General features: G+C 43.5%; 1 protein-coding gene and 1 pseudogene across 2 annotated transcripts; one reads left to right on the top strand and one right to left on the bottom strand.

The window, feature by feature from the left end:
- Positions 1 to 185,305: 185,305 nt before the first annotated feature.
- On the bottom strand, positions 185,306 to 484,749 carry GRIN2B (glutamate ionotropic receptor NMDA type subunit 2B; the record flags this gene model as incomplete). The annotated part of the gene is made up of 12 exons (XM_079714477.1): positions 185,306 to 187,204; positions 189,818 to 190,056; positions 192,871 to 193,058; positions 194,827 to 194,987; positions 227,463 to 227,692; positions 230,950 to 231,075; positions 233,867 to 234,020; positions 234,505 to 234,676; positions 235,415 to 235,617; positions 294,623 to 294,737; positions 371,294 to 371,892; positions 484,339 to 484,749. 12 exons carry the CDS (start codon positions 484,747 to 484,749, stop codon positions 185,306 to 185,308), a joined length of 4,497 nt encoding a protein of 1,498 aa, XP_079570603.1.
- On the top strand, positions 244,748 to 247,045 carry LOC307059963 (annotated as a pseudogene). Its single transcript has 3 exons — positions 244,748 to 244,982; positions 245,298 to 245,390; positions 246,593 to 247,045. The product of its transcript is annotated as an uncharacterized misc_RNA (transcript).
- Positions 484,750 to 576,716: the final 91,967 nt, after the last annotated feature.

Raw genomic sequence — 576,716 nt, 5'->3', positions numbered from 1 at the left:
CCATGTCTTTGACTGCAGAGAAATCAGAGTGATCCAAAGACTAGGTCAGTCTGGTTTGCAGCTGCAGGGACTAACATGCTGAGATCTGACATGGGTTGGAGGTAAGAATGGGGCCGGGGGAGGAAGGGGGAGCACTGTCTTCATCCACTGGGGATGGGGGCTCGCACATACCAGGTCCTCCGTGTGCACTGCTTAAATGTTCATTCCTCCTTTGGCTACTTGTTCTGATGCAGTCCTGGTGATGCCAACTTAGCACAAAGATTAATTTGTACGTTTTCTTTTCAATTGCTGTGAGTCAATATTTGGCTAGAAATTGGGCATCCTGAAGTTTGGAAGGTAGAGGAGTGAGTGGGAGGGGAAGCCTCCTGGGTTAACACAGAGGTAGGAAGGTGTTTGTTCTTCTGGGCGGTAGTGGAGGAGAAGGAATCGTCTAGAGTGGGCAGGCGCTAGAGGGCTGTATAAAGTGGAAAACAACTGCACTTTAATCAGCTGGAAGGAGAGAAGGATAACTGGTTTGAGACCCTCAGAGTACTTTGCAATTACACTGGTTGGCGAGGTCATCAGTCACGATGATCCAGCTGGACTGTTTCCCGGAACTTAGAATCGTTCGCAGATGAGAAAAGCAGTTGGTAGGATTGTCTCTGGAGAATATTCCTACCTATCGTCATTAAAGGAGAAATAATGAGAGAGCAGGAGATTAACTAGTTAGTTGGGGAATCAAGGAAAAGGTGGGAATTGACACCTCGGGGCCTAATCTTGAAAATTGTTCTGGCACAGATGGCAGCTTGCTGAACAGAAGAGGAATGGGATGGGGAATGCCAAAAAACAGAAGAGAAAAAAGAAAAAAAGATCAAAAATGCTAATCAAAAGATAATAAATAGACCGAGAGATTTTCATACTAAGTGAAGAAAGCCAGACAGAGACAAATAGCTCACGATATCGCTTATGTGTGGAATCTAAAAAAGCAAAAACAAAAACAAATGAATTTATTTACAGAACAGAAAGAGACTCACAGACATAGAAAACAAACGTAAGGTTACCAAAGGGGAAAGGAGAGGGGGAGGGATAAATTAGGAGGTTGGGATTAACGTAAACATGCTATTATATATAAAATAGATAAACAACGAGGACCTACTGTATGGCACAGGGAGCTATACTCAAGATCTTGTAATAACCTATAATGGAAAAGAATCTGAAAAAGAATATATATATCACTAAAAAGTTATATATATATACATTTATATGTGTATATATGTATATAACAGAATCACTTTGCTGTACACTTGAAATGAACACGACACCGTAAGTCAATTATACTTCAATAAAAAATTTTAAAAATATGTAATAAAGTGCTAAACTATTTTAAATAAAAATAACAGCTTTGGTATGACATCTTTATTCAGTCATAGATGACATTTATTAAAAATGCTCCCATTCCTCAAGCTGTTTCAGCACAGGAGCCAGAGAGAGAAACCCAAGAGTTAAACTGGTGATGGTTGCAGCTAGATTCCTCATCTCTCCATGCTGTGTGGGATGCCAGTCCTGATGACAGTGACAATAGCTAAACACAGCTCAGAATTATAATTGTCATAAGGCTCTTTCCCAAGTTCATCTACCTTACTTAACATTTTAAGTCTCTCCTGCTTAATGAAATGTCATCTTTTCAAAGCTGGTGGCCAAATAATTGTTTAAAGTGAATCAGAATGTGAAAGGTGAAGGTTTTCATAACTCGAAGCTTAATTCATTGTGATACTGAGAATCATGCCTCACACTAACTTAAATGATGTCATATTTCAGGATGTGTGACCTTTCACCACCCCACGCTTCACCAGTTACAGCATTTCCCTTTCTCCAGAGTAGCTGGGGAGAGTGGTTTCAATTTCCAATATTCTGATTAACTGGGTATTGACATATAATCCAATTATCAGAGAATGAAAATTCGTCTTCTCTGAATGATGGCTTTACCTTTGTAACCTTTCTGTTTTTCCTACTCTCTCTTTAGGTTAATCTTCTTGAAGACCAACTCATTTCTCCCCAGCTCAAAACGTTCAGTAACTGAACTTCCCTGGTGGTCCAGTGGTTAAGACCCTGTACTTGCCCTGCAGGGGGCATGGGTTCAATCCCTGGTCGGGGAACTAAGATCCCACAAGCTTAGCGGCCAAAGAAAAAAACCCTTCAATAACCTCCCGTAACCCATGGGATAAAGCTCCCATTCAAAGTTGTTCATGATCGTTCCCAGTGTATCCTATTTTTACCCCAATTTCCGTACCCTCTGTGCCTCTCACACTCTTCTTCATAAACACCCTGACCTTCCTCCATGCTTGGTGTTCTCTCCACAGAAGGTTGTTTCTGCATATTCAAATCCTACGTATTTTTGAAGACTCAGGTCAGTTCCCTCCTCTTTGGAAAGTCTTCCTCAATCTCTCCCTCCCCCCACCTCCTGGTTTTACTAATATCTTCTCCTTCTGAAATCTCATATTCCTTCTTTTTAATTCTCTGTAACATTTTCTTTAAAAAAATTATTGAAATATAGTTGATTTCCAATGTTGTGTTAATTTCTGGTGTAGAGTAAAGTGATTCAGTTGTGTATATATATATATATATATATATATGTATATGTACACATATATATTCTTTTTCATTATAAGTTATCACAAGATATTGAATATAGTTCCCTATGCTATATAGTAGGACCTTGTTGTTTATCTGTTTTATATAGAGTAGTGTGTATCTGCTAATTCCAAATTCCTAATTTATCCCCCTACACCTTTGGTAACCATAAGGTTGTTTTCTAGGCCTGTGAGTCTGTTTCTGTTTTGTAAATAAGTTCATTTTTGTCATATTTTAGATTTCACATATAAGGGATGTCTTATATTTGTCTCTCTTTGTCTGACTTACTTCACTTAGTATGTTAATCTCTAGGCCCATCTATGTTGCTGCAAATGACAGTATTTCATTCTTTTTCATGGCTGAGTAATATTCCATTGTATATATGTACCACATCTTTATCTACTCATCTGTTGATGGACATTGAGGTAGCTTCCATGTCTTGGCAATTGTAAATAGTGCTACTATGAATATTGGGGTGCATGCATCTTTTCAAATTAGAGTTTTCTCTGGATGTATAGCCAGAAGTGGGATTGCTGGATCATATGGCAACTCTATTTTTAGTTTTTTAAGGAGCCTCCATACTGTTCTCCAGAGTGACTGCACCAATTTACATTCCCACCAGCAGTGTAGGAGGGTTCCCTTTTCTCTACACCCTCTCCAGCTTTTATTGTTTGTAGATTTGTTTGATAATGGCCATTCTGACTGGTATGAGATGATACCTCATTGTAATTTTGATTTGCTTTTCTCTGATAATTAGTGATATTGAGCATCTATCGTGTGTCTATTGGCTATTTGTATGTCTTCTTCGGAGAAATGTCTTTTCAGGTGTTCTGCCCATGAAATCTCATATTCATCTCTGCCTCTTTTGGGAAATGACTTTCCCCTTTAAGCCATTATCATTTACATCTACTTTATCTTACCAATTAGTCACAGTTTCCCTGAATGTATAATTAGTGACAGATACATCTCTGTCAGTCCCCTAGGTGCCACCACATGTCTTGCACACAGTAGGTGCTCATTAAATAAATGAACAAACAGAACCATAATTTCATCACTTGGATGGGTCAGAAGGTGATTTTCTCTTTCTTAGATGATTCATAGAATACTTCCGGATCTCACAGTGCTTTTGATTTATTATGATTAATGTCAGCCATCATTAGAGAGGCTGCAAATAAGTCTGGGTATTTGAATTTTCTGGTTTGGATTTCTGAACAAAACTGAGAGTGAGTACATTTAGCAAACAGGGGACTGACAGAACCTAAAGGAAAAATGCAAGATTTCATTGACTTCACATCAAACACGGGGTAAAGGATTCAGGGAATTAGGAGAAAATTAAATCCATCTAGATGTGGAGTGACTTTGTCTGAGAGAATCTAATTAGTCATGTCAGAGTGTGATCTGAGCCTCAGCGTGAATACTACCAACATCCCCACTCTCTGAGGAAAATGACTTCAGGAAATGTAGCCATCCCAAGGGACAGGACCAGGCACTAGGCAGGAGGTAGACAGCTTCCTTAATCACCAGAACCACAACTCGGATTGAAAATTCACTGTGGTTTCCTGCCCCAAGGGCTGCAGGACATGGCATTTATTTCAAGGCTGGCATAGTCACTGCCCCTGATACCATGCCTGTGGGCCGACAAGAGTTCGTGCAGAGTCATGCACATCCAGATAAAAATAGGAAAGAGGCCAGTGATCAAGCATGGGTGAGAGGTCAGTGTCCATGATGCCAAGCCACGCTGGGAGCAGGCTCAGGTCAAGTGATCTGAGGAAGAAAGAAAAGGGGATGTAGGAGCTCATGGTAGGATACAGTCAGGGTAGCAGTGCCAAATAAGCTAATGTAGATGTCAGGAAAAAGTAGAAGACCAGTCCAGGCTAAGAATCAACATCTTTGAAATCTGAAGAAGTTGAAGGGACAAAGCAAGATGGATTGCCAATATGGAGCTATCTGTAGCATTTTGCATCTTTCTCTCCAGAAAACAGCTGCAGGGTCCCAGCATCCAGCAAAGAAATGAGATGCCAGGGGAATTTGCTATTCCAGCCCCAGCTGTATTGATGTGCCCTCTCACTCTAGTGAAACCCACTGTGAGGTCTCCTGTCTCGAGGGTTGGCGGACGATGCTCACTGAAGGCTGGTGGCAGGAAATGTAACGGTGATCATTGGAGGCTATTATCCAGGCAGAATAATTTTCTCAATACACGGGCAAATAGTTGTTTGGAAATGGACCCTCCCTGGAGCATTATGCTGATCAGGACATCTACTAGGGATTCTCTTTCCTAGATTTTATCTGATTTCTCCTCGAGGTTATGGGAACCCAGAGTCCACTAAAATCCTCTCCAAGAGCTCCCTGTCTTGGTCTTTGACACTGACCGATGCTTAACTGTGGATCTTCCCACAGCTGGCTGTATTGTCCTTGTAACAGCTGGTGGCAGTGGGAGCCAGGTTCACATGCACTCTTAGAGCAGCCCAAGCCCATCTTAGAGTAACTTCCAGGTGGACAGCTAAGTGCAGTTCTTTGTGTAATGGAACTGTCTAAATTATAGACTCTATAATGTTAAAGCTAGAAGAAGACAACTCTGTGTTTCATACAGAGAGAAACAAGTTCAGAGTAGTTAAGTAACCTGCCCAAGGTCACAGAGTCAGAACCAAGAGAACCCAGATCTTCTGAATTCCTGTCTATTAAATCATATTCACATGGCCATCAGGGACCACACCAATTCCAAGTCAAGCTTTTAGGTTCCCATCTGATTAGTGAACAGGAAATTCTGGTCCATTGTCCATGCAGTGGAAATTGATTCTTAAAATGATTATCATGAGAATATGTAAGAATGGGTGAAGATGTGTGAGCAATTTACCAAAACTGCTCTGAGCCCCCACTTTCTTATTTGGAAAATGAAGACTTATCACCCCCCTTAAAGGATTACTGTAGAGATTAAATGGATAAAAATGTAAGTATAACATTAACTAGATGCATGGTAAGTCCTTGCTTCATCAAAAGAAAGATTCAAGAATGTTTAGTTTTGGTGCTCTTTCATTGCATTAAGTTTCTTGGAGTTTAGTTAACTCCTGTAGGATTTTTGTGTGTGTTTGTTTGTTTTGTTTTGTTTTTTTCAATGTTCTGCTGACCAGAAAGAAGCACAGTACATGAGAGTCATATGTACTTACATGACCAAGAAACAAAGATATCTAAGTGTCAGTTCTAGCTCTGCTACCTACAAACTGGATAATCCCGTGTAAACCATTTAGAGTTTATGGGTATCAGTTTCTTCTTCTCTAAAATTCAATAATAGACTGTGTTTTCTGTATCTGCTTCATAGGATTACTGTGAAGATCAGATAAAGTAACAAATGAGCAAGTGTTTTTACCATTAACTCAGTGGCCATGTATTGAGTGTGTCAGTTTCCAGCCGTCATTTAATCTCCACAATAATCCCGTGCGGCAGACATAGCTTGCTCCATTTGAAAACCTGAGCTCAGAGAGACATTCGGTCACTTTCTAAAGCTTTGCAGTTACTGAGCAGGAGAGCCAGGACTCAAAACCAAGCCTCTCAACTACAAGTGCCTTTCTCACTATTATGTGGAATCAAATAAAATTGCTATTTTTGTAGGTCAAAAAAAATCGAATGTCAGCAGTTTCACATGGTTTAACCTGATATAACACCTCTGTATAAAGAACTATTGAAATTCCAGAGAGCAGAACTATTGAGTAGTAGCTTAGGCTCTGATTAGCACCATTCAGAAAAGTGTGGCTTTATACCATGTAGAGGATCAGAAAGGGGTCATAAATTTCACGTTTCATCCAAATGGGAAACGTGGCAGAACCCTGCTCTGGTTGGGCATATTCACACAGTAGTTCAGCCACAGCTCATGCATAGGAGACAAGCTCTATCAGCAGCGCCGTCCTTAAGCTGGGGTCCTGATAGACTATGTGATGTACAATATCTACCTATTGTCATAGAAAAGTGTAAACTCATGATGAACTTGAATCCAGGTGCAGACTGAGATACTAAATAATTTATTTAGTAATGTAAATCGCACGCCTTTAGCAAATATGCCTTTATGAGATTGAGATTATTTTTTTTTGACTATTCCTTTTTTATTGAAATATAGTTGACTTACAATATGATATTAGTTTCAGGTGTACAGCAAAGTGATTTTTATAGTGAATTATATAGATTATACTCCATATAAAGTTGTTACAAAATATTAGCTATATTCCCTGGGTTGTATGTTACATCCTTGTCACTTATTTAGTATTTATTTATTTTTAGAGTCTTTATTGAATTTGTTACAATATTGCTTCTGTTTTATGTTTTGGTTTTTTGGCCTCGAGACATATGGCATCTTAGCTCCCCAACCAGGGATTGAACCCGCACCCCTGCATTGGAAGGTGACGTCTTCACTACTGGACCGCCAGGACAGTCCCACTTATTCATTTTATACCTAGTCATTTGTACCCCTCACCTTTCTTGCCAAGTCCTGTTGACTCTTATTCTAAGATCTCTCCAGCATCTGTTTACTTCTCACCATCCTTGTGGTCCCCATGGTGGTCTAGGCCATCAGCATCTCTCACCTGGATGACTACAATAGCCTTGTAAGTGATGAGATTATTTTTTAATATGAACTTAGATTGGTCTATTCATGAAAATTGCTGTATTTTGGCGGGAGATCTACAGCTATTGGCTGATAGGGTTCTATTAATCCTATGAGGGATGCTGGTTTGAGTTTCTCTTCATTCATGCAGGAAAAGACTGTGAATGCGTTCTGGGATGAGCCTGACCTAGCATTACCTGTACTGGAGATGTGGGGTCCTCCATATGGTGTCACACAAGGTAGGACAGCTGACCTCTGGGGAGATGTATACAGAGTATCACGATTGCTTTGATCACAAGGCCGGATTATACCCCACTGATAAGGGTGGGGTTTTTCCCTGAAGATAATAAATGTTCCTACTATTGGTTATCCTAGGGGACTGGAAAGAGGAGGGCTTTGGACCAGGAAGGGGAAATCTTCTCTCTGTAGGTTGAAGGGTAGCTAGGGGCCAGGATTGCAAGTTAGGAAGAAGTTTGGACATTCCTGTAGGATTGAATTCGGCCAGCTATTTCTAGATAGTGGCCTTAATGCATAGCATTTAGAGAATTTCCTCCTGGGGCTGCATACCTTTTATACCAAGCCTTCAGAACAATTTCACTCATCGTTACAGATCAGCTTCCAGGTAAAAGCAACAAGTTGGCCACATATACTTATTTTCACTTCCCCACAAACCCCCACTAAAATGATAGAAAAAGAAATTTAAAAAACAGTCTTTATTCATGAAGACAAAGAATAGGAGAGGACAAAATGACAATTAAATTTTGGAGGCTGGGAACCAGGTGGATAAGTGATAACTGACTTAGCAAGACTGAGGATGGGTGGGAAATGAATGGAGAAAACTGAAAAGTAATTGAAGTTACATTGAAGAACTCCAGAATTTGTGTCACTGTGGAAGCGAGTATGAAGATGGGATTGATACCAGGGAGGTTGGTTGAAAGTCTGTTTAAGAAGGAAGCAGTTATAGGCCCAAATCCTTCCTCCCATGCAGTGTAGCTGGGCTGCTGCCTCCTCCCGACACTGGCAGAGGTGAGAGAAGGTAAAAAGTCACTAAAGTGAGACAATAGTATGTATGATTGAGAATGGAAGTATTACAGTGAAAGTATCCATGGGAGGGAGCATCAGCCAAGCTAACTCCCTCCATAGTAAACCAACTCACTAGTTCAGAACCGTCAGTCGGCATTTTCAACCAACACTTGCATGTATAAACAGATCACCAAGATGACCATGCATGTCAGAGGGAAGTCTGCAACATGAAAGCACTAGATAGGAAAAAATACACAGAGAAAATTGAAACAACTTGGAGGAAACAAAGATTATACAGGCACAGGAACACAAAATATTTGCTATTCTCTACGACTCAGCCATAAAAAAGAATGACATATTGCTATTTACAGCAACATGCATGGGCTTGGAGGGTATTATCCTAAGTGAAATAAGTCAGACAGAGAAAGACATATACTGTATAATATCACTTATAGTGAAATCTAAAAGATACAACAAACTAGTGAACAGAAGAGAAGCAGACAAAAAAAAAGCAGACTCACAGATAGAAAGAACAAACTAGTGGTTACTAGTGGGAAGAGGGAAGGGAGGAGGGACAATACAGGGATAGGGGATTAAGAGGTACAAACTCTCAGGTATGAAATAAGCTACAGGATATATTGTACAACATGGGGAATATAGCAAATATTTTCTAATAACTATAAATGGAGTATAACCTTTAAAAATTGTGAGTCACTGTATTGTTCACCTATAATTTATATAATATTATACATCAACTATACTTAAATTAAAAAAAATTGTAAGTCAGACAGAGAAAGACAAATATCATATGATATTGCTTACATGTGGAATCAAAAAAAAGTGGTACAAATGAACTTATTTACGAAACAGAAATAGAGTCACAGATGTAGATAAAAAACTTATGGTTACCAGGGGGGAAAGGGGTGGGAGAGGGATAAATTGGCAGATGGGGATTGACATATATACACTACTATATATAAAATAGATAACTAATAAGAACCTAATGTATAACACAGGGAACTCTACTCAATACTCTGTAATGGCCTATATGGGCAAAGAATCTAAAAAAGAGTGGATATATGTATACATATAACTGATTCACTTTGCTGTACAGCAGAAACTAACACAACATTGTAAATCAACTAAATTTTTAAAATTTAAAAAAAGAAAAAGAAAAAAGAAAAAGAAAAAATTTGCTATTCTCAGAGACATGCGAGGATAATATAACTACAGACCAAGGATACAATATTGTAGAAAACAAAAACTTACAAAAAACAAATAAAAAAGCTCTTGGAAATTAAAAATGATAGCAGAAATTAAAAACTTGGAAGAGTTGGAAGATAAGATTGAGAAAATCTCCAGGAAATAGAACAAGAAGGCAAGAGATGCAGAATAGGAAAGAAAAGAGCAGAAAATGATATAATCAGGATATAGGAGCTTCAGAAAAAAAAAAGAACAAAAACATTTAAGGGAAAATATTGATTAAAGAAACAATTAAAATGAACAAGTGGTCAGCACAAAGGAGGGTAAATCCTTTGTGACCCACAGCTGTTACAGGGGATGTCATCTGGGCAAGCTCCAGAGGCTCCCAACACACTCCACATGTAATAGTTTGGTCCGGACCTGAAAAAATGTTCTTCTTGGGTCGCTGAGGACTGGAAAAGCCTTGTTCCCCAGAGCCAGTGTGTATCAGTCAAAGTAGGCTAGGGTGCACTGTAGTAACAAATAATCTTCAAGTCTCAGTGGCTTAACACAACAGAAGGTTATCGCTTGTGCAGTCAGGGGGTAGGCTCACTGTAGTCACCCAGGAACCGAGAGTGGTAGATACCCCATCTCTACACAGTCTTCCACAATTCCCAAAGCAGGAAAAGTAGGATATAGAAACACACATTGTCTCTTAAAAACTTTCACCTGTTAATGATACGTCACACTTCTGTTCACACTTCTGTTTAGCCCCATATCATTGGCTAAAGCAAGTCACATGGCCATGTCTAACTTCTAAGGAAGCAAGGAAGTGCAATCCTATCTTGTGCTGGGAAAGTGAGGAGAGCTGGACTATTCATGAATATCCCTAAAACCAGCAGTGTCTTAAGAGTCGGCAGCAGCGAACTCCTTATCTTTTGGGATTTCACACTAGCCTGTGAGCTTCTGGAAGCCAGAGCTTGTGCCTTGTGTATCTCTCTATTCTAAAAGCCTAGCACAGGGCTTCCCTGGTGGCGCAGTGGTTGAGAGTCTGCCTGCCGATGCAGGGGACGCGGGTTCGTGCCCCGGTCCGGGAGGATCCCACATGCCACGGAGCGGCTGGGCCTGTGAGCCATGGCCGCTGAGCCTGCGCATCCCGAGCCTGTGCTCCACAACGGGAGAGGCCACAACAGTGAGAGGCCCCAACAGTGAGAGGCCCGCGTACCAAAAAAAAAAAAAAAAAAAAAAAAAAAGCCTAGCACAATGCCCAGCATGAAACAAACTCTCAATAGATACCTGTTGAATGAATCAACAAGTAACTAGATGAAGACTCTTTCCTTAAAGAATAATCTTTCTCATTGCTGACCAGAAAAGTCTACATCACCTTTCATATTTTTAAATTAAGCTTCAGGGACTGAGTTCCATTGCTATATGTGCTCTTCTAACATGGGTAGAAAGGCACCCTGGAGGCCTGTTCAGCCCTGCCCAGATGAGCAAACTCAGGAAACTGCATTTCAGGCCTCACTGGTGACTTTTGGAAATTACAGCCAGTGCAGTCCCTTGTGTGCAAGTCTTAGGGAGATGGTAAGGGAAGGTGGGCAAGCAACTTCCAAATATGAGAACTGGTGATCAAAGCCCAGCCCCAGGAGGGCAGTGAGGGACCTGGGTTATCTTCCTCAAACATTGCTGAAGGCAGGGGCTACAGATGCTGAGACTGGAGGCCTGGCTCTATTTGAGTAGAAGCCCTTAGAAAGGCTCCCAGAACAGATATTCTGTTTCCAAAGTAGCAATGCCAATGCCAAGTTTCTGGGCCAAGTAAAGGCCACAAAATCAAATAATATAGCTGCTTTCAAAGGATAGCTAAATCACTGGATGACTGCTAGAGCGTGTTTATAGCAGCCACAGAAAGTCAACAGACTAGGATGGGTAAAAAACAGGCCATAATCTGATAGGCCCCCCATTTATCATTGCCCTTCGTGGTCCACGATGTTGAAGCCCTGGCAGTGATCTCTATCTTTATTGGTCTGCCTTAGACAAAAAGATTAGTGCATGGCCATGGGTGTATCTGCAAGGAGACTGACAAAAGGCCTGGAGGAAAGAACAGCCTCAGCCCAGTGCCCTGTGCAGAGTGTGAACCTGGGGACGGGCACAGAAGACAAGACGGAATGCCTTCCCTTGGGAGTGGGTGTTGGTATATCCAGGACAAATAATGCAGACCTCTGCTGTGAGAGGAAATTGAAGCCAGCCCAGTGCCCAAAGCGTGGGACAATTTATGGTCATCCTTTGTTGCCAGGATATGCATCACTCCCTGGTGGATGTGTGCCCTTCGTCTTCCTCATCCGCTTAGCTTCTATGTTGCACACAGGCCTGCTGTGCCCCTCTCAGGGGCTGGCCCATCATGGTATGTGTGCTGAGTGTGCTGGAATTATTTGAGCAGTAAGAGGGTCAAGGTGGTGCACAGAGATAGGATGCTGGAAATCTCTGCAACCAGAGGCTGGGGGCACATCTCCCCAGGGGTTACCCCTAATCCTTCTTCAACAGGTTTGGCTGGGCTCCCTGGCAGACTTCTGAGTGGTTGCCTTTCCCTATGCTTGATGTTCAGGGGATGCAGACGTGAATTTGACCTTGGATCACTGGAAAGTAGCAGCTTGTGACTAAGAGGTCACCTACAAAATCCTACCTGATGCTACAGAAGCAAGAATATCTCCCTAACTTTGTAAGCCATCCGAGTCCTAGAAAATAATGGGAGTTTTAATTTCTTCTGGGGAAGGGCAATCTGGTTTGAATGACCTGCTTTGAATGAGCCCTTTTGCAGATTAGATTCTCATCCCAAGCTATCTTATGAACTTGATACAAGAGTTTCTTCTTTACATTTTCTGAAAAGGTCCACATAGTAACTATTTGAGGCTTTGCTGGCCACATATGGTCTCTGCACTCCTCCTTCCTCTCATTAAAACTATAAAAACCATTCTTAGCTCAAGGACCATATATAAACTGTCCTTGGGTTGGATTGTGCCCACAGGCTTGGTTGCTGGTCCATGCTTTAGAACATAAAGTGAAGAAAACCATCTAGTGTCATACAGGGGACTGGAGCATTTTTCAAAGACTTAAGTCAAGTGGGACCATGACTTTAAGTTGGTGGCCCTTCAGTGGGATGGTTGCACATTTATGTAGGTCAAGTACATCTGAGAGGAGCTGGGAACTCAGAAGTACTTCTCCATCTATCTGACAAGAAGAACATGAAAGTCTACCAGAGATACGTTCCTACAGGTCAAAGCTTACACATCCTGGGATTCCCAGTTAAAAGATAGTCCAGGCAGGTTAAGATTCATTTCTCCAGATGGTTTTCTAGATTAAGAGGTGAGTTAAAAGGGAATGTGAGACAGGTGGGTTGGGATGCCTTCCGGACCAGAGGAGCACAGCTCAAGTGGCAATAGGGTGTAACAGTGGCAGAGGGCAAAGAGGCTCTTAAGTGCCATCCAAGCAGGTGACATAAGTGGGTTTCAGAGGGTCCGCATGATCAGCAGGAACCAGTGAAGATGACCAGTCAGCAAAGGGACTGCAGAGGCTTCCACAGGGCTAAGGGACAGGACGCTGAGTACATCGCTGTGTATTCCAGCAACGCATCCAGCAAGAGACAGGCAACAACGTATGGGCTGGATGTGTTCTCTCCCCTGCCCACTGGCACAACTTGGAGCCTGAGAACCCTCCTTGGGTAAAGGGAAGGAGAAGGGCAAGGACAATGAACTACTGACTATCGGATACTCTTTACTCTACAGGGATTAAGTTCACCCTGAATGAGACTTTCAAACCAGAGGACGCTGAATTCCCATCAACTGGTAAATTGAAATTCCCCCACCTTCTCCCCCCACCTCCATCATCAGGAATAGAGGCTTAGAAGTAGAAAATAAGTCCTCTTTCTATGTCCCTCCCCCATCTGAATCATACTTTGGTCTTCCTATACATATTAAACCGATTATTGCCCACCACGTGCGAACCCCTGCTGTTGCATGTAACCGAGATGGACATGACCTCTGCCCTCATGGAGCCAGTGGTCTTCCTGAGTGCTGGTCCATCATTGTAAAAGCGCTGGCCAATCTCTCTTCTATGCCTGTCCCTCTGGTCATCTCCAATAGCACTGCCCGAAACAGCCACCCTCTGGTTTCTCTGTTCCAGTATTTTCCTGCTGAAACCTATTGTTCTCGCTGCTACTAGAGTGCTTTTTCTGAAAAGTGAAAATCTAATCATGTTCTTCTTTTCAAAAGCATTTAATATACACAAGATATAGGCATTTACTGTACACCAATATTGAATCATTGTCTTGTGCCTCTGACACTAATGTAATGTTATAGATCAATTATATTTCAATAAAAAAATTTAAAAGAAATAACAGGGTATTGAGAAGTATCAAAAGGAATACGACAAAAAGGGCCAGCCTATGCTTTATAATCAGAACTTTGAGAGGCAGTTTCATTCATCAAATTTTAAAAGGGAAATACAAGAACAGTATACGCAAATAAAGGGGCAAAAATGGAAGGTTTTTGTTATGTTGTTGTTGTCAGTTTTAAAAAGAGCCAAAGTAATGAGGGCTAACAGAGTCAAAAAAATAATAAGTCCAATAATGACGATGGTGTTCAAGTACAGAGAGCTAGGGAGGAAGATACTGATTAGTTGATCTCTGCAATAAATCTGTGGAGGTCTGTGCAAGAGGAAATGGGCTTAACTATGAAAAAAAGATATATATCCCCTGGAAGTAATAAAGCAGCTCCCAATACATACCTTTCATGAAAAAAATAAAAAGGCATTTACTGGTCTTCTACTGCCCACAGGGTAAAATCCTAATTTCTCATTGTTAGGAAAACCCCACGTGAACCCCACCCCAGACATATGGGGTTCTTGCTGCTCCCCAGACAGATCAAGCTGCTTTTCATCTTTCAAGTTGTGTGTGTGATTCCTTGTGCTCTGCTGTGGTCTGGAAACTACTATTCATTCTTCAAGTCTCCTTTGCTGTCCATCTGTTGGAGCTTGGCTAAGAACCTCCTTTGCTAGGCTCCCACAACACCTTATGCCACCAGAGCACTTATCATACCGAAGGGCCATTGCTTATCAATGTCTTTCATTGGGTTCATTCCTTCATTTATTCATTCACTTAATATTTGTTGAGCACCTACAATGTCCTAGACATTGAAAAACACACAGTCCTAGCCTTTCAGAAGCTAATATTCTAGTGAAGGAGACACACAATACATTTAGAATGCACAATAGATAGTGAGCATTTTAGGGTCAGGAATGGGGTTTTCTTTATCTTTATGTCCCTGGTGCTTAGCACATGTGTGACACACACATGACCCTCCATGATGCTTGTGCATGAATGAATGGATAAGAGAAGCAGAATGTTATGCCACTGACTACATGAGTGTATGGAGAAATTATGTTTGTTTTTGATTCATCTGAAACTCTCTTTTCCTCAAAATCCTCTTCCATCCTCCCCAGTAGAACTCTAAGAACTTTTCACTTGGTTCTCCTTATTTCCCCTTCTCTTGGATCCCATTCCCTCATGATTGTCCTTCCCTCAGGACATTCACCATCTGGCAGATTTCTCACTCTTCTCCAGACAGAGCAAACCATCAGCCTTTCTGGGAAAAAGAGAGGTATCTCCTGGGCTCTTTCTTCACCTATTTGATAAACACTGGATATTCCTCATAATCACACACAACAGTATACTCACAACCAAGGTATGGCAGAGTCAAATCACTCTCATGTAACAGAATCTCATTAATATCTGTTTCTCCAAAAGGCTTGAAGAAGGCAAACCTGATGCACACAGAGATGCATGTGTCGCCCTAGGTGGGGAAACTCACAGGTACACATGTATACAGTACACAGCCACATGGAGTCACCCAAATTGGCACCCCTGGCCCCTGAGACACACTGAAGCAGCGCCTGTCTGAGCCTCCCTTTCTGCATCCTTACAGATTTCTCTGCAGTCATCAGGGCTTCCTGGCCTTCCTCCTCCACCTCAGACCTGCCTTGAACACTCTCATTGGTTTCCTCTCCCTATTCGTGGGTCAATAACCCCTCTTCTTTTGCAACATCCATACTGAGATGAAATCCACATTTGTTGATTCTCTTAACTGAGCTCTGTCCCCCACAATTTATTAAAAATTCACCTTGCACACCACTACCTTGACACTGTACTATTCTATGGGGCCCCCTTTGACCAATGTCACCATGCTATGGAGATCCTACAGGGAGAGGAGGATACAATTTTATAGCTTGGTCCTCTTAGGCAGGCTCATGACTTTCTCAAGACATAGACTAATAAATAGTGACTCCAGAAGCTTCCAAAAAAGGCTAGGCAAGATGACTAGTCCTTTGAAACATGGCCTGTAGCTAAACCTCATGTGAATACACAGGCAACTTGGATAGTCAGGATGAGCTGGATTCTGCTCATTGCTGTGGTAACAAACATCCCCCACCCCTCAATGGTCTACAACAGCAAAGGTTTCTTTCTCACTCATTCCACTCCTCCACCACACCTGACCACACTCTGCTCCTTATCTCCACTCTAGGGCCCAGGTCAACAGAGCAGCCTCTGGCTGGAACATGACAAATCTCATGGCAGAGGGAAAAAGAGATCATGGGGACACACAAGCTGGCTCTTGAGGCTTCTGTCATATTCACTCTCACCTCATTAGCCAAAATAGTCACATGACCAAACCTGATGGGTATCCTGGGTGAGGGTCAGCAAATACTTTGGTTGGTGATACAATCTACCACATAGTGGGAACTTAAACTAACCTCTGAATAACTCTTCCTCTTCTTCCTCCAAGCTATCTCTCCCTTCTTTCAGATCGGGTGAATGGCACTAACATCTACTCAGTCACATTTCCCCAGGATGCTTCCAGAATTGTCTCTCCAATTCATAAAATGAATCATACCACACCCCTGTCTTAAACCTTTCAGTGCCTGTGCTCTGCTCATGGGATAAAGTCCCAACTTATCAGGAGGGTCTATGCAGTTCTTCACAATAAGGCTCCTGCCAAACTTTTATCTCCAGCTATGCCCTCCCCTGAACACTCTGTGCTGCATCAATTCTAAGTAACCTAATGTTGATTTTTTTACAAATCCCATTTTCACGGCTTCATGTCCATTTTCATGGTCATGAAAACTTGGTATACTCTTCCTGTCTTCGGTCTAAAAAGTCTTACCTGCCTTTCAACCGTCAACACAAATTTTGCCCCCACTATAATGTGTAGACCCCCAGGCAGTATTCCCCCAAACTACCACCCAGGTAAAACTGGCAGTTTTCTCCTTTGTGCCTCTACTACATCTTATAGACAGCAGCTTTAAACTTCTTTGATTGTGCCCCTCTAGGAAACATATTTGATATCACAACTCAGAATATACATACATATACATAAACATAACATATATATGTGGGGTTGTATATATATGTATTGTATATACACACACATACAAAAGTGAAACAACAGTATTAGGAAATAATATATCTACCTTAACTACGTGTGACAAATTTTGTTATTTTCTATTCTTTCTACTTCATTGAAGAGATGCTGCTAGGTCCCACTGAATTGGTTCCATGACTCACTAACAGTTCTTAACCCACACTTTGATAAACACTGCTATATAACATAGATGGATCTTAGGAACATAGTGCTTAGTAAAAAAGTTAGAAATAGATTGTGATCTGCGATTCAGTACCATTTATTTGAATTAGATACACTACCATGTGTAAAATAGATAGCTAGTGGGAACCTGCTGTATAGCACAGGGAGCTCAGCTCAGTGCTCTGTGATGACCTAGATGGGTGGGATGGTGGGAGAGGGAGGTCCAAGAGGGAGGGGATATAGGTATACATATAGCTGCTTCACTTCACTGTACAGCAGAAACTAACACAACATTGTACAACAGTTATACTCGAATTAAAAAAAAAACAAACACACACAAAAAGTAACAACATATGTGTTGCAGGAGCACACACAAAGAAAAACGATATGCTTAAAAATGGTTGTCTATGAGGCAGGGAGGAGAATGGGGATGTTTGGAGATAATATAGAGGACAAATAAACAAATAAATGGATCAATTAATAACTGGGAGGCTTTGCAAGTACAATAATACTAACAGGTAATGACTTTACACCTAGGGTCCAAAAGAAACTATAACAAGGATTCTCTATTATGGAAACTTCTATAATATTATCTAAGATCTTTTTCTTTGCCTTTGGTGTTCTGTAGTTTCATTTTGATTTACAGAGGGTGTGTATTCTTTTTATTTATCCTGTTTAGGGCACATTGGACTTCATGAATCCATAGACTTAGGTCTTTCTTCAGTTCTGGAAAATCCTCAGGCATTATCTCCTCAAATATTGCCTTTCTTTCACTCTGATTAAACATCTATTAAATGTTCTCTTCTCTCTTCCACATTGCTTAATATCTCATATTTTCCATCTCCTCATCTGGCCATGGGGTTTCATGGATTTTTTTGTTAGCCCTAATTTACAGTTGACTAATTCTGTCTTTAGATGTGTATAATCTGCTGTGTAACTAAAGTTCCACAGACCCCATGTTACTGACCAGTGTTCTTGGCCTCCTTAATCAACAGAAATTGAGAACTTGATCACACGCCAGACAAGAAATTCAGGCAAGGCTTTACTGGGGCCCCTGCTGCAGCAGTGAGGAGTGAGAACAAGTAATATTTTCCCTTGCTTGCTCGCTCCCTGACTGGGGGGCTAAGCTGGTTCCTTATATGGGGTGAGGGTAGGGGTGTGTCCAGGGGTCGGGCCGGAGGGGTGGCTTAGGTGTTTTGCCCACCCCTTTGTGGTGTTGAGTGCAGGGGGCATGAGCAGTACCCCGCTTTTGCTCCCGACACGTTGCTTTTGTTCCTAGCTCTTCAGAAATAGCAGTTGGTATTTTTGGCCTTTTTGTATCTCGTTGTCCGTAATTTGCCCCAATTGCGCATGCACGCGGTGATGTTTAGTCCCTTATTGTTTCTTTGTATTCTGTTGCTTGAAGAGATGTTTGTTCAGGTGCCAGCACTGCAGCCAAGGGTCCCAGGTCCCAGGTCCCAGCCTGTCTCACCCACAGTGAGTCCAGCTTTGCCCTGACCCAAGCACACCTCTCTTTGGGATGTCAGGAGCCTGGAGGACTCCTGTGGTTGCTGCCTTTCTGCTGATAATGCCAGCCCTCAGAGATGACAGCAAAGACATATGCCTGGCCCTTACTTTATGGGACCCCGATCCTCAGTCATGGTGGGTTTTGATTGTGAGCCCATTTTTGCTTGCTCTCTTAATCTGTGAGAATTCTGAAGGTCTAAATCAGGGATATTTCCCTTCCAGACAGGGTCTGTATCTACTTCTGCTGAGAGGTAGTGTCTTATCCTGACTTGTGACCCTTCAAGGACCTGCAAGTGTCTCAGGTTTAATTTCCCCATTTTGCTGCTGGCCCAGTGTTGATATCCTGAGAGCATTGCTAGTAGAATTTGCTGTTGGGGCAACTCGATCTTTTCCACTGTCTTATAGCTCCCCACCTCCAGCAACCCATTCAGCTCACATTTTGGGGGCAGAGGGGAGGGTTTGTGTGAATAATTCTTGGAGATTCCTTTTGAGTACAGCACTGAATTACAAGGTGTGTTATACCCAGGATCTAGTAGTTTGGTAGCAGAAGGATCCTTCCAGGGTACCTAATCAGCCATATTACAGGAGGCAGAAGGTTTTTACACACATCTGTCTCCCTCTACTAGACTCTGAGCTTTCTGAGGAACAAAATATGCCTATACCCAGCACCCAGCACAGTGCCTAGACTATGATAGGTCTTCAAAAAATGTTTGTTAAAATAATATATGATGTGACAACACTTTCCTCCCTCAAAACACTACCAAAGCAGCCGCTCAACCCCAAACACATAGCATGTATTTCTTAGTCTGAATCTTATTTTTTTTAAAAATTTTCTGAATTTCTACTTTTTTTTTTTTTTTGTGGTACGCAGGCCTCTCACTGTTGTGGCCTCTCCCGTTGCGGAGCACAGGCTCCGGACGCGCAGGCTCAGCGGCCATGGCTCATGAGCCCAGCCGCTCCGTGGCATGTGGGATCTTCCCGGACCGGGGCACGAACCCGTGTCCCCTGCATCGGCAGGCGGACTCCCAACCACTGCGCCACCAGGGAAGCCCTGAATTTCTACTTTTATGGGAAAACAAGAAGGAAGAATCACTTGGGTTTGTTTTAGGTCTAAACGACCACTCCTAGACTGTCACCCAACTTCTCACCCACCCCCACTCCAGGAGCAAGGGATGAGTACTGTGAAGTTAAGAGGTGGTAGAGAAATTCATAGTAAAGTTCAGTCTGCTCTGGTGCTTGGAGATCCTTGGGGATAGTATTGGTGTACACATTTTAAATACTTATATTATTCACATTTATTACTATTAGTATCTAGAGTCCCCTGCAGTTTTCTAGTTCAGACATTCTGATCTATTCTGCATGTCCTGATGCCCAGCAAAGTAAGGACTCCCTGCAACTAAGTCGCAGGGATTGGCAGAATGCCAAAGTGGTATTATTGCCAGGCTAAGAGTGCTTAATAATCAATTAGGCTTATTCATTCGTATTATTAACTCTCTTTCTCCAGCACCACCTGCAGTCCATTACACTATGGCAGACAGATGCTTTCCAGATGCTCACAAGGCCAGTTTTGTGGGTTTTCTTGACTCTAATCCGGCAGGCTGTGAAGATGCCTGAGGTGGAGAGGAAGGAGTTGGGGGGTGGAGGAGGATTGAGCGCTCGTTTTCAGGGTCTGCGGTGAATTAATGTTGGGTTCGTGGAGTCCAGGTTCGGTGTCCAGGCTGCGGCAGACAGAAGGTGCCCCCCATCTGTGACAAGCTCTGGCCAGCAAGGGATTGGATACAAGAAACAACTGGTCCCACCCTGGTCCCCCTCCCTCTGCCTGAGGAGCACATTCCACCCCAGTAGAGTCGGGTTGGAGTGGGTTCCATGGTGACTCCAGATACTTTCCAGTTGTCTGAGAAGTGGGGACTGTGAGCTTCTGGACGAGTCACAGCGGCATCATTAGTTTGTAGACCTACGGCCAGCTTTTCAAGAATGTGCAAACTGAGGGTTTTCACATTCACAGCAGCTTGGATATAAATCACATCCTGCTGATCAAAACTGCGCAGTAGCAGGGAAGGTATGTGGCCTGGGGAGACCGATTCCACAGCCCAGGTTTTGTGTTGGATTTGTGCCCTGTCTCTGGGCGGGTGGACTCCCTTTCCCAGATCCCGGAGGAAGCAGATGGAGAGTGGGAGGAACAAACAGCTCCGGCAGCCACGGAGCCGGCTGCTGGAAAGTCGTCGTAATTACGATAATAAAAATAAAATTGTCACCAGTTATTTGCCAGGCATGCGTTTAACCATCACAACCACCCTGTTAGTTTTGTGGCATTATTGTTCCCATTTTACAGATGCAAAAACAAGTCCAGAGGTTGTAAGTTCGCATGCACCTCTTCTAAGTACACATCCACATACATTGCTAAAAGTTGCACAGTCAGAATTCAGACCTATATTGTCCAGTTCCCAGTTGTGCCTTCATATCCCTGTTCAAAAATATTCACCGTTCTCGACCCTAGGACTGTTTTTTGTGATTGTGGTAGGTTGGGCAGAAGGTCTAATGCAATCTTTTTTTTTTTTTTTTGCTATAGGCGGGCCTCTCACTGTTGTGGCCTCTCCCGTTGTGAAGCACAGGCTCCGGACGCGCAGGCTCAGCAGCCATGGCTCACGGGCCCAGCCGCTCCGCGGCATGTGGGATCTTCCCAGACCGGGGCACGAACCCATGTCCCCTGCACTGGCAGGCGGACTCTCAACCACTGCGCCACCAGGGAAGCCCTGCAATCTTATTTTTGGTAGGGGGTATTCAGAATTAACGTATGGTGCAGTCAATGGATAAAGAATTCTTTCAAGCTAAGAACTTGTGAGTCTCTGTAGTGTCAAAGAAAATTCAGAGAGCTTTACTTGATATGAATATTTGATTATAAAGGAAAATATTTGGTTATAAAGGAAAAAGGAAAAAGTTGTTTAACCTTTATAATGATTGATTATTACAATGGGGGTTTTCAGACAGTGGGGGATTGGTTAAAAGTGATTATCTTATATCATTTAAGGAAGATAACTTAAGTTTTATTTATGATTATCAGAGGCATTTACAAGAAATAACCTAAGTTAAGTTTCACTTATGTTCATGAAATAAACTAGATTATTTTGCTTACATTGCTGAACTGGTTTTCTCTACTTGGAGTATTTTCAAGCCTGGTCTTCTTTTTATTTTATTTTAGCAGAAGGTAGGTTTAGGTAAAAAATTGGGGGAAGCATGTTTATAGATGGCACATATATGTTTTAGGTGTCAGACTAGAGAAACAACACACACACCTGTGCACACACGCACACTTACAGTCTTTGTAACTGAATAACTGTTTTGGCTTCCTGGTTGTATCAGCCGCCTGAGAGCAAGATGGCCTCTGAGAACAAAGGTTCAAACACAAGAGGGCAGAGAGTGTCCTGAGAAGAACAGGTGGCTGTGTGGTTTGGAGACAAAGCCCCTGCCTCCAGAGCTGCCCCTCAGGCTCTCATCCTGGGGTTGTTCACCCCATGTGTGCCCTGGGTAAAGCTGACTGGGAGATGGCCTGGGGCAGAGGTGCCCCTAGGCTGCTTTCTCCTTGGAAAGTCCCTCAAATGTAACAAAGACTCTTCCTTGTCTGTGGGAAGTACCAGGGCTGGGAGGGCTGTGAACTCAGAGACAGGCAATTGCTGGATTGAAGCCCTTACTTGCTGCACACGAAAGGCCCTGAATGCTGAACTCCCAGCATACTTCCAGCCTTGGGGCCAGAGGTCCTCCCAGGGACTGAGATACTTGCTGGGAATGCCTGATTTGCTCATTTCTACCTCATTATCTTTCATGCGGCTAACATATATTAAGCACTGATAAATGTTGCTAGGATGAATTAATAAACGCGTAACTCATTTCTTGAGCAAGAAGTCAGAGATCAAGCTGGGGGAAAACATGTCACACCATATTTAATAACCGTAGTCATTCAGTATCTATTGAGCTCCTTTTTATAGGGACCATGTAAAGCATTGTGAGGGATACAAAAATAAAATATATGGTTCCTATACCTAAGGACTGGGAACTGTAGTTAGGAAGGATAACTGTTAACACTGACAATTCTTTTCTTTACCTGGATTCTTTTCCCTTATTCTCAGGTCCAGATGGTTCCCATCCTTTAAGATCCTGTTCAAATGATGCCTCTTCCATGAAACCTCCCCCTTCTCTGCATTCCCAGAGTGTATTATAATTATTTCTGTATATGCATTATGTACTATTTTAGACTATAAGCTTCTTCAGAGTATCATTAGCATCTGAATCATGGATGTATTTTCTCATCTGAGAGCCTAATGTAAACCTAGAACATAGCCGAATCTCATTGTTTTTAAAATTAATTAATTATTAAACCATTGAAAATATACGAACAAAGAAAACAAAATTTGAGGATGGCACAGGAATTGGGATAGGCGAAGAGGGAGGAAAGGAATCCAGAATGTAGAAAGGAGCAATGATTTGACAAGTGGAATGAATTATTTCATGGGAAGAACCATTGAGAAGCAAAGAGAGCCCAGTGTATTAGTGGTCTGGAACTGACAAGGGGGAAGGTGAGCTGTTCCACTGGCCCATAGAATGCAGAGGAGTGGAAGAAGCTGAGGGTGTCCAGGGAGAAATACACAGGAAGGTTTAAGCTGTAAGGAAAGCCTCATTATATTTCATTCTGGGTGATGAGACCCAAGATGAAGTTCATAAGTAGATTTAGGCTGTAAAGGGGTTTAAGAAATTTCTGGTCAAAATGTCATTGAAAGGTTAGTCTTTGAAGTCTTTCAATGACTTCTACATGTAGAAAATTTTAAAAAGGGTGTTCAAACACCAGATAAATATCTCTGTGCAGCGCAAATAAAATGAATACAAAGTGCAAATTGGGCTGAGACTGGGAGCCTTCTGGGCTCTAGGTCCAGAGACAGGCAGAGAAAACCAGGTGGTTCAAGTCTTGCAGAGTGACATAGACAAAAAGGCCTCGCTCCGGGCGATGATCGGACTCTGTGGTGGTGGGGCTGCCACCCACAAAAAGAGGCTAATAGAACTGCATCTGTTTCCTGGGGCTCTGCTTCAGTGAGGGTGGGAGGAAGCAGACCCAGACGTCCACCTAGAGCCATGGCCAAGAAAATCTCTGTCCAGGACGGGCAATATGAGTTCTGGTTCCATTCTGGGAGCCCTGGGAGGCTACATGGAAGCAACTGCAAAGCTGCTAGACCAGGAAGGATGGAGGGATAGGGAGAGAGGAGAGAGGAGAGATGGAAAGCGAGAGAGACAGACAGAGAGACATAAAGAGACAGAGGGACATAAAGAAGATGTGGCACATATATACAGTGGAATATTACTCAGCCAGAAAAAGAAACGAAATTGAGTTATTTGTAGTGAGGTGGATGGACCTAGAGTCTGTCATACAGAGGGAAGTAAGTCAGAAAGAGAAAAACAAATACCGTATGCTAACACATATATATGGAATCTAAAAAAAAAAAGAGGTTATGAAGACCAGGGGCAGGACAGGAATAAAGTCGCAGATGTAGAGAATGGACTTGAGGACACAGGGAGGGGGAGGGTAAGCTGGGACGAAGTGAGAGAGTGGCATGGACATATATACACTACCAAATGTAAAATAGATAGCTAGTGGGAAGCAGCCGAGTAGCACAGGGAGATCAGCTCGGTGCTTAGTGACCACATAGAGGGGTGGGATAGGGAGGGTGGAGGGAGACTCAAGAGGGAGGAGATATGGGGATATGTGTATATGTATAGCTGATTCACTTCGTTATACAGCAGAAACTAACCCAACACTGTAAAGCAATTATACTCCAATAAAGATGTTAAAAAAAAAAAAAGAGACAGAGAGACAGAGAGTCAAAGAGACAGAGTGGCAGAGAGAGACAGACAGAGAATGAATAAACTTTAAAAATAAGATCACAAACGAAAATTCCTAAAACATGAAGGGAAAGTAATGCTAAGAAGAAAGCAAAACCAATAATTTGGGACATGAATTCATCTCAATGAAATGAAAATAATAGAGCAATCTAAAATAATACAGCAATCTAAGGCATGTGGACTTTAAGATATTCAGAATCTTCACAGAGATAAAGGAAGGAAGAAGAGCCCCCCCTCCCCCAAATAAATTATGACACACTAGAGTAAGAAATAAAGCAAGAAGAGAATTTTATAAAAATGAAACCATTGGAAAACGTGAAAGTAAAAAATGATCACTGAAATGAAAAAAGTCTCAACAGCCAAGACGAAGTTCACACTGGACACAAAGGGAGAATTAGTGAATTGGAAGGCATTAGTGAGAAGGCACCTAGAATAGAGCAGATAAAAGTACGGAGGGGCAGTTAAGAGATGTGGATGATAGCACTTGTCCCAGGAATTCTAGACGAGGAAATAAGAGAGCACCAGTACTTAAAAAGATAATATCTAAAAATTTTCCAGAATTGAAGAAAACATGCATCTTCAGACTGAAAGTGCACATAATGGGCTAAAAATAAATCTACATCACCTAGACACATCGTGGTGAAACTGAAGAATATAAAGCATAAGGGAAATTTTTTTTAGATCTACCAGAGAGGGAAAAAACCCAGACCATTTTAGAACAAGGAATTTCTCTATACCATCAGTAGGCCACTCATTAACAGCAATAGAAAAGTCAGTGAAGCAGTACCTTCCAAGTGTAGAGGGAAAGTAAGGGTTCAGATGGGTTAGAAATAATCTAGATTTAAAAATGTAATTGGGTTCGATCTCTCGTCGGGGATCTAAGATTCTGCATGCCATAAATAAATTAAAAAATTTTTTAAAAAAGGGGGACTTCCCTAGTGGTCCAGTGGCTAAGACTCCGTGCTTCCACTGCAGGGGGGCATGGGTTCGATTCCTGGTGAGGGAAGATCCCTCATGCCATAAATAAATAAAAAATTTAAAAGAAATGTAAGGTGGGGAGGGGCAAAATAGGTGAAGGGGATTAAGAGGTATAAAATAAGAAAGTTACAAGGATGTAATGTACAATATAAGAAATATAGCTAATATTTTATAATAACTTTGCATGGAGTATAATCTATAAAAATATCACACTACTATGTTGTACATCTGAAACTAACATAATATTGTAAGTCAACTACCCTTCAATAAATAAATAAATTAATTAATTAAAAAATATAATGCAAGAGCAAAATAATGATCAACCGAATTTCTGCTACCCTCTTTCCCCTCCACTCCATCCCCTAAGCCTTGCTAGCAGAACTACTACAAAAGGCACACCTCAGCTAGAACAGTGGTTCTTTTTTTTTTTTTTTGCGGTACGCGGGCCTCTCACTGTTGTGGCCTCTCCCGTTGCGGAGCACAGGCTCCGGACGCGCAGGCTCAGCGGCCATGACTCACGGGCCCAGCCACTCCGCAGCATGTGGGATCCTCCCGGACCGGGGCACGAACCCGCGTCCCCTGCATCGGCAGGCGTACTCTCAACCACTGCGCCACCAGGGAAGCCCTGAACAGTGGTTCTTAACTGTGGAAATTTTGCCTCTCAAGGGACATTTGGCAATCTCTGGAGACATTTTTTGATCGTCATGACTTGGGAGATGCTCCTTGTTTCTAGTGGGTAGAGGCCAGGGATACCACTGAACATACTGCAGTGCATAGGACACCATGCCACAGGAAAGAATTAATCCATTCAGAATGTGAATAGTGCCACTGCTGAGAAACCCTGAGTTAGAAGAAATCAAGAAACAACATGAGCCTCCAAACCAGTAAAGTATATTAATGTACTCAACTATGGATTATTTAAAAAACATTGGTAGTGTACAAAAAAGGTGGAAATAAATTCTAGCAGTGGGAGGTGGTTTTAAGTAGTTGGTTAAAGCATGGTGAGGTCTTTATTTTGTTAAAGAGGAAGATAGAAATAATAATTTTATACTTTATTGAAAATGTAAATTGTGTGTTTGTTAAAAATTTGGGAATAACAATGAAAAAAAATAGAAACATACTCTACAGGTTCCAAACCAGTAAATGAGGAAAAGCAGGACTAAGACAACTTGATTAACTTAACAGGAGGCAGGAAAAGAGGGACGATGAAGCAAAAAAGTATGGAAAACAAAAGCTACAAAATAAGACAGAAATAAGTTCAAACATATTAGTAGACACAAAAATGAAAAGGAATAATCTCGCCTAGCACAGATCTCAAAAACATCATGTTGAATGGAAAAATCAAGTGGTATGTTGATATATACAGGCTGATGATACCATTTGTGTAAAAATTATATATTTAAATGAAAGTCAATTATAGATAAATGCATACACAGTAAATATTTTAAAACATGAATGGGAAAGTTACACACTACCTTCAGGATACTGGTTTGTTGTGGGGTGGGAGAGGAATGAGACTGGAAAAAAAGGACATAGGAAACTTCAACCATTTCTCTGAAATACTTCATTTCAAGAAAAGAAAAAATCTGAAGCAAAGACGGACAACATTTGGGTACTGAGTACACAGGTGTTCATTAGCTTTCATAGTTTTCTGAATGTTCATATTATTTTAAAAAATCATTATAATTGGATTGAAAAATGGAATAAAAGCTGTCCCAAGAAAAAATGAAAAAGCATTCTGATAGAGTTTTAGAAGTGAATCTGCAGTTTTTATGATGATGTTTTCTTACAAATCTGGTTTCATTACTTATTAAAAATGTCTAGTATTTATTTTTAGATTGTCGTATTTAATTCCATATTCATTCTCTTTCTATCAGATAGTCATATAACAAATATATGTAAAATAAACCAGCCAACAAACAGGTAAATAAATACATTCATAAATAGGTAACTACATAAATAAAATACCTTAAGTTCACCCATAAGAGCATGCAGTGTCTGCAGGACATAGTGTAAGGAAATCATAGGCGTGAAACGTGTAACAGAGAGAGGTCTGCTCCTATCCCAGCTCTGCCATGTGGAACCACGGGCAGGCATTAATCACCAGGAGATCAGATTCCTTGTAAAAAAATAAAAGAGGTTAATAATCCTTGCCTGATATGATTGAAATGACAAGAGGGAAAGCACTGTGCAAAATTTAACAGGCAAATAAGATGTGTGAAATAAGAACAGAAATGAGCTGAGTTGGCGGTGAAAATTCAGCTATGGGAAATGGGACTAGAATATATGCCCCCAGTGGTGGGGTATGGAGAGGGGAGATGCTTGTGAAGTAGGACATTTCCACCCCCCCTATTCAACATGTACCTTAGGCCAACGTGGACTAAAAGTAATTGCAAGCACTCTATCCCAGAGGGCATCTCCCTACCTGCTGCTAGAATTGGGTAACAGGCAATGATTCAGGACAGGTCAATTGGAAATCAGCATTCATTGGAGCAGTCAGCTGCTGAATACAGATGCACTTTACATATATATGTAATAAAACAGACAGAGGTATCAGTGGAAATTATGCTGAGAAGGGTAATTGCTTTGGAGGCCACATCTCCAAATATTGACCCAACTTGGGAGCATTAGCATAACTATTGTCTCCTGATACCTGGGGAGATGGCAGGCATACTAGCCATAGGCTAAATGAGTTCCTACAAATTCTCTGGTCCCCGTCAATCTAGCAGTTACTGCCATGCTGGTCCCTGTGGCAGCTGGGCAGCAAGTTATATTGGTTTAATATAATTTGGAAATCTATAACACTTTCCATTTTCCTATGTATCCCAAAGCGTTTATTGTTTAAAGAAATTAAGTTAGAATTTTCTCAGGACTATAATTGGAGCAGAGAAGAAAAAGAACTTCTCAGCTGCAATGGGTATCAGAAGAGGTCTCACAGAAGTCCCCAGTGGTCCATGGAAATTATACTTAGATAAAAGCTTCTATCATTCCTCCAAACAACCACCACAATAACAACAAATATCATTTATTGAGTGATTACTATGTGGCATGCACTTTGCTGAGTGCTTTATATGTATTATCTCATTTATACCTTACAACTATCCTATTAGGTAGTTATAATTATTGTATTGATTCTGTAGGTGAGGACACTGCAGCCTAGAGATGACACAGCCAATAATGAACAGAATAGGAATTTCACCCCCCATTTGTGGCTTTCCAGAACCTGAACTCTTAAACACTATTTTAGTGTTTTTTGAACCTTAGGCAGCTAGGTACTCTCCTGACTTTTTCCAAATCCACCTACCGCCTGAATGATTATTTATTGAATATTTGTTTAACTCAATTTCCCCTCCCCAACTTAAAAAAACATTTCATGGATGAGAAACAGATATAGAAAACCACACAAACATATATATTAATTAATGAAGGCAAACAGCTTTGTGATTGTCACCCAGGTCAAGAAATAGAACTTTGCTACCTGCCTCAGGACTTCCCTCATGTACCGGGTCTCAACCAGAACTCCCTTCCCTTCTCCCACAACTAACCACTATCTTGACTTTTTGGGTGTTTCCTTAAGAGTTTTATCATCCCAGTGTGTATCCCTGGGCATAGTAGTTTAGTCGTGCTCTTTATAGAAACATGATATGCCTTTAGTGAATTCTTTAATCTATAGGTTCTCCTACCATTCTTTTATTTTACTTAGCATTTATTGTCATAGATCTGGGCTGTTTGCCCGGTAGAGTCTTATTCAGTCTGGATATTGCTGATTGCATACTCATGATGTGGTGCCACATATTCCTTTTTCCTCCAGGTTTTCTGTAAATTTGCAGGTGGATTCAGAGGCTTGGATAAACTCAGGCTCAATCCATTTGGCAAAAATATAGGTGGTAGTGATGTGCTCTTTCACTGGGAGGCACATGATACCTGTCAACTTCAAAGCTCAGATCCATTAATTCATTAGGGGATACAAAGTGATGATATTCTAATTCTATTATTTCAGTCTCTGAAAGTGACCAATTAGTTTCTTCTTCCTATCGTTATAAACTCATAGATATTTGAAGGGTTTAAATGAATTCTAATTATTTTACTTAATGAAGCTCAAAATGTCCTATCTTTGGCCTTCTGGAGCCTATTCAATTTAGCTCCTGAGTTCTTTTGTGATGACCCCAGTACTGTTTGATAGCTTTCTTGCTATCTTAAAAAATATTCCAATATTTCATGCCTCAGACCTGGAATCTTCCATTTCTCCAAGAAGCTCTGTATCTCTTAGTGAAGAATCTTATTTTGAGAGCAAAATCTGGGTCCTAGGGAGGCTTATTGCTACAGGATTGGTCATAGTTTCTACATATTTTCCAAGGACAGAGCTAGGACTAAATAAATAAATAAAATACTGCTGTGTATTTATAAATATGTATCAATATGAAATATCCTATGAAGTCATACTGCTACTTCAAGTTCACATCCAACACTATAGAATTTTTGCTTAACTTTTTCTAGATTACATTTTTTATCTCATTTGTATATTATATATATTTTTATCTTGTTGCTTCCACACTGAGAATTCTGTTTCCTAAGGACACAGGGAATATTAGAATTAAAGTATCCCATATTACTTGTTTTCTTTGTCTCACATCACACACACAGCAATCTCAGTGTAATGCGTCTCAAACTCCACTTTGGACTTTTGAGTGCTGACAGCTTTCAAGCTTCACTTTTCCTTCTTTCCCTTGAGCCTTATGTCTGGGTAAGCCCATAACAAAGCTCACATATTCCCTCTCTTGCTGCTGTTGGAAAGTTCAAAACCTACAAGGCCCAGACTATGCATGGGAACCCTCATCCCAGCCTCATCTCTGACCACAATATTGCCCCTCCTTATTCTCTGAAGACATTTTGGACCTACTGGGAGTCCACCCTGTCATCCCTAGAAAGTCTTATCACGTGAGTAAAACATTTTCATACCCTTTTGGTCCATTTGTGGCATCATCAGTCTTGACACCTGCTCTATTAATTGGGAGGAAGTTCATCCTATAATAATAATACTATTACCATCAGAATGACTACTAAATGATGTTAAAATTATATATATACATTGCCCACTTTCCTCCCCCATTTTTCATAGTTCTACTATATCTTCATTGTCAGAGTTATAACCATTTCATACTATACTTTTTCTTTCTCAGCCCTCAGTCATAACAATGTTCAAGTAAATATATCCTTAATGCTGTGTAAAAGGTGCTGTAGTCATTTTAGTTGTCTGAAGCTTGTCCTCTACTAGATTTCTCAAGAAATGCTCATGAGAACAGTATTCTCTGGGTTCTTGTATGTTATTAACAGTTTGTGTTCTTCATCCTTGAAGGTTAGTTTTGCTTGGTATAAAATCCTTAGGTCATTCTTTCTTTCCTTGATTATATTACTAATGTTTCTCCATTGTCTTCTACTATGTTTTCTTTTTTTTTGAGTTCGTGTTTTTAAAAAAAATTGATTTATTGAGGTATAATTTACATGCAGTAAAATTCACCAGTTTTAAGTTTCTTGAATTTATTGAAAAGATTGCATCATTCTTATGTCACTTGTATATTGTTTGAGAAGTTGGAGGTTAACTTGGTATTCATTCAGTTTAAGTGACTTGGGTTTTTTGTCTGGCATAAAGCATTGCTGGCAGACATCTGATAATGATCTAATTTTCTTTCCTTTATAAGTCACCTGCTCTTTTCATGTAGTTATTGCTCATTTTCTTTCTTTTTTTAAAGTCAGTTAATTATACAAATCTGTCTTGCTCATGGTCATTCTGAGTTGATATGCTCGGATATGGGTTGTGCTTTTTCAATATTTTTTCATTTTTTTCATTACAGGTAAGTTTCCTTGGATTATATATATATATATATATATATATATATATATATTTTTTTTTTTTAAATTTATGATGTTCTTTTGCTTTGATTTCCTTCTTCTGGGATTTCTATTATCTGTATACTAGATTTTCTTTGCCTATCTTTAATGTTTTTCTCTTTACCTCATTTTTTCTTTCTTTATTCCTATTTGATTTTAAAACTTCCTTTTTTTCACCTCTAATTTCTCTTAAGGAGCTGTCTATTGTACTTATTCCCCCATGTGTTCTTTTTTGTTTAGTTCTCACTTCTGAGATGAATTGTTCTTTTGTTTTTATTTCCTGAATTCTGTTACCTCATTTCTGAGTTTTTTTGTAGTTCTGATTTATGTTATTCATTCATCTCTTTTATCACTTTTAAATGTCTTTCAGTTAGTTTTGAAACAGAAGTTTACAGTTTTGATCTCTTAGTGGGCATTTTTCTTTCCTGGGAGGCTTATTATTCTGCTCTTTATTCTTATTTTTTTCTTATGGTTATTTTGTGTGGGATTTGACCTCAATACTTTTTGCATGCTTTTATTTATATGAAATGTTTCCCAGAAATTTTAGAAAAAAGCTGTGTTCAGGTCAAAATAGACTTTCTGACTTCAAAGAGCTCTCTCTTCTGTGGTTTTGGGTAGTACTGAAAAAATAGCACTTGGCTTTCTGAAGTCTGCTGGCTGTGCTACTCTTCCCCAATTTATTCTACATTTTTCCTTCATCTCTATTTTCCTTATCCTGCTCAATTTTAATCTCATCCCAACAGTTTCTCCTCAGTCTGAGTCTTTCTCTTGGAAGGGGTCCTTAACTGGTCAATTTTGAGAGTTTATAGATGCCAGACTTCTCCATTGCCTTCAAACCTTACTGCAGTTCACTTGTACTCAGCCACAACTGAGAGGAAAAAATAATTTTTTGTCTCAGCTTCTTTTGTCAAATTGGTCTGCCAAGCTTTCAATCAATACCTGTTAGCTATTTTGACATTCTCCTCATGTTGCCTGTGAACTTTCGGTTTTGCTCTCTAGTTGTGTTCTTTGTTTTAGTGTGAGGATTCAGGAAGATTAAAAAAACAAACAAACAAAAAAAAAAACAGAAAAGCTATGCGGTTGCTGTCTTCTGATTTCCCCAGAATCTTCTGCTAACAATTTTTTAGTTCCATTAAAAAAAGAAAATGGGTGTATTGAGGTGAAATCTACATGTAAAAAATGCACCAGTTTTATGTTTCTTGAGTTATTGGCAATGTTGTTTCATTATTGAGTTGCTTTGTGTATTTTTTTGAGAAGGTGGAGGCTAAATTGGTATCCATGAATTGGTAAATGATTTAGTCTTTATGTCTGGAGTCCCAGAAAAAAAAGTTTAATTAACTTCAGCATCTTAATAATTTTACTATGCCATGTCCTAGTGTTAATTATATGGGTTCCAGTGTTTTGAGGTATACTATAGACTCTTTCAATATGTAGATTCAGTTCTTTTTTTTATTTTTTGAAAGTTTTCTTGCATTATAGTTTAGACATTTTAATTTTGTTCTCCTGCTTGCTTTTCCTCTATGGAATTATTTCACCTACTTCTTTATTTTCTTATCATTCTCTTAGCTGTTTTCATTTCTCTTCTCAATTTCACTTAATATACTTTCAATCAAATCTATTTTCACCTGAGCTCATAAAAATTTAGTCTTCATTTCTGAGAAGAATTTGTCTTTTTCTTTAATTTTTTTCATTGAGTTCAAGTTCAGCCAACTTTCATTTTATGTCTTTTTTTTTTCTAAGTCTGTAATGAGTTTTTGAATTTCTGGTTGAAAGAGGTCTTTCTTCTACAAATGCTATTTAAATGATATTTAATTCACGTTGAGGCACTGTGTTACAGTTTTCCTCTACTTCATGGTTGATTTGGGGGAGAATATTTTTTATCATTTGAGAAGTTTTGATTCTCAGTTTCTATTTTCTTTTTGTAGCAGCTTTGCATGACGTTTCCTGATATTTTCCATTTATTTTAAAATGTCTTGTAATTTTTCTAGTCCAGCAATAGCAGGTTTATATGGAGGAGTGAGAGGAGTTGGTTGACTTGCGAAGTCTCTTCACTTTTCTTTTATACAGTGAAGGACACTTTCTTTAAAAACTGGTGTCTATTTGGGGAGAGGGAAGCTCTTGATTTTCTGATGGAGTCTTCTATGATTTCTGTAGAACTCTTATTTCAACTGCTTGCTTCCTACTTTCCCTTCACCACTAGGCCACTCCAAGGGACACTAGATCAGTCAGGGTCCAGTCAGAAGATAAAAATACACCAGTAATTGGGAATTGAAAACTTAATATAAAGAGTTGTTATCTAGTAGTAGGTAGTTGACTACTAAGGGATAAAAGAGGACTCTCAGGATTCCAGAAGTAACAAGTTAAAGAAATCAGCTACCGCTTTTAGGCTGAGGAAAAATAGAAATAATGCAACTGAGGATTTAGAAGAACGTCCTTATATCACTTAAGCATGAGATTCAGACTTATTTAAAGAGGAATGTACAGCCTGCCTATAAAGACAAGACTTGCTGGAAGGCATGGATTAAGTGGCAATGCAGTTGCCTAAGGGTGTAGATGCAGCTGCTGTGGAAGTGGCTCGCTGGAACCAACCAGAACCAGCTGCTAAGTGGGGAGAGGATGGCTTGGAGATGTAATTGGAGGTACCAAGGAAGTAGCCCACTAGAGTGGGTCAGAAGTGTTTACCAGATAGGGACAGAGTGGCCTGAGGGCACAGCTAGAATGGGTCCATTATGGACACTAGGCTGCAATGCTGAATAAAGAATGGTGGACTAGAATCTGGAAGAAGCGCCTCTTCATGTGGCTATCACCTTGGTGTTACTCCAGCACCTCCTGTTGATAAAGCTTCACGTTGTGTCAGCTGGCAAACGACATGTTTGTCCTTTGCAAACATGTCCTAGACATGTTTACAGGGTCTAGCTTCAGTATCACAAAGTGGGTCAAGGAAGGGTGGGTTTGGAACAGGGAGACAGTAAATTGATACCTGGTACAGAGAAGTTCTTTTTCAACTTGTCTTCTCTCCCAGAAGCTGTGCCTTTCCAATATTGCCAGCTTTGAAACAGTACTCTTTCAACCCCCTTATTTTCAATTCCCAGTTACCAGTAGTCTTATTTACTATCCCAGACATTTTCTCAGTATTTCTCAGCTCAGGATGAAATCGTCACTTTCTGAAGGTATATTTATATTTCTTCTGCCATCTCTAGGACATTGCACTCTCCTTTTCTTCACAGTCGTCCCTGGAATCTCTGCTCTAGCATGAGCTACAGGTGTGGTTCTTCTGGTTTAGATGTTTATTTTCCCACTTACTTGTAAAATGAAGCTTGTAGCTTTCTTTTTGTATCAGTAAGTTATTATCATGTAAGAAATCACCTATGTAGCATGGAACAACAAGCATTTATTTCTTGCTTAATTATCTTTGGGTTTGCTGGAATTTGGCTGATCTAGACTGAGCTTGACTGGTCTTAATTACAAACTGTGGGTTGGGTCCAAGTCTATTGAATGTGCCTTTCATTCTCCTAGTGGCTCTGGAAGACATGTTATTTCAGGACAAAAGACAGGAGTGCAAGAAACCAAGCTCCTCTATGAGAACACATTTCAAATCTCTACTTACAACACATCCCATTGACCAAAGAAAGGCATGTGAATGAATCCAAAATCAATGGGGCAGAAAAATTTGTTTTCTCTGTGGAAGTTGGAAGAGACAGGAAGTGAATATTTTCCAAACAATAATCTTATGTACTATAGGCTTCCCTCTTATTCATAAATAAATATCTATGTCCCTCCCATATTCAAAATAAACTCACTCCCATCCCAAGAGCCCCCAAATTCTTATCAAATCATGGCATAAGGCTTGAAGTCCAGGATCTCATAATCTACACCAAATCTGTATTTGGCTTCTTCTCTTGATCCAGAGATTTGTGAACTAAGAAGACAAGTTGTTATCTACCACCACTCCATGTATAGCCAGTATACAATTGTGGACCGGAAGCAGGTAAACTGCACCCTCATCAATTAACTGCACTCTAAACTTTCTAATTTTAAAAGGGAAAGAATAGCAATCATATAGCACATAGTCACTGATCCACAGAAATTCTGAAATCCTGCTGGGAAAGTGTTGTCAGGTTCTTCTATATTGGGAATAGCAATTTTCCTCCATTAGGTCCTGGCGATCCCCTGTAGGAGCAGTTCTAAGTCCATTGTTCCTCGCTATTCTTGGCTCTACCGTTTGGGAGTTCTTTCTTGTTTCATCATTTGATTCCTATCAACACAAATGCCAAAAACCACACACACACACACACACACACACACACATATTTTTTGATACATGCTTTTCTCTTTCTACACTTAAATTGTAACAAATTTGGACACACCACTCTTCCATGGGATCATGTTCTCCAGCTTTCTACTTGCCCTTTTGTTTAGTTGAAAGGATCTAATAGATTTTACCTTCATCTCTTCAGAGATATAAGCATGTCTTATAGCCACACCCTTGATCTGATGCTTATTCTGAGGTCATGTGTTACTGGAAGAACCTGGATCTGGCATTTTCTCTGAGGCTGTGTCATAATGGTAACAATTTGATTTAGTAATAAGCACTTTTATTTTACAACCCTGTAATTTTCTTCTAAATATTGCTTGCAAACTGGGTAGTATTTTTCTGATCTAATCACTTTCATGTATATCAAATGCAACTAGTCACAACCAGCTCACTCTTTGAAAGTTCTACCTCAAAACTTCATTGAACACTAAATATTTATTAGGTACATTTTCTGCCTTCTAGGATACTGCAGGTAATATTTACCAAATAATTTGTCACTGTATAACATAGACATTATTTTTCATCATTTCCTCACCTACTTCCTAGTCCCAAAATGAATACCAAATGTTTCAAGTTTGTTACAGCAGCATCTCACTTCTGGTACTAATTTCTTTTTTTTAAAAAAAAGTATAAATGTATATATATATATATATATATTTTACAGTAGGTCCTTGTTGGTTATCTATTTTAAAAATAGCAGTGTGTACATGTCAATCCCAAACTCCCAATCTGTCCCTTTCCCCGCTTCCCCCCCTCCCCATAACCATAAGTTCTCGAAGTACATTTTGTGAGTCTGTTTCTGTTTTGTAAATAAGTTCGTTTGTATCGTATATTGACACATATATGTGGAATCTAGAAAAACGGTACAGATGAACCTATTTGCAGGGCAGGAATAGAGATGCAGACGTAGAGAACGGACATGTGTACACGGGGGCAGGGGGAAAGGGAGGGTGGGATGAACTGGGAGATTAGGATTGACATATATACATTACCATGTGTAAAATAGATAGCTAGTGGGAACCTGCTGTACAGCATGGGGAGCTCAGCTCGGTGCTCTGCGATGACCTAGATGGGTGGGATGGGGAGTGTGGAAGGGAGGTCCAAGAGGGATCCATAGAAATTCTGAAATCCTGCTGGGATATATGTATACATAGAGCTGATTCACTTGTTGTACAGCAGAAACTAACACAACATTGTAAAGCAACTCTACTGCAATAAAAAATCTTTGAAAAATTTTTTAAAATCTTTATTTTTAAAAATTAGACTCTGTGTGTGAGTGATATCATATGATATTTGTCTTTGTCTGACTTACTTCACTTAGTATGATCATCTCTAGGTCCATGTATGTTGCTGCAAATGGCAGTATTTCATTCTTTTTATGGCTGAGTAATATTCCATTGTATATATGTATACATATATACCACATCTTTTTTATCCATTCATCTGTTGATGGACATTTAGGTTGCTTCCATGTCTTCAGTATTGTAAACTGTGCTGCAATGAACGTAGGGGTGCTTGTATCCTTTCGAAACATGTTTTTCTCATCATGTAGTTAACTTCTTCCACCTGGTGAGGGTTTCAGTATCGATAAGACAGCTCCTAGGATATGGCTCAGAATATTATCTATAGTCCTTGAGAAGGAACTGAAAGTCCTTGAGTATGCTTAATGACCAAACTATTATTATTTAGTCTTGTTGGACAGTTTTCCTTTGTTTCTGCATTTGCTCACTTCTCTGATTAAACTTATTCTTCATCCACAGACAAAAGGCAGACAGAGGACATGTTGGGTGGTGGGGGGTGAGGACCATAGAGTCTTGTTCCGCTTCAATAGGTTTGACTACTGCACTTGGCATGCAATAATAACCAACACTTACACAGCACTCACTATGTCATAGAGGTGCTCCAAGTGCTTTACACATTAGCTAATATGTCCTCACAACAAGCCTCCAAAATTGGTACTATTATTATCCCCACTTTACAGATAAAATAACTGAGGCACAGGGAATATAAGCAATTTGCCCAGAGTCACAGATTTAACAAGTAGCTAAGCCCAGATTCAGACCCAGGCAGTATGGTTCCAGAATCCACGTTCTTAACGACTTAAATGTTCTACCTCCCATGGCAGGTGCTCAGTAAGGGTTTGTTGAGTGAATGGTTGCACAAAATCCACTGCATGGTTGAGCAGAAAAAAACAAATTTAGGGCCACTGGATGGCATTTAGATTTACAGGACACCTTATAGCACAGACCACCTCTGTAATGTTAGGACCTGCTGTTTGTTTCATAAATGGATATCAAACAGCCCTGTCCCCCAACCAGCTATTAAAGCAGTACTCTATGTAAAAAGAACTAAATGCAATGCGCTATTTGCTTGGTACTTTGCCTGCAGACAGGCATTAACTCACCACTAGACAGAAGCGAACCTCCTTCTCCTCACTGCTTTGCAGCCTCCTTGCTAAAACAATATCAGATGCCCCTGTGAGAGACTGATGTGTATCCTGAGTGGGTTAAGAGCTCCAGGCACCATCCTAAGGTGCCCTTAATAACAGATGATCTCTTTTCTTTTTCCTTTCTCCCTGGAGGCAAACATTAACTCAGCTGGCTCCTAGAATTTATTTGTGCTTAAGATAAATTAACTAGAACCAAAGAGCCTTTCTGAGGTGATGGTACTAGTCTGGAGTGCCCTGAAGAAAATAATCCATTTCAATTCCAATATCTCTGCCTTGTGGGCAACATGATGGGAGCCCACAGTGTTTGCCACGGTCTCCGGCTGAGCACCGGGCAGGCTTCTGGAGCTGGAAGTCCCTTATACTTTGAGGCTTTGATATAGATTTCTCTGTCTGCTCGCCTGTATGTAATTGGGAGGAGCACCAGAGCAAGAAAGAGTAATGTGACCTTTCAGAGCTGTGTAAACAATCATGTCCTCTCTGAATTTGTAGGTTGAGTGATGATGCAAATTAAGGCTTTGGCTTATTCTTCAGGGTGAAGTACCCAGACCTTGAGTTACCTTGAGCATATTTCATCATTATTTCTTCATACCCAGTAAGAGCTCTGCCCTGCCCCCTTCTTAATTAAAGAATCCTGACATCCTTGTAATAAAATTTCACTCTGTGCTCTCATCTCCTATCCCACACTTCAACCCTGTCTCCTCCCTCCTCGGTGACGGTAAAGAATCAAAGAACATCCCAGCCTGACCAAAAGCCATACAAAAGAATTTACTTAGCATCCATTTAATAAGTATTTACTGAGCATCTTCTAGATATTGGGAGAGTCTTAGCAGAGCCCTACCGCTCCATGCTAAGTCCTGGGAGAGTAGACAAAAAAGGGAAACCTGGATTTCAGTTTTGGTCCAGCTCTGTGACCTGGGTACGTTAACCTCTGGGTTGCTTCATCTGCAGGTTTGGGATTACAATGTTTATATGGTGAGTTTTATTTGTTTTTTGTTTTTTTTTTTGCGGTACGCGGGCCTCTCACTGTTGTGGCCTCTCCCATTGTGGAGCACAGGCTCCGGACGCGCAGGCTCAGCGGCCATGGCTCACGGGCCCAGCTGCTCCGCGGCATATGGGATCTTCCCGGACCGGGGCACGAACCCGTGTCCCCTGCATCGGCAGGTGGACTCTCAACCACTGCACCACCAGGGAAGCCCTATGTGGTGAGTTTTAAAAGAAATACTTTATGTATGATGTGTCACATGGTGTTCCCTTTGATAAAAGCTCAACAGGGACTTGCCTGGTGGTCCAGTGGTTAAGACTCAGTGCTCCCAATGCAGGGGGCCCAGGTTCGATCCCTGGTCAGGGAACTAGATCCCAAATGCCACAGCTAAGAGCTCAACAAATGCTGGTACTACTCTATCGCCTTTCCCCCCTCGTCCCCAGGAACAGAGGAAACAAAGATAACTATGATACAGCCTTTCTTCTTGAGAGGCTCATAGTTCAGTGGGGAAATAGTTTGTAAAGAGATAAACTCTAATAAAAGGTCTACAGAGGATGAACAACGTGCTGTGGGAGCCCAGAGGAGGAAGCAACTGATTTTCTAACAAAATGAAAGCTGAGGAGGCTTTACTGGTAGGATAGCTCGGCTTCTTTATTTTACAGGTGAGAAAACTCATTCCCAGAGAGGTCATGTGACTTGTTCGAGGTCATGTGACTTTTTCAAGGTCATGGTGCATTCGTGGGAGAGCTGAGAGTAAAACTCAGGACTCCAGATCCCCAGCTTGGGGCTTACGTCACACAGACTATGAAGCAGTCATTGAGACAGGAAAGAATAAAGATATCTTACTAAACAGAAAAGTACAAAGCTGGATTTTGAGTAGATAGGTCTAGAAGCTGGAAGAGGGCTCTAGAGCAAGGGAACCCGGGACTCATCTCATGCTGGATGGAGTGCCTTCTCTGTAATTGGAAACTTGAGTACAGTTCATGCTCTGATGATCCCCATGCTCTCTCAGAAAGTAGGTTTATTGTCCCAGAAGCCAGACCTGAGAGTGAATTCTGCAGGACAGTGCATTCTAAGGCAGAGCACAGTAGAGAAAAAGAAGCAGGAGGAGGATGGTGTATGTCCTTGATGTTGGAACCACCATGAAGGTCCTCAAGAATCTTGGTGTTGAACAGGAACCTGCAACTGAAACTAAACCATATTTAAATCTGGAGCAAAAGCTTCATTTCATCTAGACCCAAGTTGTGGTTTTGGATTATGCAGCTGTTTAACGAATGTAATTTTAAATATTAAATTGTAAATTAATTAATTAAAATTTAATTTTTAAATTGTAATTTTAAGAATTTACAAATTTTTCATGCCTATAGAATTGTCTTCAGATACCTTGACCCGAGACCTGAAACTTATCCTCCACTCCTCCCTGCCCCCCTCACTGGGTGACCCTAGGAGCTCCCGAAGTCCCTCGGCAGGAGGGGAGGGAGAAGTTGATGTGTGTGTTCATGTTGTTACAAGTGGCTTCAGGATTAGCCTGAGATTTTTTTTTATTTATTTATTTTTTTTTGGTAGTACGCGGGCCTCTCACTATTGCGGCCTCTCCCGCTGCGGAGCACAGGCTCCGGACGCGCAGGCTCAGCGGCCATGGCTCACGGGCCCAGCCGCTCCGCGGCATGTGGGATCTTCCCAGACCGGGGCATGAAGCCGTGTCCCCTGCATCGGCAGGCGGACTCCCAACCACTGCGCCACCAGGGAAGCCCTACCCTGAGATATTAAGGAGCAGTTTACCTAAATCCTCCCTAGCTCACCAATGTTTCAATTGCATTGCATGTTTTATTTAAACTCTAGAGCAAAATAGGAAAAGCAACCTAATGACTTGGGTGTGTTGGAAAACGCAGAAAGAAATAGAAATAATCACCCACTTCACTCCTCATCTCCTACCTCTGGTTCCAGTATGAGATCGTATTTACACTTCAGCTGTTCTAAGGAGAATGTAGTCCCCGTTTTTTATTTTGTAGGCGAAAAAAGATCAGAAGTGAGTTGAGCCTCAAAGCAGCAATAAAACAGCTGTATTTCCTGGCATCCTAAGTCCCTGGCAGGTGGGTGGCCATCTTAGGGGGTCTCCACTCCCCCTGCCTTCTTCCCCTCTGTCTTCCCGCCACCCCACCAAACAGAGCAGAGGTTCTTGTCAGAATGGGGGACTATTTTTCTTTCTAAGAGTTCTTTCTTCTTAAGGCGAGGTCAGAATCTAATGATTATTATTGGCCAATCAATTTATCTTATTTAAAAAGTTGGTGTTTAAGAGCAGAAATAAAATTATTTTTCTGGCTAGGTTTGATGACCCTTAGAAGATTGTCTCTTATTTTGAGCCTATATTAAGTCAAAATATACTCATTCTCTGAGTTTTGGATACTGTATTAATATGACTTTTGTTTCCTTATTCTAAGGGGGTTGGAAACAAACTAAAACAATTATCCTTTTGGGAAAATATTCAGTGTTTAAGCCCACATCTAATTTCCAGTTCCTCATCTCCCAAGTCTCCGTAATTACAGTGAGAACTTTAAGGACTCTCCTGTGTATCTCTTTGTTCTTTGGGCTTAAATTGCCTTCCTCAGCAAGAAAGCAAATTGGGCAGGACTATCAGAATTCAGCACCTTTTGGCATCCAACTGCACTTCCGATGGGCCGTCCATGGCTTTTTAAAAATTTATTTATTTATTTTTAACATCTTTATTGGAGTACAATTGCTTTATAATGGTGTGTTAGTTTCTGCCGTATAACAAAGTGAATCAGCTATACATATATCCCCATATATCCTCCCTCTTGTGTGTCCCTCCCACCCTCCCTATCTACACCAACCACGGCTTTTTTTTTTTTAACTTTTTAATACGGGAATTTTCAAATACGTATACAAAAGTAGAGAGAATGATGAACCCACATACCCATCACCCAACTTTAACAGTTATCCTTTTTAAAACCCTCTCTCCTCTCTTCCCATCATCCCCACTGCTGCAAAGAAAAGTGCGGCCAGGTCCGGGGCTGTTGCCTTTCCAAAGATCTTAGGAGATTCATAGAGCGGAGGCTGTGATACCAATGTTATCCAATGTGATGGCCCAAAGTGGGAGACTTTCAGCCTTGCCTCCCACTCCCGTAAGGCTGGCAGCCTTCGGTGTCTACACAGATTGTAAGTGAGTCAGAGGAGTTCGCACGTCCCCTAATTTGTCATCACCTTGGAGCAGTCAGAACGGATAGGCCATGTGAGTGCAGTATTTGCAAAAGCAGGGTGCTAGGGTGCAGGAGGCTGGACGGTGCCATTGAGGACCTTGGCAGCCACCCGCCCTTCCTGGCAGAGCTCTGCAGCTACAGGATAGGGATGAGAGTCCTCCCTCAAATTTCCCACTTGGAGAAGGAAAGCTTGATGGAGAAAAGGTAGAGAAAGTTTGTGCTTTAAAGCTGGCTCATGCTAAATTATGGAGGAGATCTTTGGGAATGAATCCTTTTTGATCTACATAAATGACAAAGCTGCACCGTGAACCCTGTAACTAACACCGGTCACAGGGCACCTGCTGGCACTGACATTTCCCTTTAGTTTCTGCCCACCCCCTTCCTCATTTGCAGCCTTCTCTGCAGTCCCCAGCCCTGTCCCCTCCCAGCAATTCTTCCTTCTGGTCTTGGATTTTGTGAGGAGCTGGCACAGTCAAGCAGAATGTGTCCAACTAAGAGCACACAGACTGCCCCGGGGGATGACTCCTGATGCCCAGCTCTATTGCTGGAAATGAACAGGAGGTTGTACATTCCTGAGGCCTGGACGTGGCTCCAGCATCCAAAGGAACATCAAACTACTAGAGGAAAAAAGGAGAAAAGGGTGATACTGGGGCATTTTGTTCGCATCAGGCAAGAGGTGAAGGTCTGGAGAAAATGCTGCCTTTAGATTGAGCGCAGAGATACGGACAATCCGTATGAAAATGGCACCAACGAGGTGATGGTTTTTCACGTTGTTTTCTTCAGTTGCTACAAAGGTCAGTGGAACTCAGACGTCTGGCGGTGGCTCCTCTCAGATGAGGGTAAGAGCCCAGGGGAAGGGCCTGGGTTCTGACCTCGTTTGCCTTCTGACTGCCTGAGCCACCACTGGGGGGGCGGTTTAACATCTCAGTTTCTGCATCTGGAAAACAAAGGGGGAGGGTGGCAATGAGTTGGGTGGTTTTCCACTCTCCTCCCACTAGGAGCAGAAAGCTTTTTCAAACTTCGCCCTTCCACTCCCCGCTGTGTGTTTTCACTAGTTTCTTTGTTTTTGTCACTTAGTTCCCTCAATGCCACCCTCCTGGAGTAAGATGATCCTGTCGTAAGACGGGTTGTTCCACCCTGTCTCTTCCACCCTGTGGACCTGGTCCTGTGATGAGGTGAAGCAGGTCATTGCCTCAGCCGTGTGATGTAGTGGGGGGCGGGGTGTGTGTGTTGGGAGAAACGAAGACCATGTCTTTCCCCAAATGCCCTTATCAGTACCTAAAATTTTGCCATTGATTGCTCGTCCCTTCCTCTCCAAGATCATTTGTTAAAATATCAGGAACCTTGAGAGCGATCATGTAGGTCTAATCAGTCACTGACTCTTTAAAGTATATACGTCTTTCCTGACAGCAGGTTTCCTGATAGGAGGCTAGGGGGAGACGGAGGCCACTGAAGAGGAGCATCCCTTCAGAGTTTAGTCCAAAGCCGGGTTTGATGGCTGTTCATCTGGTGGCCTGGGTGCGGACACAGTGACGTGTTCTCACACCCAGTTCTAAAGCTAAATTGCCCCGCTGAGGAAACAGACAGCCCTTTGTCACCCCGAACTGGGCGCATCCAGAGCTCCATGTTTGTGGGAGTTAAAATCTGAAGCCAGAGTTGTGGAACTCAGCTCTTAGCAGCTGTTTTCGGGGCTTGGGATTCAAAGAATGTGAATTTAACTGTACATTATCAGTAGTGGCTTGATGCAAAGGAAAAAAAAATCCCAGAAAATTTCCTTTAACTATCCCTAAGGTGACTCTGGTCCAATGAAAGCGGGGCCTCCAGAAATCCCACGATTATAGGTAATAGGGCCTGCCCTCCCATAGCCGTGTGGTTTATGAGGAGAACGTCATTTTAATTTGCATTGCTCTTGTCCTTGATCTTGTATTCTAATACCCAGTAGCACGGTAAGGGGAAAGAGAACTAATTTCCAAATATTAACAGAGTTGTTCAAGGGAACTGCATTTTCTGATGTTGCACATCTTTTTCAGAAAGCTTGCCTGTGGCTGACAGCCTGCTTGGCACACTCCTGCTGAAGTCCTTTGGTGATGAAAAGCAGGGCTGACAAATGACCAGATTCCAGATAGGCCAGGGAGGGCAACAGTCTGCGAACTGGGAGAGATTGAGGCCTTAGAAGGGCATCCGCGGATGAAGGTATCCAGTCTAGGAGGGAGGGGGCAGCCCCTCCCAGAGAGTCACCTAGGGAAAGCAGATTGAAAGCAGCTTTGAGAACTTCTTTTTTCTTCTTTATTTAAAAAAATGTTTTAGTTTGCTAATTGAAGTACAGTTGATTTACAATATTGTGTTGGTTTCAGGTGTACAGCAAAATGATTCAGTATTTTCTTTTCAGGTTCTTTTCCTTTATCGGTTATTATAAAATATCAAATAGAGTTCCCTGTGCTATACAGTAACTCCTTGTTGCTTATTTATTTTATGCATAGTAGTGTGTATCTGTCAATCCCATGGTCCTAATTTATCCCTTCACCCTCCCCCTCCTCTTTGGTAACCATAAATTTGTTTTCTATGTCTGTGAGTCTGTTTCTGTTTTGCAACTAAGTTCATTTGTACCATATTTTAATTTTATTTATTTATTTATTTTTGCGGTACGCGGGCCTCCCACTGTTGTGGCCTCTCCCGTTGCGGAGCACAGGCTCCGGATGCGCAGGCTCAGCGGCCATGGCTCACGGGCCCAGCCGCTCCGCGGCATATGGGATCCTCCCGGACCGGGGCACGAACCCGTATCCCCTGCATCGGCAGGCGGACTCTCAACCACCGCGCCACCAGGGAGGCCCTGTACCATACTTTAGATTCCACATATAAGTGATATCATATGTTATTTGTCTTGGTCCAACTTACTTCACTTAATATGATAATCTCTAGGTCCATCCATGTTGATGTAAATGTCATTATTTCATCTTTTTTAATGGCTGAGTAATATTCCATTGTATATATATGTACCACATCTTCTTTATCCATTCATCTGTCAATGGACTTGTAGGTTGCTTCCATGTCTTGGCTACTGTAAATAGTGCTGCAATGAACACTGGGGTGCATGTAACTTTTTGCATTAGAGTTTTCATCTTTTTTGGGTATATGCCCAGGAGTGGGATTGCTGGATCATATGGTAGCTCTATTTTCAGTTTTTGAAGGAACTTCCATACTGTTTCCTATAGTGGAAACTATACATTCCCACCAACAGCATAGGAGGGTTCCCTTTGAAATAAGGATATGGAATAATGCTGGTCACCTCCACATCCCCACATAGAAACCCACCTAATTAAAATGCTGGGCTTATTAGGAGATGCTGAACACCAGCCTCCTAGGTATTAAGCACTTTTCTATGTATAATATAGTGGAAACTACCACTGATTTATGAGCAAACCCAGGGTAATAGAATTTTAGCTGAGAGGTAATTATTCAGCCAAGGACTAATTTCTGGCTCCTTCTGGAACCAGGTGTGGCCATATGACAAAGCTCTCATCTATAGACTATGAATGGAAGTGATGTGAGCTCTTTTCAGACCTGACCATAAACCTTGTTCATGAGCTCATGCCTACCACCACCCTCCTTGATTGCTGGGATGGCAATCCCCCAGTAGCCATTGGAGCCATGAGTTGAAGATGATAGAGCCACCATCTGTCTGGACCCCTCAAAAGAACGCTTGGAGCACAGCGCTCCCCAACTGCCCACTCTAGGCTACTAACATGAAAAAGAAAAAACTTCTATTATTCTTGGGCCATTGCATTTTGGGGTTCATCCATTGTAGCAATTTGGACCACACTGTCCTAGTCCATTTGGGCTGCTATAACAAAATACTATAGACTGGGTAGCTTATAACAGAAATTTCTTACAGTTCTAGGGACTGGGAAATCCATGGTCAAGGTGACAGCAGATTCACTGTCTGGTTCTTAGACTGTTATCTTTTCACTGTGTCCTCATATAGCAGAAAGGGCTAGGGAGCTCTGTGGGGTCCCTTTTATAAGAACACTAATCCCATTCATGAGGGCTCTGTCCTTACGACATAAGCACTTCCCAAAGGCCCCACCTCCTAATACCATCACCTGGGGGGTTAGGCTTTCAACATATGAGTTTTGGGGGACACAAACATTCAGCCCATTGCACTGCTTCATATATACAACAACTGTGGAAAGTAGGTGATGTCACTGTTTTATAGGTTAAGGATTTGCAACTCTGGGAATTTAAGGGATTTGTTTATTTACCCAAAGTCATGTGGATTTGATTTGAATGTGGAGTCATGATTTGGACTGGAGTCTGTCTGGTTTAAACCTGTAGCTCCTCAAAGTTCAGGCCTCCAGAGAAAAAGAGGGAGGAATAGATGGTTTGGTGTCTGATTCAGTTGGGATGTCCACTAACTCAAGCCCACATTCATAGCACTCTTCCTGCAGCTCCAGCTGCTGTCTGCCTGAACTTCATGTTGGAAGAATGTGAGAACTGGAAGGGGCCCCAATAATCACCAAGCTCAGTGGTTTTCAAATTTCATTTTGGCAACAGAAACCCTTCTCCTCGTGAAATCTCACTCGGAAGCCCTGTGAGTGGAACAGTTCAAAGAGGAGCTTGTATCTTTGAAGCGGGGGTCTGCTCACCTCTTACCCACATAGCCCCTGGGGGCTTCCTCAAAGCGGGTCCGAGAACCACTGATTGGGTCCAGCCCTTCATTTCACAGGTAAGGAAACAGTGGAGTACTACGTGTCTTCCTCAGGATCACACAGATGGTAAATGGCAGGGCGGGGACAGAAACCCAGGCTCCTCATGTTCATATTTAGACATTTTTCCATTGTACTGGGTGGGCTTCTTCTTTTGAGATATCGGCCCTTGACCCCGATCCAAGATGCCCAGCCTCTTTCTTCAGTAAGGACAGAATGGCAGAGAGTCAGAGTTAAGTATTGTATTCGTTTTGTTGCTGTGTCACAAATTACCACTAACTCCATGGCTTAAACAGTACCCATTTATTATCTCAGTTTTCTACAGGCCGGGTGAGCTCAGCTGAGTTCTCTGCTCACAAGGCTGAAGTCAAGGTGTTGTCTGGGTTGGACTGTTGTCTGGAGGCTTTGGGGAAGTATCCGCTTTGAAGCTCATTTATGTTGTTGGTGGAATTCAGTTCCTTGTGGTTGCACGACTGAAGTCTCTGTCCTCCGGCTGGCTGTTGGCCGTTGGTCACTCTCAGCTTCTGGAGGCCACTCTCTTCAGGTCATTCCCTGTGGCTCCCTCTGTCTTAGCAACAAAGAACCTCCCTCACATCAAATCCCTCTTACATGTCACTTCTCTCTCACTTCCCCTTCTGCCACCAGCCAGAGGAAGCTTTCTGCCTTAAATTGCTCATGTGATTAAGTTCCGTCCATTTGGATAGCCTCCCTGTCTCAGAGTCACCTGATGAGTAGCCTTAAGTACATCCACTAATTCCTTTTGACGTGCACAGTAGCATCATCTCGGGAGTGACACCAAGGGGTGAAGTTCATGGTCCATCTTAGAAATCTGCTTCCCATGCTAACTCTGTAGCTCACATTACCTTCCTTTGGGGCCTCAACTGTAACACAATTTACTTCTGTGACCTCCTAACAACCTTTTGCCAAATTCTCTTTCCTCTCCTGGGGAGAGGAAACAGCCTAGTTATGTTGGTTTTTCTTTAACGTGGTCTGTAGGGCCAGGGCAGGCAGTAAGATCTGCAGAGTGTCTTCCCAGCATGGGCAGCTCTGACAGGGTGAGCTCAGCACCTGTATTTCTGGCTACATGCAGGAAGGCGGGTGACAAGCCTGGGATCTTGGGAGCATCAGAAGAGGATAGGGCCTCCCTTCCTCTGGTGGTTGTCATAGAATTATGTGCACCACGATCTCCTCCCTTTATAGATTATTCCAGAGGGGAGACAGGATTTAACCAAAGTTTGTAGGACTAGCCAGAGCTCCTAGTTCAATGTTGCTTCTGCTGCTGTAGGTCAATACTAGGGTCAGCTGTTTTCTTTACCAGTTCTTTGCTCTGGCCTCTAGGTGATCTCAGAAAAGCCTTGCATAGTGTCTTCAGTTTGTTTCCTGCCCTCTAGTCTAGCAGGTAGGATTGCTGGTAGCTTTATACAGGCCCAAGAAGCACGGGAAATTGCATATTCCAAGTATCATGCTGGCCGATTCTTTTTTTTTTTCCTTTTTAATTAATTAATTAATTAATTATTTTAGGCTGCTCCAGGTCTTAGCTGCCATGTGTTCGATCTTCGTTGCGGTATGCCGGATACTTTAGTTGTGGTAAGCGGACTTCTTAGTTGCGGCATGCTTTTCGGATCTAGTTCCCTGACCAGGGATCAAACCCAGTCCCCCTGCATTGGGAGCATGGAGTCTTACCCACTGGACCACCAGGGAGGTCCCATGCTGGCCGATTCTGACGGAGCATTCCAGAGAAACTGTCTGCCATCAGTTGCAGAAGAAAACTGAGGTGAGAAAGACAGGCAGGGCTGGGAAAGAAGATGCCAAGAACAGGAGGTGGTATGGTTAAGCTCCTGGGTTTCTAGTTTTTCTGTGGCAATGGGTTTGCAACATGACTTGGAGGACTAGCCCAAGGTCTGGTGTGACACTGGAGGCTCCAAGGTTTGTATCAGGGGTGGCAGGGGAGGGATGGTTGCAGGAACTGAAAAGTCTGGTGGGTATGAGATAGAATAGTTCATGCTTTAAGGAACATCTACATTTGTGTTCTTTATTTTTTCAGAAGTGAGGATTAAAAGAATAAAGGATAGAGGAAGTGAAGGGAAAAGTAGAGCCATCAGAGGTGATGATATTGAAGTCTGATGCTGACCCAATTCTGATGCTGACCCAGAGAAAATTGCACCTGCTTGCATTTCCACTGACCAACTAAATAAAGGGCTGCTTAAGAAGCTTCGAGGGACTTCCCTGGTGGTGCAGTGGTTAAGACTCTTCACTCCCAGTGCAGGGGGCCCAGGTTCGATCCCTGGTCAGGGAACTAGATCCTGCATGCCGCCATGAAGAGTTTGCATGCCACAACTAAGGAGCTCATGTGCCACAACTAAGGAGCCTGTGAGCTGCAACTAAAAAAAAGGAGCCTGCCTGCCACAACTAAGGAGCCCATGTGCCACAACTAAGAAGCTGGTGAGCCACAACTAAGGAGCTGGCCTGACGCAACTAAGACCCAGTGCAACCAAATAAATAAGTAGATAAATAAATAAATATTTAAAAAAAAAGAAGAAGATTTGAGACTACTTCTCTTCCAATCACCACTGGAAAATACACACGAGTCTCCCTCCCATTAGAGACACATGCTACCAGGGATATCCAAGTTCTGCTGGAGAGGAGTTTGGCTCTAAAAAGTCAGATCTTTTTAGAGCTGGTCCCATAAACCACAGGCACAGTTTCCACACAGAGCCTTCCTCTGGGCCTTTTAGATTGTGTCAGGTCCTAGGGTTGGCAACACCATCACCTCCACCAAACGACTCTGCAAGTTTCAAATCTCCAAAATCAAAGGTCTTGGGAGGAAAAAAGTGACAGAGAGATGGAAATGGACTAGGACCCAAGGGCAGATGCTGGAGGAGGTGCTGCAACAGCATCCTTTGTGAATCCTGTCCAGGTTCTCTGAATATGCCCTTGAGTTGGGGCTGTGGGTGCAGTGGAATAAAGACAATTCATAGTTATTGTCTTGGGAGAGGGCCTGTCACAGCCCAAGTCCAGATCTGAGTCTTCAGGCTTTGAAGGACCCTCTTGTTGCAACAAAGTCTCCAGATTCCTGGCTGGAAGCTGTTCTAAGCCCACGTCTTTCCCTTTGCAATCCAATATCCTTCCACCAGGCTGGGCTTCTGGAGAGCATCATCCAGACCTGGGCACCCCAGGCCAGGACAGTGGGGAGGGGCGGGCTCTGGTGCTGTTGGGGACCTTCACCGCTGGCTTCTCTCCCAGCTCTGCTCTTCCCTTTGAAGGGATGCAGTTGACAAGCGGGTTTATTAGAGCCTTAACTGAATCGTCAGCACACAAGCCATTAGCAGCTGCTAATGAGGGAATCCAGAGGATTACAGCATCAATTATCAAGTTTGACTTCTGAACCTGGCTCTGCCAACAGTGGGCTCTTGTGAGAGTCTTTAGAAAATGTGATGGAGACAGGGAGGAGAGGCATGTGTCCATGATGTGGCTATGCCCAGGATAGGCTCTTATGGGGCCTGCTCTATGTGGCTACAGGTCCCGGGGCAGCCAGTGCATCGGAGACAGAAGAGCGTCCCACTCACAGGCCTGCATGCCTCTCTCCCAGACCTTTACAGCTTCCTGAAAATGCACATGCTTCTTTGCCTCCCACAGCTGTTTCCTCCATAAGTCCTGCCATCTCATCCGTGGTCTTCCTTAATGCCTTCAGTCAAAATCATTCCCAAGTTTCCCATCATCCACATCCATCCTAACAGTCACCGAGTCCTTGGAATTCCAACTTGTTAATATCTCTCTTGACTCCTCTTCCTTTCCTTCTCCTTCTACTTTAGGTCAAGCGCTCATCATCACCATGGAAATGGTCAAGTAGGGAAATTGGTCTCTCCATCTCCAGTTCATCTCCTCACCTATGTCCAGATCATTCTCTTTCTAAAAAGCAAATTTGATTGTCACTTCTCAAAACCCTTCAGGGATCCTTATAGCTTAAAGGAGAAAGCATAATTTTTCAGCAGAGCATTATAGGACCTCCATGATCTTGGATCCTTACATCTCACCCTCCTATTCCCTCATTCTCTGCTTTTCAAATCTAGCTGGAGCCACAGCGCACTGCCTGCCTTTCCCCAAAGTACCAAAATGTTGGGGTCATCATCTTACTTTGCACATGCAGATGTGTCTACCTGGAGTGCCTTCTCCCACTGGATCACATGGGAAACTTGTACCTGTCTATTAAGTCTCATGTATGAATTCTTCCTAATTCACCCCTTCTTTCCTGGGAGCCCTTTACATATTTTTCTCCTAGCACCTAATCACACTACAATTATAATTATTTATTTGTCTCCCCTACTGGACTTTGAGATCATTAAGTACATCAGCTTCAGTATTTATTTCTGGAAGCCTCGGTTCGAGCACACATGTCTAGCGCATCAAAGACATTCAGTATGCTACCATTACTACAGTGTGTGCTTGACCAATGGATTAGAATATTGTTGATGTTTCTCCCAGTTCCTTTCATGGATCTGTATTGATGTGCATTTTATTATTCTATGTGGGATTGTTAGTTGTTCACAGTCTAATTCTTTCAAACCCAAAGAGAATTGGTTTAGCTGTCAGAAATACCTACCCGCTACCCCAAGAGCTCAGCACGTGACTTGGGATCCTTGAATATTTATGGAATTGAACTAAAATCTGCAAGTGTTAATTGAGCCTCTTGTTCTACTGAGGCCCTAGAAGGAGGTGCTTGGGGAAAATGTCAGACTGTAATAACCTAGATGGGAAGAGAATCTGGAAAAAAAATGGATATATGTCTATGTGTAACTGAATCACTTTGCTGTACACCTGCAACTAACGCAACATTGTAAATCAACTATACTCTATTATAAAATAAAAATTAAATTAAAAAAAAATTTTTAAAGCCTATGGCATGGGGGAGGGATAAATTAGGAGTTGGGGATTAACAGATACACACTACTGTATATAAAATAGATAAAGAACAAGGACCTACTATATTACAAGCTATATTTAATAGCTTGTAGTATCCTATAATGGAAAAGAATCTGAAAAAGTATATATATATGTATATATATATATATGCACATGTATAAGTAACTGAATAACTTTGCTATACACCTGAAACTAACACAACATTGTAAATCAACTATTCTTCACTAAAAAAGCAAAACAAAACAAAACAGAACCCCAAAGCTGTTGCAACAGCCTCAGATGGTGTGTAGCTCTGTGCCCAGCCTACGTATAAGAAAACCGAATCCCATGGAAAAGAGGACGAGGCAGAGGCAGGGCTCATACCAAACTGCCTGCTGCCAGGGCTCCAGACTCCCACCTTCAGTGACTACTGCCCGGTAGCCATATGTGGTTAATATAAATCAATCTCTCCAACTGGGAAGGAAGCTCTTCCGGCTTCCTCCCGTCCCCTCCATCTGTTAATGCTTTGCAATCCCGGGGATTGTCCGCACATCAAAGCCTGTCAGACTGGACAAAATGAGATAACAACGCAGAGATTAAGCTCTTGCCCGAAGTGGTAGCCTTTGTGCAGCCCAGAAGTCGCTTTGTTTGGGGACTTTTAAAATTGAATCACACAGTCGCAAAATGAGGACAGTTAAGCCCCATAAGAGAAGAGAATTGTTCAGGGTAGTCTTCCCGGCACCTAGAAAGATACCTTGCACACAGTAGGCACTTAATAAATATTTAAGAAAAATACTGCGAAGGGTAGAAACAGGAGCATTTTAGCAGTGTTTAGAAGGCCATGCCCATTCTTATTCTTTTTTTTTTTTTTTTAATTTATTTATTTATGGCTGTGTTGGGTCTTCGTTTCTGTGGGAGGGCTTTCTCCAGTTGTGGCAAGCAGGGGCTACTCTTCATTGCGGTGCGCGGGCCTCTCACTCTAGCGGCTTCTCTTGTTGCGGAGCACAGGCTCCGGCTGCGCAGGCTCAACGGCCGTGGCTCATGGGCCTAGTTGCTCCGCGGCATGTGGGATCTTCCCAGACCAGGGCTCGAACCTGTGTCCCCTGCATTAGCAGGCAGATTCTCAACCACTGTGCCACCAGGGAAGCTGCCCATTCTTATTCTTACTCTTACTTATACCAGGAACACCTATGAGATGCTGAGCTGCTTTGCATACACTCAGCCCGGTTCTTGTCTCTTTCCTCCATCAGCCCAGAGGGGAAATCCATAGCACAGCCTGCAGGACCTGCGGAGTGGGAGGCTGTGGGTTGCCCGCTTCCTGCAGCAGCCTCTTCACCCTTAGTTCGCTAAAAGGCAAAACTTCAAAACAGGCATGGGACTAAGGTGAGCACTGAGGTGCAGAATTCAAGGAGGCACTCTCTCTCCGGCTGACCACATCGTCTCACTCATCTTATTAGAGGCCTTGCTCTAAAGAAACTCATTCTGTTAGCTTTAAATAAATGGGAGTCTAATTGCCTGTAAAAATATATGTGTAAACTTTCTCCTAAACTGTATTACATGAAATCATATATTTTGACCTCACCCTGGGTGAGTTTATCCAATTCTTTCCTGAAATGGATGAAACAATGTCCATATAATGATATTTAAATCATGCCCTGTGGATCCCAATCTTTTCTTAAGTGAAATTTTGGCTGAGATCATCACAGATGTGAATGCAGTTTTATGAAATCATACGGAGAGACTCCCCTATGTCCTTTACCCAGTTTTCCTCAATGGTTAACATCTTGCAAAACTATAGTACCATATTGCAATATTGAAGTTGGTAAAATCCACAGATTTTACTCAGATCTTCCTCATTTTACTTTTACTCATTTTGGCATGTGTATTTAGTTCTACACAATTTGATCCCATGTATAGGTTGCGCATCTACCACCATAATGGGATGGCGAGCTATACCATCACCACAGGGATTTCTCATGTTCTCTTAATAACCACAGCCTACACCCTACCCACACCCCCCTCCCCATTACATTTTCACATTACATGACTTTCCATGGTCTTTCCCAATTTGATGGCTATAAGTATTCCATTTTAAGAATTTATCAATACCATATTCACCCAATCATCAATAGTTGAACATTTTTTAGATGTACCTTTTTTTGTTGTTTGTTCATTTCACTCTTCCGGGACCACTTCACTTAATCTTTTCACACATCCAGATTTATTTTCCTAGGATAAGTTCAAGGAACTTATCCTTCATTTTCTAAATTCTTCGTTTGATTACTCAGAACTTACTTCACATACCAACTCTGCTCCAAAGGAAAGAGAGGGCTGCTTCCAAACATTAAATCCTTGAACAGTGGACAGAGCCTGGCCAAGACTAGGATACTCAAAAGTATGTGCTGCCTTTTCCCAAGGCAATTTCAAAAGAGAAACTGCAGTAACATTTGGGAAAATGAGAGTGTTATTGACATAGGTGCACATCACCAGTTTGAAGACAGCAGTTATCTGGAGGTGTAAGTTCTGGTTTTATCACCTTGCCTAGTAGCCTCTACTCATATGATGGGGCAAAGGTAAAGAGAGAAGGTCAAGGGAGTGGCATGAGGCAGATATTAGTCAAAGATGATAAGGAGGGAGGTGGCTTGTCTACAAACCCTGAGACACACAGCTCCCCTGGAGGGATGAAGGGCACCCTCGGACAGGAAGAGAGCTGCCTGCACGGGACACAGCTCCGTGGAGGAGGAGAAAGGCACGTAGGCAGTTTGCAAAGGAAACCAGGTCGGGTGTGGCCAAGGTCTGGATCAGGGACACAGGAGGGGAATGAAAGCATCTAGAGGATGTTGTCAAAAGAATTGCAGGAAGAAAAACCATTCGGAATGAGAAAGCTCCACCCACCCAGAAGAGGGAGGGGAGTATGAATTGGCAGGAAGGAGGCAAGAGGAGCTGGATCTGGGGCTTCCCTGGTGGCGCAGTGGTTGAGACTCCGCCTGCCGATGTAGGCGACACGGGTTCATGCCCCGGTCCGGGAAGATCCCACATGCCGCGGAGCGGCTGGGCCCGTGAGCCATGGCCGCTGAGCCTGCGCGTCCGGAGCCTGTGCTCCGCAACGGGAGAGGCCACAACAGTGAGAGGCCCGCGTACCGCAAAAAAAAAAAAAAAAAAAAAAGAGAAAAAGAATTGCCCTTCGGCTTGAAAATCTGCACTCCCCCTCCCCCCTCTCTGCCCTCCCCACCCCTCAAGTAACAACCCTCACCTTCTAGTGCACAAAAGGTGACTTATTTCCCTCTAAGGTAGGTGGAGCAGGTATTATCACCTGCATCCAAGTCCTGGTAAGTTTCAGGGACTGGTTCCGCCGCCCCCCTCCCCGGGGTGCACGATTCCCTTCGTCTCTTTCCTATTATTTCATGAGTTTTGCCCCATCCCAACCCCTCTTTAGGAGCTCACATTCCCAACATGTGACCTGGCTAAGCAAGGATATGGCTGAGGACAGGGACTCAAGGCCTCGCAGGAGAGGGCTGAGGTTAGCACTGGCTCAAGACGGGAAGGAAGGCAGAAGTCTCTGAAAGGCGATGGCAAATGCTAGGTTCTGGGCTTTCCTGGGATTTCACTTGTCCTATACTCACCATCATTACACCAAGTGAACCAAAGGCCAGTCGGTGGTAAGTCCCAGGGCCCCCGAGGACAGCTCATAGCTACGCATTACAGACTTCTTTTCCCCTAGAATGTGCTTCACTGCTGTTTGTTGGGGGCCCACATAAGAGGCGGAAGGCTAACATGCAATGAAAAGGAAAGGGCAGACCTGCGTCAGAAAAGGCACCAATCCTAAAAGTGAAGAGGAGAAGGGACAAGCGATGGTCCCCGTCACTAATTAGCCAGAGCATATGCTGCGGAGTCAAGAGCTGGGAGCCCACACTGGCCTTTTCACCTGTATCTGTCCCTAGACAGGACTCTGATTTTTCCAAGTGCCCCAAAGAAAGGCATAGTCTCTAAAGTACGACTTGTGAGCTTGACGCTAAAACACACCCCAAATTCCACCAGGTTATTGAAGAGGCACCTGGAAAAAGATTCTAAGATCTCTTGGATGCAACCTGGGTCTACAGAGGGCACATCAGAGCAGGTTAAGGATGCCTTTTAAGGACGTCTTCTCTGACAAGGTCACGGTAGACTGGTCAGCGAGGAGCATGTGGACTTTAGTTAGCTGACCGACAAGGGCTCCTGTGGTCTCGTTGTGGACCAAAGTGAAACACATGGTTGGAGACATGGATATGTTGGCATGCTGGTAACCAGCAGAACATCTGGACAATGAATGTGGAGAAAAAACGTCTGTAGTTGCCTGGTTTAGAAGCATTCTACATTCAAGTTTATTATCTATGACTTAGATGGAAATTTAGATTTTCAGAAGAAAGGGAGCTGGGAAAAACCTCTCTTTCACACACACACACACACACACACACACACACACACACAGAGATGATGGATGGATAGATAGATAGATAGATGATAGGAAGAATTTTGAAAGGCTGGATTAAAGAGTGGATTTAGGCAAGATGATATTTAACAAATGCATGACAAGAGAGGACATGGCTTAGCAGTATCTCACGTGAAAAAGTTTAGCAGTGTGTGTCCACACAATCTGCAATTGTGGTGCGAGGTCTCCTGTAAGGCTGCTTGGATCTTGGACTGTAATAATAGAAGAGAGAGTTCGCAGCTGAGATGATCTTCCATTCTGCATTGTCCTGGTCTGATATCGTTAGGAATTTTGCCTTCCACTCTGGACATCATGCTAAGAAGCTGGGACGGTCTGAAATGGAAGAGAGAAGCTACATTTAAAAAATGACTGAAACACTCTCAATTGGGGAAGAGAGAAGAAACATAGATGGGACATTTCAGGAGTCACATGGACAGAGCTTCAACGTGTGAAGTTGTCTGAGATTTCTCTGATGCCCTCAAAGCTGGAAGGAGCATGCATGTGAGAAAGCCCTGGAGGACCGAGCTAGGGCTCCATATAAAGAAAGTTCTCCAGAGATGGAATGCTAGGTTCTAACTAATCCCAACACACGATGGAACGGATAAGTCAAGACAACATACAGTTGCTGTGGAAATTGTCAGAAAGGCCCTCCTAGACAGCTAGAATAGGAAACTCTATATTCAGTTTGGCTTCAGAAACTCCTGAAAGGCCTTAATGGTCAGAAGCATCTTTCCTGGCCATCCTGAAATGTCCCCACTAGCATTCTGTCCCTATAGCTGAAGGCTTTGATTCCTGTTCTCTGCAAACACCCCTGGAGGTTCTATCAATAACTTGTATATAACTGTGAAAGAAGGAGAGAAGTGAAAAGTTTTAATAAAGGGAAGAGGGTAAAGAGAGGGTGTGAATACAGGAGGATGAGGTAAATTGGGGGATTTTAAGTGTAGGAAACCTGTCTTCACTTCGATTTCCCCACTGCTAGTGAACTCGGATGATCTGACGTTCTCTGATCCAGGGCTCCGTTCCGCCTCTCTCCCAGCCCAGGTCCTGGTGTCAGTCTTTCCAGGCACAGGTGGAGTTTCTGCGGCTGTCTCAGGCCTGGGAGGAGACCGTGCACAGGCTCCCCTGGCTTCTGCCCAAGGATCCCCAGCCAGCAAAGCTGGGCACGAAAGCCCCACACCAGTGACAGCACAGGGAGCAAGTGGCTGGCCCCCTGCACCACCCATCCTGGCAAGCTGGGAATCTGGCTGGCATCACTCCCAGCTCATTTCTAAGAGCTCGCTAGCTAGATATTTACTGGGAGGGAGCCTTGGCAAGAGGAGGACGCTGGGCAGAAATGGTGCCCAGGCCCATTCACCCACTGCGCTGTGGCAACTGAAGTTTATTGCCCTGATGGAGTTTGGTTTATGACACAACATTAGCAAGCTTCTTCCTCAGGCGGTCCCTCACCCGGATGGCTGGGGGAGGCAGGATGGAATGCTTATTGTATGTCCCTCACTCTGTAATAAGGGAAATTTGATTTGTTTTAGAGTTAATCCATCACCCTCTGGCATCCTTTCAAGATGGGCCTTGAGCATAATTGCAGGATCTGGATAAAATGGGGAAGTCAAGTTCAATTTATTCCATTAACATTTAAAAGACATTTAATTACAATAAAAACTGAAAAGCACTTAATGTGAATGGGACCCTGGCTTTATCTTCTCTGTGTGTTTTCCCCACCAATCTCTCTCTCCCTGCTGCCATTGTCCTGTTGGAACTTGGTTTCCTGGTTTTAAGGATTCCCATGAGCCTCGGCCCCATTGTCACCTTGGCCGGCTACAGCAGGGGGAAAGGAGGTGGCACGTCCTCTCACTGCCCTTTGTGCAGACCTAGATCCATTCATTCCTTTCTGCGTGGTCATCGCACTGTCTGCTCTGCTGCACTTTACTTTTCGTATCTTATGCCGTCCCCTCTTCCCGTCGAGGGCCAGGGAGTAGAACACATGGGATGCAGTCACATCTGCCTCTCTCAGCTGTCCCCTCGCCAAGCCCTCAGTCCATGCTGGACTGTCCAGCACCCAGAGGAGACACACTCGCAGAGCACCACAAAGCAGGGGCAGCTAAGGGTGTGATTTTAGAAAAAGATACTATATTTCATTTTTCTCCAAGGTCACCAAGGTAGACAAGAAAGACTAGCATTTGGTCAGATTTCTTCATACTTATTTTATGATTAGGTATTGCTTTCACTTTTAATTCTATATGGGATTGTGCGAGGCAGACAAATGGTCCCCCAAAGATGCGCGCGCCCTAATCTCGGAAACCGTAAATGTGCTATGTTATATGGTCAAGGGAAATTAAGGTGGCAAGTGAATTAAGGTTGCTAATGAGCTGCTTTATTTTATTTTATTTTTTAAAAAATATTTATTTATTTGGTTGCCCTGGGTCTTAGTTGTGGCAGGTGGGCTCCTTAGTTGCGGCTCACAGGCTCCTTAGTTGCGGCATGCAAACTCTTAGTTGCGGCATGCATGTGGGATCTAGTTCCCTGACCAAGCATCGAAACCAGGACCCCTGCATTGGGAGCACAGAGTCTTAATCACTGTGCCACCAGGGAAGTCCCATGAGCTGACTTTAAAATAGGAAGGTGACCCTGGATTATCCAGGCGGCCCAATGTAACGAAAAGGGTTCCTAAAAGGGGAAGAGGGGTCAGAAGACAAAGCCAAAGTGCTATAATGTGAGAAGGACTTGACCCGCTCTTGCTGGCTTTGAAGACGGAGGATGGGGCCACAGTCCAAGGAACACAGATGGCCTCTAGAAGCTCGTGAAGGAAGGAAAAGGATTCTGCACTGAGAAGCCTGCAGAAAGGAACACAGCCCAGCTGACACCTTGATTTTAGCCAGTGGGACCTCTGTTGGACTCCAAATCTCCAGAACTGTGAGATAATAAATCTGTATTGTTTTATATCACTGAATTTGTGGGTGTTTGTTAAAATTTGGAAACGAATCCAGGCCCTGCCTAGATTAGGGGAGGAGAAAGATGCTTGGAGCCACACCATCATCCCCAGCAAACATATTCATTCCCAAGCATCTTCCAGGTGAAAGGCAATGTGTTGGGGTCTGGTCCTTGCCTTACATAAACCCTAGAGGAGGTGGCACAAAGCAGGTGCTCAGTGGGGCTCTGGAGAGGGAGTCTTTGGGGTTTGCAGGATGGAGCTAGTCCAGGGTCAACTTTAGCTGGGTAAACTCGGGAGAGGTATTTAATGTCTCTGAATTCCCATTTCCCCACATTATAATGCAAACCCAAGCCCATGCTCTCTGAACATTGAAACATCACCCCAATCATTCTGCACGCAGCTGTCAGATCAGGATTAAGTGCAAAGGAAGAATAACAGCCCAAACAACCGAAACAAGAAAAGCAAGTAACAGAGAGGAGGCTGTGGAGAAGCCTTCCTACCCGCCCTGTGATGAACAGAGAGCCCCCTTGGAGTTTACATCTCCCTTTGTGCAGTTGCAGGTTCCAAGCCGACATCACCCCGCCTGGCATATCCCCATGGAGCAAACCCACTGGACACCCGGGCTCCCTTGGTTGGACCATCTTTGCAGCAGAGTAGGGGGCTCTGTAAGTGCCATGACACAGTGGGTGGTCGACGAATGTGGGATTTAAGGAAAACAACTTCACAGAGGATTTTCTGATGATTTATTTAAAACATTCAGTCGCAGAGTCAATAACAGAAGCAAAAAAGAGAAAAAAAGTGCAGGAGTTGATAAAGTCATTAGCCGGGGAGAGAGGGTATCCCAGGGTGCAGGACACATGATCGCCCGGATGGAGGCCGGAGAGGGTGGTGAACGGGACCCACACGCCCTCCACACAGCCCTGGGCACCAGGGAGCCCCGAGGAGCTGTTTTAAGCTTTTTGCCTTGGTCCACCCAGAGGCCTGGCCCCGAGGACTAAGGAGTCCTGTGGAAGAGCAGAACCAGTAGCCTGGAAGGCAGAGCAGGAGGGCTTGAGGCTGCAGTCGGTCAGGAGGTTTAGAAACTTGCGGGGGTTTTTATGGGAGGAAAACCATTCCAGCTGGAAATCAGAGAGGATGGGAAGTGGGTCAGAAAGTTAAAGAACATGTTTCAGCACATTTAGACTTTTGGCAGAGGACCACGGAGCTGCTTGCTTCCTACCGGTTCTTATTTTAATGAACCCAGTAGATCAAGACTTTTCCTGGAGGGGAGCTCAGTGTGAGTGGTGGACCTCGGAGAGCTGCCTGCTTGTTTGCCAGGTCCTGGCGATTCTATTGCCTTTATGCCCCTGCAGCTCCCACTGCTTTTCTGCCTTATTTCAGACTCTCATCTTTTTCTCCTGCATTATTGAAACAGCGCCCTAAATGGTCTCCCCACCTGTGTTCTCATCACCTTCCAGTCATCCCCCTCCCAACCTTCCAGACTGATGCTGAGACATCCCAAATCCGATTGCCTCATACAGCTGCTTAAAATCCTCCCCGGCTCCCTGCTGCCCACGGACGTGTTCTCAGGCTTTCTTGATCACAAGGCTCCCCTGAGACGGTTATCAGAATACAGATTCTTAGGCCCCCTTGAGATGCTAATTTAGCAGATCGGAGGTGGAGCTCCAGTATCTGTATCATCAATAAACATCCTAGTTGATTCTCATGATCAGGAACGTGTAGGAGACACTGTCTAGAGCTAACGCTGAACTCTCGTTCGTGTGAAAGGTCTGTGTTGGGTGGCTGTCCCTGCACCCTGACGGTTGAGCTGCATCTCTGAGCATCACTTGTTGGAGCCCAGCCAGACTGGGCTCTGGAACGGGGATTGAAAACTGAAGGCTGGTTCAGAATACCAACCACGGGGCAGTTCAAGCTCATTGTCAAGCAGACCACCCGACTCTGGGCTGGGAGAAGGCAGGTACATGTGCTTTGCAGAGATGGAGAGGTTTTTTTCTTTCTTTCTTTCTTACAAAAATGAGAGAAAACCAGACTGCAGGTAGACAGGGAAAAGCAATTAAAAACCCATATTATGTAAACAACTTGTGGTGTGTCCACTGTCTCCTGTTGTTCTGAGACAAACAGCTTAGTAAGTAAACTGAGGCAAGACAAACAAGATGGTAACAGCACTAAACGAGCTTGGCCGCGATTCTCCAAATTGCACGCATCTGAAATTTTCAAGATCCGGATGGTAGGATTGTGACGTCGGCGGTTTGCCTGGGCATCCTCAAACCTCTCCCTTTGGCTTCTCCTTTTGCCTTGGTGGCCTTCCTCGGCGGCCTGGTGTCCTCACTGGGATCCAGATACTTAGGGCCGCTCACCACAGTTTCCATTTCAGCAGCCCACCTGCTCCACTCTCACCCCTGCACCCATCGCTGTTCTCATCCCTACACCCACCCCTCATTTCATACCTTGACCACTTGCTTCCAGATGGGAAATGATCTGATGAACTGATCTCTGCTGAGGTTTCAATGCCTGATAGTAATTATATATAATGTTACATACATATGTAAACACTATATTCCTGAATATAGTGTTATAGAGCTTATGTTTTTACCGGTGAACTGCTGGGAGACAAAACTTTGCTAAAGGTTTAATTTATGGGTATGAGACGTAGGAAAAGATTGTTATCATTTCCCACCTGTTGGCTTTAACCACTGTGTTCTAGCCCTGATCACTGTGCTGGCACAGAGTAGGGACTTGATAACCTGGCTCCAGGGCTTAGACAACAGAAAGACTGCTCTCTGACATCTGGATTCCACCTGGATTTCCTTGGATCACTAAGTGTTGATATAAGTATTGTTTTGGTAAAGAAGAGTAAATATTCCACAAGAGGTGATGGAAAAACCCGAACGAACTTTTTGGCCAACCCAATATATATTTAACGAAAAGGGTATAATTTAACTTTGATATCTCTCAAGATTTTTTTTTTTTTTTTTTTTTTTTTTTTTTTTTTTGCAGTATGTGGGCCTCTCACTGTTGTGGCCTTTCCCATTGCGGAGCACAGGCTCCGGACGCGCAGGCTCAACGGCCATGGCTCACGGGCCCAGCTGCTCCACAGCATGTGGGATCTTCCCGGACTGGGGCACGAACCCGTGTCCCCTGCATTGGCAGGCGGACTCTCAACCACTGCGCCACCAGGGAAGCCCTCTCAAGATTTTTTATTTACATAATTCCCCAATTTAAAAAAATCTATGTCAGACCGTGTCTTTCTGATTTGGTTTACTGATTTAAGTCTTAATAAAATACTATTACTCCTATTCTGCCTCCAATATAAGTGTCTTACAATAAGAGTTCTCCTCATCCCTGGTGAGTTTTTTTTGTTTTTTGTTTTTTTTTTTGTCTCCTGTGCAAGCAGTGTTCTCAGGCACAAACCCAACTTTCCAGCTGGGATCTTCCCCAGTGATCTGTTGGTATGTCAGGTTGGAGGGCTCTTCACTGTCTTGGATTTTAATAAGCTTTGATATGGATAGAATCCATCTCACTCCCTGTATTAGTTTCCTAGAGCTACCATAACAAAGTACCACAAATTGGGTGGTTTGAAACAATAGAAATGTATCTTCTCACAGTTCCGGAGGCTGGAAATCTAAAATCAAGATGTCAACAGAGGCATGCTCTCTCCGAAGGCTCTGGGGAGACTTCTTTCTTACGTCTCCCTAGCTTCTGGTGGTTGCCAGAATGGCCTGACTTGTAGACACATCACTGGCATGGCCTGACTTGTAGACACGTTACTCCAAACTCTGCCTCTGTTTTCACAGGATATTCTTTCTCCCTGTGTGTTTGTGTCTCTGTTTTCTCCTCTTGTAAGGGCACGAGTCATCGAATTAGGGCCTGTTATAATCCAGTATGACGTCATCTTACCTAATTACATCTGCAAAGATCCTATTTCTAAATAAGCTCGTATTCTGAGGTTCTGGGTGGACATGAATTTGGGGGGCACACTCTTCAACCTAATACACTCCCCTTGGCATTTCTGCCCTCACTTTCAAGTTCTATGTATAGTGAATCCATCTAAATACACATCTATCTCTTCCTATTTTCCCTGACTCACTCCTCTTTGTTAATGGCCTTAAGCTGTTTCCAAAGAGAGTAAAATGTTCTTATTCTGATCTTCCCAGGGCGGGGGTTGGAAACCTTTTGCCCAAAGAGAGCTGGTGCAGAGAGTGGTCGGTGCTTCAGGAAACAGGTTCCTCACCTACCTGCCCACAAAAGTTGACTGTGTTTCTCATACTGTTTTTCAGTTAAGCGTGACCTCGTGACCAGGTTCTAATATATAGAATCTGAGCAGAATCATGTGCTCCACTTCCAGGATTGGCCCTTGATCACCTCCCATGCAGGATCCTCCAAGCTCTTTCCTTCTCTGCTAGCTTGAGGCAAATGGGCAGCACAGCCTTGAAAGCTATGTGCTAAATACGACAGAGGCAGAAGATAAAAGGAACTGGACCTCTGTGTCATTTCCTGAAAGAGAGGTACCTGTAGGTCAGGGACACCATTTTGGATTTTATATGAGCAAGAAATACAATTTGATTGTATTAAACCTGGGGGCTGATTTGCTATAGGCGTTAGCCTACTCTGAGTAACCAGGGGTCTAGTCCAAGTTTATATGGCTACGTTTATATTAGTGGCAGAGACATAGGCTTCAAAGACCCAGTTCTTCTCACTCTTATTCTAGTACTCTTGTCACTCAACTGCCCCATATCAGTTGAGCTTCAATCATTCCTATGATGTAGCATTTATTTCTCTGTGACAAATTTTAAGACTACGTATTTCTTGGCCTGAGTCTATGCATTGAAACACAGACATGTGAAGTCCTGAGAATCTATGTGGACACTGATCTGACCATTTCTCCTGTGCATTCCTGGGTACCACATCTATCACTACTTTTATTCTATGTCTTAGTCTGCTATTCTATGTCTTGGGCTCCTCTAACAGAATACCACAGACTGAATGGCTTATAAAAAACAGAGATTAATTTCTCACAGTTCTGGAGGTTGATGTTGGTAGGTTCAGTGTCAGGTGAAGACCCACTTCCTTCCTGGTTCATGGGTGACTGTCTTCTCCCTGTAACCACACGTGGCAGAAAGGGTGAGGGATGTCTCTGTGGTCTCTTTTTTCAAGGGTGCTAATCACCTCCCAGAGGGCACCCTCTCCTAATACCATCACAGTGGACACTAGATTTCAACATGCAAATTTGGGGAGGACACAAATTCTTAGTCTATAGCATTCTATAGTTGATTTTGTGATTTTATCCAACTATTTCCACCCAAGTTCATGTTAAGCCCTCTTGTGCTTTTCTTCTGGTATCAGTGTGCCCTTCAGCTTTCTCTGTGGAAGACTGTTCCACTTCAATATGAAACTTCCTCCATCCAGGCTTGGGTGCTCTCATGTAGCTCTGTTTTCTCACCAGGTCCAAGATATTTTGGCCCCATTCAGAGTGTCCTCCTTGACCACCAACCAGGTGTTGATTTCCTAATTCTAGACCTTTTCTCCCAGGACCCTTCCCCTAACTTTTGAGTGTCAGGAACCCACACACTAGCTACAGAGCTATCATCACGTGGAGGTATCAGCATCCGCCCAGACTTCCTTTTCTGGGGGACACTCAGGACTTCCACAGAGAGTGGATGGGACCACTAGGGCCAGCATTGGTGTAATGTGGGGAGGGGGTGGCATTAGCCTATTCCCACCCTTCTTCATGGTTCCTAAAATAATTCTGACCTCTGGCTGCCTAGCACTCCAAAGATCTGCCCACGTCTTATTCTACCTGAGTATTTCTAGGTTTGCTATACCCATTGTTTGTTATACCCAGTGTTTTCTTTTCAATCTCCTTGCTTTCCTTTATCTCTCCACTTTAGAAAAATCTCAGAGCTTATTTTTCTAAGCTGAATGCCATGGGGCTATTTTTACTTTGCTGAGTCTATTTGTCTCATTATTCTACTGTTCTCTCACTTGTACCAGCTCCCGGCTAAGTGTGAACATACCATTTCCAACCACTTCCAGATCATTAATAAAGTTGTGAAGGAAGACAGTTTCTTACCCTAAACCCTGTGTCGCCAATTAGATGCTTACCCCCAAATGGGCTCCTTGGCAATTTATCATTACCCTTTGGTCTTTCAGTCAGTGTTTAATCAATGAGGCTGGGTTCTGATCCAGGCCAATTTTCAACTAAGTTTCCAAGGAACTTTCTTGAGACCAGTTGCTTTTCTGAAGCTGTCTTCTCTCTTGCAGCCCTTCTCGCTGCTCAGATGGGAGCATAAAAACCTGCCAGGCCATTTATTTGGCTCTAATGACTGTTGAGGGTGGTAGCCTTCATCTCTCTTTACTTCTATCAACTTCTGCCTCTTGAGAAAAGGAAATCATCTTGGACTGCTCCCTTCCGTATTACAGAGACTGAACTGTTGCCAGGATGGGATTGGAAAGGGGAGCATATCTTCTACTCTAGGCAAGACCTTGATCACCAAGTCCTGCTTCCCAGACATATCCAGGTGCAGAACTTTATATAAGGGGGCTCTTCAGAAGGACACCAATGACATGGGGTGAGGTGCCCATGCTCAGTGAATCTGACGATTAAATCATAACCATTGAGCACTGATCATGTTTTAAGAGTTGTACCAGAGATGCCCATAAAAAGCTAAAGAAGCCATAGCCTACAGCCTCAGATGACTTCAAGTCTGGTGGAGGTAGAATGAAAACCTAGCAAATGGTCCCTGCTAGGAGTTGAGATATAAGAGGACCAGGATAAATAGAAATATATTTGAAATTATGTTCCCTGGCGAGAAAAAATTTTAATGTTTTATGAGTTGTTACCACTCTCAGCTGGGTTTGGCTATCAGAGAATGAGATGTGGAAGAGATACGTTTCTTGGTGAGTTGCTGGGTCATAGGCTACATACTTCTTCAACTTTACTAGGTATCACCCCATTTTCCTCCAAAGTAGTTGCACCAATTTGCACACTATAATAGAGGAAGTCTGGGTATGCAACTCAGCTCCAGCACCAGGCACATGGGAGACACCAAATCTAGGTGGAAAACTCTCCAGCACTGTTCTTTCAGGCCATCGCTCAAAGTGTGGTGCTGAGATGTCTACACCACAGACACGAGGGTGATTAAGACGCAGATTCCTGCATCCCATCCTAGCCCTTCTCTACCACAGTTTCTGAGCATGAATCTGCATTTTAAACAAGGATGCTTAGGTGGTTCTAAAGCAGGAGTTTTAAACCTGGGGTTCACAGGCATGCTAGGGCCAGGTTCTCAAACTATGGTGTGCCTACGAGTCACCTGGAAAGTGGGTACAATGCAGACACTGGAATCTAACACTTACAAATTCTTCTTAGTACGTCTGGAGGTGGGGCAGAGAGCCTGCCTGCATTTTTAATTAGCATCCCAGGTCTCTGTAGTGCAGGTGGTCCTGGGACCGCACTCTGAGAACCCCTGCTCTCGAGGAGGTCTCAGGGGTTCTATGCTCTGCGTCCCATTCCTCCACTCCCACTCACAGACAACTTATGCACAAACCTTCCATGTATGTGCCTCTGTGCCATTTTATGAGGACGGTCTTTTGTTTCTTCAGATCCCCAAAGAGATCTGAAAAAGAGTCCAGAAAAAAAAGTTAAGTTTCACTGTTATAGATGCAGCCTCTTCTTACTGGTTCCAATAATTTCTTACATCTCTGTGTAAGCAATATAGGGGAAAAAATGTATCATCCAGGAGCTGCAGACACTACTCCCTCAGGTAAGCTATTTGCTCCTCAAATGATTCATAAGCCCCGTCCAGCAGAACCCCAAGGACAGGAGCACACAAAAAAGCATCCAGTCTCCAGTTTCTGATTCAATATTCTCACTGCCCAGCCTTCAGGCTGTATTTTAGGGAATTCAGCTTTAAAATTAAAAAAAAAAACTATAATAATAATTGGCTTATATTACTAAATTTGCTGTCCCTGGAAATATACTTTTTCTGATCTACCAGAGTTATCATTTCCCAGATCCTTTGAACTCTCTCTCCTGGAGGACCACTTCTGCTGTCCTCATTATTTAAGTGAAAGACAATCAAAACCTGTATCTCCTCACTCTCCTATGATTTATAGTAAAAGTGAACCCCCTTTTTCATTTTTCCATGGTTTCACCTGTGTTCACTTGAGCTCCAATTAAATTCTCATAAGATTTTTTTGTTTGTTTATTTTGCTTCTTTTCTGTTTTCAACTTATGTTGTTGTTCAAACGTTGGGGGGAGGGTAAAGATGTGCAGATGTTGCTTTTATCTAGTGGCCAGGTGGGTGGAAAAAACACAAAATGTTTCATGGCCAAAATTTGGGGAGTAACTGCCAAGTCCCCAATCTAAATGGTCCAAAGACACTGAACGCTAGAGTGGACTGAACCTGGGCTTTGGAAACTGCAAGGTCTTAGCAGCTTTTCCTGTGTGACTCTGAGAAGGCAGCCTATACTCTCTGAGCCTCAGTTTCCCCATCTGCATGTGGGCAGCCGTCCTCACTCCACTCCTCCAGGCAGGGTAACATTTTCTCAGCTCAGCCAGTAGGACTTAGCACATCTTTCCCCTCCCAGTGAATCCAACCACACCATGGGATTATAGAGCCACATTGAGTTTACTGAAGATTTTGTGCAGAATCAGAGGAGGCTTTACATCACACACCTCTGTGGGAAAACCCTGTGAGCCCCACAAACAGGTCTTCTCTTCCAAGTCTTTCCAGCTCCTGCTAATCAGTAGCCTCTCTTCTCTCTTTCTGCTTCACACAGTGCCCAGACTCACTGGCTGAGCATCTTGGTCTCCCTACTTTCCATCCCTGCCCCCTTCCCCAGTTCCTACAGCCTCTAAGTCACTATCCACTTCCTCATTGCTTAGACCCTGTGTCTCCAAATCTACACTCATCAGGTGCTCGGAAAACAAGGATACCTCCCACCCTCACCAGCCTCTTACTTTGGAAAAACACAAGCAATTCAGCAGTAAGATATTATTTCCTATTAACTATACCTCTTCCCCCACCTCTTTTTAAGAACCTTCAAATGAATTCCAGCCTTTTTGATGTCACATGTAAAAAGTGATAGCCTGAAGAGCTCCCCATGGCTAGGGCTACTTCCCAGGGCTTCCAGCCACCCAACAGCTTGGGGCAGGTAATATGTCACCAAATCCCTAGTCCAACCGAGGCACACCTATGTTCCACCGCACACAGGCCAGGAAGCTTGGCCTCTGAAGACAGAGGGTAAGAAGAGCCAACTCATTGTCACCTGTCAAAAGGGGGAAATAATGCCTATTGGCTAGGGCTCCCCTAATGACTAAATGAAATAACACCTGTCAGCCACCCAGCAGAGTCTCTGCTATCAGGAGGTGATCAAGGAAGGACCTTGGTTAAACCTCGACTTATTTTTATGTTGATTCACTTTCCTGGTAAGAATTCCTTTTACTGGGAATTCCTTTGCTTCCCTTTATTTCTGTTTCATTTTAAAGAATATCCATAAAGTCTCTGAACTTACTTCTTTGAAGCTACACTGGCTGAGGTCAATTATCTTCCCTGTTTGAGGGAGCTACAGTTCACTGGGGCTTGATTATGGTCTCCCCTGGGAGGAATACATTTCCTCTGCCATTTGTATATCTTGACTTCACTCTCCCTGCCCCCCGCCCGTTGCTTTCCACCACAAGCCCTCACCATCAGTCCCATATTTTCCCTCTAGAGCCTCCCACTGCTGATGGCCTATGTCTCATGTCTCTTCATCACATTTTTTTTTGTCTTTTACCACCCACTCCTGGTTCGACACTTGTTCCCTGGAATCAAGGGAGACTATGACTCCAACATGGTCGTGCATTTTGCCAGCATGTCAATTTCAATCATTCATCTGTGCATCATGTCCCTTGCAGATTAGCATGGAACCACTAAATTTTGTAGGAGAAGTTACTTTCAAGATCCATCATGATTGATCTTACCATCCTCTTCCTCACTTTGCTTCAGCCACACCAGGCTCCTTGCTGCTTCTTGAACACAGCAGCACGCTGCTGCCTCGGGCCTTTGCGGCTCTCCCCTCGGCTGGAGCGCTCTTCCCCCAGATAGCCACTTGGCCCACACGCTCACCTCTTTCAAGTCTTTGCTCAAATGTCATCTTCTCCTTGAGGCTTTCCTTATTATACCCCAGTGCCACCAACTGCCTCCCTGCTTTATTGACTTCTAACATTGTGTGTGTGTGTGCAAGTGTGTGTGTGTGTGTGTGTGTGTGTGTGAGAGAGAGGGAGATAGAGAGAGAGAAATGTATATAGTTTGTAGTTTGCCTGCTCCCACTAGAATGTAAGCTCCAGGAGGTCAGGGATTTTGTTCTTTTTGTTTCTTAGCATATATCCCCTGTATTATATATTCAATACATATGTACTATATGCATATTATGTATATGTATTATGTACTCATTTATATGTATCCTCTCTTTATATTCTATATCTAGAATATATCCTGGCACATAGTAAGAGCTTTGTATATAACTGTTGAATTGAATGAATCAATCAGTCACTTATTTCAGACAATGGTGGAATGGATTGTCCAAGGTTGCATGCTATTTAGGGTAGAACTAGGAAGTTAACCCAGGTGTCTATCACACAGTTCAAAGCCTTTCCTCTGCCTCCACTGCCACCATTATCAATCACAATCTACAGAGCTCTACCCTTGGGGTCACTGCCCCTAGAGTGTAGCTAGGGAAGGCTTGGAGTCTGTCCCTCAGCAAGAATTAAAGAATGTGATGTTTTTAATGTGTTAAATGTATGTTCCTTATAAAAGTGGCTTCATTTACTATGCTTCAGCCATACTACTCTTCCTTCAGTTCTCTAAATCAACCTCAGGGCCTTTGCACATGTAGTTTTCTGGAATGCTATCTGCCTAGCTTTTCCTTTGACTGCCTCACTTTCATCCTTCAAGCCTTGGCTTAAATGTGCTTTCTTAAGAATCCACCCCCAACTACCCACATCAAATACGTTTCAGTAATTTTTCTTCATAATATTTTTTACTGGTTGTTTGTGGTTATTTGTTAAGTCCTTCTCCTCCTGTAGGGCCTGGGTTAAATCTACTTTGTTCACCTTCATACAACAGTGCTAATGAAGGATCTGTAATGAACACGTCAGTGAATAAATCTATTACCAAATAAAATGCAAAGAATTTGAGGATTAGGCCTTACTTCACATTAGCCACCAAAGCCATTTTTTGAACACATGCCATCTAAAGGAGCAACTACCAGTGGGTATGAGCCAGGTTCAAGTCAACATGTGCTATGGTTGTTTATGTTTGATTCTGTTTCTAACTTGCCAAGTATATCCCAGGCAAGTGACTTGGTATATCTTCACCCAGACCCTGAAAATATATGTCCTATTGTATATGTGTATATGTAACATTGTAAGTACCTCCTTATAAACTAAGTTACATCAAGCTGTGATAATACTTACCTTCATATGCAATTCAAGCCTTATCGGGGTATCTTTTCTAATGTCTATCTTGTTAGATTATACCTCATTGGAAACTATTTTAGATCAATGGGTAAATATTCATTGAGAACTTATCCAGTGCCTACCTCTGAGACGAATATGAGAGTACAAAGAGAATGACCCTGTTCTCAAGAAACAGATTATCTAGTAGGACAAACACATTTTATACACAGGATGGTGCAAACGGGACTCTCCTTCCTAATGCATACATTAAGCAGGACAGACAGTAAGTACAATGAAATCTGGTGGGAGGAAAACAAATGTGTGCTAAAGTCTTAAGAGAAGGGCTTATGAATGAGGTGGTATTTAACTGGATTTTGAAGGATAGGGGAGAATAAATCAACATATTTATTGAGTGCCTACTGTGTGTAAGATACTGGACTGAATACTATGGGGGATACAAAGAGTTATAAGACAAGGTTTCTGCCCTTGGCAAGTTTGTGATCTACTTGTAGAGACAAGACTTAAATTAGCGGAAAGTTAAATAACGTTATGAGAGATAAGTAGCAGCTTAACACAACAGCAACACAGGAGATGTCAGAAGGCAATGTGTGATTAATTACCCAGGAAATGCTACAGACAGTAAAAGCTTTAGGAGTTCAAAAAAGGCAGGCTGGGAAGGCTTCTCAGAAGGCATAGGACTTAAATTTGTGTTGGAAGGATGAGTGGGATTGGCTAAGAAGATTATGGAAGATGAGAAAAGACATTGTCAGGGAGGAAGGGTGGAGAATGACATAAAAGTACAGCAGCAGGGAAAGAAAAGTGTATATCAGGAAAATGAATGAAGCAGAGTGGCTGGAGCAGATAAAAACTAGACAACAGAAGAGAAATAAAGCTGGGGAGAAAGATTAAGACCAGATCATGAAGGCAATGAAAGCTGTCCTATTGAGTTTACATATCACCCTCTGTGCAATTAAGAGACACCAACGCTTTTGCAGGGGCATGATGTTTAAGAATGATTTGTCTGGCAGTATAAAAAATGGCTTTGAAAAGAGCAGCTCTTCAGGAGGCTGATGCAGGTGTCCAAGCATGAGGCTAGAAGGACCAAATAAGGGGCAGTAGTGACCATTCACAATGGAAAGTAGATAGACATATGAGAGAAACAGTGAAGGAAAAATCCATGTATGGCTGGGTGAATATGGGCTTGAAGAGAGAGAAGGGTCAAATGTGGGTTTTGAATGTTTTGTGCCTGGATTTCAGGAGGATTCAGTGACACCCACCCAACTACACACACGCTGTTGTTTATTGAGTATCTGCTATTTGCCAGATGCTGGGCTTAGATGTTGAAAATACAAAGACAATAAGACCCCGACTTTAGATTTCTTACAGCCTAAAGTGAGATAATAATACATATTCAATGAGCAATATTAGAGTGCCCCATATCTTCCAGGAATAACAACAAGTAATGTCATATGGAGAAGCTTAGGGAACAGGAGGGGAACTTTAGATTTCGGTCATACGGAAAGGGATGAAGCACTTCATTTAAATGCATAGAATTCAAGATAATAGAAGGAATTTCACATAGAAACGTTCAGAGGCACAGGCAAATGTAGGATTAAAACTAAGTGCAAAACCCATGGAGGGAAATATAGATCTGAGAGAGCTTTACTCAGAGCGGTTGGCTACCAAAGAGAAAGCATTGAGAGAGAAGACGGAGGTCCAAGCCTGAGCCTTAGGCTACAATTACATTTAGAGTTAGCAAATGAAATATCGACTAAGATGAGATAAACATAACCAGAGTAGAGTTGGGGCAGTGTATATCACTCAAAGATAGAGGGGCATTAACTATTCAGCAGTGGGGACTGCTCTGCAGAGGTCAACATGAGGGGATTAAAAAAAAGCTATGGTACAGCCACTGTGGAGAACAGTATGGAGGTTCCTTAAAAAAATAAAAATAGAGCTACCATATGATCCAGCAGTCCCACTCCTGGGCACATATCCAGAGAAAACTCTAATTCGAAAAAAGTACGTGTACCCCAATGTTTATTGCAGCACTATTCGCAATAGCCAAGACATGTCCATCGACAGAGGAATGGATAAAGAAGATGTGGCACATGTATACAATGGAATATTACTCAGCCATAAAAATGAATTGAAATAATGCCATTTGCAGCAACATAGATGGACATAGAGATTGTCATTTTCACTAACTGAGTGAAGTAAGTCAGACAAAGAAAGACAAATATCATATGATATTGCTTGTATGTGGAATCTAAGAAAAATGGTACAAATGAATTTATTTACAAATCAGAAATAGAGTCACAGGTGTAGAAAGCAAACTTATGTTTACCAAGGGGGAAGTGGGGAGAGGGATAAATTGGGAGATTGTGATTGACATATACACACTACTATATATAAAATAGATAACTCATAAGGACCTACTGTATAGCACAGGGAACTCTACTCAATACTCTGTAATGGCTTATATGGGAATAGAATCTAAACAAGAGTGGATATATGTGTATGTATAGCTGATGCACTTTGCTGTACAGCAGAAACTAACACAACATTGTAAATCAACTATACTCTGATAAACATTAAATAAAAAAATAAAATAAATGTGCATATTTTAAGTTGAAAAAATAAAAGAAAGAAAAGGCTATGGAAGGGGTCTCATTAGCTAAGGAGCCTTCTGGTCCTGAGACCTTTTGGTCGACGACTGGATGACCATGTCTTGAATATCACAGAAAGTCCCCCCAAATTTGGTGGGAAATTGGGTTAGATGAATGGTTTTCAACTAGGATGTTTCGAAGTGTTGTTATTGATGGTAACAAAGTATCTAAGTTTATAAATGATTTGCTTGTTTATAATAATGAATCAAAGCACATTAATTTATCCAAGTAATAATTTTGTAGTCACTGACTTGCATTTAGGTAGGTTTCCTTGAGTGGGAAAGAAAGGTAACTTACCCGAAAGGTAGCTTACCTGGGAATTGGACATATCTCCCAGCCTGTGACAGGCCCACCAATATTGGTGGCTCATACAAATATCAGGAACACTGGTGTGTATGGTCGAAAAATGCTGGGTGGCTTCAATGAACTACAGTTTCTTTTGTGATTTAATATTTCTATGATACTGTGATTTAACAATTAGAGGCCATAGGTGGTGAGCTTCTGGATGGTGAGGACCATGTGCTGTATCCTTGCATTTGTATCCCTCCCAAGATCTGATACACTGGTAAGTACTTAATAATTCTGTATATGAATAAACTGATGGAGGGCTTCAGCAATGCAGTGCAGTTTCTATAGAACAGGAAGAATTTTTTAGTATCCAGTCAAAAAGATGATGAAGAAATCAGAAAATAGAAGTAAAATTGATGGGGGTGGCTTTTGTAATAGCTTCATATCTGTGAATGGTCATTGCATGAAGACATATATCTGTGCTTTGATAAGAGTGACTTAGGTTGGATATAACAAAGCCTTAGGTTGGATATAACAAAGCCCTTCCTGGCTGTAAAGGCTAATAGATTCTGAGGGGAGATTGTAAGGAATGATGTGGATGTGGTATCTCTGAAAATGCTTATAAATGACAGTCCCCTGCACCTGAGGTTCAGCCCTCTTTCTTTCCATTCAATGATACAGTGATACAGACCACCATAGCGAGTGTCTCTCCTTGCATCATGTATTTGAGTGAATTGTTTATGTGTGAGAATTTTGATATTAACCACTTATTGACCACTCTTAGGGACCCAACTCAGTCTATTATGTCTCCTAGAAAATGAAAATGACTCAGTGCATCTGCATTGAACTTTTAACTGTGAATGTCAGGCAGTCAGATGCCACTAGCAAGGGGCAATGAATGTTAGTGAAAGGAGATGGGGTGTGTGTGTGTGTGTGTGTGTGTGTGTGTGTGTGTGTGTGTGTGTGATTATTTCAGCCCTCCTTCCATTCAGAGGGAAAGCATGTTTCTTCTTTTGTGTAAGAGGACACAGCATCACTGCTTATTGTGAACTGTAAGTTATAGTTTCCATCCAAATACAACAGGAATGGAAATCATGAACTTGAATACATTATATTTCACATCGCCCAATTCTCTCTTGCCCTGCTCTCTGTTTACATTCATCCTTTTATATATAACCTTGTATTGTGGTTAGACATTTATTATAAGCCTTGCTGGAGCCTCAAACAATGGTTATCTTCACTTGACAGGTGATGCTTTGTTGAGAAAGGGCCAGAGGAACTTGAACACAAATTCTCTCCCTCCTCCCACTTGGCTTCAGTCTGGACTTTCTCTCCTCTTTCCTTCTGTCAGCTTCCTGCTCTCTCATTTCCATCCCACTGCCTCTCCCAAATTCATATTCAAAGATGCTTTCAACATAACACAACTACTGCCGGAGCTGATTATAATTGCGCATGGATTCTGTTACATGACACACATTTTCTTCTAGCTTGAATATTTCAACTTGACCTATGAGAGGTAAAAAGAATTAACGTGATAATTTTTCCCAGCTTCCTGCCCTCCCTCCTCAGTTTCAGTTGAGAGGAACCATTTTTTTTTTCCTTCTTGGGTCTGTCTATTTTTATTCCCTGTCCCCTGCACCCTTATTTAAACCTAAAATATTGACGAACTCCATTTCAAACTCAGCCTTCATTAGCAGAAACTACAGTTCAGTTCAGTACAGGTGGATGCAAATTCCTAGGATTCCTTAGAGGCCAGAGACGATGAGATGCATAGGCTAATGTGGGGAGAAAAATGACAATATGCACTGATTTTTAATTTTTTTTAGTTGAAGTATAGTTAATTTACAATGTTGTGTTAGTCTCAAATGCACAGCAAAATGATTCAGTTATACATATATATGTATATATGTCTATATATTCTTTTTCAGAGTCTTTTCCATTATAGGTTATTACAAGATATTGAGTATAGTTCCCTGTGCTATACAGCAGGTCCTTGTTGTTTACCTATTTTATATATAGTAGTGTGTATATGTTAATATCAACTTCCTAATTTATCTCTCCCCACCTCCTTTACCCTTTGGTACCTATAGGTTTGTTTTCTATGTTTGTGAATCTATTTCTGTTTTGTAAATAAGTTCATTTGTATCAATTTTTAGATTCCACAAATAAGTGATATTATATATTTGTCTTTCTCTGTTTGACTTACTTCACGTAATATGATCATCTTTAGATCCAGCTATGTTGCTGCAAAGGGCATTATTTCATTCTTTTTTATGGCTGAGTAATATTCCATTGTGTGTGTGTGTGTCTGTGTGTGTGTATACATATACCACATCTTCTTTATCCATTCATCTGTTGATGGACATTTAGGTTGATTAAGCACTGGTTTGAATGCTTTGTGGACTTAAGGCATAGTCATGTGAGAGGGAGAAAGTGTGAACTTTGGAAACAATCCAGGACAGTCCCCTAGGTCATCAGGATTCAGTAGTGGCCTGTGTATGGTGTGGATTCCAAGGAAGATAGGAAGTTACGGGGTAAGAATGGAAACTTTCAATCAGGCTGCCTATGTTCACTTCTAGCTGCAGATCTTACTAGCTGCTTGATTTGAGGCATGACCCTTGCTGATCAAAGCGGTTTCCTATAAAATAGAGAAGGTAACAGTTCCTATGCAACATGGCTTGAGGGAGAAACTAGAAAATGCTTATAAAAACATTCAGCACAGTGCCTGGCATATAGAAAGTAATTAGTAAGTAGTAGCAATTGTTATGTGTTCTCCCTTTATTAATGTCTACCCATAATCAGCACATTATTTTTTCAACTATTTCTGTGAGAAATTCTTAGTTCATGAAAATGATGTTCAAAACCAATCAGCCTTAGAAAAAAGGAGTAAAGTCTCTTTGACAATTCCAATAATTCTGGATTGATATCAATTTATTGTCTTCTACATTGTTCAAGACTTTAATCTGCTGTTGATTTGTCTCAGTTATATCCTAGTTGTGAGACTATCTCTCCCTATCTATCTATCATCTATCTATCAATCTATCTATCTTTCTAATACCTATCATACATAACAGGATGATGAGTTAAATTTTTTCTATTGCTTTGGAATTTGTATCTGGAGTGCAAAGTCTCCCAGGTGTCAGGATTCTGCAGCAGAAGGCTGGGGAGGTGGGAGGTGATGCACAGGTCTGAGAGCTGGAGGACCCAGGCATGGATGAGGTCAAGCCTGAGCTGCATCTTCAATATCAAAGGGTTGTGCAGCCAAGAGGCTCCCAGGACACTCTGAAGGACTCACACATGTGTCCCAGGAGAGACAGCCCTCAGCTGGAAGCTGGCTGCATGGAGGGCTTCCATGACCCATCTGTGGAAGGTAGGGAAGCAGCCACAAGCAGCAGTGACCACGACAGTGGCCCAGCCACGTAAAGAGACACTTGTCCTCCTCTCTCTCCTTTCTCCCCATCCCACCATTCCTGGAAGAGTCAGATTTGCAGAGGTGGGGCACAGGAGGTGTCTCTGAGTCAGATCACCGTCCCAGGTCTCAGCCTGTTATGGATTGAATTGCGTGTCCCCAAAAGATATGTTGAAATCCTAACCCCCAGTACCTCAGAATGTGATCTTATTTGGAGACAAGATCTTCACAGAGGTAAACAAGTTAAAATGAAGTCATTAGGGTGGCTCTAATAATATCAGTACAAACAGTGTCTTATAAAAAGGGGAAATCCACGGAGGGAGGACGATGTGAGGAGACACAGGAATAATGTCATGTGAAGATGGAGTTAGGCTCTGCAAGCTAAGAACACTGGGGCTACCAAAAGCTGACAGACAGAGCACGGCCCTCTGCACAACTTGATTTTGGATTTATAGGCTCCAGAACTGTGAGACAATACATTTCTGTTGTTCTAAGCCACACAGTTCATGGTACTTCATTATGGTGGACCTAGGAAATTAAGACACAGCTCAAAGCTGTACTGAAGGGAGGGAAAGGAGACATGATTTAAAACCACTGAAACTTTAACATGGGTTGTACTTTAAGAGCCAAAAATGACCAGAAAATTATGGAATCTGCCCACGATCTTGTTGAAGGATGTGCTATGTATTAGGAAAAGGAAGTTCTACAGAGCACAGGTGGAAGCAACGACTGGAAAAAATACAATTATTTTGTGAACACACCCCACCGAGTTCTGACTGCTCAATAAACCAGTAACACACAGATTCCAACATTCTCTGACCACCAGATGCTTGGGAACTTTGCCAGGATGGCTCTCAGGCTGTGTGCTGGTTGTCATGACAACGTTGGTAAGTTAACAATCCTATAACTTCCCCAGTTTATAGAATAGGACCGGTAGTGTCTCTAAATGCTCTAATCACTAATATTTTGTGGTTAAATCTGATGTTTAATGATGAGCTCTCAGGACTGTAAATCTCTGAAATTGGAAGGTCCTCCAAGGGCAATCATGGATCTCCCTCAATGGAAGAGCTACTTCATTGGCAGCTTAGAGGAAAGACCCTTTTCCACATCTTGCCTTTGCTCTAGATAAGTATCAGGGGTTCCATACCCAAGAGAATCTCTACCACAGTCTAATTCCAAGTGGGCTCCATCAAGACCTACTGGACTTTGTTCCTCATCTCCAGTATATCCCACTGAGCTGCCCCACTAGGTTTATGTGCAATCCCAAGAGAGTAGAGGTTGCAAGCTGAGTTTCTGCGGTGGATGGCCACGTAGGGTTTCTTTTCCCTCTCCCTCCTGGAGACTGAAGGCAGGGAGTGAAGAATTTTGATAGGCTGGGAACTTAGTTATGTTCATCCTGCTGGACCAGGGGCTTATGGCTGCAATGAGAAGTCCTCCCTTGCGGGACAGCAAAGGCATCTCCATCCTCACCTTCTGGGGGATGGATTTACTTAGTTATTTTCCTGCTTCTTTGATAAACTAGACAGTTCTTGCTTGTCTGCCTGGGCATGGCCAGCATTAGTGTTTTTGGAAATGGTGGCAGCCCTAGGAGAGGGGGCACTGAAGGAGGAGATGAACAGGATGGTAGAGATGGCTGGGGTAGGTGGGAGGAGACATCAGCCTGGGCCCATCATGGTGTTGTGGTCCCCAGGATACAAGGGGATGTTCTGAGGAGTCTAAGCAGGTGAAAGGGAGTGCTCCTACTTATGTCTGTCCCCCACTTTTATTTTTGGGCTATGCCACGTGGCATGTGGGGTCTTAGTTCCCCAACTGGGGATCGAACTTGCGTCCCTTGCAGTGCAAACATGGAGTCTTAACCACTGGACCGCCAGGGAAGTCTCTGTTCATTTTTAATACTTTTCTCCTGGCACCCCAGGTACTCTTGGTGGGAAACCAAATTTCTCCTCCTTGATACCCAACACTCCTCCTCACTGCAGTAGGACCCTCGATGTTGATCCTGGGACATTTATTCCTGCTCATTAGTTGCATCTGCTGGGGAAAGAGGAGGAAAGGAAAGATGGGAGCCAGGGTTAAGAAGGTCCATATCCATTGCTACATGCTTATGTCTCTACCATTCTAGTAAAATCCTCTTGGCTCACTCTTTCTCTCTAGCTCTGCTTTCTCTCTCTCACACGCTTTATATATTGGATCCTACTGACCATTATCCCTTTCCTAAACCCAATTTCCTTGACTTCTGGGATTCCACACTTGTCTGCTTTTACTGTCATCTCTTGGGCTACTCCTTTTCCATTTCCTTCCCCTACCTGTCCCTTAAATGCTGGTGTTTCTTGGGGCTTGTTCTTAGCTCTCTGCCATTCTTGAGTTATTTCATTCATTTCTTTATTGATGACGTTCAAACCTATATTTCCAGTCCAGGCACTGTTTCCTGAGCTCCAGGCTCAGAAATGTCACTTCTTGGTAGAGTTATCTTCATCTGAATATCTTGCAGACACCTCAAATAGGAAACATCTAAAATGCTCTATTCATTCACAGCCCCCAAAGAACTCCCTTGCTTCTATAGCCCCACAGTCTACCAGTTGGCAATAAATAAATAAAGCACAGAAGTCTTTCTTAAGTCCATCCTCTACCTCACCCCACATCCAAGCAATCACCAAGTCCTAATAATGTCACCATCTAAGTAGACCTTGGCTCCATCTCTCTTACTCCACTGTCATAGTCCAGATCACCACTATCTAGCCTTCAAGGGCAGGTGCAGGACATGTGCATTCTCTGTGCAGGCTAGTTTTTCAGTATGGTTTAAGTATAAATCTATTGTTTATTTAGAGGGAAATCTCAAAGAAGGAACACTGTTAAAGGCGCACTCAAATTATTTTCTATTACAGGGCCAGTAGGCTGGCTACCTATTTAATAAATAAAGTTTTATTGGAACACAGCCATGCCCTTTTGTTTATGTGCTGTCCCCGACTGCTTTCACAAAGTAACAGCAGTTTGGTGGTTGCAACAAACCATATCTAGCCAGCAAAGCCCCAAATATTTACTATCTGGCTCTTTACAGAAAATACTTGCTGATCCCTCTTCTACTATTCTCAACCATTCAGCTCTGGCCCTGCACTTGCATACTTCCGTATGAAATAATTTAGAAATCATCTGTTGTAAGTCAACCATTTCCCTTGGTAGGATTCAAAGAGATGGTTCAGGTAGGGAGGTGTCCTTCACAACCACAATGGCTTATCAAAGCATTCTTCCCAATCACATACAGTGTTTCTGCTTGGCAGGACATTTGAAACATGTAATTGTCTCTATCTTGATACATTTCAGTTGACGTTTTAGAAACTTAGTGAGGTTTCATTGCTCCTCATAGATGGATGTCTCAGGCACTACCTAGCTGGATCTCCTTAATTTGGTTCTGATCTCACCACTGTTACTTTGACCTCCTAGCTGGTCTTCCTGCCTCAAGTCTTGCTCCTTTTCAAACCATCCTCCATAATGTGAAGAGAATCATCTTTTCCAAATGGGTATCTGATCATTTCACTCACCTGATAAACTACATTGCAGAGTTTAGAGACTTTACAGTGTTTTTTTTTTTTTTCTTTTTTCTTTTGCAGTATGTGGGCCTCTCACTGTTGTGGCCTCTCCCGTTGTGGAGCACAGGCTCTGGACGCGCAGGCTCAGTGGCCATGGCTCATGGGCCTAGCCGCTCCATGGCATGTGGGATCTTCCCAGACCGGGGCACGAACCCGTGTCCCTTGCGTCGGCAGGCGGACTCTCAACCACTGCACCACCAGGGAAGCCCTAGAGGCTTTACAGTATGTTTTGACATCTGCAAAAATATCCTTTAGGATCTGGTCTAAACTCTCCAATGTGGCTTATCAAGCATTTACTTTCTGGACTCAGCCTTGGTTTTGGCTTCATATCTTGCCCTGCACCCTCATTTTCTAGACTCCAGCCATATGCCTCCTCTTTCAATTTCCAGATGCAACATGTTTTCTGCCTCTGGGTCTTCACAGACTATTTTTCTCTGTGCGGAACACTTTTCTCTTCATCCTTGTCCCTACCTGGCTTCAACTCATCCTTTATGTATCAGTGTAAACATTGCTTTCTCAGCTTGGCGTTATCTGTCCCCTAGACACCCTTAATATCTCTGTACTCCCCTTATCGTAACACTAATCATTCTTATTGTTAACACTTGTTTAATTATCTGTAAATTTCATAAGGATAGAGAGCAGTGCCAACTGGTATCCTTCAAACTTCACTAGCAATTAGCAAGCACTCAAATATTGAGTAGATAAATAAATGATTGAATAAATATATGAATGTATGAATGAATGATTTAGTAGTCCTCCTAAACTATTCATTATCCCCTAGTCTCCACAGCTAACTGGTAACCAAGTCTGGTGCATTTCTAATTTCTACCATCTCTCATGTGCCTTCCCTCTTCTATCTTGTACCTGGACCAGGACAATAATCTACTTGCCTTTGGTACGGTGCATCATTCACCCTCCATACAGACATCTGAAATATCTACCTATGACCTTTCCTTTCTGGGCCACAGTATAAACTCAAAATCTTTTTGCTTGTTTGATCAATGTCTGCCTTTCTTATCTCGATTTCCCATTTCTTGCCCCTCCCTCTTCATGACCAATGTCCACCAACGCTGAATTACTTACAGTTCTTTAGAATATACTAGGATGTTCCATGCCCTCCTGCTTTCCCCAGCTTTTCCCTGCATTTAGCACATCCTACCCTGTTTTGTGCACCTGGAGAATACTTGTGCACTTTCCAAGACTCAGTTCAAGTGTACGTCTTCTGTGGAGCTGGTCTGAACTCTCCTTTCTCTGTGCCCCAGATGAACAAATGTGTCTATCTTCACACCAATATCACTTTTTTGGACATGAATTTGTTTGTCCTGGTTTTTCCCAGTCTTGGGGATAGACGACATGTCTGATTCATGTTTATACTCCCAGCAGCTAGTCTAAGATTGGCACTTTTTGCTGAAAAGTGGACTAAATGGAGGTCATCTCTAAAGTTCCTGCTAGCTACAACATTCCATGCATTAAAGAACTAGTCCACTATTTTCAGCACATTGAACCAGCATCCTGGGGACTTTCTTAAAGTTGTCATGAACTCTGTTTTCCTGTTTTGAAAGCCTGGGCAGCCTAGATCTGGGCTCAGCATGACATATATTGCCATATGACACATATCACAACTATTTGAGGAGCCTCCCTTCCTGTTGATTCTTGCTAGAACCTTATCTGTAAATGTAATTCGGAGCCCACTTCTACCTTTTAATGATATACATCTTTTCCTCTTTTCTACTCCTAACCTCCAGGAAGGAGGAAGCTAAGCAGTGGAGGTTCCAAAAGGGGCCAGCTGTGGTTTATGGTGAAGGAGGAGGCTTCCACGTCTTTGGAAGTATCGCAGCAGGTCAGCTGTAGCAAAGGTACGGGCTGTGGTGCCATGTGGACTGGAGGGGGATGGAGATAAACAAGGGTCATAGAAAGGCTGACTTGGCTATAGAACTGGTCATGCAAGCAGTCAAATTGTCATAAGTACTGGTCCAGTCTGAGATGCTGAGATGGCCTTTAAAGGGGTTGAATTTACAAGGAGAAGGCACAGAGATTCTCAGAGCACAGCCATCCAAGACTCGGGAACCGGACTCTGCTTATCTTCTTAACCAAGACATAAGACTGTGAGTGGAAATATGGTGCTAAGGTTTAGCCAGCCACCCCTCCCACTTGGAGCAAAATATCAGAGCTCCAATCCCAAGGGGACCCTGGAGGGCAAAGTAGGAATTGTGGCTGGGGGGTTAGGGAAGAATCATCTTTCTAGAAACACAGAGGACATTATGGGTTCCTAGGTACTCACAAAAAGAACATTAGTTAAGGGCTAGAAACTAAGCCTAGACTCCCCCCACTGGTAGAGACAGGGCCCCAGATATTACAATCTTTGTTAGTCAATGTTCAGAGATGAGGTAGGTCAGCCTGGGGCTTGGAATTATTTAGAATATTTGTAATAGAACTTACCTTTCAAGGCTTTGAAATCCTAAATGTTCACAAGTGCATAATAGTAAAGAAATATAAATTTATGTAGGGATGCAATAGCTATTTGCAATAGTTATTTGGGCCTATCCAATTGGAATTGGGTAGTTAAAAATTTTATTTTATATAAAATAATCAGTGCTGGTGATAGCACAGTTAGACAGACCATTGTTGATTTTACATTGGTACAAGCTCTATGAAAAATAGTTTGAAAGATCATGTCAAACCCCCTAAGAATTTATTCTTGTAGTGAATATTTGCTTATTCAGCCCTTATTTCTGTCTTTCTTCTAATACTGCTCAGGTTTTTGTTTGGACAATCATCCTCTCCAAGCAACCATGTGTCTTAGGGGAAGTCCCCCCACCTCCCTACCTTCATGGATAGTCTGACTTAAGCCAATCAGAACATTCAACCCCTGGTCCACAGTCATTAATTTGTGGACAGGCATAGGACCGATATTCCAATCAGGGTGAATCCCAAAACTGTTTTGGAATGCAAAGACAGAAATGCACACCCTCCTGCTAGGTGTTACTGATGGTGAATGTAGCCCTGAAGAAGGAGATGTGAAAGAAAGTGGAGGGAAGAGGCCTCCCAGGAATGGCTGTGCGGGGTGAGGCCATATTTGTCCATCCTGGGGAAAATGCCGCAGCCTGCATCTGTGGTATGAACCAACCCCCACTACTGCCCCATCATCCATCAAGTCCTCAGACTCTTCCCAATTTCAAAATGTGATTCCTGGAGCTACAGAGCTAGGACCACAATAACCTCTTAGGTTTGTGCCCTAGAATGACCAAGTCAGGCTACAGTAAATGGAATAACTTGAGCATGTGAACTGGGTCTTCTCTCTTCTTCCTTCCTTCAGGGGTCATTGAGCTACGGAGGATTGCTGCCCGGAGGAGCCCCAGCCCAGCCCGGTCATCTGCCTGCTGCAGAGCTCAACCTGGGTATCCCACCAGGCTTCAAACTCGGTCCTGCCCAGGTGATCTTATTGTCTCATCCCCACCCTCGCCCTTCCCATCTCGGACGTGCACTTATGACATCATCATTCATCTAGTTTCTCCATTAGAAACCTAGGAGTAACCCAGTCATTCCAATTATTTTCCATATTCTGTTCCATCCACCCCTTATACCGCTCTAGAACTTGTCACCTCCTTTTTCTTCTCAGTCTTGATTTATTTTATTTATATATAATTTCAAACTGTACAGAAAAGTTTTAATGACTGTGTAATTCCCATGTGCCCTGTACCCAAACTGTTTGCGTTGTGCCTCTTTTTCTCCCTCTTCCTCTCCCCCTCTCTCTCTCCCCCGTCTCTTATTCCGTGTGTGTGTGTGTGTGTGTGTGTGTGTGTGTGTGTGGTTTTTGCCTCTGAACCACTTGAGGCATCATGTCCCTTTATGACTAAATACTTTTTTGTGTATTTCCATATTTCCTAAGAACAAGAACCTTTTCTTATATAACCACAGTACAATCGTCACAATTGGAATATTGATATAACAGTTATATTTAATCCACAGTCCATATTCAAGTTTTAATAGTTGTCCCAATAATGTTCTTTATAAAATTTGTTTTCCCTGGTCCAAGATTTAACACATTACATTTAGTTGTCATGCCTCTTTAGTTTCTTTTAACCTGAAAGGGTTCCTCTGCTTTTCTTTGTCTTTCTTGACCTTGACATTTTTCAGAGTACAGGCTAGTTATTTTGTAGAAATCACAGAATTTAAGTTTGTCTGCTGTTTCCTCGTGAATAAATTATTCAGGCTAGGCAGTTTGGGCAGGAGTATCACTTTGTCCGGCCCATGGTGTCAGTTTGACCCAATATTGGTGATGTTAACTTTGATTACTTGGTCAACATGGCATCTGCCAGTTTTCATTTCTGTTAAGTTACACTTTCTTCCTTTGTAACTAATAAGTGATTTATGGGGAAATAGCTTGAGGATATGAAAATTTCCTGTCTTCCATCAAACTTTCACCCACTAGTCTTAGCATCTGTTGATTTTCGAACTCCTTCATTCCTTCTGTATTTACCCATTGGGACTCTTTTTAAGGAATATTTATTTACTTATATCTGTTTATTCAATGGGTTGTAATCAATTACAGTCATTATTTCTTTTCTTGCTTAGATCGCCCTGATTTGGCCAGTGGGAATGCCTTCCAGAAAGCATCTGTGTCCTTTTGAAGTGTCCCCACCATTTTTGGAGAATTTTTTTACTTTCTTATGCAACAAGATGTTTCAGGCTTATCTTGTCCTTTCGTTGCCTGGAATCAGCCTTTCTCCAAGGAACTCTTTTAGTAGAGAATGGTATTTAGAAGCCAGGATCTGGGTCTACATACAAATAGTGCTCCTGATATATCATAGTTTCTAGGCTTTCTCAGGAGATAGAGCTAGAATATATACACATATATGATAGAAAAGTAGACTAATATATACATATGTAGTAAAATCATGTGTCCTACAGGACACAGGCTTTCTCTTCTTTTTCTATGTATGATTTTCTTCTCTAATAGTAAGAAACCTGACTCTTATTATCCTCAATATATTTACTCATATTTTTCAAGCCTAGAAGAAACAGAAAATAGTTTCAGGATTCCTAAACTGTGCCGCTGCTGAAACTAAATTTACTAATTAGAGTTCAACATTTGTTTATTTTTTTTTCAGGGAAAATATACAAATAGTGCAAGTGCACAGATCTTAAATGTATAATTTATTACAAGTTGACAAATGCATATATATCCCATACTCCTATCATGATATTATATAACCATCACCCCAGAAAATTCTCTCATGCTCTTTCCCAGTCAATACTGCCATCTCCCATAGGCAACCTTTTTTCTGACTTTTTTTCACCAAAGATGAGTTTTGCCTGTTTTGGAACCTAATATAAATGGAATAATACAGATATTCTCTTTCATTATTTAGCTCATCCATGTTATTGTGTGTATCAGTAAACCATCCTTTTTTTTGGGGGGTGTCTGAGTTTCATTCCACTGTATGAATATACCTCAATTTTTAAATTCACTTTCCTGTTGATAGACATTTGAATTGAATGCTAATATTGTGGGTAATGCAGTTATGAATATTCCTGTACAAGTCTTTTTGTGTTCTTTTCATTTCTCTTGGGTAAACACCTGGGAGTGAAATTGCTGAATCATAGAGTAGATACGAAGATTGCATTTTCCAAATGAGACCACAAGAGTATCTTTGGTTCCACAGGCTGTTCTTCCTTGTCTCTTCTCTTTCAAGAGGTAGAGACTATGTCTTTACTCCTTGAACCTGGGCAGACCTGTTGGACAACAAAAACAAAGGATACCACATGACTTCTGAGGGCAGATCATGTACTGCCCCATGTGTATTTCTCTTTTCCCGAGGATCCCAGTCCCGTGCTTGCTATTTTTCATTGCCTGAAAAAAAGTTGCTTTATGTATTTGCCAGTTTGATAGTTTTTTTCCAGCGGGAGGAAAAGTCTGGTACCAGTTATGCTCTCATGAATAAAAATCTAACTACAGTGGCTTAAAACACTGTATTTCTCTGTATTATAATATCTGGAGGTGATGTACAGGTTAGCAGGATCTCTGTGCTCCAGCTGGTCATTTCAGGAAGCCTAGTTCCTTCCATCTTGCTGCATCACTATCCCCTAGGATGTTGTTTCCACTTGCATGGTTGGAACTGGACACAGTCTAGTCTGAGTACCAGTTCAAGGAAGAGAAACTCCCTGTCTTTGAACTTGGAGATGACGACTTAGAAGAGTCTCACATAACTTTGGCTTACCTCCATCCCATTGGCATAATTAAGCCACCAAACCACATCTCAACAAAAAGGAGGCAGGGAATATGCTCTCTAGCTACAGAGATGGACATGGACCAAGATTAAAATCTATAACTTTGAAGAAGGGAATAACAGAATTTGGTGGTTAACTGGTAGTCTTTGCTACACCGTACTTGATCCCTTCCTGCAGAAAAATCATTCTAAAATAGTTAATGATTATGTAACTCCTAAGTCGAGAACCCTTTAGTGGCTTCCCATTTCAAAATCTTTAGCTTGACACATAAGGCCCAGCATGATCTGGGCAAAATCCCTCCTTCCTTCAGAACTCCCCTTTCTTACCCCTTCACACTTCACTACTTCCTCAAGAGTTTATGGCTTTCCCACCTCTGTATTTGCACAAGATCTTCCCTCTGGTTACAGATTCGTCCCTTTTCTCTTGGCCATCAAATTCTTGTTCATTTCTCAAGACCCTTCACATTTCCCAGGAAGTGTCCCCCCCCTTTTTTAATGTCAATCCCATACTCCCAATCTATGCCTCCCCCCCATCCTTCTCTCCTGGTAACCATATGTTTATTCTCCAAGTCTGTGAGTCTGTTTCTGTTTTGTAAATAAGGTCATTTGTATCATTTTTTTTGATTCTGCATATAAACGATATATGATATTTGTCTTTGTGTGACTTTGCTTAGTATGACAATCTCTAGGTCCATCTATGTTGCTGCAAATGGCATTATTTCATTCATTTTATGGCTGAGTAATATTCCATTATACATATATATATATATACACCATATCTTCTTTATCCATTCATCTGTTGAAGGACATTTAGGTTGCTTCCATGTCTTGGCTATTGTAGACAGTGCTGCAATGAACATTGGGGTGCATGTATCCTTTCGAAGCATGCTTTTCTCTGGATATATGCCCAGAAGTGGGATTTCCGGATCATATGGTAGCTGTATTTTTAGTTTTTTAAGGAACCTCCATACTGTTCTCCATAGTGGCTGTATCAATTTACATTCCCACCAACATTGCACAAGGGTTCCCTTTTCTCCACACCCTCTCCAGCATTTACTGTTTGTAGATTTTTTGTTGATGGCCATTCTGACTGCCTTTTTATACACTTTGAATGCAGAGTCCGAAATGAACTAGTATGAGCCACTCCAGTTCACCACCGACATATATTTTATAGCATTTATCACATTGCATACAATTATTTGTTTATACATCTCTCTCCTCCGTTAGACTTCAGTTTTTTCAAGGCTAAAGGCTGTACCTTATTTGTTATATTTTCCCCAACATCTAGAACCTTAGCACATTATCTGATACACATTAGGAGTTAAAGAATAAATGTATGTCTATGTGTTTTAGAAGAGGTTGTGCTACAGGGTGGAAGGAACCAAGAAAGAGGGAATGCATATTATGTCCACAAATATTAATGGACTTTGCAGGGTTAAGAGAGCTCTGGCCACCTCGTAGTTACCCCTAGTAAATGAAGAATCCTACGCTTGCCCCTGCATCTGTCTTTCCTTCCCTTTTCACTTTTGACAATTTAGTCTATTCTCATAGTTTGTTTCTGCTCCATAACTCTCTATCCTCACCAGTCTCCATTTGGCCTCTTCTGTGTACATAATTACAACATACAACCACAGCTCCCGACCACTAGACTTTGCTGTACCAGTCAGACTCGCCCACCACTCTCTTCTACTTTTTTTTCTTTTGCTTCCTTGACTCACAGTCTCCTGGTTCTCCACTTGACTTACTAACCATTCTTTTTCAATCTTTATCTTTGTATCCATGTCCTCTTCCCTCCTCTTTAGGTTGGATCTTCCAGGTTCTATGAGTGTCTTCTCTTCTCACTCTTTATGGTTTTGCTGAATAAGCTTATGAATTCACTGGTTTTAATCCATCCTTAATGTTCAGATCTGAACTTTGCTGCACATGTCAGACATGTATATGTATATCGTGACCTACTGGGCAGTTACACCCCATGGCTCCAAAGACATTTAGTTCGACATAGCCAAATCCAAACTCAAAATCTTTTTTGCCCCTGAATGTTTCTGCTTCTGTACTTTCTTTTTCTATAGATGGGATCATCTTCTAGGAATCTGAGAGTTATCCTTGACTTCTCTCTTTCCTTAACTAATCAACAAGTGCAATGGATTTTATCTCCTAAACTATCTTCTATGTTTTATGCTTGCCTCTCTATCTTCTTTGACCTTTCCCCTCTGTCACCTGGACTGTGACGATACCTCTAACTGCTGTCCTCGCCCCATCTCACATCCCTCAAAGACATTCTCCACGATGCTGCCATGGTGACCCATCTAGAGGGCAAATCTAACCATCTCATCAAAATAAAGTTTACGTGTCTCAGCATTTGACATCTATAATGGCCTTCGTGATCTGGTCCCAATTCTCTCTTCTGTCTCTCCCCTTCCTCCCCCTTAAACTTTACAATCATCTTCATTTTCTTCATCTTCTATCTTTGCGTGGAATGACCTCCCATCGTTGTCCCACGTAGTCCTCCAAAATCATCATCAAGTGTCACCTCCTCCATGAAGTCTTCCCTAATCCTGTCTCCAAAGATAGAATAAATGTCTCAAATTTCCTGCCTGTTTACATTTCTCTTCTGTCACATATGACACTGAATGTGTTCATTGGTTTATTTGTTTATCCCTTCCACTAGATTGTGGTCTCCCTAATAGTGGGAAGCTTTCCTTTTTCTCTTTTCACCATTCTTTTGCAGTGTCTGGTATGGTACCAGTCCATAGAGAGTGCTTATTCAACACTTTTTTATGGTTGAATTAGACTGTTAGAACTACAGTCAAATACTGCTCTTATGCAATATTTAAAAACTGGAAATTCTAGCTTTAGAAAATGAAAGTGACTGGTGAAGAAGATCTGAAGGATGCTCCTGAGCTTTTTATTGGGTCTCCTAATTCATTAATACCAAGAAAAAGGAAGAATGCTGGCAGGTTTTTATCTCAAATCAGTATTAAAGTGGACTCTTTTCTTCCAAAAATATTCTCTGTGTGAAGCACAATTAGAGTTTGTCTGAAAAATCAGCCTTCAGGAAATGACTTGGGTCTTGACCTCATCCATAAAAAAATGGAACAGTGCTGCTGCTTGGCCTGGGGAGCCCATTCACCACTCAGGCATCTTCCTGATAAAGACTTGATTCGTAGAAAAGAAAGCATCTCCATATCTCAGTGTGTGCAAAACAGAACTCGTCATCTTTCCTCTCAACCCAGCACCACCTCCTGAGCTGCCTATTTTTGTTAATAGCATCACCTTCCTTGCTGCCACCCAGGCTCAAAATCCCCCGGTTATCTTTGCTTCTTTCTCTCCCTCCGCTGCTCCCCAACCACCTGTCTGTAGTCAACTCTGCCTTCCCATTCCTGCTCTCGTCTGTCCCCTCCTCTGTTCCCATTGCTGCTTCCCTAGTTCAGGGGCTTATTACCTCTTGCCTGGGCTGCAGCAATAACCCCCCAAATGGTCTCTCTGCCTCCCTAAAATCAGCCCTACATATGGGGTTAATCTGCCTGAAGCATGGCTGTCATCACGTCCCAACCCTGCTAACAACTTTTCAATGGCTTCTCAATTCCCTGCAGAATCAAGTCCACATTCATTCAACGTGTGGCCTTTGCCACACGATTTCTCATTACTCTTTCCACGCTCCCTATGCTTCAACTAAATCAAATGGCTTTTTCTTCATTCACTCACTCATTCATTTATTCAGTAGATATTTATTGAACCACTGGGCAAGGCACCGAAGATTCATAAATCAAAGGCAGCTTTTCTGATCTCAAGCTGCTTGCGAGTTCTGCCCTTTCCCACCTCTGGGCTGTTAACCTTTCCGTCCCTGTCACCTCTCTTTTCCCCCACCCTCCATCTATATCTGCCCCCATTTCAACGTACGCTTCAATGCCTCCTTTCCTCTGATTCAAATATCACCTTCTTCCTGAAACCTCCTCTGCCTGCCTCTTTCTCTCTCCGAGCTGGAAGAAATCAATTCCTCCTCTCAAAGGTTATAGCACGTCACCTGCATTCTCTGAAGGCTATGTCTCCTTTTCTGCTAAAAACTATTTGCTCCTGAGAGAAAGATTTGTGTCTGTTTCACCTCTACCTCTGAAAGAACATTCAATATAATGCTGTGCAGATATTAATTACTCAAACGTAGTTGCGTGAACAGATTTCCCAGAGATGCACCAGGTAAATGAGGCCCTCCTGAGTCAGACTGTAGAACTGGAAAATAAGCCTTTTCTGTTCTTTGCTCTTAATTGTCCCCAAAACTCTGGCCTTTTCACAACCCATGCTCTTTTTGTCCCGGCACAATGCCCAATGCCACGTGGATTGGAGAAGTCAAAGCAAAGCTCAGCCTGAGTTCCTTGGAAGCCTCCTGACTTTGCATTCCTGGGGCTATGTTTTTTCAGACTCATGTGGTGGCTGAGCTCCTTGGTGACCTAGATGATCTAGGGTTTACTCTGCCCCCTCCTGAAGACATGGTGGGCCCAGTCATCTGGGGGTCTCTGCACCACACTGGGTGGCAAAGGGAAGATGGCTTGGAGCCAGAAGAGGGGTCCCAGCAGAGCTTGGATGGATGCTCCAGGCTTGTGTGTGAAGACAAAGGGCCACTGGTGGGTGGCCAGAGTCAGAGGCTGCCATTGTTCCAGAGCACTGCAGAGCCTAGTGGGGCCCCAGTGAGATCCTAGCCTGGGAACAGGTTTTTGGGTAAGAACAAGGTGCTGGGAGTAAGTCCAAGCTCAGCCAAGCGCTTCCAAGGGCTCGTGGAGCTTCACTGGCTCCTTCAGTAGCTCTCCATGGATGGAAAACTGAGTTCACACCCTTGGCATTGATGGATCCTCCCTCACCTGGTCCCACCTACTTCTATCGTCCTAGTATCCACCACACCTCCAGGCTTAGCTTCTCTTCCCCTTGAAAGAGACCGCTCTTGGTCACATCCTGCTTGTTCATGCCCGGGACTCTCTCCCACTGCTGGCCCCATTCTCAGTCTCTTGAAAGCCTCTGTGTTCATAGCCCCACTGAAATGCCACATCTACTTGCCCTTTCCTTGAATATCCCACTGAAAATGCACCAATTGCTCCTCTCGGTTTAGCACTTATTTTATTGTGCTATATCTTACACATCATCTATAAGACAATTCGTTGTTGGTAAGTCTGTCTCCTTCAGTGGATTACAAGAGCCTTCAAAATCACCACATTTTATTCAAATGTGCCCCAAAGCCTAACATAGCTCCCCAAACACAGTGACCCTGGGGATATCCACTAAATGTTTGTTCAGTAGATATCCAAATGAAATATTATCATACTGTTCCATGAGACTAATGTGCTTCCAGACAGTTCTTCTACCTTGCAGAAGAGCGAGGCAAACAGGAATGCTCGTTCCCCCAGAGCATCTTGCTCTGGCCTTGAGGGTGTTTTCTGTCCTATTTAGCTCAGGCCCCCCCATCAGATGTATGTGGTTAGGCTCTGCTCAGTGACACGGTGCGTTACCAAATGAAACCCAGTTCTGAGAGTTGTCTCTCTCCCTGGATCCCTCATCTCAGCCCTCCCTCTGACAGTTGGGGCTCACCTGGTCCCCGTCACTAATGTTTTTGGACTTGGTAATCAGTCGTCATGGAAACGAAGTGTGCTTGCTCAGGCTCAGGGATGCGAGGATGCTGAGACAACAGACACTGCACTCCATGCTCTCTGTCTACTTTCCAATCATCTCCTTTGACTTGCACATTTTTCAAAGTGCTCCAAACCCTCAGCATCTGTACAGTGTGAGGGTATCATACTGTACCTTCTCCCATAGCTTCCAGTGGTTTCAGGTGCATTTCTCTCATTCTCAGCAAAACTGTAAACTTCTTGAAGGAAAGAATTATGCCTTATAATATTCTAGTATCCGTAACACAACATTAAGCATATAGTAACTATACAATGAACATTGTTGTCTTTTACAAGTCAAACTCCCAATCAGGGCATCCTCACAAGTCATGGGCATCAAAGTGAAACACTACGGTCTATAATTAAAATATCTTCACTGCAATGCTGTCTATAATAACAAATAACTGGAAATAACTTAATACCCAAGGGTGAAGTACAGGATTCAGTAAATGGTACATCACTTGACGGGATAGTATGCAATTATTAAAATGGTAATTATAATATCTATGGAGCAAATGTGAAAAATATTTATGATAGACTGGAACTGATAAAAGAAGATAAAAAATAGTCTGAAGCTATAATTGTAACTATTACCTGAACTATAGCAAACCTAGGGAGGTGATATGCAAAAATAAACCCGGTATCAATGCTGTAGGATTTGAGTGATTTTTTTCTATGTCTTTAAGGTTGTCTTTAAGGTTGTGATTTTCTTTATTTTTTCTTTATGGTGACTAGAATATTAAATATATAATATTTTGAATAAAAATATAGGTATATCTGTAATTAATATAAAAATAAATTTGTTGCTTGAAGTTTAGGGCCATTAGTAGGAGAAGTCCATCTGGCAAAAGAATGGAAGGATAAAAAGGTGATGTTAATCAATACTAAGATCCAGTATATGTTATACTCTTGCCAAATGAATTTTGATAATGATGATGGTACTGATAATCAAAAGAAAATAGTATTTCTTTGACTGGTCTCCTGAAATCTGTAAATCAGTATAGAAACTGAAAATAACCATGGCACCCTATGAAAACTATGTCAACTCCAGTAGGGTCAGGAATTTCAGGGAAGAGGGCTGCTCTGACCTTGAGAATTGCTGGTCCCCAACTACATGGTACATGAATATGGAGTGAGAGGAACAGGGAACAGAAATATTGAAAGGCTGGATTCGAGTCCCAGTTGTGGTATTAAAGACCCACGGCATTTTGGGGAAGTCACAACCTCAATAGGTAATATCCTTCATGCAGCCAGCCAGCCAACCCCATTCAACAAAAATATAGCCAGTTCTTACTGGGAGGCAGTGCAGAGCTCAACATTGGGTCATCCTTGGTTTCCGGCAGAGCTGGTTCATAGGGATAGTGGGAGGATAAAATGAAATACTGCATGTAGAAGTTGTGTGGAAAAGCTGCTCTAAATAAATGTGAGCTATTATTAAGGAACACAGAAGCAGAGCTGATCTGGTTAGTTCCACAATGCTGACAGCTGATTCAGATCACACCAAAATTGAGACAATCAACTACTAACAAAGCCTGGGGAAACAAAGCCCTGATTGAAATGGGCTGCAGGTGATTTTTCCAAGCCTCCCAGCTGGACTCATTCGGATTCTCCCAGCGAACTGCTGCCCCTGCATCAGAGCAGTGATCATGCTGCCTAGGACACAGTTCTGTCCCGTGACCCTGTCCCCTCTACTAACCTGTCACCTTGCCCTCAAGGGCTGCTTAGCAAACGTTTGTCAAATCTGAAGGCCGTGTGTGTGTGTGTGTGTGTGTGTGTGTGTGTGTGTGTGTGTGTGAGAGAGAGAGAGAGAGAGAGAGAGAGAGAGAGGGAATGAGAGGGAGAGAACTTTCGATCTAGATGAGTCATTTCTGACCTAGCACCAAGGATGGGCAGTATTTCCCCTCTGAGCTAGCTACTTACCACTTTTTAAAAAGACACAGAATGCCTTGATAAGGACTTTTAAACGGACCTTGGTCTTTTTCTGAATACGTTTCCCCTTCTCATTTGGGCAGAAATGAGATGAGTTAACTTAATGCCTTACGGAGGAAATGGGGAGAAGATAGAAAGGAGCACACAATCAGCAGAAAAGAAAAAGAAATGGACAAGAAACCATAGGAAAGGTGATCCAGTCCAAGCGAGCAGAGTCTCTTTGTAGAAGAGGCACTGACCCCTCTCTGCGCCTTTGCACTCTCCGTCTCTGAGAAGGGCTGCAGTAGGGAGGTGAAGGTGGCATCTGAGGTCAGATCCTTAGTCCCTGCTTCCCCAAGACAAAGGGCTTGGAAATACTACTCACAGCTAATGAGGTTTGAATTATGAATCAATAACAATTGCAGTCCTTTCTTTCTTGCTGCATCCCTAATTGGCATGTTGGTCATTTATAAACTCGCCTGCCTCCGTGTGCCCTCACAGCTAGTCTCGTGCAGGAGCAGAAAAAGATGGGTGTCAGTGGCAGGACACGTTGGCACCTCAGCTCTGCTGGTGTCTAAAGCCGGCAAAGAGGCTCACAGCCTCTGTGCCTGTGAACTTTAGGTTGTCATTTTTCTTTAATGAATTCTGAATTAGGATATTAATAACACTAATACAGCTCATTAATTAAAGACTTACTATGTCAGATAGAGTGTCAAGATTTGTTCTTGTAACAGACTCGCAGACATAGAGAACAGACTTGTGATTGCCAAGGGGGAGGGGGTCAAGGAGGGATGGACTGGGAGTTTGGGATTAACAGATACAAACTATTATATATAGGATGGATAAACAACAAGGTCCTACTGTATAGCACAGGGAACTCTATTCAAAATCCTGTGATAAACCATCATGGAAAAGAATATGAACAAGAATGTATATATATGTATAACTGAATCACTTTGCTATACAGCAGATATTAACACAACATTGCAAATCAACTATACTTCAATAAAATAAATTTAAGAAAAAGATTTGCTCTTCTAAACTCTGTAGGGTCACAGAATTAATAAGTTGCAGAGTGAGTTTTCAACTCCTAAGCCTGGGACTGTGAACTAGGTAGGAAAGGATCATGTTGAGTATTTATTTACCCAGTTGCCAGATCCCGACTTAGCATCTACTGGAGGAGTAGTCCTGGGCTAGGCATTAGGAGGGATATAAAATGTTCTACAGCCTCATTGCCCTTCTCACCAAGCTCCAGGCTCACGTGACAGTCACTATTTTGGGTTAAGACACAACATCTCCCATCATTGTCACCAGCACTATGACCGTCACCACCATAGCCCTGCCAGCATCACCAGCACCTCCGCCAGCACCCTGGCCATCACCACACCATCATCAACGCCAAAAACATGTGTGAAGCATCTGTTGTTTGCATGTGGCCACATGGCTTTTCTCCAAAGTGGCAGCTGGGTCACAGCTGGGGTGTGCTGAAGGATTAAGTGGTGCCTGAGTGAAGGTGACATGTGACAAAATCTCCTCCTAGCCTAGAGCAGACTGCAGATGCCAGCCTCCTGGGAGCTGTCAATCCAAGACAGAACATAGTGCTTACGGAATGGGAAATGACCATGGTTTACATAATATTTCAGGAGGAGTTGACAACCAGGACTTCAATCTCCCTTTCTGCAAGCCAATCTGAGCTGACGTCTCTCTTCCTGATCAAAGGTCCCACCACCCTGTCACAAAGGGCACCCTAGAGCACCAGGAAGTGCCTCACCTCTCAAAACTTGAGGAGATGCTGAATGCACCGAGGCAGCATTGCCATGCCAACTGTAACCTCTTAAAACACACAAAAAGGGAAACGCAGAACCAGAGAGCTGAAGTGAATCAGAGTCTGTCCACATTGGGAATTTACTTATTTTTTATTTTGGGGGGGAATTTATATACAAACAAATTTCATGTACATGGGCACACTTTTCAGATGCATCTATATTCATGATATTACTTTAATCACAGAGCCGTATGAAACCAATCACTCTTTCAAGCGTATAAAATCACCTCCCTTCCCATCTCCATGCCTTAGCTTATTTTCTCCTTACAACCTGGAATACCTTTCCTCTGCAAATGTCCAAATACTGATTATCATGGGTGGAATGATATCCCACAAAATATGCTGAAGTCCTAAAGCCCAGTACCTGTGAATGTGACCTTGCTTGGAAATTGGGTCTTTGCAAATGATCACATAAAGAAGAGGTCATTAGGGTGGATCCTCACACGTTATGGTTGGTATACTTATAAGAAAGGGAAATCTGGACTCAGAGACAGCCGTGCATGTACAGAGGGAAGATGATATGAAGACACAGGGATAATGCCATCTACAAACCAAGGACTGCCTGGGGGTACCAGAAGCTAGGAGACAGGCCAGAGTCTGCCCCACATACATCAGAAGGAACCAACACTGCTGACATCTTGACTTGGACTCCAGGCCTCCAGAAGTGTGGGACAACACATTTCTGTTTTAAAAGCCACCCTAGTTTGCGGTACCTTGTTATAGCAGTCCCAGGAAACTAATACATTAATCAAACCTCAGGATCAAGCTACTTTCTAAAGAACATCTTTTCTGAGTGTAGCGCAGTCCCATCTGTGATGATACAGATGTGCCATGACTTTACCTCCAAGACTTCCAATCTCTGTGCTTGGACTATTAGGTGGGAGGTAAAGGTGCAAAACAGATTTTTAGAAAGTGAAAAGAAAGGCACTATTGCAGGAAGGTCTTGGGGAGGGGGTGGCAGATTGTGAAGTAGCTCAGGTAAGGTTTGTTTTTTTAGATTGGATTAGATGGATTAGAAAAAAACAAATGCTGGTAATTCCATCTTCAGGAACTAGGAAAAAAAGCAATGCAACATCCAAGAAAGTAGAAGAAAGAAAACAATTAAGATAAAAAGATAAATTAATGGCATAAAAATATTATACAAAATAGAAATATAATAAAGAGAAAAAACAAACCCAAAAGTTCACTCTTTGAAACTAAGAAAAAAATTGACAAACCTCTGGTAAGATTGATCAAGAAAATAAAGAAGAAATGCACAAATAATCAACATCATGAGTGAAAAAATGGACATTACTACAGACACTGCAAATATTGAAAAGATAATAATAGAATATACAAAAAACTTAACACCAATATATTTGAAAATGGATGCAAAATGTATACATTCCTGGAAAAGTATAACATACCAAAACCCTTCTCATGAAGAGTTAAGAATCCTGAATTTTCCTTTAGTTAGTAAAACAAAAACTCCTTATCCAGAACTCTCTAGGTCCACGTGGTTTACCAGTAAGTTCTATAAATGTTCAAGAGAGAAATATTTCCAATTTATATATAATATATAATATATAATAAATATTCTATATTCCTTCAGACAATAGAATAAAAGGGCAAATCTTCCATTATGCTTTGTGATACTACCCGTAATCTTGTTTCTAATGCTCAACAAAGGCAAAATGAGAGAGGAAAACTAGAGCCCAATCTCACTCATGAATGTAAATGCAAAATGTAAACTATAATTAGTAAACTGAATGCAGCAATATACATAAAAAATACATCATGATTAATTTGTGTTTATCTTAGGAATGTAAGATTAGTGTCACTTTGGAAAAGCAATTCATGTAATTCACCACATTATAAGAAAAAAATGGAAAAAAATGGGGTGATTATCACAGAGATGCAGAGAAAGTATGTAGTAAAAGTCAACATTCATTCATAATAAAACTCTTATAAAAATAGAAATAGAATGAAATTTCCTTAATCTTACAAAGGATACCTATTACAATCTTATTGCAAACGTCACATCAAATGTTGAAACTTTGAGAGCTCTCATTTTGAAATTTGGAACAAGACAAGAATTCCTGTTATTGTTACTTCTATTCAGCTTTGTCCTGGAGTTCCTTGCCTGCTCAGTGAAACAATAAGAAGAAAAGGTATGAGAATTGAAAAGTGGAGAAAAACAGCTGTCATTATTCACAGATGATTTAATTATGTGTAGAAAATCTGAAGGAATCCATAGAGAGATTACTGTAATTATTACGAGGCTTTGACACGGTTGTACTATTCACATTCAGTACTTAAACAATACATTTAATTCATATAATTGAGTAACAGACTGAAAACGAAATAAAAGAGCTACCATTTAGAATAGCATAAAACAAGACAATATCCTTGGGAACAGTACTAACAAAATATTTTTGTCTAAGACACCTACGGAGAAAATTATAAAGTGTTACTGAGAGACATTAAAAAAGAAAGATAAGTGGAGAGGTATACCAAATTTATGAATCAGAATAATTTTTATAAAGATGCTACTTGTCCTCAAGTTGAGTTATAAATTTAATGCATACCCATGCAAAATTGCATGATTTAAAAAAAAAAAACTTGGCAGGCTGGTTTTGAAACTTATATGGATATGCAAAGGGTTAATAAGAATATCCAATATCCAAGACACTCTTGAAGAAGTAGAACTCTCTGGCTCTACCAGATTTCAAGATCAGCAGGGAAAACAAGAATTTTTCAACAAATTGCTGAGACAGGCATCCATGTAGAAAAAAACAAAGTTGGATCTTTACCTCATACCATCCTAAAAATGTCGATTTCAGTGGATTAAAAGACAGAAGGTGAAAGGAAAATCAATAAGGAAAGATACTGTCATGATCTTGGGGTAAAGATTTCCTAAACAAGACACAAAAAACACAAACCATAAAGAAAAAAATTATAAATTTGTTCTACATTAAAATCAAGACATCCTCTTCATCAAATGGTATCAAAGGTAAAAAGATAAACCATGAAGTGGGAGATAATATTTACAACACACAAAACAAACAACAGACTAATATTCAAAATACTTATAGAATTCTTCCAAAATCACTACGACAAAGGCAGGCAACCTAACAGGAAAAATGGGTAAAAGGTTTAAACAGATACTTCACAAAAAGGAAATTTCCAGTTAAGTATAAGATTGATATCTGTGGACTAAAATACAATCATAATGGAATTCCTTCCATACCCCACTCAACGGGCAAACATTTGAAAAGTCTGACAATGAAGGAGCAATGGAACATTTTGAACTCTCCTCGACTGCTGAAGACAATGGAAGTTGGTACAACTACGTGGAAATCAGTTGGGCATTATTTAATATATTACCTATAAATAGAAATACGCAGAAATGCATCCCTAGGTATATAGCCTAGCAAAGTTTGTTCAGATGGGCACAAAGTAACCCAAGAATGTTCATAGCTGTGCTGTTTATAATTATTCCAACTTTGATACAACCCAAATATTCATCAACAGTAGAGTAGATGAAATACTCTGTAGTTTGTCATGCAATGGAATAACACAGGTACAGGTAGACCCAGGGATGAATCCCACAAGTGCAATGTCAAATGAAAGACCCCAGACAGAACAGTTCCATTTCTACAAACTTCAAAACCAAGAAGCCAAACTTTAGTGTTGCATACATGAGTGGTAAAACCATAAAGAAAATGAAAGGAATCATGATCCTCAAAGAGAGCACAGCAGTTAACTCTAGGAAGAAAGGGCAAAATAGTCCTCAGGAAGGGGCGCATGAGATCTTCTAAGGTGCTGGCAGTGTTCCTTTTCTTGTCCTGGCTGGTGGATTATCTGGGTGTTCTCTTATTTTATTCATTTATTTGTTAAACTGTATACATGTGTTTTATGTACTTTTCTGTATCCATGCATCATAACTTTTTTAAATAAAGGGGGAAAAGGTTGCATTATCATCACTGGATGGCAGTTTCCATTTGCTGATAACCATAAATGTATTGACTCACAGAAGTCATACAAGAACAGCCTAGCTAACTTCCTGGTAAGGGATGCATGGGAAACACCCCAGGGGAGTCCATTTGGGAGCTGAAGATGCCCAGAATCCAAGAAAGACTTTTGGAGAAAATAACCTGTGTAGGCGTTTCTATTCATCATTCCAGCTTCTAACAATCTTGGAACCCAGCAGTCACTTACAGACATAGACTGAGTCCCACCAACGTGCGAGGCATGGGGCTAGGTGCTGGGATACAGAACCCAGTGAGATGTGGGCTTCAGCGAGCTTACGCTCAGAGAGGAGAAGGAGGAAACCACCGATTACAGTAGGATGTGGGCTAGTCTCAAGTGGGTCTTTTGTGGGAAGTATTCCCAGAAAAGAGGACACCTGAGTTCTGTGTTAGGGGACAATTGCCAGACATATGTGGAATAGTGAAGGATCATTCAAGAGAAGGAAGCAGCATGTGGATAAGTGAGAAGCAGCGGGTGCATTCCAGAAACAACAAACAGCTCTGACTGTCTGGGCTGTCCTGAGTGCGTATGTAGGGTTGATTTTATAAGAAGGTTTACTGCGTGAACCCCATCCATTCCTGGCATGACGAAATTAAGGGTTATTTAAGGAAATATTTTCAGCTTTCAGGACCCCTGAAAGTATTCCTAGAAGGGATTTAAGTGTAAAGATCAATAGGAATTTCGATACATTTTTACTAAGTGCCTACAATATGTAAAACAGGTGCTGGACCGCAAGTATCAAAAGCAGGATGTGGGGAAGTCAGATAAAAAATATTTCTGTAACCAGGACATGGAAGCAGCCTAAATGTCCATGGACAGAGGAATGGATAAAGAAGATATCGTTCATGTATACAATGGAATATTAACCATTATAAAAGAATGAAATTATGCCTTTTGCAGCAACATGGATGGACCTAGAGATTGTTATACTGAGTGAAGCAAGTCAGACAGAGAAAGATAAATATCATACGATATAGCTCATATGTGGAATCTAATAAAAGGGTACAAATGAACTTAACTACAAAACAGAAAAAGAGTTACAGATGTAGAAAACAAACTGATAGTTACCTGGTGGGAAGTGGGGGTAGGGTTAAATTGGGAGATTGGGATTGACATATACACATTACTGTATATAAAATAGATAACTAATAAGGACCTACTGTATAGCACAGGGAACTCTACTCAATACTCTGTAATGACCTATATGGGAAAAGAATTTTAAAAAGAGCAGATATATGTATATGTATAACTGATTCACTTTGCTGTACACCTGAAACTAACACAACATTGGAAATAAACTCTTCTCCAAAAAAAATTTTTTGAAAAGGGGAAAAAAGGGTGTTTCTGTTGGGGGTCATGAAACATGAAGGTGACAATAATGCTTTACCTCTGTATGTCATATTGCCATTTAAAAATTTTTTCACAAATATCTCATTTGGTTTGAGGTGGAGAGGACCTGACCAGAGGTTTTGCCTGACAGCTCTGCTGGTGAGTGGCGCTGTGTCCAACACACTATTAGCAGCACATCTCTGTCGTGGGCTGCTGACCCCTCTCTGGCGTTTACTAGAGGATGGAGGAAGATCAGACAATTTGCTTGTCTTGCAGGGTTACTATGTTGCCTGGAAAACAGAGGCTTAGCCCCTCAGGGCCTGGATTTTCCCTTGGGTAAAATTGCTTTGAAATCCTTAGCAGAAAGGTTTTTTCTACAAGGGCCTTTTCTTTCATTTGTTTTTCTTTTTTCTTTTTTTTCATTTTATTTATTTATTTATTTATTTATTTATGGTGCGTTGGGTCTTTGTTGCTGCATGAGGGCTTTCTCTAGTTGAGGCGAGCTGGGGCTACTCTTCGTTGCGGTGCGTGGGCTTCGCATTGCAGTGGCTTCTCTGGTTGCAGAGCACGGGCTCTGGGTGCGTGGGCTTCAGTAGTTGTGGCATGTGGGCTCAGTAGTTGTGGCTTGTGGGTTCTAGAGTGCAGGTTCAGTAGTTGTGGCACATGGGCTTAGTTGCTTCATGGTGTGTGGGATCTTCCCAGACCAGGGCTTGAACCCATGTCCCCTGCATTGGCAGGCAGATTCCCAACCACTGCACCACCAGGGAAGCTACAAGGGCCTCTTCAATAGAACTTTTGCCAAGAGAGAACTAGAAAAAGAATAATCCTGTAAATGTCATCAGGCTGAGGAAGACAGAAATGAAGGCCCATGCAAGCTATTCCACTAGGTTTACCCAGAAACAAAGGACCACTGGAGGTCTGTAATGCCTTCCGCTTGCAGCAGAGTGTCCTGAAAACAGCTCTAAGTAAAAAGATGTGTTTTTAGCATTGGCCCAATTGCTACTTAGCTGTGTGGCTTTAGGCAAGTTATCCAACCTCTCTGAGACCCAATTTTCTCATCTGTAAAATGGGAATGAAAACTTCTACCCATCTCGGTGATTATGGCAAGAAATGAGATTAATGTCTGGGAAAATCAGCTCGTCTCAACCAAGGAAATTATTGTTGTTGTTGTTTGTTGTTACTTAGCATTTTTGTAGGATCGGCTTGGGAGGTCTGTTGTCAGGAGGGGTTTATTTTTTATTTTTTGTCTCCTGCAAGGTAGCTCTGAATTCTGTCTACTGAATAGCAAATTGCTACTTTGTTTCTTTGTTGTTTGACACTTAGGTTCTCATCCTAAAATTCTGTTTACTTAAATATTTCAGAGTCTCTTAGAATTTCAAAAGAGTATTTTTAAACATTAGCTATGAAAAAAAAGAATAGAGGCACAATTGCTCCTTTTTCTAGGCTCAGCAGTTATGTAGTAAATTATGCACATATAAAAACAGAGAGAAAAAACAAAAAATAAGACATTCGCTTGACAACAGAAATAGGAATTATCTGTAAGTTTTTAAATCAATGCCTGGCCTTGGTGGTTAATTTCACATTCATAATTTCACCCTTGCATGAAAGCCAGGTATGAAAATGACAGTTCCCAAGGGAAGGTTTTGTAATCCTAAACAACGATTCCAAAGAAGTCTCTGCTTCAATCTAATAGTCTTGTGTGTGTGTTTTTTTTAAGGAACACCTTTTTTTTAAAAATAGATTTTATTTATTTATTTATTTAGCCTGTGTTAGGTCTTTGCTGCTGCATGTGGGCTTTCTCTAGTTGCGGTGAGCGGGGCTACTCTTCTTTGCAGTGCGCGGGCTTCTCATTGTGGTGGCTTCTCTTGTTGCAGAGCATGGGCTTCAGTAGTTGTGGCATGCGGGCTCAGTAGTTGTGGCTCTCAGGCTCTAGAGCACAGGCTCAGTAGCTGTGGCTTGCTCACCGGCATGTGGGATCTTCCCAGACCAGGGCTCGAAACCGTGTCCCCTGCATTAGCAGGCGGGTTCTTAACCACTGTGCCACCAGGGAAGCCCTGATAGTCTTGTTTTAAGACATGGAGTGACAGGAGTTCCCTACAGCTTTGAAGACCGGAAACCAGGAGGTTCTAACTGGCTTTGAATTCTAGATCTTGACCTCCCTGTCTCTTCTTTTGTAATGTTACAGCCCCAGTGCAGTTCGGTTCTAGAGGACATTTGATTAAAATGTTATTTTTAGCGAATACATAATTTCCTACAGTAAAATTCAAAAACACAAGAGGGCAGCTGAGGCTTGTAACTGTGTAAGGCTGTAGGCCACTGGTGTCCAACAAAATCTGAACAAGAGGGAAAGGGGGAAAGAACTGGTACACGAAACACACCCCGGCCTTGAGAAAATGATGCCAGGGCCCCAGCCTCCAATACACCACCTTCTCTGGCGTGAGGTTGTAAGCCCGCCTGCAGGAACCCACCGTTCAAGCGACCTCTCATTTTCCAGGATGGGAGGAAGCCCCGCAGAGGGACTGTGGCCCAGATGTCAGGCATCTGGCAGGCTGCAGAGAGAAAGGAGGTGCCGAGTTTCCTGCCTTGATCAGCACAGCCCTAAATTTGCTGTGATATGATTCAGACAGTGTGCTTCCCAGAGCACTGGATATAGTTGCGGCTCTGAGTCAGCCTCAGGCCCCACTCTCTCCCTCGTGGCTCTACAAGCTGCACAGGGCTGAGCGGCAGACACGAACCCCAGTGTCTCACCAGGGCTCACTTGTTCCCCATGTCAGATCAAGGTCCTCGTTAGGCCTGACCTCTTGTCCCCAGAGCGTGCTTTCAAAGAGATGCTGGCCCAGTCGATAGGAGCACCAAAGTCTCTGTTGTCTGTTAAGTCTGAGTAATGGAGAGTTCTTTCTGGTTAATTCAGATTATTAGAGGTTTAGATCAATCTGTTAATAAAGGTTTACCATTCATAACATTTGTACATTTCCAGATTTCAAGGGATTGAAATTAACCTGCTATTCACTTACTGTGTTTCTAGTGATAGGGATAGAGTAGCATAATTAAACAGTCAGTTTAGAAATTCCACGAGGGGATTAAAGACAGAAAGGGAATTTTAAGGGAGTTTGGAAGACTGTTGTAAGCTAATGACCACTCAAGAAAAGAATCCAGTAACCTAGCAACAGTCTGCTTACCTTGAAGGAAGACCAGGTGCATCCAAGCACCAGACACACTCAAGCCACAAACCCTGATAGTGAAAACACAAGACAGTAGATATGGGGTCTGAATCTTGTTACATGAAATCAGAGAGTTAATAGTTCTTGAAGAGAAGCATTCCTGAATGGGGCCAAGACAGAAATATAGATGAAAGGGGAAAGAAACTAGGTGAAAGGGGGCATTATACCGAAACCTGAGATGAATGACCATATTTAATATATGTTACCACCCTTTTGCTAATATACATTATTTAAATAATGCCACGACAGTCCCAGTTAAACCATATAGGGCCAAAGGAGGAACTAATGGTGGAAGCCTTGACGTCTGCCCAAGAATGCCGAAGAAGGTGGTCTTTTCCCCTCCCCACTTTTTCTTTGACTGTAAAAATGTAGCCCTCTTTCTTCTCAGGGCTGCGCTCCCTTGCCTGCCCGCTTGTGTCTCTCACAAGCATCCTATGCTAATAAACTCACCCTTTACCTGCCACTTTGCCTCATGCTGAATTCTTTCTGCACCGAGACAAAAGAACCTGAGCTTCCGTAAGTCCTGACACGAGGTGAGAGGTTTCAATGAAAAGACAGTGGGTTTCAGTCCCCTCCTAAGCTAGGGATTGTGGGTTTAAGTCCCAATCTGGATTTTGGCTGGGTTCAAGTCCCATCCGAGAAGAGGTGCAGTTTCACTAGTGTTTAGGTTTATATCTTAAAGAAGTTGGAAATCTAGCTGGTTCACAATCTAAAACACATGTAACAATGAAGAAGGCTTGACCAAGATGAAAATGGATCCAGAAGGACAGCCATGTAGAAGGTAGTTGTGGTCAGAGATGATTTTCTGGAGGAGGTGAGGAACCCCCAGAGCTTTGAAGCACCAGTAGGATTTACCTGGCATGCTGGTGGAGAATAAACAGGAAGAGCTGGGGAGTGAATGTGAGAGAATTGCTAATACCAAAACATGAGAGAAAATAATTTAATCTTTCTTTGCTTTCTCAGAAGGCTTATTAGGACTTTACAGAACTCCAGGATCCTTCTAGATCACAATGATCAGAAGCTATCCGAGGGTGCCGGCTGATAGCTGAGCCTCTGAGAGAAGAGAAGGCTGACAGCCTTCATTTTAGTTCCTGGGTCTCCTTCTGCAGACATGAAAACTAAAATATTTTTAAAATCAAATAAAAGAAACTTATTTGTTGGGTTAGTGAAAGGATCAGGGTATATGAGTCTGGTCGGGGAACTAGCCTCTTCCCCCAGAGCCATCCTCCCTCCCTTGGTAACCATGGGTCACACAGGAAATAGCTTTATGCCTTAGCCTGAAAAATGGAACTAATAACAAGTCCCCATGTGTGTAAATAAAATGGCGTCAGGGATAAGCCCTATGCATATGATTCCTTACACTCTTTGGAAGAAAAGATTAAAATAGTTTCAAAGAATTATTATTATGATTACATATGCCTGGAGACTGAGGGCTGATTTTTCAATTCAGTGATTTCGTAAATCCTTCATGGTGTCTTAGAATTGAAAGCAATATTCCAATTGGAATTAGAATTGGAAGAGGATCATCTACTGGGGAAATCTTGGGCTTTGGAATCAGAAAGCCTTGACCTTGAATCCCTGATCAGTCACTTATTACCAGCACCATCTTTCTTTCCTTCATTAAAGAAATATGTATTAAGCTCCTGTGTTGTGTTCTGATAAATTATCTAAGTTCTTGGAGCCTCAGTTTCTTCATCAATAAAGATTAAAGTATAACCTCTTAAGGCCATGATAATGACTGGCATATAGTAGACCTTTAATTCACATTAGTTTTCCTCCTTTAATCAATGAATGAGGGAATTAAATAAGACATGGCTACTTAAGAAGCTTAAAGTACGTGATGGGAGGAAAGGCAAGGCAGAATGTATCTAGTGTTAGAGACGGGATACAAAGGAGCTGAGATTGTCTGAATGGACAGAAGAGAATTGACTCAAGGACTGGGGTCATGATGGTTGAATGGAGAAAGTGGATCCTTATCTGCTGCTGCAGCGTGGCCCATAACCAACAGGATGCTGTGAAGTGATACAAGGAAGTGTCCCACGTCAAACTTCGCCTTGTTTACCATTTATTAGTTTAACATTGGCATTTGGGGAAGATGCATGTATGCATCCAAGCATCCATCCATTCTTTCATTTATTCATCCATTGAAGAAACATTTATTACCCTCCTTCCCTGAGTCAGGCATTTATCTAGTGCTGGGAATACAACCAAAGTACTTAAAGAAGAGTGGAGAAGAAAGACAAGTAAACAGACAGTTATAAATCATCCTGATGAAGACTAAGATGGGATCAGACACAGACCTGAATACTTCCTGAGGGTCACACAAAACTGGGTGTTGGATCTGGCTTTGCCACTCACTGGCCGTGGTATCCCAGGGAAAACGATAGGGAATCATGTACTTAAAAGCTCTTTGGAATCTGTGTTATGCCATATAAATGTGCATTTTAATATATTAACCATTAGTGAATTCATCATCTTATATTATCCCATCAGATCTGATCCTCTTTTAAATTTTTCTGTAATAAATAATAGCTGGCACACAGATTTCATTGTCATTCCTGTCATTTTTATTTCATGACGTAGCTTCTTTTTGAACCTCTGTAAAACCTTGTCTTCTAGTTCTTTCTACCAACGTGGTTGTATCCACGCTTGTGTGTTCTGTGTCAGATAGAATTTTAGGAACGTCTAATAAGGTTTTAAATTGCCTTTGGAAAGGGATATGGAGACTGATCACTAATGAGGGAAAGACTCAGGCACAAAGATTAGAGGGGAGTCTCAAGTGTTCCAGAAAGATCACAGTAAGAACATGAAGGGTGGGGTTTAGCAGCATAAAGAGAACAGAGATGGAAATAAAACCTAGAAGAATAGAATGAGTTGAGAGTAAGGACAGAGGAAGAGACAGATACAGCCATCCAGCTGGTGGAGAAGAGAAAAAGGTGCCTCCCATTTTAAACAGCTTATCTCCTCTATCTGCAATATTTCTGCCGATGTCTGAATAGAGAGAAAGATGTGTGTGTGTGTGATTGTTAATAACAGTCATCTATTTATAGACCTTAAATTATACACCATGAAAGCCTCTCTGAGACAAGATGTGTTATTTGGCTGCCAGAAGGAAACGTTAAAGAAAAAACTACCAAAACAGGGGGCATCTAGATGTCGTTCTTCCTTTTCCTCATCCTCTCTGTCCATCTTCTTACGGTTAATGACAGCTGTCAATTCTGTGTTTTGGAGACAAAATTCCAAAGAGGTGAAGGGAGACAGTCGAAGATCTTCCTCCAGAATTAGGGGTCTCCATGGTTTCCAAATCACATCATTTTCCAGCTGAATCAGAAGGGAGATTGGACAGCATCCTGTCCATTTCAGAGGATGCTGTTTCCACCAGGGTGCCCGCCAGGGCATCATCCCTCTTTCCAGCTCCGATTCTCTCATCACATATGAAACAAGAAGTTTCCATTACTGTTTCCTCTAACCTCATCTTTCCAGAGAAGGGGCTGAATCCCTTAATGACCTCAAGATGACCTTCAGGTCAAAGGACTTCATACTTGGTTCCAAGTTTGTAGAACTTAGAGAAGAGTGTGCCTAAGAGCGTGAGCTTTGGTGTCAGACCCAGATCTCCCAGTTATGACTGTGTGACTTTAGGTACCTGATTCTTTATACCCCGGTTTCCTCACCAGTAAAATGAGGATAAGAATGGAACTTCTCACATGGGGAGTAGTGTGGAGATTGAATGAGGTAATACATGTAAAGCACTTAGCAAAGAGATGGAACATAGGGAACTCCCTGGAGGTCCAGTGGCTAAGACTCTGCGCTTCCATTGCAGGGGGCACGGGTTTGATCCCTGGTTGGGTAACTAATATCCCACATGCCAAATGGTGCAGCCAAAGAAAAAAAAAAAAAGAAAAAAAAGAGATGGAACATAGTAGTTCTAATGATTTTTTTTTTCTTATTATCATAGCTTTCTAATGGGTTAGAAAAGCTGACTCCAAGGACAAGAGTTTTGGATGGGAACCTCAAATGCAGTGTCCACTTCCTCTGAGGCCCTTCATGTGCAAGGTATTGATGGAAGAGATGATGATCAGCCAATAGCCTACCAGTCAGTCTATAGATGGTCTTATTGAGGATGTCAGCAACAAGGGAAAAAGACAATAATGGGAGGCATGGGGGAAAGTGGCCAGGGGCCGTCAGAGAGTATTAGAGAGAGGCTGGGCCTCTTCCTTTGACGAGAAAGAACTCACGTCTTCTGTCCTCCTCTTCCCTCTATAGGCCATGGAGGTATCAGTTTTGAGCTCCTACTCTCTACAAGGAGGGACCACTTGCCAAGTTCTGTAGCCTGAAATGACTTACCCATCTCATAAACCAGCCCTCTAACCTTCACCCATATAAAGTTTGGCTTCTGTTCAACTTCTTGATCACCTTCTGCTAGCAATTTAACATTTTCTTTTATGAAATATTTTGACTATTATTTTGTTGGATTCAACGACTCCTTCACAATTTGAGAGCAGATTATGATTGCCATTTGCAGAGAAGTCAAATGTTTTCTCCAAGGTCCGACGTTTAGAAATTGGCTTCCTAAGTCCAAAGAAGGGGGGTGCTTTTCCTGCTGCATCACTGGACTGGTTCTTTGTAGTAACTTTAATCTTTCTTTTGCTCTCACATATACATTTAGATGCACAAGGACTTACACATTTAAAAAATCACCAAAGCATTATGTATTAAGAATTTCTGTCTTAGTGTTAAGCTGAACAATATATTCTCTTATTTCCTTTCCCCATAGGGGAAACTCAGGTCCTAAAAATCAAGTCTGAGAAGATCCATTAAGGCAGGCATAAATGAAGCCTCTAGTAAAATCTAGCCTCTAAGCAAAGCGTTCCATCTTCACATCCTTTGTAAACAACCCAAGGGTACGATTAGTATCTTATATATTTTATTTCCTATAATGTTTATGACAGTGCTCTGAATTTAGCAGCATTTCAACTAGTGTAATAAATGAAACTGATTCAAAGCATCTTAGGGTGGGAGGTGGGATAGGGAGTCCTCCTGGGAGGGCTCAAATGCTGATGTGTGCAGCAATGTTAGTAACATTAATGGTTTTTACTGATTATATAATGCTACGTAAGGCACATTACAAAGACTATCTCTAATTCTCAAAATCATCCTGAAAGGTAGATGCTGTTCCTATTTTACAGTTGGGAAAACTGAGGCTCAGAGAGGTTAAATAATCTGTCTAATTCACTAGGTAAGTATGAGGCAGGGTAGGAATCTAGGACACGCTAGTATTTTGGTTTTGGGTTTTTTTTTTGTCCCCTTAGTTTTTTTTTAATTCATTTTTTATTGAAGTATAGTTGATTTACAATGTTGTGTTAGTTTCTGGTGTACAGCAAAGTGATTCGGTTATATGTATATATATATACACACACACACACACACACACATATATATATATATTCCTTTTTCATATTCTTCTCCATTATGGTGTATTACAGGATATTGAATATAGTTCCCTGTGCTATACAGTAGGATCTTGTTGTTTGTTTTGTATATAGCAGTTTGTATCTGCTAATCTCAAACTCCTAATTTATCCCTCCCCACCCCCATTCCCCTTTGGTAACCATAAGTTTGTTCTCTATGAGTCTGTTTCTGTTTTGTCAATAAGTTCATTTGTGTCATATTTTAGAGTTCAGATATAAGTGATATCGCGTGGTATTTGTCTTTCTCTTTCTGACTTACTTCACTTAGTATGATAATCGCTAGGTAGGATTCCCTAGTTTTGTGTAGTTGTATGTGGATCCAACACCACCAGGCCACCACTTTCATCACATTGGTTCCAGTGCAGTTCTCTGACCTCCCATAATATACTTCTCTCCATCAGCAGAGTCGGGGTCCTGCTTCCCGTGTGTGTGTGTGTGTGTGTGTGTGTGTGTGTGTGTGTGTGTGTGAGAGTGAGAGAGAGAGAGAGAGAGAGAGAGAGAGAGAGAGCTGGTGGGCCCTGCGTGGGAGCCACTGTTGAGAGAACTTGAAAAGTGGGAGGGGGAATCTTCTTTTACTAAGCAAGGATCTAAGAGCTGTTGTCAAGGAAGAATCCCAGGCCTTCCATAAAAGGAAGGCCTCTCTTCTTCTGCTGGCAGCAAGTGCTGCCTTGAACAGCAAGTCTGACATTTTTCCTGGCCCGCCTGTACTTGGGCAGCTTTGGAAAGGAGGCCCCCAGGGGTGGGCATGGGGGGAGTGACCTGGAACCAGCAGGTGGAACCTTTGCTTGAAGGCAGAGGGAGGCACAGGCACATGGGAAGCAATGCTCAGCAAAGAAGCAGAGCTGAGCTCACCAGCCGTGCCAGGTGACAGGTCACCTGCCCTCCAATCCTCTCAAGATCTACCTGGGAGACTTTCCCAATATGCCACAATTCTGCCTGAATGTCCTTCCATGAATCCCCATCATTATTGGATAAAACCCAACTTATTTTGCCTGACAAGAAAGGGCTTTGTCCTGAGCTGACCTTTGCTTGTTTTATCAGCCCTTCCTACCAGTATCTCTCTGGCTATTTCCAAGGGCTTGTCTGCTTCTGAGCAGAGTAGGCTTTCCTGTGCCCCTGTGATTTGCACAGAGTATTTCCTCTGTCTGGTCTGCCACCCTCCTGACACATACCAAAACCCTTATAGGCCTGGGAGTCACACTCAGAGTTTTCGCACAAGCATTTTAGATCAAGACCAGGCCTCCCCCCCACCAGCTTGTCAGTTATGACACACCCTTGGCAGTACTTCTGCCTTTCTCAGTCCCCCACCCACCCCAACCCTGGAGGAGCCAGACTTTAAAGAGAGAAGTGGAGTGGGTGTGTTCCCAGTTTAGACTATGCCTCTCTCTCCATTCCAAAACCTCTAATGAAAAGTGCAAGGTACCAGGTAGCATCTTTCAACTTCCCTCTCTTAGGCCATTCAGGCTGGTATAACAAAAATGCCCTAGACTAGGTGGCTTACAAACAACAGAAATTTATTTCTCACAGTTTTGGAGGCCGGGAAGTCCAAAATCAAGGCACCACTAGATTTGATGTCTGGTGAGGGCCTGCTTGCTAGTTCATAGATAGCCATCTTTTCACTGTGTCCCCACATGGCAGAAGGAGACAAGAGAGCTCTCTGGTATCTCTTTTTTTTTTTTTTTTGCATTACATGGGCCTCTCACTGTTGTGACCTCTCCCGTTGCGGAGCACAGGCTCCGGACGCACGGGCTCAGCGGCCATGGCTCATGGGCCTGGCCGCTCCGCGGCATGTGGGATCCTCCCGGACCAGGGCACGAACCCGTGTCCCCTGCATCAGCAGGCAGACTCTCAACCACTGCGCCACCAGGGAAGCCCGTATCTCTCTTATAAGGGCACTAATCCCATTCAAGAGGGCTCCACCCTCATGATCTATTCACCTCCCAAAGGTCCCACCTCCTAATGCCATCACTTTGGGCATTATGAGTTAACATGTGAATTTGGGGACCCACAAACATTCAGTCTAGGGCTTCCCTGGTGGTGCAGTGGTTAACAATCTACCTAGCAATGCAGCGGACACAGGCTCAAGCCCTGGTCTGGGAAGATCCCACATGCCGTGGAGCAACTAAGCCCCTGTGCCACAACTACTGAGCCTGCACTCTAGAACCTGTGAGCCACAACTACTGAGCCTGTATGCCACAATTACTGAAGCCCACGTGCCTAGAGCCTGTGCTCTGCAACAAGGGAAGCCACCGCAATGAGAAGCCCGCGCACTGCAATGAAGAGTAGCCCCTGCTCACCACAACTAGAGAAAGCCTGCATGCAGCAATGGAGACCCAATGCAGCCAAAAATAAAAATAAATTAAAACGTAAATAAATTTATAAAACAACAACAAAAACTCATTCAGTCTATTGCATGTCCTTACCTCACCTCACCCTGAACTTCCTGAGGAAAGCAGAAGATATTCGATTTAAATGAAGCTTAAGATCTATGTTTTAAGTACAAGTGATTTTTTTAAAACCTGAGAATGATGAAACCCAGCCCAAGATGTTACTGGAGGAAAGACACAAGAAGGATTGGCAGGCAGTTTATATCTGGCAGGGCTGAGACTACCCCCAAGCTGGCTACATTTGATTCTCCTTTCTGATTTTGACTGACAGTCATTTCCTCTGTCCCCCTATCACTCTCTCAAATGTTATGTGGAGCGATGTTCTTCAAGGGGGTGTATAAACAGCTGTGTGTCCCACGCACATACTTGCAGGGCTGATGATTCATCATCAGCTTTCACCGTAGGTTTCCCGTTAGTATTATAAACAACTAGGGAACACCTGCGCTGACGGAAGCATCTTCATTATCTCATGAATCCTCTCAACCTCCTGAGGTCTGACTCTGCCCATTTGTGCTGATGAGGCTCGGAGTTACACTGTTTGCCCAAACACGAAGCTGGCAAGTTCTGAGGCTATCAGTCAAAGCCACTGCTGGTTCCCAGCTCCACAGTCTTTCTACTGTGCCACTGATAAATTCAGCTCAAAAGAAGCATTTATTAAGTGCCCGCTGTGTACCAGGCACCATGCTCAGAGCCAGAACACGTAGATGAAGAACGCTCAATTCTTGCCGTGGTGCAGCTCGTGTTACTCTGGGGCAAACACACCGTGGAGAGTTTGTTCAGTGTGTCATGGCGAAGATGACGGTGATGGTCTGCATCGGGAGCAATGGGGGCACAGAGGAGGGACACTGAAACCTACCACGAAGGGGTGATGCTTGAATAAGGAGCTGGGCTTTTCAGTATGAGTTTACCCAGGTGAGGGGCTCAGGGGATGGAGATGCTTTGCAGTGGGAGATGCCCATGTGCACAGGTACCATCTCTCCACAGGTGCAGGTTGGGCGGCCTGGTGGTAGCATCCCCTCCCCCCTCTTGCTCTGGGGACGTTATCGTTCATTTGCCCTTTCGTCTCAATCTGTGCCCATGCTAGGTGTTTTTCTTTTTTAAAGTTCTATCTCAAAGTGAGGAACAGGGCACAAGGTCCAGAAGAAATATCAAGTACTCTTTGGGAGAAGATGCGGATGGGGGAGGATTATTTTAAGGGGCAAGAGGCCCATTTCCTGAATCCTACAAAATGTGCCACATAGACTAATACCTGTTGCACCTGTCCTAAGGTTGGTGCTGGGAGGTGCTGTGGAGGAAACACGGATCATCAAGGTGATAAAAATGTGTTAAGGCTACCGTGGCTGATGGAAGGAAGAGGCTGTGCACATCTCTTTAGAAAAGCTCCATATAATCAGAAGCTGGATTTACTCAGGGATGTTTGGGTTTTATAGCTACCCACTCATAGCTATAAAAAAAGGGTTTACTTTTGAAATTGCTGCTGGGGAATAACTTTTTTTGTTTTTGGAAGGCTGAACTGCTTTAGTCTTTAACCCATTTTTCCCATTGAAACAACTGTTCTTGTGATACACTTTTTGAACTCAAGGTTTCATAGCCACACAAAGAAAATATAACTGGAGAGACTTTGCATGATAGAGTTGAATCCTGGAAGAGCTTACAAATGCATGGAGAAGACAGAATATCCATGAAATAATGAAACCTGCCTAATATTTTTCATTAAGTGCTACAGTCTTTGACCTGTAATCACCTAAGCTCCGTAGGTTCATATATGTGAATATGGTATTTTCCACAGGTGGGGCATTTCTGTGACTGCAGTCTGTCTGCACTGCTGTGATCCAGGTGCCATCCTGGTGCAGCCTGTCCAGGACCCTTGCTCTAGGCATCAGGGCCAGCTCTGAGGCACTTACTTCCCTGGGTGGGAATGCCACAAGCCATTAGCATGGCAAAAGCACACCAACGGGGGGTGGGGGCGGTTAAAGAAAGGAATATAGATGGACGGAGGCCGAACCACCACCATGCACAACTCCAGGGGGCGCCATTCACGTGGAATATATGCTTGAATACGTGGTGATGGATGCCCTCTGGAGTAGCTAACATGGCGGCCCACTGGGGGGCTGAGATGAGAGGATGAAGAGGAGGACCAAGGAGAGGAAGCAAACATGATTGCTTTGGGCGAGCATTATTACCATCTACTTTTCTCTGTTTATTTTCCCCCATCTCTGCCTCTCTTGGAATCTCAGCAACTGTCCCCCTTTCTCCCAATTCCTTCATTTCTTTCTTTCTTGACTTAGTCCATCTAAGGGTCTCTCCCTGATGCCTCAGCCATCACCAATCTCTGGTCCTCCTCCATCTAGTGCATTTCCCCTCTCTGCTTCCATTGCTTTAGCTTATGTTCTTTCCTTCCCTTTATAGTTTTCAAATATTTGGCTCATAATTTTAGGACTTACTGCCAAAGAAGGACATCAATTTTGCAATTTTGTGCAAAAATGTAAAGGTAGCCTAATCAAGAGGATCCCTAAATAACTCTTCTAGCTGAGAGTATTTCTCTTGGACACCTCCAGCTCTGACTCATCTCACCTCTCTGAATCCCTTCCCTGGTCTCCTGGGATGGTCAAAGAAACATTCAAATGCCTGGCCCTAACTGTGTGCCTTCCCTCCCCTCAGTGTCACCCTGGGTCCTCTTGTTCTCTTGCTGACCCAGACTCTCTGCGATGGACTAAACATCCTCTCCTTTCTGGTCCCCCACTTCCTTGCCGATCTCCTGTCACTTTCCTCTCTCTCTGTAGCCATGAAACATCACACTTCTGGACCAGCTGCCCTCAGTACAGGCTCCTCCTGCTGGAGTCTCACGTTTGATTCTTACTCAGAAGCACCAGCCTCACCCTCAGAAGCCAAGTCCTTTGCCTCATGAAGGGTTTCTAAACAAGCCTAATCACAAGAGTCAGAGGGAATGTCCAAAATCCAGATTCCAGGGCTCTGCCCAGCCCTAAGGAATCTGATGATCACTCCATAGTGAAAAATCCTGGCCTGGTTTAAGGTCACCAGAACACTGTGGGGTGGCAAGGGCGTGGTGGGGGAGGGCAAGGAGCTGGTCTGCAGCTCACTTAGAAGTCACATCCTCCTATCACTGTCCCTGCAGGCTCCAGGTTAGTTAATTCTGGAGCCGGGCTAGAGGGAGGCCTGAACCCAACCAAAGCCCAGCTGAATGGTTCTGAGGTCTGAATCAGCCGGAAGCCACTGCTCTGGTCCCCAGAACCCATGTCTCAGTTCCACCTGGCACCACCAATTATCTGTGCCTCTGACATAGGGTGTTTTTTTTTTTTATTCCCCTCGAAATAGGGCTATAATTAAATCCAGAATTGTACTGGAGACTTTATAGTCATGGCAAAAGCAGAACACAATGTCTGCAGACAAAGAAAAAACCTCTTTCAATAAAAATTAATTATTGGCAGCTCATGTCCCAGTGGCGGTGGTGATATGGGGAATGCATATGAGGGTGAAGGCTGGGGAGGACCCCGGCCAGGAGGCACTGGATGGCAGCTCCCACATCTCCATTCATGTGAAGCCCTCACTGCACCGCCCTCCTCCCCTCCCTCCCTCCCTGTGAGTAACTGCCTGTTCTCTGCGGCCCTGGAGGTTACTGCTTTTGTCCTTTCCCTCCTTCAGGGTCTGAGAAATTGAAAGCAGCCGCAGAAGGGCTGGGAGAGGAGAAAGAGAGGAGAGACACGACACAAAAGGAGAGAGTGAACCTGTGATCTGCATTCCCATTCAATCTCTCTTTCTTGCAAGTGGAGAAACCCTCACTGATGGGGAATATAAGAATTTTGCTGGCAGTGTGTGCCTTCTGCTTCCTGCCGAGGGGAGTGTGCAGGCTCCAGCTCCCCCAGTGAGCTCTGGGGGAAGATGGGAGCCTGGACCCGGGCTGTGTAACACCCACGGGACAAGAGCCCGCTGGGACTCGGCATCTCCTCTTGTCCAGAGCGTGAGTCCAGATGTGCAATAGAGTCAGAAGAGAGTTCTGAGTTGCACAAGCCTCCTGGAGGGGAAGTACAGTGAAAAATCAGAGACAGGGATGTGACAGGGGGAGGCAGAACGGGAGGGTCTCACTCTGTAACCTAGTCAGCAGATTGGCCAGGAAAAAGGAAAAGAGCTAGTAAAATCCAAAGTGGGCATAAAGCAGGGTTGGATATGTTCCAATTTACCCAAGGGCGTAGACATGAGCGGGAACCCAGCGTCAGTTGCTCCGTCAGCATCTCGAGTTTCTTCCTGCAGTAGATCAGGTCTTCGCCATCTGCTCTGCCTGGAGGAGGGTCCCACCAGATCACACGGAAACCCGATATCAGAGCGCCCGGGGGGCTGTGCGTCATCTAAACACACAGAGTGGAACAGAGGGAGAGGGGCTTCCTCAACAGGGTAACTCAGTGGGGCACCCCCTGGGGTCAGGCTCCGCCCCCAAAAGACACCGCTGTGCTCATTTGGGGTACGGCTCACCCAGGCCTCCGCAAGGGGCGGAGCCAAGTTTCACCCACAGAAAACGCGGAGGTACAAGGCGACAACCACTCCTGGCTTGGTAGAAGGTGAAGCCTGGGAGTAGGTAACGCTGCGGGATCATAAAGTGACAGGCAGGGGTCATGGAAAGGCTGATGGGACGTTTTTGGAGATGCTCTTAGATGTGGGGATGAGCACAATTGTCCTCCAATCCCAAGTTTTTCAAGATATTCCCAGGGACTCATGCTTTGGGTAGAAGATTGAATGAGATGCTCCCCAAGTCTAAGATCGGGTGATTCTGTTGAGTCAGCCAGATTTTCCTGTGTTAGGGGGATTACATGGGTTTAAGGGCCAGCACCTCCTTATCTCCTGCTGATGGGACCCCATCTCCTCTCCCAGCACCACAGGCCTTAGCACATAGACACTCAAGTTGCACCCGCTGCACCACATACAGGTGGGCAACACAGAAGCATGACAGGTCTGCCATTTATTCCACAGATTTTTTTTTACCTCTTCATTTCTGCTGAGGCAAACTCTCTCCTGCATACCTGTCCCCCGTCCCCTCACTTTATCCAGTTTCAAAGCTTATCAAAAGCTCAGATTATTTGACCTCGGAAGGGGAGAGGCCATGCCGTGCTTCAACTCAGATGGTTAAAAACTCTGTCAAGGGGCTTCCCTGGTGGCGCAGTGGTTGAGAGTCCGCCTGCCGATGCAGGGGACACGGATTCGTGCCCCGGTCCGGGAAGATCCCACATGCCGTGGAGCGGCTGGGCCTGTGAGCCATGGCCGCTGAGCCTGCGCGTCCAGAGCCTGTGCTCTGCAACGGGAGAGGCCACAGCAGTGAGAGGCCCGCAAACCGCAAAAAAACAAAAAACAAAAAAACTCTGTCAAGGCTCCCTTACCCTGGGGAATTAAACGGTAACTGCCACTACCCGACTTGTGGTCAACATTGTATCACACGTCGCAGCCAAGACGATAAGACAAGAAAAGAAAGTACAAGGATTGAAAAGGAAGAAATAAAGCCATCATTAGTTACAAATGGCATAACAGCTTATGTAGAAAAGAAATTTTAAATCTACAGATAAACTGTTGGATTTAATAAGTAAAGCCAGTAAGAATACTGGACTCAGGATCAACATAAAATTCTTTGTATTTTACATACATATGCAACAAATTTTTTGGCTAAATCTTTTCAATAGTTACAATTTGAAAAGCATCAAAAATATAAAATAACTATGCATGAATCTTACAAAATTGTACAATTGCACTATCCTGCAGATGAAGAGACCCAAAGAAATTATTAAGGCAAATGAAGAGACCCAAACAAATGATGGGATACATATCATGTTAATGTGTTGAAATACTGTGAAGAGGTGAATTCTCCCTGAATTGACCTGTAGATTCAACATAATCATAATCAAAATTCCAGCAGAGTGGTGTGTGTGCGTGTGTGTGTGTAAAGTGGCAAACTGTTTCTAGAATTTATATGCCTGTGCAAAAGGATGAGGAAAGGCAAGACATTCTTGAAGAAAAACAAAGCAGAAGCCCTTATACTACTGTATATTAAGGCTTATTATAAAGTACCAGTAATGAAGACAGTGTGGTATTGACCCAGGATAAACAAATAGACAAATAGAACACAATAGGGTCTAGAAATAGACCACACATATGAGGTCACTTGATTTATCACAAAAGTGACAATACAGTGCAGTCAGGAAAAGATAATCCTTTCAGTAAATGGTACTGGCTTAATTGGATATCTAAATGGGAAATAATAATTTTACCCTACCTTACACCATACACAAAAAATCAGTTTCCAATGGATAGTAGATCTAAATGTGAAAGGTAAAACTACAAAACATCTAGAAGAAAACATAGGAAAAGATCTGCATAAGCTTGGCACAGGGATTAGATAGAAATAGAAAAGCACAAATCATAAAGGGGAAAAATGATCAACTGGAGTTCTTAAAAATTAAGAACCTCTGTTCTTCAAAAATACTATTCAGAGAAAGAAAATGCAACCCATAGAGTGGGAGAACATATTTCCAATATACTTTTATATCTTTCAATATCCAAGATATAGAGAAGACTCCTACAAATCAATAAAAAAGATAACTATTTACCAAAGAAGGTGAGTAAAAGTCTTGAATAGTATTTCACAAGGATGTCCAAATGGCTCATAACCATTTGAAAAAGATTAAAATTTCAGTAGTCATCAGGGAACTGCAACTCCAAACCACAGTTTAAGGTTCCACCATACACCACCGGAATCACCCAACTTATATAAAGTACCCATTCATGTAAAGTACAGATTGGGCAAACTCAATCTATGCTGTTAGAAGTCAGGATAGTGGTTATTTCTTGGAGGGGGCAGTAACCAGGTGGGGTTACAGTGGGGCATCTGTGGTGCTGGGAAGGTTCTATTTATTGATGTAGATGCTGGTTATTCGGGTGAGGCCTCTTTGTGAAAATCCATTGAGTTAAACTCTTATGATTTGTATACTTTTCTGTAAGTATGTTATACTTCAAGAAAAAAAATTCACTTAAAAAAAAAAAAAACTGCTGAAGAATTTCCTCAGAAGAGGATAATCCCCCTGGTTAGGGGGAAAAAAAAATTAAAAACTGAGGCAGGAAGGTTAGGTCAAAAGCTCAGGCCAGCCTCATAAGAAGGCAGAATGGTGACCATCCACCTGGTACAATTTGAGGATCATCACACATGGTGATCACGATGTCAGAAGTCCCAGCACCGTAAATCTATCCGTTCCTTTGAACTTTCAGGAGTCCCCTGGAAGGCTTAGACTTTATGCCTTGTGATCAGCTAACATGTCAAGGAGATTTACTGTCAGCTGGGAAATGGTCCAACCTTCTTGAACATAGAATGGGTTCTGGGAGATCTAGGGAGGAGAGAGAGGACTGCACTTGTGACTGGAAGGCGGAAGTGTCCACAGATGCTCTGTCATCCACTTAGGGCAGCCCCTTACGATGGCTGTTCCATGTAAGTCATTTCTTCATTGATTTACATGCGACACATATTTATGAAGAAGCTACTGTGTCAGCACTGCAGCTGATTACAGACACGAACAAGATAGGTCCTACCCTTGCCCCTTGAAGTGTACAGTCTGTAGATGGACACACAAAGCTGAATTTCTTTTTTTTTTTTTTTTGCGGTAGGCGGGCCTCTCACTGTTGTGGCCTCTCCCGTTGTGGAGCACAGGCTCCGGACGCGCAGGCTCAGTGGCCATGGCTCACGGGCCCAGCCGCTCCGCGGCATGTGGGATCTTCCCAGACGGGGGCACAAACCCGCGTCCCCTGCATCGGCAGGCGGACCCTCAACCACTGCGCCACCAGGGAAGCCCCCAAAGCTGAATTTTTAGTAGGTGGAAAAGCTTACTCTTCAACAGCTCAAGAGCCACACTGGGCTCCAGCTGCCAGTCCTCTGAGCCCTCACCTCACAAGATGATCTCAGCAGAACCGGATGGAAACCTCCCCGTCATGTAGTTCAAAGGGCAACAGGCGTGATCTTCTCAGGGTGCAACTCAGAGCATAAAAATTACTTTGAAATGGTTGAGGAGACACGGGCACAGCATATCCAGAAATGGATTCTAGCCAATACTATGAAGCTCCTATAATCTCATTTTATGTCATAATTACAGTCTACTTGCTCTTTACTGTCATCAGCCAAAAGGGGTTCTTAACAGCGTATTTGTCATTATAAACGTTATGTATATAATCATGGAAATTTGTTACCGAGTCAACAGAGGAAGATTAATCATATTCAGGAGAGACACATTACCTACTACGAAACACAAGACTAATTACTTATGGAAGAATATACCACAAACCCCAGGCGACAGAGCACCTGCCCTCATCTGGGCTTTCATGGCCACATAGGAGCCCACAGCCAACCCTGAATCCTAATTTGTTTTTGTCTTAGAAATTAAAGAGAGACCAGTTATCAGAGAGAACAATTTCATCCAAAGAACCAGAATAGACCGTGCATGTGCAGTATTCATGCTTAACCACGGACATATATGCATTTTGGTTCCTTTTTATTTTTAGTATATGTTAAGTTCTTATGTTCTCATCAATAAAACTTAATCGTCCTTTCATTAACAAATAATTCTAGGAACTTCCCTGGTAGCGCAGTGGTTAAGAATCCGCCTGCCAATGCAGGGGACACGGGTTCGAGCCCTGGTCCAGGAAGATCACACATGTCGCGGAGCAACTAAGCCCGTGCACCACAACTACTAAGCCTGTGCTCTAGAGCCCCTGAGCCACCACTATCGAGACCATGTGCCACAACTACTGAAGCCCACGCACCTAGAGCCCGTGCTCTGCAACAAGAGAAGCCACCGCGATGAGAAGCCCGTGCACTGCAACGAGGAGTAGCCCCAGCTCGCCGCAACTAGAGAGAGCCCTCGTGCAGCAACAAAGACCCAACGCAGCCAAAAATAAATAAGTAAAATAAATAAATAAATTTAGTGAAAAAAAAGAAATAATTCTGCAGCTTTTTTTCCATAAGAAGACAGGTAGAAGTCTTTTGTCTCAACCCATAATGTGTCCCAGGCCTCTCTACAGATGGTGGAAGAGGCACAGTAACTTTGGCCCAGTGCTGATGAGTCCCCATGACTGCCTCACCTCCTCACTGACTCTCCAGTATTGCTGGGCAAAGCTGATCACACATGAGGCCTGAACACATTCTTTAATCAGAGTCTGAGGCACTTGCGTACCTTCAGTATCATTCCTTCAATAAATATTTAATGAGTTCCTCTGTGTCAGGCACCAGGCCTGTGCATTCCACCTGGGGCCCATCCTCCCAAGCCAACCACCACTGACCATGAGGGCATTCTATAAACAGTCCTTAACCTAGGTGTATCCTACTAGACCTGCTTCCCTCTCTCTGATGTTCATTCTGAATCTTGTACGAGTACACGTCTAGAAGTGGACCCTCCCATTTACTCAGTGTGTTCTGTCTCATATATCATGCCAACTCTCACTAGCAGGTTGTTGTGCCCATAACCCCTCAATGTATGTTTTGCATGTTTGCTGGTTTGTTCTTTGAGATCCAGACATAGTTCCTTTTACTAAGACTGTGTGTTAATATTGTGCTCATGCCATAAACAATGTGTTCATGTCTTTCTTGGCTGGGTGGGCAGACTGTCTGAAGTGGAATTCCCTTGCAACTCATGCCAAATCTAGATGACACTGTGCTTTGGGAGAGTGGAACCATGGAACCTACACATGGTTAAAATACTACCGTGCAAAGGTACAGTGAGTTCCTGATAGCACATCGGGATTCACAGGGAGAGAGTCCACAGCCTGTGATTCAAAGATCACAACAAGACCATTTCTAAACACCACTTGAGAGGTTTAATTGTCAAGCCTCAGGAGGCAGCTGGGTCAGGTGAGGTGCTTGGGGGTTTCCTAAAGTATCTTGCTTTTTTTTTCTGAGACGAAGAAGTGCAAGCTGACTCAATAATTAGTGCCGTGAGGAATGTGAAGAGATAGGATGCTGAACCCACTAGCAGATGAAAGCAGAAAAAGCTCATGGAAGCAGAGTGAGCCTTCCCCAGATTTCTGAGAAGAGGGCTAATACATGGCACACAGGCAGCCTTGAATCTTAAGACATACTCCCAAGCGCTAGCGGCACCGTTGGGATCTGGGCTGGTAGCTATTTCTGCATCTCTACAAATTCATCTGGTGACATTCCAAAGAAAAACAAGAATTGGGCTATAGATGGATGAGACTAGAAGACATTTAGTTTTAAATTTAACTGAATTTATTGTTACTGTAAAGGCCACACAAGTTCTAAGAAATAGCAAGATGGATGATAGAAATAATAAGTATAATTTTCTGGAAATAACCAAAGTCATTCTGGATGCTGGAGTCCCATGCTGCATATAAATTTTATAGTCATCTTAAACATACTGGAAGCTCAAGAATTACTAATTTTAACCTAAACTTACTTACTAACCTTAACCAAATAACCTCTGAATCTAAAAATTTTCATTATACATACAGAGAAAAAATATTAGCTTGAGAATAACAATGACAAACAGTGATGAGGGTCATATGAGAGGAGTGAAATGGAGAAGTGTTGCCAGCCTCAAGGAGAGAAGAGAAAAGAAACTTCACTACTGGACCAAATAGGACAGCCTTTACCCCCAACTGTCCTCTAAGATTAAGCATGGGCTGGATGCCAGTTGCCCACTGCAGGGAAATCAAGTGAGCATTAAGAACCCAAAAGAAGAGGCCCAGAGTAACTATTTGGGAGTTAAAAGAAAGACATTTAGCTGAGCTGGCAAGATTGAGAGCAAGTGTATGAACATATTTGAACTCTGCAAGCAGCTCTCGGCTAAAGCCCTGGATGGATTGCCAAGACAGGAAGACCCCCTAGCCCTCCTGTCTCCTTCTTCCCTTGGCCTAAAGGTTTGAACTTTGATTGGAGTTTAAAAACTGAGAGTGCCTGAAAGCGTTCTTAGTTTCCATATTCAGGGTTCAAGGATGGAGATATAGATATAGATATACACACACACATAACACATATATAAATAAATGTATATGAGTATGTATATTATGTATACATATATAAATAAATTCGTGATTTAAGACTATGTATATATATATATTATATATATATATATATATATATATAATACATATACCACACAAACATACCACATATATAGCTATTTATGTTTCAGTTTATGGCTTTGATTAGCATTGAGGTAAAACCTACCAGGTAATGGATCAAATTATTATAGATGATCAGCCAAAAATAGCCTGCCTTAAACCTTGTTCCACATCCCCCAGAAATGGTCTACTGAGCAAAAAATGACACCCAAGCAAACACCAGAAGGATCCTCAGTGTGAAGTCCAGCTCCCCAAAATGTGACGCTACAAATGCATATATGTGGAATCTAGAAGAATGGTACAGATGAACTTCTTTGCAGGGCGGGAATAGAGACGCAGACGTAGAGAATGGATGTGTGGACACGGGGTGGGGACGGGGAGGGTGGGATGAATTGGGAGGTTGGGATTGACATATATACACGACCATGTGTAAAACAGAGAGCTAGTGGGCACCTGCTGTATAGCACAGGGAGCTCAGCTCTGTGCTCTGTGGTGGCGTAGATGGGGGGGATGGGGTAGGGAGGGAGGTCCAAGAGGGAGGGGATATATATATACATACAGCTGATTCACTTCGTTGTCATTGTACAGGAGAAACTGACACAACATTGTAAAGCAACTATACCCCAATTAAAAAAAAAGTGGCATTAGATTAACTAGTGACATATATATATATTTATATTTATTTATATAAATATATATATTATTAATATATATTAATAATATATATAATATATTTAAATATATTATATATATATATTTATATATTTATTTATAAATTTTTACTTATTAGTCTTGGGTATGTATAAGACTAAACACTTGCCACTAAATGGAACCAGGGCATCATAGAGTGATGGTTGGTTGAGTATATTTCTGTAGCATGGAAAGTTCAAGTTCTAGAATATCTTGTACCAGAAAGCAAGGAATTGCTCAAAAACTATGGGAATGTATTAAAAGTACAGAGGAGATTTGTAGTAGGTCACAATGCTCAAAACTTGGTAAAATTCAGGCATTCAAAAGAATAATCATAGTGATGGATTATAATAATATACTCAATAAAACAAAGAATCCCTGAGTCCAGAATATTGCTACAAAAAAAGGGAGGTGGTTCTTCTAATAGAAGAATGCCAGCTAATAGATATAGGAGGAGTGATAAAGTTATAATATAACCACTTTACAATCACCAAAATAAGTTAGGTCAGTATCATCAATGGATGATAAAACCACTGGAGGAATGTTATTGGAAAAGGATATTCACACAGTCTCAAAGTATCACCCCATCGATTATATATGAACTACAAATGAAAACATGTGACCCTTCACAATGGAGAAATCCAGAAGGCACCTCCTCAACCAAATGAATATACTCAGCATCACCAATAAAGGGACAAACTGACATCCCATGTCTCCCAATTTGATGTACTAAGAAGTCACAGCGTCACCTATGTACATTCTTGGCAAAAATGTTTCATATAATCGTGAGAAAACAATCACATAAATCTAAATTGTGGGACAATCTACAAAATAACTGACCTGAACTCTCTAAGATGTCAATGTTATGAAAGATTTTTAACAAGGCAGGGGACTGTTCTTGAATAAAAGAGGTTATAGAGATATATCAACTAAATACAACACATGGTCTTTGACTGGATTCTGGATCAAATGAAGGAAAAAAGCCATGTAAGACATGGGAGAATGGGAGAATTGACCAATTTAAGATGAGCTATAGGTTAGAAAACATTCTTGTCTCAGTGTTCACTTTTTTTCAGAATTAACGTAGTGCTCTTAGGAGACATTTGTTAAAGTATTTGGGGGTAAATTTTAATTGTGATGTCTACGATTTACTTTCAAATGTTTTTCTGTTGGGGAACAGAGAGGGAGGATGGCAACATGGAGAAAGCAAACACACGTGGCAAAATGTTATTAACAGCTGGTGACTCTGAGTGAAACATAAGTGAAACTTCACTGTGATATTCTTTCAGTTATTTTGTAGGTTTGGAATTTTTCAGAAGAAAAAGTTGGGGGAAATTTGCTTGTGAGGCTATAGAGGAAATATGTGGACATACCATTTCAATATATTTTATGTTCTCTGCTGTACTGAGTAGAATATGCTAGCAAAGAGATGGAACATGACTATGTTGCCAAAAGGAAATGATTCCTAAAATAATAATATCTCACCCTGGGATATTTACACATGTGCCAAACATGGTGCTAAGTGCTTCAGGTGCTTTAGTCTTGAAGTCAAAATCCTTATGACATAGGCACCATACTGCAGATGAGGAAACCAGGACTCAGAGAGGTTAAGTAACGCACCAATGTTAAACAGTAAGTAGACGAGAACCATCTGCCTGACTACAAAGCTTGGCTTTCCACCTCTCCTCCACACTGACTCTGTGGCCAGTCCTGAGGGCCCTGACCCTGTGTAAAAATCAGGTGACATGAGTCTTATATGTATATTTGTATATACATATTCCTAAAAATATACATGAACTTGTTAGAAATTGGGAAGAAGGTCACATAATTTTATGAAATTGTATTCTGAATACTGTTAATCTGGTAGCCATCAATTATGAAAGAAACTCTCAAGTTATTTAAAACTATCTGTTATTCAGCATGGCCACTTAAATTTATTATGTTAATTCAATATTCTGGTCAACAGAGTTACCATATATACCGTGGGTTGCCAGTTTTGAAACAAAAAAGGTCAGTTTGAAGTTGCCTCTGTAAAACTCTACCAAATGTACAAAATCGTTTATGATAGAAGCAATATAAATAACAAGACCACCATTTACTGTTAATGTCCCTTTTATCTTTTCAAAAAATGCCTTAATAATTATTATCCATTTTTCATCAGCTCAGGAATGTCCATATTAACATGGACAGAGACAGGTGTTGGTGCCGTAGAGATGGAGTTCTCTCGAAACTGTGTGATACCTCTCAAGATTTCCTCTAGAAAATACATCACTTGACTTGTGTCTTGTTTGCATAAATGTAGAGGAGAGAATGTGTGTCTCTGGCTTTGCTGGTAAGTAGAGAATTTCGTTTCCATGAGTCCCTTCCCACCCCACAGGCTGGGCTGAAGGATCTCTCTGCTTGGTCAGCCCCGATAATGAAGGCTGAAGGCACCGTGACCGTACTTCTATCTGTTGATGTTCTAGAAAGCTAAGCATGGGTTCCTAATAGCTTGGCATTTTTCTCAGCAGTGGCCCGATGCACTTGGACTCCATTTGTGATGGGCCCCTCACTGAGCATGAAAGCTGGTTTCCTTTTTCCTGCCAGAAAACCTGGCTCTCTCATTTGCCATATTTTCTGGGTCTGTTGGACTCAGCTCAAAAACGCCCCAGCAGAGTCTGTCTCTAGGGAAAAGCAGCCCCCGAGAAAGGGTGATTAAAGGCAGTGTTTGTCTCTGATTCTTTCCTGGCATCTGTGTGCAGGTGAAGACGTAGAAAAGACCAAGGCCCGCAGCCTACACACAACCCAGTTGTGCAACTTAGCAACTTTCCACAAGCAGTCGCGTTGGTCATAGGAGCACTTAAAGGAGACTTCCTCGTGGCGCCAACTGGGGGAGGAGAATGTAGGCCATTTACCTACACAATGAGGCAAATGTCCTACTTGCTAAGTCTGGAAAGGTGGGTGGCAAGGCACGCAGTTTTCTGAGAACACAGTTTGTCTCTTTGGCTCCATTTTTCCTCAGTATCATCCCTAGACAGGACCGTCCTGGAATTCAAGGTCATGGCTGAAGCCCTATGCATCAAAGAGCATTCAACGGAAGGTAACCTGCAACACATTCGGTGCAGTTTTCCCAGAAAACAGCATCATTGACTTTTGTATAGCCTGGAAACTCGGAGCAGAAATCTGAGCAGAAGTGAAGTGTCTTCTGCCCGCTCTCTTCTATGATGGAAAGTTAGATCATTCCAGAGAGTAAAGCGTGTGCCAGCAGGGTGCCTGATGAGGATGTGGTGGAGCAGAGCCCCTGCCAACGTGATGTAGACATGCATAGGGATGAGAAAGTGTGCTGTTTTAAGCCACTGAGATTTGAGTTTTGTTTGTTTGTTGTTGTTTAGCTTAACCTAATACACTCCTCCAAGTCTCCTTGTACGCTCTTGCCAGGGTAGTCTTCTGAAAGCACAGGCCAGATTGTTCCTCAGTCGGAAGCCATCAGAAGTTCCCCACTACCCACAAATATAAAATCCCCCTTTCTGGCTTTCAGGAAGCCATGAGCTCTGTCTTTGGTTTCCTTTTCCATCTTTCTCACCACACCCGTGTTTCCAGCCCAGTGGTAAGACTCGCTGTGACCTTCAAATACTCTTCTCTTGACTTGGGATGTTACTTTCATCTGGGGGGCCTTTGCCCTGATTACATCATGTTCAAATTCTACCATCCTTCAAGCACAGGTTCAAATAGTAAGACTCTCCTGACTCCCAGAAATGGATAATTACTCCGTTTCTTCTGGGATTTCCTAGCAAATTGTATCTTGTCTACAATATGTATCCCTTTCTATTGTGTAGTACAGTTATTTGAGTCGATATCTCACCTCTCCTATTAGACTATAAACCACGTTAAGGCATATACCAGTATTGTTTATTTTTGCAATTCCCTACAACACTAAGCTGTGCAGTTGCTCAATAAATAATTTATGAATTAAATATTAATCTTCAGGGGAGGACCATGGAGTCCTATTTTAAATCCCAAGTGATCATAGTTTAGTAAGTGACTAGGAATGCCACCTGTAGAACAGACATGCATTTTCCTGGTGAGCCTCCTTCTTTGGTGGGAGATTCTGCAAGGCCCCCTCTGTGTGAGCATCAAAGAGAGCCTGTTTCCCAGGAGGCCTGATTAGACTTTAGCCCCACAGTAACCTCTATCCTGCAAAATAAGCTAAAAACTAGAGGAGATCCTAAGGCAATAAAAGAGAAGCATATTGAAAGAACCAAAAAAAAGGTCATTGAGAAAAGAATTGGTAATTCTTGGATTCAGAGGAACCAGTTGTATTGAAGAAAGTTTCCCAAGGTAAGATAGCACTGGCCATTGAAGCCTTGCAGCTACTTTTTGGGGTGAAGAGAAAGGAGCAAAGGGGAACAAGAGACTAAGTAGGGAAGGCGAGCTTGGAGCAACTGATGTTACTGAAGGAGAACAGCCCAAATAATCAGCTGGGGGAATTCTTCAGTCTAATGGCACAGGGTAGGGAATATACATCAAAAGCTAGTCTAGAGAGTTACAGGTAGGAAAAGGTGGGGCCTGTAAGGAGACATTTGTAACTTTGGTGCCATTGGGATGGAATTTTTGTAGTTATGTCTTGAATCGGGAAGGGCCTTCCCCAGCTAGAAGAGCAGTCACCAGCTCAAGAATCAAGAGGAGGGCTTCCCTGGTGGCGCAGTGGTTGAGAGTCCGCCTGCCGATGCAGGGGACGCGGGTTCATGCCCCGGTCCGGGAAGATCCCACGTGCCGCAGAGCGGCTGGGCCCGTGAGCCATGGCCGCTGAGCCTGCGCGTCCGGAGCCTGTGCTCCACAACGGGAGAGGCCACAACAGTGAGAGGCCCGCGTACCGCCAAAAAAAAAAAAAGAATCAAGGGGAGCAGGCAACTGTGGAGTAAAAATAAAGCACTGAAATGGTGCAGAGAGAGAGGCGGAGAAACACAAGGGGCTTAATTGGTCTGGAAGCTGTGCAGTCCAAATCTACCTTGAGTTTGATTATTTTTACCATCTGGCCCAAACAAATGCCATAAAACCGAGAAGCCCACAGGCTATGCTAACCCAGCTCATGTGTTTTTAGATATTAGTTGAAACGAAAAAGTACCACACAATTATAGAAATTAAGAAATTTATATTAATTTACAGAGTTGGTGTTGCTTTGCAAGACAATAAAGAATTGTGGTCACTCTTCCAATATCAAACACTTGGTCTCATATGTATGCGAGCCAGTGTATGTGTGCCTGTTCTATTTCTGTACCTCTCTGTGTATACAAAGTAAGTTTTTGTTTCAAAGCCAAAGCACAGAGAGTGTTCTGCTTATGTTTTCCTGTGAGAGTTTTATAGTGTCGGGTCTCACATTTAGGTCTTTAATCAATTTGAGTTTATTTTTGTATATGGTGTTAAAGAATGTTCTAATTTCATTTTTTCAGGGGCGAAGTGGGGGAGGGATAGTTAGGGAGTTTGGGATTGACACGTACACACTGCTATATTTAAAATGGATAACCACCAAGGACCTCCTGTATAGCACAAGGAACTCTGCTGAATATTATGTAACAACTTAAATGGGAAAAGAATTTGAAAAAGAATAGATACATGTATATGTATAACTGAAAAAAAATGTATTACAATCCTAGGGGGGAAAAATCACTGAATTGTACACTTTAAAATGGGGGAATTTTATGATATGTGAATTATATCTCAATAAAGCTGTTATTAAAACAACAAAGCCAAATCACAGTGTACTTTGTTCACAAAAAGTAACAACCTATCAAAGTAGCAATACAAATAGCTCAGAGGACTCTGTAGATGCACAGAGAATGATGTTTCATAGGGGCTGCTAGCCCCCTACCCCCTGAGTTTGCACGATACCTTGTTGGTGAGATGCAACCTGGTTTCAGATATTGTAAAATATGAAAAAAAAAATTTGTTTTTAGAGGGTCAACAAAATCCTCTCCTTGCAGTGCTTCAGAAGAGCCTGACACTTCCAGCTCAGACTGCCTTGAGGCCATGAGGTTGAGCATCACGGGAAGTGTACCCAGGCATGTCCCTCACTGGCCTGCCTCATACCTCCTGCAACCTGGCCTGAGCCCTGCAGGCCTGTGCTGGGTAGAAGCTTCTTCTATGTGGGCTGTGTGCAGTGAAGAGGGCGGGCTTCCCAGACCCTTTGCTGGACTCAGAACAGGATGGTCCCTGGTCCTCCGAGAAGATCCAAGTTTTCTAGGTAGAGTTTTGAGCCCAATCTGAAATTGGACCTAAAAGTATTTTTTGAATTAATTGAAGAAGCTTAGAGTTTAATCTCTCCCTTTCTTGAATTCCCATTTCATCAAAGTAAGGATAGGGTTCCTGCAGGCACTAGACCATGGTCCTGGGGTTTTCAGAAGTACGAGAAACGAAACCAAGCTTTTAGCTTATATGGTCTTCCCACCCTAGTTTTACCCGGAATTACCAGAGGCTAAATGTAAAACTGGAAACCTAGTGGTGCATGGCCCCCAAGGGAACAGGCTTCCCTGGGGCATCTGGGCTGGAATTCAGGGCTCCATGTTCAGAACCCCCATCGGCTGCTTCTCTTGGAAGGCAGGGTGCTGAGAGAGGCTGTAGGCCCAGGAATCTCAGCTGTGCAGCCACAGACAGCCTCAGAAGCTGGGTTGGGCCAGCAGCCCTCCGCAAGCTCTGCACTCAGTGGCTGGGCTGTGATGAGCTTTCTTCAAGCCCACACAGCTTCAGCCATGCTCTGCTTAGACACAGAATGCCTTGTGGGGAGGGGAGCAGCAGGGCGCTGAGCATGACAGGGAAAAGAGGCAGAGGGAGCCAGTAGCTCAGTGCCTTTCAGAAAGGAAAAAGGAGACACTAATGAGCCAGGGTTTAGAAGACCAGGGAGACAGTTCCTTCTTGCCTGCTCCCCCAGCACGGAGGGCATGGCCTTTCTGTGTGGATGAGGGATGCTGGTACCCGTGGCTTTTGTGTCACCACGTAGGAGTCTGTGGTGGTAGGGGTTATGGTTCTCTAGGAACCATGTGTGTGCTTACCAGGATCTTCAAGCAAGAAGACATGTGGGAAGGTCTAAGATAGAGGCATCTGGAAAATTACAGTATCAGTTTTGATAATATTAATCTGTTGAAGAGTAAGAAGAAGCAAAGACTGAATGATTTTATTGCCAATTTTTTCAATAATCCTGTGGCATTAGAGCCAAGGGACTATGTGTACCTAATACACCACTCACCCATAACAGATGTAGATGCCCGATACCTGGCCGGCTGATAGATGGAAAAACTCACACCATAGCAACAGATCCCAAACAGGATACTTCATCTCCTTAATTCCTGACCAGAGCTATGTCAGCTGGCCACTCTGCAGTTAGGAGAGATGGGTAGAAGAGATGGGGCCGAGGGAGTTTGGGAGAGAAGTTAAGCAGAGGTCAAGGAAATGGAAGCTATGTGTGTGACAGGGGTCCAGCATGACTGCCACACTTGACCAGTGTTGCCCGGAATAGATGACAAGGAAGAGATACTTAACAACAGGATCACACCTGATATACTGAGCTGAGTAGTGTCCCTCACAATTCACGTCCACATAAAACCCATCAATGTGACCTTATCTGGCAATAGGGTCTTTGCAGATGTTACTGAATTAAGACAGGGTGGACCCTCAATACTATACGACAGGTGTCTTCATAAGAACAGGGATATTTGGACAGAGGTACACAGAGACACAGACACAGGCGAGAATGCCATGCGAAGACAGCGGCAGAGATTGGATTGTAGGGGTGCATCCACAGGCCAAGGAGTGCCAAGGAGTGCCAGCAACCACCAGAAGCTAGAAGAGTCAAGCAGGGGTTCTTCCCTAGAGCCTTTGCAGGGAGCACGGCCCTGCCGACTCCTTGATTTTGGACTTCTGTTCTCCAGAGCTGTGAGAATACATTTCTGTTGTTTTAAGATGCCTGGTGTGTGGTACTTTGTTACGGCAGCCCGAGGAAGAGACTACACCTGGATCAGGGCTGCATTTCAGACCCCAGGTCGAGGCTCTCTGCAAGGCGGCAAGGGTGCCAGTTTTTACTAAACTCTTCCTCTGGGTAGACTGAGCTCTGGGTGATTTTGATTGATCTTGACCGATTTCTCTGATTATGGCCCAGAAACCTTGCATCTGCTCCTGATGTCCTGATGCTTCAGCTTTAACTGAGGGACTGTGAAAGCCTTTCTCTAGATATCACAGAGGCCTCTCTTATCAAAGCTGGGCTATTCCTGAGACCTGCAGAGCTTCATGCCTCAATACCGAGCATTTTGCAAATAAGGGAAAACTGAGAGGCACCTGTAAAACTCGCATGCCTTAGAGAGCTCGCCACCTCTCTCCCACCAGGCACATTTTATCTCACGCTTTCTCATAAATATTGATTTGCATACAACACACCAGCCCACCTTCATTCTTGATTGCAGGCTCACACAGACAAAAACTTCTAAGTGGTGAAAGCACACTTCTGCAATCAAGTGCTTCTCCACTTACTCCGATCATAGTGTCCCCCTTTTTTCCTCTAGTCTGTATATTCCTATCCACTAGCCTCTGACACACACATGCTAATGTAGTCTTGTTCTTCACATCTTATGTATTAGTTATCCATTGCTGTGTAACAAATGATCCCAGAATTTAACAGTTTACAACAATAAATATTTATTATCTTACACAGTTTCTAAGGGTCAAGAATCTGGGAGTGGCTTAGCTGGGTTGTTCTGGTTAATCAAGCTGTCAGCCAGGCTGCAATGCTCTCAAGACTTGAATGGGACTGGAGAATCTGCCTCCAAGCTCGCTCACGTGGTTGTTGGCCTCTCTGACTATTGGCTAGAGAGTTCAGTTCCTCGCCACCACGCCAACCCCACAGTCTCTTCTGAATGTCCTCATGACGGGCTCTTCCCCCACAGAATCCATGATCTGAGAGAGCACATACAACCAAGAGAGAAACCACATCCCTTTATAACCTACCTTGGAAGTACCATACCATGACTTCTGCCCTTTGCTAATGGTCACATAGACCAACCCTGGCACGAGATGGCAGAGACTACACAGGATCTTTGGGGGTCACCTTGGAGGCTGGCGACCACACCCACATGGAAATATTTCCTATATTTTCTGAGCCTGCAGCAGGAGACAGATTATTTATGGCCCCCAGAGTCTGGGAATATGTAGCCCCTCCTAGAGGATCTAAATGTCTCTATTTTTCAATCTGTCTTGATCTTTCCATAGGGCTAGAAAAACTGTGGTATTTTATTCATTTCTCTCTGGTCAGACTGCCTGGATTCAAGTCTTGCCTCCTTCACTTGTTAGCTGTGTGATCATGGGCAAGTTACTCAACTTCTCTGTGCCTTAGTTTCCTTGTATGTAACATGGGGCTAATATAGTATATACTCCATAGATCATTGTATGGCTTTAATGCTGTAATACACAGAAAATGAGTAGCACAATCCTAAGTGCTCCTTACATTGTAACTATTATGATCGTTGTTGTAATATATCCTGTTTTAGGAATCAGAAAGGAAGGAGAAGGGTTTAGAGGGGGTGATAAAACAATAAAACGTCAAGAATTCCTCCTCGAATGTTCTGCTGTGCTCTATGTGGCGTTGGACTTTTCGAGATGACTGTTACTCCGAGCAAAGTCTCTCATCCTCCCCTGCCCCTTCCTCTCATAAACACATTGCCATCAATTCCTGTACATTTTATTGGCCGACTGAGAAGTCCTGCCCAGTTGCAGTCTGATCTGTGCATGTGTGTTTGGTGAGGGTGATCTGCCCCAACACAGAAAACCTTAACTTGGGCCTTTCAACTCAATGGAACTAACTTTAAAAGGAAACAAATTAAAAACCAATGAAGTTGGGCTTCCCTGGTGGCGCAGCGGTTGAGAATCCGCCTGCCAATGCAGGGGACACGGGTTCGAGCCCTGGTCTGGGAGGATCCCACATGCCGTGGAGCAACTAGGCCTGTGAGCCACAACTACTGAGCCTGCGCGTCTGGAGCTTGTGCTCCACAACAAGAGAGGCCGCGACACTGAGAGGCCCGCGCACCGCAATGAAGAGTGGCCCCCACTTGCCACAACTAGAGAAAGCCCTCGCACAGAAACGAAGACCCAACACAGCAAAAATAAATAAATTAATTAATAAAAGAAAGTTGTTGTATGTAGAAAACTTTAAAAAAAAAAACCAATGAAGTTAATAAAAAATTAAATTAAATCTCCTTTATTAAATCCATTATTTATTTATTTATTTTTGCAGTACGCGGGCCTCTCACTGCTGTGGCCTCTCCCGTTGTGGAGTACAGGCTCCAGACACACAGGCTCAGCGGCCATGGCTCACGGGCCCAGCTGCTCTGCGGCATGTGGGATCTCCCGGACCGGGGCACGAACCTGTGTCCCCTGCATCGGCAGGCGGACTCTCAATCACTGCGCCACCAGGGAAGCCCAAATCCATTATTTTTAAATTTCCCTTTGCTGAGTTCGGGGCAGTCCCATCTGCCAAATTTCAACAAGGTCAGCCCAAATGTTTTTATTTGTAACATAGTCGTTAGTAAAACTACCTAGACCCCATGGTTCAGAAATGCTTGCCAAGTGAATTGGGTGCTGTTGGTTTAAGCTCCTTGTCATCAGCATCGAGAGAGACTCTCATTATTCGGATCAATGGCTTATAAAGCAGACAGCATTAAGAGCTTGGTAGGGCACTTCCTCATTCATATTTGTAAATAGAGCATTAGGAAGTGAGACCAACACAAATAAAAAGAGTAATAGGACTCTAAGCTTCACATTAGAAAACCAACCAAGGTTAATTCTAAAGGGGCCAAAAGAACAATGGTGAAGAGCCATTCATCTATTCTTCCTCCTGTTGGTTGAGTATATTCACCAGGCTCCAACTAATGGTTTTCCTGGAAGAGCACCTGAGAAAAGCTTTGCCTACTGGTAAAGCGGGCCGCCATATTGCACCTTGAGTTGATATGTTTCCATCAACATTTTAAGGCCAGCAACCACAGCCATTCCTTATTAAGCTGTTAGAACAAAGAACCCAGAGCTTCCTTTATGTCTGATGCTTATAGATCAAGGCAGTTCCTACTGGTAAGAATCCTTAGGTTTCTTAACTTGTTAGTCTCTCAACATCTGACAACGTAGTGCAGAAAATAGTGGCTATTTCTCAGAAATGGAAGGTATGGGACAGGTGCCTCAGACTATTAATGGTCCAAAGATTCAGCAGGCAGGTCAGAGAAGCTCTGATAATAAACAGGATTCTTTTCCAACCTGTTGTCTTCATTCCTTACCCTTCTCCCATCCAGAGGCCCTGCTGCCTGCCATAGAGAAATTCATAATCATGGTGAAAAATTGCCAAACCCAGGTAATTTCTCCAAGCAAATAACAATTGCAATAAAGAGTGTTCACGTTTGCAATAATCGTAACAATGAAAATGATCCTATTTTATATACCTAAGGCACTTCTCATCCCTTAGTCTACTATTTAATATGTGAGGTTTATGCATTTGCATATGCCTGTAGGAGGATGTGCACAGTGTACACTGAGTCTATAAAACGATTCGATGAAACATTGCCCTCTGATTAATTTCCAACTTTTATTCATCCTGCTTATTTAAACTTTGTTTTTTTTTTTGCTGTACGTGGGCCTCTCACTGTTGTGGCCTCTCCCGCTGCAGAGCACAGGCTCCGGACGCGCAGGCTCAGTGGCCATGGCTCACGGGCCTAGCCGCTCCGCGGCATGTGGGATCTTCCCGGACCGGGGCACAAACCCGTGTCCCCTGCATCGGCAGGTGGACTCTCAATCACTGAGCCACCAGGGAAGCCCAATCTTGCCTATTTTAAAATTTTAATACCAAATATTACATTAGCCTCCTCCCACTGTCATCCATTTCACCCATTTACATTTTTAGCATCAAAGTTGTTATCTATTTTTTTTTTTTTTTTTTTTTTTTTTTTTTTTTTTTTTTTTTTTTTTTGCGGTATGCGGGCCTCTCACTGCTGTGGCCTCTCCCGTTGCGGAGCACAGGCTCCGGACGCACAGGCCCAGCGGCCATGGCTCACGGGCCCAGCCGCTCCGCGGCACGCGGGATCCTCCTGGACCGGGGCACGAACCCGCATCCCCTGCATCGGCAGGCGGACTCCCAACCACTGCGCCACCAGGGAAGCCCCAAAGTTGTTATCTATTAATATCCAATAGATGGCTAAGAAGTGGGGGGCCTCTTCCTGTGAGGCTGTCATTTCATGCTCAGAAAACTGAAGCAGAAAGAACTTGAGAGACAGGAGCAAACAAGACATTTTGACATCGGGGATTGTGCCTGATTTCTGTTATCTCTACTCATGCTCTCTGAGGTCAGAAACTCATGAACCAGCACACTCCAGCCTGGCTTTATTCAAGTTTAGAAATGAAACAGTAGAAGGACCACATTCTGCAGAGCTGGAGAGTCTTGCAGCCACGGTGACTCGTAAACATGGCAAAAGAAATGTATTTAATTTGGGTTTTGGCCTCTCAAGGTGCCACGTTAATCTCCTTTTGGCCGCTGCTCCCCTGGTGGGATTCCACTTAGGATGGCAGAGCCAGAGCTGTAGAGCTCCCCAAGCTCTTTGAAGAGAAAGGCCCGTTTTGGGCAAAGCGAATCCGTATTCTTGTTAAGGATACACGAGAAAATATCACTCGGCTTCCCAGACTGACTGGGAGAGGCCACTGTGCTGGGAAACTTAGCCATTACTGGCCCTTTCAGGATCTTTGATCTCTTCTGCGATGATCAAAGAGAAGTGGGTGGAGGAGAGGAGGACAGGGGCCATGAGAGGGAGAAGGGGAGAAGGAATTATAGGGAGGAAGTCAGTTCAGCACACATTCGCTGACCTACGTGCTGGAGACAAAACCCCATAAATAACCTCATCAGTTATTTGCTGGATGGGAAAAAAAGGGGGGAAAGGAGAATAAGGAGGCTTCTGGAACCATGGTTTTCAAAGTGTGACAGCCAGACCAGCAGCATCAGCATCACAAAGGATCTTGTAAGAAAGTGCAAATTTTGTGGCACGGGAAGGCACACAAACAGAACATTTCAGTATCAGGTCCTAAGGAACAGTGTGGAGATGTGCTAGGGAATGCTGGGAAAACAGCATGGGGTCACTGAGGCCACCTGGCGGGGGTTTGAAGAAGGGTTCCCGAACAACTGAAGGCTGAGCTCAGAGCCCAATGCACAGGTAGAGGAGTGGTCTAGAAAATGTGCCAGCATCCAAGAGAACAGGGAAATGCAGAGTAGGTGCTGGGAATTCCTAGCCCTTCAGTATCACAGGGAGTAATGGAAAAGGAGTGTGGCGAGGTAGACAGGTCCCTTGGGGCATTGCCAGCCATGCTGAAAAGCTAAACATTATTCTGCTGGTAGAGTGGGAGCCACTGAAGATTTTTAACCTGGGACAAATGGGGTCTGACGGGTTTTAGATGGATCATTTCACTGGCAGTACATATCGAAGGTGGAGGTAGCCAGCTTACAGGTCATTGGAATTGTTCACGAAAGAATGGCAAAAGTCCAAACTAGAACACAGGTACCAGGAAGGAGACAGACTAATTTGTAGACAGAAGTCAATGGAACCTGATCAGTTATTTGCTGGATGGGATCTGCAAATTTTGTGGCCGGTCCCAGACCTTCAAATCAGTTACTGCATCACTGACTCTGAGGCTGGGGCCCCATAAATCTTCATGTTAACAAACCCTGCAGGGTATTCTGAGGCAAGCTCAAGTGTGAGAGCCAAACTCAATAGAATAACCTCCAGAATTTTGCCTTGGGTCCTTGGGTAAATGAAGTTGCTCTATGCTGAGATAGGAAATACTCTAAAAGAAGCAGAGTGATTTGTTTTTGTTTTGTTTTCTTTTGTTTGAGGATGAGAAGAAGACCAGAAGTTAAAGAAAGGAAAAGAAGTAGGGTGACACCCAGCAAAGAGAAACAGAAAAAGAATTAGAGAGAAAGACAGGAAGAGAGGAAAGGTAGGAAGAGGGAACTTTCAGACCCCGCTTGAGATGAGCAGTTGGCAGAGGGAAAATTTTGAAAGCTGATTTGCTGCTTCTGGAGTAGCGATGGAACGGAGAATGCAGCCTGAATGGTGAGTTAACAATTTTCCCCCCTGAATCATTAAAGAAATCTGAGTTGCCCACACTCTTGATGGTAACATATCTTGCTTTTTATTCCAAGGCACAGTAGTCATAATTTGGAAGGATTTGATTGAGGTCTTCCTCCTTTTGTTAGGCTGAAGAACTGGAAAGAATTTGCAGAAACACAGGACCCAGGTTCACAAGCACTTGGGCCCAGGTCTTTCTTGTGTCATGGGCGTGATTAACACCATGTTCAGGCAGCAGTGTAGACCATGGCAAGGCTTGGCCAACAGGTTGGAAAAGCCCTTCTCATGGCGACAAGACCTCAAGCAATTTGCCTCTCAAGTTGTCTGTCACTGTGCCAGGGTCAGAGCTTAATGTACAGCCCACTGTGACCCCAGTGCATGCTTCTGTTGACCTGGGGAAGATGGCGGGCATAGTGGAGGAGGATGTGCAGAGAGAGAAAGAGTGGTTCTGCTCTATGGAGTGCCCTGGATAGGGTGAGAGATGGATAAAGTGACTAAGGAGAGGCAGGAGCCAACACAGGGGGAGGCGGTAAAAGAGAAAAGTTCTGCCTGGATCCAACCCTGCATAATATAAAGAGATGAAATAGCATCCTCATCCCTTTGAAATGGAGTGACTTGCTCGGGACTTTCAAGTCTGAAAATAGAAGATTTAATGCAACGAGGAGGCCACTAACTCAGTTATGACAGGTGTATGGAAGCTTTCTCCTAATATGGTATCTGAAGATAAAAGCAGCTCAGGAGAGACATATATTTTAAGTGCCGTCCTCCTAATACAAATCCATCATCAGTTAGCCGTGCTTCTGACCGCCGTTTTAGCGGTGCAAATGGTTTGTGCTGATGAATCCATGTGTTCAGTGCCAACATTTCCAAGCCCTTGGCTTTGCGACATCATGCTCCAACCAACTGTTCCTTTGCCTGCTCCAATTTCTTCTAGGTATCACTGCCAGATTGATTTTCTAAAGTAGGTCCCATGTTACTCTTCTGTTCAAAAACCTGCAAAAGCTCCCTCTTGCCAACACAATTGAATTCAAACTTTCCAACTTGGCCAAGGTACCTGAAATTCCCAACGTTCATGCCTGTCTTGCCTCCAAAAGCCACGGTAGTAATGGAAGTATGATGACACCCGGAAGGAGAGCACTATCACTCATTAGCACCAGAAGGAAAATTCAACAATGGGTACATTTAACAGACGGAAAGAAAGCGGGCTCCTTGGAGACGCAGTATGGGCAATTTCCAGGGAAGGTTCGTTCATACCTTTAGGGAATTTTTATAATAGAAGTTTCAGATGGTACATATTGATAGGGGGGTTGGAAGGAGGAAGGTCTAGCCTAGAGCATGGTGCACTGCTGGGGTTGAGGAGATTTGATGTGTATTATGAACAGCCTACTCTAAAGGCGTACGTGGATTCTCTACCCAGGATGGGGATGAACCCAGAAACAATGAGAGGGGCCTCACAAGAGCCTGGAATCTTTTGCAGTGAATTATGTACAGCCCAGCTCCTCAGAGAGAGGTCAAGTTCAGAATTTCCCATGACAGAAATGCCTCTGCGAGGAGATGAGGGGACCCTGCCTCCTCCTCAACTGCACTCATACCACTAGTCTGCTGTCTGCTGTGGGCTTCCCATCACCTTCATAAACAGGTGCCCAGGTTCTTCTTAAATAATGTGTGGTGTTGCCAAGAAGTTGTCAAGCATTTTCTGGGGACTAGCAATACCATGGGTGCAGGTGCCTTATCTCCAGGAGGATAGCTGAAGCTGGGACCCCAAGAAGGCACACAGGATGCTCCAATGCCCCCCTCCCGGTAGAGAGCCCAGAGGTCTTGGTGGAGTCCCTTAACCTGCTTGTGCTTCAGTGTCCTCATCTGTAACCTGCACATGATGTAATACCAGTGCCCACACCATGAGATTGCTCTGAAGATTAAATGAGATTATATGTAAAATGCTTAGAACAGTGCCTTGTACTCAGTAATGCCCATGTAAGTGCTTGTTGCAGCTGCTGCTATTAGTGGTGGATAAGACTGGGCTCTGGAGTCACATTTTCTGGGTTCAGATCCTGCCTTCACCTTGTTGACCTTGGGCAATTACTTCACCTTCTCTCTGTGTCTCTGATTCCTCATCTGTAAAGTGGAGATGATAATATTTTTCTCATAGGACTGCAGGGAAGATAGTGCACTTTGAGCAGTGCCTCCTTGATATATATTAGCTCTTACATATTTTAGCTATTAGTTTAATCATCTTAGTTTTCCTTCTCTCCCCATTATCTTTCTTTGCCACCCTCACCCCACACTCGTGTAGTTTCTTAAACTTTGGTACTTGATGTTCTAGAAAGGGTCAGGATTCCCTGAAGTCTTCCTTACTGTAAGTCCATTCTGCTTCATTTCTTGATCACTGGGTCATAGACTTACAACCCTGATGCTTGGGTTCCACCCCAGAGACTCTGATTTGAGTCAGCTGCACTGGGGCTCAGGCATTGCTAAGTTTTTTCTGTTTCTTTTTTAATAAATTTACTTTATTTTATTTATTTATTATTTTTGGCTGCATTGGGTCTTCATTGCTACACGTGTGCTTTCTCTGGTTGCCACGAGCAGGGGCTACTCTTCATTGCAGTGCACGGGCTTCTCATTGCGGTGGCTTCTCTTGTTGCAGAGCACGAGCTCTAGGTGCACAGGCTTCAGTAGTTGTGTGGCACGCAGGCCTAGTTGCTCCGTGGCATGTGGGATCTTCCCAGACCAGGGCTCGAACCTGTGTCCCCTGCATTGGCAGGTGGATTCTTAACCACTGCGCCACCAGGGAAGATCCTTGGTAAGTTTTTTTAAAGTGCCCCATTTTATTCTAATGTGCAGTTAGCATAGACCCGCTGGTCCAGGCTGATTGGAATCAAAAGAATGGAAGGAGGAGGAGAAGCATGCTGGACCACTCAACAAATCCACCAGTCCTTTTCTAAAGGAAGTGATCATGGAGCCTTGGTAAGTACTCCAGGTTGACTTCGTGCTTTTGGAACCCTTACATCATCTTAAAGTACTCTTGCCTTCAGCTCAGGTACCTGTGATGAGACTACTGCGGACCCCTGCTCAGATGTTCTGGGTTGGTGGGCAGAAGACGCTACTCTAGGGATATGCGGCATTGAATTTTCAGCCACACTGTTTGAGAAATCACTTGAGCTACAAAGGGAGAAATAATTCATCTCAGAGTGTTCCAGCTGCTGGACCGGAAACATTTAGCATTTCTTTCTATATCCAGAGGCAGCTTGCATAGTCATTGCCAAAGTTTCTTTGCCTCAGGTGAAGGATTTTGGACTTTATTCTGTAAACCGTGGGAAACCTATGAAGATTTGGGGCAGGAAAGCAATATGGTGACAGCAGCATTTTAAGAGGATGGATGGTGGCATGTAGAATGGATTGGATCAGGGACTGTCAGAAGGCAGTTGAAACCACGTAGGTGAGGAGTATTGGCAGAGGAGAAAGGCTGTGTGATGGGATGTAAGGACTGGGGTTCTGTGAACATGGTCTGTCAGAGATCAGCCTGGGGTTTTGAAGAAGAAGGAGAATGAGACCCCTTTCACCACATCACTGCCCCCCATAGCCTAAATTATGAAGCCCCAAAGCCATTTTCTCATCTCTCATGCAGCAAGAAGTGTACTTAATCCCTAGAATATGGCCGTTGTAGGTCATACAGTGAGTAGAGACTGGACAGAAGAGCTTGTATAGCACCCACTGCCCAGTGGGGAGGAGAGGGAAGGGTAGACGTTAAAAATAAATACATTAGTGGGCATCACATGAAGGGAAGTAAGCCAGACAGAGAAAGGCAAATACTCATATCATTCGTACATGGCATTTTAAAAAAAAAGTCAAACCCATAGAAACAGAGGGTCAAAAAGTGGTTGCCAGGGGCTGGGGGTGGGGAAGTAGGGAGAGACTGGTAAAAGGGAGCAAACTTTCAGCTCTAAAATGTATAAGGCCTGAGGATCTAATGTAAAACATGGTGACAATAGTCGATAGCATTGTAGTATTGTGGACTTGAAATTTGCAAAAGAGAGTAGAATATAAATGTTCTTACCCTCCACCCCCAAAGGCAAGCATGTGAGGTGATGGGTGTTTTAATTAACTAGATGGGGAGACCCCTTTCGCAATGTATACGTCTATCAAATCATCATGATGTACACTTTTAATATCTTACAATTTGTCAATCATACCTAGATAAAACTTGAGTGAATGAATGAGTGAATAATAATGAGATAAATGCCGTGCAGAGGCCTGAGATAAAATGAATGATAGAGCGACTAATGACTATTTTAGGTGGTGGTCACCAATGACCTCACTGAGGATGTGGCCTTTAAGCTGAGGTCTGCAGGGCAAGGAGGTGCCAGCCCTGTGATAACGGCTGGAAGAACATTGCAGGCAGAGGGAGCACAGCAAGAAGGTGGCCATGAGCTTGAAAAGTTTGAGGGACAAAAAGAAAGCTAGTGCCGCTAGAGTATATGATCCAGGGGAAGAGTGGTCTCAGATGAGGCTGTAGGGAGAGGCAGGGGCTGGGTCAGTTTGGGAATTGAAAGGCAGGCAAAGGAGTTAGTTTCTATGTTATTCCAAGTGTGATAAGAATGGGAAAAACAATTGGAGGAGTTTTGAAAAGGAGTGTAACGTGGTCTGATGTATTTAGTTGAAAATTGTTTTGGCTGCTCTGTGAGAATAAAGTGTAGGAAGGGCAATGGGCTTCCCTGGTGGCGCAGTGGTTGAGAGTCCCCCTGCCGATGTAGGGGACGCAGGTTCATGCCCCAGTCCGGGAAGATCCCACATGCCGTGGAGCGGCTGGGCCCGTGAGCCATGGCCACTGAGCCTGCACGTCCGGAGCCTGTGTTCCGCCACGGGAGAGGCCGCAACAGTGAGAGGCCCACGTACAGCAAAAAAAAAAAAAAGAAAGTGCTTGCAAATGGAGAGAGTGATCAGCTCTGTGGAGTGCTGAGAAGGAGAGTGAGATGGAAACAGAGGCAACACGTGGTCTCAGTGGAATGGGAGGATGAGAAGGGTTAGGCTGAAGAAAGAATACAAGGACAGGAAATGGAAGGATGGAAGTCCTTGAAGGTGAGAGCAGACGTTTCCAGAGCCCAAGAGGAGGCTTGATTCTGGATAAGAGCCAGGAGGGAGGGTGAAAGGCACGGATACTGATGCCAGAAGGATGGTGGACTTGGTGAAAGGGAGATAGAATTGCTGTCCAATTGCTTGTATGCCCAAATAAAGTCTGAGGTAAGGTCATTAATTAAGAGTCAATAGGAAAGAGGGAAGGGTATAAGGTCTTTAATGAGTGACAAGAACAATAATCATAGCAAATATTTCTACTGAGGTTACTACGTGCCAGACAATACATAAATGCTTTACATCTATTAACTCATTTAATTCTCATAACAATCCTCTATGGGGATTCCATATTAACCCCATTTTACAGATGAGGACACTGAGGCATGCTGCAATTAAATCCATACAACTAATAAGTGACAAAACAATTGTTTGCACTGGCTCTATGGATTAAGTGTGAAATAGTAGTTTGGGGGATTGCAAGAGTAGAGATGCTATGGAAGTGCTCTAAGTTTGCCCATCATGGTGAGTGCCATGGGAAATTCACGCTCCTGAATTTAAGGTGGGACAGCAGTGTGTATTTTTTCTTCAGAGTTCATCAGTTAGGGAACAGGCACAGAGCAGGTAGACAATTTGGTTTAACCAGCCTCGGGCTCTGCCTGGCAAGCTCCCTGGAGAGGGAAGAGGGCAAAGGAGTTCAGGATGTAGGGGAGGGAATGAGTGTGATGATGATGATGCTGGGCCATAGATAGGACTGAGAAGATGCGTGGGAGTAATGAAGACTGGGAGAAGTGGCAGGGTCAGTGGAGTGCAGAAAACTCTAGGTCAAAGTTTTGCTGCAGGGGTAGTAGAAGAAGAGAAGTTGAGCTGGGAGGATGGGAAGAGGTGCTTGGATGCTGGAACTGAAATCCGGAGAAGATGAAATTGTCGGTGACAACAAAGTCAAAGGCATCAACCCAGTTCTCCCTCTGCTTCCATTCTTACCTCTTACAGTCCTCATGACAGATGCTGTGCTCCTTTAAATAAGCAACACAATCGCTCGTCTCCATGCTTTTGAGTGTGTCCTTTCCTGGCTCAGGATAATTTGTCTTCTGTCTTCTCTCATTTCAATAGCACTCATTCTTCCAGTCCTTCCTCAAAGTGATCCTCCTTTGTTCCTCCCCGTTTCCCACATGCTGATGCCTTTAGCCAGAAGTTATTTTCTTTGCTCTCTTGTGGCACCATTTATACCATTAATATAGTATTTATTACATATTGCCTTTTAGTGAGACATTTGTTCTTGGGTCTCAGCTACCCCACTAGGCTTCAGGGCAAGGACCATCATCCCACAACTTGGTATTCTGGTCCAGGCTTGGCTTAGTGGTTTCCGGCCAGTAGGAGCGGTACAAATAAAGAATCCAATCTCCTAAGCACAGGGGCTGGGTAGTAGATGCTCAGTAAATGTCTGTCGAATTGAATTAATGACTCAACACAACGGGAGCATTGTTTTCTATTTCTCACGTGGATTTGTACTGATAGACAACTATGAACCAGTGTTCCCACATATCTATTCTCTCTTCTTTATGAGGTTAAATAGTTTGAGTCCAGTCCAGTTCTCATGAGAGACCATAATAATAATTTTAAAAACCATATAATTCTTACCCTATGACAAGCACTGTTCTAAGTACTTTCTTTACCTGTTTAACACATTTAATCTTCATAATAACATCAGTAAGTCAGTGTTATTATTCTTATTTCATAGAAGAGAAAACCATGATTTAGAGAAGTTAAACAATTGTCCAAGGTCACTCAGGGTGCCGGGAGCAGAGCTAATCAGCAACAATATTTAATAAAGCTCATGCTTTTGACCAGTGTTTTCTAACTTTTGGACAATGATCCAGAATAAGAAATATTACACTACCACCTAGGACAAATACACACAACTCTGAAATGAAAGTTTCACAGACGAATACTTCTCTTTGCTACAAGCAACGTTCTTTGGTATTTTTGGTTACATTTTATCCTATTTTATTGCGTTACAAATGTTAGATCTCCCTACATTGATTTCGCAACTTCCTAATAAGTTGAGACTCACAGGCTGAAAAACACCACTCTAACCAATGTGCTTTATGGTCTCCCTTGGCTGGAATACGTGAATGACTCCCAGTCCTTCCCTGCTTCTCCTAAGTCACTGGTCCAAACTTTATATCTCTAAAAAACAAGCGTCCTAACTGGTATGCTTGGGAAATAAGACGCACCGAAGCTGCTGTTTAATTACACAGTGTCGAGCATAAGTTAAATGACATATTCCCTTCTGAGTTACAAGTAACCCAGCTACAGGATTGCTGGAGGATTAGTTAAGACAATTCTAATTGAGAAAGAAATATAATTAACGTTCGGAGAGGTCAACTGCTCTGAGCCAAACTGCTCACCCGTCCTGGGGTCTTTTCTCTTCCGTTATCACACTGACTAAGCAACCTTCGGTAGATAGATCCCTGAATTCAGTTTTTCTCTTCATTCCTTCATTTAGTTACTAACTTACCAACTCTTTTATTTGGAAAAGAGTCGTTAAAAGTGGGGCTTCCCTGGTGGTGCAGTGGTTGAGAGTCTGCCTGCCGATGCAGGGGACACGGGTTCGTGCCCCGGTCCTGGAAGATCCCACATGCCGCAGAGCGGCTGGGCCCATGAGCCATGGCAGCTGAGCCTGCGCATTCGGAGCCTGTGCTCCGCAACAGGAGAGGCCGCAACAGTGAGAGGCCCGCGTACCGCAAAAAAAAAAAAAAAAAGGCGGGGGGACAGGAAAGACATCCACAGAAAGGATCACGTTAGGACCTTGGCCCCGAGGCCTGCTGAGTGATAAGGATTTTCTACGGAGGGAGGAGCTGGAGAAGATGGGGGTGGGGAGAAAGGGGAGAATGTTCCACGTGGAAGAAATCATGTGTGAAGGCAAGACCATCATACGTTTAATAAAATGCAACCACAGTAGAGTGTCTAGGGCTTGGGGGAGGTTGACGGGACATGGGGCAGGGAGGGTGGACAGGCCTTGATTATGAAGATCTGTGACAGACAAGGAGTTTGTTCTCTATTCTGCAGGTGACGGGGGCTATTAAAGCGTGTTTGGCCGTTGAATGGCACAGATGGTGTAATGTTTCAGGAAAGCAGCGATGGTGTGTGGAGTAGGGGTGAAACAGGGTGACTAGCACAGGAAGTGGGGTGAAGGCAGGGGTAGGTTGGGGAGCCATTTAGCAGGAGAGTGGACTGAGTGACAGTGTGGAGGGAGTGGACAGTGGCTCCCAGATTCTGCTTTGCGTAGCCCAGGCAATAGTAGTGCCATCTGCCAAGATAGGGGGTGCAGGAGAGGGAACAGGCATGCAGGACAAGTGAACAAGTTCTATTTTAGAGAGGATGAACTTGAAGCCACCAAGAGCCCCCCAGGTATGCATGTAATGGGCAGGCAGAAATGTTACTCTGGAGCTTGGACATAGGTCTGCTTACAGATTTGGAAACTATAGGTTCTGGTTCCAGCCGAAGCATTAGATGTAAATGAGTGTGTGTGTGTGTGTGTGTGTGTGTGTGCGCGTGCGCACGCGCAGTAAAATTAAGAAGGCTAAAGGCAATATTTAAGAGGTGGGCTGGAGAGGAGGAAAATTAAAAAAAAAAACAAAAGTCCTGAAAGTATCAGCCAGAAAGCTGGGAAGAAAATTGCCAGGGATTATCATTATGGACACCACAAAGGAAAAAGACTTTCAATAAGAAATTTTCAAGTGTCAAATGACGTAGAGGAGCCCGGAAAGCGGTCACTGGTTTGCTCAGAGCAAGTTCAAGGGTGAGGCCAAGGGTAGGGGGCTAGTGAGGGAGGGAGTCAGGTTGCAAGAAGCATTGCAGTGGTGGGAAAGGCAGCAGTGGACAGCACACCATCGCGATTAAGGAGGAGACTGGGGTAACAGATTTGTTTATTCAACTGATATTGATCGAATGTCCACTCTGTTTGGGACATTTATCTAAGACCTATGGGTGTTTCAGTGAACAACAGAATAAAAATGAAAATCCCTTCTCTTCCAAAGCTTACATCCCCAGATAACCTGAGTTTGACTCCTGATTCTGACCCTTCTTCCTTGTGTGGCCTTGATAAGTTATTTTAAATGAGATTAGTCTTAGTTTACCAGTCCATGAAATGGGTATGAGAACAGAGCTGTCAGGGAGAGAAAAAAGATTTTCCTCTACCTTTCTAGGTTTTTCTTAGGGCAGGGTGGGGTGGAATCTATGAATGAGACTGACATGAGACAGATTAACAAGAGAAAATCAGACAGAAGTTCAATTACGTGTATGCATGGGAGACCCAGGAAAACTAAGTAACTCACCAAAATGGCTAAAACCCTCACCTTAAATGCCATATCTGGCCAAAGACAGAAGAGGATGCTGGGGTAGTGGTCTGGGACCTCAGAGGGGAGGAAGGCGATTCACGTGAAGATGGAAAAACAAGTGTTTGGTAGACCAATGTTTGCCGGGGGGCTGCAGAGACAACGGGACACAGCGTGACTCATCTCGAGGCCCTGCCGAGTTTCCCCACCTCATCCAACAGATATTCTTTGCAGATCCCTCTGATGACAGCTTTCTTGGAGGAACAGGTCTTCTGTTTAAATTCTTTTAGGCAGTTAGGGGGAAGGTCAAAGTTTCTTCTTGAGTCTTTTGGGCCTTGATTCTTTTCAGCTTGAAATAACCTGCACACTAAAGAGGCATTTTGGGGTGGCCAATTTTGTTCCCCTACAGCTCCTGTCTCACTGGGTAGTTGTGAGAAACTGAGAAAAAAGAAATGCAAGTCACTCGGCTCCACTAATGGAGCCTCATCACCTCTCAATACATGTGAGCCACGTTCCACAGACACTTTTCCCAGAGACTCGTCTGGAAATAAGAGATCTGATTACAGCTGAGCATGGACCTAGCCCCAGGGGCATGCATTTCTCCACACAGGAGAGGCCTGGCTGCTTTGTGTACCAGGAAGACTGAGAGAGGCTGAGGAGAAACGGACGTGCAGGAGATCAGAGGTGCGGCTGTGGTTGCCCCTGGGAGAGCAGCTGCCCGTCAGGGCTACCTGAGGCTCAGTGAGATGAAACAGAATGACCCTGAGTTCTTGAGCGAATGACCTTGCCCCTGAACTCCCGTGCGCCTTTGCCTTTCACTTTTTTTTTTTTTTACAACTTTATTGGAGTATAATTGCTTCACAATGGTGTATTAGTTTCTGCTTTATAACAAAGTGAATCAGTTATACTCTTATAATCTGTTTCTGGACCCAGAGCTGCCTTGCCCACCCCTGGAGTAACCCCCAGTAACCTTCAGGCTGGCACACTCCACGGAAGCAGCCCGGTTGCTAGGGTGACCATTCACTCCAAAGTCCCAGCAGGATGTTTTTCATATCGACTTGGAATGTCAATGCTTCTCCACTGGGAGGTGTCTTCCTTCTCCAGATTCAGGAACGGGGTAGGTGCTGCAGGAGCACATGGGCTGAGAAGTCAGACAGACCTGACCTCCATCTCTGTCATGCAGTAGCTGTGTAGTTGTGGAAAAGCTCCTTAACCTCTCTGAGCTTTTGTTTCCTCCATGGTGAACATGCGAATAAGAATACCTACCTCATAGCGTTACCGTGTGATTAAACCTGAAAATGGAAAGTACCGAACCCTCAGCCTGGTACTCAGTAAGTGCTGAATAATTATATATTTTTTCTCATCTCAAAGAACCCTGAAGCATACAATCATTTAATAATAATGGAAATGATAAACACAAAGAACCTCAGAGTATTACATGGTTGGTTACATAACAATTGCTCATCTATAAAATGGGAATAACCATAGCAACACGCTGCCCCCAGCACCATGAGGACTGTGTGTCAAAAGGATGTGGTGTCACATCTTTATGGATAGTTTGACTATTGCTATTATGAAGGCAAACATGAAAATGCTCAAGGCTACTTTCCATCAGGTGAGAAACCTTGCTGCTGCAATGAGGTGGAAAACTCAGGTATGGGTCTCTGTTGAGGGCCAGATAGGAATCCTTAAACCTAAGAGACAGTGTGCACCATAAACTTCAAGCAGTCTACAGTCCAGCCAGCATTGTCAGGAGTGCCGGCGTAGAGACCCTGCACAGACTGACCCAGTGACACGGAGCTCTGGGCCACCAGACCTACCTAGACAGTGATGTTTTGGACCAGAACCATTGGTGTGAAAGAGGTTGGAAGTAAAGATACATCCAGGCAAGTCAAAGGTCAGGAGAAACATGGGGAGGGTAGGCCACCAGTGAGATCTTCCCTTATAACGTAAAGAGGGAACCCAAGATTTGGCCCCCGGCAGATGTCAACATGGGAATCCAGCAGCAGCCTGTGTCCAAACAGCTGGTGTGGTCATCCCACCTCAGTCAGACACAACTACTGCATGTTCTCTGGAGTTTATGCGTGTGCTCACTGCCCTCCACTAGCTGCAGGGCTTTCTGCCATTCCCTTTAATTTCTCTGTTCCCATCTGATTTCTCGTTGCATCCAGATACCCTGCACCTGGGAACTGGTCACAGGGACGGGCTGCGGAATTCCATAGCTAGAGAAAGCTAGGCAGCCATCCAAATGCTATGTTAGCAATACAATTAGCTGGTAAATGAGGACTTTTCAGAGAAGATAGGCCCTTTATTATATCACATAGCCAGGGCTGGTATGCCTTCGACGGACTGGGATGCAGGGAAAGGGTGCTAGGGTTTGACCAGTCTAAGTCATTGGCACTGATAATATTGATAATAATAACGCCATGATGTCTTATAACCTCTCTTAGAAGACAGTGAAGGTAGGAAGGAAAAAGAGAGAATATTACACAAACTCTTTCTCCTCGCCGTTCTTCTCACCCAGCCATTTCCCCAACACGCCACGCATATCCCATCCATTGAGCCTTTTCACTGGCCATTCCTTCTGCACGGAGTTGTGAAAACTAACAAAGGGAAAACTCACTGAAGTGGAGTCGAGAGGCCACAAGGGGGAGCGCTCACGTGCATATGCCATTGGAAATCAATACAGATCCCAAGGCCTCTCTGGCAGGAAATGACTCTACTACTGCCGGCAGGAGGAAGAAAGATTTTCCCCTCCCCTGGCAACAGCTCAGCCAATGAAAAGCCACTGTACTTCGAGCTCCCAGTTTACTCCAATGGACTTCTTGTTTATAACAGCCCCTCCCAAATTCCCCTTCTCCTCTATAAAAGAGTTTCCTCTCCTTAGCTTTACCAAACTTCCCTGTGGGTCGCCAGCTCCCGAATAAACCCATTTTGCTGGTAAAATAACTGGCTGTTTTATTGTTTTAGGTTAACAGAGCGTTCTTCCCTAAGGTGCTCCATGGCTCACTTTCTCTCTGCTTATATGGAACCATCTCTGGGAGGTCTTCCTGGCCACTCCCCCTGGACTTTCTCCCCCTTTTCCTGTTCTACTTTTCTTCACAGCGCTAATTACCATTCAGCGAACTAAATCTCTCACATGTTTATCTTTTGCCTCCCTTCATGAGATCTTAAGCTCCGCTAGAGAAAGTATTTTTGTCAAGTCTAATCGTTGCTATATCTTTAGCAACAAGCGTTTACCTGGCATATAGTAGATGCTCAGATGTCTGCTGGAAGGAAGGAAAAGAGGAGAGGAAAGGGAAGATAAAGATATTTAAAAAAAGGCAAAATTGCATTTTTTGGCCCCCAAACTTTCCATTCAATTTAACAAGCCGTGTTTCCACCTATACTTTGTGCTGAGCCCCTGCTCACACCCTGGAGTAGTGAGTGGTGGTCTCTCTCACTCAGGACCTGCCAACCCAGCTGTGATTTTGAGAGCAGGTAGGAAACAAGTGGCGTTAAGTTGTGGGCATCACAGGAAAGAGAGGATACACGGTCGGGGTGACTGGCAAAGGCTTTAAGAAAGAGGAGACAGGGCTCCCCTGGTGGCGCAGTGGTTGAGAGTCCGCCTGCCGGTGCAGGGGACGCGGGTTCGTGCCCCGGTCCGGGAAGATCCCACATGCCACGGAGCGGCTAGGCCTGTGAGCCATGGCCGCTGAGCCTGCGTGTCCAGAGCCTGTGCTCCGCAACGGGAGAGGCCACAACAGTGAGAGGCCCGCGTACCACAAAAAAAAAAAAAAAAAAAAAGGAAGAGGAGACATTTGAGGTGGCACATTATGGGATAGAGGAAGTAGGATATTGTGATTTATAATAAGAAACATACTTGGTCTTCATCCCCATACCTGGCACAGAGCTTCTAAAATCCTTGGAATTTCCTAAGTGATAAGAGAGATAAAGGTGTCTTTCCTTATTCATAACAAGCCCCTTTCTACCACACCTGAGTTTATGTTAATGAGGTGCTTTTTGCAAAGCCCCTAGATAACCGCAGGATGGGAACCAGCTCTGTGACTAGAGGGTTGGAACTTTCAGACCAACCCCCTCTGCGCCTCCACCTCTGGGACGGGGAGAGGGGCTGGAGACTGACTTAATCAGCCATGGCCAGTGAGTTTATCAGTCAGGCCGACATAACGCAGCCTCCATAAAAACCCTAAACAACGGTGCTTGGTGAACATGTGGAGGTGCTAGGAGAGTGGCCTCTTGCCCTGTGCCTCTCTTCCATCTGGCTATTCCTGAGTTGTATCCTTTTATAATAAACTGGTCATCTGGTAAGTAAACTGTTCCTGAGTTCTGTGAGCCACCCTAGCAAATTAACTGAATCAGAGGAGGGAACCTCTGATTTATAGCTGGTCAGTTAGAAGCATAAGTGACCACCTGGACTTACAATTGACATCTGAAGTGGAGGGAGGGGACAGTCTTGTGGGACTGAGCCCTTAGCCAATGGGAGCTGATGCTGTCCCCAGGTCATAGCATCAGAACTGAGTTGAACTGTAGAGCCCTCAGCTGGTATCACAAGATGGCTTGATGAATGGAGAACCCACACGTCCGCTCACGGAAGTGTTCAGTGACAGAGGAGAGGGGAGGTGACACACAAGAGGGCTTTTTCCTAAACAGGGGGTGTACATAGGAATATCTGCACGAAAGCAGGCAGTACCGGGTGTGACTGATGAACAGGAAATAACCCAGGGGGCTTCAGCTCGGACTGTGTATCGGAATGCTAGACAGGAGGCAAGAGAGGGAGGCCAGGCCATGATGTCAGGGGAGGGGTCCCACTTCACTGGCAGGCAGTGGGGAGCCGCGGTGGCTTCGGTTGGGAAACGGCGTGGGTCGCACAGTTCTGGAAGGCAAGCCAGCAGGTTTGAAGCGGGGGTTGTCAGGAGAGGCTCTCAGCGGGGGGAGGAGCCCTCAGGACCCCACTGCCATTGTCCCGGGGAGATCCGGAGGGCTAGACCCGGACGACGGCCGGCAGAGGAGGCTTTTAGGCACATTCCAGAAGCAGATTTGACCGAACATGGCAACTGACCCACGTCGGGGTGCGGACACAGGGAGTGTTAAAGATGACCCAGGCTTTAAGCCCGAATGCACAGGAGAATGGAAATGGAATACAAGGAGAGAGAACTCCCAGAAGCAGAGGGAGATGCGATCTTGTCTGTCCCCAAAGTTCCGGGCCATTCAACCTTATTTTGAGTAGGAAGCCTTAGGACTGGGGTACTGAAGTCAGCCACAGGTCAGGTTCACCCATCTATCCCCTCCGCCAATCGCGAGGAAACCCTGAGATGTAGTTACATAGCGCGGGCCGCCCCGCAACGTACTGGGAACAGAACATCTACTGCGAAGTGTAAGGACCGGATCACTGCTGCTGAGCTGAGCCCCCTCGGCATGTCCCCGAACCAGGGATGCTTCAGTTTCTCCTTCTGTTGGAACTGGGTGATGCTGATTTGCACCAACTCACACCGCAGCATGAACGTCTAAAGACAACGTTTCGTTGTGCGCAATGAACTCCCGACCTAACAGGGGCTGTGGTGGAAAACCGTTGGTCGGTCCACACAAAGGGCTTGTTCCTTTGAAGGCACTATTTATTGCGCGGGCGGAGGTGGAGGGATGTCAGGATCAGGCTTGATTCCAGCTCCTGTGGCCGCTGCTTCCGCTGTCCTGATTTCTTTGTGCACAGCTCCTGGGCCCTCAGCTGCGGCTCTGTTCTGTTCCCACGCAGATGGTTCAGCCCCGCCAGGCTCCCCCCGGGAAGGGGTTGCATTTGTGAGAGGAGAGAAAGGGCACTAAATATGTCTGAGAGACACAGGCTATTAAGCCCCAGGACACTGGAACACCCACCGCAGCAGCTACGAGCAAAACAAGGTTGTTATTTGCCTTTCTCAACCATCCAAACAGGAAGCTACCTGTGGCCTCTAAATTGCAAAGGCGAAGCGTGGAGTCTGCATTGGACCTACTGGTTTGGGGTAATTGGGAAAAGACCAGGGAGTTATTATAGGTTGAACGCCGCCTGCCGGGACCCAGGCCCCAAGTGATGCTGTAGTTGCTGTGATGAGAGCCCAGGACGCCTATTACTTTACCACGTGACGCTAGAGAATAAGCTTCTGCCTTCTGTGATGGAGATGGCAAAAGACGGAAAACATTGTATGAACTGGAGCCTGAAAACCAGGGCTCTCCTCCAACTGGCAGAGCCAATGAATGTAGATCGAAGCGAGCAAGGGTCCAGCCTGCACAGGGAGAAGCCAGCAAGGGAGGCACCCAGGGTCCTGGGTGAAGCATCGCAGGGGTTGATGCGCCTCCAGGCTCATGCTGCGGCTTCCTCTGCTTTTAAGAGACAAGACGCCAAGGGCGAGCAGTCAGGGGGGAGAGCTGGGTTGACCTCCTTGCGGGCAGGCGGGGTGACAGCCTGCACTAACCTGGAAAGCATTCCTTTGAGGTCTTGGGTCCGTCTGACCCTGCCACTGTGGAGAATGCATGTCAACTTCCTTCCCGGGGATTCTCACTCCAGGGTGATGGAGTGAAGCCTAAGGCATGTTAGAGAAAAGAACTAAGAAGGAAGAGAGAGGTCGAAATCAAACCCAGAAGCCTGACCCACGTCTGCCGTGCAGCTTTGTGTGGAAAGGGAGAGGAGGATCTGGCTTTCCATGTTTTTGTTTTGTTCAGTTCTGCTCTGTTACCGGGAAGGGCACCTTAATCACAGGGAAGGGCGTTCGTCTGTGTCTACATCTGGTTTCCTTCTATCCTCCCTCTGCCAAGGCTTACATAATTGTGTAGTGAAGCATTCAGTCCTTTCCCCAAACTCTCTCGAGAGCGTTTCTCTCCCAAGTGAGTCGTTACCTTTGCTGCTCCCCTCCTGTCGATCATTTTTGCAAACCCTCCTTTGAATCCTGCTTCTCCAGTGTTTACCCTGGAAGGTCAAAGCCACCGTGGCTCAGAGCCCGTGGAAGAGACAGCGGGGTGCAACAGCAATGATGCTACACAAAGCCCGGAGCTTCATCTTCGGATGATTAGAGCCCGTGTGTGTTCTCGGTCCCCTCGGCCGTCTGTGTGCCTTGAGAGCATCTCACTGGCCAAGGATGGGTTTGGTGAGGGTGACATGAGTGGCTGCAGGCAGCCTAGAGGCGGCCCCTCATTCATCTTTCTTTCCCACTTAGATGAGAATGGCCGTGGGTTGCAGAATGATGTGGGAGAGAAGGGATCATCACCCTACAGACGCTACAGGATGGGGCGGAGGTAGCTTAGAGCCTGACATACCAGGAGGATATAGCAAGGCAGTGCCTGAGCAAGACTCTGGCACATTTTTTTGCCCCTAGGACAACGTCTGTACTTGTTGACTTAGCGGGATGGTGGGGGAGTGACCCTGGGCAACCAGGGGCTCTAGGACAGGCTCAGCTGTGGGGGCAATCAGGTTGTAGATAAGCAGAGACCTGGCTAAAATGCAGCCCTCACACTGGTATTTCCTCAGAGGCCTCTGTGCTGTTAGATGCCAGCACCACGATGCCGTGCTGGCAAGTAAGAGCCAGCGCAAGTTCTATGGGTTCATATGGTTCTGTTCTCGCTGGTAAATGTTTAGAAAGGATCTGCCAGGTTGTTGTCTTCACGTGAAGGTTTTGCAACAGTGACTTAATCAAAGTCATAAGGAGGCGTGTGCATCTGTCTCTATATTTGGTTCCACTTTACTTTCACTTCTGCCTCAGCATCCTTCATCACCTTATGTTACATTAAAAAAAAAATTCCTGCAATTATCCATGTCAATCATCATGAAAGTAGCCTGGTGCAATGGAGAGAACACTGGGCTTAGAAAACCTGGGACCCACTTTTTACTCACTGCATGACCTTGGAGAAGTCCCTTTCCCCCCAGTTTTCTCATTCTATAACATAATAATACTCTCTGCCTGTTTACCCCTCAGGGATGTTGTGAGACTCAGAAAGACAACTGGATGGAAGCAATTTGTCTTCCTACGTCGTTTGCCTCTTTCTGTCTCTCCCCCACTCCACCCCTACCTCTGGTTCTAGAGTTCATTATACTCTTATTTATGACCGTGTCTATTTTTCACCTCAATTCAGGTATGGCTTTCATCGTCTGTTGTGGAGGCATTCTGCAAAATGAGTCTATGTGGAAGAGAACCCTGAATTAAGGCATCCGTTCCAGACACAAAGGCTCTTGCATTGGAGCTGGTACCCCGGGCACAGCGAGCACTTCCTGGGGCCAGTGACTGAATCTACCTCCTAAGTATGTGCTGGGCCAGATGCAGTGGGCACAAGTGTTGTCCGGCCTGGAAGTCAATCCCGAGGGTCGTTGGGGCCATGAATGATTTTCCAAGGCTCTGCCCAATTAAGTACTAGCATGGGAGTTCCTTGAGAGCAGAACTTTTTTCTGTTTTACAAGCTGCTGGATCTTTAACTTCCAGAACAATTCCTGGTGTATAGTAGACACTCAATAAATGGAGGAATGAATAAAAATAAGTGGAAGCAGTAGAAACCCTGCTCTTCCCCTAGAATTTCACATAAACCTTGCCTGGGAGTCCCCACCCAAGTTTTGTGATCATTGTTGATTTGGAGCACACCAGCTTTATCAAAATTTTCCAATAAGTTTACCCTAATAAAAAGAGACACAGAGAAAATGATTAAGACTTCCTTATCCCTCCCCTACTGCCACCACAATCACCAGAATCAATATAAAACATAAAAGCATGAGCATTTACTTATCTAAATTATTATTAAGTCACATAGAAAATTAATTATAAATTATATATTAGGTAACTCATCTTATGTAAATATCATCTGTATGAAGTTGTCAGGAAATCACGTCTCCTAATTATATGCAGCTTGCAAATTAATTCACTTGAATTCTCCTACCACCGTGATAAAGCAGTGGAAGCAAAGCAAAAATCCAGTGTTAACTGTCACAAAGAAGTCTGCAGCTCACGGAGTCTTTTGTTAACCAAAATCATCAATTGAGATAGATCCCCATATTCCTACAACACCCATGAGATCTGTTTCCAGAAATACAACATCTGTCATTTGTATAAAAGGGAAATGCTTATCCAGGCTTCACAGGGGAGCCTGTGCACAGCTTTTCCTCCATCCCCACTTTGTGATCGGGCAGCAGGGTTGGTTATAAAGGGAGCGATGAATGCTGCACACAAGTTTTTGACGTAACCCAGTGTAGCCATCAGGGTTCAGTAAAGAAAGAGAAACCACAGCAGTCATGTAAACGGGGAAAATTTAGCTTGAAGAATTGTTTCCTGGGTAATCGTTTACTGGAAGGGTGAAAGAGAACCCTGCAGAGAAGGGTTTCCATCCCTGGGACTGAGGGGAGGGTGAACAGACAAGGGACTTTACTCTTAAAGGAGAACCTGCGAGGCTGAGACTTAGCCACTGTGGCAAGAGGGAGCAACGCCCTGGCTGGAAACGATGAGGAAACTGGCTGGAGGCTGTTCTGGAACCCTGGGAACTGCCACCCCCCCCCCCCCACAGGTGTGGTGTAGCCTTGGGGGCCAGATGTGCAAGGATGTGCTGGCTTGCTGACTGAACAGAACTTTTTCCTTCACCAGCCCTCCGGTGCCCCTCCAGCGCCCTCTACTGGCAAAGCCTAACGTGGCGTGGCTGGCAAAGGAGAAATGAACCTCGCAGAGACCAGCTCTAGAATCACAAAGCAGCAAAGAAGGGTGTGCGTGGAACTTGGACGCCAAACTTAATAACTGACACATCCCCGAGGACATATGGGGTAAAAAGTATTTCTGGGTTTTATATATTGAACCAAAGAGGCCATGAACCCACTTTGCATTCACTGGGCTGAAGAAACTTGTTCCAGCCTCTCCCCCATCTTGTGACCCTGATTTATTTGCTGGCATTAAATGAAACCACTTGTTCCCAACCCTGGCTCCATGTTAGCACCACCCCATGAACTTTTACAAAATACTGAGTATTTAGCATCTGTATTTTCAAAGTCTGATGGGGTAACTCTAATATGCAGCCAGAGTTGAAAACCTCTGGCAAGAAGAAAGTGGCAAAAAGTAAGGCTGCCACAAAAATAATGTGTTTTAGGGGCTGTAAACCTTCAAAGGCTCTGTAGTGGAAAGGTACTGGGGTTAGATGGATCTGTTCCACCTGTGAAATTCCAGGCACATTAGGTAACCTCACTGAGCTTCTGTTTCCTTCTTTGTAAAATGAGAGATGGAAGGAAAAATATGATTTGTTCCAACATTAGTGGGAAGAGCAAATGAGATGATACATGTGAAATATTTAACACAGTGCTGATAAGTATTAAGTATTCAATAGCTGGTATTTATAATGACAGAAGTAGTGGCTATTTTCACTTGCAAAGGCCACTTCTGCATGACTTTCTCAGAATGGCTACCAAACATGACACTTTGGACAAAGCAGAGTGTTACGGCATCCAAAGGGACAAGATTTGCCAAGATCGGTGCCTAAGTGAGTAAAAGTAACTAACTGTTAAGTATCAGAAAAAGGTGAGCAAATACCAAGCCATTACTAGAAAGGTTAACATGACCTTCCGTTTATCTGGAGTACGCTTCTGTTCCCAGAATGGCTGCACGTGTAATGTGTACTCCTTTTAATAGATCGGTAAGACTTTTTGACTTAATGGTGAGAGTGGGGAGTCTGGGATCAGCTTTGCTGGTTTTGAACTGCTGATCTTTCACTCAGTAGTGTGGATGTACATTTCTAAGCTCAAGATGGAGTTGCTTCTGCCCAGGGTGCCATGTCAGCAAACCAGAACCTAGATAACGTTAGTGTCCCTGTAAACACTCTGCTTGATAGCATATCTAGCCAGCCAATGTCCAAACACCAAGGCAACTCTGGGCTCTATACTTACTTCCTATTCTTTATTCTTTATCCCATAAAAATCTCCCTGCCTTCCGCCCCACTTTACAGTTCTCTGGGCCCCTGGGAATAGAGACTGCCCATTTCGTGAAGTGTTAAGAACGTTTGTTTGTATCATCTAAATTGTCTTCTTTACCCACAACAGCTGTGTGGCTTTGGGCAAGTTGATGAATCTCTCTGAACTTCAATAACAATGTTTGTGAAATGGGAGTCATTAAGAGCATTATATAAGATGATGAATAAAGGGTCTGGAATGTAATAGGAGCACATTAAATGACCGTTTCTTTTAGGTATAACTAAAAGGAAAAAATATCCTCTCCTCTGATGTCTGGGAGGTTTCTTGGATAGGATAAAACTCACACTGCCATGTGCACTGGGAATAAAGAAGGATCTATCCAAATATTAACTTTTTTTTTACAACATCCCATTTTATTCTGGCTCCACATCTACCATCAAATATTAACTTTAATCTCAAAAAGAAGCAAAAGAGAGAGAGAAAAAAACTTGACATTTAAAGCTTTTGTGGGTGTGTGTACTTAAATGTTGTAGACGGTCGTGTAGTGGGTCATTTTATTAGTCATTGGTGGGACCTCGGTACACAGACTGAGGACGTGAGGAAAAACAAAACACTGTCACTGCTTTGCCCCGAAAGAAGAAATGGCATAATTACAACTTTGTTGAGTACCTTGCAGCAGTTAGGAGATTAGACTTGTATATGTGTGTGTGTTGAGGGCAGGTGGCAGGGAAGGAGAGTGTTGCAGACTTAATTACCTGCTGAGACAGGTAATGGAAACTGATAGGGACTGTACAAAACTCAAGAGCAGATACTATCTAGAGGCGTTCAATCATTAGAAGATCATAGATCATTGCAAATTTCAGAATAAACCCAGGAGTAATGGTATATCCATAAACCAACCTCTTGTAATAGGTTTAACTTTTTGACTTTCCCCCGTGATCATGGGCATAGTCATATTTAATGTGCATCCCGAATTTAAAATGTATGTGTTGAATTTCCTTTAGGTAGAGTAACTTTTCAGTATATCTCTATCTGGCCATGGATTGTGGTGGTAGGCAAAATCAAAGAACTGGATTGTAACAGTAAATTGAGCCTTCTCTATGTTTATTCTGCAGCTCCAATAGAGGAGAAAAGAGGTCTAGGAGTTCCAGAGGGTGACCATCCATGACATGTGACATGAGTTGTGGTCCATAGTGAGGTTGAGAATGGGAACAGGCAACAGCTGCAGCACAGAGTTGAATTAGAAGCAAATATGAGACCTCCTTTGCCCCCAGTACACTGCTGCCTATTAAAATCACCTGGAGCGCTTCTAAGATGCCCTATGCCCAAGCTGCACCCCAGAATAATTGAACAAGAATCTTCGGGAGATGAGACCAAGGCATCGGTGTTTTAAAAGCACCCCAGATGACGCCACTATGCAACCAGAATAGAGAACCACTGCTCCAGGTAACCTGTGTTGGAGGAGGGCAGAAAGGTGGATATCTGGGCTTAGAGGTAAGAAAACTGAAGTCCGCTGAAGTTCAGTGATTTGTCGAAGACCACAAATGACAGCTTTGGCATAATTTGTTGACAGGCTTCCAGACTCTGTATCAGAACGATCTTTCTGGTGGTCTCTCCCATTCTTTGATCATTCTAGAATTCTACAAGAAGTTGCTTCCTGAGAATAATTTATTTCAAAAGGATTATTTTGGGTTTGTGAAAGGACAAGGGAATAGAAATACTCAAGCCAAATGATCAGGGCAGGTGTTTGAGTGAAAAATACCGAGAAAGGATGTCAGTCTGGGAAGCCCATCTTTCTGGGACAGTTGGCTGCTGGGGACATGACTGGGTGCCCTTCAGCCCATCATTAGACTGCTGTTGCTGATGGTCCCTTACAGTGGAATGCAGGGTGGCACAGAGATGTGAAGAACACAGGTGCTCTGAGCTAATTAATTCAGGAGGTCCCAGGTGGTGGGTGAAGCAGGTGGTATGAAAAACAGACATCTGCCACAGTCTCGAGAATTCCTAAAGGGTGCCCTGGTCAGTTGAGTCTTTTTTTTTTTTTTTTTTTTCTTTGGCGGCACACGGGCCTCTCACTGTTGTGGCCTCTCCCGTTGCGGAGCACAGGCTCCGGACGTGCTGTCTCAGCGGCCATGGCTCATGGGCCCAGCCGCTCCGCGGCATGTGGGATCTTCCCGGACCAGGGCACGAACCCGTGTCCCCTGCATCGGCAGGCGGACTCTCAACCACTGCGCCACCAGGGAAGCCCGAGTCTTTGGTTTTTTAAGGTGCTTTGGTCATGGTCAAAGCTTTAAGTATGTCCTTACCTGGGGTTCCCACCAGAATTCTGATACCTATTCTTAAGCTTTCATTATTTAAAACCACTTTAAAATGGGGTGGAAATCTTATCTCCCCCAACTTTTTTTTTTTTAAATGAATGTCATATTTTCAAATCAAACCTACTCTATGACTTTCAGATTCTTTTTAAAGCAAGTTTATGGCCCAAGAACAATTTGGGCTTCAATGAAATACCTCCAGAAGTGAAGAGAATAACTATATCTGGGCAGAACTCTGGCTTTACGTTAGAGCTCACCTACTTTCAGGAGTGATCAGGGAGATGGGAGACCTTTTTGTTTCAGTACAGAGGAAACTACAGGAGAAACCCTCACAGAGAATCCCTCTGAGACAAAGAAACAATACATCACCCTGGAAGATGCTCAGAACCAAGGAGCAGAAGTGCTGGCTTCTAGCCAGGACTTTGCCACCTCTGTTAGCTCTCTGAGACTCCTGAGTCATAAGGTGGGTTTCTACTAACTATTCTCTCTATAGTATAATACTTTCTAGCACTAGGATCCTAGGAGAAGCACACGGCTCTTAATAAAGTGATGTTGGAATGTGCTTTATGATTTCCATCTGAAAAGCTAAATATATCTATGCTATTTTCTTTTATTATCAGAAATATCCTTTCACTTGAATAATTTAGAAATCAAAGTATAGTAAGAGAAATCATCCAGTGTGTGTGTGTGTGTGTGTGTGTATGTATACATATATATATATAAAATCAATGACAGAACTGGGGCTAGAAGAGAAAAAAGAAGACTTTTCAAGCAAATGTTATAGCTCAAAAGGACAGGTTGAAGAGCCAGACCAAGTACTGTTTCTTGTCTTGGCTGTGAGAGGAGCTTGGTCACCTTGTGACTAGAGCCACATTACTGTCGACCACCTGGATGTATGTGAATAGCTAATTCTTTTCAATGCACCACACATTGGTTAAAATGAGGTCTAGTTTGCTTTCCTGATAACTCTACACAATGGAAGAAAAATGCATTAAAGAGTAAGAAAGACAGTTAACAATTTAAAGAAAACACAGAGGATAAAGGAATATGTTCATTGTGACCATGGGGATGCCACCAGCAAAATCTAACTGTGGGACCATTTACAGGATAAAAGACTCCATGTCTTTAACAAATACATTTCAAAAAGTAAGTTGAGAGGTGAAACTATAGGTTTAAAAGAAATTTGAGAAATAGCAACCAATTGTGTGGACTTTATTTGGCTTGTGATGAAAAAAAGAAAAACCCAACTGTAAAACAGTATTATATTTGAGGCAAGAAATTTGAACAGTAACTAGATATTTGTTATCAAGGAATATTGGGAAATTTTGATGTCGTGATGGTATCGTGGTTACTCTAAAGTAGAGTCCTTAATTATTAGAGATACGTTAGTGAAATATTTACAGATTAAATTATACCATTATGGACTTCGCTTCAAAATAATATAGAAGAGGGAAATGGACAGGGATATGATTGAAACCAGACTGGCATAAGTTGATAATTATTGAAGCTGGATGATGGATACATGGAGGTTCATTATACCATTCTGTTTACTTTTGAATATGTTTAAAATTTTCCATGCTGAAAAGAAAAGTAGATGACAGGTATCATGTAGTAAGAAAGAATCTTATGGAAACTAAAAAGTTGCTTTAAGGTCATAATTATTTAGTCTCCTCTCAACCCCTTACCAACATCATTTTCAGTATTACCAACATTTTCAGCATCAGCTAGCAGAAACAGTCCCCTAACTTAACTGGATTCACCAGTCCAGACTACCACTGACGGTTAGAAACCGATTGGGAAAGGAATTTTTTCCAAACAGCATCTTGTTATAATAAGCTTTTCCAAGTCACAGTAAACAGTAAAGAAAGCACAAAGACCAAAAAAACAAAACAAAACAAAACACACACACACACACAAAACCACTCTGATTCTGGATTTTTTTACCCTGATAATTTATGGTAGGTTTCTTTATTTTTTGAATATAAAGTGACAGAAATAATTTGCCATTAGAAAAGAGAAAGAATCTTTGACTATTTACAGCTTTTATACATCACAAAGTTTTTCTTGTTTTTATGTTGTGTCTTTTTTTTTTAATTCATTTTAATTTTTGTTCCTGCATCATTTGAACAAGTCCAAACTGGAAATCTATACAGCTCACAAAAAAGCCCTCCACCCAAAAGACCACCCCCCAACCCCAATGAGAAACAAGATAAATCAAAAGAATGAAATCAACTTATTTCTTTTTTTTCAAGGTAAGTCATTTGCTTATATATATACTTGTAATTATTTTTTTTCAAGTTCAAACACCAAAATCCAAGAGAGAAAGGAAAAAATAAAAAGACCCAGTCATCCGCCCTCTCCCCCCACTCCAGAATCTCAGTTGATCCCTGCACATCCAAAATAAGAAATATATATTTACAGAAAACAAAAACAAAACAAACAAACAAAAAAAGAAGTTGGCGGTGGATGGACTGGGGATCTGAGAGTCAAGAGGAAGGAGAGCCGGCCCCAGGGACAGGAATGGGATCTGGGCCTCACAGAGTCAAGGCGAGCCTGAGTCCTCTGTGTTTTCCCTGGGGAGGGTACCACACTGGGAAAGCTAGAAACATGTCCCCTGTGCCATGGTGCCTCGGGAGGGGTGCGGCTCCGAGTTTGCAACCCAACCCTGCTGTGGATTCGTATTTTGTGGTTTCCACCATCACCCCCTCACGCTCACACACATATGCGTGCACGCACACACTCACAGGCACACACACTCATGCGCCAGTCATTGTGGCACAGTGTAATGATGACAGTGCTGGAGCTTTGGCTTCTGTCAAGTGGACGAAAGAGATTGGCCCTTCGGGACGAGAGCGCATTGCCCTATCTTGTCCCTTTTCTGATCTCCACTGTAACATGCCATCTAGGGCCTTCAAATGTTTCCAGCTACACTGAAATATTAATGCTGGGATGGTCATTGGGTAACAAAGCTCCTACGGAGATTTGCCCCCTGCCTCCCTCCTGCAAATTCCCTTAACAAACAGGTACACCCACTTAACCAGGTGTGGGATGCAACCTGAACTAGGGAAAAACCTGAGACTGAGGCAATGGAAGCCATGTTGTTTCCTGTTCATCTTTGAAAGGTTTCGTTCCCAGGCATCAGAAAGCAAACAGAGGGCATGACAAACCCATCCATGGCTTGCTTCCCTTGCTTCCTTCTTCCTTCCTAAGTGGGGTCCCATAGTCTTCGGTGCAGAAAGCCCAGTATATCCCCTTGGGTTGGTCACAATGTCCCTCCAATACAAGAACTCAGGACGTGGCATTAGACAAGCCAGGGTGAACACAAGAGAATCTTTTGGGGAAAATGCCAGGCAGGATGTGACTAAGCTCGGGGGTCCCTTTACTGGGGGACAGAGAAACTGAACCAGTGGTAGCCATGGTGTGATGAAATGCATGCCTTGTTCAAGATCCTGCAGCAGCTTGGAGAACTAGTGCACCAGAAATGGTTGAACAGCTTCTATCTCTTCAAATTATGAGAGTTTTTTTTTTTTTTAAGGGCACAGGATATAAAATAGAATGAGCACGCCATCTGTGTCAGAAGCATGTGGACTATTCCTGGGGGCAGACTCTAGGTTGCTCTTGCTAAATCTCTAAATGCCGATGCAAGTGGATGTTTTCCCCTGCCTCCCTTGGTCAAATTTCTGATTTTTTTCAGCCCTCCCTAAAAGCCCTCACTTGTCCCTTTTTCATGCAGCCCCACTCAAAGTCCTTTTCTTCCTAATCCTCTCCTGATCTTCCAAACCTCTCACCCAGGGCTTTTAAAGACTTCCGATCATTTCCTTACGTTCCTCTCTGTGGCAAAAGAAAATACTAAATAAAAACGACCGGTCAGAGAACACTTTCATATAGCAGAACTGGGCAGAAGCAAAGCTGCTTTCCAATCCTTCTACTTTGATTTTGTTTAAAAGATAAATGAGGAGAAAGGTGAACAAAGAGTTATGATGCCCCCAAGGAAACGGACTTCGTTGGGAGCCTTGAAAATAGAAAGGACAAGATTTACTGGGAAAATGTGCTCTTTCCAGGGCAATAGTCAAAGTGCGGCCTCAAGCCACGATCACATTTGCTGACATCTGTAAAAATAGGCTGTGGCCTACCACAGATGGCAATGGAGTTTCTGGTGAACATCAAAAAAACCCAAACATCAGGACTGAACAAGAGGCACCAGAGCTGCACTCAGTGCCTTGGCCTCCGCTCCTTCAATAACCTTTTCCTCCACCCAATGGCAGTCCCACCCCACCCCAGACCCCAGACCAGTAACTCCAACCTCTGTGTAATCGAAGCCTCAAGCATCACACTCTCTGACCCAGCGCCTACTTCCCAGATTGCTCTTTCTGGCAACTGATTCAATAATTCAGGGACCCCAGTCTGCATCTCAATCCCCTCCCCCTACCACACTTCATTATTCCTGATTCCCTAAAAAAGCCTCACTTTTCTCCTCACCCAGCTTAGATTCCAGGGCCAATCATAACCACCACTTTGCAGTGGCCCTTGACTGTGTTTCTCGTGCTGCCCTCATTGCATTTACCTGGCTAACCCCCAACTCTGTTTAAATCTGACTCTCCACTCTAGCTAAGCAGCTGCATGCAGCTGAAGAAGATTCTTAAATTACTTTTCAACTCACGACTGGAAGCATCTCAAGTAAGTCCTTCGGGCCACCTAGGATGCCTCTTACATTTACTTTCCCTCCTCAGTCTTCTGCTGCATGACAATATGAGTAACTCATGCCTTCTTTTCCTCCCAAACCTCCAATACCCATTCCCCAATACTCACTACTGGCTGATGAACTCCCTTTGTAGTTCACTAAAAACTTATCAGTCAGAAAAGACATATTCCCAGCATCACCTCTACCAATCCCCTTGTATCTGTGCCCCACTCTCTCCCTTCTGTTACCATAACAACATGGTTAGGATCCTAAAGCCAGTCCCTCCACTTGTGCCCTGGATCCCATTCCCTCTCACTTCGTCGAAGACATCACTCCAGCTATTATCCCCTCTCCTTAAGAATCAGCAATTTCCCCTCTTTACTGGATCATTCTGGTCAGCATGAAACAGGCTGTTATTTCTTCCATCTTTAAAAAAAATAACCTCCTTGGACCTCACATCCTTTACCATCTACTATTATTCTATGTTCCTTTTACTGCAAAAGAGTTGCCTTTTCATATTGCTTCCACTTCCTCTTCTCCAACTCTTTCTTGAACCCACCCTGACCATGCTATTGGCACCCCCAGTTCGCTGAATCAGCTGTTTTCCAGGTCATGAAAAGGATGACCTCCGTGTTGTCATGGAGGCCACTCCTGGCCACTCCTGAGTGCTAGTTGCTCCCCATCTCCTGGGGCTTTGAACCCCCACCCTGCCCCCAGGGCTCGGGCCGAGGGACTCTCTTCTGTCTGTACTCACTCCTAGATCTAGTCTCATGGCTTCAGATACCAACCAAATGCCTCTGAATTCCAAATTTATATCTTCAGGCTCTACCTCTTGCCTAAACTCCAGGTTCATATAGGCAACAGCCTAATCAGCATTTCCACTTGGATGTCTGATGGACATATTAGCCTTACTAGAAGGATATCTTTCCCAGTCTCCTTCACCTCCAGGATTCCCATCTTATTAATGGTGACTCCAAACTTACAGTAGCTGAGGCCAAAAATTCTAGGATCATTCTTGATTCTTTTCTTTCTCTTACTCAATATCTAATTCCTCAGCAAACCCTTCAGAGTATTTCCGGAATCCAACCACTTCTCACCACCTTCACTGACACCATGGCCCAAGCCACTCCATCTCTTACCTGGATGGAGGCAACAGGCTCCTAAGTAGTCTTGCTGCTTCTTCCTTGCCCACCCTCTCACAGTGTACTCCCAACACAGTGGTCACAGTGCTGCTTTTGAAATGGAAGTCGGTTCCTATCACTCTCTATTCAGACCTTTCTAGTGATTTCTCATCTTGCTCTTGGTAAAAAGGCTTTACAATGGCCTATAAGGCCTGTGGGCCAATGCCATCTCTCTGACCTCATCTGCCACACTCACCTCCTCACTCATTGGCCTCCTGGTTCTTCCTCAAGTATGTCCAACATGTAGTTTGACCTCAGGGCCTTTGTGATTGCTTTCTCTTCGCCTGAAAAACCCTTCACATAGGCAACTCCTAGTCTCACTCCCTTGTTTCCTTTTAAGCCTTTGCTCAACTGTCACCTTTTCATAGACACTTTTCCTGTCCACCCTATAAAAAGTAGCAGGCCCATGTCCACCGCATCACCCCCTCCACCCCTCAATCTGCCTTTTTCTCCACTGCACTTTGAAGTGTCTGACATGAGATATATTTATTGATTTTTTGCCGATTTCCTCTCATCAATATGTAAGCTTCACAAGGGCATGGACATCACGTTCTCCTCCTTTGTATCCCTGGCCTGGGGGTTCCATTCAATAAATATCAGTGCATGAATAAACAATCACTCCAAAACATGCTCCTACACTGCAGGCCAAATCTCCCCCAAAGAAGAGTTTCAGTCAAAAACAAAAATCTGGTTATCTATTCTAAACTTTAACAAATTTGTAAATGACAAGAGTAGATCTTTCCTTTCTGATTTAAGAATTGTCCTTGGGTTTATTATGTTTTTTAATAATTAAGAAAAAAATTTCCTTGAGTCTCAAAGGCTCTCTTGCTGTTGCCTAACTCTTAAATCCCTTGTGGGTCCAGTAGAATTTATAGAGACTCAATATTTGGAAGGATATTTAACATTTTTCAGCCTTTCTGGTTTGCTTAGAATGTACGGTCTACTGCCTTTCAATAATATTATAGCTTAAAAGATCATGTCTGAGTCAGTTAATTCCATGTTAATATGTGTAAGACTTGGGATTAAATCAATCTGTAAAAAATGCCTATTTGTAATCAAATCTACCAATTTCCTTCCTGAAGTAAATAGTAACCAGATTAGAAACCTGGTGTTTTCTTGGGGGATGGGCAGATATGATTTTATTTAAAAGATTTTCTCTCTCAGAGGTGACTTAACTTTGTGATCCAAAATCATTCCAAAGTTGAAAAAAGCTCCAGCTAATTCTATTCCCCTGATATATTTTTTTCTCCACAGCACCCTTTGCCTTCCCAGTTTAAGTAAGTGTAATCATAATGGGGCTACAGTTCTTCTACTCAGAACATTTTTGACTGGAGAATGGAAATCGTTTGAGAGGAGCTGCCCTAAAGATTTGTAGACACATTTTGGAAGAGTTAAGGTGCAGTGCTTACCAATGTCTACCTGGAAGCAAGCCTATGCCTCTTTCTCAAGTCAGCGTCACCGTTTTTCCTGAACAGTCAATACTTGCCCAGCTTCCCCTGCTGCCCAAATCTCTTATGGAATAAACCAGAGCATCTGGGTGCCAGTGTCACTGCCTCCTCACCCCCAAACCATTCTACCCTGATTTCTCCTTTCCTTGCTTTTGAATTTTTCTCAGCTCAGTAAAGAGCAATTTTCAGAAGAAAGCTTTTTGGCCACTTGTCACCATGTCTGTTTCCTAGTTCACCTTCTCTCTCTCATCCCAATAGAGAGACAATGTTAACGATTAATAAAATAACATACAACAGCTCATTGAGTGAAATATATAGAAAGTCTGTGGCTGCCAGGCCAAGGAGAGCTGAGGAGAGTGTCATATCCCCAACACGTTCAGACTGGAACGCAAGCATCCCCCGTCTCACAGGGCTTGTGCTTTGAGACAATAAAAAAGAGAGAAGATGATGGCAACCACAAAATGCCTCTGTGCACACGACAGGCACCTCAACCAAAGCCCTGGTGCACACTCTCAAGCAGGTTGCCTGATGTTCCAGAGCACACCCCTCTCCACTAGGTGAACCACAGGTTATCACCAGGACAGGCACACACTTTCCCAGCATTTGACCTTGAGTTGAAACATCTGGTAGTAGGCCCTTCTTGTTTGCTTATCCTTCTCCTTTTAAAACTTCTCCATCTTCCCAAGTTCAAAAACAAACAAAAAAACCCATGAGAAATTACCAGTGGTTTCTTTTAACAATCTAAGAGTTTAGATAATAACACGGCTTAAGGAATATATCCCTCCTTGAGGTGGCGGCGGGGGGGAACCAAATCCATGAAGAGGAACCAGGAGAGTCACCAAGAAGGCTGAGAGGTGAGGAAGAGTTTCCATGTAAGAAACCTGGAAGGTTCAATGATAAAAGCCCACTCACAACAGCTAAAAACATAGGTATTTTGGTCTATTTCCTATCATAGCCATCATTCTTCTTGTTCAGCACCAACCACTGAAACTGGTTTTGGAATCATGGCTGCCAGGCAAGGAGCGAGAACAAGTGCCCCAAAGGAGAGATGGCTCTGGAAGAGAGAACAAGATCCCCAGAATGATTGGGATTAAAGGAAATATGCTGATTCTGTTCATTCTTTGTGAATTTCCATACCAAACTCTGTCTGTAGGATGTTTGATGGGTGATGACCAAGTAGATTTCCCCACAATGTGGCAAAGAAAATGAAAACGAAACAAAGGAAACCAAAAAGTGATGATGACAGCCCCAGAAGATCACAGTTTTGTTCTTGGTCTCATTCATCTTTCCACTCACCGGACTTTACCCACTTACCTGAATTATCATGCGGGTAATTCTTTCATGTTAGCTACAGAAAGCAAGAGGCCAAGGAAAAGTGTGAGCTGCCCAGGTGCCGATGACCAAATGGACAAGCCTGGCTTGAGAAGAAATCAAAAGGACGCTACCAGAGGAAATTACATCCTGCCCCCAGCCTCAGTGAGAAGGAGTTTAAACTCATGTGGAGGCCGCTGCCCAGCAGAGCCCTCGACTCTGAAATGGACTCTCCCCTCTGCTGCTTTTCCACGGGACACTTAGCACCCAGGCCCACTAAAATCTACTCCAAATGGGAAGCTACCCGCATTTTACTTGTGCTCTTGGCTTAGAACTCCAGTCTCGTGCACATGTGGATTTTCTTTGGAAAACTTTGCCCTTATAAAACTTCCTATCTTTCTCTATGAGCTATCTTTTTGGCAGCTGTACTGAAGGGTTGGCTTTTTCATTTCTACCATAATCTTTAATACTAAGCACAAAAGCTCTGTAGTTTTGATTAAATAATTCTCTGTTATTTCTTGCCCTTAGGGTCCCCACGAATCCTTTTATTCCCCTTCCCGCTTCAATGACTAGAGTTGCAGTAGACCACGGAATGGCCGTCCCAGGCACTAAGATGTTCCAAATGCTCATCAGCTGTTGGCCCTGTTCCTCCTCATGAAGGAGCATCAGGACCAAGTATCTGTAGTGACACCCCTGTGAAGGATGACGTTCCCATGGACTCAAGAAGGAACAGCCCCCGTCCCTCTCTCTTAGCTTCCTGTAATACCATCATGATTTCAGGTGGCCTATGGGGAACAGAAAGGAATGGATGTTTGTCATTGGCTTGATTCTAAACTTTGAGCTTAGGGGGGGCTCTAGTACCTTCTTCTACAGCAGCCCCGTACGTGACAATAAAACTCGTCTCCTTCCTCTGCCCCTATTCTCTCCACGAGCGAGGGCCCTGAACCAGGCTCTGGGAATGACCACACTGTGCAATCGATGATACAGAAGACCACCACCCTCCACTGCCCCAAGCAGCTATTACTTTTCCAACTTCCTATTTCTTCTCCTATCTTTCCCCAGGGGCAGGAGGGACCAATGAAATAAAAAAAATTTTTTTTTCTACATTGAACTAAGACACTTAGAGCTCTTTCACTGCTCTTGGTATAAGCAGCATGCTCTGTACATGAACCAAAATCTGTTCTGTGGCAGAAACTAAAGACTATCCTCTTTGGAAGGACTGATGATTACTTCCTGATCTTAAATCATGCATCAGTGAACAGGTGGATTGCAAAAGAAGATGGTTGCAGGATTCCCTGGCCCTTGGGTGCTTAATGATTTTACAGCTATAATCTTGGGGCGAAATTAAGGTTTTGTAAGAATTCTCAGGAGACCTTTATTAGTCTTTGCAACGTCCATGCTGCCCTGCCTCTGGGCTTTAGGCAGCAATAATTATTACGGGGGATAATTCCTTCCTCCTGGAATTCCTTGCATATGTGAACTTCCTTATATTTCTACGTAGGCTTCCAGAACTAACTCAAGCCTTAAAACTGGCATCAAGCTTGCTGTGTTTGAACTTGACTAAGTTACCCAGAAGAAACTAAAAGCCTCTGTCTTGAGGTTGCCCTCTTCACTGGGAGCTGATTAAAACCACTGATACCTTCAGAGTACCATGCCTTTCTCACACAGATTCTTGAAGTCTCCATTCCCCATGGAACACTCTGAAGAGATCCTCTGTCTCAGTTTTCCTTGAGCTTTTTATTTGAGTGGGTTACATGCTACATACAAATTTTTTAATGATAAAAAATTACTCACAATGTGTCACCCCACAAAATTCAAAACCATTTTTGTTATTTAGCCTTCAACTCTTCTTCATTATAGAAACTCTTCTATCCCTTTCTCGTTTTTAAGTTTTTTGTTCTTACCCCTTTGACTGGTCTCTGTAGACTCATGTGGACTGTGTGTGTGTGTGTGTGTGTGTGTGTGTGTGTGAAGAAGACAGGTTCTCATGGGAAAGATTTGGGTAAACCATAAACTAGCTGCCTGGCTTTCATGACTTTTATCCTCCATTAGATGCTGAACACAGGATGGGGTGGATAATTCAGGCAGCACTGTTTTGTGAGCTAGGCTGAGAGTTGGAAATTCAGACAAGTTTTGGTTCCGCCAAGAATTTCCTGTAGAGCCTTAGTTCTGACTGCTCATCAAATTTTGCTGTGCTTCAACATTTTCATCTTGAAAATTAAAAGACGATCGTATTTCCATGCCAAAGGAAGCCATTCACAGGGATGGTTGTGGCGGAGGTCTAAGTGGGCTGCTGGTGACCCTGGAAACTCTATCCTTCTCCAAGCATGGGTAGCAGAGTCAGGCTGAGAAACTGCCATAGCTCAGGGCCATTTTACATGGGAGTTAAGCTACGAATGCTCAAGAATGACTCCTCAAATTTCTATGCACCCCATTTCTTGTGCCTGCTACCGAGACACAACCAACGTCCTTGCCCTGATCACTGAGAGTGCCCAGGAGTCCCAGGAGGAATAACAGTAACGAGCCTGTTCTCTTTTCTGGGATCCTAAGTCCACAGTTTTGTGCAGCAGGATCTATCCTCCATCATTAAAATGCAGCGAGGCTGACTGTACAAGGCTTGTCGGGCACTGGTTTGAAAACATTAAATACCACGCACGTGTGCAAGCTCTGTGTTCTCTCAACTTCTCATTCTAACGATGCGTGTGTGCATGGGTGCGGATGTTTGGAGGGTGAGCTGCTCGGAGCTGACTTAGAACACAGAACACCTCGAGACCCTTCACCTGAGAATGAGAATGTAAGATGATAAGTGAAAGAGGGAAAACACGGCTGTTAAGTGCCCTGGTTGTCTTCCAGTTGCGTTCGCATGAAAGAAAGGGTCTTTTTGCTATTTTATGTCTTAATAAGAGTTCTGACTGGATGCCCCTCTATCCTCTTTGCTTCCTGCTGATGTGAAGTCTTGCTATTTTCCCTGCTCTTGACCTTGGAAGAAGAAAAATTATTGAATCTCCCAAGGTATGTTTGCCATTTCCGTCCCACTGAGGACAGACCTCTCCACTCCTGCTCATGGTGTTGTCAAGAGATGTGGGTACCCATGGAGACGTAGTTATCTAAGCAGCAAGCCCGTCTATCCTTGGAGAGGCTGGCTTCTACCTCTCCATCCTCTTAGCACTGATCCACTAAGGGGACATCAGAGGACCACATGGATTCCACAGGGCTCAATAGGGACAGGCAGTAGGACAACCACGTGGTTGTTCCATTACAAAGAAATCCTCCCTTCCTATAAAGCATGGATGGTTTGTCAAACCTTGAGGTGTCAGCGATCCACAGGCTAGGAGGGGCAAAGTGAAAACACTGGCTTGAAAAACTGTAATTATGTCCATGCAGTTCCAAATGAACACTTTCATCTACCGAGAATGCAGCCCCACTCCTCCGTAATCTGACTGACCGTGGCACTGTGGGATCTAGTTGTTAGGAGTGTGTGTGTGTGTGTGTGTGCGTGTGAGATGTGTGTTGGGGAGGGGCACAAGCATGACAAAGAGGCCAAATTAGGTGTAGTCATGCTGTTCGGGTGAATCTGTGGACGCATTAAGAGCACAGCTCAGGCAGAGGTAGCATCATGGCCTAGTCTCTGATTTTCAGATGGTCCTACGTCACAGCCAAAGGGAACATTAAAATAGCCCTTGATTTCAAAAGAAAGTGATCCATGACAGTTAAAATGTGACAATGACATTGGGCGGTAACTACAAAGACTGTTCTGTATAAGACTGAGGTTTCAGGCAGGCATGTTCTGGTTTTTCCAAAAAAAAAATGTCCCCTCTGGAAACAGGTAACATCCTTATCTAAGAGCAGCCGGCAGCCCAGCAAGCTCACATTCCTGGGGCCGCTTCCCCTGAAGTTTTGCTCCTGGCAGATCTCTGAGACTATGCACCTCTTCATAGAAGGAGGGAGATGGAGCCACAGCCTGGGGGCTTAGACTTCCTGTCACTCCCTCTCTGCCCGGGTGATGACCAGGGGCTCTCTGGGGCCTGTGGTCTGAAGGGCACAGCCTGAGGATGGGCTCAGGGCTGACCTGTGGCCTGACTCCCTGAGGACACTCGGGGCGTCACAGGTATGGAGGCAACCAGGTTCCTTCCTCATCCTGGGGCGGGCACAGTTACCGCTGAAGGCAACCGTGATGTGGCTCTGGCTTTCCTGGCACTGCCCTGGACCGCCGTTACCTTCCCTGGTATTTCTGGCATTGCCTCAAACAACTCCCAGTCCACACGGAGGGTGGGAAGGTAGCCCTCAGAAAGTGCTTTTGAACCTGCTGCCTCTCAGGTTACAAGTGGAAATGGAAGATGAGAAGTGTAATTCTATCTTCAGTCCAATTATGCCCAGAAAACAAGCTCCAGGTTTGAGTGAATTTTCACGCCCTGCGAAGGACTAAAGGAACAGACACTTGAAAGGTCATCAGCTTTGGGTCCTGCTCTTTTCCAAAGCTACCATCAACACCAGTAACCAGTGGGGGTCCCAGGGACGCAGGTGTGGCTCCTGGCTTTGTGACATGACGGGGTGTCCTCCTCCAGACCCCCTGTACTTTCCCTTCCTCCTATGCTACCCTTCCTCTGCTTTTGTAAGTATTTATAGGCCAAAAATCGACATGAACACCTCATGGGTAAAGCTGCCTTCTGGATATATTCTGAGTTCCCTGGAAATTTCTTCATTGCACTCGTCCAGGAGAGATTCATGAATGTCCTTCGTCATGAGGATGGCACCTCTACACCCTTCCACCAGCTATTATCAGACTATTTGTTTCACTGGTTAAAAAAAAAAAGTGTCCTAACATAATGAGCTGGATTTTGCTCTAAAACATGAACTATCCCTATTCCTTGGAGCAGGACCATCTAGATTTAATGGGATTTTTGAGAAGAACAATTCTCCCTCAGACTTACATTTTAATTTTCATTAGGGTGCTTCCCAAGTTGTCACAGTTTGCTCCATCTTGCCCATAATAATTCCTCTACCCGCTCCTGTCTCAATGAAGAATGGACTTTGTTCACTTTTTTCAAGAAGAGACTTGCCACTTCCTGTAACTTATCTGAGTTTGGTTCTCTGTAGGATGCTTTAAATTAGCACAGAGTGGCAGAAGATGCCTCCCACGGGAGAATAATTCACATTCTATGACAAAATGAAAGTTATAGAGAAGGCTGGCCAGGAGAAGGGAACGTGATCGGTTACCAGAGCAGCATAAGTGAAAGGACAGTACCAGCTCTAAGTGTTTGTTTAGGGGGACAAACAGCAACTGACACTGACCAGAAGGAATAGGACACATTGCTTAGTAGACCACCAAGGAGGTGAGGGAGGGTGAACGGGGCTCAGAGACCAAAGTGACACAAGGGCCATAAGGTCAGAGGTGATGTTGTCTCTTCCAATGCTATGAATCCCTTCACATTTAGAGAGAAAGGAGTCCTTTAGAAATTAGAATTCTCTGTAAGCCAGCTCATTCAAATCCTAAGCTACTTTCATTTGTGATATAAAGATCAGAAATAAAGTGCTTGATTACTTCAACTCTAGTCTACCCTTTGGGAGAAGTTGTCCTGTCGTCCAAGCCTCAGAAAGGGTGAGAATCACAGAGTCCAGGAAATAAATATCATCAAGACACAGGTCATGAGCTGCACAGACAGCTCCCCCAAGTCTGATCTAGCATAGATACAGAGGTGGAAAATACCAGGTGTGCAGCATAATACATTGGTCCTAGTGGACCACTGTTCGGGGTCCATAAGACTGTGGGATTAATGAGCTTGAACTGTGACAAGTTCTTTCTGGTATCGCGAGTGCTTAAAAAAAAGGCTAGAGGTTACATCAAAGCCAGATGAATCCCAGCGTAGGTCACGTTGTTAGAGGTTCAGTCTGGACAGTGCAGTGTGTGGAGACAGACTCTACTCAAAGCATCTGAAAAGCTCCTGGTATCTTACATTTGATCAATATCCTCCATGGTCTCTCCCTCTGTGACTTACAATATGTATACATATCGTATGCCAAGGACACTCCACTAACTGTAAGATAGTCACAGCATAACTTTGAAGGACAAAGCAAAACTTAGAAAAATCCAAATTTCCATCTGAAATAAGAATTTACATGGGAATGTACACATGTCCTGTGCTGCAGTGACTGTTGGTGGGTGCAGATGTACAGAGATAAATGGGAAGGGACTTGTCCTTAGGTTTTACTGCAGATTCAAGTATCCTGTGGGCAAAATACAGTGACTCCTTTTCAATTACAATTTATAATAACATCAAATACTTTTCAGTACCTTCCATAAACAAGATGCACTGGTAGGTGCTACAGGAGAGAAAAAGATGAATAAATGCATGACCCCTGACCACAAGGAGTTTATAATCTAGCAGGGGAGATGGATGTATAGCTAAATAACCATAAATAAGATGGTCCATGAGGGCTGCATAATACCATGCATAATATATTATGCATAATATAATGCATAATATCTTTGACTCACACCCTGAAGCCAGAAAAAATTAAACCTGCAAGATCAGCTAAATAACCATAAATAAGATGGTCCATGATGGCTGCCACTAGACAGATTAAAGTGTTATGAGCATTCACAAAAGGCATTTACATATATATGGGGTGTTTTGGGGGGGCGGGGGATGGCAGATGAAGACAGTGGACATGACGGACCAGATGTTCTGGTCTTTGAAGACTTGTATTGAGGAAGGTGGATATTATGCAAGAAGGGAATGAGATAAGAGATCAGGAGGCGAGAATTTGGGGCAAAGGGAGCAGTTTAAGGAAATACAAAAGTGGGAGAACAAGTTGGTACAGGAAAGGGACAAAAATGTGATGCCCCTGTTGTCTGGGCCCAGGTGCACACAGGCAAATAACAGGAAGTTATTCTTGCTGGTGGATTGTGGCAAATACAGCCCATTGAAGGGTTGTTTGTTTTGTTCTGAGTTGGAAAATGACATGATTGAATTTGTACTGAGCAAGTGATAGTGATGAGAGTAGATTCAAATATAAAATGTTGGAACAGTTCTAAACGACACAAATAATCCAGACTAGATGGAAGGGCCTGGATGAAAAGACTTGGAAACTTTCAAGGTATGAATTAACGGCTTTCCAGATGATTAGATGTGCAGGATGAGGGAAATGAAGGAGGCAAAAGTGGCTGCAAATCTTTAGTTTGGTGACAGAAGGAATCGTGGTACCATTCATCAAAGGGGGGACTTGGTGATTTTGTTGGTTTCCATTGGATATTTGACTTAGTATGAAGTTAGTTGTCCAGGAAGTGGCTGGATATATGTGCATTAAGATGAAGTGAAAAGTTGGGTCTAGGAGTGAAGATTTGGAATTCATCCTCATCCAGAGAGTTGCTGAAGTTGTGGAAAATGGAAATATTGCTACAGAAGCACAGAGGAAAGGCGAAGAGCCTCAAGCTCAGAACATCATGGCAAGTTGATGCTGAGGGGGCAGGGTGGACAGCAGGAACCAGCAAGGGAATGCAGAGAGAGGACCAGAGGGCTGGGATCAAAAACAGAACGTGCTGCTACCCAGCGGTGAATTTAGGGTAGTATTCATGGTGCCGAAGAGCAGAATTAAAAAAAAAAAAAAAAAGATTACTGGATTTTGTAACAAGGAGTGCATTGGAATGTTGCCACTGAGTAGTTTCAGTAGAGTGGCAGGATGTAGCCCCATTTTAAAGGGTAAGTCATGCGCATTAACTGAGGAAATGAAGAAAGAAAGATGACCCTTTTGAGAAGTTTGGAAGTGAAAAAAAAATGGAGATAGGACAGGAATTCAAGAGTCTAACTGGACTGAGAGAAGATTGGGATTTAGGGACTGTTGTAGGACTTGTTTTTGGAGACGGTGGAGGACTGAGGACTGTTTTTAGAGATGGTTGTAGGCAGATGTGTGGAAGGGATTAAAGATGCAACAGAATGAAGTGCTATTGGCTGGAGCGCCATAGAAGGGGTTGGGGGTGGGTAACAGAGTACGGGGAAGAGGAGCACCGAGTAGGGAGGGAGGATGGCAAAGACGAGTGAAGGATGGGAGAAATTTAAAGGTAGACAGGAGAGGTCATGTGAGAATTTGCAAAATCAGGTGTCTTTTCTTAGTAATTCAGTAGGAAAGAGACGAGATGAAAATGAAAATAAAAAACAAATGAACAAACCCTTGGAGAATGTGACAGGGAGTCAACACTGGAGAATAAAAAAGATGTCTGAGGGCTTCCCTGGTGGTGCAGTGGTTGAGAGTCTGCCTGCCGATGCAGGGGACACGGGTTCGTGCCCAGGTCCGGGATGATCCCACATGCCGCGGAGCGGCTGGGCCCGTGAGCCATGGCCATTGAGCCTGCGCGTCCGGAGCCTGTGCTCCACAACGGGAGAGGCCACAACAGTGAGAGGCCCGCGTACCGCAAAAAAAAAAAAAAAAAAGATGTCTGAGCTGGGTAGGGTTTAGGTGAGATTAAATGGATCCAATCTGTGCTCATTGGCATAGGTTTTGACCTTCTGTTCTTGGAGATGGAGTGGATGTTGGGAGAATGGGAGACAGAGTTAGAAAAGCAAGGTAGGTGGGGTGAGAAGGTGAGAGGAAGAAGAGATTGCTGGTGAGGGTGTTGTTGATATGGGTGATCACAGGGTGAGACCAAGGAGGGAAGTAAATGCAATCAGAGAGGTTTAGGGACCAGAACAACAGAGGGACCCTGAAGGAAGGCAGATAGGATATAGAAAATGCCAGGTCGTGGTCAGAGAGGGAATTTCACTGGGAGGCAGAATAATTCCAAAAGAAGGATTCAGGGGAGGCCACGATGGGGAGAGGTGAATCTCTGCAGTGTTTTAAAAATAATACAATGCATAATATCTTTGACTCACACCCTGAAGCCAGAAAAAATTAAACCTGCATGTATAAATCTACCCATTTATGCACACCTATTTGTACATACACAATACATACATTTAAATATGCTTTTGCATTCGCATATTATATGTGAGTATAATATACTCCATTTTAAATTCTTTTATGTTCTTCACAGCACTAGCCCAGCGGCATGATATGTGTTCAGTAGACATTGGTTTAATTGAACTAACACATTTAACTAGAGCTTTTATTTTTTTCTTCTGCATAGTACTGGAATCTGCTCTACCCGCTAAATCACAATGCTAAGATAATTACGAAGAAGAGAGTTCAGGTTTAAACTGAGGAGACCAAACCTTTAAAACAACAGTTTTATAATGGGCTTAGTGTTGTGTTTTTTCATTGTACCTTTAATCCTTGCAGTGAGTTCCATTTCTCTCACCTTTGCCAAAACACGGATTCTACACACAAGAGTCCCGAGGCTATGGGGAATTCTACTCACCGCTCTGCTTTCCACCCTTAGTTCTCATCAGGAGTCCTCACCCTCAGAGTCACACCAGCAATTCTGTTGTAAAGCACAGAACAGAGCCAGAAACTCACTGCGACGGGCTCGGAGATGGATGCAAATGGTCGCTCTGGCAGAGAAACATGGATGATTTCTAACTCTGCCCACTTATTCCCAGTACTGCTATCAGAACCCAACCCTCTCTCTCCCTTTTCCTTGCTTCAGCATTGTAAATTAGAAGGCCCAAACTTAATAAATCTCTCCAAGGCACGGAAAGAGCACTGATTTTCGCTTAAGGTTTTTGGGGGCATTCTTTGCCATGAGAATAGATAGGTCTCTATGCTTTAAGTCACAGGACCCATAGCACCCCTGCATGGTGATTGAGTCAGTGTGGTTGGAACGGGATGGAGGGGGGATATATGAAGATATCTTGGGATTTTATATGATACTGGAACCCCCAAACTAGAATGGAATCCTAGATCCAAACTAGAATGGAATCCTGGAACTAAACTATGATTAGAAGTTCTCAGACTGCTGAATCTACATTTTAGTGTTGTCCCAAATACCTGGTAGGTTAAAAAAGAACTGCCCACCAGTTAAGTTGTACCTGGTAGTCCAGTAGCTTCCATTAGTGTGTGTTGGGGTCACCCAAGACCCCCTATGGAGGTGGGGAAGTGGAGAACACAGAATGACCCAGCTACACTGGAAGATTAATTGAACTGGGACAGAGGACAGACGACAGTAACTTTTTATTATCATAATTTGATCTTTCCAGTTGTCTACTCAGTAACTTGTACCAGAGGAGAAACATCAGTCTTCCATTTTCTACAGAAGGAGTCAAAGCCCTTAACCTGTCCTACAAGGTACAGATGTTAGAAATTCATAAACTACACACCCATGTGGCTGCTTATTGAAAATAATTCCCAGCTGGGAGTCCTAGTCCTGTGTCACATGAGCCTTAACTAAAAGCAGGAGAAGGATGAGATGTTTTAAATGTCTTTATACTCTAGAACCTGTGTCTTTCCTCCTTACTCTGTTACTCTTAGCGTTCTTTGTACTCTCCCTCTTCTCCTGTACCGTCACTTTATTTCCAGGAAAAGAAATGAGAACCCTAATGTAAGTTAGGTGTTTCAATGTCTAAATTTCTAATATGGCTTAATATGGCACGCTTCCTGGGATGATTTTCATTTAAATGACAGATGAGCAGCTTAGGGCTAAAGGAATAATTCTGTCTGGGAAGCCAGTAGTTGGAGTGGGATGGGGAATAAAAAGGAAAGGTCTTCTCAGGACCTCTGAAGCCACACCATGGACCATATGCCATTTGTAAGGCCAGACCCATTCCAGGGTAACTGTCTACCTTGAGCTGCTTCTCACCCATAAAGAGTTCCTTCGACAGGAAGGAGAATCTCTCGACACTCAAGTGAAGAATGAAACGCTCCACCAAAGTATCTGGCAGTCTACTGAGCACACGTTCCTTATATGGCTTTGGGCTCAGACAGCACAGAAGGTATGGCCACAACACCTAGAAATGCCTAATGCGTTCATCCATAGCACTGCAGCTGCATCATTTATGCACACATCTGAATCATTCCTAACACACCAAACAGACACACACAGGGTGTCAAGCAGTGACAGGGCTTTTTTTAAAGAGATGGGAATTAAAGGAATAAAGTGAGTTCTGGAATAGCTTTTTCCAAAGGTTATTGCCCAAACAATCTGGTTATGCTGTCCCTAAATCTTGAACTAAGTAAAAACCAAACCAAAAAACAAACAACAACAAACAAACAAAAAACCCCAAGAAACCCTAGTTCTTAAATGAGATGTGCAGGTGACCAGCACGCTGCGTTTTGGTAACACAGTTTCTTCACCTCCCATGCAGAGAATTCACCCTTGGGCAACTTCTGATGGCCATGGAAGACTGGGTGGGTGATATTCCCTTAATTTTCTAGACGACTCCTATTTTATCACATTACACATGCGTTTTGGCACTACTGACACCACCGACATTTAATGGAATCATTTGGGATTTTTTTTCTCCCTCAGTCACAATATGGCTGTGGCCAGCAGAGGGGAATCCATATCAAGGACGTTTCCCGTGTTCTGGCTGAAGAAACACAATGACATACTTTGAAATTACAAGATCCACTGTACATGCGTCCCTCTGAAGGGTGTGCACACTCTTGACTCAGGCAAATTCAAGGGTCAGATTACCTGAAGTTGGTAGAAATGCTGAGATTTAAGCATGGCCACCGAAAGGAGTGATATAGGACCACACCCAGTGACTCACTTCCACAGTGGAAGGGAAAGATAGAGGACACGAAAGATAGAAAGCACGGACTCCGAAGAAAGTCGGAACCATGAGCGCTCCCAAGGATGTCTGTGGAATCTCACAGTTTGGACAGACTGGGTCTTTGTCCAGACCCATCTGTGGAAGAGATGGGACTGATAGCTGAATTCATCCTCATGCATTTTTCCTGGCTTCTTATTTTGCAGTTAAGTTCATACCTAGAACTTGGCATGGCTCAGCCTTCCTCTCTTTAAGCTTTCTTGAGCAGGCCATGAATATCTTATTTGGTTTCAATTCATACATTCAGTTGAAGAGAAGTGACCAACGGGGTCCAAAGAGGGGTTTAGAGAAATGGAACTACCCAGCTGACAGCTTTTGGTGATGGCAGGACAGGACAAAAATGTAATGTAATATCTCAGCTAAATGGATTTGGACATTTCATCTGGTGGAAAAGAGAGGGAGGCTGCCACCCTTCCCAAAGCCAAGGGTCCAGTGAAAGAAATTCTACTTGTCTGGTTAACCCAAGGTCAGGTTCTGAATACCTGGCTCGAGGCAAATAGCACCTTCCTGATGTCAGAAGCAAGGACAAGGCAAATATAAAGTCACCACTGGCACTGTCCCTCCTGTGCTCACCCTTCTACCTCTAAACCCAACTTCTGAGACCTTTCTAAGAGAATCCTTTGGCCACTGAGCTTTGAGCAGAGCCGGTAATATCTTCTGGAAAAGCATGCACATTTGTAAGACATGTATCCAGGGCCACCTCCCTGTAACCAGGCAGCACATGCTTCAAGAAAGGAGACCTCGTGGGAATTTTCTGGGTGTGTTCGCAGTGCTGATCTCTAAGGAGGAATGGAGGGGGCCGGGGAGAGGGCTGGAGCCCAGGCAGTAGGAAGAAAAGAGTCAGAGTGACTGAGGTGCTTGTTAACATTAGAGGGGGCTGTGGGGAGATTTCTTAAGACTGAGCTTCCTGAAGCTCAGCTCAGGGTTGATTTGACCTCAATTCTGGTTTAAGCCCTTTGGGGAATCTTTCCCACCCTCGGTGCCGACAGGGAAGATATGGCGCCACCAGCTTGACTTTGCACGGATGCTGGTGATCTACGGTCTACCTGGAAGATAGGAGCTGGGCCTGCAGTTTGCCTGGAGCCAAACTGGACCCGACGTCAAGCCCAGGCCGACAGGCATGACTACTTCTCGCAGGCCAATGAGAAGACTGGTGAGGTGGGAGGTGGAACACACAGCCCTTCCCCGGCTTAGTCACCACGGTGGCCTCCATTCCCGTTCATGGTTCTCCGGACACCCTGAAGCGAAAGCCATACAAAACAATTCCCCCGAAATGGAAAACGAAACCCCGTAACAAAACACTTCTTCTCCCTCCATTCCCATCCCGACCCCGCTCCCTCTGGCCAACACCCTGAATACTCACGAGAGAACACTTTATCTATACAAAATTAATTAGAAAACAAAATATTTACATATGAAATAAACACCATCTTGATTTCTGTCACCAGCAGAGATGACAGAGCCCCCTTTGTTCTAGATTGCTGTTCGCTAGGTTAGTCGGTTTGGTTTTTTTATTTGAAAGGGATGAGGTAAGAGGAAGAGTGAGGGAGGAGCCCCTGACCCGGGACCGAGTCGGGGCGAAGAATGTTTGACGGCCCTTCGCCTTCGTCCTCCTGGAGACGTCTCACGCCCTCTGTCCTCTCTCTCCAAGTCCTTCCTTGAATCTAAGGTAAAGCACTCCGTGCTCCTCTCGCCAAATCTGTGAGAGGTTCAGCCCCTTGCCCCCAGGTTTGTTTTAGAAAGAAAACAAAGCTTTACAAGGCCTTCGGTTGGCTTGAAAATGAAAGATACTGAGGTAAAAACCAAGGAGGAGAGCGGGGGCGGCAGTCAAGGGCTGGAGGGTGAGGAAGGGTGGTGAGTCAGGGCGGGTGGGACTTGAAGAGACATGGCAGCTTCCTTCCAGAGGAGGATGAGCACCTTTCTGGTTTATGTGTCCTGTGTGCAACATGGAGATCCTGCAGCCAAGCTTCCACACTGACCTGGCTCTTTGGCTGCCACCCTGGGTAAGGGGAGGATGGCAGGACAGTGGAACTGACCCACGGAACACGCCTACCCCAAGTTTCAGGACTGGCAGTGACAAGTATTCGTTTCCAACTTCGAGTGAAGGGGGTATCACGTCTGCCAGTGCCCTCATCCCTGGAGTTTTATATGTATATATATATATATATATATATATATATATATATATTTTTTTTTTTTTTTTATTCTTGACTGGTACAATCTGGGAGGGGACGGAGGTGTTGCAGGAAGGTGGAGGGGTTTCTACAGAGAGTGTCCACACTGGGTTCAGCGTCAAACCCTCAGGGAAACAGACCCAGTGGGGTAGCGGGGGAGTCCCTTCTCGCCTCCCGTCCCCACTTCCGAACCGCTTTCCCTTCCCTCCACTGTTTCCCGAGCTGTACTCGTGGAGCAAGCTCATGCCTCTTCACTGGCTGTTCCATGTCGGTTGTGGCCAATTCAGGGGGGGTAACAAGCCTGCTCTCCCAGCTCCAGGTTAAGTAAGAAGGGATCAAAGCATTGAAAACATCCCCCTCTCTCACTTACCCGACCATAAAGGACCCCCCTGTCCTTCAAAGCCTTACTTAGCTCCTCTCCACAAACTGGCCAGCTGAGGGTCTAAAAAGCTCAGACGAGCTCTGTACAATCTTCTGCCCTCAGGTACGGGCCAAAAGAATCCTGGCTGCTTCTACTTCCCTTTAGCCTTCCTGGAAAGTTCTTGGCCAAAACTGGTGGAATGTATTGGCAACCACGGAGGAATTATTTTTGTACGTTGCCCATGTAGGATTGTTCACCCACGTTTTTGTCTAGACCACAGGAAGTTCTCTGTCAAGAACTTCCATTCTCTTCATTTGGGAAGGGTGAAGGGGAGAGACAGCCAAAATTCAGGTAACACAGGACCATCTCTGTTTGTATATAAGCCAAAACAAGCCCGGTGCTTAGGGATATTAAAAGAAACAACACTATGAGTCAAGGCTGCCTTCTCTGCGTGAAAAGGCCTGATGACAGGCGTGTATAGACAACACGTGTGCAAGTGTATATCGACACACATGCACACGCAGTCCCTCCTTCCTTGCCTCTAATGCATCATGAAACACTGCTCTGATGTACCTTCCATCATCTGCCAATGACCTTTCATTCCAGTTCACTACCAGTTAAGTCTCATGGAATTGAAGCAAACTTTTCTCTTTTTTTTGGCTTATATAGAAACACACGTGGCTTCCCACCCTCTGCTTGGCGCACGATCCCCAAACACACGCCATCTAAGCAACAAGAATTTAGCAAAAGCCTCTTTTCATTCACAGGCAGTATGCTAAAGGAGCTTATTGGGGCGCTTTTGTTTCCTCACCTAAACGTAAAGATCAGTTCGGGGAGTGCTATCCTGCGCTCCCGTGGCCTCCTCCCGCTTCTCCGTGCTTCACTCGAAGTGGGTGGCAAAGAGTCCTTCCACGCTAGGAGGAAGCTCGCGTGGGGCCACTCCTTCAACCACTCCGCCCTCGCCGGCTGAGCGAGCCCACCGTATCCTCTCGCGAGAACTGGGAACTGGAAGGATGGACAGACCGGGAAGGAGGAGGGGGCTGGAAAGGGAGCAGAGATGGTTCTGGTCACCAGGGTCGCCCTCAGAAGGAATCAGAACTCCAGGATCCCATAAATAAATGAAAACGACAAGAAAGGAGCAAATGGGAACCAAGTTCACCCCCGTCACCCTCTGTGACATGCGCACCACACGTCCACAGCCCCGACCCTCCCGTACCCACCTTCGCCTCTCTCTTCCCTCACTCAGACATCAGACTCAATACTAGACAGTTTCTCATACACATGCCCATTGCTGGAGCCATTGAAAGCCCTGGGGTTTTTGTTGTTAGGCACACAGGGATTGGACTGGTTCCCTATACAGATGTCTTTCTGGAAACGGCCTGGTACAGCCCCGTGCAGGGCCGACACCACCGGCTTGTTGGTGACAAGGGCACGGAAGTCCGGCCTGGCCTTCGGCACCCCTGCCACCGTGGGCTGCCTGAAGAAGTAGGATTTGCTGCCGTGGAGCAAGCACTGGTCGTCCCCGAAAGTGGGGATGAAAGGGTTCTGCGTGACCCGGTCGGGGTAGAGCGACTTGCTGAGCATGTAGCTGCCGCCGCCGCTGCCGCCGCTGCCGCCGCCGCCGCCGCCGCCGCCGCCGGGGTTGCCATGGTTGCCGTGGTGGTGATGTCCCGCGGCCGGCGCCGCCGCCTTGCCGTTGCCGAAAGCGCTCTCGCCCGCCGGCATCTCAAACATGTGCGCGTAGGGACTGCCGTCCAGGAAGCGGCCCTTGTCTTTCAGGCTCACGCTGCGCGGGGCCAGGGCGGCCTCCTCCTTCTGCAGGTCCACGAAGGTGTCGTAGGAGTGCTGGCGCCGCAGCTTGTTCCGGGTCTTCTTCTGCGCCTTGGAGTTGGTCGGGCTCTGGGGGTACTTGGCGGCGGACGTGCTGGACGTCACGGCCACCGGCGCGGCCGGCTGGTCCAGCTCCTGCAGGGAGTTGTCCTCGCTGATGTCGTACAGGTTGCCGGCCTTCTTGCACGCCTCGCAGCGGATGCACGCCTGCCGGCCCGAGTTCTGCCCGGCCACCGTGCTCGAGTAGTTGTGCAGCTTGGACGGGCAGCTGCGGCAGAAGTTGCCCCCGGAGCGTTCCTCCCAGTCCACGCTGGTCAGGTTCTTCTCCCAGGGGGCCGGGACCCCACCGACTCCGCCGTGCTTGTCACCCGGCCCGTGCTTCAGGTGCGACCGGTTGGTGCAGGGCCCTCCTCCGCCGACCGAGTCGCGCTTGAAGTCCTCGCCGCGCTCCTTGTAGATGTCGGTCAGGTCCACGTGCTCCCAGTGCGGCGAGGTCTCCTTGGTGCGGAACTGGTCCAGGTAGAAGTCCCGCAGACCCTCCTTGTCCCTGAAGTAGCGCTTGTGGTCGGGGGAGCGGGGCGGCCGGCGGCGGTAGGCCAGCTCGATCTCGTCGAACTCGCGGCGGGACTTGGCCGAGGCTGGCCGCTTCTTCAGGCTGTCCTTGTACTGCTGCTTCCGCCTCTTGGCCGCGTTGCCCTCGATGTTGCCGTAGGTGACCGTATGCGTGGAGATGTCCGACACGTCGGAGCGGATCAGGTCGTCGTGGCCGCCGTAGCGGTCGCTCTTGAACGAGAACTTGCCGTACAGGTCGCTGAGCTGGCTGTGCTTGGAGGAGGGGAGGCCGATGTCCAGGGGCTTCTTGCCGAGGGACCTGGGCTGCGTGGTGAAGGGCGGGTTGTCGCAGTCGTAGAGCCCGTCGATGGAGCTGGTGCTGCCGATGCTGTGCGGCCGGTGGTGGGGGTCCTGGTACGCGTTGCTGTCCTTCAGCTGCAGGTTGCCGAAAGTCCTCTCCACCTCGCTGATGTAGTCGCTGAAGAGGTTCTCCTCGCAGGGCGGGTTGTTGTAGGATTTGCAGTCTGAGTGCGTGAAGCTGCGGCGGTGCTCGGAGATGTCGTAGACGGACGACTCGCGGCGGATGAAGTCCAGGGCGCTCTGTGGGGAGCCGTTCACGCCGGACAGGTTGGCCATGTTCTTGGCCGTGCGGAGCAGACGCAGGATGTTGGAGTGTGTGTTGTTCATGGTCGCGGTGGGGGAATTCATCACAGATTGGCGCTCCTCGATGGCCACCCCGTGGATGCAGCTGTAGATACCCTGGAGGGAGGATGGGACCGGTTAGGTGTCCGGCGAGGCAGGAAGCGACCATAAAGAGCACCCCCCAACCAACCCACCACTGACTGCCCAAGTGGATGAGAAAAGTCAGGGAAGACCTGAAAGAGATGGTCTTACACACTCACAGAAACATATGGCTAGAAGCTTGCCTGCCTCATCCACCTGCATTTAGCAAGTCACATCACAAGCTGGCGGCCTCACGATCCAGAGGGGACATGGCTACACCGAGTGACTTGAGCAAATGGATTCGAATTGCCAGACAGGACATTCTTGCCTCAACTCCACTACTGACTCGAATTGATTTTCCTTTCCGTGCTGGGGTTTTTGTGTCTCAAAAATGAGGCCATGATATCGACTGATAGCAAAAAATATTGTCAGCCTTCTGGAAATCAGTAGCAACGCTCTACAGATGCTGGGGCTTTTCGGCCCTGGCTGGTCACCCTTGGCTGGCAGTAAAGCACAGTGGAGCCCAGGCGCTCACAACTGCCACTATTTCCCGGCTCTTGACAAACTCTGAGCAGCTTTTAGGATTTTGGTCACCAAATCACAGCTGAGCAATTCTCTTCTTCAGCCAAGCGTGAACCAAATTCACAGAGACAATCAGGCAGCCCTGGGGTCAAAGAGGGATTTTTCTCCTGCTGTGCCCTATACTGGGGCAGGAAGGACCTGGGACAGATATCCCAGTACTAAATAGGAATAAAGAATCCCCTTGTTGGGGAGAGGGAGGTGGGGGAGGGATGGATTGGGAGTTTGGGGTTAGCAGATGCAAACTAGCATATATAGGATGGATTAAACAACAAGGTCCTACTGTAGAGCACAGGGAACTACATTCAGTAGCCTGTGATAAACCCTAATGGAAAAAAACTAGGAAAAAGAATGCATATATATGGATAACTGAATCACTTCGCTGTGCAGCAGAAATTAACACAACACTGCAAATTAACTGTACTTCAATAAAATAAATAAATAAATAAAAGAATCTTGTAGAATCCTCTCTTTATTCTCTCTTTAGCTCCTGGTTTCCTCCTTATAGTTTCTTGCTCAGTTACTCCGATCATAAATAATTAATATCTTAACAAATTAGTATTGACTGAGAACTCCCTGTGTGCGGCTCCTTGTGCAGAGCCCTGAAGAGCACCATCCAGGAGAGGGAAAGGCTTGGGCTCAAGTCTAAAGTCAGGCCAACCTCCTGCCAATCTCTTGCTCCCTGCCTTGAAAGGTGGACACATGTGGAACATTTCTGCCTGGCAAGGGAAGGTCTCTGCAGAGGAGGTTGTTTGAACTGTATCTTTAAAACTAGGGGGATAAATTTGGAAAGGGGCTGTCCCGATGGAGGGGCGTGAGAGGAGAGAAGATTAGAAAGGAGAATGGCAGCTAAATGGGAAAGAAGGAAGATCTGCATATGATAAGCCTCAGTTTCCCCAAGGCAGCAGTGAGATAAGAGATCTTTAAGAGAAGGTTCCTCTACTTTCCTTCTCAGGCCTCCTTTCTAACCCTTCTTGATTATGGCCAGGAGAAAATGCATTTTTCCTCTACAGAGCCATTGATTATGTGCAGGGGCTACAAATGGGATTCCTATTACAGGTTTCCCCCCCACTGCTGCCATCCTCCTCTCTGGAGAGGTCTTGGGAAGGGCCACGCAGTGCAACGTCGTGGCTCAGGGCCCACAAGTCCCAACCTCCTGCTCCCAGGTAACTGAATGGCCTGCAGCAACTCACAGTCAGAGAGGACACTTTCTCTATCAACTAAAATACTACAGAAAAATGATCAAAAGATGCAACAATTTAATGAGTACTCCATTTTCTCATATAATTCCATTAGAGACAAAGTTGGTTATTTATGTCTGAAGCCTAGACCTCTATTTGAAGAGGACATTTGAGTTCACCTCTCATGAATGAATCCCAAAACTTTATTAACAAATTCAAAAGAAGTCTTTTTTTTTTTTTTTAGCTCTTCCCTGTGACCCTCTGTTCATATTCAAAACTGTATTCAAAATCTCACTTTGGACGAGACACATAGCAGAGAACTAAATAAAGAACGACGAGTTATACTCTTGCTCCAATTAAGGCAGTTTCTGGAATGCAAATGTCTTACAGGTCAGGACTTATTTCTGAAGGTTCTGTTAAGCTCTTTAACTCCCCAAACTCACACATGGTTAAAACATAGAGTAGGACAGTGAAATTACCAACAATATACCTTTGGATGTCAGAATAAGAGAGATATCTTTCATGATTTAAATAGAAATGTGATTTTTTAAAAGGATTAAATGATTAATCCAACCGCTGCAGAATTAACTAATGGTGATGAAAGGCATCTGGGAAAAGGCCAAATGTTTCATTTTGATACATCTGCCAGTTCTTATTGAGAACCAAATGCCCAAACCCCACACAGAAATCTGTTTCTTGAAGGAAAAACTGCATCACCTGTTTTTAGAGCCACTTGAAATTATGTCATCCCACCCCCCTGGGGAAATGTACATGAGGTGGCTTCTCGCTTTAGCAGCCTCAGGCTGGAGTTAGTGCCCTCCTGGGTCTCTGTGCTCTGCACAGTGAGCTGTCTTTCCCAAGCTCCAAGCATCTAAATCAAAGCACTTACTCTGCTGATGGAGAAGACCATGCCAGGCTTGCCAGAACACACACCCATAAAGCAGTGCCTGAACTGCCAATAGAAGAGGTGTTCGCAAATGAAGGTGATGAGGCTGAGAGCCATGGCGGCCCCCAGCATGTAGAAGACGCCCGCCATGTTGTCAATGTCCAGCTGGCTGCTCATGACCTCATTCTTCTCATTGTGGCAGATGCCCGTGAGCCACAGAGCTTCCAGCTCCTCCATCTCCCCTGGGGGCGGGGCGGGAAGGAGAACAGGCAGAGAGAGGCGAGAGGGGAGGAGTAGAGAGAGGGGGTGATAGAGGTGTTGGGGAAGGAGAGGAAAACATGAGCGAGAAAGAGAAAAGGAGACATAAAGAAAGAAAACCAACAGAGAAAGTTAGTGATTTTATTAAATACCGTTACGTAGGAACTTATCAATGTATTCAGGTATTCAGTGAAAACATAATGGGGATACCACCGGTGACACAAAGATAGGAGACATTACCTGTGTGCCCCATTACCTACCCAGTGTAAACTGGTATATAAACAATCAGTATGACAAGCTAGATGTAGGTCACAAGAGCTGCTTGAATTAGTGAGAGTAATTTTGCAGATGGGTGGCCAGTGGGTTTTCATGAGGAATGTAGGACTTGGAGGTGGGCATGGTGAATGGCTGAATTTTAAGTTATATTGCACAAAAAGGCACTCCAGGCAGCAGAAATAGCATGATCAAGGGGAGGAAGGTAGAAAATCACGAGGCGTATTTGGGAAAGGCAGGCAGAACGAATCAAACAGAGTAACAGTAGACAAAGGAAGCTGAATACAAAAGGTTGATGCAAGATCACTGAGGGCCTGAGTATCAGACTAAAGTGCTTTGAGCTTTTTGTTGTTGTTGTTGATGTAGACAGTGAGGAACAACATAACTGAACAAGCGATTCAGAAAACTCCTCTCAAAAAATGTGCAGGGCTTCCCTGGTGGCGCAGTGGTTGAGAGTCCGCCTGTCTGCCTGCAGGGGACACAGGTTCGTGCTCCGGTCCGGGAAGATCCCACATGCCGTGGAGCGGATGGGCCCGTGAGCCATGGCCGCTGAGCCTGCGCGTCCGGAGCCTGTGCTCCGCAACGGGAGAGGCCACAACAGTGAGAGGCCCGTGTACCGCAAAAAAAAAAAAAAAAAAAAAAAAATGCAAAGCAGATTGGGTGGGGGGAGGAGAGACAGAGACATATCGGCAGAGAGACTGATTGATTCCTTAGAGGCCCTCAGGCTTCCTGATCTCTTGTTGAAAATATAAATATTCACAGTAAAAGGGAGGAAGCTGCAGTAAAATGAGACCACCAAATTCAGACCTGCCTCCTTTTAATGCTGCTCAAGGAAGTTTTGATTAGTTCAAGTCATGCCAGGTTACAATAACCTTGATCCACTTCAGTGGATACTAGGAATTAGAAAGGTAGAAATCGTAGACAAGAGGAAAATGACAGAAACCATATGCCCGAGAATGCATCTAATTCCAGAGAAGCGAAAATCTGAAAATCTCATGAAGAAAACTGCCTGTTCCAATAGTTTCAGTTTGGTTCAAAATGTGAACCTTGTCTGAATAATCTGACCGAAGCCCTGGCAACTTCTGCAAATTGTCTCTACGGCTGCTCTTCCTCGTGGATAGAGGCCCCTTTAAGTGCCTTTAAGTGACAGCTGCATTACAATGACAGAAACTCTTATACCAAAATGGCTTGTAACACTCCACCTAGAACCCCCCTCCTCTTTCCAATGTTAATCAAATCACTTTTTACTCATTTCTTGGATCAAACTCTGAGTTTCCTAACTAGGGAACAACTGACTTCACCCAGAGTCTGACAATCTCCCTACGCTCTTCTGCTGCTTCTCGCATCCCTAACAGCAAAGATTCTGCAGACAGAACTTAGGGAACCGCTTGGTTGATGGCCTGTGAGGCCAAGTAGAGTCAGGCTGCTCATCCGTAACTGGATTAGCTTCTGTGAGACGAACAGGAGGAGTAGGTGCTTTAGACAATAAAGCGAAGAGGGATGCGGAAGGCGTGAGTGTAATGAAACAGGAGATGAGGTTTCCTCAAAGCAAGCTGTCTGCTCAGTCTGCTGCAAGAATCACTCTGGGGAGTGAGTGCCTTCCCGTGTCTGCCTCTGAGAACCCTGGCCCTGCTTCTTACCTCTTCCAGAGGGAAAAGCAAGATGGGAGAGGGAAGGATGGGCCGATGGCCACGTGTGGATTTCTCTGCCCTTTCTCTGGGCCCAGGGAGAGCAGAGACCTTTCTAAAATTCCATCCACTGCTCTGGCCACATGTGAGAAGACTGCTTGGGGAACTTCTGATCCCAGCCCCTCTTACTTTATCCGAGGGTTTGATCATACCCTGCAATCCTGAAACACACCTCCTTGACTGACTAATCCTCTCCCCCAAATTTCACCCTGGGTTGGATTGTATAACCACGCCCCACTGCCCCCCACAGTTCCTTTGTTGAAGTCCTAACTCCCAGTACCTTGAAATGTGACTTTATTTGGAAGTAGGGTAATTGCAGATGTAACTGGTTAAGATGAGGTCACCTGGATACGGTGGGATCTAATCCAATGTAACTGGTATCCTTAAAAAGGGAGGGAATCAGACACAGACGTGTACAGAAGGAAAACACGCACACAGGGAGAAAGCCATGTGAACAGGAAGGCAGAGCAGGGGTGATGCGTCTACAAGCCAAGGAACGCTGTAGATTGCCAGCAAACCACCATGAGCTTAGGGGAGAGACATGGAGCGGATTGTCCCTCGAGTCCCTCATTAGGAACCAAAGCCGACACTTTGATCTTAGGGTTCAGGCCTCCAGAACCATGGGCCAAATGTCTGTTGTTTAAGTCACTCAGTTTGTGGTACTTTGTTACAAAGCGTTAGGAAACTAATAATATATACCCTCCAAATCTCCTAGTATACTGTGAAATGCTTTTTTGGAAATGCAGAGGTTAGAGGGATGAGGAAGGAAGCAGGGTTGATGTTTCGGACTGGCCATCGGAAGAGGCCAAATAGGCACTGTCCCTTTCTTTAACTCACCATCTCCGAAGAGCTGCAGGATAGCAAGGTCCACCTGGCGCTTCCATCCAGAATCCTTTTGGATGGCAATGCCATAACCAGTGGAAGCAAAGACCTTTCCGCTGCCAATGGTCACCAGCTTGCAGCCTTCGTCTCTGCCTGCCATGTAGTTCAGCACTGCTGCATCGTAGATGAAGGCATCCAGTTTCCTGTGCGAGAAAGAAACAAACAAAGCAAGTCCAGTGGAGGAATTTTAGTACAAAACTACCAATGGGGTCATTAATAGGAAGCAGTAGGGCTCCAGCAGACTATGGGGGGGAAGTGGCTCAAAGTAAGGCTCAAGGTGGAACCCAGCCAGAAACTGAAGCCTAAATCCCAGGCTGTTCTTTGTGTGATTTCAGGTTGAAAGGAGGAGTTCTCTCCCTCCCACTGGGAATGATGAGGATGTAAGCTGGGCCTGAAGCCAACTCCTAAGCTGTGTCTGAAAGGAGAAGGAGTAAAAAGGAATCAATAAAAATAATAACAGAAATAATGAAAAGGAACCATCACAATGATAACAACAAATAGCACGGGTTAGACTTATACATCATTTTTCATTTCTCCGTTCATTACCATCCAGAGTGGGGTAACTGTAGGTAGACGTGTAGCACTAGATGGGCAATGCTTTTTTTGCAGTCAGAAGGGGGTTTCAATATTCTGTTTTGCAGCGCAAGGAGAGAAGTGAGTCATTGGGGGTGGTGGCAGCACAAGCTTGTGTCAAGAGCAAATGTGTGAAACCACAAGCCAATGCAGCATGAAGGAGAATTCAGAGGTCTCAAATTCCCAAACGTATGAGAATCTCATTGTACATACTGTGCTTTTCAAGGAAAGAATATAGAGGGAAGGGGGTAAAGCTAGGGGCAAGGTCAGGAAGGTATAGGTCAGTATTTAAACACATCAAAGGGAGAAGAAGAAATTGACATATTCATATAGGTAATAGAGAGGTCTGCAAGAAAGAAAGGCAGGCATCATCCTCTTCACTTTTACAAGTTAAGTCAGCTTTACTCCTCCTTAAGAAAAAAGAAACCCTTTCTGGCATGATTAGACACAGAACATTTTTTCAAAAGGCCTGTGAGTATCCTTTAGGAGGGGTGTCCCTCAAAAAGCCAAAGCTCTGATTGACAGCTGTGATTGTACCAGGGACCAGACTTCCCAGAGTGGTCCACCCCAAACTCAAATCCCATCTTCTGACTTCATAATGATAAGACAGAGTCTTATCAGACAGGGTGGTTGTTCCAGAACCAGAGCCACCAGGAGGTCTAAGTGTTGCTAGTTAACCTACCACACAGGAAATCAGCTATGAGGCCCCAGGACCCTCAAATTCCAACAACTCCCATGGTCAATTGTCTGTCTTACTCTGCAGCTGTGGCTTCTGAAGGCCAAATGAATGAATGTGGCTGAGATTATGCAAGCAAACATATTTGCAGTTCATGAGTTCCTTTTAGTGAACGAACTGAGATTACAGAGCTGGAGCAAAGAATGCCAATTTTGTTGAGATTGGAGATTGGTTAACACATTCTTACTGTGTGTTGTCTAAAAACTTTTACCCTTTCATTGTTTATTTCCCCCTGTCTGTAAGACACCAAAATCATCATTTTCACCTTTTGGTCAGCAGGTCTTTATTTCATGTGTAATGCGTGAACTTTAGCCTTGACTCTCCCCTTTGACTTCTACTTCGATTACATTCTTGTTTCATGTTTACATTAATGCGAGTAGAATACAGTTTATTAAAAATACATAGAAGTGAATAATAGCACGGGAATCTCTGTGCACTGGCCTGAATTACACTGTCGCTTTAACTTGGAGATCCATAAAGAGCAAATGCAGCCTTCTTTGCTTTCACATGGTGTGGCACCAAGCATGGCACATCCGATTCCACATATGTTTAATAAACGTGAGCAACGTATCAAAGATTCTGAGCTTGGAAGCAGTTCTTACCCTGTTTTCAGGGAGAGCAATGCATCGTCCACACCCCTCTGGTTGAACTTCCCCATGTAGGCGTGCATTTCCGCATAGTTATTGCGAATATTCCTCTCCGTGCTGCCGTTGGGCACAGTGCCAAAGCGGAAAGGGGGTGAGAAGTCATTAGGTCTCTGGAACTGGAGACAGAGAGAGAGAGAGAGAGAGAGAGAGAATATGAGTACTTCAAAAAATGTGAAGAGATATTATGTTAGCTTTAGTGGATTTATCATGGAAGGGACAAACAAGAGTTCACCAAATACATTAGCCCTCACTCAGGAGCAGCAATTGCTGTCTGAAAGTGAACTTCAATTCAACTCAATTTATTCCACATTGTTGAGAGCTTTCTATCTGCCCACCCTTGACTTGTATCTGTAACACTTGTGTGCCGCATTTATGCACACTGCACAAAACCAGGGATGATGGAAATGTGCTATTAGCTTAACTGCAGTGGGCTGGTTACCTTTATTTCTGAAAATTGTGTGAAATCTGTTTCCAGGGCCCTTCATTGCACTATCAAGGCTATAGGACCTTAGTGAGGCAAGCTACATCATACTCCTGAAAATCACTTGTTGGATAGCAAATATGTTTTGCTAAGAAGTTTTCTCTTGACCTTGCTTGATGCTTTAAAAGCCCATATTTATCCTACATGAGTTGTAGGATAAATTGTAAAAGCAAATACAATTTTAATTATGTTCCCTCTCGTGTTTAAGAACTGAGTGTGGATTACCAGGGCTTAGCATCATCACAAAGTGAAATCTCTTGGATTTTCACCCCTATGACATCAGCTTTATTTCTGGCTATTGCCCTGCAATGAGCAAGTCTTTATGTTGCTTCCTGAATACACAATTGATTCATTTGTACCTTCACAGCCTCATAGAGTCTGTTCCCTCAGCATGAACTCACCTTTCTCCCCGGGCCAATTCATGTCCTTCACTTCAACATGTAACTCAAAGCAATTTCTTCAGGACACTTTCTATGAGTTCTTCCTTCCATCAAGCCTACCCAACAGTGACCCATCAGTACTCTGTGTTCTTGGTTTAGATCATAATCAATACTACAAATTCATTTACTTTCTAAATAAGCTGGTTAAGTTCTGCGAGCTAGTCTCTGACGTAGTCATGAAGCTCTAGATTGAGACAGATATGGACTGAAGAGCAGCTCTGCCACTTACTACTGTGTGATGTGGGGCAAGTAACAGGAGCTCTCTGTGCATCATTTCCTCATATGTAATAAGGAGACAATAATGTCTACTTTTCAAGACTGTTGTGTGTATTAAATGATACAATGTACAAGAAGTGCATGGCACAGCATCTTGCACACAGCAAGTGCTCAAAGAAGACTCCTTATATTATTTTAAATTCATGTCTATATTCTGCATTCCCTAGTAAACTTCATACTTTCTAAGTTTCTCATTCTATTAGAACAGCAATGATCAGATGGAATGTGACCAGAGTGTGTGGTCATATGTGCTGTGCCTTGGTATAGGAAAGACAATCTAGATATTTGAAGTCCACTTGGTTTCAATACTATACCATTTACAGTGGAGATACATTTGAAAATCTAACTCAGGAGTACTCTGAAGCGTTGGAGCTGTCTGGGCTTCAAGCCATTCTCCTTTCTCCTTCCCTTGACCTGAGACACTCAAGAGCTTCTCAGAATATGGGGATTTCATGGACCACAAAATGTCACGGCACCAGAAACCATAAATGCCATCTTTGTTGCTTAAAGTTGGCCATAGTTAAAAGTAAGATCATGCAGTGGTGTTTGTTAGGTAATCTGAGATGCATCAAAAGACCACTACTTTCTGACTTACCATGGTGCTTTTTGCCATTAAGAGTTTCTGTTTAATTATTTTTAAACAGGTTGTGATTTTTAAGTGAATAAAGACACTATAAAAGAGTCAAAGAATTTTAGAGTTGGATGAGCCACTCAAGGTTAACTTGTCCAAACCTTTCATTTTACAAATGAAGACAGAGGCCCACGGAGGACAAGTAATTTGCTCAGTGTCCCACAGTAGCAGTGATGGCTAATGTTATCAGGAGTCAGTTGGCTTAATTAATAGTATTCCTCATGGTCCCCAGCAGATAACAAGTTTAAAGTAAACAGGGATATGTTTTGTTGGAAGAGACAGAATGCTGTGCATAGAACTGTCAATTAAAACACTTCAGATGTTTGAAAAAAGGTATCCCCCAATCAAAAGTAGAGTAGATACCATGGCAGGCAGCAGTATAACCAAATAAGCTCCCTTTAATCAGTAATTCCCCACTTTGCTAGGACAATGACAACTGATGCTCACAGTGTCCAAATACTAGGGTCCAAAGTATTTTCTGAAACATCAATGAAAGTTGAAATCATGTCCAGTACAATTCTGGTATAAGTTTTTATGTTCTAGTTGTTTTGAAAATCGGCAATCCATGTAAGGTAGATAGAATAATTTTTTTAATTAAAATTTTTTTATTGAAGTATAATTGATTTATAGTGTTGTGTTAATTTCTGCTGTACAGCAAAGTGACTCAGTTATACAAATATATATTATTTTTCATATTCTTTTCCATTATGGTTTATAACAGGCCATTGAATATAGTTCCCTGCGCTATATAGTAGGACCTTGTTGTTTATCCATTCTATATATATAATAGTTTTCATCTGCTAATCCCAAACTCCCAATCCTTCCCCTGCCCCCCGCCTCTGCCTTCCCCTTGGCAACCACAAATCTGTTCTCTAGAGATACAACAATTTTTGATTAACCAAATGGAACGTGATACCCAGAGTGCCTCACATCCTGATGAAGCTAGATTATGGAAAGTTTCCATACTACTCTTAATTAACTTTAATTTCTAAGTTATCTTTAGATTTCTAGATGCTGTTTTATAACTGTATCTTTGAATACATAAATACTAAAGAAATAATAAAGGACTTAGAATAGCCAAGATGACCTTGAAGAAGAAGAACAAAGTTGAAAGACTTATACTACCTGACTTCAAGACTTGTAAAGCTGTAGTAATCATGACAGTGGGATATTAGCATAGAGAGAGTAAAGAGATTATGGGAACAGAATGGAGTGCCCCCAATAGACCAACACACGTATGGTGCAAAGGTGATTCAGGACAGATAGGACAGTCTTCAACCAGTGGTGTCAGAACAGCTAGCTATTCATATGCAAAAAAACCTTCATTCCATACCTCACAAGATATATAGAAATTAACACAAAGTAGATCATATATCTAAATACAAATCCTAAAATTATAACATTTCCAGGAGAAAATATAGGAGAAAGGTTTTGTCACCCTGAGTTAGACAAAGGTTTCTTAGATATGACACCAAAGTACAATCCACCACACAAAAAAAGATAAATTGGACTTTGTTAAAATTAAGAACTCTTTGAAAGACACTGCTAAAATCATGGAAAGACAAGCCACTGGCAAGATTAAAATATTTGAAAACAATTTAAAGCTATTAAAGAATTAAAGGAATTAAATAAGAAGATAGCAATACTCTTGAATAGTCTTCCATCTTCCATCAGAAAACAATCAGAGAAATCAGCCAACACTAGAAGAATGGAAGGCGTGGTCCTGTGGAAAGCATTGGTCTTGGAGGCAGACAATTTGGATTTGAATTCCAGATCTTTCTCTGACCAACTGTGTGAACATGGGCAAGTTATTTAAATTCATGGAGCCCCATTTTTCTGGAAGTATTATTTTTAATTAATATTGAGATAATATCTAGGATTACTTAACACAATATCTGGCACATGGTGGATTCTCAAAACTATTAACTGCTTCCGTGAGGATGAAGTTCTAATATCTAAAATTGTCCTATGTTAGATAATGTTCCCTAAGATGGAAAACTCTTGTTCCTTAATTTGTTCCTTAAACTCAGCCAGTCTGGGGACCAAAAGGGTGAGTGTATCACCCCACAATTAGCCGAAGCAGAAGCAGAAGTGAGCCTGCCTTTTCCTTTGAGGATTCTTGTCCCAGCTTGGTGAAATTTAAATAAAAACCTAGATTTTTAAAAAACTGTCATTGGAACTTGAATTTTACTAAAATTCATGGCCATGGAGAACTGTATTTTTAGTGAGGAAGAAGGAAAAAAAGAATCCTCCAAATACCACCTTGATGCTTCCAATAAATGCCCTGTAATAAAACTTACTCCAAGCTGTGAGGCATTATATGGCACTTATTTAATCTGAATGGCAATCTGTGCTCTCTGGGGTTTGGGGAAGGAGTAAAATTTAGTACTGTCCAGAGCCGGAAGTCTTAAAAATCCATAGAACAAGAAGGACTCTAAGAAACAAAATTTTAAAATATTAAAAAACCCAATACACCAAGGAGACCAGCATTGAATTAAAAAGCTCAGTCTGATTTTCAAATAGGGAATTTTATATAGTATTCCTTATTAGTAGCCTTTGACCATTATAAAGCTTGCTTGAACTTGGAATCTTTTTCCAGAGCTACCCAGGTCGGGATTCTAAAAACATACAGAGGAAAATAAAAAAGCAGAAAGGAAGGAACTTGGGGGATGGATCCCATTTCACAGATGAGGAAACTGAAGCTCTGAAGAGACCAAGGAAGTTGTTCCAGGCCACGTGGTGAAATAGGAGGACCAGCTTATAGGGCCTGACTCCCGAGCTGAGTCGTCCCACTGCGGCTCAAATACCAGCCGCCTGGTTCTACTGCTCAGTGCGGAGTGAAGCCGCGCACTGTGGAGCCACCCGGTGAGGGTATCCTTCCCTTCCTGTCATATCAGATGCCAACACCTCCTTGGGATTCAACACAGGGTGTCCAGCCATCACTGCAAGCACACTCTCGCACAAGGGCAAAACACTGCCAGAATGTTAAGAGACCTGTAATCTCACTTGATCCTCCTGGAGAGGTGCGGGGAATCAGAATTCAGCCCTCTGAGCTCCTCAGACCATCATCTCAGCCCCCATCTTAATGACCTCAAAGTGAGCTAGTCTTGGCGGTCAGGCAAGGAGAGAGGTGCGGAGGCCAGGAGCAAAGGCCCTTTTCCTCACCCAGAGATGGTGGGATTAGGGGGCACTGGGGCTGCTCCTTCCCAACAGAGAGGCCCTCCCACAGCCTGCTGCAGAGGGAAAGGGAAAAGGGAAGAAGCCAAGGAAGTGGAGCTCTGGGTCCAGTTTGTTTATTTATTAAATAAATATATAAACCGATTTTACTACGTATAAGGCAGTACTAATTTATTAATAGCAGCTACTCAGATTCAACACCTATATATGTACTGGGAACAACTCACGTTATCTCCTTTCGTGATAATTAAAATGCATCCATTCATTGGACAAATATATCCTGAGCATCTAATAGTGCAGAGGACCGTATTTATGAGGATGCAAGAAGTTTACATACCAGAGTCAGAGATGTAAACATTCATTCAATTTTTCATTCCTTTACTTTTTCATTCATTCATTTGTTCATTCATTTATTCTTTCATTCATACAGACATTGAGCACATATTTATAGCATCTGTCACGATATTCTGGGTGCTGGGGATACAGTATGACAGGAGGGTAAGAACCTGCCTTCAAGGAGTTCACTGTAAAGAGGTAGGGCAAATAATAAGTTGTTTTTTTTCTAATGTAATGGACTAATATAGAGCCACAGATTCTTTGCTAGTCCTTGTATAAGAGATGAAGTATGTTCCCTGTCCTGGATTCTGGCCTGGTCTTGTGACTTGCTTGACCAACAGAATGTGCAAAAGTAACATTCTGGGACTTCTGAGGCTAGGTCATAAGAGCCTTGCAGTTTCCTCCGGGGCTTCTTGGAACCTGGCTCCGAGGGGAGCGGTCACCTCTGTAAGAAGTCCTATGACCCTGTGGGCTCCACGCCGGAGCTGTCATATCTAGGCGCTTCTATCTGCAGGCCCGGCTGAGCCCAGTCTTCCAACCACTCCAACGAGGGCACCAGGCAACCCCACCCACATATCTGACCCACAAACTGGGGAAATACAATGAAATGGCCCTTGCTTTAAGCCACCAAGTGCTGGGGTAGGTTGCCGTGCAGCCATAGATAATGGGCACACAAGTGATCTCTGTGAAATAGTGAAAACCAAGTGCTGGGAAGAAACGGACACAGCTATGATACAGGATAAAGAGCGACTGGCTGGAGAATAAGTTTAGCCTGGCTGTCCTAAGAAGCCCCCTCTGAGACAGGTGGCTTCTGAACAAAGCGCTGGACGACGAGGAGGAACCAGGCACGTGAGGCTCGGGGGAAGCACAGCGGGTGTGGCTGGGGGACTGGGAGTGCCATGCCGGGCGCCACGGAGCAGCGTGCCCATGAGAGTGGAGGCCAGAGCAAAGGGCGCTGTCCTGAACAGCCTTAAGGAGGCCACAGAGCCGGGGCTAAGAGCTGAAGGGAGAGTGATCTGGTAGGGCAGGAGGAGACAAGGGGTTTTTAGATAGACACAGCAGTCTGTGCAGATGCAGGGCCCTGGGAGAGACCGGGCATGACTGGAGATCACGGGCAGTTTGTCACTGCCGGAGCCTAACAGATATGGCCCTGGTAACTGCAGGGCAGCAGGGCTGAAGAGGCGGGGCCTGGCTCACAACGGGAGTTGAATTCTGCACAAAGGAGTTCAGAGTCCCTGCTCTAAGGGAAAAGAAACAGCAGAGCCTCTGGAGCCAGACTGCTTGAGTTCAAATCCCAGCTCTGCTGCTTCATAGCTGTGTGACCTGGGGCAACTCACTTAACTTCTCTGTGCCCCAGTTTCCCCATGTGTACAACGGGGCTAATAATGCTACCTACCTCATGAGGCTTCTTAGTATTCAACAGGTTAATCTGGGCAACATGTTAGCACAGTGGCTGGCACATGTTAAAGACACTATATTAGCTATTCTTACTGTCATCATCATCATTATCAGAAGCAACTGAAGAATTCTGGCTGAGTGTCAAGGCTGGATTTTTGTGTCAGAAAGAGCCCGGAGGGTCAGCATGAAGAGCAGGTTGGAAGGAATAAAGCAGAGAGACGGGAGCTGCGGAGGACATGCGCTCGGATGAGGGTCTGGGCCCCAGGGAGAACAAGGAGGAGCAGGAGCACCGTCAGATACTTCCTTACCGTCCAAGAACGTGAACGAGGCCGTATGCACAGCTAGACGAAATCACGACCGCGGGCTGTGTACCAGTGCCACCGAAGTTCCATGGGAGAAAGGCTGCAAGCAGCCCGGCTTCCTGGATGGCTTCTTGAAGGAGGCTGCGTTTAAGTTGGTAGGGGGATGGGTTGGGCTTGGAAGGGTGGAGGTGGGGCGGGAACGTCCCTTCACGTTAGAAGAACCCTCTGCTGTAAGACACTCCTCGTCCAACTCTGTTCAGCTCCCACGGTGAGGAAGGAAACAGATCCTTGCAGAGATTTTTGAGTCCATGATGGCAGAAGAAAAGAAAACCAGGACTCTCCTCCATGTTGATGGCGCCCCGGCTTCTGTGCTGACGACCAGACACAGCCCAGCGAGGTTCCTTAGTGTTAGATCTTGGAAATGACAGCAGGCAAAGGAAAGGGTCTCTACTCAAAGGAGGAGGAAGGCAACAAACGCCTTCTGGGGTGGCTGGCGACCCTGAAAGACGGCTCTTCTCCTTCAGTCGGGAGTCCGATCAGCCTATGCAAATTAGGACGAGCCAGCTCTGTGACCTTGCAGAGATGGATATTGTAATGTCCTGTTTGCAGGGTCCACCTGCGTGAGACACGGAATCTGGGGGCTTTTGTCTTCAAAGCTTGACAATCCCACACATCAATATTCATTCCATCACTCTGGCTTTTACATTTGAATCACACACACAAAATCAATGCCCAAATGCCACTCAGCCCTCTGAGGGACCCAGGAGAAAAGATGGGAATGCTTAGGCTACAAGGGCAGCTTGCCCGGTCTGCTAATAATGAGCAGGTGGCAGAACGGCAGAATTCTTCGGGGACCACTTTACCTATGCAGCACTCTCCTGTTACCACCGTTATCAGCATCAGCACCCTCTGTTTTCACAGGACTGTTTTATCATTGACTTTCATTATTTTCTATGTACAGTTCTATGCATTTTGTTATTCTATGGACTCATTCCTTCATTTAAATTGGGGTAAAATATACATAAAAATGACCATTTTTTGTTATTGATATATCTTTTAATCCATTGTTTGTAGTTTGGTTTTGCTTTGTGATCCCATCTGAGAACCTTTTGCCTTTAACACAGCAATTTGTGCTCTTTTTATTTATTCATAGGAAAGGTATGTCTGGTACTCATTTTATCTTCTAAAAATGTCCTTCTGTTTTAGCAATAAAATTTACCATTTCTAAGTGTGCAGTTCTGTGACCTTAAGTGCATTCACACTGCTGTGCGACCAGCACCACCCTCTACCTCCAGAACTTTTTCATCTTCTCCAACTGCGATGCCATATCTGTTAAACAGTAACTCCCCATTCATTCAACTAATTTTAACCACATATAGAATCTTGTAACCGGGAGTACAATCAGGGCACAGAACAATTCCATCACCCCAAGAACTCCCTTATGTTCCTTGTCTACGGTCCTCCCTCCACCTTTAACCTCTGGCGACCACTGATGTCTGTCCTCTGTTCCCATAGTTTTGCCTTTTCCAGAATGTCCTACAAATGGAATCACACAGCATGTAACCTTTTGAGATGGGCTTTTCACTTCTCATAATGCCTCCGAGATTCATCCATGCTGCTGCTGTGTAGCCGTAGGTCATTCCTTTTTATTGCCGGGTAGAATTCCACTGTATGGCTGTACTGGTTTGTTTATCCATTCACCCATGGAAGGACATTCTGGTTACTTTCAGCTCGGGATAACTATGAATAGAGCAGCTATAACACTGGCATACAAATTTTTGTGCGAGCATAAATTTTCATTTCTTTAAGGTAAATGGGTCATGAGAGCTACCACACTGCCTGGGACCCCGTCCCCCCAAGTGCATCTCCTTTTGCATCTCTCCTCTCTTTTGATCTTCCCAATTTTCCCATGAACTATAAAGTAAGTACATCAACTGTTATTATCGTATTATTCTGCCTGATATTATTCTTCCCATAATATTATCCTACAGCCTAAGTAGGAGGATGTATGTATGTGTGTGTGGCTTCAGACTCTGAGCAATACAGGAAGGCGGGACGGGGTGGCTGGGGAAAGTGGTCCCCCTCCTCTTCCACCGTGATACCTTGTTCGCCCAAAGAGGAAAGAAGCTCAGATGACAACACAGACCAGACTCTCTGAAGGTGTGACCTTCACTGTCCCATGGCCCATAAGTACTTGGGACAGATGGGGAAAGCAGGCAGAATGTGCTTACACTGAAAGGGCCATGTAATGATAGAACAGTTAAGCAAGGACATGGGTTATGGGCTCAGAAGATCTAAATTCAAAACTGAGCTCCACTGCTTATTAACTGAGCGACTTAATAAACAAACCATTTAGCTCTGAAACTGAATTTCAACCATGTTCAGGAGGAGAAATAAGGAACAGCATCACATTACAAATCTTCCATTTCAAACACGGGGTGCAGGGTAGCCACCTAGGGCCCCACCATGGAATGAGCTGGCTGTGGATATAGTGATGGGTTAGAAAGTCAGACTCTTCACCTTCATGAGAGTTATAATCTGGGATGGAAGTGGGGGGGGGGAAATAACTGTTTTTACATTTCATTATACATTATTCATCGGAGAGAATATCGTTCAAATTCACTTGGAATAGGTGACTGACTTGCGATAACAATAACAAAGAATGTAGTTAGAAGATACAGGTATGTAATGAATGTGCCCAAATTAATTCAGTTCTCTTCCTGGGCACCAGGAGAAACTGATCCCATTTTGCTACCAGGAAGTGAGTCAGCATTTAGGAAGCACTTGACACCTTAGTTGTTTCTGCTCTTTTTTCTCTTGTTTTTAATATTAGTACCGTGGTTGTCTACAGCGGCAAACACATCTAAGTTTGCATGTGAAGAAACCTGTACTTGGATGCAAGAAGCCTGTATGTCTTCACAACTCTGGGTGCTGTGCTTCTGGGGAAGGAGCCCCTTTCCTCTCTGAGCTGGGGCTCCAGTGGGTGACAGGCTGTAGAGGGGAGACAGTGATGGGGGGAACGGAACTCGCTCTCCTCCTGTCACTTCCCTCTTGCTGTGGCCCAAACAAGAGCTTGTAGAAAAGAAAATACAAGTTCTTTGGATTCCTGGAATTTATAGTTAATGATCAGTTTTCCTCATTGTAAGGCAGTCATTTCTTTTGTATTTTCCTAAATTTGCATATATAAGCCTTAATAAATATTTCCTGAAATATTTCATAAGATTAGATAGTGGCATCATAGTTCATGTTAGCTCATTGAGGTTTGGTCCCTGAGCTAGTAGAGGCGAGCAGATGGGCTTATTCCTGCATTATGACACTTTACCATGTCATACTTGTATCCTGAAGTCTTAGGTGGCTAACCCTAAAGTATCACCATCAACACACATTTAATGTGGATAATCCACGCATAAGTCACTGAACTCTGAAATGATTATCTGAAATGAAATGGGGCAACAGATACAATTCTTACATTGCAGTTCAGTTGAACATAATAGTGATGGTATAATACAGACACAGCTAACATGTCTATGCTCATGTACCACACAATTTACATAGAGTAACTCACTAATCTTCCCATCAACCCTATGAGGGAGGTATTATTATTCCCATGTAACCGACATGGAAACTGTTGCCCCGAGAGATAAGTAACTTGAAGAAAGCCACACAGCTAGGCTTCCAATCCAGGGTTCTCACACTTAACTGTAAAACACATCACAGAGCTCTAGATACACAGAGTAGATGTTCAGCAAACATGTAGAGTAGAATAATCCAATGACTAAATGAATATGCGAAGTTCCAAAAGGGACGTAAGGGAAGCAAAGGCAATGGAGATTTACAGGGAGAAGAGATCATCATAAGAGAATGGGGGGCTTCCCTGGTGGCACAGTGGTTGAGAGTCCGCCTGCTGATGCAGGGGACGTGGGTTCGTGCCCCGGTCCGGGAAGATCCCACATGCCACGGAGCGGCTGGGCCCGTGAGCCATGGCCGCTGAGCCTGCGCGTCCGGAGCCTGTGCTCCGCAATGGGAGAGGCCACAACAGTGAGAGGCCTGCGTACCGCAAAAAAACCAAAACAACAAAAAAAGAGAATGGGGATGAGGCGGCTATAGGGAGGAAGCAGAGATGGAGCTGACTCCTACAGATGGGCCAAGATTTACACAGGAAGGTGTGTGGGGAGGGCACTCAGGACAAGAGGAAGGGCACCAGCAAAGATGCAGAGGGACCCGGGCACAGTGTCTCAACAGAAGTTGGAAAGAATGTTTGTATGGTGAATATGGACCACTGAGTTGGTGTCCAGGCAGGAGCCGAGCGGCCAAGCACCCGTCGTGGTCGGGCAGGGGAAGGACGCAGCATTTAGTTATCATTACACAGCTAAAGCAACTGAATGAAGAACTGAGAGGCTGGGGTGGGGATGCTCACTGGGAGTCTGGCCTATTCCCAGGAGAAAATAACGGGAGGAATATATGGGAAAGGCACCAAAGCATAAGCCTTGACAGAATCCAAGTCTGCTTATACGTTCAGAAGAAGGAAGGAGAGGATGTGGCACAGGGGCCTCGTCCACACCACTGCCTCTCCCACCGCTTTCCTCGCCCGCCCCTCATAGCCACCCTGGCCTTCTGGAAGCTCCTAAGAACACCGAAATCTCCGGATACCCATCGCTTCCTCACGAGCTTCAGGTCAGACCTGATAGTCTCACTGAGACCTTCCCTGACCACCAGATTTAAAGATGCGACTTCTCTGCCAACACAATCTCCCTTCTGTGCTGTATGTTTCTCTGTGCAGTAAACACCTTCTTAGATTGCATATAATTGCCTTTGACTTTTCTCCCCTCCGCCAACCCCGTCTTTAGAATACAAGTGATATGAAGGACAAGATTTTTGTCTGTTTTGATCACTGCTGTCTCTCTGGTACCTAGAAGAGTAAGTGGCACTTCGTAGGCTCTCAGTATGAATGAATGGCTAAATGAGTGAATGCACTGAATAGCACAAATGTAGATCTATTTATTATATTTTTAAAAATCACTCCAAGTGCCCTCCTTACTGGTGAATGCATGATCAGGCAACACAGTTGAGAATGACTGTTGTTCAGAGCTAGTGTTCTTCTGGCATCCCTGGTGAATAAGGAGTAATACGTCCTCATGCCGGCTGGGGACACCTTTCCTGGCCCCGCCTCCATTTGGCCTTCAAAAAATATATCCGAGCTGAGATCCCACAAGAGCTTGTCAACTTTAGCACTTGACAATGCGTATGGATATTTCTTTGGCACCAAAAATGTGACCGAGCTGGAGATGATTATGATAACATAGGGATGAAGGAAACAGAGGCGTAAGGACTGAGGCATTTGAGTTTTATCCTTAAGTCATCCTGTGCCTGACGGGTGGCCTTGACCGTGCTTCCTCAACCTCCCCTTAGGCGAGACTGTTATACAGAGCTGTTACTGCCTCCTGTCCGCTCACACCACTGCGCAGATAGACCTGTGAGAGGGCAGGGACCGTGTAGGTATTTTATGAAAGTTGTGGGCGCTGGCAAAGAGACATGGCCTTTAAAGAAGATTTTAAGTAAATGGTACCGATGGATTCACCATGGAGACTGGGACTCCAGAGCTTCACTAGAAGCCCCAGTAGCTCATCTACAGTTTGGGGGACACCGCTGAGGGTTACTACCAGGATTTCCACATGCAGGATGCCCCAGGAATTTAGGGGCACTCCAGTTGTTAGCATGATGACCTGAGGTTCTTATCACAGTGGAAGGAGCTCAAGGGTTGTGAAGTTGGGGTCAGGGGAGGGCAGCCAAAGGTCTGTGCCAGGCAGGGCTGAGGATCCAGGGAGAGGCGTGGGAGGGAGACGGGCACACCTCTGCTTTCCTGGCCACCAATCAGATCAGTCACTTCCAAACCAAGAGGTGGAAACTCCAGCATGAGCGCACACGCTCGCATTGTGCCACATTTACACAGACCAGAACTGCTTGCCTTGGTCAATAAAGTCAGCCCCCAAGCAGGGGACGTTGCAGCCTGCAGAGTATCAGCCCTGGGAGGGGGTCAGTGATCCCACGGTACACACTGCATCCCCTTCTGGGTTCACAAGGGACCCGCACAGGAGAGGGCTCCAACAAGTCCTTTGGTAAAGGAACTTATTCAACCTTGTTACAGCATTTTCCCGAACATGTTCTGCTGTGGATCTTTTAAAAGAATACCCAGGGCTTCCCTGGTGGCGCAGTGGTTGAGAGTCCACCTGCCGATGCAGGGGACGCGGGTTTGTGCCCCGGTCCGGGAAGATCCTACATGCCGCGAAGCGGCTGGGCCCGTGAGCCATGGCCGCTGAGCCTGTGCGTCCGGAGCCTGTGCTCCGCAACAGGAGAGGCCACAACAGTGAGAGGCCTGCGTACTGCAAAAAAAAAAAAAAAAAAAAAAAAGAATACCCATTATGTGTCCCAGGACACTCGTGGGTTGTGAAACAAAGTTTGAGAAATGCCGATTGAGGGACGTCCTCATTGTGAAGAGCAGGAAGCAGAGGCCTGGGCAGTTCATGACCTACCCAGGGCCCACGGGCCATCCCCCGCTCCTGTCCCCTCCATCCCCTCCATCATCCAGTCACCACGTGCATACTGAGCATCTACTCAGCACCAGGCGCTGCTCGAGCGTCAACATCGAGGGAAGGCAGAGGCTTCCGCTCCCCTCCCCGGGGTCTTTAGGGCTAATGAGAGTCCAGTTGTGCTTCCCTTGGCCTTTATGGGCCTCCAATTACAATGTCAATGTCATTATTATAAGGCGACTGCTACAAAAGTAAAAGACCAATAACCACATCAGGAGAGGAATGGATTTAACTTTTCCAGTTGTCTGAGGGTTAAGTCAAAAACCCTTTCACGTTCAATCCTTTTGTCGTACATCATCCTAAACTATGGTAATTCACACTCCTCTTTAGGGTTACCCTTCATCAGACATACTCGGTGAGCTCTGCCATGCGTCATGATACTGGGGTGTGAACGCTGCATAGGCATTTAGACCCAAGAGATCAAAGATGGTTTAAGAGATTGTGTTTAATATGTGTTTATTCCAGGAAAATCTTAGAAACTGTTTTTACTTTTAATAATTCCTTTATACAAAGCTGGTTTTATCATCATTTATCTCTTTTCCCTCTAAAAGGGGCAAGTGGCACTGTTACAGTTACTTCAGGGCTGGCTACCTCTTGTTAAATGAGTGATGGGAGAGCAGAAAGCACTTGCTGGACACCTGGCTGACTGAGAAGCTGAGGTCTCACACTCAGAGAACACAATGCAGACTTAGTGAGCACATGCGTACACAGAGGGCCCACCATACCCTGCTCACACATGAGATGAGGCGCCATCAGGGGCTTGGAGAGATCAAATACCTTGCCAAATAAATCCTGAAATCACTTTATAATTTAAGATAGGACTAGCCACAAGAGTAGTATTATTTGGTATTCTTCTTATACACCTGCTTGATTTACATAATTTGACAGTAGAAATCACAAGACGAGCAAATTCTGAGACTATAAATGTCCAATATTTCTCTACATTACCCTCTCTTCCCCACCATTATTGACGAAACTATCTCCTGTCCCTCACATTCAAATGGCTAATAAAGAAAAGGAAGCATTGGCTTAGGCTATGAACGCTATATGAATTATATAACTGTCTTATTCATTCCTTCATTCGACTAAATAGTTCATTAACTCATTCTTCAACAAATATTTGAGCACCTATGTTTGCCAGACTCTATTATAGTTCCTGTGGATACATCAGCAAATAAGGACAAAAAGTCTTGCCCTCATGGAGGTTGCGTCTAGCAGGGAGAGACAAACGTTGTCAATATGTTAAATATGAATATGTCACACCATATAATACAATTTCCATTAGTTGGGAAAAAGAGAAACACAGAAAGGGAGGGATAAACCTATGTGAGAACCTCTTTGAGATTTTAGATCAGTTGCTTAACTGGGGGCCTGCCCTACAGGATGTCCTGAGCTTAGGCTGCCTTTTAGGGTCACTGCTCCCTGGAAACTCTTGTCTCTAATGACATACCTCCTGTCAGTGCCTTCCTTTCTCCTTGAGTCTAGCCCCGCTAGCTTGGTCTGATGTGAATTCTCAGAAGAACAACTCCAAGTTCGCATCAGATAAACATATTAAGGTTAATTTTTCCGCTTAAAACCCAAGGCGTGTTTCGTCTCAGGCTTGGAGAGAGACTTTTTCTAGAATAAGCAAATGAAGAGAGAGAATTACTGGCATGGTAGCTTGCTTATGAATTGCAATATGTATTTGGGAGAATAATCTAGATGAGTCCATTTCACACTTATATTTTTTTAAATCCTTATCTGGGTGGACGTAATTAGAGGTAAAGGTGTGCACTAATTGGGTTATTGTCTCAGCTACCTAGCAGGAAGTTATTCAAGCTTCCTTATCAAGCTCCATGATGCTTCTTTTAAGATACCACCCCACCGGGTCCTTTTGATGGTTCTAAGTGCATGTGTCATGTTCCCTTTGTCAATGGTTTACAGAGAACCTAGTCTACATTAAAACTATTCTATGAATTTCAAATCAGGAGCCACAATTAACAGAATGGGAAAAAGTCTCTACCCAATGCCAGAGTAAACTGTAAAGAAAAAAGTTTCTCTGTATCAAAAGGTAGATGGGACCCTTGGTGAAAGGGGAGATGGGATTGCTTGAGTTGGGAGGGTGAGGGTAACATTAAACACACAGGGAAAGGTGCCATTTTCTTTAATCACTTAGATGGTAGGATGGAAAACTTGCTCCTTGAATCTGCTATGACATTAACTTGGATTGGAAGGCTGGCCATTTGGAAATAGAATTCAACATCGAAGTAATAAGTCTGGCATGAGGAAAGAGGATATTAAAAGGATGAAGGTTCAATTAGGGATCAAACAAAGTAACCCTCACAGGATGTAAAACCACATGGTCCTAGAGTGAGAAGGGGAAGGGAGTGGCTTTGTCAAAGCATGGTCAGAAAGGATCATGGAGCCCTAGAGGACCACAGGCTACACGAGCTGATAACGCAGTGCTGCTATTTAAATAGGGAGCCTATAATGGGAAGCTAAAGAGCAACGTGGCAGGTGGGGAGGACATGGCCAGGCCCTGTGATGCGCCACTGGGAGGGCTTTATGGTCACTGTGCTCTCTCCTGTAACTCACACGTGAAATTTGAGAAGGTTCAGAAAACCATTAAAGGTAAGGGGAGCAAGTATCATGCTGAAAGGTTAAAAGATGGGGTTTATTTAACCTTGAAAGGAACACCCAAGGACATTCCTCTATCATGGTACTTGATCTAATGTTTTGAGTGTCTGCCCGCCTCACCGGACTATGAGACCAGGACTGTTTAAGCCCATCTCCAGCATCTCACAGGTAGGGTTCCATGAAATCTGGGGGCACATTTATACTAAAATCATATTTGCTGTTTATCAGAAATTCAAATTTAAGTAGGTACCCTATATTTCTATTTGTTAAGTCTGGCAACCCTACTCACAGTGTAACTGTGGTAACTATCCAATAAATAACCTGTTGAATTAATTGCTATTATGTACTAGGTGTTATGCTAAGTGCAGAGAACAGAACAACGTAAACAAAAAGCCAGGCAGATGATACAACAGAGGCCTTAGTTAATCCAAGGAACTGTGGAAAGTGGCAGGATTCTGCTAGGAGGTGGAATCCAGGTTGAATTGGGGGCTTACAGAAGGTGGGAGGGGTTTCAGGAGAGATTCTCTGAGAAAAAGCAGCACAGCTACTGGTCTTTCTTATCCCCAGGCCTCTAGGCCTTAACCATGGACAGCGTGGCAGCTGCTGGGATAGACAGGGACAGATGTGTAGTTGGACTCTGAACTCAGTGATGACAGGAAGGTGAGAAAGAGAGAGAGCGTGCTTGCACAGAGCTGTTCTGATCTTCCCACACTGTATTCCGGGCAGTGGTTTATGTAGATATTTAGAGTCTATCTGCTGAATGAATAAATGAAGAGTAGATAGTGAGACTGAAAAACAACGCAACTGATTGTTTAGAGAACACCACCACACTAGGTTTGCATCACAGAGATACGCAAGATAAGGGGCATGTCTAAAGTGTGAACTGGCCAGTGGAGACACCTCAATGGTATAGAACATGGGAAGAGAGCTCGCTGGCTTAGCTACCGAGAAGAGAAGCTTCAGGGACTGAAAGCATTGGGTCTCAGGCTCTTCTCCCAAACCCACATCTAACTTGACTTTCTGGGAATTTTCCAAATGGTGAGGGGGTCCTTGGGGAGCATCAGTCTTTCCTTCACTAGCAGACAAATTACGATAGAGTAGCAACTCTTTACGAAAATAAGAACATGATGTCTATTGCTAAATAAACTAGTCGAAATGGATATTAATAATAAATGTAGGGCTTCCCTGGTGGCGCAGTGGTTGAGAGTCCGCCTGCCGATGCAGGGGACGCGGGTTCGTGCCCCGGTCCGGGAGGATCCCACATGCCGCGGAGCGGCTGGGCCCGTGAGCCATGGCCGCTGAGCCTGCGCGTCTGGAGCCTGTGCTCCGCAACGGGAGAGGCCACAACAGTGAGAGGCCCACGTACCGCAAAATAAATAAATAAATAAATAAATAAATAAATAAATAAATAAATAAATAAATAAATGTAGGGATATTATAAATTCTCTGGTTTCGGGCTTCCCTGGTGGCGCAGTGGTTGAGAGTCCGCCTGCCGATGCAGGAGACACGGGTTTGTGCCCCGGTCCGGGAAGATCCCACATGCCACAGAGCGGCTGGGCCCGTGAGCCATGGCAGCTGAGCCTGTGCATCTGGAGCCTGTGCTCCGCAGTGGGAGAGGCTACAACAGTGAGAGGCCCGCGTACCGCAAAAAAAAAAAAAAAAAATCTCTGGTTTCATCAATAATTCGCAGTGTAGCTAAAGCTCTTTTCTACGTCTTAAAGAGACTTGGAGGTAGAAGCAGTTAGGTTTACTTTTTCTGGGAGTCTGAGAGGACAGACACCTCTTGGGCAATACAGGCCATGCAGCTAGGGAAGGCTGTAAGAGGAAACCAGGTTTATAGTGTGTCCACTCCTTTAAGAAACTGTTTGGGGTAGGGCCCACTTGCCCAGGGAAATAATATTTGAAGTAGTTGTTTTCTATCACAGCGATGGGTGACAGACATAGATTTAGAAACGACCACTGAGCTCTTACTCCGCACCTAGAAGAACGCTCCATGTTCTCTCTCAAAAGCTCCACAGAATGGCTGTAAAGAGGTCCCGGGAGCCTGCTGCCCATGGCAGATACCGTCTTTCCAGGCATCCCTGGATCCAGAGCTATTTTCAGGGAGTCTAAGCACTGCAGAGTGGCACCTCCATCCTCCCCTGCACACCTTTCCAGCCCTGACGTAGTACGGGTCCTCCCCACCCCATCTCTGAATCTCACTGAAATAGACAAGTGCAGGGATCCGGGAGGGTAGAGGGAGGGTGGGTCCTAGAGTGGGTTAGGAGCAGTTTGTCTATGGCTTTCCAAGCACATGTTAATCATCTACTGGAAACAACGTGGGCTTTGTGAGATGGATTCCGGCACAAACCCTGGGTCTGTCATAGGATCCGAGCCCTAACATTTACTGAGGGATTAGTAGGCATGCAACACTATTCGAAGCATTTCACAGTATTATAAGTATATACAGTATCATACATCTTTAATCAGCACAACAGCTATAATGTAGGTGACATTTTTATCCCCATTCTATAATTAGGAAACTGAAGCACCAGAGGGGCTTAGGAAGCCAGCCATACCACATACTTCCCAGTAGCTGAGTCTTAGTTTTCCCTTCTGGAAAGCAGAGGTAGCATCTGCCTAAAAGGTCTGGGAGGAGAAGTAAAGAAGACCACGAATGTAGAGCATCTAGCCCAGGAAGGCAACCCCTGGTCAGGGATGACTGGTCCACTCTGAGACCGTAACTACGGATGTGGTTTCCATAGTGACGACCATGGATAATGGTCCTGGTTGCTCACACTGCAGAGGAACGCACAACACAAAGACTGATTTATTTTTGGCTTTGGAAATGCAATTTTTAATAGGCAGGCTCCAACCTATGAACACGCTGTCCTCAATAGTTCATTTATAAGTCAGCTGTTCAGAAACAGAAATACATTTCCCCAGAGAAAGAAGACTGTAAATGCTTAGCTCATTAAAGGCAATTTAATCCATAAGAAAGCAGAACTTCAGTGTTAATATTATTAGTTTCTGTTCTGGGAACATTCATTCACTTAACACCCTTCTATAATGTACCAGGCGCTATCCCAGGAGCTGAACAGACAGAGTTATTGAAAGCACGTCTGTTGCCTCAAGGAGCACACAGTGCAGTAAAGGAAATGGACATCGATCATGATTCTAGTGGAGGGTGACAGGCGGGGTCTGGTGGTGGGAGGAGGACAGGGGCGGGGTAGCTGGGCTGGGGGAGAGGCAGGAGATGGTGATGAAGCGCTGGAGGAAGGGGAAGGGCTTCCCTTTGCTTGGGGTCAGGGCTGGCCCTCACACTTCTCGTCCTGTACTCGTACCCCACTTCCTGGGCCCTGCTGCTTTTCTAAGCTCCCCTCCAGGGCATCCAAAAAGTCCCTATTTTCCTACATGATCCATGTCCACAAAATCAAAAGCCCTGTTTTTTCAGTACAAAGAAATCACATCTAGGTGTCAAAAGGGAGACAATCTTAAAAACAAAAGTCTCTGAGGACACGGGGAGGGGGAAGGGTATGCTGGGACTAAGCGAGAGAGTGGCATGGACATATATACACTACCAAATGTAAAACAGATAGCTAGTGGGAAGCAGACGCATAGCACAGGGAGATCAGTTTGGTGCTCTGTGGCCACCTAGAGGGGTGGGATAGGGAGGGTGGGAGGGAGACGCTAGAGGGAAGAGATATGGGGATGTATGTATACGTATAGCTGATTCACTTTGTTATACAGCAGCAACTAACACACCATTGTAAAGCAATTATACTCCAATGAAGATGTTAAAAAAAGTCTCACTAACTAGTGATTAAACTATTACTAAATGTCCCCAAGATCTCTTCATTTTAAGTAGCAGATAGTTAAAAATTTTTTAGTTCTTCATATAAACGTTTCAACTAGAAAGCATGTGAATATGTTCCAAAACAGCAGTGGTCACGCAGACCAATAAGCCCCGCTTGAGGACTGCCCCGGGCACCCTTTTCTTTCAGAGATTCTTCCTTCCTCGCGGAACCACGTGTCCTTCAGATCCTACAAGGATGTCGAGGATGCCGCGCTGTTCTTTTGTTTGGTTTTTGTTTTTGTTTTTGTTTTTGTTTTTTGCAGTACGCGGGCCTCTCACTGCTGTGGCCTCTCCCATTGCAGAGCACAGGCTCCGGACGCGCAGGCTCAGCGGCCATGGCTCACGGGCCCAGCCGCTCCGCGGCATGTGGGATCCTCCCGGACCAGGGCACGAACCCGTGTCCCCTGCATCGGCAGGCAGACTCAACCACGGTGCCACCAGGGAAGCCCTGCGCTGTTCTTTTTATGTGTGTGCCGTAGCCCGCACAGAGTGCTGGTTCCAGCAAGGGAAGGGGGGTGGTGGTCGACTGGCCGCTTGGCTGGGTCATCTGTAACCTGCAGGGACTCATCCTGGGCGTAGTGGATGATGTGTGATTTCACAACCCTTCAAACCGAAAACTGAGGGCACATCATGAAGACTACCCAGGAGGGGCTGGAGAACTGCCCAGCTTCCCAACAAGCCCTCCCTGCGACACCCAGCCCCGCTCCTGTCACCGAGACCACACCGCCAAGCAGAGGTGCCCGTACTGCTGTGAGCTGTGTCTGGCCCGTGCCACCCCCAGCAGAGACGACCAGGGGGACAATTACCTGATTCTGTTAAAAGCCTCTTTTTGATGACTCGGGACTGAGAGGAGAGATTGTAATTCTAGCTCAAGAGGAGGCTCTGAAGTGCTGGGCTGAGGGGACAGGGTGAGGCAGTCCAGAGAGAAGTCAGTCCTCCCAGCTGTGATTACTGGGAAGACTCCTGCTCTGCGTATAGCAGCTCCTGGATGAACCGTGCAGGCCTTTTCCAAAGAAATGAATCTCACCATGTGAGATCTTAAGTGTTCACTGATTTCTTCGTTCACTGATTTCTTCGTGTGTGCGTGTGTGTGTGTGTGCGTGTGTGTGTTGATCGTTTTGTGCCCTTTCCATGGTGGCTCAGGCTTGTCCTTGACTGCAGGTATTCTGAGTATGGATACATTTATGGTTACGTCTGACCCCCAGCTTACGGATGCCCACATGTCCCGTGAACTGTTATTTATAGTTGTCAGACCACCTCTTCTCATCACAACCTAGAATCACTGCTGTGCTGAAGGCTGCTTTGCTCTTCAGCACTGGAATATCAATTTGCATAATGAAGCAGGTAAGAGAGCCTCTTGCCTGTTCAGGCGGCCCTGACTGGCAGAGAGAAAGGGATTTGGCCGTAACTGGCTGGAGTTAATTTGACGTGCTTTTATAAGGAGAAAAGGAAAAAAGCAGAAATTGCTCAGCATGCCCAGTCAAAGCCGCATTTGCACCCTCTGGTGTGTGCGTGCATTTGCAGTCATGGGCGATTGTGTCCCGTAAAGACACGTAAGTGGATGACCTTGTGCGTTCAAGTGCATTTTTTTCCCTGGGAGCATCACTCCCTAGTGGCACCTCTGCCCGGGAGGTCTGCAGCCGCAGCGTGCTTCCTAACGCGATGCTGTTTGCCATCTTGTCCAATTTGTACTCGAGGCCACTAGGAGACATCACTAGACATCACAGTGTTCTCTCTTCAGTATCAGGATGACACCCAGCTCAACGGCTCTCTTGTACTCGGTCCAGAAAAGGCCGAGTCCCAGCTGTCTCACGGTCTGCTGGCAATCAGTTCTTGCAAGAAACAGAACTGCCTTATGTTTAACTCAGAACCCAGTGCCGTGCAAGTGATGAGCTGGGAGATGGGTGAGGAAGTTTGAAGGAATTAAGCATTTAGCACATTTACTATCGAGGTAGTTTCTAGACTTAAGCCATTGATGGTCTCCTAGCCACGAGCACTTCAGAAGCAGTAAGCGAACACTGTTCTTGCTCTAGTTCCCTCCTAAGAGGAGGATGCGGGGGGGAACGATACATTTCCCTCCTCTCCAATTCTTTCCTCTTTCTTGAGAGTAGGATCTTTTCTTTTCTGGCCAGATTAAGTAAGTATGTATATTGGTTACTTCCTGGAAGGGAGAAAACATGGTGCCCGACAACATTTCGTGTCTCTTTGATTCATTCATCCCGTCAACACTCATCAAGTAAGTGGCTCTTAAAGGTGAGAGGGGCTGTGAGTTCAGAAACAAAGACAATAGAGCCCTTGGCTATTCCTAGATTGGAGTGAACAGAAGTCTCTTCTAGGTTCCTGTGCATCCATAGCTGGGTAGAGGGTCTACCCACTCTCAGTGGGTTGGTGGGGTTCCATAATCACCTCCTTGAGAATCCGAGAAGCTTGGTCAGACAGGGGCCCGTGACAGGGGCTTGACTGGATTCTGCTGCCCCAGGCCCGTGTCTCTAGAAGCGTGTCCCTCCTCCCCGTGTCCACACAGAGAGCACATGGGGCTATGGCAGTGCAGTAAGACAGGACAGCTGCAGGCTCTGGAATCAGCTCTCCCTGGATCAAATCCGATGCCCTCACTTGCTAGTTGCGTGACTTCAGCGAATTTGCTTATCCCTTAAATGACTCCCCTCATCTATAGAAAGATGTCGATAATATCTATCGCAAAGGGTGGGCATGAGGATTAAAGGAGACACAGATGTGAAGAGTCTGACAACAGGCACATAGTGTGTGTTCATTAAATAGTTCAGTCATTGTTCATTAATGAGGGCCGAGGCGGCCGTGTGTCTGCAGGAACCCCAGGTGCTGACACTGGGCCAAGTGAAGCCAGCTCTTACGGGACCTGCCCCTGAGCTGTTCTGTTTTCCCCCGTTCTCTGGGGGGCCTGGGGTGGAAGGCAGAGAGTAGGAGAAGCCAGAGGCGGGCAGCACCCACCTTGTGGTGCCGGCATTGACGCTCTCTTGACAAGGCCGCTGTGCAAAGCAGACTCTTCTCCTGGTCAGGCAAGTTCACGGGTGCCCCGAGAGACTCTCGGTGAGCAGCTTGGTCTCGCTCCCTGAAGGCAGCTGCTTGTCTACATCAATCCCTCCGGCTCCCCCATTGGTTGCCACCCCTCCCATGTATCTCTGGATGGGCAGCTGCCTCATCCTGAGCAGGAAGCCCAGTGGGCAGGTACCTTTAAAATCACCTCCCTCCACTCCCGGCCCAGACTGGCCCCCTCCTGCCCGAGTGGCCTGATGTGGACTTGAGGGGTGCAGACCTGACCTGCCGTGGGTGGGAACCTGACCCACCCACCGGGCCACTGGCCAAGACCTGTCACCTGGGTCTTCTCAGGTTTGGGGCAAATGCCAGCCCCTCCCCCATTCTAACTGCACGGGGTGAATCCCAAGCTCTCCCAGTGACCCCCTCAAAGCCCCTTCAGTAGGTCTGAGGGGTGGGAGAAAAGTGGAGGGGGGCACAGCCCCCCAATAACTTCCCCCCAGAGTGGTTTCCTCTCTCAACCCTTTTCAGATGTCTGGTTTCCTGGCTGCATCCTGGCAGGTCCTGCTCAGGCGGCAGCTTTTGCCACGTGGACTTTTATTTCCAGCTGGATGGACAGACTCCTGTTTCGTTTGAAAGGGCTCCCTGAGTGACTCTGATATCAAGACTTGGCCCTAACCCACCCCTTCCTGGGTGTCCCCAACACAGACAGGTCTACGTGGACAAACTAATCCTATAACGATTACACAGAGGACCCAGAACCCCGATTTTCCTCCTCCCGACTCTGCCTCCTGAAAGTCTAAGCTGCCTGTACCTCGGGGACCCTCCATGTGGGCAACTCTCAGGGTCACACTGGCCTGGAGCCATTGCCCTTGACGCTCTGAATCTGATCTGCCCAAATAGGGCAGAAGAAATGTCTGAGGCTATGGTGCCTGTAGAGCGTGAGCCGTCTCTCCTTGGTTCTCTGTGACCCCCGCTGAAGAGGAAACCTTGACATGAATTGTAGAAGAAATGGTTGGGCTTCCCCAGCCTCAGGCTCTCTCGGCCACCACCCTCACCCAGCTCTGAACACCCCCTTCCCTACCTTCCTGGCCCTAGCACATGCCCAGCTAGCCCGGCTATGCAGAAGGCTTCCCAAAATACAACAGACTGCACATGAGCCACTGAGGCCCTTGCCAACTTCTCTTGCCACCATTAGTGGGTGGAGAGTGTACTGGAGGCACCAGAACACTAAAACAAAGGCCCAGAGCCAGCCCGGGCCACAGTCTGCACTGTGAATACAATTCTGACATCTCTAAAACTTGATTCATTTTAGGTCTGATGTCTTTGGCCACATATAAATTTTCATGGCTGCATTAATTTGTCTCAAAGGACTTGAACTTAGTTGCCCAGAAATGAAACACTAATTCTTAATAAATCCTCAAAACACAAGCTAAGATTTCATCAGCCTGTAAAAGCCCCCTTTACGGAAACATTTATTTCTCATTTTTGTTTTTAACCAGAGAGAAAAGGATGTTGAGGAACTCTCTTATTTTTCTTGGACATCTATAAACTTCGGAATAAAAAAACTGCTTTCAACAGTTAGCCAAATGCAACGGCTCACTTCTCTCAGAACCAGAGACTTGACCATAAGTAGATTTGAACTTCTATGGGATTCCCCAGGGCCGCTTGCTTTTCCCAACCTGGAAGAGATGGCCTGACCAGAGAGGTCCCATATGGAAGCCACACAGATAAATTCAAGGACCTGACCAGTTCAGAGACACGCTCACTATTTTCTCCCACTCTCAGCGCACCCAAAGCTTGAGTACTGCACTTGGTGGTACATGCTTTGAGTTTTGTTAACAAAATTGTTTGTTGTCTATTGCTGGCTTTCACTTGGGGTCTATTCAGGTGGGGAAACTGTGAATTCATCCTCATGCTCCTTTGTGTAGTAGCAATTTAAAAAAATGTCATGGCTCCAGGAAGGCATCTATCTGTCCAATACCTTGCACAGGACCACCTTTGTAAGAAGAGATATACAGAGCAGATCTAGCTTACGATTGGGTTCTGATGTTTTCTTCTTCTTTTTTTCTTTCCTTCTTTCTCTTTCCTTCCTTTTCTTTCTTTTCTTCTTCCTTCCTTCATTTCATTTTTATTTCATTTCACAAAATGATGGTTCCACTAATATCAGCAGAATGAGACAAAACTTTCTTTTTTTTCCAGGTAAAGACGTCCTTTCTCAGATCAACTCTGTAAAACGGAATTTCCTATGGACATGGGAAACTTGCATTCCTTATGCAGCTTTGTTAAGTGTCAAGTTCCTAATTACCCAGTTATCCTGTTATCTTTATGTAGTTTTGGAGGATGGAGATATACATATCTATACACACACATGCACACACATACATGCATATGTGAGTGTGCACTCCTATGTAACAGGGAAGATGCATTCATCTACATGATGAGAGAGGACACCTGTTTGCCTTTGATGAGCAAAACATCACCTGTGCCTGATGATCAAATAATGTCCCTTGCAGTCCCGTGATACGAACAGCACAGTGAAATCCAGAATATAAGAGGGCTGCATTGATAATATTTTCCCCAGAAGAGTTGTGAAAATGATACATCTTACAAAAACATGTCCTCAGTCCCCGTTGACAATGGCCTCCCTGCTCAGAGGTCTAGTAGAAGGCTGCGCGGGGAGTGTACACACAGATGACCCGCTACACACTGGGAGAAACGAACAGCAATCAGGCTCAAGGACAGAGCCAAAGGGAGCACACAGTGACACACGGGGTTTTTATTGTCTCCTTAAAATTAACCAGCAGGGAGAAGACTCCCTCTGGGTGTAAACCATGTCTCTGCAAATCTTCAGGGGGATGTAGATCTGTTCTTCCAAGCAGAGAAGATTAGTGGGAAGAGGAACTGAACTAGATTCTGCTGTAAGAAATACCCGTTTTGGAAGGACGGGGCTGGGTGGCTGACAAGAGCAGGTGAGTAAGAGCACCAGGGTTTAAGGGGGGCAAGCCCCTGAGAGTGCAGGTTACAGGAGGGGCACTGAGGCCCCGTGTTCGTTTCCTGTGGCTGCCATAACAAACCACTGGTGGCTTACAACAATACAAATGTATTCTCGCCTGTTCTGGAGGCCAGGAGTCCAAAATCAAGGTGTCAGCAGGGCTGCGCTCCCTCCAGAAGCTCTAGGGGAGAATCCACTCCTTGTCTCTCCTGACTTCTGGTGGTTCCAGGTGTTTCTGCGGCTGCCACACTCCTCTCTGCCTCTTACTTCTCCTGATCTTCTCTTCTGCGTCAGCTCTCTCTCTGCCTTTCTCTCATAAGGACACTTGTCATTGGATTGAGCAGCAATCCAGGACGGCCATAACCTGAGATGCTCAACTTAATTACATCTGCAAAGATCTTTTTTTTTTCCAAATAAGGTCACCACTCGCAGGTTCCAGGGATTAGGATGTGGACGTTATCTTTTGGGGGACCAGCATTCAACCCCTAGAAGCCCCAACAGTATAGCAGAGTGGGGAGTGTGGGAAGTCACAGAGGTCAGGAAGCAGGTGGTCATTCAAGGACAGGAGGGCACAGTGAGGCCTGATGCTATAAAGGGGACACAAGAAGGAGAGAAAGGGGACCCTGGGCCTCCCTCGGGAGCTCAGCAATCAACACGGGGACAACCGTATCCCTGGACCGGGAGGGTGACCACTGCTAAGCCCTACGGATGCCTCAGTCAAGGCAGCCAGTCAAGAATGGACTCGGGAATTAGAGTTCAAGGGGGTCAGCTGGGGGCCATAAGTAGTCCCGTTCTCAAATAAACCTAGAGAAGTGGTGAGAGCTGACCCTGAGCAACAGAGCTGGGCTGCTTAAGCCCCAGGGCTTTGCTCTGGATGCATCTGGATGGAGGCCGCCCTGGCAGGAGTGAATGGGTTCAGTACTTGGGGTGGTGGCTCATGCACTGGACCAGCTAATTAGGTTCAGCTAATTAGGAGACAAAGGGGCACGTGTCCCTTCTCCCACCCATGTGCGTCCTGTTCCCTGTACAGCCCCAGGGTTTGGGAAGTTTTCTTCTCTTGTCACTTCCTCCAGAACTGCTCTTGACCAGCTGTAACAAAAGGACCAGATGCCCGACAGCTCCAAGGGACTCCACGTAATAAATCATACCCTATTTTTGCGCAGCTACCTGGAGGCCCAGCCCAGGCCCTCATTTCTAGGTCCCTGGCTAGTTGGTCATTCCTGCTGCTTTCCCTGGTGAGCTACTTTTAGCTCCCTATTCCATGACCTGACCAAGATGGTCTGGGCCAGGACCAGGGTGTGACAGATCAGGCTTGAGGTCAGCTGTCTCCCACTGGCTTCTGGCCTAGAGTTAATAGGGCAAGGAAGTACCTTTTGTACAGTGGCAAGCAAGGCCCATTTCCTCACCCATGCTCAAATGCCATCTAAGCATCACACATCAGTGTAGTTGTGGTGTAAATATGCTTATCCCCAGGCTGGTTTTCTTCGAGGATGCACACTGACACATTTATTTGCATGCTGATTTAAAAAGTCATACACTGCCTATCTGCCAAAAGGACATGAGACAGCTTCCAGACCCTATGGAACTTCTCAGAAACTCAGAAGAATCATTATCTAGAAAAGCCACGGGGTTCTTACTCAGTTTTTAGAAGGCTATCCTGATTGCACCTTCAGTGTTGCAGGCGAAGATGTCTGCCCTCATTAACCAGATAAACACCTTTTGACATTTAAAGTTCATAAAGTTCCTGTAGTTCCTTGAGGAAAAGAACAGCAAAATACAGTGCGGGCGTATGTCACACTGGTGGCAGGAATGTGTGAGGTAGGACGCAGCCTTGGGAGCCCCCTGGCCTGACGGCAGCCCCTAGTGACCTTGGCAGCCTCTGCCTCCCTGCAGGCTTCCTTCACCCCCTGAACCTATCACTGCTGCCAACCCTCTGCCACCCTCCAACAGTGGCTTAAAGCTCACGGTCACAATAGGCCCAGGCTAGAGTCCATTTGTGGGCCATTAGCCTGCCCAGGTCCTGGAAAGCACCACCATTCTCTGTTCAAAGGAATGCCTCTGAAAGACTTATTAAATAAAGGGCAAATGTTAAAATACTAATTACTTTGGATCAGTTAATCAGATAGCTCCTCTTAAATAGAGGAAAAGGATCCCACTTGTTAAGCTTTGGGAAGGTAGATGGGAAGGTCAGGAAGAAAGAGGATTAACTGGGAAGAGCACTGGCGTCTGAACATGGTGGCACACTGTTGAGGGGCTGTTAGCCAGCCAGGAACATCAGAAGGGCAAATGACTTAACCTCTCCAAACTTCAAGTTCCTGATCTACAAATGAAGGTATTATAAAAGCATCATTACATAAGATAATCTATGTAATGTATTTGGCATTACGCCTGGCTCCCGAGAGCTGAAAAAAATGTGTGCAGAGCTATCAGTGTTGAAGTCATATTAATAATAATGATAATTGCTATTATTATTATCAGTACTAGTAGTAGAGGTAGTAATAGCAGCCTTGGCAGTGGTAGTGTACGGTGACCTGAGAAGGGTTAGGTTGAGTGGAACCAAAACTGAAGGTCATTGAATGAGAGGGTAGGAGACTCAATGAGGAAGTGGGTGGGGTGCAGGGGTGTCAGTACCAATCCTTAGCTGTGTCATAACTTTGTCTGGGATTCGCTATAAGGGAGACATCCTGGCAAAGTGACTTTTAAAGCCAAACACACAGGAACTCAAACCCTGGCTCTGTCACTTGATAATGTATGACTTTAGGGAATCACGAAAGTTCCCAGAGTCTCAGTGTCCTTATTTGTAAAATGGGAATAATCATACCTGATGAAGATTATTCATCTAACATATATGTCAATACTTAATGTATCCAGTGCCCGGAAAATATGTCTCCTGTTCGCCTGGCCAAACTCTCCTCCATACTGTGGTTGGCCGGCTGCAAAATGAGAAATACGTCTGGATAGCTGAGAATATGAGAATGAGCATTGTGGGCTCTTTGTTAAGAGAAGAAAGATGTCACCAGCTTCCTTATATCCTCCTCCCACTGGGAGAGCTGATGGAATGTACAGTAGGGCTGCTAAACGTTAGAACTTGCACCCATATTTAGTTATAGCATGTAGTGGAATAATTCTGAATTCAATGATGTAATGTGCTATTGCAAGGTGGAAGCCATCCAATAAAAAAGGAGCCCCCAAATAGGATTTCATGGAAATTTAACTCTGAACGTTCTGACTTTGTACATTAACATAAATGAGATCTGGGAACATTTTCCTGCCATAAAATTGAAGACAATTTCCTAAAATATCTAAATCTAATGACTACAAATATCTCCCCATCATCACTCCAAAATATTTATCATTTGGTCTGAGTTACATAGAAGATATGTCATGCGTGATAGTCAAAACAAGTATAGAAACCCTTCTCCACTTTAAATGTTACCTTCCTTGATGAAAATTTAATTACACTGAAAAGAGAGTCTTCAAAATCACCTCATTTCTGTTCTCAATGTTATCGTTTTGAAGACCTTATTATTTTCTTTTGCTAAATTCACAGAATATACTTCCTCTCATGTAAAGTCATTCTCAAGACTTAGTTTTCTTTAGGTGTTTTGAAGTAAAACTAATAAGAATTTTGACATTTTAAGTGCACTTTCAGAAAACTCTCTGACTTACAATACTGTTCCTGACACTGATCTGCAGTTGTATGTCATTGGTTACTTAAATGTTTTCTATACTTCTGTAAATTATGTTGACCCTTTCTGGTCAGATGCTTACAATTCACTATTTTGTCATTTGCAGAGTTCTGAAATGGATCAGATAATCATTTTCAAACTGAACATCTGTTAAAGGGTTCTTGCTCTCTTGCTGCTTTCTTTGCCTGTAATGCTTAGTCCATTGCTCTGTGCAAGAGACTCTTAAATTAATACACCATCTCTCCCTCTCTCCCTATAGAGTTTTTGTAAAAATGATAACCAAGTTATGGTCACTGACCTTGTGAAGCTCATGGTCAAATAAGGGGAGATATGGACAGGTACATGTCTGTAGATTACAATGTGGGAGACAAGTGCTATAATAAAGGTATGAATGATTGCCATGACAGAGGAGACAATGGCTAACTTCCCAGATAAGCCCAGATGAGAAGGCTTTACAAATAAAGGGATCTCTGATCTGTGTCTTGCCATTTCAGTAGGAGTTTGGTGAGTGAAGAAGTAAGGAGAAGAACACCCCAGGCAGATGCAGAGAGGCGTCGCTGGGAAGGATAAGGAGGCAAGGATGCCTAGAACATAGGGTGCAAGAGTCTACGCATTGGCTGATGAGACGGAATTGCTGGTGCACACTGGGAATCATTTGTAAAAGCTCTGAGCGCCACGCCTGAAAAAAGTTGTCTTTATTCTGTGAGCAATGGAGCCACTCAAGTTCTTTAAGCAAAGATGGGATCCACCTTCTCAGAACATAACCAACGTGGTGTGGAGGACAGACAGGGGCAGAGCCTCTCTGTCCAAGCAACCCAGAACAATATGTTCTTTCGAAACCACAGAAGGGAAAACAATCTCCCTCCATCTCAATTATGCTTAGTTCAAGTAGAAAATCATTCAGTTGTTGCCGGATGGCCCTTGAGAGGATGAGAAACATAAATACAGTGTCCTAACGAATTCTCAGAGGGAACGAAAGAAAACACTGTGACAATTGTGGTGGATCTCCTACTTAACAGCCCAGAGTCCCCGGAAGGGCTGTGGCCCACCACCCTTCGACCATGTTATTTACTGCATGGTGACATGGTCCCACCACACTCTGCATGGGGACATAATCCGTCACACCTCTGCCGTTCCCTGATGTGAGAATATGGTCCTCCGTACCCCTGACAGATCCACACGTGGGGACGTGGCCTGTCACGCTTCTGCCACATTCGTGTCTTAGGGTGGCCGTGGCCCACCTCAGCTCCGCCACATCCAAGCATGGAGCCCTGGGAGATCAGCTGTTCTCAGCACCACGACTGCCCGGGTCATAGAAATAGGCACAAAAAGTAGTTGTAGAAAGGGGTGAAAGGAGAGGTCTAGCTCAAAGTTTCTGAGAGGATCAAAATGGTAAAGGAAGGATGCTGACAAAGGAATAAGGAGAGAGAGAAAGGTTTAAAGTGAATTAAGTAATAGATGGATGACTATCTGAAGAAATGCATAATAAATCATGAGTTAGAAGAAAAGAAGTAAAAAAAAAAAGCTTAAAGATAAGGGAGAAGGAAATAGAAGAGAGGGAATGTTTTTAAAAGTAAGGAGGAAAAATAAAGTGAAAAGGAAGACCAACCAGAGAAAGAGCTAACCTAAAGAGGTGAACATCGTGAGTGCTCCATGTATGTGTGTGTGTGTGTGTGTGTGTGTGTGTATATATATATATATATTTTTTTCATTCCCTTAAGAAGCTGTTTATCTTCCTCACGCTTTTGAACGTCCTTGGTGAGTAGTGATGAGTAGATGGAGAAATCATAACTTGAGTCCCCAAAGAGCATATCTCCTCCTTTTCATTCTTCTCAAACCATTTGCTAAGTGTTTAAGGTTTTGTCTTGGGGAAAGCTGACCCACGTGTTAAAGCATTAACTACATATGACCTATGTGGTCTAAACACACATCTGTCTATATCACATAGTTTCATCCTGGGGGAAGGGGTGGGAAATCACATTTTCTAAATCTTAAGGAAACGGAGAGGAGGAGACATTGTAAATGAAAGTCTCCGGAGTGATTTGGGGTATCCAGGGGCTCTCCTGGGCACTCCAGGAAGGTAGCCGCTAGTACTGGGGTTGGACCAGAGCTCCCACGGGACCTGTGTTGCTTCCAGCAGACCTAGAGAGTCACATGTACTGAGCCTGGGTTTTACACATCCTCACCCAGAAACCATGGCAACCAGCAGACACTTACTTCCCTTCCTCTCTTTGCGGCACAGGCCAGCAGGGAGGCCTGTGGTTGATATGGGGACACCCCATTCATCGGCACCCCCCGATCCAGTTAAATAGCAGCTACTTTTCTTCAGGACACAATGAGAACAATCCTTCTTCTCGACCCTGGGAATCCACAAGTGTGCAGAGGAAAAAAGGGGGGGCGTGCAGGCGACCAGCCCTGGGAGGAAAATGAGGGCCGTGATGGGCCGGCACCCTCAGCATGGGTGCGCGGGGCGGCCCTCCAATAACAGCCCAAATGTGCAGCCTTGGGCTGCTGATAGGCCACCTGAGCGTCCCAGACAAGAGGAACCCTGTACTCAGAAAACCGCTAACACACCAAGCCCCTCATTTGCAGCCCAGGGCGTGCTGGTGACAACCTTTCACAAATGAGAAGGCGAACGTGAAGTAATATTATTTCGGTGGGGAAACTGAATTCTGCTCCCGTGTCCCAATTTCAGGAGCCATAAGGAAGAACGGTCGATTCTAAAGATTCAGGAAATTAACAGGTCCGTGAGAGCTCTGAGTATGGCTGAGAATGGGACTGGGGGAAAGATGGGAGGTTTCACATGGTGCTCCTACCTTTTTGTCACTCAGGCCGGAAACCTGGTCCACATACTCCTCTTGGATCATGAAGGCAGCTAAGTTGGCAGTGTAGCTGGCCAGGAAGATGACAGCAAAGAAGGCCCACACCGACACCATGATCTTGGAGGTGGTCCCCTTTGGGTTCTGCACGGGGACGGAGTTGTTAAACACCAGACCCCACAGTAACCAAATAGCTTTGCCGATGGTGAACGATGGGCCACCCGGCTCTGGCAGGACAAAAAGACAAGGACAGAAGGTTAAGACAGCGTCACGGGTTCTATTTAAACTTACAAGTACTTAGAGCTGGTAAGTTCCTGCTCAGAGCAGGAAACCCGCCAGCAAAGCCCCAGCCCTAAAGCTACCCTTAGGTAGCTTTTTCAGTTGAGAGCTTGTGTCTCTCTTCTCCTGGGACCCACAGGAAGGTGGAAGAGAAAAACCAGAGGCCTGGGGTGTGTGTGGGCTCTTACTCCAACCAGTGATCATGACTCAGCCAGGGCACCACAGGAGCCAGCTTCCTGCCCTGATGGATGTAAGACCCTTAAGGGCCCATCAAGACTGAGTAACGAAGGCCACCATCCCACTATGGTCACACTTGCATCCTCATTACCATGGTCCCCAAATTCATATTTGTATCTGCCGAGAAAGCATTTCAATTTCAAAGAAGGTCAGCAAGAACCCTGTGGGGTCTTTTTTCTCCCACTAGTCATAGATCTCCTCCAATTTTATTCACGGATGCTGCTTTGAATGCAGTTGATCCTGATTCTTCTGTGGCTTCCAGCTCTTAGCACTCAATGTTTGTTTTTTTTTTTTTGCGGTACGCGGGCCTCCCACTGTTGTGGTCTCTCCCATTGCAGAGCACAGGCTCCGGACGCACAGGCTCAGCGGCCATGGCTCACGGACCCAGCCGCTCTGCGGCATGTGGGATCTTCCCGGACGGGGGCACGAACCCACATCCCCTGCATTGGCAGGTGGACTCTCAACCTCTGCACCACCAGGGAAGCCCAGCCCTCAATGTTTTGAAGGCAGCCTTGACCTCACTCCAGTGCCAACACCTCCCACCTGGTTCCCTCCAGTAGGGCCTGCCTTCCATGTAAAAGAATACCAGGCGGCCCAGAGAGTCTGCCAGAGATCCCTGGCTTGGCCACACGTATCCGAGGGTGGAAAGGTAGGCTGTCTTTGTCCTCCACCCAACCTTCACACAGATCATGCAGGGCTTCTGCCCGCATATTTATTGTGACCTCTCTGCTTTCTCTGCTTGGCGATGGTGAAATCTTGCCTGCTGTCTGGGTCTGCATGCAGCCCCTCTGCTGCAGAAACGAACATCTGCCTGCACAGTTTTACAGCACATTAGCACAGGTGTTTCAATGCTATCTGTGATCCTGAGAGCATCTGCTCAGCCACCTAAATCATCAGTGACTACACATGTCGAGCCTAAGATCTAACTGTGCACACACATCTGTGCGAGTGGACCTTATTTCATGGAACAGATGCATAACTGAAAAACTGTTTATAAATCAAAGTTTTGTGCATTGTAAAATGCCCCAAGGAGACTTGATAGTTAAAGCGGCCCCATGTTGAATTCTTTGGCGAAGTCAAGCATCCTTTGGTAAAGTGAGTAATCGTAAGCCCTGGCTCTGATTTTTGTGTCTGAATTTTTGCCTCTTTGATTTTCTTTGCGGGGTCGGGGAGGGTGAACATGGGGAGTAGTCATGGCTTTTGGATGACCCTTTGGCACAGGCAGGAAGCCCCTGACTATTCCGTATTGTGGAGGCATCCAAGTGTCCACCGCAGAAGGCACACCCCAAATGAGAAGGTAGGTCTACACCTGGAAATACCTCAGTGCAGGGGTGGCTCATAGCCTGGACTGTGAATTCAACAGAAGCACGAGGGGAGCTTTGACAAAATACTGACACACCATCCCCAGAGATTCTTACTAAATTAGGGTGAGGTGCGGTGGTTATTGTAACATGCAGCCAAGGTAGAGAACCACTATTTTGAAACATACAATGGTTCAAGTCCCGCTCTGGACTTAGTGAATCAGAACATTAGAATGTGAGGTCTATGCATCTTTGTCTTTTAAGTGCCCCATAGGTGATTCTTATGTGTAGCTGGGGTTAAGAATCTTTCCCCTTTGATGCATAATTCCAGGATAGAGCTCACATGGTGGATGGGAGAAGACTCAGAGAAGGCAGAATATTTCCTAATCCCGGTGCTCTCAGGAAGTTTCAGAAGAGATATCTATAAGGACCCCTTGGCCCCCTTCAGAAGTCTAGTAAACTTTTTGTGAAGTCTCATAAATGCCTCAAACACATGGGTAGCCCTCACATCTCTGGACCTTCCTAGCCAGGAAGATGGACCACCCCCAAGAGTAGCTGTGGGTGAGAATTGTTATCTCCCAGCCATTTTATTTCAAATATCCAACTCCTCTACCTCCTGGCAGAGAGATGTAAGCCGGGGACACATGCTTTGGGGATCTTGTACCTCAGAGGTTATCCTTTGCCTGTGGAGAGCTGTTTCAGCCACAACTACCCCGCATGTACCCTGGGGTAACCTGTTTTTTCTTACTCTTGATACATGTGTCTAATCTGCCTTGTTAGCACATCTGATCGGACAGACTGCTCATAGCCTAAGGTTATCAAAAGAGTTTCCTCTGACATGTTTATGTTACACGTTTCTGCTGCCAGCTTTGATCTCACTTGCTTAGGGGTGGAACTGGGCTTGGGGTCAGGCTTGAGGCAGGGAGGGGACATACAGATTCAAACTAACATCTAAATTGAGGTTGTGTGTGTGTTTGCTTCTTGTTGTTTATTTGCTTTAATAATGGGAAATGATCAGAAAGTTTTGGAATCTACACAAGTTTTTGTTAAGGGGTTCAGTCACATAGTCTAGAAGATAGGTAATAATAGAAGAAAGATAAAAGTTTTCACATGCATGCTCTACTAAGTTTGGGCTACTTAACAGAATGGCTACATGTGCATAAAACTTAAAAGACTAGAAGTATATATACCAATATATTAACAGATATTATTTCTTGCTGATAAACTTATGGGTGATTATTTTTAGTTTTATCTAATGCATTTGCAAATCTTTCATAAATTCCACAATAGACTTTAAAAGTCAGGATAAAGCTCCACTCTTTCCAAATGAACAGATGAGTAGAATGTTACAAGGGTATCCGTCACTATTTTTAAGGTCTATTACTTTCATATGAATTAGTCTTCTACTTACTTCTCAGGTTAAAGAACAATGTTAATCCCAATTATCACTGTACATTTAGAAATTAATATTTTCTGAACACCAAGGTAAAATGAAAAACCATAGCACTGATTAGAACCCCTTAATTGGGGTCTTTCTAACGAGTCACCAAGGTGGTGACCTTGAAGACTGAGGGTTAGGGTGGAGGCAGGCAGCAGATGAGGGGCACAGAGGTTCTGAGCTGAGAACTAGAGAAAGGCAGGAAGGCAACGGTTACAGCTGGCCTTACCTCTGCCATCGGCGAGGCACCTGTTGTAACCCACAGGGCTGAAGTACTCGAAGACGAAGACGGCCACGGCGGAGACAAGGAGCAACATCACGAACATCATGACCCACACGTCGGCGCTGAATGGCTCTGGGGAAGCAAAACATCAGCGCTCAGGGTTAACGCAGAGAACAAACGGGTCCTGATTGACAGGCATGTTCATTCACTCGCGCGACTCCTATCTTTGGGAAAACAAGCCACAGGTGTGTGCGTCCCTTCAGAAAGCCACTTAGGGAGGAAGGAGTAAGCTATATCTAAGCCTCTCCATTCCCCTGATGGGCGTGTCGAAGCTTATTTTCTTTCAAACATATGAGAAGGATGGCCTCTTGCCTGTCCTTTTTGAGATTGTACAGATAGTTTCTGCCATGACTGGACCAATATCTGGGTCTTTTGGAAAACAGTGGAACTAGAATAAGTACTAGACATGGATAAGTGAGTCATGTTGGACTGGCTCTTGGTTTCCGCTCCTATCTATATGCCACACCCCACAGCTGGACCTGGAAAAGTTTTCACCAATGCTTCCGAGCCTTGAGGCCAAGTTCATTCTCAACAAACTTGGTTACTCTTTGTGGCTTGAATTGGTTCAGTAATAATTAGGCACAATGAATAACTCGCTTGCCCCCTTGCTTCACTTCTCTTAAACTTTCCAGCCTAGATTTGCTTTTTCAACCTGGTTTGACGTGGTATATTTTATTAGACATCATTAGTGTAGGAGAATACGTCAATGTTAAAAAAAAAATCCATCCACAATAAATATCAGTGTCTCCAACAGTGGGAATTTAGCAAATGACAAGGGGACAAGATAATTAACAAAACAACCTCAATCTAGTCCCTATTTCCAGGTGACAAGGTTGATGGGACAAGAACAGGCAAGAGAGTAAGGATGTTCTACATATGCTTTCTTTAACTTTTTAAAATCATTTTTGCTGACTCTCTTCCAGTTGATCTAAATCTCTCTGGCTCAGAGGTGTCCAGAAATTGAATACTGAATTCCAGGAGCCCTCTCTCTGGAGGCCTGTAAAAAGGGACAATCACTCTTCGGTCCCATAATACAATGTTTCCTCAATTGTGCCTCAAAATAGTTCTGGCCTTTTTAGCTGTCACATCACACTGTAAATTCAGAACTAAGTGAATTAACATGCTGTTTCCTCCATCTTCCAAATCATTAATAAAGATGAAATTGAAAAGGGAGGCAAATGGGCTGAAAATTAGAAAATATTTCCTTATTTTGAAACCTACTTTACTTTTGAACTCCCAAGGGAATTATAAAAGCCTGATCACTTAATTAATTGAAAAGGGACCTTGATATGGCACACACCGACTGTGAAATGCAAAACCTTTCGGTGGCAGCCAGAGATGCGAGGGTGGAAGGTACAACTCAAAGCCTCTGTACGGTGGAATAGAGACCCTCTCCTCCTTGGGTCTGATTGATTGAAATCCTACTCTGATCCCAGTTTGTCCAAGATTAGGAAATAACTGAGTAAAAGCACCGTCTCTATGCTTTCTTTCCCCCCATTAAGCCCAGAGCAACTTTCGGTACACAAAATACAGAAAATATTTGTGTTGGTCTACATAGTTTAAGAAAGTACTTTCACCACGTAGTTTCTACTATCCTTTAACGGCCCTTTCATTATGGATTATTATATCTATTTTACAGAGCAGTAAACTAAGACTTAAGAGGTCCCAGCCCTTTGTAAGTTCATACTCAGAAGGTGGCAGAGCCAGGTTACGAACAGAGGGCCTCTGAAGGCAAACGTCTGGGCTTTTCCATTTTATATCACATCTTAGTCTCGGCCCACTGCACTGTTTCCTGATTCTAGGAGTCGAGCTCTGAAATGCCCCCATGTGTACTAAAACACAGGCTGCAAGGGCAGCCACATCTGGGCTTTAATCCTGGATCTGCTCCTTACTAGCTGAGAGATGGTTGGAAAATTGCATAACCTAGGATTCAGTTTCCTAAGCCATAAACTGGCTATTATAGTAGTGTCAATGAAGTAATATAATCAAAGTTTGTACAACGATGCCTGAGCCTTCACATAGCAAGTATTCAATAAAAAAAAGTGTTGGTATCCTTTAGAGAGACTGTGACTGGTCCAAGGGCTTTCAGTTTGTTTATGACCAAACCAGCTTCCTATCTCCTAGCCCAGTGGCCTGTTTTCAAGGTGACATTTTATTTTCCAATCCCTTGCTCTCACAGCCCCTGCCAAAAATACGGGGTATGAGCTCACAAAAGACCTCATCTAATTGAAATCTTGGCCTCACCTCACCCAGTCTTATATCATATGGAAGGCTCTGACACATAAGTAATGCTGGAGAGTGAGGTACAGGTTCTATGGGGAAGGATGGGGTCGGTGGGCAGGAGAATCAGAGCAGCTTTATCTGGCAAAGCCTCCAAACATTCACGGGAAAACAGAAAACCTTTTTTTTTTGGTAGCACTGAGCTCCACTCTTGAAGCTAATTTGAAACAAACAGGTATTTGAATGATATCCAGAATTAGACATTATTAAAGCAGGAAGCAGCTTCAGAAATCAGCTAGTGGAAATGCCTTCTTCTGTGGATGAGGAGACTGGGTCTCAGGATGGAGCAAGTTTGTTCAAGGTCAAATGCAGGAGTGAGACTCAAGTAGGACCCCTGGTTACTGGTCCTGTACTGTTTTCTTACTGGGTACCATGCCTTCCTATTTTTGAGGGTATTCTTCAGTTTTCACATTGGAGAATGATCCATTCTGAGGTCCCCCAAATGAAATCCCTGGCTGAGGGAAGCTCCTGAAAAATCAGCTCCTGGCTGAGAGAGCCTGGCCACGAGCTCCTGTACCTGGTTCTCATTCCCTCTACCTGTCCCTGGGTCCATATCCTTCACGCCTGCAAGCCCATCACTCACCTAAGAAGGCAGAAGGTGAGACGGTCCCATTGCTGCGTGACACCATGACACTGATGCCAGTCTCTATGAAGGGCACGGAGAAGTCGACCACCTCCGATCGCTCCTCGTTGATGGTCAGCGACCCCACTGCCATGTAGGCCCTCTTCATGACCACCTGGGGAGAAAGACGCAAGGCTCCAGCTAGGGCATCCAGGAAGGCAAGGGGCCACCGTGCAGAAATTATCTGGGGCCCTACAGCGCTTTCCTTTGTATAGTGGGAACAGTACATTTCATTTATAGCCTCCCCTTGGTATCTGCGGGGGATTGGTTCCTGGACCCGCCGTGGATACCAACACCTGAGGACACTTAAGTCCCAAAGTCAGCCCTCCTTATCCGCGGATTCCACCAACTGAAGACTGTAGACACAGTACAGGATCCACGGTTGGCTGAATCCACAGACGCAAAACCCACAACAGCTAAGGAGGGCCGACCATACATTTACTGAGAAAAATCTGCTCATAAATGGCCCACATAGTTCAAACCCATGTTGTTCAAGGGTCAGCTGTACTATTTTATATTTTCTAAAATTTATAAAATGAGCGTTTTAAAAATATTAAATAAATGAAACAAGGAAATGGCCCTGAATTCCTGACACTTACCTCTCCAATCATACCGTTCCAGGTTCCATTGATTTTCTTCCCATGCTTGCCATTGGTAACCAGATAAAGGTCATAGGTGAACTTCACAGATTTAGAAATTTTCTTAAGGATGTCAATACAGAACCCCTTGCAGCATTTTTTGATGTAACCTGGCTCCTCATCTGTTTTATTTCTAACCAGGTAAAGAAACAAAAAACAAAAACAAGGCTTTTATACAAGAGGCACAATATTACCCTTGCCAACCACAAAGCAGGCCCTCCTTCACAGCTCAGCACAATTTATGTCAGGCCCGGATGAGGACATAAATCAGACCACAGAACTGCAATAATCTCATTACCTCATCATATTGGACCATGTTTTCTCATACTTTTAAATGCTCCTTTGAAGTATAATATATATCAGGAAAGTGCACATATCCTAAGGGTTCAGCTGGATGAATTTTCATACACTGAACCCACCCATTTAACCGGAACCCAAATTCACATACGGAAGAGTTACCAGCACCTTAGAGGCCTCTTGTTCTCCCTTCCAGGCCCCTCCCATCCTCACCAAAAAGAACCATTATCCTGACTTCTATCAGCACAGATTAATTGTATCTATTTCCAAAAATGTTTCTAAAGACATGCTGGCCTCAGAAAGCATCTTGCAACACCCATGTAAACTTAAATCTCCAAGAACTTGAGGTCCTGGTCACTGAGACCATGCAAGGCCCCAGAAACGATCACATAGTTAGCAGTTAATTCTCCCGGGTCATGATCCAGACAGAACCAGATGCCAGACCACAGGGCTACCAGAAACTCCACGGCTCAACAGTAACGAGATTCAGACATGGTGCCCAATTCATTCTGTGCCTCGGATCCCAGCCGGGTGCTGACAGCTGGGGCAAACCTGACTTTCCCAGGCCACGTACTCAGAGATGATGCGCTTCTGGCAGGGCACCGTGTTTCTCATGCAGGTTCCACTCAGAGGGTCCACGCTTTCCACAATGACGAACGGGGCCTCCTCCAGCGTTACGATGCTCAGATGGTCATCCTCCTGCTCTTCCGTCTCCGGACACATCCGGGGCCACACGTAGTACTTCATCTGCAGGGACTTGTCTTTCCACTTCCCCACCTGCACAGGGATAAACAAGGACTCAGAAACCACCGGTGGAGACAGAGCTGCTTCTCCTGGCATCCCCCGGGAAGCTGTTAAACGAAGTCCAGAGATGCAGGCATTGTCCAGAATAGAGACGAAACCTCCTTAGACCACATGCTCAGGATGAGACTTACTGTGTCCGAATCTAAGAAAGGTAGGCTAGGGCTTCCCTGGTGGCGCAGTGGTTGAGAGTCCGCCTGCCGATGCAGGGGACGCAGGTTCGTGCCCCGGTCCGGGAAGATCCCACATGCCGCGGAGCGGCTGGCCCCGTGAGCCATGGCCACTGGGCCTGTGTGTCCGGAGCCTGTGCTCTGCAACGGGAGAGGCCACAGCAGTGGGAGGCCCGCGTACCACAAAAAAAAAAAAAAAAAAAAAAAAAAAAAAGAAAGGTAGGCTCTTCATCTACTCACCCACTTACCAAACATGGGCCCGGCACTCTGCTAAACCTCGTGGCTTAAAGAGGCATCTTTCTGCCCTTTGTCAAGTTCACACTGAGTGAAGGAGTCAGAAATGTAAGCAAATGTTTACAGCAGCGTGTGATAAGTGCTCAGACTGAAGCCTGTCCCAGTGCTGGGAGGAGGCCAGGGCCTCCTGCCTTGAGTGTCTATTGGTGTTTTCTCCTCAGCTGTAACAGGGAGCAGGACGGTGAGAGCAGCAAATAGCTTTGGAAAGGTCAACAGAGCGACGGGAGCAAGTGAGCCAGAACGATGTGCTTTGGCTTGTGCCAGAGGCCTAGTGGGAAGCCACGAGGAGGACTGGGTGGATCTGAATTGGAATAAAAAAGGGTGAGTCAGGATGAAAGAATAGAGCACAGGTTGGCTGGGGAAGGGAGTGTGGTCGAGGGGGTGATGGACGTCACAGGTCAGCGTGGATACGCACCTGCTGGGCTGGGTGGGCGCCCCGGGGGGGATCAGATGGGTCTCTCTGTGAGCTGCCACACGTGGCCCCGTGGGCTGTGTGCCTCCACTTCATGGACTCCAGTGTGAAAGGCGGGTGCCCCTGGCATCATGCACATGGTGGCCCTGCTGCCAGTCATCGGGAGAAATGTGTGGGTTCCATTCTTTTCTAAAAGAGCCATTCGTTCTGTTTTTATAATAGAATCTGCACACCTTGTTGGTAGGTTCTTGTTCTCACTCTGTCATTGAGTTTATTGAAGAAAGAGGGAATGCCTTTTAACTTTCTATAACCAAACATCTTCAGTTATCACCAGGAATTAGAGATGGCAACTTCCTGCATTTTCTTTCCTCTATGCAGCAAAACAAATTAGTAGCACAGGTGAGGCACCAGGACTACGAGACGACTTAATTGATGAGCTACGAAAACCAACAAGGAGCAACAAATGGGCAGTCTGTCATAAGTTATCAAGCAAGTGGCTTAGATTTCCGTATTAATACAAAACCAAAATTCACTCCTTTGTTACTGCTTTTGTCTACACCTAAGTTTCTACCTAGTGCCTCCCTTGGTGTGGTTTATACCTCCCCCCAACCTGTCTGGTAGGCGTTGCCTACATTCATGCCCAAATTAGGCCTGTACAGCCACTGCCTTTGTTCTCGCGCATCACTGTAACACGGGCAGTGGCTCGGTGGCCTGGGCTCTTTCGTTTGGCATTAACCCTGAAGCTAGTTTTCTTCCAAGTGTGTAGCCATATGTCACTTCTGTGTTCGGAATTATGCACTGAAGCAAACATTTGCTTCCCTTTACATGTATAGTCTCTTCCGTACTGTTGGTCCTGATTTTGGTACAAGTCTATTTTTCTTCATATTACTAAGACTACTCATTTCTAAAACAAAAATGTCCAAATAGATTCCCAGCCATGTGGAGATCTTAATGTCTTCTGTCTGTGATTTGGGGGAGGTGGGGCTTGGGGAAGGGAAGACCCAGCCGTGGGAGCCCATGACATTGGGTCACGTCCATCTCCAAGCAGCCCTAGTCACCCCAGTGGCCAAACTGATATTTTCTGCATGTTCCATTATGTGAAAAGGATTGGGAAGCCCTAAAGTACCTATTTTTATTTTTTTCACTGCTATCATGTTCCCCCAGTAGTCTCTCTGAGATTTTTCCTTTTACCCAAATGTAAGCTCTTCCATCTTTACTGATACTAGCTTAGCCCAGTCATCCAGCAGCCTATCTTGGGATTACTGCAGGCAACTACAAACTTCACATAAGGTTTCCCCTAGAGTCCACTGTGGACACTGCTGCCAGATGGCTCTTCTTAAAACATCATTTCATCATATAATTTCTATTCAAAAATTTCAACAACTTCCCACCACCCTCAGGACTGTGTCCAAGCTTCTCACCTAGATAGTCAAGATTTGTGCATTGAGCCTAATCTACCTTGATACAGGTAACTTCACTATTTTGAAACATGTATCCTTTATTAAAGTCGGAAAAGGAAGTTGTCGGTTTTGGAAGTTAACATAGGTTAATCAGGGACAGGTTTCAACAAGCTGGCTGTATTTTCTTTTCTGATAGTCTCACTCTAACTGTGAAACAAAAATGCTGCGACATAGCATGTTGGCAAAGTTTTTTCATGAAACTTGTGAACAAGAGGGAATATAATATAGATCCTTGTATACTTGATGGATTTGAAAGGAGTCTAAAATCCATATCCAAAAAAAAAAAAAAGATTGTTTAACGAATTAATGCTAACACAGAAAAAGGTCTCTAGTGACATGTCGGGGACTCTGTTTTTAGAAGTGGCCTGTGTAGTGTTTCAGAAAACAAAACAGAAGTCATGCTCACCAAACTGCAGATAACACAAATTAGAAAGGATCGAAGATATACTGCAATGCAGAATCAAGGTTGGAAGCCATATGAATTCACTGGAATAATGGACTGAACGAAATGGAATAAAATTCAACAGTATTTATACTTAATGTCTAGCATTTAGATTTGTTAAAAGCAACTGCACAATATGGAAAAGGAGATATTTCAAGGAACAGCAGTCTACACAAGCTATTGCAATGACAAATGGTATATTTACAAACTTACGGCATCCAGCTCACTGAGGGAGGGGAGGGTATGGATGATCCCACCCTGCTCTGTGTTCATCATACCACAGCTGGAAAGCTTGACTCTGATCCTATAATCCTATGATCAACTGAGTTTTATTTACTATCTCATCCTCATTTCCCCAGCAATACTCTGTTCATGAGGTCTCCTCCAGCACTCTTTCTTAACTTCCTGTCAAGATAGCTGGGTCACATCCTTGCTTCACTTCGACGTAATGCAACCAACATCAACTGCACATCAGTTCTGTGCCAGGCGCTGGGCTGTGTGCTAGAGAAAACAATACCAGGCAACATTTACTAAGGGCTTAGTATGTGCTAAGCACCAAACACATCCAGGAATCTCATGCATCGTCGGAGTGAGCTTGTGAGATGCAGGCTGTTATTTAATGTCTCATTGTGCAGGTGTGAACAGAAGGGTCTGATGACTTGCTCATGGTCTCAAGGTTAAGTGAGCACAGTGTCTCGGATCTGAAGCTGACCAGTCTGGCTCCAGAGCTTGGGCTCCCACCCACCATCCTGCAGTGCTTCTCGGGTAATAATGAAGGAGTAAGACACGGTCCCTGTCCTCCAAGGACAGTCCCCTGGGGAAAGACACTGTCTATTGACAGTAATATCAAGTCAGGCTTTGGTAATTACCCTAATAAAAGGTCTAAAAAATGACTCAGATTCAGAGTAGAAGTGACTATTTCTGAAAGGGTCAGGGAAGAGCTTGACTGGGACCCTTTTTTAAGCTGGGCCTTGACATGGAAGTGATAGCTCAGTAGGTGAAGAGTGGTTTATCTGCTGAGGCAAGAGAAAAGTTGCAGAGTCCTGCAGCTGCTCCATGGAAAGACCAAGGATGGTCCTTCACGTGTGGAGAGAACTGGTCTAGCTTAGTTCTCTTCCTTAGAGACCTGCCCGCCTCCCCCTCCAGCCAGAAGATCTCTGTTACTCTTGACAGCCAGCTAGATTGTATAAATCTGTTCCCAACTCCTTGTTCGATGGCTTCAGGTTGGTAGTTTGAAACTGGTCGTGGGCACCATGAAATCAGGGCTGCCCCTGCCCACCCCTGCCTCCAGCAGTTAAACATTTACCAGCTCACCACTGCCCAGAATAACCAAATCATTCATTATTTCATGCTCTTTACTACCTTATTTAGTGACTTTTTAGATGTCTTGTCTCCTAAATGAAATTCTTTTTTTTATTCATTTTTTATCCTTTTAATATATGTGGGATAGTAAGTTGTTGTTGTTTTTTGCCTCACCCCAAGGCATGTGGGACCTTAGTTCCCCGACCAGGGATCGAACCCACGCCCCCTGCATTGGGACCACAGAATCTTAACCCCTGGACCACCAGGGAAGTCCTTCCTAAACTAAATTCTGAATGTGTCTCTAAGTATTTCTGTGACTGCAGACAAATATCTATAATTCTCTGAGCCTCAGTTTCCACATCTGTAAAATAGGGAGTGATTGCTAGGTGTCTTCTACATAATTTCATGATCTTTAGGACACAGGCTCCCTACTACATTTCCATCTGATGAGAGCCCAGGAAAAAGGTGTTCTTAGTGGTTATTTCCTAAAGGGAGGGAAGTATCTGATCTGATTCTACAAAAGATTAGCTTGTCTTAAAGTCTTGGTTCTTTTTTTCTTTGTTTCTTCAAGGATGATTACAGTGAGAAAGAAAGTTAACAAATTCCTTCAGGACTGAAAGGAGAAACAGGTTTGAAAAAAACTCAACACAACTCTGCTATGAATATCAGATTGGCAATGCCACTACACGGTGCTTATGTTAAAAAATGTGTTTAGTTACCACAAATTAATTACTTCAACTTCTTGTGAAGCAAGACAGTTAGAAATAAGTAAACAACTTAAATTAAATAAAATAGGGGCTATTTATGTGGAAGAACAAGGTATATTTCAAGCAATTCTTCTTTTAAGGGGGAAAAAGTATGGTGAAAGTATTAAAAATGGGAAAGTTTGTAAAAGTAAATAGAGAAAGAGAAGCCTGAGATTCCGAAAGGAAAAATCTTGAATTCTTTTCTAGGGCGTCTGAACTGGCGTTAGTATATCATATTGGATATGCAGATAGGAGGAAATGAGGTTAACAGGAAATAATTCAGAAAAAATTCAGTGAGATAAACTGAATGAAAAATTTATAGTCGAGCGTAAAACACGTTCAGGAGAAAGAAAAAAACCTTAAGAAAAAATGAAGAAAATGTCTGTAAAGCACTCTGAATTCCTCAGAGGAAAGCACTAAACAAACATCTCCAGAAGCACATTTAACAACAACATCTGCCTGTAAAAATGCAGTTCCCTGCCACACTAAGATTTCAGAAGATCTCTTGAGACCTGAAATCATCTTTCTCAAGAAAAAAAAAATCTCTGATTAGTTTTCTCAGGAAAACATGGAGTCATTTTGAGGGTTTCTGGTTGCTTCTCTCTGTACAAGCTGAACACCTGTTCAGCTGGGGATTTCTCCTCAGAAGGAAGTCTACCTCACAAACCTGCAGCGTGTTACTCCATAAGCTTTCCCTTAGGAAAATTCTAGAACCAATCTGTGGTGATGGGAGATGTCAAAGTCTTCCTTGTGTTAACAGATTTCCTCCACTGCCGGCAGTGAAGCTGGCACCCAACAGCACGCTGGGGCACACAGGGGTGGCACTCCTTCTGGAAGCCCCCGAATCTGTCCCCTTGGTGAGCATGTCCTTGGGGAGAAGGAGAGGAGTCCAGGCAGGGCATGGCTTCTGTGAAGGCCACCGTAGTCCTTGCCCAGAGAGCAGAGGGCATCGCTCTCCCCGGGCAGCCTCTCTCATCTGCAGGCAAAGTCATCTCTCAAGATGCTGGCATGAAAGCCCTTAATAGAGCCTCTTTAGGCATCAAAGGTTATTTTCCCCAAGTCAAAGCATTGTTGTTTCTTGCTGGAGGTGACATCCGGATCTAACGCTAAACGCTTGCTGCTTATTTGACGCCTTCGTCTGACTGTTAGAATGCAAAATTGAAAACTACATGTAATTTCCCTGAGCAAGCTGAAGGGACCAGCAGTCTCTGCCAGGCAGCCCGGATCTGCACCCCATCCCGTCCCAAAGAGGTGTCAAGCAGGCAGCTGTCATGTGTGGGGCATGGCCTGGGGCAGGCCTGAGACTCCTAATAGAACAGAAATCTGAGGAGAGCAAGGCACTCCTATTTCTCCTCCCCCAAAGCTACACATCTTAGCTCTGAGGATTTTCAAAGGTTAAGTGTCTGATAACACTTCATTTTGTTCAATCTTTATTTTTCTGCATCCATCCCTCCCCTCCATTCCTCATAAGCAAGTAAATATTCTGGTGTATGACCATCCATTCTCTAGATTCATACAAAATACATCTGTGAGTATGTATGTATGTATGAATGTGTTTTTCCAAAGTCAGATGTGTATGTGTGAGTATGTACGTATGTATGTATGACACCAGGTCATAGTATGCATGTCTCTGCAAACGTGCTTTTCCCACTTAGTGGGCTTCCTTCCAACTCAACAGATGGCAGACTTGAGTCCTTTTAATAGCTGCATAGTACTTCCTAATGATGAATGCATCCTCATTTATTCAGTCATATCCCTATTGATAAACATTTAGGATGTTCCCCCCCAATTTAACAAAAACACATACTATTGAATACATATCTTGGTATTTCCAAAGCATCAATTACCAATAATAAAAAAGTAGAATGAAAGGATATTTGTGTTTTCAAATGTGCATGATGTTGCCAGACTACTTTACCAAAGGTTTAGAGTGACTGAAAGTCCCATCAGCAAAGCACAAGAATGCGCCTTGCTCACATTCTCACCAGCACTAGGTTGTTACCCCTATTAAGGGTTCGCCCATCTGAAGAATAAAAAGTGGTATCTAATTGCTCTAATTTTCATCTCCTTGACTCGCGGTAAACCAGAGCACCCTTGCACGTCTGTTAGCCATTTTGATTTCTTTTACCCTCCAGTCACACCCTTCACCCATTTTCTGTTGAGTTGTCGGTCTTTCCTATCTACTTGTAGGGAGTTCCTGGTATAGTATGATAGTAACCCTTTATCTGTCAGATGTGCTTGAAATATATTTCTACTCTAAGATTTCTCTTCTGACTGTTTTTGGTATTTTTTTATGCACAAGATTTTACTTTTACGTCTTTCTGTCAAAGTAAAATATGTCTCTTTTTATACAGAACGCTGGATTTCCCACCCTTACTTAAAAAAAAAGATCTATCCCACTCTCATAGCATTCCTTGTTTTAATGTTTGGCAGTGTTATTTACAATACTCATTTAAACGTAGAGCTAGGAATAAACACTAGAAAAACTAAGGTTATGCAATGAAATGTGTGTGTTATAAACCTTGACAATGGAAAATAAAAGAGCATGTACTAAGAGTCGGGGAATGCGAAGAAGTATAAAAGTACTAAATTTGTTTTAGGTGTGTCTCTAGAGTATAGCATGCGGTTGGTTTTTGCTTTGTAAACCAACCTGAAAGTCTTTTTGTCTTAATACCTAAATTTTGCTCCTTTATATTAATTGATGTGATGTATTTGGCTTTGTCTCTGTGATATTTTGGTTTTTACTATTTTTTATTTATTTATTTTTAAGGATAGTTGATTTACATTATTGTGTCCATTTTCAAGTGTACAGCTAAGTAACTCAGTTGGTTTTTCTTAGATTATATTCCATTATAGGTTATTGCAAGATGTTGAATATAATTCCCTGTGCTATACAGTAAATCCTTGTTGCTTATCTATTTTATGTACAGTAGTCTGTATCTGTTAATCCCATACCCCTTATCTGTCCCTTCTTCCCTCCTCTCCCCTTTGGTAACCCTACGTTTGTTTTCTATGTCTTCTCGCAGTGTTCTTTGTTCTCACTTTTTGCACGGAGCTTTGTCTATACTATGTGTGGTCGACGTGCAGCTTCGTTTCCTGGGCTGCACAGTCTTCTCTCCATCAGCCCCTCCCACGTTTCTCAAGTACTCTGCATCCTTCGTAGCCCTCCTCAGGCCTCAGCAACACCATGATGCTGTGCTTGTCCACCCCCAGCCAGAGAAGAAGCTCTGCTTGATCTTCCGTGATCATTTTGTGGGTCAACTGCTCCCTTGGGCTATTACATTAAAACCTCTGTCTCTGTCGCTGAATGTGTCTTTAAGCACTCGAGGGCAGAGACTATATTATTTACCTCTTTCTGTCCCTGTACTGGCTTGAAACAAGTGTGTTCTCGGTAAATTATTGACTGATGAGTCACTGGGGGACAAATACTTCATACCCTCAGAAAGCCTCCAGTGCTAGATATCGGTCCAGGGCTCTTCCATGGAAAGGCTGTAGTAGGTAAGGGCTGCCTCACATACTGCCTCTTTCAATTCTGCCTCTAGATTATAGAGTGCCCTGGGTGGACTCAATTCCACGTGGATGGCTGTACGTACAACGGCACATCTGCTGCGCTCCGTCCCCTAATCAAGTGCACACTCGGTGATGTCTAGATTTGGAAAGCTAGCGTTTTGAAAAATGTGTTAGAAAATAATTTCCATATTCAAATTTGATCCGTGCTGCCTTGACCCTTTACTGCCTTGACACGTACTAAGCTGGGGACCGGTGGCTCTGGGCACACACGCTGAAGGGAGACCCCTCCAGCCACTCTTGCCCGGCACCTGTGTGGGTCTCCCAGCGGCACTGAGATGTCAGTTGTCATCTCAGGCCTCATCTGCTATCCCTGGCTGACCCCTGCCCCTCCGAGAGAGCCCGGGGCTCCCTGGGGGTTGTGCAGACCCACTGCTGCCACTGCCCATCGCCCCCTGTGTGGTCCCTGTTCTCCACGGGTCCTCCCTCCATCTCTCCTGCTCTGGAGCATGAAGGAATGGAGAAGTGGCGAGCTGGGGTAGAATCCGGGGCCGGGAATGGAAGGTGCTGATTCCCACGGCACCAGAGAACAGCTGTGGGCATCTCAGATAACACCACAAGCAGAGATGCGATAACATGACAGTAACTGTGTGTATTCTGGGTCAGGCCCTGTGCCAGGCACTTCACACACAGTGATGGCATTCCGTTGTCACTAGCTCCCAAAAAGGCGGGCACTGCTATGCCCACAGTAGAGGCAGAGAAACTGAGGCTCGATGAGGGTCCAGGACGTCATCCCTGATCTGTCTGACTCTGGAAGCCCGTGTTTCTTGCACTGTGCCATGTGGCCAAGAGCATATTTCTGGCCTCTTGACTCCTTCCCTGCCGTGATCCGAGAGAAGAGGGTCTGCTTCAGCTCCACAGCCCCCCTCCAGTCACCTAAGCCTCCCAGAAGCTGGGACTCATGGTTGTGCCTGAAGACTTTACAGCAAGTGTCAACTGGAGTCTGTGGTGGGTGGGGGGCACAGGCAGGATGGTAGCAGTAGGAGGCAGGGCACAGACAAGCTGTGTGACCTTTGGTGAGTTCTTTCACCTCTGGGCCTGGCACGCAGTAGTGTTACACAAGCAGCATCTGCTATTTTTTCTCCTCCTTCCTCCCCTCCTGCTGTTACTGTTACTCCTACTACCAACAACAGCAACTCCTAGGCATGCCTACCTTCCTCCCAGAACCAACTCCAACTTCTCAGACTCTTAACTCGATCTGCTTCAAAATGTCAGATGAAACTCCATGCCATTCTTCCGGTTACATGCAATATTTTCATTCAGGCGCAAATAAAAACAGAGATCACGAGAGTAAAACTGCTACGACCCTTCAAGATTTATCAAAGGCCTTGAACCCAACGAATGCCACCGAGCCAGGTGATCCTCTCCCATAAACCCCTCCCTGGGGCAAGGTGGATAGTTTAGAAAGCGTAGTAATTCTTTTAGGTCAGAGCATATTATAAACAGTTTGCTCAATGGGCTCAACTAAGCTGAAAGATTCAACATGTTTTCCTGAAGTATCTGATGCCTTCCTGGCCCGAGGGTTTGAAACCTCCCAAGCCACCTCCTCATCCTTGGACAGCAACCCTCGGAGTCCATTCTGGGACTCAGAGGGGCTCAGTTACTGAGAGCGGAGCCCCATCCACCTTGTCCTCCGATCCACTTTTTTCCAAAAAAGGCCCTCTTCTTGAACATCAAGACTGAGTCCTGGACCATCTCCTCTGGGACATGTGGGACCAGGCAGAGACCTCTGGAACTAAACAGCACCAAGTCATGTCCCACCTCCTCTGAGTCAACTTCTTCCTGTATCATGGGGCTCTAGACATGTGTGCAACATGCCCAAGGCTTAGGTTGCTCCAGAACCCAGCTCAGCAGGGCTGGGATGCTGACTGACTGACTTGACTGGTGGATGCGGGTGGTGTTACAATCTGCTTCGGGGGACTGGGCTACAGGCTTTAGTCACGGACATCGCTCCTCATCAAGTTCCCTTGTCATTGCTACCTTTATCCTCTGATTGCAAACTGGAAGGATAGGGCACGAGTGCACAATGCCTGAAGGTTCTGAATGTGACTTCCTGGATTTGAGCCCTGGCTTGGCAAGGTCTTCACGGGTATTTACATATGTATGCATGCATGCACGTATGTACGTGTGCATTCATACATTCACTCACTCCACGACTTCATTCTCATTTGTCATCTTAGTTAAATGCAGGGCTTTGAGTCAGAAAGGCCTAAACTGAGTCCTGGCTTTGGTTGTGTGTGACTCTGCAGGGGCTACCTAAGCTTTTAAGTTCTGGGGTGTGGATAACTGCTCTTTTGTCTACCAACCAGCCATCCTCTGCCTGACCTCCTCACTCACTCTCTCCCACCCCTTTTGCTTAGCTCAGTCTCTCCTTTTGTGAACTGCCCCTTCCTCGATTCCAACCACATGGTCCTCTGAGAATGGCCATGTCATTAAATCTCCCAGTCCATCCTCTGACCCAGCTACAGCTGAGGGGCAGCCACCTGACTGGTTGGGTCAAATCCTTGGGATTTTTGGCCTTAGGAACAAAGACTGTTAAGTCAGTCTTTCCCCAGTAGCACAAGCTATCATATGTGAAAATCAGAAGCGCTTTCCACCATTTTTCCGTGCCGCCATAGTGGCGCCCATGAAATGTCCTGGCTGATGCTCTCAAGAGGATCAACAATGCCGAAAGGAGAGGCAAATGACAGGTTCTTATTAGGCCATGTTCCAAAGTCATTGTCAGGTGTCTAACTGTGACGATGAAGCATGGTTACATTGGCGAAGTTGAAATCATCGATGATCACAGGGCGGGGAAAATCGTTGTGAACGTCACAGGCAGGCCAAAGAAGTGTGGAGTGTCCAACTCTAGATTTGATGTGCAACTCAAAGATCTAGAAAAATGGCAGAATAAACTGCTCCCATCCCATCAGTTTGGTTTCATTGTACTGATAACCTCATCTGGCATCATGGACCATGAAGAAGCAAGATGAAAACACACAGGAAGGAAAATCCTTGGATTCTTTTTCTAGGGATGTAATACATACGTGCAAATAAAATGCCTCAGAGGAAAAAAAAAAAAAAACCTGGAAGCTGTGGGCCACCATGTTTCACACCCTAGAGGAAAACTGGCCAATGGAGAGAGAAGAATGAAGCCAGTGGCCAGAGGAAAGCATATACCAGTGAGAGAGTGAGCAAGATGCCTGAGAGCATCAGTGTTCTGGAGGCTCAGCCACATTCCCATCGTGGGTTCTGGTGAGACAATCCAGTATCCTTGTAGTAAATCTGCCTTTTGCTTAAGTTCATTCAAGTTGGATATTTATTCTTTATCATCAAAACAGTCCTCGTAATGCACTGTTTATCTCATCTATAAATGGCAATAGATAATAACTATAACTATCTTCATGAGGTTTTGATGAAAATTAAATGAAATAATGTACCTAAAATGCTTTTGCAAAATGCCCGGAACTTGGTGAGCACTGAGTAAATGATGCTGGTCGTGGTTGGCGTTTATCACCAACTTACTGTGAACATCTCAGAGGCCAGGAGGTAGGTTGTGTCACCAGTAACAGGCAGATCCCACTGCCATTCCTAAATAAGCACCTCCTGCATGGGATCAAGGAGAAGCAGAAGGCCTCCCCTCAAGTTCTCAGGTTCTGGGGTGTAGGCAGGGCCAATCAGCAGAGTTCCTGTTGTCAAGTCCCACAGTGACTTGTGGCTGCATCCCCTTCCGGCCCCCAGGCCTTGGGGAGGTGGGGAGGGGTTACTTGGACAATCACAGGGTCTGCACTTGCAGCCAATCTCACTTGGCAGGTTCAAAGTATACCAAAGTACCTTCTGCCCACTGGCCCGCATGCTAAACTCTGCTGCTAGGTCCCGTTATTTCCATTCCCTCCATCTCCTTTTCTACTCTCCATGGTCCCCTTCCACAGATCCTTTTCCAGGATTAAGAGCTTATAACCAGAACGTTCTTATAAGATCCCTATATAGAGGTTTCAAAAGCCAAGCAAGTGGTAGGGACAACATCTGAATCCAGACATTCTAATACCAGAGTCTTCACTTTTTGCCACTCCTCTATGTTGCCTCAACTATTGGAGAAGACACATAAGAACTGTATCAGGCATGTAGTAATAATGTTCAGTAAATGGTACTGATCCAGAATAGCCCACCCGCCCTGTTCTCTTAGGGAGCCCATGTGCCTCGGGCCCGCCATAGCATCAGATGTCCTAGAGGCCCAGAGCAGCAGCAGGACAAAAGACACTAAGTGGAAGCAGTGCCACCGCCCCGAAAGCACCAACTCGTTGTGTGAGACCTCTGGAAGCCAGAGGTGATTATACTGTTCTTCAAATAATGCTTTACCGAACCGCTCCCAGCTTGCTCTGCCCTTGGCCTCCTGATGAGTTTCATTACATCGTCCATCATGATCTTTCACTTAATTTTTTTAAATTTATTTTTAATTTATTTATTTTTGGCTGTGTTGGGTCTTCGTTGCTGTGCACGGGCTTTCTCTTGTTGCAGAGAGTGGGGGCTACTCCTCGTTGTGGTGCACGGGCTTCTCATTGCGGTGGCTTCTCCTGCTGCAGAGCATGGCCTCTAGGCACGTGGGCTTCAGTAGTTGTGTCGTGTGGGCTCAGAAGTTGTGGCTCGCGGGCTCTAGAGGGCAGGCTTGGTAGTTGTGGCGCACGGGCTTAGTTGCTCCGCGGCATGGGGGATCTTCCCGGACCAGGGCTCGAACCCGTGTCCCCTGCATTGGCAGGTGGATTCTTAACCACTGCTCCACCAGGGAAGTCCCCTCTCTGAATTTTAAATGTATTTAATATTTAAAGACAAGGTTATTTGAAAATATGCAAGAATTTATGCATAAATCTTACATACATAAGGCTAGCACCTGTATCAAGTACATCTCAGGACACTAAGAAAAATGATGCAAATGTTGCACACTGAGTGAACCCACCAAACAAGCAAAATCGGGTTCTCGTGCAAATCTTCAGGAGCTAGAAAAAATGCCCAGGACTGAAGCAAGACCTTATCAGGTGAGGTTGTGGAGAGCTGTTTTCAGCACTGCGGGTGCTCATACATGAGAGCCAAAAGGAAAGTAATGGAAGGGATTCTGGAAAAGGAACATATTGCATAAGTGTAATGACAGTGTTTCCCAGGCCACAAATCTGAATGTAAACGCTGATGATTACGAATGTGCTTTCAGGGACAATGAAGCAGCAGAGTTGAGAGCGTGATCATCCAGGAAATCCAAGGCATAAGGTTGTGAATATATATGAAAAGAAACAAGGCATAAACATTGATAAGGCACATAAAAATAACTGAGGCAATAAGGGAACACAAATAGAAGAGATCAAAGTCATTGAAGATGCATTAAAGTTTAAAAAGATTAGACCACAGATAAAAGAAAAAAATCATGAAGATGTGTGTCCAAGAAGGTCCCTTGTAGAATTTATAGAACAGTGTGCTCACACCTCACTAAGGCCATGCAAAAGAGGAATCAATTCCTAATAAGAACACTCTAAGACTGTCCAGGGTCTACCACCCCTCCTTAGCCAGAAAAGGTCCATTTTGTGGACAGGCATACACTTGTTAAGTATGTAGAAAATAGTTTTTTTCCAGAATATTCTGGACTATGCTATCCCAAACTAGGATATCTAAAGTCATTCCTTTTCTCACCGAAGTGCTTTCCCCCAGCCTTGCAGGGTGGAAATGGCAGGAAAGGATCTCAGTCTGGCCTCCATTCTCAGATATTCTATCACTTGCCTGGATTTCTGGATTACTCCTAGCTGGTCCCTGGCCCCCTCCAGTTTTTTTTTTTTTTTTTTTTTTGCGGTACGCAGGGCTCTCATTGCTTTGGCCTCTCCCATTGCGGAGTACAGGCTCTGGACGTGCAGGCCCAGCCACTCTGTGGCATGTGGGATCTTCCCGGACCGGGGCACGAACCCGTGGTCCCCTGCATCGGCAGGCAGACTCCCAACCACTGTGCCACCAGGGAAGCCCTGGTCCCCTCCAGTCTTATCTTCCTCCAGTTCATCCTCTTCTTGGCCCCAGATTTCTTAAAGTACAGATCTGACCCCATCCCGACTCTTCTCAAAGCCTGTCAGTGCCTCCTCATTCACCTACAGAAAAGTACCCAACCTCCTTGGGAGAGGACACATTTGCTCCCCGCACTTTCCCTTTATCTTTCCCGTTCCTACCCACCCTCCCTCCCTCTCCCTCTCTCTCTCTCTTTCTCTCTCTCTCTGTCTTTCTTGTCTTCCCACTTTCTTTTTGGGTTATCTCTTCAGATCTCCTAGCCTTTCGCTCTGATAATAGCACACTACTCTCTTTCTTACCTAATGCCTTCACTCATGCTGTAATTCTCTATTTTAAACGCCTGCTCTTCTGGATGAAACCCACTCAACCTTCAGGATTCAGCTCATATGGTATCAAGAAGCCTTTTCTCACCACACCCCCAGGCAGGGTTAAGGGGTTAGGTATCCCTCTTTGGTACTCCCCAAATACCCTGTGCAAACCTCCGTCACTGAACTTGCCATACGACACTATATTTAATTGCTTGTGTGTCTGGTCTGCTCCAGTAGACTATGAGTTCCTCAATGGCAGAGACTAAATATTATTTCTTTTTTCCCGAATGCTCAGCATAGAGAATAGTACCACAGTGGGCACTCAGTATTACTAGGTTAGTTGAATAAATGAATGAATGGGATTTCAAAAGGAGAATCTGTTCTTGGCAGCTAATAATGGCTAATGGTGATTCTACTACTAATACTGACTAATATTTATTGAGCATTTTACTCTGTGTTAGGGACTATGCTAAGTAATGAACATGGATTAGCAAATTTAATTCTCACTATAGTCTTATAAGGTGCATATTATTTTTACACCCATTTACGGTAGTTTATTATATTAGTGGTACCCAATAAATCATATGTCTCAGTAGCCATGCCCTTGTGACTCACTCTGACAAAAAGGACATCAAAAAATGTGGCACATGTAGAGACTTGATGATTGACAGTTCAAAGGGCCTTGCCTTCTTGGCATGTTGGCTGACAACTCTGAAAAAACTTGGGCCAGGCTCCCTAAGGATGAGCAAGCCTGCAGAATAAGGTCCAGCTGATAGCCAGTAGCAACAGTTAGACACACGAGTGGGGCCATTATGGATTAACCCACCCTTGGTTGGGCCACCAGATGACTACATCAGGCGAGTGTTCCCATGTGAGACCAACTGAAGGACCACCCAGCTTATCCCAACTCAAACTATCCCAAAGAATAACGAGTAATAAAATGGTAGTTGTTTCAGGTCACTAGGTTTTGGGGTGCTTGTTACATAGCAGAGGTTAACTGAAGTAGGTCCACCTCAGGAAAAGGCTCTGTGTAGCTGGCAAAACCAATGAAGAAGATAGAAGCAAGAAGAAAGACATATGGAGATAGAATTAAAAGACAAAATAGCACAAAGTCCTTTAGCGCACTTTAATATAAATAAGTACAGTGCTGACGTAAGCCCTTCGTAATTGTAGTACTGTTGAAATGGTGCTAAACAGAGAGACGGAAATCCTAGATTTCAGGCCCAGCCCTACGCCTGACAAGTCCTGTGAATGTGACAAATCGCTTAACCTCTTGGACTCTATTTCTTTATCAGCAATGTGGGAAGTTACGTATATATGTTTACAGGTATACTCTTTTTTTTTTTTTTTTTTTTTTTTTTTTGCGGTACGCGGGCCTCTCACTGTTGTGGCCTCTCCCGTTGCGGAGCACAGGCTCCGGACGTGCAGGCTCAGCGGCCATGGCTCACGGGCCCAGCCGCTCCGTGGCATGTGGGATCTTCCCGGACTGGGGCACGAACCTGCATCCCCTGCATCGGCAGGCGGACTCTCAACCACTGCGCCACCAGGGAAGCCCTAAAGGTATATTCTACTTCTGCTAATCTCACAGGGCTGGTAGAAGAATCCAATATAACAAATTGTCCAAATGTAAGTATAATGTTGTTGAATTAGTTAATAACTTTGGTTCACAACAATGACTAGCAATTTACCCATGAACCAACATAAGGGGGTGGGACAGTGAGGGAAATTCTGAAGTTAAACAGTCATCATGTTTCCATGTATCAAATAATATTTCTCTATTAGGTATTTCAACACCTTTCATATCAGTGGTATCTTACCGTTTTCTTGTAGAAGACGCTCTTGGGATATCTCGTATAACTCTTTTCCTTTTCTCCCCAGTGTTTATAAGCTAGTTTTACATCATCCACTGAAGGCCAGGGGGATACCTGGTCTCAGAGCAAGAGCACTGGGCCAGGAGTGTGGACACTTGCTCGGCCTCTGGCTCTAACCAGCTGTGGAACCTTGGCCCTTACTTTCCTGAGCCTGATTCTCTAACTGTAAAATATGAGGTTAACGACATTTACCAAAACTCCCCCAAAGGGGTTCAAGAGCGACAAATGTGATGATGTGTGTGGAAATGTCTTGAAACTGACTATTCCCTGCACAAAGTCAAGGTGGTATCAGGCCGAAAATACCCTTGATGTTTAAAGGTATTAATTTATTTAGAGGTATTTAAATTGAGGATATGCCAGACTGGCCTAAGTGGTAGGTTTTGCAGGGGAAAAATGGGGAAACTGACCTTTTGAGATGTGAGGTCATTTGCCTGTGGTCACATAATAATTAAAAAATGGTTGAATTAGATTCAAATCCTTGTCTGCCTCCCTCTAAAGCTTGGGCCTCTTGTATAGTCCTGGGCAGCCTCCAAATGAAAACTCTTCAGCCCCTAGGAAAGCAAAATTATTGGCCAGGTTGTTTACCATTAAATGGGGTCACCAGCTTGCGGCTAAAGAAACAGATGATGAAAAAAGTGCTGGGGGAGAAAAGGCCTGTTGACAAACACAGCTTAATTAATTAGTCAACTCAGACAAGGCAGAAGAGACGGGTTTCCAGATGCCTGACATGGAGGATTAATTAGCAGAGAGGCACCAGTCTCTGGCCCTTGATTTCTGTCCAAAGCATATGGTGGAATTAAATGACTAAATTGCCTCAGTGCCCCTCACCTAACTCAACTAAAGCCACTTGACTGGAAAAAAAAAAAAGCCACCTCATTGAGAATGACAACCGAATTGAAAAGCCTCCACCAATTAAAGCTTCAAGTGCAGTCCAGAAAAAAAAAGTAGTTTCCAGTGTTTCTAATTCAAGTTACAAAGGGTCAGAATAAAATTAAAGTGATGTTAGGTTGTACCCCACTAGCAATTCCAAATCTGCACCTACTCAGGTAAATAAAATGGAAACCCTCTAATTCCTAGCAGGCAAAGCCACCAGCTTCACTGCCACTGTCTTCATGGTTGCAATGGAAGTGTGTTTGGGAAAAGCCAAAGCATGCAGACCACTGCTTCCATTTTCTAATTCATTTTGCTTATTTAAAGGATAAAGGACTATTTAGGAAAGAGAGATTTACTGTACTCACTTGAGTTATGGTAAATATAAAGTACAACCATCCCTTGATCTCTACGGGGTACTGGTTCCAGGACTGTCCCCCCACCAAAATCCAGGGATGCTCAGATGCTCCAGTCCCTTATATAAAATAACATAGTACAGTCAGCACTCATATCCTCGGATATGGAAGGCCAACTGTATGTGTGAAATCTTTCGGGATCACAACAAAATGGGGTTGGACCAGCCTAGGGGAATAAATAATATGACGTCAGTATTAAATGAAATGTGTACTGTTCCAGCTCTAGTGTGACTTTATGAGTCAAAGTCACTTTCCAGGAATGGGTCCCTTCTCTGCTTCCACAGTTAACATTTCTTAGGGGTTCTAAAAGCGCTCCTACTTTGTTGTTTATGTTTTTGTCAGTGAATTTCCATGTATTCTGCAGTTGTTGGGGACTTGTCCTCTGCCCAATTAAGCAGAGGAAGTTAATGAGGTATGCAGTGACTTCGTGCCACCCAGCAAGTAGAATACAAAGTGTACAGGGAGAAGTCAGTGAAGGGTCAGGGCCAAGAGTCAAGGAGGCTTGAGGGTTAGGTCTGGGCAGAGGGTGGAGGGACAGAGAGGTCAGGCGAGACTCCACATTTGTGGCGGGGAGGAGCCAAACAAAGACTCCCAGATCTGGACGTGGTCTAGACAGATTCAGTCATTTTTCAACCACGCTGTATATTAGAATCACCTGTAAAGCTATCAAAATGCTGATCCCTGGGTCCTGTCCCCACCCTCAGTCTTGGAATTGCAGGATGTAGTCTAAACAACAGCATGATAAAAAAAAATCTCCCCAGGCGTTTCTCATGGGCAGCAGGATGGAGGACCACTCATCTGTGGTGACCTCTTCATTTTACTAAAGGGGAAACGAGGGAAAAAATATGGGGAAGCAAAAGAGAGAGCCACTGGGGGCCAGTGGTGGAAGGTGACACTTCACTGAGTGGTCCTGAGCAGCTTCGCTCTGGCTTTAGGCGGAAGGAACTTCTCACGGCCCGGCATCCTTCACCTCGTCAGGCTGTCGCACTTGGGCCCATTCGCAGATTCCTCTGTTAACGTGAAGTGAGGCTGAGGGGATTCAGACCAGTGATGCTCAAAGTGTGGTCCCCACACCAGCCCCATCAGCATCACTCGAGAGCTTGCTAGAAATGCACGTTCCCAGGCTTCACTCCAGACCCTGTGAATCGGCAACTGTGGGAGTAGCACCCAAAACCTGGGTTTTAACACACCTGAGGCACACTGAAGTTTGAGAGCCACTGGTTTAGAGCATCGTTTTTCAGACTTGGGTCTTTAGAGGCAGAAAGTAGAGTGGGTGGGGATGGTACTAAGAGGTTCATGACGGCACTGGCCACTGCAACTGAGAATGAAGGATGGGGTTTTCTTCTAAGGAATCAAGGACCACAGGGTAAAATTCATCCCTGTCCACAATGGGGATTTTAATATTTACCATGTGTCACCTGCCTGGCTACAGCTAACTGGTGGAAATAAAGCGCCTTTTCTTCCCTCGAAGAGATGTGAGGTCACACTGATACATTCCTGCTTTGATAAAGTTCCATCTTTGCCTACGAAAGGGGTTATTTCAGAACCCTACCTGGTCTTCACTTTAATATTTCTATTTCAACTCTTGATTATGTCTCATAATAGATAAGAAAATTCACATAATAGTAAAAAAAAAAATCAACATTTTCTTTGCTTGCAGAATGTATTCACGACTCACACCCAGCGACACAAGCACCCACCCCCAAACCCTCCCCCACTTGTTTCTCATTCTCCCTTGGCTCTGGGCCCTTCTCATCGCCTACCACACAGCTGTTGACAAGAGGAATATGCTGAGATGATGGAAGAGCCGGGTCACAGCAGATAATCCATTTATGTATAACAAAAAATGTGTGTCACACTTCGCTGACCATGTCAGTTCTGAGCTGCTACACATAAAGAAGACATCCTTCATTTCCAAGATGGATTTCAAAGCAAAATGAAAAATGCATATGATTTGGCCATGTTCCTACTCATGTTTTAACTCATCCTAGAATAAAAGGTAGAGAGAAGCTCTCTGACCAACAACTCTTTATTTATTTATTTATTTATTTATTTATTTTTAAATTTTTTTGCAGTACGCGGGCCTCTCACTGCTGTGGCCTCTCCCATTGCAGAGCACAGGCTCCAGACGCACAGGCCCAGCGGCCATGGCTCACAGGCCCAGCTGCTCCGCAGCATGTGGGATCTTCCCAGACCGGGGCACGAACCCGTGTCCCCTGCATCGGCAGGTGGACTCTCAACCACTGCGCCACCTGGGAAGCCCAACAACTCTTTGTTGATCACGTGGGCTGTGCTAGACTCTGTGTGAGACTCCCTGCAGGGGACACTGAAGGCACTGACACAGACTCTGCTTTCCAGAAGCTTATAGTCGTGCCTCAGTATCCACTGGGAATTGGTTCCAGGACCAGCCAAGGATGCCATATCTATGAATGCTCAAGTCCCAGAGTTGGTCCTCTGAATCTGTGGGTTCTACATCCATGGATTCAACCAACCCCAGTTGGCTGGATTCAATCCTGGTTGAATCTGAGGATGCAGAAGCCGTAGACACCGAGGGCGGACTGTATAATAAAATGGAGAAGAAAGAAATACACATACTGAAAACCGTCTTACAACATCTGGTGGATTGGCTATGGTGGGCTAACTGCTGTAACAAATAGTCTGTGAAATGCATTGTAAGTCCAACACAATAGATTTTTTTTTTTTTTTTTTTTGCAGTACGCGGGCCTCTCACTGTTGTGGCCTCTCCCGTTGCGGAGCACAGGCTCCGGATGCGCAGGCTCAGTGGCCATGGCTCACGGGCCCAGCCGCTGCGTGGCACGTGGGATCTTCCCGGACCGGGGCACGAACCCGTGTCCCCTGCATCGGCAGGCGGACTCTCAACCACTGCGCCACCAGGAAAGCCCCACAATAGAATTTTATTTCAAGTTCATGTAACTGCACGGAGGTGGCCAGGGAAGCCTCCTCCATGTCGTTATTTGGGGACCGAGGCCAGTGGAGACTTCTACCTTCAACACGAGGCTTTCAAGGTCCCCACGGAGGTGTTTCCATTCCAGCTAGACAGAGACAGGAGGAGCATAGTTGAGCTTGTGTGGGAGGATTTTACGGCACCCATCACTTCTGCTCACGTTGCATTGTCTAGCCGTCAGTTATATGGCCACACCTAACTGTAAGAGAAGCTGGAAAACAGAGTCCAGCTGTAAACCCCAAGACGAAGCATAAACACATTTTGGTAAAAAGCTACAGCTTCTGCCATACTAAGCATGGTTGGAGGGTGTGTGAGGCTCGGTGGGGAGGGAGACTGGTAATAGCTTTCTCTATATATGTTGGTCTTGTTTGGTTGTTTCCCATTATCGAGTTTTACTTTTGTTATTTTTGAAGATCCTGGTATCTGTACGTATGGTTACTTCCTTGATCTTCCTAGAGCACTAGGGAATACTAGACAGTACAGTCCACTCCAGGGATGAGTGTTATTGGGGGGAGAAACAGCAAGAGAGGGGTAGCAACATTCAAATGATGCTACTTTGACGTCTTTCCGTCCCTCCTTTTAGCCAGTAATTCACTGCTTAGTGCCAATGCACGAAAACCACTTTAGTGTTGGCGCTTACCAGGAAGTGATGGATTTCATTCAGATGCCTGGGCCAAGAGAGGTCCAGTAAAGGCAGGACACCGAATGAATGTTTGTTCTGGGGTCTGATGGGATATGAATGCTGAAAGGAGATTTAGAAATACAGAGTGTAGAGGAATATGAGAAAAAAAAAATCTCTTCCCATGGAGAAAGGCAGGATGGTGAAACAGTCTGCAGTCCTAAAGAGGGACTGGAAATGGAGAGAGGGCCATTTGCATTTTTTCCTGTTTTCTACCAAGAAGGGAAATCAATAGACCCTCCTTAAGAGCTCCCTCTGGGCAAAGAACAGATACCTATCTCATTTCCCCCGCTCACTACCCTGCCAGCACTTTCCCAGACACCATTTTATTAGTTCAGGGTACGGGAAGGAACAGAGGAAGCTGGAAAAGCAGTGCACATCTGGACTTACAGCCACCCTGCTGCTCGTCTGCAAAGTTAATTATCTAATCGGAATTAACAGACACTCAGCGTCTGTTGGAAACAACAGACGTAAGTAGTCATCAAAAGGTTGAGTGTGAGCACAGAAGGATTGGCAAATATGTGAACCTGGCCTCTTTAACTCGGTGCCCCGAATCTAGTCGTCTGCTTGCTTTAAGTAAGACATTCTGCTTCACGGAGACAGTTAGTGGCAGGGAGGAAAGGAGTATGTGTTAGATGTCCCGTGCATTATGCTGGGAAAGGTATTTTACACCTCTGGCATTTGATGGTGGAAACATAAGCTCAGGAAACACTTTCATATATCGATAGCTGTAATTAGAACGCAGGTTTTTGTTCTTTAACCCATTCATTCATTCACTCAACAAATATATACCACTCAGGAGCCAGGCACTCTTCTAGCTGCTGGGGATAAAGGTGAACAATCCAGTCCCTGGCCTCCAGAAGTTTACATTTCAGTGAGGAAGAAAGACAGTTAGCAAATATATAATAAAATGTCAGCTGGAGAGAACTGTTGTTAAGCAAATTAAATGTGGGAAAGAGGATGGCATGTGATGGGACTTAGACAGGGTGGTCAGGGAGGTCATCTCCAAAGAGGTGGCATTTGAGCAGAGACCTGAATGAAGTGAGGGTCCTGGGAATATGTGAAGGAGGAGGATTTCAGGCAGAAGAGTGCAAGGGCAAAGATCTTGCAATGGCACCTTCCTTGGGAGTGTTGAAGAGACAGCAAGCAGGCCAGTATGGCAGGAGCTGGGGAATCCAAGGGAAGAGTGGCAGGAAATGATTCTGGAGGGTTTGGGGGCAGATAGACCAGGTAATGAGGCTTTGGGTGATCTGTGTTTGATGAAAAGCTGTTGCAGGTTTGTGAGCAAATCACTGACACGAAATGTTATGTTTTGAAAGTACTGCTTTGGCTGCTACGTCAAGAATTGACTATAGGCAGCAAGAGAAGATACAGAAGTCAAGTAAGGAGATGATAGTGACTTTGACCAGGGTGGTGATAATAGAAGGAGTGTGAATTGGTTAGTTTCAGGATATGTTTGGAAGATAGAGATGACAGGATTTGCTGACAAATTTGATATTGGATGGACAGAAAGATAACTCTGAGGTTTGGGGCCTGGGCCATGGGTGAATGGTGATGCCATCTACTGAGACCCCGTACAGAACAGTGACTAGGCTGCAGCCAATGCAGACGTGGATGCCAGGAGGACTGAGATTAATACTCAGTTCTGCTATTTATGAGCCTTGTGATCTCAGGAAGTTCTCTCTGTACCTCTCTCTCTGTATCTCAGTCTTTCCTCTGTGTAATGGGGATGTTAAAAATACTGACCACATAGGGTTGTTATACAGATGAAATAAGTTAATACCTGTAAAGCACCTAGAACAGAGTCTGGAGTATAGGAAGCTCTCCATAAATACTGGCTATGATGAGAAGCATGGAGAGTGGGAAGCAGACTCACAGAGAAGAATCAAGAGCTTGATTTGGGACACGTAAGTTTGAGTCCCCTCTCAGACATCCCAGTGAAATGCCAGTGAGCAAGTAGGCATAAGAGTTTGAGTTCAGGTGAGAGTTCCAGACTGGAGATATAAATTTGGGAGATATCCACACATAGAAGATTTTGCAGGTCAAGGGGTTGGATAGTATAAGCTTGCCCTTCCCAAGCAAACACAGACCATGGACTGTAGCCACCAGGGAGAACAGTATGGAGGTTCCTTAAAAAACTAAAAACAGAGTTACCATATGATCCTGCAATCCCACTGCTGGGCATATATCTGGAGAAAACTTTAATTTGAAAAGATACATGCACCCTTATATTCCTAGCAGCACTATTTACAATAGCCAAGACATGGAGGCTACCTAAATGTCCATCAACAGATGAATGGATAAAGAAGATGTGGTGTGTATACACACACATACACACACACAATGGAATATTGCTCAGCCATAAAAAAGAATGAAATAATGCCATTTGCAGCAACATGCATGGACCCAGAGATTATCTTATTAAGTGAAGTAAGTCAGACAAAGACAAATATCATACGATATCACTTATATGTGGAATCTAAAACATGATACAAATGAACTTATTTACGAAAGAGAAGTATACTCACAGACATGAAAAACAAACGAATGGTTACCAAAGGGGATAGTGGAGGGTGGGGAGGGATAAATTAGGAGTTTGGGGTTAACGTATGCACAGTACTATATATAAAATAGGTAAACAACAAGGACCTACTGTAGAGCACAGGGAACCATACTCAATATCTTATAATAACCTATAATGAGAGAGAATCTGAAAAAGAATACATACATACATATGTATATACACACACATATATACATGTATACATATGTATGTATTTTTTCAGATTCCTTTTCATATACATGCATACATATATGTGTATATATATGGTGCACATATGTGTGTATATATACATATATGTATGTATAACTGAATCACTTTGCTGTACACTTGAAATTAACACATTGTAAATTAACTATACTTCAATAAAAAAAAATACAGACCATGGACAAGAAATTAATGTGCTCTGAAAGCTAACAAGGAAAGGCAGGACAGCAGAGTAATGCACAAGAAGAGGTGCTTACTTAGACTTGGGGGACAGGGACTGTTTCTCTGAGCAACTGAGGTTTAAGTTGAAACCCTGAGGGAGAACTTCCATTCATAACTATGCTCCCTGCTCTTCTTTGTCTATTTTTGGTCAAAACACTCATGGCCCATATTGAGCAGATTAAAAAAGATATGCATATAGAAAAGGACAATGACAAAATTAATTGTGCATCTATGTACGTTTCCTTAGGAAAACATCAGGTGGTCTTCTTCAATGAGATGTTCTGTCTTCAGTAAAGTTTCGGCATTTACCAGTGAAAGGAAATGTCAGGATTTCCATACATTTTGCATTTGCAGCAAGAAATCGCTCACGGCTTAGTCAGCATTTTCTTAAAACCATAACGATAATCACGACACGCAGCCTTATCTAAGCTAACAAACCATTATCCTTCATCACCTAAGCATAGACGGGACCCTGATGAAAAGGTTTACTAGTTTTCCTCCCTGTTTAGGACATTAGACCCTTAATATACACATAGAAGCTGTATATATTAAGATGCCTGTTCACACAGTCCACCAAATATTTCTTTTTTTTTTTTTTTTTTGCAGTATGCGGGCCTCTCACTGTTGTGGCCTCTCCCATTGTGGAGCACAGGCTCGGGACGCGCAGGCTCAGCGGCCACAGCTCACAGGCCCAGCTGCTCTGTGGCATGTGGGATCCTCCCGGACCGGGGCACAAACCCGTGTCCCATGCATCGACAGGCGGACTCTTAACCACTGCACCACCAGGGAAGCCCCCACCAAATATTTCAGTACTCTTTTCCCTTTCCCTTCTAATCTGGGTGCCAAATCACTAAAGTCCATGCTGCATCAGTAAATTGTTTAACTCAAACAGAGCTTGGTTAAGAGTCTAGGCCAAAATAATGTCACTGACCTGTGAATAAGCGTGCAGGCCTGACCGGCAAAGGGGATTTAAAAGACACAAGATTAGAGTTCCCACTGAAGTGGAAAGGAAGGCTTCTACTCTTCAGAGAGACCTGCTGTCATTTTTCCACTGTCCCAGATGGTGAGAGTTATATACTCCTTGACCTGAGCCAAAGACGATGTAAGAGAAAACAAAGGGATAAACAATATCTGGTCAAAGAAACTGAGCAAAAGCCTATCTCCAATGGCTTAAGTACAAGACAAACTTTCCAGACAAGGATGCCTCGCCTGACCCTGTTTTCTACACTATGGTTTACAAGGTAACTGAAAAAAAATTCCATAAGAGACTAGTTCAAGGTATCCCACAATACCTGGAAATGACAATACTAGATTTTAAAGACTTTGAACGCAGTGATTTTTTTTTTTTTTTTTTTGGTAAGGAGTAAACCAAGGCCAAGATATGTCCATATGCATACGTAGTACACGCTGAATGAACGTAGATGGACAGGTACTGGCAGAGGCAATCACTGGGCACTGGCCACTGATCAGAGAAAGTAACATCTTGGGGGAAAAGCCATGCCTGCCAAAGAGAATCAGAGCTGGGGATCATAGTTTTCAATCTAGCCCTCTGTCAACAGCACAAGAAAGGGTCTTCTTAATTTGCAAGTTAAACACGTCTCCAGAGTGCAGGAGTCCATCTCTGTTTATGGAAGGGTGCTTGAGCTCTCATTTCAAAGCAGTCTGTCTTAATAATGCACGTAACAGAGCACAGATGTCAGCCTTTAACACTGAAGAAGCACTTGGCAAATGAGAGCGGAGGGAGTTTCTAGTAAGTCACATCACGTAGAGAACTGTGCACTCCCAGTGACCTCAGTACGGTGAGCCCCATCCTACCCCTGTCTAGGGAAATGGGATGGGTCTGAGCTTTCTGGGCATAGAACATGACACCTCTTCTTACCCTACTCTTGACTCCCCTGTATATGACAGCCTACGGTGAAGATGAGGCATTCCCTTCCCCTTGGCTTACCCCATGGGAAGGAAACAGGAAGTGAAAGATAACATGTATGGAATACCTCCAATCTCCCAGTCCCTGAGGAAGGTCTACATACCCAGCTGGGGAAGTTATATTTTCTCCTTTTTCCTGAGGAGAGAACTGATGTTCAAGTACGCTGAGTAACTTGCCCAAGGTCATCGAGCCAAAAGCTGCAGTGTCAAGATTCAAACCCAGTTGTTTCTCCCGAAGCCACATGCTTTCTAGGGGAGGCAGTCTGGTTCTGATCATGCCTATCCTACTCAAGGTCCCGGCAAAATTTCAGGAACAATGCTTTTTGATTCATACACTGTGGCAACCAGTCAGCAACAGACCCTAGTGCCAGAGAGCGCCTTGCTCAGGTCATAAAAATAAAAAGGTTGTACAGTGGCAGAGGCAGTAAAAGCTGTCACAGTGCTCACAGACAAGGAGGAGGTTGCCCTAATACCAGCTACATCCTGTGGGTTTTGGCAGTCCCGGCATTAATAGCTTTTTCATACCTGAGGACCATTAATAGGTCACTTCTCAATGTTCAATGTCCCATTTCCTGTCCAGTTCCCACACATGTTCCATTTACTGCCCTTTGAATTATCCTCTTATTTTCCAATAGACACTCACCAGGTTCTCTTAAATTCCTGTGGAGTCTGCAGTTCTCAACAGGATCCAGTCCTCCGGGAAGACTGGAAAAGTACAGTACGTCTTGGAAGAAAGATGTCCCGGTCGACACTTAGAGCGCGCTTGTCAGACACACGCCGCGTCCTCTGCTGGGGTTTCACACTCCCCCCACCACCATTTCACTGAGGTCTCCTTTCCCTTCACCTCTTACCTATTTCGCCCTTCCATTGCTCCTTCTCTTTTTCCCTGTTCATTTTCCTCTACCCATTTTCTCTTTCCATTGTCTCCCTTTCACTTGAATTGCCCACGTTCTTTTCTTCACCCTCCTCTTCCTTTTCTATTTTTAGAGGCCAATCCGTTCAGTTTGAAAAACACAGGTGTTGATGTCACACAAACCTGGTTCAAAAGCTGATTCTTACACTCAGTGTGCCCTTGGACGAGTAACCATCCTGCTCCTTCCTTCAGTCTTCCCATCTGTAAAGGATAGCTATCAACTGTATTCATGGCTAGATCTGAATTTTAAATGAGATCATCTGTGTAGATTCAGTTCAGGGCTTTGTATGGAAGGAGGACAATCCCCCCGACTTCTGCCCTGTCTCCCGTCCTGCTGTTGTGAACCCTACCTTCTCTCCGTTCCCCTCCTAGCTGTCGTCTCTGGTCCTGGCTCAGCATTCAGCTCAGCTCATCCCCCTCACTGTGATATGGTTTCCCTTTGGCTGACTTCTCCTCCTGGTCCACACGCCTCTATTCTGAGTCCATCCTTGTGTGGAAATAATTAGACATCACAGAATATTGCACACAGACAAAACATTCAGGCACCTTGGCGACAAGCTGATTTTAAAGAACAGTAGGAACAACAATATTAAATATTTCTGGACCATTCTGAATTATCTATGAAGAGTGAGGAGCTTAGGACCAAAGAATGCCCAGGTTGCCCTGTACCTCCAGGAACCAAATGTGTGACTGAGAAGGAGCCTACCTCATAGCACGCTCACTACCTGCCCAGAGAATGAAGATGACGATATTTTTTAAATTGAAAGTTTTCAAAATTTGTGAGTAATATTAACCCCTGGCTCTTAGATTACTTTTTGGTGGACATAACTCTAATCTAAGGAGAACAATTTAGGAGGTAAACTTTCCACAAATACTTCAGACTCATAGTTCTCCTTTCCATAAAACATAGGACCCCACTCAGAGACACTGACTTGTAATGTTGCATATGGTGACCTCTGCTACGTAACTGCATCGTGTTTATTTCCAGGCCTCTGTAGCCCATGCATCTTTTGGTAGTTCTCAGCCTGACCTGCCATTTCCATGTCTCAGACTTTTCTTGTCTTTATTTTCTCTGAGTCCTCCATTTCCCTCTGCCCTTGTCTTAACTGAACTTCATCCTGTTAGTTTCTGATTACTTGTCCAATCTGTTGAGGCCATTTCCAATTCTAATCACATTCCCCAAGGTTTTAGCCTCCACTTTAGATTCAGCCTCATCTGTGAACTTAATGAGTATGCTGTTGCTGCATCCAAGTCATTGACGACAGTCTTAACTAGAAGTGGATCCAGGACTGGGCCCTGTGCAACACCATTTTTACGTGTTTACTTGTCAGAAGAAATGTACATACAGGTGCCTTAATGATATTTAGAGAACATAAGCTTCTCTTCTCTTCAGGATCTAGGGTTATTTGGGCAGAATTTGTGACATTTTTGGCATTTCAAGTCTGTAGTTCCTTACAAGCCAAATTAAATCATCGAAGTCACTGCTCAAAACATAACTTTCTTTGTTTAAAAAAGTCTCAGTATTTTGAATATAAAAGTCAGTACCTATTTTCACTATTCTTCCCTGGGAATCACTCATATGCACCCTCAGCCTTGATGAGGGGGCACTGGTGGGGGAGGGCAAGGCCCTGGCTTTCACTTCTATCTTTGCCATCCAGCGTATGACCTTGGGTGAGTCACCTAACCTTTGTCAGCCTGGGCCTTATCCTCATCAGTAAATGTCTTCCAGTCCAAGAGGCTGTGATTCTCCCGTGATGAAGGGCCTAATTATTCTCAGTGACAAATTGCTACACACATTCTTTGATTATAAGCTCTTCCCATGACACTTATATCTGATGTTACAACTCTGAATACATTTAAGAAGTAAGAGTTAGATTAGCTCTACCCATCATCTGGAATTTATTTGCCAAAAATGCATGTTTATCTGCTTAGGTGTGACTTCTCCGTGCATTCTCAAATACGTGAATGTTAGGTATCTGCGAGGTTGCCCTGACACTTGTCATTTCCTTGTGATATCACTAACAACCAATATTCTCTTGCAGAATTCTCACTTGAAGAATGAGGAAACGGAGGCCCAGACTGGTTTAGTGCTGTGTAAGGCAACAGAGCTTGCTTGTGGTGAAGCTCGGGCTTGAACTTGGGCTTCTGGGCACAGAGTTCTGTACTCTTTCCATATGGCATGCTCCCCTTCCACGTCAATTATTGTTCAAACTCAGCACAGTATATGCTCTAAAAGAAAATACCAACAATTATGTCAGCAGTCAGCTAAAATGCCTGCCCATGCTATGGAGGACCATCTCTTTTTCAATGATGAATGATCATCAACTCAGCTGGTGGAGACGAAAGTAATTCTAAATTTCTTACGCTAAGGATAGGTCAATTATTTTCTTTAAGATATTTGGCTCTATATTAATTCTAAAGTTTTACACTAGGGATAGGTCAATTATTTTCTTTAAGATATTTGGCTCTAAGTCTGGAAACAATCAATTTTTTTAAAGTCAAATTCTTGGTACTAATTTCTTCACAGAAATAAACAATTTCCTCCTTCTTCTCCTCCTCCTCCTCTTTCTTTTAAGCCCAGGGCTTATGTTTTCTTTTTTCTTTTCTTTTCTTTTTTTTTTCCCACCTGATACTAGATTCGGCCTCCAGGTAGGAGGAATGATGTCAACAGCCCCCTTTCCTGAACTTCCTTAACATTTCTACCCTCCGACTCACTGATTTCTCTGATTCACTTGAATTTTTCTGCAAGACAAGTTCTACACAAATAAATATTTAAACAGCAGGGATAAAGGTGGGGGGCATCTAAAGACCTAGGTGTGGAGTCTGGGGAAGAGTAAAAAGAAAGAGGTATATTTGAAAGGAATGATTAGAAGAAACTTGAAAGCATCATTTCACCTCAGAAATTTGTATTCTTCTAGTCAGTCACCTTAAGACACTGGGAGTTGTTTTTTTAATCCCCCAAACAATTCTCACTAATAAACAAGGGAGCAGCCTGCAATGCTTGCTCCACGGAACAAAAAACAAGAACCTGAAACAGCAGTAAATCATAAGAGGTTAATGATTAAGTTCCTCTCCCTGAAATTACAAAAAAATAATCCAAAGAAATACATGTAATGTTTCTAATGAGAGGCTTGTGAACAGAAGCATCTGCCCTCTCCTTGCTGAGACCTTCCTTTATTACCCATTTTTCCTCCTCCAACTCTATCCATTGTCTTTGTTTCTTCTTCTTTAAGATTCTCAGAACATCTGCCTCAGTGTGTCTCCCAGATAGGAAGAAAGGAGCTGATATTCGTTTCATATGTTTTACGTAGATTATCTCATTGAATCCTCATTGTAACTGAATGTGGGGGGACATTATTTCAGCAGATACTCCCTAAGGTGACTCTTACTGAGTTACTACTACCTTGTGTAATCTCCTCCCCTGGAGCTTGTTTCTAACCAACAGAATATGGCAGAGGTGATAAGATGTTACCCCCTTGGTTAGGTTATGTTAATGGCAAAGGTGATGTGACTGTCACTTTCATGACTGTGTTATGTTACATAAGATTTCTTCTTCACAGACCAGGGGGAGAGACTCTCCCACTGGCCTTGAAGAAGCAAACAGCATGTTGTCAACTGCCTATGGAGAGGACCACAGGGCTGGGGCCTGTGTGTGGCCTCTAAAAGCTGAGGATCGCCTCTAGCCCACACCCAGCAAGAACCTCAGGCAAGTAGCCACAAGCAAATGAATTCTGCCAACAAAGCAGAGTAAGCTTGAAGTGGGTTCTTCCTCACTCAAGCCTCCAGTTGAGAACACAGCACAGCCGACACTTTGACTGCAGCCTTGTAAGATCCTGAGTTCAAGACCCAGTTAAAGACATGCCTGGACTCCTGATCTCCAGAAACTGTGAGATAACAAGTGTGTGCTGCTAAAGTCACCAGGTTTGTGGGAATTTGTTACACAGCAATAGAAAACTACTACAATTGCTCTCTCTGCTTCGTGGAAGAGAAAAGCAAGCTTCGGAGAACCTAAGTGTGCAAGTTTTTGAGAACTTAAATAACTTTGTTCAAGATCACACAGCAGCCAGCAAGCAGTAGAACTCATATTAAAACTTAAGTCTCCCTAAAGCTCAAAGGTCAAATGCTCTCCAATACAGCATGATGCCTTTCCACAAATCCCTGCTCATTAACTGGCACTGTTGATGGGATATCACCACCTACGGGCTATGATATGACTTCTGGCCATTATGAACCTCTAACGTACATGGTCTTGAAGGTTAAAATGAAAGAACTGAATTAGTTAGTTCCTCGCCCCATGCCCCCCTCCCTGGCCATCCTGTAGAGGGATGCTGCCCACTCCTCACCCTTTAGAGAGAGGAGAGGAGGAGACCAAATGGGGAAGTGTAGAATGGAGGGGGCTGCCTGACTAGCACTGGACAGAGGTTCTCACCCACTCAAAAGGGGAATTAAATGAATGTTCTCCAAAAAAGAATTGCTCCACCTAGGAGAAAGTTCTGAGGATCACAGTAATGAGCCTCCCACCAGGAATACCCCAGAGGCAGAAGCTCAGGGCTGATGAATAAGGTTCCACACTTCGGGTCAACATTGGGTAACAATGAATCCTGCAGCTTCACTTCAATAACATTTGCTTTGGGTGCAATGAAAGAACGCTGGCAGCAGGCTGACTTTGAGCCTGACAAGTCAAGGAGCATTGGTTCAGATATCTTAGGGGCTGTTTGTTTGATGTGGATTATAAAGGCTGAAATTTCATTGGTTAGGCTTGGCTGGACCTGCCTGCTGTTGGGCGGAGTTGGACTGTGCTTTATACGCACCTCGGTTAAATGACTGGAACAGTCATAAACTAGGTGAATCAAAATTTTGACACGCCGAATTACATGGGAGCAGAAAGGGACTAGTATAAAGCTCAGCTCTCTGCAGTCCATCATAACTCTCAATTTCTACAGCACAGCTTCAGAAAGAGTTCAAGAGTTGAGAACCGATCCCATGCCAGACCCAGGGCTGAGTGCTGTGAGGAGAACAGGGGTGAGACACAGCCCTCACCACGCCCCCCACTCCAGAGTCTACAATCAAGTAAGATAGAGAAGGGTGTACATTACTTCCTGACAGTTGGAATTTGCCATCTTTGGAGCAGGAAACAGTGAAGCGCACAGCCAGCCCCCACTTTGATGCAGTTGATTAGAGGACACTAAGTCACCTGGAAGACCAGGTAGCAGGTGTGAAAGGCCTAAGGGACAGACTGTCACTTGCTGTAAGAATTCCTAGAATTTCGAATTCCCTTCCACTGCCGCAAACAGCTTCTTCTTTCTTGAAAGATCTTATTGCAGGTACCTCCTATGACAGCAGGCAGGGTCTAGTTGAAAAGGGGTGTGAGATCAATGAACACTTCTGGACTTTATCACCTTCACCTTCCAAGAAAAAGGCATGCATAGGCAGTGTGCAATGAGAACTTTAGAATATGGATAACAAATCCTGGCCCTGGAGGATCGTGTTGATCGAGCTAAGGAAGACTAAATTACCTGCTAAATTTTAAATACCTAAGAGGCACAGGAGACGTGGGAGCCTTATGGTTGAACACCCTTGAGAGTCCAATATTCTCCTTTAACTCATTTAACATGGATGCTTTGTGCGATTGACATTACAAGGGAGAGAAGAAAACGAGAGGAACAAGAAGAAATAACCTGGGAAGAATAACATACCAGACACCAATACTAGCTTTAATTAAACACTGGTTTGAATCTTGGCTCTGCCAATAAATTAACCGTATGATCTTGGGCAAGTGACCTACTATCTCTGAGCTCAGTTTCCTCATTTGCAGGGGCCATTCCTGACCTTGCCAGGGGCTTACCAGGAACAAGCAAGATAACGTCCGTAAAGCCTGTAGCATGAGGTTTTACATATAGTGGACCCTCAAAAGTTATTTCTGGAAGGAAGAAATGAAGGCAGGAAGGCAGGTGAGAAGAGAGAAGACAGAAGGAATACTGGTTTTTCCGTGATTATTTTCAGACTTTCCTCTGACGCTTCTCTGATTTATCTACCTTCCTCTTTCCCCATAGAGGCTCTGAAAGAGCCAACTGTTGCTGAGGACAGATGGCTCATGGTTCCCAGGAGTGGTTCCATTGGACCATAAGTGCTTAGTGAAAAAAAAAAATCAACATGGTGTGATATGTATGGAGACATGCTACAGAAAATTTAAACAATTTTCTTTACTATCACTAAAGAATCTTAGAGGTTATGTTTTTCTACTGTGCATTATAACTTTTCAAGATGATGATATAGTAGATAGCATCTCCCAAGTGGATGTGACAGGGACCAGTTTTTCACTGTGGATCACATGAGGCTAGGGTTCCCTGGAATACGCATTTGAGGAACTCTGATTTATCTCAAGACAGTGGGCAGTAGTGGGCACCAAACTGGGGGTAAAAGTCCCCAGAAGAGGCTGTTGGGAAAATATTCTGGGAGAAGAATCCCACCTTTCTTATCCGCTAAGCTGCCCTAATCACTCAAACCTCTGGCCCTCTGTTTTCTCATTTGTAAAATAAGGGGTTGGAGACACATATTCGACGTACGCTTCTAGCTCTAACAGTTGAACATTTCCATGGGGATGTGAACTATATGGTTAAGGATTCAAAAATTATACACGTTACTACGTCCCTTCTTAGATAACCAGGAATTCCCTTCTGGGAGGCCTTCAGTGGTACTCACCAAGCACCCACCATGAGCTGTGATCTATGGTAAAAGCTCTATACTCCAGATTCTTCTAATTGATTGTTCATGCAAGAACTCCCCTTACGAACAAAGTAGAAATGGAAAGAAATCACTTTGGCCTGGCAGTCAAGGCCCTCAGGGTCTCTCCATTTTGTATTCTCCATCTCTCAGTGATCCTGTGCCCACCATGCTCCACCGGTCCAGGGAGAAGCTCCCCTCCTATTCCATTATTCTACTCATCTTCTCATTGGGCCCCAGCCACGTGCTTTCCTCTTTCTTTCACAGCATCATCTTGCCTGCTATCCCCTTCCTCCTCCTCTGTCAACATAAACTCTCTTCTTCCTTTAGGACACCGGTCAGGTCACAAAAAGTCTTCCCTCATCCCATAGGAGGGACTCTCTTTTTTTCTCTCTCACCTGAAATTTAACAGACCTTATTCCTGTGTGTACTCTCACGAAGATGAGAAAAAATTCCCTTTGCATGTATGTCGATTTCTCTTTCCAACAAAATCTTAAGGATTAGAGACTCAGGTCTACCAGCCACCCATCTTTCTCTCTGGCGTACTGAACAAGGAAGTACCTCTCATAACCATCAATTGGCAAATGGGGGAAAAGTGCCACTTCATTTAGTTCAGTAACTCCCAACCCCCTTAATTCCTTGGGTGTGCCTCAGTCACCTTCTCAATGAGGTCTTCTTTGGCTACTTATCTAGAATTTCAACAACCTCCCTGTTGCATTTCATTAATCCTTCCTTTCTTTATTTTATCTCTTTTGCGTTTATCTCTATCTAACATACTGTATAATTTACTTAGTTCCTATGTTTTCTGTCTCCCCAGCTAGAATGGATACTCCATAAGAGCAGAGAATTTTGTCTTTTGGGTTTGTGACTGAATCGTAGCGCTAGAGGACTATATAAGTGCCTGGTGCGTAGTAGGTGCTCAATAAATTTTTTGCATCAGTAAATTAATGCAGAGAATGCCATTTAACCTAAAGGGTTTATAGGGCCTTTTACTCTGCTCTTTTATCTACCAAATCTTTCTACGAAGATGGGATCTTTCCACTCAGTAAGGGGAAAGTCTGGTTTGAAGCACATCCACCAGCGCCAGAGGAAAGGGAATGAAAGAGATAGTTGGAACATACTGCTTGTCTCAAAAGCCTTGAGCTAAGCTGCTGTAGACCTCCTAACCCAAGGAAGGGACAGGACCCAGGCCAGGCTGGCATGTGGAAGAAAAGAGAGAGGATGACAAGACTGATTTCCTCATGCAAAGAGAAAGGGCGATGTGGACCCAGATGTGTGCGAAAGGAACCAGACAGCATTCAGGCAGCACACACATGACTTTGACAGTGACTGTGTCCTCCATTAAAACAGGGCGTGTGATCAATCAAATTAGTCATCAACCATGTGTAGACAGGTGGGCCTCCAACACCTTTCCCCCAACCTAGTGGGGGGAAAAGAGCCTAAAAAGATGTTTAATTTCTTTTGAAAGAGAGACAGAAATGAGAGGAGGGGGGAAGAAAGATATCTCAGTGCAGACTTTGACAAGAAGTGGCAATACTAGTTTTACATTCTCCAAGCATATAATGGTGGTTTGGTGAATGCTAGTGAATTGGATGGCTGGTGTTGACTTTATAGGCATTAGGAGAAATTCTGGGACTAAAATAAAGGCCAGCATAAAGTCCATCCATTTCACTGGGCTTCAGGAGCTACTGCTGATTGTCCTCACTCAGCCTAAGTATGACCCTACCTCCTTAATACGAACTCTTCTCTACCTACCTTCTCACCATGCTCAAAGCTGTTCTACATCAGAAGCTGCTTTGAGTGCCAGTAAATGGCCATTAGTCCCATGGCCCATGCAAACTCTCCACGAGGTTCAGACAGACCCACACTCTTCTGTGATTTGATATTGGCATGATCCTGGGCCAGTTATTTAACCTCTTCAGATCTCAGTTTCCTCATCTATTAAACTGGGATAATATTTACCCAGTGGGAAGTTGTGTGGATTAAATGAGATAATTTAGGATTTCATTCACTTAACCTCTACTGAGCCTTTACTATGTTCTGGGCTACATTAAGCACTAAGGATACAGAGATTAAGGATTCAGTTCCTGCCCTTCAGGAACTTGCAGTCAGGAGAAAGAGACACAAACACAGCAAGTACAATATAGTGTGATAAGCATATGGATGAAGGTATGTGTCCATTGGTTCTGGAACACACATACTCAGTTTCTAATCTAGCCTGCAGGGAGGTCAGGAAAAGCTCATCAAAGAGCTGAACTGAGCTGTGAAGGGTCATTAAGAGTTAACCGAGGGGAAAAGGTCTGGGGTGGTTGACCCTTGTAGACAAAGGGAAAAGCACATTAAGAGCACGGAGGTGAGCGTCTAGCAGATTCAGAGACCCACAATCAGTTTCTTATGGATAGAAAGTTGGGTTTAAGTTGAGGAATGATGGGAAATGAGAAGGAAGAGGATGGCAGGAGTCTGGAGCCAGAACATGAGAATCAAAGCTTCTCAGCATGGCTTTGAGTTTTCATCCTGATGTCACTGAAGCACTATTGCAGAGTGTGAGTCAGGCAACAGACATGAATACTTTTATGTTTTAGGAGGATCCCTCTGACACTGTGTGAAGGCTAGATTAGAACAGGGCTAGATCAGAGTCAGGGAAAGGAGGCAGAGGCAGTGATTCATGCAATAAATAACAAAGGCAAGAAGAGAGGAAAGAAAGAGATGAGGTGGATATAAGAGAGGGATAGATGAGAAAGAGAAATCACCTAGAATGATTCCCAGGTTTCTACCTTGATAACTGGGTAGACGCTGGTACCAAGGTTAATTCAAGAAGAGAGGAGGAGATGAGAGTTTTGAGTTTGGTGGACTTGAGATCTCTATGGGATATAAGAGTAAAGGTGGCTGAGCACCTAAGTCCAGGGCTCAGGAGGAAAATCTGGGTATAGACGTTTTTAAGTCATCACTCATAGGCATGGGTTTTCCATAAAGTCTATGTAGATGGGTCTGTGATGAGACCAGAACCCTGGAGGTACACCAGTGAATAAGGGGAGGCAAAGTGAGAACAAGGGTGAAAGGTAAGCCAGCAAAGGAAGGAGAGACAAGACAGAGAGGAAGTCGCAAGAAGGAAAGAGGGGTCACCAGTGTCAGCTCTCAAAGAGAGGTCAGAAAGGGAATAAGTCGATTTACTGGACTGAGAGCCAGGAAGCCACAGTGCACTAGGAAGGGCCATTACAACAGAAGCACATTATGGGTGTTAACTCGAGACAACTTCCATTCTGCTCATCAAGTGTATACAGTGTCAACACTGTGACTTTATATTTATCATTGGAAATAAGTTTATCTCTTAAAAAATTTTTTTATTAAAAAATTATTCTGTGAGGTTAAGAATACAACATGAGATCTACCCTCTTAACAAATTTTAAAATGCATAATACAGTAGTGTTACTATAGGTACAATGTTGCACAGCGATCTCCAGAACTTACCCTGCATAACAGAAACTTTATGCCCATTGGTTAGTAACTCCTCATTTGCCCCTCCCCCTCAGCCCCTGGCATCCACCGTTCCCCTCTGATTCTATGAATTTGGCTGTTGTAGAGACCTCACATAGTGGAATCGTGCAACGACTGTCCTTCTGTGACAAAATATTCACATTGTTGAATATTGCAGAATTTCCTTCTTTTTTAAGGTTGAATAATATTCCACTGTTTCTAATAAGTATGTCTCCATCCAGTAGGCGAGTTTTGTCTAGAATCATTAACTGGTCACATGCATTGTCCATCTTTCCCCTTAATGCAGTAGGTCTATGGTTCCTTTACCCTAGAATTTCTATTTGTTGAGACAGACTCAGGACTAGGTATCTGCTTTTGTCAAGAATCACCAAGATTCACTTTGTTATAAAGCAGAAACTAACACACCATTGTAAAGCAATTATACTCCAATAAAGATGTAAAAAAAATAAAATAAAAATAAAAAATGATAAAAATAAAAATAAAAAAATAAAAGAGAAAAAAAAATTTTTTTCTAAAATCCAAAAAAAAAAAAAAAAGAATCACCAAGAAAAGAGTTGCATAACTCTGCGACCTCCTTCCTGCACTCCCCACCCCATGACTCTCAAAACACAAAGGGGCTGCACCTGTGTTTCCAGCTCTTTCCCTCTGTGACCCGGAAGCAGAGGAATGCTGCCCTGGTGGCCAGACTGCTCAACAGTCCTCACTGCTTGAGTGGCTCCATGGGAACCCGCAGATAAAAGGCATGAGAGAAAAGGGAGATGTTATTTCTGGAATTATCATGATAAGAGGTGTAATGAGAAGCTCACTGCTGGGCTAGACAGAAAGAAGGAGGTGGAGGCAGCAAGGGAAAGAAAGGCTTCCTTGGTTTCTTTGCAAAGAAGCTGTAGGAAAATATTTGAAAATGTGTGAATGGTGAGGAATAAGTAGGAAACTGAAGAATGAAAGGCTTCAGTGCTGGTTAACTAATCCCATTTGCTTGTTTGTATGTGAAAGACCAAAGAGAGCATCTTGACATAAAGGATGTCTTTTAAGAAATCTGTTGCTAATACTTTACATCTGAGGGTCTCTGCTTAAATGTTCAGATAACAGCCTTGCAGGGTGATGCCCACAAGAAGATGGACAGGGCAGCTTAGCCACTGGCTCCCCTAGACTCCTTGCTGCCAGTGAGTCAACTGGTTCTGTTTCTGACAGTTAATTTTCATTTTCTCTGAGTTCCTGTAGATAACAAGTGCTGTGTTCTCCTTTGTAGCTGAAACTGCTAAAGGCTCGGGAGTCCAGTTTTGCCCATCCTGCTGGTGTGTTTTGCTTTTCTGGGCTGAAACTGTCCCGATAACTAAGGTCCTGGCATCCCTGTCCACTCATTACCATGGCAATTACAATGAAGTAAGGCTAGGTTTGCATCCAGTTCTGTAAAGCCCAGTCCGAGGCTTAAGAACAGTTTTTAGGTTGAGGATGACATTCTGGTCCAGGTTCTGGCTACTTCCTTCAAGGTCTGCAAATAAGAGAAACAGAGGCTTCTAACTGTCAGAGATGGTAGGAACAACATTTTGACTGAGGAAATGGAATTAGGAATGTCAGGCTCCCACAGCCTTCTCCCTATGAGTCAAAAAAATAAACAAAAACAAACAAACAAAACAAAACAAAAACAAAAACACACACACGCAAAAAAAAACCCACAAAAAACACACAAAAATAAAATAAAATAAAATAAATAAACAAGTAACTCCCCTAAGTTTGGTCAGTTGTTTTACGTGCTTAGTTGGAGCACACTCTTAGAGAAACGTGGAGAGGCTAGAAATGAGTGTGGTGTCAGTTACATGAAACCACCAGGCACAACATAACCAAGGTATTCAAAACCCACCCAATTCGCATCTCTCCTTCTCTGTACCAGCAAACCTGTGGGCCAAACGTCTCCTCTTTTCTCAGGCTTGTTCTCCTGAGAACAGAACCTGGCTCGGCCCAGAATAGAGCTGCACAGCCCAACCAGCGATGATTATACTCAATGCCTGAGGCCAAAGCGAATGTGCTGGGCACCGTTGGCAAACATGGAGCACGAGGCTTGAACTTCAGAGCTACAAGAATTGATGGGGAAGGAAACGGCCATCAGGACACTTAGAAGCTAGAGCATGAATCCACACTGCCCCCCTGCCCCCCACCCCCATGGAACATGAGTGGGATCAGATCTTTCCTGTGCTGCATTCAGGGGTGTGTGGTAGTCAGTATTGTCTCTGGAGTCTGACTGCACGGTCCAAATCCTGGCTCTTCCACCTCCTAGCTGTGTGACCTTCAGAAAGCCACTAAACCTCTCTGGGCCTCATGATATTTTCGTTTGTGGTTTTGTCTTAAGTAATGCTCCATAGGGACGTTGTGAGGGTTAACATGAGTTAATATAAGTAATCTGCTTAGAACAGTGCCAGGTCCATAATACTGACCTATTACAGAAGTGATAGCTATTACTAACGCTGTTACCTGTCAGCTAGGGCTCCTGTCTCTTTAGAAGAATTGGCACAAACTAGGGTTTTGACTCCCCAAATCTTCTGATTTCTTCCCTTCACTTGCCCTGCTTTCTGCCCTGGGTGGTGTCTACACTATTCTTTACCCCTTTTGAGAAATTTCCACCCTTTCTTGCTTCTCTTGTAGTGCCGACCCTTATCTCAGTTACCTCCTGCTTTCTCCACCTGTCCGTCCATTTCCCCTCACACTCTTTTCTTGGAGAATAGAATCTAGCACACTGCAGGCACTAATTAAAAATTCGTTGAATGAATGGTAAACCGGAGCAGAAACATACAATATAGTCCCAGAATACAACAGTGACTTCAAAATATAAAAAGGAAAAAAAAAAACACCTATAAATTATTTCTAATTTTGAAGGACGGGATCACAGAGAAAGAGATAAGTGATCAGTTACAAGACAATATCCAGAAACACAGAATAAAAAATAAGAAGAGGCTGGCTCCCAGTGCGGTGGGGAGCCCTGGTGGTCTGCGTGTGTGCAACCGTGACATTGATGTGTAGGCGACACTGCTTGACTCCAGCCACCCATGTCTCTTCCATGAAAGAGACACAAATAGTCAAACTGCATAAGGCAGTCAAGGCTTTTCCCTGAGTGCTCAGGAGCCAGGCCCCGAGGAAGCCTGCCCTCCACTGTTATTTCGTGAATGACTAGAAAGGCCGGAGAAGCAGGGCTGTGGAAAAATTCAACCTCCCTTTCCAGCCCCCATCCCAGAAGCTAGCTGTTAACAAAGCCCGTGGGGCCAATGACAGAGCCACCCCATCTAGGAAATGAAGTTCTAAAAATAAGCAATTCTTATAACTAATTAACGAATAAATAGATGTCTCTAAAAATATGCCACAGACAGAACACTGTGAAAAATCCAGAGGTGTACTTGAAACCACAGACTGTCTGAACTAGAAGATCTGGGGAATTTAAGGCAACCCTGTTGCTTTATAGATACGGAAACTTGAAGCCCAGGGATCTTAAGTGACTTGTCCAAGGTCATCCAGCAGATTGATGTCAGAGCCAAGACTTGATAGGCCAAGGGGCGTGGACTTGCCTATTTGTGGGAACTTAATGCCAACCAAGTCTGGATATCCTGCTTGAGGCAGGCAGCAGTGAAAAGCCAGAGCAGAGAAAGAAAACAAGGAAAGAGCTCGGGAACTTCCACGCCAGCAGACTGGCTTCAAAGATTCCATGAAAGTTGAGGCCAGGATTGAAGAAGTAACTCGGGAAGGAAATGGAGCAACAAAACCCACCAGGCAAACCATTTGCTGTCCTGGAGTGAGTGGTTATTAAACAGTGTCCCGGGGAACTGGGGATGTTCCAAGACTCAGCTCTGAAGGGCCAAATAGCTTTTTCATGTTCTGAAAGCCGCTTGAGCGCTCCGAGAAGAACGGCACAGGTGCTCATCTATTATTGAGCATGTTTAAAAAGGCATTTAGGAAAAAGCACCAGGAGACAGATTTGCAATACAACATCAGTCCCAGGAGGGCTGTGCTTGCTTAGAGAAGGAGGAGAGTTCACGTTCAGCAATACGGGAAGAGCCACCACGGGCAGGTGTCCTGGCGTTCTTGGGAACACCTGTTGGTGTCCCCCCTCCAGCAGGTGCCCGGAAGTGAGTGATGCAGGGGGCGACGCCAGCAAGCACAGCCCCCCTACTGTCAGCTTGCTCAGATCAGTGAGCCATGGCCAAGATCTTGCACCTTGTGTGTCAGGGGGACCGCATGGTGGGGGAGGGATTTTGTAACACATACGTCTACATACACAGTTTCTAAATAATGAAATAATATATAGCACTAAAAATTATGTGATAAATAGATGAATACAAATAGATAATAGATCAATTAATGGCTTGATAAATATTTAATGATATATTTTCTATCATATTTATATTTTTAATATTTTAATGATACTAAATATGTATCTATGGCATACCATTCACAACACATTGTTAAAGGAAATTGTAGGTTACAAAAATGGGAATGTATACTACTATCCCGGCTTTATAAAAATATGCACTTACATTTATAAAACACATTTATAATCTAGAAGAGCATAGAGGAAAAAAGATTGGAATGATAGAAACCAAAATGCACATAGAAATTATCCCTTTGAGGTGAATTTTATTTTTTTCTTTACGATCTTGTCTATTAACTTTTTCTCAGTGAACAGCTACTATACTTTTGGATCAGACATAAATAACAAATATCATTACATAAAAGAGAGATTTATTACTCAAGATGAAACTAGGTTCCTCTGGTTCTGAAAAAGAGATCCTCACGACTTTGCGTGCAATACATTTAAAACCACAGTTCCTCCTCCTTAAGTAAGGCTTTTACTTAAGTATAGTCTTAAGTAGCCAAGAAGTCAACTGGAAAATAAAAATATAGGTGGGGATTTGGGGGTCTTCTTAGTGGCTGTCTACCACCATCACGTTTTTCCCGATATTATACCTGTGTGAAATTCTCAACAGCATACATTTTTTAATAACAGAGTGTCTTGTTTACCTTTATTTCCTCTTAGCGTCCAGCACAGGGTCCTTCATAGAGAAACCCTGCAGTATATGTTCGCTGAATTGAACTGAAGCTGCCTGATAAAAGAAGTGATAACTGGATACGGGAAGGAAAAGCAATGCCTTCTGGTGGACTTTGAGATTCTGCTTTCATGTAAAAAGAAGAAATGCCAGTGGAGACCCAAGAAGAAAGGTTTATCTGAGCTTTGCAGAGTAGAAGAAAATGCTCTGTGCTCACTGTCGTTCTTTGGATATAGGAAGTTCCATTCTGAGATGGAGTGTTTCTCACTTCTGGGGTGGGATGGGGGGAATCTAAACTTCCATGTCTCCAGGGCAGAAAGAGACCAAGCACTCCCCTTACTTCCTTAGTTAGCACTTTCACCAAGATCAAGAGACCCCTGTCATTACTTTCATGATGAACTGGCCTTCCCTTACAGCCTGCATGCTCAGAATCTCATCCGAGTGTGGCTCTTTTCCTGCCCGAACAACTTCAACCTCCTTTTTTTCTTGTCTCTGCTTTTTCCCTTTCTCTCTGCATTAGTTTAATCAGACTAGCATAACTAGAGTCATCTCACTCCTCTCTACACTCAGACTCTGTCGCTCCCTCTCTAATCGCTATCAGTTTTCTGTTCTTAAGACGTGGCATTTCCCCCACCTTCCTTTCTGATTTCAGTTCTTCCTATTCCACACATTTCTCTCCTTTCATTTGCCCACAGCTTTCCTTCATTTTCTTGGTCTCCTGGCTGAGATTTTTCCCTGCAAAAGCCTTCCTTTCTTTGCCAGGTACATGCCCTTGGATAACTCAAATTCCCCTTGAAAGCTCATGTCTATGAAGCCTTTCCAAGATACTCCTCCAGGTAGAATTATTTGTTACTTTGACAAGAAAAAAGACAAATTCACACATGCCTAAAAGTTTTAAAGACATTAGAAGTTTACATTTCTGTGTTTCACTGTCTGACAAATAGAAAGCCCTTTAGACAGGTAGTGTCTTTTGCCTTCTACAATTCTAAGATGAATGTGGGGATTCAGTACAATACAGAACCGGGGTTGTCCTGTGTGCTAATGTGTCTTTAAGACAGCGCTCAAAATTCTCATCTGCCCCCTAGGGACTACAAGGTGAGCTGCAACAAGCAATCAAAAGGCTGTGTCCGCTCAATTTTTACCTGATTCCTTAATCCTGAATGTACCCATTTCCAAGGTATACATTTTTGTTGTTAAGCAGGGACTGAATCTTTTCTGAACTCATTCCTGTTCTAGGAGTTGCAAACTCCAATGGCTGTAAGAACTAGGTAGGTCATTAATAAAAGGGATGGGACACCTGGAGGGTGTGTATTGAATTGAGAGCTTGTATTCCATCCAAAGGAGGCTCTACACCTCAGCCCCAGCAGAATGTGAGCCCAAGGTGGCCACTCTTCAGATTTTTTTAGGAATCCACAAATCTGGAGTTCTAAGGTAATCTCTAAATTTGTTAAGTGCTAAAGCCAATTTAATCTTAAATACACCACTCTTGGGCCACCTAGAACATGTCTATGACCCCAAAGCTGCCTGTGGACTGTGAGTTTTATGACCTTTCCTAAACATCCTCACCAGGTCCTCGTGTAGTGTCACATCGTGACCACAGGGTCAAATGGAGACAACTCAGGAAGTGAAATAATTTCCACAACAGCTGCAAAAGAATGTCAGGGTCACTTGGAACAGTAGGTGAGGGTACGTGACTTACTAAATGCAGTTCTAATTAAACAAAGAGGGTTAATGCTTTTTGGTTCTTTGGAAAAATCAAGCATAAATAGTGAAATGTTTCACAGTCCAATGTGTCAAATTATAAAAATTCATGTCCATATTCTCTAAAACCTAGTAGTAATGGGAAAAATGGAAGATCAAATACTGCCCACATTTGCCCTGTTGCTTGGAAGTGGGTCTGTAGTCTCAACACAGTATCTATGCCAAGTTTAAGCAGAGGACCTATGGGCAGCATTTGAAAGGTTTTTACTTTAAGTTGCCAGTTAAATTTCTAACAGATGTTGGACATACTCCTTAGAAATTTAACTGTCATCTTATTTAAAATAAGAAATTGTAAACAAGCCCTGCTGGGGGCTGGTATTTCTAAAAGCCCCTTGCGGGGGGGGGCTGGCATCATGTGGTTGAGAGCCACCATACCCTATCTTACCACCTTAATGGCACTAGACGCCATCTGAAGTGATGATATTTACATATTTGTTGATGTGTTTGTTGTCTGACCTCCTCATGAAGACAAAAATTCCTTGAGGGTGGGGAATTGGTTCGTCTTATTCAATACTGTTTCCCCAACACCTAGAATAGTGTCTGGTACTTAGTAGGGGCTCAGGAGATATTTCCTGAATGAACAACCCCAGACAATAAGCCTAATATCCTGGAGTTTCTGTAGCAGTGACTGAAGACCATAGATAATTCACGGTCTCCTGGAGTGAGTGATACAGGCCTTAACTCTTTCTTGCTGGGCTTCTGGCTCTATCCTCAACTTTGTGGAGGGATAAAAATTCAAATTTATTTCAAAGTAAAAGGCTGGAAAATAAAATGAGAACAGAAAACGGTGACAAAGTGGCAGTCTTAAATATCCATTAAACAGATACGTCTCTTCTCCTTGTGAAAGGGAAATGTCTGTGGTCAACTGTCCCCGTGTTTTATAGGTCAAAACTCAGATTTCTGGGCCTCATCCCTGGAGCTTTGGCAGCAGGACCTGAGAATTTGCATTCCAAATAAGTTCCCAGGTGATGCTGATGTTGCTGGTCCAGGGACCATACTTTGAGAATCACTGGTGTAAACTATAAAACGCTACGTGTCAGTTGCATTTTCTGTTTCACTCCCCACTTCACCATCATCCCCTTTGTAGTCAACCCTCACTAGGACCTGTCTTGTGACATAAACCACCTTCCCTTGTGGGAGGAACTCCTTTAATGCTTGTGGGTCAATCTACCCGCTGCACAATAAGGAAGCCATAAAGGGGAGACTGGCGGCGGTTTGTTACAGTGAAACAAAAGCCAAGGAGATCAAATGGCACGAGGACACACCACGAGGTTTCATGAACAGTCACTATCGCCTGATGTGGTTTGGTTGTTATGTAATGGTTACTGACAACTCACAATGTCCTAAATCTAAGCTGAACATGTTTTTAATTCCCTGATTTGGGGGCAATGAGCCCAGCATGGACTGCTGTGCTGTGTTGGGGACTTTACCATTCTTTCATTATTAATAAGACTCAATTTTTAAAAAATCCCTGTGCAAAAAGTTGTTTAAGAATAAAGGAAGAAAGCATGTTCTTTGCCAGTTTATCATCGGGCACGTCAAGGATTCTATGTGTTGTTTCCTAGTTCCTTCCTTTCAGTGACTAAGGCCAAAATCCAACGTTGTTGTGTACGTGTGCATGCGGTTCATTTTTCTTCACTTTCTTGTTTTCTAGAACCCAATTTCAGTTAAGATCGGTTTAAAAGATGTTCAATTATACTTCAAAAACAAACAAACAAACATAGAAAAAGAGATCAGATTTCTGGCTACCAAAGGCAGGGGGTGGGGGGAGGTGGAATTGGATGAAAGTGGTCAAAAGGTATAAACTTCTAGGTATAAGATAAATAAGTATTAGGGATGTGATGTACAACATGATAAATATAACTAACACTGCTAGATGATATATATGAAAATTGTTAAGAGAGTCAATCCTAAGAGTTCTCATTACCAGAAAGATATTTTTAAATCTCTTTAATGTTGTATCTACACAAGATGATGGATGTTCACTAAACTTACTGTGGTCGTCATTTCATGATGTATGGAAGTCAAATCACCTTAAACTCATACAGTGCTGTCAATTATATCTCAATAAAACTGGAAGAAAAAAACATGTTCAAGTAAAGAACAGTGAATATTTGCACAGCACCTGCTACACGCCAGATACTGTGCTAAGAATTTTAAATGAATTAAAGCTTATTTGATCTGTATAGCCACAGTCTGAGGTACGTACTATCATTCTTTCTGTTTTATAGATAAGGAAAGGGAAACAAAGAAAGTTGAAGCAACGTCTATTTACACTGCTTTGGATGAATCACTGTGTTAGGCAGAGGTGAGGAAGATAAGATGCCTCTTGGCTTTTAAACTATGCCTCAAAGGGTAAGTTCAAGAGTCCAAGGTTAAGGGGAAAGCATAAGCCAAGGCATATAGGCATGAAAGTACAAGAGGTTTGGAGAAGGGGTGGTTTCAATTATGCTGGTGTGTAGACTAAACGCAGAGAGCAGAAGAGGAAACAGGGCGGGAAGGTAGGTTGGTCTTGACTACTGTGATCTGGGAACCGGGGTCTGGAACACACTTTGCCCTCTGGAAGCATTTCTCAAATTTCAGTCCTTTGAGTTCCACTGTACCGATTTTTGCCACATCTGCGCACCACCTACACTATTTTTAATTACATATGAAATAACCTTCTTTTAAAAAATATATTTATTTAAAAATTTCATATCATGACTGCAAATGTAAGACAAGTGTCACTTGTCAAAGATAGAAGATAACTATGAAGATAAACAGATTATTTAAATAAAAAACACTCATCCCTCTTAATTCATGTACCACAGTGAAACCCACAATCACACTTGGGGAAACATTGAAGTGACAATGATGAATCACAGAAGATCAGTGGTCTTAGCTATCGGATTTTGCTTCTACTTTCTCTTTTATATTTTTGTATGTATTCATCTCAATGAACCTTCAGCTAGTTTGATATGAAATGCCCAAACTCCTCTCTCTTAGCTAGTTGAGCTCATAAAATATTTAATTGATTGTGTTTTATGTAAAACAAAGTTAAAATTTCATGTCACTCTCTTGGTAAGATTTGAAGTCTGTTTTGTAGGTCAGCTATTTTAAATTCCTCTTGGTGTTTTGACATGTCTCTGCACCTCCTGCAGGTGTCTGATCAATGGGGCTGCATGGCTGCAGTGTCACTGCCATGGTGGCTGCATTTTAGAAGAGCTTTTAATGCAGAAGCAAACTATTTGCTAGAAAATCAATCCCGTCCATGTAATTAGGACCTAGACAACTATTTCTGTAGGTAGCTGTGGCCTTTGCTATTGGGAGAAACGTGTTCTGTCCTCACAGTCTGAGGAGATACGTTCTTGTTCTAGCTGAAAAAAAGAGGTAATGTATGCATGTATGTATTTTTAGGGATGTGTGTGTGTGAATGTGTGTTTAATAATAGATAGTGAAAAGGTATAAGGATGTAGGGATGCAGAAAAGCTTTTCTGTTGTTGTTCTTATCTTTCTTGCCTCTCTCCCTCCTTCCATTCCTCCTTCCCTTACTTTTTCATTTTATAATCTTCTCAGGAAGATATTACACTGAAACAGCCAGTCCCAGTTTAAGCCAACTCCGCCCACCTACCTGGTACAGGACCATTTCTGAACACTTTGTTTAAAAACTCTCATGAGATAGTGCTCACATACTTCCATGGTGTGATCTGTCCTCTGGTCTACAAAATTATCCCCATGGTAGTGCTACAACTTGGACGCCATTAGTCTAGTTATACTGTTATACTTTGGGTATCAAGGCAAAACATATATTGGACTTAAATGGAGCCAGACATAAATATCTACACTCAGCTCTGCCATTTCCTAAGTTCATGACTTTGGCAAATCATACAACTTCTCTGAGCCTCAGTATACTTACCTGTGCAATAGGAGGTAAGTTTTAATAGGAATCAAAATTAGGTCATATATGCTAAATCTCTTCATAAACCACATTCTTAATAAAGGGCCCCCAAAATGTCAGATGTGCTAGTGCCAAGTCTTCCTAAGATCCCTTGATCTCAGGATAGAGTGTTCTAGAAATTGTACATCTTTCTCAGACCCTTTAGGGAGAATAGATGTTTTTTCACTGTTCTATAAAGAGAATGCTGAGGTGGCTTAAATATCCACCAGAAATTCTACCCAAGAGGTAGTATTCTATTCCTACTCCAGAAAGCTCCCCTCCTTATGGGATGAGTGAAAAAGATGGTACATGTTATTATGAGAATAGCCAAAATTGACGATCTTGGAAGACACCATACACCAAACCTTTAGAGTAGAAAAATGTGAAAGGATATCTAGCAGAGTTTGGTGTAAACGGGGAATATTGTGCACGTTGAAAATACAGCTGTGGAGCATGGTCCTCTTTCCCTTGGGGTCTATCTCTCTCTCCCGGACATCTACCTGTGTTCTTCTCCTCTTTTATTTGTCTCCTCAAGACCACACTTTCATTGTCATCATTCCCCTGGCACAGATCTGTTTTAAGTTTAAACCTTCAGAACACGTAGCCGATGGAGCTAAGACCTGGAATGCCTGTAGAACTGGCAATGCGCAGCCTTTATGGGCAGCAGAGAATACCTGGGTCACATCATCACAGAGAAGGAGAGCTGGAAGCAAGTGCAAGAGCTTGTCTCTCTCTCAAAATGAAATAAAATGTTCACCAAATTATGGACAGAAATCATTCTGATAGAGAGAGAAAATAATAAAATCACACCAAATAATCCTGAGTGCTATGGCTGTTGTGGAATGCTTGTATTCATTTTTTTTTTTATTAATAGCTTTCATTCTTAAAGGCAGTTTATTTTCTTAATTGGCCAACGCTTCCTTTCAACTCTTTGTACTGGGGGCCGATCAGCAGAGTTAACATGCCAAGGTCAGTGCTTCCCTCCCTGTGCACACCAATTACTTTACCCTGGTCCCGGCCAGCTCTCATGAGTAGGTATTGTGGAGAGAGAGGCTGTGCGTGGACTTGTATAAATCTGTCATCGCTGTAGGAAAAACTCAAAGCAGAAGATCTCCTGGTGATAGGTCAACAGAGGCATGCTTGTAGATGAAGAACATTCAGATATTATAGCTTTAATGTCACACTTCAGACTTCAGGGCAAGTGTATATGCTATTAATGTATGCACGAAGTAGCTTGTTTGGTGGAAAATACACCAAGGTATGAAAAGAGTCGTCCCTGCCATGATGGCCCGGACAGTCCTGAGGCACATCAGCCTGTGGGTATGTGAGTCAGCCAGCCAGGTGCTGCCCCACTGGTGAAACAAGGGGATCACTCTCCCTTCGTCCTGGGTCACTTGGGGCACAGAGGATGGAAACAGCACTAGAAACGATGTCACACCAAGCATGAGCCCTACAACTCCTTAGGAACATGGGCCTGAATTTTATAAGCTTCCAACTCTCAAGAAAATGGTCCCAGGATGTTGAAGACTTCAGACACAGACCACATGAACAACCCCATCCTCTGTGTGCTATAACTGCCAAAGATAAGAAATATTCTCATCAGCAAAGTTAGAGGATCAGAAGGTCAGAAAGAGAAAAACCCTCTGGGATCCCCAGCAGACCAGGAATCACAAAGGAGAGCCTTTCACACCCACTGCATGTGTGTCTTCTCCTTGTTACTGAATGAATATAACCCAAGCTTCTTGAATTAAAGGATATCATTTTGAATGTTTAGGGACATAAAACAACAACAAAAAAAGGTGACCAAACCTTGTCACCTCGCACATCAATCTTACACATCAAAGCTGGATTATCAAAAACTCTGAAATTATTTTCATATGAGTACCAGTCTCTACTGAATACACATATGAATGCCTAATCATGGGGGATCAGTTTAAAGATGTATGATACATCTTTACAATGGAATATGAGGCAGTCATTAAGTTTCATGCTTTTGGATAACATTAATAAATAAGAAAATGGTCACAGTATCATAGTGAGAGAAAGAAGAAGATCGCAAGCTGTTCATACATTGCGTTTCCAGTTCTACTGTATCACACTGTATTGTGTTAAAACATACACATATACACACACAGACACAGAAAAAAGCATCAGTAAGAAACAGAAGAAATGTAAACACTAATTCTTTGTAGGTATGTAAATGGGTAAATTTTATTTTGTCCCCTCAAATATCTTTAATAAGCACCAATTACCTTTATAATAAGAAAATCATAAATGTTGTTTTTAACCTGTATATTAACATAAGAGTCTTGTAACCTCGACACCACTATTTCATCTTCAATACCACTACCGGAAAAGCATTATAACCTAGAATTAGAAAGTTCAGAGGACTCAGGAGCCAACCAAAGACAACTGTCATGAAATAAAAATCTCAAGAAAATTTAAACAAGGTGGATGAAAGCTATCTTTTGCCTTTGGGGATCCCTTCCTCTATACAGTGTTTCCTTAAGTCAAGATTAAGCCAGCACTTCTGTCTCCAAGCTCCATCCTGCTTTTCTCCCCCATCAGCAGGTATAGGTTTCAAAAGCAAAGTCAACCAAGGTTATCTTTTTCTTTTATCCATTTCAGTCAGTGGCTGATGACAGCACACGAAGACAACCAGCCTTTCTGAAATGACATTTCTGAAGTCCTTTCCCCCAGTACAACCTGCTCTGCTCGTCGAATTATTTTATAAATGTACATGGCGGTAGCAGCTTGACATGGTGGACGGAGTCTACCAGGAGTGGGTGGGGAGACCTTGGGGGTTAAGGGCACACCTCCCCACCATGGGCTGGCCCCCCGTGGGCTCTTTCCAGGACCCTGGAAAAGGGTGTAGGCCAAGAGCATGGGCCACAGCTCTTGGAGCTGAGGGAACCAAAGAAGGGAACACTTGGATGTGAAAGTCTGTGATAATCACAACTTGGAAAGACAACCAGAAGCATGTAATCCAGAGGCCTTGTCTATAAACCATTGTCATATATATGCAGGGTCTTTACTAACCAAGCAAGATGAAAGAGCCACTCAACTATTAGACCATATCAAAGAGTCAGATTTAAAATCACCTTAGGTTATAGAAATTTTAAGTGTCACAATAAGCGCCCTTCTCCTTGCAATACTTCTTTCCCCAGCAACTAGGAAAACAATGATACTAATTTGGTGGGAGCAACACTAAGCTCATAGTAGGTGCTCAATCGTTACGTGCAGGAAGGAGGGAAGGGAGGGAGGGGAAGGGGAGAAGAACTCTCAAAGCCTATATAGTCCACGCATTGTTGTTTGGGCAGGACTGCACATTACAGAGCCGTGAAGATATACGCCATTTTTAGTTCTTCCAAAGTCAGCCCCTGGTGGGGTTAACAGTTCTGGCACTCAACACTTCTCTCTAGGAAGAAATTCTCCTTAGAGCTAATATAAATTTTCTCTGCTTGATCTTAAGCCCACTTAACTCTGGTTCTGTCTCGCAGGAGAAAGTGGACAGCTGATCTCAACATTTGGTCCACTAATTCTTCATATATTTAAAGAGAGTAAGTCATCACCTTGTTGCGTCGTCTTCTTCTTCCCCTCTGTGACCCCAATTCCCACAGCCTTTCTCCATGGATCCTGTTTCTTAATCCCTGAATCCAATGATGCATATTAGTATGCAGTTCAAAGTCAGCAAAAAGAGCATGTTGTCAAGTGGTGGTATCGGGAGATGCAGAAAAAAAACACACCAGCATGGGGAGGACCTTCTGTTTCACTCCTCGGACGCCCTCTAGAAGTCTGGAGAGAGCACGTGGATAGCCCGTGGCCTCTTCCCCCGGGGCGGGAGGTGGAATTCAGTTGGGGCAGGTGGGTTCAGGCAACACCAAGTATTTCCTGGCCTGCTTAGGACTGCCTCGCACCACTGTGCTGGGCACAGACATGTAGCGGAAGACCAGCCAGATGTGGTTCCTGTGCTTGTGAGCAGACCGTCAGTTTGTCCGTGATGAGAGAGAGTGTGTGTGTGCGTGCACATGCTCTCTGAAGGGATGGACGGGCTGTTTTATGTCATGAGTCCATGGCTTTCAAGCAGAATCTGCCACAGCAGCAATCAACCTCTGTCATCTCATCACCCACTGGATCGCTCTGGAGTAGGATCACTCTAGTCCTCAGGTATCGGTGTCACAGAGCAGCCACAGCCTGGACTCAGTGCTGTCTCCTGGACACGGGGCTACCGGAAGCATCCCTTAACCTGTTTCGTTCATCCCAGGCTCCAGATGCTGGTGGGCCCTTCTGTTTTATAATGTTGTTGCTGCTGAGGCAGCTCTGGGGAGTCTTCTCTCTACCAGTTTGGTTACCCTTCCTCTCTCTCACTGATCCATACGTTAATTCATAAATACGACTATGGACTCAGCACTTCCTACCGACCACTTTCACCTTTAACCCTTCTTCCACTGGTGGATGTGGCTGTAATCTCTCAGGATTGCCAGCCTAAGGTGATAACTGGGGCTTGGGGAGCCCAAAGAATGATCTAGACAAACGAAGAATGCTTTAATCTACACAAGGAGGGGTATTTTCTGGTAGGTGGAGGCAGGGAAGAGGGAGAGTGCTTCTAAAATACACCTCTGGCGAGTTTGGGGGAAAGACGAGCGGAGAGGCAAACCATATGTATTGTCCTGCAGTTCCGACCCAGACAGTCCCTTTAAGGTCTGTTTACCTCTTACAGCCTGAAAAATGTATCATCATCATTTCTTGAAGTCATTACTCAGAACACACCTCACTGCATTTCATTTTTACTATCCCCATTTTAGGAACGATTAAATGGAAGCAGGGAGCAGTAGCAATGAAGCAAATCATGAGAGGCTCTGATAAAGACAGAAGCCTGAATGTTTGTTGGAACTGCTTCTCTGTGCCAGACTATTTTTAATGCAAGTTGATGCATCTGTCCCCCTCTTAGAGAGACTTACAAATGAAGCTACTCTGCAAACAAATATTTTTCACCATCCCCTACCCTTTCCAACTCACCATGCTGTGTGTGTGTGTTCCTCTTTATTTTTTTTTGGACTTTTTTTTTTATTGGAGTATAATTGCTTTACAATGTTGTGTTAGTTTCTGCTGTACAACAAAGTGAATCAGCTATACGTATACATATATCCTCTCCTTCTTGAGCCTCCCTCCCAATGCCCCCGCCCCCGTCCCACCCCTCTAGGTCATCACAGAGCACCGAGCTGAGCTCCCTGTGCTATACGCAGCTTCCCACTAGCTAGCTATTTTACACATGGTAGCGTATATATGTCAATGCTACTCTCTCAATTCGTCCCACCCTCCCCTTCCACCCCTGTGTCCACAAGTCCATTCTCTACGTCTGTGTCTGTGTGTTCCTCTTTAAATGTTCTTCACATTTCTACATACCAGAGAAATGTACTTGGCTTTCTGTGAATATAATTCTGATCCAGAGATCGCTTTGCTGTTCTAGCCCCCAGCCTCCATGCCTCCTTAGAGGCTACTAATATATGATCCCACTAAAGGTTCACAAAAGCATGTACTATTCATTTAACAAAAGAGGTTGAGTAAATGTAGAAAATTTGTATATGCTTGGGAGTATTTTCAGAGCAAATACATAAGACATTGAGAACTATGATTGCTCTGAGGAGGGACCTGGGGAACCAAGGATCATAGGTGATCAGAGGACATTCTTTTTACTGGATATTCTTCTGTATCATTTGACTTTTTACCATGTGCAGACATTACCTTAAAAAATTACTCGAGGAGGGTGGGGACTACCAATTGGTATTTGTTGAATACTGGCTATGTTTCAGCCACTATTAACTGGTTTTACTATAATATCTCCTTTAGAGTTGGTTACTATAAAATCCCCTTTAATCTGTAGGACAGCCTTATGTAAAGCCCCATTTTACAAAAGGGAAATAGACCCCGGTGATATCAGTCGCTCTGTATACACAGCTGATAAATGGCAATGTGGGAAACTGAACTCGGCTCTCTCTGATTTCTAAATCCATGCTCAGTCCCACAGATGATCCTGCCTTCACTTGAAGTCTTTTGGAAGGAACCAAATTGATAAGACAGTAGCTTTGAGACTACTTTGTAAAAACCTGAAGGAATATTGTGAAATCCTATCACACGATTCACACTGACGATACATCTTCCTCCTCCTGAGGCTTCCTGTTGAACACGGTTCGGGCGTGCCTGCCTGGAGATGAGCCCTCCTGAAGGTGCCCTGAGTGCCTTGCTGGTCCTCGGAGTGCTCAGTCCGTAGGGAGATGTCCCTGCTCTTACGTGCTTTTCAGTAAACCACTCAGTCTACACGGGAGAGTCTCAGGTAGAAGCGAATGGTCACTACCAGTCACTGCTCTAACCCTCCTGAGCGTACGGATTCTTCATTTATTTAACAATTATCTTTTGAGTGGTCCCTCTGAGCCAAGCACTCTTCTTAAGTGTTAAAATTATTGAGGTGAACTAGGCCCTTGCGCCCACACAGCATACGACCTGGTGTGGGAAAACAGGTGATAAACAAAACAAACAAGCAGACAAATAAGCAAAACGTCAGATAATAAGTATCTTGAAGAAAATGAAAATAAACCTGACTGGGTGGCTACTTCAGCTTGGGTCAATCAGGGAAGGCCTTCTGAAGAGATGATATTTACCTCAATGACAAGAATGACAAATACGTCCTGGGAGCTACTGTCCTTAAAAACAAAGTCGGGCTCCTTTTGTGTGCTCCAGCTCTCACCAACTTCCATGCCATGCTCCTATTTATTTACAGCATGAATATGTAATCTCAGAAGTTAGAGCTGGAAAGGACCCATCTCATGCCATGATTCTAGACACGAGGGAAGAAAGATCCAGAAAAGTGAAAAGAGCAGGTCACACAGCCAGTTAGGGGCATCACTGGAAGCTAAAGGCCCCATCTCTTAGCCCACGCCTCTTCCACAAATTGAGACTCATTCTCTTCTTATCTCCCCAGTGACCATCTCTTCACTGTAGAATCCTCACCCTGAGGCCTGCCTCTCTGAAGTCTAAATCTTCCCTGGACCACTGGGGACCTTCTGGAATGCTATTAGGAGTCCTAAGAATGCAGAAGGGTTCTGGGGACTAGGGTGACAGTGGAAGAAAAGGTACAACTTCCCACGGTTCGATTTTACCACATCCCAGATATGCCCTAGACTTATGCCTGGCATCCCCACCCTGCCCGCAAGGGCTTCCAAGTTTGGAAGCTGTGTGGCTCATGAACCTAAGGAATACTGAAGATCTCTCTTCAGCAATGCTCCCTGATGTAACCAAGTCAGTATGAAAATGTTCTATTCTAGGATCCCAATCCCCCCAAAAGACTTTATCAAAAGATTACCCACAGAATTTCTTTAAATAACAAGCTCCCTTAGCACACTTAAAGTACGACCTATGAACTCAATCTACATAAAGATTTTATCTCCCCTCACCCCAAAAAATGAGCTCTTGTATCAAGGGCACTAGCATAAACTTGGATTCTTAATGATGGATTTTAGACTCTTGTATTATGTAATGGTTCTCATTCATTCTACACATATTTATAGAGCTATGCAACATGATCCTCCAGGTTGCCATGAGGACACGACAGTATAAAGACACAGCCTCTGTCCTCTGGAAGCATCACACATGCAACTCTAACACAGGCAGATGTGACGAGTACTACAACAGAGGTACGGACCAAGGCTACAGGGGATAAGGGAGCAAAAAATTATATCTTGGTCAAAGATCAGGGAAGGAGACTGCAACATTTTAATTGGGCTTCAAAGGATGATTATGATGTGTATAACTGGACCATTCACTCCAGGAAAAGAAAACATCACGACACTCTGTACAGAGAGCAAGACGTACAGGGGCACATTCTCAGAACAGAGAGGTGTCCAGTGTAGCTTGACGGTGAGATGGGAAATGGTGAGGAAGAGAAGATGGGTGTTGGAAGAGAGACCAGAGCCTTGAATGCAAGAATAGATAGAGTTTGGGCCCAATCCACACACTGCAGAAGCTCTGAGCAGGTTTTGGGCAGAGAAAGAACATAACTAGAATTGGGGCTTGGGAAGCTCTTTCTAGACGCCATGTCCAGGGCTGATCTGAATGGTTCAATGTGGGCGTCAGGGAGAAGGAGGCCCATTTAAAAAAATATCCACATGGTTCCTAGATCATATAGAAATAAGGACTAAATTCAAGAGTTAGAGTAGAGATAGATCTGTTAAGGAGGGGCGAGATCCAACCCCCAGGAAGGAGGGTCTAGTTTTGGAAAGGGCTGGGGGTCCCAGGCCTCAGATTCCAGCCTAAGGAAGAGAAGGCAGCACAAATGATGGGAAGTGGTGTCTCTTTAAGACGGGACGGTTGTGAGAGGGCCCCTTACTTGAGACAGTAATCATGAGTCTACTGAATAAAAGCCACCCTAGGTGGATGTCTTCTGATCCACGTATGAAGCCTCCGTTTTTAATAACTCCTCTTCTGGAGATATACAGAAGTGCCTGTTGTACATGCCGGCCCAGACACTCCTTGAATGATTATGTCTCCACAGCAGCAGTGAAAAGCAGCTTGACTGGGGTGAGGAGTGGAAGCCCAGGGAATAGCCATTTTGGGACAAATGACAACTCAGGGGAGGGGTGGCAGCTTCAATCAAGAACCCCGGGCATAATGTCAGCCTTATAGCCAAGCCCTGATATGAGGAACACATAACAGATCAAGGACTTCGGTTTGAAAGATAAGGCCCTGGGTCCCACCACCTGAGACACACATGCCTGGTTTCACAGGTGAGCATTCTCATAACCACCTGTCCACGGCTCTCTGTGACAAGATGGTGAATTTCACGAAGTTTATCTCTGGCTTCTTTTCCTGGCTACTCTCTTTGGAACTATATCACCTGTTTTCCATCCTAGTCAGAGCCATGCTGACATCCTGAAGTCTGTTCTCAGCCAACTGGCCCACAGCGTCTGCAGAGTCTGTAAATCAATGTTTCCCAACGTGATTCACAGAATATGATTTCATGGGTAAAGGGATCTCGTGATAAATCATTTGGGGAAGTGCCAGATTAAATAAAATTAAAGATGTTTCTTTGCTGTAAGACACCTCTATTGGCAACAACATGGATGGACCTTGAGGGTGTTATTCTAAGTGAAGTAAGTCAGACAGAGAAAGACAAATACTGCATGATCTCACTTATAAATGGACTCTAAAACAAAAGAAAAAGAAAAAAACCTAGTCCACAGACACAGAGAACAGACTGGTGGTTCATCAAAGGGTACAAACTTCCAGGTGTAAAATAAATAAGTCATGGGAGTGTAATGTACAGCATGCTGGCTGGGGTTAATAATACTGTGTTGCATATTGAAAGCTGCTAAGAGAGTAGATTTTAAAAGTTCCCATCACAAGAAGAAAAAATTGGGGGGGCTTCCCTGGTGGCGCAGTGGTTGAGAGTCCGCCTGCCGATGCAGGGGACGTGGGTTCGTGCCCTGTTCCGGGAAGATCCCACATGCCGCGGAGTGGCTGGGCCCGTGAGCCACGGCTGCTGGGCCCACGCGTCCGGAGCCTGTGCTCCGCAACGGGAGAGGCCACAACAGTGAGAGGCCCGTGCACCGCAAAAAAAAAAAAAAAAAAAAAAAAATTGGAACTATGTATGGTGACGGATGTTAACCAGACTCTCTGTGGTGATCATTTCACAATATATACAAATATTGAACCATTATACTGTACACTTGAAACTAGTATAACGATGTATGTCAACTATCCCTCCGTAAAAGACACCTCTGAACTTTCAAATGCTAATATGTTCTGAGAATCTCCCAGAATGAGACAGAGTAGACAGCACCTCTCAGTCTTATTTATCTGTGAAACCATTTCTCAGCAAAGCGTCTAAAGGCACCAGTGCCCTGCCGCACATTCTCGGGAACACCAGTGATGAAATTACTCTCAGGAACATTTGCACTTAACTAGGAATCAGGTATAATCATAAAAGCCAACACCTAGTAAGTGCTTACTATGTGCCAGGCACCCTTCTAAGTCCTTTACATATATTAATATATTTAATCCTTATAACAACCTTGTGTTATTGGTACTAGTATTATTATCCCCATTTTTCAGATGAGGAAGTGGAGGCACAGAGAAGTTAAGAGATTTGCCCAAGGTCCTCCACAGACAATTTAGTGAGTAGGGGAGCTGGGGCTTGAACCTAGGCAGTCTGGCGCCCACGTAAATTAACGCCTAATGGTAGAATTTCAGACACTGTGATCAGCTGGCAGGGGGAGAGATCCTGAGAAGAGCCTTGCATGGCAAATCTCCAGTCACAGGAAATCCAGACCTGTGTGCTCATAAATGAGGCTTCACAGGCCTCCCCAGTACACCGTGTAGGACACGACTTCTGAATTACACCACGATCTGGTTTCTCCACCTAATTGTATTATATTGTGCATGCACACTCTTCCATGAAAACAAAGTCATGCTGCAGACAGCACCACTACCAATAAAACAGGAATACATAGGGACAATCATCTCTTGATTGACCAAAGTAGCAAGAAAATGAAGATGCAAGTTTGAGAAATGGCCTCCCCTGTGTTCTTAAAGTGTTGATCTCTTGCTCTCCAGCTCAGAGAGCAAAGCCAAGGTGCCATTTTCCTCCAACGGGTTGCAGACTTTCCGATCCCCACCCCCTCTACTTAGTATGAGAATTGCCAAAGACATGTCCTACCCTCTCCCACTTCCTCTCCTTGTTCAGAAGTATGATCACCAGTTTCGGGTGCATCTGGTAGCCGTCTTCACTGAAGGACAGATTTCTCCCTTCAAAAGTCACATTGATCAGATACCTGGAAAGATAAAATACAGAGAAGGTTGAAAGTACGAAGAAGGTACGCTAGAACAAGATGGTTAGGAAGACGTAGAGAAAGGGCCGGAGGCAGACACGTAGGTAGCGGTACAAATACCACGAAACGCTTGTACCCCTCGGGTTCCCATCTGGTGATCCAGTACCGTCATCCAAGTTTTCACATAATAGGAATAATAAGAAAAGACAGAAATTTAAAACAAGGGCAGTGGGTTTGACTTTAGTCTGCAGCTATGACTGAGCAACTTATTTAGCCTTTTGAACACCGGTTTTTTCACGATCTGCCAAAAATGGGGTAATAAAGAACCTACTCTATTAGGTTTGTAAGGCTTAAATTAGATAGCTTACCAAGGGGCCTGGTGCAGGGTAAACTCTCATTAAGCGTTAACGATTAGTATTCAAAAAAGGAGCTGGATTAAAGGGCAGAGGTGGTAGAGACAAGACACAGTGGGCGTGGGTCAACACAGCTTCCTGCTCAGAGAGGCTGGAGTTTAGGGTCTTTCCGCCTCCCAGAGACATGCCTACACTTTTGAACTCTTGCGATGTGCCTGCCCAGCCCACACTTCTAAGGGTTGCAAGATAAGTCCAGCAGTCAGGGATCTGGTTCCACGAGATGCATCTGGAAACCAGGGCTATTGCACTTTGTAGAGTGAACAGAAAATAGCAGGGGCGGGAGGTGGTGACAGGGGAGGAGGGAGAGACATTTCACAGAGTGTTCTAGGTTCAGGCACTTAAACTAGCAGAAACTCAAATGATTAGAGTCAGACCAATGGAGTTGTCTCCCTCTCCAACACCTGTAACCCCCGCTCAGCCCATCCCCCTGCTGGCTTCTCTGACCTGATGAAGTTCCCTCACCGGGAATTCCCACAGGCGTGCTCATTCCAACTGCATTAGTGCAACTGTGCTGATGGTAACTTAGGTCCCTTTACCATCATGACTCAAGGAATCAATAATGATTAGCTCTGTGTTCACATGACATGCTACTCTGGAGCCTTGCACCTGATGCTGCTGTGAGATGTGTCTCTGCTAAGAAGCAAAATGGGAATCTTGTGATTGTCCTGAGCATTCTAAAGGGCTTCAAACCTTTGACCAACGATGGTGTCCTACTACATTAGAAGGGCAGAAGAAGAACGTGCAGGAGGCGGCTTAAAGGCTCCTCTTTTAAGTCTTTTCATTCAACGGAACTGTGAGCCTCTTCTTTGATTCTTCCAGGTAACATTAGGTTAAGCAACAAGGTTGCTAGGATGCCATGTCCTTCAGGCACTTCTAGAGATGCCTAGGCATTGTGAACCAAATCCTCATGGACCACTTCTCACTTCTAGAGCTGCCTGGGATTTTTCAACCTGTCATTCCGGGGCAAATGCAATCAAGAATACAGACCTCAAAAGAGTAGAGATTCCTAGAATCTCAAAATTGGAAGAGACCTTCACAATCAATTAGCCACTTACTTCTTGTAGTTTATGCTCCCCTTCTACATCACAAAACCAGCCCTCTCAGCTCTTCTTGAATACTTCCACTGATGGGGAGCTTATCACAGTACACCCTACCCTCAAGGCAGCCATCTCACTGCTGGGCAGTTCTTTTTTACCTAAAGCTGAAATCTGCTCCCCCACCATGCCTAGATCCCGGTCTCCTCCTTAGATATTATACAGTCTTAGTCTAATGCTTCTTCCACATGGGAGCCCTTCAAGTATTTGAAGATATTTATCGTGTATCCCTTACAAAATAAATTTTAGTCTTTGAAGAAACCATAAGCTCAATTAGTTCTATAATTTTAACTTGATTGATCAGGGAACTGAAGCACAGAAAGGTCAAATTATGTGCCCAATGTTCTCCAGCTAATTGGGAGCAGAAGTAACATTTTAAGTGCCATTCTCAATCCCATGTCCTCTCTAGCCCCCGACCCTGATTCTCGTATGCCACAGCAGCTTTAATATCCCTGGTTCCTTCGTGTGGTCCTGCTATGCTACGGCCTCAGCCCCCTCCCTCTATCCCCTTGGCCACACTCTCTGGACACTTGCAGTTGGTAAAAGTGTAGCATCCCTGATTCCACTCAAGGCTCCACCTGGCGTCTTCGCCCTCCCCTGTGCTGTTCCTCCTCTCAGCTCAGTGCTGCCTGCTCCAGCCCATCACTCCTGAGAAGGTGCTACTCGGGTCTCCTGTAGATAACAACAACTTCAACACTCCAACCGAAGTCCCATATGATTCACTTCAGGGAGTGTAATTACAAAAGCACAAAACACAATATTTGAAACCAACAGACCAGACTTTAAGCACCCAACATAACCAGCTTGAAAAATATGTTCTTACTACAACAATATGGTGTGGCTTAGAGTAATTTCTGGAAGTCTGCAGAGAAGGTGTACAAAACATGTAAAAAAAAATTCGTCCTGCCTCTTTTTTGGAAGAATGCAAGAGAGGAGGGGGAGACGGAGAAGGAAGGAAGGGAGGGAGGGAGGGAGGGAGGGAGGGAAGGAAGGAAATGGAAGGAAAGAGAGAAAAAAGTAGGAAGGGAGGGAGGGAGAGAGGGAAAGAGGGAGAGAAGGAGGGAGGGAAATAAATTATCTGGTTTAAGCACCCTCCTTTTCACCAGACAAGGCTCTGAATAATTCTGACTTTATCTAAAATGCCATTAAGAATATTTCAAAGAAAATGTCCATTTCAGAAGGCAATGATAAAAGAGAAGTTCCAAAAATCATGTAAGGAATAAGCAGCATGAATGGAATAAGTATATAGCCTCTCAAGATGACTTCTTTGAAAGGGGACAGCACTGAATTAAGTGGATAAGTTGAGAAATTCAAACTCCGAGAAAATAAACCACGTTCACGGGTAACTGCTCTGTAGTTAATTTCTCTAATTGTCCCTGCTCCCGAGCCCTTTTGATTTTCCTTATACATTTCTCTCTCTCTGGGATGTTCACCCTCTTCCAGTTCCACGTGTTCATTTTATTCTATGTTGACATTTCTCATATATTGCACTTATTAAAAATAGTAATAAAATGTTATGATAACACACAAAATACTCTTCTCCAAAGTATCCTTTAATCATTCATATCCTTCAGCAGTGTATAGATTAATCATTCACATTGTGTTTTTCTGAGTAATTCCCTGCGACGTGCCAACATTTAGCTATTAGTGAGGACCTTGCAAATATATACTCGCCTTGAGCAAGGATGCCCTTTGAATAGCACAAAAGACCAATCCATTCACTGGTAAGGAAAAGTGTGAAAAAATAATCGGGAGCGTGGTCACTTTAAGACATGTGACCTTGGCCCTGAACCTGATTTTTTCCTCTTTAAAATGGAAACACCATTTTTTACCTCCAGCTTATCAGGTTGTGATGATCCCATGAAATAGGGGGGTAGAAAAATGATATAAAATATGACACAAATATAAGGTTATATAGAATAAAAAATAGATATTAGCCTGATTTGAGCATCTAAAGGCAAGCAACTTGCCTCATTTTGGACCTCAGTGAGTAAAAGTGTGATGATTACATTTAATAAGACCAAATTGTCCATGGAACACATGGGAGGAATGGAAATTGTATCTCACATATGAAGGATGAACTAGGTCAAATGGTCATATTGATTTAATTTCCATAAGACCTGAAAATATCCAACTACCTTTGGATCTGGCTGTACTTTGTCAATTTTGAATATTAATTAAATTAAAACCTCAAAACTTCCATGTATAAATTCTCAGTAAAGGATTAAACTACAAGATTAAGAGATGCCACAGCAATTCTGTTTTTCTCTAAAAATATCACCCTCAAGTATGTAATTAGAAAACCTAGCTTCAAGTGGCAGCCATATTCAGAAGCTCTAACCACAAAACTTTAGTCCCCTGGAAGGCCCATCAAGGTTTGGTACATTAAAATATTGCTTGATTTGTCCCTGGGATGCAGCAACCTGATGGCTTGTCTCATAAAGTTCTAATATTACACAAATCTCAGACTGCCGGAACTAGAAGAAAACTTAGGAACTATCCACTGAGAACTCTCATTTTAGAAAGGAGGAAACGGGTCCCAAGACGCTACCTGACTTTCCCAGGTGACTTGCCTGTTCAGGACTGCAGTTCAAGTCTTCCGATTTCAAGTTCAGTGTTCTTTTCCTTACATCACCAAGTAAAGTGAAATCAGTGTCGCTGAGCCCCAGATGTGCCCCTTAGCATTCTCACATCACGTGCCATTCCCTGGTCTATGCAGACCCCTCATACAGACTGCAGAAAATAAAACTCATCTCATTTCCTGCCTGACCTTGGCTTGTGGAGAGTCTCAGAACCCTGATGGGCTCAGAGCCAACACATTTGCTGCGTGTGGCCAGAGTCATCCTCCACTGGGTTTAATGGGGTCAAGTTGAGGTAAAAAGCCCTTGTGCCTCTTTGACTTTGACCATGCCACTCAGAGCTCATCCGCTGCAATGATTTAGCAGTACACCCAGTGTGGGAGGTGTCGGAAGAGCTCTGCCAGAATTTTCCCAGCAAACCAAGAGCCCTGGCACCACAGTACTAATTGTGCCCTCCATATTTTCACAAGGCACTAGATTCTTTTTATGAATGTCTTTTAATGTGGTAGTAAGAGAGACAAGTCTCTCCTCTCAGGCGACCCTTTCAATTTTCAGATAAGCAGATGGAGTTCAGAGGGTTCTGTTGCTTTACCAAGATCAGATGACAGGGCTGGAAAGAGGATCCAGGCGTCCTCACCCCCAGACCAGTGATCTTTCCACTCAACACCATGCCTCAAAAATGGTGGAGGGCTTCCCTGGTGGCGCAGTGGTTGAGAGTCCGCCTGCTGATGCAGGGGACACGGGTTCGTGCCCCAGTCTGGGAGGATCCAACATGCCATGGAGCGGCTGGGCCCGTGAGCCATGGCCGCTGAGCCTGTGCGTCTGGAGCCTGTGCTCCACAACGGGAGAGGCCACAACAGTGAGAGGCCCGCGTACTGCCAAAAAAAAAAAAAAAAAAAAATGGTGGAGTTTTTCATAGCTCTCAATTTCCATTCTCCATTCTCAATTTCCATTTTCCAATTTCCATTCCATTGGAGAATTGGAAATTCTCCAATTTCCATTTGTTATTCAGAGCAAAATAATAAAGGAGGAAACACAGCTCCAGGGAGGAGAGTTGAATTCTTGACCCCTTTGTGTACAATTTCCTAGCTCTGAAAATCTGTAACTCTGTCACTGTGTCTTTGGTGTGTCACTTGCCATTTAAAGCCTGCAGCTCCCTCATCTATAAAATAGACTCGTTCAGAACATCTCATTTGCCTGATGCGGGAAGCACAGGGCTCCTTCGAGATGCTCTCTATCTCTATGTCTCATCTGATTAATACTGTGGCTATTATATTGCTAAACTCTGTCATCTAAATGACAAAACCACAGATCTTTCAAAAAGCTTTTCTCCGGTCTCTTTTTAACAATTACTATTTCATACGCATGTTTTCTCTTGAAATAGTAGGAACAATTTCCCATGGGATTAGAAATAGCGGACTTAAAAACATTTAAAAGCTACTTAGTTAGAGACCAGTATTGGGGGAAGAAAGCAAAATATTTAAAAATTAGATGTTCCTTGTGATGGTCTGGTAAACTAAATAGAAATTCATAATAATTAACATGAATCCAAAATGACCAACCCAGTACAATGTGGTCAACATGGCAGGCCATGGCCTGGGAACAATTCTCTCCTGTACGTACCGATAGCTTCTTCTGGGATCAAACCCAGAAGAAAGATCTCATTAGTGAGATATCCTGCATTCAAATGAATGACTTAGACAATGCCCCTAAATGCTGGTAGAAAGAAAATAAGGAGAAACAGGAAAAAATAAGTTAATTGAAGAAGAAAGGAATACAGTATGTACTGCACACACACTCCATCACCAGCACCTGCAGGAACAGCAGCAGGCAGTGCGCGTGGCATTTAAGAGTAAGGACCCTGCACTCAGACCGCTTCTGTTCAGATCCTAGATCCACCAGTTCCTAGGTTATGTGACAATGTTTTCAAGGCACACGCATTATTTATTCTGGCCAACAATGGTTTTCTTTTTGAGGAGAAGGGATTTGAAGAAGCTTTAAAGGTTTCCTTTGGCACATAGGCATATATTTTCATATATAAAAATACTAAACCATGTTGTTGAACAAAATTAGAAATACCAGTTTCCTAAGCTGTCAGGTGTAGGCCTTTTCTCTTATTTTGCAAAATGAAACTTAGTAGAGAACGTCAGGAGAAACTAATTTGAAAAGTAGATTGTAACATTAACTTATAATTACTTGAGGCAAATTAAAAATAGTTTGTCTTCCAGTGGATTAAACATTTTCTCTGAAGTGGTGTTTATGCCATTCATATATTTTACAAACCATTCCTTACAAATCTTGAAAGCTTCAAGTTTGGGTTAGTTCATATCTCAGTTATTTAAATTCTAAATTCATAATGTTAAATTAATGAGATATTAAAGTATCTTGAAGACTGTCTGATATAAATTTAATATACTTCCTCTCTCCTACTGGCGGTGAGGAATGGCCCCTTAGCAATCTGGCTCAGGGGTAAGTGGTGATGTGTCAACTCACCAACTATTACAGTGAAAGAGTCTTCTCTGGCCCCTAGGCCTGACAATGAAATATTTCTGAGAGCTATTACCCGAATTCTGTTTCATGACTGAATGCCATGAATTAGATTTATCTGAAATGAAAGAAAACAGAGGGGCATTGTTGAGAGTCACCCGACAATCTCTGCTCAGATATAAGAAGGTAGAGAATATTTCATCTTCCTCCAGAAAGATGTTGAGTCAGTGAGCTCCGAGGGGCTCTGCCACCAGCTGTGATGGCCTCCTGTCTACTCTTTCTTCCTCGTTTCTGTACCCTTTCACCAAGCGGGGTCCATGTGGAAGGCCATGGCCAGGTGACAATTCTCCTCTGGATCGTTCCATCTGGGATCAAACCCAGGAGCTTGTCCTCATTAGTAAGATATCCTACACTCGAATGAATGAAAAGGCCTGGACAATGCCTCAAAATGCTTAGTGATGAGGAGTTAGTAGAAAGAAAATAAAAGGGAGAAACAGTACACCTGAAAGTAACACAACACTGTAAATCAACTATACTTCAATAAAAAAAAAGAAAAATAGTGAAGATGGGAAAAAAAGGGAGAAACAGAATATGTTAAGTGAAGATTAAAGGAATGTAGTATGTATTAAACACACACACACACACACACACACACACACACAACAGTACCAGCAATATGCAGTGCAGCGTGGTATGGAAAAGCAAGAACACCGCGGTCAGATGATTTCTGCTCAAGTCCTTGCTCAGCCAGTTCTGAAGTTGTGTGACCTCACGAGTTATTTAACCTTTCTTTGCCTCGGTTTCTTCACTATAAAAATATGAATAATAACAGCACTTATAGGACTGCTGTGAGGATACATAAAGGACTTAGAACTATTCTACTGCATCTATACATAATGAGCCTTAGGTTTTAGCTGCTGTTGTTATTATGATGGTTGCCTTTTTTAAAAATACTGCCTGGATATCAGAGAATGTCAGAGATAGTGGGACTCCTGGATCACAGTTTGACCTTCCATATTTAAAGAAAGGCCTGGGAAGATGCCGCTCTTCGGCAGGGTAAGTTCGGAGTCTGGGTCTCCCAGTTTCTGGATCTCTTCTTTTCCATAAAAGCACATTTCCTCCCATTCCCACAGTATATGAACTGCTAAGGCTTCGGGACATTTGTTTTGTCTCCTATGGTTGGTTCCCCCTGTGAGGTACTTTGCGGTAGGGAATCACTTAATCGTACTACTTCCATGTATAGTCCATTTCCTGAGGAAGGCAAAAGGCGAGCTCATAGTCCCATAACTTTAGTCTAGAATAAATGACTCCTCGAAATGACCTCCATTCTGACCTCCTGGAACCCTGACTGGAACACTAGGCAATTTTCTTTAAAATTCCTTTGGAGGGGGCATGCTCCTGCGTGCGGGTTCCTTAGGGAACTGGTGATGCCAATACATCAAGAGTGCTGGACACCAAAGCTGTTTCTCACTTAGGGAACTGTGCATGGGACTCAAGATGGGAAAGGAATTCCTCCTGGTGCTCATGCCCACAGCCCTGCGTCACCTCTGCTCTGGGTGACACAGGCGAAGGTGCGACGGGAAACGCAGGGTTATCAGAGGCCGCTCGCAAAGTGACGCTCCCGGTGGGAGGGAATCAAGTAACTCTTCTGGATAATGTTACCATCACTGGATTTTATTTTCAGTTTAAGTTCATGCTTTCATGTTGCATGTAAGTTAAAATCACTCCCTTTGGGGCTTCCCTGGTGGTGCAGTGGTTGAGAATCTGCCTGCTAATGCAGGGGACACGGGTTTGAGCCCTGGTCTGGGAAGATCCCTCATGCCACAGAGCAACTAGGCCCATGTGCCACAACTACTGAGCCTTCTCTCTAGAGCCCGCGAGCCACAACTACTGAGCCTGCGCATCTGGAGCCTGTGCTCCGCAACAAGAGAGGCTGCAACAGTGAGAGGCCCGCGCACCGTGATGAAGATTGGCCCCTGCTCGCTGCAACTAGAGAAAGCCCTCGCACAGAAACGAAGACCTAACACAGCAAAAATCAATAAATAAATTACTAAACTCCTATCCCCAACATCTTCTTTAAAAAAAAACAAAAAAAACACCTCCTTTTTCAAAAGCACGGAATAAAACCCCTCTTCTCTTCCCTAGATTATGTGCTCAGTATATTGGAATATAGGCCAGTGGGGGCTACCAAAACTAAGCAGTTGGGACCTTCCCAGAGAAAATGCCAAGATAGGTCAAAGGCTAGCTGATCGCTGACTACATTGCTATTTCTTCTTTATGTCTACTAATAATTTGCAGGTGAAGGCTTGCCTTTTTTTTTTTTTTTTTGCGGTACACGGGCCTCTCACTGTTGTGCCCTCTCCCGTTGCGGAGCACAGGCTCCGGACACGCAGGCCCAGCGGCCATGGCTCACGGGCCCAGCCACTCCGTGAGGCCTGCCTTTCCGATATCCATTTTAGCTCAAGAGCTGGCAGCCCTGCTTAGGGTCTATATGCCAAAAGCAGCCAAACAGTGACTGGCACAGACTTCTCTAGGACATTCAACCCTGACGACCAGAAGCCTTTTCCTTCTTGTGAATGTTCAGACTTTATTGAAAGAAACCCTGGTCATACACGTCCTTGGTCAAGAATCCAAAGTGACCTGGGCATGACATCCAGGGACAAGAATAAGGAGGCTTTTCTCTTCCTTTTGGCCTTTCTCCAGTTCCTCAATTTGTTCTTCCATAGGAGCCCATCTCTACCCTCTCCTCTACCTGAGGTGGCCAACAAAATGAACACACTGGCAATATCTCCATGCACATAGCACCTACCCACTCTGTAGCTACGATATGCTTAATTTCACAACTGCCCCCAACAGCTCTACTGAAGGGTGGCAGAAGAGTTAAACAAAGGAATGAGTGAGATGGCTTCAGTTCCAGGGACTGGGAGTGAAGGTTATGAGGAACTGTGGTCCATGGAAAAAGGGGGTTTTGATTCAGTCTTCCAGTCTAACGGGTGGGAAAGACCTGCAGGTGGAGATTTCTAGAAGCAATTACATTGAACGGGAGGAAAAGAGGATCAAAAGAAGGAAGATATTCCAGGGGCAGGGGATGGTTTCCAACAGACAGAGGACTCAGGATGCCTGGGGGTAGATGATGTCGTTCGGGGAGATGGGCGCCTCATAATGACATCACACCATGGATGCGAGACAGAGGGTGATGGGGGCTGTTGACTCATTCCAGCACACATCTCAGTCTCAGGAGATGCAGTCATGAACCACCTGCCGCAAGGATAATGCCGTTTCACATAGGAAGCAGAATGATTTATTGAGTCTAGGGTCCAAGGAAAGACCAGGGGAATGAAACATACATGTGGCCCAGATGCACCGTGGAACAGAATAGGGGCGTGAAGGAAGTGAACTGTCGGGAAAGTTACTTAGCGACAAGGGGCTTGTGGATGTGGTTCCCACAGTACAGTCTGCAGAAGAGCTTTCTGGGGCCTCAGTTCAGTGAGAGGACCCACTCCTTAAAGTCTGGTTGGGTTTGAAGGTGCAGGAAATGTAAAGATATCCGTCAATAGTAAAAGGGATATCAGGGACCTGAAAACAGTGAGATGAAATGTATACTATACCTTATCAAGAAGAAAACACCAAGATGGAAACTACAATGCAAAAGTGCTGATCAAAGGTTATCAACCAAACACAGCCTATGTTTCTAGAGTTTCTGTAAGTGCTGCTCTAAATCACAGTACTTTATAGCATGGTTTCTACACCAGGTTAGAGTAGAGGGCCCAGGGGAAGATCAAACTTGTTTATTTCTTTAACTAATTTTAGTTAGTTACTTGGTTAAAGATACCCATCGATCTGTTCCAATATTCTAACATGGCTCGACCCTTAAGTCAGAATTTGAAGCAAGGGAGGGCAAGAGTTTATTCAAACCTAACTCCCTTTCCCTCTTTCCTGGTCCTCAAGAGGACAGCACCATGGACCCCAACTGCATCTTCACAGGGAAGCTGAAAGAAACGTAATCATCTCTCCCTGCTGTACTGTGCGGGGGCTAGAACTCTGCTGTTCCTTCTTTTCAGGGGATCCTAGCTCTTCCTCTCTCTCTGTAGGTTGAGGTTTCCATGGAAACATGGTCTTTAATACTTCTGAAATTACTGTGCATTTATACCATTAACTCTTTGTTGGCCAGGGGAGGTCACAGAGATTTATTTTCCAACTTCGGCAAAGTAATTCCATTTTCTACCTCTTTTTACTGCAAACTTAAAAAAAAAAAAACTAATTCACACTTGATGCCCCAATGTCCTCACCAGCCCTCACTCCTTAAATCTAGCAGTCTTGGCTGTTGCCTTTATTATTCTATGGAAACTGTCCTTAGGAGGTCATCAATAATCAAAGCAAAGTCAACAAAACCAAATCAGTAGCCTTTGTTTCATCATCACTCTCCTTGACATTATACAGCTTCTAACAGTTGATACTCCCACATTTTCAGTAACTCTCCTTTCCTTTGTTTATTTTTTGATTAAAGTAGGATAATTTCTTGGTTCTCCCTATATCTCCCAGACCAGTTCTCTCTTCTTTTCTGTCCATTTTTGATTGGAAATCTTGGCTCTTGGTTCTCCCTATATCTCCCAGACCAGTTCTGTCTTCTTTTCTGTCCATTTTTGCTTGGAAATCCCTAATTTGGGGGCACCCCAAGACTCACATTTTCACTCCTGCTCTCTCCCTCTGAGACTCATTCGTAGCCAAGTATCAACCATCACCTCCGCACCAAGGCCTCTGAAATCTCCATCGGAGGTCCCATCTCTTTCTTGACCTTCAGTGTGATATTTCTGAGGGGACCGTTCTACCTGAATGTTCTGATATCAGTTCAGACTTAACATGGCCAAGGCCAGGCCAGGCTCCCCTGTCTTCTGGCAATGAGACCACCACTCTCAGGGTTTAACATTCTGCCACACCTCTGGCTTCTCCCTCTCTGTTATGCTTTCATATTTACAACATGAATGTAAAGGAGAAAAGGATGGCTGCTCTTATGAGCTGCTTTCTCAGAACCAGGCAAATCAGTTAAATCGTCAGCCGTAGTTCAGCATTACATACAAAATAAGCTGAGGGATACATTTTTCCCCCCTCTTTCCAGAATTTTGTCTCCCCAAGCTAAATGAATCTCATGGCTTTCTAGCCTATAAGTAAAATTGCTTAGAAGCCATAGTTCTGCTCTGGTCACTCAGTTAAAAAAACAAACAAAACAAACAAACCCCTCTAGCAAATGCTACCATTTTTTGAGCACACACTAAGCTCTGTTCTGGGTGTTTTGCATTATTCGATATCGTCACAGCAGTGCTATAAAATGATAGATCACGTTATAATGAAAGCCCAGGGCTGGTGACACTGGGAGTTGATCCCATTCGATTCTGAGTGGCTCTAAAACCCATGTTCCTCCCACTAAGGATAATGTCAAGAGAAGCCATGGTCAGGAGAGAGGAAAACAAAAGAGTCCCCAACTTCTAACATGGTAGAACCAAAATCTAAACCCAGTTCTGAATGGCTCCAAAGCCTGGGCTGTTAATCACTATTTATGCCACCAAGCACCAGTCCATCCATTGCTTTTAATTGTCCCTCATGCCAGCATTATAAGGGAATTCTTTAGGGAAGGGAGCAACAGACATGGAAAGACTGGAGGCACGTTGCCGGTCAGGCGATACGTTCATAGAATAACAAGAGAACTCCAGGTCTCTAGGGGCTGTCAATCTGTCATATTTCATAAGCACTAATCCAAAAAAAAAGGTGCAGACATGGAATTAATTCGCCTTATAAGAAAACAGGAGACAAACCACAAAGCAGTAGCTTGACTGAACTTATAGAGGAATTAATTCTCAGATCACACTCTGGGAGGAAGTCAGTTATGAAAGCCTAGGACTGCATTCTTGGAGCTCTTGTTAGGGGCAGACAACAAGAGCTAGAATATTTATTTGGCTCGGATAAGATGGGAAAAAATTTTATCCTGCTTTGGCACAGAATATCTAAGCTCTCTCTGGACTTAAAAAATACAATATTAAAGTATTGCTTTGGAGCTACAATCAACTCTCAGTGATTCTCCATGAGGGAGGCAGAACCATACTTATGATCTGGACAGTCAAATACAACGATTACTCTTGGTACTAACTCCGTTCCACCTCATCATAGGTTTAAGCTGCAGGACACGCCCCTCCATTGGAAATGCTTCTAGTCTAGGTCTCATCACGCTGCATTGTCTTGGTTCTTCTCCTTCACCTGTGATTGTTCCTTCTTTCTCTTCTTTGCTGGCTGCTTTTATTTCTCTTTTCCCTTATTTGAGGTTTTGTAGGAAATTCACTACAGGGTCTCTGTTCATTTCAGCCATTCTCAGGGCACCAACTCTTCCTCTGAGTCCCAATTCTATGCCTGCATCCTAACATCTTTTTCATGCCCCACTTTCACTCCTCGATGGCCATGCCTGCTTGCATTTCCCCCTGTTACAAACTCTTAGTGCTGGCAATGGATTTGCTTTATCTTTCTCCTCAAACGAGCTGATTTTCTAATTCCCCTCTCTGACTGAGTTGGCATTCACCGAGCATGTGGCATGGTGCCTGGCACACAGCAGGCACTCAGTGAACATTAGCTGGCCTCTTTCCTTTGGTCTTAAAACCTCCCAGGAGTCTCTGCCATCTTCCTTTTCCTAGTTTCCCATGACCAATGAGCCCCCCAACCAGTCCTGTTTTTACAAAATACTTCTTGCATTGTCCCTTCCCTTCGAGTCCCACGACTTTCATCCTAGACGAGACCTTTATCACTTGATACCCAGCCCTCTCCTGGGTCGTCTTCTCCCTGACATCAATCGCCCCCCACCTTCCAAACACCACCTGCACTTCATCTTACAACAAGACTTCTTAGGGTTATGTCACTGCTAACTCAGAAATCTCCAATGGCTCCCCACTACCTAGAGGAAAATTCTGCCCATGGTCAAGGTACTCTCCATCCTGGCCCCATCTATCTGTTCTCTATATGAACTCTTGCTAAAGCCAAGTGGCTTCTTCACTGTCCCCTGAGCATTACCTGCATTTTCCTGCCCCCCTTCTATTTTCTCTCAATTGAGTACAACACAAATCTCACTCATGCTTGTGGTCTCAGATCCAATTTTACCCTCTCCCTATACTTTCCTGACCATGCCAGGCCCCTCTCTCCTCCTGGCCTTTCTAGTCTCCAGTCCACATTTTCAGCATTTGATTTATTGTTGACCTGATGTCTTGCTCCTTTTTGTTACTCAACGTTTTATGCATGTGGATCTTGTCTTCCATGATAGACAATATGCTGTTGGAAGGTAAGTATCAAACCTTGTCCTTCTATTATCCTTTGCAGAATCCAAATTAGTGCCTTGCTTGTGGTACATATTTTGAACTTCTAGAAGACTAGTCTTGAAGGCTTCTCCTCTGCTTTCTCACTTCCCACCCCTCACACCCACCTTTCTATGTCAAACCTCTCTCTCTCTCTCTCACACACACACACACACACACACACACAGAGCTGGCACTGTGCACTGGTATCAGCATTGAGTATTGATTCCCTATAGAAAGTGACTCCTCCAGTAATTGATTTAAAAAAGAATAACTTCTAAAGAATATACACCTACAATCTTTTTTTTCTAAAAACAATGAGACAAAAAGTGGGCCTGACTTCATTTCTGCACGAGCTCTTTTTAAACTTCTCCCCTTTGGATGTTCTTCCTGTTACATTGTCCATAAAACATATATCTGCCCATGAGAATCACCGAATTTACTCAAATCTTATTCCATAAGAAAGAAAAAGAAATAAAATTTCTTGATAACAGGGTTGCTGGCAGTGATTTTTTCTTTGAAAAATAAAAGCACTGGGGGAATCTGAAATATATGTAAAAAATAATACTGGGGTGTTCTCTACCAATGTAAACTCACTTTGGTAGTTTAGGAACAGAGAAAAATAGAACTCATTTTGTTTATAACATTGAAGTGAGAAGGTCTTTAGAAAAACAGAAACCAGAAAAGCAAAAGAATTTATTTATTTGTTTTCTAGTATTTTTCAGTTTTAAAATTAAATTAAAAAAATTAAAATGTCCTCAGTGGGGAAGGGAGATAACTTTTCCCCAATGTTCACGTGGTTAGGCACACATAAAACCCCTCCCTCATCCCTTCCCTCTCCCCAGCTCCCCACAACACCACAGCAAGAGCAGAAGAGAAAGGGAAGCCACCTAAGTGTCCATCGACAGAGGAATGGATAAAGAAGATGTGGCACATGTATACAATGGAATATTACTCAACCATAAAAAGGAACGAAACTGAGTTACTTGTAGTGAGGTGGATGGACCTAGAGTCTGTCCTACAGAGTGAAGTAAGTCAGAAAGAGAAAAATAAATACCATATGCTAACACATATATATGGAATCTAAAAAAAAAAAGTGTTCTGAAGAACCTAGGGGCAGGACAGGAATAAAGACGCAGATGTAGAGAATGGACTTGAGGACATGGGGAGGGGGAAGGGGAAGCTGGGACAAAGTGAGAGAGTGGCATGGACATATATACACTACCAAATGTAAAATAGATAGCTAGTGGGAAGCAGCCGCATAGCACAGGGAGATCAGCTCCAGTGCTTTGTGACCACCTAGAGGGGTGGGATAGGGAGGGTGGGAGGGAGGGAGATGCAAGAGGGAGGAGATATGGGGATATATATATATATATATAACTGATTCACTTTGTTATACAGCAGAAATTAACACACCATTGTAAAGCAATTATACTCCAATAAAGATGTTTAAAAAAAAAAAAAAAGAAGAGACAGTGAGGGTGAATATTCAGATATTCACACTAAGATCTTTTCTACATTTGGCCCAACTCTTGATAACCCAGGATGTCAATATCTGCCGAGATGCCTGTGGGTCAGTGCAGAAAATGCACAAAGTGAATTATTTCATGGGTGGGAAATCAGCAGTTGAGATAGTTCAGGCTTTCTCCTTTGTAGGTACCAGGACACGAAGAAGCAGTCCAGGTGGAAATCAGAAACGTATTGTTAATAAGTCTCTCTGAACCTCCCTGTGAAAGCAGAGGAAAGTTAATTTGATTAACACTTGCCTGAATTCCCTCAAACTCTTGGGCATCCTAGCATAACATAAAGCAATTTAGCATTTGAGTCAATTTCCTTCCCTCTCTTCCAGTCACTCCCAGGTTGCTTTGATTACAGGAAGTTAAAACACATTCAATGTGACTGGGGGCAGAGCGGCAGAACAGCCTGAAGAAATGCGGTGTTTGATGTCCTCAGTTATAAGGGGGTGAGGTTGGGTGTATAAGAGGATGGAGGGAGCGAGCACATGCTGGAGAGAAAGGAAGAGATGGAGAGGAGATGAAACAGCATGCAGTACGCTGGATAACATCTCCATGGCAACCGCAGTCCACGCACAGAGAACTGCCAAAATAAGTCAAGATCCAAGTAAGTAGGTGTTGGTGGAATGAGGTGGTAAGAACTCAGCAATGGACAAAAACCAGCTAGAGCAGATGAATTCTCTTTGTGTGCTGAACTCTTCTTCCCACTTCTTTCTCCAGCCACACTCCAAGCTCCTGTTTGGGTGAGAATGCAACTGAAGTTTGCCTGCTGTCAAGTCCGAATTTTACCCAGGAAGGTCTTGGGATGGCAGGAATGAGGCTTAAGGAGCCCCAGGAAAGCCAGGAGAGAGAGAGAACAAATCCTGAGTGCGGTGAATTAGATCCCTGTAGCCATTAACTCGTTTTCTCAACTCTTTCCAGCAATGTGCACAGAAGAAATAGATTTGTTTTCATTTTTCCGTTGGCCTAAAGAGGGGAACCAGCATGGATGGAGATACTGTTGGGTGTGTAAGACAGGTACAAAGTTCCTACGTTGGTGTTCTAGGCTGCCTGCCCAGTGGGGAGTCTATCCCTGTAACATGGGAAGGAGCTTGGTCAAAAATAGAGTCAGGATGTCCCTGGAAAAATTAGGTGCTTGGAAAGATCATTTTCTGAGAATTTGAAAATTACCCAGTAAATAATGTATAGTCCTTTCTGTATAACTTTAGGGCGTCACATATAAGAACCACCAAGAGCGCCAGGATTTTGGGGCGTTTGTGCCTCGTGAGCCCTGGGCTAATGCCAGATGCATGCGGGGCTTCTCCACACAGGTTTACACCTGAGTAGGGGCCCTGCTGGGTCTCTGACACTCACGTGGGGAGCCTGTTATAAAACATGAATTCCTGAGCCACACCCCAGAGACTATGCCTGGGATGAGCCTGAGAATGTGCATTTTAAAGCTCCCTGCTGGTTCCGTTGGGTAGACCTCCCACGAAGCAAAGCCCCTCCCCCACTCTCTGGTGACGCCCCCTACTCTCTGCCTTGTGGGGAGGCGAGGCTTTCCTCACCCCTGAAGTGGCAGAGACCTCGTGCCTGGTGGAGAGTTAACCCTCGCACGCTCCCCAGGCCAGAAAAATGTCATTCCGTGTTGAAAATGAGTGTGAGACCAGCGCTGGTCACCAACTCCTCCTGTGAAGGAGAGTCCGCTCTTGGAATCACTCTTCTAGAAATGTTGGAGCGAAAGGGGCAAACTAGGCAGAAAGGGAACATAGTTTACACTGCGGGCTTAGACAGTAAGTGGGAATAGTTAGGTTTTAAGGTACAATAAATAGCTAAAGTTTGAACGAGAAGTACAGCACTCTTAATTCTCCTCTGGACCCACAGAGGCACTCCCCTGCATCCTTCCTTGCCCCCAAAAAAGGCATCCTTGATATCACTTCTCAAAACTCAGTTCTCTTTCCTTTCAGTAACACCATGCTTCTGAGCCCGATTTATACTACCAAACGTCTGAAGGATTGCTTCCGAAACTAACTAAACCATATCTATAAAAAGTAAAATTTACTAGGTGAGGCATCTGACAGGAGCAATGTCAAGTTTATGCACCATAAGATCATGGAGCCCTAGGATATGTCAGACACTAAATACAGAGATGAGGAAGAGAAGTTCCTGGCATCTCCTAAGCACTTACTCTGTGACGGGTGTTTTGCAGATGTTACCTTATGTGACCCCATGTTACAGATGAGGAAACTAGGTCTCAGAAAGGTAAATAATTTTTTTCAAAGTCATGGAGCTAGTAAATGACAGATGGAATTAAAATTGAGGTTTGTCTGATTCCTAAATTATACTTTTAAAATCTATTACATGAGCTCTTTCCCACAGTTTTGGGTACAAACAGAAATGTATATACAAAATTAATATTGTTGCTCACGTGTCCACTCTTCCCCTCTATTTCAATCCCTGAACAGGCACATGGAATTATCATGGGAAAAAAAAAAACAAACGCCCTCTTCTGAAAAGAGATGAGAGATGTCTCCCATTCCTTTGTCCAGGGCTAAGGAAAGAGAAGAAAGCCTTGCCATGAGTGGAGTAAAGGAATATATACATATGTTGGTCTCTCTTTGCCTTTCCTTTCGTTCTTCCTCTTTCATAAGACTTGAGGCTACACCACGTACACTTGAGAGGTGACTGACTGTCTCTGAAGAATGAAGAGGATTGAAAGGGCTGTCAAAGAGGAGGAAGGAGGAGCCCAGTGCTTTGTGGAAAGCTGCAAAAAGATCCCTCCAGCAGCAACACGGCCCCACTCCATTCACCGAAACAGACAGGAAAGAAGCATTTATCAAGGAAACAAAAGCATCTGTATTGGGGGTGTGTCCCAGCAGTGGTACACTGTCAGGATAGGAAAGCCTTGCAGGAAACGTGCATCACTTCACTCACCCGCCCCTTCCCTCCTCTCTGCCTTTCCTAGTGCTGGACTGCCACTGTCCTATCTCTCAGGGACACAGCAGAGCGATAAGGGACCTGGTAAGGGGCACTGCTGAGGAGAGGGAAGCCCCACAAATACAATGTGTTAGGTACTGTAACCACCTTACAAGGAAGGGATGGCCCAGAGGACACAGGGAAGCTGGGTAGGGAAGGGGTTTACGGCTTCACAAGAGGAGCTATTTTTTGTGGCTCTTAAGGAATGAGTTGTTTATCTGTCAGAAGAGAGATGGATGGAGAGTCCAGGGACTGTGTCACATGCATAGGCAAGTGTCTGTAGGAATGTTGGCCCTGTGGCCGCAGGATAGGATGGAGGAAAGGCAATAAGGTCACTGGAGTGGAGAGAATCAATGACAACAGCTTTAAGCCTGGAAGGAGCCACTGAGGCCATGTGAAGGTCTTGAACATGAATGAGGCTGTATCCCTATAAGTAAGTATCCAAGACAAGTCTTCAAACGGGGCAGATAAGTGATCCAATTAGTCTTTCTAATTAAATTTTTCGTGGAGAACAATAATGCTTGGCGTGAAGACAAGTTAAGGGACTCATAGTCTAGATAAGAGAAACCATGTGAATGTGAAGTACAGGAGTGGAAGTGGTGACTGAATGCAGGAGGACAATCTAAGGGACCCTGTGAATGGCACGGATGGATGTGGAATGCGAAATGTAGTGCGTTTAGCTGCATTACCTGCCCCTTCTCATTACAGGGAGAGAAAGTACAGCTCTGAGCTCTGCAGGCCACTCTCAAGGCACGGCATCTTGCATTTAGGACCTTCCTGATTATAACGACAGCCTCCTTAGGACTTCAAGCTCAGAGGTAAACTGACTGGTTCTTATTAAAAGTACAAGAGGAAGAAGAGGGAATACTGGTAGAGTCACGAAGGAAAGGGAGCTTGCAGCGTGAATAAAGACCAAGATGGGGTGCAGCAGAGTCATTTTGCATGTCGGAGGTCATGCTGGCAGGAGTGGGGAGCCGGCAGCCCATAAGCAACCTGTGATATATCTGATGACATTTATTTAGCTACCTTAGGAACTCCCCATCTTCAGGTTTGAGAATTCTTCTTTTTTAAATTGAAGTATAGTTGATTTACAGTGTTTTGTCAATCTCTGCTGCACAGCAAAGTGACTCAGTTTTACACACATAGACATTCTTTTCTTTAATATTCTTTTCCATTATGGTTTATCCCAGGAGATTGAATATAGTTCCCTGTGCTATACAGTAGGACCTTGTTGTTTATCCTTTTTAAACATAATAGTTTGCATCTGCTAACCCCAAACTCCCAGATCATCCCTCTCCCTCCCCACCCCCCTTGGCAACCACCAGTCTGATCTCTACGTCTGAGTCAGTTTCTGTTTCATAGATAGGTTCATTTGTGTCATATTTTAGATTCCACATATAAATGATATCATATGGCATTTGTCTTTCTCTTTCTGACTTATGTCACTTAGTATGATAATCTCTAGTTGCATCCGTTTTGCTGCAAATGGCATTATTTTGTTCTTTTTTATGGCTGAGTAGTATTCCATTCGGGTTTGAGAATTCTGATTCCTTTTACCTTTGTGGAGTCCCTTTAACTGTTTTCATTGTTCTTGCCCGGATCCTCTCAAAACCACTGCCAGAATATAAGATGATATTAAATCCAAAGTCCACAGCCTGACCTGTCTCAAATGTTAGCATGCAGAGATGTCAGTGCACTCAATTTGAGAAAGTTGCCCTGGGTGATTCTAGAATCTACCCCACCACACAGTCTCACCCCTGGCTGAACTACTTTACTGGGTACCTGACCTGTGCCGGGTGAGGAGAAAGATTGCACACCAATTTGATACTTCAGTGAACTCGTATGGATGCACGCTCACTCTCATCATGGGGTCATATCACAGAACCACGTTTAAATCATGGCTCATTGCGGTTCTCAGCTGTATTTTGCAGCTGTTTTTCTGCACGGCAGCTCTCCATCAGCAGCACTAGTGGAGGACAGGGAGGGCATGCATAACCCAAATCACTGGATAACTGAAACCTCATCGTAGGCAAAGGTTCACAGTGCTCCCCCACCGAGTCCTTTGTAGAGTGCTCTTATCAAGAAGCAAAACTTAATAATGCTTTGCCTGTTCCCTTTGCGCCTCCATACCTGCTGGTGGAAGTCCTAACGAGCAGCAAAATTACCAAAACCCAGCAGGAGGGGGCAGGGGGAAAAGCGAAAGACCTAGAAACTTCACAAAGTGGATAATAAGTGCCTGAATGATGGGCTCTTGGAAAATCGAGCCCTGGCGGATGAGGCTTCTTTCTTCCCCCCAAATACAATGAAGACAAATCATCAAGCACGTTTGCTCTAAGATGTAAATTCGGAAGTGCCATGAACTACCCCACACAACTCAGGAGCGAGGCAGAGAATGGGGAAAGCCTCCGTTTTCACTCCTTAAATGTGCAACCATAACCTTAAAATTCATCCAATTCAGGAAGCAGCTTGTCTCTAAATGTGATGAAAAAAAAAAAAGAAAAAAGAAAAAACAGTCTATTGAGTCTATCGGGGCTTCTGACACACTCACAGATGGTGCAATTAACATCCAGCTCAGCCCATATTCCCATCGTGCCCTTGGCTCCCTTGTCACTCTACTGGCTTTGGGCAACACCTGACTTCATCTTTCCTTTCATTCTATCTTTTGTTTTCTCTTCTGTGGGTTCTGTAGTCAGTCTGGAGGGACTTCATTTCACCTGACAGTGACACTCTGAGAGCAGGAACGAGAGCGGAGAGGCTGGAAGGGTGCCCTGGCCCCCAGTTCTCATGCCACAAGTTCCTTTCCAAGATATTGTTTTGGGAGGATATACCCACCAATTAAATATTGTCTTTTAAAGAGATCAGAAGCAAATAGGGCCAACATTGACTTTCATTAAATCTGTGCAGTGGAAGCATGGTATCTGAGACAGTATTTTCTGTACTTCCCTGTACAGAAAATGACTTAAAGAATGTCACATCTTTAAACATTAATTAATTTATTTTATTTTATTTATTTTTGGCTGCACTGGGTCTTCGTTGCTGCACGTGGACTTTTCTCTAGTTGTGGTGAGCGGGGGCTACTCTTCGTTGCGGTGAGCGGGCTTCTCATTGCGGTGGCTTCTTTTGTTGTGGAGCACGGGCTCTAGGCACATGGGCTTCAATAGTTGTGGCACGTGGGCTCAGTAGTTGTGGCTCATGGGCTCTAGAGCGCAGGCTCAGTAATTGTGGCACATGGGCTTAGTTGCTCCACCACATGTGGGATCTTTCCAGACCAGGGCTCGAACCCGTGTCTCCTGCATTGGCAGGCGGATTCTTAACCACTGCGCCACCAGAGAAGCCCAAGGATGTCACATTTTAAAAATGTTTCACTGTATGGAACATAAAAGACAGGCGACTTGCACCAACTCTACTGTTTCAGAATGAATTAAAGCAGAGAATGTTGATCTTAAGAAATGCATTTTGCTATGCTGGACAGTATTTACTCCTATTGGACACTAAGCTTCCATATCCAATTTAACATGGGCCTTGGAAATATGCACCAAAGTAACAGACTGGCTTTCCCATCTCACAGGTAAGATGAAATGGACCCTGTCCACTCTCCTCCATTAGGTCTGTAGCATCCCTATGTGAGAGCCTGGGGCATTGTTCAGAGGTAACCACAGTTGCACAGAATAGCATCGTTTCGTCCACCTTCAGCGTTTAGCTGGAGGTCACCTCGCCACATCATTATCAGCCTTGCTCCATGGTTTATGAGGCAATGAATGCATAACATGCTCTGGCAAAGGATGCACATGTGTGCTATTCTGCCCTGATGCAGCCAAATGTAATGTCACATTTAGGAACATCTCGAATTCCCAAGAAATTCCTACATTGTGAAACAACGAAACACTCCAAAAGGAGAGTCCTTATAGAAAAACAAAGCATCAGGAAAAAAAATTCCTTTTGTGGAGACATGCAAACATTAGTTGAAGTTGTTGCTCTTGACAGCATGATTCCACTTCTGCATACAATAAAATGACATATGTGTGTTTATATAAACAGAATATATTTATAACACATTTTTAAAGCCAGGAAGAAAGTACTCCAAACTATAACAGTATTATCTCTGAGCATGATAAAAAATCTTTGTATTCTTCTTATACTTATGTAGATTTTCAAATGTTTCTATAATGTACATGAATTGCTTTTAGATACAGAAAAAATATTTTAAAAACCAAAAAAAAAAAATCAATCTACTTTGGTCATCTGCACAGACTATTACCTAGCAAATATAAATTATTATCGTAATATGTAGAAACTTGGGGGGAGAGTCCATATATCAAAACATTTTCTGAAAAGCTTAATGAAAAATTGGGCATACACTTGTGATGGCAATTATATAAAAATAGACTGGCACAAGGTGAAAGGCTACAAAAAAAATTAAAATACTTGTGTTATGGTAGTGGGAAAATAAGTGTATTTTCTTTTGTTTCCAGTTTTCCTACTGTTGCTATCTGTCTATCTCTCTCTCTATCTATCTACATCATCTATCTATCATCTGTCTATCTATCTCATCTATCTTTTTAAAAAATGGACTCAGAATTACAGCTTGTTAAGGCAGTTTATCAGGGGCTAGGACCAAGTGCCTCAAGAAATGGATACAGTTGGCTCTGAGAGCTAAACTAGTACAATTGGACCTATCACGGCTGATATGGGCTTGCATAAAGCATCACGAAGGCAGTGGACTTCTTAGGAAAACCTGAGCTCACACCTGGTGGTAGCACTAACTAAGGACCTCGGGTGAGTTGGCCTCTCAGAGACCCCTTCTCCCCAGATACCCACTAGGGCATTGCGTAGTGCTGCCTGGGGACAGTGCGATGCATATATACTGCCTGGAACTAACAGGTCGTTGATACATGGTTGCTACTTGGGTCTCCTAAACTCAAATAGAGTAAGCAGAGCCTGGAATGCTTATCAAGATGGGTCTAATGGTATGAGAAATCTGCAGAAGAATCATATACGAAATGAACATATACAACTTGTTTGGCAGGAAATCTCTGAAGAAAGATTGAATTGAGAGAGGAAACTTGCTTGAACTCTCTAGAAGAATAACCAATGTATATAAATTTGCTGATGACTTTTCTAGTGCTGGAGAGGGGAGAAAGTCACCTGAAGGATAGAGAAAACTCTTTTTTTTTTGGTCTAAATACATTTGGCAAGTAACACGAGAGTTGAGATGGCTATATCATAACTTTGGTGACACCAGCCCCTCAGACCATGTAATTCACTCCCTTGGTCTATACATATCAGGGAATCTTCTTATAATGGAGGCTTTTCAATAAAAGAGGAGCGTTGTGTAATTTGTGTGTGGGGAGGGTGGGGTAGGAGACGTTAGCAGACTGAGATTTCTCCTAAAAAGTCATCTGCATAATAACCTGGTTTCACTTAGATTGTACACTTATTTGCCAGGGTTTGGAGGGGCAACTGATGGGAATTTTAAGGAAGTCAAATACCATCCCCCGCCTTTGGCCTGTGTAATTTAGCTAACTGAAACTTCTCTGTAAGGAAGAAAATAGAATGAACAATTAACTTCAGTATCAAATCTTTAGAATAGCTGTTCTTCAGTGAACATTTGGAGTTTATTAAAAATGGCTACACATTTTTATCACTTCCTCCACCAAGAGGTAGTGTATTTCTTATCCCCACACCGCCTGCCCTGGTAAACCTGGGCTGGGCCTGAGACTGCTTTGACCAAGAGAATATAGCAGAAGTGGCACCATGCCAGGTGGAACCAGCCACCATGCTGTGAGGAAGCCCAAGTAGCCAAGTGGAGAGGCGCCCATGGAGGAGAACTGAGTTCTGGTGACTCCCAGCTAAAAGCCAGAACCAGCTGTCCAGCTGTCCGAGTGAACCATCTTGGAATTAGATCCTCCAGCTCTAGCCAAACACTAACTGAGGCTGCTTGGAGCTAAAATACACTGTTCCTGCTGAGTCCTTCTCAAACGCCAAAACTGTTAGCTTACTGGTTGTTTTTTTAAAGCAGTAAGTTCAGAGATGATTTGTTATGGAGCACTGACAACAAAAACATCGTTACTAAGTGGCATCTGGCTTACACATCAGTCTCTTATGAGTTTGGTTAGGATAGGTTATTGTCCTGATTTTGACCAGCTCAGAGGGAGCTATTACAATTGAGATTGGGAGCCTAAATATTCACAGGTCATCATAATCCTGTCAAAGCAATAACTTCTGTTCAAGTTCTGCTCAAGTACCCCACTGGCCTCTGTAATATTTTTAATTCATTAGCTAATATTCATTTAACTAATATCAAGCAACTGTTAGGCTCTGAGGATTCGGTGGCAAACAAAATAGGCACAGTTCCTGCCGTCACGGGATTTGTGGTCTAGTAGGTGTCCAAGTTCATCTCTCTAACGATCATAGCAGTGCCTACTCTAACTAAATTTACTACAGCTCTACGATCGAGGCCAGATCGCAGTGGAGGTTCTGCTACAGTGGTGAAGTCTGGCCCACGACAAGGAGTCCAGAACTGCACAGCTGAAATGCATGTTCAATTGCTGTCACCAGTTCCTGTGACTTTTCCTCAAGCGGAGCACCCCAAGATGCAGGCAAGAACTCTACCTATCCTCCTCGACACACCCTCATTTCAGGGTTCTTTGGATGAAAGACAAATGCAGAGCAAAGCAGGGGGTTACAGGAGCTGTGAGAAGAATCTGTGGAGAGCTCTCGAGAAATTCACATGGAACTCCTCTATTAAGTGAGTTTAGAATCTTCGCTATACAAACAAATACTGGTCAATTCAAACTCCAAGAAAGTATTTTTTAATTTGAATAAACTTAGCAATAACAGAACCTCAGCAATCTGCTAACAAATAATCGCATTAATTAAGATTTGTATACTGGGCATCTTATAATTCATGGATCTCTTTCATGTGTATCCTAGCTCTTCCATTATCGGTCTCAGAAACTGCTTCCCACGAGACCTTGGCTTGACCCCTCCTCAGATGCTACCATCACACCCAAAGTAACAGAACTATAATTGTTAAAATGTCTATCATTCTACTAGTTCAAAAATGTGTTCCCCCTTTAAAAGGGAATCTCAAGGTATCCACTTTTTATTTGATAAATGATTGGTAACAATCAAAACTGATTGGAGTAATATGTGCCACATCTTCTTTAACCATTCATCTGATGATGGACACTTAGGTTGCTTCCATGTCCTGGCTATTGTAAAAAGAGCTGCAATGAACAATGTGGTACATGACTCTTTGAATTATGGTTTTCTCAGGGTATATGCCCAGTAGTGGGATTGCTGGGTCATATGGTAGTTCTATTTGTAGTATTTTAAGGAACCTCCATACTGTTCTCCATAGTGGCTGTACCAATTCACATTCCCACCAGCAGTGCAAGAGTGTTCCCTTTTCTCCACACCCTCTCCAGCATTTATTGTTTCTAGATTTTTTGATGATGGCCATTCTGACCGGTGTGAGATGATATCTCATTGTAGTTTTGATTTGCATTTCTCTAATGATTAATGATGTTGAGCATTCTTCCATGTGTTTGTGGGCAGTCTGTATATCTTCTTTGGAGAAATGTCTATTTAGGTCTTCTGCCCATTTTTGGATTGGGTTGTTTGTTTTTTGTTATTGAGCTGCATGAGCTGCTTGTAAGTTTTGGAGATTGAGACGCAAGAGAGAAGAGATATGGGAACATACGTATATGTATAACTGATTCACTTTGTTATAAAGCAGAAACTAGCACACCATTGTAAAGCAATTATACTCCAATAAAGACTAAAAAAAAAAAAACTGCTTAGAGCCAAGGAGAGCTTTATCATATGACAAAACAGCCAGAGCACAGGCATGGTGTCTGCTCAGAGATCAGTCAGTTTCCTGGTCTGTTCTTAGGCTCTTGACTTCAGTGAATCGGGAATGACTCTGTATCAGTGATGAATGAAAAGATCTAGAATGGAAATTGTCATAAGTGGCTATAAACTAAACCAAGAAGCACAGCTGCAAAATAAGCATTATGATTTGAACACGGGAATAGATCACATTAATATGCCCTCCACAGGGGTCCACACACCATCAGCACAAGTCTATCCATCCCTGGGAGGCAGCTCCATTAGAAACCAGGGATTCGGCTCACTTCCAAGGCCCCATGAGGAGGGGGTCCCACAAGAATTCAAGGGCAGTGTCCCAAGCCCTCAGGAATGCAGGAGACCATGGGTCAGCACCAAGAATTTGAAGGACAGCTTTCGGATGCCCATCTCTTTTCCTTTCTATTCTCTCCGACCCTGGCCACCCAGGTGCCTCTTTTTCCTTAGTTTAATGCCCTCTGTTGTTTCAGGCTACCCAGAGTTTCTGGATTCAGAGCTCTCTCAGACACCTTCTGCAAGGCGTTCCCAGTTCACTTCTCCTCCCATTGTGGCATGTATTCCTGTGCTCATGGAAATGCCCATCCTTGAGAGCTAAGGTCTCAGTCAGACTAGGAGGAAAGCAATATCCACATCACTAACTCATGCAATGGTGAAGGAATGTTGCTTATGTGTGTGTAGGAAAGGCACTGCACAAACTCAGGAGGGTCGTCCTAACATGAATATTGTCGCTGAGTGTTTTCACTATGACAGTTCTCCAGCACACGGCAGTACAGTGTTTAAGGAATGGACACCTTCTAATTTGCACAAAAGTGACTTGTGGGCTAACATGTCCTGTGAATCACTGGTAAATCTTTGCCCTCCCAGGGGTGTTCATTACTTCAAATAAATTTCTAACTGGATAGAACTTTTAGGAAGAGATTTTGGGCAGTAAGGTGAGCTGGAGGAGGAGGGAAAGAAAAGTTCGCAGGCCTCGTAAGCCTCCCTTATTTGGCTGTAATAGTGACCTCTTCTTGTCGGCCCACTCTTTATATTTATGTTACTCCTAAAATACTGCTGTCATCTCACAACTTGATACTTTTTTCTTATTCACATGCTACATGTTCACTATGGCAAATCAGAATATGCAGTTAAGAAAAATAATTTCACTTTCCAGGGGTGGAAATAATTTCACTTTCCATTATTATTTTAGCAATTTGCTCAGATGTTCTCTAAGCATAAATATGTAAATGCAATAAAAATATGTCACATATATCTAATCTTCTATTTTTAAAAAAATATTATTGGGGTATAGTTGATTTACAATGTTGTGTTAGTTTCAGGTGTACAGCAAAGTGAATCAGTTATACGTATACATATATTCACTCTTTTTCAGATTCTTTTCCCATATAGGTCATTACAGAGTACTGAGTAGAGTTCCCTGTGCTATACAGCAGGTTATTATTAGTTATCTATTTTTCTAACCTTCTTTTTTCTTGTTCTTTTTTTAAATTTCATTTTTATTGGAATATAGTTGCTTTATAATGTTGTGTTAGCTTCTACTGCACAGCAAAATGAGTCAGCCATACATACACATAGATCCCCTCCCTTTTGGATTTCCCTCCCATTTAGGACACCACAGTGCATTAAGTAGAGTTCCCTGTGCTATACAGTATGTAACCTTCTATTTTCACTTTATGCCTTCATCTCTTTCTACACACATACACCCACTTAAGCATATATATTTTTAAAAACTCATATTTCATTGACTGATTAACCAACAGAAATGGAAACAGTAATAGAAATTTAGGATGTGTTCAGTTTACAAAAACTGGATAAGTGCCCTCCTATGCATGTCTTTGTGCAGCTCACCTTTTCTTTATTTTAAGTAAGCTTGACCACAGGATCCTTTCCATATCAGTTTACTCCCAGCTGCTTCTTCCCACCCTGGGAACATAAATATACATATACAAACGGGCACAAAGACACCCTTCATTCTGTACATACCCTTCCTTAGGCACTTCCATTCATAATCACGTTCACATTCAAGCTTGAACTCATACAGAAACCCACCCCGCATGCAGGGTCACGTGTTCACTGTCTTTGTCGCCCAAAGAGGGGGAGAGGGTGGGAGGGGGCTCGTGGTGAGTGAGGATGGGGACAAGGTAGGAGAGGGGCTCTGAAGGCTTGAGCAGAACGAAAGTCATCAGACGGATAAGAAAGTAATGACCGGGTCATGAGGGTGGCACCTGCAGTTATGGGAAGAGAAGAGGACATCAGAGCCACGGTCAGGAAGGGTTTGATGCTGAGCCTGGCAGGAAAACAGGGATGCTCCAGGGGTATGATGACGGGAGGAGGATTTGAGCCAGTTAGGCAGCCAACACCCAGCTGCGCAGAGCCCAGGCTGGGGCCACGAGAAAACGGCCTTTGAGGGGTCTTAGAGGAGGAGAGAACAGAGGAAGAGGAAGGAGAAAGAATGGAGGAGGAGAGCACGGGATGAAGAGAAGAAGGACTTGACCTCTGTGAAACACACCGCGTGGATGGCCAATCCCTACACGGCAGTCACCCAGCACCTCCGATGGCTCAACCAGCAGAGAGCTCTCTCATTTTGCATTCATCTGTTTTCAGGAGTGTGCTGAAATAATGCCTGTGGCATTACAGTCCTTCTTGGTCATCACAACATCCCTCAGTGCCATCCCAAACCCCTAGAAGTAGCCACATACCTGCTCATCTAGCGCCACATCTCTCTAAATCCTATGGGCATCGTCTCCAAGTGAACTCCCTCCCTGCTGCTCAGACCCACCACTCCACGAATTTCTGTGAGATTTCTCCTCCCTATTCATTTCCATGTCTGTGTCTCTGTCTGATGGAGATAAAACAGTATGTGCCTCATAGCGCTGTTGTGAGGGTTAAATGAATTAATACCCGTAGAAGGACTGAGAACTTTGCCTGGGACGCTGTGAAAGCTCAAAATTTTTTAACCATTTACAAAGGGGGGAGGAAGGGTGGGATGAATTGCGAGATTGGGACTGACATATATACACTACTGTGTATAAAATAGATAACTAATGAGAACTTACTGTATAGCACAAGGGACTCTACTTCGATGCTCTGTGGTGACCTAAATGGGAAGGAAATCTAAAAAAGAGTGGATATATGTATACGTATGACTGATTCACTTTGCTGTACAGCAGAAACTAACACAATATTGTAAAGCAACTATACTCCAATAAAAATTAATTTTAAAAATTTTAGCCATTATTACAGTGATTTCCTCGTTTATAAGTAAAATGCGTGTCACTGATACTTTTGTTCCTCGTCTCTTAACCCCAAATTTTGAGGAGCCAGTTTCCTCCTGCCTGATGACTGATCTCAGTGGAATATCCCCACAACCCATACTTCCCTAGACGGCTCCTCCTCCAATGCCCAGGTGCCATAGTGCCACCACACAAACATACCCTAATTTGATCATCCCATCCATTCTTCATCCTTTCCCCTGAGGGTGATGTGTTGCTTCTGTCCATGTTTGTGTATCCATAGGACCTGGCGTAATGCTCATACATGGGAGATACCTGATGAGTGCTGTATCTCCCTCCCCTGCTTCCCACCTTCGCACAACCTGATTACCTATTAGCCCCTTAACCTGTCTATGAACCCCAAAGTCATTTCATAAGGGAATAAATGTCATATACTCTTACAGTTATTTGTAGTAATTACTATGTCTATTATTTCAGATTCTTTGGACAAGATACTCTAAAATACACTAGAAGAAACACTCCCAAACTGATCAGACCAAAAAAAAAAAAAAAACAGGAATGTACAATATAAGGCATAGTGCCTTGTCTTCTCTAGGTTTATAATTTAAAAGTAATTTCATAACAAGAAGGCATATGATCATCTCTACAAGGATTCCAGAGAAATGTAGAATGTAGGTGAACCACAATGAGATTAAGTCTGTTAAAACAATAATAAGAAAAAAATAAAAATCCAACAGCCCTACCTAGAACTGGGCCCTAGCAGCAGTCACTTTTATTTTCACCAAAAAAGGCCCATGAGCTTTGTCACTTTGAAAAATCATCAACGAGGCTCCCAGACAGTTATTCTGCACTCAGTCTAAATTTCTGTTCACTATAGTAATTATTTTAAGACAATGAAGAAAAACTCAAGAGTTCAGAGAACTTTAATAAAGATAGCTAAAGACACAAAGAAAGCCTTTGATGAACAGTATAAGAAACTGGAGTTGTTTAGTGTAGAGAAGAGGGGTAGAAAGGTGATGAGATTTTGTCTTTAAGTTCATAAAGGGTTGTTATTAGCGGTGCAGTGATCATTTGCTATCCTTGCCCAAGTAGACAAAACAGGAGCAAATAAATTAAATTACATCAGGAAAGACTTCAATTAGACACAAGGAAGAAACTTCCAGCTGATTAATTACTAGAATGAGCTACTTGAGGGAGGCTGCCAGTTTCTATTTCTGGAGTGCTAATAAACAACTCTATTTTAGTGGGCTTTGGAAATCATCTACCTATAGGCACACTGACCTCCAGAGGTCCCTTGCAACTATTTGATTTGATGACTCTCACAGTGTTTACGGGTGTCTCATTGATCACATAAATATATTGGAACTGGCAAAAGGCTGAGGATCAATAAGGCTGAGGAACGGCGAGGATTAGCGGTTGAATTAAGTACTGAACAGACATCAGACGTGCCATCCTCCAATACGATCATATTCTAGCGCTCTCAAGATCAAAAGAAAAATGCATAAACTCACACTTTCCCAGTGGGAGACTAAATGGTTAGAAATGAAATACAGTTTCTTCCAGTGACCTAAGCAGAACTCAATCAGTAGAGACAATTAAAAGGTCAAAATAGACTCATTATTTAACTGTATTTTCCAGTAAACCAACTTGCATCACAGATCCTAAGCCCCAGCTTTATGCTGTGTGGTTATATGGACAGCAGTATCCCCCCGAAAAGTCTTACCCATTTCTTCCTCTAGCCTGAGCTTGGAATGCCCAAACCCCCATGTCTGACCATCAAAGTCCTAACCACCCCTAAAGTCCCAATTCAGATGCCACCTTCTCTCTGAAGATTTACCAAATCCCCCTAAGCCAGAGTGCCCCTCTTCTTCACCGCATCGCCGCCTCTGTGTCTGGGTCACGGCGCACCTCAGGGCTCTGTAATGTCTGCTTGACTGAGCTCCACAGCTCCACGGAGTCAAAAGCGTGGCAGCCCATGACAGCAGGAGAAATTCTGGTCTGTCTCATCCCAGAGCGTCTTCCCAGGCCCAGAGAGCTCCCATGGCCCAGATGGCTGTCTTCTCTCCCTTTGATGCTAGAGCCCAGGACACGGTCTCCTTCCCCTTCTCTCAGGAACTTCCTCACATTCATGATCGCTTGTAAAGGCTCTTCGCTCAAGCTTGGCTATGCAGGGGAAATCAGTCTCTCTAACCCTTCACTTCTTGCTGCCCATGAAGGCTGACGTATAAGCCCCTTTCCGTTCAAAGTTGTTGTTTTTTTTTTTAATCACTATGGGCTTATTATACATACGGGAATGAATTTTTAAAACACCAGATTATAAGAAATATTCTTATAGTCTGGTTTGGCTCCCTGGCCTTAGTTCCCTTGTGAGACAGTAAATGGAAGTCTCATTTTGTTTTCATTCCTGAAGAACCTATCAAATGTCAATCCTATCACCTTTTACCCTATTAATGAAGTCCTTGGAGTCCCTTTTTCATTCTAGAGAGATTTTTTTTCTTTTTTTTTTTTTATACCAAAGGGGTGGGGGAGGGATAAACTGGGAGTTTGGGATTAACATATACACACTACTATATATAAAATAGATAACCAACAAGGACCTACTGTATAGGACAGGGAACTCTACTCAGTATTCTGTAATAACCTATATGGGAAAAGAATCTGAAAAAATATATATATATGTATAACAGAATCACTGTGTTGTACACCTGAAACTAACACAACTCTGTGAATGAACTATACTTCAATTAAAAAAAAGGCAAACAGCAGATGTACCCTGGCATCAGGTGGCATCTCAGAAGATCTTCATCCTGGACAGTAGGAAGTCTCCTCACATGCTCTAAAGGATATACTTTAAACGATAGCCTGGGACTCTGGCTTCTGACCCCCCCCCTTCCATATTTAATCCCCATATCCTCTCCCTGAATTCAGCAGCTATGATGTCGAAGAGTAATAAACAGAGCTGAAGGTACTCATAGAGATGTCCATCTGCTACATGTTTATATAGTTCCCAAGACATTAACAGCATCTTCCCATAGACTTTAGAATGCCATGGGAGTCTAAAGAAAAGTTAAATGGTGTTGTGTCAATGGACAATTAAATCAAGGCTGTCAAGGCACATTTTTGAACACTTACCAGATCTCTTGCATAAAGTCTGAAACTTTCACTAAGCACCTCTCTGGTTCAGGGCACGGGCTAGGTGGAAAATGTGCGTTGGATAACATATAAATGCTTGGTGGACAGCAGTGTGAAAAAAATTGACTACTTTAGCTGTTTGGAAATGCTGTGGGGGATATTTCCATTCAATACTGGGAAAGAAGGAATGAAAGAGATAAAACTCTTTGGTTGAGAAACAGTGCACTGAGAATTAGTAACAGATGAAATACTGAGCCAGATTACTGGGAAACAATGGGTGAAAGGAACAGGTTTCTGGGTCCCTCACAGAGCTCTGGTAGAGAGTTGCTTTGGTGTGGAACCAGGCTGAGTTTCCAAACAAAGCTGGAAGCCTGATGGCTGTGGTGTTCTGGTCTGCAGGCCCCAAGAAAGCCACAGGCTTCGTGCAGTAGGGAGTAACACAGAGTAGGCTGTGACTCAGCAGGCAAAGTTGTGTCAAACTTAGTCCAGCTCTATTGGACCAAAAGGTCAACAGCAGCAAAATGAATAAGGCTGCCAGTTTAACACTGTCCATCAGAACTGGTTTTGGGATGAGCTGGCAATTAAGATTTTCTTTGACAGGCTGGGAAATGAGAAGAGCCTATGTTCTCCTGTTCCCCCTGCCCCAAACCTCCATAATTTTCATCCCGTCACACTTAAAACAGCTCTGTGGGAGTAGGTATTATTATTCTCACTTTAGAGAAATAATTTGGCTCAATCTGAGGGAGGTTAAAAAAAGTCACCTATGAAGCCATCTCACTTCAGAGGCCATGATATTATCCTTTTTCATTTGAAGATCATTTTCCTTAATAGAGAAGATGGAAGGAAAATAGGAGTGGAGTATTTCTGCTTTTACTTGCCATCTGTTTACACAAAACCAACGGCCCCACGGAATGAACCCATCTTTTGGTTATTCTCCTTGCTCCCAGTTTTAAAAGTTATCTTTACTTGAAGAGGAGTGAAAAGGAAATGCTGAATCTGTGTGGTTTTTCTGGAACCTACCATGTGCGAAATACTTTCCGTATTTTTCTACTATGAAATAAATATCATTTTCCCATTATATAAAATAAGACACTGATACACACAGAGAAAGGTTGATCAACTTGTACAAAGTCACAGGTACTGGTTATTCTAATTGTTTCCTTGTAATACTGCTCAGCGAACATTAATGTATTCTTCCTTGTTAACTAGCTTATTTTTCATTCATTCCCAAATGCTTATTGAATGCCTTTGATATTTATTTAGTTCTAGACAGTGCTCTGAGTACTTGGGATACATTGGTAATATAACAATGATCCTTGCCCTTAACCAAACATAAATGAATACCTGGGTTTTCTTTCATCTTGTGAATATATGCTTTTGAAATTCAAGCTTACTGGTTCTGGTTCCAGGTAAAATGGAGAAAATACATGACAACTTTTCTCTCCCACTGAAAACAGCTACTAAACCCGGAGAGAATGCATAAAACAGCTATTTGAGATCTCTGAAAATCAAATATCAACATGCAGATTGGAAAGAACACCAGAATTCAAAGTACCATCAAACTAATGGCTCTAAACAAGGCTCAGAATCTCATAACACAGTACTCTAGATGTCCAAAATGCAACCCAAAGATACTCATAATACACAAAGTCATGAAAATCTTGACTTTTATGGGGAAAGACAATCAACAGTTGCCAACGATTGTGATGGCTCTGATGTTAGAATTATATGATGAACGTTTTAAAGCAGCTACTATAAAAATACGCAAACAAGCAATCTCAAACACTCTTGAAACAAAAGTTAAAACAGAAAGCAAATGGAAGTTTTATAACTGAAAATACAATAGCCGAAATAAAAACTACCCACCAAACAGACTCAGCAACCAGAATTCTGATGGCAGAAGAGTCAGTGACTTAAAGGTAACAAAAGTAATTGGACAGTACTTCCTCCTTGAAGCTCTAAGTACTGTACCAGATTCACATGGCACCAGGAATATATTCTCCTCTAAGCTTTTAAGTTCTAACCACAACTCTAGCTCTAGAAATAACAGGTGTTCCTGTAGGTATTATTTCTCAGGATTCACTTTTTGTTCTTTGAGCCCTCCAACTTCCTACAGTACATTCCCTCTCGTTGGCTGAAATATTCATACAAATATATGAATGGAATAAATATGGCAGAATGTAAAATGATATAACCACTTTGAAAAATGGTTTGTCCCTATCTTGCAAAGTTAAATATATACCTATCCTCTGACCCAACAGTTCTACTCCTAGATATTTACCCAGGATTAATGAAAACGTTATGTCCACAAAATGACACAGAAAAAAATGTTCAGGGCATTTTTATTCATAGTAGTCAAAAACTGGAAACTCAAATGATCACCAGCAGAAAATGACATATTCTAATATATTCATACAATGGAATATTACTTAGCTTTAAAAAGGAACAAATTATTTATAAATGCAACAACATGGGTGAGTCTCAAAATATTATGTTGAGCAAAGGAAGTCAAGCACAAAATAATAAATATTGTATGACTGCACTTATAATAAGCTCTAAAACAAGCAAAATTAATCTACAGTGAAAGAAATCAGAGAGTGGTTAAATTTGTGTGTCACTGGGGGTTGGGGGGCAGTTGGGATCAACTGGGGAGGGGTGTGAGGTAACATTTCATGATGAAAATATTCCATATTTTGATAGAGGTGTGGGTTATACCCGTGAAAGCATTTGTCAAAATTTACTGAATACACACCTAAAGTATATGTTGAAATACCTAGTGTGCTTTGTTTTCATTAGAGTTTTACCTTTAGAGAATATTTTAGAGTCTCTGAACATCAAGTCAAGCCAATCTTTTCTATCAGCTTTTGAAATATCTTTCCATGAAGTACAAGCATATGTTTTCTAACTTCAAAATTTTAAATCCTTAAGTTGGTATGGTCAATATCCCCCAAGTTTCTAGTCACCTTCACATCTTCAACAGTTCTTGGACATAGCCTCTCTTGGTGCTTAATTTATATTCAGAATATGTTACCGTGTAAATATTTCTTCATTTCAATTTACTTCACTTCAATAAATATTTATTGACCGTATCTGTGTGCAAGGCAACGTGCTAAGCAATGTAAGAAACCCAAGACAGATGGCATATAGTCTACTCTTCTAGATGCTTACCAACTAGAGTAAGATAACGAAATACCAAACTAAAACATTGGTAGAATATAAGTAATTTTTAAAAGTATAACAGGGAGTCAACAAGATATGAACCCTTCACAACAAATTTGAGAAATGTTAAGTGCTCCTTTTAACATCCTTCGTTGAAAGGCATTCTATGCTAATAACATGACTTTCTCACTCCCACTCCCAGTCCACTTGATGTGCTGCTTTTATGCTCCTCGCAAACATAAAATTGGCAGACCCTGACGATTTCATTCCACCAAATCTCTGTTCCTATTAGCCCTAATAATTTTAGCAAGCGATCTTCAAAGAACACTGACCTTAGTGGTTTAAACTTCACATATTCAAGAGGTCCCCAGCTTACATAAGAAGGCCAGTGTGATTTCCCCCTAAAGAGGCACCAACTTCTTTCTAAATGAATAACAGAATCTACTTATCCTAAAACTTAAGCAGAAATCAGTATTCATATTTGCATTCTTCCAGTGAAAGAGCAGCTTGACTTACTTCTTTCCTAGGAATGAGCCATCAGTGTTTGTAAAGAATTCTTAATAAACAAGAAGTCACGTGTATCAATAGTTCATTCTACATTAAATGAAAATCCTGTAAGTGAACAACTCAGAATCTGGTTGTAGTTTTTGCTTTTTTTTTTTGAAAATCAGTGTCACCAATGCTTAAGAAAGAAAAGTAAGGCAAGGATGGGACAAAAGTTGGTGGAAATCTGGGTTCACAAGATCTTTCCTTCTTCAGGACAAAAGCCTGCCATCGGTATTAATCACACAGAGCTGTTAGGCTGTCCAGCTGGAGAAGAGTGTAGCATGTTTAAGATGCTCTAACACTAGTGTTCTGTAAGGTTTTTTTCCCCCTTCGTCCTAAGGACTCATTCCTATTGCTCCTTTGTGACCTAAAAGGTATATAATTTTCAGCTTCTTTTTCGCATTGACAAAATGGGTATTGTTTCTGGCCTTATATTCCAAAAGCAAAATCCCCACACTCCAACTCAGAAATTAAAGAGATTTCTAAAAATGGACCCTCTATCATGCAACCAAAGTCTATCTCTCAGAAAGTGGGTGGGAATAGGATTCTCTCCTTCCTGTGGTCCCTCCCCCGCCATCACTGTTGACAGATAGGAGATGTCAGCTTGTCAAGTCTTATTGGGTGCTACCTGATATAAGGCCACACTGAGGCAGTAAATATCTGTTTGCAGTCAGCCCTTTTAATAAGTCCCAGCAAACAGGAAGAAAGCAGATCTATTCAGTAAGATGCTTCCTCTGATATGGTAGGAAAAAAGTAGTCCATGACAGAGGCTTGATATGAGGAGATTTTTAAACAAAGCACAGTCCTTTCTTTAGAGAAACTGTAGAGAAATAGCTTCCCTAGGGAGTTTGGGATTCTAAGAAATATTATATTGCTATGCTTATGATTTAAAGCTGACCTGGACTCCGAGCTCTTTGAAAAGGAGGTCATATCTTCTCTGTAAAATGCCCACATTCCACAGAGTCCTGCTGAGTCCCAAGCGTTCTGTGGGTTCTGAACTTCGATGAATAATATCGATGCTGTCTCTTAATCTCAAGCCCAAAGGGAAACGCTGGTTGGGTATCCGGCCTTCCATCTACCCCCAAAAGGATAAGAAAGATTGAGAAGACCAAATGTTCTGAGAACAAATTCTATGACACAAAGGACCTAATTCCTGGGTGAACCAAAGTTAAAGGTTCAGCCAAGAGATTTCAGAATTCTAAGAAATATGTTTCTACGCACTATATACATATTATTAAGATCAAATTAGGTGCGAACTTCCTGAAGACAGTGGTCCAGTCTCTTCAGTCAATATTGTCATTCATGGTGCCTAGTGCATTGCTGGTGGGCTATAGGTCTTATGGTGTTAATACTGATGGATGATGCTGGTGGTGGAGGTTCCAGTGGTAACAGTAATGAAGGAGACAAGGATGCTCACTAATGAGACTCAGCCAGGTTTTTAAGAAATGACCTGACAGGGTGAACTGAGAATTATTCTGAGAATGATTATCATGTATGTATACATCCGTTCACTTTTCTGAAGCCTCTCAACTCTTATCTTCCATGTCATACTCACTTCTAGAATAATATAGATGTGGCAGACAGTGAATTCCAGGAGTTGAGCTAACAGCATTCAAGTTAAACTTATTACATCATTAGACTGAGAAATATTTTTTTCTGGATGGAATTAATAAAATAAGAGCTACCAAAGTTTTAAATAATATCAAGCTCTTCAGAAACAGTCCTGCACAGAAGGTTAAAGAACTGCCTCTGCTCCTCACCTTCCAAGACAACTAACACGCAAGAAACACTTGGTAAATGCTCTGAATGAACGCATGCACGATTGTAAAATGAATGAATGAATACATGAGTGAGTGGGCAAATGAAGAATGGTTCCTTGAACTATATTTCTTTGCTAATTAGAAGAGTTACTATTGTGCAGGTAAAAAATGACATTTAAGAAATCTGGAGCTTATGCTCTGAAAGAATGATCTCAGGGCACCCAAACGCTGTTCCTTCAAATGAGCAATGCAAGACTTGTATGAGCTCCAGAATTGCAATATATGACCCCCTGATGACAAAGCAAAACAAACTGGTCATAATGATCTCATAAGAGCAAGTTCTTTTGTAAGCCATTATAATTTTTCATGTCAATTTTAACCAGAAGATTTGTGTAAGCAGAAGAATTTGATCCCTATGCAAAGTGGTGATGGAAGTTCTACCAGTGTTCACTTACTTCCTCCACAATATCTATTCCCAAATCATTACCCTGTCCATAATGACCTGAGTCCAAAATAACTGAGCTAAGAGCCATAAAATCCTTCCTATGGGATTTTTAAAAAAATCTACAACTAAAGTTATCAATGGACCATTAGTGACCTAAACCATTATCAGGTTGAAAACTCCTCAGGGATAGGAATATATCTAACTTATCTCGGATTTCCTTGGTGGCACGGTGGTTAAGAATCTACCTGCCAATGTAGGGGACTTGGGTTCGATCCCTGGTCTGGGAAGATCCCACATGCCATGGAGCAACTAAGCCTGTGCACCACAACTACTGAGGCTACACTCTAGAACCCACGAGCCACAACTACTGAGCCCGCATGCCACAACTACTGAAGCCCACGCATCTAGAGCCCGTGTTCCATGACAAGAGAAGCCACCACTATGAGAAGCCCGCGCACCACAACAAAAGAGTAGCCCCTGCTCACTGCCCCTAGAGATAAGCCCAAGCACAGCAATGAAGACCCAATGCAGCCAAAAATAAATAAATAAATTTTAAAAAAGGAATGTATCTAACTTACCTCTGTATCTACAGTAAACCTAATATCAAGTTTTGAATGAAACAATCTATTAATAAACTGCCATTAATTAAATGCAGAAGTGGGACTAGATGCAACCAGCAATAAATACTGTGCAAGTTTAGAGACAGGAGAGCACAGCGTGGGGAGGTGAAGTCAGAGTGAACTTCACGGAGGATATGGGACTTAAATAATATATTGAAATAAATGGCTGTGTTATCAGCCAGTGCTAATCTAAGTGCCTAATATGAAAAAGCCCTAAGCTCTCAGGGTCCATGGCAACCTCACAGTGGCACCTTACCCAAGGCTTTTCTGATGTTCAGTATCTTACTCCTTTCAGAGGGACCCTGCTGGAGAGAGATGTGTACCTTTATTGTCACAGTGGACCATGGCAGATGAAATATGAGATGCTTCGGAAGACAATGCAGTGAGAAGCACCACCATATAAGAGATCAACACTAAATTTCTCAAGAAAGATGAAAGACAGGGGTACGGGATGAAGGTGAAAAAGAAAGGCAGAAAGAAAGAAATGGTTTCAATGAAAGAAACTCTCCTTTCTCACAATTCAGGGAAAGAATTAATCTGTCTTCCAGGAATGAATGTCATGTAACATTCTTCATGAAAACATAAAATAGAGGGGGTTTAGAACTACCAATTATTCTATCATACTAGTCCTGTCCTGTCCACACATGTAGTAACGTTAGTTCTTCAATCTTTGGTCTTTGTTACCGAGAAAGTCCTTCCTATTCATCACTTATGAGGACTATGCCTACCCTGATGTGACTAGATATGCAAGGGCTTGGTTCTTTGAGCATAAGAATAAGAACTATAGAAAACTATTAAATTTTATGCAACCACAGGATATAAGAAGAGTGGGTTCTCATCAGAAGGGGGAATGAGGGAAAGAGCACTGGATATTTCCTATCTAATAAGTGTATTATATATTATATTAGGTGATATACATATATACACACACATACACACAAAAAATGATGTATGTACATGAGTGCACATATATCTTTATATGTGTGCATATGTGCATAGTCACACAATCCTTACAGCAATCCTTAAAATAAGGAATTAATATCTCTTTTTTTACAATTGGTAAAGCTGAGGTGCAGATAATTTTATACAAGTTAAAGAGTAGGTGGTTATAAATCCCAGATCTACTGGGATTCATAACCAGGTGGCAGAGCATGGCAATTCCTGGTAATAAAAACAAAATTTTGATTTGAAATAAAAGCAAGGTGTGCAGAATAATGAAAAGACCAAGAGAATGAAACTCACAAAGCCCTGCTTGGAATACTACCTCCGTCACCAACCCTTGGACAAATTATTCTATTAGCCTTAGTTTTCTCTTCCATAAAAATGGTATAATAACTGCCTCAAAATATAGCATCACAAACTAAATACGGTACCTTTGTGAATGTGCCTAACTCTGTAGCTGGTACAGTAGGGCTTCTGGAACAGAATCTGCTAACAGTAGGCATTTGGTAAATATTTGTGGAATGGTAATGAAGTAGAAGTGAGGAATCCCGTAAGAACCATCTCCTTGTTTCAAAACTTGACAGATGGTCAACTTATTCTTAACAATTTCCGATCCCTCCACCACCCTCAGAAGCCATTCTACCTATGTCTTCACTGTCATAAATAGAAAGTGAAAAACACAAAGGCACCAGAGGTGGAGGTAAAAACACAGGCTGAGGGTGGCTGGAGGATCCAAAGTAGAAAACAGACTCGGCCTTGTTCTGCAAGTCAGTCTCTTTTTCCCTCCGTCCCCTGAGGTAGCTTCCCCCACGGCCAGGGTTTCTCTTAAAGGAAGAACCAGGAGAGCAAATCCCAGAGGGAGCACAGGGGCTTGGGGGCAGACTGGGGCTCAGCCCTCCACCAGGAAAGAAACTCCTTGAGGCACGTCCCTCCTATTCCTTTCTGGAACCTCTTTGCTCATCTCTCTCCTCCATGGCCTCCTTTTGTCTCTGGAATCGAGAATGGTGATTCCCTGCTTCTCCTTTTGGAAGGGAAGTCTCTTGCCTCTCACGGGCAGCCACTTTCTCCTTAGGCTTGACGTGGTCACTCCAGCCTCCCATTCTGGGACACCCTCCGACCACACACACGCACACACATGCATGCACACACCACCTCCCTCTCTCCCCATCCCCAGGCAAAGATCCAGCTCCTGTACGATTCTCCAGGGGGGCGTGGGAGAACTCCGGTCCCTAGAACAGCATCTCTGCTGCCTGCAAGTCGCACCCACCCTGCTCTTCCTCCTCCTCTTCCCTCTTTTGAGGTGAGGAGACAAAGCCTCTCAGGCTGATCATTCAAGAAACTCAACTAAGAGTCTGTTAAGCAGAGATTCATAGCTGTGAAAGTCCACACGAGGCTTCAAGTGCAAGGCAGTGGTACGGAGGAAAAAAGGGCAAACGCCTGGACCGGGGCAGTTGCAGAGGTGAACGGATGGGGGGTAAAGGGGCCAGCGGGGAGCTGTTGCTGGCTTCTTCCCAAGGGTAAATCGCTCGCTTTGCCCTACAGCATTCTACGGCGTTGGGAAGCGTCTCTAGGAAACGCCTGTGGGACTGCAAATGATACAAACGTAAATAAGAGAAACTATACTGCTTCCTCCAACAGCCACTTCTAAAGAGGATCTGGTCAGCTCGGTGCTTTGTGACCGCCTGGAGGGGTGGGATAGGGAGGGTGGGAGGGAGGGAGACGCAAGAGGGAAGGGATGTGGGAACAGATGTATATGTATGACTGATTCACATTGTTATAAAGCAGAAACTAATAATAAAAAAATAAATAAATAAATAAAAATAAAGAGGATCTGGAAGCCCCTTTAGTCAATCACGTGACACCCCTGGTAGGCAAACTCTGTGACATGAGGTTGCGCTTAGGAGAGACGAGAAAGTTCATGCCCTATGGGGCCACCACTGATGATGTGGCTTTGGTGTGTCTAATTTTAAAAGGGGTACAGTCACTGGTTCTCTTCATGCCTAAGTGGAAACACAGAGGAGAAAACATGCTTCAGCGAGCACCGCTCTCCAACTCAACCAAATGCATCATGACTAAAGATACCCTCATCTACCAAGCCTCCCACTCTAAGACAGCCGCACTGCCCCACCTACTTGGCCCAGACCTGCTAAGTCTCAACCACTCCCAGTGTTGGTTAGAGGCCACCATCCACCCACTCACACAACTGCTCTCATACAAATCCTCTCCAACAGCCCCTCACACACTAGAACCACTTACACATGCTCACTTTCACCCCTCATCACCTACCGTCTTCCATTCCCAGAGGCCAGAAGCTGACCTACCCCCGCCGTCACCAAAGGAAACGGCCATTCCTGCTTACACCCCACCACTCCTGTCTCCCCCTGCACACTGAGCCTATCCCCTGTATAAATGTGTATGCAGTGCATCCTGTCACCCACTTGTGCTGGCTTTTTCCCACCCAAATGAATACTCAGGTGTAAAACTACTCTTACATTCACTCATCCACATGAACCAGACAAGTATCAATAAATCACCTCTGTACTTTGCCAAAAATTTCAAAGCATGGACATAGTTCCTTGTCAGGAAAACATCTAAATTCTCTGATACATTTTACCAAATATTTGTTTTTGTATGGAAGTCCAGCCAGAAGAAGCCCCACCTCACAACCAAAATGATGGTGACACTTTGGTTTACTGCCGTGTCACCATAAGAAGCCCCACAGTGGCACCTGAATAGGAGGCCATCACAGTATGGCAAGTACTGTATGGAGTCTAGCAAAGCCACGTCAACATTTCTGTTCATCATCCAAAGGGCTCTTTTCCATGCACAAAAACATGCGATAAGCTCAAAACACAGCTGTCAAATTCATATGGCTACTTTTGGCATATTGACCTAGCATCTGGTTCAGAAATCCATTCTCATGCTAACTTGTCCCTTTTGAAATGTAGCTGTCCCAGGGCCACAGGGTCAGAGGCAATTCTTCTGTTATTTCATAGAAATGGAAGGCAATTTGCTATGGTGATCACTCTCATTAATTGATGCTCCAGAGATTCTGGACCCTCTGCTTGCAAGTACCAAAACTGTCAATCACAAAACTACTGCAGGAAGCACAGAAGACTTCCAGTTCACTCCCTTGTGCACCTTTCAATGGATAAAAGGGACAATTAACCCAAACCAGGGTTCCTATGTGAAGCCGGGAAGGAGCTGCCCCCTGGGATGGTGTATTTCACTTACAGTATTGGGAAGGGGGAGAACTGACAGGGACAAAAAGATGAGCCTGAGACTCAGTCCCTGGGGCTAATGGATACATAGGTAAATGTCAAGTCAGCCTGTTTTTATCTAATTCAAAAAAATAACCTCATTTATGTCACTTCCCAGGCACCCATGTGTCCTGGCATCTGTCACAGGGAGTCTGGCTCCTTGGTTCTGGCATATTCAACCAAGCAGGCTTTCTTTTCTTACATCCCCAATTAAAAATGACATAGCCTTTCTAGCACCATGTCAGACCGTCTACACCAGCGCACAGGACTCCCTGTGATGTAAAGGGAGTGGTAGTAACGTCCCTGAGAAGTGAAAGTGACGAAGGCCAACAGTCCCCGTGAAGGTCTTAAGAAAGGTACTTAATTCAGTGGCAGAATTATTTCCATGTGAATGTTCACCGACAGGGCGTTGCGCTAAGGCTCACCCTGTTATCAGAAAGCAAGTTATTGAACAAACATGAACTGAAGCCTCTGATTTCCTTCCTTCCACCAGCGGATTTCTGAAGGGCTGGAAAAACCTAGGGTGAGCCTTGATCTTAGGGCAATTCTATCATCATTCTTCAAAGACCCTTCATCCCCTGAAGTTTATTTTGGTCAAGTACTAAACAAACAAACAAGCAAGCACCTTATTCACAGTCAGGGCTCCGAGAACCAGGAGCCTCCTGTAGTAACCCAGGGAAAGAATGCTGGTACCTTGGACAGGGTGACCGGTGGACAGGAGAGTAGATTGATTTATAGGATGAGAAGGCAGGCTCCATAGCTGTTACTTATGTTTGGATGTAGAAGTGAGAAAAGCAATGGGGTGAATGTAGTTGCCCATTGACTGAGATGTGAAAGGGGAGGAATGTTCTATTTTGGCAATGTTCAGTTTTAGGTGCCTTCCAGACACTGTGAGGAAATGTCTGGTAGGTAACTATACAGTGTAGTATACGGTTCTGAGGGGTGGTCTGAGTTGAGGATAAATATTTGAAAATCATTGCATAAAGAGGATATATAAAGCCACCGACTAGGTTAAACCACCTAGGAAACCTGTGTAAATTTAAAAATAATAATAATAATAATAAGGGAGCCCAAAACAGGGCCCATCTTTAGAGATGGAGAGGGAAAAAAATGAAGCTAGCAAAGAAGATTGAGAGGAACTGACCAAGAGGATGGGAGGAAAATTGCAAGAGTGTGGCTTCATGAAAACCAAGGATTTCAATGAGGAAGCTGTCACTTGCGTCAAACGCTGCAGAGGGGACAAGATGACAATGGAGTGACCACCGTATCTGGCAACATGGTGATTGTTGGCAACTCTGGCAAGAACCACAAGAGCCATTCCATTACTGTGGTGTGAATGGAACCCCATGGAACGGGTGGAGGAGAGCCTGGCAAGTGGGGAAGGAGAGAAAGCGATTATAGGCAACTCTTCCAAGAAGTTTTTCTATTACAAGGAACAGAAAAATGAGGAGATAATCAGAGGCAGACGTGGATTTTTGGTTTTATTTTTAATATAGGAGGTATTAGAACTTATCTGTGGCTGGTGAACATTGTATAGTAGAGAGAGAGAGAAAAACACGAGGTCTTTGAGAAAGCAAAAAGGCTGGGATACAGAATTTAAGAATTCAAGAGATCTGGACTCAAACTCGTGTTTTCTCATGGACTTTGCTCTTTGTAAAGGGTTGGTCTCTACGAGACAGGGGGACTTCATCCACAGAACCTGGAGTGAAGGCTGAAGGCACTGGTGCTGAAGCAGGTATAGCTGGTAGACTTGGTGATATGAAACTGAGGAAGTTCCTGGCAGAATAATTCCATTTTCTCAATGAATTCTGAAGGCAGATTTACCAGCAGAGAGTGCTAGTCAGAGAGAGGAGAGATGTAACAGGTTTGAAGTGAGAAGAGAGAGTGAGAAGTTATTTTGGAGTGGGAGAAAGTTAATATAGTAGGAAATGCAGTAGGAGCTCTGGGCAGGACCAAGTCACAGTTTGAGAACTGTGGCTTTGTCATCATGATTGTGTTTCTCCAACTTGGAGGAGAAACTGGAGTCGTTCAAGTGCTTCAAGGCAGGCATGAAAGAGGCGGTTTACTCAGCCATAAAAAAGAATGAAATAATGCCATTTGCAGCAACATGGATGGACCTAGAGATTATCATACTACGTGAAATAAGCCAGACAGACAAAGACAAATAGCATATGATATCACTTATGTGTGGAATATAAAATACGACACAAATGAACTTATCTACAAAACAGAAACAGGCTCACAGACATAGAGAACAGACTTGTGGTGGCCAAGGGGGAGGGAAGAATTGGGAGTTTGGGATTAGCAGATGCAAACTAATATACAGGATGGATAAACAACAAGATCCTACTGTACAGCACAGGGAACTGTATTCGATATCCTGTGATAAAACATAATGGAAAAGAATATGAAAAAGAATATACATATGTATAACTGAATCACTTTGCTGTACATCAGAAATCCCATTCACCACTGCAACAAAAAGAATAAAATACCTAGGAATAAACCTACCTAAGGAGGTAAAAGACCTGTGCTCAGAAAGTTATACGATGCTGATAGAAAGAAATCAAAGATGACACAAACAGATTGAGAGATATACCATGTTCTCGGATTGGAAGAATCAATATTGTGAAAATGACTATACTACCCAAAGCAATCCACAGATTCAACACAACCCCTATCAAATTACCAATGGCATTTTTTACAGAACTAGAACAAGAAAATCTTAAAATTTCTATGGAGACACAAAAGACCTCAAATAGCCAAAGCAATCTTGAGGGAAAAAAACAGAGCTGGAGGAATCAGACTCCCTGACTTCAGACTATACTACAAAGCTACAGTAATCGAGACAATATGGTACTGGCACAAAAATAGAAATATAGATCAATGGAACAGGATAGAAATCCCAGAGATAAGCCCACGCACCTACGGTCAACTAATCTACGACAAAGGAGGCAATGATATACAATGGAGAAAAGACAGTCTCTTCAATAAGTGGTGCTGGGAAAACTGGACAGCTACATGTAAAAGAATGAAATTAGAACATTCCCTAACACCATACACAAAAATAAACTCAGAATGGATTAGAGACCTAAATGTAAGACTGGACACTATAAAACTCTTAGAGGAAAACATAGGAAGAACACTCTTTGACATAAATCACAGCAAGATCTTTTTTGATCCACCTCCTAGAGTAATGGAAATAAAAACAAAAATAAACAAATGGGACCTAATGAAACTTAAAAGCTTTTGCACTGCAAAGGAAACCATAAACAAGACAAAAAGACAACCCTCAGAATGGGAGAAAATATTTGCAAACAAATCAACGGACAAAGGATTAATCTCCAAAATATATAAACAGCTCATGCAGCTCAATATTAAAAAAACAACCCAATCAAAAAATGGGCAGAAGACCTAAAAGCTACTCAACATCACTAATTATTAGAGAAATGCAAATCAAAACTACAATGAGGTATCACCTCACACCAGTTAGAATGGGCATCATCAGAAAATCTACAAACAACAAATGCTGGAGAGGGTGTGGAGAAAAAGGAACCCTCTTGCACTGTTGGTGGGAATGTAAATTGATACAGCCACTATGGAGAACAGTATGGAGGTTTCTTAAAAAACTAAAAATAGAATTACCATATGACCCAGCAATCCCACTACTGGGCACATACCCAGAGAAAAACATAACTCAAAAAGACACATGCACCCCAATGTTTATTGCAGCACTATTTACAATAGCCAGGTCATGGAAGCAACCTAAATGCCCATTGACAGACGAATGGATAAAGAAGATGTGGTACATATATACAGTGGAGTATTACTCATCCACAAAAAGGAATGAAATTGGGTCATTTGTAGAGACGTGGATGGACCTAGATACTGTCATACAGAGTGACGTCAGTCAGAAAGAGAAAAACAAATATCGTATATTAACGCATATATGTGGCATCTAGAAAAATGATACAGATGCACGGGTTTGCAAGGCAGAAATGGAGACACAGATGTAGAGAACAAATGTATGGACACCAAGGGGGGAAAATGGGGGTGGGGTGGGTGGGGGTGGGGGAATGAATTGGGAGATTGGGATTGACATGTATACACTGATGTGTATAAAATAGATAACTAATAAGAACCTGCTGTATAAAAAAATTAAATTTAATTAAAAAAAGAAATTAACACAACATTGTAAATCAACTAAACTTCAATAAAATTAAAAAAAAGAAAAAGAAAAAGAAATAGGTGGTTTACCCGGGGCTGTGTATCAGGCATGACTTGGGTACCACTTCAAATCCTCTCACCTCTCCTGCTCTCCAGTCACGAAAGTGGTGACTATTTGCACTTAGGCTCTGGTCAGCATCATGCAGCATTCTATCCTGGGCACATCCTGTCCAGCTCTGGCTTCTTGTCCCCAGGCTTCTCTGTTGCCATGACCTGGTACATTAGTGAAGGAACTGCTCTGTGCAACCCTGAAGTGGGAAAGTGCATGGGAGCCTCTAAATAAGTTCTTCCCCTTTTGCCTTTCCGTACAGAGTTCTAAGACATATTTCTTAAGACTCCTTAGAGGATGCTGCCAGAATGAAGGACCACTTGCCCGCAGCAAAGCTCAACCTAATAACGTATCCTTATATCAGTTTTTCTTCGTTCCTTGTCTCACCCTTCTGGTCCTCGACTCCTGCTCCTTAGAATTTCTTCTTAAAAAACCTACCTACATATTAGTCTTTGCCTAAGTCTCTGCCTTCAAGGGAATTCAGGGTAAGATCACTGGTAGTAGAAAGAGCTACACAGATCAGAGCCTCAAGATGGGACTGTGGAGTTCAATGAAGACCCCACTGCTGGGGGTAAGTGGGGTAGTGGTAACTCCTGGCATGTACTAGCTTCACAAATGCTACTAGTCTCCCCTGTGGTAGACTGGGACAAGGTAGAGGTAGAGGGTGATGGATGGGGTTTGGTGGTGGCTCTGGTCTTTGAACATGTGGGCAGTTGGCTGACTTTGTCAATATGTTTTTCAAGTCTTGAAAAAAGAAACTGAAAGGGTCAAGTCAGCCAACTATCAACTCAGGGCTTTCTGTGAAACCCATAAAGCCGTCCATGCCATGTATAAGGAGACTCACACCTCGTAGCCGCAGGCAGACTGTTGAAAATCAGACCCCAAGAACTAACTGTAGCAGTGACAACACTACAAAGGAGACTAAATGCACAACCTTGGACTATCTCCTATATGACAATAACAGGAAAAGAATGGGACCCTGAGACCCACATGGGGACCTTTGAGTGGACAGGGAGGGAGGCTTTTCCTGAAACCTTGTGGAAGGCAAGAGAAGCTCCACCCCCAACCCCTTGCCAGAGGAAAGAAACCTGACCTTACTTAGAGACTCTGCAAGGACCTCATCTGAGGCAGCTGTCTTTCAGTATAACTCTGCTCCTCCAAGATACGTGCCCTGTCTGCCTTCATCCCGTCCTGGCCAAAAACCAGAGCCTGGTCACATGCAACTACAGCTGGACAGCACATCCCTAGATGGGGCGACGGCCAGCAGGAAATAGCTTCCACGCTGAAGGGATGGCTTTCTGATGCAGACCTCAGAAAGCAGTGAGCACAGGTGAGAATGGATCCTGAGGGAGTCCAGGCGGGCTACAGCGATAGAGAATTTGCTGGCGTGGGAGCACTCGCCTGTGAATTGAGGGTCGAGGTCCTGTCAAAGCCTCCTCGGGGCAATGCTAATACCCTCCTGGGTCGGTGGCCCAGGGAATGAGGCGGTGGATGATGGAGTGACTTTGGCAGAATCTTGGGGTCAGAAGACTAGTGAGGTGGGAACATCAGGCTGGAAGCGCCACGCGAGCCTGAGAACGGTGACGTAACTCTGCACTGAGATGATTTCCGAAGGCTCTTCTACAAAGTTCTGGCAGGATCAAGCACCAGTCACCCAGGGGGTTATCAGCTCAATACAGCTCCTTGCATTGGCTTCCCTCCTTCCCTATCTCACTTTCCTAGTCTCTAATTTCTCCTCCCCAAGGTGCTTCCCACACAAACTCTCTGAGCAAAGGCTAAGAGGCTGCTTCTGAGGAGCGAAGTTCTAGGCGAGGTGGAGAATCCGGACGCCGCTCCTGGTCCCGCCACTAGCTCCAAGCGCTGATGCTTCCTACTGCAGCGTCCAGGACTCAGTGGGTCCTCAGCACGTGACAACTCCCTCCTTCCCTTCTTCGCCCTTCCCCTGAATCAGTAAATCTGGATGGCGGTTAAGGGCGAACAACTCCTTGAGACAGAACAAGGACCTCTTCTGCTCTGTGCCTACCCAAAGCCCCTGTGAACTCACTCCTCCTCGGCCCTGACTCCGCTTCTCCTTCCCCAGCACACGGTCTGCCTCCCTGGTCACTATGTAGCCTCAGGATAACTGTGTCCCCCAGAGGGATCGAATCCCCTTCTGGGGAAATCAAAGAGCAGATGAGGAATTAGTCACCAGACTGTGTCACTTTGAATACAGGGAAGAGGGACGGGAAAGGAGGCATAGGAGCGGGGTGGAGGCGGACAGGCAGGGGAGCGGCCAGGAGAGGAGAGAGGCAGGAGGGTAGCAGCGCTGTGGTTGAGGAGTTCACACATTTGATTCTCTTTTGTCATCACAATACATTTGCAAGGTGTTCTCCTGTCACACGGATGAGGGAGCCAAGGCTCGGCGTCCCTGTCTTAAACACTTGATTCCTAAGCTAAACTGACAGCTAGGAGTTGCAGGTGGTGCCACCACAAGAGCCAGAGACAGGGCCTAATTAAGAATGAGGGAAACCGGGGCTTCCCTGGCGGCGCAGTGGTTAAGAATCCGCCTGCCAATGCAGGGGACACGGGTTTGAGCCCTGGTGCGGGAGGATCCCACATGTCGCGGAGCAACTAAGCCCGTGCGCCACAACTACTGAGCCTGCGCTCTAGAGCCTGTGAGCCACAACTACTGAGCCCGCGTGCCACAACTACTGAGCCCGCGTGCCACGAGGACTGAAGCCCATGCTCCGTAACAAGAGAAGCCACCGCAGTGAGAAGCCCGGACACCGCAACAAAGGGCAGCCCCTGCTCGCAGCAACTAGAGAAAAGCCCGCGTGCAGCAACAAAGACCAACACAGCCAAAAATAAATAAATGAAAAAAAAAAAAAAAGAATGAGGGAAACCAAGCAGACCAGATACACAGATGCCTTAGGCCTCTGCCTCCTTCAAGCCTGGATTTATTTGGAAACGCCAAGTTATAGGGGAACTTCATCGAACTGGAATGCAGGCAACCAGAATATTTTCATTTTTCCCTCTGCTTAACAAGTAACGGTCACCAAAAAGTATAGATGGAGCAATTTTCAGGGGAAGAGGGCACAAAGGCTGTGAAGACAAGCACCGGCTTCACTGGGCCCCAAGCTCTGAGCACCAGGATGAGGCAGCCCAGAAACACGGCAGAGGACCAAGCCAGCTGCTGTCGACAATACAATGAACTTAACCACGACACCCCAGGCAGTGGGACCAGAACGCCTTCAATGGTTCTGCTTTGCTTCTGGAAGGTGCAGGGCATTACACCACCTCCTTCTGCTTCCCTGCTAAGATCTTCGCCCAGGAATTTCCACCTATACCAGTGAAACAGCTTATTTCTTCCTATACTGTATTGCTTTCTCAAGGTTCCTGCTGAAGTCCTCCTAACTCTGTGCCATTTCAGCATTCTTCTTTAATGTCAGGTCCTTTGTAAACTGTACATTCTTTCTCCATTTACAGTAATAACTAAGCTTCAAAGACTCATAATACCCTAGAGCTGAAGGGACCAATTTTTTAAAATTCAAGAGACAATTATATAGCATTTACCCTAAGCCACACACACGGTTGAATCCCTTGAAATTATTAACCTATTTAATAATACTCATAACAATTCTATGAGTAAGGTACAGTTATTATCCCCACTTTTTTTCAGATGAAGACCCTGAGGTTCAGCAAGATTAAATAACTTACTTCAGGTCACACAACTAGAAAGTGGCACAGCCAGGAAGTCTGGCTCCAAAGTCTGTGCCTTAAAAAAAGTCTTAACCTTAGGGATCATTTCACCCATCCCCTTCATCTTACAGAGGAGGAGACTCAAACGCAAAAAGCTAAGTGATTTGTGCAAAGATAAGGTAGAGTATGGGCTGGCATGCAGGTTGTCTGATTTCCAGTTCAATGTTTTTGTCCCCGTATCCCATGGCTGGGCTCCAGACAGCAGTCTTCACCTCTAGGCTACATCTCAATGATGGTTTCCCATGAGTTCAATGGACCCGTAGGCTTTATAATATCATCATGGATCTTCATTTTACCAAGGTTGTGTAGAAACACATGGGACGTTGTTAAGGCTCTGCACCTAGTCCTTTGGGGCTTTAGAATCGGGTGATCCAGGTCGTAGGGCTTCCTGATCAGCTGTGAGACCCTGGCAGGTTCCTTTCCCTCTCTAGACAGTCTAGTTGGTGTATGGGAGGGTGCCCTGCACACTGTGAGAAACCTATAAATCCTATAATTACAAGAATGATGATTAGTACTGTTAAAGCATCATGTTTTACCCTTGATTTCTGCAGAGTTTGTGAAGTGGTGACGAGGATATGACAGTCTCAGATGGTCACTGTTGCTCAAGGCAGGAGGCCCTTGTGCTGAGCTGGGTGTTGGGGGGATGCGGGAGGCTGGGGGCAAAAGCTGGAAACACAGCTGTGTTCCTGTCATTATCAGCTCTGGATAATAGTGGTGTGGGGCAAAATGTAAGCCTGTTAATAATAGAGGAACTGGGGGTCATGGAGATATACGTCTGCGTGGCCCCCGTCCCCCAGCCCTGGGGCACGTGCTCTTTCATATCCGCCGTTACTGTAGCATTGAATGCAAACCTCAGGTCAGACTGATGCATTTGGTATTTCTGCTGTTTTCTCAGCCACCTCTGTCACTGGACATCGGGAGCCCTTCAAAGACAGGAACCCTTGTCTTTTATCTCTGTATCCATAAAGCCAGCAGCGTGGCTGGCGTTCAGGAAATGGTGGGTGAATAGGGAATGAATGAATGCTTTTTTAACTTCCTTGAATAGCAACCGTGTTGCTTTTGCTCAGCAGCCCAGGACTCTGGGTGTTCTATAAGTAGCCCTCCCAGGGTTGTGGTCGGGCAGGACTAATATTGGGCTGCGGAAGTCAATGGAATTTTCAGGAAGTGTGGGTAGAGACAGTGAAGCCTGACACTTTTGTAGATTCAGTTTCTGAGAAGCACTGTGTGGTAGTTCTCCAGTATTTCATCACGCAACCTCCAAGGGTGCCCATAACTCCCTCTGCATCAGAATACTCTCCAATACATAGTAAGAAACAAAAACTAAATCAAGTATTAAAAAAACTCAATCTAGCACTCTGTCTTGTGGGCACTTTAATCCCTAGGAGATACTCATAGAGCTGTAGTTTTTGGCTTCAAAGACAATTTTAAGAAAGGAAGTGGGGATAAAGGCCCTGACAGAGGCGATGCCAATTCACACATTCTTTGTGTATACTTCAAAATTGAGACTATTGAGAACTCCTTAATGACAGGAAGAAAGTATAAACTTGGTAGGGCTCCTACAGCACCTAGCACTGGCTGTGCACACAGACAACGCTCAATAAAAACTGGATATATGGATAGATGGATGGATGGATAGATGGATATATGGATAAATGGATGGTGGATGGATGGATGGATGGACAGAATACAACTTTCTATTGCCACCATTACCAACAGTCACGTGTAACTAGTGTAACTCTATAGTCAGAATAACCTAATAACCTACCATGTTCTTCCCCATTAATTCTCTCTGGACTTTTTTTGCACAGAACTGATATCTATTTATTGTCTGTTCTTTATTCAATCATTCAAAAGAAAACTCTGTCTCCCTCATCATCTAATAGTAAAACCCTCTACATACACCAGTGCCTTCTCACACAAATCCAACAACATAATACAATGGTGTTTTCATTCACTGTATTGTGTCTCCATCTGAGTAAGAGATGTAATCAGAGATGTAGTTAAAGTCTAAGACAGATGCTTTCTTTCTTCTGTCATTCATCTGGCACTAGCTATCGTGTTTCAAAACAAAAAAAGCAAAACATGCTAACAATAAACTAGCATTTGCTCCTTCCCTGGGGTAGGGGAGGGGCTAATGTAAATTAGCCTCTGCAAGTCCTTTCATCTGTCATAACTCTTTGTCCCAGATAACTCATTGCCATTCCTACAGCTGCATCTGGTTGCTCAGGTCATCTTCCCCCATGTCCAAACTCCTTCTCAGAGAACTTTATTCCTTCTCTCCCTCCCTGTCTGCCCCAGATTTTGAGTGATAAAGATTTCCAAGGCCAGATAATTCTTGGGTTGGGAATAGGTGATTCATGGAGAGACAGTCTTGGAAGAGAAGGGAAGGAAGAGCATTGGGGAAGCTGCAGAGAGGATGGTGCCAGATGAATGACCAGAGGGGAAAAACATGGGAGAAGTACAATAGAATCTGGAGAAAAAACTGTTTCCCACATCTCTTGCTCATTCCAGAACTTTCAGAAAAGAGGTGAAGAGATGGAGAATGGGTTTGGGGAAAGTAATCCTCTGTTCTATGACAGGATTCACTTTGTTACTGAAGGGAAATAACCAACAAGAGAAGAGAGAGACAGAAAGAAACCAGGAGTAGGGTGGGCGAGACAAAGAGGAAGACATATGGGGAGGGGGTGGAGGAGAAGGGTGAGGAGGAGAGAACATGGAATGCAACGGGAACGCTGTTGGAAACAGAAAAACCACCCCCAGAGGAAAATGCCAGCATCTCTGGGCAAAAATCTAAACTGTCATCACATGCATCTTTGCTCTCAGAAATATACACATTTTTTCCTTTCAAGATGATTCCCCACTCCGACATCAGGAGAACACTTCAAACCGAGAGACTAAGATAATTTCATTCCTGCTATCATGTAGCACTTCCAGGCCCTCCCTTGGCATTCTCCATAAATGTGCCATCACCACCCTTTAGACAAATCAGTGCTGGGAGCCCAGGGCAGGGAAGATTCAGGGGTAAGTCCTTGTCTAGATTTCATATAGATTTTACCTCTTACAAAACTGGAGTGGAAGAAATCTGTCCCTCTTGGAAAAAAAATGAGGAAAAGAAAATGGAATCTTGAATGTTTACACATTCTAAATACAGTTCTTCATTCAATTCTCCGTTGTTAATGTCAATAGAGCAGGGACAGTCCAATAAAACAAGTAGAATAAGACAATAATAACAAAACCAATGGCTACGTTGTTCGAGCACTTATATCAGGTCCTCTGTATACACTTTGCGTACATTCTCATTTAACCAGTATGAAGACAAAAGGAAGCCTTTAGTGCTACCCATGTTTTTACAGATGAAGAAGCAAGCTCAGAGAGGTTAGGTAACTTGGCCAAGGTTGCTCAGCTGGTAAGTATGGGGCCCCGATGTTGAGAGACCCTTCTGGCTTCCTATATCGTGCAAGGGCCTAAATTTTATTTTACCAATAGTCAATATTAAGCTCCTTGCCCACCAGCATTTTCCTATACCTGGTAATGGAGAGAAAATGGTTGAATCCTTCCCTTCCCTCTAATTTCTTCCCTATGCTATTTACAGAATAATAAAATGAGCTCAGAGTCCTTCTACTCCACCATCTTGGACAGTCGGATCACCCTTTATCAGAAATTAGGCAACTGACCTGAGTAATCAAAAAACTAAATAATCAATCCCTGATCAGTGGTAGTTAATGGTAAAAAAGAGGAAATAAAAGCTATGTATGGACCACATGTGCCTGCCTTCTCTACCATATTGGACACTATTGATCCCTTTTGCTTTCTTTTTTTTTTTTTTTTTTTTTTTTGCAGTATGCGGGCCTCTCACTGTTGTGGCCTCTCCCGTTGCGGAACACAGGCTCTGGACGCACAGGCTCAGCGGCCATGGCTCACGGGCCCAGCCGCTCTGCGGCATATGGGATCTTCCCGGACCGGGGCACGAACCCACGTCCCCTGCATCGGCAGGTGGACTCTCAACCACTGCGCCACCAGGGAAGCCCACCTTTTGCTTTCTTAAAGGTCATTTCTTTCGGCTTCAGTAGCCTGCCCTCTACAGAGCTGATCACCACAGCCTCCCTCCCTGTATCCACTGGCCTGTGGCCTTTGCTGAATATTCTGCCTCGTCCTCCCTCCAACTGTACTGGGTGTTCAAGGCTCAGTCCAAATCTCACTTTCCCGTTCTCTACGTACTCTTCTCCTGAAAGAGCAGATCTTTCCTCAGCTGGCCACTGACAGTTGTATCAACACTATGCTGATGAATTTCAAATCTGTAACCTCACATTCCAGACTCGATTAGCTGTAGACACTGCAAGACATGCTCACTGACATGTCCTGCCCTCAGCTCAGAGTTTAACATATTTTCTGTGAAAAACAGGTTTCTACTTCAACTTTTCCATTTCCATTGATTCATCACCAGCCTTTCAGTCTCAAAACCTAAAAGCCAGCTTTGACTATTTTATCTCCTGTATTATCTCTATGTAGGACATTAATAGATCCTAAAATAGCATTCTTCAAAATTCTCTTGCGATCTCTGAGGCCACCAAAATCCTGGCTCTGGTCACCTTGCATTTGGAGTAGGTCTGGCTTGTCTCCCACCCTTGGGTCACTCACGACTCTTCCTCCATCCTTTCATATAGTGGTACGGGATTAATCTTCTCAACATAACCATTTCATCGAGTCTTTCCTACAGTAACCTCTCAGGATAAAGTTAAATGACATTAATCTAGCTTTCAGGGTTTTCCATAACATACTGGTTAGCAGTCACACTCATTCAGCCCAAAGCAGGGATTCAAAAACTAAATAGGCTGTTTCTTAAAGAGAAGATTCTGAAGCAGAAAGATAGCCCAGTGGTGTCTAATTCAACTCCTTTACAGAAATATAACATGTATTAACTAAAAGTTGATGTAATCCTACTTTTTATTGATGCATGCTCCTTACCATGCTATTTTTTTAATGAGATTTGAACAGACTAAATGACTTAAGTTCACACAATTAGATGCCAATTCCCAATATGGTACCTTTCCAACTCTAGCCTTTCCAAAAAAACAACTCTGTCCCACAGTGACCCCACGCTTACTCCCACTAGTTGTCTACAAGTCCATTCAGATGAAGTTGATCCCAATATAACCCTCACATGAACATTCAGTGTCAAGTCCAAATCTTTGATCATGCTATCATTCCCACTTGGAGAAAGGTCACCTTCCCTTGGGCCTCTACCTTCTACATTCTTTGAAGTCTAGGTCAAGTTCCATTGCCTCCAATTCCTCCACAGTGTTTCAAGGCTGCAACTTCAACCTATGTAGATAACACTCCTTGACTGTAGCATATGAACTGTACTACCCATCTGAGGCACTTAATCATATTCTGTCTTATACTTTTTTTTTAACATCTTTATTGGAGTATAATTGCTTTACAATGGTGTGTTAGTTTCTGCTGTATAACAAAGTGAATCAGCTATACATATACATATATCCCCATATCCTGTCTCTCTTGCGTCTCCCTCCCACCCTCCCTATCCCACCCCTCTAGATGGTCACAAAGCACCGAGCTGATCTCCCTGTGCTGTGCGGCTGCTTCCCACTAGCTATCTATTTTACATTTGGTAGTGTATATATGTCCATGTGTCTTACACTCTTACTCAACAATTTTGTGTATGTAGCCTTTGCTTCTTCAACTAAACTCAAGTTCTGAAGAGAATGAGAACATGTCTTTTTTGTTGTGTTGTCCTTCACACCAATTATAGCTCCTTGCACAGAGTAGACACTGCACTATTTGTTAAAAACATAGAGTCTAAGAATAGAACCTGAAACAAAGTCTTAAATAGATAATCCAGAGGCCCGGAGGAAATCAAATCCATAGATAATACAAAGCTTAATTTTCCAATTAGCTTAAGTTAATTAACTGATTTTCAAATATTTAATAAGTGCCTGCTCTGAGCCAATTAAAGTGTCTAGTATTAAAATGCGATGGTGAGTGGAACAGACAGACACACTACTGCCAACATGGAGCTAATAGTCTAGTCAGAGAAAGACACAAACACTAAATGATCACATATGTGTGTGTGTGTCTAATTTAACTAGGACTGTAGGAAAAATGGGAAAGAGCGGACAGATTTGAAATATATTTTGCTATAGAACCAGTAATATTAGAAAACTGATTAGATGAAGCGTTTGAGGGAGAGGAAAGAATCAAAGATGACTTGCAAATTTCTGACACATGCAACCAGAAAGATAATTGTACCATTCCTCTGAGAGGAAGAAAAGTAGTGGAGGGCAAGGTTGAAGGGATTGTATCATGAAAATCCAACCTTCGGCATGCTGAGCAGTTCGTTAGTAGAACACTAACAAATGAGAAAAGCCAACAAGAAGCACTTGGAGGCCCATGTCCTGACCTTTACCGTGTTCACCTTCAGATCGTGTTTCTTAAAAAGAAAACGCTCCACCCCAAATTGGGCCTGCGAAGAGGAAAGCAGAATCATGGAGCTCAGATGGCCCAGAATTGGGTAACTGGACTGTGAATTACTGCAGGTTACTGTTTGCTGAGGCTTGAAGAATACAAAATAAATCTTTTCAATCCAAGAAAATAAAATCTGGCCCATTTATTTTTCTTTATCAAGTGAGTCAAAAGCTTAGCTGAATGGAAAACTAAAAGTAATCTGAAAAAGGACAGCTTCTGGTGTGTATACTCATGCAAAAGGCAGGCTTAACACACAGGCCCTGACTCTTCATTCCCCTCCTGGTGCTCGGTCAGCTGCTGTATAATGTGTGCTAGGAATGAAGCCATGGTTCTGGATTCCAAAGCTATTCAAGCTTTGATCACAGGGTTGGAAGGGAACATAGACGTTCAATACCTCATAAAATCAAAGAACCTAACCTAATCAGAAGGAACACAGGGCTCATTTTTTTCCAAATTCTTTTCGGGCAGGCATCTCCCCAAGACATTATGTTACAGATGAGGAAACCAAAGTCTGAAAAGGTAAAATGACTTGTAACACAGCAAATGGGTAGTAAAGCTGGGAACAGAAGCATGCTTTCAGCACAGCACCCCTTTCCCTCTAGAGACCACATTGCTGCATGGTAAAGAGAGGGGCAGGCCTAGAAAAGAGGTCCCTTTTGGAAAGTAATTTGAGATAAGATTCTGAGAGCAGACATTTGCTATCTAGGGAGGAGGACTGCTAAGTATCAATTTGGCTAAAAGAAGTCCCCATCAGTCCTTCATCACGTAAGCAAAATGATCCAAATGATATTTGAAAAATATAAACCTGAGAGTGGGTATAAGATGATTTTTGTGATATGAAAGAAAAGGGACCTAGAACAGCATGTTATGAGCATCTGGGCACAAGGTAATGAGGGCAGTGGCTATGGAAAACAATGACAACTTCGGGGGCGCCATACAAGAATTATGGAGTCTGACTATTATATAAAAGAAGCAAAGGGCAGCAAGGAATCATTTCCAAGTCCACGTGACTGATTAGAAGGCGGAAGGCCATGTGAGCACTCTGCACATAAAGCCAATGATGAAAACTAGTCCAAAGCCTACCTTTTACTGCCAATGAATCAGAAAAATCACCTTCACACATGAAGGATAGCATATTGAACTTTTAAAAAGAATAATCACTTTTTCACTCCACATGCATAGGCCCCACCTTTCATCTTGATTCATTCACACTCTCATTCAACAGCAAAAAAAAATGTGTGAGTCTTCTAGGCACTGAGTCCTGGAGCGGCTACGAAAAATGAATGAGACAGTCCCAGCCTCGGGTGCGCTCAGATCTACTTTTAATTTGAACTGCTGGCACATCTAAGTGTTTGTTATAATAGTGGTGTGAACGCAGGGCTATGGGAACACAAAGAGAGGGATGACTAATTCTGCCTGGAACTGTTAGAGAAGACTTCATGGAGGAGGTGACACTTGAGTTAGATCTTAAGGGACAGTCATGTATCCGCCAAGGGAATTGAAAGAGGACTATTGGAGAGTACAACCCATGGGATGCCAGCAGCAGTAAAAAAAACTGTCATATTTAGAGAATGGTCGGTCATGTCACTGGGTGTTGTTGGATCACAAGCACGGTATGTTGGGGCCAGGCAGGGAGCTGGAAGAGGGAGGCAGTTGAATAACATAAGCCCAATCATAAAAGTTAGACCCAGATATTCAAGGTCTCTGATGGCTTGCTGAGAAACATATCACATCCCGCAGATAAAAGGGAGCCATCAGAGACTGGTGGAAAAATTAGCTTTCTGCTCTAGATATCCAATTCTTCATTATTTGCAACATACTGAAATCTTATTTAAGTCAATAAGTCTTGGGTTGCAACTCCTTCCTCACCCCCAACTTGATTGGAGAAAGACCACTTTAGCCACTTTGAGGTCTTCAGTGGCAACGGCTCCATCCAAAAAAGCATGGATGCCAAGGTGATGGGCTTTCCATCATCCAAAGCAGGCACCAGACCTCAACGTCCTGGCAGATGCTTGCTGGGGCCATTGTCATTCTGATCAGGCCTTGTTTCTTTCTTCTTTGTAAAGGAAAGCAGAATATATTTGAGGGATTTTGAGCACGTACCCCCTTTCAGGAGCTCACACCCCTTAACTGAATTCACAAAGGCAGGGTTTTCATTTTCTCAGCAAGGCATGATGCTGCTGCGTTAAACATACTGCTTCCCTGCCGTAATGTTTCTCTCTACTCCATTAGGATGGGCCAGCGCAGGCTGGACCAACGGCAAGTTCTGCGGGCTCTGTGATCATGCTCTCAGCACCCAGGCATTACAGGGTCATGCCCCAGTCTCATTTATTTCTGAAACGTCTCTTCTCCCTCAGATATGTCCTGTTCCTTCTTTATATCTCCTGTCAATTTCTTTTTTTATAGACATATTTCCCTGCTGCTTACTAATAACCAGAGTGACTGATTCGACAGCTGGTATGACCAAGTGTGGAGAAGTAGGATCCTTTCCCAGTGCTCAGAAGCAATGGGAGAGACAGGCATTTTTCTTTTCTTTTGGAAAAAAAATAAGCTCACAATCTGAAGCACGTGTCACTGCCAGGGCTGACAGACTTAGCATGCGTGTCCTTTACAAGGGACCCAAAAGATTTTGAAGCCTGAATCAATGCTGTACTTGCTTTCTTTTCCCACTTTCCAATTTTACCTTTTCAGTGGAAAAAGAAACATGTCTCAGTTTTCCTGACACCGAGACACATGAACTATCATCTCCCACAGAAAAGAGGAAAAAGAAGCACCACTCAACTCCTGGTTGTACCCTCGGCCCCTCCAGAAGAGCATATGGAGTTTCTAGGTCACCCTTTTTTTTTGAAAGTTCTCCAATTTACTATTTTTTTAAAAAATTTGTTTTATTGAAGCATAGCTGATTTACAGTGTTGTGTTAGTCTCTGGTGTATGGCAAAGCGATTCAGTTATACATATGTATTTTCTTTTTCATATTCTTGTCCATTATGGTTTATCACAGGATACTGAATATAGTTGCCTGTGCTATACAGTAGAACCTTGTTGATTACCCATCCTCTATATAATAGTTTGCATCTGCTAACCCCAAACTCCCAGTCCATCCCTCCTCCACCCCCACCCCCCTTGGCAACCACAAGTCTGTTCTCTACGTCTGTGAGTTTGTTTCTGTTTCATAGATAGGCTCATGGGTGTCATACTTTAGATTCCACGTGTAAGTGATATCATATGGTTTTTGTCTTTCTCTGTCTGACTTACTTCACTTAGTTTGATAATTTTTAGGTCACCCTTTTGACTCAACACATAAGACAGTACAGTGGGCTGCTCTGGGGAGATTAACTCTGGTCCACCTTTTCCTCGCTGCCTGAGGACAGCACCAAAGAGCCAGGATGAAACGAAGTTGACATGAGAACAGTGGCAGCAAGGAAAAGGAACCCCTGTGCAGCACAAGAAACATTACGAATGGCCACGGGCTCTCGGCCACTAAGTGCCACGGGCCCATAATTGTCTGAGGTTTGCAGTGCAGGATGGTAGCCACACCTCCTTGTCTCTGCCCTTTACCTCCAGCGCAGAACCCCAAATTGTCTTGTGCGTCCCTGCCAAGAAATCCAGGAAAAAAAAGGAAAAAAAAACAGGGCTTCCCTGGTGGCGCAGTGGTTGAGAGTCCACCTGCCGATGCAGGGGAGGCGGGTTCATGTCCCGGTCCGGGAGGATCCCACATGCCGCGGAGCGGCTGGGCCCGTGAGCCATGGCCGCTGAGCCTGCGCATCCGGAGCCTGTGCTCCGCAACGGGAGAGGCCACAACAGTGAGAGGCCGGCGTACCGCAAAAAAAAAAAAAAAAAAACAACCTCTAAATACTTAGAAACAAACAGCTAAACACATAATCCTACTTATAGCACCAGTCACTGGGCGTATGCAAAATAAAGATTTGACAGCGCCTGCATGAGACGTTCTCAATCCAACCTTGAGGAGCCAGCTCGATATTAGAACATGCCTGGTTGAGCCCAAAAGAGGTACACACGTTGTACAGCAATTAATAAATGCTTCTCCATAGTGATTAGTTCCTCCCTCCTCTTATGCACTTGGTGTAGAGACACCAGAAGGCTCCATGTAATAGCCCGGATCTGAAACCTGGAGTCTGGGGGAGCACAAGTGTTCTGCATTCATTCTCTCCTGTCCATTCAACAAAGCCCAAGTCTGATGCTGCAAAATGCCATGTGTTCAGCCAGGCACCTTTGTGATAAACATGGGAGAGATGGCAGGGTGGGTGGAAAACAGGGGTCAAGGCCAGTGATAACAAGCGCCTAATAATCACCTACTTGGTAAGTGTGTCCGGAGACTGTCATGGTTCTCACTCACAAATCACAAAGAGCTTTAACAACAATAATGTAGCATTTCTTTCTCTTCTTCTTCTTATTCCTTTGGACAAACATACAGTTCATGCCATGCAGAGTCTTTAATAAGATGGATGGCATCACCCGATTTTGAAGACTCCTGTCCTTCCTTCGTATAATACAATTCCAAAGCTATGCCTCAGCCTAACTTGCTTACTTGCTCACAGCAGTCAGATGAGACCACCTGCAAACCCACACCAGAACATTCTCAAGCCCAATGCAGTGGGCTGCCCTGAAGGAGAGCTCCCCTAGCTTCTGGGTGGGGGGAGCTGTAAGACCACGATAGCCCACCACTTTTTTCTTATCTTACCTCTCACCCCGTGTCTTCCTGATTCTAAACTGCTTTTCCTTTCATTCTGTAGCCCTTTAGGGAGCAATTCCATTAAATGTAATAACAGTGTAGTAATACAAAGAACCTCATTTTCTAGTGCTAATAACTTTCATTTTAAAAACCACTTGTGTGCTCCAAAATTTAGCAAAGCCTCAATTTCTCATCAAGGCCAGCAGACATCAAATTTGAAGCTTTAAAGTTCTGTTTCTTTTGCGTTTATAATCCAAGTACAGGCGAACTGAAATGCCATTTAAAGTCAGATTTGCTTTGATGCTCATGCTGCCAGCTTTACTGACGGAGACTCATTTCTGTGCATAAAATAGACACACGGAGTACCAGCAAAAGGACCAAAAACCACACCAGGAAAGCATGACCACCTGCAAGAGGACCACCAATGTATGTACCCCTTCCAGAATTTCCTGTATTTACCTTTTCCAGAATTTAAATTTCATAGTGCTGATAAGGATCACCATTTTTAGACTGGTCTTCAGGAGAGAATTAAAGGAAAGAATTCTCCCATTAACGCCAAGTTCAAATTTATGCAAATGCTATCATTGCCTTTCACCCTATTCTGGTCACTGGGGCCACAAAAATGGCAGCAGAGTTGAACACAGTGATTTGCAACCCTGGCTGCCTTTTAGAATGAACTTGGCAGCTTTTAATATATGTCAGTTCCCAGGCCCTCACCCTCTCCTGTCCACCTAAATCAGAATTTTGCAGGGTGGGACCCCAGGATATGTACACAGTTTCTTAAACCTTCCTAGGAAACTCTAACACATAGTCAGGACTGAGAAACACTGACATAGGGAACCGCAAACACGGGGAATTGAAGACAGCATGGGAGCAAGTCAGCACATCAGTAATTCCCTGAGGCTGTTAAATCAGCATCAAGTGATACATTTTAGAAGCCTCCTTTATCTGGAAAAGAAAAATGTTAACTTCTGATGATCACAGCAAACACAGTTTAACATGAATTACCTCATTCTCTATTACTACCTCTACCCCCAGCTGCCCTGCAGCTGCTCTCAAAATGTTTGTGGGATGCAGGTCTCATTCCCCCAGCAAGACCCAAGCTTCTGGACTGTTCCCCATGGTTTTTAGCACACAGTAGGTACTGACTGGTGTTTTCCTCGTGGCTGAGAGTCTGCAAAAAGCCAATCACATGGAGAATGGTGCAGAACACACAAGTGTTCAACTTGGCTAGTCTGGGTTAATTTTGGCATCCGGGAAGGAAGTGCTTCCCTAAGGATTGAGCCGCTAGAGGCCGCTCTGAGCCAGAGCCTTGGTCAACTGTGCACCGAAAAGTCACATCAAAGGGAGAAGAGGGTTGCTGAGTAGACTGGGAGTCATGGCAACACCGCGGCTCCTATTTTTAAACTTGCTGGTGAGTGAGCACACAAAGTGCATGTGTATTTGTGGGGGAGGGGATTCCGATCTCTTTCAAAAGAAAATTCTTTTATGAGGCTTTGAGTTTGCAGGTGGCTAATAATCCGTGACAATGAGATCAAAGAATTCAGCTGGAATCAGCGATATTAGAACAGTTCTTTTCTCTTCTTCCACTCCACTATCCTGTTCTCTATCGGAGGACATCCTTCATGCCTTGTGTCAGAAGTATCAGGAAATTCTTGATACTTTTAACAAACAAATTCTGAAATTCTGATCTCGGTTTCTTAGCCTCATTCTGCTAGCCTCTTAAGCAATTCATTTTGTGTTACAAGAAAAATAAGTTCAAACCAGCAAAGGGAAAGAACTTTCTGTGGATGCCCCGCTCCTCGTGAGGACAAGCAAATGGACGGTGTGTCGTCTGTATGCCCAGCACCCAGCACAGGGTGCAGGACATAAGAGGGAGTCAAAAAACTAGCAGTGAATGTGATACTGGGAAGTACAGAAAAGCTACCCTCCCCATGTCATGTTTCTTTCACTCCCAACAGCACTGCTTTTTTCTCTAGTCTCTGGCCAAGTATTAGCCTTAAACAAATCCAAACTTATCTGACCTCTCAAAAATGAATAGTGGCCTTGGAGGACATTTGTAAATCATGACAGAGGCCAAGGTCTTGTTTCGTTTTATTACACGCCCCTGACAGTGAGTTCCATGTGTCTGTAACCTCCAGGGGCCTTGGCGGATCTTAAACAGAAAGTCTGCTCTCACTTCAGTTCAAAGGACTTTCAGGTCCACCAAGACTGCAAGTTATTGCTTTTTTATATGTGGGCTTAAAGGATTTTGGAATATACAGGACTAAGATAAGAAAAAAAAATCATCCTTTCTAATTGAAGAGGAAGGTGTAAGAAAGATCACAGCAAGGCTGGTAAATATAGATGTGACACACTTCAGGATGGAGAGAAAAAGAAACAGACTTTGGCCTGGAACGTCCCTAACACGTGTGCAAGGGACTCTGTTCCTGGGCTGTTTCCGGATTTATCATGGCTTCAGGACACGAATTCAGCAGAGCGCCCAAGAAAGGAAACTATTACAAAACCACCCTGTCCTGCAGGGTAATGATGTGTTCATTGACATCACATTGATGCCTAACTGACTTGGTCCTCAGCCACAGAAGGACGGACAACGTGGGGCAAAGTACACCTGGAATCCATCAAGACTTGGGTTTGAGTCCCAACTTTACCTGTATGGAAAGTAGGCAAGTGACTGAACCTTTCTGGATCTCAGTTTCTTTCTCTGAAAAATGGAAGTAATAATGCCTCTGAAATGTACTTTTAAGATTAAATAAGGCTATATAAAACACCTGGCACACAGCACTCAGTAACCTTTTTTTAGGTAAATTTTCTAAATTGCTGAAGCTTAGTATTTTTAGGTATCAAGCTTTTTCTTGATTACAAGAAGCATTTTTTTTTTTTTTTTTTGCGGTACGTGGGCCTCTCACTGTTGTGGCCTCTCCTGTTGCAGAGCACAGGCTCTGGACGCGCAGGCTCAGCGGCCATGGCTCACGGGCCCAGCCGCTCCGCGGCATGTGGGATCTTCCCAGACCGGAGCACGAACCCGCGTCCCCTGCATCGGCAGGCGGACTCTCAATGACTGCGCCACGAGGGAAGCCCAAGAAGCATTTTTAAATGGAAAATTTCAGAAAGGTATTATAGAATTCGCTGACTCCTTAAACCAAAGACAATCAATATAATTTAAGCTCTTATTGATGACCTAACAATGACTATGCTATTTTGCTCTACAGGGATGCTTTAAAGGGGGTATATGCTTTCTGGGGAGTATAAGGCTCTTTGCCCCAAATGATCTTAGACAAATGTTCCTATCAAGGTCTTTCGGTGGGTTTTTCTAATACTTTCTGCACCTTACCATTCTGTTTATTTCTTAATGCTGTCAGCTCACCTACCTGATTCCCATCATGTTTGTTATTTCTAAGCTGTTGTCATCTGGTAAATCAGATAAGCAAGTATCTCCAGACACTACGGGCTGCTTACCAAACATATGGCCTTGACTTTCTCTCTCTAGTTAAGAGAACTTTGATTTTTAACTGGGCCTATTACTGCCCAGGTCAAACACTAAATTAAACTAAACTAAATGGAACTTGCCAGCTTCCCTTGCAGCTAGCTAGCTGTGGCCATTGACTGATTTCTGACCAATGGGCTATAAGCAAAGTATGGGACTTCACGGTAATCTCCATGAAAGGGAAAGAGCCTGCCCTCCTTCCTTTCTAACTTCAATCTGCTGCTTGAAACTGGAGTTCTGCAGGCATCCTGGGCATGAGGATGAAGGCCATACCCTATAAATAAAAGAGTAGAAAGCTAGCAGGAGTCTGGGGCCTGATGATCAGGCAGCTGCCATACCAGCTCTGGACAAACCACCTAAATATGCTCACATGTCTTGTTTAAACTGGGTTACTGACACTCTATGCCACATCTAATCCAACTGTCCCACAAGTGTCTTAGATGTATGTATAATATTAGAGTAAATGAACTCTGAGATAAAATAAGCCACATTCATTTTAGGGAAAGAATTTTGTGTCAGTGGTTTTAGCTCAAAGCCCTTTCCTACTTTCTTTGTGGTTCAACATCATACTGTTGAATATGTGACCCCTCCTCTCCCAGGTAAAAGAGGTAAGTCTATGTGTGAACACACACAAGCTGTGGAAACAGAACAATGAGAGTAATGGCCCTGCGTAGCCTGTGGGACGGACACACACACACACACACACACACACACACACACACACCTGGCTTTTTCTCTATGTAGTCAAAATGAGAGAAATTTGACATATTATTAAAATCTATGTAATAACGGACTATATTATAATGACATTCTATTGTGTTATTTTTGCCTAAACAAAAGCTCCTGATAGATTTTTGTTCAAGGACCAAAAAAAAAAAGTAGGTAGGAGTGTCTGGAAATGCTGCTGGGAAAATGAAAAGAGAGTAAGTATCTGAGTTTTCTCTGTTGATCTCCACTGTCAATCTATGCAGTGAGTAGACAAAGCCCTTACAGGTTTGTTGTAATGATCTGGTGAGATGATGTGCATGAAGATACCTTGTATGAAAATCGTCACTTTTAGTATCATCATTATTAGCCATGATCATGAATGACTTGAAGGTTCTGATCATCTGGCTTGATGTCAATCGCTAAATGTACTTTGACACACAACCTCATGTGGACTCCACGTGTGATTTCCTTCAGGGAATGGTGAAAAGGACCACTTAGCATGAACATGATATTGTCACAGTGTGGCTTCCATGGCTATTTCTGCTGCTTTGTCAGGGAAGATCTTTCCTTCAGAAAAAGAAGACATTTATGGGTTTCTTAAAATTATATAGACCCACTTGCTTACTAAGTTTATCTCCTTTGCCCAAACAGTAAATGTGCTAGGGTTACTTAGCAACCATCCTTACAGCCATAGAGATTTTAAAAATGAAATCAGAGTGGATGGGAGACACCTTGTTGATATTCACCAGTGCTAAGTGCAGGCAAGCCATTTTAAAGGATTCTTCCCAGCTTCTGTTCCATCCGCAGCCCTTTGCGTGCCATCAGCGAAATGGTCTCAGTGATAGGAAGAAGTGGGGAGATGTCCTGTGTGAAAGTATTTTCACCCAGTTCTTTGAATTATTCTTTATCCACTTGACAGATGCCAATGCGCATACAAATATCCGTGCTGTCTGGATGTCTAATACACGTGCGCTTGGATGTGTGTGTGTGTGTGTGTGTGTGTGTGTGTGCATGCAAGAATTCCACCCGGTCATGTATGACCGCAGAAAGTGAAAGGCAGGAACGCCTTGAAAGCTTGTACAGGAAAGCTGGGGAGAAGAGAACACCCTACGGAGAAGGAGAGAGGGAAGAACAAAGAAGGAAAGGTGAGGGGCGGCAGGAAGCGGCAGTGAATGAGGGAAAGTAAAGCCACAGCAGCGAGGGAGGCGGTCAGCAGCCCCCGCCGCCTGCTGCTGCTGGCAGCCGAACAAGAGGGAACAGATTCTAGCAGCAGGGGCTCTAATCTGTCAGCAGCAGTCCCTTCATGTGTGACCAGCCGGCCCAGCTTGGGGACTGGTGCCAGTCTGTGCACGCTGACCCTGCCGGGCCCTCCCGGAAGAGAAAGAGCCGCTGATGAAACCCTGAAGGTCCAGGGAGGGCTCCCCGACCCCAGCGCCCGCGGCCGCCTCCTCCTCCTCCCGTCTGCGTGCCCCTGTCTGCAGCGCTGGGTCACACCCCTCGGCCACTCCTTCTGAAGGTCAGTCATGCTCAACACCCTGCTTCCTCCCTACCCTTAATGGCCACATCAGGTCCTGGAGGAATCTTTCCAGAAGAGGACCACCTACCCATCTACGACAGCTCCACTGGAGAGGAAAGAGAGAAAGGCTCAGACCACCATCTATTTAAAATGTGCGAGGTCTTATATAGATGCAAAAGCCACAGAAGCATTTCTGCTCTCAGGAAGCTTGTGTCTGTTAGGCTGACCTTGGCCGGCTGTGGTCGAGCCTTCGCTCAGCCATCCAGCCCGTGGTGACGGCACTCGCGCTTTCTGGCAGCTCGCCCCCATCCTTACCGCCGCTCAGCCAGCCTTAATCCTCTGGTGGGAAGAGACAGCAGATGGAGAAATAACTCCCACTCAATTCCTAAATAACACCAGCTTCAGTTCCCATTAACTGTGAATTTGCACCCTTGTCTGGGTAAGAACCAAGGGAGCAAGGATCATGGGGACATTGCCAGACCGAGGCAAAGGTGAACAGGGGAGCCCTGGCTGCCTGCCAGCCACCCCCCTCCCCCCGACCCGAGGCCGCGGGCAGGCAGCCGGGAGGCGGCGTGCTCTCTGCAGAGCGCTGCTCCTGCCACTGGACACCCGGCCTCTGCCCCCGCCCGCCCTGCCTCCGAGAGAAGAGGGACCACTCTGAGATTCTGTTCTCACATTTGTAAAATCCATTCACCATCCTACCTACCCTCTATCCCGTGAGAATACGTAATTTGAAAGGGTTGGATTGGATGAGCACCGAGGCCTCTCCCAGCAGCGGTGCTCTGATTTGAAGCCAAGGTTTCTTTAAAGCTTGATTACTCTGCAGCAGGGTGAGGGGCTGAAATCCAGGTCCCCGAGGCAGATCCAGGCCAGATCCTGGCATCACACTGCCCAAGCGTGGGCCTCGGGTGTCTTAAAAACATATAAAATGGGGATAATGATTCCTGCCTTCATTCAAGCTTTTACCGGACAAATATTTATCAAGTACCTCAATGTATTGGGCACTGTGCTAGAAAACACAGAGATGAAAAAAAATCCTGCTCTCCTGGAGCTTAAATTCAATGAGGAGAGTGAGACAACAAAATATTTTAAAAGAAAATATACACAATATGTCCGGTAAGTGCTACAGAGAGAAATATAGCAGGGGATGAGGATACGGAGCTTGGGAGGATGGGAAGGATAAGCTGCCCTTAAAAGGGTGATCGGAAAACGTCTCCTGAGGACATCTGCGTGGAACAGGATTTTTGTGAGGATCCAATTAGGTCACTGTACAATGCCGGGTGTGCAGTAAGTATTCAGAAAGGCAACCAACACTGGAGTTATTAACTTTACCAGCCCGGCTGATAATGGGCTGCTTTTGAGCATCTACCTATGACCCTCTTCTTAACCCTGACCATCGTCACCAACCCACATGCTTTCTGAGACAGAGTCTGCTCTCAGAATGAGCCTGTCTGCTTTCTCCATGGAGAGCCACTGCCCTGCTCTGGTCTCATTTCCTTCCTCTTCAAGACCATCTTATTCCTTCCCGTGGATACTGGACCACCTGTGTCTTCTTGCCCAGCGCAGATGGGCATCCTGCCCCCGCTCAAAATTGTCCTTGGTGAAATGGAATTCTTTCCCACTCACTCCCCCTCTGTATCTCCTGCCCTCTCCTCCAAATTGTAAATCGTTTTTAAAAGGAGGAGGGAAAAGAGTGGGGAGGGAGAGGAGGAGGAGGAAAATGAAAGAGAAGAAAAAGAAACACCTAATATGTCATTGGTAAGTTTTACATTTTGCAAGTCAGCTCTAGAATCAAATAGTGATTAAGGGAAGAATCATATAGGGGTCTCAGTGTTCAACAGCTGAGTACGCTCTTCACAGGTTTGAATTTAAGGGAGAGAAGCAAAATCACTTGCTGAAATGACCATCTATACATGTGACATGAGGAAGGTGAAAGGCTACAAAAAAACAGAAGAGCTTGAATCACCCTCACATTCAGTCATTCCTCCGTGAACAGTTAAAGCTTGCTTTGCCTGAATTACAATCAGCAGTGGATATACCTTTCAGGAGAGTTATTAGATTCTTCAGTTATTTTCCCAAATTTATATCTCCTGCCACACCACGGAGCAGATAAAGTCTGTCTCTATATACGCAGGTTGTGTCTTGCTTTACTGAACATTTCACATGAAAAATGGGAATTTCCTTAGATTCTAGTAGATTTCTTTAAGCAGGTAAAGGCCACCATGCCTAACAGTACACTTATAGCTATGCATTCACGGAAACTTTTGACTGGTTCACGTGTAAATTATATGAAGTCAACCTACAATACATGTTTGCCTTGCCGTAAATCTGCCTGTGCTTGGCACTCCGTGAATATTTAACAATAACTAAGAGATAGGTCATGACCAAGCCAATCTTGCCCATGGTGTCTGAAAAACTAATTGACTCAATTCCTCGTTTCTTTCTTAACCTCTCAGCACTTTCCAGGCCAAGAGTCAAGGAGGCATCCCATGGGAACAATCCCGCTAATACAATGGTTTCAAGGATGTGGCATCTGCCCCAAGGTTAAAGGAAGACAGTGTTCATCACATCTCTTTTAATAAGAACCTAACAAAGCACCTTTCTTCACAGCGGTTATCCCCATCTCTCAAAGGCTGGGCCAGAGGAGGATTCTGGCCTTTTGAGATGGTGACTTGCGCGGGGAAGGAAGAATTTGGGGGTGTCAGGGGATAGGGCAAAGCAACTGTTGAGTAGGAAACCTGAGGACACCAGGGGAAAATAACTAGGCAAGGTTCATAAGAGGTTTGCTATGTTGAGATCCAGCCATCTCAAAGAACAACTGCTCTTTCTACAAGTCCCCTAAGTTGCCATGTATGAAGAGTAGGAGCACTGGGCCCCCAGGACAGAAAGAGAGTCCAAAGGTGAGTGGCAGACATGCCACCAACTACGTGAGAGAAACGCACTGGCCAAGTACTGGAGGCACACTGAGAAGGAAACTCACCGCCAACTGCTCCTCCGGGAAGTGATAAAGGAAAAATATAGACATGGGCCTATGAACAGCTACCAATTCTTCTCTAGCTCAGAGGGGTAAGGGAGAGTTTAGACACCTGGTCTGACCACTTTTGAAACACTTCTAGATCATCTGGTATCAAAAGGTTTTCAGAATTTTCTCAGGAACTAAGAAGACCTTTCACCTCGAGAATGCACGGCATAAGAAATTCTCCAACTCTTTCAACCAAATAAAGCTCCCAGTTGGGGGCTTCCCTGGTGGTTCAGTGGTTGGGAGTCTGCCTGCCGATGCAGGGGACACAGGTTCGTGCCCCGGTCCGGGAAGATCCCACGTGCCGCGGAGCGGCTGGGCCCGTGAGCCATGGCCGCTGAGCCTGTGCGTCCAGAGCCTGTGCTCCGCAACGGGAGAGGCCACAACAGTGAGAGGCCCGCGTACCGCAAAAAAAAAAAAAAGTTCCCAGTTGGAATAAAATGCTCTCAGCACGTCTTGGTATAAGGGCTCTGTACTACATTTACTAATAAGGCATAAGTGAATGCAATAAATGCTAATAATTAAAATGAATTCTTAGGGTACAAAGCAGAATGGTCATATTTAGCAAAAAAAAAAAAAAAAAATTCAGGAGCCCTGTAACATTACAACAAATTATCTTTTAATATCAGTATGTCCCATGCAATATTTGGGGCATACTTATGCTAAAAAAAATTTGTCATTGATCTGAAATTCAAATTTAACTGGGTTTCTGTATTTTTCTTGCAACCCTGGTAAAAAGCCTTATTCAGCAGCCTATAGCCTATCTGGAGACAGTCGCCAAGTCTATAGTGAGCCAAGCTTCCAAGAGCTAAGAAGTTATCAGTAAGGAATCTGGACTGATACGTGACAAATAGCATTCATTTGACAGTGAAAGAAATAGTTCATTTTATGGATCCCCTCTGAGGATGTTTTTTTTTCCTTCCATAACTAACAAGTAAATCACTTCAAATATGTGTCTCTCTTTAGGACTCAGGGATCTCAGAGAATCTCCTGTCTGTGATCCCGAAATCTAGACTTAGGAACTTCCTTCACGTGGAAAGAAAGCCACAGTCTGGTCAGGTGTGAATGAGGGATTTCCCTCCCGTTGCAATGCTTCTGGGGACGGACGACAGGGCCTGTGAATGCCACTGGGTTTTCAGAAAGTGAGATCAGAAGACGTTTCCCGACTCTGTATTGCCGGCGCTATCCCTGGCTGGGTCACCCCCAGATACGTCCTGAGGAGCCTTCCTGGGGATGCTGCTGCTAATGGTGCTGGGAGATGAGCATCAGGCCAAAGGCGACAGTTAAGCATTTGCAACAATTTTATTTGCAAGATTTCCTGCTGTGGCTAAATGCTGTGGCTGCTTGGTCTGTTATTTAAAGGAGTGACCCTAGTGAGACCAGAGCTCTGAAGGAGGGGCTGAATTCCGACCAGGGGAAGGAGGAGGACCGCTGACCAAGGATGCCTAGTTGAGTCCCACTGATGAGTTGAATGTTGTCCTCCGTAGAGTCCCTGTTCGTCAACCCCAATCCTTCCTGGGTCCTGATAGAAAAACATATTAAAATGCTAAGAGAGGCTAGGAATTGGATTCTAGAACCATGGGAAGCTGCACTTGGGAGGAGGGGAAGGAAAAGACAATGGAGAAGCGTGAGGGATGCAGGTCCATGGACAAGGGGAGATAGCCCAGAGGAGATGCCCAGCAGGCAGGCAGATGGAGAAGCCTGGAAGATTCAGGGAACTGGGCAGAAGAGAAGGTTCACAGAGGAAACAGCTTGGTGGAGAAACGCTCTGATAAGTCTGGTGAGACCTTTACACAGTGTACTTGGGAAACTGAGGGAAGGTGGACTCTCCCTCTGCTCTGCCCTGGTACTGGAGGAACGGATGAATAGTCTGTGCTGCGCCATCTTTGTTCCTTTTAGGACTGCTGCACTTGAGAAGATGGAGGGGTGGGCGTTTGCGGTTCTCTTGACAATAAGCTCTAAGCAAGGGGTACAGAGGACTGAGGAGAGCCACGCTCCTGAGGGGCCACAAGAGATGGCGACAAAGGTTAAAACCAATTGTGGGGCTTCCCTGGTGGCGCAGTGGCTGGGAGCCCGCCTGCCGATGCAGGGGACACGGGTTCGTGCCCCGGTCCGGGAGGATCCCACATGCCGCGGAGCGGCTGGGTCCATGAGCCATGGCCGCTGAGCCTGCGCGTCCAGAGCCTGTGCTCCGCAACGGGAGAGGCCACAACAGTGAGAGGCCTGCGTACCGCAAAAAACAAAACAAAACAAAACAAAAAACAATTGTGGTTTCAAAGATACAATGGTTAGAGACCAAGCTTCCGAGATAACAGTTACAGTCTAATGTGAAGTAAGCCAAATGGGAGATACTATCTTCAGATAGCTGCTTACCCAGAGGAGGTTTTAAGGTAAAAGCAGGCATTCCTGAACCACATGTATGGACCCTAATGTAATACCCACTTGATTTCCTTGTGTTGCTCGGCAGGTGTTTTCTGCTTGTTCATCTTGGTTTCAATGAACAAATATTTGGGAAAATAAACTGAATTAGGGAGAAAACATGAATGTACAGAACCCAATATATAGTAAGTTTTTAAAGGAGGTGCCCCTTGTCTTGCAAAGAGGAGCAGAACAAAGACGCTCCTGTAGAGCAGGAAGGCACCAGGCAGCTCAGCAACTCGGAAGACGTCATTCGTTTGCTCCAGGTGTCTTCCCTGGTGCCACGAGAATGAGGAAGACAGAGGGGTCCCTGCTTTCAGAGAACTTACAGGGAAGAGAGATAACAGACCACAGAACGACGATCATCTTTATTGGAAAGGCACAGGAGGCAGGGAAGGTGTGTAACCGAGTGATATTAGTCCGGGGCTCAGCTTCCAGGGGAAGGGATGCCAAGACTGAATCCTGAGGGATGAAGAGAAGGAGGCAGGTGAAGGGGCACGTGCATCTGTGTATGGCTGGGCAGGGGCGCCTGGGGAGCACATTCAAGGCAGCAGTAGGAGCCGGAAGGGAGAGAGAACACGGTAAGTTCAGTGTGGCGGGAAGGCGGTGTTGAAGGGACGAGGGGCGGGAGACAACTTTGGAAAGCTAGGAAGGCTCATGCTGTGGAAGACTCTATAAACCATATTAAGGAGATGGGACTTTATTATAGGAGCAATGAAAAGCCACTGAAAGGTATTAAGCAAGAAAGTGATGAAATCACATTTTCATTTTAGATCACTCCGGTTGCAAAGGAGATTGAAAAGAAGCAGAACTGGAAGCCAGAAGAGATTTAAGAGGCCCTGCAGCAATGCGAGTAGGAAGCGGTGGACTGGGCGATGGCACGGGGATGAAAATAAGTGAAAGCTCTCCAGGGCAAGTCCACAGACAAGGCCGTGATTGGCTACGAGGTGTCAGGGCTATGGCATCGAGCACACCTTGGACATGTTTACTTTAGGAAACCGGGTAACAGGATGTTATAAGTTTATAAGTGGTGCCAATTTGGCTCGAAGAGGGTGGGAGGGTTGATGGGAGAGGAGACAGCTGTGCAGCCTTGGATATGGTATGTTCTAGGACCCATGGTATCCAAAGGAACAGATGTGGTCATACAGAGACAGACGTGGGGCTCAAGGGAGAGGTTGCAGCCAGTGATGTCCGTTTGGGGGAACTTACGGACATTCATTGTATTCTTGGCAATGGAGGAGAAAAGAGAGTCTAGGGACTTTCCTGGTGGTCCAGTGGTTAGGGCTCTGAGCTTTCACTGCCGAGGGCATGGGTTCTATCCCTGGTCAGGGAACTAAGATCCTGCAAGCCACACTGTGCAGCCAGAAAAGAAAGAAAAAAGAAAAGAGGGTATAGGACAGACCTCGAAGAAGCACCAATATTTAAGAGATATGTAAAGGAAGAAGCATGCTGGGGAGCCTGAGACAGAATTGCCAGGGAGGCGAGAAGAACACCAAGACGGTCTGTACCAACATGTAGGGATAACTAGGGATGGCAGAGAAAGCAGAGAGTTCAAGGTGGGGGGATATCAGGATTGGATCACAGATGCAGCCACCAAAAAATGACTTTTAGTGTCAACTCTGAATTAGGAGCTTAGTCAAGAGGCTACAGAGTCCAAGTCCCTTCCAGAAGTTAAATAAGTACAAGTCAGTACACATTCAACCTCCTCTAAATGTATTTCAACCTCCCTGCAGTACAGTTTCTAATATTTTATTTGTTAAGCTGGGTGGTGGGTACCTGAGTATGGATTAAGTTTTTCTGAATATCTTTCTCTCTCACTGATATAGTTCATAATAAAGGTGACATGGATACCCAAAATACATTATTGAGTGAAAGGAAGTCAGGTTATTGAACAGCACGTCTGGTTATATTTCCATTTATGTAAAACTGTAGATTTATCTCCACACAGGTATACATGCACCAGGAGATAGCTAGAAAGACAGTCATTAATTATTTCAATAATGACCGTTTTGGCTAGTCAGATTTAAGGTCGTTTTTACTTTTTTTTTTTTTTTTTAGCTCTTCTATATTGTTTGAATTTTTACAGTGTACACATGTAGCAGTTTTATACAAATAACAAAACCACAAAAGCACAGTGTAGAATTTTCTACCCCACTTGGTCACACAATGGCCCCTAAGAGGATGTGCTGCCATCATAGCTGGATTCTGAGGTGAGGTCAGGGGAGGAGGATTCCACCCACACCTTCTTCTCATTCAATAAGCCAGACTAACAGCCACCATCAAAGCTGCCTCTACGCCAGCACTTAATCTCAAAGGCAGAGAAAGGCGAAGCAAAGGCAGATTAAAAACCAAGGGACGAATCCTCTTCATGTGCCTTACAGACCCATGTACCCTATTCCCCATTCCCTCTCTGTACAGCAGTGTCCCAAAGGTAAGGAGGTTGGTCTTCCCTCATTTCTATGCCTGTCTCATCTTTCATAGTGATCAGGCGTGTAGCGATCAGAGAGACCTGGGTTCAACTCCAAACTGAACCTCTTACTTTCAGCAGGACTTTGGACAAGCCTATTCTCTTGTATTATAAAATGAAACAATTTTTAAAAGCTGCCTAACAAGAGCTGTTGCCTTGAGGCTTAAATGAGGTCGAACACACGAAGTGCTTAGCGTGAGACCTGGCACACGGGAAGCGGTCAAGAAGAGGGAGATGTTTTGCGTTTCTTAGAACGAGAACGCAGCGCGGCGAGCTCTGGATCCGGATCTCCCACCGTCACAAACGATCGCCACCCCAATGACCAGTCCTCAACCTCAGACATCTTGAACGGCTGCTCCCCCAGTATCTGAACATCCAACCCAGTCTTGGAAGCTCTCCTCTGACCTCCCACACTCACCTGTTCAGCATATTGGACTGGTAGATTCTCTTCTCGTGGGTGTTGTAACAGCTGCTCTTGGGCTCGGGGATGAAGCTGTGTTCGGACAGCATGTCGGAAGCGGCGGTGGTGATGATGGCGATTCCATCCCTCACTCTGGCAGGGAGGCCATAGTCCCATTCATCATAGGACACAGAGATAAGCCCGGTGGGGAACTCCGAGGGCACTGTGTCTGTGTCCCCTGCCACCAGACTAGGCACAATCCACGTGTAGCCGTAGCCAGTCAGCCCTACTGAGTTAGCCACTTCGAAGATGTAGGTGGCTTCTTCCTTAGTACAATAAAGAAGAATGATGGGGCTTTGAAGTTTCTTGAGCTGGTTCTGGATCTTAGAATCCCCATCATCCAGGGACATGTCCAGCAGGAGGACTTCCTCTAACTCCCAGCCCACGAAGCTATTCTCGATGGTGCTGCGAATCTTGTTTACAAAGTCCTGGTAGCCAGGGAAGTAGGTGGTGACGATAGAGAAGATGTACCAGTCATACTCTTCCATGATATTGAGCATCACGGAAGCTTGCTGTTCAATCGATGGGCCAAACTGGAAAAACATTGAGGATTCATCCTAAAGTAGTAAACACAAAGAAAGAAAAAGAGAGAGAAAAATCAAAACGAAGATGGTGAGGGAGAGTTTGGACCATCTGGATACAAAGGTTTGTGTTCATTATTTACTTTTTCCACATAATGCCTTTAAAATTGGATATGTTTAAATTGCAAACACTTGTAACACTTTCCTTCCTAAAACCTTCCTCTAGAGAAAATCGACATGGGTCTATACTCTTCTTGTCTGAAATCCCTGGGGCTACTGCGGAGCCTCAGGCAGCTTCCTAAAATCAAATATGTTAATATTTCCAAAGCAAAACATGTGAAGAGTCATATGAAGTGGGGTAAAGACTGTAAACGGCCTCATGTCAGTTCAGGTCAGGTTTTGCTGTCAAATGAGTTATATAAACACAAACACACACTTTCCATTTTTTGAGCCTTTTGGATTCATCCATTGGGGATATGTATTATTCAATTGGAGTGAATAATCCAAAATGTCATCAATCTGCCCTTAAGTCTACCTCTAGTCGCCCAGCAGGTGGGTGGTACTCAGGTATGGCTAGCAGGGAAGCACGCTGTACTACAAGATTTTCTATAAAGACATAATTGTTAGGTGAAATGCACATGGAATTTTCTCTCTGTCTTCTACTCTGATAATGAGGTATGTAGGGGGAGTAATGCACAAGTAGTATGTGTCAGCTGCAAGTTAGAATGACTTGTCTTCAAGGTCATATATGATTAAGCTTTATATGAGAACAACATAGAAAGGATTGTTCTTTCTCTTACCTATATAATGCCACGGGTCTCCGTCTGACCTGTGTATTACACACAACCCTCCGTCAATTCTAAGCATCCTATGTTTTCTCCCACCTCTTGAGGGAGAAGCCATTTTAAATGTGTCCCATTTTAAGCTGTATTTCACCTGCTGTTTGGAGATGTCAAGCCCTGCATTTTATCTCGATCTTACAGCTAGAAGAATCTGAAACCACACAATGAAGACCCTCTCAGCCTTGTCCTTCTCTTTTAGTCCATTTTCCCCTGACTTCCTCCTGGGGAATGACATCTCTTTTCTTGGTCAGTGGCCCCTATCTCCTATCTGATGGTTCATCTCCATTTTATAACAATCCAAGCTAACAAAATTGTGTCTTTAATTCAAAGGGGCAGTCCTTTTTTATCCCCCAAACTAGAGCTTCAAAGTACGGTTACAAGAGATCAGGCTTTTAAACAAAATGATGCAGTGATTTCTTAGTTCAGGAACACATTGTTGTACAGCTGAGAAACTGCTGAGTGTTTTTGGGGCACCCACTATTGGAAAAAAAATGCAGGCTGGGAACTATCCAGCTGGTGTCCGAAGACCCTGATTCGGCAATGAAAGCTGCCAGCCCCTCGAGGCTCTGCCAGAGCTGTGTGTGCTTCACGTGACTTGAACTCTTCACGTTCCCCACAAGCGATCCAGAATGAAACAGTAGCTGCCTAGTCGTTTGGGGGCAATTCTTTCTGCTAAGGGTAAAATGGTGCTTATAATGGCTCCCTTCCCTGGTTTAAATATACAGTCAAGGAGGAGCCTGGTAGGACAATGGAATTCAGAGAAGTAGAGAGGGTGGGGCATGAAGAATGGGTGGGGAGGGAATGGAAATTAATTCAGGATACAACAATGATTTCGTATGTGGCCAGTCCCCGCTCCTGGTCTTCTACTTCAATGCCACTGTGTACTGCTCTTCAGGTGAAGCTGACCTTGTCCTTAGGTCATAGGATATAGTGGGAATCCAGGACAACAAAGCTTAATTATGACAAGACTTGTCAGGGGCCCACAGAGAACCACAGCAACAGGAAAGGAAGGCCCTGTGACAGAACAGCTCACCCAGAATGGTTATCACTTTAAAGGGACAGCCATTTGTTTTTCTTGTTACTTCCAGCTAAGTTAGGGGATTTGGGGAATTCTCAAAAGAGACGTATTATCACTTGAGTTTTCACCAGCCCAGTGGACATAACAAAGTGACAAAAGCTTTTAAAAGTACCTTAAAACGCACAGGCTTAGGATGAGAGGGATCCCCATTGTAAACAAAGTAAGTCTACCCATTCTATGATAAATGAACATATCACAAGGAGGTTCTTGAATACCCACAAAGCTCCATCTACAGTGAAGCCACAGCTGGTTCAAATACACAGCTAGAGATAGCCTTGAAAGAAAACCCATGTTGGTGGTTGGGGGGGTGCGGGACGGTCCTTAGTAAATGAGCCCATGCTAATGAGATTGAATTTAAAAGAAAACCAATCTACTATATACCAACCTGACCCTCTCCTCTCTTAGTCTTCTCTTAAAAGTCTCTCACAATTATACATGAGCTCCTAAAGAAACCACCAGCTACTATGTGAAGAAAGCCAATATATGGTGAAAGAAAAGAGAAAAATTAATATGGCTCCATCTAACCCTCACCACATCCCCATCTAACTTTCTAGTTCTCTCTTCCTCTACAATCATCCTTCTTCTGATTCCTCTGCTTCCGTCAATGCCCCGTTCAACCATTCTATCTTGCCAATCCTTCATTAAAGAAGGATGCCTTACACAGCCAGTTTATCTGTGACACCAAGAGGAGGTTAATGAAACCAAACAGGAATCAAGAGACAAAGTTATAGCTTGGGCAAATGTTTCCCAGTATAATGAGTGGTCCAGCGTTATTAATTTAGTTGACACATCTGTCTGGTGTCTAGTAATCGGGAATGGAACAGCTCTTTCTCAACGAAGCTTTGGGCTAACTAAAAGTTGTAAGCAGTGACAGGCTTTGCAAATTATGGTCACAGCCACAGATCAAGGAGCAATCTTCATGTGTGCATGGAGTGGAAAGGACTGGTGGCCAAGCATCCATCTTTGCAGGCTCCCAGCATGCACTGTGATCACTACAAGAAGTAGCATCTTCTAGGATGAAGGACAGGGATATAATTCAGCTCACTATGCTTCCACACTTACATTTGTATTCTCCTAATGTCATTAAAAAATGTGATGTGCAGGGGTCCTTGGAGCAGTCTCCTCCTCCTCAGGAAGATTCCCAGTCAAATTTATTGCGTGAATGTACTTCTTCAACTTGCCTTGAGAGCCCCTTAAAGCAGGTCTAGGTGAAGGGCTATCATGACTTATAGGTGCAGTTAGCACAGGGAAGACACGATTGTACATCAGACCCTGTCGGTCTGGAACTGTTATGGTGAACCTCATCACATTGACGTTCAGGGTGTTTATTTGCTAATAAGAAGAAACAAAAACAGGTACTTTGGGGCTTCCCTGGTGGCGCAGTGGTTGAGAGTCCACCTGCCGATGCAGGAGACGTGGGCTCGTGCCCCAGTCCGGGAAGATCCCACATGCTGAGGAGCGGCTGGGCCCGTAAGCCATGGCCGCTGAGCCTGCGCGTCCAGAGCCTGTGCTCCACAACGGGAGAGGCCACAACAGTGAGAGGGCCCGTGTACCACAAAAAAAACCCCCAAAAAACAGGTACTCTTTTTCATTCTATTAACTGTCTCAGAAAATAGCTGCCTAAAGAATTAGCAGTACATGAGATTCTTCTTCTGCATCACTGAGATCCCTTACAGATCCACTTCGGACATAAGGGATTAACTACCCCAGCTGCTGACGGTGCCCCTAGCAATTGGTTTCAGCTGCCATCCCACTTTGGGGACTGTGTCAGCTGAAGAGAACCACCTGGCCCAAAGTCACGTCCCCTTCCTGGAGTAGAACGCATTGAATGACTGGTGGTCATGGCGTCTAAAGACCTGGTCCTCTTGCCCTATTTCTAGGCAACTCTGAAGGATGAGTCTATCTTCAGAACTACCCACAAGCTTCCATTAATACTGCGTCTCACCTGGATTTCTCTCTCTGCCCACTCCTGCCCAATCTTCCCTTCCTTTCCTGGTGTTGATCTCAAGAGCATTCCCTCCTAAACCTCCTGTCCACCAACTTAGTCTCAGATCAGCTTCTCAGAGAACGCAACTGGAGACTTTATCCATTTCCCTTTTTTCAACATGGAAAAGAGATGACTATCTTCAAATATAGAAATGACTTATATGGTAGAAAGATGAGTCTCTGCCCATTAGCTCCAGAGGAGAAAACCGGGACCAATGAGCAGAAATAGTCAAAGGCACTGCTTGGCTCAATGTAGAAAGTACATCTGCAACAATTACAGCTATTTAAAATGAAATGGGCCTCATAAGGTAGGGAGCTCTCTGCAGTTACAAACATTCAAAAAGGAGCTGGATTCTTATCTGATAAAGGGATTCTCCTCAGCACTCCACCTGGAAAATGTCATGCTCATCTTTCAGACCTAGTTCAAATGTCAGTTTTTTATGCATATCATCTTTTCTAACTTCCCCAGGTCAAGTTAGTTCTCTCTCCCCTGTGCTTTCGCAATATTTTATACATGCCGCTATCATAATATTTATATATTTTTAAAAGTTTTTATTGAAGTATAGTTGATGTACAAAATTATATGTTACACATGTACAATACAGTGATTCACAACTTTTAAAGGTTATACTCCATTTATAGTTGTTATAAAGTATTGGCTATATTCCCCAGGATGTTGTAAAATATATCCTTGTAGCTTATTTTATATCTAATAGTTTGTACCTCTTAATCCACTCCCCCATATTGCCCCTCCTCCGTTCCTTTTCCCACTAGTAACCACTAGTTTGTTCTCTATACCTGTGAGTCAGCTTCTTTGTTATATTCACTAGTTTGTTGTATTTTTTAGATTCCATATAAGTGATATCATACAGTATTTGTCTTTGTCTGACTTATTTCACTTAATGTTAAGTCCATCTGTGTTGCTTCAAATGACAAAACTTCATTTTTTTATGGCTGAGTAGTATTACATTGTATATATATACCACATCTTGTGAATCCATTCATCTGCTGATGGACACTTAGGTTGCTTCCATATCTTGGCAACTGTAAATAATGCTGCTATGAACACCGGGGTGCGTGTATCTTTTGGTGTATCTTGTTAGTGATTTTGTTTTCTTCAGATATATACCCAGGAGTGGGATTGCTGGGTCATATGGCAGTTCTATTTTTAGTTTTTTGAGGAACCTCCATACTGTTTTCCATAGTGGCTACACCAATTTACACTCCTACCAAGAGTGTATGAAGGAGGTTCCCTTTTCTCTTGGGAAGCATATATGCCTGCCTCATCCCATTAAAAAAGGTATGCTTCTCAAGAGCAGGAACTGTGCCTTATTCATCTGTGGATCCCTAGGTGGCACATGAAAAAAATTTAAATGTTGGTTGTATTAATATTGCAAAGAAGATTCCATTGACAGGTGGGAGATGAACTGAAATGACCTTGATGATCTCAACCGGTTCCAAATTTCAACGCTGATGGCACATAGCCACTTCACTGAAATAAGGTATGCCTGAAGAGTTGTGAGCTTTTACAAAATGTGAGGGGAATCCACCTTGGAGCCAGCCAGAGAGGCAGAAAGTGTACCAGTCACTTCTTCACTCCTCTCTGCAGCAAATTCCATGACAGCATCATCTATACTTACTTCTTCCAACTCCTCCCCACTTCTCTCTTGCACTAACTTCAGTCAGACTTTTGACCCCACCACTTCTCTAAAAATCCTCCTGTGAAAGGCAGTGGTGACCCTGGTATTGCCAACTCCAACATCCATCTGCAGCCTTTGACTTGGGTGATCGCTTGCTCCAAGATATGCTTTCTTCCCTTGGTTTCCAGGGCTTCACATTCTCTTGATTCTCCTCCTACCTTACTGGTTGCTGTTCCTCCATCTTCTTTGCTGGTTCCTCCTCTTCCTTCTGGCCTTTCGAAGCTGGAGTGCCCCAGGGTCAATCCTTGGTGTTCATTTAATTTCTATCGACATTCACCTCCTCAGAAATCTCACTCAGTCTCCTGCTTTAAATCCCTTTTCCATGCTGATCACTCTCACACTTCTGTCTCCAAAACTTCCAACCTGTACATCAAACTGCCTATCTGACAGCTCCGCTTGGATATCTTTGAAACATCTCCAACACTTCCAAAACTGAACTCGGCCTTTCCCATTTCAGTTAAAGGTAACTCAATCCTTCCACTGCCAGCTGCTCTCTTTCTCTGGAATCCTATATCCAATCAGTCAGGACACCGTGACTGCCTGACCTTCGAAAGGTATCTAGAACACAACCTTTTTTTACCCACTTTGAGCCACCCTCATCCTTCACCCATCACTGAAAGGGAGGGCCTGCTAACTGGACCCCCTGCCTCTGCCCCAGTCTCATGCTCAACAAAGAAGCAGGATGATCCTTTTAAAGCTTAAATCATAAGATATTACCTTCTGCCCCAAACCCTCAATAGCTTCCCAACTCCCTAAAAGGAAAAAGCCAACATCCTTGATTCGGACCCCACTGCCCCTCAGATCCCACATCCTCTGACTCTCACCCTCTCTCTCCTCCAAGCACGCTGACCGCTCTTAAAGATACTCATTCCCGCTCCAGACCTTTATTTCAAGCTATTTCCTCTGCCTGAAACACTTCCTCCAGCTACCCAGGTACTCACTCACAGGGCTAACATACACACCAGGTTCAAGTCTTTGCTAAAACCTCACCTTCTCAACAAAGCCCAAACCTGACCCTGCAATACGATGCGACAGCCGCCCTCTCCTGTCGCAGGGAGGCCTGAGCCCCCTTATCCTGCTCCACTTTTGCTTTTTCCCACAGCATTTACCACCATCGAACAGATGACGTGATGTATTTATTATGAATGTATGCCTTGTGCCAACTAGAGTGTAAACGCTGTGAAGGCAGGGATCAATTTATTTGCTCATTGCTGTAACTCAGCAGCTAGAATGGGGCCTGGCCCAAAGTGGACTCCCAGTAAATATTTGCTGAATTTTAAAATGTGGTCATTTTCCATTGTGTGTGTTTCTGTGTGTATTCACAATTTCTTTATCCATTCATCCATCAGTGGGCACTTAGGTTGGTTTCACACCTTGGCTACTGTAAATAATACTGCAATAAACATGGGAGGGTTCATGTATCTTTTCTAGTTAGTATTTTCATTTTCTGCAGATAAATACCCAGAAGTAGAATTGCTGAATCATATGGCAATTCTATTTTTAATTTCTTGAGGAACTGCCATACTGTTTTCCATAGTGGCTGAACCAGTTTATGTTCCCATCAACAGTGCACAAGGGTTCCCTTTTCTCCACGTCCTCACCAACACTTGTCATTTTTTATCTTTTTTATAATATCCATTCTAATAGGTGTGAGGTCATATCTCATTGTGGATTTGATTTGCATTTCCCTGATGATTTGTGATGCCGAGCATCTTTTCACGTGCCCGTTGGCCATCTGCATGTCTTCTTTGGAAAAATGTCTATCCAAGTCCTCTGACCATTTTTTTTTTTTTTTTGCGGTACGCAGGCCTCTCACTGCTGTGGCCTCTCCCGTTGCGGAGCACAGGCTCCGGACGCGCAGGCTCAGCGGCCATGGCTCATGGGCCCAGCTGCTCTGCGGCATGTGGGATCTTCCTGGACCGGGGCACGAACTCGTGTCCCCCGCATCGGCAGGCGGACTCTCAACCACTGCACCACCAGGGAAGCCCCTCTGACCATTTTTTTAATGATTGTTTCTATTTTTGCTATTGAGTTTTATGAGTTCTTTATATATATGATATATGATTATCAGATACATGATTTACAAATATTTCTCCCCTTCAGTAGACTGCCTTTTCATTTTGTTGATGATTTCCTTTGCGGTGCAGAGCTTTTTAGTTTGATGTAGTACCACTTGTTTATTTTTGCTTCTGTATTACTCAGCCATAAAAAAGAACGGAATCTTGCCATTTGTGACAACGTGGATGGACCTGGAGGGCATTATGCTAAGTGAAATAAATCAGGCAGAGAAAGACAAATACCATATGATTTCACTTGTATGTGGACTCTAAAAAACAAAACAAAACAAATGAATCAAATCAAATCAAGACAAAACAAAACAAACAGAAAAGCCAAGCTCACAGATACAGAGAACAGAACGGTGGTTGCCAGAGGTGGGGCGTGATGGGGTGAGTGAAATGGGTGAAGGGGGTGAAAGGTACAAACTTCCAGTTATAAAATAAATACCTCATTGGGATGCAATGTACAACCCGGTGACTACATTTAATAATACTGTATTGTATATTTGAAAATTGCTAAGACAGTAAATCTTAAAAGGTCTCATCACAAGAAAAGAAGAAAGTTTTGTAATATGTATGCTGACGAATGGTAACAAGACTTACTGTGATCATTTCACAGTATTTACAAATATGGAATCATTATATTGTACACTTGAAATTAATATAACATTACATGTCAATTACACCTCAATTAAAAAACGTGGCAATTGATGTTTCAACCAGATAATTCTCAAATCTAGTTCATTTTTGTTGGCTATCGAATTGATAATATATTTTTCTAGTATTTTAAAGTCTCCCACACTACTCAAATCTTGGTAATTTATAACATCATAGGGATTATGAGCCTGCTAGGACATTAAAGTAATTTCAGAGCAAATAAATCTGATTTTTCTCCGAGTCCTTCCTCCTAGTATATGAGTAAAAAAGTCCTGCTGTTTTCCTTCTAAATTCAGTTCTTAAGGAGGATCTGTGTTTGATGAAGTCTATAATCACTAGGCTTTTGCTGAAAACTTTCTCCACTACCATCAGATTTATTTTATTTTATTTTATTTTTTTTGCGGTACGCGGGGCTCTCACCGTTGTGGCCTCTCCCGTTGCGGAGCACAGGCTCCGGATGTGCAGGCTCAGTGGCCATGGCTCACGGGCCCAGCCGCTCCGCGGCATGTGGGATCTTCCCGGACCAGGGCATGAACCCGTGTCCCCTGCATCGGCAGGTGGATTCTCAACCACTGCGCCACCAGGGAAGCCCAACCATCAGATTTAGAAGGCAAGTGTAGAAATGATGGACTAAGAGGTCAGGTTCACTCCAGCTGGTTTAGTCCTGGGTATTTCTTCTTTACTTCTTCCATGCTGAGCACAAAGCAGAAGCAGAACATGGGGACAAAATCTCTTTCCTCTCTCAACACGAGGGGAGGATTTTCTCTCCCCGACCTAACTCCAAGAGACCCCCTCTTTGGTGACTATAAATTCTGATTCCAACCATCATTTTTTTCCAGGTGACTAAGGCTGGTGGTAGCTATTTAGGGTGGGTTTGGATAGTGTCAATTTTGTGAGCAATGCCCTGCAAGAAGGAAAAATGCACCCGATGTTCTCCAACCTCTCCATTAATCAGAAATATCATGACTGAAACACACAAAGGAAGCTCACCGGTGAAGAATCATGATCTTTCCTGCCAGATTCATTCTTTGTAAACCATGGCACACAAAGGAGAACACTCTGGATTTTCAAAAGCCCATGAACAGATATCCAAGCAGATTGAGCTAGTCTAAGAGCCATTCTGGATAAGTAAACAACTCCCCCAGAAGCCAGCAGTCTTTTTCTTATTTGTTCTTTCAGAAGATAATTTCACTTTCTCCTTGAATTTTGTCCCATTTTCTTCCCTGAGTCTCCCTCTTGGATGTGCTTCAGTCGCTGAATTTAAGCCACAGCTGAGAAACAAACTAAAAGTATTCACTTTGAGAACATCTACAAGGTTCTTCCTATTCTAGGTCTCAGAGATGACTTTATAGCAAGAAGAAAGCTTACAAGCAGCAGACAGGGCAATAAGAGGAGAAGAATAAAAAGGCTTATCCCTCTTGCTAAGATACCCAAGAGAATTAAAGAATTAAGTCGGAGAGCAAAAGGCCTGGAGAATACCAAGAGAACTTCCGTAATGTGCTTGTCCTCCTCTGGAAGGTATCAAGATGCCAAAATCTTAACAAGGCCTGTTACATTTCATCTTAAATTAAAATCCCTCACTATGGCCTGTGCCATTAGGCACATCAAAACAACTCTCAGATGGACTGACTTGTATTTTTATTAAGAGGTTCTTTTCTACAAAAGAGCGAGCTGACAAGTTCAGCAACAATCACATTCTGTGACTGAGTCAACGTACTTTTAAGTAAACGCGAGCGAAGAAGGTAGGGGAATAGGAAAAGTTGGAAAAAAATGAAACAGATACAGAAAAAATAGTATACATATTAAACTAACAGTATTAATTAGGATTATCAATATCAGACTAAATTTATTTAGACAAGTTTACAAAATCAAGTGTGTTCAACACAAATATAGATCTGAGCATTTCGTAGATGATAAAAAGAAGGGCATCGTAAAACTAAACCGTACAACCAGGGGAAAACAAACATTTTTTTATGAGGTATGAAATACTAAATCCAAAATCCAATACTATCAAAATCTTTCCATTTAACGAAAGCTGAGAGGGTACAGTTTACAGAAGAACTGTGATCATGATTAAAGAACAAGGTGAAGTAGAGGCCAGTGATGGTACCTGACACACCAGCAGCATTTTTCAGAGGGAAGACGTTGACATTTCTTTCAAATACATAAACATTCCCATCTCCGTATATGTATTTGCTCAGAGCATCACATTCATATACCAATGGGAGCAGAGAATGGGGGAGATGCCCAAGAGAGGGGGAGGGTAGAAAAGGCATTTTGTATTTGATGAAGCTAAGAGTGCTGGTTCCTTTGTTGTTGCTAAAAATAACAAAGCACTGGTTCTAAATACAGTGATTATGTTCATACACATGGGTCTCTGCAAGAGATCCCCGGAAAACAAAAGGTCCTTTGTCCTCCTGTCCCTGCTCTATATGGAAAGATGAAGCATTGCTGAATTTATTATAGGGTTTGGACCATACATGGTCGTTTGGCACAGGTTAACAAGCCGTTGCCTCCAGTGGCAGAAAGAAGTTTCCTGAGAATGTTTTTCTCAACAAACATCAGTGATCTGTTTCCCCAGGTCCCTGGATTGAGAAACCAATTGCTACTTCCTCACATAAAGCCAAGGACGGCTGTTCACAATTAACGCAGCTTCGAATTTATTCACTTGTCCCAAAGCAATTTGGTCCTCCGTCTAAAAGAGGCATCGCATTTTGAAGGGCTCCAGAAATGAAAATAAAATTGCATACAGGCAGATTAAAAATATATATACATCTTCAACAGCTTGTCGGCACCTGCCTGGCTCAGCCTCACTCGATTGTGGGACTGAGAATTTTAGCCACCAGGCATGCCTGCCAACCTTTAAACCAGGATTGGCCCTGTCCCATCCTCACCAACATCATCGTCTAAAGCTGACTGGGCTGCTCTAAGCCCAGTATTTGGAGCACCTGATGTGAGCCTGCTGGGTGCAGACGTGCCCACCCAGAAGAAGCCTTCCTCCTTCACAGACTAACCACATGACCAACCAAAGTCCTTCCACGTGTCCCGACTTCTATTCCAGTCTCTATTGGATGAGGAGCCCTACTCAGAACTTCCAACTATTCTGCACAGTCCCTGACACACTTGATGCTGGACCCTGCTGCCTCTATCTGCAGATGCCAACAGAGGTTGCACACCCCTTCCTACCCTTAACAGTGAGAAGTTTATGTGGCTTTCTCCTCTATTGTACCAAACCCCTGCATTTCCACACCAGTCTGAGTCACACCAAGTGGGTTATTTGGCCTAACATAGGTTTCTTGGAGCTTGCTACCTGTGGCAGGCAGTATACAAGGTTAAGTCCAGTCCTACCAGCCCTCAGCCTCTCCCTAGACTCACTGTGCAGATCCCAGTATGCCTGGCCTGCAAAAGGGTAAAAATGGTGTCCAGTGTTTGACTGGTTACATCTAAGTTTATTTGAGATTTTCTCTGTTCACTTTATACTGAAAATTGCTCTCCTTTTCCGGAATTATTCAGCTCTCACTTTTGCTATTCCTCGTTTGTGCCTGCTGGGTAAAAGCACTAAAAAAGGCCCTTTAAGAGTTCAGAGTTCCTACCCACTCACCCTTCATTTTCTCTCCCTCAAGCTCTGGGAGGCGTGTGTATATGAAGTCTCGTTGAGTACGCGACCCCATCGGCTGGAACCGACACCCAGTGCCTAACCTGACACAGGGAGAGCCACACGATCCTGTCCACGTTCCTAGAAAACACCTATTACCTCTCTCTGTACACAGAAGGAATACTTGGCCAAGAAGGTACAGAATGCTGTGGATTCAGCTTCCAACACAGTCCAGCATCACACTGTCTCTGGCCCAGCCTAACCCCCGCCCCGATGGAGCAGTAGCAACCCTGACAACATCCCTGGCCATCTTGTCACTGCTGTAATGGGCACTGCAGCCCGGGCTGAGGTTTCTTCCTTCTTTGACTCTCTTTGCCCACAGTCCTAGTTCCACAGATAAAGACCCCACTGGAATGTCCTAACTGGCCTACACCTTTAGTCCAACCAACGTTTCCATTCTCCCTTCTGGGGCCTTGGGTCGCTGAAATGCTGTCAGCATCTCAACTTGACTCTGGAAGATTGGCCAAGCAGGGAAGAGTAGCAGCCATCACTCAAGGGAGGTATCAAAGTTGGCAAGATCTTTCCTGAAAATAAGAGCTGGACAAGTAAAGGAACAGCCCATTTATACACTCTTATTTTGAAGTTTGTATATTTCTTCTTTTTAAACCACATTCAGTGGTCTCCTACATTTCTATAGTTCATACATTTCACCTAAATACGTTTCCTCTGGTGGAAGCATGTGAGCAGAAAAAGAGCTCTTTAAAAGAAAATGCCAATTGGCATTTCAAACAAAGAAGTTTCGAGCTTAGCCTTTTACACATCCTCATCAGACTCTCTGGAGTACAGAGCCATTGTTACAATCAGATGCCGGCACATTCAATCTCTCATCTAGATTCTTCACAGTGGGGCCTCTGCCTATAGAGGAATCACCCCAGACAAGTATGGTTCTTACATGGTCTCATTATCTTTAGACCTGGCAGTAAAGCCACTCACCTGTCAGGCTCACATCAGTTGGCTGTGAATTCTGATCCATGCTAACAAAAACAAAATGGCGGGTCCTGATGGCTCAGCAAGGACATTTTGATGCTAATTTGGTACTGCTTGAAAGGTGCCAATACGTTAACCCTGTACAAGCACAGCTTAAAACTCTCTATTAAATAATGCCAGCCTGGGATCTCAAAGAAGACACATTAACCAGAGTGGCTTGAGAAGACACTAGTCCAGCTCAGAATAGGACCACGGTTAAACCAGTTTAGGAGAATGCCAGGTGGAACTGGATTATTTTCCAAGCCTTCAAAGAATATTCCACAATTTTCCTCACATACACAGGCCAGTGAGTGCAGCAATCCTGACTTTCAGAAAATCTTCCCTATATCTATCTCAATTCCATCATGCTGCAGGTGAAGCCCTCTGGCTCTCACATTTTCCTCAGTGAAAGGCCCTCAAAAATTTTATTGAACTAAATTAAGGTGATGTCAACTTAGACGATGGTCGGTGATTTGTCTTGTGTATAAAGATTATAATTACACTTACTCTCAGCCTTTTCTTCCTTAGCCTAAACAACCCCCTTTATTTCTCCTTTATTATGTTTCTTATTACAATATTTTTTGAGTTTACACTGTACTCGGTTATACATGCATTATGTCAATTAATTCTCATACCCCTATGAAGTAAGCCCTATTACTCTCTCTGTTTCATCAATAGAGAAAGTGAGCTTTAGAGAAGTTAAGTAACTCACCCAAGGTCACTGCTGGTCTGAGACTCTAGCTGGGTCTGACTTCAGAAGGGACTTAACCACGCTCCACACATCCTCAAGCTTCCATGAATCAGCACTGTGGCTCCCATCTGAACCATCTACACCTCCTGTTTTAATTGTGAACCACAGAATGATCACAGTTATCTAGTAAAAGTCTAACCCCTGTGTAGTCTAGTACAGAGACTATTTTCATGAGTTCTTAAGCTTCACCCCTATGCATCCACCTACCAGCACAGTTGCACTGCTAACTAGTGATGGATGTGGTCCATGTTATCACCCTACGGTATTCTTTTATTGGACCTCATACAACCGGTTCTTTATGATCTTATTAGCTGCTTGCTAATCAATCAAGGATTTATTAAATGCAGGTGCTGTGGGAAGTAGAGACAAAGGATAACTCATCATCCGCATCCTCAGAGTGAGCCGACTGGAAGATAGATCAAAATACACAGAATAATTGATGGCTTTCTTAAGTTAACTGATAACATGAGGTTTCGAATACGTGTCATAAGAAGGATGAGAATAGAGGTGCCGTGTGGCTGGACAGCTATATATTTTTAAGCTTCTTTTTACTTATCTCTTTCTTTGCCGGTTCTCCCACCAGCTCTGTGCGGTGAGCAAATTAAACGCCCATGCATTTTAATCCAAATACCAGACTATGGACAGAAATATAAGTAACACTGGCCTTGAACTCAGCCTTAGATTTGTCCTCAGGTGGACAACGAGCCTCTGATGTCCACTATCTCAGACAGCGATGTAAGGGCTGATAGAAATACCACACAGTATCATATCCAAAGCATTCCACCATCTAAATGAATTATATATAAATCTTTCTCCTTGATCTACCCGGTCTTTCATTTTCATCTCAGAAGATTAGATTAGTATGACAGCACTTGTCCTTTATGAAGTCAAGCTACCCAGTTAAAAAACGCTCTTCTCTTCAAATGATTGCAAATTGATTTTGTTAAGATTTCTTTTCAGTGTTCCTTCAGAAAAGCTAGGGGGGTGATACTTTCTAGTCTTTCCTTTCTCTCCATGTATTTTTTTTCTTTACTCTGGCCTTTTTCGTCCGATCCTCCCATAGTTTTCGATAATTGTGTGCATCATTCAGGAGATCAATCAATTGCCTCGATGCTCCTTGCATAAAGATAACTGCGATGGCAAAATTAAATCCAAGCAACTCACAAAAGTAGCCTGACACCAAATTTTCTTCAGTTCACTTTATTAGTCTCTATACCCCATTCATTTAAAAATGCACAGACAACTACCCAAGCGCTATCAATTCTCAAAGCCCCCTCCATGTCTCTTAAATTAACATAATGTTCTTTTTAATTTTATTTGCCTACTAATAAAGCAAGGGTATATTTCAAGATCTGTTTTATTCTTGGCTCCATGAAATTAAATGAATACAGAGTAGCAATGGCATCCTTGAGAATCCACATAGTAACACAGTTTCTCACCTTTTGCAAAAAAAAAAAGGACACATCTGAACTGAGTGGGGTGCTTCTTCCAGGTGTAAATGGAATGAGACACAATGTCCTTGTCTGTATGTTGAGGCTTATGTTGGTTACATATGCAACAACCTATTAACAAAGTTACTAGAACTAATCAGTTCAGTTTGCAAGTTATGTTTCACACAAGAAGGAAAGCTGTCTTGGCTCATAAGAAAATATCTCCTTGTAGTTATATTCCTGAGTTCCACAATGATGCAAAGGTTATCCAAACTATCTAGACAGAGTCCCCAAAAGACCTCCTACCAAGGACCTCTATGGAGTCAGTCGCTTAGTTATAGTAAGTTCTTAATATTCAAATCTTTGGTGACAAAGAGTAAGCTCATCTCACTCAACTTCCTTTTTTTTTTTTTTTTTTGCATCTTTTTATTCTATAGCAACATCTTTCAAAGAACAGACATTTAAAATCTGAATTCCAATTGCATTTTTAAAAGTGAATCATGCTTGTACTTCTCCACATTCATCAGGAAAAGCAAGAGAGAGGTTCTTCTTTAGCAAGTAAAAAAAACCTCTGCCAGTTTACAGGCTACAGGGTGATCTGGGAACTTTCTCAGACATATTCACGAAAATATCCCCATTCCAAGTCTCAGCATTCCATTGTTTTTTATTAAGGTCCTTGACCGTAAAAGAAGGGACTTACTAGAGATGTGTATCTGGTATCCTTTTCACTTTTACTGTCTTTAAAATTCAAATTTTGGGCTTGATAGATAAACTAAGTTCTTCTCTAGTCTCCCAGGATGTGGGACCATTTTCCTTGCATGAGCTCAAACCATCTTAATCTTGCTGCTTACATGTGGCCTTTTCCATCCCCACCACTACCACCCCCCAGACAGATAACTTCTCTTAGAAAACTTGGCCTGAACTTGGAAAGCAACACTGGGAACTGTCTCTCAGCTTCCTAATCTCTTCCTACCATAAGGGAGAATAATTCCCAGATTCCCCTCTCATCTCCTTCCCATAAAGGCAAAGATCCTCCTGATCTGGTCACAGTAAAACTCCTTGAATACCTAATTGTGTTTTATTTTTAATTAATTATGTACTAGTAGAGGGTTGCCATGTTGCTCAGTGAGTGACTTCTAGAGTCAGACTCGGTTAAGCTTCCTTCTTTGATATGTTTGGTGTTAACAAAACCACAAACCTTTCACAGGCATTGAAAGAGTTAACCGTAAGTTGCTTGCAAATATGCTCCCAAAAGAAAAAAAGCAAGCCAGCCGATGATGTCAGGTAACTCAGATTATTACACGCAGATTGTCCACGTACAATGAAAAATGAGCAGAGCCACATAATGCACGGCGACAAGACAGCTGCCCCACATGCTGCGAGGCCACTGGGACCCACACAAACCTCTATGAGGCACTGAAGGAGGCTGGTCCTGCAATACCAGGTCAGGACCTAACAGTTCAGAAAGTAAGCTATTTATTTTACCTGGAGTTCTATTTTTTTTTTTTTAATTTCTGCTACTCTGAACATGGCTCTTGGTTTCTAAAATTTTAATACATCCCGTTCTCCACCATTACGAGAAATGAAACTTCTCCCATCTTGCCCTGCAAGCTCAAGAACTTTATCGATACACCCTGGAAGCCAAATTCATGCCAGTCTTCGACTTTTACTCATTGCACATAAAGCTAGTGTACACTCTGTTCACATCATTTCGTATATCCTTATAAATTTAGGAGGAGAGAAGGTTACTGTTCTGTTTCTTCTGACTTATCGGGCATTTCACAGTGACCTATCTGCCCATGATCACTTCAAAAGAACTTAACGTTCATTGACTTTGACCAAATTTGGCTCATTCGGAGTGAAATAGTGTCTGAGTAGCTGTCAGAAAGGCTAGTTTCCAGAGTATCTAATCGATTTCACTCAAATTTGGTAAGTGGGAGGAGGTTATGGAGATATTTGCTGGCATGGAGATTAAAGGTCAAACGTTAATTTAGCCCTTGGCATTGGCATCTCAACACCCCTAATGTACAAACTGCAAACTCCCTCTATTTTAACCACACTTAAAGATAGATATGTGTTATTTATTCCTGAGAATAATAGTCTAAAGATATTCTGTGGTGAATTCTGTCTGACAAGAATAAGGGGCCCTGACCTCTAGAGATTTCTACAAACTTTTACTCTCTGGGTTTCAACCTCAGATGCCTCATCCGTCTTTGTGATTTTGATAACTGGTTTCCCATAGCCACCACTTCATAATGACCCCTAAGTGAAAATCTAAAATTTAGATTTTGCTCTTTATAAACTTACATGGTTTTAGAAGGAAGAAGCCAAGGTAACAAAGCAGTAAGTACAAAAAGAGAAAACGCATACTAGGGCTATGGAAAAAGAACTGGATTTGGAATCAGAAATTCAGATCCAAATCTGGATACTTCTTGTCTGTGTGATCTTAGACTGTAATTTAACTTATCTGACCGTTATTTTCCTCTAGAAAGTAACAGTGCTAATTCTTAATTTATAGAGTTGTAAAGAGGATCAAATGGGGGGGGCGGGGGGGTGGGATGAATTGGGAGATTGAGCTTGACATGTATACACTAATATGTATAAAATGGATGATTAATAAGAACCTGCCACATAAAAAAATAAAAAATAATAAAATTCAAATTTAAAAAAGAGGATCAAATGAGATAATACCTGTGAAAGTAGCTACTACAATGCCTGGCACAGAGTAAATTCTCAGATTCAGTAAGTGTGAGGTTATTTACCATGTACGATGGCCAACAATATAGGCAAGGACAAGTTATATTTCATAAATATTTACATATTTACAAACGGGTTAAGTTGATATATTCATCATCATTTTTATTGTCCCTCTTGCCTAAGCATCAGTTATAATTGATTAAACAGCTTTCAAGGTTGACTGGATATTCAATACAACCCAGAACAGCTGAGCTCCCAAGCTGTCCTTTTCTGAATGTCTGAGAACATTCTACCTCCTCAGGTCTTGATGCGGGTCCCACTGATTCTTTCCATGACTTTGGTCATTCACTCCACTGAATGACTACTATGATTTCCAGCCCAAGAGACATACTCTTGCCTCTTTCTTGCTTCTCACTGTCCGACCAGAACAACATTCACCAGCCCACTGATGATACTCATTCTACTGTTTCATAAAACTCATATTCTTCAGCCATTGCTCCCAGCTACCATTGGGTCTCAGGTGGAAGAGCTTCTACTGGGTCTGCTGGGCAGGTGCCATTTTGGTGGCTCTCTACCAACAGGTTACCTTATTTTACCAGACACAATTCCTCTTCATTATCTTAAGGAAAACTACCCCTTTCTTCCCATGTGAAAATCGCAGGTTTCCTCTCCGCTTCCCCCAATCTGAGTTCTGCCCCCAGTCTGAAGACTACCGTTAGCCTCTGGCTCATTTGTAGACTGGTTTGCTCTGAGCATAAAGAAAGACTAACACTCCCCACCTCTCACTCCAATTCGTGCCCATGGCTCAGGCCACTAGCCCCACCCAATTCCCTTGGTTCTCTTTCAAGACTCATCAGCCAGCATGTATACAGTGAAATATCTATCTAATGTCCTCCAGTCAAAATTTTAGAATATAAAACTCTCTAGGTGCACACATAAAGTATGCAAAATAACTCTTACTGAGAAAGAAGCAGTATTTAAATCATGTCTGCACGGAGTAGATACCAAACTAAAAGCAAGAAGAGATAAGGCAGAAATAATAAGTTGAAATTCTAAATATCTGAATCACTTAGGACATAGTACATTTCTATCACAGGCAACATAGCAGCCTTGTAACAGATTTTTTTTCTTTCACAGATCAACTAATTTCTAAATATCTTCACAAGACTAAAAAATAATCACACTTTCCAACGCTGTTCCTCATCATCAAAGCCACCCCCAGGTCTCTAACTAATGTATCCTCAGCAATGTCTTAACCTTTATTCATACCCACATCCTCAGTGGTGAAATCAGTGCTTTAGGGTCCATTCTCTGGGAGGGTCCGGAGATATCACTGATTACAGTTGGGGGGGAATTTCACACGGAAACACTAGCAGAGTAGGAACTCTTGAACAACTGCAGTCCACCGGGGTGCTGGGTTAGAGAGGATGGTCAGAACTGCAGAAGTGACCGGTGTTACCATGTGCCCACCCAGTGACTCACCAACACAGGTTTGGTAAGTTCCCTCCCATCCAGTCACATAGAAACTGCAAGGCTCTATGAAAGAGACACATTTTTCTCTACTCAAGGACCCACACTTTCCTTGTTTTTCCCAAATTCAATTTTTACATCACTTGACATAGCTAGTGTGCTCTCAGTTGTGAGCTTGTGCATGCACACACCTGCACAATACTGTGTGCACACATGCAGAAAAGGAAGAAGGGAGTCGACACAGAAAGATCTATATAGAGAGAGTACATATCTGTTAAATTCACATGAGGCAGGTCATGGTGAGACAGGACTTAACATTGTTTAGTAAAAGAAGCCATTGTCTGCTTCTTCATTAAGATGGACCTGGAAAGAAGTCTGCATCCTCCCAAGAAGTTCCCCAAGGCAAACAAACACCTCCTTTCCTGGGGGGAGAAATAAAAGAAGACTTTCGGGCATAACAAAAGTATCCCTCTTGGTATGGACAACACTGATCTCTAGAGAAGAGGTGGAGAAAGTAAAACAGAGTCAAGGATTCTGTTGGGAGAAAACAGATTGAGACCCCCAAACTCCTTCAAAATTACTAGACACTCTTCTGTAGATTGCTATAGTTCAGACTGAGACCACTGACAGGAAAGAAAAATGATGGAACTCGCCACGAGGCAATGGGGAATGTACGATATGAACCCAGCTCAACTTATAAGGGACTAGAGGTTCCCGGAGGGTGAGCAGTTTCAACACAGCATAAGGCTGAAGCTGGAAGTCCTTCAGATATAGACCTCCCAGGACAATGACCCTGTCTTGGGAACAGTGGATGAGCAAATGGATGTAACTTGAAGTATTGTAAGCCCAAGGCAAACCAGATAAACAAACCAAACCAAAACAGGGTCTATTAAGTAGGCTGCTCAGACCATCCAGTTCTCTCTCCTTCTGAGGTCTAGAATGAGGCTGATCTATAGCCTGAGAGTAAACTCCTCGTGTTCTTGAACAATCTGGCATGGATATTAGCGAGACCTTCAGAGGGTGAATTTGGTCTTCCTGATAATACGGGGAGGAGGGAGTTTTAACAGTACATGTAAAAATAAAAGATGTGACCCTTCTTTTAACCCAACTGCTGACTGGTACAAATGGGTACAAAACTAGTTACACATATTAGATAAAGATTGAACCCCTTTGGGTTCAATTTAGTTTATTTTGCTAGTGGGTTTTTAATCAAAATGTGAAAAAGGTGAAGTGTAATGAGGTGAAAGGTGAACATCCAGATGGCTAATTATAGCTCATTTGCCCAATACTCTGAAACCAATGTGGTTCCAAGCCAACTTTATCAGAGAATGCTCATCCCTGAGATAGAAATCCTTGAGTCTACAGCAGGTATTTAATGATTTACAGGCCTTCATTGGGGTACAGGGGCATCGAAGAAGGAGTTGACACCCACTGGGTTACTAACCTTGCCGAGCCTAACGCACAAAGTAAGAGTAAATATCATTTTTCAAAATGGTGCCACAATGTTACAGTGCTTTGCTAAGTCTTTTTATCAAGAGCTCTAGTTGGGGGATGTGTTTTCTGTATAGTCTAGCCTTCTCTATTGACTGCTAAAGACATAATATGCATTTAATCATTCCTGAGCACACACAACATGAATGGCCCTGTCCTAGGCACTACGGAGGATGCAGTAAGTTATGGGAAATTATCCCTGACCGAAATTCTGACACCTGGAATGTACAAGTGACAATAATGCAAAGTGTAATGAAATTATCACAGGGTGAATTAAAATAAATGTTATGGGGCTTAGAAAGGGAAGGGATCACACATGATCAGGAATGAGGAAAATTTTCATGGTGGAGAAGTAGGACGATGGTGGCAGTGGTGGCGGTGGTGATGATTATGACCAGGTACTAACAGGATGAGAAGCCGATTCTAGTGGTGGGAGCAGTTCAAGCATAAGTGAGGATTTGGTTCTGAGGACAATAAAGGTTCAGTTAGGCTATTCCTTCAGCAGATATTCATCAAGTGCCTAATAAATGCCAAAGGCTGGGTTGGAGGCTGGGGACAGAGACAGGAGCTACCTGCCTAAGCTTCCACGGGGCCGAGCAGAGCAGCAAAAGGTAAACAGAAAAATAACATATTAGGTAAGCACTATACTGCATTACACCGTGTGGGTTAAGTGCAGGAGCTCTGTGGTAAGACTGTCTAGGTGGGAACAGGACCATATCACCCACAGGCTGTTACCGTAGGCAAGTTACTTAGCCTCTCTCGCCATGGTTTCCTCATCTGTAAAATGGGTCAGTAATGCACCTACCTCACAGGGTAAATGAGATAATGCCTCTGAAGCACCTGGTGTGGTGATGGACACAGAGTAAGTGCTTAGTGAATAGGACTATAAAGAATACATTTGTTTGTGTCCATCGACAGATGAATGGATAAAGAAGATATGGTATACACACACACACAGACACACACACAGACACACACACACAATGGAATACTACTCAGCCATAAAAAAGAATAAAATAATGCCATTTGCAGTAACATGGATGGACCTAGAAATTATCATACTAAGTGAAGTAAGTCAGAAAGAGAAAGACAAGTACCATATGATATCACTTACATGTGAAATCTAAAATATGACACAAATGAACTTATCTACAAAACAGAAACAGACTTGCAGACATAGAGAGCACACTTGTGATTGCCAAAGGGGAGGGGGCAGGGGAGGGATGGACTGGGAGTTTGGGATTAGCAGATGCAAACTATTAATATGTAGGATGGATAAACAACAAGGTCCTACTGTATACCACAGGGAACTATATTCAATATCCTGTGATAAACCATAACGGCAAAGAATATGAAAAAGAATGTATATATATGTATAACTGAATCACTTTGCTGTACAGTAGAAATTAACACATTGTAAATTAACTATACTTCAATGAAATAAATTTTTTTAAAAAGCATGTTTGTTTGTACTTCTGTCTGAATATCTGATGTCATGAAGACAGTCTCTTTAGAAGTAGAATTAGGGAAGAGTCAGTCAAGGATACTAATTTTAAAAGTCATTAATAAAAAAAAAGTCATTAATGCATTTTTTTTTATTTTTTGCTGTACACGGCCCTCTCACTGCTGTGGCCTCTCCCGTTGCGGAGCACAGGCTCCAGACGCACGGGCTCAGCGGCCATGGCTCATGGGCCCAGCTGCTCCGCGGCATGTGGGATCCTCCCGGACCGGGGCACGAACCCGTGTCCCCTGCATTGGCAGGCGGACTCTCAACCACTGCGCCACCAGGGAAGCCCCATTAATGCATTTTTACACACTGTTTTCCAAAAACGTTGTATCATTTCACACTCTCGTAAGCTAAGTGTAAGAAAGTGCTGATCTCACTGTACTCCATAGTTAATATATTTTTAAAAATTTTGCCAATTTGGTAGGTGAAAAGTATGTCATTGCTTTTTTAATTTTCACTTTTTTCATTATGGTGAGGTTAAACATTCTTCATGTGTATGAGCCACACATATTTTTCTTCACATCAAATCATATTCCCATTTTACAAGTGGGAAAAATGGGAATTTTGGTTGCAGAGTTTGGACTTAAAAAGGTAGAAAATGGGAACTGCTTGAAAATTACTGAGAGGGGAACAAATTGAAATGATCTTATGCTACAGTGCACATGTGCTAGTTCATTTCTTGTCATATTATTGGGAAGGAACAAAAATAAACTAAATTAATACTAAGGAAAGTTTGTGGGGTGGGGGGGGTTGGAGCAGGAATGGATTAGAAGAGAGCCAAGAGAATAAATTGAAAACATTAAGACAGAAAGAGGAATAGGGAGCAAAATAAAGAGAAAAAGACAGTGAGAGCAACACGATTACCAAAGGCAGGCAAGGAAAGGAAGGAGATGAGAAATAAGCCCCCCAGTTAAAATTTACATATAGGGGGAAGGGATAAATTGGGAGATTGGGATTGACACATACATATAAGATAGATAACTAAGGACCTACTACTGTACAGCAGAGGGAACTCTACTCAATACTCTCTAATGGCCTATATGGGAAAAGAATCTAAAAAGGAGTGGATATATGTATATGTATAACTGATTCACTTTGCTGTACACCTGAAACTAACACAACATTGTAAATCAACTAGACTCCAATAAAAATTAATTTAAAAAGTAAATAAATAAAATAAGATAAAATTTACATATAGTTTGTTTCTTTTCATCCCCCGGCCTCTGTACTTGAACAAATATGGCTTTAGCTCTATAGCTTGTGCTGCAAAATGTACAATGATGTGGAGGGGAGGGTAAGCGTGGAAGGAGAGAGCAAGGGCACGCTAATGGGAGTCCCAAAGGTGCACCGTTCTCACAGGCAAGGTAATCCTGAGCCCCATTCCATTAACCCGATGGCCTCATCTCTGACCTGACCTGGAAGCAAAAAAAGAAGAACCTGAGTCAAAACAGCTTCTGGATGTGGATACTTCAGCCCAAATCACCTTTGGAATGCCCCCTTTTGGTGCCAAGAACAGAAGGTCAACACAGAGAAAACAGAGTTAAAACTGAGGCCAAGAATAGGAGTGAACTGGAGCCAAAAGCATATTCTCATCAACTTGCTTAAGGACACTCCTTCTGCTCAAGAGTGATCACTTAGCCAAACTCTTGTCTACATCCTGACCACTCAAGCGTTTCCAGCCTCCTCTGGACCTCATCTTTTCCATGTCAATTTCAGCCCACCTCACCTGTGCCAGGAAACTGCAGGAAAGACATGTCAGCTGGGAAAGGAAAGGCGGCAGAAGAAAGAGTTAAACAAAGCCCGTCTCTCCACTGCCTGAGGTATTGTGCAATACCCCCAGCCCTCAGCAAAACAAGAGCAACAGCAGCTGCAAGATCCACAGCGGCTGGGATAAAAGGCCTCTGAAGGAGAGAAGATGCGACATCATTTGGTGCCTTCCCATCACCGGAACCCGGAAGGATTTCTCCTCAAAGCCTCGTCATTCGTTAGACTTTCTCCTTCCTCAAAGAACACTGACATTCAGAAGATATGCAACAGATATTTAAGGTGCGAAGTATATGCTTAGAGCCCGCAGGTCAGGTGGTGCCTCCCTACTCTGGGGCAGTCTTATTGATTTGGGTCCAAGTGTCAGTTCCTAGGCTAGCACACTCAAGAACCTTTCCTGGACTTCTTACAGTTCCTGTGGCTGACCTTCTCTCAGTCTGTCTCGAGTTCCCACATCCACCCTGTTTGTCCACTGTTGTTCCAGCCAGACCAACGGAAATCTGAAGTCCAGCCTTAACTGGTAAAGGGAAAAAAATAAGGGGAAAAAAATCCACTTGTTTCATCCACCTTGTGAGCTTAGTAAGTTTACCTAAGATCTGGGTGGACCTAGGGAAGGGCCACATTACTGCCGGAGCGGGCCAGTACCATTTCCACGGCTGGTCCACACCCTTGTGGCCCACTCTCTCCCTCTATCGTCCTCCTATGCTGGGAAATTACATATATATTTATATATATAATTATGTACATATTATACGTATAAAATACATATATATATATGTTTTTATTTATACCTTACTCATGTAGTTGTTCATAGATCAAGCAGAACAGTTTCTCCCACTCTGAAGTCCCTCAAACTCAGCTTCTACCTCAGGCAGATTTTTCAAGTTGTTTATTCTGAAAAATATAGATTAGTCTCTCTAAAAAGTATTCTGGAGAATACAACTTTCTCTAGTCATATTATAACACACGATGGTGCAAATGATACAAAATTATAGAGAAGTTACAGATTATAGTTTCCCTTAAGCATGAATAACATTCAAAATATTTAGCAACTGACACCTTCGCCAGCCAATCAGAACGGAAGGTGGCCTCAGAGATGGAGTGGGGTCCTGGGCCCCTGCTCTGCCAGGCATCAGCCCTTTCCGCTGAGCTGTGGGGAGAGCCTGGAGGAGGGACCAGGTGCACTAACAGGCTTCAGAGCAGCTGCTCTTTACCGACTGGTACAGAGGAGGTTCTACAGTTTAATGATGTACGACTACACTAGTGCTCACCAGCTGAACCCTGGCCACTCATCAGAAACAATCTTACTCGATCCCATTTTATCTGCTGAAAATACTGCTCCATCTCTCCCCAGTCCTCCCTGTTTGTAAAATCAACCGGAACCCATTATTTTGGTCATCCTGCCCTTAACTTGATTGTTCACTTTTGGCTTTGATTTTGGCCAGTGATTAAGACCAGTGCCCTGGGATTTTTTGGTCTCTGGGAAACCAATTTACTCTTGATCAAATATTTTAGGGAGAAATCAATTCCTTCAAAGTTACCCCACATCGACTCTGGGGCCTTTCCAGAGTCCAGGTATAACATATATTACCAGCAGCCTCCTTTCCTTACGGAACCCAACTCAACTAACCAAACTGCTCTGCTCTGTAACTCTCTTCATTCCTTTTTAACTTTGCGGACATTACCAAAACTCAAGTGTGTTTGTTTATTTGTTTGTTGTTAAACAGCAGTCCTTGGGAGTTAAGCTCTAGGACAGCACTATCCAACAGAAGTACAACGTGAGCTACCTAGGTAATCTGAAATTGTCTAGTAGACACAGTAAAATAAGAAACAGGTGAACGTAATTTGTATATATTATTTAACTCAGTGTATCCAGAATATTATTTTAATGTGCAATCAATATAGAAATTATTAATGGGGTAATTCACATTCTTTCATTTATACAAAGTCTTCAATTCCCGGTATGTATTTTGTGTTTACAACACATCTCAATTCCACATGGAAAGTGCTGATTGCCTCATGGGGCTAGTGGCTGCTGGCTGGACAGCCAGACTGTCTAACTCAGCTACTTACAGCTCCACCAGTTCTCAGCTGCTCAGTCTTGGGTAAATAATCTACCTGTGCCTCAATTTCTCATTGGCCAAAAAGTGATAATAATGGTACACACCTCATAAGACTGTTGTGAGAATTCAGTGAGAAGGCACTATTCCTAGAACATAATAAGATTTCAACCAACGTTAGCTATTGTTATCACCAGCATTATGCTGCTATTTCATCCCCCAATACTGCTATCCATTTTCCAACTTTTTATTCAACATCCAAAAGAACGGGGGTAGTAGCCACATATATAAACTTCTCTCTCTAGGAGCTTGTGGTCCAGCCTCTGTCCTTTTTTCGGGTGGAGAAATAATGACCTAGAACAGTCCCATATCTTTAATAACTAATTAGATGGTGTCCATTCTGGCCGAAACAGACCAAACATAACACAAAGTGAATTCAGCCAAGTACAGCCCAAGTACAGACACAGTGAGAAGTATATTTTTTATTTATCTGGTGTCTGAATCCTTATTCACCACTGAACTATTTTCTTAAACCAGTCTCCTCATTTATATAAGCAACTTTTATCTCTACGCCTGAATTCTAGCCAGTATTTCATGAAGGCTCAGCCAGAGAAAAGCATTCACTGTGATTTACCCTCCCAAATATTACGGGATGTTATTTATGCGGCCTTTGAGCAGGTTTCATGTCCCTCCCCAGCCATGACTTCATTTCAACCACAAGCAACAGCAGAGGCACCATGTTTCCCAAAACTCCTTTAAAAACAAGCCTGTAGATGCCAGGAGAACTGGGAATATTAATGACTGAAAAGCTGGGAACTAAGGGATGTATGCAGAATGGTGGGAAGGGAATCTAAAGAACCCAGTTCTACTGAGCGTGGAACTGTTAACAGAGGGCAAACGTTTACAAAGCTTTGTGGCCGGAGAACTGATGATGGAGGAGAAAGTCAGAAGGCAAGAGTCTGAAATAATCTAGGGTCAAAAGTATTTGCAGAACCAGGGTGTACAATATTATTTATAGAGAAAAATAGATTTTTGGGGGACTCAGGAAAGGTGTTGTAAGACTGGGTATTGCCAAGAAACATACAAGATGCTTTGGCATATGTAAGTGGCATGATTTATGAAGCCTGAAAAAAAAGGAGAAAAAAAAAAAGAGAGAAGCAATTTTGTTCACATAGTATGCACTTATATTTTATTCTTCTCAAGAAGGAATACGTTCTGATCACAGACGTGGCCAAATATTTCAGCAGGACACTCAACAAAGACCCTTATGGAATCCTGGTGGAAAGAAAAGGTGGAGAAACAAGCTAAAGGGAGGTCTCTGGGGGACAACCGAAGGATAGAATCCTGTTTTATTCAGCGTTTTTATCAACAAAGTGGGGAAGAATAGTTCGGCAAATTTACAAACTACACAAAAGACAAGAAAATGGAAAGGATACTGAGGTGACAGAGGGAAGAATCAAATTTCAAAACTACACGGGCAGGCCGGAAAGATGAGATCCACCTAAACAAACAATACGAACTGGGTTACATTTAAAACCAGCTGCACAAAGGGAGCGTGGGGAAGGCTTGGCTTACTTTGGGTCTCAGATCACTGTAAACTTGGGTAACCAGGGTGCCTAGGAAGCTGATGCAATCGTAAGGTACTTTAATAGAAGGACAGCATACAAACAAGGGATGTGATCATTTAATTGTAGTCGACAGTGAACGGAAGACAGTGATAAACTGATCACTGGTACCTTGATCAAATGTCCGTGTGAAATATCTGAAAATCACTGAATGTGGAAACCTGCTGAGGAAATTTAGGCTGCTTTGTGTGAAGGAGAAGACTCGGTGGCTGCCTGAGTATTGGGCTGATGTACCTGAAGGCAGTCATGTGGAAAAAGGTTAGAAATAATTCCAGAGGGTAGAATACGGCCCTCCAAATGGCAGTTACAGCATGGCAGACATTGTCTCAATATAAAGAAAGCCTTTTACAGGCTGAACGCAATAGACTCCCTTGGCCATCCAGGTAAGGTCCCTGCCACCAGAAATATTCCACCAGAAAGAGTCTCCGGGCCACCTCCCTCTCAGGGATTCCTGCTCTGAGTGAGATGCTGAACCGAATGACCTTTAGGGTTCCTTCTGAGGCTACGCTAATATGGTATTTATGCAGTAAAATGTGCACAAACTGAGTCAGCTCTTTCTGACAGTGTAACGTAAGTGAGGTAATTACACATACATATACCCCCATCACAGAGCACGTGTGTTATTACTAGAATCAAACCTTAGCTCTTCCATGTCTGTAGATCAATTATGTCAACAGAGTTATGTGCTGACCTTGAGCTAGTGAAGTTGAACGTAGAACAGGATCAGAATTTATCTGAGTTGATGAAATAGGCTTCACTTTTCCATAACTAGAAAGCACAGGCCAGTCAGTAGGCCCGTTGAGGGAAGGAAACAGGCTATAGAGAAAAAGGAGTAGTTTTCAGTTTCTCCTGCCTATGCTGGCAACACAGGGGAAAGGAAGGGAAGGGGCTGTTCCACACATACACACACACACACACACACACACACACATACACACGCATATGCACACACACTCTCACTCTCATGGTAGCAGCCAGACACTAGGCTTCTGTGACTGTCAACATTTCTAAGCAGCTTGAGAGCAAATGTTCTTCTTCTATATCCAGGTGATCTTGACCACTGAGGTTAAGAATAGTATTATATTTCTCCTCCTCTCAAGGGATGAATTTGTCAGATTGTCAGATATCATTTTTGTCTTTGAGTTGAGGATACAATAAAATACAGAAGGAATTCTATATCATCTCTCAGCCATTCCGGTTTTACAATTGATGATTCAATATGGCTCCCTTTTGGACAATAACATAATGAGGCTCATTTCTTGCAGATATGAGGAAAGAACTCTCACTACTTTATAGTTCCACTTCGTACGTCATTCTTGAGCTATCTTTCAGTTTGGTGAATCAAGCTCGGGAGGCTCTTTGTTCTAGACCCGAGTCTCCCACATATTTTTATCTCCCCATCACACTCCTGGTTTCACTTTAACTCCCCACTAAAGGTCAAAGCTGCAGCTCAACAGCAGACCAGGAACTCAGAAGGTAGAGATATGGAAGGAGTCCATCCTTCACTCTATGGAGATGGGAAAAATAGGTCTTCTCCTAGTCTTCATAGAAAGAGGCATATACTCTCTCTTTCCCACATACATATACATAGGCATATACATAGAAAGAGAGCACCCGGAGCTCTCCCACATTTAGAGAGAACCAATGATTTGACACAAGTCTTCCGTCATTCCCAAAAGAAATCACATTTTTCAAAGACTGAGTGGGAAATTTTTAAAATACTATTAGTATAAAAAAACTGCATTTTGTATTCTCAACGTCAAATTTAAATAACAGAAAGAGCCAACAAGTTTATGATTCGCTACAAAAAAAAAAAAAAAAAAAAAGGAAAAGTTTCACTTTACTCAATGTCTTCACTGAAAATTCATTTAGGTCTCCTCCAGGTCAGCTCATCCTTCTCCCACCCCAATCATCAAAGGAGCAGGATACCGAAAAAATAGAAGGACTCATGCACTAGGGGTAAAGAAGGGAGTAAGTTAGTGATGCCATATACAATACCTACTTTTGTCTTATAAGCAACAGGATACCCTACGTAATGAGCTATGGACGTTCTGTTGATGTCCAAAATATAAGACAAGAGAAATACTAGCATGAATGGATTTTTAGAAAACCACAGATAGGCAGTAGGGGGAAATGCAGCGCTTTGTTCCAAGCAATAGGCAGAGTTAGGTGGGTATTAACAGAGAAATATTTCAAAGGCTAAAACACTATGACAATAAAGACACTATGATCTAGGCACAAAAATCTGGGGCATAAGAACAAAGGTAGCTGACTGAGGTCTGTAAATACCCGGCAAGACTGATGAAGGCCTTTGGGCTCTTTCACAGGACAAAATATGTTTCTTTGTCATGAAGCAAATGATCTGAGAAAAGAAGTGAAATAAATTTATTCTAAATAAACAAAGAAGCCCACTCCAAGCAGCAAAGCTCTAGAACCTGCTGGCCAGACTTGGTGTAGATTAGCTCAAGAACCAAGAGATGCTCAGTGGAGGCTAACACAACATTGTAAAGCAACCATACTCCAATAAAAATTAATTTTAAAAAATATATATATATTAAAAAAAAAGAACCAGGAAGTGCTGAGTCTGAGGGTTCAATGTCTTCAGAATTTGTGTAACTAATACAGAACATATCCCGCTGTGTCCTAGCTCAACAGGAAGCTTCCTGAAGGCAGGGGAGGCCTGCAGTAGTGACTAGAATATAGTAAGTGCTTAATAAATATTCGTTATGTGAATACAATAGCTCAATTCAAGTTGTCCCCATGTATCAATGGTGGACTGAATGTACTAATGGCTGCCATTGATGGCCTCCTCTGAAGTTCCTCTCATCGAGAGGTATAGTCTATTTCTTCACCCTTTGAAATGAACTTGCCTAATGACTCATCTTGGCCAAGATGATGAGGGAGAAGTGTCACCGTGTGAGTTTCAAGTTTAGGCCTCAAGGGGCTTTGCACACTTTTGCTTTCTCTCTTGGGAGCCTGCCATGATTTGAGAATAAGCCTGGGCTAGCCTGATGGAGGATGAGAGACCACATGGTGAAGAGCCCAGCTGTCCCGACTGAGGTCATCCTAGACCAGCCTATAGCCAGCCAACATTCACACATGAGGGAACTCGGCCAAGATGTTCAGAGAGGCCAGTGCAACCCAAAGCCTGCCACAGATGCAGGCCTGAGTCCAGCTGAGACCAGAAGACCTGCCCAGTTGACTCCTAGGCTCATGAGAAAGAATAAATGGCTGCTGTTTCAAGCCACTATGTTTGGATAGTGGCTTTTAATCCAACAATAGCAAACTGACACACCTCCCTAAATGTTGCTTTTCTGTCCTTTATCACTGACCTTGTCTTTAAATGTCTGTGAAATATTTTCACTCCTAATAGTTTAATTCAAAAGGAAAAGCAAAAAGAATCCCTATCATTCATTCAATAATAACTTATGTCTACATGTCCTTTCTCTTTCCCCTCTTCTTGCCTCTAACTTCTTGAAGTCCTCATTTATGTCTCAGTTTTTCTGTTAAAAATCAGTCCCTAGATGGTCTCCAGGCATCCATCTTTGTTCTAACCCCATCTACCTAATGTGTAAGAGTTATCATCCTAAAACATTTGTGTAATCATGTCACTCCCCTCCTCAAAAAGTTTAAACCTTTCACATCACGCACAGAAGAAAGTGTGAACTACGCACATGGCCAGTCACATCCCTCACACTTTTGCTCCAACGTCTGTTCCCAGTGTGGCCTCACACCAGAAGCCCCCCATGGCTCATGCCCCAGGACACCTGTCTGCCTCCGTACTCCCACCTTTCACACCCTCATATTTCTGTCCAACTTGTTTCACATGCTTGTAATTTCCCACTGGTGAAAATCCCACTAAAGCCACCACCCTAAGAAGCTACCCTAATCTTCCACTATATCTTTATGTAATAAAAATGATGTAATAATAACAACAACAATGCCGATAATAATACTTAGTAAGCGGGCTTCCCTGGTGGCACAGTGGTTGAGAGTCCGCCTGCCAATGCAGGGGACACGGGTTCATGCCCCGGTCTGGGAAGATCCCACGTGCCGTGGAGCGGCTGGGCCTGTGAGCCATGGCTGCTGAGCCTGTGTGTCCAGAGCCTGTGCTCCGCAATGGGAGAGGCCACAACAGTGAGAGGGCCGCGTACCGCAAAAAAAAAAAAAAAAAACTTAGTAAGCATGTACTATAAGCTAGCGCTGTGTTCAGCACTCCAAATGCATTCTCTCTTAACCATCACGCCAATCCTAGGGGATAGCTATTCTTACCACTACCTGCATGCTCTAGATGAGCAAACTGTGGCTCAAAAGGTTAATCAGTCCAACGTCAAATATCTACTAAGTGGCAGAGCTAAAATGTGGATCTAGGATCCTAGGAGTAAATACACTGAGCTACATCATGGCTTCATTTGAATTTCCCATATTTATTATAATAAAGTAAAGCACAAAGGAGTTTAAATGACTTGCCAAGGCCGCAGAGTCATCAGCAGAACTAGATCATGAATCAACGATTCTGAATCCTCCAATCTTATGCTAATTTTGTGCCACCAGGGAAAATATAACTGCTGCCTGGTCTCCCCAGGAGAGCATGAGCGTTTTTGCCTTTGACCATTTTTTTCAGTTAGAATGCCTCAACTAAACTAAGCAGGTAAATTTTAGTTTCTCCTGCTGCTGTAATCATCCGTAGCTCTTCAGCCAAGATTCCAAAGCTAGAGGAAGAAAGTGAATCTAAAACCAAATTAATTTTTAGCTTCATTTGATTCACATGTCAACAACAGTCCACCCAGTAATATACAAGTGAACTAAACTTCCCATATTCCCAATTGTGTTTAATTCTGTTGGGACCACATAGGTCGCACTGATGCCTTAAACATGCTAATCTCTTTCTGTCCTACTTTAGGTATTGGTCTCCCAAAGAGCACCCCATACGTAGCTGAATATACTTGCTTTTCAAGAACTGTGTTCCTTTGAATTACAGAAAATGTCAGCCAGGGTAGTCCCTGGTCCTGATGGATACACTTGCACACTTAGGAGTGCAGGCCTGCGATTGGCCTGTAGCTATGAGCCTCCAGAGGTTAGGCCCAAAGAAAGGAATATGAACCAAGAATATAGCAGATTTTGCCCACAAGTATCAGGGTTGAACAAAAAAGAAAGAAAGAGAAAAGCGCTGAATACGAGCCCAGGTGAACCATGTAAGTTTAGAAATAGCTCTTTTGCTAACTCAAAAGGGACGGAAGGGAAACTGACACAGCTTGTTTGGCCGCTGTGCCTGTTGTCCACTCCCTTTCTTGGTCCACGCAGCTGCGCAGCGGGTGCAAGCTGCCACCGTGAGCGGCAGGGGCTGCAGAGGCAGCGGGGGAAAGGGTCTATTCAAGGGCGCTTAGTCCTCCCAGTTTGAGACTCTCCACAAAAGAGAGACAACAAATGCAGGCTTCAAAGGAGAACAGAAAATGTTACAGTGATCCACCTCCTCCGAGAACCTTTGATCGGCAGCACTTCCTGCTGCTTTCTGTCCATCCTCTACCTCCCCCAGTTCCGGCTCATCTAAGAGGTTTTTTTATTCTTAAGACCTATAAAATAGGCATAACAACTAACTGGATGAAACAGACGGTTAGGCTTAACCTAGGCCTGGAAAAGTATCCACTCAATATTATTTGAAAACTTATCTTAAGTTTATGAGAAGCCCCTGTATTAAAGAGGAACTTCAGCTGAATTCCGGATGTCTTCGGTTATTCATTGCTTATCTCACATGTACCGTAAGAAAAGATGAAGATTCGATTCTGTTCAGTCCGGGAGAGAGGGAGGTAACAGCAGATAAGATGGGTCTTTGCTGCTGGGAATGCCCTTAGAAAAGAACCCTTCAGATTCTAGTGCTGGGCATCTACCTGCCAGAAACATGTGCACTGTTTCAGACGCCCTTTCCTCGAAGTCTAACTGAGAACCACTGATTCTCCCCCAGTCCCTCCCGCTCTGTGAGCTTAGGAGCACCTCTGCCAAAGGCCGGGGACTACCAGTGAAATGACACACAAATAACAGCCAGCTCAGCTAGAAAAAGATCTCATGGGGGAAAAGAGCAAGAAATATGAGCTTTCATAACGTTTGCAAATTATCTAAGGATTTCACGTATCCTATTATTCTCTCCTAAGGCCTATAACTAACTCCAGTGCACGTTAACAGACTCATCAACACATTAGAAGACACAGTTTCGGCCAGTGGGAGCACTCTTTAGTAAATAAGGTGTCAAACCGCCTTTTATTCACTCCAGATATGGAAGAGAAAAGGGAAGGTGAACAATTAGCATAAACATGTAACCTACATTTCTAAGAATAAAGAGCTCACCTTTTTTTAAAAAATTGAAGTATAGTCGATTTACAATGTTGTGTTAATTTCAGGTGTACAGCAAAGTGATTCAGTTATACATAGACATACATATATTCATACATTTATATATATACATATATATTCTTTTTTTTAATAGATCTTTATTGGGGTATAATTGCTTCACAATACCATGTTAGTTTCTGTTGCACAACAAAGCGAATCAGCCATATGCATACACATGTCCCCATATCCCCTCCCTCTCGAGCCTCCCTCCCACCCTCCCTATCCCACCCCTCTAGGTGGTCACAAAGCACCGAGCTGATCTCCCTGTGCTATGCTGCTGCTTCCCACCAGCCAACTATTTTACATTCGGTAGTGTATATATGTCAATGCTACTCTCTCTTCGCCCCAGCTTCGCCCTCCCACCCCATGTCCTCAAGTCCATTTTCTATGTCAACCTCTTTATTCCTGCCCTGCAACTATGTTCATCAATACCTTTTTCTTTTTTTTTTAAGATTCCATATATATGCATTAGCATATTCAGGTTCTTTTCCATCGTAGGTTCTTACAAGGTATTGAATATAGTTCCCTGTGCCATACAGTAAGTCCTCGTTTATCTATTTTATATATAATAGTGGGTATCTGCTAATTCCAAACTCCCAGTTTATCCCTACCCCCACCCTTTCCCCTTTGGTAACCCTAAGTCTGTTTTTTATGACTGTGAGTCTGTTTTTGTTTTGTAAATAAGTTCATTTGCATCACTTTTTTTTAGATTCCACATATAAGTGATATCATATGACGTTTGCCTTTCTCTGTCTGACTTACTTCATTCAGTATGACAATCTCTTTGTCAGATCGCACATTCTTTATCTCACTAACTAGACTGGTCAGTCCCCAAGATACAAATGCACCACCTTCCAAAAATTAACTCCAAAAAGTTATCACTTAGAAACCCAAAAGCATTCTCTCACTGAGCCAATATAATAGGTGGTGATTGCAGTCTCAGGCCAGCCTGCAAACACCAATTTATCTCAAATACACCAGGAAGGGTCTTCCTAGGAGCCCCAGGCCTCTCTGAACCTAAGCCCATGCGTGCTCCTTGAATCTTAAAGTCCCTTTAGTACCAATATCCTGACATCTCAGAGCCAAGGCCGGCAGAGAGAAGGGAAACATATCAGGTTCCATCACTGTGGCGGCTGGACAGATGCTCCGGTGGGAGAGGTGGAGAGATATAACATTCCTCCTAAAGTCAGGGAACATGAGAGGAAGGGAGATGGTATGTGATGAAACTTTCCACTTTAATCCTAAGAAAAGATGTTGAGTTTAGGGGATAGAACTAGACTTCCAGAACATTAGAGAGGCCACCATAGCCTTTATAAAAAATATTTATTTATGTATTTACTTATTTATGTACTTATGTATTTGGCTGTGCAGGGTCTTAGCTGCGGCACACGGGATATTTGTTGCCCCGTGCAGGATCTTTAGTTGCAGCATGTGGGATCTTAGTTGTGGCATGTGGGATCTAGTTCCCTGAACAGGAATTGAACCTGGGCCCCCTGCATTGGGAGCGCAAAATCTCAGCCACTGCAACACCAGGGAAGTCTCGAGAGGCCACCAGAGCCTTTCAACAGAATGCTGACTGCAGACATAACTTTTTCAGCAAATATAACTAATAAAAAACCACATTTCTCTCATTTCTACTGATTATAACCATTATATACTAATTATAGAAACATACAGTTTTAAAAACCTAGGTCTGGGCTTCCCTGGTGGCGCAGTGGTTGAGAGTCTGCCTGCCGATGCAGGGGACATGGGTTCATGCCCAGGTCCGGGAAGATCCCACATGCCATGGAGCGGCTGGGCCCGTGAGCCATGGCCGTTGAGCCTGCGCGTCCGGAGCCTGTGCTCCGCAACGGGAGAGTCCACAACAGTGAGAGGCCTGCGTACCGAAAAAGAAAAAAAAAAAATCTAGGTCTAATGATCTTATCAATACACTCAACTCTTGCCAAGAATGTGCTAGCACCATAGAAGTCTTGCACTTAAGGGGGCATCGGAGGTCATCTACCCCAATACCTTCATTTTAAAAATGAGGTCACCAAAGGCTGGAAAACTTGAGCGATTTCCAGAAGGTACTCCAGTTCTTTAGATCCAGAAATCACCTGGTGTCCATTGGGGACACTATTTCATGTGCCTCTTATATAAACTTTGGTTTCCCTTCTTTGAGGAGCCTTTCATTTCTCTGCATTGATGCTCCCCCTGGGAGTTAAATCCCACTCCCAGCCACAGAGGTTGTTTATTTGAGGGAAGGTATTCATGGTCTCATCCCAGGCATCTCCCTTTGAACTCTGAGGACTCTGCTGGAACTCTCTTTGCAGCCGGGAGAGCCTATTTTTCCCTTTTCTCCAAGGAAGGCCATCCTTGGCCCTGAGCATCAGGCCTCCTGCACTCGCTTCCTCCAAGCAAGGGGAAGACGGCACTGGTGATAGAGCAATAAAACTGAGAATGTCAAACTCACTTCATTTGCTGACCAACTGATTAACGGTTCATCTCCACAGTTCAAGTCAGCCCCACCTAAACCTCTGGAGCTTCTTGCCAAAGCCTTCCTAAACAGTCTTAATTTTTTTTTTCTACACACACTTAAAAACCTCATTAAGCAGGAGAGAATGTTTTTTTGTTTGTTTTTGTTTGTTTGTTTGTTTGTTTTGCGGTACGCGGGACTCTCACTGTTGTGGCCTCTCCCGTTGCGGAGCACAGGCTCCGGACGCGCAGGCTCAGCGGCCCAGCCACTCCGCAGCATGTGGGATCTTCCCGGACCGGGGCACGAACACGCGTCCCCTGCATCGGCAGGCGGACTCTCAACCACTGCGCCACCAGGGAAGCCCAGAGAATGTTTTTAAAACAGTCAAATAGTGTTTTCTCCATAGCCTTGCATGATGAAGGTTATGAACTCTTATATTCAGCAACTGCCTCTACAGGATGCATGCCAGGGCAGCACGATGATAAACCACTGACAGTGGTCCAGTAATGGTTTCCTGTTACCAGTGGAGATCTTAAGTGGTAATAACTGCAAAAGGATGTTCCTATTAAGCTAAGTGTGTGTGCCTTCCTATTCCTTCAGCAGGGTTTAGAACATGGCTGAGGTTGAAAGCAGCTGGAGGAGGATAAAGGGTGCCCCGCTTCCTCGTGTCCCCTGGGCCAGTCCTTTTCAAACCTCAAGACACCCTGAAATGAAGAAGAATATTTTGGTGGTCAACAACACCTTGCTGTTAGACCTAAGTGTCAGTCCAAGGTCAGCTTGTTAGTGGCTCTGAATATTGCCTGACCACTAGTAGCCTGAGTTTCCTCAGTTGCAAAGGTGATAATCATGGTCCCTTTTCCTTGTACAAGGACTGTTGGAAAGATGAAATGATCGGGCTATGCATTCGAATTTGGCAAAGCAATGAGTACAAGAAGGAAGTGCTCAATAAATGTTAGCTGCCATTGTTTAAAAAAAAAACCAATACACAGGAGAGGTGCTCAACATCACTAATCGTTAGACAAATGCAAATCAAAACTACAGTGAGGTATCACCTCACGCCGGTCAGAATGGCCATCATCAAAAAATCTACAAACAGTAAATGCTGGAGAAGGTGTGGAGAAAAGGGAACCCTCTTGCACTGCTGGTGGGAATGTAAATGGACACAGCCACTATGGAGAACAGTATGGAGGTTCCTCAAAAAACTAAAAATAGAACTACATATGATCCAGCAATCCCACTCCTGGGTATATATCTGGAGAAAAACACAGTTCGAAAGGATACATGGACCCCAATGTTCACTGCAGTGCTGTTTACAATAGCCAAGACATGGAAGCAACCTAAATGTCCATCAACAGACAAATGGATAAAGAAAATGTCGTATATATATACATTGGAATATGACTCAGCCATAAGAAAAGAATAAAATAATTCCATTTGCAGCAACATGGGTGGACCTGGAGATTATCCTACTAAGTGAGGTAGACAGAGAAAGACAAATATCATATGACATCACTTACATGCAGAATCTAAAAAATACAAATGATACAAATGACCTTATTTACACAAAACAGAAACAGACTCACAGACTTAGAGAACAAACTTATGGTTACGGGGGGGTGGGGGTGGGGGAGGAGTGGGGGGAAGGGATAGACTGGGAGTTGGGGATTGACATATACACACTATATTTAAAATAGACAACCAACAAGGACCTACTGCTCAATACTCTGTAACAACCTAATTGGAAAAAGAATAGATACATGTATATGTATAACTGAATCACTTTCCTGTACATTTGAAACTAACACAAGATTGTTAACCAACTATATATTCCAATATAAAATAAAAATTAAATAAATAGAAATGACACTTTGAAAAATATCTGTTGAAATCAGATGCCTTTCAGCTTTCCCCATCACCACTGGTCTCGAATGATAGTCACTTGCTATCACCATCACCCAGAAGTACAACTGGGGAGGGGGATCAGATCACGGTGGTGGCCGGGAGCCTGGGTGTGGGAGGGGCAATCGTCTGCATGTCCTGCAGTGCTCCTTCCCTCTTCAGGCCACAGAGCTTCTGATGCCCTGCGGTAACTTTACACAACTGGCTTTTATTGAAATGTGGAGAGGCCCCATGACCACAGAGGTGAGGCGAATCAGAAGGAGAGTTTCATGTCAGCTAGCTTGGCATGAGCTTAAAGCAGAAACACACCATCATCACTCTCTTTGCATGGCACCTGATGCGACACCTGATACTTGATGTATCGGCTGGGGACACCTCCTCCTTCGAGATGTCTGCCCAGCTTTCAAACTTCTGAACTCCTATGGAACTGTGGGGTGCAAAACACTACCTGGTCCAGGTGTGAGTCTGTCCTCAGCTCTCCCAGCCTCCACCTGCCTGTCCATCACAGACAGGGTTCCTCTGCAGTAAACCTCTGTAAGCTTCGGCCTGCAGGGCCTTCGGTCCCTCGGGCAATATTCCTGCAGGGACCTGCCTCCTTAGCCTCAGCCCCTCTTTCCGTGTCCTCTCTTCTGCGCTCCTCAGTCTTCTCCGGCCCACTCATCCCCTGAGCCCTTCTGATCTGAATCGTCTCTCTTTGAGCTCATTATCTCTGCTTTCCTTGAATAAATACATTTCACTTAAAAAGGAAAGAAAAAACTTATTTTTTATACTGTTCCCTAATCATACATCCACCTGACCCAGAAGAAGATGTTTTTATTGCCCCTTTTGCAAGATGCAAATAGATATGGACAGTTAGAGACAGCACCAGCAGGCCCCCCGAGGTCTCTCTTCATGTTTTCCATAACTTTGGGAGTAACTGCATTTTATAATAGTCATCTCCCATGAATGCTCTGTGGAGAATCATTTCTTTTCTATTCTATTTTTGGCAGGGGGAAGAGTGGCAGGGCAGTGGGCAGCATCAGTGGGCAGTGATTTTTTTTTTTTTTTTTTGCGGTACGCGGGCCTCTCACTGTTGTGGCCTCTGCCGTTGCGAAGCACAGGCTCCGGACGCACAGGCTCAGCGGCCATGGCTCACGGGCCCAGCCGCTCCGCGGCATGTGGGATCTTCCCAGACCGGGGCACGAACCCGTGTCCCCTGCATCGGCAGGCGGACTCCCAACCACTGCACCACCAGGGAAGCCCATGGGCAGTGATTTTATACAATATGTAGCAGGAAACTTGGGTCCAGAGAAGGCACACGCTCCTGTTGTTGAAGATGTTAAAGTGAAATAAGCACCATTATTAGGACCCAAGCCAGGCCTGAAAGCAGGACCTAAGATGGGCAGTTTGGTTTGGGCAAGACTGAGGTTGTAGTAAGGAGCCAGAGAGCGGGACCAGGAATGGAAAGGCAGGGCAAGGCTGGGGCTGCCCTCAGAGCAGGGGTGAGGAGGCCGGAGTTCCACCCCAGAGACAGGTCACGAGTCCTGAAGAACATGGGGGTCGGAGTCCAGGCCCCGTATCAGGCAAAGGAGAAGGTGCTCAGGGGAGCCCTCCGCGTGGTCCTTACTAATTTCAGCACCGATCACCAACAGAATAGCTACAGAAAAGAATGACAGTGCAGAGAGAACACCACTCTCTATGAATTTTTTCATTTTCTCAACAGCCTTGTGAGGTAGGAATTTTTAACTCAAATGTGAAGATGAGGCAGCTCAGAGATACTAAGGGACTTGTCCCAAGGCCGTGAAGTGGGTGGGTGTCAGAGGTGGGACTGGAGCATGCATTCTGACTCTGCGTCCAGTGCTCTTTTCAATAAGCCTCAGCTGCCGACCACCACTGAGGGCAGAGTCTCCCACTTCCTAAAGGGCAGCAGTTGGCCTGGGACCCGTGAAGGTCCTGTTCCAGCGTGAGCCAGCAATGGACTTTTCAACGTTCGGGCACGTCTTGGAAACTGGAGGGGTGGGCTCTGCAGAAGACTATTTTTGTTCTTTTATGGCTGAATGAAAACAGACGTCTGCAGAGCCCACCCATCCAGTTTCGAACTAATGCCATTTGCAGCAACATGGATGAACCTAGAGATTGTCATACTGAGCGAAGTAAGTCAGACAGAGACAAATATCATATGACACCGCTTATATGTGGAATCTAAAAAAAAAACAAAAATGGTACAAATGAACTTATTTACAGGGCAGAAATAGAGTCACAAATGTAGAAAACAAACTTACGGTTACCAAGGGGGAAAAGGGGGGAGGAATAAATTGGGAGGTTGGGGTGGACATACACACACGACTGTATATAAACTAGATGACTAATAAGGACCTACTGTATAGCACAGGGAACTCTTCTCAAAACTCTGTAATGACCTATATGGGAAAAAAATCTAAACAAGAGTGGATATATGTATATGTATAGCTGATGCACTTTGCTGTACACCTGAAACTAACACAACATTGTAAATCAACTAGACTCCAATAAAAATTTTAAAAAAAGAAAAAGAAAACTGTATCAAGAAAACATTTTGGGGCTGATGCAAATATTAAGACTGAATTGTGGTAATGGATGTATAACTCTACACATTTACTAAAGTCATTTAATTATGTACTTAGAATAAATGAATTTTATTATATGTAAAAAAAATAAAGAAGTCTATTTTCACAGGGAAATGAAGGAGCAGGCTGGGGGAGAACTTATCTTAAGAAAAGGAGGAACCAAATAAATTCTATCCACTCACAAGGCTGTAGCCACAGGGTGGGAGGAGCAGTGTGGAAGCCGCCGTAACGGCTGTTGCTTACCCTCGCCCCAGCCTGACCTGTGGGTCCTCAGGGAATGAGGAAAGAGGAGACGTAAGTAAATGCTGAAAAACTGTTTCATTAATAACTTAGAAGAAATTATGTCACGAGCATGCCTGTGGCTTTGGTAATGGCCTATAATGGAACGGGGGATGAGACCTTTCACCAGACACTCCACCACAGACCATGTTGAAGCTTTGGCATCAGGAAGGCCCCAGTGCATTCGAGGCAGGTGCTTAGTGGGAAACCATAATATCCACGGGGAGTGGGGTTGCAAAGAGGCCGAGGTGCAAGGCAGATGCCACGGAACTCAATGAAAGCAGCAGGAAATGACAGTGCTACCGTGGAGAAAAACCAGGAAACCCACAGAAAATGGCAGCCGTTCCCAGCAAATCCGGTACCAGAACCATTTGTGAACCTGTGACATACCCTCCCGAGGGCTGCCCACGCCACACCAGAAGACAATGAGTTTGTGGGGGACTGTGGTCTTAACTGGGTAGGGAGGAAGCGAGAACGGATGGGGTCTGAACTGTTACTAACATACACACACAAAGTGGGGAGGGCTGGGGAAATCGGCGCTATGTATCGTATTCCTAACTGCATTTTCTTTCAGAAGTGTAGATGATTTACAATGTTGTGTTAATTTTTGCTGCATTTGTGACGTCTGTCATTCAAACGAATCCCAAAGCGGACCTGAATCTTCTGGATAAAGTGATGAAACTCACAAATCTTTAGTCCTCAAGAAAATTTCAGGACGCACTTGTCCTCCAATCAAAAATGTGCTCAGCATCCTCTCTCCTTTCCAAACAGAAGGAATTGAGCATCCAGGACCCTGCCAAATGAGGTTCTGTTTTTCTCCCACTCCTCTCTGGCCTGTGTTTCCTTATTTGAATCCATTTCCAATCCCCCAAAGGGCTCCAGTAACCTAGCCCCAGCACGTCACCTCACTGACAAGCGCGCGGTGGATAAGCCCTCTCTGGCCTTGGCTCTCTCCATGGTTTGGCCCCTTATTTGAACGGTGTGTTCCAAATGGGGCTCTTCAAACCCTGTCTCAGCATCTGAGCACAATAGGTAATTTCCACCTCACCATCAGACTTTCGTGGGGGTAGAAACAGAGGGGGGCGAGTTTTAATTCCGTTGCCATCTATGTCTTCAACTCCTTAGTGAAAGTGGAAAAAATTAAAGCAAAGGAAAGGTGAGTAGTTTACTTATGTATATGTTCCTAAGGACCACCTCCGCTTCTATGGCAATGGGCCAATAGATGCTTCTATAGCAGCAGGTCCACTTCAGTGCATCTGCAAAAGTTCCATTCTACCAAATTAAACACGAAATGAGGGTGAGCTATCACCAGAACAAACTACCATCCCTCAGTTAATTCCATTACCATGATACCTGCCCTTCCCAAACCCAAGAGGTCATAGAGATTCGGTGACAACAGGAACATAAAATATCTCTGCATCAGCACAGCTCCAGCAAGAAATTCCTCTACGATTGTCTGACAGAGACATCATTTTTTTCTCACAAAGTTGTTCAAGACAATTGAGTAATCAGAAGAAATGAGGCTAAAAATAATGTTAGCCATGGAGTGGGAAGACGTAACTCAGCAAAATGCTGGCAAGTGCTTCTCTAACCGCCAAGCCTCAGAATACACAAATGCCCTTTTCTGTTCAGCCGTGACAATCTAATTCAGGTTTTGTCCTCCCAGGAGGTGATCGGTGAGTCCAGATGGACACCAAGCCATCTCATCTTCCCGGGCACAGAAGCCAGACTTCACTGCAGGTATGTGCTCCGTGTCTCCACTGCCAGCTAGCTTGGCCAGGAGAGGAGCTGCCGTGCCCAGAGCCAGCTCCTGGGAAGCTGGGTAAGGCCACAAAGCCCAAGGATTCCTTAGGCCACTCTGATGTTTCAGCACCTAAGGGAGCAATCAGAACTCAGCTCACCCACCAGAATTCAGAACGACTGTAGGATGAAATCGAGACATGACCAGAACCAAGAGAGTAAAGTAACAGGAACAAGCGCTGCTGAGTACAAAGAGGCTGAGTCAATCTGTACGAAGCAGAGAAAAAATCAAGTCCAGGAACGTTTAGTGGACAACAAGCCAACTGAGTTAGTGATGTAACAAGGTTAGAACAAGTTAGGTCAGGCTATTTAAATTTCAGAGTGCAAGGCAGACATAAGAAGGCGGTCATCATCCCTAAGTACGACAGGGTTAGGTCTGTCGGGGAGGAAAAGATCTCCCTCAGCACTTCTAGGTTCTTCTGGTTGGTCTAAGAATTAAACTGACATGAGACAGATTAACAGGAGAAAACCACACAGAAGTTTAATAACATATGTACGTGCGAGAGACCCGGGAAAACTGAGCAACTCACCAAAATGGCTAAAACCCTCACGTTAAATACCATCTTCTGCTACAGACAAAAGAGGATGCTGCGGGTAGTGGTTTGGGACCTCGAAGGGAAGGAAGGTGATTGACGTGGAGGTGGAAAAGCAAACATTTGCTGGGCCTTGCAGAGACCATGGGACACAGAGAGGACTCTTAACAGACTTCACTAGGTTCCTCCCTCTCTCCACACCCAGTTCATACTCTAGTGATCGAGGGTGACGGCTCCCATTCCTGGAACAGGCCCTCTGTCTACATTCTTGAGGCAGTTTGGGGGAAAGTCAAGGGTTCTTCCCAAGTCTTTTCAGCTCAAAGTAAAACACATGCCAAAGAGTCAGTTTGTAGTGGCAAATTTTGCTCCCCTACAGATCTCTTCTAGAGAAAGAAGTCACGTTGGGGCAGTGGCAAAAACAAAACAAACTATAAAAAATAGGTTTAGGGCTTCCCTGGTGGCGCAGTGGTTGAGAATCCGCCTGCCGATGCAGGGGACACGGGTTCGTGCCCCAGTCCAGGAAGATCCCACATGCTGCGGAGCGGCTGGGCCCGTGAGCCATGGCCGCTGAGCCTGTGCGTCCGGAGCCTGTGCTCTGCAGCAATGGGAGAAGCCACAAGAGTGAGAGGCCCGTGTACCGCAAAAAAAAAAAAAAAAAGGTTTACACGTAGAAGAACTGGATTTGACCTTGCTATGCACGTTCACTATACCACCCAGCATAGACTCTCTGAACCTCAGTTTTCTCATACATAAGATGGACATAATAACAATACATAACTAAAGAAAAGAAAAAAGACAATACATGATTCATTAGATTGTTGTAAGGATTCATGAGGTGATGCATATAAGGCACTTTATAGTGCATGGCAAAGAGTAAGAGTTCAATAAATGTCAGCTCTTAATGGAACATCTGTTTCTGATATTGCCAAAGGAAGACGAGAGGAAAGGTTCTGGGGGAACCCCGCATGCCTTAAATATCGTAAAATATGTTGTCTCCTGAAAATGTGACCAACCACGGACCTACAAAGCGAAGGACCAGACAGGCTGTCACACTTTGCGCCCCTAACCCGTTCTGCGAGGCTCAGCCTAAGGAATCAGCCAGACTCCTCGGTGATCTTTCCCTTTAACCTCACATTGTGAGTGGAGGGAAGAGGGCCAGAGCGGAGCATAATTGTGACCACAGGGCACAGGCCTGGATCAACTGCAGCTGGGCTTGCAAATGACCAGCCAAGCCCTTCCCCAGTTCTGAAATGCTTTTAGGACCATTTTAAATAGAAATGTCCATTAACCTTGAAAGCAGGCAATTAGTAATGCAAATATTGTCACCTTATAAAGAAAAAGGAACAAGATCAATGTATTTTAAAAACCTCTGTGAGAGAAACAGGCTTCCTGCCACAGTCTAGCCTCCTGCATCTGGTCAACCAATCCTTCCCATCCATCACTTGACCACTTGACTTGCCATTTCCCCGCAGGCTTGGGAGCAGGAACAGGAAAGACCTTAAAGTCCACCCAGTCCAAACTCCTCATTTTAACAGATGAGAAATTGAGACCGGGAGAAATTAAGGTGTTTTCCAAGAACGCCAATTTAGTGGCAAAGCTGGTACCAGACTCTAGTTCTCCTGATTACCCGTCATACCTGCGCTGTTCATTCTCACCTCAGAGACTTTATGACAAGGAATATGATGCCTTCACTTCTCTCTATTTCATAGACAGCAAGCTCCTTAAAGGAGGGTAAAGCATCCAGCTTTTGTATTTCTCATGCACAGCCATAAATGGATTAAAAACACTTATCAGTTGCACCTTGGTGGAAATGACAGTGGTGAGCAGAGGAACCAGGACCCATGTGGGCAAGGATCACTCGTATTAGACATAACTGTGCTAACAATTTTGGAAAATCCCTAAAGCTTCCCAGAATATGGATAGGACCAGCCTGCCATTTTCAAATAAGCCCAGCTTCATGCAAGTGGGCAGAAAGCTATTCATTTTGAGTAAAGTAATAACTGATTGTTCTCCATTTCCATATAGGATTAAAAGCTATCAAATGAACTGCAACAAGAGCTTCACGGTACATGAGACAGAGATAATGTCCTTATTCAATGGGCATAAAACTCTAAAAAAAATGCCATGGTGTGACTTTTATTCTTACAAATCTTATAAAAGAACGCTGTCCAGAAGACCTAAAGAGACATTTCTCCAAAGAAGAAATACAGATGGTCGATAGGCACATGAAAAGGTGCTCAACATCACTAATTATTAGAGAAATGCAAATCAAAACTACAATGAGGTACCACCTCACGCGGGTCAGAATGGCCATCATTAAAATGTCTACAAATAACAAATGCTGGAGAAGGTGTGGAGAAAAGGGAACCTTCCTGCACTGTTGGTGGGAATGTAAATTGGTGCAGTCAGTGTGGAAAACAGTGTGGAGGTTCCTCAGAAAACTAAAAATAGAATTACCATATGATCCAGTAACCCCACTCCTGGGCATATATCCAGACAAAACCATAATTCAAAAAGATACATGCACCTCTATGTTCATAGCAGCACTATTCGCAATAGCCAAGACATGGAAACAACCTAAATGTCCATTGACAGATGGATGGATAAAGAAGATGTGGTACATATATACAATGGAATATTTCTCAGCCATAAAAAAGAACAAAATAATGCCATTTGCAGCAACATGGATGCAACTAGAGATTATCACACCAAGTGAAGTAAGTCAGAAAGAGAAAGACAAATACCACATGGTATCAGTTATATATGGAATCTAAAATATGATACGAATGAACCTATCTATGAAAGAGAAACAGGATCAGGGACATAGAGAATAGACTGGTGGTTGCCAAGGGGGAGGGAAGTAGGAGAGGGATGGATTGGGAGTTTGGGATTAGTAGATGCAAACTGGTATATATAGAATGGATAAACAACAAGGTCCTACTGTATAGCACAGGAAACTATATTTTATAATTTGTGACAAACCATAAAGGAAAAGAATATAAAAGAGAATATATATGTATCGGGTTGGCCAAAAAAGTTAGTTCAGTTTTAAGTAAAAATAAAAGACACATTTTTCATTTTCACCAAGAACTTTACTGAAAAACGTATTCATTAACCGACGAACTTTTTTGGCCAACCCAATATAACTGTGTCACTTTGCAGTAATTAACACAACATTGTAATTCAATTATACTTCAATTAAAAATAAATTTAAAAACGAATAAAATAATGCTGTCCAACTTGAATGGTTCAGCTACTCTCCCATATGAAGACAGATGCTGGATACATGCCCTCCTGTGAGCCTTTCCATCCTCTCTTACTTTTGGCTGTTTTATGACAGTGACGTTCTAGCAATGCTTAATTTCTTACCACCATTATATCTCCTACCTCCAATAACTTTCACATTCCAACCCATCTTTTAAGTCACAATTGTGACTCAGAAGGTCTGGGGTGGAGCCCAAGAGTCTGCACTTCTAACAAGATCCCTGAAAATATGGATGCTGCGATCAACTACCCAACCTTGACCTGGGATGTCTTCCTATTTTCCCAAGTGTGTCTACCCTGACCTGGACATCTCCCTAAAACTCGGAGAGTGTCTACTCTGACCAGGGATGTTTCCCTAATTCCCCAGGTGTGACTACCATGACCTCAGATGTCTAATTACCAAGGTGTGTCTACTGTGACCTCAGATGTCTAATTCCCCAGGTGTGTCTCCTGTGACCTGGGATTTTCCTTAATGGCACATACGTGGCAACTGTAACCTGCTCTGTCAGCCTAGCAACCCACGTTATTCCTGACTCATCCCCTTTCCTCAGTAACCTCTTTACTAAAGTGTTTAAGATGCTTTGTGTGTGTTTACTGTAAATGAATATATGATTGCAGTGTTATGAAAATTAACTAATGGTGTCATTCATTCAGTTAAAAAAATATATCAATGTGCAATATGGCATGTATCATACCAGCCCCTAGGGATACAGAGATGAACAACACAAGCCTTATTTGGAGATAGATGTCTTGGTTCTACAGGTTACTAGCTGATTGGCCTTGGGAAAACTACCTAATTTGTTTGTGTTCGTTTTTTGTTTTATAAAATAAGGATAACAATGTCTACCTTACAGGGTAGCATAAGTATAAAAGAGAAGTATGTATGAGAACTCACAATACACTCCAAAATGTACTATAAAAACATTTGATGTGCTCATTCTTATCTGTTCAGGTTCCCTCTTATACTGTAAACTGCCTTAAGATAAGAAATATCACTTTTTCCCTTCTACCAAAACTACGAGTTTAGCATGGTTCTTTACACTTTATGGAATTTAAATTCTCTTTCATGGATTGCCTTATCTCTTTTTTTCCCATTGTTGGGTAAACAGTACATCCTAGAACATTTCCACAAGAAAAACACCTGAACCAGATGGATATTAAGACACATCCTCCAAAAATCTCTGTTCTGAACGATTTCTCATTCCACCATTAAGTTCCTCCTTGAATTTAACAGGGCGCTTCATTTCCCAGTGGCCCCTTTCTTCCACTGATCTCAGAACATTTCCCACAATGCTGGCACTCAGTAAATAGTCATTGAATGACTAAATTAATATTAGGGTTTGACATTCGTTAAATCCAAGAAAATACTGACAGGTTTGGGAATTGGAGTCAGAATCTGTAGCTCTTTTCCCTTCATGAACAATTTCAGTGCCCTGGGTCAGGGCAGCCACCCATCATATCCCCTGGAAGCTGTCTGAGACCTTGATACTGTGCCTTGGAAGCACTTATGATTTATACACCTGTTCCTTAAGAATGGTGGCCACTCACGTAATTGACACCAATTAGCCCTTCTCACTCCAGGTCCCCACGCAGGGCCAAAGGCTAAATGAGACACAAACACAGTCCGCCTCTCAGCGCGGTGGAGGGTGAGTGACACACTGGCAGAGGGTGGAGAGGAATTTCAGGCTCTCGCCATTGTTCGCTGCATCTCTTTCGCTCTGGTATCACACTGTGCTTCCATTTCTAGGGACTGTCAATCCAGCACCAGATCCACTTCAGCGGAGGCAGAGCCACTGAGAGGCTGAGTGCAAAGGCTTTCAGAGCACAGTACCCCTGAGACATGGCTGAGCCACCATCTCAGGGTAGAACCTCCGGGCATCTCTTGCCCGTTGCCTTCTTCTCCAGGTGCTGTTCCTGCTGCCGCCATGGGCAAGATTAACAAGGAGGTTATATTTAAACTTCCAAGAGGCGCTGCTGTGCCATTATGGGTCTATTTAAAATCCTCCGGGCAGCTGCAGTACATAATAACAAATCAGCGGGAGGGAGGAAGGAAAGGGAGGAGAAGGGAAGGAGGAGGGGAGGTGGTCAGGAGCATCACGAATTGTTTCTGTGAAAAATGGACTGTGAAAAGATGGCAGGGGGTTCAGGCAAGTTAAAGATGCCGCCCCATGGTGAGAGCCAGGGAGGGAGAGGCATCAGGAGAATGTGCTAAGCAGGGGCTGGGAGAGAACCTAGGATCCTAATATGAAAATCTGCCAGACCTGAAAACTTGCCGCCTGCCTGGGATATGGCATAGCTCCAGGACACTCTACTTCTCCCAGGGGACCCTGCTGAACAGTACGAACAATACAAGCCATTGGTTCAATGTTGATGACACATCAGCACCAGAATATAAAGAGCTCTGGTGCCCGGGGTACAAAGCGGCTCCCTCAGACCCAACCAAGGCGTGCCATTCTGCTCCTCAGTTCAGCATCCAGCGCTTCGCCAAGTCAAGGTCCCTTACAGGACGTTCCCTACTGCAAGAGCTTTAGCACCAAATGATGCACCTGCAGCTGGGCTCAATTTTGACCCTGAAGACCCACCCCACTTTCTGCTGCCTTTGCTAGGTTTGGGTGTAAGGCTTTTTTAGCTTCTCCTTGCCCTCTCCTATCCCGTGGGTACAGCGGGATAGTTACAACGTTCACCGAACTGTAGGGCACAGTCATGTTCATTTTCATTTCTCAGCCCTACCTTCACCCATGATATTTGCTAACCTTGGTTTGACTTACATTATCCAAACTCTTGACCATTTTTATCACGCTTTGCTAAAGTTGCTTCAAAAGTTATTAACGTTTCTCATGATTTTTTTTTGTGTGTGGGCAAGTTTACTTAAATCTCCACTAATTGTCCAAATGATCACTCTCTGCCCACCCCTGGGGCTCCCATATGATAAAAAATCTCTGGTCTCACAAGCACAGACATTACAAGATGAAACCAACAGGGCAGTCCTGGGCAGCACATGCTTAAAATGAGGAAAACAGTTATGATCTAATTGATTTTGCTTCTATGGATGACCAAGCTGGATGTCACAGGCTCAAACAAATATTTACTATGAACATAAGTCAGAAAACTTGGAAGTTCACAGTAATCCAATAAACCAAGTAAATATCAAAAATTCACTTTCTACTGCAAAGACATATTTTAAATGTTGTGTCATATTCTGATGTAAATATGTAAGTAAATGATGTAAGATGTAAGTTCTATATATGTTATTCTCTCAAATAGAATATTCTAGTAGATCAGCATATGTTAACAGTTTATACAGATTAAGAATGCATTCCTCAAGGAGCTTTATCTTCTCTTCTTTTGTTTCTGGTTAAATGCCTAATGAGCAGGAGATTTATAAAACTATCTGTCCCTGCTAAAGCAACAACCGGTAAACAATACAGACAATTTGTTATAAGCCCAAATCTGCCATATCAACATATACTTGCTGATAGTAACTATAGATTTAGAATTAAGTTCTATAGTAAGTATAGTAATTGCTTATTAAGCACATTATGCAGAATATATTGTGCAAATATTACCAACATACAGAGACTGTATAAAACATTCTGCCATGATATGTTCAGATTACACTCCGTGACCCATGTGTCATAACTCTGTAAGAATCTATAAATGATTCATTACCTAGTGTCAATGTCCTCCCTTTTCATTCCTGTATCTTTTACTATAACTATGAGGAGCTCAAAAGAGATAACACCTCCAGAGAGAAAAAGCCAGAAGAATTCCTACAGGAGGTGCTACACCACCGGGTCCAACCTCTCCAATGACTGAGGGGACAGAGAACCTTGTGACAGCATCCCAGCCAGGCTCCCCCATCCACTATGAAAGCAAATGGTCTTGGCCAAATGAAAATGAACCTTTTCAATAATAAACGCAGCAAAGATCCATTATACTCCAAAGAGTTCCTTCTGCGTGAGATGATCAATTGAGGAAATCAGATATAACAATTCCAAGGTGTCAGACGAGAAAACATCGATAAAACAAAAGAAATGCAGCCCTACGGACACGCTGTCCCTCATCAGGCCTCCAGCTGAACCTGTACCGACCACTCAGCTCATTCTCTGAATTCCTGGCCACTTGACTCACTCACTATCTTACATGTCATCCACCTCTGGATGGACTGAGACTTTGAGTCGGTCCCTGGGAACGGCTCTGAGCTCCGCTCACCAGCATGGCTTAGAGGAGACCTACCTACACTCGCTGACTGCAGAGTCTGGGGGAGCAGGCAGGGGGCGCTCACCCCGGCTCAGCTTCATATACGTCCCCCATCCTTCCATTCCCTTGGGACCCATCCCTTCACACACCCACCAGAGGTTTACTGAGTCCTCATGCTGGTGCTCAGGATAGAAAAAAATAAGATATGATCTGCCCTGAAGGAATCTGAAGTGTCGATGAAGTAATAAACATGTAAACAAAGAATAATAATTTATTAAAGTGAAATCATGGAGACAGACCCAGGGGAAAACAGGCTGCCGCTTTAAAGTCCCCACTGGAATAACAGACAATTCACAAAAGCAAAATAAAAATCAAGTGGCTAATAAGTATATTTTAAAAATTCAACCTCACTGATAATCAACTAAATAGAAATTTAAACATTTTTTCCAGTTTTATTGAGAAATAAGTGACCTACATGACTGTGCAAGTTTAAGGCATACAGTGTGATGGTTTGATTTATACATATTGTGAAATGATTACCACAATAGGTTCAGCTAATATCCGTCTTCTCATCTAGATATAATTTTTAAAAAGGAAAGAATAAGAGAAAAAAAGGGAAAAAATTCTCCTTGTGATGAGAACTCTTAGGATTAACTCTCTTAACAACTTTCCCCACAATTATTTGTCTTATATTTATCTTATAACTTCCGTTTATACCTTTTGACCACCTTCCTCCAATTTCCCCTCCCCCTGACCTTCATCTCTGGTAACCCCAAGTCTGATCTCATTTTCTGAGTTTTAAACAATAACATTTTACCTTCTTAAATATGCAAGGTTTCTTTCTTCATTGCAAAGGTCAGAGTAATGGATATTCTCATACATACACACAAGCACAAGCCCATATAATAGTTTTAAATTTCTGGAGATCAATTTGATAATATATACTCAAAGCCACAAAACGTTGATGCTATCTGACCAAGTAAATCCAGTTTTACAAACTTATACTAAAGAAATAATTAAGGACAGACAAAACGATTTATCTGCAAGGATGCGCATCATTAGCTTATTTGTAAAAGTCCTCATTTTGAAAGTAATGTAAAATGCTGAACCATGAAGAACTGGTTAAATTGCAGAATTCTATGCAGTCAGTAGAAATGATGTAGAAGGAGGCTTTTGACAGGAAAGAATGATCACTGTATGTTGATAAAAAGAAAAGGCTGGATACAAAACGATATGCATAGTATGACCTCATTTTTTATTTTGCATAACACACACTGAGAGACGTTTACAGTGCTGCTATCTGGTGAGATGATGTCTGCTTTCATTTTCCCCTTCTCTTCCAATTTTTCTCTGATGTGCATGTATTGCTTTTGTAATAAGAAAAATAAAGTTACACTTAACTTTAGAAGAAAATAAAGTGCACTTCCTGGGCTAGGCACTGGGCTGGGGGGCTCTGTGTGTACACCACCTCTAATTTTCACAGTCCTGAAGAGGATGAGTGAGACTAAGTGACTCAACTAGTCAGACAACTGGTAAACCAGCGGTCGCGATTAGAAACCACGTTTCCAAACTCCTGTTTCCCTCCCTGTTGGCTAGTTCATAATACTTGTTCCCTAAAATTAGACTTTTTTCATCGATTTCACTATGATGTTACAAAGAGTTTTTTATATAAGCCAAACCAAAACATTTTTTAAACCAACGCGATACCTAAAATAAAATTTAGGGGATTGTGAACAGGCAGAAAAGTGCCTTTAAAAGGGTTCTTTCACTTTATATCTGAGCTCACAGCAAAGCCTCCTAAAGCCTGTGATGAGAGGGGGAGGGGGTACGAACAGTAGGAAGTCAAAAAAACAAAAAAAAAAAAACAAAAAAAACCCAGAAGACACTCATGTGTGAACAACAATTCACACAGGGTTCCCCACAGCCAAGTCTCAGCTGATGGAGAAAGTCAACCAGACGGGCGTTTGCCTGTGAACCTGCAGTTATGTTTGTCCCAGTCACTTTATGCCCCTCTGCTTTTGTGTAAAGTACAGTCCCTGGAATTATATTGTGCTCAGTATGGATTATCACTTCACTGGGTGCTTTATTCATTATTTGCCCATCTTCATCTTTCTCCGAACCTGCCAGATTTTATCGTTGTGTTGGGATACACATTCCTGGGTGATGGAGTATGAACCTGTCAAACGTCTGCCTCTTCTTTCTGATCTCACCGCGTCTTGTGGTTTCTACAGAGTCTTTTTGTTAGTGAGATATTGTATGGAGATAAGAAATCTTTTAAATGCTGCTTTAATCCTCTATTGTCTGTTTTGTCCAAATTACACTGTGCATTGCTTAGATTTAACAAATTGATTTTCACTCTCTTCTTACTGGAGATCAGAGCTTTCTTAACGTTTTAGGTTGTTATTCCTAAAATTTGTACATTCAGATATTCTTACGCCTTTTAGCACTCCGCAGTCATTGAGGCTTCTCCACATTCTATCCCAACTTAGTTTTCAGTCCTTTCTCTTTAGTCCTTCAACACAAATCCAAAAGCAAGTCATCCAGACTCCTCATTTGTGAAAATTATTCCACTTTCATCCGCATTTGGTCATGGTGGCCCCTCCACCTAGACTGCCCTCCTCTTTGTCCTTGAAAATCCATGGAATTCAACTACCACCGCCTCCTCTGATCACACTAATTAAAGATTCCCTCTGCATTCATACGTTACACTTAGTTTTACAGCTCTGGCAGCATTTCTCATACAGATGTATATTATATACTCTTGGTTATGTCTTATTGCCTCCGATAAATTCTTAAACCCCATGAGGTCTGGAAGAGTGTCTTGAGGCAATAATGCCTTGCCCTTAATAGGTACTCAAATCTTTTTTTTAATGAATGAACCCAACAGTGTTTCTCCAAGATCCTGATCATGAGGGCAAGGGTCCATGTGCACAGTGTACCTGGAGTTCATGGGTTTCCTGGGCAGGATGCTGACCCCTCTCTTGTCCCCAACACACACACACAGAGCCTTGCTGCTTGGCTATTAAGTTCAGTCTGGTCTGGCCTTGATTTCATTTTCCCTATCTACATTTAATTTAAGAGTCAATTTATTTCATCTTTTAGTATTTATTTAGTACTTCGTGTTTGGGAGGAGCTTTGCAATCATGTATTAGTTATTCTTCTGCGAGACAGACCAGTATTGTCATCCCTCTTTTACAGTCAAGAAGCTGAAGCCCAGAAAGCTTCTATGACTCATGGAGGGTCAAAGATAATGTCAGTGTTAAACCCTACAGCTCTAAAGCTTCTTGCCCACAGATTCCCCCATGTCACCACATTTCCGACCAGAAACCAGGGCTCAGGGATCAGCATAAAAGAACCTCATAACCCAAACAAGATTGGATTAAGAAAAACCTGAAGCTCACAAATCCAAACAGTTATCCCAAACTGCAGGATTGGTGGGGTTTTTTTTTCCTTGAAAGTAATACTCTTCAATGCTAACTATAGCACCAGAGAAAGGAAGCTGCTTGCATCTCCACTGTAAGGTGTTTACTTTTCTAAGAAACAACAAGCATGTAGGTTATTAACCTATACGTTATTAAAAATCTAAAAATATTCAGTTCAAACTCTAATTTGAGCAATATAGCCTGCCACTTAAATGTTCTGGAAGTGCCTCGTAAATTATAATACTTTCTACGAATGTAAGGTCTATCACTGCGTTATGTTTACTTTCCTGCAAATCCCATGAGATTGCATAAGCTTCTTTACTTTCTGTCCTGAAATCCTGCTTGGTATTAATGAACAGGGCACAAGGCCCTTAAGGTCTCTGGGGCTGTTTTATGCAAAGAGGCAGGTGGATTAGAGATGTCTAAGATGTTCTCCTGCCCAAACAGGTTACAGACGCATGTACCTGCGTGGCTGCCATCTGAAACGATGGAAACGTCTCAGGTCGGTGGGTGGTGGTTGTGTGGACAACCGCACCAATGGCTTCACACCGTGTCTAATAATTAGGGGCCCTAGAAAAATTCCAGCCACTTCTCTGCGTTTGTTCACGTTTCACTCCCTGTGCTGCCCTCTCCTGCCTCTCACTTCCCATCTCCTCTCTGACCACAGTCACCTTGCCTTCCCTCTTCTTGCCCCAGGAAGCAAGCTTTACTAAGCCAGGGGAGAATCTCACCACAGTGAAATCTGCCTCAATTTCAATCAGCAACAGAGAGGGGAAAGTGTCCAAATTAAGCTGCTTGATTGCAGAAATTAATCTTGTCATTTAGCGTCCTGTTCTGCAGAAGAGGGCCTCTGATTAGCCTCCTTGTTTCAGAATATTACAAGCAGGAGTTTATTAAGCAGGCGGCATATTTTGTAGTCAGGCGAGTCGGAGGGTAAGCAAAGGTGCCAGGAGCTGCGGATAGAAGGACAGCCAGTCGAGGACCCTCGCCGGCTTCCACGCCCAGGTTCTCCCAGGGAAAGACGGTCACAGAGTCGGGGCGCAACCAGCCCGCCCAGCTGGGGACCACGCCTCTGAAGGGGAATTCAAGAAGCAGTAAGATAATGCATAGTCCTTTATCCTTTAAGTAACAGAATGATGAGAGACCTTCTGATGACTAGAGAGACAAATGATGACTAGGGGTAACTTCACGCACTGTACAATTAGAAGCCAACGTGTGGAGAACTTGCTTTCATAGGGCCATCCGCTGTAGCAGCTTTGAACTGTGTTAGTGTCTAGATTGAGAAAGCCATAAAGACTGCATGTGTGTACTTTTTCTTTGGGGGGGGAGGGAGGAAGGGCACAGAGGTCATTCTGTCTCTCCCATCAGTGTGCACCAGCATTTTTGGTTTTTTTGTTTGTTTGTTTTTGGGGTTTTTTGGGTTTTTTTCACGGTATGCGGGCCTCTCACTGTTGTGGCCTCTCCCATTGCGGAGCACAGGCTCCGGACGCGCAGGCCCAGCGGCCATGGCTCACGGGCCCAGACGCTCCGCGGCATGTGGGATCTTCCTGGACCGGGGCACAAACCCGTGTCCCCTGAATCGGCAGGCGGACTCTCAGCCACTGTGCCACCAGGGAAGCCCTGCACCAGCATTTTTAAACTTTGAAGGTGTGCGCTATCCAGTAGAAGGCAATTTGCTTACTAGACCGTGTTCTCAACCTCACAGCTGCTGGGGTCGCTTTGAATTTGGTAGCAGGAGGGAGTCAGGGTTGACCTGCTCCCAATTCACACAACTTTCTGGTGCAAGGGCTTTTTCCAGTGCTGATAGCCTGACCTGCACCACGCCAAATGAAGCACAGCGTGGAGCAATGGGGCAGTTCAGTGCAGAAGCCCCAGGATTTCATTAGAATGGCTCAGGGGCTCCTGAGCCCTAGAATTAGAGCCCAGGCCACCAGCAATAGATAAATGGTGCTGGGAGAAAACCACTCATTAACCAAAGTGAAACAAAAAGCAGCTTAACAACAGAAGTCTTTCTTCTTTAGTTGCATCCCAATTTCTCCTTAGAACAATAGCAAAGAAACATAATCAGGGTGACGACTGATGCAGGAGATGGATACTGATTAAAGTTACGGACAGATCAGGAATGCAGAAAAATAACTCTGGAACAGGATCTCTGAACCTTGGCTCTATTGACACTTTGGGCAAGATAATTCTTTCATGCGAGGCTGCCCCATGTCCTGTAGGATGCTTTAGCAGTCTCCCTGGCCTCTACCCACAGGACGGCAGTATCTCACCCTACCCCAACTTGGCACAACCAAAAATGTCACCAGATACTGTCAATGTCTCCGAGGGTCAAAAGTCCCCTCCCTTGAGGACCACTGCTCTAGAATAATAGCAATCTCAGAAAAACCAATTTCCTAAGTTTTCCCAAATACGCTCATCATGCCCTTCAACTCTAAGAGGCAGGAAGACCGTGAGGTTTGGATGCCAAGAGGCCCATGATCAAGTCCCAGCCACCACGCGTTTGTGTGTGGCCATGGCTGAGGTACTTTATCTCTCTGAGCTTTAGTAGAATGAGAAGAAGAATTTCCTTGCACAGTTTGTACGAGGATTAAAGCATATACTACTATATGCCTGGCATCTGGTCATAGAGGAGACGTTGAACACCAGTAGCAATCATTATTACTCAAAATTCTAAAATCCAAACCTGAGACAGCGAATGACATGCCAAAGATAAAGAGAGAACTTGTAAAGTGAAACATTAAGCACGTTAGCTGGTCACCGTGAAAGTTTGTTGTCAAAAGGGTTTAAGGAGGGAAAGGGAGAGAGAGAGAAGCGAGGCCCCCTGGAGCCGGGCCGCAGCCCTACGCGGGAATGCTGAATCAGGAGAACCTCCGCGTACACCGGCCTCCGGGCCCACTGAGGTGTCCCCGCCTCCAACAGGTCATCTTCCACCAGCACCCGGAGCGCCCTTCTGTAAACGTAAAGCCCTCCCGGTCCTTCTCCACACACTTAGCATAGCATCCAGGCCTCTCAGCCTGGCCTGTGGGCCCAGCCTGCCCCTGCCTTGGCTGCTGCCCCCTCCCCCGCTTGCTGTTCCAGCCAGGGGGGCTTCTAGCTCTTTCTCCAACTGCCAAACGCCTTCCTGCTTCAGGGCTTCTCCACTTGCTGCTCTCTGAACCTAGAAAGCGCCTCCTTCCCCTCCACCCTTCAAGCCTTCGCTCAGATGCCATCTCCTCTGCGGGAGCTCCCTCAACCAGCTTCTCGAAATGAACTCCTCTTCATCTTCCCATATTCTTTATCCCCTTACCTTGCTTTCCTTTCTTCACAGGACTTAATTCTGTCGTGAGTTAGATCTGGCGTTACCTGTTCTCTGTCTGTCTCCCTCAGGAAAATGTAAGTTCAAAGCAGGGACTCTATCTAGCCTGCTCAGTGGCCCCAGGGTCTAGCCTGCCTTGGGCACTCAGCACGTATTTGTCGAATGAATTGCAGGTGAGTGCATCCGTGGTCATTCTAAAGGATTTTCTTATTGCTGAGTGCAGCCTAGCCCGCATCCCTGAGTGCCAGCCCCTGAGAAGTGGAGTAATCCCTGTCACTCCCGAATGAACAGTCACTGCGTCCTGCTTAACAGTGCTTCTGTACCTCTGCCTAATGCCTGGTACAGACACCCCAAAATGTTGATGGCTGCTGCCGTCGGAGAGATCAGAGGAACAGGGAATAATACACCTTCTTTGCTCTGTCCATACATCCAAATCCTGGGCCAGGTGTTCATGCTGTATAAGAAGAGGGTCACAGAAAGGCTGTCTTCACCTCCTTCCCGGCACTGCTAATACATCTCCACAAATAACAGTCTGCCACCTTGTAGGGAAGTCTGACTGTGTGAATTGGATTAATGCACCAGTGGGCAGCAAAGCACTGGCTGCCTGTCACATAGAGTAGGGTTAATTTATCAGATCCAGTAGCAAGATTCATTTATCTAATCATTAGCCACTGCCACCTATGGTAACCAGCCGGAAACGGTGGCCTCGTTTCAGTAAATGAACGGTGGGCATGTATAACTGGGGAAGGAGATAATGAGGAAGATGCCAAAGCAAACTAGAGTTGGCAATGTGAGAACCAAACCCTCCCTGTGATCCCATTCCCATTCCGCAAGGGACGGGCCCTATTTACAGTCATAAAATACGGTCAAACATCAAGAAGGGTCCTCACCATGCCTGCACAATGACTTTCTGGACAATAGTACTTACAAATGCTAGAGCAGGTTTTTTCCTTCATAAAATAGAATAACTTGGGCTAGACGAAGCTGCAAACTCTGGCAACTGACACAACTAGCCTAACTGGAGGGCAGAGAGTGGGTCATTACACTAAGACTTCTGGCTTGGAACTGGGCACAGAGGTCATCTCTCAGTGGAGAGAAGGAAGAAGGAAGACATCCAGGAAAACCTATGAATAGGAAGCAGGGATGCTAAACCTGGGGTTCATGACTGGGCCTCAAAGGATCCATAAATCCCCTGAAACTGCATGCAGAACTGGGTTTGTGGATACTTTTCTGAAAAAGGGATCTGTAGCTTCCTTTAGAGTCTTTAAAGGCTCCATAAGCCATGGCCACTGTTTTATACAAGTCTCCACAGAAAAAAGGTAGTACGTCCTGTGACTCCTAAGATATAGTGGTGTTCATAGGCAGGGTTCAGTGTTTCAGTTAACCGATCTATCCAACCATAAAAATCAATTCAACAAATATTTGCTAAGACCCAGACTGTGCAAGATACCGTGTAGCACCATTTCCGGGGGTGTGCCTAACAGGAGAAATTTCGAGAAAATGTTAGCATTCTTTTTTTTTTTTTTATGAGGGAATAAAATTCTTAACAAAATGTTGACTGAAATAACTTCTGGGATCAGGCATTTGGATTGAATTTTATTCACCTGTTACATTTGCATTTTCCACTATTGACTCTCCCCAACCTCTATTTTCATCTGTACATAACATTTTTTTTCATTTTTCCTCTTCTCATCTGCTACTGAATCTATTTCAACTTTGAACATTTTCCACAAGCAAAATTCTGCCACAGTGCTTTGCATTCAATAAAGGAAGAACAGTGAAAAATCCAACAGATAAAAACTGCAAATGAAATAAAGAATTCTGTGTTTTAGTCTATTAAATCTGAGGCAGCTGCAAGAGATTAAATTGCAATGTCTGAAAGAAACGGAAGTGAGGAAGAGAAATAAGAAAATTAATAGTAAGATAAAGATGTTGATCAGGGTGCCCAGCATACACATGCGATATTTAAAACCATGAAACCATTTGCATTGGGAGTGAAAAGATAATGGACTCGCCTTTAGAGTGACCGCTGTAGAAATCAGTAAAGGCATTTCATGGTAAACTGGCATCCAGGCTACAATGAGGTAAGCAACTGAGAAGTTTAGGGAAATTTTATGTAAAACTGAATCAAGAAAAGACCAAGCAATAAAGCTATTTAAAGAGCCATCCATTTGAATACTGAATATCAGAATTATGACATAAGGCTAGAATAAGAGTGCGCAAAAATGAGAACCAGATGGCAAAGCAAGCATGTGAGAATGCTGTAGATCCCAAACACTCTACTTCCAGGACTCGGGGTACCGGAAGTTGGGAACAGGGTGAGGATAAAAAGTTGGGGGGTGGAGAGCAATTCACAACAGCAGCAGCAGCAAAATAAAAGTAATAATAATAATCGCTAAAAGTAATGAGCACCTACTATGTGCCAGTGCTTGACACACACTCTCATTTCATCCGAATGAACACTCTGCAAGGTTCTGTAAAAAAAATAAGGAAATGGAAGGAAGGTCGGGAAGATGAAGGCACTTGCCAGAGGTCATTTATGCAGGATTTAGACCCAAGCCTGCCTACCCTCTAAGTGCTAATTCATTCAATAAGGTATAGAGTAAAAGCAGTGAAGACTTGAGAACACATTCCTTTTTCGAAGTGAGTACATACAAGCCAATAAGGGTGTGGCCAAGCTCACAAAACAGGTAAAAAAGTTACCCTTCTCGAGATGTTTTCTATTTTTTTCTTGGCCTTGTTTTAATTAAGCTGTACAGTCCCACTTTTGGGGAAATTGGAAAATCTCAAGGCTGACAGCGTTTATGCCTCTGTGTACACGTGTCCTCACGCTCCATTGACTGAGTCTTCAGATCAAGGTGGGCAATGACTCGAGAGGCAAAAACCATGGATGTATCGTCACTTCAGGATTCCCCCAAATGGTTCCTTTTAGACAAAATAAGAAAGTGGCCTTTTTTTTTTTTTTTTAAAGTCATAAAGAAGGAGACAGCAGAGATTCAGAGCTGGGATCAAACACCTGGGCTTCCAGGTAACTTGGGAAGTGTTTGGATTTAGGAACTCAATGCCTAAAGTACAAAACGCTTTCAAAAGAGATGAAGGCTTCGTACTTCCCTGGTGGCACAGTGGATAAGACTCTGGGCTCCCAATGCGGGGGGCCCGGGTTTGATTCCCAGGTCAGGGAACTAGATCCCACATGCCACAACTAAGAGTTCGCATGCCACAACTAAGAGTTTGCATGCCGCAACTAAGGAGACCACCTGCCGCAACTAACGTCCGGCACAACCAAATAAATAAATATATATATATATAAATAAAAGAGATTAAGGCAGGCAAATGAGAGCTTCCCTCTCCTGTTCATTCCTCAGTGTGCAGTCCCAGCCAGAGGGACCCAAGAGAGAGAAGAGCCAGGTCCGACTCCACATGTCATGTTTTGCCATTAGGGTTGGCTGAGATGGCCAGCAAAGGAGAGAATCACTACAAGGCAAGTGTTTTTTGAATGTGATGCTTATTTTATATGTTCTAAGATTTGGGACCAGTTTCACTGGGGCCACTAAGAGTTACAAAACAGCCACAAAGCTTAGTACCCAAGGAGAGAACAAAAGAATTTCAGTGAATAACCAGAGCCTCCTCCAAGCCACCAAACCTTTTCTCTATCATTACAGATATTCTTAAGGAAGTTTAAGTTCTCTTAACCTGTATTTTCTGCCATGACCAATTCCCTCTCTATGTTGCAGCACTGTTCAGCAGAGCTTCTGGTGATGACAGGAACGTTCTCTACCTATGCTGTCCAATGTGAGAGCCATCAGCCACATGTGACTATTGAGCACTTGAAATGTGGCTCATACCATTAAGAAATTGAATTTTTAACTTTATTTAGTTTTAACTAACTCAAATTGAAATTTAAATAGCCACAGGTGGCTAGTGACTACTGTATTGGTCACGGCAGAAACTTTAGAGCACTGAGCAGGCCTGGCTTCTTATTTCCTGGTTCTTCCTGTCTCTGAATGCTATTTTCAACTCTTCCCTTAACTTTCATCTCTTGGATTTTTAAAAATCTATCTTTAAATGTCAATCTTGTTTTTCGAGGTCTTTTTATACTGCACCTTTATCTTTGGTTAACGCATATAAAATTGCCCTTTTACAGGTCAAAAACAGTAGAATATCTGTAAGTCTCATATGGTTCAACTCTGTATAATGTATCTTAGGCTTCTCTGGTATGACTAATACGTGACACAAAGCTATGCACACAGGAACCATCTGTGGTTGAATGAATGAATGAAAGGATGAATGAATGAACAAACAAATGGATACTGGCTGAATAAACGAGTGACAAAGTTAGGTGGCCAGCAAATATTTAAGCATTACTCAAGGTACCTTTCTTCGAATCAGTGGTCAAATATAATTGATACTGAGGTTAAGCCACAAGGCAAAAGCCTCTCAAATCAAAAACACATAACAGGAATATGTTTCAACTGAATCTAGTATTAAGCACCATTCAGAACAAACTTCTGACATTATGAGAATAAAATAATCATTCTCAATAAAATGAGTACCTTGGGATTCACGAATTCCTGGAACAGAAAATGATTAAAAATCATTAAGGATGGGTTGTTTATTGAGGAAGGAAATGGAGTCGTTAGAAAAGGGAGATTTGGGGATAGGTACCAGAGACATTTGAAGAAGCTATGGAAAAGATGTGGTCACAGTCTAATAATGGACCTTTGGGAATATTTCTGTGTAATATGAGAACTGGAGAAGTGAAAAAAAAAAGATCATCAGTTTTTAAAGTCTAACAAAATAACCTCTCATGCAAACAATCTGGACTGGTGTTGTTCATGAAAGCCCACTGTGCCTATCTTTGAAGTGGAAAGGTGGGTTAAAATATAAATGCATTTTCTGTCTCTCCTTCTAAAAATGTGCTTGTAGACTTTAGCCTTTCTTCTGCTACTTGTATTCAGGGGCTTCTTTTGACGTCATTCCTTACACAATAATCTTCCCATTAAAAGAACACAAGTAGGTGATAATTTCAAGTGTAAATCAATACCCTGAGTCAAGAGACCCAACACACACACACACACACACACACACACACACACACACACACACACACACACAGCTGTAGTTCTCCATGTATGAAATGATGCCACAAACCCACGGCCAGCGGTGCGTACATGGGAGAGGTGTTTGCAGAGCGAAGAAGAATCATCCATGGTCTGTCATGTGGTCCCCATTTGTGAAAATCAGTTTACACATACAAGTCATATGAAGGCTAAGACCACCATCTGTGGCCAGAGGTAAGAGATGACAGGTCCCTAACTCCAAACAGATTCTGAAAAAAATAGGTACAAGGAGCTGACACCTGTAATACTACGGGTTTTGACAGTGCTATAAAAGGGAACCCAGAAAAGTGGATGCATATGGATATGACAACCGACACATGGTAAAACGAATTTTTCTCTCCATCCTACTGGAAAATTCACAGAAGATTTTAGGTTTAGAGTTTCCACCAGTGGTTTGGACTAGGTTCCTATTTTCTTTCCCATTTTCCTCCACTTATAAGGGGCCAGAACGATAGGTTACAATGAGGTAACAAGGTTAAAGTCACAGTTCAGGTAAGAGGCCGGCAGACTTTTTTGGAGCCCATGCTATATGAAGCATGGAAGTTCTACTCTGGGAAGGAGTGAGCAGCAGAGCCTGGTTTCCATAGCACTGCCATGGAAACAGCTCTCTGTGACTCTGCCTCCAGGCCCTCTGAAACTGAAGCATCTCTCCCTTTTTTGCTCTAACATCCACCTCCGTATCACATGCCCCCAACCCCTCACAAATGATTAAGGGGTATTTTGAGAAAGCGGGGCCCTAACCGGGCTTTTGCCTGGCTATATTAATATACATTAATATCCTTGAATGAAGAAAAAAATCAGATGTTTCTTCCTCTTTCACTGGGGGTGGGAGGGAGGTGGTAGATAAAAAAGAGAAGAATAAAAACCAAAAGGCTCAAACCCCTAAACCTGAAATTGCAAAAGTAAAAATCTTGACAAGTGGCGTATTAAAGATGGGCTTACTAATCTCATGCAGGGGGTTCTTTTATCCTCTTTTGTCTGCCTGGAATGCCAGTGTCCAAATATAAAGGATTTAATTAACTGTTAGGATGTACAAGAGCCTCTCCCCTAATCGTTATCATGGGAGATCAACTGGAGGTTTGGTAGGATTTTTTTCTCAGTCTCCATCCCTTGGTCATGATTTCGAAAGTAGAATAAAAGTTCAGAAATGGCCTTCTGGAATCCGGTAGACAATTCCAACAGGAGGAAGCACGGGTGACTGAGCAAGCTTTGTATCCTTCATGCCCCCTCTCCGGTCCCTCTGAGGGCTGAGTGACAGCGGGCCAGCAGTGCACGGGGCTGGAATCTGGCTGGGTGACGTGCCCTCTAGCCGAGCTGGAGCGATGCCCATGGACCAGGAGCAGCTGGGAGCTCAGGAGGCCTGGGAGCCAGCAGATGCTCGGGAACTTGACAGAGCACGGCAGGATGGCTCCTGGCCCAGCCGGGGAACTGCACCTGGGACCCTCAGAATCCTCTTCCTGTTTTCAGTTCTTTCTCCACCTGATAAAATGAACTTGGGACCCTGACCTTGCCACACGTGTAATGCACAGATGCATAAAAGCATTACACCTGAGAAGAGCCTGAAGCTACAGTTCCTGATAAAATTGTTGAGAGAAAACATAGTCAAGGGGGGCTTCAAAAACTGCTGATGGGGAAAGATGGGGCTATGATTGTTTTTTGTTTTTCTGGGTTTTTTTTTTTGCGGTACGTGGGCCTCTCACTGCTGTGGCCTCTCCCGTTGCGGAGCACAGGCTCCGGACGCGCAGGCTTAGCGGCCATGGCTCACGGGCCCAGCCGCTCCGCGGCACGTGGGATCTTCCCGGGCCGGGGCACGAACCCGCGTCCCCTGCATCGGCAGGCGGACTCTCAACCACTGCGCCACCAGGGAAGCCCGGTGATTGTTTTTGAACCCCTTCAGCATCAGCCGATCATGAGTAAAGAGTAGGAAGAGTGCACATATATATGCAGAGAGGATGAAAGTCTGGCCGTGAGTTTCCAGCGCCTCAGGAATGCTTCTTCAGGGTAAATAACTAAAATGCTCTATGTCTTTATTTCTTCACCTGAAAAGTCTCCTCTGCCTGCCTTGCTGAGAACTGTGAGATGGAAAGCAAAGCCCGGATCAGTCAGGGTTAGACAAGGGGGAGTAAAATAACACAGGAGTTCTGAATTATTCATTTTTATTTGTGTATTGTAGTGATAATTGCTACAGTTTTTATTTTTTCCTGTTTCTCCTGGATGTTGAAAATTGTAAAAAGAAGACTGAATAATTCAGCATGACTCAAGAAAACATAAATGGAGTACTGTCTGGGCAGTGAATGCCTATGAAAGAGATTCATTTTGCTGTTACTCTTAACATTTGTGTGATGCACTGGTTTATAATTTAATTAACAACCTACGCTGGCTCTAATGAACGTGATAATATTTGTAAAGCATTTCAGTGTTCTAAACGTGAAAGGGACTGAACAGTCTCAATCCCTCCGTTTCTACCAAAGGGTAGGAAGGAGCAAAGGACCCAGTGGGAAAGAACAGGGACGTTCTCGAACCAAAGGCCATTCCAGGAAGACCTCAGCAACCACACATGCCAAAGGCACATTTCCAGGCACTAATTCCTGCCCTGGCTTTTGAGCACTTGTGCTAAGCTCTACATGCAATCTTATTTCATAACACCGCAAGCCTAGAGGCAAGGCAGGATTTATTTTAAAGCGGGTGGGGGGTTGCTATTTCAGTCTAAGAGTCACAGGTGAGTTGGGGAAACATAGAAAGTGTCCAATTCTCATTATTCCTAGAGACTAAGGAGCCCACACTCCAATCCAAACCTCATGTACTTAAATCCATTTCCTCATGACATCTGCTTCACAGAGTCCAGAAATGCTGCCTGAGGGAACCAGCCAAAAAAAGGGTGTGGAGAGGGGAGAGTGGACAGCAGTTTGAAGAAAAGAACATTCATCCCCTGAAGACTGCCAGACCTCAATTTCCCATCAAAGATGGGACCATCCTGACACACCCCATCCCAGGGGCTGGTCCAAGCCTCTCTTCAGCTCCTCCCTCTGTGTTCCACACCAGAGTGGTCGGCCTTCTGGGGGGCTCTCTTTTATACTACAGGCTGTTCACCAGCCCTAGCCCCTCTCCCTTGTGACAGTAACACCCTACAGTCATGTAACCTCTGAAATGTACATCCACACATTTATTTCCAGACAGCCCATGGGCAAGTTATAGGCTGAACTGTGTCCCTCTAAAGTTCCTACGTGGAAGCCCTAACCTCCCCTCCACCCGCCACTTCAGAAGATGACTGTATTTGGAGACAGGGCCTCTCAAGAGCTGATTCAGTTAAAATGAGGCCATTAGAGTGGGCCCGAATCCAATACAACCAGTGTCCTTATAAGAAGAAAAGATCTGGACACACAGAGACAACAGGGACATGCCCCAAAGGGGAAAGGCCATGTGAGGACACAGGAAGAAGGTAGCCATCTGCGAGGCAGGGAGGCCACAGGAGAAACCAAACCTGCAGACACTTTGATCTTGGATTTCCAGCCTCCAGAACTTTGATAAAGTAAATTTCCATTGGTTTAGCCACCTGGTCTGTGGTGTGTATTATCGTAGCCCTAGCAAACCAATATAGGAGATAACACCACCTCCAGCTGAGAAGCAAAAAAAGGTTCTATGCATCTGCAAAACTCAACTCACACTCATTTTGTCCAAAAGCCTTCACTAATCTCTGAAAGGAAATATAAATCCACAATCCTTCATCTAAGACTCTAGGAGCAGGATGTGCTTGATAATTTAAAATTTTTCAAAAGTTAAAAACTAATATTCATTTCCTGAATATTACATAACACCCTCCTCGGGGTGTCTAGAGTAAGACCCTGTAATCAAACACATAAATGTTTCCCCCACAAAACATAAAAACTGAACACTTTTAAGATTAAGTTAAGACTATAAATGGATTCACATCACTTTAAGGTCAGATTTTGCTGCCAAATGAATTTACATTAAATCAGGTTTTTACCATAACTGAACTACAGAAAATGCTTTGTTCTTCAGCATATGTTGGATTTCTCCCCTGCAATTAAGAGATCAGGACTCAATCCACCTCCCTTAATAAATGAAATCCAGAATTTCCAGAACTGAGAATTAAATGGACATTCTTCTGGCGAACAGGAGCAAGCAACAAGCAGCATAAACTTCCTGCCCTGAGGTTTCGCCTTCCTCACTGGATTCTCCTACTTTGGTTCCTGGCCCTGGGTGAATATTTCTCTCCTTAAATCTCTGGCCAACTGTGGACAAAGCCTTTCCTTTAGTTTCCCTTATAAGAACTTTCAAAAAAAAAACTTTATTAAATCCCAAGGGCTAACAAAGGGGAACAAACAGAGCTATTCTGACCCTACTCTGGGTAGCTAGCTCTCAGAGGCTTACAGTCCCCCCCAAATAATCCACATCCCAAGAGAAAAGAGGAAAAAAGGCCCATAGCCAACTACCTAGTGCTATCCTAAGTGCCACCACCTAGGGACACAACCCTACATTATTTTGACCCTTCCATTTTCAAAACCAAGAGAAAGGTCCCTTCTCTAGCCTACGACAAAGTAGAGAAGTTGTCATTCCCCTACCCATATACCCACCCACCCAAGCTAAAATATTTATTCAATAAACATTAAGCACTTAGTAGGTTCTTCAACTCAACTAAGTGCTAGGAATATAACCTTGAGTAAAACAGTAAATTTACCCTCATGGAACTTCTTAGAAACATTTTTGCTCTGTATACCAACAGCACACATTGCTTACCTCTGCTATAGTAGTCACCATACTGCATTTTAATTCTTAAATGCCAAACTTTCTTACTAAATTTTTAGTTTGTTATGGGAAGAAGCCATGTCCTTTTTATTTCTCAAGTTTTTTACACAATGCTTGCCTACATTAGGGGGCCAGATTAATGGTGACTGGATTCATGAATAAAGGAACAGGGATGAGGGAGAACTTGGCCACTAAATGCTTTTAATTATCTAAAAGGCAACCTTTCTTTCTTTTTCTCCAGATCTGTGTCTTTACTATCCCTTGGCTAATTACTGCCACAGTCGGATAACTGGTCTCCCTGCCCACAAAAATTTACACTTCACATTGCTACCAAAGAGAGCTTTCTAAAAGAGAAATTTGATCATTCCACTACCTTGAGGTAAGGATCAAATTCCTTTGAATCATATACACGGCACTTCACAATCTAGTCCAAACTGGTTTTTGTTTTGTTTTGTTCGCTTTTTGTTTTTTCCACTCTTCTTGCACTTCCTACCGTGCAACATTTACCCAAGATTACTCCATGTTCCTAAAATACACCCTGCTCTTTCATCTCTGTATCTCTCCCCAGGCTGTTGTTCCATTTTCCTGTAATGCTTAATTATGGCTCCTCTTTCCCACCTTGCCCCCTACCCCCAAACACCTCCCCATTGAAAAAACCCATTGTTCACTGCTCAGGGCCCAGCTCAAATACCTTTTCCTATATGGAGTCTCTTCAACTCTCAGGCAAAGTCATTCTTTTCCCCTGAAACTAAGCAATACAGTAAAGGAAGGTTCCAGAAGGAAGGCCTCTCTTCCTCTCTTATGCATACCATATACTTGGTGGAGGTCATTCCTGGCCCCAGACTTGAACTGGGAAATGTACCCCTCTGCCTTTAAGAAGATGTTGTTAAAATGCTAATATCTGAAAGATGTATCACACGCAAAGGCTAACCTAATGATCAGTTAATTGTTATCAGGGATTAATTAATGGCCAGCTGAGCAATAGAAAGGGACTGGTGCCTGGGAGGAAGGAGAAGTCAGAGAGGAAGAAAGGTGCTACATACAAAAAGAGGTAGGAAGGAACATAAAACAAACATTCCCTCTTTTACCATTTGCCTGGGATCAATCCTGGCCCATGTAGTAATAGAGACCCTGATCATTTGGTCATTTAGGGAGAATTAAGTACCAGCCACTGTGAAACGCTCCTTTGGAGCCATATATGATTAAGATACAGCCACTATCCTCAAACAGCTTATAATCAAGTGAACTATTGAATTCACAAGAATCACAAGCCTACCATCCTACCCAGGGCCAGATTTTTTTCTACCAACTGAATGTAAAACGCAGGAAGTATATTTCTTGGTGTTTCTAAGACTTCAAACATTACTAACTTTCTCCATTATACAGAATAAATATGGGAGGCAATGAAGCAGTAAGAAGCCACCCATAAATATTCTCAATCCTAGCCATGAAATATGTCCTAACTTTAACATATATAACAAGTCGAATGAAAATCAAGGAATGAGATGCAAAGCAATTTAATTTGCTGCGTCTCTCTACTCTCTTTTCTGTACTGTATTTCCTAAAGGGCTGGGCCTAAAGTCTTATGAATTATTAGCACAGGGGTTTCAGAAGGGAATTTGGATGTGCAAAAAAGAGAGGGAGAGAAGTCTACGAAAAAATTATGGAACCACACTTGTAACATATTTGGTTAAAAATAATGGTACCACCCTTGTAATAGATTTGGTCAAAAGGAGCCAAACAATCAAACAGATTCTGAAAAACATTTGTAGGGGGGTTCAACCCTCTCAGCCTGTAATGCAGTAGTCAAAGATCTAAATGTATCAGGCAAAGGGGGATGCTTGTAGGGGTTACAAATAAGTATACAGCCCGTGAACTTACAACCTATTTGCTAAAATAAAGTGTGCCCATGGGGAAAAGTAACTAAAATATGACAGAATCAGATAAAGGTTAATGAGATGAATAGCAAAGAAAGTATGGGGTAACATCAAAACAAACCTTTATTTATTGGGAAGAGTCTACATGTCAAGCAGTTTGCAACACCCCTGTTAAGTCTCATAACAACTATACAAGGTCACTACGGTAGAAGTCTTCTTATCTGACAAGATCAGGATAGACAGAAAACTTTGGATGAAGCAAGTAATATTTACACCTTTTACGTCTTATTTTCAGCTAGAATATATAAATGTGCATCCATTTGCTAATCTCTTGATATAGAGACAAAACCTTTTTGTTGATTTTGATTTGATGACTGGAGTTCCTATCTTTCTTACATAAATGACCCCCAAAGTCCGTAGTCTATAATTCTTAGTTTTAATTCCTTTAAGACACCTGCAAAGGTTGAGAATCATTTCTTTTTCCACATGGTTATCCAACTGTTCCAGTACCTTTTGTTGAAAAGCCTCTTTCTCCATTGAGTTACCCTGGCATCTTTAATGAAGATCAACTGCACATATAAGTCCATTTAAGAGCCCCATTGATCTATATATGCATCCTTATGCCAACACCACTCTTTATTACTGTAAGTATGGTAAGTTTTGAAATCAAGAGGTCTAAATCCTCTAACCTTGTTCTTTTTCAGAATTTTATTGGGTATTATAGGTCCTTTGTAATTCCAAATTTCCATAAGCTTTTTATAATAACTTATCAATTTCTACCAAAAAAATCCCCCTGGGATTTTGATTGAGATTTAGATGAGTCTAAAGGTTAGGGTGAAAAATCCTGAATCTTAAAATAAATATTGAATCTTTTGATCTATAAGCACAGTATATCTTTCCATTTACTTAAGTCTTCAATTGTTCTGAGCAACGCTTCACAGTTTTCAACGTAGAAGTCTTACCCATATTTTGTTACATTTTCTGTATTTCATGTTTTTAATGCTATTGTAAATAATATTTTATTTAAACTTCTTAAATTTCCAATTGTTCTCTGTTAATATATAAAAATACTATTGATTCTTACATATCAATTTTGATTCCTATAACCTTGCTAAATTCATTTGTTTCTTCCGGTGGTTTTATTTATAGCCCTTAGAATTTTCTACATAGAAGATCATAGTCGTGACACTTTTACTTCTTCCTTTCCCATCTGCATGGCTTTTATTTCTTTTTCATGACTTATTTAGTATGCTACAAAACTTAGTATAATGCAAAGTAGAAGCAGTAAGAGCAAACATCCTTGCCTTATTTCCAATCTTAGGATAAAAGTATTCACTCTTTCACCACTAAGCACAATATTAACTGTAGGTTTTTCACAGATGTGTTTATCAGGTTGAGGAAGTTCCCTTCTATTCTCAGTTTGTTGAGGGTTTTTATCAGAAATGACTGTTGAATTTTGTCAAAATGTTTTTCTGCATCTATTGAGATGATCATATGGTTTTTCTCTTCTTTTTCTGTCAATATGGTGAATTACATTGGTTGATTCTCAAATGTTAGACCAATATAGCATTCCTGTGATAAACACCTCTTGGACATAATGTATTCTCTTTTTTGTTTCTTGCTATATTTCCATATACTATTATTTTGTTGAAAATTGTTGCTTTTATGTTCATGAGGAATATTAGTATATAGTATTCCTATAAAATCTTATCTCATTTAGATACCAAATGTAGTACTTGTTATAAGTTTTTAGACGTTCCTTCCTCTTCTATTTCCTAGAAGAGTTTGTGTAGAATTTATATTATTCTTTGCTCAAATAATTTGGTGGAATTCAACAGTGAAGACACCTGGGCCCAGCATTATCCTTATGAGAGGATTTTACCTAGGAATTCTGTTTCTTTGATAGATACAGAGTTATTTAGGTTATCTTCTCTTCTAGAGTGAACTTTGATGCTTTTATGTATTTCAAGGAATTTGTTCACTTATCTAAGTTGTCAAATTTATTAGCATAAAATTGGTTATAATACTCCTCTATTATCTTTTAATTTCTACAGAATCTATAGTGGTGTCTGGTTTCATGACTGATATTGGCAATTATATTTAATCTCTTTAATTCTCAGTCAGTCTTGCTAGAGGCTTACCAATCTTATTGATCATTTTGAAGATATAGTTTTGAATTTCACTGATTTTTTTCTTTCATTTGTCCATTTTCTATTTCATTGATTTCCCCTCTTACTTTATTATTTCATTTCTTGATACATATTACTAGTGTACCAGAAAAGGATGTATATTCTCCTGTTGTTGAATAAAGTTTTCTACAAAAGTCCATCAGGTCAAAGTGGTGGATAATGTTCTCTGAGTCATCTATATCCTTAATATGTTTTGGCATACTTGTTTTGTAAATGAATGAAAGAGAAGTGCTGAAACCTCAGACTACAAATGTATTTTTGTTTATTTCTCTTTTCCATCAGTGTTCCATCAGTGTTCACTTCATGTATTTTGAAGTGATTAGGTGCACACACATTTAAGATTGTTGCATCTTCTTGAAGGAAAAACGGACACTTTTTCATTATGAAATGTCCCTTTTTATGCCTGGCTATGTTCCGTGCCCTGAATTCTACTTTGTCGGATATTAATATAGCCTATTCAGATTTCTTTGGATTAGCACTGGTATAGTATATCTTGTTTCACCTTTTTTCTTTTAACTTATCTATGCCTTTATATCTAAAGAGGACTTCTTATGGAGGCCTTGGTTTTTATCCAATCTGATAATCCATGCCTCTCAATGAAGTATTTAGGCCATTTTCATTTAGTATTATTATTAATAAGTTTGGGTCTATATTTACCATTTTGCTCTTTGTTTTCTATTTTTTACATCTATTCTTTGTTCCTTTTTTCTGTTTTTTGCCTTTTCTTGGACTATCATTGTTCTGATGGTTTCTCTAGGATTTACAATATTCATCTTTAAATTATTATACTCTTTCTTCAAATAATATTATACCACTACACAGATAGTATAAGAAACTTCCATTTTCTTTCTCATCATGTTCACATCTTCCTTTACATCCTTGAACATATTTATAATAGCTCTTTTAGTACCCTTTACTGGTGTTTTGAACATCTTTGTTATTTCTGCCTCTCTTTCTAATGTTTTGTTGGGGTCTTTTCCCTGTTTACAGGTCATAGTCTCCTGTTCTGTGTGTGTGTGTGTGTGTGTGTGGTGGGGGGAGGTAAACTTTAAAATTCCTTTTAAAAATGTGGTAATTTTTTTTCTGGCAAGGAGTTACTTACAGGTTAGTTTATTGCTTCTTATGGCATTCTAGAATAACCCTTATTTTAACAGTAATTTAAGCCACTTCTAAGACATTAGATCTGAGATCTCTATTGAACTCAGTGAAGTCTTTCCACTCTGGCTTAAGGGAACTAGAATGGTCCCTGGCCCTGTGGGAGTCATGGGATTGTTCTTCTTATAGCTCCATGATAATTGTTATTTCCTCAGAAATTGTTCCTATCCAATCTCGGGGAGTTTCACTTGAAATGTGCACAGATTGATATTTGGACAAAGACTCAAGAGGAGCCCTATGCATACTTCTGGAGTTCTTGCTCATTTTGGGTGTTCTGTCCCACAAAAATCTTGCCCAGCCTCCCAAAAGTCTGACCTCTGTTTTCTTACCTCAGTGAGATTGCTCAGCTCTACTCAGATCACCCCTCCCTGTGCCTCAGTCATGGAATTATCTCCAGGTAAACGGCCTAGGATAACCTGACTTCCTTTTTCTCAGGAAGAACAGTCCTGTGCTGCTTATTTTCCAATGTCTAAAATTAGCCACCTCCTTTTCCCCTTTCAATTTTCTAGGTGTTTATGGTGGCGGGGGGGGCGCTAATTCTAGGTTGTCTTACCCCCTCATGACTGGAAGTTAAAGTCTCATACTTTTTATATTTGATATTAAATTATACCGTCTTGTCTCTGCTTAGACACCTTCAATAGCTTCATATTACGTGTGGAATTATACCCAAAGTCTTTATCATGACCTATAAGGATGTACATGATCTGATGCCTGTTTGTTTTTTCTGACCTCAAATCCTACTAATCATCCTTTGCTCACTCCATTCCAGCTACATTCGCCTTCTTTATTCTCTATAATTCCTCATCAGAGCCCTTATCCTTGCTGCTAACTCTTTCTAGGGTGTGTCTACCATAGATCTTCACATAGGTGGCCTCTCGTCAGCTAATCCCAGTCCAAACTTTACCTCCTCAGTATCTTCACTGAATACTCAATCTAAGCTAGCTACTCTCCCAGCCACTTTGCGTTAAAAGATTCCCTTTTATTTTCTTTATAGAACTTACCACTATCTGAAATTATTGTGTTCATTGATGCGTTATCTGACCATCTCCAAGACTGGGACATGTAAACTCCATGAGCCCTGAGACAAGTCTCTTCACTCCTGAATATCCATCACCTATAAGAGTACATGCCTATACTGGGCATTCAATAAGTATCTGTTGAATAAATAATACTGTTCATTTTAAATTAGAATTTAGAACACGGAGAGCAGATTGTGGTCTAGAGAAAGAGAAAACACAGAGAGGGAACTAAGCCCTTGGAGATGCTGACACCCTTTCTTTTCCATTTGCTCTTTCAACACATCCATTCCTGCTTCATTATCTGCAGTCCTGGCCTAACAGAAAGATTTGAGATCTGAGGATGATGCAGATTTCACCAGGTCCTGGTTGAATACTTGAGACTGATCTTTATCTGAATTAAAATCAGAATCCTCTGAGATGCCAGTCTCTAAGAGGGAGATGTAGGAGGTAAGAGAACACCAGCCCTGCTAAGTCCACCTGCCAGGTTTCAGTAGCCTTTCTCTTTGTGTCTCAGATGAGACTATTCCTGAACTCAGGGCAGGAGAGGAGGAGTCCCTTTACCAAAGTAGTTTTTCCACACTTACGCGGTGGCGGCTCTGTGATAGCACCCTGTCTGAAAGAAAGGGGTCACCTCAAAGAAGGTGTCCCCCCTCCCTCTTTCCAAGATGCTGTGGGAAGGTACAGGCGTGAAGAAGGGATGTGGAGTGCTGGCGAGTGGCGGGGGGCAGTGAGGGAAGGGATGAGACACGAGAGTGTGTGTGGTGGATCTAACCTACTCTCAAAGCACCTGAGACCCACCCACTCCCTGGCAGACAAGAGATGGCAAATCTGTCACCCTGTGATCAGAAAATGGTTGAGGTCTGTCAACAAGCCACAGTCCCTTAAGACACCCACATAAAAGATACTTGACAAAAGCAAGGAACCTTAAAGAAGGCATTACCTAAGGTAAGAGATTACAGCTCAGCAAGAGGCCCAAACCAGAGCAGGGCCAAGTCAGTCAGCTCATTCTTATGCCCTGGGTTATGACCCAATTCCATTATTTTTGTGACTTGGATTATAACTCATTAACACAGACACAGATAAGAAAACTATCCGTCTTGCAAAAACTGAAACAAACTAGGCTAACTTAGGCTTCTACCTTGAGGAATACACTTTTTTGACATATGACTTCTAGCTTTATGATCCTGTACAAACACCCAAAGAGAGCATGTCTTTCATTTCCTAATGAAATGAGAGTTGTAGAGAAACTACAGAGAATATAATTGGAGAAAAAACAAATGCCTTCATCTTCTTTGGAGCAAACACTAGCATTAGCTTACCTTTATAACACCTTATCAAAGGAAGAAGGAAAAAAATTAAAAATTAAATTAAAATATATGTACATAGATTGGGGAGCTATATATACATAAATAGATAATATAGATAAATCGATAGATAGATAGATAAATCCATCTATCTATATATCTCCCCAATCTAAGAAACTAAGCTACAGGACAGTATAAGCCATATAGACCAAAAGCCGTCTTCTCCACTGAGGAAGGCTTAAAACTCAGGCAACAGTCCTGCCCAGATATCCCTGCTTAAAGAATCCTTTTCCTGCAAGAAAAGAACAGAGCCCAGCAGGAAAGTCCCACTGTAAATACCGTCATGCTCATCATCACCTCCCCACACACCCGTCACAGCTTTAAAGTGAAAACTGCAGGTGAGTGAGTTGATTTTCTGGTTCCCTATCAAAGTGCAAGTAAATTCAAAGTTGCCCCCAAAGACAGTGTCAGAGGTGAGAGAATTTCCAGAGTTTATACCAATTGCTGGTGATCGTCTCTTCTAGAACAGGAGCCAACAAACACCCTTTCTGGCCACTGGAGATGCCAGCTCAGGCCTGAGGGACAAGAAAGCACAGGAGCGGTGGGTAAAGCCAAGGACAGAGGGAGGGTGAGGGCAGCATGACGCCCGGGCACAGCAACATTGGGTAAATGCGATGGACTGAAAGGGGTTGAAATCGAGTAGGAGATGGGCAGCGCGCTGCGAACAGGCAAGGACGGGAGAAGGGAGCACAGGGGTCCGTGTGGAGGAGCCCAGTGACTGCCCCTCACAACTGCCTCTGCCACCAGTCCGCAGACCAAAGTTGCAGGCCCCTCTCTCTGCCCCACGCCAGGCCAGGCCGTCTCCTTAGTTAAACGGTTTTAGTCTCTTTTCCTACTCAACCTTATAAAGAAAGACTGTGTACTGACACATCCAGAAACAAAAAGTGATCTGGGCTTAAGAGAAACAAGTCAGCAGGCCTAAAATAAATTCAATAAGCAGTACTCTGCTTTGCATTCGTTTTCTATAGGGTTTGGGGGGAACTTGCTTTATAAGAGAAGACTTGCATGTATTTGTTCCAAAATATATGCTATATGCCGGGGGATGGGGGAGTGTTCCTGGTTGGGGGCCAGGTTTGTGTTATTTTATTTTCATTTATTGGTGCCAGCCATTAGCAGTAGGGGAACAAACTTAAAGAAAGGTGGTGTTCACAAACAAACATGGAGTCCAGGAAAATTTAGCAATTTTCCTGAGACCTGTCTTTTTTATAAGTGTGTATCCTTATTGTAAGAGTATTATTATATCTTGTAATTGTGGGAAATTGGGGAATTATAAAGAACATACAGAAGAACACTGAAATCATCTCTGTTGTCTTCATTCAGAGATCATAACTTATTGCTTTTGGTGTCTGGAGATGAACATTTTTTCCATTGCTCACATCATCACAGTATATTCATTTTTACAAACATGGGCTCCTCCTAAGTTCACTCTACACCCCCAGCAAAACACACACCACACTGGACTTCGTCTTCCAGACAGTACACTCCACCATACCACTACTGGGTAAAACCTTCAGAGCGCACCCCCATCTCCACTGGATAGAACCTTCTAGAGTGTAGGGTCTGTCTCTTTTATTTACATGCCATCCCCTGCATATCATAATAAATACAGTGTCCTGAACACAGTAGAGAATCAACAAATATTTGTTGACTAATTATTACAACAGCTTTTTTCATGCATTTATTGAATATAACATTTTACCATTTCATTAATCTTGTCTTCTATAATTCAATTTTTAATGGCTGTTTAGCCTCTATACCATAATTTAAGTAGCTCATCACTTAACATGTAAAATGTTTCAAATCACTATGATAAATAACGCTTTGATAACCAACTTTCAGATAAATATTTTTGCATTGTCAGAGGGTCATTTTCTATAAGCTGAACAGCTGTAATGTATACACATATTTTTGAGGCATTTATTACCAAACTGTCTTCCAAAAAGGTCATTCTGGTTTACATTTTTACGATGAATTTATGCAAGTGTCTATTTCCCCGTACTCTCACCAACACTAAGCACTTTAATGCAGAAAAAACTGTCACTCTGATGGATAAAATATAGTATCTCATGATAGCTTGAATTTGAATTTTTTGATGTCAGTGAAATTGAGCTTCCTGTGTTCAAAACTGTGTTGCTTCCCAAAGAATAAAGTCAGTTCTCCACCTTTTATCATCCTTACCTTCTGTTATTCCCCCCCATATCTACCTTACAAAATAGCCATAATGGATATTTGCTGTTCCTCCCAGGCAGGCTGTGCTCCGTAGCCTCTACGGAGGAGAGGGACTTCTGCCTCTTTTCCCACCACTCCATCTCCACTTACAGGAAGCCTACCTTTCCTTCAAGGCCCTTGTCCAAAGACGATGCTTTTATTCACCAGATCAGCGTTCACGGAGTTCGTGAAGAGGTTCCCCGCTGTGCCCCACCAGGTGTGCTCTCTCCATCACAAAGCTCAGAAATCTCTCTGTCTGCAGCAATCGTGTCCTGTCTTGTGTCGTAGCTATTTGTATCCCTGATTCCTTAGCTCTGGCCACACTGGCCTTCTTCAGACTCTCATACTTGGCCATGCAGCCTCCTCTGACACAGCCATTGCACGTGCTATCTCCTCTGCCTGGAATGCTCCTTCCTCCCCTCTATGCCCAGCTGGCACTACTCATCCCGATGCCACCCTGACCTCTGCAAAATGCACAGAGGAACAGCACTGTGTACCTCACATCCTAGTACTTACTACAGTTGGAGTTTTAAGTTTACTTGTGATTACTTAATGACCTGCTCAGCTGCAACTTGCATGAAGAAAGTGTCTTTTTGCGTTCACCGCTGTAACCCCAAGGCCTACAACGTCCAAAACAGGTGCTCAGTGGATAATTATGGAATAAATAAATGAATGAATAAATGGTACAGAAGACAATGGGATAATGGGACGAGGACTCTGTATACAAATGGTCATTGTTAAAGTTATAGTTATCACTGGGATTGTGTGCTTCTTGGAAACAGTGCCTAGCATGGCACTTGGCATACGGTATGGTATTAAAAACGATTATGTCTTGAATTGAAAGTAGACAGGTGACGTGGATCTGTGTTGACCCAGGGACTTACCATAAATCTGACCTTGGAAGATGGCTAAGCACTAAGACATCCCACAATTTCAATCAATCCGTTCAGAGGGTTGTAGGCACTCAAACGTAAGCATCGTTAGGCCCATTGTCCAATCCTGGTCCTTACAAGGAGGATTAACACACTAGAACCTGCCTTAGGACAGCCACCATGGGCCTCAGAACATTCTTCCTTTCTGTCTCCTCAGAACCTTGGCCTTTTTCCTGTTCTAATTTTACGCTATGACTCTTCCCTGATTCCTAAATCCAGTTCATTAAACTAGCTGAGAATATTATAAACTATAAATTCTGTTATAAAACTGTTATAAATTCAATTGTTTTCTTTTTTTATAGAAATTTATTTATTTTATTTATTTATTTTGGCTGCGTTGGGTCTTTGTTGCTGTGCGTGGGCTTTCTCTAGTTACGGCAAGCAGGGGCCACTCTTCACTGCAGTGCATGGGCTTCTCACTGCAGTGGCTTCTCTCGTTGCAGAGCACGGGCGCTAGGCACGTGGGCTTCAGCAGTTGTGGCACGTGGGCTCAGTAGTTGTGGCTCGTGGGCTCTAGAGTGCAGGCTCAGTAGTTGTGGCGCACGGGCTTAGTTGCTCCGCGGCATGTGGGATCTTCCCGGACCAGGGATCAAATCCATGTCCCCTGCATTGGCAGGTGGATTCTTAACCCCTGCGCCACCAGGGAAGCCCATAAATTCAGTTGTTTTCTGATTGGTTTTTCTGAATGACTCCTGAGCCCAAGATTCTCCAACTGTGGAACCCCTCTCTTCTAGCATATCTCTCATCCTGATCTAAGATGGGGGCTGTCGCCATGTGGCCACCTGCTAGGTAACTTTGAGCAAATGGCAGGTGCTGAGGTGAGACTGATGGAAACAACATCCTTAGAACCGAAGAGGCTATAACGGCCCCATCTCACCCCCATTCCTACCCTTCTTACAGAGGAGGAGATGAGGCCCCCAGAGGATAAGGTACTGCTCCACAGCATCACAGCTCACGATGACAAAGAGGTATCAGGCCCTTCCTACAGCCCCATGGTTCCTTCCTCATGGAAATCACAGAGGGAAAAAAAACTGATGGTCATTGTACTGACGCTGCCTGAATGTGATCTAAATTCTGCGAGTTGAAGGCTTGCTGCTTTTTCCTAACACGTCCTCTGCCCACAGGTAAAGGCAAGAAAAGAGAGCAAGGTGAAAACACACCTTTTCTATCTGACAGTGTCTCGAACTAGAAGAAACCCTCCATAGGAAGTTCCATCAGCAGCTTTAGGTCAAGTTCCAGACGCAAATCAAAATGCCAAGTCATGTTTGTTTCACGCGCACCACAAAGAGCATAATCTTTCGACCTGAGTGACCACCAGAGTGCACGATGTCCCCCCGTGGACCCTCACATGAGGCACCCCTGACTCTGCCTGGGTTCCCATCTTGTTACTCCCCATCAGCTGGCAGACCTTGACCCTGGGACAGCTCCTGCCTGTTTACCTGGCTAATTGCAGTGGTGTTCTCCCTTCACCCCTTTCACAGGTCAAAGAATGGTCATGTTTCACGAGGACCTTGCATTTTCAAAAGCGATATGCAGAGAGGGAGAGGGAGGTTTGAACTAAATCTGCGAATTATGTGCCATTTTCCCCCCAAGGATTTCAGAGATGGCCACTTTACAGCCAAGTGTGCGGAAGCCATGATCACTGCCTTCGCCAAACAATCCCCAGCTAGGCCAGTAAATCTCAACCTGTTACACATAACAATCACCTGGAGGGTTTAAAAAATTACATTTGTGTGCACCCCAAAATGATTACATCAGACTCTGTGGGTGGGATGCAGGCACCTGTATTTTTTAAAACTCTCCAGGTGATTCCCAAGTGCAGCCACGTCTGTGCACCTCTGTTCCAAGCACGGGCCAAAGGAACCTTCTCTTACTGACCTTTATGTGCCAAGGACAGAGCACCAGGAATGGAAATGAGGAAAAGGAGAGTTAAGTCTGTGTCCCTTCCCCTATTCTCTTTCTTTCTCCATTTGCATCACAGGCTGTAATTCAAGTGGCTCGAAGAGCTGTCTACCATCTATGGAGCAGAAAAACATCCTGAAGGAAAGGAATACCTCCCCCTGCCCCCCTTTTTTTTTGCGGTACGCGGGCCTCTCACTGTTGTGGCCTCTCCCGTTGCGGAGCACAGGCTCCGGACGCGCAGGCTCAGCGGCCATGGCTCACGGGCCCAGCCGCTCCGCGGCATGTGGGATCTTCCCGGACCGGGGCACGAACCCGTGTCCCCTGCATCGGCAGGCGGACTCCCAACCCCTGCGCCACCAGGGAAGGCCCCCCTCCCCCTTTTTTAAAGCCCTGACCAACTTCTGTCCTTACTCTCAGTTATCGTGCTTTCTCGATTTGAAGCTCATATTTCCCCAGGATCCTAAGATGAGTTGTAAGGGAAGAGACAAGATGCCCGCACGCTCGTTTATCTGGAATCCTGGTTCTGTGAACATTCCCTCGAATAACTATGTGCCTAAGAAGACGTTTCTGAGAAAGAATATTTAACGTCCCGGCTTCAGCTGTCTCTATCTTACCTCCTCCCGTTCACAGAAGCTTTTATGTAAAACAGAAAAAAACTCTTTTGCTATTAGCTCAGCCCAGATAGAACGGGAGCCGAGCCGGGAGTGAACCCAGTAGAAAGTACTCTGTGAAGGCCACTGAAATGACCTCCACAGGCACAGTCCCTCATGGGGTTGGACAAGGGGGGGTGAGGGTGAAACTCAGGAAAATGCCCCCTTAGGCTGGGGACCCAGCCAGTCCTGGGGACAGGCACTTAAATTAGCATTTTGGGGGAGAAAGAGAGGGAAGGATTTAAGGAAGCCAAGGAGTTGTGTGAGAGAGAAAACATACCACATTAAAAAAAAAAAAAGAAAAGAAGGCAGCAGGAATATGTCCTAATTTGGAGAAACAGGCCACATTGCCATGGCAACTCTGAATCTCCACGAGGCAGCCAGGCATGCCTTTAAACACCGTGTTAAATAGTTCAGTTATGAAGAAGAAGGAAGAAAGAGAAGAATGTAGGGGTCGGAGAGAGAAAGAAGAGGTCTCAAGTCTGCTGTGGGCCAGAGAGAGGTGCCACCCAGGGCCCGGGCACTCTTCAAGGGAGGTCTGAAAAGTGAACCTGCAAGTGCTGAGCTGGATCTTTCCTCTCCCACTTGGGCAGGTTGGGGACTGTATTGGCAGAGAGGTAACCTGTATCTTAAGGAAGATTCTCCCAAGAGTTAACCCAGATGTTGACCCACACAGATGTTAACCCAGGACTTCAACGGTTATCGTCTGAACTGCCACCCCAACATGGAAGCTGCCCTCTGCACCCAGGCCTCCTCCCAGGACCCCCAAGGGGCCAGCGGTCTTGAGCCGCAGGGGAAGGGAATCCGGCAGCCCTGAGGGCCGAGGACAGCCACACCTGAGCCACACCTGGAACCCATTCATGGCACACTGGTCGGGAACTCTGGCCTAAGGGAAAAAACACTTCATTTATTAAAAAAAAAAAAAAAAAAAAGTTTTTAAGCCACCTGGAAACCATGTCTAAATGAAGTGATGCCATGTGTGGTACTTTGGGATCCAGCCAGTGATGACAGGAATTCAGGAAACAGTTTACTGAGTGGCTCTGAACCTTTAGAAAATATGAGTCAGGATATAAAACTGTTCTCCCATCTGGAACATTAATTACTCAAATTATGCACGAAATGTTCAGCATTTATTGTACCTTGCAACTGATTCTCAACTATCTTGTCTTCCACATTACTTTGTATCCTTTCCTTTTAGAAAGTCCCTCTCCTGGTCCCTTCTGGCTTTGTCCACCTGCCTTTCCCCACTTCTCTGTTCGGGCTAAGGGCTGCCCGAGACACAGCAGGACAACAGAGAAGCTCCAGGGGATGCCCAAGGGTGGAGGAAGGAGCCTGCATCGCAGGTAACCCGATGGGGATGAACAACAGCAAGAATAATAAAAGCAGGTGTGTACTGTTTCCCCAGGCCTGGCCTCCCTCTCTTTTTGTTCATCTGCTTACATCAAATCATCTTCCCCACAGATCTATTCTTAGCACATGAAGCTGAAATTTCCACTTGCTCTGCTGTGCTCTCAGAAAGTTTCCTGTTCCGAGAACACAGTCCAGCCCAGCGGGGGTCCTGTCTTATCTCGCGTGGCTGGCTGCGTCTCCAGCTAGAGACATCAAGGCCCGAGGGAGGCCACGCAAGATCCCAAGCCAAAGAAAACCAGGCCTCTCCCCCATAAACACCCTCCGCCTCGCCCCGCCCCTCCACCTAGAATGTATCTTCCACGTCCTCTTCTGCCGCCTTTGCACAGACTCAGACCACAATCTCCCAAGTCCTAAGTGTCTTCACTTGTACAAGAGTCTCCACCACCCCAGGATTGCTGGGAGGACTGAATGAAGTAACTGTGGAAGCGTGAGGCCCATTTGCAGGCTGAAGTGAAAAGGGGTCCCTGTGTGCATATGTATATGTATATGTCTATGCCAAGTGCCATAAGGCATTTCCTTCCCTCTTGACCCCGTAAGGTATTATGACCCTGCTTTAAAAGGAGAGCCTGAGGTTCTAAGAGGTTATATAATTGCCTATGTCCAAACAGCTAGCAGTGGGCAGAACACGATTTTGGCTTTCACAGTCACAGCCCTTGACTGCCACCCTACTCTCAACGGTGGCTCGGGGTTTCCGCACAGAGGCGTTTGGAGCTGACAGTCCGGTTGGACGGTAGGGCTTCAGGAGCCGTGCCGAGGCTGCACTGCGTAGCAGAGTCAGCGTTTAGTGTGTGTCTTTATTTGGGGTGACGCATGTTGGGGCAGGGAGGTATAACTGATGGAAATCTGTGAAGGGGCTGGGGGCACCTACCCCCCAGCCTCTCTCGGAGCTGCCCTGAGCACACTGCCTTTCTGATAAATGCAAAGAAATACCTGTTTCAAAGAAAATGCCATACCATGTATTCCTTGGTTGCAATTCTGCCTTTTTTTTTTTTTTTCCCCTAGCTGGAGATCCACGAATTACCAAGGGATTTAAAGATTTAGGAGGGAGATACAACAGGAAATGTGAAACCATTCATTTTTATAAAAATTAAATGAGCAGAAGGCTGCACATCAGAGGGGTGAGAATAGGAAAGAATGAGATAAATGGTGAATGGGGAAAAGGAGAGAGGAAAGTAGTAAGTGCTTAACAAACTCACTCCTTAAAATCCCACTTAGGACAAAGCCTGGAACACAGCCAGACATGATCCAAAGTGCTCCATTTCCCACCCTTCAAGCCCCTGCTATTTCCTTGGATGCCTCATTCTCTGAGGAAAAAATTCCTAGTCTAAGTCCCTCTGATTCAGAGAAATTTCCATGCCCGGAGCACCCCAGGCCCCCAGAACTCAAAGACTCTGGCACTGGTTTTCTTGTCAATTTCTTATTCTTCCTATCTGACCTTCCTGTTTCTCTCTCCATTCCTCAGGTCAATTAACCTGCATTGAAAAAGAACTGAATTCTCCTTGCATTGTTTTGTCACATGACTTAAATGGCCTCTTGCGATGCCACTGCCAGCCTTCTGGGTTCCACCTCCTGTAAGGTTCACGTCTGTCTCTCCTCCCTCTTACCTAGTCCACCTCCTGTCACCTCTTCAAGGACTTACAGGGTCAAACCACTCATTCACCGAGTAGTCACTGATGATCAGGTGTGACACGGGAGAATTTCTACCATGGCCTCAGAGCTGTTTAATAGGCAAGACGTGGGGAGGGAGAGTAGTTGCAGAAGCCAGATGTTTTGCTCAAGAGATGAGTATATTTCAGGGGTGTCGTATAGAGGGACCTGGCAGCTTGCTCTTGGCACCCTGCTGATGCAAGATGGCATAAAACCCATCTCCCGGCTTCGAAGTTATCCCGGGCATGCCAGCACTCGCATGCCCACCCTCACTGACAACCTGAGTGACTCATTCACACTTTCGGAAGCACTCCTCTGGGAAGCTCACCGAATCTGCAGTCATTGAGCAAGGCCCCCAATGCCTGAGCCACTTTTTGGTCAACCCTCTCACCCATCCACTCAGCCAACATGTGGCAGAAAAGGTGCCACCAAGGACCCTGATTATAACATGTGCCGATGACACTCGGTGGTCAGGTCAGCCCTGGCACCGTGAAGCCCACATGTGCAAAAAGATGCATGAGTCTAAAAGAAACAGCAAAGAATCCAGCGGTTTCCACGGCAGCCTGGCAGACTGATTTCCCATCATTTACAATTAATTATTTGCCATAATGTACACAGACAACCACAAAAGAAGGGAGGTTGGGTAAGGGCTAAGAAGCGACAGAGTGAGGGTGATGGGGCCCAGGAGGGCTTTACCATGATTTGTCTACACAGAAGAAAGGTGTGGGCTAGATCCTTCCCTGCATGATGGAAATTTAAAAGCGGTGAAATGTAACCACACATACAACCACCGTGGTGAAAATCCTCAAGTTCTTTTCACTTCCTTCTAACCAGAGTAATAATTACACCTAACGCTTGTAGAGTGCTTATAGCTTAACAAAGCACTCTCATGTATATTATCTCATTTTTAATCATTACATCAACCATTGTCACTGTATGGACAAAGAAACTTTGGCTCAGAGAGGTTCAGTGATCTGCCCAAGGTCATGCAGCCAGCAAGAAGCAGAGCCAAGTGGAAGACCCAGGTGTCAGACAAAGGTCTTGTGACTACACGCTTCAAATTTATTGCACTGTTGTCCCCAGTCCTGGGAGAAACAAGGGCAGGCACAAGAAAAGCCCAAGATCCAAGAATAACGTGCGTACGAAAAGCCACTCAACGGCATCAATTAGCTACTGAAAATGCACCTTCTTTAGTGAGGAATAACCAGGTCAAAGCTTTGATTTTATTGAATGGACCAGTACAGCTCATTCAGTGAACATGAAGCATCTCCATAATAGGAAATTCTGCATATGTGTGTATTTATATAGGAATCATGGAATATTTTTATACTTGAATCCTTCTGAATAAAATGTACCATTTCTCCCCTTCCTCGCAGGAGGAAGGAGTTTATCCTGTAATGAAGGACCAAACCACTCGTAACTCAAATGGTGAGGCGTGTTCCCATCACCTCCAGGAGGACGTTGTGTATGCTACCACGGCGCATGACGTCAGCGGCGCATGACGCGCTGCCTTATTTCATTCTGTGCCTCTCAGTTCTGCTCCATTGCACCTCTCCATATCACCGGGGCCAGCTTTGTTCCCTCTGGAACCTGTTTATTCGGTAAGAATCCAGGCATTCTAGAAACACACAGCTGGAAAGGAACTCAAGGTCATCTCCTTGGAAAGGAGAACAGCAGGATGAGATAGGTAAACAGATTCCAGGGCTGAGAAACATGCCTTGGACACTTACTCTGCAATGGGAAGGAGCAATGAATGGCTGCATCTGTGTGGGGGGATCTTGCAATGTGGAGCCAAGAGGCCTGGTTTACATTCTGGCAGCACCTCTCAGCTGATGTGCAACATTGACAACCACTTCACATCTCTTGGCCTCAGCTTTCTCCTACATAAAATGGGGGTAATAGTATCTACCTCACAGGATTATAGTGACACCAAGATGATATCATTAAGGTCATACGTTAAATAACATAAGTAAATAATATAATCAGATGTAATAAAATAAAATACATTTTGAACCGAACAGGTACTCAACAAAGTACCTGTGCAGTTCAAGTTAGATCTCTTTCCATCTTTTATATGTCCAAAATCACTGAGTATTTCTTTGTTGATTTAATTTTAAAATAATACTACATAACTGATTTTTATCTCTGATGTGCTACATCTTCTGGGTTTTTATCGTTTCCTCTCTGAGCCTTGAATTGTTTGTCCTGTCATTTTTTACACATTTCTAAAAAGTAAATGTATGAATCTCTTCTTCAGCTTGATTCTCCAGAGGCCAGAAGCAAGAAGTAAAGGCAGCTCATTCTTCACTATGGAGATCCCATAACGCCCTACATCCGTGTGTTTATTAAGTAATCATAGTTTTCTTCTTTTTATTAATAGGTATTATAGGAACACTATGAGGTAACCATATATCAATGAGCGGATGTACTGGTAACTCAAAGCGAAGAAACGTATCACTTTTTTAGCCTAAACAGCCTAGTTGTGGGTAAATGCAAAGTCCCTGTTGGGTTTTTTGAACACTGAAGATAAGCCAGTGGGCCCCAGGGGATACAATTCTCATCTTATAGATGAGGAACTTGAGACCAAAGAATGAAGTGACTTGTCCAAGGTCACACGGCTGGCCGGGACGAGGAACTCTCCGACGAGCCTCCGACTCCTCTAGACCACAACTGTGACATAACCTTCCCACCAGCAAGTTGTGCCTAGATTTTATTTCCTCAGATTATGGATGAATATGTCATGCAGGACAGAAATAAAAGCCTCGCTAAAGTCAAAGCTGAGTACGTAGATCATTCCCCCCATCCCCCGTCCCCGAGCCTCATCTATCAGTCACTGAAGGAGATTGTGACGTACCCCGGAGAATCTCAGGGCAACACCTTTAGTGATTTCTGGCAGAGAAACAGGATACGAGCAGAGCCCCTAACCTGTCAGGCTCCAGACCAACAGTTCAGGGGACGCATCTGGATCCACAGCTCTTAGAAGTAATTTACTGGGTAACGCCGCCTCTGGCAATGATATCCACACCAGTGCTTCCCAAACACTAGTCCACTGATCAATGACAATCCAAGATAAACTTATCATTGGCGCCCAGAGAAACGAGAAATATAAGAACAATGCAGTGGTTGTTGATACCGCTAAATGTATTCAATTTAAAGGACTCTCCTTTATTCTGAGATCATGTATTTCCTAGTTTTGTTTTGTTCTTAATGAGTATCCAAGACCTTTCTTTTAAAAAAAAAAAGTGGTATAGAATTTACAAAATATATCTTTAATTGGGAAAATAAAGACTCACCATGCTCTATCATGCCACCACGGCCATCATGATTATAAAATAATTAGTCTGCAGATCAAGTAACCAGCAAACCTCTCCTCTAAACAGCAGGCAGCAGAGGCTATGTGTCAGGAAGCACTAAAGTCTCCACTGAGGCTGGGGCCATCCCAGCAGAAATGAGGCTCTGGGAAGGCCCTGCTACTGCCATGGTCAAGGGGCTTCCGGGAGCATCATAAAACCATACTGCAGCATGACACTCACCAGTCAGTATCCTCTGAATTCAGTCACATAGGGTTTTTATTATGTTATATTGGGATCTTTGTTTTAATTTCTTTGCTTCCGTTTTTTACATTCAACTAACATTGGTGGATAACCACCTTCCAAGTGCCAACATCTGTATCAGGAGCTCTTACATGCATCATTTTTCTGAGCCTGTGAGGCAAGCCTTCAAGGTATTCAAGGTGGCCATGCCTGGTTTTTGTAGCTCACGGCTGCAAATTTTTCATGCTGGCCTCTCAGATCTTAGTTTCTCAAATTCGGTTCTCTTCATCTAATTTCTGTGCCCTATTCTCCTTTAGAGAGGCATTCTGCATGTTACTATCGATTGAAATCCTATTTATGTCCAGCTGTTTCTCCAACCTCACTACTGTGTTCTCAGTGACATGTACCAGGTATAACACATAATGGATGCTCAATTATATTTACTGAATGAGTAAATTAATCCTAGATCACTTTCCAAGGAGCTAATCATAATTCTATGAAATTATCAAAATGTTGACTTTTTTTGTGAAAATAGACCTGAAAAGAAAGCTAACTTCTATAGTTCATTATGGAAATAGGGTGAAACTGAGGTCTAGGGAAGTGATGGGTTTTCACCAGCAAAAGTAATTAAGATAATTATAATGAGATAACACATATAAAGTTCTTACACATAGCAAGGGCTCCATAAATGTTAATCTTCTTCCCTTTCCAAGCCCTCTTCTGATTAGTTGCTTATAGGAATGTTGGGATGATTTATTTTTCTTTTTTTTAGGAAATTTGCTTTATTGCAGTCACAACACTGGTTTTAAAAAACTATAGTATCAACACTGGGCCAAGGAAAAACACCTTAAAAACATGATTTCACCATTTGATATGTTCTCCAGAACACACACACACACACACACACACACACACACACACACACTCTCTTCCAAAATTTTTGTTGACATCAGTTTGCCGATGATTATAAATATAATCTTCCAGCCACCTGAGTTCACATCAAATACTTCTAAGGGCCAGTCACATTTGATCCAGTTTTTAAATTTTTCCAATTTTTCATGGATGATCAAATCTAAAGCTTCTTCAAAGTAAAGATTAAAAATTTTTTTTCTCTTAAAATGTCTGCACCTTCAGGCTTTCACAGTTTATTAAGGCAGTGTAACAGGACTTAGAGAAGCACTGGGAAAGCTTCTGCAAAGTGAGCGTTGTTTAATTCTAAGATCACCTGGTAGTTGATAAATATTAAACAGCCAGAAGAAATCGATTAGGGCTAGAAGCACCAACATCCCAAGAGTCACACAAGATTATTATGTCTGCTTTTGAAAGAAGCAATTTTTAAATAATAGGTACAAGCTGCAGATCTATCAAGATCCTATCGTTTTCTAAGTCCAATATGGCTCAGGTTTTTATCATTTGTTTACAACAAATCACCAGATCTCTCTGAGATGTGTCATGTTACATTGGCGTGCACATCTCTTTCTGCTTGTGCCGATGTATTCTATTTACACCGCCCAGTGTAAAATACTGTTTAATACCCATTTTAAAGCCAATGTTATCAAAATATATTTCGGCCTACATTCAACAACTCTGGAGTAGGCCAAAACCCTAGTACATTTCCTCCTCGTTATCACCTCAGTAAGAGTCCCTTGCCAGGATCACGCTAGGAGGCTTATATCTGACAAAGCTGAATGAAGTGTTAATGAAGGGAAAATGTCCCAGCCCATTCTGAGCTTTGTTCAGAACAGGTGTAAGTGTACCCTGGCAAAAAAGCTCTACTAGTGGCTCTTTTTTTTCCTCCAAGAGAGGATAGATAAAGGGAGAGGTTGTACACTTGGCTTTGCCACCTTTCGCTTGAATGGTGTGGTCTGTTGTTCACTAACACTGAGGTTTAATCCTTGTCCTTATTTTAAAATTCCTTGGTATGAGCTTTACCCATGAATTGCCCAACCTAGATACTGCCCGACCTTTCTGACGTGTCCATACAGATTTAATATATCCATGGCTTCTTTTTCTTCCCTCTAAGTAACTTCTTGATCTTCTCCAGTCCCATCTGAGCTCTTCATTCAACTTAAATCTCATCAGCGAGCATCTACGAAGAATTCCTGTGGCCAAACCCTCTGGATTCCATGTGACCCGCCCCTGTACTGACCTGAAACCACAGGTCATTCAGGTCCCTCAACACCCCTCAGTATGGTTCACCTGATTCTCTCCTCTCACAGGCACTAGCTTTGGGGCAGAAAACCTAGATTCTAGTCCTAGAGCCTATAATTTCTTGGTCTCTGCTATATCACTTAACTTCCCAGAGTCTTCGTTTCCTTACCTGGAGAACAGGGAGGATGGTTACTATTATCTTCATTCTTCAGAGAGACAACCTGAGGCTGTATTTCCCATCTTGCACAACTGTCATTATCAAATTAAGACAAAGTATTAAATACATAAATTCTCTTTGAAAGGTGCAGAGCATCATAAAATGTAAGATTTGGTTATTTTTTTTTAAATCTCTCACCACATATACTGAGGAGTTTCTTTCTGATCTCTCTCCTGCCTTCCCTCTTTCTTTCCGGAAGCCTCCCTGCCCTTCCAGTATGAACCCCCAGTTGCAGACAAATGTCCATGCATACTTGAGTCCTGCTTTCCTAATTATCTCAGTTAGAGGAATAGCTCAAAATGAAAAGTAAGAGGGGTAATCTCAAGGCACCATTTTTGGAGAAAAGGGAAGACCGATCTGTAAGTAATTGGAAGACACCAGCTCCTTTGATCATTGAAGAGTCTCAACCAGATGAAATTTACTTTATCCGAAGTTACTTTCCATCTGCCTACCTGTAATTATCATAAATTCATACAACCTCCCCATGTATGGGTCTTTTACCATAAAGAGACCAAAAATTCATTCAATGATATTTACTTTTATCAATATCCGACGGATTAGTTAAAGTACTTCTAATCAATTATCTCAGACCACGTTAGTGCAAAAAATGGTAAAAAATTTAAAAGAAGTCATCTCCCCCCCACCCATCCTAATTCAATTTGCTCTTGTCCTTCACCTCTAGTCAGGAGAGAAGAGACTGCAATTCATTATATCACATTACCTGCTAGAGCGTGAACTAGCAGGACTGGTGCTTTGTGGAGGTAAAAGTCCTACCAGAGACTGACCTGGTAATCTGGAAAATTAGGCCAGCTCCAGGAGAGAGCAGAGGTGTGGCCTCAGGCAAGTCACTTAATCTTCTTTGGCCTCAGTGTCTTCTGCCATGAAATAAGAGCACTGATCCAGTCTCTGAGATCCCTTCCGGGCCAAACGGTCTTGCACATAGGACAGCAAGATAAAACATGCATCCGGGCTTCTGTGGAAGGGTGGGGACTAAGATGGGGTGAAGATGAAAACAGAAAGCTCCTTTTCCAAAATTCCCTTTCCCTTCTTCACTGCGTGAAGAGAGCTGCAACCTTCTCTTTGCAACCCTCTGTCTTTCAAACCTCAAAATCTGTCAGAAAGGATGCAGTTGGAAAACTCATAGTCTGACCACACGTTTTCGTATTTTGCCACTGTCCCTCGTTTCCTTTATTTACTTTTATCTACACATGCTGACTCCTGTACATTTTTCGTGGCTTCCCCCCTATTCAATTACCCACTTCTCCTTCAGTCAACATCTGCTTCTCTTGGACATCGTATCAGAAACTTCTAGAATGGATTATCTGCCTGGCCTTTGTAGCTCATTGCTGCAAAATTTTTCGTGAGGGCCTCCGGATCTTGGTTTATCAACTTTGGTCTTCCTCATCTAATTTCTGTGCCACCTTCTCCTTTAGTGAAGCATTCAGCATGTTATAAATCCCAATCCCTTCATTTTGCAGATGGACAAAATGTAAGACTAAGAGATATCAAGGGACATGACCCAACAGCTGCGGTTGGTTATAAAGGAAGGATGAGAACCAGGCCTCCTGATGCTGCAGTTCAGTCCAGGCTTTCCACTGTAACCCGAGCCACCACTAAGTGAATATTTCCACTCAACCCCAGGGAGCAGCTGGAAGAAGGATAAAGTCTCTCCCAGAAATGAGCAGTAGTGTTCCGCCTACTCTATGGCCGCTATGATCCAAAGTGGTTTTCAAAAAAATTAGCCCCAATCGCTCCACCCTCAATTCAGATATTGGTGACATGTATCTCACATTTTATAGTCCTAGCTGGGAATTAATTGCCTATTGTGTTTTTGTGGGGTTTTTTCCCAGCTTTTTGACAACTGTGATTAAGTCTGCTATAGACTCTTTAGAGCTGCATCCCCACCTCAAACCTACTCGAACCAACCCTTTTCCTCATAGCAAGTGTGCTTGCTGATATGCTCCAACTCCACCATCATCCAGCCCAGGATCTACGTGGAAAGAAGTAATTCAATCAGTTCTGTAATTATTCTCTCATGCTTACAAGTAAGTAAGTGCTGCACATTCTCCCAGAAGCCACGAAGAAGGGCCCAGGAACAGTGAATGACAGGGGGGAATGGGTCAGGACACGTGCTTTGGGAAGTATGTAAAAATTCAGAGAGGGGTTGATGGAGGAGAGAGCAGGAAACGGAGGGTGAGGAACAGGCTGAGAGTCAGGAAAATGGAAAGAGAAGCACAAAACAGGGAGAAGAGAGGGGCAGAATTTCTAGAGACATTGGACAGATGTCCAAACAAAAGGACAAATAAGGAGGAAAACAGTGTAACTGAAGACCCAGTAACAGAAGAGGCAGGGGAAGGTGTGCAGGTAAAGGGAGGCTGAAGGAGGCCAAACGTGTGCCGTTGTCGTCATGACCCTTGTCTCACAGCTAAGGAAACTGAGGCACAGAAAAGCTAAGTAACCAGGCTAAGGTCACAGGGAGCCAGAATCTGAGTCCAGGGCTGTCTGGGCCTGAATTCTGTCTATGACACTGAGCTCAAACCTTTTTTAGACCTTTAACAATATAAAATGTGAATCTACAATGATCTCAAAATAAAAATTTAATCTGAAAACTCACATATATAATATTATTACTGATGCTCCTTATCAATAAGTTAGCACTGACCCAGCCACAGCCCCTCAGCCAGAGCCTCACGGTGACCAAGGGCGTGGACATGAAAGGGAGCAGCTCGAGGTTACCTTGGCCGTGACTCAGAAGACAGCAAGCAGGATCCTACGGAGACAGGACAGATATCTTTGGTTGGCCTCATTAAACGCCAAGTTCTAACCAACTGAACTCACTCGACAGACTATAAAAGTGCTGTTTGACAGCCATGAGCAGACCACCTGGGAACTTTTAACTATGCCAGGTTCAAAGGTGGGCCACTAAGGGACCCGGACACTGACAGGATGAAGTGTGAAGATGGCTGCGTGCCCCACACAGAGTGTGAGTCACGTGGAAGAGTGTAAGTCACGTGCACCACACAGAGCATAAGTCACGTGGAAGAGTGTAAGTCATGTGCACCACACAGAGCGTGAGTCACGTGGAAGAGTGTAAGTCACGTGCACCACAGAGTGTAAGTCACGTGGAAGAGTGTAAGTCACGTGCACCACAGAGTGTAAGTCACGTGCACCACATGGAGCGTAAGTCACGTGGCAGAGTGTAAGTCACGTGCACCACACAGAGCGTGAGTCACGTGGAAGAGTGGGTCACAGGAGACGGGGGAGGGCAAGGGGAGAGAAGGGCAGAGAAGCACAAAGCAGAGCTGGGGGAGCAGAGAAGAGGGGAGGGAAAGGCGGACGGAGAGAAGGAGAAATCAGAGCGTCTAAGGGAGGGAGAAGCAAAGAAGGGCGCAGACACAGGTGAGGCGTGCGGCCCTGGGGGCAGGAGCAGGCAGCTCAGAGTTCTGAGCGCAAAACGTAGGATTTCAGCCTTCTCTACGGTGTGGAAAATGCAAACGTCTAGAACTAGAGTTCACGGATGAACCTAGGCTTCCCATTTCTACTGGAATCTCTTCCATTTCCCAGAATGAGCTCCAGAGGCCTCCTGCCTTAGCTGCCGAGATGCTCCCAGGGCTCCGGCGCAGGTTGTGTGCTGTCCCCTCTCCGCTGGGGTAACTGACACCCTTCTCGGTGGCTTCCCTTTAGTTTCAGTTTGCAGCCAGGTCCCCCAGCAGAGCCTAGGCTGATGCTCGCACTGATGAGGCTCCTTACGAGTGGCAGGATTTGTGGGAGTCAGGAAAGGACCTTCGGTTTTAAATGTGTATTTCCCTTGAGGTCCAACAGGGTATGTGAAGGTCCACTAGTCCAAAGTTCTTCCTCTGAGTTAAAATATAAATGCCCATGGAAAGGGTCACACAGTAGCTGCTTTTGTCTATTTCAACCCTGGCAAGGACCTAGTTGTATAGGTTGCCTCCCAGGGCCTACATCGCAAGGTGGGATGCACGAGTGAGCTGTGGTTCTGTGAGTTCTCTTCATCTCTAACATCTGTGATCCTGTGAATAACGCTCTTCCCCTTGGCCCAGGCTGGCCACTTGCCTGGAATCTCTGCCAGAGCCATCTTCCCCCAGCCCCTCTGAATGGAGATCACAGAGGGTCTCCTACCCTGCATGGATGGTTCTGGAAGGCAGAGTTGATACTGAAAGGAGGAAAGGCCGGTATCCCAGGGTTGGAGCCCAGGGACAGAGGAATTGGGGCAGGACATGTGAGTGCACCATTCCCAGAACCAGGATTGAAATGAAACAGGGACCTCCGAGGAGGACATCCTTGGGGGCTCCACGGAGGACAGACCCAGGGCTGAATCGCATCGTGCTTCCTGGGGAAGCCCTATCAGTGGGCCATGCAGGGAGGGCAGGGCAAGGGGAGGGGAGTCCCCCAGGCAGTCAAGAGGCAGAAAATGGACTCCGGATGGTTCCACAAGGTGGCCGGTGTCGAAAGAGGAGAGAGGAGCGTGGGAAAAGGGAGTTAAAAGAAAGATTAAAAACACATTCTTTTCCAATGGCGTAATTTTCTCAGGGCTAACCGGCGGGGTCAGGATGACAAAGGTGGCCATGGCTGCTACATGGAAGTCCCAGCAACACACCAAAAAACCCTGTTCAAGCCCTACTGCTATCTCCCAGAGGACAGGAAGCCAGCTCCAGATATCTGCAACTCTCAGAAGCAGCAGAAGCCCCTACTGTAATGACAGGGGAGCCTCTCTATTGGATCAAAGAGCACAAGCGCAGAAAATGCCAAAGGAAGAGGAGGTGCACCTCCTCCAGGGCATGGCAACCTGTGTCCAGGTCCCCTCCTCTGTTGAACAGACTGGTTTTCATCATAATCATGAAACTGACCTCCAAGAAGAGCTGAAATGACACCAGTAACTATTCAAGGTGTAAGTGTAAGTCTTCCCTTCCACTGACCAGGGGACTTCTCCTTGGCACAGAGACTTCGGGGACGAATTGGAGAACTTTCAGAACCCCAAAGGCCACATTACGTTCCTTGGTAAAATAAGCCACCAATTTAGTCTCGGCAACAGTGATCAGAGACCAAGGCACTCATAAAAAAATGTACCCCAAACTCATGGATTCTTCTGGTACAGACAGGTTAGATGTCTCTGGGAAGATCACTGGGCAGGCAGGCAGGATGAGGACTGGGACTCCGGCCACCAGCCTTCCTCTCCACCCCACTGAGCAGTCTTGGGGTCCTGCTGCTTTGCCTGTGCCCCTCCTTGGCCTGAGAAAAGCTTCCAGGGCCCATAGGAGTGCAACCGGAGTTGCCGCTGTTGACAACTTCAGCTGAAGCTCCCCGCTCCTCTCCTGCCTGGTTCTGGGAATGGTGCACTCACATGTCCTGCCCCAATTCCTCTGTCCCTGGGCTCCAACCCCGGGATACCGGCCTTTCCTCCTTTCAGTATCAACTCTGCCTTCCAGAACCATCCATCCAGGGTAGGAGACCCTCTGTGATCTCCATTCGGAGGGGCTGGGGGAAGATGGCTCTGGCAGAGGTTCCAGGCAAGTGGCCAGCCTGGGCCAAGGAGAAGAGCGTTATTCACAGGATCACAGATGTTAGAGATGAAGAGAACTCACAGAACCACAGCTCACTCGTGCATCCCACCTTGCGATGCAGGCCCTCTTCCAAGAGCACATGGCCTGTTCCCGTCTGATTTCAAAGGCTCATTCATTACCAATAAGGTATTACACGTACTGAGTGCGCCTTGTGTGCTCCACGTGGCCCCAATCACAGGAGGAGGAGACAAACAGATTCCCCTCCTCAGAAAAGGGCTGCCACACTGCGAGATACACTGGCCTCTCCTGTGCATTGCTCGAGCCCACCCTGCTATCTGTCCCTCCACCCTGACACGGATACCATTCACACACCTGAATACAACTCTTGCATGTAAACAGGCCTCTGATGATCAGAGAAACTAACAGGGAGAGTAGGTGGTGAAGACCCGGCAAAAAGAGAGGAACAGCGGGAAGGGGCCGAGGAGGGGGCTGGTTGAAGCAGCCTCTGGATACCACCCCCAGGAAGGTGGCACCTTCCTTGATTTTGATCCAAGGCGATAACAGTTACAGCTGATTTCCTAAGACTATTGAGAGTATAGCGAGAGACAGTTTTCTCCAAGGCCTACAGCCATCCAGGACAGTGAGGCAAAAATATTACTCCTTCTCTGTCAACTTCTCACCTGCTGAGATGGAATCTCAGACTGATGTGTATCTGATTTCACTTTCTCCAGACACACAGCAAGCTAGAAAAAAATATCTTTCCAATCCCAAAAATGTCAGTGAAGAGTCTGATTTGATCCAGGAGTCAAATCCTGGGCCACCCACTTGGAAGTGGGTGGGCTTGAGGGGGCAGTTCCCCTCTGGAAGAACGGAGACCTGGGAAGGCGCGGGAGCTCCTGGGAGCCTCAGTTCCAGCCCAAGCAGACTGGGAATCGACCAGCAGTTTTGTCCACCCTCATGGACCTCTCTCTCTGACTTCTCTTTCCCTTTCTACTTCTTGTCTCTCATCTCACTCTCTTCTCTCCTTCAGAGCCTGTTCTCTTGTCTGGAATGTTTAAGTCCTAAGCAAGACCGACTGAGAGAGGGAGGCATCAACTTTCAAGGTCAGGTGCCAGTTGGCCGCTGTCTGGGCAATTGGGAGAGTCCCCTCCCAGGCTAAGCTGGATGTTCCAGGAAGACCGAGGACATGACAGTGACCCAGGGCAAGTGCAGCCCCCCGGGTGAAGTCCCTGGGCGTTACTGTCATCGGACGAGGGTCCCCGTTGTCACACTGCCACTGCTAATGTGCGACCGTGGCCAGTTACTTTCCTTCTGAGGCTCAGTTTTTTCATCTGGAAAAGAAGGAGAACAATCCTACTGCCTAAACCCTAGGGTTCCTTTGAGAGTTAAACTGGCTGAATGTGGCTAAAGCACTATCTCATGTAACGTGTAGCCCTAACTTGTAGGAGGCACTTGGTTTTTTTTAAACAGGGAAAGAGAATGAAGCTGACTTCTTCTGAAACTCCAGATCTAGTCCTCCCCAGTCTCTCAGTAACCACGGAAAACACATCCAAAAGAGCATGATAATCGCTTCTAGACCAGGACACGAGAGCCTGCACTCCAGCTGAAAGTCAGGGCCGAGGGCCACAGAGCCTGACATGTGACGGCTGAGTGCCCCCTCCCCCAGTTCCACGGCCCCTCCGTATCACGTCCGCATTCATTGCTCCCTCCCTTCCAGCTGCCTTTCCTCTCCTCCTCACCTCCTTTAGCTTCTTCTCACCCTTCGCCAATCCCTCTTGCTCCTCCTTAAACGTTATTAAGCAGCCACGTGAATATATTGCACAAAAAGAAAGCTCAACGGGGAGATCCTGACCCATCGCAAAACTTTACAACCTAAAAACATGCCATGTTCTACTCACCAATGGCTCCCAAACCTGGCTGTGTCTCCCAGTCCTTTGGGGTATGTTTGGGAAAATTGTGAAATTAGTGGGGCTTTACTCCAAACCTATTAAATCAGAATCACTGGGTACAGAATCAGAGAATCTGTATTCTTATTTTTTTGCGGTATGCAGGCCTCTCACTGCTGTGGCCTCTCCCGCTGCAGAGCACAGGCTCCAGACGCACAGGCTCAGCGGCCACGGCTCACGGGCCCAGCCGCTCTGGGGCATGTGGGATCTTCCGGGACCGGGGCACAAACCCGTGTCCCCTGCATCGGCAGGCGGACTCTCAACCACTGCGCCACCAGGGAAGCCCGAGTATCTGTATTCTTAAATCATAATAAAATTTAAAAACTCCTCTGTTGCTTCTAAGTTCCAGTCAGTTTAAGAACCACTACCATACACTGCACAATTAAACTACAAAAACAAGCTCCTTTCCCCTCTTTTGCTTGATGATTTTTGGTTCCTTCAATCCATCACCCTCCCAACTTATGATACTACACAGCTTTATTTTCTGAGAATTTACAATATTTGCTTTTACGTGAGCAATGAGAACCCTGGAATGGCAAGAGAATGAAAGGCAAAGGTGTTGGAGGGAGCTGGGAAGACTATGCAGACATGGATCTGTGAAGGCGGAAGGCACGAGAATGCAGGTGGAAGGCAGCAGGAGTAAGGGCCGGCGGGGTCGGGGGGCGGGGGGCGGCAGCATGGAGAAACCACAGTGAAGCCTGGCTGTAGTTGTCTGTTGTCCTGGCAACGTGATGCTGAAAGACTGAAGGCTGCTGCTCTCTGTAACACTGGACAACATGTCGTCAAGGCAACAGAATGCATCCAAGACACATGGTGGCTGGCCATGTGGTCTTGGGGGTGTGCCAGGAATCCTCAGTTGAAGGCAGGCTACACTGGCTGTGCCGTTACACCACCTCCCACTCTCACTGCCCACACCCTTCACCCCCCCATCAAATCTTGCCCTGGCTGTTCCATTCCCTGTGGCACTGTTCTCAGTGCTATCAGCCCCCCTTGGAAAGTGTGGAAATTCTCTCAGGCTGCAGTGATGTAGATGGAAGTCCAGGAACTGGCCACTGGACACTGGTGCATGCATGGGAACTCCATAAACTCAAAAGGAGAGGAAGCTGTTTAGCCAATGACAATGCTTCTAACTTCCTCCATTGCTTGGCTACTTTGCTCCCAAGTTTGTAAACTAATTTTGTAAAAACAACAAAACTGCATCATCCATAGATATATCCAAAGAAATGATGCCTGATTCCAGAGGCATTTGTATTTCAGTACTACGAGAAATGATAACAGCAGCGATTTTGTAAAACCAGGCATGCTCCTGGTGGAGTAATGAGTCCTGTAAAGGGTATTTCATCTCATTTCATAACGGCTCTTTGAAGTTAATGAGCATTAACCCTATCACAGAGGTGAGAAGTCACACAACATGGCAAGAGGTCACTCAGCTTCTGAAAGAGGGAGCCAAGACTCAAACTGGCTCCAAGGTATATGTCCCGTCTCCCACACTCTACTGCTCCTACCTGAAAAGATGCTAAGTCAAGTTACATCACTCCCTTCTTACACCTTCTAGAATGAATTGAAAAATACCCAACTTTGAGGCCCTCCAAGATCTATCTCACAGTACCCTTCAACCTCAGCTGCTACCTTTGCCCCCATGGCCATCCCCCTCCAGCCCTACCGACCTTCCGGCCACTCATCAAACAACAGAAAACATGCCCGCCCTTCGAGGCTTTTGCACCTGCTGTTCTCTCTGCCAAAAGGCTGCTCCTCAGATTTTCATCCTTCTGGATCCTTCTCATACAAATGCCAAGTGCCACATGCTCAGAGACCTTCCCTGACAATCCTAAAATAGCCCACAATATCCCTCCCTGTTTTCATTAAAACATTTACCACTGCCTAAAATAATACTGTTTACTTTATGTGTTTACTTATGTGAGTTTATTGTCAGTCATTGTACCATGAGGTCGTGCCTCTCTTATGGACTAGATCTCCAAGACCTTGAACAGTTCCTGACACCCAGTAGATACTTAACAAATATTTTTTGAATGAACGAATAAATCAATGAGAAAGGCTGTTGTTTGCTAAAGGAAGTTTCAAAATCTCTTGCTAGGACCTTTGGAAACTTAATCACATTGATTAAAGTTCATTGGTGCTACCTGGCTGATTAGCATGTCACATGAATTGCACATGTTTATCTTTCAAAACTTAAAAAAAAATGTTTCTTTCTGCTTCCTCCTTTGAAAGAAGGCTAATAAAGTCAAGATTATCACCGGCAGCCATCTGCTTTGCATGATAAAAGCTTTGCTCTGCTACCTCAGAATGCACCCCTAACCTGAGACTGCCCTTTTCCCGTGACTGTCTGCTGGAAATTAAGTGGCTGTGAGTGCCAAGGTGTTGACTGCTGGTATCTGGCAGAGGTGAAGAAGGGAAGGGTGAGGGAGATAGCAGCCTGGAGAGAGGTAAGGAATGTACTCGCCAGGAACCAGAGAGTAATCCTACCGTCCATTTTTATTTGGGTTTAAAATACTTTTCTCTGAATTGCGACTAACATCTGTTGCACTGAAATAATAATCTACCCATATATTTAAATAAGTATGTATTAAGGGCTTACTATGCGCCAAGCTATATGTTAGGTTCTGCAGACACAAAAATGCAAAAGACATAGTCCCTGCCCTCGTGAAGCTTGTAGTCTAGCAGGACAGATGGCTAATAAAAAACGATTATGATTCATTACAATTGTGATAAGGACTATGAAAAGTATGAAATGAAAGGGGATAAAGGGAAAAGAAACAGCAGCTTTTATTTGAGGGGAGGGAAAAAGAAAAATCTGAAAGCATGACATTGGATTAGGAGGACAGTCCTAGGTGAGATGCTCCATCCTGAGGACGGAGAAGAGAAAGATACAGGCAACTAACGGCAGCAGCAAACACACACACACAAACACACGTGCACACGCACAGGTACACAAAACAAAGAAGCAAAACCAAACCCAAGGAGAGAGGAGGACAGAAAGGGATATTAAAAGACAAGCCTCACTGCCCTGAAGTTCCACCAAAGAACAGCTGACTGACTCTGACACCTCACCTCTCAGCACTGTCCCAGGTCCCGGAGGTCCAGGATACGCGAGCCAAGTACCCGGGAGCTAGGTGAGTTCAGATCCTGCCATGGACGGCTTGCGTTTCTATTCACATGACTCCCTCACTCATTCATTTATTCAATGGAGACTTACTGAAAAACCCTCACAGACCCACTCTTACTGATTCCTGCCATTTGCCAGGCCTTTTCTAAGCACTTTTAAGAACTTTACTTAATAAACCTTAAGAAACAGGGTCTATTTTTACCACCATTGTATAGATGAGGAAACTAAGATTCAGAGAAGTCAAGTTATTTGCCAAAGGTCACACAGTAAACAGTGGAGCCAGGAAACAATCTAGGCACTGAGATGCCAGAGCGCCCCCTCTTAACTGCCATGTGAGTGTTGCTACTTCCCTAGGGCTGCCGTAACAGTTGTATCACATACTTGGCCGCTTAAAACAACAGAAATTTCTTTTCTCAGAGTTCTGGAGGCTGGAGCCTGAAATCGAGAGTCGGCAGGGTCGTGTTCCCTCTAAAAGCTCCAGGGGAGAATCTTCCTTTGCCTCTTCCGGGTTTCTGGTGGCTTCCTTGGCTTGTGGCTAAATAACTCCTGCATCTGCCTCTTTCAAGGACCTCCCCCTTGTGTAGACGTCTTCTCCTCTTCTACCTCTTAGAAGAACGTTTGTCACTGGATTTAGGGCCCACTTGGCTAATCCAAGATGATCTCATCATAAGATCCTTAATTACATCTGTAAAGATCCTTTTTTCAAATGAGGTCACATTCACAGGGTCCAGGAGTTAGGCCACGGAAGTATCGTTTTGGGGCCACCATTCAACCCACTAGAGTGTGTATATAGAGTGTACATTTTAACAATTGCTAATTGTGTAACAACAGTTGGCTGTTACTATGCACCCGACATCATGGCACGTGCTGGGAACACGAAAGTCAGTAAAGCATGGCCTGGCCCACAAGGAGCCCCGCTGTACAGCAGATGAGACAGATAAGTAAACAGGATGGGTTATAATAAAAGCATTTAAGAGCACAGGTGAAGTGCAAAAAAAAAAAAAAAAAAAAGAACTAGTAAATTCTATGAAGATGGGAGTCAGAAAAGGGTTCACAGAAGTGCCATGATTTCTCTTGGAAAGTGAGTAGTAGGTGCTTCTGGGTGGAAAAGGAGGAAGAGGCACTGACCAAGGCCCAGAGATGTAAAACAGTCAGGACCAGACGAGGAGCGGTGACTGATTTAGCGTGACCTCACATTGCTGTTCAAGGGCGGGGAGGTGAAGGGAAAATCCTGGAGAGGTGGCCTGGGACCACATCAGAGAGGATGCCCTAGTCCCAGCCGTGGGAAGCCGGTGTGGAGTTTTAAGTGAAAGTGTAACGATCAGATTTGAGTTTCTAAAGAACCACACAGGCAAGCTGCCACGTGGCGGGGAGGACAAGAGGGCAGCAGTGCCGCTGAGGTCGCTGCAGTGCACGGAGGGGAGGGGACCCGCAACAAGGCTTCTCTACTGTTGGCCTAACTGTCCTGAGGGGAAGGGAGTGGCCGGGGTTGACCCCCAGACTGGGCAGCGGCTCCCTCCTGCTTTAGACACGCCTCTCTTTCCTCCTCGCTCTTGATCTCTTCTTATCTCTCTAAGAATCTCTTTAGCTCTTTCCCATCTCCCCCTCCTCTCATCCCTCAAGTAGGGGTTCTGTCCTGGGCACACTTCTCTCCTCGTCCCCCGCGTTCGTTCTCAGCCTCTCCTCCACCCTGCTGGTTTCAACGACCCCCTCCATCCCAGTGAGGCTCATCTCTTAACTTCCGGCCCAGACCACTCTCTTTACCTCCAGTCCCAGATCCAACTGCTTGCCAGTGTTTCCACTCCCGTGACCCACCCATGTTCCAAATTCTACTCATCCTCCTTCCCTCTGTCACCAAATCTGTGACAAACCTAATGCCTCTTGTCATCATAATTTTTGTAATAGCACTAAAAGGGTCAACGGTGTTCAGGGCCACAGAAGGCCACGAATGACTTGAAAACCCCACTTGGATTTGGCATTTTGCATAAAGGGAAAGACGAGGAATTGAAAACAGCAATTTCCGACGAGCACTGAAGGAATTTAACTATGAAAACAAAGAGCGAGGGAGGAAAACCAGGGTCAAGGAAAGCTTTCAGGTTTGTTTATTTATTAATATGAGAGTGATCTGAGCATGTTTGAAGAGGGCAAAATTGACATTTTGGGGAAGACAATTCTTTTTTTTTAATTTTTTTTTAATTTTATTTATTTATTTTTGGCTGTGTTGGGTCTTCGTTTCTGTGCGAGGGCTTTCTCTACTTGCGGCGAGCGGGGGCCACTCTTCATCGCGGTGCGTTGGCCTCTCACTATCGCGGCCTCTCTTGTTGCGGAGCACAGGCTCCAGACGCGCAGGCTCAGTAATTGTGGCTCATGGGCCTAGTTGCTCCGTGGCATGTGGGATCTTCCCAGACCAGGGCACAAACCTGTGTCCCCTGCATTGGCAGGCAGATTCTCAACCACTGCGCCGCCAGGGAAGCCCCGGGAAGACAATTCTTGACAGGTGGGTACTATCATGTATCCTGCAGGACGCTTCACACACCTGGCCTCCGTGTTCTAAGTGCCAGTAGTGGGTGCATGCAAACACACACACACACACACACACACACACACACACACACAGACAGACCAGTCATTATCATCATCCAAAAAACTCCCCCAGTACATTTCCAAACATCTCCTGAGGACCACTAAGCTAGACAGCAGATGCCAGCAGGGAGGAATAAGTTGATAATTAAGGAGAAAAAAGACATAACTGGTGAGCCAAAGTCCTGGAGGACATGTGAGGCGACTGGACCAAGGGCACAAAAGCAGAGTTTGGTGTAAAGCAGGAGAAATTTCACATGAGAGATGTTGAGCTTTAGAGTCACACAAACATTGGCTGAATTCCTAGGTCATCACTTCCTTCCTTTGAGAGACACTGCCTGTTGACTAACCTCAAAGTTGGTCCCAACGCTTGTCCCCTTGCCACCTCCACCAGAGAGCCTGCAACCCCCAAAGGGGTGGCCATGTGACGTGATTTGGAGCCACGAGATCAAGGATATGGGGAAGACTTTTCCTGGTCTAATGATACCCACCCCCTGGCTTTCCCTGCTTTGGGTTTGGGGCAGGACGCCTAGAGCAAGGGCAGCCTCCTCACAACAATTACCAAAATGTCAAGAAAATCCCAGAGGTCAGCCCTGACCTCACCATGTCACTGCACCAGCCCCAGCAGTCCCCAACTCCAGGAGCCTTGTGCTGAGACACCAATAAACACCTACTGGTTTAAGCCATCATGAGCAATCGATACCTAAACGTCTTGGGCAAAACAGCCTCTCTGATCTACAGTTTCCTCATCTGTGAAATACAGACAAAATGCATGCCTTATAAATGCAATGAAAGAAGTAAATGAAGCAACGTATAAATGAAGCTCATATTAAGGTGACCAGCTCAGAGCCTGACAAAAGTAAATGATCAGTGTTAGCTCTCTTTCTCACTGTAACCTCCTAACAACCCATAATAAACTCGGGTGTTCTTTGTCCCTGTGAAATAGAATAGTAGCAGTAAAGTATTTTGCCTTCAGAAAAATGGAAGAAAACTAGCCTTGAACCTTACTCTCATACATGGTGAACCCTTAAGCCACAGCAGAATCAAAATATAATGTTGGGGAATATAAATTGATACAGCCACTATGGAAAACAGTATGGAGCTTCCTTAAAAAACTAAAAATAGAACTACCATATGACCCAGCAATCCCACTACTGGGCATATACCCAGAGAAAATCATAATTCAAAAAGGCACATGCACCCCAATGGTCACAGCAGCACTATTTACAATAGCCAGGACATGGAAGCAAACTAAATGTCCATCAACAGAGGAATGGATAAAGAAGATGTGGTATAGGGCTTCCCTGGTGGCGCAGTGGTTGAGAATCCGCCTGCCAATGCAGGGGACACGGGTTCGAGCCCTGGTCTGGGAAGTTCCCATATGCCGCAGAGCAACTAGGCCCGTGAGCCACAACTACTGAGCCCGCGCTCCGCAACAAGAGAGGCCGCGACAGTGAGAGGCCCGCACACCGCGATGAAGAGTGGCCCCCACTCGCCGCAACTAGAGAAAGCCCTCGCACAGAAACGAAGACCCAACACAGCCATAAATAAATAAATAAATAAACAAACAAACAAATAAATAAATAAATAAAATTTTAAAAAAGAAGAAGATGTGGTATATATATACAATGGATTATTACTCAGCCATAAAAAGGAACGAAACTGGGTCATTTGTAGAGACGTGGATGGACCTAGAGAGTGTCATACAGAGTGAAGTAAGGCAGAAAGAGAAAAACAAATATCTTATATAACACACATATATTGGAATCTAGAATAATGGTATAGATGGCCTTATTTGCAAAGCAGAAATAGAGAACAGATGTAGAGAACAGATGTAGGGAACAAATGTATGGATACCAAGGGGGAAAGAGGTAAGGTGGGAGGAACTGGGAGATTGGGATTGACACATATACACTACTGATATTATGTATAAAGTAGACAACTGAGGGGAACATACTGTATAGCACAGCGAACTCTATTTAATGCACTGTGGTGTCCTAAATGGGAGGGAAATCCAAAAGGGAGGGGATATATGTATATGTACGGCTGATTCATTTTGCTGTGTAGTAGAAGCTAACACAACACTGTAAAGCAACTATACTCCAATAAAAATTAATTAAAATATGTATATATATAAAATGTTGAATAAAATATAGATATAAAGCCTAAGAATGAGGCAAAAAGATAGAATCACAGAAGTCTCAGAAAGGGGAATGAAAATACATTCTTGGTGTATAAATCAGATTCCAAGGAGTTTTTCAGCAATATCAGTGTACTCTATTAAAAACTGGCTGGTGAGGGAATTCCCTGGAGGTCCAGTGGTTAGGACTCCATGCTCTCATCGACGAGGGTAGGGGTTCAATCCCTGGTTGGGGGACTAAGATCCTGCAAGCCGCACGGTGAGGCCAAAAAAATTAAAAAGATAAAAACTGGCTGGTGACATTTAGTAAATTAAGTGTCTTCCTATGTCTATAACATATTACTACTTCCTACCTAGTACTTTTAATATTCCCCTCATCTCATTGCTCACTTTTTCTTTTATATCAACACTGACAAATCGATGAGTAACCCTGGATTCAAAGACTATTTAATTCTGCTCTGCTTTCTTTTTTAATGTTCTTGGCTTATCTTCATTGCTTACATCCTATGTGTATCAGTTTATTGAAATCACTGTATGTCTCTGCTTTGAAAATCGTGATATGGCCTGATTGGGGCACAGTCAGTAACTGCAAGGCCACAGAGGTGGAACCCACGGAGCTACGGCTGAGCCACCGGGCTTAAAATGAAGGGCACTGACATCCCAAGCTCCTCTCTTTCGGTTAATGGGAAAACATTAGAATCCCATTTCCTTCAAATGATTTAGGTAAGGTCTGGTGTAGGAAAACACAAGACAGCGTATACTGAGGCCCTACGGTTTACCAAGCGCTGGGCGTGCTGCTTCGTAAGGCTTGGTAAAACCCACTAGGAGCCAGGTGTTATTTCTGTCCCCATTTTTGTACAAATGGAAAACTGGAGGCTAAGAGTGTTTAAGGAGCACAACTACAGTCACATGACTAGGAATGCGCAGAGCTTGAGCCTACTGGCTACAAAGCCTGCCTTCCCTCCATGTGATGTCACCTCCTTCCTTCCACAGACACACCATCACCTCCTGCCAGCCGCGTGAGACGTGATGGCTCACGCGTTACTTTCTAGCAACAAGCACCTAAATTTCTGTGAATGCCTAAAATAATTTCTGGAGCCTCAGTTTTTCCAGGCATTAAAACTGCACCTGGACTTCAAGTGGCCGGTCTCTTGAAAGCAAATCCCAGCTCCAACTGGAAAAGAGCAGATACGCTGGCCAACGAGACGCAGGTGGATAGTCCTGGAATCCACACAGGCTTGAGGGCAGCATCACTGCAACATCTATGGTGTCTCAGAGAGAACTGCCCACTCGCCTTCCCCCAAAGTATAGTTCAAGGAAGTAGGAAAAATGGGAGAGGAGTAACGGACCCCCAGGCCCCCAGATGATTCTATTCTGGCTTTCTTCTGACTTCCTCAGTGTGTGGACTGGAAGTTTTAAAGTCAGTGGAAAAAAAAAAAAAAAGACTCAGATCCCAGTCCCACTATGTTTCCAGCTATGTGATTTTGGCCACAAATACATAAACTCTCTCTGATTTATTTTCCCCATCAAATGAAATAATGCTACTTGTCTCACAGGACTGCTTAAGGATTAAAATGCTCATTAACGTCATGCCTGGCACAAAGTTGGCATATGATAGCAGCTTTGTTACTGTCTTGCCTCTCCCACCTCTATGACTTAACTCTGCTCTGGTATGAACTGCATGGCCATCTTGGTTTCAAGTTATGTTGGGTATGGAAACCCACATGAGCAGATGGAAGGCAGTTAGACTATTTACAGGGTCACACTCCACCGCTGGCTCAACTACTGTCTCCAAACATATTGCCATTAGGTGTCGGGGTCGGGGGAGGGAGTGGGGAACAGGGGGAGAGTGAGGGAAGATGGGGCCAAAGGAGAGTAAGGGCCATCCTCCTGGCCCCAGTTGGATTCCAAAACGTGGCTTTCTGCAAAGAAACTTAGAGTGCTAGTAAAAGTATTAACTCTCAACCAATAAATTTAGAAATGAAAGAATCACAGCAAAAGATGCCAGAGTAAGAATATGTTCACCTGTCCTTTGGGGGGAACAAGATAAGGATCACGACACATGTCTTAGCTACTATACTCCACTCTGATCAACAGAGTGAAGATCACCCTGATCTATTTCCAGACTCTGACCCTTTACTCAGCACACCTTCTCTTCCATTTTTGCAGCATTAAATCTTGGGTCTTCCACCCTTTTGCCTGATTCTACTGTAACTTCCACTTTCTGTATTCCTTCCTACCACCTGCCCAAGCCATTTTCATTGGCCCTAATGCTAGTGACAAAATAGTTTTCAATGACTGTCATTCCCTGTCGCCACTTTTTAATGACCTCACCTAAAGTATCTGTTTGCCCAGCATTTTTCCAACTATTTTATTTTATTTTATCTTCAAAATGTTGTAAAGTGGGTACGGCAGAAAACAAAATTTAACACTTATAAACTAGAAACCGAGTATCATGTAGCTGAAGTGATTTGTTTGCCTAAATTTCCAAAGCTTCTGAGAATGGAGACTGAAACAGAGGACTTACAATTCTTAGAGCAGTGCTTTGTGGGGCAGAATTGCATAAATAGAAAGCACAGGTTTCAAAATAGGTACTTCTGGGATCTGAATCCCAGTCCCACTGCTCATAAGCTGTAATATCTTAGATTAGTTACTTAACCTCTCTGAGCTAAAATCTGAAAACCCAAGAAAGATTTCAGCAAATCAGCACAGAAATCTCCTGGAAAGAAACGAAAGTATGTCTTGCTTTAGTTCATCATTTAGATTCTGACGGGCATCCTAATCCAGGATCTCAGGGAGAATAAAAGCAATTATAACAAGGCAAAATAAAATAGACTCTTTATACTTGGCGGGGAACTGCCAAAAATCACCTCATACAATTTTTTTTTTAATTTATTTATTCTTTGCGGTACGCGGGCCTCTCACTGTTGTGGCCTCTCCCGTTGTGGAGCACAGGCTCCGGACGCGCAGGCTCAGCGGCCATGGCTCACGGGCCCGGCCACTCCGCGGCATGTGGGATCTTCCCGGACCAAGGCGCGAACCTGTGTCCCCCGCATCGGCAGACGCACTCTCAACCACTGCGCCACCAGGGAAGCCCACCTCATACATTTTTAAATGGGCCCCGTTACTGTTCTAAACGGTCTCCTGCAACAAGGGCGAGCGGTTCTTTCCTTATTAGAGTTCTTCCTTAACCGAACGTGCCCTTTTTTGGCCCTGGAGCGGCTACACCACCAACGAGCATCGGCCTCCCTGGTGGGACAAGAGCAAAGCTCCCACCACAGTTCAGAGCCCTTCCCCCGGTTTTCACCTGAGCTCCCTTCTCGGTTGGTGTCCAGTTGTGAAGTGCCTCTCTATTTGGCTGTGACCCTATTTCATTTCGTGCTTCTCCTGGATCATGAAGCCTTCTCCTTTCCTTCAGACTGTTCCATACAACCTTCAGCTTAGCCTGCTGAATGCTGTGCTGGACAATTAGTGAAGCCGCTGCTCTGTATTACCTCATTTAATCTTCAACAACCCTATAATGGATATATGATTATCCCCATGGTACAGACAAGAAAACCAAGGTTTAGCATAAGTGGTTTGGTAAGCTGTCCAGATCCCCACATCTAGGAAATGATGGTTAAAACTGCTCTGAGTCCGAATTCTGAGCTTTGAACAGCTCTGCTCTATCAGCTCCCATGCTGCTTTCTGCCATGGTACAAGGTGCATTTCCTCAATGGGAAAGTGGAGACTAATTAATGTTTGTACTGATTAATTAGCATATGCAAAAAAGTGAGCATAATCTATTTGATCAGATGCTGAACTATGTCTCCCTACTTTTGCCAAAAAGTCTCTGTAACTAACTGTGCTACCTTTCTTCCATCACGAACTCCTTGAATCAGGAATTTCCTCCATGTAAACCAGTCTTCCACAAGGACGCTTAATAAGTTTTATTTGAAACAAACAAAAAACAACTGTGTCAAAACAGAGTGGCAATTACCTATCTCGTAGAAGGAGGAAGCAAAATGGAAGGCTTATTCACCATCCTTCAGGTGGCAACTATACCTTCAAGACTATGCCTTAAACACAGCAAAGCTGTATTTCTTAGATTTTCTGCATTTGTTCCGCTTTCAAACGTGCTGTCCTATTGCCCGTAGTGGATTCAGAGTTGTCAAACTCTGTGTCCCCATTCTATGTTGGTAAGATACAGTCATGGTACTAAAAATAACTTCTATCAAAAAATAAAAAAGCTGGCCTTAGAATTTGAGGTGTTTTATTTTTGAAACTTGCCCCCAAAGCTTATTTCTCTGATTTCTGGGGGACTCTTCTTATTTGCCTTCCGGCTGGTCCTTTAGGCCTGTGAACATCCCTCTGCACAGCTGCCCAGCATCTCAGTGCTGCTGCCCTCTGGATCCCGGAGGTCCAGGGGTCAGTTCCTCCCGCTGCCCCACCCATCCCCTGCAGCCGCCCCCCACCCATCCAGGCCTCCCACCCGGTGACTGAGCCTTCAACCCTCCCGCTTCTGTGGCACCAGGAACTCCTTCTTGCTTCTTTCTTCTTTCTCCTCTTTCTACCTACCTTTCAGTAACTCTTCTTTTCAGGTCCAAAGTCAGTTAGATATTATTTAGGCCATTTTAGCAAAGTGCCTAACAATCATTGCCTACCTCCATTTTTTGATGGAGAGAGAAAAAAGGTAAGATGGGATATTGGGGTGTGGTTGCAGTGGGGGGGAGGGGGAAGGGGGAGGAGACCAGAGGGGGATCTCGTTACAATGACCCGGAAAAGTCCCCCTCACTGGCTTCCATCCTCCATTTGCCCCCTGGAACTGGTAGCCAAGGGGCCCCCTATAGAATTAGGCTACACCTAAGCCTCCACCATTTCATAGCTCATTAATCCTCTCCTCTAGTCAGATTCCGGTATTGCCATAATGAATCAAGGGATGCATCACTTTTAGGCAGATAACATTCACCACAGTGCTACGTAACAGAGGAGAAAGTAAAGAAGAGGGAGGTAGGAGAGACCTTAACCCGCCTCTCCATTTTCTTGAGAGGCAATCAAGCACACGGTCTGTGAAGCCAGCAACCAGTCCTGCACTCCACGTCCTAGCAGCATAATTTGGGATGTTATTTAACCTTTCTGAGCCTCAGCTTCCCCATCTGCTAAATGGAGATAAGTAATACCACTTAGCTCACTGGGCTGTTAAGAGTATTAACTAAGATAGTGAAGGCCAAGCAGTATGTTCCCAGCACGTGGTAAACACTCTGAAGCACCCAGGATACATCACTGAACAAAAGAGCCCAGTCTCTCCACATGGCCTGTGTCATTCTTCCTAGTATTATATTGTTATTATGCATTTGTAAGAGACACAGCAGAGAGGCAACCAACCAGTTTAGCCAACAACCTTTTACACTGGGATGGGGGGAGGGGTGAGCCTGAAATAACAGGCTGTGCAAGAGTCCACAGACGCTACATCAATCAATCAATCAATCATGTTCACCTGACTTGCTCTCAAAGTAAGTTTGCACTTATTTATGATTCAAAAACTGGGCTCCTCCATCTTGGCATTCTTTCCATGAAAGTTGTGCCCTCAAAATACCACTGCTAAAATATAACATACTTTGCTCAGGGCAATGATGTTTAAAAAAATCTACCTGAAGCAAAAACTCATTAGGTTTTGCCATGGTCCACCTATATTTTCCATTCTATTCAAGTTTATCCCACTTCCCTTAGCATGGGCTCCTCGGGGCGGCATTTTTTCTAACATCCTTACCTGTGCCTTTACCCATGCGAACGGGACAACAGCTTTCTCATATGCTACTGAAAGCATGAAGTTCCCCCACTTAGTTCTCTTCACTTGACTTTTCCTAGACTGAACAAAGGAAGCTCCTAAACAGACACGAGTCATCTCTGCCTGCTGCCGACAGATGGCGATAGTGATCACGCAAGCTTATTTGACTCTGTTAAGCCCTGTGGCCCGGTGGTTCTCAACTGGCCAAGTAGCACGCTTGTGGTGTCTGTGCTAGGTTTTGAGGTGTTTGCAAACATCGTTAAGCCCACAGCACGTCTTTTCAGTACAACACTGAAGGCGGTTTTGAAAGCGACACTAAGAAGTATAAGATGACAATGCAAAAGTAGGAACAATTTAAGAAACCCAGTGATGCACAACAAATATTGCATTTGTGAAATGAATCATTCTAAGATATGAATGACTGCAAAGACAATATGTATGTGAAAAGTACTGTACTTAAGCAATAAGCAATAATCATTGTACAAAGCAAGGGAAAATAACCAAATAAGTGAAAAATGTAAAAACAAAACATAACTACAAACAAAACACTTTTTCCTGCAGAGAATAAGCATCGATGTCACATGATAATTAGTTTGTCATGTGACAATCTAATATTAATGTAGGAGAGACTGGTTTATTTGAGGCCTTGAGGCAGTGGTTCTCAGCCTTAATTGCACACGAGAATCACCTGCGGAGCTTTTAAAAATCCTAAAGCCTAGGCTGTGCTCCAGAACCTCTGGGGGTGGGACCCAGGCATTGGTTGTGCTGAAAGCTCTTCAGGTGATTCCAACGTGCAGTCAAGGTTAAGAACCACTGCCTTCAAATCTAAGCCTGGGGAAAACACAGCTGCAACCGGTTCTATGGATTAAAATCCATTCACATGTGCAGATGGGATGGGTGTTGAGCCTGGACACCTTAGCAAGAAGTACTTCTCTAGGACATCTGAATCTTCAAGGAGACAAATTACCTGCCTCAGGGAATTCTGCTTTTCATATTCTTGAAACTGGTATGGAGGGAGAACATGTATTATCAAGGAAGAATAGAGCACATCTTTTCTAGAGTTTTGAAGGAGGTATTCATACACGTCTTTGAAGAAAATATATCACCGAGCTACAACCTTCAACGTCTCTTAGTCATTTCAGTGAATCCATTTACAAACAAATGGACACACAAACCTGTTCCAAACAAAAGGAGCTTCTAGATACCAGCATCTTTCCCTCACTTTCAACTCCAAAGCATTAGACTAGCTCCTGGTCTATCCATTCACTCAGTGCATTCTGGTTACCTCTGGTTACCATCTGGTTACACTCCGTCTTTCATAATCGAGTTTGGCATTCAAACAAATGCATCATTTAGTTCTCAGTACATACCCCCCAGGCTATTCTCACCACGGCCCCCTTTTACCTTGTCTGCCATTATCATCGAGGAGCCCCCGTGGATACCCAGGATGGGGGTGAGAGTCTGGGCTGAAATGAAGTCAAGGATCTGGGCGATGGCTTCCTGGTCTGTGTCGTCTGCAAACACCACGCCCTGGATCTTCCGGTCAGACATGAGATCACAGATGCGGGTTATGATGCTCTTTGGGTCCGTCTCATTCATGGCTACCAGCTCCACACGGGGCACCACAGAGAGATGGTGGAAATCATCTTTCTCGTGGGCATCCTTGATGGCCACCTCGTCTGAAGTGCCCACGAGGATGACGGCAATGCCAATGCTGGGCGGGCTCTTCTGAGAACGAGCTCTGCTGCCTGACACGGCCAGGACAGCCAGCACCAACCAGAACTTGGGGGAACAGCACTCCGCTCTGGGCTTCATCTTCAACTCGTCGACTCCCTGGAAACACAAAGAGAGGATGGTAAAATTACAACCCACACTACATGACTGTCTGGGAAGAGGCTGGATACTGCAAGTCAAGGAACTTATCTCCTTTTACTGATCATCAAACCCAGCTTCTATCTTCTAGCCTAGTTTCTTATCTCTTGTGTTTGCACAGCAGAGTGAGGAACAAAAACTTCCAAAAGCGTCAGAAATCCTTGAGCAAAACACTAAAAGATGCTACTGCTACTGACAGGGACAAACAACGGGAAGAGGATGTAAGTGGTCCAGGCAGTCATACCAAGCGCACGAACACAGGAGTCTCCAAGGGCATGTCGGGCTGTTGCTGCGAGCCCCCCGGTACTCCTGTCACAACCCATCCTTGAACTGCTCTCGGGGGCCAAGGGATGGCAAAGGCCAGGCCAAGTGAGCAGCAAAATGGGCTCAGCAGAGGTTACCTACAAAACGTGGTCTGGAAGAGCTGGACACAGGAAGTTACAGATACATAAGCCCCCATTCTTGCTGCCTTTACTTTGTATTCACCTCAAAGAGGACAAGAGCCTGAAAATTCTTGAACAACCCATCCGGATCTTAATACTAAATCGAAAACAACCCGTATGTTGTTTGGGCAGTACTTTTAAAAACATCTCCGATCCTTACAATGAACCAGCAGGGGGGAAATAAGAAAAGCATTATTATCACCATTTTATGGATGTTGAAGGGAAGACTCAGAAAAGCTATGAAGTCCGAGACCATAAGCCAATTAAGTGAAATGAACGTGAGCCCAGATCTTCTAGCTTTCAGGCCTATCTGCCTTACATCACATTGCCTCTTACATCATCAGTTATTACAAGGAATAGTTTTATTCCCATTTGTTTATGCATCAAAGTATGGTGATTTGGACAAATGCTATTGAATTACTGACCTGGTGACCTTTCTGAAATGACTGACTTCATGTTTGCATGCAGTTTACCACTTTTTACCTTTTACCACAAACTCCTCCTGCCTCTTTACTTCCACATGTGCCCCTAAATCTTACACTCTGCACCAGACTGAGGACACAGCTCTCTCCAAAGCTTGGTCACTTCTCTTTTCATGTCTCACCATTCTCCAAGAGCTCCCCTTACTGAAATAGAACTGGTCCTGCTTAGATTGTATTGATTTGTTTTAAATAATCATTTATGGTACATCTGGTATGTGTCAGGTACCGTACTAGGCATTTCCTCCTCTGCAATCTCTTTAGTCCTCCTAGAAACCCTATAAATTAGTCATTTTATCCCCATTTCTCAAATGGAGAAACTGAAGCTCAAAACAGTTACGTAATGTTGCCAAGGTCAATGATATTACAACACCAGCATGCCAGTACATGCCAATACAAAATACACATACCGTTTTGGGGACTTCCCTGGTGGCACAGTAGTTAAGAATCCACCTGCCAACGCAGGGGACACAGGTTCCAGCCCTGGTGTGGGAAGATCCCATGTGCCGCGGAGCAACTAAGCCTGTGCGCCACAACTACTGAAGCCCCACGTGCCCTAGAGCCCACGCACCGCAACTACTGAGCTCGAGTGCCACAACTACTGAAGCCCGTGGCCTAGAGCCCGTGCTCCACAACAAGAGAAGCCACCGCAGTGAGAAGCCCACGCACTGCAATGAAGAGGAGCCCCAGCTCACTGCAACAAGAGAGAAAGCCCGCACGCGGCAACAAAGACCCAATGCAGCCAAAACTAAACAAATTAATTTTTTAAAAAAATAAAATACACATAGCATTTTTATACTCCAAGGAAATAGTCTATAAACTGCACCCCAAACCAAAACCAGGGATTTTCATTCTTCTCCAAAGGGAGAGAATGTAATCAAGGATGATAATGTTGCTTCATATCTCCTGCTTGTCTGGAAAAAAAAAAAAAAAAAGGTAAGATATTAGGAATCAAAAAGCTTTGAGAGTTTAGCTAACAAAAAGCAAACAATAATGATGAGGGTGTTGAGAAAAGAAAGATAAGCAAGTGTCCAGGTTAAGCAGACTGACTGCAAAGGGCATTAATGATTTGGGGCTAAGATGCTGGGGACATTTTATGGCTGAGGAAGCAAAAATCCAATCCAGTTCTTGGCAGAAAACATTTTGGAACCCTTGCTGTTGCAGTCATCCTTCCACACTGCCAAGAAGGAGCCCTGGAACACCGGCCTTGTCTCTCTCTTGCAAGTAAGATGAGCAGCTCAGTGGTTCACATCTGAACCAAGTTTATTCCTGACACCTTCCTCGGCTGTGAGTCTCTGTGGAGACAGGGGATGACTACACAGCCCTGGCAACCCCTGCGATGAACTGTCCCCAGTTGAGCAGGGCAGCCGGAGCCCAAACTCCTCCTCCCAGAGCTCTAAGCCAGCAGCACTATATCGAGTCCAGCAGCACTGAATACTGAGGAAGACGGATGGCTTTAGCACCTCAAAGAGCTATTGGCAAAATAATAACAAAAATAATCTGTTAAATTTCAAGGGCTGGTTCTCAAGGAGAACCAAAAGATTTAGAATTTGGCAAAAGAAGCAGCTAACTTCATTCCAATGGGATTCAAGTCGTACAGTCATCAGTCACTAAATCAGGTGCCTTCGCATTGAAAAGTGGTCCACTCTGCCATGACTGTTTATTGACTTTAATGCAGTCTACGCTCTCCCACTCTGATGTTTTATTTGGTCACTTAAAATATCTCTTACATTCCTCTAGTTCTTCTTACACAATATATTATACTCTGTTATGCGATGGCTAGTCGTGACACTCGAAGAATAGACTCTGGTTTTACTGAGTGTCTCTTTTTATACTCAGGATAGAGCAAAGCACTTTATGAAGCAATACATTATGGGAGATATCAGTAACAGAGGGACTGCAAGACAAACAAAGAAGTGCTGTGAATACAAACTCAATTTCACACCTTAGAAGGGGTTAGTTGAGAGAAAGCTTGTAGTCCAAGATAAGCTAATTGGTGGTGCTCCCTTCCACCCAACAGACCATGTTAGTCTTCAGGCACCTGCTTTATGAAGCTGTGCCCCCTCCTGTGCACTGCAGTGCCCCCTACCCCAGTAGACCTGAGCACTGTTTCCCTTGGGCTCTTGTCATGGCCTGTGTGTGTCTATGTGAATACCCATAACAGTTTATTAGAGTATATGATTATGTATCTGCCTCTCTTCACTGCTGGTCATCTCCTGGTGGGCAGGGACCTTTTCAGTTCAGAAAGCACCCACTTTTATTAAGCACTTTTATTAAGCTTTTATTAAGCACCCACTCCCTAGCAGACATTGTTCTCGGTGTCAGGGATGTAACGCAGACAGGTTCTACGCTCCAGGACCACAGTCTAGTAGAAGACACAGACACACAAGAAAACCTTGCCTCACTTGTATTTGCAATTCTTGGGGCCTAGCAGTGCCTTGGATACATAAAATAAGGAAGGACTCAGTAAAGGGTAGCCGCTGAGTTTCTACCATAATAAAATTGTCAATGCTTGGTCATTTTTACCTACACTAGTAACCTATTTTATATACTATATATTTATAGTAACAGTTTACCTGTAACCTACCATATGCCAGACACTATTTTTCATGGATTGTTAAATCATATCTAAACATGATATAATTTTCCCCATATTACAAATCAGGAAACTGATCTTCTGAGAGAGAGGCTAGCCAAGTGCACGACCAAGATCACACAGCTAATAATTGGGCATCAGGTTTCAGACCCAAGTTTGTCACCAAAACCCTTGCTCCTTCCATTCTACTGCCTCTCAGTATGAGTGTGTGAATTAATGAATGAATAAACAAATTCACTAACCAAAACCAAACTGTGTTCTCATACCAGTTCCACAGTAACTAAGTACCTGAGGGGAGTCAAGTCCTCATTACTGTCTTTATTTCCTCACCGGTGAAATCCAGATAATATACCTAACCTAAATACCTGAGAGTTTTATGTGAGGATCAAATGATAATATGCAGCTGGAAGTGCTTTGAAGAATATAAAATCTCTAGAGATGCAAAGGATGTTACCTTTAAGCTTCTACAGAAGTTGTTCAAGGAGCCTAGCTATTTATGAACGCACCAGGTCAGCATGTGGGAGGTGGGCAGGGAAAGAATGGCAGACAGTCTGAGAGGAATGTTGAGAGGAACTTCACGGCAGGGGAGGGTGGAGGTGGGGATGGGGATTGTGTTGGGGGGTGGGGGTGCGGGTGGCAAGAGATATGAGTTCCCTGACGTTCTAACTCCCTGAAGAAGATGTTGCATAATGGCCTCAGGGGAGCAGCAAACTCCACTGACAGCTGACGAGTCAAGTGCAGCAGAATTCAAGAGTAATTCAGGCCAGGGGCAGTAACGGGGATCAGTGGAACTCGGCACCCCCAAATCATGCTGTAAATTCAGACACGAGGGTTCACAAGCAGAACCAAAAACAAAGCATCAGGATTAGAGAGTCAACTGTTCACCTCCTGATCCTCTGCCTCCTTGAGGCTTGAGTTGAGTGGCCCTTAGATTTATAGCAAGCAGAAGGCCGCAGCAGCTTGTGTTCAGGCCTACCACCAGTGCAGGGTAACTAATAGGGACCAGGTGACACTTTGCCCACAGTAGGCTCCAAGGGAAGACATGTTTGAGTGAGAAGCTGGGCCAATCCTGTTCTCAGAGAAAACTGAATCCTGGGGCAACCCCAAAAAGAAGGATAAAATGTGATTTAATAGATGAGTAAGTCAAATTTCCCAAGCACCATCCTTAATGGAGTCAGGATGCTGTTTCGAGTGACCTAATTAAGGTGACTGTGATTAGAATATGATAGGCAGTGAATAAAATGAAGATCAGAAGTGCCAGAACTATGCATCAGGTCCAGTTTCCCAAGCTACCAATAAAGACAGAAAGTTAGGATGCATAGGCCTTAAAATTTGTCATACAGGAGAATGTGGGGGGAAAAGGAGTCTCATACAGTATAAGTCAAGTGAAATATAAATGAGTATAACCTTTTTGGAGGGCAATGTGAGAATGTCTATCAAAATTTTAATATCAAGACAAAATAAAACTCAAGGTGAAAACATCAAAAGTGACAATGAGAGATGTCACATACCAGTTCCAAGAAGATACTATAATCATGAATATACATGAATCTAAAAATACAGGCTTGACATGTATAAAGCAATAACTAAAATTACCCTGGGAGTAACAGATAAATCCAACAGAGAAAATATAAACAATGACATAAATGATCAACAAACAAACAAAACAAAACAAAGCATGAGTAATAAGCTTGAACTATTTCAAATATCTAGCTACATATACAAGAGAGAATATATATTCTTTATAAGCACATGGAAAATATTAACTCTATGAAAGTGCTTCAATAACTTCCAAAGAATCAATATGAAATGATTGCCATTTTTCTGTAATGTGATTAAATTTACAAATAAAATTTTAAAGGTAGCTAAACATATCACACATCCAAAACTTTTAAAAAACTTAATATTAAATAACACTAACGTTAAGGAGGAAATCACAACAGAAACTGAAAAGTCCTTTGATTAGAATGACAATGAAAATATAAAATACCAAAATTTCTAGAGCATAAATGAAACGGTTTAGAGAGAAACCTATACCTTTAAATTCACTTGTAAGAAAATAAGAAAATAAAAAAATTAATTGTAATTAAATTTTCATTTATTGAACAATTAACAGAGTCAACCCTAAGAAGGAATTGCATAATAAAGATAAGGGCAGGAATTAATGAAACAGAAAGCAAAGCAAAGAAAAAAACAAGACCAAAAGTTGATCCTTTGAAAGACTACACTAGACTAAATTCTGACAAGACCAATCAAGGAAACAAAAGAGAAAATGCAAATGAAACTGATGATGAAAAAGGGACAATAACAACATATACAGTAGAAATTTTAAAATAATAAAAGAATATTATGAAAGTTAGTTGCTTTTAAATTTAATGTATAAATATCTAATTTTAAAAAGCAAAAAGTTTCAAAAGAATATGGAAATTTTGAATAATAACCATTAAAGAAAATAAAATGGTTATCAAAGGCCCCCAATCCTAATCCACCAAAACCACCCCACCCCATCTTTGCCAAAATAAAAGGAAGTAAAACAGGTACACGCGGAGGAAATGAGCCTTATTCACACAAGTTGAACAAAACAGAAAAACAAGAAAAGTTTAATTCTAAATCCAGATAATTACAGTACAAGAAAAGATTATCATAGGTCCCTTTCACTTATGAACCTAAAGGCAAAAAAATCCTAAACAAAATATTAGCTAACCAAAACAAATAGTATATTTTAAGAATAATAATAATAATCAAGCATGGTTTATATAAGGAATGCAAGGACGGTTTAATATCAGAATATAAATCAAAATAATTCACCACATTAATGGACCAAACAAGGTATTTACATGAATATCTCAAAAAAAAATGAAGAAAACACATTTGATTAAGGGCAACACCTATTTATGATATAAATGTTAGAATATTTTTTTAACTCTTTGATGACATTAAAGAGATTCATTAAAGAGATCATCAGTCTACCTGGTAAGAGTGCATACCAAAAACTCTTAGTCAGATTTTTTTTGACAGTGAGTTAGTGCTATCACTGCTCCCGGAGATTCTGGTAAATAAAATAAGGCAAGAAAACAAAAGTTTTAAGGATGGGAAGGAAAGAAAAAATAATAGCAGTATATGAAGATAATATGGTTATCTACACAGAAAGTCCAACAGAATTTTAAAACTATTAATATTAATATGGGTAGAATGAGATTGCTAGATAAATAATACTCTTATAAAAAATCAATAGCTCTTTTTAACCAACCAGAAAATATAATAGACATAATAACAAAAACAACTATAAATTATTTAGGAATTAGCAAAAAATGCACAAGACCTCTGCAGGGAAAATTTGAAACACTATTAAAGGATATGAAAGAAGTCCTGAACAATGTAATCATAGACCAATTCACGGAGGGGATAACATAATATTTCAGAAAGTTCTATTTGCTCCCAAATTAATCCATAACTTGAAGGCAATTCCTATCAAAATAACAGCAGGATTTTAAAAGGAATTTTATTATCTTACTCTAAAAGATATATAGGAGAATAAAGGTACATGGAGAACAAGTTAATTAAACAAGACATCTTTATCTGAACCAGTAATGAAAGTGTGCCTTGAACAGAGAAGTATGAATAACTTAACTCTGCAGAACAGATCCAAAATAAAATTTTTTTAATTAACACATTTTTTAAAACGTTTAAGTTCCAAGTCAGTTTCAGGTTTTAAGTCATACTTTCTAAATTCAAATTTATAGAGACACAGCAAATGCTGAACCAAAGAGGTGCTTTTTTGAATCCGAATGCTTTTAGTTTAGGTAATAAATGTGTTCACCAATCATCTGAAGCAAAAAGTAGGAGTATACCAGATGTCAAACATCTACTATCCAATGCCATTCTGAAGTACAAGACTGATATCTATTTCTAGCAAAAGAAACACAATGCCATCTATGTATTCAGGGCATTTGGAAACCCAATTTCAATCCTCCAGAAGCATTTAGGGTCTGCTAAACACATCTAAACTTCATCTAAATCTGTAAAAGTAACATATAAAAGGCACCTATCTTTAATATTAGTGGACTTAGAACCTAAAACTTCTCTCTGCATTGTTATTCTCCTCTTTTCATACTGTTATCATCATCCAAACTCTTTTAGAGCTTCTGAGCTCCCTTGCCCCTGCTCTTTCTTCATAAGGAACAAGGTAAGAAAGCCTGGTAATCTGGGGTTTGGGGTCTGGGACTATGTGCCTATGAAACCAGTGATGAAAGAAAAGTCTACCTGGACATCCTGTAAACATGCCGAATCCATTTTTAATGTAGTGACTGACATGGCAATAAACGGCTCTCCTTGGTCCTGTCGGGGGATTTAACTTATCTAAATATACTTCTGGGCAGAGCTAATCCCAAATCCATTTCAACACACCATAGTCACAACAAATAATGTAAATAGACAATCAAAGAACTCAGAGCCTTAGTTAAGTCATTTCTGGGAAAGTACTCGATCAGGGAAGAGCAGGATAGATAGGAGAGAGGGAAAAGATACAGGAAAAAATTATCTAAACCTTTGACCCAGCAGATGGTTCCATCAAGTCCTCCTACATAAAGCAAGTAAGGATGCCGTTCCAAAGACCACCAGTCCCCTAGACCCTATGAGAAGGTGGCCTCATCACTGCAAAGGGCCAATGTGCCATTGAATTCCTTGGCAGAGGAATTTGCTTTCCTAGGACTTCTGTTACCTAAGAGGCTTCTTGTTCTCACTCAGTCCAATCAGACCTACCACCCGAGCCTCGTTCTACAACCTACCACCTTGTTCTGCACCCTTCCAGGAGCTAAATCCTGGCTTTTCTATCTGACCTATTTTTTCCCGCTGTCTGCACAAAGCAGAAGTATCACTTCTACTGTCACCCAATGTCTTGACACAAGAGTTGAACAGATAACTAATAAAGGATCATAAATCACTTTATATGTATGCATTTTCATGGAAATTTGTCATACAAACGTAGATGATTATCTGTACTCTCATCAGCAACAGCCACTGATGTTTTTTTTTCTTCAATATACTGCGAGAGCAGACACCAAAATTTCTCTTCTAACATCTGCACACGGTTCTTAATTATAATTAATTTATATGCCTCCAAGGACAGTGTAGGCAGCCCTGATGAAATCCAAACCTTTTGAAACCTGATTCTGATGATCACCATTTGGCAGCAGATGAGGGCAATTGCATGTATTGGTTTAACAGCAAAATAGCATTTTCAAGTGTTAATAAAAATTATTGGCTTGTCACTGACTATTAAGAGAGGGGGATGAGCAGTAAAAAAATGGGTGATGGATGATAAAAAGAGAATCATGGGAACAGGGGAGCAGGAAAAATGTCACCTGAGAAGGAGGTCAACGGACAATATTGGGAGGGTAACGGTGAGCCAGGGCTGGGACAGGGACCACCAGAACCATACGCATCCACCCAGAACACGTTGGTGTTCTGAGCTGCAGATAAACTGCCTGTGTTAAAATAGATTTAAAATTGGGGTGTTGAGGAGGGCCATTTCCAAGTCCCCCATATGATCTACTCTACTGCCTAAGTATATCCCAAGCCACTGCAACCCTCTACCAAGCCTGTTCTGCAACAGCAATAATCGTGCTGCGTTGTGGTGGAGATAGCACAACTCTGGAGTTGAGAACATGTTTTACATTTACTCTTAACTTGCTATGTGATCTTAGATCAGTTTCTTTACCTCTTGGACCCTCAGCCCCCCTCATCTGTAAAACGTGAGGCAGTAACAGTTTTCACAGGATAATTGTGAAGATTCACTCATTGGACAAACGTTTGTTAAATGCTTTCCATGTGCCAGAGAATGTGCTAGGAGATGGGATCCAACACCGAATGGAATACAGTCCACAAGGAGCCTTTAGTCTAGTGTCCAAGACAACAAAATAAGCAGGAAATTACGGCACGATGTGATGAGTTAGAAAAGAGCATGCCCAGTGCTCCATAGGAGGCCGCCTAACCCTGCCTGGGAGATCAGGAGATTAACAGGCTAAGTACTAACACATAAGCAGGAATAGTAATGAATATAATGAAACTGCAAAAATAATAAAATATTAGTTAGAAGGATATTATGATACAGGGGAGAAAGCAAGGAACTAGACGTCAAAAGATCTAGAATTGACACTAGGCTTTGACACTTAACTCCCCTTAGATGGAGGGGAAGCAGTAACTTAAATTACCTGGACCTCATTTTCTTCATTACAAAATGGGGGTGATTATCCTCACATGGCAGAGTTGTTGTGAATATTAAACAATTTACTTGAAAGCATCTAGCAAACAGCACGTACCTGATATTTATTTACTGAATATGAATATACTGTGTTCAGAGACAGATAAGGAGCTTCTTTTGCCTTGAATTACTTAGAAAGAAGTCAAAGACTCCTTCCCTCCCACCCCTCTCTCCAGCTTTAGTACAATTTCTACTGACCTTAGACACAGGTTGTTTTTAAAAGTTAGTCTACAAGTAACAACCTGATATCCAATATAAACAATATTTAAAATAGATTTTGTTTTATTTTTTTAAAGCTTTTAGTGTTTTGTTTTTTTAATATTTACTTATTTATTTGGCTGCGCCAGGTCTTAGTTGAGGCATGTAGGATATAGTTCCCTGACCGGGGATCGAACCCGGGCCCCCTGCATTGGGAGCAAGGAATCTTAACCACTGGACCACCAGGCAAGTCCCTAAAATAGATTTTAAATCCTAGAACCACCCAGCAGTAGAACCTATTCCCCCATCTCCCACCAGCCACCAAACAGCCACCACATTTTGTGCAAAGTAACATGATAACTTCAACTACATAAAAACATTCATTTCTTATCTTTGGAACCCATACCTTCACTTACTAATAGTGATTCTCCCTGCATGGAATATAGGAAGGGAGAACCCAGTCCTCACTAGCTTGGCTAATAAGATAGCTTTTCTAGCAAACCCTAATGAAGTGAAGTCAAGGATAACGTGTCTTCCTTACTACGTCCAGTACTTAGTAGAGTGCCTGGCATATGGTAGGTGCTCAATAAACGTCTGCTGATGACACTTATGAATGAACCAATAAATAAGTACCTAAGAATGCCAATAACAGGTTGATTCTCTCCATTTCCATTGACACATAAATGAAGGCACCAGTCTAGGTCCTTCACTCCCAAGGGTTACAACATGAGGGGAAATACCATAAACACCAACACCATTCCCAACTTCTTGATATTCTACGGGGTCATTCTTAGGCCAGTGTTGTTAGCTGATAATTGTCTATGTATCTGAGTGTTCATTTGCACATGTACATATGTGGGTAAATCAATGCCTATACTGGTGATATACATATGTGTACAAATGAGACCTCTTTCCTCTGGTCTCTAAGTTGTAAGATGCTGCTGCTGCTGAAGCATGGTACCCAAACATGATTCAGTCTTCACTCAAAGCCTAAGTTTAAAACAAGACCCTGAGGCCATAAAAGACCTCAAAGAGAGCATGGTAGCAAGGCCAGAATCAATAGGGAACAAAAGCCACACCATTTGAGCTGGCTGGTTATCAGGCCAACTTCAGATGCAGTCATATGTTTCTTAATGTAAAATGCCATCTTTATTTTTGCCATCAATATTCATATTTGTTAACCACGCAACCAATCATAACTGAATTCTGAGCTCGCCTAAATCCCTTTAACCTCACATGTGGAATTGAGCACCTACTCAGAGAATTAATCATAAGTGGAAACATACCTCTCTAATTTCACTTCTCACCCTCCTCTCCCTCTCCAATTACTGTACGAGAAGAATGTGTAGTAGAAGGGACACAGATCTGAGGATTAGGAAACCCCAGGCCCTGTTACAACCCTACTACTAACAAGCCAGGTGACTTAGAAAGAATTACTCAGCCTCACTGTGGCTCTGGTTCTTTATCTGTGAAGTAAGAGAAATGGACTGGCTGTGCTCAAAGTCTCTTCCGGCTTTAAAACTCTGTGACTCTCTCTGTCTTCCATACCCTCCTCAAGTTCAACCCCCTACTCTTCTGTCCTCTTCTCTGAGCCCTGGGAGGCAGTCCTGTTTGGAGCACATCAACGGATGTCCTAGTCCTCTGGCTTCCAGTTGGGTTTGACCCAACAGACAACCCAAGCAGGAGGAAAGAGGGAACAAGAAGGCCAAGACTGGGGTATTTCCTCTTCGTGCCTCCCTCCCTGTGGGTTCACGGTAGGTTGGCTGCATCACTTGACTGAAGGTCATGGCTTCCATGAAACATCCTTTTCCACACGGCTCTCTCTACCCAGTTCCCCCTCCAGATTCCAGGTATCACTCCCAGCTTCCTCCTTCGGGACTAAAAATGGTGGTAACTACGCCAAGTCACTTCTAGCTCAGGACACTGTACCACCTCTTGTGGTTTCTGTGCATTGCCCACATCTTGGTAAACAGTCCTTTTTCTAAACTCTCTTCAAATTAAACCAGTTGAGGGTTGCTATCCGTTTCCTACTCTGACCATAAATGATACAGATTCCTCCTGCATTCCATAATGCCTAGGAGCGTCTCAGGTTCAAAATGGCAAACCCAGGACCTGAATTCCACCCCACCCACCACTGAATAAGGTATGGCCCCTCCAGATGGTGCTTCCTGCTTATCCTCAGGTCCAGGTTCGGTCAGTAGTATGATAAACAGTAACATTCTCTGGGCGCCAGGCCCCCCTGCAAAGAATGGATAAACGTCTGTAGAATATTTCAAGAGAATAGCCTCCAGGAGCTAGCATTCTGAGTGAGGAATATAAAAGCACTGGGCATCAGAAAAATACACCAAGCAATTATCAGAATGACTCCAAAGCACAACCCAGAGAAAGGCCAAGCATTTTCATGAAGGAAGATGTGGTCATTAAATGGGACTTTATGTTGCTGAAGAAACAAACTGGGTAAGGAATCCTTAACTTTCGTTCTTTCTCTTTGGTTTGGTTGGAATCTGTTTCGTGAAAAAATGAACTTTATAGTCAAATGTTCACTGTCAAATTCTAAGCCAAAGTATAAACAAAGAAATACAGCAACACAAGAAACCATAAAGGTGATATTTCAAGGAAACGTGACAGTTAACTCTATATTGTTTCTTAATACATGGAAAAGAAATTAAAATAGTGAAAAAGAACAAAAAAAATGTTTGTGGCTCCCTTGCTGTAATGATAATAATATAGTTGTAATCTGGCCACCCTTCACATTTTTCATTGCTTTTAAAAAGCAAGTAGCTGTTCTCTCTGCCTGAGTCCAGCATTTTTACACTGTTAGAACAGCATGTACATCAGGCCTGCATCACCATGTCCACTATCACCATAGAGATGGTAGGGTGAGGCCAGCTGGCACCACCTGCACCTCCCTTCCCAGGCCCCGCCCAGGCCAAATGAACCCCTGTCCCCCGTACAACTCAGTCGCAGGCAGCGCCACAATCCACCTGCAGAGATCTGCGCATCCAATACAGGGAGTGCACTCAGGGTACATGCGACTTGCCCATTAAAATCAGATCTTGACATAGGAGATGATGGACGTTAACTAAACTTACGTGGTAATCATTTCACAACAATGTAAGTCAACTCGTTATGCCGTATGCCTTAAACTTATACAGTGCTGTATGTCAATTATATCTCAATGAAACTGGGAAAAAAATAGATTTTGAAAGCAAAAACACTCGACCTCACACACCGGCTCCTATCCCTTTCCCCTCAAAAGTCCAATGAATCAACACATCCTTACTGAAGACTCACTTTGCGAATCACAGAGAAGTGTTCCAGGGAGTTAAGGCTTTGCTTCTGCCCACGAGGTCTACCCACTCCAGCAAGGAGACGCCAGAGACTCCCCAACACTGGACCATCAGATGGCATGCAGGATGTAAAGAACTACAGAGGCGAGCAGAGGGAGGCTCGCTCTGGGCTCGGTAGTGAGGACATCTTTGTCTGGAAGCAGCTCTGAGGGTATCTGAGGTGAGGAATCGAGCTGGAGTGCAGGAACAGAAGTGAGGCAGGCAGCACTAAGGCAGCAAAGCGGTGAGACATAAAGCTTCTCAGGGATGGTAAATGGCGTGGTGTGGCCAGAAGAAGAGTTCATGGAAAGAGTAGTCGTGAGATAAAGCTGAAAAGGGACACAGAGAAATCTGGGTGCTCAGCTCAGGTGCTTAACATACTGCTGGGGAGGCGGCAAGAAATGACAGAAGAAAGAGAGGGGAAGGAAAAGATCTCCGATCATGAAATTCAGTTTATTCTCAATTTCCAAGGCGAATGAAACTCCAGTGCTGTTTGGGAAATCAACCAGGCTGGCCTATTACAGCATGGCAAATCCTTCTAGGGCCAGGATAATAGCCGCCACTGTTGAGAAGATCCCAGTTTTATGATGATTAAGAAACCGAAGTACTGATGAAATGCCATTCACTGAAGCGTTTTTGATTGAGATACTGTTCATGGAAACGGTCCTCTTCTCAACATGAACATTTCCCCGTTGGTAACACGAACCTCAACACCACAGCCCTGGACCGCTGCCTGAAGCTGCCCCTGGGCTCTGAAGCCTCTTTCCTCCTCTCGTCTCCATCCTAAATCGAGTCCCTCAGCTCTTCCAGTTTAGGACTCTCACTTGCTCATTCAAAGGCTGTCTCACAGACTCATCGAAACCCGTCATCCTCAGGCGGCCTTCTTTTCAGTTTGCAAATTCTCTCTGGCTTCACTGTGGCTGATGAATAGGTATAAGGTTTTGCATGTGTGTGGATTAGAGAGAATAACTCATTCTCATTCATCTGGCCTCTCCTCCACCCTTTTCATTCCATTCCTCGCCTCTCTTTTCAAATCTGTCTTCTCTTTTTCTTAGAATTTCCTCGTCCTGAGTTCTTTTTGAGTGTCTTCCCACTTTCATCCCCTCCATTTGACTAAAACTTCCTTGACACAAGTCACTTACAATACATTCACGAACAACTCCGGTTGCCTCTTTCTTTCTGCTGTTCTAATTTTCCCTGGCTGTGCTTGACAGGATTCATTATTGGTTTCTGCCCCATTTCATCATCTCTCTGGAAGCCTAACCTCCTTGCTTTCCTCGGTCTGCTTACAGCTGAATGTCTCTGGGAGCCTCCGCCTCTACTCTCTTACTGTCTCTGGACCACTCTTTTTCTTTCCTCATCCTGTCTCTCCAGGGAGCTTTACTTCTCCCCAGAATTTAACCTTATACGTCCCCCTCCCCTCAACTGAGCTGGTGACTCAAATCTTACTCATTCCTAACCTGTAAAGAAAGGTCTTGTTTTACACTTTTATCCATCTGTTTAGTTGTCTGGCCTCACTTCAAGGTTGACATGTCTGAAATGCTTTCACAGCTCTTCATATGCCCTTGTCATTTTCCTTTGTCTAATTTATATTCAGGTCTAAGTCAGACCCTGCTACTCTCTCTGTTTTCCCACCAAATTCTTTCCTCATCACCTGATGCAAGGTCCTAATGTTTTCATTCAACCATCTTTCTTCTTTCACTCCACATCAAAATATCCCCATCAGAATCATCTCCTCCTGGTTGCCAAACTAAATTTTTCTTTCTTTAAAATCTGACATCTTGGGCTTCCCTGGTGGCGCAGTGGTTGAGAGTCCGCCTGCCGATGCAGGGGACACGGGTTCGTGCTCCGGTCCGGGAAGATCCCACATGCCGCGGAGCGGCTGGGCCCATGAGCCATGGCCACTGAGCCTGCGCGTCCGGAGCCTGTGCTCCGCAACGGGAGAGGCCACAGCAGTGAGAGCCCCGCGTACCGCCCAGAAAAAAAAAAAGAGAAAAAAAAAATCTGACATCTTATTTCCTAGTCTCCTCTTCCCTTAAGAGTCTACAGACACTCAGCAATGTCGCTTGAAAGAAACATAACGGATCCAGTCTGAACTCCACAGAGTTTAGTGAAAAGGCTGCTAAGCCTTTACCCCTGCATCTAATTAATCATTCACGCCTTTGAAATTCACTGGTTCTTCTCCCAGCCATGCGCTTGGTCGTTCCCACACCAATTCTCCAAATTCCCATCTGTCTCCTTGTCCAGAGTCAACAGGCTCTTTCTTACACAAATCTCTCCAGAAGACAGATGAAGAAATAACATAGAGATCAATTAGTTACATCCGACACAAACCATATGTGCCACATTTGCCAACGGAAGGGGGCACAGCGGGTGCCCAAGGTGACTCTGGGCTCATCAAGAGCATTTTCCCAGGAGATCTAAAATCTGGAGGAAATGGAAGAGCTCTGATGGAGGGGAAGGGACTGAGTGAAGCACCAGGAAGCTCCCTGGAGTTGCTCTGGACCAGAGAATAAGTGCAAGGCACCAAAGCAGGAATTCCCAGCTAGTCAAAGAGAATAAAGGGCACCCAAGTAACCCATAATGAAAAACAGCTTTTGTTTTTCTTTTTTAATTTTTAAAGAGGCACTGAGAAATTGTGGGAAAAGGCTTGGATGTGAAAAAGTTTTACCACGTGACATTAAGCACACATCACCTAGGCTCTCTGAACCTCAGAGAGGTGGTCCTCTCTAAATGTGAACAATGATGTGAAAATAACCCTATTTCACAGGGTTATGAGACTTAACTGAGAAAATATGTATAAAGGTAGCATATAAATTGAAAGGTACCATGTGAATGAGGAAGTCTGTTATTCTTAAATGGAACTGACAAATTATTCATTCATGCATACATCAGTATGTATATTTTAGCTAATAACAAAATTCTTTTTTTTAGGTCTAGTTTACTGGAGTATAATTTGCATACGTTAAAATTCACCCTGTTAAGTGTACAGTTCTATAAGTTTTTACAAACATATACAGTATGTAACCACCATCATAATCAAGATTTGGAATATTTCTATCACCCAAAAAGTTCCCTCTATGAACTCCTTTATAATCAATCGCTTACCCCACTCCAACCCCTAGCAACCACTGATCTGATTTGGTCCCTATAATTTTGCCTTTTCCAGAACATCTTCTAAATGGAATCATACTGTATGCAACCCTCTGTGTCTGACTTTTTTCACGTGACACAGTGGCTTTTGAGATTTCCCAATATTGTTGCTTGTATTGGTACTCGGTCCTGTTTATTGACAAGTGATATTCCCCGTATGAATGTACTACAAAGTATTTATCCATCCACTGTTGATGGATATTTGGGTGTTTCCACTTTTGGTGATTATGAATAAAGCTGCTATACCATTCACATAAAGTTCTTAGACATATGCTCTCATTTTTCTTAAGTAAGTACCTGGGAATGAAGATGCTTGGTTATATGATAAGCGTAATTTTAATTTTATAAGAAATTGCCAAACCTTTCCAAAGTGGCTATACCATTTTGCATTCCCACCAGCAGTTCTTCCACATTCTTACTAACACTTGATCTTGTGAGGTTTTTTTTTTCTTTCCTTCCTTCCTTTTTTTAATTAAAAAAAAAAAAGAAAAATCCATCCATTTCTATTGGATGTTTAGTGGTATCTCACTATGATTTTAATTTAAATTTCCTGCCAACTAATAATGTTGAGGATCTTTTCAAGTGCTTATTTACCATCTATATCTCTATTTTGGTAAAGTATCTTTTGCCCATTTTTTAATTGGGTTGTTTGTCATACTATTGAGTAGTAAAAGTTCTTTATATATTCTAGACACAAGTCCTTTATATAAGATATGTATTTTGCATGTATTTTCTCCCACTCTGTGGCTTATCATTTCCTTAACAATGACGTTCAAAGAACAAAAGTTTTTATTTTTAATGAAGTCCAGTTTATCACTTTTTCTTTTATGGTTCATGCTCTTTGTATATCTAGGAAATCTTTACCTATACAAAAAAGATTTTTCTTCTGTTCTCTTCCAAAAGTGTTTTAGTTTCATAGTTAGTTCTATGATACATTTTAATTTTTTACATGACATAAGATATGGGTCAAGGTTCTTTTTTTGTCAAAAATCAATTGCCGGGCTTCCCTGGTGGCACAGTGGTTGAGAGTCCGCCTGCCGATGCAGGGGACACGGGTTCATGCCCCGGTCCGGGAAGATCCCACATGCCGCGGAGCAGCTGGGCCCGTGAGCCATGGCCGCTGAGCCTGCACGTCCGGAGCCTGTGCTCCACAACGGGAGAGGCCACAATAGTGAGAGGCCCGCGTACCGCAAAAAAAAAAAAAAAAAAAAAAAATCAATTGCCCACGTGTGTGAGTCTATTTCTGAACTATCTCTGCAGCCTGACTGACCTCTATATCTATTCTTATGCCATTCCCACACTAGCTTGATTACTGTTTCTTTATAGTAAGTCTTATAATCAGTGTATGTCCTCCAATTTTATTTTCATTCCAAAGTTCTCTTGGCTTTTTTGCTTTTCCATATAAATATTAGAATCATCTGTCAATTTCTACCAAAAAACAATCTGCTGGGATTTCTATGGAGCTTGTGTTGAATCTACACAAAAATTTGAGAAAAACTGACATCTTAACAATACTAAGTCAGAAATTTTATAAAATTTACCCCTATGAATATCATGTTTTTGATATCGTAAATTTGTTTCTAAATTACCATTTTTTTATTTTATTGAAATATAGTTGATTTACAATGTTGTATTAATTTCTTCTGTACAGCAAAGTGACTCAAACATATATATGTATATATATATATATTCCTTTTTCATATTTTTTCCATTATGGCTTGTCACACAATATTGAATATAGTTCCCTGTGCTATACAGTAGGACCTTGCTCATCCATTCTACATATAATAGTTTGCATCTGCTAATCCCATTTGCAGCAACATGGATGGACCTAGAGATTATCATACTAAGCGACGTAAGTCAGAAAGTGAAAGACAAATACCATATGATATCACTTATATGTGGAATCTAAAATACGATACAAATCAACATATCTACGAAACAAAAACAGACTCACGGATATAGGGAACAGAACTGTAGTTGCCAAGGATGGGGTGGGGGGGTGGGTAGGGGAGGGAAGTAATGGGAGTTTAGGATTAGCAGAGGCAAACTATTAAATTTCCATTTCTAATTGTACACTGATATCATTTATGAACACAATTAATTTTTGTATATTGGCCTTGTGACCTTACCAACTTACTGGTTCATTTTCATAGCTTTTTTGGGTCTATTTCTACATAGACAATCATAAATTCAGTTTTATTTTTCCCTTTCCCTTCTTTTTCTATTTTTTGTTACACTGGCTAGGACCTCCTTCAATACAATGGTTCAGAGGAGTGGTACAGGAAGCACCCTTGCCTTGTTCCTAATCTTAAGGGTAGAGCATTCAGTCTCTTGGCATTAAGCAGGATATTACCTGTAGGGTTTTCACAGATGCCTTTTGTCAGGTTGAGGAAGTTCTCATCTAGTTCTAGTTTGATGAATTTTTTTAGTCATGAATAGTTGGGAGGTTTTGTTTGTTTCCTTCACTGGAATTTTTTTTTCTGCCTTTGCTTCAAGATTCTTTCTATGAGCTTGCCTGCTCACAAGGACTTGAAAAGAAATGAGTGGTGCATTTAAATTACACATGTAGTGTGTTATTCTGATTAGAGTTTATCAGATTGACTGAAGTATAACAAAAAGTAAGAAGCCCCGCCAAGGAGGTTGTAGCTAGTCATGCAGAAGATAATCAGGCCATAAAAAAAAATTGCTGGAGAGAAGATAATAGATCTGAAATTGATGAGGAGTAAAACACAGTAAGATGTGGAGAAGGTGGGAGACTAAAATTATATTAAAATTGTCCTCTACACCAATGTTTTGGGAAGGAGAAGCCAGGGATGGGAGACAATTTAGGGAATAACTTCTGTGTATTTTATATCAATTTCCAGGTGTCAGCGGTAGACAGAGTTGTAGAAAATGTTGCAGATGATGAAAGATAAATACTAAACCACAGAGAAAAAGCAGTCAGAGCCAAAAACACTGACCTAACTGACAACTAAATGAAGATGAAATCTCTCTCTAAATTGAAAGCACAGATATACACCCTTAAGAGAAGAGCATCCTTTCTACCTGGGTATGGTTAGAAACTCCCCCAAACGAACTTTTGCTTCCAATTAATGTAAGAATTTTCACTCTTTCTTCCTTCATGTCTACTTCAGTCTTTATATAAATGCTTTCCTACTATGGTAGGGGCCCCCGTCTCTGCCCCTTGCCTATGACCTGTATCCAGATCCCCACTTCCCTCACACCAGCGCTGCCAGCTACAAGGTTTGGGAAGTGCTGGTAACAAACTCTGGAAAGCTTAACTAGGCTTTTACACGTTGGCTTAGGAATCTACCAACCTTCCCAAAAGACGTGTATTCTTAAGTTTTATTTTTCTAAAATATTTATTTATTTTTTTTATTATTTTATTTGGTTGCACCGGGTGTTAGTTGTGGCAGGTGGTCTCCTTAGTTGCAGCTCGCCAGCTCCTTAGTTGTGACATGCGGGCTTCTTAGTTGTGGCACGCAAACTCTCAGTTGCAGCACGCATGTGGGATCTAGTTCCCTGACCAGGGATCGAACCGGGCCCCCTGCATTGGGAGCGTGGAATCTTAACCACTGTGCCACCAGTTTTAAACGAGAGTCTCAGAAACTGACTTTCAGAATAGAACTTGTTCATAAGAAGAGTACTCGTGCACAGAAAGGACAAAAGGAGGGCGAGGTATACAGTTTATTAAAGAACTCACATCCAATGCAGTGTTTCTCCAAAGATGATTTGCAAGCACCTTGCCTCAGAACCACCTGAGCACTTGGCAAAATCTGTAGATACCCAGGCCTGACTCCAGAAAAGGTGGTGCAGAGTCTCTGAGAATGAAATTTGGAAATCTGCATTTTTCATAAGTGCCCCAAGTGATTCTACTGTGCACTTATAGATCAAGGAGCCCCGATTGGAGGAGTGTGGAAAAGCCAAATAATTACAAAAATAAGCTGAAATGCTTTTGAAAAAACTTCAGTGAGACAGAAGAAACGAAAACACAAAGAAGAAAACAGATTACAAAAATCTGAATAACCTAAGCGACTTTTAAAACACTTTCTATTAACTGGTAACATTTACACAGGCAAGCACATACATTATAAGTATGCACACAGCTCAGCGAATTTTTATAAAATAAACCAGCACTGAAGATTTTAAATGCCTTCATAATTAAGTATAGAGAAATTTTCATGGGAAAAAAAAAAAGGGTGCTTGCTCTCTCTACCCCTGAAATTAAATTTTTAAAAAAAACTAATATATAGGGGCAGGAGGATAAGGCAGAGAATTCAATAGAACTCTTACAAAAAGATGAGCAAACGACGGCTTGAATGGAAGCTGAAAAAAATACAAGGAAATCACAACTCCTAAAAGAATAATTCAATTCTTAGTCAAAGTGACCTGCTTTCAGACACTTTGGGGATTTATTTCAGACTTACTTACACTTACCCACTCATCCAGGACACGTAATAATTATGCAAAGTGAGTAATGAAGACTGGGGGTTTCTGGATCTCATGGATTTTATTTCTTTGGAGCAATCTTGGGAAGGAGAGAAGGCCAATAGCTCTTAGGTATTTACTTCTGCAGCCTGCTTTGGGGACAGGTACTACATTTATAGAGAAGCTTCACTCTGAAATATGAAGGAAACCATGTCATGTCCTCAAATGTATTGTGACAACAGCTCTGTCTTAGTGGCTGTGGACTGAGCCCTAGGACTGATGCAGTCCGCAGTCCACCTTCATCCACTTTTACAAGCCTTGTTTGCTCCTTGGGCCAATTCCAACTCAGTTGAGCAAACAACGAAACAGCTGAATTGGCATTGGAAAGAGAAGGCACGGAGATGAGAGAGGAAGAGGAAATGAGCAGGATGAGTATAAAAGGGGACAGAGAGACAGTTGTATTTAACCCTGAAATTAATATATATAGCACCTCTAGGCAAGGAAAACAATCTGGTCATCACCTATTAGCACAGGATAGGACATAAAAAAGCTTTACTATCTGAGTCTGCTGAGAGGGTTTTAGGTAAGCACAATTACCCAACTTAATATTATTGAGTGCTTTATCTTCCAACTACTTTATAACCGTTACCTAATTAATTTTCACCAAACCTCCACAAGGTCTGTATGTATTAAACACCTGCTGTAAATGGACAAACCAAGAGGAAGAGGTTACATGACTTAACCTAAAATTGAAGAGAGGTTGGCATGTGAAATCAGAATGTGAACAGCAGTAAAGTATTTCTGTTCCGCAAGACCATGCCAAACCCATATTTTTCCAAACTGCTTGTGTTTTCAACCTCCTAGCATTTATGAGATGGCACCAAGGATGGCATTGTGCACTAGTAAAAGGTGCACATACACCTGGCTTTCATTCAAGTGACAAAAAGAGGTGCACTTCTCACAAGTAAATATGAGCCCAGAAAACTAAAATACCCAGTGGGAATAGGTACAGAGAAGTACAAGCAGGGGCACAAAGCTCAGCATCAGTCGCTGGCATTCTTCAGCCCTGCTCATCAGCAGATTTCATCTTTTTTTTTTTTTTTTTTTTTTTTTTTTGCGGTACGCGGGCCTCTCACTGTTGTGGCCTCTCCCGTTGCGGAGCACAGGCTCCGGACGCGCAGGCTCAGCGGCCATGGCTCACGGGCCCAGCCGCTCCGCGGCATGTGGGATCCTCCCGGACCGGGGCACGAACCTGTGTCCCCTGCATCGGCAGGCAGACTCTCAACCACTGCGCCACCAGGGAAGCCCAGATGTCATCTTTTATAGGCTTCTAAGCAAAGCCTGGTCAAGGCAACAGTCTGGGTCCCTCCAGTTGGTGGGGACTGAAATGGTCTTCCTATCCTAATTCTGTCCTCCTAAGAGGAACTGAGGCCCTGCTGCCCACCTGTGGTGCTGGTCCTGACCATATGGCAGGCCCACCTTGCCTCCCTGGTGGCTCAAAAATCCCCTGTTACAGGTGGAGGCTTGACCTAAACTCCAGCCACCAAAGAGAGCCCTGACCCTCTGTTTGGCTCTTGACAGTTTCTTCCTTCTAGGGGAACACAAAGTTCTCCAGATTCCCAGTAAGGACCTGACTTCCTCATGCCTTTTCGGACCCTATCACTTGGTACATCCTCCACCCATCCTCCTCTTCTCTCTCTCTCTCTCTCTCTCTCCCTCTCTCTCTCTCTCCAGTATTTTTTGAACCTATCACTACTGCGGGATCAGTCCTACTTTCCCTGATCTCACCACCATTTTCATCCTCCCTTTTCCCCAATGACTACTGCTAGAATCCCATTACACCTTAAAGTCAAGTCTTTGTGAACCGTGAACTTTAAACATTATGGACATAGTTTCAACGTTAGCATCCTCTGTCCTGGATACCTGCCACTCCTTATTACCAGCGCACTGCTGTCACCTCCAATAATTTCCTCTTGCCCCATCTGTCTCTTATTTCAGACTCTTTTGGTTTTAACCCTCTGTGAAATTTGCCCATCTATCTATCACTTCTAGAAAGCAAAATACATCAGGGACTTCCGTACTCTGAATCTCCTACAGATGACTCTCTAACTTCGGAAAGCCATACTGGGGATTTGTAAACCATAGCACCTCAACTGGGTCTCGAAATCCATCTGCTGCTGACTGGGGGAGAAGTGAGGTGGAGCCACCACTACCATCACCCCATGCAGCCAGTGGCAGTACTAGAATGTCCATTTAAGAGAGGCTTAGGAGCACCAATCTGGTAGAAAAAGAAGCTGAGGGACTTGTCATAAGGCGGCAATTACATAGCAAGCACTATGTTTACTTGGTGTATATGTTTATTGAAAAGGGATGCTGCAGGAAGGCTTATAGATATTATGGGATGATGTTTCCCCATCATTCCTTATCTCATTGTTGTCATTTGAACCATTTTGAGTATTTAGGTCTCTAAGACCAAACTGAAAGAGCCCGTGAAATCTAGTGGATGGGGGGTGTCTGGTCCACATCTCACCCATACCCTGTATATGGTGTGACTCCTGCCCAGCTCAGGTAGGATTTAAGGGAAAGCAGTGCTATTTGGGCACCATGCAGACTTTCCACTTTGGGAGAGAGGCAATACCCTGGGCACCCTGGTCTCCGAAGCTGCCAACTCCAGCGGGCCCAGGACTCATCCGAGCCGGCTTCCTCTGCAGGTGAGGACACTCGAGGGCAGTGGCTTTCCCTCTCTTGCACTTTAGCCAAGCCACACAATCTCTGCTCACTGTCAATATTACTGATGCACAGCCGCCTTTAGCTGATTGCCATCTTCCGTCTTCTGGAATGTGATTTTTAAATGCGTTATGTATTTCATTTGTGCAATGCCCTGGAAACTGGATTGGAACACAATTGCAGCAGATTACACTATTTATTTTACATACTTGAAGATGGAGCCTCTTGAACTAGATATGCAAATACATGTGAATAATATGCAAATCGGTGTTCTCTGCCAAGACTCTGGCATTTTTCTTTTAATGGGACTGTGATTCTTATTCAAGAAGGAAGAGCATCTTCCTTGCATCCGCCTGCATCAATGCTCTCCCCATCTTCCCTTCAAGGCCTTGACCAGCTTGTAACTTCACTAAGCTTCAAAGCCCTGAGAAAATTACAGGCTCCACTGAATTACATTTAAACCTATAATGGTCATTCCAAGACATTATTTAGTGCCTTTCACTAGGTGTGCTACAAATGCAATGAGGGTCACCCTCCTTCACTGCCAATTTGGGATTTTATTCTCAACCTCATGGAATCTGACAGTCTCCTTAGTAATTCTAAATTTAAATGTTCTCACCTACTGTACAGATGCAGCCACTCAAGCTTTCTAAAGAAAAAATGCAGTTTACAAAGCTTTTTAAAGTGATATTTACAATGGGGCTGGTAAAAGGTGTCAGACTGGCACCTGCAAAATTGAACCCTCTATTTAGCCTCAGAATAGTCAATTACATGTGTCTTACACATGCTACCAGACCACCACCATCATCATCACCACAACCTACCATCAAAGCTACAAGGAGAAAAAGACTTGCTAGGACCCAAGAGAAGCAACTGAAGAAACTAATCACATCCAACAATTACTTGCCTACTATGTACAAGGCACTCTTCTAAGTTGTTAAAATATAAAGGTAAGACCAGCCTTGCCATTTAGAAGTGTACAATCTAATAAAAATAATGACAAGAACCAATATTCACTCAGCACATATTTTGCAACATGCTCAGCACTCAACATGGGCATATCACTGGTTGCTCATAACAAATATACTTACTTGCCCAAGATCTTACAGTTAAAAAATGGTAGAGGCCAGATTCAAACCCAAAGAAACCATCCTAGTGACTCATGTATAAATAATTGTTAAATGAATTGAATTAAAATTTCATAGGCTAAACACAACAGTCCCAAAAAAACCAAGGTGAGATCCTTAAATTATCTCTCAGAAAAGGTTTTCATTCAGGGCTATAATAACACAGGGGAAGAAAGGAATCAGAAGTTCCATCTCCCAATGGCCCAGTTCTAATTTGTATTTAATGCTTATATGTCAAATTCAATAAAATAGCCTCATGGTTCTCTAGTCCTAGTTCCCTTATAAAGAATATTATTTTAAAAAAGCTATTTCAAATTCTCATAATGAAATATCATACAGGCTAGATTTATCCTTCCTATGTTGGGAATAGAATAAATGAAATTCCCTAAGTGATCCAGGGGGCGATGAAGGCCCAAGATTCCCAGACACCATGAGCTGAAACATCACACAGGCCAGAATGAAGCTGTATCTCCCATTCTCTCTACTCCCCAACCATTTGTTTATTCCTCTTGGTTCTGCAGAGGTCAGAGAGGCAAGGCAAAAACTGCCACCTTGGATAAAGAAGCTTCTCCCTGTAAGCACAGAACACTCTCAAAAGCCTTGCAGTCATGAGAATACAGTGGGGCACCAGAGCATCCAATGAGAGTCCCAAGGGCCACCTATGGCCCACATTAACCACACAGTTCTCTTGAGGACTTTAAGGGAGTGAAGGTTATCCCGTTAGCCCTCCAGGAAGACTTCCTATTTCTGAGGTTTTAGAGAATGAATCTTAAAGCTTGCTCCAAAAGAATTCACCTGACATCCCGAAAGTACTTTCTCTTCCAAGAAAGAGAACGAGTGGACTGCAGGCTCAGAGCAACAGTCGTCAGGGATGAGCAGCCGGAGTCAGAGACGAGCTGTGACCTGACCACAAATGTCCCCATCCCTTGAGAACCAACCGGGTTGGTTCCAGGCTTTGTTCACTATGCAAATGACTTGATCGACATTGATCAAAGACTAGCACTTGCCCATATCTAAGTGCTTGTGTACAAATAAAGATGATTAAATTGTTTTGAACAGCTTTTGAATTACATCTGAGCAGCCATATTTTAAAATAGCGAACACACTCTATTTCACCACTGTTATCAATAAAATATTCATGGGGCCCATACATACATTGATTTCTAATCATACAGCCAACTACCGAAGAAATGTGCCTTCTGGTTTTTCCTGTGCTGGTAAAGACTGATGCAGAAGACAGACGGTGGGAGCTAGGGGTGGGTAACAGAAAGCCTTGAAAGTTGTATTTCCTGAAGAGTTTTTTGGTAGTCATAAAAAAATCCTAAAATTGTGATGTCAAATGAAAAGTGCAACATGAAAAATTTGTGATTCCAAATCAATTGAATAATCCACAGAAATAAAGGAAGAAATATACCAAAATATTAGATGAAAAACATTCATTAAATTCTTTGTTTAATCATAATTAACTAATACCAAACCTCAAAAACTTAAGAAGGTTTCAGACCCCACACATGAGCTAACTGGAAATCTGTGAAAAGATATACATGAGCACATCTCACTTTATTTAATAGACGTGTGTCTGAAAAGCTACACATAAAACTCAATTCTATAAGTTTATTCCACAGATACCTGAAAGCCATGTACTCAGAAGCACATCATCACAGCTTGCTATTTAAAACTATGATTTTGAGAAAACTAATAACCCAAAGGAAAAAAAAATCATGAACAACAACAAAAAAAAGCAACTTAATATGACATTTTTAAAGGAAGAGGAAGGTTTGCAGTCATCTGATTTATATACTGATGACACAAAATTATGTTCATAAATACAATAAAGAATTTTTTAAATACTGCAGATATGAGCAGACATTTCACAAAAGAGAAACTACGAACCAACATGCAAAATTGTTCAATATCACTGGTAATTACAGAAATAAAAATTAACCTAGCAGTGGAACATAATTTTTACCCACCAAATCATAAAGGTTTTTATTTAGTTTTTAGAGGGGAGTAGCCAAGGATATGGTAAAACAGCACTCTCACATATTGCTATAGGGAGTATAAACTGATAAAACCATTTTGGAAAGGCCATTTGGCATTATGGATCAAGAGCCTTAAAAATGTTCATACCTTTGACCCTGTAATTCAATTTCTGGGAATCTATCCTAAAGAAATAATGTAAAATAGAGACAGAAAATCTTCATACACCAAAATGTTCACTGTAACGTCACTTATAATAGTGAAAAATTCAAATTAATTAAATGGGTGACAGTAAGAATGTGGTTAAGTAAATTATGCTATAGCTATATGACAGAATGCTAAATATCCTAAAAAATTATGTTTACCAAGAATTTTTAATAACACAGAAAATCCCTTATGGTTGTAATGTTAAATAAAAAACCAGCACACAAAGAAACAGTATGATTCCATCTATATAAAAATACATAGAAAATACTGGAAGGAAATATACCAAAATGTTAATAGCAATTACTTTGTTGGAATTTAAGTGATTTTTTTCTTCTTTCTGCCAACTTTTCCATTTTTCCCAAATATTACACAGTGAGTATACATTAATTTCACAATCAGTAAAAAAATTTATTAAAATTATATATTACATGTATTTCAAGAATGTACACCAGCCATTTAATTAAAAAGAAAAAAAAGATAAAGACAGGGAGAAGGATAAAACTGAAATAAGGCAGAGAAACAGATTAATGGAGCCTCTTCCTGTCTCCTTTTAGGTACTGCCACTAAATTTTTTAAGGCCATGTTGTGTTAGCAACTGCAAGCATATGAAATATTTACCCCATTAGCCAAATAAAATTAAGTTGAGTGCATAAATGTCTTGGGTCACATATTTGCTACTTCTGACCTAAAGGAATCACATTATGAATCATTTTGGAAGGAATCAATCACTTCTGTTAAATGAGAGTCATGATCTAATTCTTAGTATTCAAGTTTATTTAAAGAGCTGCACTCTCTTTTGTGTGCCTATAAAGGCATGTGTACATTGTGTAAATGTCGTGAATGTGCCTGCAACATGTAGACACATTCTAAAGAATGTAAGAGCAACTAAGAGTTGTATCGGTTGATTTATTTCAACCCTCTCTCTTGCCAGATGAAGAAACTGAGACCCAAAGAAATCATGAGGCTAAAAAATTTGCTCAGGGTCACTTGGCCAGCCAGTGACAAAGCCAGTGTGGCTGAACAACCAGTATGGAGGTTTTCCAAGAAACTGCAATGCCAAGTTTATACCCCAGTGCTGTGACTGCAAGAAACTGGAAAGTTGAAATGAAGTTACAGTAACACCCACTCTTACCCTGCCCAGAAAATGAGTACTTTCACTTTAACCATTTTGTATACAGAAGGGACTTCAAAAGCTCTTGGGAGTGTGTGGCTGGGCACTTTGATCTGTATATATCGGTCCTAGGTGGTCACTAATTGCTCATTTAGCAGAATAAACTGAAAGCGGAGGCTAAAGCAGTATTTGTTTTATGGGTAGTGTAAGATCAAAACAGCTCTTCCCAAAATCTGAAAGGCCAAGAATTTGAGAAGTTCTTGAGGAATGACAGAAAAGTGGGTTAATAATATAAACTGAACTCTGCAGATAATAAATATTTCACCGCTCCTGTACAACATTAGGCTAGCTATCCCTGCCTTGTGATTCTTGGTGGCTGTGACTAGCATATGTAAAGTATTTCAAGGTGACTTACTAATAAGCTCATTATCTGAGGTTTTCAGAAAAAGTTTTTGAACGTGGATCTTTAGATCTTTTCATACTATGTCAGTTCCTCGAACTTTGGGGTCTAAGTAAGTGTCTTTTGGCTTAAGAGTCCTTGTGCATATTAATCAGGGTATCCTTACATGTAGCAGAGGTTGACTAAATCAGGACTTAAACCACTTTGGGAGAACACATCAACTCCCTTTATATCCAGTGGGCTTTTACCAAATGTCTGTGTGCATATTATAGTTGGTGTATATGCCTTATATTTCATCTATACTATTTAGGTAAATTCCATTTGCAAATATTTTCTACATTTAGAAACTCAATATTGATAATAGAAAATAATGTGTGCAAACAGAGGATCATAGTGCGATTTCAGAGGAGAGGTGAAGTGTAACAGAGGGCTCTACCAGTGTGGAGTCTCCTTTAACTGCCACTAAACTCAGAGCGGAGAACAGCAGTATGGTGCCAAGGCAAATGAGTAACAGTGGGAAGATTGGGACAAGAGTGCACAGCTGATGAAGCTAAGGTGCAGGATGAGCTTGGCTACGACAGTCCATAGAGCCTTGTAATTAAAGATCAAGGCAGATACTTGGAATGGAATCCAGAAGGGGAGAGGGTGTCCAATGAAAAGAGCAAAGCAACGGGGTAGGTCCTTCAAAAGGTCTACAGCATCACCACTGGCCAGGGAGGGCACGCAAAGAATCCAAAGTCAAGAAAATACAGACAATTTAAGAAAGTTATCATTAAGGCCATAGTGGTGTTTGTAAATTTTAAAATACATCTCCAAAATGAGTGTAATGCACAACTACATGGCAATGACTTCCATAAGTCATACTAGAAAATCCAGTTCAGTATTTTACCATACTCACATGGTGATCTCATGGCTCTGTGGACAAGTGAAGTCCTTGAAAAAGAAAAGTCCAGAATATAAAATGTCTTTGGGGGAGGTCTTTAGAAGTCCACATATATAAAGACTATTATCACTTTATGGGCAAGTTAAGTTTTATCTACATATTTTACTCTCTAGCAAGGACTATAAACAGAGTTGACCTAGCTTTGACATACACTAGCTGAGTGACCTTGAGTAAACTGTTTAAACTATCTGAGCCAAGTTTTCTCATCTGTAAAGATAACAATAATTAAGATAATAATACCTACCTTGAAGAACTCTTGTGATAAATAAATGAGATCATGTATGTAAAGTACTGAGAAAGAAGTGTGGCACATCTGCCCCCCCATAACAGGTACTACTTATGATAATAATTATGACAATGAGTTATGATAATAATGTTACTTACTTAAAATATTACAAACATTTAAATTGCTCCTTCCCTTGCTCTTTTCGATTGCCCTAAAAAGAAGAATCGTTCCACTGCATCCCATCCTCCCTACAACTCTCTGAGAAAAGCACAAGAAATAGGGAAAAGCTGATGTCTTAGGAAAGTTTCTCACTGACTGAGTATATTTCCTCAGAGCTTCTTAAGTTAGTCAGCCAAACTCATGCCTCTCTCATGCAGGGAAATCACGGCCCAGACCAGCTAAAGCCTTGCTGCAGAAACTATCCAAATCCACCACCTTCTCTGTTAGTATGTTCTAAATAAAAGACACCCTACCTCCAGCCCCACTGGCTTGCTAAAGCCAGAAGTTACCAAAGGAGCAGGCACAGAGGAGAGAAACACCACTGTGTAATGAAGAGTACATCAGATGATCGGTAAGAGACTCCCAAATCTTTAATATTGGACAAGAATACAAATTAAAACAGTAACCTTCTTAACCTATCATTTCTCAAGAAAGCTTTCCTGAATGCCTGCATTCTAAAACTGTTTTCAGTCTATAGGGTGCATAAGCTCCCCCAGTGAGTCAGGAGCTTTTAGACCTACAGAAGTAACTGGCTATGGGATCTCATGCAAGACACTTATCTCTCTGAGCATGGATTCTCCCTCTAGAAAATAAGAACGTTGTATTAGGTAATCGTAGCAGTCCATTTCAGAGGTAGACAGACAGACAGATAGATACAGTTAACTCAAACAACACGGAGGTTAGGGGCACTGACCCCTGCAGAGTCAAAAATCCCTGTATAACTTTACAATTGTCCCTCAATATCCATGGTTCTGCACCCCCAAATTAATCCAACTGTTGACTGTATGGTACTGTAGTACATATTTATTGAAAAAAATCTGCATGCAAGTGGATCCAGCAAAGTTCAAATCCACGTTATATTCCAGGGTCAGCTGTATTTAGACAGACAATCAATAGATGATAGATATATAATGATAGCACATTTTTACTGGGAAAATAAAAATAATTGAGTATAGCTTAATTATTTAGTTCTACTGGAGAATTACATCCTGGGCCCAGACTATTTTAATAATTTGGTCCTTATTGAGAACAAAACCACAACACACCAAAAGTGATGGGCTGCAATAAAAGCGGTACAAAGGGGGAAGTTTATTACATTAAAAAGGAAGGAAAATCTCAGATCAGCAACCTAACTTCACACCTCAAGGAACTAGAAAAAGAAAAGCAAACTAAACCCAAAGTTAGCAGATAGAGAGTAGAGCAGAAATAAACAAAACAGAGAATAGAAAAACAGAAAAAAAATCAATGAAGTTAAGAGTTTGTTTTTTGAAAGACCAATGAAACTGACAAATCTTTAGCTAGACAAAGGAAAAATGAGAGGACTCAACAAAAATTAGGAATGAAAGAGGAGACATTACACAACTGATGTCAAAGAAATAAAACTGATCATTAGAGACTACTATGAATAATTACACAGCAATAAATAATATAATGTATAAGAAATGGATAACTCCTCAGAACCTACAACTTACCAAGACTGAATCATGATGAAATAAAAAAATATGAACAAACCTATAACTAGTAAGGAGACTGAATCAGTAGACAAAAATGTCTGAACATAGAAAAGCCACATTGCTTCACTGGAGAATTCTACCAAACATTTAAAGAAGAATTAACACCAATCCTCAAACTCTTCTAAAAAATTGAAGAAGGAACACTTCCAAACTCATTTGATGAGGCCAGCATCACCCTGATACCAAAACCAGATAAATATACCACAAGAAAACTACAGGCCAATACCCTTGATGAATATTAATGCAAAAGTCCTTAACAAAATACTAGCAAACCAAATTGACACATTAAAAGAATTATACACCATTACAAAGTGAGATTTATTCCTGTAAGGCAAGGATGGTTCAACATACGAAAATCAATCAGTGTAATACACCATATTAACAGAATGAAGGACAGAAACTACATGATCACCTCAATTGATGCAGAAAAGCATTTGAGAAAATTCAACACTCTTTCATTGATTAAAAACACTCAACAAACTAGAGATAGAAAAAAACTACTTGAACATAATAAAGACCATATATGAAAAACCCATAGCCAACATCATGCTCAACAGCATGCTCATCATGCTCAACCCATAGCCAACATCATGCTCAACATCATGCTCATCATGCTCAAACTGAAAGCTTTTCCTCTAAGATCAGGATCAAGGCAAGGATGCCTACTCCTGCCACTTCTATTCAATATAGTACTGGAAGTTCTAGCCAGAGCAATTAGGCAAGAAAAATAAATAAAAGGCATGAAAATTGGAAAAGAAGAAATGAAATATCTGTGTTCACACATAACATAATCCTATTTATAGAAAACCCTAAAGATTCCACAGAAAAACTGTTATAACTAATAAGTGAATTCAGCAAAGTTGCAGGGTATAAAATCAACACACAAAATTCAGTTGTGTTTCTATACACTAACAATGAATAATCTGAAAAGGAAATTTTAAAAAACAATCCAATTTATAATATCATCAAAAATAATAAAATACTTAGAAATAAACTTAAACAAGAAGGAAAATGACTCATACTCTGAAAGCTACAAAGTAGTCCTTGAAGAAATTAAAGAAAAACACAAATAAATGAAAAGACATCCCATGTTCATGGACTGGAAGACTTAATATTGTTAAAATATTCATACTATCCAAGCAGTCTACAGACTCAATGCAATCCCTATCAAAATCCCAGTGGCATTTTTTTTTTTTTTTTGCAGAAATAGAAAACCATCCTAAAATTCATATGGAATCTCAAAGGACTCCAAATAGCCAAAAATGTCTTGAGACAGAAAAACAAAGCCGGAGGCCTCACATTTCCTGATTTTGAAACATATTACAGAGCTACAGTAACCAAAACAGTATGGTACTGGCATAAAGACAGACATATAGACCAATGGAACACAACAGAAAGACCAGAAGTAAATCCTCATATATATGGCCAAATGGTCTTTGACAAGAGTGCCAAGGCTACACAATGAGGAAAGGATAGTCTCTTTGACAAATGGTGCTGGAAAAACTGGATATCCACATACAAAGAAGGAAGCTGGACCCTTAACTTACACCACATACAAAAATTAACTCAAAATGGATTAAAGACCTAAATGTAAGACCTGAAACCATAAAAGTCCTAGAAGAAAAGATAGGGGGAAAGCTCCATGGCATTTGATTTGGTAATAATTTTTTGGATATGACACCAAAAGCAAAGGCAACAAAAGCAAAAATAGACAAATGGGACTAGATCAAACATAAAACTTCTGTGCAGGAAAGGAAACAATCAACAAAGTGAAAGCAACCTATGGAATGGGAGAAAATATTTGCAAATGCATATCTGATGAAAGGTAATATCCAGAATATATAAAGAATATAGACCACAACAACAAAACTAAATAATCCAATTTAAAATGGACAAAGGACTTGAATAGATGTTTCTCCGAAGAAGATATCCCGACAACGAGCATATGAAAAGATGCTCAACATCACTAATCATCAGGGAAATACAAATCAAAAGCAAAACGAGATATCACCTCATACCCAACAGGATGGCCATTATAAAAAAAATAACTAGTGTTGACAAGGATGTGGCTAAAGTGGAGCTCTTGTGCACTGCTGTGCACTGTTAGTAAGAATGTAAAATGGTACAGCCCGTATGGAAAACAGAATAGAAGTTCCTCAAAAAATTTAAAATGGACCCACCAAACTAAGGAAATCCTATCATATGGATGAATTACGAGAATATTATGTGAAGTGAAATAATCCAGGTGCAAAAAGACAAACGTTGCATGATTACACTTATATGAGGTATCTAAAGGAGTCTAACTCTTAGAAACAGAAAATAGAATGGTAGTTGCCAGGGGCTGTGGGGACTGAAGAAAGGAGAGTTGTTGTTCAATGGGTACCGAGTTTCGATTTACAAGATGAAAAAGTTCTGGAGATCATTTGCACAACTATGTGCATGAAGTTAACACTATTGTACTGCACACTTAAAAAAGACTACGATGATACATTTTACACTATGTGCTTTTCACCGCAAGGAAAATAAATAAATAACTTGGTCCTTATTGCCCATCCTCCTCCGTCCTCCTCCCACTGCCATCTTCTTCATAATATAGAAAGAGCTACCTTAAAACAGCACTGGCTCTGCCAACAAGGGTTTTAATGAGGAGACAGAGAGAGGTGGGAAGGAACAATGATAATAAATACCCACAGGAGCTGCTTATGTTACTCTCCTTCTCTCCTTTCTGAGCTAACCAAGCCCACAGGCTGCAAATGAGACCCATCAGGGTCAGAGTCTGATGGAGGGATTTTTTTTTCCCAGTCATTATTTCTAGCTCCTTGTATTCTTGATTAATAGAACTATGCTTAGAGATAATAATAATAAATATTTATTGAATAACTATGTGTTAGCCACTATGCTGTGCCATTTATACACAGAATTGCATTTAATACTTAAAGCTTCTTAGAGATAGGTTATGTTATTAGCCAAAAGTCACACGGCTAATAAATGGCAGGGTAAAGATATGAACCCAGGCCTGCCTGATTCCCAGGCTGGTGCTTTTCACCATAGTAGAGAACTCTGTTGTCACTGTATGGTCACTTTGTAGCCAGATCATCCTGCTTGCTGGATGTGGCGAGAAATCAAGAGGCAAAGCACAAATGTAGTTCTTCCTTGTCTGCTCACTGCGTTTCCTGGCATATTTTCTAGTGCAAATAATAATGACTACTACTATTACTACTCCTTAGTATTACTACCATCACTTACTGAGAATTACATTTTGTCAGATACTGTCCTAGGCTTGTGTAAGGATTATCTTCCTCATTTTATAGATAAGAAAACTTAAAATTCAGAGAAGCCCATATCTTGCCTCTGGTAAAACAGCTTATAAAGTGGAGATGAAATTAGAGCCCAACACTGTCTAACTCACCCCAAAATATATTATTAAAATTCGGATGTGGAATCAAGACCACATTAATTAATTTTTTAAAAGAGGGCCACATTAATTAAACTGACATGTGACACTAACTTGTGCAGGGCCCTTAACTCTTTGAAAGTAAAAAATATATATATTATATACATATAAGATATATATTTATATACGTATATGTATTTTATATATAAGATATATATAGCTATATATGATACACACACACACACACACACACACACACACACACACACATATCTTTAAAATGGAAAAACCACCCTTACAAAAAAAGACTGGATAACGTTCAGTAGAAATAAGACAAGACACTATGACCTGACAAAAGTAAATGGGTCAGTGCCAAGCTGAAGAGAGTTTAGTCGCAGAGCAACTGGGCAGGTGCCTTACGTAAGCCATGCTCAATCCAAATGAAGATGAAAATAGGCAGGAATGTCCAGAGGGGCGTCTACTTTTGCCCCAAGCAGCTCTGCTATGCAACATAGCATGGTGGTTAAAAGTGCCAAACACACATTAGGAAATCTATAAATATTAGACATGATTACTTTTTACATCAAAATAATAAATTAAAGAAAATGGTTCATCTGTAATTAAACAAATCAAATGGGGAAATTGCCAACTGTCCAAGTTCCTGTTATGTGGTATAAACAAAGAATAGCATATTAAGATGTTGAATACTTGTCCTATTCTGTCTGATGCCAATGGGGCTATGACTATGGTCATGTTTTCTTTCAAGAAATCCACAGCTGTGTTTTGCAGAAGATGATGTTACATATGAAGGGCTTTTTTTTTTTAATTAAAAAAAAATTTCAAAACAGTTTCAAGTCTAGGAGGATCTCCCATTATACATCACTAACCTATGTAACAGGCTTATTTCCCAACAATTTCCACCTTCCCCTAAAGGAAGCTGGCACTATTGACAGGACTCAAACAGGCATGGCTTCCCACCTCCATGCTGTTTTCATGATGTTCCAGTCCTAGAATGATCTTTCTCTGTCTCTATTGTTTAATCTAGTCATACCACTCTTAAATATCCTTCCTGTATAACTTCAAGTATACTCAAGAAAACATAAGCAGCTTAGGGCTTCCTTTATTATTATGAAATATATATAACAAAAGTTCAAAAAATATTTATGTACACTCTTCCAAATAATTCTAGAGCAAATACTCCCATAACTACCACCCAGATCAAAGAATAGCATATTATAACTACCCCAAAAGGCCCCTCTGGGCCCTTCCCTTGTTATGACCTCTCTCACCAGTGGTGGAAGCCACCAGCCTACTGAGTACTGTACTAATCATTTTCTTCCTTCTCTTCAAATTTTCACTTAATGACAAATTCCTAAGTAGTATGATTTAGTTGATTTATAAAATTACGTAAATAGAATCATACCGTGTGTATTATTTCACATTTTGCTTCTTTTACTCTATATCACACCTGTGAGATTTAGCCACGGTGTTGGGTGCAGCTGTAATTCGCTTACCTTAATTGCTATACACTGCTCCACTCAATATACTTATGTACATTAGAATACAGATAAGACCTCTGGGTCAATTGCAGCTTGGAGCTGTTCTGCCATGTCAGCTCTTATTCAGCAACCCTGGTATGACAGTGTATGAAGTTCTCTTAAGGTTTTTACCTACATGTGGGATTCAGAGCAGGGATATACATGAGTATATATGTATACACACATATATTGTCCCTATGAATTTCAAACTTATTCTCTATATATTTTAGATTTAATAGGTAACACCAAATTATTTTTCAAAATTGGGCAATCACACTTCCACAAGCAGTGTAGATGTTTTCCTCTTAATCTACATTCTCACCAACATTTGGTGTTATTTAAAATATTTCAGTCAATCCACAGAGTATATAGGGGCAACTTATAATGTTTTTAATTTGTATTCCTTTGCTTCTTTATGAGGTTGACATCTTTTTACATGTTTATTGGCCATTTAGGTATCCTTTTCTGGGAAGGGTCTATTAAAGCCTTTTTACTACCCATTTTACTACTGAGTTGTCTTCTTTATTAATTTATACAAGAATATTCATTTCTTTATGAATTATATAGGGAACTGTCCTTTATATAATCTGGATATAGACTTCCTTATAAAATCTTAATCAGTGCTATCCAGTATGGTAACCAGTAGTCAGATGGCTATTGAGCATTTGAAATGTGGCTAGTGAAAGTAAAGAACTGCTTGTTAAAATTAATTTAGTTTCAATAGCCAGATGTGGCTACTGGCTACCATGCTGAACAATACAACCAATCATAATATGAGTCTTTTGTCAGCTATGTATCTTTAAATATGTTTTCCCACTCTGCAAGCTGTCTTTTCATTATCTTTAGGGTGTAACTTGATAAAAAAATTGTAAATTCAATGTATTGTAGTTGGACATATCAAACTGGCCCTTTATTATTAGATATATTTTGCTTTAAATAAAAAATATTTGCCCACTCCAAGTTGATGAAATATTCTCCTAGCTCCTATGAGGTTTATGGCTTTACTTTTTACAATTACATCTCAAATCCACCTGGAATTGATTTTTGTATATACTGCAAAGTGAGGAATGTATTTAATTTTTTTAATATAGTGCCCAATTTCCCCAGCCCTAATTATTAAAAAGTCTATCTTTCCCCCCCGACAAATCTGCCATGTGCTTCTGTCATTTATCAAGTATCTCTACCAGTGGGGTGTTTCAGAAACTTTTTAGTCCATTCCACTGATATGTCTGTATATCCTTGTAAAAATATTACACCATTAAGCTTTAAAATAAGTCTTGCTGTCTGGTAGAGCAGGTTCTCCCATTCTGATCATCCTCTTCAAGAGTGTCTTGACTGTATGCTTAGCTGTATGCAAGACAGTGAATTTTACAGTGTAAAATTTTACAGTGAATTTTTGAATGCATTTTATAGTGATTTTTTTTTTTTTTTTTTTTTTTTTTTTTGCGGTACGCGGGCCTCTCACTGTTGTGGCCTCTCCCGTTGCAGAGCACAGGCTCCGGACGCGCAGGCTCAGCGGCCATGGCTCACGGGCCCAGCCGCTCCGCGGCATGTGGGACCTTCCCGGACCAGGGCATGAACCCACGTCCCCTGCATCAGCAGGCGGACTCTCAACCACTGCGCCACCAAGGAAGCCCTACAGTGAATTTTTGAATCCATTTGTTCAATTTCTCCAAAATAAAATCTGCTACATTTTGATTGGGAGTAAATTGAATCTCAAATCACTTTAAGGTGAGTTAATATCTTTTAAATGCAGAGTCTTCCAATATGTGAATATAGTCTATCTCTCCCTCAATTTAAGTCTATAATGTTTTATAGTATTCTGTGTGGTCTTTGCAGATACATTTTTTTTGGTTAGATGTGTTCCTAGGTCATATTTTTTATGGCATTATATATGATATATTTTAAATTTTCATTTGTAATAATTGCTGGCTTAACAATACAATTGATTTCATATATTTTATCATACAACAAAGTTAAACTCTCATCAGTTTCAACAAATATATTTGGATTATTCTTTATTTCTGCATGTACAGTCATATCATCTGAAAATAATGATAGGGGTTTTTTCCTCCTTTCTAATTTTTTTAATTCTTTTATTCTTTCCTTACCTCACAGGCTAAGACTACCAAAACAGTGCTGAGTAAAAGTGACAATACGGTGCATCCTTGTCTTGTTCTTGATCTTAAAGGTAATGCTTTCCATATTTCACAATTAATTATCGTGTGTGTTATAGGTTTTTTTAGATACTATTTATCAGAGTGAGGACAATCTCTTCTATATTTGGTTTACTAAGAGTTTACCATTATCATTAATAAATGCTGAATATTTTCAAATGTTTACTGAAATGATAATATGGCTTTCTCCTTTAATCTGTTAATATGATGAATTAAGCTAATTGCTATTATAGTATTAAACCAACCTTGTTTTCCTGGGAAAATGCTTGGTCACGACATCAAAGTGATTTCAAAGACTGCTGGATTTGATTTGCTCTATTTTTTTTAAATTTCTGCATCTATGTTATGGGTGCAATAGGGCTGTAATTTGTCTTTCTCAGAGAGCCCTTGCTGAATTTTGGAATTGAGACTATGTTAAGCCACATTTAAAAGACACACACACACACACACACACACACAACTAGGGATTGTCATTTATTTAAATTCTCTGAAAGTGTTTACATAAAGTGAAAGTTTTCTTCCTTTAATATTTGAAAAACTTGCCAGTGAAGCCATCTAATCCTGGCATTTTCTTTTCTGGAGGATTTCTTTAACTACCAATTAAACATTTCAAAGATTATCATAATCTTGGGTTTTCTACTTATTTATGAATCAGTACTGGTGAGCTATATTTTCCAATAGTTTTTCTATTTTAACTAAATTTTCTTATTTATTAGCACATAGTTTTTATAACTTCTTATCTTTTTATTTTATGTAGCATTTATAGTTTATCCTTTTTTATTCCTTAGATTGATTACATGTTCCCTTTATCATTTTTTCAAGACCAGCCTTACCAGACGTTTGTAACTGTGTAAGCTCTTTTTCAAAAAAAATCTGTAGACTTTGTGAATACTTTATATGTTTATTATCAATTTCTTTCATTTATACTCTTGATTATTTACTTCCCGCTACACTCTTCTAGGTTATTTTATTTCCCTTTATCTAACTTCACAAGACAAATGTTTAGCTTATTAATTTGCAGTCTTTTTCTTTTTAAACATAAGCTGTAGAGACCATAAATTTCCTTCTAAGGACTGTTTTACCTGCATCCCACAGGTATTGATATGTAGCATTTTTGTTACTGTTTGACTCAAAATAGTTTCTAAACTTCTACCACGATTTCTCCTTTAACACATGAGTTATTTATCCCAAAGTATATGAGATTTTCTACTTATCCTTTTGTTCTTGATTTCTAGTTTAACTGCACTGTGGTCAGAAAGAATAAGGTCTTTTTTACCTTGATTTTAGTTCCCTGAAATTTATTGAGATGTGATTTAAGTTCTGGTAAATGATCAATCTCTTAAATGTTTTGTATGTGCTTGAAAAAAAATTGTATGCTGCAGTGTTTTGCACATATCTGTTATGTCAAGTTTGCTAATCATATTGGTCAAATCTTCTATATCCATATTGATATTTTTTGGCTTTTTCTATCAGCAACTGAGAGAAGTATGTTTTAATCTCCTATCATAATTCAGAATGTTTTTGTTTCTCCTTCTGCAATTGTTAATCTTTATAACATATATTTTGAGGTTGTGTTACTAGGTTCCTATAATCTAAAAGTTTTATATTCTCCTAGTAAACCAAAATTTTAATCATTGAAGTGACCCATCTGCATAATATCCTATTTGGTATGATATTAACATAGCAATATCAGCTTTCTTTTGGTTAATATTACAAAGTATATATTTTTCTACTTTTTATATTCACTCTTTCAGTATCCTTATGTTTTAGATACGTCACTTTAAAGAGCATATAATTAGATTTTTTAATCAATCTGATAATTATTTTTTAATTAGATCATTTTTAGTTTCTGTAATTAATGGGCTTAAATTTATCATTTTATTTTGCTTGTTCTATTTGTTCCACCTCACCTGTGTTTCTTTTTCGTATTTCCTCTTTCTTTGCCTTCCTTTGGCTGACTGAATATTTTTATCATTTTATTTCCCATCTGCTACTTGAAGTTACACAGTTTTACTGTTTTAGTGATTATCCTAGAAATTAAAACATGTCTATGTAGTTTACTGGTGTAAAGTTAATAACTTTACCCCTGTCCCAGAAAATATAAGAATCTTAAGACACTTTAACCCCACTGACCTCCCTACTTCATTTATACATTTTTGTTATCATTCCCTTTTCCCAGTTTTAATTTTATCACTTTGGGTCAATTTTATTATTACTGTATATGGTTAATATTCCTTTAGATTCACATATTCATTACTTGTTCTTCACTCCATCTTGCATTTCAGACCTTTCCTCTTGGGCTCATGTTCCTTCTGCTTAAAGTACAACCTTCAGAATGTTCTCTAGTGACTAAAATTCTAGATTTTATTTTGCTTACTTCTTACAACTTTTTTCATTCTTTTTCTCTTTTTAATAAATTTATTTATTTATTTTATTTTGGCTGCATTGTGTCTCCGTTGCTGCGCGCGGGCTTCCTCTAGTTGCAGCGAGCGGGGGCTACTCTTCGTTGCAGTGTGCAGGCTTCTCATTGCGGCGGCTTCTCCCGGTTGTGGAGCATGCGCTCTAGGCGCATGGGCTTCAGTAGTTGTGGCTCACAGGCTCTAGAGTGCAGGCTCAGTAGTTGTGGTGCACGGGCCCAGGTGCTCCGCGGCATGTGAGATCTTCCCGGCCCAGAGCTTGAACACGTGTCCCCCGCACTGGCAGGTGGACTCTTAACCACTACACCACTAGGGAAGCTCTTTCATTCTTTTTTTAATGAGAAAGTAAGCATGCAAGATCTTACTTCCCTGACCAGGATCGAACCCGTGCCCCCTGCATTGGGAATGCAGAGTCTTAACCACTGGACCGCCAGGGAGGTCCCCAACTTTTTTCAACTTTCTAATTCTTAAAAGATATTTTCACTGGCATAAAATTCGAAGGCACCAGTTACTTTCTTTCAGCACATAAAGTTTCTACTATCTTCTGGCTTCTGTTGTTGCTGCTGAGAAATCAGGAGTTAGTCTGTTGGTCATTTCTTTATAGTAATCTACCACTTTTCTATGACTTCTTTTAAAATATTCTTTATGTAGTTGATTTTCTGCTGTAATACTATGATTAAGTTTACTGTACAAACCATTTTGAAATATAAATTAAAGATACATTTACCTGTATTTGTGTTTCTTAGTATTCTTTACACCTCTTGAATCTGTACATTTTATTTTTATAAATCTATTAATTTATAAATATAAACAGATCAAGATAGATAGTTATGGCTATTTTAAGGTCATGGTTTTAAGTATATACAAGTTTTAAATTGTTACATATTTCTGGTAAACTAAACTTTTTATCATTATGATGCAATCATGAGATCTATGTATGTGACATATGGAATTATTTCTTCAAATATATTGCTTCTACCTAGTTTCTCTCACCATTCCTAGAACTCTGATTACAAGCAGAAAAGGTCTTTACTTTCCCATTCTATTCTCCATGTATTTTAACCTCTCTTCTACATTTTCTTTTTTTCCAGGGGGACAGTGGGGAGAGTTTCTCATGTATTTTAACTGCTCTTCTACATTTTCTTTTTTTCAAGGGGGACAGTGGGGAGAGTTTCTCCCTGCTGCCTCTGGATAATTCTTCTGATTACTCTTCCAGTCCACTAATTCTCTCTTCAGCTGTATGTAAACCTGCTAAATCAGTCATATGAATTTTCACTTTCAGGTTTTTTGTTTTTGTTTTTCTTCTAAAACTTCTGGTTGGTTCTCTCTTTTTTCAGCTAAAAATAGTCTTCTATTGTTAAAAAGCGGGTGGCTTAGCTCACAATTCAATCACCAAGTGCTTTTCTTTAAGATACCATGGCATCTTGTATCTAACGCACAGACACAGAAGTGCTTTATGCATACTACCCATTTCATCACACAAACTGTGTTTTAAAAACACAGTCGGGCTTCCCTGGTGGTGCAGTGGTTGGGAGTCCGCCTGCCAATGCAGGGTGCCCGGGTTCGATCCCTGGTGTGGGAGGATCCCACATGCCGCGGAGCAATGAAGCCCATGTGCCACAACTGCTGAGCCTGCGCTCTAGAGCCCATGAGCCACAACCACAACTCCTGAAGCCTGCATGCCTAGAGCCTGTGCTCTGCAACAAGAGAAGCCACGGCAATGAGAGGCCCGCGCACAGCAAAGAAGAGTAGCCCCCGCTCGCCGCAACTAGAGAAAGCCCGCATGGAGCAACAAACACCCAACGCAGCCAAAAATAAATAAATAAATAAATATTAAAAAAAAAAAAAAAAAAAAACACAGTCAAAGGCAGAGAGTTAACAAAATTAATAACATTTTAATATTTCATCACAGAAATTGAGTATGACTAATATTTTTTATTGTGAACGCATGGTGGTGACTAATACAAAAACTACTAGTACAGCTTGGTACCACTGTCTTTATTTATACGAAGGCACCAGCAGTTCACCCATCACTGCCTTTGCATCATCAGTGCAAATGTCAACAGAGTGAAAGAAGCAAGTAGTATCTATATATTATTATTACAATAGTGTTGACTCCCAAACCCATGAACTCCAGGGGACTAAAGAGTACGCTCTGAAAGCTGTTGCACTAAGGCAATGTTTCCATTTTTTTTAAGAGTATACATTTATACACAACATATACGTATGCATGTAGGCAGATACATATAAACTATGTTAGTCTGTATTGAAATCCCAGATCTATCATTTGCCAGCTATGTGACCTTGAGTGAATTACTTAACCTCTGTGAGCCTCAGTTTCCTCAACTGTAAAGCAAGAGTAATAATAGTGCTTACTTCGTAGGGACGTTTAAGAATTAAATGAGATTAATTTATGCATAGCAATTAACACAAAGCCTTATAAATATTATCAGATCAATAAATATTAACTATTACCATTAACTATTACTTTTTGAGTTTTTTTTAAACGAACTAAACGATGAAGGTATATTTTCAGAATTAAAAGTTACAATAGCATCTCAACAATCTTCCCAATTAAGAATTAAGAACACTTGGCCTAGTTTATAATCTTAAACAGTTTACCATTATACAATATTTGTTACTGATTATACTTTGATTCATGTTTTGATGGCACGGTTTTCAATTCTGTATCTATTTAATTTAAGCATATTACCTGATTTACAAACAGGATGTGTACTTAGTTCCTGCTTGAGCTATCATAAAGATGGTGACATTTTCTGAGGCCGATTATGCTTTTACTGGATGACTACCCATAACAGTCCAGAATTTTAACTGCATATTGCTGATGTTGATAAATAGTATCCACTGTATGCCGAAGCTGACTGCATAGTTTCAGAAACACTTCCAGGTTTAGACAAAGGCTGAACAATAACAGAACTACCTGAAGATCTAGATTCAGGATGAAAACTTTACAGGCAGCCACTGGATTTGACGTTGGGTTCACACAGAGTTGACTTGTAGTCTTGAGAGCAGCAGTAATACATCGACTGACTGCACCATTCTTTATTCCCCTGAATAAGAGCTGTGTTCAAAATATTTGAAATTGCTAGCTTTGAACCTGATACCTCTCCGACCAAGACTGGCTCATCACCATCCTCACACTCTTTTGCATACTTTCTTCTGACACCATTCCAGCTCTTCTTCGCATGCCATAAAGAGTTCTGCCATTTTTGAATTATTTTTTGGTGAAAAGCGGTGTCATCCATCAAGTGGCAGAGCTGACTTGCAGCAAATTGCTACCAAGTACACGTGAGTCCACACAAGGCAGCAAGTTATACTTCACTTGTCCTTCCTTTTCTCCTGTTCATCTGTCTTTTATCAGTTTAATTTGCAGGTCGCAGGAACTTCACCGCGAGCAGAGGGGATCCACCTGGCTGAGGCCCGGAGGAAGTAGAGAGAGCGGAAGAGAAGGAGATGCACGTAAAACTACACGTGGGGCAGTGATGCCCTCGGCTCTCACTGCAAAGCCAGCCTGGGAGCCGTGGAGGGGGCGGGGCTCTCGGGGAGCCGGCGGGCTGCATCTTGGGTAGGCTTAGGATCAGAGGATCCCGGCTCCCTTTGTTCTTGTGGGAAGACGGCAGAGCCTGTGCTCCGTGATGCAGCCAATAGAAGGCTCCAGGCTCCGATGTCCCCTGCACGCCAGCAGCCAGCTAGGGTCAAAGCCCTGCACAGCTGTGGATGCCCGCCTGCTCAACGGCAGTAATTCCCAAATCTCTAAATGGTTCTTTTACAAATCTTCTAGAACATGTTTGATACTTCATTGGTTCCTGGAGATACTTTTAAGCTTGTCTTTTACTTCTTTAAACACAGTAACTACACAAAGTGTGTCTGACGATTCCAAAGTCTGGAGATGTTTCTGGTCTGTCTCTGTGCGCTATTAGTTTCTTCCAGTTCATGCTGGTTTTGTGGCATGCTAGTTTATATTGAAAGTGTAGGGGAGGAGGCATTCCCAGTAATCTTAGGATGAAGGTGTGTTCCCCCGAGATTTTGCATTTGCTTCTGCCGGATGCCTAAGAGTACTGGGAACCCGGAACCACCTCTAACTGAATTCCCTGCTGGAGGATTCTTGACCATCCATTTATGCAAATATGGTTGCAAGAATGCTGCTGGGCTGAGAGCCCGATGTGGTTACAACTTCTCAGCCACAGGTTTCTTTCACTTGCCCACCCCCAAGCCCCTTGTGCTCAGTCTCAAGGCAGCTCTCCATAGACTTGCCTGGGGATGTGATGCAGGTATTTCTGGTTCAGAGACTCCAGCTTAATACGGGAGGGTTTCCCCAGGGACCCCACTTGAGCTGAGTTCCAAGCTTTGTTTTGTGCCCTCTCCTGCCAGGCCATCAAAACTGCAGCTCCATTTCCTAGATCAGCAAATACCACTGGATAAAATGAGCTCCCAATGCTTTCCTCTCTCTTGGATTTCAGCCCGCTGATTCCTCATTTTCTTATAGCAATTTGATGCTCTTAGGACAACATCCTTTTTATCCAGTATTTTAATTTGTTTTTAGCCAGAGGGTTAGGCTGAGTAGCCAGATTGCCATATTCCAGGAGATGAAATGGCATTTCTTTGTACTCCTGTCACTTAACGTGTTTTATCTTGTATCTGGCGTCCTAACTACAAACAAATCCACAGGCGCTCCAAGCCATACACCGTCCTCCCATTCTCAACCACCCTTCCATCTCCTCCCATCCCCTTACTACAAGGTTTTGCTATATTCAGTCAATTCTAAGTATAACATTTTGAGTCTCAGAAACAATACTATTGGGGAGAGACAATTACGCACTTGATGACATAGAGATGAATGGTTACATCGCAGGAAATGTGTGGTTTTCACAGGGTCTACTGAAATTGGTACATGTGCTTGTGAGTATGTGTGTTTGTGTGTGTTTAGAGAACACACAAGAGAAAGTGAGAACGGGAGAGAGAGAGGATGTGTAGGTGAAGATTTAGTCTGGCAAAATCAATCTCATTTTGTTGGACCTAGAGCTTTATGACTTAGTGAATGGGCATAATGACAATGTGCCCATTGGACAATCAGAATAAGGCGCTCAAAAAACGTCATTGTTGAAATGTGCATACAACCTAAGAAGACACTCCAATGCTGAAGAGGATTAATTTGTATCAAAGTAATTTGCAATTTTAAATAATTCAAATTTTCTATATAACTCAGACACTAGGTACATGATTCTCACTGAGAATAAAAAGATTTATATATGTGAAGATACAGCATACCATATCACTTGGTCATGAGTTAACTATGCAAGTTACTTAATGTCCTTTATATATTCTTTAATATTTTATTTATTTATTTATTTATTTATTTATTTATTTATTTATTTGGTTGTGCCGGGTCTTAGTTGCGGCTTGCCTGCTCCTTAGTTGTGGCATGCGAACTCTTAGTTGCGGCATGCACGTGGGATCTAGTTCCCTGACGAGGGATCGAACCTGGGCCTCCTGCATTGGGAGCGTGGAATCTTAACCACTTTGCCACCAGGGAAGTCCCCTTAATGTCATTTAGTGTCAGATGCTTCATTTGTTAATCACAGGGCCTGGACATGAAATTGTGTAAGACTCCTTCTAGCCTCACATTTCTTCCAAACATTTATTTTTAATAATGGAAAGCCATTTAGAAATAAGCTTTTTGCATATTTTTTTACATGCAACGGTAAGAATCTCAGAGACAAGATGTTAAGCAAAAGCCATTAGACACAAGAGTACATATTGCCTGATTTCCCTTACATGAAATTCAAGAACAGGGATATAAATCTAAGACTTGACAGAGTCTGAATAGTGGTTTTGTCACTACTGGGGGTGGTACTGACTGGAAGGGGGCATGAGGGAACTCCCTGGCTTGATGGTAATGTTTTGTATCTTTATCTGTGATGGTTGTGTGGGTGTATACATATGTAAACATTCATTGAGCTTGATATGTGATATTTGTTCACTTAACTACATGTATGTTTCACCTCAATTTTTTAAAGTGTATAAACAAGGACTCAAAAGTTATAGACTTTATTATTTCAATGTTTCTAAAAAGATAAAACAATTTATCCTTTTCTTTTAAAAAATATGTACACGACATATGGTCACCTTATCTTTGATAAAGGAGGCAGGAATGTACTGTGGAGAAAGGACAGTCTCTTCAATAAGTGGTGCTGGGAAAACTGGACAGGGACATGTAAAAGTATGAGATTAGATCACTTCCTAACACCATACACAAAAATAAGCTCAAAATGGATTAAAGACCTAAATGTAAGGCCAGACACTATCAAACTCTTAGAGGAAAACATAGGCAGAACACTCTATGACATAAATCACAGCAAGATCCTTTTTGACCCACCTCCTAGAGAAATGGAAATAAAGACAAAAATAAACACATGGGACCTAATGAAACTTCAAAGCTTTTGCACAGCAAAGGAAACCATGAACAAGACCAAAAGACAACCCTCAGAATGGGAGAAAATATTTGCAAATGAAGCAACTGACAAAGGATTAATCTCCAAAATTTATAAGCAGCTCATGCAGCTCAATAACAAAAAAACAAACAACCCAATCCAAAAATGGGCAGAAGACCTAAATAGACATTTCTCCACAGAAGATATACAGGCTGCCAACAAACACATGAAAGGATGCTCAACATCTTTACTCATTAGAGAAATGCAAATCAAAACTACAATGAGATATCATCTCACACCAGTCAGAATGGCCATCATCAAAAAATCTAGAAACAATAAATGCTGGAGAGGGTGTGGAAAAAAGGGAACACTCTTGCACTGCTGGTGGGAATGTGAATTGGTACAGCCACTATGGAGAACGGTATGGAGGTTCCTTAAAAAACTACAAATAGAACTACCGTATGACCCAGCAATCCCAGTACTGGGCATATACCCTGAGAAAACCATAATTCAAAAAGCGTCATGTATCAAAATGTTCATAGCAGCCCTATTTACAATAGCCCAGAGATGGAAACAACCTAAGTGTCCATCATCGGATGAATGGATAAAGAAGATGTGGCACATATATACAATGGAATATTACTCAGTCATAAAAAGAAACGAAATTGAGCTATTTGTAATGAGGTGGATGGACCTAGAGTCTGTCCTACAGAGTGAAGTAAGTCAGAAAGAGAAAGACAAATACTGTATGCTGACACATATATATGGAATTTAAGAAAAAAAATGTCATGAAGAACATAGGGGTAAGACAGGAATAAAGACACAGACCTACTAGAGAATGGACTTGAAGATATGGGGAGGGGGAAGGGTAAGCTGTGACAAAGCGAAAGAGCAGCATGAACATATATACACTACCAAACGTAAGGTAGATAGCTAGTGGGAAGCAGCCGCATAGCACAGGGAGATCAGCTCGGTGCTTTGTGACCGCCTGGAGGGGTGGGATAGGGAGGGTGGGAGGGAGATGCAAAAGGGAGGGGATATGGGAACATATGTATATGTATAACTGATTAAATTTGTTATAAAGCAAAAAAAAAAAAATATGTGCATGAATGGTATTTTACTTATTACTGCCCATGAATGCCTGAGTTAGAAATGTGTATGATATTTTTAAATCCTAAAACTTCATTTCTTTATTAAAAAAAAAAATCTTCATTCAGCTTTCACCAGGTCAGAATGACATCCTCATCCATTCTACCCCAGGCTCCAGTTATTTTGAATTCAAGACACTGTATACTTTCCTTTTCCTAAGCATCACAGGAATATTTATGCCATTTAACTTTTTCTGGAAGCTAAGCCTTCTCAGTTCCCCACTGTAGGGGAGCAAAATTTGCCACCTCAAAATGTTTCTTTAGCATGCAGATTATTTCTAGCTGAAAACAATCAAGGCTCAAAAGACTCAGGAAGCAACTTTGACCTTCCCCTTAACTGCCTAAAAGAATTTAAATAGAGGGCCTGTTTCCCTGAGTAGAGCTGTCATCAGAGGGATCTTCAAATAATCTGGGCTGGGTGTGGTGGGGAAAACTTCAGGAAGGACCTATAGATCAGAGCCCACTCTGTGTCTCATACTGTCTGCAAGGCCCAGCAAATAGTTCTCTACCAAACATTTGCTTTTCCATCTTCATGTGAATCGCCTTCCTCCCCTTTGAGGTCCCAGACCACTACCCCCAGCATCCTCTTTTGTCTTTAGCTGGATTTCGTGAGGTGAGGATTTCGACCATTTTGGCAAGTTACTCAGTTTTCCTGGGTCTCTCCCATATATACATGTTATTAAACATTTGTTTGACGTTCTCCTGTTAATCTGTCTCATGTTGATTCCATTCTTAGACCAGCCAGAAGAAACCTAGAAGGGTGGAGGAAAATTTCTTCCTCCCTGACACCACCAACTTCCTTCACTGAAGGAAAAAATAAGAAAACCACACAAATATTCTAAATTTCAATTTTGAAAAGAAAAAATAATAATGCTCAATTGTAATAGAAAATGCTGTAAACTGTTATTAAACCCATGTACTGTCTTGAGACAGTTTGGATTGTTAATAACTGCCAGCATTATCAAGCACTCACTATGCATCATGGTAAGAGCATTTAACTGGTATTATGTTACCAGATAACCACAGAAATTCATGCGATAGATGCTAATATTAACCCCACCAAATGAATAAAGAAACTAAAGATTAGAAGAATTAAAAAAAAAAATGTACCCAAGTGTGGCTAGTAACTGGCAGATGGTAGATTTAAACTCAAGAAGCTTGATTCCAATGCACAAATTCTTAACTATCATACTCTAAAATCCTTCCTTACAGTGAACTGAACTCTGTCTCCCTTTACCTCGCACTAGATCTGCTCCTTGGGGAAACGCAGAACAACTTTAATCCCCTTCCATACGACAACATTTCAAATGCCTGAAGAAAACTATCGTGCTCTGCCCTGATCTTCTCTCCTGCAGATTAAATACCACCACTGCCTTCCACGGTTGTTTTGTCTGTTTGTTTTTGATATGACTTGTTTCAAGTCATGTCCCCTTACTTAAGACTTCTTATAAAATGCACCCCAGAGTATTCAGTGATTGCCTGGAATGGAAGAAAGGACATTCAAAGGGGCCTGAAAAGTACACAACACAAAGCACACTGCTAGACTGCTCCAGAAGAGAACGACCACCTTAACAGAGGGTAGAAATGCTTGGTACGTAGTGGAAGAAGTGGTCAGAAGAAGAAGCCCTGGGATTGTGTGTACACAACACCGTGCTCAGTATAAATGTGTATGAGTTCATCCCCTGCAATGAGGGCAGGCTCCAAGGAAGTAACATAATGATACTTCCTTCTCTCCTTCTACTTTCCTAAAGCCAGATCAAAGCCACTTATCCTTGGGCAGCACAAAGGGCAAAATTTTGGAGCTCCAAATTCCATGGCACAGGCAGGCCATGTTACACAGAGCTTCACTTAAAGTTGACTTAACTATTTCTTGTACGTGTAGAGATCCATGGGAAAACACACGACTGGCTGGGAGACAACCCAAGTAGATAAACACGAGCGATACTGACTTGTGCGAACTTATCTTTGATCAGGACAACCTGGGCTCAACACAGGGAGGTCAGAAGCCTGTTGCGATGGTCAGTAATAATACCCCTCAACAGGGCCAGTGGATAACGTGCTGTGTGTCCTAGTGAGGGAGAGCCCAAACAGGAGCGGAGGGCAGGAAATAATGAGCTTTGTTCCTGAATCCAGCAAAAGTTTCTGATCAGGCTTATCAAAGTCTCAGGAAAAGATATGAGCTGTAGGCATCGCGACAGACAGAGGCACAGCGAGGTCTGGCGCCCAGCACTAACGTGCTGGGGAAATACACTGTATCCAGCGGCCTGATGGCTGACGTCTGACTGGTCCCTAAACTGGGACAGAGATGAGAAAGACTCAGGAAAAAAGATGCAGACAAGAGGGCTGTAAGGTTGGAGGAATACCCAGGAGTAATAAAGGTAAATGTGACAAGGAATAAATATGGGAGAGAGAAGGCTGTTGCAACTAATGGTGAGACAAACTCATGGTGGCTTTTCTGATTTATATAAAACATGAGAGAAGAGAAAAGGGACCTGAATTAGAAGATACCAGCCATCTTTGTAAAAAGCTCTTCTTTCTAAAGGCAGATTGATTGACTGTCAGAGATTATAGAACCACCAAGAAATACCACCTCCTGCATTTTGAGAAACAATCTCCAATTAGGGCAACTAAACTATTTACCTAGGAAACCCAAGAGCAGAAGCCATTTCTATTACATTTCAGGAATGGATTTTAATATGTTCAGAAGTTCAAATACTTGATATTCTTCTTATAAAGTTTAAACTTAGACAAAATGCTTCCAAACCTACTTATTCCTTCACTGACAAACACAATAATGCTCCTGGGGTTTAGATCTTATTATTATTAAATACTTATGAAGTCTCCCTGGTGTGCTGAATGCAGCACATAATAGATGGATAAATACATCGTGTGCCCTCTTTGAGGAGCTTAAGAGTCTTATAAAACTGATAGGACACACAAATAAACACCCCCAAATTTCTGCCAGGGAGTACTTACAAGAATCAATGTCATTACCACGTCTTGGTGTTAGGTACAGGCGTGAAAACTGAATTGGTCTCGTTTGATGAAAAGGAAGAAACACTCGGACAGAACTGTTCCAGCAATATGCAGCCTGCTCTTTCCCTCCTCTCCGTCCCAGAGGAGGTACACCCTCTCCTGTCCATAGCTAATCCCTCCATCCAAGTCCCCCCCTCCTTCTCATCTCCCTGCTGCTGCTTGGGCTCAGCCCTTCATCTTTTCCGGCTGGGATCACTGGCAAGGCCTCACCGCTCTGAGCCATCCTCCTGCACACCGTCTCCCAAGGAATTTTTTTTAAATAAAATGTAAATTTCACTGTGTCACTCCTCTGTTTAAAGATTCTTCAGTGGCTTCCTGCAGCTCTCAGGATATAGTTTGAATTAATCCCCCCCGCATGACATAAAATGATCTTTGCGGTTTGCATCTTTCAGAGATTTTCACTCTCATCTTACGGCACCTCAGGAACCCGTCTGCTCCCAACCTACTGCCCTTGACTTGAAGGCTCCTAAATTTGCTGTGCCTTTTCACATCTCCGTGCCTCAACTCACGCTCAAGGGTCGCCTGGGCCACCCTTCCCTTCTCTCCTTAAGCAGCCAGTTCAAGCACTGCCTTCGCTTGAAAGGCACTTCCCACCCTTCCCACATTTCCCTGGGCTGGCTCTGCTCTGGGCCCCTTTCTGTTCTCAGGTGAGACCCTACTGATGCCTCTCCTGTGACAGTTAGTACCGTGGCAAGTCTTGACTGTCTCCTCAACTAGACTGGGAGCAACTCCAGAAAACAGCTGGATCCCATTCCTTCTCATATCTCTAGCATTGACACAGTGCCCCCAGCCTGGACACTAAGGCTCTGGGAGAAGCTGGAGGCGGCGAGGAGGGGAGAGAAGTGAGCGGCAAGCGGGCCCCAGCCAGGAAAGCCAATTCCTCTCGAAGTCTGCGCTGGCCGCACAGCCCGGGAAACAGGAACCTACCCACAACCTCTGAGGAGTTTGTGTCAATATTTATTCTTCTTTACGCAGCTTTCCGTAGCTACCTGCTCTCTTGCTCACCGCAGGCCATACATCACACTCCTATCTGACGGCTTTCTGGAAGGCCCCTGATCTGCAGCGGTTTGTGGGCAGATGGGCTCTTCTCTCTCCCTTTGTCAGGACCCCTGCTCTAGGCCTCAGGCTCCCTGCACACACCCCCTTCCCCGCACACAGGCACCCTCACAAGCACAGGATGCTGGGGTCAGCGCCCTGGTCCCGGCCTTGCAGGAGGCGGAGCCGCCTGCACACAGAGGCAGCTACTCAGCTACCTGTTCACTCCGGCCTCTGTCACTCTCCTCCTTCTCTGGTTTTTTCCATCTCCTCCTGCAGAAAGCTTGTAGCAGGAAAACAGCAGGCTTGACCGCCCAAGGCATCAGGAAGCTCTGCCCTACCGTGCGTGCCGGGCCAGCAGGCAGAGATGAAAACAGCCCCCAGCATGACCCGCAGGGCCAGGGCACGGTGTGTGTGTTGGGGCGGGGGGCGAGAAGCCCGCGGAACCGAGGCCCCTGTAACCTCCCCCTTCCACGGCGGGAGGGGGTCCTGCCGGCGGCTCCTCAGTGCCTCCCACCCCGGGCAGCACAGGCTGGTCATTAGGACGGAGTTGATGCCATGGCCCTTCATCCAGGCCAACGCTCACTCCGGTGCGATTCAACAACGGTACACACTGAATAATAACCAAACGGGGTCGCTTGTCACTCCCGGAGCAACAGGAGAAAGAGAAGAAGCAAAAGAGAGGGGAGGCGATCAGAGGTCAGAGAAGAAGAAAGGAGGAAATGAGTGGGACATAAAGTGAGAGGGGAAAGTGAAAGACTTATGTGGATAGCATTTAAAGGAGATGTTCCTCCTAGGCAGGAATTAGCACTCCTGTCGAAGCTGCGTATTTAATATGACTGGTAGGAAACCACCTTCAACGTTTCAGAGAGCATAGCACGTCCGGGAGGGGGGCAGGCTCACCTGAGCCTCCTGCTCACAGCTCTGTACTTACCTGTGGGCACAGGATAAGGATGTGGCCACAGGAAGGCAGCAGGGATTTCAGGTGGTATCTGAATTTGCACCGCCCTCTGGAAGAGTCAAGGTGACTGCGGTGTAGAAGGAGCACGGCTTAGGAATTGGGGGTGCTGGGTTCAAACTACTTTTTCTATATGACTGGCCTCGAAGAGTCTCGGTTTCCTCATCTGTAAGACAGAGCTGAATATAATACCCTTCCCAGATTTGTTGGAGAGGAGTCAATGCATGTGCATTTTGCAACACGCAATCCAAGTGTCAGCTCTGGGCGCCTCCCAACATGGGGAAGCAATGGACTTCCTTAGCAGTCCAGTGGTTAAGATTCTGTGCTTCCACTTCAGGGGGCATGGGTTTGATCCCTGGTCGAGGAACTAAGATCATCCTGCATGCCACAAGTCACGGCCAAAAAACAAAAGAAAAAAACAGGGGGAAGCAACAAGCAAAACAGTAGGAGGGTCCAGGTGCACGTTACAAACCCCTGGGGCGCCGCCTCCTGGTCCCTGCTTAGAAGAGGAGCTAGGCAGGCTCCTGGTCCCGGGGGCTCACAGCCCAGTGCCTCAGTGGAATGGGTAACATCTCACCTCACTCCCCGATCCTCCCATTGGAAAGAAATGACTGAGCCCTCCTCCTTACAGCTGAGGTGAGAGTAACAGTGGCAGTGAGTTTCAAAGAGCCCGGGTAGAGAGGATGCAAATCCAATACCCAGAGTCCACACCACCGGGGTGGAGGACCCCAGGTATATCTTTAGTCCTATCAGAGCCATGTTCACCACATTTCCTTTTCTTTTCTGAAACAAAAATCCCATTAGAGCGCAGGCAGAAATCAGTAGTGAGACATGGTGTTCGAGACTAGAATCTTCTATGCAACACCTCTGATGCCCTACTAATATCAGCCCTACTCAGCACAACACAAGACACACATGGAATGGCTGGAGTCAAATGGACGGTGGAAGACAGCTTTATACTCTGATGCACACAGAGAGCCTCCAGAAACTTCTCCGCAGCGTCCCCTTTGAGAACCGGCTTTCCCAAGAAGGGGTCAGAACTGGAGTACCAGAGGCAGGGAAAGGTTTATAAGGGGTCCTGGGCTGCCGGGGCTGCCACTTACTCTCTGGGACACTGGGTGAGTCATTTCAACCCTTTAGGCCTCTGCTTCCACACCTGAAAAATGGAGAGTCTGCAACGTGCCACCTGCAGGTGAGCTTTGGCAGGGCCTCACAGAGGTGCTGCGGATGCTGTGTAATGTGAATATGAAGAACGGGGCTGGGCGTGCACTCCTGCCCCACTATTCCTTGCCCCAGGGCCATCTGAGATGCCACAAATGGAGATAATGGTTTCTAAGATGCCACCCCCTCACTGTGCCATCGGACAACTGACTTTCTCCAAACCTTGGTTTCTTCATCTATAAAATAGGGGTAAAAACAGTGTCTACTTCATAGGGTAGTCATGGGGATTAAATCATTAACTTATGCAAAACGCTTAGAACAGCAGCTGGCACACTGAACAGTACCAACTACCTAATTATTATTACTGTCATGAGTGGTGATGTATTTTCATCTTTGATTCTAAACTCAGCAGATCCTCATTCCATTCACTAAGCTCCCCATGGAAGAAACATCCACCTCGGCATCAGGCCATGAGCAAGAGGTTAAGCACCGACCAGGCTCCAAGGGACCGAGTGGATGGAGCCACCAGACCAACTTATTCAAATTAATGTCGCCCATATCGGTTCTTCGCCCAGCTGTACCCTCCTCCCTCTCCTTAGCCCTAAAGCCAGAGAAGCACTGAACTGGAGTTAAAAGCACCAAGTTCCAACTTGGACCCTGCTACCATGTGCCCTTCTACATGTTACTTAATGCCTCTGAGCCTCGGTTTTCTCATCTGTAGAAAGTAGGCAAGTAGCCACTATCTTAGAGGCAGAAATAAGGTAACGGAGGTGAAAGCACCCAGCATAGGTCCTGGCATGCATTAGTCACACAATAACTTAGGTAGATTTCCATTTGAATCTAAACCACTCCATTGCCTCGCTCTCCACTATGTTTCAGACCTGCTAGTGGTACCCAAGGGCATCACCCAAACCCTGGCCACAGGCAAACCGACAGCATTTGCTGTCCTCTCTCTCTATTTTAAGCTGTGCCTCCCGGGACTGCTCCTGGCCATTCTGGAAAAGTCAGGCATCTTGCAGATGTAACGCTGTAGGCATCCAGGTCCTTGGAGCAGCGCTACCCAAGAGGACTTTCTGCAGTGACGGCCATTCTATCTGCGGTGGCCAACACAGCAGCGTCATGTGGCCACTGAGCACTTGAAATGCAGCTCAGGGGCGAAGAAACTGAATGGTTATTTCATTTAATTTTAATCTATTTACATGTAAAGATGGTCTGTGGCTACCGTATCCTGTACTGGACAACACAGCCTTAGGACCACCCCAGTTGTGGCCAAAGTGCTAACTCCAGCTACTCTTCTGAACAAGACATCTGACCCTTCCAACCACCTGGCTGGTATCTGTATTTGGACTTTGCTACTTCCATCCAGGACAGCTTGGGGGAGCAGGAAAATGAGGCCGCTCAATGGCTATTTCCAATGCCCCCCCAATCACCAGGTGACCAGAAGACTTGTTTTTAACATGCAGGTAAAATCAACATTTCCCTGGTTTACTGTATTTGGGGGAATGTATGTGAATTTCAGCTATTCTTTTAATAGTCGCTGGGGGTTTTGCCTGCAGTGGGATTACTTTGTGGGGTATCTCACCAGAGGGCAGAGCTTTCAGGCCAGTGATTAAAAGGCTGTGCACTGACGGAAGATGCTGGACAAAATGCTGGGGACCTTTTCAAAAATGAGATCCCTGGCATTGCAATTTCACTCGGTCAAAATCCCACAAGATTTACCTTACTTCACAATATTTTTTTACATTATTCTTGCCAAGATCAGATTCCAAGAAGCAATAAAGAATATTAAGTTAGCTTTCACTTTAAATCAGAAAGTTTGTTAGAGTTGATATCCTACACAAATGGTCATCTTTGCTAAACTGAGATTGGCCCTGAGGGGGTTGAGAGAGAGAAGATTCATCCTCTTCTTTATAACGCGTGAACCTTGCATAGTTTCATGACCTTCATCCGAGGTATTAAACGTGTTGTGTGGATTGCTCTCAGTCACTTACCCTAGGCTAAACCAAAGCAAAATACAAGACCCTGGCCCAAGTAAGAGAAAGCGAGGGGTGGGAGGGAAAGCCCATCTGCTCATCTGATAAATATCTACTAAGTCTCTACCATCTGCCAGGAAGACACAGATGATGGGGCTCCAAGTTTAGTTAGAGACAAATCTATAAACAAGTAATTACCACGTAAAAGGTACACGGTCCACACAAGCTGCCTGGGAACACAGAGAATGGACGTTCCACAGGGAAAGTTAAGGAAGGCTTTCCCAAGAGGAAGCCTTGAGCTGGGACTGAAGACTGGAGAGAAGTATGCCAGGCAAGGACGGCAGGGGGAGGAGCTACGTTTCAGGAAGAGGACAAAAGCACGAGGGAGGGGCAGGGACGAGCCTTCTATACCAGGGAGGAGCCCCAGAACTGGTCTGTTTTCGTTTTGAAGCCTCTCAGTCTTCCTGGTCTTTACCGACCCCCTTAGCCCTCTTCCAGATCCAAGCGACCAGTCCAAGAACATCCTGTTCCTCCGGGTCACGCCCCATTATGAGAAGGCTCCAAATTGGGTCCTGCTAACAAAATCACACAGTCCTACAAATCAAGGCTGCTGATTCTTTATACAAAGCCCCAGCAACCTGCCATCCATGTGAATGGTGTTTGCTGTTTCTGGGAATAGACCCTCCGCTGCCGCCACAGGTAGCTGCTACCTCAGATGATGACCCAAAGATTTTAGAGGGAGCTGGAAACCATTGGGGTGGGCTGGCTGTGTTGGGAAGTGCTGTAGTACTTTAAAAAAAGAAAAGAGATGTTACATGATAGCTAATTTAATGAGAGGAATGTCAGGAGGCTAAAAGTGGCTGCAAAGTACAGGACAATAGAGTGACGCAGAAGAAGAAAAGGAGACAGCAATGACCAAGGTAAATGTGGGCTCGCTGGAAATTTTTCTGGCATGACATTCGATTCCTAAAATTGATCTTTCAAGTCACGCTTATTTAGGAGACCAGGTTTTAAGAAGGTATATTTACCCCAAAGTGCAGAAGAAGCTAGAATATTCACAGGAAACTATACAATATTACAGATAAATATAAATTCAAAAGTAGCCTATAATTGTTAGATGAAAAACATTTGTTACATTAGGTGACAATATCTCATGTTAAGTGACAACTTCAGAATATACAGAAATACTTCTTTCTGCTTTCTTATTATTCCGGATGCTAGAAAAATGTCGGATTTTTTGGGTAGAGTTTTTTTTTTTTTTTGTATCTTCTTAAAATCAGGTCACCTCACCAGGCTTTTTGGACATGCTGCGTGGATTTTCCCAAATAAAGACATCACAGTGGTCAGCTGGCAACATCAATGATAGAATTCAGGTCCCCAGAAACTGGAACCAAGTAGGGCGGCACTGTGACCACAGCTCTGGACCTGCGGCCAGACAGCCATCAGCTTTAGCTTTTGTAGTCCACCCTTTTCTCCTTGTGTGCATTTAAAAAGACAAGTCTCTTAACTTCTCTGTTCCTCAATTTTCTAATCCATAAAAGGGGAATAGTAATACCTCACAGGATTGCTAGGAAGATTAAAGACAATGATATAAGTGGAAGCATAAAGAAAATAGTAGTCAGTAAATCTTCGTTCCATTGATTCTGATAAACACCATGCATTGATTCATAATAGGAGTTTGACAGTCTGAAATCTGGATGTTAAATAAAATGTCCACATAGCTTTCAAAACTCCTGGTTTCTCATCCCTTGACTAATGATCAGTCACAAACTGAGAAAACGAATCCCAGTTCCCTTGCATTTTCTATTTATTTGCCATTCTGCAGTGGGGCATTGGTTAAGGGAAAATAAAATATATTAAAAGGGTGATTATTTGCTCCCTCCCCTAAAAGCCTGTGGATAACTGACTCACAGACTACCCATTATGAAGTTGGGGGCCTCCTTTTTTACACAGGGTTTGTAGCTCCAAAATGAGTGACTTTATCAAAATAAAGCTGGAAAAGGATGCCTTAGTCCCCTCCTCCTGTGATCTCTCTTTGGAACTATCAGCTTGAAAGTCAGCTTTCTCTTTGTCCAGATCCTTCTCAATCTTTCCCACCCACTCGAAACTATTGACAGTCCAACTAACTTATTTTTATTTACTTCACTTATTTAATACTTCACTTGTTTTCAGAAGGAATAAAGACTTCTAACTCCAGCTAATAGAGAGATTCACCTGCTTCCATATCTCTATTCTGGAGAATTCCCACCATGAGCTCCTTTTCTCCACATGCAGAACCGGAAAGCTCAACATCTACCTGCCTGATTTCACTGTTTTAACCAAACCTCCCTACACATAGGCAGGCAGACCTTCAGTCTTCTAAGTCCGAGTGTCTATGTTCAGAGTTTCATACTTGGTGACCTTCTAAATGCGCTTTAGAGTTTATCGTTCTAGGAGTCCCAACATACAATCCATACAGAAAGCAAACAAAGCCAAGTTGAAGATTATAAACTACTATTCTTCATAGATTCTTTTCAAACTCTTCCCCTGAAACACTCACTTATAAATTCAATCATTTGTTTCTCTCAAAACTTTTCTAAAATTCAACCTCTTTTCTAAACTAACATTCTCTAATACACAACTATCCATTCTCCTTTGGAATGGTCCCAACATTTTGGAAACAGTGGCCCCGTCTGACATGAAAGATGTCAGGTAGAGGCCATATGGCTTCTTTTTCTAACAGGCTTAATGGCAACTCTAACAATAATTTTGTTTAAAAAACGTGACGCAGTCTTTTAAGACAGTCCATCAACTTAATTCATTTGAGTTAAAAAAAAAAAAAAAGGTGGTATCCATTTACAAAACAGTAGGGAAGCATCAAAATGAACCAATGAAAACTTTTGACCAAGATCTTGCTTGAAAGTTGAGACGTGAAGAAGAGAAAATCTTCTTGGAAAAGAGTGGAAAGGCTCTGCAACCTGAGAGTGGTTGGGACCCCGCAGGGACTAAAGAAAACAGACCTTCTTCTTTAGTTTCATATCAGAAGCATCTTGAAAATGAGATCAGATGAGATCAGATCAGTTCCAGATGAACTGGCTGGAGCATTGAGCTCCCTTTACCACAGGAGGAAATCACATTCCTACAGAGGAAAACCCTACAAATCCTTTCAATCAATTCAGCTTTTCACCCTGTGTCGTCCCTAAAGAGCTTATTTCTGAAGAGGCCTTGGATGATAACAGACCCCAGAGGAACTGACACACAATCCTGAGACTAACAGCCCTTCTCTTCCCTAAAAGAAGGGAATGGGAGAACCAAGATGGTGGAAAGTGGAAAAGTGAAATAAAAAAGGAAGAGAATCAATAAAACTAAATTTCCCCAACATGATTATGCTTCTTACTGAAACCTCATTCCTTGGCACTTTAAGCTGTTCAAGGAGAAGGTTGAAAGGGATAGGACTACAGTAGGGAAAAAAAGGAATGGCTATTGCCTTATCCTAGGCCACATGTCCCTTTTCATTGCGCAGTAGGGATATCATTGGTTGATCCTCAGCACCATCCTCACCTCTCCAAGCTCTCCCTTGCATGCTAGGCTCTCTAGAGCCTAGAAACTGCCTTTCGTAGGTGCCCTAGCCAGCAAGTTTCCAGTTAGATTCCAACAGTGAGACTGTTAGCACCCAGCAGAGGGGGGTTTGTCTGGGACATCAGGCATCTCCTGAGAATCGCCCACTAGCGTCATTGCAGTCCCTGCACGTACCTTTTTCCTGAACAGGACTTTCCTGGCCTTCACTCCCCCAGCCTTTCAAGGGTTTCGTAAACCTCAAATTCCTGGTATTAAACCACTTCCCATTCAAGATATCTATGGAGGCTTCTGAGATACATTAGTCTCTTCCTCGCCTCTCAAATTAATACGGACCAACACCTGGGGACACTGGGGATATGGAAACTGCCCAGAAACATAGTACCTATCCTCGAGCCATAGTTTACTCCAGTATCTACTTTTAGGAATTTATTTTTATGTTAAAATAATCATTGAAATACTATGGGGAAAAGGGCATTTTAAAATGAACTTTTAATAGATTCATAGACATAGAAAACAAACTTATGGTTACCAACGGGGAAAGGGGGGAAAGAGATAAATTAGGAGTTTGAAATTAACAGGTACACACGACTGTATGTAAACAGACAAATGACAAGGACCTACTGTACAGCACAGGGAACGATATTCAATATCTTGTAATAACCTACAATGGAAAAGAATCTGAAAAAGAATATATATACACACATATATTCTGTTTTATATATATACAGATATATATATATATATATATATCTGAATCACTTTGCTGTACACCTGAAACTAACACAACATCGTAAATCAACTATACTTCAGTTAAAAAAAAGAACTAAAATAAAATTTTAAGATAATACACAAAACTTAAAAGAATGTAACTCCTGCAGAAGGCCACTCTACAGCACACTCTCAGAATGTGAAGGACATGTTTCCACTTTCTGCAATTATGTGTGACATGGTGGACGAGTTAGAGACACAAGGCACATGTGTCTGTCTGTATATCTATCTATCTATCATCATCTATCTATCATCTATCTACATCATGTATCATCTATCTATCTAATCTATATATTCTATCATCTATCTATATATCCATTCATCATTCTATCTATCTATCTATCTATCTTTCTATCTATCTATCTACCTGTCTATCTATCTATCTAGATCACCTATCATCTATCTATCTATCTATCTACATCATCTATCATCTATCTATCTAATCTATATATTCTATCATCTATCTATATATCCATTCATCATTCTATCTATCTAGCTATCTAGCTAGATAGCTAGCTAGCTACCTACCTACCTACCTACCTAAGCTTCTCCCATGTTCCACTTTCAGAAGTGATTCTAGATGGCCTGGTAGCACTGGGGATACACTCTCTGTGAACAGCACAGTCAGGGCACACAGCGTTCAAGTCACTGAGCTTCTGCACACACGTTAGCTCCTACAAGGCAAGATCCCTCCTGGCAGGGAAGGCATCGTGTCTAATCAGCTATACATTCTGCACCATGCACCTCCAACAGTGCTGCCTCATCCTAAGCATCTGATACATATCTTATTCATTGAATTGAGGAATCAGTGAAGAGATGGCTAGGTAGATAGGTACTTACCAAGCATGAGTGGCTGCACAGCATAGAGGTTATAGTATATACAATACGTATTAGTAAATGTGTAACCTTGAACAAGTTAGTTTGCCCCTAAGCCTTAGTTTCTGCACCAGGAAAACAAGGATAATAATTGTACCTACTTTATAGGGTCTTTAGGGTTGGGGTGAAGGTTCAAGAGAGATGATACAGGTGAAGTGCAAGGTGTCTGGCACGTAGTAAGCTCCCCATAAATATTAGCTATTATCATTACCAATTTCCCCTGGATTTGAAGAGCCTCAAATATGCTTGGATTATACACCTATACTGAGTCTAATTCAATTTTTCCTCAATGGTTCAGAGAGCACTAAAGTGCTTCAGCAGGTCATCTGAAATAGAAATTGTGTCTCCAGTTCATTAGCCAGAATGGCAGATAGCAGGGTACCCCGGTTGTCCTAGCTCACACAACGGAAGCTGGCTAGGAAAAGCTGATGTTTTGGCCACATGGCAGCCTTCCAAATTGAATTGTTATTTGGGGTAGGATTACAAGATTAGTGGAAAGGAGCACACAGGCAATGAAATAATACATTTTGACTTTAAAAAACAGATACAACAGCTCATGAAAGCTTACTCCTTACGTGAGGTTCAAACTGGCAGGAGTGTGAAGCTCATCACAGAGGCTAAAACCTGACTAAAAGCAAATGAACAATTATTAATGATAATGTACGTAGTCAGAGGAATGCCTGGTGGGGAGCCTGTGGCACCCGTGATAAGTCCAGCTTTATTTAACGTCTTACTTAATGATCTGGCAGAGAGATAAACAGAAGACTAAAGAGAGATGCTGAAGTGGACATCTGTTGGCTTTGCCTGCCAGGCACCTGTTCTCCTGTTAGTGGTAACAACACCCAAGTTGTGCTTTGAGGAACAACCCCTTCCCCAGTGGATAAAATCTCCATGGGCCTGTCAAACAAGATGCCCCGTGCTGGACCCGAAAAGATCCCCCTCTCCTTGGAATTTGAATCTTAAGCAGAGTACCAGAAAGGCTTCAGAAACCACAGAGCCATCAAGCATCATTCATTCCAGGAGTGTATCTCTGGGACAAAGAAAGTGTATTTATTAATTCCTGCTACCCAGATCCTTGGAAGCTCCATGACACTTTTCCTTTCCTTTCCCTTCACATCTAATATACATCTTTTTTTTCCCCCTTAAATGAGTCAATGTCATTTCCTGTGGACTGCAACCTAAAAGCCCCACAGAGATGCAACTTCTACAAAATCTGAACTAACTGGAAATGTGTTGATATGACCCTTCAGCGAGTCTCAAAATACTCTTTCAGACATTAGCGTAAGAAACAAAGCAAGTGATTTAAAAATCACAGTGTTTTGATTCGACTAGAAAAAAATTCACATTGACATTTTTCTGGGCAAAAGAAATGATTCTAATATTCACACAACAGTACAAATCACCTAACCTTAGAACTAAGGTGAAAGCAGAGGACCAGACATGAGATCTCAGTGAGCTGAGGCACTTCTAAATGCCATTAAAGTTCTCTATTGCATAAAGTGCAACACATCAGACATTAGCCAAGTACATCATGGTAAGTGACCTCTATGGTACACTGTCTGCATTATTAGGTTCATACTTTCTTTAAGGAGAGGAAGTAAGAGGAGAATAAACCCAATGAGGTTTGAAGAAGCAGCATAATAAAAATGAATTAGGCTATCCAGGGTAAAGGGCTGAATGCTAAGGATACACCAGCTTTGTTTTCCAACAGCCCTGCTCTCCTGGGTGGAGAGCGTGTAAGGAGGCCACCGGTTTTGCTTGAGGCTAAGAGCCACTCCAGGCTTAAGTGCCATCCACACTTGCTGATTATAAAAACCTCAGCCACCCAGGCTCAAAAGAGGAAGTGAAGACTAACGGTGAGGCCGGCCTAGCAGCCCAGCTGCCCAACTGGGTGTTCCCTGTCACCAACAAACCCTACTCTGCCTCCATGACAACTCGCCTACACTGCTTTGGGGCCAGAAGAAGCTGCCCTGCCAACAACGAAAAAGGCCACTCTTGCAGGGAGGATTTGGAAGAAAGGGAGGAATTTTCTTGTCAGTAATGGAGAGAGTCAAGACCCATTTTCTAGCCTACAGAGAACAGGGAATCCTACCCCTACTGTTCATTCCTCCCACAATCTCTGAGCAATGCCTCTGGGGGGGACTCGCCAGTGCCACACCCTGGGTGGTGCTTTAGGAAGACCTGAGGTATACACTGCATACATCATATAAAGGGGTACACAGTAGTAGGTAAATTGTGTATAAGATATCTAGTATTGTATCAGTTAGGGTCCCAACAGGAAGCAGATGATAACGCCAAATGGGGAGATTGAGGAGAGTTTAACAAAGAGACTATTTAAAACGGGGTGGGCAGAGTCAGGGGAAGCCAACAAGGGGTCCTGAAACACCCTGGCTCTGGCCACGGTGGGAGCTGTCACTAGCTCTGGATCCCTGACGTGGCAAGAGGAGGGAGCTAATAATGGATCCCAGTGGAAGCTGGACCTGTGAGAGGGGCCACCCCAAGGGAGCTGTGATCTCTGGGAGAAGAAGGCAGCCATTCTCAACCCACAGTGCAGGAGGGACGAAAGAAACTGGGGGCTGGTCCTCCAACCTCACCCTCCTGGTGCTCTTCCTTGCATCCCATTGGCCAATCCTAAGCAGACTGGTGGGGAGCCCGCTGATCTGCTAAATCAGGCTCAGCCTCATAGTGGTCAAAGCAGAGTGGAAGGATGGGAAGTGGATCTGGAGGGGCCAACAGAGGAATAGCCATCTCTGTATCTATATTGGTCATCTGTTTATAATCTCACATCTTGACGACTTCTCACATCTTCCTCCAAAGTACATGATGCTCATTTCAACCCTTCTACTCTCTCTGTAAGCTCTTCTAACCCTCCCTAAATGCCAATCTACATTTTCCTTAATTTTCTCAGTTATAAAATTAGGGGATAGGGTGCAAAAGTGGTATTGGGTTGGCCAAAAAGTTCGTTCGGGTTTTTGGTAACACGTTACAGAAAAACACGAACGAACTTTTTTGGCCAACCCAATATTTCCTCCTTCTCCACCATCTTTCCCCTGGCATAGCCAGGGACAAAAGCTTCCTTAAGGCCCTAGTCAGAGACTTCCCTGGGCGTCCAGTGGTTAAGACTCTGTGCTTCCAAGGCAGGAGGCGTGGGTTCGTTCCCTGGTCAGGGAACTAAGATCCCACATGCCGTGCAGTGCAGACAAAAAATAAATTAAAAAAAGAGATGAAGACTCTAATCATAAAGGAAAAATGAAGATGATGATAGAAATGCTAACATCCTCCCTAATACCTCAAAGGAAAAGGAAATCTTTGCTTTACCAACATATAAAGGGCAGAATCCAGGTATCCTCTAATGTACACCTGGAGCGAAAACCAGCCCTGTGTTTTTTGTTTTAGTGGCTGAAACAGCAGCACTGCCCTCCACCAGCCTTGCCCACGTTGTCCGTCCAGCTCTACCTTAGAAGTAGCTCTCGGCACCTCCTGGCCTCTAACTATAGACTAAGTCCCAGCCTCCTGTGTGACTTGACCCAACCAGGACTCCAGTTTCTACAAAATCCTCTTACACAGCACGTGACAGGGCAGGGATAACAGGAAGAAATTACGGGGTAATTTAGGAGCACCGTGTTAGAAGAGGCTCTCAAAGATGAGCGGTGTTACGTCACGACAGGCTGCAAAGGAAAGTGGGGCAGCTGTCCTTTTGGATCTGTTTGCTGACAGCATCTTCAAAGCACGGCTTCCTTTTCTGATTCCCGCCATGTTGGAAAGGGGCGTGCGCGTAGCTCGGGAGGTCAGAGCTCCTGGTGCTCCGTCCGCTTCACCTCTGCTCTGACAGCGGCATCATGACATGGTTTATGAGGGAACTCGTTCACTGCCCTCCACGACCTTCGTCTCAGGCTTTTGGGAAGGACCCCAAACACCCTGATCTTCCCTTGGGACCTTCAAACCAAGGGAGCCCCGGAGGCACCTGCTCCACTTTTAACTCCTGACGGTTAAAACTCAAGCATCTGGAAACAGTTTTTAAAGATATTAAAGCTATTAAGAGTGAGATTTTGATGAGCTAGTTCAAAGTCCGCATGAATGGCCTGTTAATGATTTAATGGTTCTTGCACTAAGCACGGTGAATGACCTACTGTTAAAATACAGAATGACTGGCTTTTACATGAATCCATTAACTCTTCTTTTCTCACAATTCTATCCCAACTAAAATATTTTCTTCCTTTCAATTTGAAGGGTGCGTGGATAAAGAAAACTGAGGTACACACAAAGCATGCATTTTAGTGACTGGGGATCAGAGGAAGCAAAGGAAAAGAGGCAAGAATAAGCAAGGTTCTGAGCTGCTGTTGGTGTGAAGCTGTGGTTTAGAGAGGAAATAAAGCCAGCAGAGGCACAGTCAGCCGGAAGAGGAGCACAAACTCTGAAGGCAGAAACGAGAAGGTGATGGGGACAGAGATGGAATGGCAGGGGCAGGGACCCACTAGGGTCCAGCATCTTCAAAGAGCTGCACCTGCTTCAGCTGCGCACACTCAAGTGCAAAGAGCACCATCTCACCCTGGTGTGTACGTGTAACTAACAGGGTCATCTCTCATGCTCTGGACCTGGCTTAATGCCTGGGCTACTGCCCCTTGCCTGTTAATATACTCTGAAGCCACCATCCACCCCTAAACAAGGTACCCAGTCCTTTCTTGCCAGGCAGCAGAAGCAGCTACTGTCCTGGCTAGCTTTGTCCTTCTCCAGTTGACAGCACCACGCAGAGACGACTACCTCGTACAATGACCCTGTGGCTCCAGCTTCTCCCCAGTACCATCCTGCTTGGTGGTTGGAACCTGGGTGACACCAGGGGAGTCTGTCCAACAATGGAAGCATAAGGAACAGAGTAAGTCTGTGGCAAATGAACAAAGTCAGAGACTGCTCCCACCTGGCTCTGCCGGCATTTTTTAAAAAGATGAACAGGTAGAGAAGGCATTTAAGGTGTTGTAGACTTGTATGGAAATTCACAAACCAGGACCCACGGCTGAGAGCATTTGGATCAAAAGGCAAACAAGACAGAAAATAACATCACAGTAAGAGTAGGCCACCAAGCATCTCAGCCTGACAGAGGATATTGAAAATATTTCCTGAAAGAGATCAGAAAACTGGCAGAAAGGCAAGATACTTTAGCCATACAAGGTTTCAATTATTTAGACATGCTAGAAGTTTAATTCTGTTAAAACAGGGCATTTGATTTTTCCCTCTGACAGCAGTATTTCCCAGAAGGTTAGGAAATCTTTGAGAAAAACTGCTGCGGGGGAGGAGGTTATTGTTCCTAGCCCTAGCTGTGGGCCAGCCAATTTTTTTCCCTGTAAAGTGACAGACAGTAAATATTTTACACTTTGTGGGCCATGTGGGCTCTGTCACAGCTATTCAACTTGGCCTGTGTAGTGCAAAAGCAGCCACGGGCAATACGTAAACAAGTGAACATGGCTGTGTTTCAATAAAACTTTATTTACAAAAACAAATAGCAGACCCGATTTGGCCTGCAGGCTGTAGTTTAAGGATCCTTGTCCTAGATGGTTATGTAGAATTAATGATATCCCTATGAGAATATGACCACATCCTCCAGGAATTTATACTAGCTAAGAAAGGGGATGCTGTGAAGAGTAAGCTGTGCCATTTAGTAAGATGATTTCTGAAGGAAAATTAAAAGCTGGAAATAATGAATTTGAGTCTATGGACATTTCTAATAAAAAGGCAATGTGATTCAAAAGAGATGTAATGCACTGCTTTAAATGATTTGATTCTGGCTGTATAATAGCTAATAATCCCAATGCAGAAGATATTTAAGAGACAATATGGATACCCAGAAAGTTTGTGATTAAATCAGATTATATAAGAAAATGTATAGAAGATGTACTCCTAATATATAAAAACAGGGCAGTTATAAAAACAGAAGGGCAAACTTATAAGAAAAGTGGCTCAAGCTTAAGAAAAAAATAGTTAAAAGACTTGTTAAAGCTGTGTTCAAAAGAAAATGATTCAGGAAGTGATAGAAACAGCTTCGTATGATGATGGAAAGTTAAAAGATGACAGAGAGAAGGCAGAGGTACTCAACTTTAATCTTGCTTTTTATCTCTTCCACCAAGGAGAATGATCTTCAAACTGAAAAGGGTAAGGCAAAGGGGGCTAAGATGAAACTGAAACCTTATAGGGGAAAAGAAACAGTAAAGTAGAGGCCAATCCCTTAAACCAATACAGCGAGTACTGACCCAGAACACCGGCAACTCAACAACAATGGCCAGTGTTCACTGAGTTCTGAGGATATGCGAGGCACTGTGCTAAACACTTGATCTGCATTAACTAAGTTAGTTCCCACTAACTATATATATTGTACAGGTGGCCCTCAAAGATATCGCAGGTTCAGTTCCAGACCACTACAATAAAGCAAATATTGCAATAAAGTGAATCACACAAATTTTTTTTTTTTTTTGGTTTTCCAGTGCATATAAGAGTTATGTTTAGGGAGTTCCCTGGTGGCCTAGTGGTTAGGATTCTGAGCTTTCACTGCCGTGGCCTGGGTTCAATCCCTGGTCAGGGAACTAAGATCCGGCAAGCTGCTTGGCGTGGACAAAAAAAAAAAAAAAAAAAAAAAAAGAGTTATGTTTACTATATACTGTAATCTATTAAGTGTGCAATATTATTATATCTTAAAAAATGTACATGACTTAATTAAAAAATACTTTATTGCTAAAAAATGCTAACAATCATCTGAGGCTTCAGTAACATGGTAGTAACATCAAAGATCACTGATCACAAATCACCATAACAAATATAACAATGAAAAGTTTGAAATGTTGTGAGAATTACCAAAACATGACACAGAGACATGAAGTGAGCAATGCTGTTGGAATAAAATGGCGCTAATAGACACTTGCTCAATGCAGGGTTGCCATAAATCCTCCATTTGTAAAAAAAAAAAAAAAAAAAGGAATATCTGGGAAACACAATAAAGTGAGGCACAGTACAACAAGGTATGCCTATATGTACTATCATTTTCCCCCATTTTATGGATGAATAAGTCAGAGTTTAAGAAATGTGTCCAAGTTCCCTGTTAGTAAGTACAGACCTAGGTCTTGAACTCAAGTCTGACTAGTGCCAAAGTCCCGCTTTTAACGACACTTCAATAATGTGAAGACTTGTTCAAGAATCACTACCATTAATCCTTTAGAGGACTGGACCTCTACACTGGAGACTGGCATACGACCAGCTCTAACTTGCACATGACCAGCTCTAACTTGCACAGATTCACAGAAAAGCTCCAAAACAGACTGATAAACAAGCGGTGTGGTTGCTTCAAAACAAAGAAAGACGTGATCATCAGGAGAGAGCACTGGTTCACCTTGAACCCATTTCTGCCCTGGCCCCATCCATCCACCAGGATAATAGCATCCTAACAACATAGTCTCTGCCCAACTCCACCCTGAGTCTGGGAAAGCCAGGCCCCAGGATGTGCCAAAGAAAAGCCTCCCCACGAGTGACGGATACCCGAGCTTCTGCCACATAACTGGTGCCACTGTGCTAGGTCCTGGGTATCCATGGGAGCACCAAGCTTCAGCTTTCCTCTCCTCTCATCACCTGTGAACAACCGTGGCCTCCATGGCCTGCGCAGGTTCCCATTCCCAGGCTCCCGCGTCAGCGGTTTGGATCCTAGTTTGGCCATTCATAAGCAGTCATGAGACCTAGGCTAAGCTACTTATCTTCTTTTTTTTTTTTTAAGATTTATTATTTATTTATTCATTTTATTTATTTTTGGGCTGCATCAGGTCTTAGCTGCAGCACGCAGGATCTTCGTTGCAGTGTGCAAGCTTCTCTGTAGTTGTGGCGTGCGGGTTTCCTCTTCTCTACTTGCGGCGCACAGGCTCCAGGGCACGTGGGCTCTGTAGTTTGAGGCACGCAGGCTCTCTGGTTGAGGCACGCAAGCTTAGTAGTTGTGGTGCTGGGGCTTAGTTGCCCCGCGGCACGTGGGATCTCAGTTCCCTGACCAGGGATCGAGCCCGCATCCCCTGCATTGTAAGGCAGATTCTTTACCACTGGACCACCAGGGAAGTCCCTACTTAATCTTTGATGATCAATTTCTTCATCTGCAAAATGAAGCATCCTGGGCCACACTAGGTTAACTGTGATGGTTTAGTGTGACGGGTAAGTGAGAAAACATAGATTAAAGTGCTTTGTAGCACACTACAATGTGCTAAACAAATATTAATAATTACAAGTTATTATTAACCGTATTTTTTAATTAGAACCTTATTGTAACTTTTGTTGATCAGATTGCTAGACTGGCGATTCAGAGAAATGTAAGTATAAAGAATCTTGATTTCAGTGGGGCATTTAGCCAAGCTTCCCATGAGATCTTTGAGAATATGACAGAGAAAGGTGGGCAGAATAATGGTACAGCCAAGGAGGTTCACAGCTGGATGAGAAGAGGCCAATGCAGCTTGGAAAGAGCTTTGGGGAACCGGTCCAGACACATCCAGGTGACAGAAGCATCTGCCCAGCTGTGATCTTGAGCAAGTAAGAACCAGACCCTCTGACGTTGTGGGGCCTTCCTCACTCTTTAGTTGTGTTTAAAAACAGCCTTTGGCCTGTCTACATTTACATTATCTATCAGTAATTTATAATTTATATCCACCCCCTTTCACGAAATATGTGAAGCAATTAACATGTTTATTAATCACTAGGATGAAGGCATAGGAACCTGTTTATAAAAGGATGTCCCTGAGTGACAGAATTTGGACCCAAAATAGACCTTGACAAGCCAAATCAAACAAACAAGATGAAGTGCAACAGTGACAACCTTCAAGTTCTGTACCTGGATCCAAAAATAACAAACAAAAAAACCCACCATCTATTTAATAACAGGATGGAAAAATAGCTTTGAAATAGTGTGTTAAAGATTTAGAGCTCTTAGATGATAACTAAATATCAATCAAAAGTTCAATCTGGTTGTCCAAAAAAAAAAAAAAAACAATGCCATCTATCTTAGGCTGCAACCATAGACGTAGAATACTGAAAATGAAGGAAATCATTTTCCCGATATATTCTACATGGGACAGATCTTATGTGGGGTACTATATTCAGTTCTGGGCATAACCCAGAAACACCTGAGCTCATTTAGAGGTGGTTTCACCAGGAAAACAATTAAGAAAAATGTAAAAATCTAAAAATTATATATCATGTTAGGAACAGTTGAAAGAACCAGTATATACAGTGTGTACAAAACAAGAGGAGGACTGTGGCATTCATATGCTAATAGCTGCAGAACACTATTCATGTTCCATTCTCCTTTTAACCCTCTGCTGCTCATATAGAGGTCACCAATGATCCCCATATCACCAAATCCGATAGTCAATTTACCATCTCATCTTATCTCTCATGTGCATTCAACAGTGTTGACTATCCCCTGATTTGTGAAACACTTCCATTCTGGCCTCAGTAACACTGCAGTAGCCTGGCTTCCTTCAGCACCCCTGACCTTCCCTGAGTTCCAAAGGGCAGATGCAAACAGTTGCTAAGCAGGGAAGGGAGAGAATACAGAAACAAGGGAGAAGCAGTCAAGAAACAATAGTGCAGTGATGGGGCAGGGTCCTGGTTCCTTCTCAAGGAATATACATAACAGTACTTTGAGTTCTTTTGCAGGAACTAAGGCCCCCACTCAGGTGGAGGATGGTAACTTCAGGCTGAGCACAAGATTCCTGTTACCTCATCACCACCCAATCAGAAGAAAGCCTGCATACAGTGGAAGATAATGAAGACTCCAACCCCCTCCCCAAATGATTCTCCCTTTAAAAACTTTCATGGTCGAGCAGAATCTTTGGAGTTGGTTTTTGGACATGAGTCCACCTTCTCCCCAGGTTGCAGGCCTCCTGAAAAGCAACCTTTCCAGCCAACACTTTTCTCTCGAGAATTGGCTTCTCAGCAGAAAGCAGTCACACCTGAGCTCCATAACAGAAAGACTGCATTTAAAACTATTGATGTTTGTTTGTTGGTACTCCAAGATGATAGTTAAAGTGGTGTTTGCACTCAAAGGGATGTTGTGTGTCTGTGTGTGTATGTGTAGCCACAGCTCCTGCTGGGCAGCCCCCCTCCCATAGCTACAGTTCTCACCAGGTTTCTTAAACATGGTTCCTTCCCCTTGTCCCCCAGCAAGACGTGATAACAGCTTCCAGCTGTTGCTAGCCTCTGAACTTGCTCATCAGCTCATGGCGAGTCCCTTATTTCTTCCCGTTCCTCTGTATACAGTCCCTTTATCAAGCTCTCTTCAGTTAAACCCTTTGAGTATTCCCTCACCTTCCTGCTAGTGTTACTGAAAGCTCAGCCACTCTGTACACCGGGGCCGAATCAAATCTCCGAGACAGAGCTTTGGGTGAAGTAGAAAAGGATAGCTTTATTACTGTGCCAGGCAAAGGGGGACACACCGGACTTCTCCCTCGAAAAACTGTGTGTCCTAACCCAGGAGGATTTGATGAGGGGTTTTATAGCAGTGGTTCAAAGGTGGGGTCTCTGACAAGATTAGGGTGTGAGCAGGGCTCGATCTCCCTTAATCTCATCTCAGGTCTCCTAATCTTGATGAGCTTCTCTGGTCCCTTCAATCTTGCCTCAGGTGGTTTCCTGGCTGTTCCTTCCTAGATTAGCAATCGAATCTGCCCTTTGGAATTCAGGGAAGGTCATGGATGCTGGAGTCTTGCCTACAAGAAATGGGGGACAAGAGGGCCTCTGTGCCTGGAAGCCCCACAGGGCCTCACTTGGTTTCACCGGGACCCTGACTGAAGCACTAAGCCTGGCCTGAAAAATGGCTCCCTTCCCTGGGCAGCACCTTCTGGTCAGTCAACTTAATGTGACGGCCATTCCCCTCTTTTGTTGGTCACTACTTGAAACTCCAAGACCAGCAGATTAATTTAACAACAATCTGTTTTTGTTTCCAGCTAATTACCCACTGAGTCACCATTTCCCCAGGCATCTACCTGATACAGCCCCACTGAAATAGTCTTACATTTATAATTCTATCCTAATTTCACCATCCACCTACCGTGGCTTCCCAAATGCAACCATATCCATTCCCTGTCGTGGCTTAGGTGTTGCTGGTACTCTGAAGAGAGGGTCCAGCCTAGCCAATCAGCTACGGCTCAGAGATGGGCTCCTGTCCTGCCAAGGCATTGGAAAATAAATCAAGAAAGCAAAGTAGAAGCCCCATGATGGGACTGCACAGTAAGTGCTGAAGGGAAGACTGCAGGAACGTTGCCCAAGTCTACTCGGTTTGCCAGACCCTGAGCTTGGAGTAGCCTAATTTGCATCAAGATCCTACCAGCTGGAGGGTATAGAATTACCTGCCTTGGTAAAGTCCAGCTTGGGAGAGGAACTGGTCTAAGCTGACAGAATGAGGTTCACCCTGCCTGAAGGTGAACAGGACTGGGAAAGGCAACAGTGGGTATGTGTCTCCTCCTCAGACCTTTCTCTTACCTCTCAACATCTCCCAGTCACCAACCTACTCAAACTGCTTCTTCTCCTGAAACATCTGTTCCCAGCATCCAGTCTTACTTCTCGTGGATACTACAGCCTGAAGAGGGCACGAACTCTGCCTTCTCTTCTGCTATATTCTCCACAGCCCCTAGCACAGTGCTGAGCACCAGAAGGACTTCAGAAAATGCCTGTTGATTCACTGTCTCATCTCAGCAGCCTATTTCAGTTACTCTCACAGACCCAGATGCTAATACTCCTTTCCTCTGTGAATGCCTAAATCTCCCCAGCCAACTGGTTCCATTTACATTTTTTTCTAAAAATCAAGAAGTGAACAATAACGAAATTGCCAGAAGGTGCATGCCATTGACTCTCTTTCTCTGGGTTAAGAGAAAACCATCTGGAAACTCAGTTAGATAAAATAGTTTTCATATACATGCTTGCATCTTCTCACAATGATCTTTAATACTGGATTCAACAGGCATTATGACTCCCATTTTAGAATTACTGAAACCAAGGCTCAGAAAGATTAAGTAATTTACCCAACACTACAGGGCTTGTAAGTGAGTTTAACTCCAATTAGAACCCAGGTCTCTGTCTGCTACCCCACACTGCTTCTCTATTAGCTCACCTCTCCCCCAACCCCAGGTTAACGCCCCTTCCTCCATAGGCTGGCAAACGAATATAAAATGATGGGGCGATATTACAGGGCATCTGGTCATAATTCATGGCTGCCTCACTGGTGCAGAGCTAAGACCCCAATACACAGGACCGAGTCCTAAATCTTGGCTGTCACTTGCTGCTGCACACACTTGGGAGTGATACCTTCCAGCACTCTATATGAAAGGCAAGGCTCTCAGTTCTGATATAAACAAAGCCCTGTGGGCTCACACAACCCCATCTCCTGGTCATGTGTCAAGGATGCTGTGAACAGCAGCCAGAAAATAAAATCTGCTCTGGTACTCTCCCATGTTTCCAGCTAAGAAAACCCAACTGCAAGCAGCAGCTTGATGTCTTGTTCCTTCTGTTCTTGCCTCACCTAAGTGGATGAAATGCTTATTCCCATTTGTGCTCTAAAAGAAAACCCAAGGTGTCTAAGGATGGGCAGCCAGTAAGTCCTGGGACTTTAAGGCAGAGATGACATAAGGAACAGGTAGTCCATAGTTAAGAAAACATAAGATAAAGTTTGAGGTTTTCAAGAGCCATGGCTGAGTGAGTTTGCCTCTGCCTCGGCTATTCAAAAGACCAGCATGTGTGACCAGTAAGAAATATAAGACCTCTGTATCACACAAATTTTGGATACAAGCAATAGTTAACTCACTAAATTACTTGACTACACACCAACTTCAGAATATAGCATGGCTGCACCGTCACTTGGGGGTTCCTATACAAATAATCATACCTGCACTTATGAAGCACTTCATCTCATCCTTAGGGAGGAAAGCGTTTTCTGTGTGATAACCATGACACTGAGTGATATTCCCAGAGCACTGACTATCGTCAAGCACCGGTTTAAAAGTATGAACTCTTAAGTCAAACTGTCTGGTTTGAATCGAGACTGTGTCACTTGCTGGTCAGATTTCTTGCCACAAGTTACTTACCCCTCTGCACATCAGTCTCCTTACTTATAAAACGGTAATAACAATAGTACCTATTTCATAGCACTATTGTGAGAATTAAAAGAGATAGTACATATAAAACAAATAGAAGAGTAGCCTGCATAAGGTACTTATTGAATAAGTGCTAGTTATTATTAAAGATAAAAGTAAGTTGAGGGCTTCTGATTTTTGCAGTGATGAAATACCTGGTATCAGACTAGCCTTCCTACTGGAAAAGAGTATATAACACTGGACAAAATATATGAGGCAACTGTTTCTGGCAGTGGACAAAAAGCGGCATAAGATTTCAATTCCTGAGAAAAGGAAAACTCATGAGATCAGCCTGTGATTGCCCTGGCTCTTTGCCTAGACACAGTTTCCTGACTGGAGTAGAGAGAGCTGAAGTCCAAGCACAGCACAGTGGTCACACTATGCTGAGGGGGCAGAGGTCAGAGTTCCTGGCAGCTAAGAAGGCTAGAATCTGCAGGGTAGAGTATCAGAGAGAAGTGTGCAGACAGGGACCCCATAAGCTCATGCCTGAGGGCTGGGTATATAGCTCAGGGCAAGATACCCATGATTTTCTTGATAGCAGTTACTACAAAGGTGTAAGTAAAAGAGAGATACCAGAGGTTGAGCACCAGTGTGGAAAGGGAAGTTGCGGAGTTTGTTGGAGTTCCAGCCCTTCCAGAGTGGAGATTTCTAGAAACATCACTCCTTAAGAACAAGGACCATACCCTTAAAATAAGACTTACTCGGGGCTTCCCTGGTGGTGCAGTGGTTCAGAGTCCGCCTGCCAATGCAGGGGACACGGGTTCGTGCCCCGGTCCGGGAAGATTCCACATGCCGCAGAGCGGCTGGGCCCGTGAGCCATGGCCGCTGAGCCTGCGCGTCCGGAGCCTGTGCTCCGCAACGGGAGAGGCCACAACAGTGAGAGGTCTGCATACCGCAATAAATAAATAAATAATAATAAATAAAATAAAAAATAAAAAAATAAAATAAGACTTACTCTAGTCTCACCCTAATAAAGACTAGTTCCAAACCCCGACAGGATCCACAAGGAGACAGAATTTAGAGACGGAGTTCCAATAAATTAGAGGGGCTTAGGAAATGCCATGGGCTTTGCATAGATATGCAGCAACAAAGCATAAAACCAAGCCTGCACAAACTCACAGCGATCAGCCAGTATTTAAGCTGTAAGATAAAATAAGAATTAATACTTTTCCAAAGAAAATAACAGAATCCAGAGTCTCTATAACATATTATCCACAATATCCAGCATTCGATTTAAAAAAATCACTTACAAGTGGCATGGACATATATACACTACCAAATGTAAAACAGATAGCTAGTGGGAAGCAGCCGCAAAGCACAGGGAGATCAGCTCAGTGTTTTGTGTCCACCTGGTGGGGTGGGATAGGGAGGGTGGGAGGGAGATGCAAGAGGGAAGAAATATGCGGATGTATGTAGATGTATAGCTGATTCACTTTGTTATAAAGCAGAAACTAACACACCATTGTAAAGCAATTATACTCCAATAAAGATGTTAAAAAATAAATAAACAAATAATTTTTTTAAAAAATAAAAAGTCACTTACACATACAAAGAAAATGGGAAATGTGATCCAGATTGTGGACTTGGCAAGCAAACACTTTAAGTAGCTATTAGTAGTTATTATAAATGTTAAAAGAAGTGAAGAAAAATATGTTCAACTAATTAAAGGAAAATACAGTCTTAATGAATGAACAGATAGGGAATCGTAGTAGCAAAACAGAAATTACAAAAAGATGCAAATGCAAGTTCTAGGACTAAAAAGTGTAATGGCTGAAAGAAAAACAAAAATCACTCTTTGGGCTTAACAGAAGATTGAAGATGACAGAGAGTTAGTGAACTTGAAGACAGATTAATAATATCATTGATTTAGTCTTTTCTTTTTTTCACCATGGCTCTCTGCCTAGAGACAATTTTCTGACCACAATAAAGAGAGCTGGAGTCCAAGCATAGCACAAAAATAAGGAAAAGCAGGGAAAAAGACTGAATAGAAAATGAAAGAGCTGCATATTGATATTTGGCACAATATCAAATGATCTAACACACATATAATTGAAGTCTCAAATGATAAAGAGAATGAAATTGAAGCAGAAAAGATATCTGAAGAAATAACAGCCAAAACCTTCCCCAATACAATGAAAAACACTGACTTACAATTCCAAGAAGCTCAGCAAACTCCAAGATTAATATAAATGGAATCACAAAAGGTACATCATAACCAAACTTCTGAAGACCAAGCTGAAGAAACAGAAGATCTTGAAAGCAGCTAGCAAACAAAAGATGAACACAGAAACAAGGGGGAAAATGACTGATGACCAGAAGACAATGGAACAGTATCTCTAAAGTGTTAAAAGGAAAAGGAAAAAAAAAAACCTGTCAAACCAGAATTCTATTACTAGCAAAAATATTCTTTAAGAATAAGGGTAAAATAAAGACATTTTTAGATAAAGAAAAGCTGGGTGAAAGGATGGTCTTCAGGCTGAAGGGTAATAATACCAGATGAAAAAACTCCGATCTACAGGAATGAGAACCACTGGAAGTAAAAAATAAATGAGCAAATATAAAAGACTACATTGTCATTCTTCTCATAAGTTACATGAAATAATACTGTTTATTAAAGCAACAATGATTATAGTATAAGATAAAGTTTTACAGACTAGATGAAAGTAAGAGATAAGACAACAATCATGCAAAGGACAAAGTATGCAGTTAAATGAAATTTTGCTGTTGTGAGGTTATTACATTTGTGAAGTGGGAAGTGTGAATCAGGAAACAGAAAGTGGGAACTGCAAAGTGACAGGTATGAAGTGAGAAGTGGAGAGGGGAAACTAGGAAGTATGCAATGTCATATGTGATGTGTCAAGAGGTATAATATTGACTCTAAATAGACTACCATAACTAAGAATGCATAGTTTTAGCCCTAGAGCAACAACTAAAATAAATAATAAGCAAAGGTACAAATAAGAAGTAAACATAGGAAATAAAATGGAAAACACTAAGCAATAGTCTGTTAACCTAAAAGAAGATGGGAAAGAAGCAACAGACAAACGAAGATAAGCAGAAGGGACAAATGACATCCAAATAGTGTGATAGTGGACATAAACACAACCACATCAATAATTACATTAAATATAAATATACTAACTCTCTAGTTAAAGGGAAGACATTGTCACACTGGATAAAAAGCAAACTCAACTATATGATACGTATAAGGAATACATTTTAAATATAAAGGCATGTTCAGGTTGAAAAGTAAAAGGACAAAATAAACTAAATCATGCAACAATATGACCCAGCATTTCTATGACTTCTAGACATATGTCCATAAAAAGATTTTGACATGAATGTTCTTTGCAGATTTATTCACAATAGCCAAAAACTGGAAATAATCCGTATGTCCATAAACGGGTGAATAGATAAACAAATCATGGTATATTCATAAATAAAACACTACTCAATAAAAAGGAATGAACTACTGATCTGTGCAACAACATGGATAAATCTCACAGACATTTGGCTGAGCAAAAAGGCTAGATTCAAGAGATTACATAATGTATAATTCCATTTATATGAAATTCTAGAATAGACAAGACTAATATGTAGAGATTACAAGTCAGACTAATAATCCTTGGGTGGGGGAGTTGGGGAGTACAACGGACTGCAATGGGGCACAGGGGAACCTTCTGAGATGATAGAAATGTTCTATTTCTTAATTAGAGTGGTGATCATGTGGTTGCACATATTTGTCAAAGGTCATTGATCTATATGCCTAAAATATCTAAATTTTATTTTATGTAAATTCTACTTCAGTAAAATTGATTTAAATCTTTTGATAAAGGTAGTTAAACATTTCTCTCCTCTTTTTGTCATCACCATCACCAACTTAACCAACTCACATCCATCCAGGAAAGAGAAGTAGAGGGTTAAAATAAAATAAAACCTCACCTCAAAACGACTGGACTATTCCCCAACCCCTGTCTATTCTGAATGCAGTCTTGGAATTACTACCTAATATTATTATTAACAGTAGTACTGATCAACTTTATTGATCTGTAGTAGAGCTTAGCTGACTAAAATCTAGTCATTTTTAAAATTCTCTTGTAGAACCAGAGCAGTTTAAAAACACAAAGTGTTTTTAATTCAAGAAACACTGTCACCCCACATGAGTGCACAGAATAAAAGGGCCCCTTTGTGTTAGCTCCAGCCTCGAGGTAGGAGCTGGGAAGCTACTACAGTGACCTGAAAACCCATGGACGCAGGTTCATGATCCAGTAGAACATTAATCACAAGCTTATGAATATGTGAGAGAGTCAGAAATCCATAGATTGTATTGCTAAATTTCACAGTCCCCTGAGATATTTACAGTTTCATCATCATAAATGAAACCAAGACTTCTTTTGCAGGGGGGGCCTGCCTTTCCGAGCTGTCACCTTGTTCCCCTGGCCCTCCTATACCATTAGCACCCCCTGCATCTGCTGGGAGAGTGATACAGTCCCTCAGGTCCACTGTGATGCGCTTTACGTCAGCCTGCTTTATGATTGATGGAAGAGCAGAGTAAGGAAACCTCCTCACCTTCAAAGAACTCCGTGGAGCACAGCCAGAAGGCATTTTTCCCCAATGTTTCGGGGGTTTTTCTCACCTTCCCATTTGCCCTCAACCCATCGCACATACACAGAAACAGACAAGGCTCCTAACTACAAAAAGATGAAATGGGAGAAGAGACTGATTTACGAGGGTGGTACAGGGGGGTATAACCAGCTGATAATGGGGCGAAATTGAGCAAAGGCAAGTGTAGGCTGAATATCAAGAAATATTTGAAACTGCACAGAGTGTGAAGCAAGCTAGCAGAAGCCAAGGAAGCCCTATGGCTGGAAAATCATTGAACGCTCAACAGTGGGAAATAGGAGCCTGGCTGGAGGGCCCTAAGTGAGCAGAGGTGACATTTACATTGCACTAATGTCCCAGAACTGCTCTGCTAAAGTAGTCAGTCTGTGATGGGTGACTGTTTCTGTATTCATCCTCATCTCTCCCTCTCCCACTTTCTCCCTCCCTCTCTCTCTCTCTCTCTCACACACACACACACACACGCGCACGCATGCCCAGCCCACAAGCATCTATACTGTCCACACGCCTACCCCCATGATGACCGGAAGTAGGTGACTCACCGAGCGCTCACAGGGTCTTCCAGGCTCCAGTTCACGCTGACCCTAACCTTCCACCACTCATCCTGTCCACAGTTTCCCTTCACTTCTCGTTTTCTTTCATTAACCACTGTATTGAAGCTGGTGCCCCCCAGAGGGTACCACGGGCCCCAGAGGCGGCCGGCATATCCACAAGCAGGTGGGGGAGGGGAGGGGAGGAGGTAGGAGATTCACACTCTTTGTGGCTCTTGGATAAGCTAAGCCAGTTACCAAGAACGATCAAAACAGTGTTGCTAGGTAATGAGGATTATTTTATATTCCAATACCTCCTCCTATTTTTAGTACTTTGAGACTACATTATGTTCCCTTATTGAGCCTGGTCAAAAGCTAAAAGTGCCTGCAACTAGCACACAACTCCCCACAGGGCCAAAATGTTCTCCCAAAGAAAAGCTGACAACCCTAGTCATATGCATGATAAGACTGGGGCAGGCCACCAAATCCTCCTGCAGTGAAGACGGACTAAGGGACAAGAGAAAAATGATGCTGCTCTCATTTCAAACCCTGTGTAAGGCACACAATTGGGTTGGACCTCTTGTTTTCAAGTCTAAGGTACCCAGCTACGTGGTAGAATGGAGAATATAACCCTGGACAGAGTGATTTGCTAGTCTAGTAAGGTTGGGAGTAGGATAGCCACCTCCACGGCTGACATACAGCAGCATAATCTGCCCTTAAACTTGACCCACTGGGAAGTGGTAGCCAAGGCCTACAGCACTCACGGTATTAAACACAGCAGAGTCTCGCTGCAGATTTCCAGTATGTTAGTATCCTATGAACGGTAGAAAATGTCACTTCCAGATCTATGTGCGTGCAGACCATGGGAACCAAAGGTTGAAAACAAACCTAAGACTGAATGTTGATCCGTTGAAAATGCAAATGAGGCTCACCTGTGACTAACTCTAAACGGGCTCTTGCAGTGTCTATTAAGGACCACTTGGAAAAGCTTAAATGTTAGCATGTTACTGCCCTCTCCTGGGCAAAAGGTCAAAGATGGTGCAGGTGTGTGAGTCACACCTGGTTGACGTTTGTGTGACCCAAGGCAGTCAATCTTTAATCCACTCTTTTACAAACCTCTGAAAAAGGGCTGCCTTCCACCGTCTTCTGCAGACAAATCTCTCCTCCGACCACCACCCCTTTCCCTTTCCCACTGGAAGCAAAGCCTCCTGAGACCACAGGCTTCATTAGTGGGTGGTTGTGGTGAAGGGACTGGAATTGTCCACTGGAACAGTTCGTATGATGGAGGTGGGGAAACAGCCCAGGACTTCAGAACATCCTACTGATCCACTTTTTAAGCAGCAACCCCCTTCCCGGTTTCTTGCTCTGGAAATGTTCACCTGGGCCTGAGAAAAATTCGTCCAATCCTCATCCTGCCACGCACATACCCTCTCAACTCTTCCATACACCCAAGCACTTACTCTGCTGGAACCTAACTTTTACAACTGAATAACATAATTAAATCGAATTCATTTGCAATTTTCAAGGGCTAGAATATCTTATCAAAATTAACGAAAACTCAAATCTTCTGAAAATAATTATCTTATGACTTTGAATGGCTGTACAAATAACAGTTTAAAGGAAGATACACAGGAATATTAAATACAAGAAAATGAGACAAATTAATTAACAATGCCCTGATCGGCCTAAATTAGGTAAGAATTTATTTTTTATAAAGTCCTGAGGTAAGTCACTTATTTCCAACTCTTCATTTTGCATGAAGCAGAAAAATCAGGTCTGACATCATACAAGTTAAAAGGATCCAAATTAATGGGAATTTACAATACAATATCTTTCCATAAAGATGATAATCACATTAAAGGATTCTCATCCTCCACAAACATTCACCCAGGGCCTGCTGTGCACACAGCACACTGCACCTGGAGAGTGAGCCCAATTTCATTACTGCGTCTCCCCGTGAGGATGGATAACAGAGGATCCTGAGAGCCACCAGCGGAGTCACCTGGCTTGCCTGGCACTTTGATCATGTCCCCCTATCCCTCAGTTCCCTGAAGAGAGCCTCCCCATCACAGTTGTAGGAAAAGCATCTTTTCAGTGGCAGGCAGTACGGGGTGTGGGTGAAGCAAGGGACACCCCAGGGATGAGGGGGCCTGACTCCCAGTCTCAGTGCTGCTCATTCTCCTCTCAGATGAGAAGAGAAACAGCCACCATCCATGGAGCAATGTGCCAGCACTTCAGGGATATTTCATTTAATCCCTAAAACAGTCCTGCGAGTGGATCTTATTTTATTCCACCATTTTAAGGATGAGAAAAGAGAAGGGTACCAAATTTAAGCATTTTGCCCAAAGTTACAAAAGCTTAGGAAGTAGATTCAAGATTCATGTGAAAGTCTGTCTGAGGTTGAAGTCCAGGCCAGTAACTGCTGGCCTCTACCACACCCTTTGCGTGGGGAATGGAACCCTCTGATCAGGCTTGCAATGCAAATCAAATGATAATTTAAAGAGGGCACTTTCTGGATGATCATTTGCTTGCATAAAGGATCATTAAGTCACGCCCGTGCTCAAAATTCCCCACTGGTTTCCCAATGAATTTAGAATAAAATCCCAAGTTCTCGCCGTGACCCACAAAGCCCCACATGAACTGGCCCTTGACTACCTCCCCGGCCCACCTCCCCTATTTCTGCCCATTCGCTGCCCCCTCGGCACGGTCAACTCGCTTTTTCTTAAACAAAAATGCAGATTTCTGCTTCAGGGTCTTTGTGCATCTCGTTGTCTCTGTCTGAGACACTCTCGGCCCAGTTATCTACCTACATGATCCACCTCATTTGGTTCATGCCTCTGCTCAATGTCACCTGCTCCAAAAGGCCTCTCCTGCCCAATCTCTCTAAAATAGAAATGCCCATCACTTCCCATCCCCTCATCTGTCTTCAGTTTTATTGACTGTCCTTATCACCCTCTGATATCAGTATATTCACATCTGTTAGTTTATTGTCTCTCCCATTACAGTAAAAGCTTCATGAGGGCAGGAAGCTGGCCTTGCCTGATCACTGCCATACCGCTGGCACTATGACAGTTCACGGCACATGGTAGAAGCTCAGTAAATATTTATTGAATGAATGAATAAATGAACTTAAATTCCTTTATCAATATATCCAGATTTGCCTAATTTTCTTTAATTTTCCTTTGTAAAAAAATCTAGGAAGGACAACCTCAATTTCATGCAGATGGGCCTATTCATTACCCATTTAATCTAATTTTTTTCCATTCCCATCTAGGTCTTCTCTTATTTCATTCCTCAAATCCAAAATACTATGCTCTGTGCAGCTCAATATCAAAAAAAAATACATAAATAAACAACCCAATCAAAAAATGGGTAGAAGATCTAAATATACATTTCTCCAAAGAAGACATACAGATGGCCAAAAAGCACATGAAAAGATGCTCAACATCACTGATTATTAGAGAAATGCAAATCAAAACTACAATGAAGTATCACCTCACACCTGTCTGAATGGCCATCGTCAAAAAGTCTACAAACAATAAATGCTGGAGTGGGTGTGGAGAAAAGGGAAGCCTCCTATGCTATTGGTGGGAATGTAAACTGGTACAGCCACTATGGAGAACAGTATGGAGGTTCCTTAAAAAACTAAAAATAGAACTACTATATGACCCAGCAATCCCACTCCTAGGCATATACCGGGAGAAAACCAATATAATTCGAAAAGATACATGCACCCCAATGTTTATTGCAGCACTATTTACAATAACGAGGACATGGAAGCAACCTAAATGTCCATCAGCAGAGGAATGGATAAAGAAGATGTGGTACATTTATACAGTGGAGTATCACTCAGCCATAAAAACGAACAAAATAATGCCATTTGCAGCAACATGGATGGACCTAGAGATCTTCATACTGAGTGAAGTTAAGTCAGACAGAGAAAGACAAATACCATATGATATCACTTATATGTGGACTCTTAAAAAGGGTACAACTGAACTTATTTATAAAACGGAAGTAGAGTCACAGATGTAGAAAACAAACTCATGGTTACCAGGGGGTATGGGGGGAGGGATACACTGGGAGATCGGGAGGGACACATACACACACTATATATCAAACAGATAACGAATAAGGACCTACTGTACAGCACAGGGAACTCTACTCAGTACTCTGTAATGGCCTATATGGAAAAAGAATCTTAAAAAAGAGTGGATACATGTATATGTATAACTGATTCACTTTGCTGTATACCTGAAGCTAACACAACATTGTAAATCAACTATACTCCAATAAAAATTTTTTTTAAAAAAGATATTATGCTCTGAACTGCCACACACCCCTTCCCAGAAGTGCCTTCAATGATCTGCTAAAACCTTTCTCTAACCACACAGTGCAGTGGAGGAGTGACAATTTCAAAGCCACTATCTCAGTCACACAACCCAACATTTCACAGCCGAAATAACCAAATGACTACCATGCGCTGTTACAGGTGGAACCCTTCACCTGCCCCAGTTACACTGCTTCCCAACGGCAGCAGAGCTGTGTAAGTCTCAGAACTGGGGGCCCTACTGTCCAGTTCTGTACACCAGGCTCCAGCTGAGCCCCGTGCACAGGGGCATCCTCATTCAGATGCCTTTGAGGTCCTAATCGCTCAGCACCTACTTTGCATTTCACACTCACATTCTCTAGTCCTCTCAAAACTACAAAGGCAGACTCTGTGTTCTTCATTTTTTTTTTGTTTTGCGGTACTTGGGCCTCTCACTGCTGTGGCCTCTCCTGGTGCGGAGCACAGGCTCCGGACGTGCAGGCTCAGCGGCCACGGCTCACGGGCCCAGCAGCTCCGCGGCATGTGGGATCTTCCCGGACCGGGGCACGAACCCGCGTCCTCTGCATCGGCAGGTGGACTCTCAACCACTGCGCCACCAGGGAAGCCCTGTGCTCTTCATTTTACAAATGATAAAAGTGAGTAGTATCAGAAAAGTAAAACAACTGGCCCAAGGTCATGAAGTTAGTTAGGGCAATGAATGAACCTAGAGCTGACTTGAGTCCAAGGAAGAAACATCTCTTTCAGTTTTAACAGATAAATAATAAGGCTTTTACCTAATTGTTCAAGTATTTTTCATGCAGTTACTATGTGTCTCGGACCAGGATAGGTAATCTAGAACACAAAAGAAATGTATAGGTTCCTAGCTGAGAGGGAGAGTTGGGGTCATCAGTTCAGTTACTTGTTTATAACATGCTCATAGCTTTAATTTTCCCAAGAGCTGGACAATTGGGTACATTCATTTGTATGGTTCCTGTAAACTGTGAGTTGTTTATCACACACCGCTTCACCTCTCAGATGACTATGGTTAGAAAAATAAACTGCTTTACTAGTACCATGTGCTTTTCAAGAATAGAGTGATTCAGCACAAATTCTTCAGTTTACACTAAGAGTATGTAGGGGCTTAGAGGCTTGAGGTCTGACACAAACTGCGAGGGGCTGGCCAAAAAAAAAAAAAGAAAGAAAGCTACAGCACCACCACCCCCTCCAAAAAAAATGCAACTAAGTAACTGCTACTCTCCTTGTTCCAGCTGCTTAATCCATTGGATGTATCACTGTTATGACATTAGAAAGAGTGAGAAGTGGCAAGGTAAGCATTTTTATGAGGTGTTACAATTTTGTAACTAACCTACACTTCCTTTCCAGAAACTATGTTTTCTGTATACTGCAGATTCTTGGTGCATTCCCGGGTGTTACCGCTGAAGCTGGCTCTGCCCGTGTGATCCTGGGGAAAGCTGCTTTCGGAACTAACTGCAGGGCTAACACCTGAACCTTTGTCTAACGTGTTAGAACAGCGCTAAGTCCCTGTGAACACAATAGCAGTGGATTTTCTCTCTAACCTCCTTCCACCTTTCTTTCTCCAGAACTAGCCTTTCCACCAAGCACAATAGGTACACCAGCACCTACAAGTGTGGCAATCTTACAGCGAGATCGGCTGCCTGAGCCAATGAGGGGGATGGCTCGGACTCCCATGAATACAGTATCCTATTCTGTCAACTCAGGACTATAAGGACAGTGGCAAAACAGGTCAATCTAAGCCCAGCTGAAGTCTCTGCAATGAGGTAACTTAAGCAACTGCTTCTTCACCTGACTTTGATTTCAGGAGCAAACTATGATGCATTCGGACTTGGAAGTAAACCATCTATTACCAGACTCAATTCCTGTGCAGACACCGAAAAGGAAGCCTCAGATGCCAAACCGCTGCCCGTATTACACAACTCGGTGATCCCGGGAGGTAGGTGAACAAGCCCGATTTGGGAGTGGAGGTGAGCAGCCCCGTGCGGCATTCCAGGGATGATGCAGACTACTCCATGGAGATACAGAGTAAAAAGATTGGTGGGTCAAAGGTGCAAACAGGGAAAGTCTGGTTTTGAAGTCAGTATCAATATCTAAAAACTGGAGTAGGCGGAGCAGGATGTGAATAGTGCTTTCGAATTTTTTGCTCAGTTACCCACAAAAGGGATTCTTAAAAATGATGTACCCTGGTGTTCGTTTTTTTGTTTGGTTTTGTTTTGTTTTTTGCGGTACGCGGGGCTCTCTCTCACTTATGTGGCCTCTCCCGTTGCGGAGCACAGGCTCCGGACACGCAGGCTCAGCGGCCATAGCTCACGGGCCCAGCCGCTCCGCGGAATGTAGGATTTTCCCGGACCGGGGCACGAACGCGCGTCCCCTGCATCGGCAGACGGACTCTCAACCACTGCGCCACCAGGGAAGCCCCTGGTATGCGTTTTTAAACTGACTTTTAAGTTCTTTTCACCATAATGTAAACGGTTCCAAAGGATACAATTTCTGCCATAGAGTAAACATAAACATTTTCAAATAAACTGTTCCATCACTGTTTTAAGTGAATTCAGTGGAATATGTATACTAAAGTAACTTGATATCTACCACCATCCCCTTTCAAAATATAAGAAAGAGCTCTTCTTTAAGTGTCATAACTTTTATATCATTTCCTTGGTTCCTTGACATTGTATTTCTGTCTCATTTCCCCCACAGGATTGTGTGGTAGTGTGATATATATCATGCTCGAAAGTATTTTAATGATCACTCTCTATCATGCTTCTTTGCCACCAAAGTATGTATATACATTGAAGTTTATGATTATTTTGTTCCTGTTACCTGTTACCTGTAATCATGGGCTCTAAGTGTTTAACTGTTTTTTTCTGGATTGAGATAATATTACAATTATTATTTGTAAACGTGCAGGGAAAATAACATAAATACATTATAAATTTTTACAGATGAGTATTCAACCTGAATAGTAAAATCTTATTCGTTTTTATGTTATGTGTATTTTACAACAATTGAAAAAACACAAATATAAAAAAAAATCTTATTAGAAATATATCTCTTAGTAAGCTGGATACAGGGGTAGTTTATGGTGGTTTGAATAAAGGACGTGTCCCCTAACACCAATATTTCTACTTATTCCTTTATGTGTACCCCCCGCTCCCGAAGAAGTTTTTTCAGCTTAGGGCAATGTATATAGTAAAATTCTAGGAAAACGAGAGATGCCTGTCTTTTGTGAAGTAGACAAGAGCAACCATGAAAGGGAGGGGTACTACTTCCTCCAACAGATCAGTTTGAGGAAAGAATACACGAGCAAACTAGAAATTAAATCCCTTAACATTATCCCTGTCTTCATACTCCTTGGAAAGTCTTCATGTGCTCACAAAAGCATCTGTTCTCCAGCTTGAAGGCTGCTGTGTTTGAGAACTTCTGGAACACTGCAGACTTGTTGCTTTTCCCGCTGACTAAGGTGCGGCCAGTGTAGCTAATAAATCCTGAGGTTGAGTGTACACATCCCCTCAGGGTAGGAAAAGGCTAAGGCTCCCACGTCCCTTAAGGATCCTGGGATTACACCAACCTAGGCTGCGTGTTGCTTTCTTCTCATTATCTCCCAATAGGGGAGAGTCAACAGCTTGGCTCAGCAAGCAGCAGGGCCCGTGAACCATCCTTTGCCAGGGAAGTTGGAACACAGCGCAGAAATCACGCTTCCCCTCACTGGAGGACTGTGGTCAATGATGGGAGCGAAGACAGCCACGACTCCACACACATCCCCCCTGCCCCCATGTCCAGCAGCAACCCTGCCCCACATCCTGCAGTGTGCTATTTCAACATCTGCACGGACATTCTCCATCCTGTATCTTATATTTTCAATAATCTGTTCCGTCCTCTCCTTTCCTTTGAAACCCTAACATAAAAAGTGGCCATGGATCCTGTAGGACCCCACCTGTGGCTGTGGCTCCTTTCCCAGTCCCTGCCCAAATCCTCTGCTGATGACACCAAAACATCACCATGGCAACCATTACCGACATACAGTGCGAAGCTGAGGACGAAGCATGACTTCTTCTCCAAATCGCTTCTACAATGCTCATCTGATGTCATCTATCACCCTCTAGGCTTACTGGCCTGTCCCAGGACCAAGGAAGCAGCACATTTTTAAAATTCAGTGATGCTTTTTAATAACAGTTATGTTCACTAAAAAGTAATATAAACACTTTAAACATAGGAGAGAGAGAGGGAAAGCGTTACCGATAATCCCACTGTACTAAAATATCTAGTCTTAGCATTGTGGTCTTTGAAGCAGCACATTTTAAATCGAAAACTGTTCTTTTCACTCTCCTCAGAACATCTCTACAAGAAAACTATGACAAAAGTTGCCATAGCTCCACTCAGACCACAAAAGTATGGCACTTATTCATTCGAAAGCCAACTATCTTTCAATTAAATATAGAAAAAAATGCTACTGGAGGAGGGAAAGATGGTACCCAAAACTAGCACACGGGTAAATACAATACAAAATGCCAAACTGTTGTTGAATGGAAACAAAAAAGAAGGTTCTGGGGCAAATATAGCCACAGTGCCTCATAGCAAAAGCCTAAAGAAAGTCCCTGCCAGGGGGTATCCTTCGGGTAAATGCTTTCTTTTCACAAGGATCAATCCAACCCTGCCCCACATGTTTAAATGCTAAATTCAAAATTGCACTGTGATGAAAGAACGGCAAACCTTTGTAAGCCCTCTGGGGGGACTAAAGATGCTGAAGTGTGTGCCTTGCTGAGACAGCACTGTAAATAGCAAGGAAGTCCTATTTTTCTTTGTTCACAGATAAAGCACAGTCCTACAGATTTGGGTCTTAGATTTCTTTTTTTATATCCTGTCAAATTCATTTTTGCCAGAGTCATCCGGTTCTGCTCTGATGCCAAAGATTGTAGCACAGTTGGTGGTGGCACAGCCAACGCTGGTGACTTAACAAAGTCTGTTCATTCAAAAGCCATGTTCCTGAAGGAGCTCAGACTTAAGAGACTCGGATTCTGCAAGGAGCAACTCTACCTCTGGTTAGAAAATTTGAAATTCCTCTGAATGCAGGTTACATCAATGCCATCAGCATAACCAAAGATGGTGCGTCTTGATTCACAGTAAAGACTCAGGAGGTGCGGTCCCTAGGCAGCCCTCCATGTAAGGAAGCCAGTCAGTGAATAATGAGAATAATGGGAATTCTGTGGACACAGGGACCGTGTGGAGTCACTGGCACTTTGGTCCCTCTAAACTGATGAGCAGCTACGCAGGCCACCCAGGGACCACAAACTTGCCATACTGCCGCAGACCGCTTCTTCTTTGAAACAACTAAGTGCCTGGGAAAGGAGAGTTTAGCTGACTGAGCCTTTTAGAGGGTGCTCCCAGAGATCCTACTAGTTCCCCTATATCTCAGGTACCCAGCACAGCAGGCCAATCCTCCCTGTAACAGGTGACAGCAGAAATATCTGTGTGCTTGCTGGACATCAGGGGATGCTTGCTTCAGCCCCAAGAGCACTCAGGGATCCACGTCAGGGCTGAGTCCACAAGCTAAAGAACCCAGAGCTCCTGGAGAGAAATCAGGGGAGAAGGCAGGTGCTGACCCTCACTTCGGCCTGGACAGCAAGCAAACCTCAGCTCAGTGAGAGCCATTTCAGAAGCTCCTCGCTGCTACAGAGGAATCTCAGAAGAGTTCCCGACTGTTGCAATTCCAGAGTTCTCCCACATCCAGGCTCTCTGAGATGAAGGCCAGAAATTTTCCTCTCTGTTCCTCCTTTCCCAGGGCTGCCTCAGATTTCCAGTACCTTCCATCTGAACTACTCAACCAGAGGGACCACAGGGCCTCCTGAAGTCTTTACAGGACTCAAAGCATGAAAGCTGCAGGGGTGTCTGCAAGCAGCTCAGAGCCGCTGGCATGGTGGGGGGGCTTCAGCTGTGCAGAGCGCTACGCTCTTAGGATCACGCCACATACGACATCTACACTGTCATTGGCCTCTATACCAGGGGGTCAGGCATCCCATGATGGACACAGGATTCTTAACAAACCCTTTAATTCGTGTACATGTTCAGGTATTGTTGAGTAAGATCACAAACCACAACATCAAGAAGAAGGTACATTCGATGTTGTGCACGTCGGTAGGCAGCAAAGCAAACAAGAGATGGACACAACTCAAAGGGAACCAGCAAAACAACACCCAACTTTTGATATGCACCAGGCTATGCTGTGCTTGCAGTACAGAATATGCAAGATCCAAGCCACTCAAATTCATAGTTACTATGCACTCAATACATGTAATTGATGAGGAATTCAAAAGAGAGCAACAAAGCATACTAAACGTTAGGAAATAGGCACTTGAATTATCTTTGATCGTAATGTTGATTACAGAACCTAAGAGGAAAGACCAGAGGTGGCTGGAGGAAACAGAAGAGTTTCCACTTTATACAGAAATGCTGATCAGTCTGCTCCTTCCGCTGATGCTGAAGAATGGTTTTTTGTTTTGTTTTTGTTTTTTTTTGGTGGCGGGTGGGGGGTTGGCCACGCTGCACAGCATATGGGATCTTAGTTCCCCAGCCAGGGATCGAACCCACACCCCCTGCATTGGAAGTGTGGAGTCTTAACCACTGGACCACCAGGGAAGCCCCAGGAATGGTTTTCTACTGTGGACAGAAGACCTCATATTTATATATGAAAGAGCTGCCAGAAAAAATGGGGTCTCCCACACCAGAAGAAGTCATTGAAGAGGATGTAATGGATCCCTCCTTGTTAGAAATCATTAAAACAGGGCAGACAAATCAACCCACAAAGGTCTACTGAGACCCCCAGCCCAGGCCTAAGCATCATAGTTGAAAGTGGGAACCCAGGACTAACTGGGGTTCAGATCCCAGCTTGCCCACTCAGTTGGAACCTTGGGCAAGTGATTCAACTGCTTTGAGCCTGTTGCCTCACTTGGAAAATGAAGGTGATAAGAGTACTTACCTCATTAAGTTAGTGTGAGGATCGAATGAGAACATGTATGAAAGCATTTAGCACGGTGTCTGGCACGAACAGCAAGCTCAATAAATTACTGGTGCTGCGTGGACTTGGTTCCTTGCCAATCCAGATGCTACTTGCCCAATGAAGAAATAAAAAGGATTTCTGATGTGTCGGATTAAGTGTCTCAGGTCCCTGCCTGACCATGAATGCCCTTTGCTCCCTGAACCTACACCCCTGGCTCTGACTCAGGCTGCAGACACAATTCTTTTTTGTGTGTGTTTTGTTTTGGTTTGGTTTTTTGTTTGTTTGTTTTTGCGGTACGCAGGCCTCTCACTGCTGTGGCCTCTCCCGTTGCGAAGCACAGGCTCCGGATGCGTAGGCCCAGCGGCCATGGCTCACGGGCCTAGCCGCTCCGCGGCACGTGGGATCTTCCCGGACCGGGGCACGAACCCATGTCCCCTGCATCAGCAGGC

This window comes from Hyperoodon ampullatus (assembly GCF_949752795.1).
Source record: "Hyperoodon ampullatus genome assembly, chromosome: 11".
Classification (NCBI taxonomy): Eukaryota; Metazoa; Chordata; class Mammalia; order Artiodactyla; family Ziphiidae; genus Hyperoodon; species Hyperoodon ampullatus.
This window is presented reverse-complemented; position numbering and strand designations above follow the sequence as displayed.